At 37.0% G+C, this 503,143-nt stretch overlaps 1 protein-coding gene across 6 annotated transcripts; it reads right to left on the reverse strand.

Annotated features, from left to right (window-relative positions):
- Nucleotides 1–31,207: 31,207 nt before the first annotated feature.
- Nucleotides 31,208–452,128, reverse strand: LOC120766250 (polypyrimidine tract-binding protein 1). Of its 6 annotated transcripts, none has more exons than XM_040091637.1 (15): nt 451,828–452,126; nt 450,619–451,003; nt 408,641–408,668; nt 396,369–396,398; nt 348,711–348,806; nt 127,957–128,077; nt 103,042–103,310; nt 80,016–80,303; nt 79,272–79,545; nt 77,507–77,700; nt 76,104–76,137; nt 56,173–56,265; nt 36,756–36,972; nt 34,349–34,426; nt 31,208–33,433 (listed from the first exon to the last, which is right to left on the reverse strand). In XM_040091637.1, the coding sequence occupies exons 3-15, from the start codon at nt 408,650–408,652 to the stop codon at nt 33,301–33,303; spliced, it is 1,839 nt and encodes a 612-aa protein (XP_039947571.1). In that variant the 5' UTR covers nt 408,653–408,668; nt 450,619–451,003; nt 451,828–452,126; the 3' UTR covers nt 31,208–33,300. The 6 variants fall into 6 exon arrangements, with proteins under 6 accessions (XP_039947571.1, XP_039947568.1, XP_039947569.1 ...); XM_040091633.1 differs by having other exon boundaries at nt 33,301–33,433; nt 79,260–79,545; nt 451,828–452,128; XM_040091634.1 differs by lacking the exon at nt 408,641–408,668 and having other exon boundaries at nt 77,507–77,760; nt 451,828–452,128.
- Between the last annotated feature and the right edge of the window lie 51,015 nt (nt 452,129–503,143).

Raw genomic sequence — 503,143 nt, forward strand, 5'->3', positions numbered from 1 at the left:
CTAAAAGCTCGTGAAAACTTGACGAAAGTTTTGTGAAAAATTTCTACTCTTATATTTCAAAGCTGATGTCATTTTTTGAAACCCTTCTCAAAAGCTCTTGAAAATTAGAGGAAAGCTGTGAAAAGCTTTACGAAAATTTTTAAAACTTATAACTCAAGGTTGCTGTCATTTCATGAAAGCCGCCTCAAAATCTCATGAAAGCGTGCCGTAAGCTCTGTAAAACTTTATAAAAGCTCTTTAATACTTTTACCTCAGAGCCGCTGCTAGCCCTTGAAAGCTATTAAAAGCTTTATGAAAAATAACTCAAGTCTGATGTCATTTTACGAAAACTTTCACAAAAGCTCGTGAGAATGTGACAAAAGCTCTGAAAAGCTTTATAAAAATTTTTCAAGATTATAACTCAAAGCTGATGTCATTTTATAAAACCTTATCAAAAGCTCGTAAAAATTTGACGAAAACCCTGATAAGCTTTTTTTGAAAATTTTGCCAACTTTTAACTCAAAGCTGATGTCATTTTATGAAAACCTTCTCAAAAGCTCGTAAAAGTTTGACGAAGGCTCTGAAAAGCTTTATGAACATTTTTGAAACTTAAAATAAGCCTTTTCAAAACTAGTGAAAATTTGATGAAAGCCTTGAAAAGCTTATGAAAATTTTTCAAATGTATATCTCAAGGCTGCTGTCATTCCATGAAAGCCGCCCAAAAGCTTGTGAAAGCTTGCCGTAAGCACTGCAAAGCTTTGCAGCAGCTCTTCAACACTTCTAACTCAGAGCCTATGCTATTTCTTGAAAGCTTGTTGCAAGCTATTAAAAGTTTTTGCAAGCTGCTTACAGATTTTATTCCATAAAAGCTCTTTTGAAAAATTCAAAAATTTCATTATATTTTTTCTCATCACTCTGATAAAAAAATACTTGTATTACTTCTCTTTTCATGCTCAATACGAAAAAAAACAAATTGTTTAAACTTCAAGCGTTAGGGAAATTACAATCTAAGCCTAGAGAGACTTTCTTCAAAGCTTCTATTAACAATTATTAATTAATCTAGTCTAATTATAACATATATGTATATCCAGTGTAAAATCAGATAAAATATTAGCTTACTATTATGAAACTTGTAAATATTAACCAAAGTGTTAAGCAACTTATTGGTGTTTTTCATTAATAATACATGCATATACATAGATATGCAGTAATAAATTATGGTAGCTTAGTGTAAAAATGAAATTCCTAGTGTGTATAGTTAAATCTGTATGTATGTCACCATGCTTTAGCCAGCACGCCGTTATGCGAAACAGAGGTCTTTTATGATAATTTTTAGTTAAATAATGTACTTATGTATTATAAATAACATTAACTAGTCTTATAATTACCAAATGCATACACACATACATACGAACATGCTTACTTAGCGGTAATGTTTTGGCCTTTCAGAAATTTACTTTGCATTGTTAGTGCATTTATAACTCCTAGATAAATATATATACATATATGTATATACACATACAGACATGTAGATACTAATTTTATGTATGTAGTATGGAAGGCGTAAATATGTAGTTAAAAATATTTAGCCGAAGAATATAATTAAAAACACAATTCGAAGCAATATTGATTAAAGCCCAAAGAAGTTAAATTTTTTTTATTAAAAAAAGGAAATCACAAATTAACACGCAATTGGTTTCAGAGGAACAACAACAAAATTTCATTTTTTAAACACAATTCAGTCACAACTCGTCGCATTATTAGAGCTGCATTATGATGTAATGAGTAGACGATATCATCATTAGGACACATCAACTTTATTATTGCCGATAACAGTACAACTTCCTATAGAAAGATTTTGAAACAAAACACCAAACCGAAAAACGAAGTATGAATTTGCCATAAAGAAAAAAATTAAAAAAGAAAATAAACACAAATTGCATAAATTAATAAAAATAGAAAATAAATATAAAAAATAAACACAAAAAATAAACAAAAAAAAAATTTAAAAAAATATATCAAATTGAATTGAATCAAGTAATTACCTACCTAAACCAAAAGCAAAAACAAAACCAAAACCAAAAAGTTTGCTAGACGCCTAGCGCACGAACGTAGCATCAATTATATTTAATTCCTAGTCATACATACATACATATTTATTGATTTTAACCAGAGCATAAATTCATATACACCAAATAATAAGTAACTTGCATAGACACATACATACATACATACATGCATATATATAGTTTATGTTGATTGTTAACTATTGTGAGCGAATTAAATGCGTTTTTAAATGTTATTCAGCCCATTACAAGTACATATACATATATGTACATACGTACATGCATAGAATAGCAAAATTAATAAATTAATGCATACACATGTAATTAGAAAAGTGTCGTAGATGTTGGCCGAAAGTGTAAAAATTATAAGTTAAACGAGTGTAAGTTGTTCAATAGTGTTAGACATTTTAATTAGGCATTTTGTACATACATACACCCACATATATACATATATACACAATTATTTAGGCGGTGGTGCGTTCACACTGGCAGTCGTAAAGGAAAAAAAATATGTAAAATTTATTTTAATTTCTTTATATATTTTTTTTATTTTTATATAAGTATATCCCATTTATTTCTATGTTTATATTTTGAATTTTATATATGTTTTATTTCATTATATTTGAAACTACACAAATTGTAAATGGAAGTACATTTAATTAGTTAAATTATATCGAATGTATTAAAAAATCAAGTATATTTTTAAAGTAATACTTTTATACCCTGAACAGGGTATATCCAGTTTGTCACGAAGTTTGTAACACCCAGAAGGAAGCGGAAGTATATATGTAAATAAATGATCAGTATGTTGAGCTGAGTCGATTTAGCATGCCCGTCTGTCTGTCTGTCCGTCTGTCCATCTGTCTGTATATATACGAACTAGTCCCACAGTTTTTAAGATATCGTTTTGAAATTTCGCAAACGTCACGTTCTCTTAAAGAAGCTGCTCATTTGTCGGAACTCCCGATATCGGACCACTATAACATATAGCTGGCATACAAACTATACAATCGGAATCAAGTTCTTGTATGGAAAACTTTCACATTTGACAATGTATCTTCACAAAAGTTGGCACAGGTTACTTTCTAAGATAATAATGTAATCTCAGAATAAATTGTTCAGATCGGCTCACTATAGCATATAGCTTCCATACAAACTGAACACATAGTTACTAAGAGAAATGCACCTGTGAAGGGTATATTAGCTGCGGGCTGCCGAAGTTAACGTTTTTTCTTGTTTAGTGATCTTTTTTCTTAAATAAGATTTAATGATAAATTCTTTTTAAAGTTACCTAAAAAATGATTAAGTAATTTTAATTAGAAAAGCAGCTGTTTTCTATTCGCCGTCGTTCTCTTCATAGCAAAAAGTCTTACATACAAAAACAGCAACAAAGTAAACTATTTGAATTGATACAAGAGAATAAGCGGATACCTGATTAAAGTGGTATAATTTAATATCGGCAAATTTTGTTTCACATATTTTAGACCAGTTCTGTAAATGGCTGCTATAACAAATTTATATCAGAATTTAAAATGCAAACATTTTTTTATTGACTTTCAAAACTTAATATTTGAAGTAAAGTATAGTTGTTTGTAGTGAACATAAGCCTCGAAAATGAAAGTAACTAAAATGCTTTTTATGGCGAAAAGATGAAATTCTCCTTCATAGAAGTGCGCAAATTTCAATTTCCGAAATACCCTTCAATGCGCTTAGCGATTCTGATTTAATATCAACAATTGACTCAAAACAGTTTCCCCGGTAGTTCCCTCGATAGTTGAAGAAACTGTCAACATAACTGTGATTTTTTACCTGCTTTGACGTCTTTTTTTTCGGCTTCGGCTCACTTTTGTCACTATATCCGGTCGATCTTTCGGAATAGTTTTCACTGATCTTTCCGATATTCCAACGGTAACAGATTTGCAAGCATCAATTCTTTTTATTTTATTGACGTGTTGATCATCAGTTGATCATCAGTTGATATGTATTAATGGTAGTCGTGGACGTGTTTCGTCGTCAGAGCGTTTTTGAAACTCTTTGAATAATTTGTACCAATTAAAAACACTTGCTTGCGACAAACAATCATCACCCAAGGGCTTTTCTAACATTCCAGAAATTTGAATCCGCACACAAAATGTAATGGAACCTTAACACAATGTTAGGAGTGACGCGATTTCTGTCAAATTTTGGCAGTGTGCTTATTAAAATTTGACATTTCATTATGTCACATTGCGTATTGCTACAATGCTAGGAAATTGTCCATGATTATTACAAAAACTCACGTTATTTGAAAAATCATATTCTTGGATGAAGCCCAGTTCTGAGCTGAGGGTTTCCTCAACAAACAAAATTGTCGCTATTGGAGTAATCAAATCCTCGCGTAGTTCAATAAAGGCAATTGCATCCGTAAAAATTGACCGTTTGGTGCGGGTTGTGGTATAGCGGCATCATCCGTCTTTATTTCTCTTGAAATTAGGTCAAAAATGCCGTTATTAGCAAAAGCGAGCGTTATAACACGATGTTGTCTGGATGTTCCTAGGGATCCGAAAGATTCCTTTTTACTTGATTCCTGACTAATAATATGAGACATTATTCCGAAAGTTTCCTTTTTGGCTGATCCCTGACTAATAATATGAGACATAATTTCAAATTCCAGTAAAATTAAGATGTAACTTTCTGGGTGTACAAAGAATGAAAACAAATATTGATATAGAATAGGGTCACTTCCTCCTGCTGGACACATTGCGTGCAAAATTTGTCGAATCGTCAATTTCGTGAAATGTTCCAGTCAAATGACCGCCAAGATCATCCAATTCAATGCCTCTAGATAATTTTCTTTTCTTGTAAAAACTGTATACGTCAAATTCCAATAATACTCTCATCTAATGATACGGCAATGTTAAAAAAGAATAAAAATTAAAGAGTTTCATCTAAGTATTACCTTTAACAAAATTCCTTTCTCATCTGAATTTTTTAATGAAGGCTACTAAGCAAATTTTTTCGAAAAAAATCTAAAAAAAAATAAATCAAGTTTCAATTAACAAAAATTTGGCAAATTATTTCCCAAAAGAAATATAGTATTCTAAAAAAATTGGATAGACATGTGCATACACAGTGAAAAAACTATTTTAAAAAAAGTTTATTTTAAGGCAAGTCGATATTTCTCGTTGCCACTTTACAAACGTTGGTTTAAAAAAATGGTTAATAATCAATTTTTCATTTTATCATTACGTACTTTTATTAACCACACAATATTTTAAGACTCTGAATTTAAAAAATCATGTTTTAATCTTATATAAATAGTAAAAGTAATGGAAGTTTTATATAAAGATTATTTGATGTCTGTTTTAGTTCAAGTATTCATAAGTCAAAGTTTTTAATCGAAATTTGTTTATTTGTCTGGATTTGTTAATATGTGTAAGGAGTTATTTTTTTAATAAAGTTTGTTTATAATATTATTTAAAAATTAAACTCGCCTTTTTCGTTAAATATTATTACTTTAGGTGATTGCGAAGAAATGAAAAAAATACCAACCAACATTTCAGTGTGAGCACAACTGTATATTTATTCACAAAAGTAATCTTACACATATACATACACACACACATTTATTGTTAGGCTATGCTTAAACACGACAATTTACTGAAAGTGCTGTTAAACATACTTTAAATAACGATTATGTGCCGTTTTCTCGCCATTATTGCTACTACATACATACACACACATTCTACACAAATTAAATTTGCTTTTCATTTTCAACATTGATAACAGTAAAGATGCAAAAGCGGATCGAATCCAAGAGTTAAGTAAATATAAGTATTCAATTAGCCGAATGTTGCATATGTAAATATTCTGAAAGAAGTACTGTGTAGCAAACGAATTACTTTTAGCTGAATATGATGTGCATTGAATTTCTAAAATAACTTAAATATTGATGAGCTAGAGAGATGATAAGTTCGCTAAATCAAATGCCAGCAGGGGAGATATTAAAATGAAAGCAACAAGAAAATTAAATAAAAAAACACAAAAAAAAATTAAAAATAAATACTTTTTGAAAGGCGAAACAGGCATATGTATGTAAATATGTATACATATGTGTAATATGTGTGCATTTAAGCGATATATGTTACCTTTAACGAACACATACATACCAAGGATTTCCCAAATATTATAGTTGAATTGTTTTAACTAGGACGCAATTGAATAGAATACGGCAAACAAATCCCGGGGCGCAAGCGGCGCACTTATGACGCTTGCATAGTTAAATGAATATTAATATTAATGATAGCTAAATGGCGTTGTGTTTGCGCGGCGGTGGATAATTTAGCATACACCAAGGCGCTGCACACCGCGATTGCGCGATTGGTGGCGGTGGTGGTGACGGCAGTGCGCCAAATACAGTAACAAAGGTGGCTACGAATGATGCTGTGGATCGTTTGCTGGCGAAGTGTTGCGTTTTGGGGGCAAGTGCGTAAATAGGCGTGGCATTGTGAGTGTGCTTTGGGTGCTTAAAATATATCTGTTACTTACGAAACCAGTAGAACTTAAGTGATGTCACTTTTTGTTACTTTTTCATTTTCATACAAGTTTTTTTTTGTGCTAACCAACCTAAAAGAATTCATATACACGCGCTTACGATTGAGTGTTGTTCTGAGCTTTGCTTGATAATATATAATTACTACATATATATTATTGAATATCACTGTGTCATATCGTACATTTATGAATAGTAATGCATAATATGGTATATGAATAATGAAATTGATTATAGTTATTTAAAATCATCTTATCAATAATATTGACGTAATTAAATAGATGAATACAACAAAAAACCAAAACAAAAATAAAGCAAAAAATATGAACTCCAAACGAAATTGAAACAAAAGCAAAGCATATTGTATTACAACAACTATTTAGAACTAAAAAGTGGAAAAAATAAGCAAAAACAAAAGCAACACACAATTATGGTACATTTATATAAAATATGTAGCGAAACGAAAATAAGCAAAAAAACAGGAGTACGCAATTAACAATAGCAGAATGCACAAATTCAGAATGGGGAAGGCAGCTAAATGTTAGACGATGTGTTGAGCGAGAGTGAAAGAAAGGGAGAAAGAGGGAGAGAGTGAGAAATAGAGAAAAGGAAAATGAGAGAGAAAAAGAAAGAGATGGAAAGAGAGTGAAAAAGAGATTCGGCGAAGAGTTTGCTATAACGAAATTCTGTATTAAATAAAACACTAAACAAAATTTGGAACAAAACAAAAAATATTTGCTTGCATCTATCTTAACACAATCCAGTTAAATAACAAACAAACGCAACAGAAATTTAAAGGCAAAAGAAAAGAATTTCAATTTGTTTCTAAGCACATTACCGTACGTGTATGATCTGTGTGTAAACGCAATTTAACAATTATTTTATTGCTGATATTCTTTCGTATGGTTCCGTTAAAATCCGCTTTTATTACTGATATTCTATCGTATGTTCCCTTAAAAATATTCGCTGGCACTTTCTATGTTCTTTTAAAACTTTAAGATTACACTTACATTTTAAGAATACGCAGTAAAATTTTTGAAGAAAAAAATTTAGTACTTTTCAAATTTGACACGAACAGCGACAGCACAAAAACAGGATCCTCTACTGCTGCAGTGATTCTGGCCTTATCGGTGGCTGAAACCTAAACAAAAAAAAGATCTACTACATTGTCCGTACAATGACCTACGATCCAGCAAACTAAAGCAAATCAAATATAGACAAAATGACGGTATTTAAAAAAAAAGTTGCGTATTACCCAAAATCCTGGTCGAATATGGAGAACTATATACAATTTGGCGAAAATAAAGGGTTTTTAAAAAAGAGCGCTGCAAAAGTTTCTTAAATCAAATCAAAAGTGGTTTGGAATATCAATGAAATTATTTATTCTTGTATAAGTATATTCGATGGCATTATGTATTGAACTGGACTTCTTTTAGACGTTAAGCCCAATTTTCGACGGTTTTCAAGCATAAATCGTCACTGGCTGGTTAGCATAGACCATAGACTCGACGTAGCCCCACAGGAAATAGTCTAACGGCGTCAAATCGCACCATCGAGGCGGCCAATTGACTATGCCATTTCGTGAGATAACACGTTCACCAAACTTGGTTTTCAATAAATGGATTGTGACATTCGCTATGAGGCTTTTAGTGCCGTCCTGTTGGAACCGCATATTATCCAAGTCCATCTCATCCAATTTGGGCCAAAAATATTTGGTTATCAGTGAGCGGTAGCGATTACCATTCACAATAACGTGCCGGTCTTGATCATCATGGATGAAGTACGGCCCAATGACGCCGCCAGCTCATAAAGCACATCAAACCGTAATTTTTTCGGGATGAAATGGTGATTCAGGGAGTATGTGTGGATTGCTGCCTGAAAATGAGTCATATTTTGCTTATAGACGAAGCCATTCAGCCGCAAAATTCGCCACAACGACGTCACAGATATGCCCGACGCTTGAGAACGATATGCGAGAGACTTATTTGAGTCTTCCTCAATTGATGCGGCAGCAATACGCACTACGGGCACTTCTTTGTCTCACTACTACGGGAACATTTTGTCCAGTGCCTGTTGATTTTTTTGTTTGTTCTCAAGAGTATTTCCACTGCAAAAATCCCAAATATTTCTACTTTTCTATTCGAAACCAATTTTCAAAGTATTTGTGCAATCTTAGGTGGTTTGATCGGAAAAAAAAACTCTCTCAGTTATCAAAAAACTCGGCATGCGAGAAAGTAAGTTAGTCACTGATAAATCTGCTGTAATTGGACAGTGAGTTAATTTTTCGTTTTAAAACATTACGTAAATTCTTCTTCTTCTTAATAGGCGTAGACACCGCTTACGCGATTATAGCCGAGTTAACAACAGCGCGCCAGTTGTTTCTTCTTTTCGCTACGTGGCGCCAATTGGATATTCCAAGCGTAGCCAGGTCCTTCTCCACCTGGTCCTTTCAGCAAAGTGGATGTCTTCTTCTTCCTCTGCTTCCTCCCGCGGGTACAACGTCGAAAACTTTCAGAGCTGGAGTGTTTTCGTCCATTCGGACAACATGACCTAGCCAGCGTGGCCGCTGTTTTTTAATTTGCTGAACTAAGTCAGTGTCGTCAAATATCTCAAACAACTCATCGTTCCATTGAATGCGATATTCGCCGTGGCCAACGCGCAAAGGACCATAAATCTTTCGCAGAACTTTTCTCTCGAAAACTCGCAACGTCGACTCATCAGTTGTTGACATCGTCCAAGCCTCTGCACCATATAGCAGGACGGGAATTATGAGTGACTTATAGAGTTTGGTTTTTGTTTGTCGAGAGAGAACTTTGCTTCTCAGGTCCGAAGTAGCACCTGTTGGCAAGAGTTATCCTGCGTTGGATTTCTAGGCTGACATTGTTGATGGGGTTTACGCTGGTTCCAAGATAGACGAAATTATCTACAACTTCAAAGTTATGACTGTCAACAGTGACGTGAGTGCCAAGTCGATGACAGGAGATATTTCGTCTTGCCTTCGTTCACTGCCAGACCCATTTGTTTTCCTTCTCACTTTAGCTCGCCTTCAAACGGATGTTTTTTGGCTACTCAGAGGATACTTTCTCTAAGACCGGAAGTCGTGAGGTGCTTGGGCCATAAATAAAAGAGTCGTTTCTGGCCACTCCCAAGTGAATGGTGCTCAGAGGTCTTTCCTCACTTGCGTGAACTTCTACACATTACTTCATCCTCTTTCAATATGGTATGCCATCTTAAAAACTGTCTAAATTCTTAGTTCTTAGGTGACTGGATTATTTCCTAACCAACACATAAAGAGCTCCTTCGAAAGAAAATTATTGTTGCGGGCAATTAACTGTTAAGTTAAGGGCTTGCCATCTTGATTATAAATTTATGTATTCATATTTTGTGAGTATTCATTATACATATTATATATGTATATTATATAAACGAATTATTTTTCAAGTAGTTGGAAGTTAGATGCGAATACTTCTATCTGGTAATAAGAAAAATTCAGAAAACTCTAAAGAGGATCCATCCATTAAGAGTTCATACTTGGAGAGGCTTTCTTAGCGGTGTCTAAAAACAAATTTTACTGAGTGCCAAGTGAAAAATATTAAGTGTTTTGAACAACCCAAATATTTGATTATAATTATTACTAAGTTATATAACATTATTTCATTTCGATTTTACGCTAAAAATATACTCTTTTCGTAAAAGGATTGATTTTGAGTTTTATATTTTGACGATAGAATATTCTTATATTTTTCGTTGAACTATATATTAAAAATATTTGTTTAGGAAAGTGCGTAAGTTCTTTGAAAAGTCCTCATACAATAATCAACATAAATCAAGAGTTCTTTGTATTTTATGTAAGCAACTAAGTAAGTAGTAATGAGTTTCCTATTTCACCTAAGTTACTACTCGTAAATGAACGAATGGAGTGACGAGCATACGAAGTCACTCACGAAGTGTTACAGCATAATATTATAATTTGTGTGTATCATTATAAATACTGTTGTAAGATATTGCGTAAATTGTCGAAAGCATATATATTAACAGCTATGCATTACTTACATATAACAAAATCGTAGATGAATATGAATAGATTAACTTTAGCTGAATGGACATATAGTGAATTTCAAAGAAAAAGCGAATATAATGCAATTATAGTATTTACATATGTATATTGCATGAGTTGTGTATGTATTGAATGTGCCTAGATTATAATTACAAATATTAGACGCTTCGAAGGAATTATCATTTACGGTTCAAACTTGCTTTGTGCACACACACATACTGAAAGACATGCATATGTGTGTTGGTGTGCTTTCAGAAGAGTGAAATGCCTTATTTTCTCTATGTCAGTTTAGTCTTATGAATTGCATTTGGAAACAGTGGAGTATTTTAAAAATGTCGCAAGTCAAAGTGAAGAGTTTTTAAAAAGATGCACTCTAATGTTTAAGCTTTTACTTTAATACAACTCATTGGATTTCAAATAACTGTAAGCACGATTAATGCTACAAATAAAACAAATAAATCAGTAAATTATAAGTTTCAACAAAAGCAAACTAAACCCCCGGTATAATGGTCAAAAGACAGTAACAGCTTATAAATCGTATGAATCTAGTAGTGGGTTGCTGCGCATTTTAGTCACAGCCTAAAGGAGTATTACTACCCATGCAAATGAACACTTATATTAAAAAAAAAAAAACATTTTAAAATCTTTTAAGTTTTTCTTTTCTCAGCCTAACCGCACAATGAAGCAACAATATTCAGGAGTAACGCTAGAAACAATCCCGTTCAAACTAAATAAAATTTAATTACAAAAGAACAAAAATACAGCAAGACTGAATATTTTATGAAGATCGGTTTTAAGGCATTTCGAATCTAGTTATTGTTACCGACTTCGGTTTGAAAACTCAACAATATCGTCCTGTTGCTGAATTAGTTATTTAGTTCTTGCGAGTTTTATTCGTTTACTAACTGATCTTGTATAAATCTACTTTTTAACTATGAATAATCTAAAACAAATATACATATAAAGATCATGTGTAACAGTTTTAATTAAACCTTGACTCAAACGCTCAAATAAATTTGTCTTTAATGATCCATCAATATTCCGATCAATGCTGCATAATGCCGTTTCATAGTCTACACTTGTTTCATAATCACACGCATTATATAATCTTAAAATAAAACATGGCTGATATAGCGATTTTTAATTAAATTATATTTTTTTCTAACTTTAGTAAGTTTATTTCATAATGATTACATAGTCAAAAATTGTCGAGTTCCGAGCAGAGCTGTAAATGTAAATAATTAATAGCCCTATTACGAGTTTCAACTCTAGAAAGTTGAATTGTTGTTGAAGTAATTCAACTTCAGGTCAAACCAACACTTCAACCGATATTTTTTATTTGACAGGTTGAATTGATAAGATGATGACAATATCATGTTACAAAACTTCAACCACATTGCAGTTGGGTTGAAGAATTTCAATTTCACATCAACCTAACATTTCAACCGATTTTGTTTTAACAGGTTGAGTTGATATCGATAATATCGTATTTCAAAATTTCAACCACAATGCAGTTGAGTTGAAACCCGTAATAGAAGCAATTCAGCTTCAGTTCATGCCAACGTTTCAACCGATTTTTTTTTTTGACAGGTTGAGTTAATGTCGGTTATATCTTATTTCAAAAATTCAACAATTGCTGTTGGGTTGAAAACTATAAAAGCGACCTAATTGTAATGATTTCCCATTACTTTTAACTTCATTAAAAAAAATATTCAGAAGTAATCTAAATTAACTTTGAAGTGAAATTAACGATTACAAGAGCAATTATATGAATTATTCATTAACAAAGATTTAATTAATAGTAAATTAGAAAATGTTTAGAGAAAAGATTGTTGTGGCCTCAGATCAGAGCTCTAGACAACACTAGTTTACAGTCATTTTGCGACTGTGATGTTAGAGGCGGTGCTTTGCTAACACGTGGGATTTTTGTGTTCTTGTTAAGGGTTGTAGAGGTCAAGACACTACCAACTACTTACAAAAATAGCTGTACGTCTTGGAAAATTTTTGAACTGAAATTCGTAATCATCATACGATGAATACCCCACTGACCGCTTGGCTAATCAGTTGCAAATTTTTTATACACATTTGTTGAGTAATGTAAGTAATTGTTGTAATTAGCTACGATTTACTATTTTTTAACTCCATTCCTTGGACAAATGACCGATTACTATTTATTTTTAGTTATTAAAAGAAAAAATTGAATAATAATTAAAAATAATTAAAATTAATCAAAAATAATTTTCGATATATTATTAAAAATACCGATTACCACTTTTTTTAGTTACTGCAAGAAAAAATTAAATAATAATCAAAAGTAATTTTCAATATTTTATTAGTTTGTATTGAAATTTGACTTATAAATAAATGGTACACAATTAATCAAAAATAGTTGGTAGATAAATATTGAGATTTTCGATTGTACTTAACTCATTTCGTTGATTAATTACAAATCGTGGACTCTTTTGTTAATAGCAAATAAATTTAGCTTTTGATTACTTGTAATTACATTGACTGGTGATTTTCACGATATGAAATGTATTGATTTTAATATTGTAATCTAAATTTTATATACCCAAAATCAAGTACTGGTTTAGATAAATTATAATTAAATAGAATATTAATTAATTCCTAAAATTGTAATTCAGTATAAGGCAAAAGTATTCGAAATTTAGCGAAAATCTATATCTATTATTTAAAATATATGAAATTATTTGCTCATTACTACAGATTTAGTTTGATTACTAGTTAACAATACTTCATATAGATTATTTTCTGATTTTTAATTCTGTCTTTATGAACAGGAAATTGAATTTTTTTAACATAATTTATTATTATTACTAAAATTACTTAAAGATTTCGATTACTAAACGTAATATAATATAATTATTAAAGTGGGTAATCATTACGATTAATAATAGTAATTTATTTTAATTATTGAGATTAGGTAATCATATTGATTACTAATTGCAATTTAATTGTAATTTAATATTTGTAATTTAATATAATTTTTTAAATCAGGTAATTGGATTACTTATCGTAATTTTATATAATTACTAAGGTAATCATTTCCATTACTAAACGTAATTTAATGTAATAACTGAAATAATTTAATAGTTTAGATTACTAATCAAAATTTAATGAATGGTATTAGGTAATCATTTAGATTACTTACGGTAAATTTATTTCAACAGCTCCACTTTTGAGTAACGGCCGTCATCTCATTTGTTTCATAAATTCATTGTAACCAAGTTCTTAGCGGATTTTCAACTTCTCCGATTAATGGTATAAAAAATTTCTTAAAATAATTAGTATCTATTACAAAATAGAAGTTTTTTATTGCAAGTTAAAAAATCGTTTGAATATAGCAGCAATTACTAACGTTCCTCAGAGAAAACCATCACATTAACAACATTTGAAATTCATATCTAAACTCTTTAAAATATATTCATGCTAAAATCGAACAAAAAATATTTCTGAGCATTTAAATTTTCATAGCAAAATAGCGAAGCATAGAGCAAAAAGAATTGACAACAAAAAAGGTGCAAGGCAACAACAGGTCATCAAAAGCGATCGTTTTAATTAGTGGACCGAATAGTCATGTCATTAATACCTTCATGTCTGTATAAGAGAAAATTATGTTTATATCAAATATTGCAATTAGTTGATTTGTGTCCCACCAACAACAAATGTGTGTTAGTTTTTAACTTAGAACAAATGTGAGTAGTTAAATAATCAGTAATCCAGTAATCAATTATACGGTTATGTTGCCACTTGAACAACTCAAGTTTTGGTCACAGCTGAAACACGCGAAGCGAAGCCGAAGACAACCCCCCAACAACATACTCGTACAAAAGCGAAGCATTGTAGTTAAATGAATAATGAGCGAATAGAACGAGCCACTCGTGGCAATGCATTTCGACACCGAAACTAAATAGCAAAAATAAATAGCAATAAAATATTCTATCGAACTAATATGCGAAAACAGTAGATTTAAATGAAGAAAAACAACAAGAAGAACCAAAAAATCACAACAATAACAAATTATAATAACGGTATGCATAATATTTGCGGGTGAACGGTCTAACAGCACAGCCAATCAATTAGCGAAAGGGAAGAAAGGGGAGCAAATGGTGAAAAGTATAGCGAAGCATGTGAATGTTAGAGCACAGTTAAGCACAGCTAGCGCAAAGCGGGGAATAAACATTTAAAGAAATACTTACTCTGGTCTACCACTGCCACTAATTGAAGAATTGACGATTAAGCAGTTGTATTGTAGTGTAAAAATATAATGCAAAACCAAAAAAAAAATTAAATTATATTAAAATAATAAAATAAAATATAAATTTAACAAAAAATATACCCAAAACATATTATTGACTAACACAGTGTATGGGAATATTTGTATTGTTTTACTAAGCGAAACTGAGTAAATAAAAATAAAGTAAATTAAAGTAAATAGTGAAAAGCAAACAGCACATATGTATACAATCGCAAGAATCGTTTATGCATAATTACAACCAGGCATTCATTCATTAAAGTTTAATTATATAAATACATATATAGTACATACACATACTTAATATACATACATACATACATATACTACGTGCGTATAGTGAAATTAACAAATAATAAATAATAACAAATTGCAAGAAAGAGGAACTATATATATAAAATAAAAAAAAAATATAGCAAAAAAAATTAAAGAAAAATAAAAAATTTAAAAAAATATGTTGAATTCCACAGTGAAAAAGTATGAGTCATAATTAGTAACCACAAAACTAGCATAGCATTAAAATAATAATAAATTATTATTATTATTACTATTATTGAAACAATGAGTTGATTTAATTAATGATTTAAGTAATGTGAAGTTCGTTTTCATTCATAGTCAAAGCAAATGAAATGGCAAATAATCATTAAATGAAACTAACAACTTCAGCCCAATACTAATAATAAGCTAACGATATTATTTATAACAACAATCACAACACTAAGGCATAAAATTAATGAAATGAAATTAGTAAAGAAGATGTGAAGAAATGAGACACAACATGAGATGAATACAATTATGATAAAACTATAAATGAAAAATAGTTCTTTGCGTGAGAATAAAACGATGTTACATTATTTAAAGAAAATATATCATAAAAAATAACCCCAACTGTTTTATCATTTGTGTCGTAAGAAAAAGTGGTAAGTTAATGCATCTTAATGAAAGTGTTCGATTCGCCAAAAAAAAAAGCGTTGCTAGATTTGAGCTCTGCTATTTTCTCAAAAAAATGGCTTTGTAAGCGGCAAAACAGTCGATCAGTTGATTTAATTCAAGGGAGATATGTCAATATATTTACAATTATATTATTATATATTATATAATGTCTAGAAAGAATAAATCAATTATTTTTCAGATTTTGTTTATCTCACGTTGTAAAGGCTGATATATTTTGAAGGCCCCTTCTTTTTTGAAGAAAAAACACAGCAACTTCAAATATAATGGGGAATTTTTATTATTATTAGAAAGAACGTTCCTTGGAGTTTATTTCTTGAAGATTATCTCTTTGAAATGTTGGCCGCGGCTAGGTGTCAGATGGTCCATTCGTTGAACCCAATATTCGATGACTCGTTCGATCATTTCGATTAGTAACTGGCGACTGACATGCATGATGTTTTGCTCTAAGGCCTGAATCGAAGCGGGATTGTCCGCATAGACTTTAGTCTTTACATGTTTTCACAGGAAAAAGTTTAACGGTATAATATCACACGATTTTGGTAGTCAACCGTCACACAGTGGTTCCATTTGTATGGAGGATAGCGACAAAAATAGTTAGAATAGAGATACTGACCTGCAATATACACAGCATATTTCTGTTCATGCAAGTACGATATTCTGAAAAAATCGCAATTGTATAACGCCCACTTTTCATATTCTACATATATAATTCCAACGTAAAATACCTGAGCATGTACGGTAAATTTTGTTCCAATTCCCGGATTTATTATTAATAAATAGAAAGGAAACAGATGTGCCATTTAATTTTATAAAATTAAACAATTTATTTTTTACAGTTCAAATAAGTTTTATTGTTGGAAGAAAAATAAGGGACGTTGTAAACCTCAATAAAAAAATTCGCTACGTATTAGTCTTCCAACAATTCTAATAGATTTTAATAATGCGCTTTTCTTTTTGCGTATAATTTCGTTGACCTGTAATAAATGGATCTGAGCTCCAACAATAACATATTGACCAATCCTGTATTTGTTGCAATTCGAAGTTTCATCTGTATCTTTAGGCTATACCTCTTAATATCCTTGTTTTTGGCTTCGCAGCTTTCCTCTGAAAAGTTATCCAATGGATATTATTGCACTTTCGATGACTTCGGAACCATGCACTAGGATCTTGTGAACTGAAGGTGGAAGATAGAACCATGGTACTTCTCATACAAGCCCTTTAGCAGTTTCAAGTGCGAATTGCTTAAATTTGTCCGCGTTTATTTTATATCCTGATGACATAGCTTGCTGTAATGCTGCACATCTTAGTATGAGCTCTTCGTCAACGCTCGTTATTTGAGAATCCAAACCAGCATTATTAAAAAAGCGTCTAGCCGTGTTGCCATCGTTTGACGTCCCACTACCTCCTGTTTTTGGCATGTCCACTATTAAACCCATTTCTGATCTAAACTTATTTCTAACCTGAATTTTTTTTTCATGAATGGAGTTTTATCTTCTGCCGACCTAATTTGCCATTTTTTGATATCTAGTTTATACGATACATGAATGAAATATTCAAAAAATCGAATATATGAATGTAAAGGTGATAAACCAAACTCATAATCTTCTTTGTGGATGGCTTTTTGTAGACATTTATCTATATCGTTCATCTCTTTTGGTTTGGCTTGGCATATGTAACACTTAGCAGATGATGTTTGACTTAGTGCAATTTGTGTTCGACGTTTATTTTCTGTCCAGATCTTAAATATTCTGTGCACTTTAACATATCAATTTTCTTCGTGAAATAATTCCTCTCTTCAATGCAAACTTCTGTTGTCTCTTTTTTGAAACTAAATCGATACTGCAGGCGAGTGGACGACGGTCGAGGATTTTTCCATATAACTTTAGTATCTTGTAGTGTCGAAGATTTAGTAACTAATTTAAGGGTCACATAGGATGTTACAAATAAACTATTGTCTTGTAGAGTATTGTTACTAACACGTTGTTTATATTCACTGTATCCGGAGCTACCATCGAATCCCCACTTGCCTATCAAAACAAGATTGCTTATATTTACATCGGGTATGACGTTCAACACTTCAGTTTGGAGATCTAATATACGTGAAGCTGTATGGTCAAGTAAACTTTGTAGCTCCACTTCAGCCTGTGATTCACTCACGCTAACCGATTCTGCATCTGGATAACTTTTTTTCTTTTCACTTAAAACCTTTTTATAGCTGGGCAAAACTTTGTACGAAAGTTTAGAGTTTATAAAATCACTGATTTTTAAGTACTGATGTTTTGTTAAGTTTGTATCAATTATTAGTGAAAGAACTTCGGTGAAATTTACTTACTGAAAAAGTGGATTTGATTCCAAATGTACTTCACGTAAGGTATCCGCTACGGACTTATCAATTTCTGTCAATTTTGCTATTCTACGTTGCTTAGGCCGTTTGGAGTATGCAGAGAAATCAGCAGTTGGGCGACCACGTTTACTCGCTTTTGCTTCTTCTTTTTCAGATGGCAAAGATAGAGTTTCGAGACTTGAAGGTAACAACCTCTTTGTAAGAGAGCCAATCCGAGTAGTTTCTTAACACGTTTGACTTTACGCGATGGTTTTGTTTCCACATCACCCCAATGCGACTGCATACATATTTTACACATTTCAGTATATCATCAAACGGGTGATCGTCACCTTTAAAACCTGTTTTTCTGACTATATCTTCAAGAACTTTTTCAAAAACTTCGTGACCTTTCGTCGTATTTGATCCATTTTTGGAGCACCAAATTTCAAAAATATATGAGCGAGAAAATATGCATTGACGAGACGTTCTACGATAAGAAATTTAAAAAATAAAAATCTCAGAGAGAGAGAGTGAGACAACAACAACTAATTCTACATTTGTTTATTGACATTACTTGCAAAAACCAATGCTATAACACGCACATTTGATGTACAAAATACACTTTGAAACTAATAAGTTAGGTTAGTTTAATGAACTTTATTTAGAAACCTGCAAATCCCTGCACATGAACTTAATATTATTTTAAACTATATACTTGTATCAACATTTACACACTAATCCGGTCACTGCATTCGGTTGACAAAGTTACTAAATCTCCAAATACATTTAACAAAAAGAACAACAAAACTGAATCAAAAAGACACTTCATTAAAATTTGTTATTCTAAAAACAACAGCACAATTTAAAAACTTGTTATTACTGAAAAATAATACTATTACCATCTATCTCTTTAATTTCCATTTTCAGTATTTTTATTTAGACACTTTTTTAAATTAAACTTTTGCAGTTGAATGTACACGTTGCTTTCGCTTTTATTTTTGTCAACTATTTACTTCTGTGCAAGGCCGTACATATGTTGCTTTCGCTCAAGAAGTTTCGTTAAAAATAATCAAAACAAACTCAAAATACATAAATTTGATGGCATATGCAACTATTTATTTAGCTACAAGCCCAATATATAAACATACACTTTTTTATTTTTGTCGTATGGGAGGAACCACCGTGCGTCAGGCCAAAAATGTGAGATTATCTGCTCACTGAAGTGTTCTCTTAATAAAACCATTTATTGATGCGATGTGTGGGATGTGCCGCCGCCTTGTTGAAACCAAATGTCGCCGAGATCACGAGCTTCTATTTCAGGCGCACTTACGGTCGCCATTACTGGTTATGTTCTCACCGGCATTATTTATGAAAAAATATGAACCGATGATTCCACCGGCTCACAAACCATACCAAATTGGGTCGAATATAATCCAACAAATGCTGGGTCTCAAGATGGGTATTAGTGTTGCGAATAGTACGCTTAGTAGATCGATTGTGTTGACCAAAAATTGAGCGAAGCGCGCGAAACACATTCTTTAGAGAACGTGAATTTTCGTTATATGAAGTTAAACGAACCTTGTTCAGGCGTCATATTTTCGTGATACAAGAACAATATTAAACGCGTGTTCTATAAAAAGAGGCTATTGAAAAAAGTACCTCTACTTCGATCATCCGTTATAATTGCAATCGGGTTATCCTTGGTGATAAAAAGATAAGATCTCAAACTAAAATCTTCTCAACTTGCAAAAAGAAAAATGCTATATTTCACAGTTTTTCTTTTTTTTAAATCGAAAACGCAAACAAAACTGAGAAAATTTTAATAAAATTTATGGTTTTGATACTGTGACAGCCATTCTTCACCATGCACTCGACGGCTAATCGTCGAAAATGTCGAAAAACAAGAAAAAATGTAACTTCGGTTGCACCCAGTCTAGAATATCCTCACCTAAATAAAAAACTTTCTTAACGAGAATTTTAGTGTCCCGATCTGGACAACTGTTCCGACATTAAAACATTGCCCTGGATAATAATCTGTGCTGAATTTCATGGTGGTACTTTGTCAAATGTAAAAGTTTTCCAAACAAAAACTTAATACCGATAGTTCAGTTTGTATGATATACAAAATAGGCTTGATTTATGGATGCCATGCGAGATAGCGCAAAAAAATTGATGGTTAGGAAAGTTTTATTATGAGTTTGTATTGCAAGGGAAGCAATAATAATAATAAATAACAAAGGAATTGTGTTCTATCAGGACAACGCCAGGTTATTCGCAGCGATAGTGTTTCGCAATAAATGTTCCAGGAGCTGGTTTGGAAGATTCTTATGTATCCGCTTTAGAGTTCGGTCCTTATGACAGGCTCAAAGCGCTTTGTCAATTTATATAGGCCTTATGATCCATAATTTCATCCAGTCCTATGACGTTGAGCCGTTTGCGTTTCCATCTTTGGAACATTTCTTTAGTATGCTGGTGTAATACTTCGTTCGTACTTGTGGGCTGTATCGCTGAAAATTTTAAAGAGGACTATACTTACTTCTTCTTTAGGTTTTAACGTAATTACGAACGGCTTATAGGTTTTACTTGCTGATAACCTATCGCTGATAGTAGAGCTGAGGTGTTAACAGAAAAGCCTGATCACAGATAGGGAGTAGATTTAGCCATTTCCATCTATATAGTATAGACGAATTAGTCCCTCAGTGAACCTCTTTCCCTCCCCAAGAAGCTGCTTGTTGGAAACGCCGATATCGAAACACTATAATCTATAAATGCCCAGACCCTGTATGTGAAACTTTTTTATTTGACAACATATCTTCACAAAATCTTGAGTACGGTACTATTTTCGAATAAATTGCTCAGATCGCACCATTATAGCACTAAGCTGTCACATAAACTTATCGAGAAAGTCAAGTTCTTGATTGGACAACTTTTTTCTTTGGCATGAACTTCAAACCGTTAAACAGTTAAGATTTTAGGTTTAATTAAATATACATATAGTTATTATAAGAAGGTTATTAAGTCTTCTATCCAGCCGCTATCAACGTTTTTTTAAATGTACTTCGAAATACAATTTGAATGATCAAAATACCTTCTGTTTATAGACGAACTTGGTTTCAATATTACCTAAATTTGACAACGGCGTCCAATGTGGAAAAAAGAACAAAACTTCATGTTGCCTTCTTCGATTGCAAGAGTATACCAGATAATGTATAACTATATCGAAAAAACCAGGATTAGTTAGACAAGTTCACTTTCCACCTGCCAGCTAACTGTTGGTGCTCAGATACTTGGACTGGGATAAGCTTCCAGTACTTTAAAATCAGTGGATTATAATCCAGTTTGGTACTACTATGGGTTAGTACAGTCACGGTGAGTTGCCAGATATTACTAGTACTATTAACTTGAAATATTTCTTTATTGTTGCCCGTAAAGAGTTTGTGGTAGAAACGAAGACTTTCATGTACATAATTTCATGTTTATATGACTCAAGTTTATCTCAAAAATTGCATTAACCTCGAAGTCTTTATGAAAAATTTTAACACACATACTTACAAAATTCCAACAGATCCTACATTATGTATTCCACAATTAAAGAAACGAACATCTTAATATTTTTTCAACACATTTTATGTTTATTTTTAAGAATGGTTCCATTTAAAAATACAAGAAGATTTTGCTTGAAATTGAAATAAAGTCTTAAAAAAACATAAACATTAACTTAAAATTGTATGTATGTATTAATGTAAAATACTTGTTACAATTATAAAGTGCAATGACAATGAATTCATTATTTATTATAAAATATTTGCTTCGTAAACGCTTGAAATGAAGATCGTTTGCTTTAAAATTTAAACATACAAATTGAAGACACTTTAAAAAAACGTTTACTATTATTTACGAAGCATTCACATGTATACTATATATGTATGAGTGAAAAAAAATCGTATCGAAAAAACACACACATCGATCATTAGAGGAGAAGCAACTAACAAAATATTTCTCGTATTCTTCATACTTTTCATATTATTCACATTTTGCTCACAATTTCATTACATTTTCACATAACTTTTGGCGATTTCTTGCACATAACTATATCCGTTTGCTTATATCATGTTTTCTTCTGTTCAGCTTTTTCATTGTATTGACCGCCGCGTCTTCAATACTGCTTCATGCTTTCAATTATGTAACTGACATTTCAACAAAAGTTTTTTACGTTTCATCATTTCTATTTGCTTATAAGCATTTTGTATTTGTTTTTGTTTTTGTTTTTGTATTTTCTTTAATTTTAATTAAATGTACGCCTTACGTGGCTAGGCATTAAACTAGACAAAAAATACATTACATTTAAACTTAACAAATATTCTTGTTCTTGTTATGTATACATATGTATATATATATATAAATATATATATATATATATATAAGTATGTATTTACATATATATTTGTATATATATATTTATTTATTTATATAAATTTTAATTTTAGTGTTTTTAACTAAATTATTAATAACTGTAAACTTTTTTGCGCTAATTGCTTCTGTCAAGAGCGCGAGATCGTGTTAGAGAAAGAGCGAAGTAAACTTTAAAATCATCACTTTTTGTTGGCATTATTTCGAAAAGAATTCTTCAGCTGTCAAATTTAATTTCTTCAGTTATTTTTTGCATTCCTCTTTCGCGTTTCTCCGCGCCTCTCTCAAGCTGCTCACACATTTTGCGCATTTCTTCTCACAGACCGCTCTTAAAACATATAACTTAAGTGTAGCTAACTAACATAACGGTATTGCGCGAAGGTAAAACATCATTGTTAACTAATTATTTATATATTTTAATAATAAAAATAATAGTAATAATTAGAATTATAATAATAATAATATTATTATTATGAATAATAATAATAAAAGCAATAATAGTATTAATAGTTTTCAAAAATAAATGTTTAAACATCAGCATGTGTGTGCGTGTGTTTTGTGCTATATAAAGTACCGTTTTATTTGCAAACATTGTTGTCCTCTTTCTGCATGCACACAAATTAGGCGCTTAAATCGTGGAAAGTGGCATGTGGCATGAACCAATAACGAGTAGTAACATGTAGAGAGTTGTGTTTGAAGTAGCATAGATTTTTTTCTAAAGTCCTAATTTTCAATATTTAACATTTCGCATTGCCTGCCCGCTGTCTCCTACTTCTACTCCTGCATTTTGCACATTTTTCGGTTTTTTTGTTTCTTTTTCATTTTGTCAATTTTATTTTAGTGCAATAATTAAATATTATAAATAATTAATAATCAATTATTCAAAAATGTAACATAATAACAAATATATGTATGTATCTTCATGATATCAACTCATGCATATTCGCTATCATATGTAAACTACACATACATATTTCCATTTTTCAACTATTTTTTCATTAAAAACGTTTGCTCGCTGCCAACTCGGTGTGACGCGCTTATGCTTTTGCTATCGTTTTACTTCTTTACTTCTTGTTTTTTGTTTTACGTTTTTATATTTTATTTTTATTTTTATTTTTTGCTTTCGAAACGAAATTATTTTTAATGCTTGTTTGGCTGCTTTACCCACTGTGCTCGCCTCTAAATAATGCGCTCGTGGCTGCTGCGCTGTTTCATTTCCTTCTTCTTCTTTCATTTTCTTATTTTATGCTTTGTTTTATTTTTTTATTTCAATAACTGTATTGTAAGCAAAAAGGATTTAAATAAATACATTTATTTTTTCTTTTGTTTTTGTTTTGGTATAACCTCCAATACGACTTCTTCTCGCTTCTGTGTAAATCCAAAATTGGGCTTTAATTTAAATACGAAAATGTATATTTTTTAACTTTTATTTTATATTTGTTTTATTTAATTGTTTTTGGGTTCTAATGACATTATTTTTGTTGTTGTTGTTGTATATATGTATATTTGACTTGCTTACTGATTGCTGCTTACTTCGTATGCCTCGTTTTTAGCCTTGATAAACATTGATTTTGTTATATATATTTTTACGTTTTTATTTTTTTTGTTACTTTTGTATTTTATGTACATACAATACACACATATATGGTTCAATTTGTTGGATTTTATTTACTGAAGTAATAAATCTGTAAGAAATATGATACATATGCATATTTACGTTAGTTTTAATATCATTTCTTCTTTATTTTTATTTTCAATTAATTAATTAAAATTGTTAAGTTCAAGTCTGCACCGTTATTTTAGCTATTTTGTTTGCTGACTATGTTAGTGTTGTTTCCGTTATTTAATTAAAAGGGTCTCACTAGTAATTTAATTTACAAAAATTAATTCTCCTAATTCAACTGAATTTATGTAAGTGAGTGTGTGTAAAATATATTTATGGTGTATAATTAAACGTATATTATATTTTTAAATCAACAGAACAAGCAAAACCATTATATATACTCTAGTGAATTGTGTCAATAAAAGTTTTTGAAACATATCGATTATTTTAAAAACCGATAATAAATCAAAATTTGGTTTATAATGTATCGATAACAATTTATGCTACTAAAACTAATATTTCTATTTGAAAAAATTAAAACTTTTGTGGGAAAAATATCGATCGAAAAATCGAAATATCTTTGATAAAAATTTATGAACAACTAATTACTATTTATTCGAAAACATATCGATAATTAATCAAAATTTGGTTTATAATGAATCGATAACAATTTAAGAAATTAAAGCTAATACTATTATCGGAAAAATATCGATAAAAATCGAAAGATCTGTTAAAAAATTTAAAGCAATTAAAAACGATTCGAAAAAGTAAAGACAAAATCGGTAACAAATCAATATTTGCTCTATAATAACTCGATAACAATTTAGGATACTAAAACTTATCCTTCTATCGGAAAAGAATCTATAAAAATCTGAATTTGTTCGATAAAAATTTAGGTATAATTAATTTAAATTTATCAATCGCCATTTCTTCGAAGATGATTCGCTAAAAATTTAAGGCTGAAGGCCGCGTAGCCAGTGCTGCGTTTATGTATTTATATAATAAAACTCTTTTTGTTATATGAATTATTATAAATAAATAAATAAATAAATAAAAATTTAAGATAACATATATTAAAATATCGATAAAAATGGAAAATATTTCGATTTTTTTAATGTAAAATATCGATAAAAAGTATGGCTCAAGGTATTTGAATTAAAATGTGTATCGAAAAAATCGATAATCAACTATATGAAAAGTCGATAAACACCAAATTTATTCGATGAAAAATATAGGCTTAACTAAATTAAAATATTGATAAAATGCGACATTTGTTCGACAAAAAGTTGTTACTTGTTCGATAATAATTTAAACTTATCTTGGATTTTTATCGAAAAAGTATCGATATATTATTGATTTTTTATCGATATTTAAAATTTTATTTTTAAATAAAGCTCAAAAACTGTTACTGAGACAAATGAGCACGTTTTCGAATCAATTTTGCATGAATCGCCACCATAAATGGGCAGTCTTTCTCACAACAGTTATGACAACTTATTCGGCAGCTGTCTGATGCATCAGCGCTGATGTGAAAATTGTACATATTTATCATTATACTTGCTTTATTCAAAATATAATAAAAGTATATATAGCACTCAAATGATTTTACCACATATATTATAAATGGAGTAATGAAAGGGTGGCAACTGTAATGCAAAATATTTTTTTTTTTCAGAAAACGGTTGTTATTATTTCTTGTAGCGTATATTATAATCAAATATTTTGTTGTTTTTATTGCAGATTTCTGTGAAATACATAAGTACTGAAAAACGTATTTAATAATTTAATTGTTTTATTTACCGTAAAAAGCGCTCATTCCCGAACGATTAATGGAAAAAATAGCAACAACTAATACTGGCAAGTTTTGAATTAAACTGAGCTGCATATATTAAATATTAATTGAATTTTTATATATTTTTATAATTATTTCCGCTATTGTTGTTATTGTGTATGAGTTTTACAAACATAGGAACTTTTCATATTTTGTTTTTGCTGTTGTTATTTTGTTTTTTTTTGTTTGCTTTCATCATGCTTATTTTATATGATTGGAATGAGCATTTTGCAAAAGGTTTATTGTAAATATGATAAAAAAATTAACTAACGGTACCTTGCTAATTTCTTTTTTTTTTTTAAATTGCAAATACTTTATGCAAATTATATTTAAACTATTATTTGCTAAAAAAAAAATGTTATCAATAAAATTGTGTGCAAGAGTTTTTACTAACGAAAATCATGCATTTTTGCTAACCAACAGCGTAACAACAAAATTTTTTCCTAATACTGTCTGCTTTTATGCTCATAATTTTTATATTTTGCACGTGTGTGTGTACATTTTTCGAGCAAAAATTAAATTTATGCGCATTTTATTGAAATAAAACACTGTCCTGCTTATTGTTTATATGTATGTATGTATGTATGTTTGCCAGCATGTATGTGTGTATTTACCACTAGTTTCTACAAAATCAATTCATTTCTCAAAGTTTCCTGTATTTTAAATTGTTTTAATTTTCTCTAACATTTTCTTAATTTAATTTAATTTAACTTTTCATCTGCCGTCAGCTACGAGTTTACCGTTTTGTTGTAAATTTTTAGTTAGTTTTTCTTCTGTTTTTGTTTTTGTTTCCTCTATATTTTTATCAATCACTTTTCCCATAATTGCTAATTAATACATGTTCTAAATGCTATTTTTTACACTTCGAATATATATGTATGTATGTATGCATGTATATATATATATTATTTAAATATTTTATTCTCAATTTATAATTCCTGTTTATGTTTTAGCTAATTTTTAGTACACTTTATTTTTTATATTTGTTTTTGCTTTTTATACTTTTTTATTTTTAATAATTATATAATTACAATATATAATTGTTTTTTGTTTTTTATTTTTTTTGTTTTGTTTTTGTTAGTTAAAATGATTTGTGTTCAACGATTGTTCTTCAGTAGTTTTAGTTTAACAACCCTGTTCAGCTTTGTGTGAAAAAGATTGTTTGCAGTGGGTTCGGTTGGTTTTGTCGTCTGTGGTGATGGGCTTCGCTGTAGATGGCGATGTGTAACAAATAGCAGCACAGGTGAACGTTAAAAAACGAAAATATGAAATGAGATGGGAAAATAAAAATACGAAAAATAAAAACGCGAATGCAAAAACACACCAAAATAATAAATAAATAAACAAATAAATTATAAATAAATAAAAAAAAAGAAAAAAAAAAAAAGAAAAAAAAAATAAAAAAATAAGGAAATAAGGAAATCATATTACAAAAAATCAGTACAAAAAAAAAATAAATAAATAAAAAAAATTAAAATAAAAATATTAAAATATTGGGAAATAATACTAGAAAAAAACATATTAAAATAAAAAAATACGATAACACAAAACTATACATAAATAAATGAAGGGGAAAAAATACAAACCGAAACCAAACAAAAAAATTTAAATAAATGAAATAAAGATATACATGTATGCTATTATATTACAAAGTAAAAAAATGTAACAATCAAAATGGATGCACAAAAAAAAATAAAAAAATTAAGAAGCAAAAATATCCCAAAAAATAAGAAAAAAAAAAATACGAAACAAAAACCAAGTTAAAAGAACGGGAAAAAATATGTATCACAAGCCAAAAAAGATTACCAAAACAATACGAAACTAAAAAACAAAACTTTGGAAAAAGTTAAAAAAAAATAAATAAATAAAATAAAATTTAAAGGAGAAAAAATATACCAAAAAATGCAAAATAACAACCAAACTAAAAAGTAAAATAATAAGAAACTTAAAAAAACCAATTCAAAAATGTTAAAAGCCAAAAAACAAATAAATAAAATATCCAGAAAAAAATTCATTAAATAAATAAAATAAAAGCTATAAAAGAAAAAATATATCAAAAAATACAATTCAAAAAAAAAAATATAAGAACCAAAAAATAATAATTAAAAATAGTAAAAAAAAAATAAAATATCAAAAAAAAAAAAATAGCAGCTAAAAGAGGAAAAATATACCAAAAAATACAACATAAAAAAGTTATAAAAACTAAAAAAGAACAGTAACTAAAATATTTAAAAAAAATAGCAGGAATGAAATATATGAAATAGAAGAAATATCTGTTGCAAAGCAAAAACAAAGAAACAAATTTAAATAAGAATTCAAAATAAAAAAAATAAAAATAAAAAAATATAGAAATTAAATTAAAACAAAGAAAATAAATAAAAAAATGGATAAAAAAATAAACTACATCAAAACCAATAAAATAAATATTTACAAAAAAAAAAACAAAAATAAAAATTTAATTAAAAAGTCATTAAGTAAGAACTAAATTTAGAAATAAATAAATAAAAAATAAAATATGCAAAAATCACTGAAACGCATTTAAAAATATAAAAATTGAAAACATAATTAATTTATATAAAAAAAGTATCTATAACAAAAATTATGCACCGTAAAGGATATTTGCATGTATATTATACACTACTCACACACTATGTATTATGTAAGCATGTAGCGGTTCATATGGTTTGCATGCTTGTGTTGTTTTTGTATGTTTTACGCCTGCTTTTACACACTTCTTCGCTGGTATATGTTTGTTTTTCATATATTTTCTTCATATTTCACATATGTACATATGTACTTATGACCACGTGTTACAATAAATTCTATTTTGTTCGCAAATTTGCTTCAAAAACACGACACAGTTAAAATTGTTCACTTTTTGTTTTTGTTTTGCTTCGTTTATCCTAATGCGTCGTCTGCATGCCACTATTTGCTATGTACTCGTATGTATAGGTATATGTACGTTAATAAATTTAAATACATTCACTTCTTACTTAGTATATAATATTGTATATTATATATTAATGCATTTTTTCTTTATTTTTGCTGTTGTATTTGTTCTATTTAAATATTAATAAATTTATATTTTAACTAAAAAATACATTCAAAATTTAATTGCAATTTTTTTGTTGCTTTTTTTGCAATAAATATATATGTATATATATTTTTTTTTGTTTTTGTTTTTTGCTTTATTATAAGTATATCCACATTTACTCGCCTTTTTTTATTTTGTAATCTCTAACTGCTTTTTTATTTGTATGTATGCGTGTAAATTGTCTGCTACATACATATAGTTTATGTGCTGAACACCAGTTTTGACCGCTTAAACGGTTTATTCGCCAGTTCGGTGCAGGCCGTTCCACGCTTCCACGCCGCTGCTTCGAGAATTGGTATAATTGCGGGTCCACACGCGGCTATCCACATCATCCATGTTTCTCAGCAGTTGTTGTTGTGCTTCTAAATACTTCATGCTTTTCTTAAAAGTGCCTGCTGCACCGTTGCCTCCGCTTCCTCTTGCTTAACGGTTTTTATTATGTTTCTTTTTAAGATATTCCCTAATTATCGCTCACTTTAAAGTGAGTTTGTTTGAGCTGATTGGCGATGCTATTCATGTATTTGTGATTTGTTTTTCATTTTGTTGTTTTTTTATTTTTAATGAGATTATTCTTGTTCTTGTCTTGCTGCTGATTTGCCGATATTGCTGCTGAACAGTTGTTGCGGTTCGCTTGAACTTCGTCGGTTATTTAAATTTCAACTTTTTGAGGTTAGAAACGAAATATTTTAAATCAGTTTTAAAGCACTTTCTCTTGGCCTGTTTTTTTGTATTTTTTTCATTTCTCAGACATATTAAAATATCGAATTTTCCTTTCTTCAGATAAGAATATTTTTCATTTGTCAAAAAGCCCCTCTGGTATTCATTAGCGAAAATACTACAGTTGGAAATACTATATGAAAACAATATGCTCCATTTATAGACATGTGTGCCCGAAGGGGCCACCAGTGGTGACTCGAAAAAGTGACGCAAAATTTTGAAGGCTTCATTTCAAACAAAAAAAAAAAATGGTTTCAAAATCATTCTTGAACCACGCCACGTATATGTTGTAATCATAGCTGCCTTATATGTTATATGCTTTACAAAGACCTGCTTTGGTTTCGCTTGTCTCAGAACTTTGCGCAAAAATAAAAATTTTCCAACTTTTACTAGCTCCATAAAGCAGCCAGGAACCATTTTTGAAGTTAATTGTTTTAATGCAACAAATATTAAAAGCTAATAAAATTTTTTCGAACCTAACCTAAAAATTCCATTACGCCAATCTTACGCCCACAACTCGCCCAAAGCGCTTACATCTCAAATCAGCTCTACCACCTTCATAAGAGTATGTATAAGTCAGTTTAAGTTTGATTTTATTGTATTTTTATGTTTCTTTTTTTTATCATACTTGGCTTAAGGTTTACTATAATAAAACGAACAAACAGTTTTGATTGGTTTACATAAAAATTACAATACAATTTCACACTTATAGTTTTCACTTCACTTCTCTTCTTATGCATATGTATTTGTATTTTTTTGTTTTTGTATTTTTTTTTTTTGCTTTTGTATATAATAATATACTGATTTGTATTTGTTCTGTTTAAATTCTTTTCAGTTTTACAATATACTATGTGTACATATGTATATATGCATGCTTTGTTACATTTACAGTTATGATTTGCCACTTCAAGCGCTGCCGCCAAGCTCGCTGCGTTTTTAATTTCTCTAATAAATTTTGTTTTTTAATTTTTTTTAATAAAAATTTCACATTCACTTTTTTTGTTAAGGAATAATACTAAAAATACCGCAGCTTCTGGTATATTTACGTGTTTAAAATAAAATTCAAATCAAATACGCTGCAACTTATATGCTTGAACATGCTTGAGCATGCTTGAATATGCTGAAACATGTTTGAACATGCGAGAACATGTTTGAGCGTGCTTGAACATGCTTGAACATCTTCAAACATACTTGAACATGTTTGAATATGCTTGAACAAGTTTGAGAATGCTTGAACATGCTTGAGCAAGCTTGAACATGCTTGAATATGTTTGAATATGCTTGCGCATGCTTTAACATGTTTGCTTAAACAAGCTGGATCATGTTTGCACATGCTTGAACATACTTCAGTATGCTTGAATGTTTACTTTCTGCTGAAGTTATGCGCATTTTACTCCGTTTTTGCAACTCGCAGCGTTAATTCCAATTAATAATATATTTTTTTTTTTAATTTTTTTGTGGTACTTCTCTTATTGATTACGTTGTCGAACTCAGTGGTGCATGCATATGTATATGTGTGTGTGCAGCTGATTATCAATAATTCATAAATTTTACACTTAGTTGCACTTGCACATGCACTCAACATTCTTTTATGCTCTTACACTTGCAATTTTGCTTTTCCTTTTTGACATTTTTTTCTTTCATGACTTTTTTCTATTCTTAATTTGTTCTGTTGCCTTTACAAGCTGCTCTCTAATGCAAAATCTGCGCTTTTCTTGCGCGCTGACGCATTTTTGCACGCGTGCATGTGTATGTGTGTGTGTAAATCTGCTCGCCCTTACTTTACTTTGCTTAAAGTAGGGTGTTTTTTTCTTAAGCCTAATTCAATTAATTTAAAATAAAATTCCATTTCGTCTATAATTAAATATTCAATATTAATAATTTATGTGTAATTAAACTTTAATTAATAACATTTAGCAGCAAGGACATGAATTTGCCATAATGCAAGTTGTTTATTTGTTTGTATATATGTCGCCATACGCGCGCATTTGCATAGTTTTAGGCGCCTATTTTCAATTGTCACTTCCTTCAGTTGCATTTTGTCCGTTATTTATTTTGTTTGTTTAGGTTTTGTTCTGCATGTTTTTTAAAACGAAACACAGCTCTCTAAAATATTTATCGCATTTACGGCATATTTCTCTCTTCTGCTTTAAGTTTTACTTTCACTTATGTATGTATGTATATATCTTCTGCTATGCCTAGTAAAAAATCATAAATTTTCTTTAATGTAATATTTAAATTTATTATTATTTTGTTTTTAATTTTAATTTTAGTTTTTTCGCAATTTGCTGTTTGATCAGCGTTTGCTCTTTAACATCTCTGCTCTTTAACAATACCGTGAATACTCACTCCTCTCAATTCAGCGCATACATGTAATACATATTATAATTAATATTATTTTAAATTTTGAAATTGTTTTTGTTTTTCTTTCTCTTATTGTGCTTACATAAAATATTACAGCATAACTATATTAATATAATTTGTTTTTGTTTCTGATGTGGTTGTTGTTTTCTGTAATAGATTTAACACCAAAATTTCGGTTAGTTGCTGCTATTGTTGTTGTTGTTGATTCTAGTTTTCTAGTGGTTGTCATGTACATTTGCATGTGAGCAGTTGCGAAATGTTGGTGGATGGGGGAGAAGTTGGTTGGGGGGTTTTTCCGAATTTTCTTGTCTGTGCCATTTTTTTCTATGGTTTTTTCTATTGATTTATAGCTAACGCGTACAATTTGCTCAAAAAAATATCTAATCTATATATGTATATGTAGTACACTTGTATATGTATGTGTGTTAAGTGTTAAAGTTGTATCATTAATAATAAAAGTAATAATTAATAAAGGGTGTAGCAATAATTTTCGCTGAATAAAACTACAAATGTAAAAAAAAGTGTAATAGTGACGCACATATATGTATAAGCATATATACATATGTATATGAAATATAGATTCATCCGCCAGTGCTTGCGGTTGTAGAGAATTGGTTCTTTGTTGTTGTTGTTGTACAGAGTTCCCGTAGTTGGGGCTGATCATTAAATGAGTACACTACAAATTTTGTTGTTGTTGCTATTGCTACTGCTGCCGTTGCTATTTAGAATAGTATAGTTGTTGTTGTAGATATGTAGTGATCCTTGTTGATTACTTGTTTGTTGTTGCTGTTCTTCTTGTGTTCCTTATTACTTGTTGTTGTTGCTATTGTTTGTTGATTTTTTTGTTTGCGATTTTTTCTATGTGGTCGTTTTGTGGTGAGCTTTCTGCGCCACGCCTATTGTAGTCGCCTATTTTACATTTCTGCACCTATTGCTTCCTCTTCCTCTGTCTATTGTTTGTTATGTTATTGTTGTTGTTGCTTCACTTCTATGCCTTTACTTATGCGCGATGCAGCTGATTACACTTTGCACATGCATCTGCATGCATTTATGTGTATAAAGTAGTTGTGTTGTTGTAGTTGCTGTTGTTGTGGCTTAGATGTTCGACTTGGAGAAGCTGACGCGCAAGTGATTCGATTCGGAGAGCTGGTGATTGTGCATTTTGATGAGCGCTAAGACGGCTTCTTCCACCGACGAGAGCTGCAGGAGCGCCATTTTGCGGTCCTTACTGTAAAAGTGAGCAGAAGAAAAAGAAAGAAATTATTAATTAAAGTTTTTCAAGAAATTGGAGTAATTAAAAAAATAAAATGAAAATTGAAAGAAATATTATTTAAAAAACAAAATAAATCATAATAAAAACAAAAAAAATTATAAATCAAAAATTTATAAAAATAAGTTTGAAATTTTAATTTGAGTTAAGGGTTAAATTCAGCCACAAAAATGATCTTTAGAAAGATATTTGATTTTCCGATCTAAAAATATACATTAGGGTGGGTAAAAAAAAATTCTTTCTTTTCGTACTCCGAAAAATTGTTTGATAGACACCTCTAAAAAGGGCTCTCCAAGTATGAGCTCTTGGTTGTAAAGTTTTCTACAGAATTGTCTCTACGGTGTTTCCGTAAACATAACTGTTTTAAAGATATTAATGATTGAATAGTGACTATTTCAAGGTAATTTTTTTTTTAACTTCATAAATTAACGAAAAAATCATTTTTAATTGCAAATCTTTCTTAATCTCTGGATTAAGTCAAGCGTTGACGAGGTATTCGTAGTCAAAAAAGAAAAATTAAACTTAAAAAAATATATAAAAAAAATAAATAATAAATAAAAAGTTAAAATAAAAAATACAATAAATGAAAAAAAATTAATTTTGGAAACTAAAAAACATAATAAATATAAAAAATCATTAAAAAAAATAATATGTAAACTTAAAAAAATAATTTAAAAAAAATATTTTAAAAAATAAAAATAAACAATGTATAAAAAATTTTATAATATTATAAAAAAATTAATATGTAAACTTAAAAAAAAAAAAAAAATTATTTGAAAAATAATAAAAAAAACAATATATAAAAAATTTTATAATTAAGAAAATAAAAAAATTAATATGTAATTATGTAATTTCAATAACATGTAAACTTACGGGAAAAACTTGAATGCTTTAACTTCGAAATTGTTGGAGGTGAATGCTTCCTTGATATCTTCCTCAGTGCACGATGATCTGTACGAAATAGAAGAGAGCACAAAAAAGCAATTAATAAAAAAATTAAAATTTTCTCAAAGTGCTTCATAAGTATATATAACATTTGCATATGCATGTATGTATGTATGTGTCTGTATTTGTGCCTGCGTGCACCTTCCTGCAATTTCGCAGCAATTTTCCTAGCTACTGCACAATCCTTGCCACGCACCAGCACCTCTCTCGGCGCTCTTGCCGAATTGCAAATTGCTTCTTTACTTAGCCATCTGCGCCATCGACAATCTTTTCAATTTCACGCTACCAGCTACTTGAGCTTTGAGCAGCGCGTTCCAGCTTTCGAGCCGGTAAGCGCACTTGAAAGTAACCATCTATATACATATGTACATTCCCTTACCGCCTTGGCGCGCGCTTCCCCGGCTGGTGGCCAACAATCAGCCACTTGTGTGCGCTTCCACCGTTTACCCTTTAAGCTGCACCCATTGTATTTGGTGTTGAGGCGCCGCTGCGTCGAGTGAGCCACGTTTAAATTTAGCCGTCGCTTGTTATTTTTGCGTCATGATAGTTTTTGTTGTTGTCCCTAGACACACAGCAGGTGAGTAGAAATTTAATAATTTTAATGGCAGGCGGCACCCGGCAGACGCAGCGGCCTCCCTACCGGGTGCTATGATACCGGCGTGATGACCATCCGAGCACAGCGACGGTGTTGCATGAGAAGGTGTCGAAGCTTAAATTTACGAAAACAGCCAATTTGCTTGAAGGAAGGTGCGAAGATAGCGGTAGAAGGGCTAGAAGGCGGAGGAGATTTTGCTTGTTTAACCGTTGAACCTCTTCGACGTGTGCTTTCAACAACAGGAGCTAATGAAATAATACTAAAATTATGTTTATTGGCTGAAGATGCGCTGTGACGCATGAGCGCATGGCTGATGGCTTTGATGGGCGTGTTGTTGCGCCATTCGTGTGCAGTCAACGGGCGCACTATAACGGTAATTGTAATTGCGGGAAACTGTTTGCGCTGCTCCTCGGTGGTTCTACGGATATAATACAATAGCAACAGCTTTTGTGTGCGGTATGAAAGCTACAGCTCTTGCTGTTGCTAGAAAATTTCTGTTTCAGGAATTTAAGCTGACATTTTTTTATCTTTAATATGTTGTTATTCGCATAAATGTATATGTATAAGTTTAGCTAAGTATTAGACCGCGCTAGATGCTATCAGAATAATGAATTATGTCCTGAAAGCTTAAAAGCTCTGAGCAACTCCTTCAAAGCACTCTAGAAATGAACTTTATCTGTACATGGATGACCATCGTTAATAAAAAGCGTATCTTCACATTTTCATTTTTAACGTAAAACCCATCTTTTGGTAGTTAAACTCTCAATGTACGACTACAGTCAAAATTCTATATATTCTTCCTATAGAATCTATCCTTGACAAAGCTTGTTTTCTAAACTTTGATATAAACTTAGAAAACGTTTTCAGTTCTATACATAAAAAGCTTCAATTTCCTGGATCGAAAAGGTATACACGTAGCTCTATTAATAATGGCTTGAGTGTGCCCTTCAGCCGGTAGAAAACCGCAAAAGCTCATGAATTGACCAAATCAGGGATGTGCGCCGGTGTACCGAGGGAAAGGGATGCCTACACTAGCGACTTTGATAGTCCGTTGATCTTTGACAACCGTCTTTGTGGCATGTTGTTGTTGTAGCGGCCAAAAAACATTCCTGAAGTATTTTTGAGGAATGAGGCTGAGTTAACAGTCCTTGACCAGATAAAAATCTCGGTCCGTTCCGGTTTCTTAGACCCGACTGTCGGGCGCAAGGTCTTTAAGGTATCGTGTCATTTGATATTAGTTGTGCTAGTGAAAAATATCCAAGAGTTTACACAAGAATAATGGCGGTCAATCGTTTCATTATGGAACGTAATAGGAAAGCTAAGTACTGCCGGCGGTCATGGTGATGATTGGACGACAATTACTGGCGGTTTTTATTTGGTATAGTGAATTTGACAAAAGAGGAAAAGTTTCAAGAAATTCTAATGGAAGTTGAACATAGTTTCTTTCTTGGAAAAATATTTTTTTTTTGGTTCGGTAAAATGACTTTCTTCAATATAGTATGCCTTTGGCTTCGCGGCTTTTTCAGTGCCTTTCTTCTGAGGTTTATAAAATAATAATTTTTTTAAGTTGTCAAACGTTCAATGACCTTAAAGTCCTCAAATTTCAGCACACAAATTATGAAGCGATTAGGTTTGATAGCTTTTATCACACATACATACATCTATACTTTCTAATTTCGTTTTTTTGGACTAAAATGTCTTTTCTACAAATATAAAAAGCAATTTCGAGTTTGTACTTACGGAATGTTACTTAAATGCAATGTGGCCGATGGTGGATAAATGTTTTGATAATTTTTGCTGCCCGGTTTCTTGAATCGATGCAATGGATTTTGTGAGTAGTCGCGTGTGAGGCCGGCATCCGGTTGTCCTTCCTTCGGCAGCTGCACAGCCTGATGTTTACTAGCCATAACACGTATCGCCTTACCCCACAAGCGCAATTTGTCAAGGTGACTCATAGCTGCAAGATAGTTGAAAGAGAGTCAAATTCGTGAATACATGCATACATGTGCAAATATATATATATTATACATATTTATAAATATTCCATATAAAATAGCAAAGGTACACTTTCGTAGGGTTATGTGGTGCAAATTTGGCTAACAAATATTATGCGGGCTGAAGACGTAGGAGATAAATGACCTTACAAATGCCAGGCATGTGCCAATAAATATCAGTTCGATGGAACTGTTTATGTTTGTCGTAAAATATGTATGTTTGTGTAGGCATAAACTTGCTGCTGGGGAAAATGTTTGCGCCGTTAAAGCAACTTTGCACGTTTCGAACTTATTTATTGGTCACCGGTTTCAGTTGCAAATTGTGCACATTTTTTCTGGCGAAATATAAAGTCTTAGCGATAAATGTAACTGTCACCATATACAGGTGTTGGTTTAGAGAAGAAAGAGAAGAGGATATGGTGAGGTGTTTTGAAAAAAATGGGCGCTTTAGCTCGACTATTGAATTGAAATGGAAAAAGTTGTTAACTTTTGGTTATAAATTTATTCATATTCATGTATTTACAATATATGTGCTCTATTCACATACATTGATGGCTGAGGCCTTAATATAACAGTAAAGTGGTTAGTAGAACAATGCATGAAATATGCAGTTAAAGTGCCGCTGAGTTTAGTGACCCGTGGCAAGCACAGTGTTTCATATAATTATATATATATATATATATATATATATATATATATGTACATATATACTGATGTCATTCTGCATTCTGTTTTCCTTCAACTGACTAAGAAACCCTTTCTTGTGAAATGTGGCAACAAGCTGAATGTATCAAGCCCAATATGCAACTTCATCTTATGCCATTGCGCCTGCGGTCATAATAGGCAACCAACCGCCTTTTTTTGAATGAACTGACAGATGTACTAGTAAAAAGGCAAATGTCAGAAACTATGGCAGCGGCATACAGTTGTATGCAATGATACATTGTATAATAAAATAGTATATCGATACCGTAATTTAGTAAAATAATAGCATGTGGCAAGCTGAGAAAACCATCGAGTGAAAATTTCTCCGCAAGAGTATGTTTTTTCTTTGCAAGCAGATGCTTTTAGGCGAAATAACGGTGATGTTTATTTTAAATAAATTTTTTTTTGTACAAATTTAAATATTTTTCGTGCCACAAATATAATTGAAACTGATATTTTTCTAAGCAGCTAATAAATCTGATTCGGATGTCTGTAAATTGTGCAGTTAAAGCATCAAAAGGCGAAACTGTCAATGTCAAATGCACAATGCGCCTAAAAGTGTGCAGAATTATTGCTAAAATCTTAATTACTGAGTTATAGTCAATGTCAAATGCACAATGCGTCTAAAAGTTTGCTAAAATATTTCTAAAATCTTAATTACTTTGTTGTAGTTAGTTTTTTGTAGAAAGTTGCGGTATTTTATGCCGTTATAACATTGATATTAATATATTTAGGAATATTTTATTTTATTTCTAAATAGTATGCATACTTTTAGGCAAGTGATAAATATAAAATATTTAAATTTAATTTTTATACTATTTTCGGTAATAGCATTTGCAACTATCTATGCAACTAAAAAAAATATCTAAACGAGGAAAGATATTAGTTTATATTCCCTACAGTTAGTGAGTTATCAGCCGTGATTAGAAATTTATAAACTTTTTTTCCATAATATTGAAATTCATATGTTTTTCAACAGTCATAAAGAAGAAGAATAAAGTGGGCCGATTTTGCCCATCTTCGAACTTAACCTTCTTATGGAGCCAAGAAATACGTGTACCAAGTTTCATCATAATATCTCAATTTTTACTCAAGTTACAGCTTGCACGGACGGACGGACGGACGGACAGACGGACGGACAGACAAACATCCGGATTTCAACTCCACTCGTCACCCTGATCACTTTGGTATATATAACCCTATATCTGACTCTTTTAGTTTTAGGACTTACAAGCAACCGTTATGTAAACAAAACTATAATACTCTCCTTAGCAACTTTGCTGCGAGAGTATAAAAATAAAAATAATGCTTCTAAAAAAAATTTAATGTACATTAGTAATTCATGAGTCATTTCGAAAAATTTTGGCTCCTTTCATTCCTTAGCATAGCCTCAGGAGCACCTCTGAAAAATAACGTCTAGCTGTGAGTAAGACTTCTCTACTTAAATTTATCTCAAAACCAAAAAGCGAACAAAAAAAATGTTATAAAACAAAATTGTATAGATGAATACAGGAATTTATCGAAGGACTAACAATAGTTTTGACAATATGGCGTCTTTCAAACCAAAAAGTATTGTTTTTTAAATTAACAATGAACATTACAAAATTAAAATTCAGCGTGGTTTAAAAATCTAAATTATTTAAAAACATCATACCTCTTTCATCAGGGGTTCAACTTTACATTTTCGAAAAAATTTCGAAGGAAAGAAAAGTTTTAAGTTCATGAGTCCAGCCGTTTCGGAGAAAGGATTTCTCTGCTCTCAGCATTTCGAAAGAAAAACACGTTTTGGGACTCGACTAACATATTTGCTGGAGCAACTTGAAAATTTCGGAGAATGTCTTTTTACAAAAAACCATCCGGAAATTATAATAAAATTCCCCAGGTGTTAGAGGGATTCCAAGAGAGCTGTTCGAATGATGTAGGTGAATATTTTGTGTACGAAACTCGGTTTTGCTTGACTCGTTCCGATAAAGAGGATTTTTTTTTTTTTTCAAAAAGAGTGCCGCAAACAGGTCTCTTTGGACACGTGCGTATTCCGATTCCACATTCATGAAGAGCATTATTACTGCCATTGAAACATGGGTTAATGAGTTTTACAGGAAAACAAGTCAACAATTATCGGAATGGGCTCGTTTGCAGTCGATCGAAGAGATAAAACAAAATTCGCTAAAAGAGCTGAAGGCCAACCCAAAAATTGCTAATGAAAAGCGTTTCCGAGGACTGGAAAAATCGTTGGCATAAGCGTAGTACATCTGGTGGAACTACTTTGAAGGCGACAAAATAAATATTGATGATTAAGGGAATATTTTGCGTTTTATTTACAAATTTCGGGTACTTTTTTGCCACAATGTATTTTTAAATATATGAAAATTTTATACATAAACCAAAAAAATTTGAATTTTTTAAATTCCGGAGTGGATATAACCTTTTAAATGAACTGCAACCAACTTCACTTTGAGTCCCTGAACTGAGGAAGCTGCACAACCCATCACACAATTATCATAAATATTTATGAGAGCCATTCGCAGCAGAAATAACAAGTTTTAATCTGCCTAATCCATACTTAGCTATGCAACGGTGATATTATATAACATATATAATGTTATATAAAATCGCATATGTAAGTATTTTGTATTTCGATGAGATTGCATATCGAAAATTAATATTAATAACACGCTTTCTTTGCATACGAAATGGCTGTTGACGAAAATTGCTTGACCCCCACCTTCTTGCAACTCTCGCAAATACTTTTCGGCAATAATCAAAGATGCCATCGTAACAATGAAGCTTTGCGACCAGTATTTCGCTGCTATTGTTGTTGTTGTTCGACAATGAACCTTTGTATTGAAAGCACACTTCGCCAATAAGTTCAAATGGATATGTTAAGGAAAATATCGTGAAAATAAACATATCGCAGACAAATGTGCGAGCGCAAATTAATTTGCACACATACACATGTACACGCATGACAGTGCATAAAAAATTCACTTACACGCTCGCTTGCACTTATTTATCGCACCTTCCAGGTTGAATTGCTGGTGTGCAGTTCCCTAGAGACGCACCAAAGTAGAGAAAAGTAGAAGGAAAAAGGATAGCGGGCCGCCATCAAATGGAATGTGTGAGCTGGAGGCGTATTAACGTTGCATATGTGTGTCTGTGCCAAGGTAACAATTACAAAAACAACTAGCTGTGAGTTGTAGTGGAAGACACAGCGTTGTCTTGACAGTGGCAGATGCCAAAGAACATCGACGTTGGAGACGCGACGCTGCCGATTGCTGTGCCTCTGACTGTCAAAATATTAATGGGACCCATATAGACTACTAATGTGCCACCAGGGCAGGAAAATCATTTCGCACACTACTAAAGTGCGAACACACACACACACACATATCCAGACTCGCGAATTTATTTGAGTATGTACTGTAAGTGAGCTGTCGGAATGGGCTTTCATTTGCTCACATATGCTCATAAAATATTTACAAATTCATTCGTTACTTTGCTCGACACTTCCGCAGCGCCGAGTGGACGTAGTTCGTACAGCGCTTTGCATTAAAATGGAGAAAATACGTACAATTGTATACAGTTGTATGGAAGAAAGCCTCAATGGCGCGCTCGCAAAATTCGACAGAACGAAGGTATTTGATACAAGTAATTTTAGTAAGACCTGCAAAAATTGAAAATCTTGTGTTAAGGTCTCTAATCTAGTAAAAATATTCAAAATATAAAATCTTCTACAAAACTATATACCTTATCAGCAGCGTTGACAATAATAACTACGGCGTCCAAATCGAACTTTAAACCCCGAAGTCTCACAGGCTTGCTAGTACATATGAACAGCTTCAATGCCAGTGGCATATTTCCTTTTGGGTTCTACTTAAAACTCGGGGACTGACCGGAATAATTTGTCTTGTGTCCGTGCTCGTAGTTGAAGCCGTAACAATGCCTGAAGCTGGACAATTGCAGGCTGAGCACAAAATTGTATTTTACATGCATAAAATAAACATTATTTCCCTTCTTTCACTGCCACCTTGCTCAAAGTGAGTTAACAACTTAAGTTTGCTGTCGTTGGACAGTCATTGCTGCTGCAAGAAAGCCTCGCCTCTGTAGTTAAGTATGCCTGTAAGCAGAACTTGGTCATGTAATGCGAGCTGCAAATGAAGCAAATGCCGCTGACAAAGTGGAAAATGTGCAGGAAATTACTTATTTAAACAATTGCAGACAAAGTTTCATTTACATACATACATTTTTAAGCACATATGTTTACATAAATATGTTTATATACATCCTATGTTAATAAAAAGGACTTTAAGCGAGTAATGAAGGGTTAATCGATTTTATTCTTGCATTTATTGTAATTAAGCACATGTTTCGAGCGATTTCAGGAAGAGAAGAGTGCTACGAAGATGAAAGTGCTCAGCAGTCCTCTATGGAAGCTCTTGATATGGTAGAGTGTAAAAAGACGAATGAATGAAAAAATCGTCACCATATTCAAACACACTTGGCCAAGCAATTTGGAAAAAGCATTTTTCTGATACAACTCTTGTGATTAGTATTTTATTCAGTTATCAAATGACAACTATGTTATAAGCTAAATTGTCATTTTACAACTTCGCAGTGAAAAAGAGCTCATGGCTAACGAAATCAGCTCATTTACTGATACTTTGTTTAAAGGAGAAAAGAAATTTTTGATCTCAAAACCGAAAAACATAAATATAATAGCTATCTTTCATAAACAATAAGAAAATTTTTTGCAATATTTATTCAAGATGCAACATTATAAAATATTTGAGGCACTTAAGCCCTGCTGAAAATATGTTTAATAAAATATACTGATATAAATCTCTTCTAAGTCACGGACAGACGGACGCCTAATCTGCTATATATGTCTCAGTTTTGTCATGATTGAGGCTGCCGCTTTGCTGATAGCTTTCCAGTTCTCAGTGATCAGTGAGTGTCGTCAAATTTTCCCCCATAAAACTATTAACGAGTGTAGTTTTAAGTTTTTCTCTTGTACTTAAAAAGCGGGGAAATAAAGGATGCCTACTCAGAGTCTACAAAGCACTCTGAACACTTCGGACAATTCCGACTAAAGTCGTGCTAGAATCTGTATAGCTAGCTTCTAAAGCACCCATGTCCACATAGTATTTGGGTTAAGTAGAAATCCTGGTCCTTATGTAGTCTGCCGATCCATGAATGGATGTCTGGTATCAGTCTGTGGGTCCACCGTTCTTTGAGTGAGGTTTGCCACCGCTGCTGCCATATTGTTAGTTAAGCTGTTGGCTCTCTCTTCTCTTTTGCAGCTATAGATTATGATAACTTGTATACCAGCACCTTCTAGGTTGTAGGACTGCTCGTATTCATCACCCTGGATGTCAGTGGGTATATGAAGCATAGTAAAGAAGTTGTTACTGCGGTACGAGAAATTACTTACATATTTCGGCAACTAACGGCTGGTAATTTGATATGAAATAAAGCCGAAATTCGTGCCCTTATTCATAAGTGTGGCCTTATTGTTTCTAATACCGGCTTTCCACAATATTTATATGTGCATTTTATAATAAGTTCAGTTAAAAAATATTATTTGCACTTAAATGAAGTTTTGAAAAATAAATTATTAAAATATAGAGAATTACATTATCCATTGAATTCAGTATTAGGTTTACCGCGAAATTTGTAACAACAAGTAGAACGCGTCCGACGCGTCGGAGACTCTATAAAGTCCATAAATGATCAGCGTGACGAGCTGAGTCGAGACTGACTATGAAAAACTTTTTTATGTGACACAATATCGTAATGAAATTCGATACCTATTATTTTTCAAGACAAACCTATAATTTCCGAACAAATGGGTCAGATTGGACCACTATAGGATATAGTTGCCATACAAACAGATCGTTCAAGATCTAGTCGTAGTATGAACAATTCTTTCATTTGACAAGATATTGACACAAAATCTAGTATATGTTATTGTCTAATGTTACCCTACAATCTCCGAAAATATGGTTCGGATCGGACCACTATAGAATATAGCTGTCATACAAATTGGTCGCTAAAAATCAAGTGCTTATATGGAAAGCATTTTCACTTGACAAGATATCGTCTCAAAATTTGGTATATATTACTGTCCGAAGTAACGCTACAATCTCCAAAAAAATTGTACAGATCGGACCGCTAAATGCTATAGCTGCCATACAAATTGACCGATCAAAATCAAGTTCAAGGCCAAAAAAAGCCTTTCGCAAACCTTTTGAGGGCTCAGATCTTATAAAATTAAGAAAACACCTAAAATTCACGCATAAAAATTTGTTTAAATCTTTCATACATTTTTGCTTTATTTTATATTGTGCCACTCACTACGCTGCTGGCCACTTTTATAGACCTCATGTAATACACACACGTACATATATCTTTATATAATATACCTAAGAGCATTGGAAGATTAATTTTACGCTTTTATATATTACGAGCGTGTATATAAACCCATAAGATCTATTATTGCCCGTGTGTATGTGTGAAAGTGTTGCCGTTATACCGTTAGCTTGCCATTGTGACGTTGTAATCATTTTGGGGAATTTGTGTGCAAGTTTTATTAATAAATTATTGCAAATATTTTATAACAATTACAATTACAGTGCAAATAGCCTTTGGCTAGCGGCAAAATGTGTGGAGCTTTTGCTGTAATTGACTTTACACTTATTTACAATTACACGCTAGTGCGCCTTAAAATATGTTAAAATTAATTATAAGCACTTTGCAATGAATGCGCAGTGTTTGCCAAGGACGTTGCTTGTATGTAAGCGCTATTTGTATAGACATACATACATACATATATATGTGTATCTGTATACTTTTTGTGTGTTTGCACACATGAGGGACGCCACTTTTAAATAGTTGCCATTGTATGTGTGCGGTCAGGGCTTAAACAAATCTCCAAAGTGCTTTACCGTTAAATTTGTTTGCCGTTAGTCGTTCAATGTGTCGGTGTATTGTTTAATTTGTAAATGCTCGCACATGCGTGCGTGTGTGTGTGTGTGTGTGTGGGTGGCGTGTATTTAAAACGAATGCACGCACATGTGCTCTTTGTTCGCCATGTAATATTTACATTTTAATCTCCCCGAAGCGTGCAATGCATATATATAAATATACTTTTATTGGAGTTTATATGCACACACACATATGTACATGTGTGCGTATTAATACGTAGAATATATTTAATACACTCGCTCTTGCATGCGCAAAATACGAATTCGACATGCACTTAAAGTGTCAAAATATATGTAAATATGTATGTGTGTGTTTGTGTTTTTCAACTCATTTGACATGTAAACTTTTTCACTTTGACATTTCCAATTGCCAGTCGGCATAAACGCTTCCTTTTGCTTTACTAAAATATTCCATTTCCACAATGATTTTTCTTATTTTCCTGTGAAAATTTTTTAAATAGTTGTTTTTGTTGTAGCTGCAGCTAGGACGCAGCTGCTTTTGGCTGCCCAAAACTCATTGAATTCTTTATATTCTAATTACTGCACACACATAAAGTTAATTACTACAACAACACGCCTGCATTGCCATGCGCTTGTGTGGGTGCTTCGTTGTGTGTAAGTGTGGCAAGTATGTGTGGGTGCGCTCGCAAGCAAAAAAAATGTCAAAAAGGTCGGAATGAGCAAAAAGTGCAGGCTACGGTCCAACTTTTCCACTTCAATTTGTAAGTTTAATCTCAGCTGGGCGTCGTTGCAATATTTCACTTTGCTGAATTTTTGCCGAATTCCTTTGTGGCCTGCAAGCACGAGGCAGGCAGCCGGCTAGCTTACCGTTATAGTATATAGAATTATGTATTAACTTGTGTAATTCATAAGTGATGATCACACTCACACTCACATATACATATGTGCATAGCTGTGCGCACTCATACATAATCATGCGCAGTTAAGTGCCACAAGTTGTGGCAAACTATGCAAAACTTTTCATACTGTTCATTTATGCAACATTAATCATGACGAAATTTGGCTTTTCATGTGGCTGGGATTTTTAAGCACACACACACACACGCAAGTGTCTATGTATCTTCAGCTAACATGCAAAACAGCGTATCATCAAAAAAAAAGAATCAAAAAATCGCTACCTGTCATAATAACCAATATAAAATCATTTTATAAACAAAACTCAAATTTTTTCAATATGAGTGTATGATATCCAATATATAACGGTTTTATAACCAAACAGAAAATCGCTATCTGATAAATTAACCAATAGAATAACCAATATATAACCTTTTTATAACCAAACCTTAAAATTTGTTCAACATCAGTGCATGATAACCAATATATAACCGTTTATAAGTTATTATATCTGATATAATAACCAATACATAACCATTTTATAGCGAAAACTATTTTTTTCAATATCAGAGCATGATAACCAATATATAACCGCTTTATAACCAAAATTCGTATTTTGTTTCAATGTGAGCGCTTTCTACTATCTTTATCCTACCCTTGAAAACTTATGAAAAGTGATGTTACGTTATTTTGTATTTTAGGTGACTATACATATGTATATACATACATATCTACTAGTATGGGAGAGTTTAGTATGCTCTTACTTCACCTTCAAGCATTATGCGTACTCACCCCTTTACGACAACTAAAGTAAGTGGCAAGCGCACTTAAAGCTCGCTCTTCTTCTTTAAAGAAAATATTTTCATGAAAATTAACTGTAATTTTCATAGCCGCCGCTTCTTTATACCTTCAACAGTTAGCACAGGTATTGTATTAAAATTGTAATTGTAATTGAAAGCTTAATAATCATTCGCAATTTCACTTTGCCAAACATTATAAACTTATTAACATTAATTACAGTTATATTTGCAATTCAATTCGCGTTGGCTTGCGTCAATACGCTTGCAACGGCGCGCAATACCCGCGCGTATTCGGCATGCCAAGCGAAAAGTATGCGCTCCGCGTCTGTCTGTCGCTCGCTCTGCTGGCTCTTGCCGCTATTCTTTCTGGCTGCCATTTGATTATCTATTTGTCTGTCTGTCTGCGCGCTAGTCTGTTTGTGTGTGCGTGTGTTTGGCAGCCTACCGACCCGCCATTTGTATGCACCCCGCCGTGTGGAGCGCGTGGCACGCTCGCTCGTTTGTCTATGGATGCGCAGCGAACGTGTTGGCCTGACAGCCGTTAAATACACCGTTTGCCCCATTAAATATGCAACATTATTTGCACAATTTCACTGGCAGCCGCTGAGCTTTTGAGCTTCTGTTGGCGAAGTGTCGCTGCTGTTGCCGCCCCCGTGCCGGCGCTGCTGTTGACAATTGAGTTGGTGCGCGTTCACACGATCGCATGTCGTGGTAATATTTGTGCGCCGTCATACATGTGTGTGTGTGTTTGTGTATCGACAGCCCAGTAGGGAATACACAGCGGCAGCAAGTTTAATTATCCTGATAACGAATTTAGTAATTCACAAGCGCATTTGAAAGTTCGTGTTGCGGTTGCAGGTGAAAATTGAATGCGTATACAAAATGTTAAAGACACTTGCAATATTTGTTGAAAGTTATACACATATCAACATATAAATACATGTACGTATAGAAAATAAATACAGCATCAATAAGTCATTACAAGCCTTTCTACGGAGACTCAGAAAAGTTTTTTTGATGTTTTTTTGAACTCAAAAATAAGTAATAATAATCATAAAAAAAATTAATAAAGTACAATAATAAGAATTATTATAAAAAAAAATGAAATAAATTTAAAAAAATGAAATAAATTATAAAAAAATAATATCGAAATAAAAATTATAAAAATAAATTACTTAAGTACCCAAATAAAGTACTGCAATTAGACACGCTTTACTGCGAAACACTTTACTTCATGGCGTTGCCACCTGACATAAATTAATTAAGAATACTTGAGAAAAAATAACAAATTGAAACACTGCAATAATAACGCTCAAAAATTGATTTTTTAGTGAAAAGTTGAAAAGAGTTGCCACTTTGTTTTAAATTTTATAACAAAAAAAAATTGATAATAAATTTTTTTTTTAAAGTCACTGCAATAAAACCGCCCAAAAATAGGATTTTGAGCAAAAAGTTGAAAAGGAGTTGCCACCTTGTTTAAAATTTTATGATAAAAATAAATTCGAAAGTCACTGCATTGAAACCGCTCAAGTATATATTTTAAGCTAAAAGTTGGAAAGAGTTGCCATCTTGTTTCAAATTTTATAATTCAAATAAATTTGAAAGTAAGTCACTGCAACAAAAACGCTTAAAAATTGGATTCTAAGCGAAAAGTTAGAAGGTGTTGCCACCTTGTTTAGAATTTTAAAAAAGAAACAAATTTGAAAATGTCGCAATATCGCTCATAAAGTGGATTTTTGACGAAAAGTTGAAAAGAGTTGCCACCTTGTTTAAAATTTAAAATAGATATAGAACGAGTCTAATTTATTTAAAAAATATATATTTTAGATCAGTCTACTCTAATATCGCTGTCAATTAATTTGTGGTAATTCACTTTTTTTTTGTTCTTCAAGTAGGGGGAAGCATTAAAACCGGAAAAACAAACCGCTAAACCTATCCTACTCCCAACTCCAGACTCTCGCACGGAACCACCTGGTTAAGTATTACTACGGGAGATTCAAAAGAAACGTCGGGTATATATGTATGTATATATGTATATGACGAACGTGGTGAACTGAGTTGATTTAGGCATGACCGGCTGCCTGTCTGTGTATACGCCAACCACTTCCTCAGTTTTTGAGTTCTCGATCGGAAACTTTGCAAACGTGCTTTCCTTCGCAAGGAGCTCCTCGCTCATTGGAATCGGCGATATCGGTATACATATAGCTGACATACAAACTGACCGATGAAAATAAACTTCTTGTTTGGAAAACTTTTTTATTTTACCGGATATCTTCACAAAATTTGGCACAGGATATTGTTCAAAGTTAAGCTAAAATCTCCAGCCATTTTGATCGGCCGACTATAGCATAGTATTGTCATATATATGAAAAAGTCAAGCTAAAGATCTGTCTTTACCCTCTTATGCTGTAAGAAATGCACCTGAGAAGGGTATTCTAGTTCGTCACAGTCGAAGTTAATGTTGCTTCAGTTTTGTTGTTTTTTACTCAGACCTTTTGAATAATGCTATTTATAAAATTAAAGGAAAGTTTTTTATATTATACTCTTCAAAGAAGAAAATTGAAAAATAATCTAGATAATTTAAATCTACCCATAGATTCTAATAAAGGGATATGCACCCAGTAGCTGCTTGCATGTGGTAAGAGTACTCAGCGCTACTAAACCTTTCAAGGATATTCCGAGTATAATTGGAAAAAAATCCTAATTAGTCTTGCGCTTAATCTAAATAAATACGCCCGCAATCGCCGCAAATTAGTAAGCATATAAGTAGTAGAGCGCACTCAGAGCAAGTGTAATAGCCGGTGACCCCAACAGCTAGTGCTGCAAGCAACAGGAAGGCTAACCAAGCGAGCAATCAACTAACCGAGAGGCGGACAAGCCAATGCCAGCAGCAGCCACAGCGCACCACACCGACGGCACCAAAACGCCGGAAACGACAAGTGACAGCGCCGGCCCAACACTCGACCGACCGGCCAACAACAACAAGAACAGAGCGTCCGACTAACGGCAAGTGGCCAAAATGCAGCACAATAGTCGGAGGCGCTGACACGAAAAAGAGCAACCAGCACTTACAGCAAACAAGCATGAGTCAAGCCTGCGTATGTGTGTGTGTGTGTGTGTGGGTGCGAGGGCGTTGCTTGTTTTGGTGACCAGCCAACGGAAAATTTCATGCATTTTAGATTAGGCGAAAATGTAATTTTAAAACGCGAGCGATTAATGTTCAACGCAAATACACTTACACTCTAACACACACATACACACACATGTTGAGTGCAGTGTTGCATGAGTGCAGTGCCGGCAACAAAAACATGTGACGACAACAAAGTGTTAGCAATGAACAGAAACAATGGCCACTGTGTAATGCCACAAAATGCTGTTGGCTGCGGCGAGCTACAAGTATGCATGCGCATGCGTATATGTGTGTGTCTGTGTGGAATAAACACAAAACCGCTGTGCAAACAACAAAATTGACTGTTATTAGTCGTAAAAGGAAAATAGAGCAATGTTGCACGAACGCGTGCCACATGTGTGCCGTGAACGGCGTTGCCAGACTCAAACTAAATGCAAAATAATATATTTTTTGGCAAAAAAGTACAAGTTATTAAAATGTGTTTAAAAAATTGTATTTAAGTTCATTATTTCAGGAAAAAAGTCTTCACGCAATAATTTTTGGTTACCGAAAATCTTTGCCTAGTTGCTTTAGCCACCAGTAAATAGTATATTCTTAATATCTGGCCACACTAGGCATGCCATCAGCGCCGTTAGTAAGTGCATTAGTATACAAAAGCATTAGGTGGCGGCTTGCATTCGCGCCTTGCGTTGTGGGCAAATGTTAAACCAACCATTGAGGCGAGTTGACTGAACGAGAAATTGAGATTGGCGGCGGTTAAGCGGTGGCACAGACCTTAAGTAGCACACCAACACATTTCATGTGCCTATGTACTCGCGTATTTGAACTTTAATGGACTTTATGCATCCTCACAATATCCGTATATATTCTTTACTGCTAAGAAAGCGTCAAGGTTAAAATACTTTCCTCAGTAGACTCAGTGGCTTAAAGGACGGTGAAAAGAAACTCAAAACCAGGTGGAAGGGTTTCCAAAGCACACTTAAAATTAAGGAATACCCCTAGTGTGAAATTAAAAAAAAATAATTTTGATAAGTTATATATTCAAAAGTAACGTATCAAAATCTTATATCGATATCTCAAAAAATTTTTGAGTTACAGTCCTCTAAAGTGTAACCGCTCACCATCAGTTCATTTTTAAACCAGAATTTCTCAAAACTAAATTCAAATTTGTTGCATTGATCATTAGTTCCCCCCACACAATGTCCTACCTATTTTGATCTAAACAAATATCGAATTTTGTCCCAAAAAGAATAAAATTTTGTAAAAATTCAACTTTTTTTTATTTAAAACGCTATAACTTTGAACATTTTTGATGGTAGGTCATTGAATGTTTTACGTATATAGTTAAATAGTTGATCTGGTAAGGTTAGATGATAGATAAAACAAAAACTGTCTTTTCCTTTCTGTATAGTTTTTGCTTGGTGCCCTGTCGAAGATGGAAGAAGGAACAGCATTCTCCGTATTTTTTGCTGTTTTACTATTCCAATAGCAGAGCTACTGTACAGGCCTTGAGCTTGCAGACAGTGAGCTCAAAACTTGTCAAGGCATGCATGACGTCGCTAGCGGTTGCATCAAGCTGCTTCCATATAAAAATTGTCTGGCTGTCTGGCCACGGCGGCATCATCGGAAATTGTATAACCGTTGAGCTTGCAAGAAAAGGCAACTTTACCCAAATTTCATCCGGATGGGAACGAGCAGAGATTCCCCTGCCTACCCGGACGGTGGATCTATGACCAGTACTTGTGGGATTGCGAAAGCTTTCTATCCCAGAGTGGAACATAAAAGGTCCATTGAACTGCTAGGCCTTAGCAAGGCTCACATCGTTGCAATGTTAGGCGTTATGACTGTCCGCAACTCATGCAGTGAGGCTGAAGATTTTGGAGGACGCTACATGTTAAAGTTGCAATAGAGAAGATGAGGTGTAAACATTCAGACAGCTTCTGCTCCATTGCTCAACTTTCGCCAGGCTAAAGCTCCGATAAATTTGTGGGAGGCCCTTGGTCTTTTTTTATAATACCTAGGAGTTCTGAGGATATTGATATCATCGGCCTCAACACCCGCGCACACCACCAACAATGTCAGCCTGGAAATTTTACGCAGGATTGCTCTTGCCAACAGGTGCTACTTCGGACTGAGTAGGCAATTGAAAAGTAAAGTCCTCTCTCGACGAACAAAAGCTAAACTCTATAAGTCGCTCATAATTCCCGTCCTCCTATATGGTGCAGAGGCTTGGGCGATGACAACAACCGATGAGTCGACGTTACGAGTTTTCTAGAGAAAAATTCTGAGAAAGATTTATGGTCCTTTGCGCATTGGCCACGGCGAATATCGCATTCGATGGAACGATGAGCTGTACGAGGATACACGACATAGTTCAGCGAATTAAAAGACAGCGGCTACGCTGGCTAGGTCATGTTGTCCGGATGGATGAAAACACTCCAGCTCTGAAAGTATTCGACGGGCACCCGCCGTGGGGAAGCAGAGGAAGAGGAAGACCTCCACTCCGTTGGAAGGACCAAGTGGAGAAGGACCTGACTTCGCTTGGAATATCCAATTGGCGCCACGTAGCGAAAAGAAGAAACGACTGGCTCGCAGTTGTTAACTCGGCTATAATCGCGTAAGCGGTGTCTACGCCAATTTAGAAGAAGAAGGAATTCTGAGCATCAACGCGGACAAAAGTCTATAGCAGTCCAAGTGGGATTATTCGTGGATTTACGAGAAATTTGCCAATTTACCTAACCTAACCTACTATTTTACTAACAAAAGGTCGAAAAATAGGTGATGTGTACAGAGAAGATTTGTTGATTGGTTTGCAAATGTTTGTATATCGAACTGAAACAGTCCAAAGTCGCAAATTTACTCTCATCTGTTTTTCAATGTGTTTTTTTTGGGATTTACGAGATATGATTTATTGCTTCGTACAAGTGAATTCTGGTGCGGACAATTTTTTTGTGAGTTAGTTGTTATATAACAAGTGAAACTATGAAAGCTCCAATGAAACATGACTTTGTGAGACATCTTCATCTGGTTTTATTTTAAGGATTTTGAGTATTTAAAATACCGCCATTAATTATATACATACAATATCTCTTCTCTAGCTATATCTCCTTTTTATAATTTTTTCTCCTTTCGCTCGTGCACAAAGCTCATCGATATATTTACTTTTATAATACTGCATTTAATCTGTTTTGGGAAAATTACAGAGCGAAATGTATGCGGAGGCAAAAAGCTGCCCGAGTTAATTAATAGGAAAACGAGCTGCTATTTTTTATGCAATAATTGGCAACTTATAAAAAATATCAATAAGACCATGTAGAGCAGGGTTTACTTTGGCGTATTTTGCTAAAAGTTTTGGTTATTTTCTAACCGTTGGTATTAGAGTTTGGCTTACAAATATACCCGCCAAAGCAATAATGCCACGAGTGTTATAACATTGTGACTAAAAATACCCAGAAAATCTTAGTAAACCGCAAAATTATTAATTATTCATCAATATCTATTATGTCGCCTTCAAAGTTGTCTGGTAAATACGTTGATTGTTTGATGGTATTCATTGCATTTTTGGCTTTAAATTTAATCGTGGCGCTATGCGATGGTGCATTTATCATCGTGGCCATTCCGGCTGTTTTTAACGGAACGCAAACGTCTCAATACGGCCAAATAGAACTTCTTATTGAACGTCTGTTCCTTCGGAACAAATTCATGACGCACCAAAAAATGAATATCGAATCAAACAGGGAACATCATCTTGATTGTTGAGCAGTTTAGGCTTAGTTTTTTTGGTTTTTGCTCGTTTTTTCACTCCATTCCGATGATTGTTGACTTTTTTACATGTCAAATTCATAAACTCTTGTCCCACAGGCAGTTATGTTCTCTCCATGAGTGTGGGATCGGAATACGCACGATCAACGATGATGATATAGACCAGTTTACGGTAGTCTTTGTGAAAAAAAATTAAGCTTCATCGAGACGAATCGAACCAGAACGCATTTCATACCCAAAATATTGACGAAAATTATGCGAACGGATAAATTTCGTTAACATTTTCCATAAAAATATTGGTTTTAAATAAGTTCTGTATTTCAGTAAAATTAAAATTATTTTTCCCTAAAAAAATATACCACAGCTATTTATATCCAATATCTGTGCCTCATAATGTGCTGATAAAAATATTATTTACGATATTATCTGCTCGTTATCTATTTCGGTTATCTATATCAGACTCGAACTAACCACAAATGTACCCTCACATAACTAAATTTGTATGCATTTATCGTCACAGCTGCCAATAGGTGTGCTCTTTTCGCACAAAATTTAGATATGGAAACTTTATTATACCAAATATATGCTTTATTTGCGATTCAAAATACGAAATTTACACATCAAATATAGAAATATGAATATATCATGATTTTAGTTGAAAAGCGTTACTTAATTAAAAGTGCAGCAGCGAAACCCTGTTAGTGCTTTCAGCAGCGAATGTAATTATTGTGAAATATTGAAAATGTTTTCACAAGAAATATTTCGGTTTATTGTGATTATGCAAGTATGTAACTAGCCGCTGCTGTGCATTGAAGCTTATATATATACATATATATATATGTATATGCACATATGTAGGTAGTAAATATTCATATGTACAGTACAGTAAGCAGTTCTTAAATCATGTGAACGCATTTCAGCGCTGCTCCTCGCTTATACATTACAAAGAACACTCGCAAATGCCACAAAAAGAGCGGATTGCCAGCAGCTTATTTGCAAGCGAACCGGCGCTGCTGCACATAAGCATGTATATGTATATATGGTGTACATATATTGATACAGTTATGTGTGTGCTTAACTGCATGCATTGAAGAAATATTTAAAATTCCAAAATTTATTAATTAAATAACAATCGCCAGGTGGATAGGGAGAGTGCGGGTGCGAAACCCCACTTACATGGGTGGATATGTGGATAAGGGACGCGGGAAAGGGCGATATATGTATGTATATAAAAATGGCATAACTGTGTCCCTGCAGGTGAGAAAGAGAGTAATGTAGCGCAGCGTTGCAAAGGCAGTGCATTGTGTTACACAACAGCGCGCTCCCCTCCCACCTAACCAGCTGCTACCTTCGCATTTGCTATCACTTCAGCCAACTGGCGAATGGTTCCGGCGACAATAAAATAGCAGGTAGAGATAAGCAGCAGGGGGAAATGTATTTTGCTGCTTCTATACATGTGTGTGTGTGTGTTTGTGTGCGCGAACGACGGTGGGTGCCGTGACTGCCATTCACCGGAAATCGAACAAAAATGCTTTTAATATCGAATGCAACCGCAGGCCGCAGCAGTTTCCATTTATTGCTTTTACCCCACCTCCGCACAACACAACACACACACACATATATACACGCAACAAAAGCAACAATGTTTGTTTTTCTTATTGAGGCTGTGGTTGTTGTTAAGCTCCTGCGACCGTTTCGAAGCGGGCTCGATGCGCGCTCTCTACATGCACCGCTATGTTTATTAATATTTTGCGGTATTGTAAATGCCATTGCGAGCAACTAACGGCGTGGAGGGAGGCAGGCAGGCGGCTGAGTCGGCGTAAGTGAACCGCTGAAAGGTAAAAAAAAGACGGACGGCTGATGCACCTACGTACCGGGGGGTTGGTAGGGTGTTGGGTGTTGATCTTGTAGGCGGGAATGTTGATGAAATGCCTAGTTATGCTTTCGCAATCAAATATTTAATTACACAACAATACAGAGAGCCGCTGAGAACAGGGCAATAAGATAATGAATAAATTCCATATTCGTTAAAAAAGGGTAAAGCGAAATATTTTAATACACTGTTGCAAGAAAAAATGCACTTTTAATCAATAAATTCGTAAAAATATAGTAAAATAGAGCAACAAGCCAATTTCGCTGTCTCTTTGGTTATAACTGCATATTTGGGGAACTGCAAAGAATTTCATAGGAAAAGGCGAACGCCAATAAACACTGTATAAAGCTTTGCATTCGACGACCAATAACATTTAATGGCAATAAACGAGCAGCACACATAACCGGGCACAAGAGATCTGCGAGCAGCAGGTGTGACACGGCAGGGTGCCGCCGCTGCTGAAAATATTTATTTATTAAATGATTGCGATTTCTTGCTGGCCAAGACGTTTATTGCGGCATTATGTGTGCGACTATTGTGCCACAGCCATTGTGTGGCACACAGCGTGTGCCAAACTCTGGCTACTCGCTTGGACAATGAACGCTGCTCTTGCTACCTTTGCTGCCCTTTGCTTGTTGGTTTGTTGGTGTTGCTTTGGCATTTTCGTGCACGATGGCATTTCGCTGGGTTGGGGCACTTGGCGATGCAGATAATTAAGCTTATGAAAATTTCAATTATTTCTGTGATGCCTCGCCAGCTTCGTCTCCAGCTCCATGGCAGTCAATCGCGTTGCTGTGCGGCAGACCGGCTGCGGGTGCCGTTTGTATTTACTAAAGGTAAATTTCATTTATGAATTGCAATTTGTTGGCGACAGCTCGTGGCTGCCATCCTTCTGAGAGAGAGGTTTGGTTATGCAACCAATGTCAATGGCGATTTAATACGTATAAATTGCGGGGTCGACAAAAGAAAACGACAAAAGACAACGAATGTGTGCATAGTTGTTGCAAGAAAGCGCATTGGGTCACTTGTTGGAACCGAACGGCTGTGGTACTTACCCAAATAGGCTTGTTGTGGTTCGGCCATTTGTATGAGAGCTGAGTCTTTTTTGTTGTATAAGATTTTCACACGTTGCACATCTCCATAAACACCTGTTGGGAATGAAATGAAATAAAAAACGGAGATTATTGAGTGAAAACTTTAATTTAAGTGTGGTGATGCATTTTTTTATTGAGAAAGTGTGGAAAATATGTATGTGTGTTGATAAGAAAATAAAGAAAATATTTGAAATGAAAGCAAATGAAACATTTAGAATCTGTTAAGAGTATCTAGCATATATGTATATGAGGATAATTATATGTAATTTTTTTTTATAAAATATTTTGCAAATTTTTTTTTATAATATTTTATAATTTTTTTTTTATAAAATATTTTGCAAAATTTTTTTTTAATATTTTGTAAATTTTTTTTTTAATATTTTGTAAAAGTTTTTTTTCTAAAATGTTTTGTATACTAAATGTATTAATATGCTGCGCAATTTAACCATACTTATAATTTATAAGTAATAGAAACTGTTATTATTTATTGATATTGTAACAAAAACCAAATTTTGTTTCAATATGAGTGGTTTCTTGTTTATCGTTTTCCTTCGCCTATAAACTTATAAAAAGTGATGTTACCTTATATTGCATTTTAGATGACGATATACTAAAGAATGTTTTCCGAAAAATTTGAGGTCGATCCGATAAATAGTTTCCGAGATATAGGCGTCTAAACATTAAAGGCGTTTTTTCGAAACTATTTTTCCAGAATCAGAGTCGACATGTAAGTTCCACACGACCTTATTAAAAATACATTTCTCAGGTAATGATCGAAGGAATACGATTTTTCATAGTCATTTCGATTTTTTAAGCCATTGTAAGATGTAAATTTTTCAGAAAAAAACTTTGTTTTGAGAAATCGACATTTTAACAAAAAAACAAAATTTCTCCGGTCATTGGAAGTAATGAGTTATATCTCTTAAAAAAAATTAAGAATTCACAAAAAAAACCCATTTTTTTATTTCAATGTGGTTATAACATTACTTTTCCATCAATTCTTTCTTATAAAAGGGCAATACTATTTTATATAAAATAACCTAAAACGTTATAAATTTAATCATAACTATATTCCTCTTAATCCAACGTCATAAATAAGTCCACTTAGTATAATAAATAATAAAATTATGTAATAGCTAATGCCTTACAAAGAAGTATGTGAGGGTCACACACCACATACGCACACCCCCACATTTATATTGGCTTATTGAAATCCACCGGTGGTGTACTGTTATGCGGCATTACAATGCCAGCGCCGCCAACTTTCGTCAAACACAACGCTAATGCGCTCTCCCCGGAGAACGTCTGCCGCGACGGAGCCGACCACCTTCGCTGGCATATTTGTCAAACAATAAATTACGATAAAAAGCAACATTTCAAAAACTTTCGCCTCCAAATGCGGAGCGCTGCCGCGAGACATTTTCTAGGCAACTCCTAAGGGATGCCACGGTGCTGGTGGCGGTGTGCAGGCAGCAACAACTCAAAATTGGAAATGTCAGGAAAGTCTCATATATTTGTGTCGGTGTTTGTGTTGTCGGGAAATGTAGCAATAAATTTATTATACACGTTATATCAACAGAGTGAGGGGAAGACTCAATTCGAATTTGTCTAGCTTTAAGTAAGTGTCTCTTTCGGCCGTGAAGGTGAGAATATATTAGGTTATTATTTTGATTGAATTTGTCAGTATCTAAATTAAGTGGCAGCTCAGGCTTGATAAAGCTAATATATTAACTTTCCGAGCGAAAAAAATATTGCTAAACTTGCATTGAAGTCTAAGCTTCTAATTTCCTTGCTTTTAGGAATTGAAATTCTCAACAGGTTTATGATTCAAGTAAGTGCATTTCGTTTGATAAAAACATCATCTTATAATTCTTAACTGAATTATGACACAAAAAATATGTAAGCAATTCTAAGAGTCACTGAGTTTTAAAATCTTAGATTCAAAGTTACTTATATTTTTACTCAATCGAGGCAGACCAGTAAGAGTGCATAAAACTTTTTTATTAAAAAAGTTGCCAGACCACTGCAGTATATTTCAAGCTGAATCCTTGCAATTTCGAAAGCCACTGTCTACAATGCAACTGTAAGTGATTCTAGAGTCAACATCTACGTAGACAGCCAAGTAGCAAATAAGACAGTAACCTTGTATCGCAAATCGGCCAGAAGTGTCTTGGAAATCACGGTAGCAGTGGAAAGTGTTGCCAGAAGCAAGCAACTTTTCTTTTACTGAGTGTCAGGTCACAAAGGCATCGAGGGCAATGAAATATTGGACAAGATTGCCAAGAATAGTGTACGGCTAACACACAAAAACGTGAGCAACATTGGGAAACCCATATTGTCTATACGAACATCTAAACAGAAGAATGGTAAAGAAGATCAAAGCCCGAGGAACGAGCTACCTGGGTGCAGAAGAGCAGTGCAAAACAGTAGATCGGAAGTACACGAAATTTCTGTTGGCAATCAATAGAAGAGGCTGTATGAACATGATCGTGATACTAACTGGTCACTTTCTGAGTGGTGCTGACAGATCAAGAAGACTGCAGGAAATGTGTAGAGCAAGGTACCAAGGAATCAATGGAAGATATCCGCGATTTTCAGCCAAGTAAATACAGCAGATTAACACTTTTTTCAAGGCGAGAGCAGTGTAAGGTACCTTAAAGCTTATACCAAAATTCAAAGCACTAAAAACCCGAAAAAAAACATAGAACTAATGCTTAAGTGAATACTGACTAAAGCGAATTATGTGCAAAAACGATTGCAACCACAGAGCAACACAAAATGCCAGAAACTCAAATCGAGAAATTGACCCCAAAGACGATTTTCAAAAGTGCAAATTGTTGTTTAGTGGCCAACAAGAGTAAATAAAGATTGGCCACACAAAACATGACACACACACATACACCACAGCACCAATGGACACACGCACACACATATATATATGAATTTATAGTTGAATGCACAAACTTGCAGCACGAAACACACTGTTGAGCATTGATAGCGGCGCGCCAAGGCTTAGGCAGAGCAAAACTAGAAAAAAGTTAAAAGTAAAGAGAAAAAAATGCACAACAAACAGTGAACAAAGTGAGTTTCCCAAATGCAAAGCAGAAACCGAATTTGGAAAATGGCAAAGAAATTGACAGGAGCCGAAAGTAAAAATGGTAGAAAAGTGAATTTATTTGGTAAAACCTCCGAACAGTGAGGAGCAGCGAGCAAATTGGTAGCGCCCGCCGCTTGCAGCTCAAGCCAAGCGATGCGCGAGGGAGCAAAGTGCGGTGGCTTGGGGGGGAGTGTGCGATTGAGTGCAGCACTTGTGTTGAAGAAGAAAAATTGTGCATGCCAAGAAGTAAATCCATTTTACACAGCCGAATGCATAAACAAACCGCACACAGCCGAGGCACAGACAAGCCCTGGCACAAAGGGCGCAGAGTAACCTTCGTCGCCACACACCCCGCCGCATGGCACATACACCATTAAGAGGCAGTGAAATAAAAATTGCTGCTGAAATGCTGGCAGAATTTTCAATGTTGAATGCGCAACATTCAAAATCCACCGGGGACTATAGAGCCAACAAGGCAACTTACACTTGCCACTCAGCCGGGCAGTCAGTCAAACAGACAGTCGAGCAGCAACAGGCAACTGACAGCATGTAGCTAGCAGCAGGCAGCCAGCCTGAATGCTGCCACAAACTGGTAGGTAAAGGTGTGTTGCATGCAATTACTGCACGTCTGTCGATGACGTCGCACGGGCAGAATGGCCGGCATCCGGTTGCTTGATGGCTTCGATGTGCACATTGAACCGGAAATGAAGTCAACAGTGGCCACTGACGGCATATGCTGTTGCACTGTTGCAACAATGGAAGCGGAGCGCATGTGTGTGTTGCAATGTGGCAAGCAAGCATTTATTCACTTTGCCGTGCGCTTGACTTGTTGCCCCACAAGCAAATACGAGTAAGAATTTAACAATTCGAGGCAAAATATTTGCTCTGCTGGCGAAAAGAATGATGAAATAGTTGTGGAGCGCTGCAATAGGAGAAAGGAGCGTGTGTTTGTTGTGTTGTGTTCCAAGAAAGTTTGTTTATTTTTTATGTTTCTTCGATGTGTGTGTGTTTTTGCTTGATAGTAAATTATTTTTGCGCAAACTGATTTACAAGCGCTATCAATGCTTGCTGACGTAGACTTAGCGCCAGCGCTGGTGTTGTTAGTGTGTGGCAAAGCACTGAGTGCAACAAATCAACATTACTGCGGCAGATTCCCAAGCGTGCCATTAGCTGCTAGGCAAATAATAAATATTTGTGAAGGGTTCAAACAAATAAGATTAGCGACCAGGTGTGAGGTTTATAGCGCGCAATAACGGTTTATTTGTTAGAAGGGTACATATCATTAAAGGAGCGTATGGAGAGTGTGGGCGAGAACAATGTGTTTGAAATACTCAAGTTACCATACGGCAATAACAAAATCTTATGATTTAAGGTGGATTTTGATTATTAAAACCTGATTTTCTTTGACAGAAACAGCAACAAAAATTCATTTAGAGAACGGGAAGAAATTTTAAGTTTTTAAAAAATTTCTTTAAACAAATTTTATTGATTTTTTTCTGGTGAAAATCAGTCCCTCAGTTTACTCTTGTTTTATTTTAATTTTTACTGAATCAAAACACTGATTAAAAGGTTATATCCACTTGGAAGTAAAAAAGAAAGCATTTTTGCGAGAAAATTTTTTAAAGATGCATTTTTTTCTATATTAAAATTCAATATACATACATACTTTATTGCACTTTAAAAATAGATAATAGATAGATTTTTTAAAAATTTGCATTATTTTGGTCCAGTAGCCAACGGAAGGTATTACGGAAAAAGGTGGCTGCCATTGAGGAAGATTTTTCTGTTTTAAATTAGCTGAAGCCCCAAAATCTAAAAAAATATTAGTACTATACAGGCAGTTATTGAAGGGATAGTCAAACATTTTTTTTTGTAGGCTTCTCCAAATATATAAAAAAAAATCGCCTGCGAATACATCCTCAAGCGCTCATATCTCCGAAACTGTCGGAAAAGTTTCAAATTGTCGAGGCATATTTTCAAATGTATGCAAATTCAATACAACACAAAATCGATTTTTAAATTCAAAAGTGGATGTAATCCCTTAAAGATTAATTTTTTTATTTATTTGTTGTATAAGCAAAGCTCATGGCTATTTATTTGACTATCAAAATTAAAAAAAATAATAAAAAATATTTACGCATATGTCTCTTTACAAATCTATATTTTATAGTTAATGACCTAAGCTGAAAATTATTTTTATATTCATATAACTGTTGCACATATAAAAACCAGGACTTAGAAGAAATTATTCGTCACAAAGAGTTGATTTTTTTATAATTTTCTACAACAGCAAAAGCTATTACATTAACACATAGAGCGCCCAGTGCTTTAATTTTAATACTTTATCATTTACAGTTAGAGCATAAAACAATCACAATTTAAGCTCATTCTGTAAAACAGCAGCGACGACAATTAACGCAATCACAATATGCTTTTTCCAGCTAATGGCATAATAATAGCTTAGGATAAGCGGATTTCAATGCTTCTAAAATTGTAAAACCGTTATGTGGTGCTGCTGGCAGGAGCTTTTACCAAAAAGCACAACGCTTAAATATTCAGAATTAATATGAAGCTGTTATTTGGCTGCAGTTGAGCGAATATTAAATTTTGGTGTCAACAAAAAAACAAAAATTAAAAAAAAGCGCTTAAAAAATGAAAGAACTTAACCACAAAAAAAAAAAAAAACAAATAACATAAATAAAAAACTCTTAAAAAGTGAGAACTTAACTAAAAATAAAAAATAATAATAAAAAAACCTCTTAAAAAGTGAGAACTTAAACGAAACCAGTTTTTTTGGGGCTATATTTCGCTGTTGTTGTTTTTACTTTTTAGATAAAGCTAATATGAATTATTAATACACAATCTGCAAACTACCGTTTTCAAGGATTCTTAATTTTTACTAACAACAACTTTTACTAAAACCAAAAAAAATTACCAAAAACAACAAAAACTTAGTTCTATGCACAAATCTTGGGAAAGTAAAGAAAACTTGAAAAATGCAACCACACACCCACACATGTTTGTGTAATAAGTTTGTGTGTTTTTTTGTAAAAAGTTTAATACGCAAAACCCAACTTAGAATAACATCAATGTCAAAAGCAAACAAATCTGTAATGAACAACTTGAAGTATACGCAACCTCTAACATCAACACATTACTCATACGCAGTGGTGCTGCTAAACGACATTTGCGGCTGCTTGCTTTCAGTATTTCTGTGCGTTGTGGTACTTAGTTTGAAAACTAAAACCACAGTGAGCATAGTTAAGGCGAAGCAGAAGATGAGTGGCGAATATTTGAAAAAAAATTTAAAGGAAGCTGGCAGGGGAAAAGACAAAGCTGGGGGACTGCTAAGTAAATATTACGCACAAATGTGAGCTTGAAGCAAAAGTTTGGCTCAAAATAGTGCCATAACTGTTCTAGAGTTTTATGCTGAATGTAGTGACAGATACATGTATGTGTGTGTGTGCGTGTGTGTGACGCTTGGGCACATAATTGAACGCAACATTTTTTGCTACACCCTTAATGCGTATAAATTTTTATTGCACAATTAAATGCCAACGATCAATCATTCGGCAAATTAACTAATAATAAAATGCCATTTCATTCAGAAAATTTGAAGAAAAAAATCCGCTGCATAAAAATAGAATTCGGCGAAGCGTAATGAAATTTGCATGCAAATCGCAAGTGCCTGCAATAACAATAACACTAACAATTGGCAGAAAAAGTAGTTCATAATCAATAGGAATGCTGTCGAGTCAGCGATTGGCTGAGGGGCATAATCGACGCAATTGCGCTTGATTAAGTTTTTATCGCCTTGCAACATGGAAATGAATTTTAAGAGGCATATTTGATGAGTAATTGAAGTAAAATGGGTGCAAAAAGAGTTGCGAAAGAAAGGAATGCGGGAAAATGAAAGAATATTGTTGTAAAAGCACGACTTGGATATGAGAGCTGAGGATATGTGTGTAAGAATGAGTGTCTGAGTGGGAAGTGGTATGTATGGCAAAATATTCTACACGCTGATACATGTTATACATAACTGTAAGTAACTACCCTTTTCACTCTTAGCTATTGTATGTGGCTGCTTAGAAGCGACAATCAAGCGCAAAAATTTTGCATAACGCCGACATTTATGTATTGCAACAAATTGTTGGCTGCAAAACACTACAGAAATTCATAATAGCTTGAGAAAATAAAATCCGCTACAAAGCAGTTTGTCAAAACGAATAAAACCGTTTAATATTTGCACATGAAAAGGGTGCCGTTAGCTCATATGAGCGTTGGAAAAGGCCGTTCATGCCACACACAGCCCAAACATGCAATTTTTGCACTAAATTTTACTATAATAATTGAAAATGTGACACACTTCAATAGGACGCACAACAATGTGCGACAACAACAACAACAACCAAAATGGCAAATGTAATAAGCCTGTCACACAAGCAGCTTACAATGATGGCGTGGCACTTCATTGAATATGTAAATATATTTGCTTTTGATTGTATTTGCCAATGTGGCAAGGTGGTGGTGGCAAGTTGGTACATACAAAAGTACATATGCCAGAACAGACAAGACGCCTAAATGGAGGGCAATAAAGTTCAAGAGTATATAATATTTGCATGCTTGGCAGGAGTGTGAAACGAGCACATGTATTTGTTGTAATGAGTTTGCACACACACACACACTAACATGTCAATGTGTATGTGAACAAGTATATTTGCGTGCGGCTTGTTAACAAAAGTGAAATTGTTGCTACGTGCGTGCGTGTCACTATTAACATAAGAATAGGCGCAGCACCAATGCATGCCTGTGTGTGTGTGTGTATGCGTCTGTGTGGGTAAATTGCAAAAGTGCTTGGGTATATTAACTCGACCGTAGCAGGCATTATCTATGTGCTGCTACGTGCAACGCCGGAGCGTATGTAAATATTGATAATGCGAATACAAAGACAACATTTACAATGCAAGCGACAAAGTAGCAACAGCTAGCAGCGCACGACAGCACACACCATCACACACATACACACGTGCACGCGTAGGCTTTGTGTGTCAGCTGACGGCGAGAGTAGCTGTCGCACATAATTATTTACTTGGCACACTTAATGCCGCAAGAGATCCTTATAACGCACAAACACACTTCCATTCACTTATGTGTGTGCGTGTGTGCGAGCTACTTTGTGATGTTGCTGTTGTCACCAATTCATTTCCGACACCTCATCCGCCGGCTTAACTATTACCTGCCGCAAATTGCCGCAAAACTCGCATATTTGCACATAAAATTTTCGATTACGATCTGAAAGTGCTTGCCACGCTGCCTCAGCCGCCGCGGCGTCGCTGCGCCTGGAGCGCTGTTCTATTGTGATTTCGCACTCATCAGCGGCGGCATTGTCATCATTGCTGCCATTAGGCTTTATAGCGCGGTGTCGCTCTTTCAGTGACGTGCACATTTTTCATCGTCATATTTGCCACATCCTCTCCTTCTCTTCCCTGCTTTATTGCTACGTTTTGCGTATTTTTTGTCTTTTCGATTTTCACTTCAGCGTTTTGCTCACATTCAATATTTCGTTGGAGTGGGGATTTTCGATCACGAAAAGGTCGGATTCGGGATCTCAGCCTTAATTAGGCGAGCTTTGCAGAAAACATTTCACTTCTGATATAAGCGATTGCGAGGTGAAATGTCACCTTTTTAGACTTAGCAGTTTTATTATTATGCAGCCGTGGCTGTTCTCTGAAGTTTTCTGCCATTACTAGCATAAACAGATGATAATTTTAAAATCATTCAAAATGATATGGATATAAGCCCTCATCGACACACCATTTGCGCGCTAGTTTTGAGTATTACTTACTCTCTCTCTCTCTTTCTCTCTCCTTTTTTCTCTCTTTGTCTCTTTCTTTATCTCTCTCTCTTTCTCTCTCTCTTTCTTTATCTCTCTTTTTCTCTATCCCTCTCAAGTCAAGAAGGAAGTGTTGGGTTGCGTCGACCTCAGCTTTTTCCATACAGCTTCTGTAGATGGCGTCTGATAGGATTCCCAGCTTTACTGCGTGGACGCCATAAGGGAAATGGCCTGTTAAAAGTCCCAAAACAAAGGAGAGGATAGCCTTACTGAAGGCAAAGGGATCGCTAGACCTCTTGCGATCGATTTTGGGCCAAAAGCCTTTTGCGACAGCGCATAGTAAGTGCTGCCAGTCTGTTTGAACAGCTGGTATAGACTGTTCGATTATTTATTCTTTAAAGTTTTCCAATAGGAAGATAATCTACAAGATACTTCGCTTGTAATTTCTTAATACTGAGGTCTCTTTTTCTTTTTTCTTTCCTCTTTTTCTCGTCCTATCATCTCAATATTAGTCACAAAGTGGCGGGTTTGAATTGTTGGTGAAACCTGTGTTGTATTTTCAGAGAATTTTTTATGCCAGAAACATGTTCTTAGGTTGGATATTTACTGCCAAAGGCCTTCCACCGATACTAACAGTGTTTTCATTCCATTAAATTAGGGTTTCTTCAGCTGAGGCGGCAGTAATCGGAAATGACCTGCAGACGTTCGTTGAGTATCGTAGCAACAAAAGCAAAAGGAATTTTAAAAATAAACTGCAGAATATTACAAAATACATTCAAGGTATTTCATCCGTACTCTCCGTATGCCAAATGTGTACGTCTTTACTATAGAACCGGATGTCATATGCATAATTTTCTAAATTATAGGAAACTAAAATAGTGGTTGTGGTACATTCTTACTCAAAACCTCTAAAAAAATTACTCATAGAAACCATTGCAGCATGAGACTGAAGCTCACTTTACGATCAAATAAGTAACTTGCCCCAGAAAGATCTGGACGAGGCTGAAGAAAAGAAATTTCTACTTGACTAAAATAAAGAGGTCGATAATCTTTACCGGAATTTAGATGCTTGGTACACAGATAATTATCTTAAGCTGCAGTTCTTTTGTTGATTATCTGCAGCGAGATTATTTGTAATTACCTCACACTTATTTAAATCAGACTCTCAACTCACTTGAATTTTAAATTTAAGTTTTTCCAAGCATTCCAACACTTTGCCTGAGAGTAAGTATTTTTTATATACTCCGCAATCGCTTCCCCATAACCACGCCGCGAAGTAAGTCTTTTAATAGCGTTTGGCTCGCCAACTAAATTGTCGAATACAACTCTGCGATGTCAGCTTTCTGCTGGCGCAACAGATGCTCAGGCTTAAGTATAAATAGTATATAAGTATAAATAGCAACAAGCTGATCCGATTACAGTCAATAAAATGTGCTATTTTGCCACTTAAGAAGTCACTCAACTAAATCCGGCGCGTAGCGTGTAATGGACGACGGCGGCGCCAACAATGCTTGTGTGACAGCATAGAAAAGCACATCTTTTTAGTTTTTTCCACGACGCGCGTCAGTTGCTTGCAGCGCGCTGGTGTAAAGAGCGATTTGCGTACGCTGATAGGATTGCCGTTATTTGCGGCGATTGACACGGCTGATGAGATCAATCGACTACCAGAGTCACTGAATGAACCAGCGTTAGCCGAGACTGTGCGCAGGACACGGTGGCGGTGCACAGGAGTTGAGCGTGCTGTTTAGGGATATTAGTGAATGGCGCGACAGATGACAGATTATGGCAATTGGTGGTAATTCAAATCAGCTAACTGGAACAGTAGTATTAAGATATAATTTGCACTTAAGTGATTGGCTGAATGGAATTGAGCGTAATGTGTTCGGCGGGTAAAATATTTGAAAATCGAACAAGGTGTATTCAAAACGAAGAAGAAAGTTCGAATATCAGGAGTCCACTATTTGGTGGTAATGGACACGATATTGGTGGCTATAATGTTTGTTACAAAGCCATGACTGGAAGAGGGCTAAAGATTCTGGATCAGTATAGCGAGCACAAAATATACGGTATCACTTATGGTTTCGGTCAAAATCGTTCTAACGCTCATATCGTCTTGTTAGCTAAAGACAAACACATGTATATGAGGCTTTCGAAGCATTTAACCACTTTTCACTTTTCTATTTCAGAGGCATTTCAGCCATTTCGCAGTTTCTTAATGAGAGGCCTACCACCACAGAACCCAAAAGTTTCCAGGAGAGAGGACGAATATTTTAATAGGCGTTTTTTTTGAATTTCAATTTCGAACATTTTAGAAAAAACTTAATTCAGAAAAAACTAAATTTCGAAATAACTTCAATTCGAAAAAAATTTAATTTCGAAAAAACTTAATTTCGAAAAAACATAGTCTCGATAAAACTTGATTTCGAAAAAACTTAATTTCGAAAAAACGTAATTTCGAAAAAACTTAATTTTGAAAAAAACTTAATTTCGAAAATACTTAATTTGGAAAAACTTATATTTTGCTGTTCATTGTGTCTGCAACTGAACGTGAACCTCTGTATCACAGTGAAATGTTAGTCCTTCGAGCGTAAAAAAAAAGAAAAAAGTCAAAGCCTTTCATGCGAAAGAGAAAATAGGAAGCTATTTGCTGTCCGTTTGATAAAAAACATAAATATTTTTCCAATAATATTCCATACATACACACACACATATACAAACAAAAAAGCAGTTTAAATAAAGTAATACCGTTACAGCGCACATGTTGCATGAACTGTGCTTGCAACGGATTTATATGCAAATGAAATAAACTTTACTTTATTACAAACTCATTTCCGCTGCATGCAAGCGTATACACGCACACACGTATACACAGCCATGTTACAAGGCAAAATGCAACATTTATACACTTCAACTCCAGATTGCCGTTAGGTCGTAGTAGCACAGGGTAACTGTTGTGCTGATCTCTTAATTTGACATTTAAGCTGTCATCAGTTTATTTAATGTCTGTCCGAGGCTTAACCGCTTGTCTCGGCTCTGAGACCAGAGAGAAGGCTGAGGGTTGCAGCAACATTGCGACAATCATAAAAAAATGGCAAGTTGCAAACAAATGTTGAATATCAACTAAGGCGGCACAGGAATATTGAATAGCCCGCAGAAGTGTTGGCTTAAGTTATGAGCACGCGCTGTGTCTTTGAAGGTAACTGTGTCGGTGTGTGTGTATTTGTATTATTTATGCCTGCTGATTGGCAAGAAGCAGATTATGCAGTGAGCATGCTGTACTAGCGTTGGCATGTGCTGGAGACGTGCGGCAACAGGCTAGAGAAATTTAAATTCAAATTAAATTCAATTCAACAAACCGTTATAAGCAAACGCAAACAGACACAAGCGGCTTTAGAGAGAGGGAGAGAGAGAGAGGGGAGGAGAGTGAAGGATATGCCTGTAGGAAATAAGTGTGTTTGACAATAGCTCTTACGAGCGCAAACACACGCACACACAAATCAAAGCAAAACTAGATTTTACAACAACAACAAGCAACTGTTACACAAAGCAGCGGCTGGCGGCGACAAAGTCAGCTAGTTGAAGGAGAAGAAGGCCTTTGCGGCATGAACTACGATTTGTGGCAGCACCCACACCAACACACACACACACCCAGCGCCCAGTGAAATATGCAAAGAATATTGGTGCAGACAACCGAAACATTTACCACAGCAACGTACAGCAGATAAACTGTAAAACAATTGTGGCAACAAATCCATTATGTGGCAATTATGTTTGTTTCTGTTGCTTTTGTCTTGTCTTTTGTTGCTTAATGCAAAATCCACAACAACAATAATGAAAACAAACAACCGTTACAAGCGAGAGAACTTAACAAATACAGTTATCCTAAAAGTATACCGAGAGTAAATAAAGCAAACGAAGCCCCGGGTCTCGGATCTCAGTTCTCCTTGGACTCAGTAGTGGCATGCAACACACACATATTTATACTATTGTATGGGTGAATGTGTGCGCAATAACAGCTGGATTTATTTAGTAACTTTCTAAAGTTTCACTTCCACAAGCATTTATTCATTTCTGGATGCTCCCCCGCCTCTCCCGTGCACCTTCTCCTCCCGTCGCAGATTTCTCTGAGCAGTTCTATGTGCGTTGCCAGCAGTGTCCTTTCTACTCCATTGCATTAAATGTTTGTGCAACAAATTGAAATGTACATTTTTATTGTATTTTTATTTATTTGTTGCTTTTGTTGTAGTTGTTGTTGTGTTCTCTAACTATTTCACTTATTTCATTACGTTTTCACACACGACTAAGCGTGTGTTGTTATTGTTGCTTGTTGTTTAGCGCATCTAGAGCGCTCAGAAAATAGAATTGAATTATAAGTCCACAATTGTGCACACACACACATACACATATATACATATATGAAAACTGAGGCATAATAATGGCACATGCAGTCGAGTTAGTGCGACTTAGGTACGAAATTGAAGACCTCGAAAGAGACAAATTGAATGTGTGCATGTATGTATGTGTGTATGCGTCCATGACTCAAGTAGAAATATAAATTCAGTTGGTAATGAAGCGCATGGCAAATATGTACATATGTATGCATTTATGTACTTTATTTGATAATAATGCAGTGAAAGCTACTTCAATACATACATATATGATGGAAAGGTTGTGCGCTTGCAACTGGCCAGCTTACGGTATCTAAAACCGTTGTGGAATGTAGTAATTTGTTTTTTTTTTTATATTAAAACAAGAAAAGGCATTAAGTTCGGCTGTACTGAGGCTATATTACCCTTCAAAAATACAAAAGTTTCGTATGGCAGCTATATGATATGGTGGTCCGATCTAAAAAATTATGTTTGGATATTATAGCGCTGCCTTTAAAAATAGCCCATGCGAAGTTTGTTGTATATATCTCGTCAAATGAAAAAGATTTTCATACAAGCACTTGAATACGGTATTTGAGTTTGTATACAAAAAAGCATCTTCTTGGGTAGAAAAGAACATGTGCAAAATTTTAGATCATGAACTCAAAACTGAAGGGCTTGTTCAACTTATACACAGACATAGGGACATGGACTCGTCTGACAGCGATTTTTGATTTTTTTTATGACACGAGTATGCTGGTTTGCGTTGTAAGTGACGATATGTACATATGTTATATTAAGAAAATTTTCTGAAAATGTCAATTCGATTTTGCTAATAGTTTCGGGATTTCAGCATATTGTGATATCCAGCTTTTTCTCTGACTTGCAATGTACTCTCTTAAGTTGAAAATGCCATTTAATGTACTTATAAACGCAAAATTATAATGGTTTCCGAACTCCCATCTATTCAGGTAGAACTAGAGATTTATCAGCAGCGCTCCAACAAAAGGAAAAATAAAGGGATATTCTATTTAGTCAGCCAAAATTCATATTTTTACTATTAATACGGAAAAAAATACATACAAATGACTTTTGACGTATTCGTAAAAATAAAATTGAGGAATTTTATAATCACTTTGTGTTCATTGGAAGCGGACAAGAAAAAAAATATTTTTTCGCCAGAGAAAATATTTTAAAATAACTACAACAAAATTATTTTTAATTTGATTTGCTAAACAAAAAACATTGATTCGTGATTAAAAATCAAAGTACAGAAAAATAATTGCGCTCTAACAAAGTCAAAAACAAGCATATATTAAGGATATTTAATGAATAAAGAGACCACAAGACTTGGTAATTCAAAGAAATGGCACTAGGCGATCCTAACTAAGATAAATTAGCTTGCCATTCCTATATAAACTTATAGGAAGGTATTTATACGCAGAGCTAAATATTTGCTTACTTTGGACAGACGTCTTTGCAGTACCCTTCTTGCCCCATTTGTGTTGCACTTAATACTCATAATTTGCACACACTCAACTTGTACAATGACAACCACAAATAATGTGAATCAAATAAACTCAGAGTTACGTATTATTACCGTTATTCATGCAAAGCTAAATCAAAGCCGAAGTTTGAAGTTCACTTGAGAGACCAGCGGCGAGCCGAAAATGGAGAATGACTCGACTGACCGACGCGCTGGCTGGCTGAATAAGCAAATGAATTGGCCAACAAAGTATTTGCCGAGCCAACAGCTGCATGGAGACGCATGTGGGCATTTGCTTGCGGGCAGACTGCATGGCAATATAGTGTGGTGAGTTGAGGTGAAGTGGCTTTTACTGTTGAAATTTTGTATTGTGCCAATGAAACGCCCACTGTGTTATTGTTATTGTTCTGCCGTAGCTATTTTTGATTTATATTTTTTGAAGGTTTTTTTATTGTTGGAATTTTGGCATGTAAATTTAATTTTATTGTTTTACGTACGAATGCGCTGGTGTGGCACGTGGGGCAATATGTGGTGTGTGCGAAAGTGGGGTGTGTGGCATAGTAGGGTATGTGGTAAAGTCAGATATGCAACCGAATTTAATAATGAATTTCGTGTTGACTTCATTTCATTTCACTTGTTTGTTTTCTTTTTTGTTTTTAGTTTTCACTGTCAGGTTTTCATCTTCTGTGTGCGCCCACACATTGCCGCCGGCCTCAAACGCACAACAAATACTCGGAAAGGCTGCTTCATCTTGCATTTTATTTACAGTTCACCTTTGCTAAGTCAAAGCTCGAGCCCAAAAAGCTTTTATTTGATTTTCACTTTCAACACTCACATTTTCCAACACAAAATAATTGAAAAATAAGTGATTGGAAGAGCGGCGATTGCAGCAATTCAGGCATACGAAGCAAGGCACTGGCTCCCGAAGATCGCTGTTGTTGCTTGTTGCATGATGCAAGTTAATAATGTGATTGCCGCATAGTGAAGAAAGTAATTAAGTAGAATTACTCAATCAATTAATTCAATCACTTTAAAATCATTACATTAGCCACCAGCGGTGTGAGGCGCCGGCCGACTGCGGCACATTTTTTCCGTGTTGTTAGCTTTTATTGCATTACGTCGACCTTCCATTAGCAGCTCCTACTCACACTTTCACTTCATTTTATGCTTAAAATAATAAAACTAATTTCAGCAATCCGCTTTCCTTAGTATTTCACGCTGTTTCTCGTCTTTTTTCTTTCTTCCTTCTTCATTCCGCACGAAATTCCTTTCTAAAGTGCTAAGCATCCACAATGTATGTCGGTGTGTGCGTGGGTGTGTGCGGCCGGAACAGCACTCACATAATTAAGCGCATTAGTGCTTTTGTTATTCTTCCGCACTTTTCGTTGCGCTCACTTGTCGAAGCAAAAGGCAAAACTTTTCCTATAAACACGAAAATTCGTTACACATTTGCACCTGGTCACTGTTGCACGCCAGCCCTCCTATACCTCCCGTCTATGGTCGGCGCATCTGCGTAACGAAAATAGCGCCGTACGGGTGTGTAACGGGTGGCGGAGTAACGGAACTTTATAGAATTTGCTACGCTTCGTTACGGTTAGTTGCTGCCCCAATTTCCTGCCTCACTGCCACACGCCGCCTCGCCACTATCGCATTCAATTGGATGCGCCAGGTCCGTCCGTCCGTCCTAACGAGTTCACAACTTCCCACACCCAGCCATCTGCACCTCGGGCGCAATGTCTTGTTTTTGTTGTCGCATTGTTGTTGTTGCAGCATTTTTAAAACTCACTTATTTGCTCGTTTGCCGCATGCAGTTGTGGAGTCGTGTAGCGCGCTGTGCTTTTGTGGTTGTTATTGTTGTCATTGTTGCTGCTATTCGTTCGCAAATAAAATTCGTTAGACGAATTTAAATTGTTTTCAAATAAACAACTCCAACTGGATGGTGGACTGCCCGCCACCGTCCGCTTCGTTATGGCTCGCTTCATCGGTGGTGGCGGCGTTGGCGGCGGCAGGGCCGCGCATGTTAACTGCTTGTAGTGAATTGCACTGTGTTGCTTCACCATGTCGGCCGCATGCATAGTTTATTAAGCTTTTTGTTGCTATTTTTTTGGTTTTTTATTCGGCACCACTACTTTATGGTTCGTCTGGCTACGCTGGCGTATGCTTTCTTCGATCTACGCTAAGCGCTTCGACTGCCGTATTTGTAGTTGTGTGTGTAAGTGCATTCTTGTTGCTGTCCATGCCAAGTGCTAGCCATTAAGCTGAGGTCCAGCTCGTTGCCTTTTCGTGCATTCACTTCATCTATTCACTTTATTCCGCCTGCTTCACCTTGATCGTGTTATGCTTAAGCTGCTGTGGTCTCTTTCGCCCAGCGCGCGTCCGCCTTATCGTCTCGAGCGCCTGGCGCTTTGCGTGAGCTTGCCGCTTCTTTATTTATTTACAACATTTTCGAATTTCTATCTTCCGACAATCCATTCGATTTTGCATCTATCCCATTGTCCTTCGGTTCGAACTGTTGCACTGCTTAGCTGCTGGCCGTGCATGTCCGGTGGGAGTTCATCATTTGCTTCGGTATGCCTTCTGTTTTTCGTTTTTCACATCTTTATTTGTAGATTTGTCGGTGGTATTTGCAAGCTCATCTGTGTGCTGCCACTGAATTTTTTAGTTTTCTGCAGTTTGTTTCCTGTTCGTGCAAACTTTGTTGGCTCGGCGCTGTAGTGGATACAATTTATGAAAGTATTTGTCTTTTATGTTCTCTAGTGGTATTACTTATTTCATTATTTCACATTGTTCTATTTTCACTAAAACTTTCTACCTATGCAGAGTTGTCTTAATACACTTCTGGATCGTTCAGTAAATGAGTGTTTGCGCTTTTGAAGTTATTACAATATATGGAAAATGATTTAGTTAGAGACCCTTGTTGATTGAAGCAATATGAAATCGCTTAAAGGAAAAGTCGGTTTTTGGGGCATGAAATGATTAAAAAAAAAACATATTTAATGATGCTGGAAGTGTATAAAGCTCTCTCTCTCTCTCGAAGTGACTTAACTCGCTTAGTATGTTTGAATTTAAAGCAAAAGTTCCAAACTAGTCCGGTGGAGACAATGCCTGTCTGATGAGGCTGACAGATCGAGAAAACTGCAGGAAATGTTAAGAGGAAAACAACGGAGCATCTCTTGTCTCCTTGGTCTGTTAAAATTCACGCCTAGCGCAGGCATTCTAAAGGATGACTACTCCTAGCAGGGAACTAGCTACTGAACTAAATCTGGTATCACAAAGAACCAAAACTGGTCTATGCGTGGCTTATCGGCCTACCAGATTAACCTTACCTAAAGTGAACTAGTTAGATATCATTTTGAGCTTAGAACAATTCTTTGGATTTTCTAGACGAAAATTAAAATTCATTGCTGAAATCTTTAAGTAAGACTTGTGCTGCGTAAAATAAACACTTGTGAATTGGTTGAGGTTTCAAAAATCGATTTTTTGTTGTCTTATTTAACTCTATAAGAGCTTTAGAATATTGTTATAAATGTTCAAATTGAACCGAGTAACAGTTTTGGATATACAGCCTTGAAAAGTTGCGCGCTCCAGGTTCAGCTGTTTAGTCGCTTAGAACTTGGAACGTTTTTCTCTCGAAACAGAGTTTTCAAGATTTCTCGCGAACTACCAACCGATCTTAAAGCTTGAAAGAAGGATTTTTTCAATAATACAAGTATCACTTTTTTTATTTTTCCTTTGTCTAATAGCTAGTTCATGGTCTTAGCTTTCGACGCGGAGGCACCTTTTTTCTGAGAGACTGCCAAAAATACAGCCTAATGGTCGAATTTTGAATATTTTCCTCTTTTCTCTTCTTCTTCTTTCAACAAATTTTTTTAAAATGTATCTTTGGGATAATGAAAAGTTTGAATGAAAATATACCGCTTTTTGCTCGCGGCATCCCATGTAATCCCTTAAACAGGACATTAGCTTTAAAGAATTTGAAGCTGTGGCAACTGAGAGCATCCCCACATATTCATTATGTCGCCAAATTCCTTATAAAATATTAATTTATATATGTCATGAGAAACATACTTTTTAAATTCTAAAATAAATACTCATATTAGGTTAACATATCGTCAACGGAAATGCAAACCCAATATCTCAAAATTAAAATTTGGTTTTTTTATTGCATACGATTCACTACATCATATTATACATATGTATCAAAAAATTTTAACCACCATATACCAAAATTATAACCAATATATAACCTATAATGTTACCAATTATAACCAGTATGTAACCAATATATAACTATTTTATAACCCAAACTCAAATTTTGTTTCATTAAGAGTGGTTCCTATTTTATCGTTTTTACTTCGCCTGTAAACTAATGAAAAGTTTTCATATATAATATTGAAACAAAATTAGCGTTTTCGTTATAAAATTGTTATACATATATTGGTTATTATATCCGACAACGATTTTAAATTATATTTTAATAATACGTAGTTTTGCATTTTAGATGACGACATATTCTGGATACATACATATAAAACATAAATGAAACCTATGGCACATACTACGGTAAATTTGCTATTATATATAAATTTCTATTTCAAAACTAACGTTTGGGTTGATTATAAGCGCATATTCAAGAGTTTCGGTTAGATTATTGCAAAGCTTGCCTAAAGGTATCCTGAAATGTTACTATATTAATAAAAATATTAAATTTTATAAATTTGCGTAAAACAAATTGTGTATCGTTATTTGATACACTAATATTTTTTTTATATTTTTTAATAAAAATAAATAATAACAAAAAAAATGTCCAAATAATACTGTCTTATGCTAAATATGTTATGCAATAAAAATGGTTTTGAATAAAGTAAAAAAAATATAAAAAAATATTCTGACATAAACAAACGAAAATAACGAAAGATTTTATGTAAACAGTTACAAGTTATCAGTAGAGAGTTTCAATTAAATAAGGCGGTAGCAAAAATAGTTTATAAAACACATAAGAAAAATATAAATGATGCATTATGTAATGTAAGTAGACGATTTTCATTCATTGTTTTCTTTTCAACTATGTAAATATAATAAAAATTAATAATATTTGTGCAGACGTACCAAAGAGGGTAAATAGAGCATCAGGCGTGACCATCTACAGAAAAAAGAGAAAATAGAGTTTCAGTTAGCGAGAGTTGTTTTTTTGTAAAACGTAAAACAAAAAATCAAAAATAGAGTTTGTAAATGTTTGTTGATATTTGCAGATTCACTAATTTTCAGAAAACAAATCGACTGATATGACGGCGAAAATGGAAGAGAGTATGAGCTGAACAAGTTTTGATGAGATAAATTGAGGTCAAAGGGGAATTGAAGAGGCAAGTGCTGATAAAACTTGCGTCTATATAAGGTATATATTCTTTTTCAGGCATTTTTGTAATGAATGCCTTTGAAAATTCAGCAAGTTGATAGACCATATGTACTTATTCACTGTATAGAAAGACGGCGATTTTCGCTGAAGTGAATTTTCGTAAATTCTTAATGCGAGTAATGTTTTTTTTTACAAATATAATATTTCTTGTATCTACATATGTGTGTAAGACCTGCCTTACGTTTCATTACCGGCTTGTTATTGCTGGCAGATTCACAGCTGGAAAAAATGTAGTATACATTTAGGATTCAGTTGATTCAATTCAAAAAATGAAGTATACATTTAGGATTGAATTGCCGTAAGAAAGAGTATTTGGAGTAGACTCGAAATGGAAATTGGAAATATGGAAAAGTTAATACTCTTACTCTATTTAAATATCTGGAAATATGGAAAGATACTATTCGTAATCTATTTAAATATCTATGCATGTATCGTTGATGAGATGAGAAACTAAGGAAGTGAAAGTAGAAAAATTATGATAATCAACTAAAATTTGAAGAAAAAGTCATCTTTTTCTCCTCATTCTACTTTCAGTATAAAGAAAAGAATTTGCGCTGCTTGCGAGAAACTTGAAATTTGAAAATAAGTAGTGAAAATTTTGGTTAGCAAACGGCGATTTTATCGGTTATATAACACATAAAATAATTGAGAGCGTAAAATTTAGAAAAGAGTTCGAAATGTTATGGAAATATAGCTTGGAAAATTTGCCAATTATTTTATTTCATATTTTGGGAACAAGTTACGAGCAGTTATGAGGTGGAACAAAACGAAAATAAACGAAAACGAAAACGAACGAACCTACGAATGGAGTAAATAAGACGAACAAAACAAAATATAAGAGATCATAAGCATATTGAATACAAAAACAACATTAAAAACTAGGAAAAAACTAAAAGAATGCAAAATCGCTAACAACAAATAAGTTTTTCATAACAAAAACTATAAAATATATAAAAAACAATGTTTTGATGAATTATATAGTATATTCTTTGTTTGGGATCCAAACAAACTTACGTCTACATGATAGTAAATGAAATAGTTAGCCTAAAGTATGTAAATATATATAAGAGCTACGACTGCAGCGTCAGCGACTTACCTCTTCGTTTAGATTCGAGACCAGCAGTACGTTGGAGAAGCCGCGCAGAGCGGGCGTTGCTGTTTGTAGAGCACCACTGTTGGCCAGCGCGAAGGCGCTCAAATTCGGTATGCCGCTATTGTAGCCGCCGGCGAGTGGTGTGCCGATGCCGAGTGCGAATGGCGGCAATACGCCGGGAGCACCGAGTCCGTTCACTGCAAAGTAGTAATTTTGATTTTTAACTTTTTTAGGAAAACAAATTGAAATCGGCATTCCTGACGAAGGGTGGGAGGGGACGAAATATTAGGAACAAGTGTCGGGGATTGGACCCGTTAATTTTGCGTATGTTCTATGTTTTTGCGTTTTTGCTTGCGCGTACTTCAATCGAACTGACGAGATTAATTGTGGGTGTGTGTGGAAAGCCTAACAGATCACTAAGGTGTCTATGGTCGTGTTTATGATTCCTTAAAGAACTTAACCAGTCGTGCCGGTTAGCCTGGTACTGCGAAAAATTATATTTAATAGTAGTAATATACTACAGGGTTTGTCCGGAAAGTAATAGGACTGATTTTCTTCCGCCGCGACTGAACTTCGCAGCGTGCGCGGTGCGACTGAATTCGGTAGAGGGCGTTCCGAGGACCTGGAGAGTCAGGACAAACATTATCACTCGACGCCACAGGTGACGAGTCATGGATCTTTGAGTATGATCCCGAGATAAAGTGGCAATCTTCCGGGTGGCACACGCCGGCGTCTCCTCGTCCAAAAAAGGGAAGAATGAGCAAATCCAAAGTGGAAACGATGCTCATTGTCTTTTTTGACATAAAAGACATCGCCCACCATGAATTTGTTCCCCCTGCTCAAACAGTCAACGCCAAGTCTTACGTGGAAGTCCTTAAGAGACTCAAAGGAAGGGTCAATCGGGTCCGACAATACATCGCAGCTGATTGGAAGTTGTACCACGATAACGCCTGACTTTCTTGTGGACAGCTACATAACCAAGGTCGGCATTCCAATGCTTCCGCGGCCGCCTACAGCCCGAATGTTGTCCCCTCGGACTTTTTATGTTTGCACTGCCTGAAAAGGCCTACGAAAGGCAAGCTTTTTGAGACGACAGAGGGGATCCAAGGAGCAGGCACAACGGCTCTCAAGGCTATTCTGGAGAATGCCTTCCGTGACGCCTTCCGTGACGCTTTCAATGATTGAAAATCGCGCTGGCGGCACTGCATTGATGCAGAAAGAGCCTATTTTGAAGGTTTTGAAAGAATTGTAACGATTTGTTCAATAAATTTTTTTAAATCGACTCAGTCCTGTTACTTTCCGGACGAACCCTGTAAGTTGAAGTATGTTTTGCTGTTGTGAGTCGTGTAACGTCCCTGTTATTGTTCGTAGTTGCAGCCTAAGTGACTCTGGGAGTTTTGGTTTTAAGTTACATAATACTAAAGAGTAATTAATACTAGTTATTAGTAAAAATATTTTATAATTCTCAGCGATAGCGTTGGACAGCAGGAGAGCAACTGATTGAGACAAATAGAGAGTAGAGAAAACCAACGTATATATAAAAAAAACAACAAATAAACTCGGCCGAATCTGAGCAAGTCTAATTTCAGTAAAAAAAAAAGTCGAGAGCAGATCAGCTCAAGCAAATTTATAATAAAATATCAAACTTAGAAAGAATAAAGGAAAGATTCATAATAAAAAAATTTTGTTTTTGCTTTTGTTTTTAGCTGCTAAACGAAAGATAAAAAATGAAAAAAGGAAAAAGTAAAAGTGTTACCTATTTTATCACCTGTTAGGGATGGCCGCTGTCGGGCCGCGATCAGGAGTAAGTCATTGGCATTTACCAAGCCGCCGGCGGTGGGCATAATGTCGGCGCCCGGCTCGCCCGGTGGCAATGATGGATTTGTGAAGTCGCGCGATTTGTCATTATTGTATTTGACATTCAAAGCTGTCAATTTGCTGTTGTCGATGCGCAGTGTGCAGCAACCGTTATAGATGTTCTGGCCGTCCAAAATGTTCTTGGCGTGCTGGGCCGAATGGGCGTCCGGATACTGGATCAGTGCCTGCAATTGAGAACGTGTGGGCGGGTGTGAGACGGAAACCTAACTGTTTATTTATATTAATGTGTGTGTGTGCAGAGGGTGCCGTACATAAATTGCATGATGTATGAGCGCGCAACAACAAGTACAACAAACGAATTTCGTTGAAAGCATTCACACATTCACGCTTGATTTGGTGCGCAAGCGAGCATGTGAACTTTTGTACATACACACATACATTTCAATTCGCGTAAATGTGTGCGTGTGTGTATATGCCTGTGTGTTTGTGCGCGCGCTTATCAATTATGAACGCTGTCGCGCTGTGGTTGCTACTTGTCGTTTGACATGAAATTTAATGAAATGATGATGCTTCACAGGCCTTTCACTTGCAACCACTGCACACACTCACACTTACATATACATACATGCACACATATATAAGAACGTATTTTATAAATGACTGTGCGCTTATCAGCGCTTTTGTGCATATTTACCTGGAATGAATTATTCTTTGTAAATGTGACGATTTTCAGCACTTTGCCGAAACGCTGGAAAATTTGATGCAAGATATCCAGCGACACCGGATACAGCAGCGATTCGACAATGACGCGCAGCACCGTGTTCGGTCCGCCGGCTGTGGAGTTGGTGTTGACTGCGTTCGAGTTGTTCTGTAGTACGGCGATGGTGCCATCGGCATTGGTGGTGGTGGCGGTGTTGCACAGCGGTAGCGGTGAGCCAGATGCTGGCGACTGAATGCGATAATCGCTGGACACGACAGCGGTCTGCAAATGAAAAACAAAAACGTTAATTTTAATTTTAAATTTCTACCAGAAAATTTGTTTGTATGTGAAAATTGTTGAAATAAATCTCTTTTAGAGACATTTTACGTAATATTTTGGCATTTATTCGAAATTATTAAAGTAATCCATAATTGCAATCTACATCAATTATATAAATTTTTTTCTTTCTCTAAATTAGTTAAACTTATATAAATTCGTTGGAAAAATATCTATTGGATTACCAAAAATATGCTTTAAATTAATTTAACTGAAGTTTTAAAACTAATTTTTTTATGTTAATTTTTTTAATTTAATTAATTGAGTTCACATTTTATATGTTGTTATTAATTTATTTTTATGTCAATAATTAATTCGTCAAATTTTTTTTAATTAACAAATTTTTTTTTAAATTAAATATAGTATTTGTAACTAATTGAATAAATTTCTAGTTTTTTTCCAAATTTTTATTATTTTTAAATTTTTTATATTTTAAAAATTAAATTTTTTATTTAATAAATAATATGTATTTTAAATAAGTGTTTAATTAGTATCACACACGTTTGCCATAAATGCATAAAAAATATTTAATTTTTTTAGTTTTATTTAAATAAATAAAATTTAAAACAGTTTACTTAGTTAAATATTTTTCTAAATTTTATTTATTTAAACTATTAAAAAATTAAAGTTTTATTTATTTAAAAAAAAAAAAAATATTTAACCAAATAAACTGTTTTAAATTTTATTAATCATTTTTACTGTATTTTTTTTTAATTAATTATTTTAAGAACTATTTTTACTTTAGTTTGATTAAATTAATTACTATTTTTAATTTATTATTTTTTTAATTTAATTAATATTTGTTTTAATTAGGTGTTTTTTTATTAGTTTTTTTAATATATTTGTTTTATTGATTTTATAAAATTTGAAACTTAAACTTTATTAATTTTTTTATTTAATTATTTTGTTATTACGGAATATTTTAATTTCAAAAACCTGATTGAAAAATAAATTAAAAATGTTTAACTAAATTAACGGTTTTAAATTTTATTAATTACTTTTATTACAATTTTTAAATTATTTTTATTTTATGTTAATTAAGTTAGTTATTACTTTTCTTTAAATTTTTTAATATAATTGCTTTTTCGTTTGTTAGATTATTTTACATTGCATATACTATTTCTAATAGATAATTAGTTTTTATTATTTAATTTTTTTAATTTTTATCAGTTTAAGTTTTAATTTTATTAATTATTTTTAGTTTTTAATTTTTTTAATTTAATTACAGTTTTTAAAATTTTTATTTTTGTTTGACAAATTGGTTAATATTTTAAAATTATTTTTTAGTATTTTATATGTAATTTTAATTTTAATTTTTATTATATTTAAAACTTTAATTACATTTTTTAAATTATATACAATTTTTGCTGCATTTTTATTATATAATTCATTTTTATGTTTATTTAAAAAATTTTTTTGAACTAATTTTTTAATTTGCTAGAATTCTCATTTTAACTGTTTGATAACTTATTGATTTCATTTTTTTAATTTTTTAATTATTTTTAAAAATTTTTTTAGTTTTTTTTAATTTAATTTTTTTTTTGCATTTTTATTATATGTTTTTATAAAAATTAATATTTTTAATATATTTTTTATTTTATAATCAATTACAAAACTTATTATTTATTTAATTTAATTTAATTTTTATATGACTACATTTGGGTGGGGCGGAAAACACGAATGCTTCTCTTCGCTTGGTGCTCTGAAAAACAGGTTCGTAGACATCTCTACGAAAATATGTCAAAGTATGAACTTTTAAATGTAACAAGTAGGTCTCTTAGATAGAAAAATTCATCTCACGCTTCCAATTACTTGAAAATATATCTGCTTTAATAACATTTTTTTAGGAAACTAAATGCTCTACAAAATGGTCTCTTAAGATTATAACGGATGTAGTTTCCTTATTTTGAGGCAGCTGCCTAATTAATAAATTTGACTTAATGTGTTTCTCCCATAACGAAATCACATACACTATTAGGGTACTAATTGACTAGTTTAAGGGTTTATCGAAGCCTCCTATTTTTCATTCTATTATTATTATATACAAGTATTTTTATATGCTTATTAATAATATAATTTTATTTTATTTGAAAGTCCATTTTTACTAATATTTATATTTTTTTAACCAAGTAATTCCTCGCAGGGTTGCTGCATCCCATTAAAGTGGCATATAAAAGCTCGCACATAAATCTCAATCAGAATCAATAAACTCATATTGTGCCATCGCAAAATAGCAAAGAAATCGATACCAAAAAGGGGAAAGAAAAGCAAAATGTGGATACAAATATAGAATAGCCGCAAATTATATATGACACACACACAGAAACGCATTCACTAAGTGAACCTGTGGCGGAATCTATTGTGAAGGCACACACAGCCAAGTAAGTATATAATTTAAACTCATAACTATTTAAGTATGTGTGTGTGTGCGAATATATGAATGCTGCCTGCCAATAGGAGAAAACATCACAGTATCGGAATACGATTTAATGACATTCGGAAGTGAATTTATTCCAGGTCGTGCTGAATTTTGATTTAAAAATCATAACGCAAACACGCTGACTTTTCTATATAAATAACGCACACACACACACATATGAGACCGAAGAGCGCTGTGCGTACTCTGCACACAAACAAAAAAATTAAATAAAGAAGACCAAACAAAATCTGAAGAGGATGCCCCAAGTGTGCGATTTCCGATTGACGACAGGTAGCGGACGACGGCGTCCGACGCGCGGAGGAACGCGCCGACGGTAAATAAAAGTGAATAACGGTATGCGATACAGTCCAACAAATGCGTATATGTAACGGCAAAGTAGAGGTATAAATTTATGAATATATTCAACTGAATAAATATGTTTGCATGTGTGTGTGTGTGTGTGTGCAAGTGATTCTCGCATTAATGCGCTGGGCGGCGACGTGAGGACCCGCGGTGAAGCGGCGGCGCTCGCAACTACAGACAAGACGTTGGCTCTTGGCTCAAGTGCACAACAATGCAAAAACAAAAGCAACACAATAAAAGTAAATGGAAAGCAAATGGAAGAGAAGCAGGCCAGGGCCAAGTCAAATTATAGGGCGTGCACTGGCGGCAGGAAGTGTGACTTACTAGGCGTGTGTGTGTGTACATGTGCGTGTATTGGTATACGGTAAAGGACACTTCTGCGAAGACGATGACGCTGTTACTGCCAAGAAGATTGCAAATATAATAAAAATTGATTAGAATTGCGAGAGCACGATATGCGTCACACGCACACATGCACACATATTTGTATGTATATGTATATTGAAATATAAACACAAATATAAACAACAACAAAGGTGAAATACTTTTGTGAATGTGTAATGCATGTATGTATATTTGTGTGGGTGTGTGCGTTCGTGAGACTTGCCAGCACTTGACAGGCAATCGTAGCCGAGACTAAGCGGATGTTGGCGCGGACGACAGTTCTAGGCGACAGACATGCGACAAGAAATTCGCACGCACAACACACACCCGCTCTCACACACACTCACACTCATTCAGGCGCTTCACTGCGAATTGTATGTGTTAGCCAAGGCGGTAGTCAGCGCCAAGCTTGCAGATTTTTTCAGCTACTTCACTTCTTTTACTTATATTTATATACTTCCTCTTTCCGATTTTACTTAAAAATCGCTTCCTCTGCGGGCGTTTGCCACTCCTTGTTACACTTGCTATTGTTGTTTTAGCATTGGCACGCAGATGAATGAGCTGCGTATGCCATGAATGGTTGAGTGTTGAATGGCGCTTTAAATGATTATGATCATTAGATGATTGCGCGCGGTTTCGCTATTGAACATAATGGCAGAGAGCGCAACGTGAGGCGCGCTAGTGGGGAAAAAGTGGCATCATCGCGCATATAAATGTGTTGATAGAATTTTAGAAATGTGAAAAGGCACAAAATACGTTTTAAATTCACCGATTTAGGGGTGATAGACGGAAGACAATGCTTTGAAGTTGTTATATTTGTTGTTGTTTAGTAAACTGTTAGCAAAAACAAGTTAAAAATTTCCTTCTATAATTAAGTTAGCTACAGAAATAGCTTTGGATGATATTTATGTGATCTTTTGGTGGTTTTGATAGTGATTTTGGTTACGAATGTGGCATAAACCAGTTATAATGTTGCATGGAGGTCTCTTTTAGATATAAATAACAACATTTCACAACTATAGTTCCAAATAAGAAAACAAATCGCATATAAACAAGGTCCTTTCGCTAACCAACAGCTTTTTCCTGTTTCCTTACATAGGTACATAAGTAAGTAGTAACGTCACTAGTGCCGCAAAAGCCCCAAACACACCACCAAACATCATTTGAAAACTTGTTACTCACTCAAATTCTCATAAAATAGCAATTTATTCATGCATTGCTATTTACAAAGGAAAATATTGAAGCAAAATGTTTAACTGCATTTTAAACGCCGACAGCTATCACTCGTCTATATAAAATCGAATGTTTTGCAATTCAAATAAATTCGCTTGCTATCACTCCCAGCGAAGCGTATTTTATTTTATTTCGTGAAATTTCACTGTTTGTATTGGTTAGAGTGAAGCGCACTGTACTGTACGAGCGCCAACACGCACACAACACTCACACATATGCACAGTTGTTTTATTTGCATGCAAAGAGTTGTTATCGATTTATTTTATTACTCTATGGAAATGAAATGAAAAAAATACACACATGCAAGTATATACATATGTACATATATAATATAGATGTTGCATGTGCTCAGGCGGGCATATTGTGGCTGCGTATAAAAGAAAGAACGCTGGTGGAATTATTTTCTTAGTAAACACTCTCTATTTATGTGGCTGTGCAAACATAATAAACATCGACGAGGATTTGATCGAAATGACGGTATACAAATAGTATTACTTTATTAATTGTGTTCACATAAGATTTAGTAGAAACATTAACAAATTGTAGCGAAATTAAATTGAACGTGTGTTCTAAATATTAGTATTATCGAGAGAGCTTATAAATAAAAAATTAAATGATTAAATTAATTAATAAGCAATTAGCGCAAGCTCTTATCTTAATTGAGTCAATTAGCAACTCATCTTTACATACAGACGGTTAGTAGATTTCATAAAGATAATTTCACCACTTGATTGAGTCAATCATCAACTAATTCTTAGTTGAATAAACAAACTTAAAGACATGTAGTAAGCTTGAGAGTGCCTATTATTGGTAACTAATAGTTAGTAAGCACTTAGAGTGCCTTCACACCTTAATTGAGTCAATTAATATTTTCGCCTTATGTCTATTTTTACCTAAAGGCAGTTAGTAGGTTTGAGCAGAATCATTTCATACCTGAATTGAGTCAATTAGCAATTCCGTCTCCTAGCATTTCCGCTAAAGGGGTTAATTGATCAACTAACCGGCCTGCGCTGGATCAAAGCGCTAATTTAGATCGATATATCATACAAAGAAAATATTTTTTTATAACATTAATTCTTAATCGAATTGAAATCAAGTTGAAACTGGAATGCAACTTTGCGGGATGTTGTCCACACTGTAGATTTGGCTGTGTTTACTCTACTGGTTCTTTTCCAGGCTGTATGTTTGGTGGTGTGCATTGATAATGAATTTTAATCTTCAGAAAAAATGCCAAATGAAGAGCACAAGCATGTATAACAGCTGATCGTTAATCGAGCCTATTGTTGATCTAGTAGCCGGCTGTGCGAAAGGCAAAAACTGGTTTCTTAATTATAATCTTAACTAACATGCTAAATTAATTAATATAAATTTTCTTATTTGAGTCAATTAACAGCCAATTTTTACTCAAGTAAACGTATTTATAAACCCTTTGAAAAATGGAGAAAATTAAGTGGCTGACTGAAAGGCCTATACGTAAATTGAGCTTTAATTGACAATTAGGAATTTACTTATACTTCATTAATTGGTTACCAATTGACAATTTAAAATGCAATTATATTTTACATGGCAATAATTTTAAATTTTTTTGAAAAATTTTTGGTAAGAAAAAGAGTTTTTTTCAAAAAAAAGTAAATTTACAGATATTTCGAAACATTCGGGAAATCATCACTACATTTGCAATCCATATAGTGTTAATCGGGAACTTCGAACCAATTAACGGATCATTGCTTAAACTAATTGGGCTATCATGATACAATACTCGAATAAGTATGTCAGAAGCTGTCAGAAAGCTTCTTAATGTAGTTAATTATCTACTTGTTTGCAATAAACGGTAGTGAGGAGCGCTATTTGTCTAAATTACGACAATTGCATATCAGAAAAAAATATTTTCTTTTGAATTTTTTTCAAAGTGACATTTTATTTAATAAATATATAAAAGTATAAAACATTTACAGAACTAATGTACGCTTTAAAAGCGGTGGTTAGTTTCGAAAAATTGTGGATTCCCTTGATAGCGTAAGCGATCTTCAGAAAGACCTCAGATAATAAGTGTTTGGCGGTGAGAAAAATTTGTATGCTCAAAATTAACTCAAATCTAAAAACCAACGAAATATTATTATCAAAGATGAATACAGGTATTGATCGAAGACCTAATCTAAATATAGATTTTCGACAAAGTACCGGCTTCCCAAAAAAAATGGGTTTTTGTGAAAGGACTTTGAGTTCACAGTGGCTTCTATCACGATGTTTTTCTCATTACCTGACATAAAAGGTGAAAATTGTATGTCGATTGGTTCAGCCGTTACTGAAAAATTTACTTCAGGCTTTCGATACGGCGTATCGAGAAAGAGGTGGTTAACCTCAAGAAGTCGATTGCAGTAAGTTTAAGAATTCATATATGTTTGTACACGCTGACAAATCCGAAGATATTTGCCGTATCGACTTAAATTTTTCGGAGAATATTTTCAAATATATGAGGGAAAAAAATAGATTTTTTGCTTCACAAGTAGTTATAACAATATAAAAACTCAAATGTGTTAATGTCTACAATTTGCGTGACTTTATAGACATTTTTTTAGTTGACTTTTATGAAAAAAGAGATAATCAAGTACTCAACGGCCTAACATATTATTAAACTATAAAAAAAAGGCAAATAGTGTTCAGCTTTACAGCGAGCAGGGTACCACTCACGGCGACTCACGGATAACACACTTAATTGCCTCACATACAGATTTATTCAATAATATAAAACAGCACACGCGACAAACTGGCAGAATATAAACAAGCTTTCGAACAGCAAATAGCAAGATATGAGCTTTCACATTGTGAAAGCACTCTGAAAGTTTTACTTCACATCCTTAAATTGAAATGAATAAACCACCGAATATTTGAGACTTTACCATAACGGTATAAAACACGTGTTTGCTTTGTAGTATTTCATATATTTCCATTAATTTAATAGTTTGGTGTTTGTTGACCAGTTGGCACTTCCCAGGGGAAAAATGAAGCAGACAAGCAATGAAAGCATCGAACAAGAAGCGAGAGAGAACACACCTCGCTCAAAATGGTTGACATTTTCAAAAATAAATGAAAGTTCTACACATAATAAAGTCATAACCGGTGTCAACGAAAAGCGGACAATACGCACGAAGCGCGGCAAGCGGTGGCAGATTACGGTAAATTTGAATGCTTACTCGCGGGACTTACTCAAAGAGGAAATAAAACTAAGACGTCAATTCGGCTATGAAACGAGGCAAAAAACTAAAGGTAAATGTGTTCGTAAAACAAAAAATGGCAACAAATATAACCACAACAACAACAGTGGTGGCAACAAAAAGCGTGAGCACAGATAAAAGCTTTTAACAAAAGTTTGCGCAAATTTACAAAGTTTTTCATTTTTATTACAAGCAGCGCAATTGAGCCGAGGCATGAAGGTGTGAGGGGGCAGGGGGTGGTAAGTGAGCGGGCAAGTGCGCGCAGTCTTCAGCACTGGGGCAGCCACAATGTCGCAACCGCAATGCCAACCGCAAAGCAGCATAAATTCCGAAAATTTAAGCACACCAAAAATAAAAACAACAAAACCAACAAATAAACGGTGGAAAATAAAATTGAAGGATAATCCGTGGCACTTTGTCGGCGGAGCGTAAAAAAGAAGCGTCGAAGAAAGCAAAGTGGAGCGTTTGTAAATTGTTGGCGCTGAAAAAAACTTTTTAGTTATTTATGCAAAAGCGTTTAATGAGCAGCAAAACTACAGTGGCGAGCAAAAAGTAAATGCCGGGCATAAGCACTCAACTGCAACAACAATACAGCACACAAAAAACGGACATTTTTAGTTTTCTTCATCAATTGTGGAAGCGCTGAGAAGCCAAAGCGTGTTTTTGCAACTTTAATCCGCAAGCAACGAAGTGTGGCAGCAAGCAAGGCAAGGCGGGGCAGCAGAAAGCGTAAAATATGAAAAAGCTGTGACAAACTAAAATAAAATTTGTGCTCCTCACGCTTCACTCTGTTTGGCAACTCAGTCACTGCACTTTTTGTTTGCGCGTAAGCGGTTTTTGTCATCAACAACAGCAGCAACAACAACTGCATAAAGGCATCAGCATATAAAATAAACTGACTGGGCGGAGGAGTTAAGAACTATCGAAAGAATATATGAAGCGCATAAAAGAAGCGGTTGCGCGCATTTTAAGCTTCATAAATATTATTGTTTTCCACTCACGCCCCCGCACGCGCCTTATTTGCATGTGTGTGTGCAACCCTTTTATGCGCTTGCAACTTAAATATTATTTGTACACACGCGCACACATACAAATAAAGTCGTGTGTATGCATTTTGCACTGAGTTAACTTGCCACCGCAACAAGTTAACTTGACGCATATTGTGTGGCGGAGTCACATCTGGGGTCATAAGTGGCAGTTACTTGAGGCTGTAAAGAAGTGAGTACCCGCAAGTTATAGCGCCACATATGAGGATATGCAAAGCAGTAAAGAGTTTTATATTAAAAAGTAATTGAAAATGATATTCGCACCAAAATTGAAATGAAATTAAGAACTGTTGCTAAGAGTTCGTAGGAATGTTGTTTCACTATAAAAATAGATTTTTTCAAAAAAATTTTTGATTTCATAATTTTAGAAATAAACCCATAGCTGGAACCTAATAATTATCTTTCTTGTAGCTTAGAACGCTGGTCCGCTATGGCGCAGTCCCATATCAATGGTTGCAAATACCCACATAAATCGAAAACAGTCTTATACCCTTTTTCTGCCATGAAGTAATACTTTGTCCAGTGGTCCCGTGGGAGTGACATGAGATGGGAGTAGGTTAGGTTCAGCGGGTTAAAGCCCTGCACTTCAGCTTTCGATGCTTACTCCTACTTTAAAAAAAATCCTTTTCGCACAGGAGTTAATTGATCAATTAACCGGCCTTTGCCCAATTGAAGCGCTAACTTAGATCGATTTACCATACAAAATAAAGTCATATGTTACTACATTTACTCTTAATCGAATTCAAATCGACTTGAAATTGGAACCCGCAGACTTGGGCTTGTTGTCCACACTCTAAATTACTATGTTTAACTCTGCCGGTAGTTGTCTAGGCTGTAAAGTTGGTTGTGTGCATTGCTAAAATAGCAAGCAGCTGATGAGTTTCATTAGAAAAAATGCAAAATGAAAAGGAAAAGCAAATATAACAGCTGATCATTAATCGAGTCTATCGTGAATCGAATAGCTGTGCGAAAGTCAAAAACTGGTTTATCAATTATAATCTTAATGTACTAAATTAATTTGGCTGTGCAAAAAGGCTGTTACCTGAATATACAAGGTGCCTTCCAAAGTAAACAGCACTTCAAAAAAAAAAAAAAAAAAAAAAAAAACAGAACAAATGGGTTTTTCGGCAAAATCAATTTATTTTATTCAAAATAGTCTCCTTTTGCTTCAATACAGCTTTCTGCATGGTCCAAAAGCATGTCGAACGAGTGTTTTAGCTCGTTGGCCGGTATGGCCGTCAGTATGCCGGTGCAAGCCTTTTGAATGGCCTCTACGTCTGCATAACGCTTCCCTTTCATGGGCAAATGCATTTTTCCGAAAAGGAAGAAGTCGCACGGTGCCAGCTCAGGTGAACACAGGGAGTGGTTAATGGTTAAAGTGTGACTTTTGGTCAAATAATCGTCCTTCGAATGTTGGATTCTGAGCAATTTTTGGTCGTCAGTCAATTTGTGCGGAACAAACCGTGCACTGACCTTTCGTAAGCCCAAATTTTCGGTCAAAATGCGATAAATCGATGTTTTAGAGATGTTCAATTGCATGTCCATGAATTTCAATTATGATTTCGGCTGAGTTTTGATGAATTCACGCACAGTTGATCGTCTTTTATGTCCTCACGACCACTTTGAAAACGTTGAAACCACTCGTGCTCTCTGCTACGGGATAGGCAATCATCGCCATAAACTTGTTTCATCAATTGAAACGTTTCGGTGAAGTTTTACCACTTTTAAAACAAAATTTATTGTTGGCTCTTTGTTCGAAGCTCATTTTCGCACCGATAACAAAAACATACTGACACTTGAAACGCAATAACTTCACTTCCAATCAATAAAATGTCACGAAATGAAATGAATGTCACTGAACAATCGATAAAAATAGCAGATTCGAACGCACCTGTCGACATATAGATGGCGCCATCAAAGGGTGCTAGATTCAAAAAGTCCTGTTTACTATGGAGTCCACCTTATAAATCTTCTATCATTCAACTTCATGTTGTTCTTTTTTTTGTAACTTTTTTATGCTACTCAAAAGCATTCGTCAAACCGTGAGTTCGCCCGTCTTATAATAAAGAGAGGAAGATAATGTTCTACGCCTCCAAGTCTTTAGTATATTACACTATATGGCAAAAACGACTTTTTGCGTGTTGAACCAAAGAAATGACAGATTGAGTCATAAGTAAAAAAAATACTGCGTTTTTCGAAGTCAGCCGCTAGAGTCGAAAAATGTGTCTTCGAAGTTCGAAGTTAGTGTTATTGAAACAATTTCTTATTATTTATAACGTGTGATCCAAGTAGAGTTACTTCTGTCGAAATTCGAATCAGGCCTTGGAGCTAAACATCACGCGCGTCATTCGTCAGTTACCGTCGAAATACTCGAACGTCATCGAAAATGAGACTCAACGGATGGGCCATCTGAGACGTAGAAACGGCCAACATTTGAAAGAGATAATCTTCAAAAAAATAAATGGGAAAGAATGTTTTTTCGAATGATCATAAACATTCCTCATTAAATTTGAAAGAACCTCGAAAACCTATAGCATGCAAGTACGTGGAAAAGTAAAAATATCGATTTTATTCACTTTTCCTTCTTGTTTCAGTGGTGTATAAGATTTTATGGTCTAGCATGTATAACAGTTATTCTAAAGAGTTAAAGTCAGATCTTCGAAAAAATAAATGAAATTTCTTTTTCAAAATTGGAAGATCGTAGCATCTCTATCGTATAAAGTTGACTGAAACTTGACGGTTGTATAAGATTGAAACAAGGTATTAGGTACATTTTTTCGCTAAAAAGGATTAAAGAGCTCCTAAGTTTCCAAACATTTAAGCCAAGAATCAATCAATTGGCATGCAGTTACAATTTAGTATGTAGGCATTTTAATATATAGTCCATAGATTATATATACCACTCATGTACATATGTACATATAGCCGATCAAATATCAAAATCTGCTAGGTAGCGCGTGTCTTGGTGTTAATTCGCCTGTAAGCTTAATTGAAAATGTTAATCCTGCCAGACGAATATGTTGACATGCAACTAATGCTTGTCAGCAGCCTTTGCAACACTACTTGCAACAGCTACAATAAGACAAAATCGGCACACAACTGTATGCTGTGCAAGATATAGAACACGTCAACTGCTAAATTGGCGCAAAAGTTAAGCAAATAAGCGCGAAGAAACGACAAGCGATTAAACCGCAAAAAGGATTACTATTATTAGCATCGGATTAAAGGCGGCAAAGCACACGAACGTGGCTTAAAGACAGCAGAAAACGTGCAAATAAAGGCGCTACAATAACAATTATAACACAGCTAAAGTGATACGTCAACACGAGCAGGAAGGAACATGGAAGAAAACAAAAATCAATGCATACTTGTAGGCGCATACGCAGCACTGGCACTATGTGTCTCCTATGAATCCTTGCTGGCTTTTCCTTACTTGCCTACATACATATATTGTTGTTGTTGTTACATGTGTTGCTGTTGTTGCATGTGTTGTTTGATTTGCGCTAATAATATTATCTCTGGCGGAGCATACGTAAGCAGCGTGTTTATTTAATTTTCTACTTTATTTCAATCTAACAAGGCGAGAAAAGATTTGCAGCAACAGCGCACGCACGCACGCACGCACACACACATGCATACATATACCATATACATATGTATGTGCAAACAAATGGCATCATGTATCCTGTCCATTTGCAGGATTATAAGGCACTTTGCTGATTTATGTGTGTGAGCGCCAGCACGCGTGAGTCACCTTGTGAGCCAACGTGCGCGCCGCGTCACACACACACACACATACATACATATGAACATAAGAGTAAGTGTGTGTATGTGCGCGCCAAAGTTTGCGCTTGTGTTTATTTGGCGTAAAAAGCTTTACCGTTATACCATCAACGCGTAACCGTATCAGCCAGCCAGGCAGCGAGGCAGCCAGGAGGTGGCGTAAGCAGCGCAAATTCAATATTATAAAAATAATAAAAAGAAAAGAAGACCAACCGAAGTGCCAAACAAATAAGCCAACGAAAATTTCAAACAAAAACAAAAGCACCGAAAGCACGAAAGAGGTTAAAGGATTTGCGCTGATGTATTAGCACTCGGCGCACACATACGCACACACATATGCATGCACATGCATGTGTATGTGAGTCACTGGCTTGCCAGACTGGCGTTGCTTGTTGCCTGCGCTCGCCGCTCGCCGTGCGCTTACAAGCCAGCTTAATCTTGTGTTATTTGGTTTTGTTGTTGTTTTCGCCTTTGCTTTTGTTTGTCTTTTGTTGTTGTTTAACTTATTTTCTTGATATTTTTCTTTCGCAGCCCGTGTATTGTTCGGCGCTAAGCGCAAATCAACAAGATGCTTTCACGTTGTTGTTGTTGTTGTTGCTGTGCTTGTCGATACACTTTGGCCGCTGATTGCTGCTGAAGTGCGCGCCAGGCGTATGTGCCACGGCGGCGGTGGTGACGGACCGGTGGTTTTCTGGCTTTTCCACATTCGCTTGTTCTTCTTCGCCGCAGCGGCGCCAGCTCCTTCGAGTGTTGCGTGAAGATTTGTGGCATCTAGCTCACATTTCTCAACATACAGGTATCGGCGCATTGTTTTTGTTGTGCGCTGACGTCGCGCAAGCATAAGTTAAGCTTACGTCTAACGGTATATATTTGTAAACACACACACACACAAAACAATTTCTGTATATTCTTATTGTTTTTGCCGGCTGCTCTTCGATTTTTTCACCTTTCCATCGTCTTCCGAGTCATCGATTGGTGTGACGTGTGCAAATGGATTTCAATTACCGTTACTACGTGCAGCGAACACCGAATATCGAATAGAATGAGAGGTGCCTGAGCACAAAATAAGCCAGCTAACAAGGAATATTAGCCACAAAAGTGCAGAAGAAAAATAAAACAAAAAACAAAAACAAAAGTACTAAGAAATCAGAGAAAAATAGAAAGAAAAAAAAAACAAAACAAAAACTAAATAGAAGTGTGAAGAAAAGCCGACAATACCATATGACCGAAATGGCAAATAGCACATTACCAGGCTAGTGCTGTGTGTTGCTCATAGGAATTAAGGATTTATTTATGTGTATTGGTCTGTTGATTTAGGTTTATGGCGCATTTGCTTTATTTAAATTTGGACTGTTAATGCTTGTTAAACTTTTTCCAATGCAAAAGGTGACAAATAATTCAAAATGGCTCGTTAATGTCTGGATAAAAGTAATGCGCCTAGATATATGCTCTTTTTCCCCAATAAAACTCAGTGTGAGTACAACTCATTATTGGATTATGTTTATTTATTTGGCAATTTAAAATCGACGTCTACCACGTCTGAGTTGAAACAGATGTTCCCTATTTATACATTTTGAGCTACATAAGTTCCGTGTCATAAAAAGTATGGTATATTCTAGTATTCTGAGTTCAAGATAGATAGTACTCTCAAACAAAAAACAGAAACACCTTTTTGGCAAGTTGTCATTCGGCTTTAAATATTAATTTGCGGAATAATTTTATTTTCCATAATATGTATTTAGTTATGTTGCCACCTGATTTGAAATAGAAAAAAGTTTTTGAAATATTTTCAAATATCGTAAAAAGTTTATGGAATCATTCTATTTTCCTTAAATTTATATAATATTTAATGGTGGAAATTGTGTAATTGGTTTTGGCACCTACGGAGCTTAAAGGTCTTCAGACGCTTGAGTTTAAATATGAGTTGGAAGAAGTTTGGCATATTTATCAAATTTTGGTAGATAAAAAAATTAAAAGAATTAAAATATAAAAGAAAATTCATGAAAAGCTTTTCAGGGTTGCCACACTTTCCAAATATTTAAATGCATATTTTTTGAACGAAACATATAGAAAATATGTAGCGAGCACATGAAAGACGTGTTTTGTAAAGTATATAAAAAAATAATATATTACTTTATGATGATGCCACCTGATTTATAACATCCAATCAATTTTTTAAATATTTTAGTATATGGCGAAATGGTTTTTAGGCATCATAAAATAAAAAAAAATTTAACGAAAAAATGTTGAGGGTTGCCACACTTTAATATTTAATAATTGAATGCATACCTTTAGAAGAAAGAAAAGAAACAAAAAAATTGTGAGAACATCAGAGGAGTGCTATGTAAAAATATAATATAAATAAAATATGATTTTATGGTGATGCCACCTTATTTGAAATATGTATATAAAAATTGTTTTGTAACATGTTTATTATGGCAAAAAGGATTTACGTTATGTTAAGTAAAAAAAGTTTCGTGAAAAATTGTTATAGGGTTGCCACTCTTTCAAAATATTTAAATGCATATTTTCAAAGCAATAAAAGAAAACACATATAGTGAGATGTAAAAAAAGGGTTTTGCAAAATAAAATAAAAATACAATATGATTTAATGGTGATGCCACCTTATTTGAAATATTTACATTCATTTATAATTTAAACAATCTTAAATAACTATTAAAAAAAGGACTAATAAAATCATCTGCTATTACATGTATGGCTTAAAAAATATTATATAATTCCAATTGCCTGCAGTTTCCCCAATGTTTGCAATATTTTCACTGCAAGCATTTTCTTGTTTAAATTTCGATAAATATTTGTTAGATTGCGTTTCCGCTTGCACAAATACCATATAAAAATACATGCATGTGATACACAAACACATATTTAACAATTCTATGTGTGCATCGTTCCAATTTCCAACTACTTCTCGTTCAAGGTTTGTGCATTACGAATATTTCTCATATACCTTCGGGGATTTAACCCTCATAGAACAGGATTTTGCAATCATCTGTTCAAGCACACCGAGACACACACACACACAAACACGCACTGACAAAGACATGTCGGCACAGCACAACAATAGCAGTGAAAGCAAGCAAATCAGCTAAGCAATGTTGGCAACAACAACAACTACCACTATTGCTGACACATACGAACACAAAGCAAGCAAATCACCCGAGCTCCTCTGACTGGCAGCTATTCTTGTGGCGCAGCTTGTTTGGGCTGACATTTCTTTTGCTAGCTATTTCGGTAGCAGAAAGTAGTAGAAAAAAACAACTGCAAAAACAACAAAGAGATATAAAAATAAATATTCATACATGTACGATGGGACCAAAAAGAATGTAAAAGAAGCGCACAACTGAAGCAAGCAATATGTCACGTGAAGACTTGAACAATCACACACACACACATGCTTACAAGTGCTCAAGTGTATGTCTGTGTGTGTGCGTGTGTGTGGCGAAACACTCAGTGAATTACGAAGACAGTTGGCGCACTGGCGGCTGCGAGCAGATGGATTTCCGAGGATTTCTGCTGCCAAAAGTGGATGCGCCGAAGACGCTGCCGAGTTCACAGATTCCGACTGGAGATTGCTGAAGAAATGAATGAAGATGAATGCAGCTGCGGTCGAGATTGAAGGATAAGTGAGGCGGTGATGACTGAACCATTTCGGCAGTGCGCGGCGGAGGGGTGGCGAGTGCTTCAGCCTGTGATGGGCACTAATGGCAAAAGGTGAAGCAGCCGGGAGACAGGTAGCGACAAACCAAAGTACAAACACAATATAAATTTGTTTGTTGTTTTACTTATTGTCGAGCGTATGTGCGCTAATGTGGTACATGTGTGTGTGTGTATGTGCGTTAGTTGGGGATTTCGAGTTTTTAGGGATCAAATGTGACGTGTGATTGTTTTTGTGGGTAATTTTGATAAATTAATTTTTGAACTGCCACAACAGCAATCGGTAGACGAAGCACTAGCTGAAAGGGTTAAAAGGGTTCAACGCAAAAATATATGCTTGTAAGAGTGTGGATAAGCGGGCGAGCGTTGAGCAGCAGACAAATACAAATACAAATGGAATGGAAAGCAAGCAAAGCTTTTTACTACATTCATGTACACATGTGTGTGTGTGCGCCATGGGAGGAGTGGCAAAAGCGGATTACAAGCTTAATTCAGCTTACAAATACATGGGCAACAGTCTATGTCCACATACACATATGCGGGTTTGACTAATTATCTCTTGAATAAATAATGCTTGTAATGTGAATTTTTTTAAAAGCTCTTCAAAGTAATGTACAGTAATCAACATGAGTTAATTCGAAATGTATTTGATATCAAACATGTATTTTCGTGTTTGTATAGCGTAAATTTAATATGAAAAACAAAACCCAATGAAAATTTCATGAAATTAGTCCAGTCATAGGTGATCATAAAATTAACCAGGCGGCGAGAATGCTGGCGGCTTCTGGGTTCACAGGCAGCCCTTTTATTGAGCATACACTGTATTTTCTGCTTAAATAGGAATATGTGAAAGCTGTTTAAAAACAAGACCTGGGTCATCAGGTTTAAATTTTTGTGTCTTTGCGCCAAAAAACAGGCAATGTTTTTTTTTCATTTCCTGAAATATCACTTTAGAGTTAGCCGATCTACACAATATTATATAAATAATATATAATAAATTGTAGCGTTGCCTTACACAAGAATCTGTTCCAAAGGTCATGAAGATATCTGTTTAATTAAAAAAGTGTTCCTTACAGTAACTTGATTTTGATCAGTCCGTTTGTATGGCAGCTATATGCTATAGAGATCCGATTCGAATAATATCTTAGGATATTGTAGCGCAGCGTTAGATAATAGTCTGTGCTGAATTTCGTGAAGATACATATATCGGCCAGTGAAGAAGTTTTGCATATAATAATTTGATTTTAATCGCTCGATTTGTATGACAGCTATATGCTACAGTTGTCCGACATCCACGAATCCGACATATGAACAGCTCTTTGAGGAAAAAAGGTCCTGTGCAAAATTTCTGATCGATATCTCAAAGGTGCGTGACTTGTTCGGTTATATATAGGCAGAAGGACAATGCTCGGTGAAACAAATTTCGGAACAAACTCAATATACCCTGTTGAGGCTATAAAAACTAATTTTAGTTTGATATAAGCATGACTATAATGAAATAGAACTTTTGTACATAGATATTTCAGGATTAAAAAAAAATTGTGCCTACTTTTTGGCGCAAAGACATACAAGTTTGTACATTAATCAAAGCCGTGAAACAAATACTTGAAAATACAGTAAACAACGGTTTTATAGTCTACATATATGAAAATTCACAAGACTATTTTTATATAATCGACACACATTACGACAAAGTCACAAGCGAAAAATTTCAATACTAATGAGCACTTGCCTTTGCTCAATTCAGTGCTGATAACCTCAATAGCAGACGCCAACAGAACTTACTGTTCCATATGTAGTGCTTGTTGTTGTAACTAACTATACTACTTATATAAATACATTATTGGCATGCATATGCCCTAAGAATTAACTGCATTAACAAGTACGCGAACAGCAACTGTCTCGTGATGACATGCAACAGACTAGAGTCGTGTGACAAGACAACAGCGCCCGAAGCCTTAATGTATGCAAACTTTATGTCGGTACCCACATTAAGTGCTCCACATTGGTATATATGCAATGTAACTACCATTTTCTATATACATATGTAGGCAGTTAATATGCAAATATATTTACTGTCCCTCATTGTTATAATATAATTTGTGTAATCGGCGTAATTGGCAGCTGAACACAAGGCAAATAAGCAATATACACATTATTAGAAATTCACCGATGCAAGGTGTTGCCTACATGCAGGCGCTGATATCTTATACGCTTTTGGTAGAAGTGTGGGTGATGGTGATGGCCTAACGCTTCGTATTGGTATCGTTTCAACGCTTTCGAAGGACAAACGAGCAGAGCAGCGTGATAATAGTGCAGGTAAATGGTATTTGGGAATGCCATTTGTAATTATCGTGTGATATTTTCACCGCTTACACTCAACAAGTGAAGCAACAGCAAGTGAATGCTCATGACGGCGCACACATAAACAAACGCTCTCGAAATGTTCGGTGCGAAAATACGAGAGTGATTGCGAGCAACAGCTGATAGTTTTCACAGCGTCATTAGTTAATGGTGAATTTTTGATATCGGTTGCAACAATATAACTTATGAAATACTGATGACTATTCTGAAAATTTCATTGTTAATAATTAACAGACTTTTAATAATTAATTGACGAGAAATACTTTTTAATGACTTTATTTCAGAGGATATGAGCGTTTCTTGTCCTATAGAATATAGAATATAGACGGAATAGAGCTAACTGCAATGATAATTAAGCAATATAGTTGTAATAGCTATAGCAAGAGAACCGAATAACATATATATTTTCAGTTGGGAGAATATTGGTTTTAGATTTAGTCTCCATTTTCCTAACCAGTAATGAATTCAGCCTGTTCTTCTATGTCAATAATGGCAGGGTGTAAGAAAATGCAAATTTCACTTAAAAGCTCAATAGGTTAAATGGTAGTGTACATAGTGGAAATTGTAACAGTAATGCATTTTTGGATACTAATATTACTACTGTGAAGGTTCTTAGGAAAATCCAAAGCTTAGGTGAAAGCTCAAAAGCTTTGTAATAAAATGCAGAGTTTACTTAAAAGCTCAAAAGCTTAAATGGTACTATACATAGTGGAAATTGTAATAGTAATGCATTTTCAGTTACCAATATTCCTACTGCGAAAGCTTATAGTAAAATCCAAAGCTTAGGCGAAAGCTCCAGAGCTTTAACTGAACTGTATTTAGCACTTTGTAATAGTAACAAAGTTACCAGGTTCTGATATTCCTACTATAAAAGCTTTCAGGAAAATTCAAAGGTTAGGTGAAAGCTCAAAAGCTTAAACTGATGTGTACTTAGTAATTTGTAACAGTAACGCAGTTAGCGGGCTCTGATATTCCTACTGTGAAAGCTTATAGGAAAGTTCAGAGCTTAGTCGAAAGCTCAAAAAGCTTAAAATGAGGTTTAATTTTTAAATTTTCCATCAATTTCATTCAATTTTTAATTAATGCATTTTTTTCAGAAATATTTTATAATACTACCTAAAGTACAATAACTACAAAACTTTGCTACATCCGTTTTAGTTATATAGAATTGGAAATATATAATTCATATCTGACTTAGGCCATGTCGTGGTGAGACGAAAAATGGACAGCAAATAACAATGGATCAAAAAACAAAAGCAATCCAACATGTTAGCTGTAATCAGTGGCATGTAGCAGACTGTCATTTGCTCTTCTCCTTGAAACGCAACTCACACATACTAATTCATTCAAGCAAAGCCGCAGCGCACCAACAAATTAAGAGGAGGCTGCCATTCATCTGGGTTCACACATTAAAATGTATCTGTACACATATTTACAAACAAAAACACTTTGAAGCCCACACTGGCTGACTGACGGACCGTCTGTCAGTGTCTGCCTGACAGCAGGTTGTTGCGTGACTGACTTACTGGCCTATTGCGGCGTCTCAGCACTCACGACAAGACACCTCTGACTTCAAACTTACAGCGCTTGGCTAGATATCCTTTGACCTCTAAGCTGCAAGCACAGGCAGGTGACAAGCAGGCAACAGCAACAAAATAATGCAGTTAAGCTCGCGTCAACGTGTGCGGCTCTACGCAAATACAACAAACAGCGCAGCATTTGTTTTAATTCCGAGCGAGCATTTCAAAACGTGTTGGCTTAAATTCCAAATTACGGCGACATTTCGAGGGTTGAAACCCAAATAACGACCGAAAATTTTGAATTTCAACAATGTGTGGCACGTACAATAAAGCGTTAGATTCCAGGCATGTGCAGGTGCGTGTGTGTAGTTTGTGTGTATGTGTGGAATCCGTGCGTGATTTAGCGAATGCTTCGGGTATAATTTGTTACAAATTGTGATTAATTAAAAAGTGTCGAGTTTGCCACCTTTTGCGGTGCTTTTGGCATACAACCGAGCGACCAGGACACAAATGCCAGCTTTGTTGTTGTTTTGGTTAACAAATGACGTCATGCAGCGCAAACACTCTCAATTATGGTTTCAACGATATTTGGGCTGAATTGGGATATTTAAATTAAACGGCATTCATAGGTACATATGAATTTCGTGTTTGCATGAATTTTCATTTGCATTATTTACTATTTACCACAGTTGGGTGTGTGTGTGTGTAGAAGCATACATTTGTGTGAAAATATTTATTTAAAGAGCTAATTATGCTTGGATATCACAATGAAAACAGTAATAGAGAAAGGGGTATCATGTTCTGCTCGCTGTTAAGCGAGCGCCAAAAGAACACTCGTTAAATTAACAAACAAAATTAAATTAATTAACAAATTTAAAGTAGCAAAACATGCAAATGGATATTTTCCCCGAGTTGAGCGATGTCGAAAAAAGGGAAAGAGCATGCTTCCAGTTAATGAGCATAATGAACTCCTCTCCAAGCATTTTCTGCTGGAATGTTTTCGTAGAAACCATACCTTCAGCCGCCTGCTTGATGCGGAAGCGCTTTCTAGGATCATTAAGAGGCCTTTCCTTAACTACGGCCACGACATAAAACAATACGCCGATCAGACTTCGGACGCAATTAACTTCAGACATGCATCACAGTGGAGCCATAAACACCTTCACCGACTCCCTCTTTGTGTATGGCGCACTTGGAGTCAAACCACTACCCATTGCAGACAACGAATATCTGTATACTGTAGCAGCTTAAGCTCTAATCCAGAATCGACCCCAACATACTTAGTATATGTACAGCATGCAGCTAGTCCTCGCATGACTCTAACCGCCTCTTTGCATGCCCAGCTACCCCTACGCATTTGACGACCCTCTCCCTATGGTCCACCTCGTCGAAACAGCATGTTTTCTGTGTCTATCGTTGGATGACCTTGACGACAACTTATCTGAAACTTACCACACTAACGTGGACTAGATAACCGTTACAAAAACAACAACAAAGGTGTCTATTAAGAAGTTATATGTATGTCCACTTGCCAGTCAGAATAAAATGGGATTTTAGTGATGTTTGTTGATGAAAAAATTTTGAATTCCTTCGATCCAAAATGCCAATATGCGGTCTTCAGCAGGACCTCCGAAAAAAGGTGTCTGACAGCGAGGCAGTCGTCTCTGCTTAACTTATCTGCACTCCAAAGAAAATTAGTATTACGATAGATGAATTTTAAGGTAAAGATTGAAGGACTAGTCAAGTTATTCGTTTTTGACAAAATGTCGGTTTCTAAAAAAAGTATTTTTTATTAAATTATACTTTATTGTGGCCCAAGCATCGAAGCATTCATGTCTTTCAAATTTGTCTAACATATATATTCAAGGACGTAGTATATATAAATTTCGATCGGCCTAGTCGTTTTGGAAGAAATTTTCTTCAACGTCTCGGAATATAGCGTTTCGAGAGAAAGCGTTTAAAGTTTTGGGAGTCGTTTAAACTAAGTTATTAGATTCTTACAAATGCAATACGAATTGCTGGATCGACTTCAAACTTTCGCAGATTTTCTTTTAAATTATCCACTTGAGAACCCTTTAAACAAATAAGAAAGAATAATAAGAAAGCGTACAAAATACAACTTGTGCAAGAACTGAAGACGCTCGACCAAGCGACAACGCTTCGCTCTGTGGGCTCTTGAAAAGTTCGAGGAAGATTCAACGTTTTCAAGCCTATTTTTGTTCACCGATGAAGCCCATTTCTGGCTCAATGGGTATGCAAATAAGTAAAGTTGCCGCATTTGGGACAAAGAGCAGCCATCTGAGACGTAGTCGTGGTCAACATTGGAAAGACATTATTTTCGAAAAATAAATGCTAAAGAAAGTTCTTTCGTACGATAATAAACATTCCACTTTAAATATGAAATTTCTGTGTTTTTGCCTTAAAAAAAGTAGAGAATCTCGAAAAGTAGCATCCTCATATTCACTTTTTGGATGGGTTGGGATTTTTATTGAAAACAATTTGGGTTCCCTTGATTCAATTTGTCAATATGGGATCTTAAAGAAGACCCCCAAAAAAGCTTCATTCAGCAGAACCTCAGTTTTTCTGGCGACTGACAACAAGAACGTTTTTTCTGCTTAAGATTATCTTAAATCCGAAAAAAACTTTTTATCAAATAAAATTAGATTTTCATTGGGTACTCACATTGTTGTGACTCTGGTCTGTCTTCAATTCGCGATGATTGGAGAACTGTACATAAACCATGCGTCCGTGCATATGTGGCGGTGTAACGGTATAGCATGAGACCATAGATGTCGCGGATACTTCGTCAGCCATTTCGAGGAAAGCTTGATTTTTGCCCTTCAAGACGAGCACATTTGTGACGCGACCGAACGGTACACCTAGTGAGATGACATCTGCTTCGCTGGACTCAATTGGAATGTTACGCAAGTGGATGACTTTTGATGGTTTGCCTAGAAATAGTCAAAATATTACAAAAATAAATTATGTTTTCGGAAACAAATTAGTAAATGTTCAATAAATATACAATTAAGCATTCACTGGTAAGAAGAACGGTGGGTGCAGGGATGGCTTGCCGCACTTTTAAACACTTTAAGTGCGATTCTCACCTGCAAGCGGCAGCTAATTAACGGTATATTTGAATGAGGGTAATCAAACTTTATAACGCGCTTTTACATATCCACATATGCATATATATATGTATATACATATATGTGCGTGTGTGTATGTATGTAATATATGTATAGATAAGCTTGTGTGTGTATGTGTGAGGCGTTACTGTCACCAAAAAATACATTTTTATGTCGGCAATAAACTTTTTCGTACCTTGCCACACACACACACACGCACACACTAAAAAATGCGTCATCCATGCTAGTGCCACATCTCTGGTGGCACATAAAAACGCCGTGCATATGAGGCATGCGAGCCCATATGTATGCGTGTGTATGTAGATGTGGCAGATGAGAGCTGCAGCAAATGGCTGGGTGACGTGCCACAAATGCAGTGGTAAATGCCACACATTTTACGACTAAATTCCCCATGCAACACGCTGGTTGGCTTGGCAAGTAGCTCCTGTTCACAGCACTTGTAGCTGCCGCGCTGCACCCATGCAAAGCACTGTGGCACATTACGGCAGGCAGAAAGCTCGTGCCACAAGACATACTTTATGTTTATAAAAAATTTAAGCCACTTCAGACGTCAGCAAGGAAATCCCTGAAATGTTGCACATCAACGTTGTTGTGCGGCAAACAGCTGCAAAAATAGATGCCGACAAGTGGCATGTTGCATGCATGTGTGCGAGTGTGGCAAACGACGACATAAGTAAGGATATTGCACAAGCTATTTTGGGCAAATTTTATGAGCGCAAATGTGTGTTTGTATAGGTGTATGTGTGTGGGTGTCTGTAAGAGGATGTTGCACTCACTGGGGTAAATACTTTAATCCGCCGCTATTTGTACAATGTTGCAACAATTTATTTATGCACAAAAACTAACAATGGTGACAACAGCACAACAACAATACAACAAATAAATACTAACACACAAACACAACAATAACAAGCGTACCACAAGCAGTGTGAAGCGGCAGTTGGTGAGAAATTATAACAATTGCCACATTTTCATGCAACGCGACCACTGTGCTGGCGTGAACTTTTGCAACAGACAATAGCGACACGGTGGCATAGCCTGAATGGCCGGCCTCGGCCACTCGACAGTTAGTCAACTAGTCAAGTGCGTTAGTCCGTTAGTCAGCCAGACACTTAGTCACTCAATGAGAGTTAACCAGTCGGCCGACGGCAAAGCGAGAACGAGCGAACAGACAGGTGCATTTGCATGGGATTACGCTGAAAGGTTACTCGGCATTTACGAGTGACAGCGAATGCGAGTGTGCGCATGTGTGTGTGTGTGTGAGGATTTGTGGGTAAATTGCTAATGCATAGGTGCTCATAAGCTCATACTGTACTATATATGTCATGTACACTTGTGTGCAAATATTTTTAAGCAGTGCTGCCATACACATTTTATTTGATACAAATATGCAGAAGAGAAGCAAAAGCATTAACTTCGACTGCACCGAAGCTTCCCAGGTTCATTTCGTATAGAAAAAAGAGGTAAACAAATATTCGTATATTGGAAAACTTACCTCCGAGCGTATAGTAGTAGCGACGTTATAACTGTATAACCGGAAATTCACAAGCATAAAAATTATAACTGACTTAATGCCACTCAATTTAAATTTTTGTCAGCTTTTAATACATAAAATCCTTTCATTACGTAATTTTTCACAATAATGTGGCAACACTGTGAGAACATTAAACATTTTTTGATTTTGTTTTGATTTATATTTTTGAGTTTTTGCGTACCAAAATACACGCACACACATACATATGTATATGATGGAGGTGCATGTGAGCGCGACAAAAATCGACGAGCCTAAAAGCTGTGCTTCCGGCTTATTTTCCCAGCCACAGACGCAATTAGCGTTACAAACATTAATGTTTATACGTATTAATGTATGTGTGGTCGCTGGAATCTGCATGCGCTTAAATACACAACCGAATTTAATGTGCTGGGCGCCAAAGTGACAAAGAAAACAACACTGGTGTGAAAAATAACAATACAAAAAATAAATAAATAAAAAAATATACAAAATAAAAAATGAGATTTAGCCGGCGCTGTGTGGCGTCGCCGGCAACAATCTCGCAGCCCAAAAAATGTTGGCAGGACAAATGGGTTTATCTTTATTTCGTTGGAAATATTTGGACGCGTCGGCAGCTGTCGCCACAAGCTACACTTGCGTAGCACTCAATGTAGGTTTATGTGTGTATGTACATACGTTTGCTTATATGCACTATTTTAATATAATCGTTGCAGTCGTATATCTTCAGAGCTGCCACTCACATTGTGTCATAACATATAGTGTAGTATTTTAAGAAATACGAAAACACTTTTTCGACTACCCAATATTAGTTAAAAAAAACTGTGAAATAATTACGACCTGAAATTAACTTTACTACTAAACCATTTAAAATTCATAGAACAAAAAGCATAAAAAAATAACATTAAAGAAACACATCAAATTTAAAAGCGACAGAAAAAAAAAGAAATAAAAAATACAAAAAATTTAATCGCCAATTGCAATTATTACGTTGAAATAAGCCTCAGGTTACACAAGCGAACATTTAACTCGTAATTTTTTTCTTACAAATGTATGTCTGTATGCAGGCATCTATTTTTTATACATAAATAATTGAAGCTATTTTTTATTGTATGTATTCGTGCATTTGCTGTGTATTTATCAGATAGCTGTTTGCATGAAATTGCTCGTTTACTCCCTCCACTCTAAGGCATTGTCTGCCTGCCATCGTTGCGACCCACTTTCTGCGAGCCTCTGTTGCTACGCTTAATCCTCTTTCCACTCGCCTGTTGCATTTCTGCGGCAAATTTTTAATTGAAAATACAGATTTTTCATGCGATTTGCGAGCGTCCCACAACCGCAAGGAAAATAATTCATTAATTGTGCTCAACTGGTGGAAGACGGATTTTACATTTACATTTTAGTAGTTCTTATTTGTGCTTCTTCAGTTTGTTTCTCACTAATGTAGCGATTAAAGAACTCTAGGTTGATAACTTAAGCTCTATTGTGGGCTCACTTAACTTTGATAAGTTAAGTGACCCGTGTGTTGCTGTCTTCGCTTCGCCACTGCTATGCTAGTCTGATTCGAACTCTGCTCTTCTCAACAATGTCGTGTATTTGGAAAATAACTCATAGAGAAATATGTCATTGAAGTAGTATTTAATTTATATCAACATATTCCATTTTATTATACCAGTTTCTTTTATTTATACCAGTTGCTTGTTCGATTCGCCATACTGCCCTTTTTTGGCTGTTTTAAGGACAGTTATAAATGAGTTAATATACATTATACTGCTTTGAACAGTTTTTGAGATTCTTGTCAAAAATGCATCGCTTTATTTTCGGAATAGAAGGGGAATCATTGTTTTACCGATTTTTCCAATAGCGATGATATGACTTCTAAGTGCAGTTTTGGCGATTTTTAATATGTCATGATCTGTAATATTTTCCTTGTATTCAGTAATGTATACAATTACATCATGGAAAGATATACGCAAGAATAAGATTTACAAATTATTCAATCTTTTTATCAAAATTATTGTTCTCCAATTGCATCTTTTCGTGCGCTTTTGCCACTTTTTTCACTGTAATAATCGTCCACCTGTGCTCGCTATTCGTCGAATTGTTAAAATTTCGAGCACACATTTCCTTTACAAAATGTTCAAGTGCTTATAAGACAAACAACTGCTCGAAGTAATGAAAATATTGCTGCCGTTCAGGCAAATGTTACTGAAACAAATCGCCGATTTCAAGGCAATTTTAAGAATTGGAATTATCTCAAACCACAACCTAGTGGAGTTTGAGAAAGGATTTGGGCTTGCTTCGATATACAATTGTTCTTAATTAAGAACTAAAGCCATTGGACCACAGTAAATGTCGTAAGTTTTGCCTTGGAACAACTTCAAAACGAAAACGATTTTTTTAAGAAAATCATCTTCGCCGATGAGGCTCGCTTTCACCTGAGTGGTGCGGCAAATAAAGAAAACTGTCTGTTCTGATGCGAAAAAAATCCACAAATCTTTCATGAATTCACAAATATTTCATGAACATTTACCTAAATTGACATTATGGTGTGGTTTCTGGTCTGGTGGAATCATTGGTCCGTTTCTTTGGAAACAAAGCTGGTCACTGTCAATGGAGAGCGGTTAAGATCGATGATAACCAACTTTTTATGTCCGTTCTTAAAAGAAGATGTTGATCTAGACATCATTTAGTTCCAACAAGACCGGGCTACATGCCATACATCACGTGCAACAACCGAATTATTGCGAGAAAGTTTGGGAGATTCGATTATGTCAAGAAATTGTGATATTGAATGTCCTCCAAGAACTTGTGATTTAACACCATTAGACTCGAAAATTGAGTTATTGAATTCGTTCTTGCAAAAGAAGTCTTGTAGGGCATTTGAATGATGTTATATTCAGATCCGAATTTTATAGAGTGCACATCACATTTAATAAAAAACATTGGAACTTACTTAACAAATAGTGTGCTCGTTTTTGAAAAGAAATCATATCACTCTTATTGGAAAATACTGTAAAAATAAAACATAATTTTTTACTATCATATAAACTTCGGAATTCTATGAACCTATGAATCTAGAACACATACTTGTATTTTTGATATTTTATTTTCAGTAACATTGAAGCAAAATAAGTCCTCCTGAAACTATGCAAAATTGTTTTTGTGCTTTTTCAAACTTTCGCTAGTTACGCACTTGATTTCTAATTCCAATTCACTACTAAAAGTTACATTCTACAAAAATCGGAAGTGAAAGTTTGGTATAAAAATGCAATGTAATGAGAAGTTGGGGCAAAAATGCGAGCAAATTGGAACATTATTAATCACAAAAAAAATAATAAAATAAAAAGTATGGAAAATGCGTCGAATTATCAATGAAATTTGCAGAAAAAGCTAAAGGGGGGAAAATACGGATGTATAATCTACAAAGAAGAAGCACGAAAAAGAAAAGTGTTGCATAATTTATGTAATTGCCACACATGTTACATAAGTATGTAGTTCAAGGCAACGCTAGGCATATTTTTTCCAGGATAATTTATGATGCGAGTGCTGCATTTTGGCAGGCCAGCACGAACGCTAATATGTGGCAATTAGAGGTTGCAGCAACACTTTTTAAGGATTTCCTCCAAATTTCAACGGAATTTTGTGCAATACTGAGGGTTAAATACTTTGATTACTGTTAATATATATATTTCTTCACCGTAAGGTCAAGTGAAAATAACGAAAAAGTATTTGCTTTCATTGAAATTAAAATTGAGATGAAAACAAATACTTAATTTGTATTTAAATATATGTGTGCATAAAATAAAAAATAAAAATTTGTAAAAAAAACCTAAAATTCGCAAGCGTACCCAGTTGTCGTGAAAATAAAGCGACGAGCGTGATGCGATAAACCATTTCGTACATTCATTCGTGTTGTGTCTTTTACTCTCATTCGCTCATTCGCTGTGTGTAATTTCGTTTCGGATTCATTTCCGCTTTGAACTAATGAAAAACTGTAATTTCCGATTTGACTAAAGGCAACTGCATCGCTGACCGATTACGAGCGGCTGCATAAAAAACGAAAAACAACAAAAAAAAAACGAAAACAGAGATAGCATTTCAACAACGACGGCGTTTCATTTGCAAAACAGATTCATTTTACCGAGCGCTGATGACACTCGACTGACTCGCTCCTCAATAACTGCAGGTCATTAATTTTTTCCAGCAAATTTGGAACGTTGACCTGCAGCGAACTGTAAGCAAACTGTATTTGGCGAAGTGTTGCAAGAACATGGCGTATGAACTTGCATTAAAGGCAGTGTGAGCATAACGGTGCAAAGTGTGGGACTAATTTTGCTGTAAAATTGTGGACCAGTTGAACTTAGGCGCATGGAATGCTATGGTATGATTTTTTTCAACTCGATTGGTGGTAAGCTTGGTTTAGTGCGTGGTTCTCAGCTATAACGTGGAAGATGAAAAATGCTCTGTGGCTTTATAATACAACTGGGTAGTAAAATGTGTTGGAAGCAAGGAATTATGGTCTAACAAACTCATGCAGGACGAGTCTTGTGAGAGAGCCATTCCATGGAAAATTCGATTTCTGTTTTGTTTTGCTCTAAGAACAATATAGAGAATTTAAACAAATGATTAGTCACTGTTGTAATATGGAATTCAATGTTCATTAAGTGGAGAACTCGTATAATTGATTAATGGAATCCAATAGAGAAATATTCAGAAGATACCAAACCTTAAACTCCCTCCGCTGAAGGACAAATTAACTAAATTTTTTTTCAAATAGAAAACCTGTGGCAAGGTATTCAACTATTAAGCATTCTTATTACTAGCAAAATCGGCCGCAATTTTTCGCACTCAAAACGCACCGAACGGCGGTAACAACGTGGGTTGACCTCGATCACCTATTAGACACGGCAGGCAGTTAATTAATACACGGTACTGAATAAATATTTTAATTGTAATCAATAATAATAAAAAGGAAATGCAGCAGGCACAGAGGCGGCCAGCTGTAACGGCCGAGCGTGCAACAACAAAGCAACGAGTGACCTCAGTTGGTAGGCGGCAGTTAATTCGATGTTGCAAATTGGCAGTGCAGCGAGAGAGAGAGAGAGTTGCTGTTGCTTTGTTTCAGTTAGCTCTGCATATATTTATATTAAATATTTGTTTATTTATTGATATACCAATGCACATGTATATGCATGTAACAACAACCAATAAATTTGCAACACGCCCGGGAGTACAAAGCGCATATGCGTTGATTGCATGCGTGTGCCTGTGTGTGTGTGTGCTGAGGATATGAATTTAAATTGTCATCATTAATTAACTTTAGCACATGGAGAACAATGCGAAGCATATCCATATAAATGTGTGAATGTTTGTACGTGCGTTGTGTTGTTGTGCGGATGCCTTTACAACAGTTTGCATCATTTCATTGCATTTATCATTAATCATATATTTTCCATATCATCATGCTTAACGCTCTCCATATTTCCGCGCTTTTGTTTGTGTTGCTTCAAGTAGTGAGGTGTGGCATGTATCGATTAATTTATTACACCGCCGTTTGCATGTAGCACATCATAACGGAAGGTGGGAATTATTTTCGAAGCTGCTTTGAGCCGTTCTGCATGCTTTAACACAGAGAATTTTTGATTTGCGATATTTTAAGTGGTGAACATGTATCGATTAAGGGTTTATATGCAAACATATGTAGATACATATCGTAACCTATAATGCAAAATAACGCCAAATCACTTTACTGAAGTTTATAGGCGAAGAAAAAACAATGTAATCGAAATCACTCATATTGAAAAAAAAATTTGAGTTTTGGTTATAAAATGGTTATATATTGGTTATATACTGGTTACATTATTGGTTATCTGATAGCGGAAGCTGAAAATTTTGTACTACATATATGTAGTATGATTTAGTGAATCATAAGCAATAAAAAAACTTAGCTTCGATTTTTTTATGATGCGTTTTTTTTTTGTTTTATCAATTTCTATGCTCAATTTTAGTGGAGCAGTCCGGATCAAATTTGATCAGTTGCTAATTCTTATATATTTTTTGTAAGAAATGTTTCACTTTTGCACTTATAAGGTGTGTTTATTTTCAGTAATTCATTTTCAATGATTTGCCTTACTTGATTCTTGATTTACAAATTCTATTTCCTAGTGGATATACTTACTCTGGAACAGCGGTGGGGGGGTCGACAATATATTTGTGAGAATATCCCCAGAAAATTTGAAATTAATTCGGCAAATAGTTTCGTAGATATGACCGTTTTTTGTGCGAACGTTGCCATGGAATTTAAACACATTTCCCCGAATTTCTCCGAAACGTCTGAAGCGATCGACTACAAACTTTCACACAATCTTCATAAATATATTTTTCAGGGAATGATGATGGAATAAGATCTTCACTAATAACAATTAATATTTTTTAAGCCACTGAAAGTGAAAATTTTTATACCAAAAAAAATGCCTTTTTTTGGGAAGCCATCATTTTGGGGGTAAAAAAAAATTTTGACTAGTCTCATTATCCTATTACATGTATTCATCTATAGTCATACTATATTATTTTAGTTTGCAGATTTGCGAAACGTTTAAGCTAAAAATTTTAAAATTTAAAAACATTATTTGCATAAGTCCTCTGGTAGATCGATAACAAGGTCAACAGCACCCAGAATTTTCAAAATGAGTCACCGATTTTTAAAGTACATTAATATCTATAAATATTCGTATTGTTTATTGTTAAACGGATATAATGAAATATCTGTGAAAAAAGATTCCAAAAAAAAAAATAACTTCTTTCTGAATGACAAATGAGTTTAACCTCTTAAGCCTTGACACTTCAGACAATAAATATCAAATAACGGTACCTCACTACATTTGTCAAAGCTTCTTGGAGCCGCACTGATTTCTTTTATACAAAAATATTTCATTTCATTTAAATAATTAACCGTTACAACGTCACACCAACAAATCGATAAATCGATAGCACTAAAACTCCGCATCTTTACATGCAACTTTTTGCAGTTGTTGTTGTACTTACAGTATATTCTTTGCAATCGCACGTTTGCTGCCGCTACGTTTTCACTTTGCTTTACGCGTACGTGCCACATATTGTTGCGAATCAACCATTAAAAGCTGCACTTTGTCATACGCAGGATGCAGGAAGGCGGTCGGCCGGCTTGTGCGCGTTGATACTCAATTACGTTTTGTAAACTTTTCAATTTGTAATGCAACACGGACGGACACAAGTGCAAAGCGCGGCAGCGAAGGCAAAAGAAAACAATTATGTGTCTGTTTATTTGTAGCCACCACACACACTACTTCATAATCGATTAATTGAAAAGCACACGCACACGAACACACACACGTACATGCGCTCATGCACTTTCGCATGCAAATTCCAATAAGCAGCTGTATAACGGTCAACAATGCTGGCGCTGGCAAGCTGCCATGCAGCGCAGAACCCGCCTGTTGTTGTTGTTACTTATTGGCCATTGTCGCTGCATCGTGGCCAGCGCCGTGCCGCACACCACACTCCAATGCGCGCGCATGTGGCATCCTTTGCCTTGCTGCTGCTGCTGCTTCGCTTCCTCTACTTATTAATAAATTACAATATTTTCCCATTTTTCCGTGCAACGGTGCGTATGATTGTTATTTAATAATAATAACTGCTTAAACGCACACAATGACAGCGTGCCGCGCTATTAAGGCGCGTATGTGTGCGCGTGAGCATGTGGGTGTGTGTGTGTGCGCGCTTCATTATCGCATGCAAATTATGTAAGAGCTCGCTCCGGAAGTCACTCTCGGAAATGAAACAGTAACTTGCGGCAAAAGTGGCTGAGCCTCATGCGCACACACATACATATATGTATATATATGTATGCATGTAGTTAAAAGCGTCCTTATGCTTATTTGAATGCGTAAATGTAAGTAATAATTGTAAATGGGCTATTATTGTTTATTGTAAATTGCAGAATGAATAAAAATTATTGATCAACGCTGCCGCCGCTGCCACCGCTCGTCAGCACTTTCATTTGCCACTCTTTGCAAATATTTATGCGTAACGGTTGAGCAAATAAGTGGCGTGTTCAGCTTTAACCACAGTTACAGTAATTGCTGTAACGGAAACTCGAGGCCTGCTGAGGTAAGTGCGGCAAAATTATTACTAATTAAGTAGGCAGCCTAAAGGTATGCAAAAATTTTCATAATTCTTAATTTTAAATTAAAAATTTTCATTAGAAAACTTAAGATAGGTGAATGAAGTATATAACAACAACAACAATTCGAAAATTTTCTGCAGTATTTAGCGAAAAAAGTTATATACCTTTGTTTATTTACCTAAATTTGATTGAAAAAAACATACTATAAATTTAATTAACTACAATTATTTGCCTAAAAAATCATTCACTCATTTTGCCTGTTCTCACCCACAATCCACACCGAATGTGCACATTTGCGGTAACAAAACAATCAACAGCAATAATTTGCACTGAGTGACAATAAAATTGCATTCCAGCGTTAAAAATTTATTTCCACCACGACAGCTTTTGTGTCAGCTTATGTTTCAATATTCTTTTACGGCCAGCAATGGCATTTTAATTTGTCGTTTGGCGCCTGTAGGTATGCGAAGGTTAACAGAATGGCTGCTAATAGCAGCTGTGGGTCAACAATTTTGAACACAGCCAATAATTTCGTCGCCTACAAGTTGTTTCTCATGCAGCGCCCCTAAGGCAGATAAGCCAACATAATTGTGGGGTACACGTTTGATTCTAGCACATGTAGATTTAGCGGAATTAAATATAAGTATCTGATAGACCAATTGTTAGTGGTCGGCACTGGGAAGGCCGTTCAAGCGCTTTCTTTAATAGAAAATTACTGATTTTTTTGTGAAATGCATATGAGATATGACGAAGCTGCAATAAGCGGCGTTTGTAGAAAGGACACTAAAATAATTGTTTTTTTTTTTGTTTTTAATTTACAAAAATATACCTTTGCAGCTTAGTGGATTAATGATAGTTGTGAGTCTCAGTGGGCATCAACATTACTAATTATTGCTTTGATTACGGTCAAATTTATAAATATAAATCAAAATCGACAATACTCCTAAAGTATAGGAATAGACAAGGTCACGGCTGCCATAGTTTTGATGATGGCAAAATATGAGGCACAATTCAAGAAGCAGTCTTAGTTGTAGCTTAAATCTGTATACTCCGAATAGGGTATATTAAATTTGCAATGAAGTTTGTAATGCTCCGATAGTAACTTAGGAAATTCTATAAAATTATCCATGTCTTTCAGTTTACATATACGCGAAATGACTGTCTGTTTTTGAAATATCGTTCTGAAAATTTGCACACGTCATTTTCTTCTCAACAAACTGCTCACTTGCCGGAATCGCCTGTATCGGACAACTATAACATATAGCTGTCATACGAACTAACCGATCAAATTCAAGTCCTTGTATGAAAAACTTTTTTATTTGATGAGCTATCTTGACGAAATTTGGCAGAGGTTGTTGTCCTAGGAAAAAGTGCAATCTCCGAGAAAAATTTATATCGGATTACTATAGCATATAGCTGCCATACAAACTCACCGATCCAAATCAAGTCCTTGTATCGACAAATTTTTGATTTGTTCAGATAACTTCACAGAAATTTAGCATTAATTATTGCCAAAGGCCATCTCTGAATAAATATTTTAGTTTGAGCTGCTAAAGCATATAGGTGTCATACCAACTGAACCATCAAAATCAAATTCTTTTACGGAAACTGCTTTATTTTAGCCACAGAGCCACAGCACCACCGAATTTAACGATTTTTCATATATTTAGATAATATTTATATGCCTTGCAGTGCTCCTTGAGCTTGTCACTAGTCATGTTTTTGTCACAAACTCAAATAACCCCATTGTCAGATTGCTTTTGCTTCCAGTTTTGCTTTTGTCATCACAGTCACATATATAAACTCTATAAACTGACGCTCTTAACTTAATTTTCTAGGTGTTTACTATTACAACAACCACTGTCATTGTCATTTTTCATGGAAATAAGAATTAAGGTATATTTTTCTTTGAAACCTTGGGTCCAAATATATCGTTACATCATTTATTGTACTGCTATTTGGCGTTAGTAAACCTCACACTTTTGTTTGCATTTTTTAACAGCGGCCAGCTGCACTCACAGCGCCTAATCTATGTTGCATAGTGTAGCCATTAAACCCGCAATCGACCGATAAACAAACAATCAACACCAACACTCACACCACACCACACCACACAAATGGCAACAAACAAGCCGAGAGCAATAAATGACAACAAAATACTCAATAAACGCAAAGGTGAATAAAAAACTTCAAATAAAACAACAACAAACAGCAACACTATGTCCAGACTAAAGCACGAGCTCAGACAACAAAGTAAGTGAGTCAAATTTCTAACAATGCCGTTGCAATGTGCCAGCAAAGCCACATCGGAAGGCAGCCGGGTGACGGCGCCTAGCAGTATGCAATGAAATTCTACGAAATACAAACACATGTAACTTGTGGTGGCGTTGGCTGTGGCGCTTGTGGTGTTGTCCGCTCGCCAGCATTCTTTTATTACATTTACGTGTTAGTGCAACGTGTCTGCCTGCCATGTTGACGTGTGGCATGTAAGTTGGCAAATAAATGTGTGTCGCACATTCAATAGCTAGCATACACCTAGGCGCTATGACAGCAGGCGAACATTCCAACAGTATGGTGTACTCTGACAATGTTATCGAAGCGCAACCACACATCAAATGCCAAACAAACAAACACAAACGAAGCGACTGCAAGGGTGTGGGGCACGGTGTCACGTCGCTGTCGGTGTGTGCGCATATGTGGTGGCATATGCATTTGTTTTTGTGTTTGTCAAATGTTGGCGCCTAGCAGACTGCTTGTGAAATATACAACCGTTAGTTGACTGTTGCGCAGACGACGTCAGACGACACTTGCTTCAATCGCACCGAAACAATCTATTGTTACAGCCAACTTTTACGGGCCTCGACACGTCCGCTCAAATACATTGTTGTGGCTTAGACGACGCAAGATACACTAGACAGCGGAAAGGGCGAACAATACGTTGACCAAGCGACAGCTTTTGCTAATTTTCTTGGTGTGACCCACGACATGCGACACATTTTCTTCTTTTTTTTTTGGTTTATTTTTTCGTTTTTTCGCCACTTGCGCTCCACCAACCACGTGATGTTGCCGCAGTTACAGTGTTGGCTTCCAGCAAAAAATCTCCGTTGAGGGTATATGTGGAGGCCTATGCGCACATAATTCTATTTATTTATTAGCAATGTCCTTGTGTGTGTATGACTGTTTGTGTGCATCTGCTGTCAGCTTTGCTGTTGCTTTAGCCAAGTAGGTAAGTAAATATGTGCGTTTCTGTTCATGCCACACAATAAAAATGTCCTTACACGTTTATTTAGCAATTTCGTTTTTGCTGTTGTTATTTCTCCATTCATCCAATGTTGCTCTTTCACTTTGCGTCGTCGTCCTATGCATTGTTCTTGTATTTTCTCACTTCTTTTCACAATTACTTTTTTATTTCTATTGTTATTGTAATCTATTTTTATTTGATTTTTCACCGTTGCTGTTGACCAACCCAATACAGACGCCTAAGTAGTCCTGACACCGGGCTTTCACACATACACACATACTTAAGTATAAATTTTCATGTAGATATACTTGGGTGAATGCGTGGGTGGCTGTGTGACTGTGTTGTGCCTAAAAATATTATATTTTGTTGCTTTGTAATTGTTGCTTTTGTTGCAGATTTTTTTCTAACTTTTTTTTTGTTTTTGTTATTTTTCTCTATTTTGTTGGGTTTCCTTTTTTAATGTTTCTTCGTCGATTCCTTTTTTGATTTCTTTATTTTGTTTTTTTAATTTTTTTCTGCTGCTTTTCTAATTATTTTTGTTGTTGTTCCTTTTTGTTGATTTAAGCCGTGTCGCACACGTGTGAATTTGCTATTTTTGCGTTAATTTCGCTTTTATTTATTTATTGCGTAATGAAAGCGAGTGGCGGAAGAGCGACGAACACACTCGTGAGCCCATTTAATGGTAATGGTTTAATCGCTGCTGAGAATATCAAAAATCGGAAGTCGTAAATGTGTGTAATAAAGCAAATGGGTTTTAAGTGGAGAGAAAATTTTCAAGGTTTCGTTTTTTTGTGTTTTTTTGCTCAATATTAGGAATAAACGACCTTGCCACGCTTTAGAAAGACGAAGCTACTTTTTTATAATATTTTAGGATTTTTTTCGAAATTTTTTACTAAGGTTTTATTTGCAATGGTGCAGGGTGTATTAAGTTTACCAAAAGCCTTGTGGCACACAGCAGGAAGTGCCAGAGACGCTTTTAAGTTTATACATATGTATATATGTATGTATTTATTGTATAAATGACAAGGTTGACAAGCTGAGTCGATTTAGTTATACTTGTCTGTCTGTTTGTATATAATTAACTGTGCCTAAATTTCTGAGTCCTCGTTCTGAAATACAGCACACGTTCTTTTCTTCTCTAAAGGCTGTTAATAAGTCGGAATCGTCGATATCGGACTAATATAGCATATAGCTGCCATACAAACTGATCGATCAAAATTAAGTCCTTATATAGAAAACTTCTTTGTTTGACAAGATATCTTCACAAAATTTGGCATGGAATATCATATGTGGCATTACTAAAATATTTGAAGAAATTTTCCAGATCGGCCGACTATAGCATATAGCTGTCATACAAACTGATCGATCAAAATCAAGTTTTGGTATGGAAAACTTCTTTATTTCGGAAGATATCCTCATGAATAATTTCCCAAAGAAACGCTACAATCTCCGAACAAAATATTCAGATCGGATTACTATAGCGTGTAGCTGCCATACAAACTGAACCATAAGAATCAAATTCTCGTATGGAACACCTTTTAATGTAATAAGATAACTTCATACAATTTAGTTGAATTATTGCCCAAGGCAATGCTATAATGCTCCTAATATATTATATGTTACTACATATAACTGCCACACAAACCAAATGATCAAAATCAAGATCAGGATTCTTCATAAAATATCTCTTTCATTATTAAGTAACCTTAATAAGAGTTGAAGGCTGTTTATATCAAACAACGTTGACGTTTTTTGTTGGCTGCCAACGTTTTCAGACTTAGTTCTACATATAAATATACTCGTTACCGTTAATTCCTATACTAAATGCAACTATGTAGGGTATTATTGCTTCGGTGCCAAAAGTTAATCATTTGTTTTTATACTATTTTGCACTAACAGCCTAGATTCAGTCTCATTTACTAACATTATAAATGCATAAAAATATTTTGAAATAATTAAGCGAGATTTATTTCCTTGCCACAAGTAGGAAGATTACCAAATTCAACGCAGAAACTATTTGAGTTGAATAACGCATGCACACCAGGGGGTTAAAACTATATTCTTAACCATAAAATTTCACTAATTTTCATTACATTCTGAGCTTTATTAAGCCAAATAAATTTTTAATGTAATTTTGTAATTTTAAGTAATAACAAAAAATCGAAATCAAGCGCCTTCATTTTAGTTTAATTAAAACTTGAGTGGCTCCATCAACACACCGTCCGAAGAAGCGCAACATAACAGTTACATGTTCGAAACATTAGAAGCCGTACATTTTCGAACATGCGAAAAACTTGAATTTCTTTCGATACAAGCAAAAATGAAGCTGCGCCGCCGGCGATTTAGTACAAAGCAAACAAATCGGTTAGTTCGTTGCTTCATGCAAATTTAATGCTGCCACACGCCACATGCGCACCAACACTCGTGTAATTCAACGGAAAAATGCATGCGAGCAGAAATTTTCCAACGTGTTCCACAGCAATTTGCAAACAAACCAGCCACCGCACATTTACACCGCAAAGCGAAGCGTTCAAAACAAATCAAAGCTGCAGCAAGACGAACAAGAGGAAGCATAGAAGCAGAAAAGCAGAAAAAATTAATACAACAACGCTGAGCAGCACAACATGCTTTCATTGCGGTGAAATGAAAATGCCCGCTGGCAGCTACGCTAGTAACAACAACAACAGCAGCTTGTATAAGAGCGTTGGAGCTTCAGCAACAGCAACGCGGCGGCGTCGGTCCGTGCAACCGCAATTTTTCCACTGTGTATGACACACACACACATACGCATGCATACTCGTGCATGTGGCGCTCAAGGGCAGGAGTGCGAAATGTTGGCGTTGTATGAGAATGCGTCTGTGTATGTGAAAGCGTTTCAGGTGCAACTACAATTTTCGGCATTATCTTCGCCGCCCCAGCACACACAGACATACGCATGTGCACGTGTGTGTTTGAGAACAAAAATTTTGCTGCCAAAGCCGTGGCGCAGCTGCCGCTTGTTTGCATTTCCTTACTCTCCAGCAACCAAACCATGTTGACGCTGTCGCCGGCGGCAATACTAACTAAGCAACCAAGCATCCGAGCAACCGAGCGACCAACCAACGGAGCTACCGAACGAGCGCGCAACCATTCAACCAGCTAACCACCATACATCATCGTTTTGCGGTTAAATCGAACAGCAACGAGTGACTAAAGACAACAACAACACCAACACAGTAGCAGTATGCCAGCCGTGGCATACAACAAGTGTTTGTGCGCGTATAACGGTAGAGCGTGTAGTTTTGTTGCTTTTTAATTAATAGAAAAGTCTTTTGTAAAGTAATAAATAAATATTATGTTTTCAGTGGGCGGTCGCTGTGGCTGCCAAAGCAAATAAACAAAAGGCGCCAGAGCAAAAAGCGAAAAAGCAAAATAAAACAAAAGGAAAATGCGAAAAAAAAGCATTGACCAAAAATAGAAATAGCTACCTCTAACGCACGCTTAACGAGCTTTCGAAACGCTGCGGTTGGATTTGGGGTCAGTGCAGGTGGTTGCATTAAATTAGTCTATACTGAGTATTGACTGGGAATTGCGTGTAAATTGTATTATAAAAATTAAAATTGTTCGAAGAATAAAATATTAAAAAATTACTAGTTACTAGAAAAAAGAAGAATTTAATATTCAGCCAACTTGTGTCGCATATTTGAAATTCTATTTATATTTTTTCCTAAAAATAATACTTTTTATCAACCGTTTGAAAGAAATTTACGTTTTTTTCGCATATAAAAGTGAAAACTTAGATAAAAACTAAATAAAAAATTTATAATAGCCAATAACAGGCCACAGTCGCATAATATTACGGGATTATAAATATTTGTAGCTTCTCTTTTCGGCATTAAAAGTCGATGGAATTATATTTTGTATACTTTTAGGAAGTTTGCGATAAAAAATTTCTAAAAAATATAGCAGACATTTGGGCGCATTGTATAAAACCAAGAGTGCTAAAAAACGAATTAAAGATACTATAGTGAAATTGGACTGAAAAATTGTCAAGCGCAGTGAGAGCACGCAGCTGTTTAATTGCTAGTAGTGCTGGATACATCAATAGGAAATCAAAAATAACTGACTTTGACTGCATTGAACAATAATCACTGGCAAATTTCGTAAAGATATATTAATAGGTTGTTTTCTGTGCCATTTGTATGGCGGCTATATGGTAAAATGAGCCGATATGTGACAAACGAACAGAAGAAAAGGAGAAATGCAAAATTTTAGATCGGTATCTCAAAAACTGAGGGACTAGTTGGCCAGATCGAGAGACATAGTTATGTCACTAGGTCACTATTTTTCATTTAATCGAGTATTTTAAAGATATAATAAATTAAACAGTTTCACATTTTATTGGTTCATACGATAAAACTATGCCGGCCAGGTTTCCTCGACGCAAAAACGATTATAATTCTGAAAAGAATTTCACTTTCTGGTTCGACCGGATCTGAACTTTAAACCCGTTTTTCTAAACTGTGTTTATCAAAACGAAACCCAAAGGTTCTACTGGACCGATTTAAAACTTTTAGAGATTCTTCTTTATAGACTTGGCTATGCCTTGAACGAGCCATATCTTAAAATTCCAATTAGTTACTTATAGAAAAATTTAAAAAAATTTTATAGAATTTTAAAAATTTTATAATTACAAATACAAAAAATTTTAATAATTTTTAAATTTTTAGTTTAGAGACAAAACAAAAAAAGTTTTTTTTTTGAAGGCCTAACTACCCAAGAATACGTCTACGAGATAAATTTTCAAAATTCAAATTATTCTCGGAGATATTTTGCTGACCCGGCATCCAAACTGATTGGACCGGAAGTGAAACTTTAAACGCGTTTTTCTCGAAACAGTGATTTTTAAAACAATACCCACGATTACTCGGGTTCTATTGGACTGACTTATCTAAAATCGCGAATACTGAAGGTGTGCGCTCCTGGACTTAGCAAGCGAACTCCATCTGGTATCGCAAAGGACCCGACTGGTCTATGCGTGGCTTATTGGCCTACCAGATTAACCTAACCTATCTATAATTTGCAGAAATTGTTCTTTATAGACTTGTCTTTGTCTGAAACTATCAATAACTTCAGTTTTAAATTTTTAATATTTTTAAAAAATTAAAAAAAGTCAAAAAAATGGTAAAAAAAAAAACTGTTTTCAGGTAGTTGTCATTTGATGGAAAAAAATTGTTCCAAATTTTCACTCAAAACAGACATTGTGTCTTTTTGAAAGATTAATATTTTTGCTTTTTGCTTTTAAATTGATAGTAGGGTTGAAATCGTGCATAGTCACGTATCGAAGCAGAGACCACTCTTTCCTACAGGTGATATTTTTTGAAATTTTTAACTATTTTTTTCATATTTTTCTTTATTCTAGTAATGGAATAAATAACTATCAAAAGTGGGTATGCACGCCTTTTTGCCGACACTTCAAAAATTACCTGAAATCCATGTCTCTAAACTAGAATCCCTTAAGAGCACTTGAACTCATCGCAACTAGCTCCTACTGAGTCATATTTGCACAATTTTCAAGATCCTAACAAAAAACCAAACACTTGAAACAATAATATTTTCTTTAATGAAACAATATTTAATAAACAAAAATATATTGCTGAAATATAGACTCCTTAAATACTATTTTTTCGAAATTTCACGAGTGAGGAAATTAAATGGCGCGTATGACCGAAAGTCAATTATGCGAAATACAGATCAAAATCTAATTCGGAACCAACTTAGCACGCATTTAGTTTATTCTGAGCATTACACTTTTCATTCAACATTAAGCCAAGCGCAAACCAGTGAGGACCGCAACAATTGCCTTCGGACTAAAGCCGGTGCTGAGCGCTAAACCCCACGCAGGCACAATTACCGCCGACGAATATTACGACTGCCATTTATTGCGCCAAACTATATATTTTATTAACGTACTTATAATTAATTATTATTCGCATAACTTTTTTCCAACGGATATTAAATTCTGCACAACAACAACAACACATATGTACGCCTGTGCAAATGTCGTAATGGCGGCCAGCTCCGCGGTGCGCTTTATTAATTGCCGTTAATTACACCCCTAAGAATTATATTTTCATTCATTAAACTCCGCTCAATAAGCTTATTGCACAACAACAATAAATGCAACAATAAGCAAACAAATAATAAAAACAGCACTAAATATTCAATATGCTGCACAGCGTGGCCACATAACGGTCAGCTACCGGCAACACGCACACATATGCAAAGCTGCTGCGTGTTACATGCCACACGACACACGCTTGGCACTGCCAGAGTTAATGCTAAAATGTATAAATAAAACGCTCGTTGTGGCAACACTGCAAAGGACATTGCCATTGCCCATCGGCGCACATACACACACTCAGGCATACATGCACACATATACGCATGATCAGCAATAACAAGCGTTTGTAAACAAGGCCAATAAACACAGGCCAACACGCACACAAACAACAACAAGCGCCAGCAACAACCAGCAGGCGAATGGCCGACCGGAAAGCTGACCGGCCGCCTGACAGGCTGGCGGCTGTGGAAACACGTTAGCTGCCAATTCAGTTATCAGCGCGCGTAAAATAATTACAGTTAAAATGCTGTGGTGTGCTTTAAAGCAATTTCAGTTTTCAGCGCAAAACTCCAGCAGCCGGCCGCACAACATCCGTGGGCTCGATGCTGCGAAGTTCACACTCCCTCCCTTTTTATGTATTATGTGTCTCGGCGGTGGTGTAGTGTTGACGGTCGCTTCGCTTGCTCCACTCCAGTTGTTTTTGTTGTTGTGCAGTGACATTGCAAGCAAGTGCCTATCAGCGATGCACTTTATTGGTGGCAAGCAGATCTATTAAGGCTGTTAACAGCTTCAGCGGATCAGTAGTGAGTATTTATTTGTTGTTGTTGTTGTGCTCATAGTTGAGAGCTTTTTACGGTGGTCTACGCAGTGTTTAAGTAGGAGAATAACGATTTATGGCTTACTGAGTCTTATCTTTAGGTTAATAAATAATAAATCTGAGAGTAAATTGAAAAAAAAATAAATTGGATAAAGTGTATAGATTAAAAAAGATATGTTTATGAAAGAATATACATATTATATAAATGTTTGAGAATACTCTCGACCGATTTGAAGTTGATCTAGTAAATTGTTTCTGAGATATGCACGAATTTGCTCATAAATCAAAAAACGCGTTTTTAACGGAAATCGGTTTCCCAAAACGGTGAGAAAATTCTTTTCGAAACAGCTAGACTGTAGGACTCTTTTCCTTCGATCTTCTTAAATATTATTATTCTTTTTTTCTGAAGGAATAAAATTTTATATTTTTTTTTATCACAAAAACGTCTTTTTATTAGGAAGTCATTTCGTTAAAAATCAAACTATAACCATTCCTTCGGTCACAATCTATATTCATCCATTTTAATAAATTTTGTTTTTGTGTTTTTGGATATCTAATAATTTAAAGTAGAAAAATCTTGCTCATTGGCGGATACCTTTCTTCGGTGGTCTTCCTGGAAGTTTTCGAAATGAACACTGATTATTGAAGTACTTTAAATACAGTAAATGTACACTATTTTTAGGTATCAAATAAATGAAATGCCGCTTCAAAAAACAAATATCAGAGGGGAGTTTTTTACTGACTTTCATGCGGGGATATATTTTTTTGATGGGATTGGGATATAACACAGAAAATATATATTCTGATTATGCGGAAAATTGGACTATAAATACACAATTTAGAAATCACCGGATTTAGCGGATTATAAAATTTTGATTTCGGATTAGTTTACAAGGGAATTATTTTCTCGCATCGTACTAGCTCAGGGGGTAAACTGTTGCCGAAACCTCTATACTTGTATACAACCTATACATATATCCAAATGCTTTCTTTAATATGCATTTAGTACTCACATTTAAAATTTAATCTCTAATCGTCTAAGATACTACCAACCAGCGAAGGCTCACCCATTTTCAGCTCACTCGTTAACCTTTCAATATTCCACACTCATAATCAGATCGTGCTCAAAACTGTTTTTAAATTCTATTAAAGCTTTAAATACATAACGACATTCTAATTATCATGCAAACTTATATATGTATATACCACATATCAGATTATACCTAGTACAGACCGTCTGTGTGGCAAGAAGGCTTATTTGCTGATATGCAAATTGTTGTGCTCAACTTTTGTTTGTTGTGCCACTGTTTTTGTTGTTGCATGTAAGTTGTGGTGTGAATACAATTTTTGTTGTTGTTGCATGTAAGCTGTGGTGTGAATAAAATTTTGCGGCTATGTCCATGTTTATTATTATTATTTTAATTTTAGAGCAAGCAACTAAACGCCGCACAATGTGGCAACAGCGGTGAGCACCAACCAAGCCACAAAACGCAATGAGCGATGAGCGAAATAATGACAGCAGCAACAACAATAGCGGGTTAGCCGAAAAACATTGCAAACAATGCAAAGAAGAGGGGCTCGCGCTGTGAATTGTACATAATTAATAGCTGTGTACGTGTGCCGTGGCGTATGAGTAATTTTATGATTTGTTACACCCGGCAACTCCTACAGCCGCGCTCGCCGCATATCTGAGTGCCACATATGCGGCACATACGCGCGCACATAGGTTTGAGTCGGTGATTATCTGCTGTTTGTTTGTTGAGGTTAATTAATGCGTTGTAAGCGAATTGCGTTTGCGTTTGCGTGCTGGCAGCTTTTATAGGCCGTCACCACCGAGCATCAATGGATCAGCACAACAGCCAAAGCAAGCGAGAGTAAACAATGCGGCCGTAGAAAATGCGCCGGCTGAATTTCGGGTGTAATTAGCTCGTTTATTAGTGGCACAAATACATTCTTATTACACCGAGGGCCGAGGCGGCGGCTGGCGGGTGGTAGGCGCGCAGGCGTGCATTTGTTTTAATTATCTCTTTTTAAGTGTGCGAATGTGGTGTGCCAGAAATTGTGGTCGCTGTGTGTTGCGGCGTTGATTTGTGTGTAGATCACCATTTTATAATGGCAAATGCTGAGCAGGCGAGTCTGAAGGTCGTGCTATAAAACTATATGGCGCTAGTTAATGACCGATGAGTCGATGAAGGGTGACGTGAGTACAATTCGGCATTTTATTACTATTAAATTAAATGACAAAGGAAATATTTGTTGTTTTCTCTTGTTTGGGAGGTGCAATTGCTCTCACGCCGCTCAGTTTAATTTCTGATCCAGTGTGGTTGTCTCAATTTCATATTAACCGCTCTAAAACCCATTTAAGGTAGGTTTTACTATTTTTTCATATATTTTACTTATTAACACTTGGAATATGAATGTTCATGTATATAAATTACTTGAGATATCCTTAAAACCATTGGTGGAAAGTTTTAAATATTTATTTTATTTTGAATTCTTTTAAGTTTTTGTGAATTTTTTACTTAAAGCTCTGATGATGAAAGCTCTTTGTAGGGAATAATCATCTTCTTTATTAGCGTAGACACCGCTTACGCGATTATAGCTTGCATAATCAGGAGGGTTCCGATTATTTAAGGGGGTATTTTAGTCTAGAAATTTGAAAAAAAAATCTAACTTTTTTTCATAAGTCGATAATTCGATATTCAAAAATATCTCCCAAAAAAGAGTTTTCGAAATTCAAACTATTTCTATGATAGACGTTTTAGTCTCGTGGCAAGTGAAAATACGGAATATTTTACAGTACTACTACGATAAAGGCAAAAATGCATCTCAAGCCGTCAACAAAATTTGTGCAGTTTATGGATCCGATACAGTTTCCATTTCTACCGCACAACGATGGTTTCAACGTTTTCGTTCTGGTGTAGAGGTGGTCGAAGATGCGCCACGCTCCGGAAGGCCTGTCGTCGAAAATTGCGATAAAATCGCTGAATTGGTCGAAAGAGACCGGCATAGTAGCAGCCGTAGCATCGGTCAAGAGCTGGGCATGAGTCGTCAAAAATTCATTTCAATTTCAATAAAAAAAAATAAAAAAATTCAATAAAAATATCGCAAGACTTTTTTGACAACCCATTATCTCATGAAACATGGCAAGAACATTCTTTAAGTTTCTTTTTTTACATGAAGCAATAAAGAATAAAAAGTTGAAATTCGCTATATTTTTAAAAATTTTTACTTTTACTTTTGAGTAGGCACCATTTTATGAAAATTTTGGATTTTTGTGCACTCTTCAAATAAAAAAAATAAAAAGAACAAATGATAATACATTTATAGTAAAAATATCAAATGCTTTTTGTTAACAATTGCCATAAAACGCTCGAAATTCGGGCCTCTTAAAAATTGAAAACTTAATTTTTTTATTTTGACTAGAAAATTGGGATTATTTTTTAATAACAGGTCAAGGTAAGAATAAATATTATAAATAAAAAATACAGTATGCCTGTGACATCGGAAGGTAAGATTCCACCAAATTTCATAAAGGAAAACAAATTTTTATACAAGATAAAAACTAAAAAACCGCAAAAATTTGGTTATTTGAATTTTTCACATAAATTTTGAGGTTATGTGAAAAAAGTCTATATATAAAAGTTATATCTTTCGTTTCCGATCGACTTCAGTTCACTATGAATTTAGTTTTATTTTTTTCAAAAATTATTTATCCTGTTCTATATGTAAGTTTGTATATTTTCAAAGCCATGAAAAAATATATTTTTTATTATTTTTCTTTGGGAATGTCCATGATGCTCTAGGAAAGCCTCCTAAATAAAAAATAATTTAGCGTCCAACCAATTTTTGTCCGTCAATATGATCTGTTCTAAATCAAGGAAAAATCTGTTCTGATCAAACAAAATCCGATTTTTTAGCCCTTCACATGAGGCCTTAGGTATTCTTATCTGAACAATATGCTCGGAGATTGTAGCAGATTCTGGAGAAAAATTTCATGAACATACTTATCTTGTCAGATATAAAAGTTGTCAGTAAATAACATAGTAAGAAGAAGAAATTGCTGTACAATCGAGCATTGACCTCACCTTAAAAACTGATCGTAGCATTTTTTTCTAAAGCAATTATTTTCTAAATTTCTAATATTTTTTTAATTTAATACTTAAAAAAACTATTTTTCCTCTCTCATTCCGGTAAATTTATTTCGCAATATCCCCTAAATTTGCTAAACGGTAAACAGCGCGCAAGTGCACTTTGCACTTCCAATAAGAGTAGCTGCTGCAAGTGCGGCAGCAAGGCTAATTGTACGCACGTGCAATAGTAAAAAAAAACAACAAAAACGTTATAAAAAGTCTTAGCAGCTACCAAGTTAATGCAAAGCAACAAGAAACGCGCGCCAAGTAGTTAAAGAAACTCTCGAACTATTACACAGTTAATGCGGCTGGTAAGAGGGGAAAAGGGCGTGAGAGCGGCGGCAATTTAAGCCACCCATTAACCGGCGTGTTATTATTGCAGGTGAGTAATAGTTATTAAAAGCAGTGCTTAAATAAAAATAGTAGCCAGCGAATTAGCGCATAGCATAAACGGTAATAATGTAATGCAAAACTTACCAACTCCACCAAGGACGGTGCTTGGCTCCAATTTGGCTTTCTTTGTGGCTAAATCCTGATTATTATTGTCAGAAGCGGGCGCCATAACTGCTGCTTGACTTAAAAGTTCGTCGCTTCCTCGCTGTTGTAATTGTGGTGATTGTTGTTGTTGGTGGTGTTTTGTTGTTTTTTGTTTTACAAAGTGGCAGCGGCACGAGCACGGAAATGGAAAGAAACAGAGACAACAAGAGAGCGCAATAAGTATTTGTGTAATGAGTATAAAAACAGATTTGCTGAGCTTAAAAATATATGTGTGTGTATATATGCTTACAAAAGAATTATATAAACGTATACCGTTAGGTGTGTTTAAACGTAAATATTTGATATTTATATGTAAGTGAGTAAATAAATTACGCAGATGTTTTTGCTTTGAGCTAATATTAAGAGAGTAAGTGAATAGGAGATTAAAAGTGCCGGAGTAGTAAGTTGGTTCGCAGTGAACGTGGCAAGCGAGCCGGTAGCGACGCGGCTAAAAGGCATAAGTAAATAGTGCGCTGGGAGCAGCGGAAAACGTACTTTGCTAAAACAAATAGAATGAAGGAAATTACAGTTTGGCTCTGAGTGGTGAAAAAGCGGTGTTGGCAAGTGCTACGTGGGTAGGGGCTGCTTGAGCAGCAGATTTATACGAAATGGCAACGGAAACGAAAGTATTAGCCATTACAGTTGTATTGTCGTCCATAGCGGCATGGTGAGAGAGAGTGGAAAACATAACATATTTAAGGGGAACACAACAACATTAAGGCACTTTAAAGAAATGTGGCTGGAAAGGCGGGCATCGGTGCATATGCTACAGTTTTTTTACTCAAACTGGCAGTAAAAAGCGGTAATGATGGTGTTTAGTAGCAATTACAACTCTGTGAGTGAGTTTGTAAATGAAAATAGTAAAAATGTGCCTTACTTGAGTAAGTTCGATTTTGCCATGCAACAAGTTTTGAAAAAACTAAATTTCAGTATTTTAGCTTTACTTAACATTAGCTTTTTCTACGCGAGCAAAATTTTAACTTCAATTTGGTGAAGATATATGATAAGTAGACGAATTTAATATGGCAAAATGATTATAAAAAGTAGCTAGCTTGTGGGTGCCAATAGTCGAAAAAGTCTTTTCGTATTTTGTCAATTTCAACTAACGTTGGAAAAGTCGATGAAATTATGGAGAATATTGACCAGAAGCATCACATAAGCAGCCATGACAACGCTAAGGAACTTAGCATTCATCATCAAATGGTTTTGAACCATTTAAAACAGTTTGGCTCCAAAAAAAAGCTCGGTGTTTGGGTACCACACGAATTGTCTGTGAAAAATTTAATGGACCGAATTAACATCTGGGATTCTTTGCTGAACGTAACGAGTGGTAACAGGAGACGAAAAGTGGATCAAATACGACAATAATGTGCGAGAAAAATCATGGTTCAAGCGTGATGAAGCCCAACAAATGGTCGCAAAGCCAGGATTGACGTCTCGAAGGGTTATGCTGAGTGTTTGGTGTGATTGGAAAGGACTCATCCACTATGAGCTGTTCCAGCCAGCCAGCCAGCTGGTCGAACGATTGATTCTACATTTTACTCTCAACATATGATGAGATTGTATCCAGCAAACGAAAAAATGGCCAGAACTGATCAATAGAAAGGGCTTCGTCTTCCATAAGGACAACGCTAGATGGCACACATCTTTAATGACTCAGCAAAAACTGGGAGAGCTTGGCTGGGAGGTTTTGATGCATCCACCATATAGCCCTGATCTTGCATCATCGGACTAATATTTGTTTCGGTCAATGCAGAATTATATTAATGGAGTAAAGTTGATTCAAGAGTACAAAAATTGTACCTATTTTGGTAAAAATCAAGCGAAGTCGGCGTAATTTAACACACTATAAGACCCCTTTGTACAAATCGTAACAAAATTAGATGAAAATCTAGCGCCCAAAATCACAACTTTGTTACATTTCGATTAAGCGAAACCAAAAACACGTTTAGACGCATACCTGTGCACCACCACGAGTATACACACACATACATTCAGATACTACAGCTTGTTTGCCTCCACGCTTACGTCGCTTTATTAGCATTCAGACGCGCGCGCTTTCGCCACTAAATCAACACACAATGGAAATCAAGTCAATAAGCAAATACGGACATACGCGTGGCCAAATACACACGCACACACACATAGAAAGAACTCAACAGCCAGCACTCACCATGCACCACACACCCGCCAGTGTACTGAGTGGCAGTATCGTAGCGAAAGTCGACGAATAAACAAACAACAAAAGCCGCAAATTGAAAAGGGTAATTTTGTGTGAAGTACTTTTTCACGTCATTTTCTCCTCAATGTGTTTTTTCGACTTTCAGAACGTTCAGCTGTCTATCTGTCTATCTATATGCGCATAAACAATTTATGTATGTATGTATGTATGTGTGTGGTGTGGCAAGTAGAGCGCGCTCACTCTACGCGCCACAGCTGCCAATACCACAGTGCGGCTTCGGTTGATTCACATCGCCTTGTCGGGCGCCCACGCCTTAAAGCATGCTACACTAGTGGCGAAATTCAGCATTGGATGGGGCAAATGGGCAGAAATTCGTGCAGCGCCTCACTGCCAGCGTTGTGGCATGCGAGTTAGGAGGTTTGCTGCTTGACTGGTTGGTTGACTTTATGCGACAAAAAGCAATGACTGGATAGACGCTCGTCCGATCAAAGGTGGCATGACGAAAAAAACAACAACTGTGAGGATGCAAAAAAGCGTGTAATTTGAGTGTTAATAAAATGGCAGATAAAAACTACAAAAAGGAAAGGATGTACGACGTACGGCAAGCAAAAATGAGAATAAACGAAAGAGCAGAGGCGGAAAGAATTCAACTGGTTGGCGTCTAATGAGCCATGCTTGACCAGTTGGCGTTTAAGTTTCGTTGAGAAATTTGTTAAACCAATTGGAAATGCGGCAGATTAAACAGTTGAACATGATTAAAAATTTTTGTGTGGAAAAATTAGAGAGAAAAGTACGAATATTTGCTGTGACAGCTGCCACGCCACATATACCACCACTGAGCAAATGGTACCAGCTCTACACTACTTTGCGCCATGGTATACCACCACCCGCGCTATTTAGTATGTACGCGCAGCGGAAATGGCAGGCTAAGTGCTAGCTTAAGCCTACAAAGCACAAGCATGCCGCTAATCAAATATTTAAGACACTTTCAGACATATTAAATGTACATTTTATGTTGGTCATGGCGGCGCAGCACATACTGTGCTTGAGTACGGCTGTAGCAGCAGAAAAAAGCTTAAGTCTTTGCGACTTAGCAGCTAAATATACTTTCATTGGACGTTTCCGCTTGCATATCTGCCCATGTGTGTATGAGAAGAAGGCGCCGGCAGTGTCTACACTTTAATATTTGTTTAATTGCATGCAACCCAAATTGCCCGGCCCACTGCCTGCAGCTACTTGAAGTCGCAAACTGGGTTATGCTGCATGAAGACGCGCCTACCGTGCAGCCGAACGCTTTCACTTACGTCAGCCAGTTGGCACTCAGCGCACAGCACACACACGAATGCATATAAAAATCACATGAAAACATACACACCTACACCTATAAGTGTGTGTGTGTGTGAAATATGCACGACTTGCGCAAATATGAAAGTAGTTGCCTACTTTTAGGCATACAGCACTAAGTGCTCTTCGGCTATGACTAGCTAAAAACTGCAACTAATTTCGCGCACTCAACGAAGTATAACGGTAAATGGTAAAAACTTGGCCACTGCAGTGCAATAAACTTGGAAATAACTGTGAAAGTGAGCTATGTAGGCGTGCGACGAGCTACGCCTAAAACATGACACATATTTTGGCTGGTAAAATATTTTGGGAGCAGGAAAGGGTGCGACGCTGCCAAACTTTGCTTTTAGGGCAGGCAAATACCAACCCAGACTTTCTCATTAAATTTGCGCTTTAAATTGCAATTTCCATTATAACTTTAAACACTGTTTTGTAAAAATAATTTTGCATTGTATTATCTCAACTTTCACTATTATCTGTTTTTATATAGATATGCGCCTCCTTTTCCCTTTCTGCCTCGCACTTGTTGCTTTTTGTGCCTGCTTGCGCTTCGCAAACTCGACAAGCTGGCTTCATGTTCGCAACTCGGACATATTTTTCGCCTAATGAGTACAACCGAGTACATCTGAGTTTTACTGTTACATTTACCTCTACACTCGCTTTTATGCTTGTTAATTTTTTTTTTTTACTCCCTGCCACAGCGCGTTGTTAAGTTCTGCTTGTACGCTGGCAGGCAATATGTCAGCGCGCCTGATAGTATGCAACGTACCGTAAGCTTGAGGGTGTAGCAAAAACACGCGCAGCGAGATAGAGTTTAGAAAAAGGTTTGTTTGGCATGTGGAAAAGTTGAGAAAGTGGTTTGCGCTTCCTTGAAAAAGTACACATTAAGTTTTTGTTGCTCTCCGCACACACACAAAAACCACGAAAGTACTTGATTAGAGTAGTCGCTACACGGCGCAGGTGAGTCAAGCAACAGCAGCAAAAACGAGCGCATACAAAAGTCAGCGGTAGATTAGAAAAATATGAGAAACTCATAAAACAACACGAAAAAATCAACACAAATAAGCTGAAAAGTTGAAAACACGGCAAGTGCGGAAAATTCCACTCAAAAACTGTAAAATAAAAACAATTTGCTTGCGCTGCGACTCACGGTCGAGCAGCCAAGGTTGAGTCACTGTACAAAACAAAAACAAGCAATAAAAGGATGTTGCGCGTGTGGGTGCGGCGAACGGCGAGCGGAAGGCGGGAAATAGTAGAAACTGCAGACACATGTTTAAAGTGGCCCGAAAGTATGCTTTAAATTTGTGAAGTGACCACAGCGCAACCGGCGCGCAACTAGCCAGCGGATGAACGGATGAAAACAAAGTTGCGCAATGCCCCAGAGTGTCGCAACATGTGCACGAAATGCAGCGCAATTGAGGAACTGGCCACCGCCTGCGCGCCACGTTGCAACATTGCACTGAGTGTATGTGTGGGTGAGTGCTTTCAGTCACACGAATGAGCAAACTCATTCGCAAGCAATTTATCGCAGCTGCTCGGCGCAAAGGCAACAACCACCACCAGCGAATACGAAAAAAGAAAATTAAAGTTAACTATGCAACAACAGCAACAAAAGCAGATAGTGCAGCAGTCATGTGACTGTGTGTGCGCCCGCAGATGTTGGCGCTGTGTGCGCGATTGTTAGTGCGGTTCGTTGGCTTCACAAGTGAGTTGTTGGTTTGTCACACACACACACACAGCTGCACACATACATCAGCATTTCTGTCGAGTTGAGTCGAGCCTGCATTTTTCTCCCACATTTGCGCTTTGAAGTGCACAGTCGAGCACCATCAGCGCCGCAGTGTTGTACGTGCATATAGCTATGTGTGTGGCCTGCACGTTGACACACACACCAACCCAACACCATCACCACATAACGGCCGCATTCGCATGCATTTATGACAGCGTATGAATATTAAAATCGAATATGTTGCTGTCGATTAAAGGCTTTTCGTCAGCGCAACACAACAGCAACAGCAACCACTGCAAGCCAGTAGACGAACGACAAGTCGCCGCCGCTTGCGTCGGTGCCTACAAAGCGCTTGAGCACACATGATATGTGTAAAAATCTGTTTGCCTGTATCGCAGGCAGTTGTTTGGATAAAAATATATACTTTTTCCTTTGCGGATATGAGTCAACATTTCCGTTACTTTGCACATACATTATCTGTGGCGCGCTGCTGCATTTACCCCCCTTGTCAGCCGATTGCTTTTCGCTTTTTCGTTTAATTGTTTTTGCTTTGCTGTGTGCTTGTTGGCTGGCAGCGCATTGCCGAGCGATGAGTGACGTTGATAAGTCAACAGCACTTTTTGCCATTGTTGTTGTTGTTGCTGTTTTTTTAATACACTGCAATATATGGGCTGTGTTGTTGGCGTGATGTGGCTAAAAAGCGCTATTTGTATGAAAATTATTCTTAGCGGGCTTGTGAAATTGATTATGGATGGCGATAGCGTGCGCTTTGTGGCCATTTTTTGTATTGAAAACTTTGCAAAATATTGAAATTTTTCGAAACAAATATTTTGCATACAGTAAGTTGGTCGATACATGAAATAAAATTTTAAAAATTTTTTCGCTTTAGCGGAAAGAGAGATGTAAAACCTGGACAGTAGTAAAGACGTGTGGCAACATTGTCAAAATTATTTTTGCGAAGCTGAAAATAATAAATATTTCGATAAGAAAAGTTGTTTGACAAAAGAAAAAAATTATGGATTTTAAGCCTTGTGTGCTCTAATAGTTAGTCTTATAGTCTTAACATTGCGGAAGTTGATATGTTAGCATACGAGCCGCTGTAAAATTTAGTTATATTAAAACCTTTTTTTAAGTATTTCCGCATTTTTCAATACATAAAATCTAGTTACAGCATTTAATGTACTTTAATAATTGACGAATCCCCATAAAAAAAGTTCTGGATTCGCTTGATACCGCGGCTCATCTCACGGAAGACCTCCGAAAATAGTTGCCTGGCGGTGAAGATAGATATTTTTGCTTACAATTACCAAAAATTTAAAATTATTACTACAAAAGTGTATGCTTGCTGCTGATTGAAGTAATATAAAAAAAAAATTATCGTTTTAACAAAAACATGGTTCCTCACCCCTCCCCAAAAAAAGTCGTCTCTGTCAAAGCATCAGATTGGCTTAAAAATCGAAAATATTGGTCAAAGTTCATTTTTTCGGTTGTTACCTCACAAATATAGCTAAGAAGTTCTTGTGAAAATTCCAAGTCGATCGGCCCGGCTGACTCTCATCGACTCTGAGAATAACGTTGCGTTAAAAACGCGTTTGGAGTTTTGGCAGCCGATTTGAACGCTCAGAGCCATCCGTACATGCAACTAGTCAAGTCAACGTAAAAAAAAAACAGGTTTGAAGTTCTAGTGGTATCTGGCTCACCCATGGGTTATGTTAATAGGCAAAAATGTCAAAGTTAAAATAAATGCATATTTGTTTTTTAAGTCCGTAAAGGCTTATTGGCATTAAATTAACAAAAAAAAAAATAATTTTTAATTTTTTAATTCCTTTAAGTGCCACATATTAAAAATTTTAAATTTAATTAAAAATTCTTTAAGAAAATCTTTGCTTATTTTTTCCAGTTTACCATCTAAGGTTACCTGCCGCTTCAAATATATCAAATTTCCAGCCTGACCAGAAGAAACTTAATACATTTTTAATTATCACCACAATCTATGTGCTCCTAGAACACACAATTAAAGCCATTTTAAGTGTACGTGCTGGCCGAATAAGTGCATTAAAATGTTGCAAGCGATTTAGTGCTAAATAAATGTCAACGATATGCACATTAAACTAAGTCAATTAAATCGATCAAAATGTGTGGGAAATTGATGTGAATGCTTAAATGCATCTAATAGCCAATTTAAAACGGCAAACAAGCACAATCACAAGCACACAGACTCCCACACATACACCCACAGCTTACGGCAGCAATAATTCATGGCATTTCGTGCACAAAGAACTCAACTTATACGCAAAAACATGTTTGCTTGAAAGTATGTATGCGTGTGTGTGTGTATGCACTTCAAATGAACCGAGCTCGGGCACGCTGCCTATTGGTTTCCAATTTCAATTTTTGTCTAATAATCAAAAAATTCTATGAACCCTTGAAAATGAGGAACTTTTGTGAATTCCCTGCTGCAGATGTCGAGCGAAAGCCACCGGAAGGCATACGCAGCCAGCTGGGGATGAGCAGACACACAGAGAAATATAAAATGCACACACACACGTACACAGAAATATAAATACACTCAGCCTCATGCACCCAAGAGGCACGCGTACGTGTGCGGCATGTGTTGTGGCAGCAAATAGAAACCGAAAATGTCGATGTCAAATCATTTGCAGTTGCAAGTTATCTTATGTGCAACATTATTGTTGCTGTTGCTGTAGTGGTGCGCATGTTGCACATTTGCCGTTGCTGCTGGTGTTGATGGCTCGTTAAAAACTTAATAAATTGCTGTCAACATGCTGCCAATTGAATTATCAACCAGCCAACCACACTGGCTAATAGAGCAAAACAACAAAAACAACACCACAGTTGAGTATGCTGTGTAAGGTAAAAAGAGAAAGAGAGAGAGAGGGAAAACATTTCCAAAAATTGCGTGCGAATTACAAATTGAAATTGATAAAATTGTCGGCGGCAAGCCAGACACACACAAGCATGCAAACATGCAAATACACACCCATACAAACATGCATGCATGTCTATGTTTATGCATGCAGACAGGCTAGTTTACTAATTTGTCGCTTTTAGATTATGCTGATAATTCATTTAGGCAAGTTGGCAAGGCCGACGCTTCAATTCCGGGCGGCCGGCTGAAGGAGCCATAATGCTGGGCAAAAACAGTTGCTGGATATCCAAAAATTCAAGCGTTGGCTTAAATATTAAATTGTAGACAACAGCAACAAATGTTGAAGTGAACACAGTTAACTCAAGCGAAACGAAAGAGCGCAAAGCAAAGTGTAGCGAAGTGAAGTGAAGTCATTTCACATTCGCATTTTAATGTTGCAAATAAATCGCAAAAATTACATCAAATATTTAAAAGCATTCAAGCGCACATTCTAAAAAGCTTGCTTGCACACACACATACATATAATAAGGAAAGTGAAAATATTGCAGAGAATCATGCAATGACATTGTGGCGTCGGCGAAATGGTTACGAGGGCACGCGCTTAAGCGTTGGTATATAAAATGCTGACGGAGCAGCTTTAGGGTGGCACTCAAATGCAGATAAATTTTCTCCCAAAATATGCTTAGATTTAGCTATAATACTCTTCACAAATACAACATTTTTCAATACAAAAATTTGATGTCGATAGGTCAGTTTGTATTGCAGCTATATGTTATAGTAGTCCGATCTATAAAATATGTTCGGAGATTGTAGCGCTGTCTTAAACAATAATCCATACCAACTTTCTTGTAGATATATTGACAAAAAAAAAGTTGTCTATACAAAAACTTGATTTCTATCGTTCAGTTTGTATGGCAGCTTTATGTTATAGTGGTCCGATATGAGCAATTTCTTCGCTGATTGTACTGATGCCTTGGATAATAATCCATGCCTAATTTCGTGAAGATAGCTTGTCAAATAAAAAAGTTTTCCATACAAGCACTTGATTTCGATTGTTCACTTTGTATGGCAGCTATATGCTATAGTGATCCAATGTTGATGGACTCAACAAGTGAGCAGCGTCTTGAGTTGAAAAGAACGTGTGCAAAATTTCAGAGCGATATCTCAACTAGACTAGGACTAATTCACGTATATAACAGACAGATGGGTAGACGGATGAACATGGCTAAATCGACTCAGCTCGTCAGGCTTATCATTTATATGGTTATTTCCATTTTTTTATTGGTATAAGACTTCAAAATTTCGTTAACAAAAATACTTAACAACCGCCCTAATATATTTAATAGTTGAGAGCTAAATAAAACCAACCGTAGAATAGCGAAGGTCCTTTCGCTGCGCAGCCTGAGACAGGCGACTGAGTTTATTGTGGCCGCATATTTACTTTTAGACTAACAAATAAAAACAAACGCTGCTGCTGTAGGTGTATTTATAAGTCTGTATGTGTCTATGAACAACTGCATGAATAAGTGAAAATACAGAAAAGTGGAAGTCAAACAGATGAACACACGCTTAGTTGAAATATCACAGCCAAACAGACAATTACGACCAAGCAAGGCAGCACTGACAGCGCGAGCACACAAGCAACAGACAGTTGGTGCGACGGCCAAAGCCAACAGGCGTCAGCTGAAACCAAAAAGGTGAGCGCCCATGCGTATGCAACGAAATATACAAAGCAAATGTAGCGAATGTCAAACGAACACACACACGCACACAAACAAACCAACGAATTTTGAATATACTGACGAAGCGGATAGAGGATATTTGGCAAAGCGAAAGGGTTGCGCCAATCAGGCGGAGCGCGGCGCAGCGACAGAGCAGAGAGCTAGCTACACGAGCGCAAAGGCGACAGCACAAAGACACAGTAACAAAAAAAAAAATAAATAAATGTAGATTTGCCCGCACGACTGGGCAAATAACAATATAGAGGCAGGGTCAGAGCGACTAGCGGCAGTGGAGGCGCGCTGTAAAAGCTGAACGGACAGACAGACAGGTAACAGACGTAGCAATTTGAACTTGATATTCTAATGCCAAAATATCAACGAAACAAACACGAAAAATACACACGACGAAAGAAACGAATGACTAACGGCAGACAACAAAGCAACAGCAGAGGTGGTGGCTCCGCACCACCACCCACCACGGTGCAAGTGCCGAGCAGATGCGGGTGATTTGCATAAAAAATTTCAATTGCTGAGGGCAAAGGTGGGGAGCTCGCTCATATGAACCTGCATAATAATAACGGTGCACAAAAAATGTAACCCACCCACACAGGCATACATGTGCATACAAGTATATGCGAAACAACACAGCTAATGGCAGAGTTGCTACACTGACTACAATTATAGCTGAAATGTGCGTTTGTGTGTGTGAGACTTGCCTCCTCAGTCAGGTAGCAACAAAGGTCAGCAAATGTGTGGGCCGTTGCCGAGAGCATTAGTAGACATTTGAGATTTGGCAATGTGAATTTTGAATGACTGCAGCAAAAGGAGCTTAAAGCTTTCTAGCCGGCATTGTTACAAGCCAGGAGTGCATGCGAAAATATACAAGAAAACAATACACATGTATGAATAACACACACCCCCATATACACGGCATACTGTTGTAAGTAATTCGAGGAAGGATGAAAATAAAGGAAACCATTGCATGTTCGGGGCATTAAACTTTCCGACAATGTGAAGATGTGAATAGGAAATTGGGATTAACACTTAAGTGCCATTCGGACTGCAATCGACTTGAGCTTCGACTCTGAACCGGAATTAAACAAAAAACAATAAATTCGTGTAAGAAATTTAATAATGTTGGGAAACGGAGGAAAAGAGCGAAAGCAAAAGATCAAATGAATTTGGATAGGAAAGAAAGGTTAAATAAAATAATTTTTTTTTAATAAAGTATCTTTTTTTTTAATAAAATATTTTTTTTTTAATAAAGCATTCTTTTTTTTAATAAAATATTTTTTTTTATAGTATTTTGCAGTAAAGTATATAGTAAGTATCTCTTTTTTTAATAAATTATTATTTTTTGTTGTAATACAAATTTAAAGTAAATAACTTAAACATATTTTTTTAGTAAATAATATATTTTTCTAAGAAAGAAACGTAAACAAACTATTTTTTTTTTTCAAATAAATTATATTTCATTCTAATACAAAATTTATAAATAATAATTTAAAAAAGTTAAAAAAATAGGAAAAAAAATTTTAAATAAAAATTTATTTATTTGGCCTAAAAGTTGTTAAAATTAATTTGAAAATTTTAATATAATAAATTTATTTACAAAAGCAGTGTTATAATAAATAAAATAACAAAAAGTATTTTCTGATAACTCTAATAAAATAATATGCACTAACGAAACAGAAAAATTAAGAAACAAAATAAAAAACAAAAAACTGAAAAAATACATTAAAAATAAAATGAAAGCAAAAAGCGAGTTAAAAAATATTTGCATGGAAAGAATATGAAAAATAAAATTACAAATATCCAAAATTAATTTTAATTAAAAAACTATTTAAAACAATGAAAAATAATATTACAAATATTTTAAAACATAAAAACCTATAAAAACGAATTAAATAAAAAATAAATATTAAAAAAAAATTATTTTATTTTAAATTGAGAAAGCAAAAAAAAAATATTTGAAAACAGGCGAGAAAAAAAACTAAAACAAAAAAAAACATTATAATTATAAAAAATAAATTTCAAATAAAGGAAGTTTTGTAAAATTTGGACAACTTATTTCTTAAAAAAATATCTTGTAATAAACAAAATTAAAAATAAATTAGTTTGGGTTATGTAAAAGATAAAATGTGGAATAATTATATAAAATAAATCTAACATAAAATGAAACAAAAAACAATAATTAACTAACAGTAAATAAAATACAGGAAGAAGATAAGCCAACAGCACTCATTTCCCAGCTAAGCTATACTTACATAACAAAAATAAAAAAGATCAAGCAGTATTAAGCTTAATAAAGCAAAAAAAAAAAGCAGCTCATAAAACCTAACGTTCAAAGTCTGGAAGAATCCAACACATCTACTTGAATAAGTGTGTATTTGCAACAAGTCAAGAAGCAATATCATTTACATTTCAATTTCAATATTGCCCAACTGTAATGGAGTAGAAGCCAACAACTTTTTTTTATTCTTTTCGCTCGCTCTCCCTCTCCTCAACGACCCAAAGTGCAGCTGAATAATAAATGTCGAACAACAACAAAATAAAGATGTGCAAAAGTTTGGCACTTTATCTGACAACTATTGCAGCGAGCTTACAAACACTCACCCACACATATATATACATATATATAACTGTATAGTTAGTTTCTCAAATTTCGCCAGCACATGGAAGCTAGTATAGCTTTGCTGTCGCCCCAGAGGCCAGTGAATTTGCGAAAAGTGCTCTTCAAACTACTTCACTTCCGTTCTGTCAAAATTTGGTGAATAGTTCAATAGCTCGAGCGCTTTTTTCTCGGCTTCTATGCGCTGGCAGATGGAAATAAGCGTTGACGGCGGAAAGCTGATACTTTGCCAAAACGTGCGTGAGTGTTAAATCCACAAAGTTAGGTAAGGCGTGCATACAAAGCGGCAGATAAGCGCGCGACACAATCAAATAAAAATACAAATGCAAATACAAATGGATGTACATACATATGTATATATATTTGTGGTAACAAATGTGTGTAAGCGGCGAGGAAGGCGTGCATTTTTGTATATGTGTTTGTAGTTGTTATGCAATAAAAATCATCGAGCGCAAAAAGTAACTGTAATAATAACACAGAGTGTTTGCTGGAGCATAATAACTGTTTGGAAGTTGCCGGCTTAGAGCAGTTAATACACAGCTAGTGCTGAGAGTGGAGATGCATAGTAGTGGAGAAGAGAGAGGTAATAGATGCTGGTAAGCTTTGTAGAGAATTTGATGCAAGTTTTAAGGTTTTTAAGCTTTTTTCAAAGCTTAACTTAAGAATATTATTCTTAAAATATGTTCGAAAGGTCATTTTGATAAGATTGTAGCTACTTTCCAGCAGAATATGTTCTTTAAGGAACTCGTGCTTCTGGAAGTCTAACGGACAGTCATTATGACAACAAGTGCAGAGTTCACGCTTTGTAATAACCAATATATAACCAGTAATAACCAATATATAACCAATGCATAACCAATAATAACCAATGTATAACCAATATATAACCATTTTATAACCACAACTCAAATTTTGTAAAATATGAGAGATTTCTATTATATATTTTTTCCTTCGCCTTTATACTTTTGAAAAGTGAAGTTACGTTACTTTGCATTTAGGTGACGATTTGTAGAATAAAATTTTGATCTATGTACATAAATAGAATAAATGGTATGATGCCTATATATTCCTATGAACAAATAATATCGATATCATTTGCTGAGAGAATGATTCTCTTACATATAAAACGCTCTGTCTCAGAAAATGATTCAAATCCTCCATACTCATTACTCGTGGGTTCTAAGATAGACTATTTTGGATATGAGGCAAAGTGATTCTCCTGATCAATGACGAATATACTGGGGATATATAAAAAACGTCTTCGCTAGATTTATGCATAAAATGCTATTAATCAAAACTGAATTATACAATATAAGTGATTGGCTGACAACCTTTATGACAATGACAGTAACAATTAAAACTTCTGATTCTGTAAGCTGAAAAGTCACACACAAGTAGATTTCTGAAAATTTTAAGAAATTATTTTTCGGAGACAAGTGATGAAAAGTATAGCTTTCTATAATATTTTTGTTAATATTAAGAGACTAAATAACTGCAGCTTCAGCTTCTTTAACTGTGGAAGCCAAAAAATTAAGGTAAGCCTTATAAAACCCACTAAAAACTCGACTAAGAGATAGTATACATCACCAGGTCAAATCAAGGCAACACAAATAGAGTCAGATATTTAAATTTCGTCTGCTACAATATAGACCTTATATAAACAAGAAGCTCGACTGAAAAGAAGCGAACGCGTGCATGTTCAAGCAAACGCCTCAAGCTTAAAAGAAAAAACCCAAAATCAACAAACAAACTGCGGCTAAAGCAAGTTTCAACTCGAAAAGCATTTACCAACAACAATAACAACCCACTACAAGAAAGTTGTTAGAAATGTAACAAATAATAACAATAACAACGCAGCAGATATGAAGTAGACGTTTTCATAGAAGTTACAAGCAAGAACAGCCTAGCGAAAAGTAACATGCTACCCATTATATAAATATAGGTGTGCGCTAGAGCAACCTGATACAAATAGCGCCCGTGGCATATTGCTAGAAATCATTGAAGTTCGCCCTTAGAAGGGCGCGCTAGTGTGGGGGTGATAAAAGTTCCGCGCCGAGTTGGGCTGTTGTTCAGCTACGATGAACATTGAGCGCGCACGAAGTTTATCTAGGAAAGCGACAGACAGCAACGCTACACCACAACGAACCCACCAACACACACACAAAACCTACGGTGCAAAGGCGCTCGCAGATTTCGGCCGCACTTTTCAATCGCACTCATGGCAGTAAACACTGTCGAGCACATGTTTTGAATAATTTATGCGCAAATTGCTGGACGAACACGTCGGCAATGCATGACACCACGAGCGCGCACACACACATGTACATTAAGCGGTCGGTGGCGGAAAGTTTTTTCAGTGAATTGAGTAGAGTGCTTGTGAGGAGGGGCAGGTGAGGCAAGCGCGGCAGGAGAGATAGTGAAATCCAAGACGGTAGTCATGAAAAAAACGAACTGAAGTTGGGCATAGGCGATGAAGATATCGCAACTTGGTAGAGTGCATGAAAAAAGTGAGCAAATAAACCTGCGAAAAAATAAATAAAAGTAAAATAATATGCAATAAAGGAAAACAGAATGGGAAAGTGATAAATGTGTGCGAGAAACTTTGCTGAAATAAAATAGCGCAGAACACGGGCAGGCGCGCACATAAATGCATAGATTATTACAAGTGTCTAGGGGGCGGCGACAAGCGGCGAAGGAAGGCGCAGCGTTGCCACAGTGTACGCCAGGGCAAAGCAACTGGTTGCCGGCATGGTATGTGTGTGTGTTGGAAATGATTGCTGCGATTACTGACTATCAGATAAAGCGACGGAAGAGAAATAAAAAAAAGAGCACAGAAATATAAAAACGAAATAAATTTGAAAACTTTTGCTGCCTACAAACGGTTTTTCCCAATTTTGTTGCCACTAAAATATTCATGCAAACAAATTGAAATAAAACGCATAGGCGCGCAATAGTTAATGTAGCGCCGCACTGCTGGTGATGGGTGAGTGGTGATGAGGCAAGGTTGAAAAAATAGAAAAAAAATATATATATCAAATAAATAATAATAAAATAAATTAAAGAAAATGCTTAGAAAGACCTGGCATCAGGAGAAACCACAAACCGTTAGCTGATTAAACAGTTATGCCACACAGCAGCCTTTGGTGGCACATCAGTTGGTTTAGCTGAGTGCCAAGTAATAGTGGTGCTATTGAAACACTTTCGCTAAGACAAACACTTCAAATGAAACACAAATAAACGGCACTTTATTTGCTGCCGACTTAAAGTTTACAACAACAACAACACCATATCAGTTGCCTAGTTTGCCTGATTGCGGCTACTAAATTGCCATCAACCGCCACTAACTAACGCTTGCATGCACCCACAAAGACAGCGCTGCCATATTTAATTTATATTTGTGTATTTACTTTGCTACATGCCAACCAATACACACGCAATGGCAGCAATACGGCTATGTGTAGGCATACAGCAGCCGAAGCTAAGATTCAAAGCTGCGTCCTTAAACATTTTCTAGCTTCACGTTAGCGATAAACCCCGCCTGCTGTTCTTTAGGCTAGAGAAAGAGTGGTGTGAGTTTTGCGGTTATGAAATTTCCACCAGCTGTTGCCGCAGTGGGTGGGCGGACTGGCGGGCAGACAGACACATTGAGGCAGTGGGATTTCCAGGTAATTTATTACAGTTGTCTTAGAATCCACACTGAAAAGTAAAATATTGAAATAGAGCGCAGGGATAACATCCTTCTTGTAGTTTTGTTGGCTATCATGGCAGGAGCAGAGGGTGGCAATAACTTTGATATCTTTTACATAGGGTATTTACACATACAAATTAAAGTAACGCAAATAAAAAAGTAGTGCGCAAGTTTTAATGACTTTCCCCCTTTGCACGGTTGCCGAAGACTCAAAGCTAAATGAATCGTTGATCTCTTAAAATTTTGTATTAAAGTCATTAAGTAATGTCTAGTAGTTTACTATGAATATCTTAATTACATGGAAAATTTTTACATATATTGCCTTTTATATTTCGAGATTTGGCAACCCTAGTGTTGCCATCTGGCCACTCACAACTTTATCGCAAAGTTGGGCAATGTTTATGTAATGCATTCTCAGAACGTTTTGATATACAAGCGCTATTAGTGTTGTTTACAGTAACTTAAAATATTCATTTCGGCCACAAAAAGGAATTAAATTGCGCACATTTTCAAGCGATTACAACTTTCGACGAGGATTAACTCATCAAGAGTGCTTCAATGAACTTAATTCAGTTTTTGTTGATGAATATACATCATATATCATTGGATGGTTTTTGTGAAGGTCGTTCAAAATCTGTTTTTGTAACTATAGCCTCTATATCACTATAGGTTACAGGTCAATCTGGCAATATTAGTTTTTGCCAGCATCAATAGTTTCCGGAACAAAAACAGATTTTGAACGACCTTCACAAAAACCATCTTGGAATAATATATGATGTACTCGTACATTAATTGGACCACCATACATTCAATATTGCATGGACATGATTTACACATATGCTCCGAAAGTAAAGATCAATCTACAGCATGCGTGTTTCACAAAGAGTCGAATCCAACAAAAGTTGTTCGCAGAAGAAGCACTTTTTCGGAGCAATTGGATATGTCGCAACCACGCCACTAAAACAAGGTGGAACTGTAAATTCTGTTTGCCAGTTGTCTTTCAAGAAATGAGGAAAACCAAACTCCGAGGACGAATCACTCTGCAACACAACAATGCGAGCTTTCACACATCGACTGAAACAGTTGGTTTTTTGTACACTTATACCTTCAATTTGATGAGTCATTCACCGTATAGCGCTGACTTGGCACTGAACGACCTCTTTTAATTTCCGTGCGAAAAAGATAAGCTAAAAGGTCAATGATTTTCTCAGATACCAGTTTAGTATGAGCATTTTATTGAAGTTTGCTCCAACTGTGCTGCCAAATTTTTGTTTCAAAAATGGACCATATGAGACAGTTGTTTTCAGTACAATCACTCAATTTACTTCTTGCAGTTGCATGTTCGTTTCGCCACTCGTTAAATTCAGTTGAATCGTAAGTGGTATGATAACATAATAGAAAAGTACCCTTGCATCGCATTTCCGACTCCATATTTTCGTGTTTATAATCATCTAATACCACTTGAAGGTTTCAGAAATTGCGGAGGAATTTAAAATTTAAGCAGAGATTTAATTAAATTCTTTGGCAAGAGAGCGAGAGAAAATTATTTAAAATTGTCTGTACAGATTACTCAGTTATTTTTTATATTTGCTAACAAAACGTGCCTACTCAATACACAGTTTGACGTTTTTGGTTTCAAGTACCCAAAAAAATGACTGTCTCATTGTTAGCGAGTTGATTTACAGGTAAAATCAGACTTAAACTATTTACACTTTCGCCGTTTCTTCTTTGTTTTTTTTTTTTTTGCATTCCAACCTCCTCAGCAATGTTTCATCTAGCTGTGGTTTTTGTTTTTTTGTTTTGAAAGATGCCGTGAAAAAAATTGTTGGTTGCACCACGCTTAGCGGGTGAAAAATGAGCGCAAGAGGCGGCTAAGTGATGTTAGGGTTTTAAGCATGCCATTACAACGGTAAATATGCTCCCTTCTCATAATTCAGATGCGAACTGTTTCATTTGAATAACTTAAAAATGAGCTAAAAAATGGACCAGAGTAAATAAAGGGATGTTGCCTAGATGCGGCGGCGGTGGTAAATGTTTCTATACAGCACATTTTTTCAATCAACAAAAAATAGACGAGACATTACCAGATTAACAAAAAAAAACTGGCCTTGAATGGATTTTATGGCGAAAATATTTGCGTTTGCGGCAAGCGTGATTTGGATGCCAAACTGGGGAAAGTGGTAAAAAGTGGTCCAGAAATAGGATAATAATGCATAAAATAAAATAACGGTATAATTTTTAATGCACGCAACTCTACTTTAAGGGCCGCGCAAACATAAAAATGCCGTAAAACAATTTATTACTGGGATTTAAGTGTTTTGTGATTGAAGCGATGGCAAGGGACCAGCGGTGACCATGCAACCGTGAGTGATTAAAAAATATTATGCACAATAACAACAACATTAATGGGCAGCAAAGATTGGCACGGAAGTGCCACTTAAGTAAAGGCGGAGAAGAAAAAATAATTCACTCATAAAACGACGAAGAGTATGATGATGAGAGAGGAGGAGTAGTGCGGTGTCGAAAAGGCGACCCATTTGTAATGCCCCAGTAATTGACATAAAAACGTAATAATACCGAATGCAATGGGCAATTTAAATTACCCAAAACCCAAAGAGAGCAACGGTAAACACATACATACATATGTACAAGAGTGACTAGGCATATGGGCGCTGGACGCTCGACATGGGCGAAAACTGCCAACTAATGACCAAAACTCCACGTAAAATTAGCCACGAAAGCCGACGGAGCGACGGACCCAGCAGAGGGCTGACAATTCAAATGACAGAAAAAGGAAGGAGAAAAAACAGCAAAACAACAAGCAACAACTGAAAATGAAGAAATTAGCGTGGCAAGTGTTATGCGGTTAGAAGCTAGCAGCTAGAAGCAGCGCTGTGTGCCTGTGACGAGTTTGAGTGACGGATGGTTCGGCAGCGTGGCGTATTAAAATGACATCCATTAACACGTCTATTAATCAAAAAAAAAATTGACGACCCACCGTAGGGAGCCGGCACGTCACTGACACACTGCGACACACTGGCTCTCGGGCGGAACAGGCGAGTGACCTCGGCAACTGCTTGTCGCAAAAACAACAAGCAACGCTGACAACAAAAGCCCCAAGAAGCAATAATTGTACTGAGACTAAAGCAAAAACAACAGTAACAACAGAGGCGCAAAAACAAAAGAAACTCGAGCGCTACGAGTAGTGACACTGACACGACCGCAACGACAATGATGACAGCTGCAATAATGAAAGCGACAACAACAACAACAATAACAACAAGGAGGTCAGAAACAATAACCATCAACCTTCGTACGACTTGTAGACATTTGCCAGCATGCGGTCGGGGCAAAGTGGGGGGCGACGAGAGAGTCGCAGTCACATTATCGAACTCGGCTATGTGCGAACATAAAAGGTGGTAACGCCGCCGGCACTGGGCCAAGCAGGATATCCGATATCGCCATGTTTTTGGGCATTTTTATGTGCGTACAACAACAGCAACAACAATTACGGCGAATAGGAAGGACGATACAAAAAGATGTGTTGCGCAGATAAACTGCTCGCCAACGGCGGACCGTGGAGACTCATCTTCATCTCGCTTTTCGCACGCATACCGGTCGATTGTCATTTTAAAGTGGCCTCCAGTCGCACGTTTGTCTAGCCGGGCGCGTCAGAATTGTGTCATAAAAATGCATGCGAAAGAAGGTGCGAAATGGTAATGGACAAGAAGAGCGTAAAATGCGAAGCTAACGGTACATTTTGCTGTTTAAAAAGTGCGCCGAAAGACATACCCAGCGAAAGAGCTTGGCAAAAGCAGGGCGTTGGATGATAAAAGAGATGTCGCAGCTGACAGCATTTTAGAAGCAGTCGGGCCGGGGTGCGAGACGCATTTGTATGCTGTAGAGATGTAGACACAATAACAAGCAAAGTATAGAAGAGATTCGCTGAGTAAAAATAGTAGAAGAAACGACGAATTAGAAAGCGAAAAAAATGCGGAGACATGGGTGGACTTCGTGGTTGTATTTAATTTATTAAAGGTGTTTGATAGGCAGGGGAGGGTGAAGAATAGGTAATTGCAATTAAATTTATATTCACTTTACTGAAATTTAAGCCTCGAAAATAGAAATGTAATTTTTTTAAGCCCTACAGCAATATTTATTAAATTCGTGGAACATGGACTCAAACTTTGGTCATGGGAAAGTCTGAAATCATATAGAGATTTGTTTCTTAATAAAGGCAATATTTCACCTACTAATGCCAAGCAAAATATCGACTCCTTTTGGATTTATTTAACATTCTAGGACATATAGAAGGAGGAAGGAGAACGGACGTTCTAACAAACATAGAGCTGAGGCTATAAGCAAAAAAACTATCGTCTCAGGTATGTGGAAGGAATATATGGGTAACATCAGTTATGTTGTAATTTATGTTGACTTGACACCAGTTAGGTTGTAATTTAAGTTGACTTGACATCAGACTCTCAAAGTATTCGACTTAACTTCACATCAATTACGTTGTAATTTGAGTTGTAATTATCTACCACCAAAATAATATGCTCTAATTTTATTTACAAAAATATTGGAAAAAAAAATTGTAACAAAATATAAAGAGGTAAAATAGCAAAAAAAAAATAGAAAAAGGTTCAACTTTCAATATAATATTTAAATTTTTCAAGCATTAACCCGAAGTAATTAAGCGCTGCTGGTTGTAAGTGCTAGTCATAAAATAATTAAATAAAAAGAATAAAAACTAAATTTGGGATCGGCTGGCTGAAATATGGTGTACCGAAATGCAGCAGCAACCAACAGCCCACCGATCTCGACATTGAGGTGAAATTACGGTACACGAAAAACGAATGCTTGATGAGGAATATTCATCACTTAAATTACCGTGCTGCTGTTGCACAGTTAAAGTCGCCTACAGAAAGGTGTCTAACGAATGAAACGAAGCAAGGATGTTGCAGAGAACACAGCAAATGAAGGCAAACCGCCAACGAGCAGCATCAACTTAAATTAAGGTTGTCACATGGGGGGCATGTGTGGGTGGTTGTTCATAGAAACTTGGCCAAAGCGCAAGGTAAGAAATGCTAGAAAACATATCAAGTGAAAATGTCTCACAAGTTGCAAACTAATTTCTCCGAGGAGTTAGCGGCGTCAAAGTGGATGTATAAAAGGTAATGTTGGTAATGAAAGTAGGTTGGGGGTCATCAACTTAAAGGCCAGTCAGCTGACACGAGCACTAAAGACTAAACAAAGTTATCACAATGTACACACACACACACACAGACCGCTAAATAAAAAATATTTGTGCTTTTATGTGTTGTTGCCGGTGGCACAGGCATTAAAAGCCATGGGTGGGGGGCGGTGCCGGCGGGCAGACTGGGCTGATGGGCATGCCAGCAGGCAGGCAGGTGGCTTTAGCTGTCTAATGCCCTAAATGATGCCGAAATGTCACCGCCAGAATGGGTCGAGCGAAATGAACGAGCCCGCGCACACACACACACACACAGATATTTATGCCCACAGGCAAAGCATGCGCTGAAACTAGAATAATAAACGAGCGCTACTAAGTAAGGCGGCGATATCATAGCATATTCCATTAGCAATTATGAATATGTCGCTTTGTGGCACATGTCCGTGTGTGTGTGTGTGTGCGTAGGAGTAGAGTGAGCTGTGCCTAGGCAGCTGTGGGTGGCCGTGGTGCCCCAAACGTGAGCAGTAGCTAAGCTTGTTGTGGATCCTGTTTGTTTCTCAAGGCAGCCGAGCGTGCCTAGACGTAGTTGCCTGCCTACACGAGTACATAAAACGACCACTGAAAGCACTCCCCTAGCACTAGCCGCAACAAGCAAACAGTGCGGCAACAATTTGCGACCAAAATAGCGGTTGAATGTTGATTTTTTCAGATTTTCCGTTAGTCTCTCGCATGTGTGTGCATGTTCGTGGCAAGCACAGCTACATTTCAGTTGTTGCATTTGTTATTGGCTGTGCTCGTTTTTATTTTGTGGCGACACTAGATTATTACCTAGATGAATTTTTATGAGCTCTAAATGTGGTGGAACATAAAATTTTTGGCAATTTGGCAGCTTGTAACCCACTCAATGTTGCAAATGCAAACTTTTAGTGGGCCGCAAGAATGTTGCCACACACTCACACCCCCACACGCACCACACTCAACTGCCAGCCGCTCATACACCTGTGCTTTACTACTCACTTACACACCCGACTCGTTTCATATACACTTAAGTTGTGGTTGTGTGCGGAGAGAAAGACATAAAGTGTCTGCTCGTAATGGCCGAGGGAATGTGGCAACAACCGAAAGCGGCAAGCAACACTGCCTGGTGGGCAGGTAGGTACATAGGTGGTAGGTAGTGCGAGGCTTGTCATGGTAGCCACAAATTTATTTCCAAGTGCTTTACCAAGCTCTACAGCTTGAAAGTATGCTCCTCCGTTGGTCGGTACATTAATGAGTAAAGCCAAGGCGCAAGCGGAGTTTTCTCATAAAGTGTTTGCCAGCTTGCCAGCTTGTATTGTGCACATAACTCTTGGTGAGCCGCTCAATTGCACAACGCAATGGAAATGGGACAGTTAAGCTCCCATGCTTGCTTTGCTCGCACTAGCGAGTTGTGCTCGCCCATTATCGCTGGCTTAAAGCATACTTTTAGGCGAAACTTTTGCGATTTACAGGTGATGGTATTTTAATTGTCACTCCTACGCCACGAACACCAACACACAAGTGGAGTTGGAGAGTGCGTTGTCACATTTTTAATGCGGCGCAAGTTATCGGCGTTAAGTGTTGCACAATTTCATGGCTGCATTAGACGCTCAATTTATAAGCTTTTAAGTGTCTTCTGAGTGGGTAGCATACAGCAATGATGAGCGGATTGATGCGAAGGTAGCTAGATTAGTTTTAAAGGGCAATAAAAGGGTAAGCATTTTATAGCAACATTTTGGTTTGCGCGCCGATGACTTAATGAGCATGTAAAGAGAAGTTGTGAGGGCGGATTTTTTAAGCAGAAGGGAAAATGTAGAAAAGGAAAAAGTTTAGATTTTTTAAGACTTTCGGGTTGAATTCAGCTGAAAAACGATAAAAAGCTGATTTTTTATTTCATCTGCCTATTATTTCGCAGTAATATAGAAATGTCATATTTTTAAGCCATACAGCAATACTTATTTGATTGGTGGAACATGGACTCAAACGTTGGTCATGGGAAAGTCTAAAACCATAGAAAACAGTTTGTCCTAATAAAGGCAATTTTTCATCTAGTAATACCAGGTAGAATCTCGATGTCTTTCGGAATGACGTGACACTAATTAAAATTTACGACATACAGAATAAACGAACGTTCTAACGAAAATAGAGCTGGGTCTATAAGCGAAAAATTGTTTGTCTCAGATATGTGGAAGAAATATATGGGTAACTAACTTGACATCAGTTAAGTTGTCATTTAAGTTGACTTGACATCAGTTGAGTTGTAATTTAAGTTGTAATTATCTACAACCAAAACAAATTAAACAAAACATAAAAGGCTAGAGAGGAAAAATAGAAAACATGAGAAGAAGGTTGAACTTTCAATGTATTATTTCGATGTCTGAAGCACTAACCCGAAGTAAGCAGTAATAGCAGTTTAAATCATTTTGGAGAATCTTCTTTTTCATTTCTGTGCGTATTTACCACGGAATTGTAAGTATTTTCTATACCGTCAGAGAGATTTCAGCAGCCATAAAGCCAACTCACAATTAAAAAAAAAATCTATAAATTTGGCCAGAGATTTTTTGATAGAAAATTTGCGGTTTTTTTAATTAGGTCAATATGGAAACCAGGCTATTATACTTTGCAGCAACATAAAACAAGTGTGTTTGGGACATAAGAAGCTAAGTTTACACACAAATTTTGTGAAAGAAAAATTTTATTTGTTCAAAATAAAAATAAAAAACTCAAATACCGGGTTGTTGAGTTTTGGACGAAAATTTTGATGTTATGTGAAAAAAGTCCATAAGCGAAAGTTATAGACCTTTTCATTACCTACAACATTGTCATACAATTTTTTTCTATAGGAAGTAAAGTTTTGTCGGAAATCGTGTTAAACCGTTTTAACGAATTAAAATTCAACCTCTCTCCTTCCTTTTCGCGTGATCGTCCGTAATTTATTTTTATCTTAATGTTTGTTATTTTGTTTTTCGTTTCCGATGAGTTTCAATCCATTACGACCTTCTAACGTTTTTTATAACTTGCAAATGCTTTTCTCTCGAAGCACTGTTTTCTGAGTCGGTGAGCAGTCTTCGAAACGGCTGGACGGATTGGCTTGAAATTTTCATATGACCGGCTTATATACTTATATGTACATATTGGTCAAGTGATGACCAAAGGACTCACATTTTTCATAATGATTTTGATACAAACCACTTTCGAAGTGTAAATTTTTAACAAAAACCGGCTTTTTTCGGCAGCAGCCATTTTATGAAAAATCAAAATTTAGACTTCTACCGCGGGTAATACTTATGTATGTATATTCAGTTATTTTTATAAATTTCTTTGCATTTGAGATAATATCTAGCAGAAAACTCTCCCTCAACGCCAGATACCTTTTCGGCGGTCTTCCTGTAAATTGGCTACGGGATCAAGGCAATTCAAGATTTTTCAAATGAATCACATATTATTGAAGTACATTATTTTATTTATTTATTATTAAAAATTACTTAAAAAATAAATTCCCAAAAACGTATGCTTTCTGACTTTCAAGTAAGCGCACATAACTACTCTATATATCAATCTAAATTTCGCGAAGATCCTTATTAGTTCACTATTGCGTATGTGTGCGTGTGCTTAACCGCTTGAAGGCACTTGTACACCGATACTTTGCTATGCAGTTGCAATTTCAGCTACCTTACAGCCAACAAAACAACCAAATAGCCGTGCAACCAACCAACCAACCAGCAACCACAATGTACCTAACAACCGAAAAATAAACAAGCAATCATGTTGAACTACACCGCAATACAACGCAAACGCAGACAACACATACGCGGATATGCAACCGAGAAGCAACAACAACAACAACAACAAAAGCGACAGCAACCTCAATGCAATACGCGCTGAAATGCTGCAATGAAGAACACGCGTCCGCCAACTCGCTTCGCATTCAAATTGGAAACCATAATTTCGCGAAAAGCAAGAACAACAAACACGACAGGAAACATAAGTACACAATCAACGCGAGTAAGCTGTAATGTCGGCGCATGTGGCATGCAACATATCGTATGCGCGACATTCAATGTAATTTCGGACGTCGTTATAGAAGAGTAAGCATGGATGTCAAAGACAATAGCGCTAGAAGCTGGTTGGTGCACCAGGCGACCGCGTGAACTGTGTTGCAAAGGTGGCGGTCGAAGCATGTAAGCTTTGCAAGTGAATATGTGTGTTGCATGCGTGTGCTCAGTGTGATTATGGCGAAAATAATATGCTTACAAACCGTTTTTCGGCAACGTTGTCGCAATTCCGACAGACAAGAGGAAGAACTTAAACACTAACCCACTTGCCACAGCCAACACAGCGGCAACGCGTAGCAATCTCGGCAACATAAACAAGCGTATCGCTTATACCTTGGCAGTCTCGCAGAATATGCACATGTCGGTGCAGTGAATGGCGTGTGTATCTATATAACGGTTGCTGGTGAAAAGCGAGCTCCCATATATGCATCACCTTTCACACACACACACACGCTAGTATATATATACGGATTTCAGCAACTGCGTGGATAACCAATTTCCATGGCATTAGGCATAAATGCGTCAGATGAAGAACGCCACAAAGCGAGTGGCAAGAACGAAATGCGAACTTTTTGTGCGTCTGTTGCACCAACAATAGACAGGCATTGGCCTCCAGCAAGCACAATAAAGCAACAACAAACTGTGATGAATGTGTCCATTTGCAGCTCTCTTCGAATGCGTTAAGGTGTGAGCCATGCTGTTAGTTGCGTATACGACCTGACGCACAGCGCATTTACATACATACATGCAAAAGTATGCGTTACGTGCACCGTACAAGCGACGGTGACATTGTTGAGTGCATGGAAATTGCAATAAGTAAATGCGGAGCATAAAGCTTCGGCGCCACAGCCAACAATAAATGCCACAGGCTGGAAAGACAAAACGGCGTGCCTCAATGGCAGGCCAAATGCCTGCAAGCATGTCGAGCGCACATGTGCACGCGCATTTCAGAGCAATAGACTCAGCTGGCAGCCTGGTATGAGGGTCAATACTTCTAAGCACACCACAAACAACATAAACAACAACAAAATGCAGCAGAAGTCTTGTGCGCAGACAAAGCGACGCCAAAACACCGAAAACCAAATGTGAAAAACGCAAAACAAGAAAACCAAAAAAAAAAAAACAAAAACAACACCGACTGAAGCCTGATGAACAAAGCGACTGTAAAGCATTAACAAACAAAAACGATGATGCGCTTCTGCCATTTAGCATACGTCCGAGCGGAAAATGTGGCAAATACGAGCATGAAAGGCGAAAGACAGCAGCTTGTGGCAGGCAAAATTTCATAATGAGTTATGCCGCAGTTAGACAGGCGAAATTGGGGTTTTACATATGCATGAGCAGATTGTGGGGTCAACGGTACATGCGCTTGCTTGCGTTGAGAGTGAAGGTAGAGGTGGCTTGCTGAAGTGGATTAATTCCTGCACTAGTTGCCGTGGCATGCAGGCTTGTCGAGCTCAACCAGTGGCAACAGAGAAATTAGACGGGCTGCTGTGTAGGCAGTTGAGAATGTCTATGAAAAGTTGTATTTATTGTTGTTTTGGGTAGGCAAAATGCTAAGCTTAGACCATAAAGTTACTTGCTGCCTTTAAAAATTAGTGCGAACGAAGCACATATGGCTCAGACGAAAGAAAGTAGCTAGCTTACTCCTAAAAGTATGCAATAGTAATTTATAAAAAAATAAATTAACTCATATGCCACGCTATATACGAAATCGGAAGAGCGCACATGCAGCGAAAAGCTGCAGAAACATACTCAACCACTGTGGGATCACTTGGGTCCACTGGGTTTTGCGACGCTGTCTTCAGTGAGCGGGCATAAATCCCATAATTAGCATTATGCGAATTTATAAATGTATTTCCGGTTGGCAAATGACCAACCGAGCAACCAAACGACCACAGTGGCAACAACATACACATGTACGCAAAAGGACATAGCAACACACAATCGTCGCTCAGAGGACGACGACAGCGCTTCGGGGATGTGTGTCGTTTTTTGCACCGGAAATATGTCGGATATGGACACGGCAATGACCAGCGTCAGCGCCATAGAGCTCAGCGTCAATCTCCAATGCCAAAGACACTGAGCTGTGGATGGTGTTGCACCCCGTTGTGAATGAGTCTTCTGCCACACCGACTGCACTGATGGAGATGATGATGATGTTGCACGGTTGGCTGGTATAACTATCTGCGCTTTCAATATGTGGCATAAAAATGACCAACAGCAACAACAACAACAACCATAAACGCAATAATAATAATAATGACTGTAGTCGGCCGATTGAATGGGGTCTAATGTGCACAATAACGGCAGCAACAAAAGGCAATGCACGCTGGCTTCACACATAGCCATTAATATGTGTGTGTGTGAATATGCATAACGGTAATGGACGGATGATGCATGAAAAATGTGCATGTGATAACTGAGAGAATGCGTGGAAATAAAAGCGTTAACGGAATAATAGTGTATACATGTATGTATGCAAGTGTATGTGCATGCCTGCAACGCTTCGTTTTGCAACTTCTGCTGCTGAATTGCGAAAAAATCATTTTATCGCTGCTAATCGTTCGCATGTGCTGGTGATGCGGACGCCATGCACGAACACCACGACGCCGGGGTCCAAAGGCAATGGGCGGTGCGGCAAAGGAAATGCTTTCACCGAAGCAGTGCGAATGTTTTTGTTGTGCGCGCATGCATGCAAATGAGTTTGCACTTGCAACAGGCAGCAGTGCTTGACACCGGCAGACATACGCGCACACCAACATGTTGCTTACACGAAAGTGGCACAATGCGCTGGCTGCTTTGCATAGGCGTATTTTCCCAGAGACAGTTGAATGCCACAGCAAATACTCGCACATAATAATGTGCCACACAAATGGTGCCGCCAACCTACAGTTGGTGCGTTGACCGCGTTTTCGCTACTGCAGCTGTCTGCAGTTGTTGCAACGTAGCAGCGCCGCTGTTATTGCTGGTGTTGACCACAGCTGTTGCGGTTTAGCGCATTCACAAGCATCAAAAGGACAACGCGCGCACGCAAAATATTAATAATAAAAGTGCAGAAGCACAGCATAAAGCGCTGGAAGTGGCACAACGCGTTGCCAACTGCGGGCGCCGTGTGCATGTGAGAGCAAAAAAAAAAAAACAGAGAAAATAAATAAAAATAAAATAAAAGTGAAATGAGTGATGTGCGTACATATTCAAATGACGTAGCGTGCGCAGCGTCCAATTGCTTATAATGCCACGCCTCGTGCGTATGTGTGCGTGCGAGTGTAAGTGTGCTTGTCCAGCAAGCTTTGCTATGCACTTTGACCTTTACAATTCAAGTAGTTCACTTCATTTGCACTTTTCACTCATAGCAAAAGTTTAAAGCGCATAATTAATTGCTGGTCGCTTTGAGTCGCCATGGCGTATGAGCAACTTACGTTTTCAATCATTTTTGCGGGTTTCGTAATGGATTATTTTCAATTTATATGATGTTTGATTATAAAAAATTGTTGTTATGCATTATTTTAAGCTTTTTACGATGCATTTAGATGATTAGCATTTGTTTAAAAAAAAAATATTGAAAAGGAGCAAGCATTGAATTCTAATTTTCTGATTTGTATGCAAAATAAACTAATAGAACACAACTTAGTAGTAAAAAACAAGAGCAAACGTAAACGTTGCTATAATACCCTTCACGCTTGCATTTGCTAATGTATAAAAGTGAATAAAAAAATTTTTTTCTTCATTTTGTTTGCCAGTTTGTATGGCAGCTATATGCTATAGTGGTCCGATCTGAACAATTTCTTCACTGAATGTACAATTGTCTTAGATAATTATCTATACCAAATTGCGTGAAGATATCTTGTCAAATATAGAAGTTTTCCATACAAGTGCTTGAATTTGATCGGCAGCTATATGCTATAGTTGTCCGATAACGGCGATTCCGACATATGAACAGCTTCTTGAGGAGAAAAAGCCGAATGCAAAATCTCAGAACGATTTCTCAAAAACTGAGGGACTAGTAGTTCGCGTATAGACGTAGATGGACTAAGCTCCTCATGCTGTTCAGTTAAAAATATATATTCACGCTTCCTTTTAGGTGCTAGAAACATCGTTATAAACTTAATATACCCTATTCAGGCTATAAGTAGAGAAATATATATGATTACACTTCACATACATTTACATATTCAAGCATACAACTCCTATCTATCGCCACACCACCCCATTATATGCAAATTTAATGAGTTATTGGGAAATCATATATGTACATTTCCGTTGCCTTTTTGTAATAGAAAAGTGATATATGAAATAACATAAAAGTAAAAAAATATATTTACAATTAATCATTAATTTTAATTGAGCAGATATTGCACAAATGGCAACGACTATATGCAAAGCGCTTGTTAAATGCTGTAATTGAGTAATAATTGCGGCCAAGTACAATAAAAAAGAGACTAACAACACACAAAAACAAAAACAAGTTAAGCCATTAATACTTTAAACACTTTAAGCTGGGACAAGGATTCAGCAAATAAGCAGAATTTTTCATACTCTTTCTGCACACGCCGAAAGCGCAACAACAAAGGAGTGCAAACTCGAAATCGTTAGCGCGTGGAAGTGGGTCCCTGCGGCATATGCCTGTGTGCGATTGGCGATTCGAAGCGGAAAATCCATTGAGAATCAATTGCTGAATCTATTTCAATCAATGACAGCAATGAACTTAATAGAAAATCACGAAACGAGCGAAACTATCGAGCGCACACTGGCAGCAAATAAAAATAAAAAAGAAGGAATAACAAAACACAAATCATAAGGAGACCGAATTGTGAAGTGAACAACTGCAAAAACAGCAGAAAAGAAAAGTAAAATTGAACAGCAACTTCAACTCGATGCCAAATATGCCGGAAATTGGAGCGAAACAACGAAAACTTAATGGAAAATAAACAACAGAATGAACAAGCAAACAACTGCGAGACAAAAACTAAGCAACGAACGCACAACAAAAACAACGCCGGCGAGCAACAGCAGGCCACATCAGCAGATTAGTGCACTGATGTGCAGAAAACAGACCGAAAATTCTTCCGACAAACGGAAAACGGAAGTGTCGCTGAGACACTAACGACCGAGCCAGCGACGGCCACGACTACAGTAGCGAGCATGACGTTGACACTATAATGCCGCTGATGGACGCACAAGGCAACAACGGCAGCAAGGACACAACACAGGGGCAAATAGGAAAACAAATATTCGATGATTTCGATTGTGCAGGAAGTTATTGGGTGGCGATTTGCCGACTGCCGCTGCTGCTGCTGATGACTCAACAAACGAACAAACTAACGAGCGAAGGAGCAAAGGAGCCAAGTGGCGAACGGGCGAGCAAGCAAGCAAACAGACAAATAAATAAATAAATAAATGCCTGATTTGTTAATGGTCGCAAAGGTAAATAAATGGAAGAGATTACAAAAATAAAGACATAACAGGACTTCAGCTGCGCTCGCACTCTACTTACACACTACAGTACAGCAGCGGTATATAAAGTGAGAGGCCATGGTGGCCGACAGCAGACACGCACAAATTTGCATATTTTCTCGAGCAAGCACTTAAATCAACTCGGTAACGAAGGCGTGAAGTCGGTGTGGCGCGAAGTTATGGCAAATAGAAAAACTGAAATCACAGCCGCACGTAGAGGCGAGCGGAAGTCGCATTGCAAAGGTTTGATTTTTGAATTTTTACTTGAACTTCCAGATATGACATGGTGCGGCGGGTTTACCCTTTCTGGCGGCGATTAAATATATGCCACATTGTGTTTTTGTTTTTATTTTATAAAACCGCCACAATTGCAGATTTTGTGGCGAGTCAATGGAAAATTGAAATTCGCTTATTTACACTTGTGTGAGCCTCCCTGGTGAGAGTGAGAACAAAAAAAATAAAATTTAAGGAAAAAAAAATTAAAAAAATATTTATATAAATAAAATTCGAACGGCAAACTACAATCGATGTAAATATCATATATGTATAAAGTCATGTGTGGTGAGTATTACCTTCTCTAAGTTTAGCAAGTGCCAATTGCCATGAAAATTATGTGTTGCTCATACGACATGGTGTACCAAATTAATATGCTCAGTTAATTAATGTATAAATTTAACTGCGTATAACTTTTAAATGAACGATTTTAGGGTAAAAAACGACACTTATTTTTAATAAGAATGCCCTTTTTCAAAGGATTAGATAAATTTGTTTAAGGAGTAACATGGATTTACGTGTTTCCAAAAATCAATTTATTTATGGACTTATAAATTCTACAACACCTCTAGAATATTGTCCTAAATTTTCAAGTTGATCCAAGTAATGGTTTTGAAGATACAGCCTTGAGAACTTGTAACTAGTCCGCCGTCTTTAGACGCGTTTTTTCCAAAAATTTCAGAATTTCATTGCTAAAAGTGTATTTTTGTAATAATAACTAGTCCGCCGTCTTTAGACGCGTTTTTTCCAAAAATTTCAGAATTTCATTGCTAAAGGTGTATTTTTGTAACAATAAAAAATTGTAATAAAATTTTTAAATGAGAAATTTTTTTCTTTAAAAATGCTGCTTTTTGCTCGAGGAAACCCATGTAACCTTTTAACACTTCAGAGATGTCAGCAAAGGAAAAAAGCGATTGATTTCAAGTTTGTTGTTACTAGTATACAGGCATAAAATATCTTTGAAGTAATTTCATAAGTGATGGCAAGTTGACAATCTGGGTTACGTAGACCCGACTATCATCAGAACGGATTGCTTCCATGACTGCATTGTCGCTTTAATGTGCACTTTTCTTGAAAAAACTCGAAAAGGTAGCAGCCCAGATAATGTACATAAAGTCCAAAGTATGCGTAGTGTTAATCTAGATCCTCAAAAAACTTAGTTGAATATTTTGAAATTGGTTTCAAAAAAACTTACAAATTTATTTAGTAGTTTGATATAAAATCGTACGCTATGCATGATGTAGTGAGAAAGAAATCGTATTTCATTGCTTTCTCGTTTCTATGGGTCCTCAGCTTTTGAGGTGGAGTGCCATAAAAACAATTAATTTGAAGTGTATCTATCTTAAGACTTTTTTCAAGAAAATATTATGAATGAATGCTCTTTGTTTCTTCAATCTGTAAAGTTAGAGCTTAATTTTGACACTAAGTAGAACTTTGAAACAGATTTCGTCTGTTAAGGAACACTCATTGGCTTTAATGTACTAAAATATTTCTGTTGTAAAGCAAGTCTATAAACTTGATATCTACTTTCAGGTCAACAAACAACACTAGTAACATGAAAAAACTAGAAATTTCAAAGACAACGAAAAAGCAACAGATAATTCAAGCAGATATACATATCGTAACCTAAAATGCAAAACAGCCCATCATCAAAAAAATTTAAATTGAGTTTCTTATTGATTATGATGCACTACACTATATTACATACATATACATACATATCTACAAAATTTTCCATCATATACATATCATCAAGTTGCCACCAAATTTCGTTTTTTTTCAATAAGAAGACTTTCGCTTTTATACCGCCTTTTTCTTTCCTTGAAAACTTATGAAAAATGGTGGCAAGTTATTTTGCATCTTAAGTGACGATATGTAAACAGTTGAGCTCTCGAACATTTGCCTGGAAATCAGTGTTAATTTTGAACACCACCAATTTAACAAATTCATTACAGTAGTAGAATGTGGAAAGCTTATGTTTCAGTATATGTGTATTGTGGACACTATTATATAGTATAAAAAATAGTTAAGATAAAATATTTTTCAAGTTAAGTCACTTATCTCAGGTGAAACTTAAATTACCTTTAGAAACTGATGTTATTAAAAAAATATGTACAAAATTGTTAATTGAAAGCAAATAGAAGATGCCGAGCTTTTTATGCTTTCTCAGCGTGAAGCAAGTCATTTTGTTAAGTAATTGAAAAGCACACACTCACACGCACAAAAACACATGTGCAGATCCACATTTCAGCGTATGAATTTCAAAAAGTTTTGTATCATGCTCCGTCTAAAAGGAGCCAAATGCAATAATAATAAATAAATAAACGGATAAAGAAAATCCATTAAAATGATAAAAAATATGAAAACACAAAAATACTTCTAAGCCAACCAAATATGACAGGCAGCGGAGAGCGAGGGAGGGAGGGCACTAAACGTAACATGCACAAAAGGGCAGCACGCAGCAGAAGCGCCGGCAATGGACGTAGAATTTCATAAACTACGGTAAATATATTGAAAATGTTATTTGACGCATTTTTCCCATTTCGAATTGCAGCTTTCATTGCGCACAGATCATGCAGCGTTTTCTTTTCACCAGCAACCAGCACTCACGAGCTGTTGCCACTGCAGCCAGGCGCTCCACAACAAATACACGCACGCATATGAGCGCAGTACAGTTATGTGTGCATTTGTTTGTGTAAGTCATCAAATATTGATGCGGTGGCAAAAGCATATTGTGAAAATGCAACAACACAACAACACAGCAACACTGTCATAACGGCACACAGTTCGTACGGGAGTCGTGCACGAACAGCAAGGAGAAAATGTATTGGGGAAAAAGGCGAAAAAAAGCGTTGACTAGTTTGCGGCAAATAACTATTGCAACGTACAACTTATGGCAGCTTGCATATTTGCACCTGAACAAGCACAAAAGCTGTACACACGCAAAGTGTGTTGTTGTTGTATTTTTTATTATTTTGTGTACAGCAAGTACACACACACATACCATATATGTATACGCATACGTATGTATCACATGTCGATATTAATGTGCATGTGTGATTCATGTTCTTGCGTCGATAAAAATCTACAATTGCATGTATGCGCAAGCAGCACGTGTTGCATGCAACTACAACGAAATGAAATGTATGTTGTACCTGTACAAGCACTTAGGCATTACATGCTGATTTGTATGTTTTTGTGTCTGCATGTGCGTGTATGTGTGTGTGTGTGCGTGTGTATTTAGTACTAAATCGATTTTACAGCAAAGCTGATATTAAAATGTTGCCTTTTATTTATTGAAGCTCGCTTTTCTTCTACAAAGTGCTCGCTTTGGTGAACAGTTGCGTTTATTTCAGAGTTAATGCTTGGCACTGTAGTGAAGGAAGGTTCGCTTAAAAGACTGCAAGTGATAGAAAGTTATGATAGAAAATATTTTCTTCACTAATTTCAAGGATATTAAAATAGTAAATATTTGTTGTTAACTTTGGTTACAATGAAGCTTTAATTATCTGCATATTTTTACTTTTTCAAGCATAAGAGGTTATTAAAGCACTTTTCATTGATTTTGTTGAGTCAGTCGTCAGTCTATTTGGCAGCTACTCGTACATGGTATAGTGGTCCGATCTGGAAAATTTGTTCAGATATTTTAGTAATGCTCCAAATATTATTCCCAGCCCAATTTTGTGAAGATACGATGTCAAAAAAAGAAATTTTCCTTACAAGTGCTTGATTTTGTCCAATCAGTTTGTATGGCAGCTATATCTTATAATGGTCGGATCAGAAAAGTTTGTTCGGAGATTGTAGCTATGCCTTGATCAATCATCTAAGTTGAATTTCATGAAGATATCTTTCGAAATAAAAAAGTTTTTCATACAAGTGCTTGAGTTTGAACGGTCAGTTTGTATGGCAGCTATAAGTTATAGGGGTCCGATCTGAACCATTTGTTGTCAGATTGTAGGGTTAGCTTGGACAATAATATATGTCCAATTTCATGATAATATCTTGTCACATAAAAAAGTTTTCCATACAAGTGCTTGCGTTTGAACGGTCAGTTTGTATGGCAGCTATATGAAATAGTGATCCGATATCGTTGATTCGCACAAATAAGCGGCTTCTAGTGGAGAAAATAACAGATGCAAAATTTCGGAATGATATCGCAAAAACTGAGCAACTCATTTGCTCAGACAGAGATGACTAAATGGACGCTGGGCATTTATATAATATACTAGTGGATCCGGGCACGTGTTGCTGTGGAATACATTTTATACTATTATTCATTGTACTTGACGCTTAATTTTGAATATGTTCGTACAAATAAATGTCATTGGGAAAAAAACGAATTTAAGGCTGCTTTCTCAATATCTTGACCAGCCTTTCTGTCCAGTTAATAAGTTTTCCGCTTAATAGATTGTACTTAAGAAGCACCAACGATGTACATGGTTAAAAGAGCTGACCGCTTAATAGAGCGTCCATTTGAAAGATCTTTCACTGTATACTTTATTTCTGGATTGTTTTTACTATACTATCTTCTAAGTTGGTTCGAACTGGAGACAGTGTACTAAATTTTACTAATATCGGTTCAGTAGTTTAGGAGTCTATCGCGGACAAACAACGTGACACGTAATTTTTATATATGAAGATTATGTATATTTTTATAGGCACTTCTACGTTTCCTTCTGGGTGTTACAGACTTGCTGAAATTCTTAATATACCCTGATAATGCTAAATATCCTCGACTACTAAGACTAACAAGAAGAAAATTTAAATGAAAAAGCAGAAAAGTTGAAAACCTCATAGACCAGCTTCTACTGGCTTGGGTAAATTTTTTGCTGGCTGCTTAGAAATTGGGAATAGATTTTTGCTAAAAATTCGAAGTTACTGTTTACAGATCTAACTGGTTTTTATCTCTCTCTGCTCTTCAATTACTGAAGAAAATATTTTCTTCTCTTCGTTTACTGAGTTTGTTCCTTAAATGTTATATATTTTATTATATTTTTTTTCGTTCTAATATTTTTTCGAAAAAAATTTCTGAAATTTTTTGTTGTACTGAGACTCTTGAGTCCATAACATTTTGCAAACAAAAGAGTTTGTCAACAGTGGAACAATATTTTTAACATAGAAAGGTTTGCCAAACGCGTTCTAGTGAATCTAACTTCCTTGCCTTTAGACAATAATCTTTTAGGGAATCTGAAGCCAACGCTCAAAAACCTGAAATGGGATATTCAATATTCTAGGTGTTATCCGCTTTTTAGCACATTTGTTTTGCATTTATATTCTAAAAATGGCACTGAACCCAAAACTTTATTTGCCTTTTGATTTTACTCTTAAATTATACGTACCATTAAGTTCTTTCCCGCATATACCGTTTAGGGTTGCAGCCATTTCCTCAACACGCTCTCCACTTTCCCTCTTTAGACCATTTAAATATCTTTATGCAAATAATGAACCGTTTTAAGTCCTGCAATTTTCTTGCACTCGCCGCACTCAATTCGAACCACAAAGTACTAAATACACATTTCAATGCAAATGCAACAAGGTTTTAATTTGCAGCAACATACACACACACACACACGAAGCGAATGCGGAGCCGCGCACTCAACTGCGATTAGCTCGGGAGGAAAAAAGCGAATAAGTTTTCATTACACACCGCTGAAGAATGCTAACTGCCAACCATTAATTCACGCAGTTACCTAGAGCAGCCAATGAATGATTTACTCAAACGGCGGGCGAACTTTTCCACCGTTAAAAACAGTTGCTGCAATTTAATTTCGAACTGAACTGAGCTGAATATGACAGCCATGAGCGGAGCGCGCACAAAAACCGGAGCGTCGGTGGCAGATTCAAATAAATCGCACAAAATTTCTGCGAAATGAACTAATTTTAATTACAACTTCAATTAAAAAATAACACAAAGTTGTAAATTTTTTAGCTGCTGCCGCGGTGCCACAGACAAATCGTCCACTGAGACGGAAGTAGCGGCAACTTTCCAGCGCGTAGTGAGCGCAAAAAGCGAGCAGTAATAATAAAAGGATTACTAGCGGCAACTTATGGCTGAGGGAGGGGCGGGCGCTTGGCTGTTAGTTGGCAGACAGCAAGGAAGCGCGTGGGTGCGCGTAAAGGCGCAAAAAATGCGCAACAACAAAGTGTGAGCGCGTAAAAAGTGAAATTAATCTAAAAAGTTTTTAATGCGCTTTTAAATGATAACGCTGCCACTAACACCAGCGCCAACAACAATAGCAAGCGGAGCAACATCACCAGCAGCCAGAGCACCAGCAAGTCAGGCGCACCGCAACTTGCAGCAACAAGAGCAACACAATGCCGCGCACTTTCAGGGAGTAACGGCAATGCCATGAAATCACATTGCGATGGTGCATGCAACAAAGGCCATATCCGCAGACGGCAGATTCACATTCACACCGATACACACACACACAGAGACCAAGCTCTGGAAATCATTGTGCAACAGCTGCTGCGTCTTGCTCGGTGGCATAGTCATAGTCTGCGAGCAGCTAGAGCAACTTAGCGTAATGGCTGCCGCCACCGCCTCCCCGCCACACCGCTTGCCCGCACATTTTGCATACATTGCTGGCATAATTCGGAGGCGTCGTTGCTGCGTACATACATATGTACATACAAGCAAACTGCCGTTTCTGTTCAGCTTGTTGCATGTTGCCGGCGCATAGCTTTTGTTGCTGCCTGTTGCTTTCTCCTTTTTGTGCGCGCATCGCGTGAATCTGCCGCACAATGGCAGATGTGGCATCCAACAGTGCCACCACCAGCACAAAGCAAGCACAAATTTAAATGGTTTAAATGAGTTTGTTGTTGCGGCAAGCAGCACAACCGAACACTTGTTGCATGCAACATGGAGTGGCGAAATGTGCGCCGAAAGAGGAGACGAGTAGACGAGCAGACTTTAAATTGCTTCGAATTGTAGAGGAGTTGCTGTGTTGTTGTTATTATTGTTGTTGCACACTTGTTGCAATTTAGTAAAGTGGCTCGGTTGCTTTTGGTGGCAAGCAAAATTAAACAGAAGAACAATAGAAAGTCGCTCGTGTCGCTTACGCTTGCCTTCGTCGTTGCTGTTATTGGTGTTGTTGTACTTGCATTATGCTATTGTTGCATAGAAGTGCGCATATTAATAGAATACGCCAACATTGGAGTATCACGCATACATACAAACATAATGTTATGTATAAATTTTGTGCTGATAAATATTGTAGCATACATTTGGGCGCATGTTTCTTTTTTCTTTTTTGCTCAAGCAAGTGATTTCGCATAATTTTAATGGCCTTCTTCAAGTCATTTGCATTAACATAATGCTTTTAATCAAAACATTTCGATTTGAGTTGAGTCCAAGTGCCTCGTTTGCTGGATTTATTGTTGTAGTTATGGGTTCAAAGGTGAATATGTGGAAAGGAACTTCAGATACAATATTTTAACGCACAGATTCTTCGGTATTTTCTAAATGAGTTAATAGCTTTCATAGACTTGATTAAGGTAGAAAAAGCTGGCCTTAGAAAGAGAATACGATATATTGGAAGGAGCTAGATCAGTGCTCCCAGAATCTCGATAGTAGTGGAGACATAAGGCGGTTTTAAAATATTTTTCCCGATTAAATTCAATTTAATTTAGCCTTCATAAGATTATAAAACTAATTTAGAGGCATAAAATGCCGCATAGCAGATCTGAAGCTCATATTGAAGAGATACTGATTCTCTTTAAATTTTTTCTTTTGGCTTCGATTAATGGAGAAGGAAGGTTTCTTCAACCAAAATAATAATAAAAATATTATTAAATGAATTAATATTTTTTATTATTATTTCCTTGAACCAGAGTAATTATTAGAAAAAAGATATTTCTAGCTGTATGCATATCATATGAGTATCATTCAGGAACTGCTTGTCTACAATATCTTCAAATCAATCTCTCAAATGCTCACTGAAATCAATTTTGAACTTTCTCTTCATTTAACATATTTCCAACAATATTATCTCTGACAATTCTGACCTTTCATGCGTCTACACCCACATGCATATCAAATGTTAGAAAATGACAGCAGTTCACATTCCTCAACAATGGTTTAGTGTGAAAACTTTGTCCTCTTGATAGGCAACAAGTTGTTGCTTCGCCATAACTTTTGCTTTTGTTTTCAACATGTTTATTGCCAATAGTTTGTTTTTGTTGGGGCAAGTGTTGTTGTTCATAAATAAATAAAAACGATTGATTATGAAAGAAGTTATGAAATTGAGAAGCGCTTTTTATATCTTTTTGATATGACTTTAGGCTTTGGTGTTCATGGGGGACTTTAAATTGAAATATTGAACGAAATGATAAATGAATAATTTAATATATAATGAAGAAATAAGCTTTAAGGATATATTTTTTATTATTTTTCTTTCAAAAAATGTTTTGCATAAAATTCAATTGAAAAAAAATATTCTCTGTCTGCGGCTGAACTCAAGTTGAGTTAGTTAGGGATCCTAAGGAACTCTCTGGAGCGACAGCAACTTTTTTGAGTACCAGAACAAAAGATAAACTAAAGAAGATCAATGAGAGTTAAGAATCCATGAGAGATACAATGTGAACTGGATTTTTTTAGACGAAACTAAAATTGAAACATCAAGTGCACAGGCGGTCCAACGAAATTCGACTATATTTGACAAGAAAGGTTCCTGATCTACATAAAAATATAAAATAATACAAAATTAATGCTAAGAATAAATGGTAAACGTTCAGGCTTCTCAATCTGATTAATATAGTGTTTTAGTTGATGCTTCTGTAAAGTGCTGCCAAGTGCTAAAAATGCTATTTCACAACTAACTAACGCCGCCGGAGAGCTACAACACTAAAAATGTCGGAAATCACATATATACATACGACTATATTATATTCGCAGCATTGTATATGAATATAGGAAATTTAGTCAACTGAATTTATATCACTCGTAAATAGTACAGTTATCTTTTGAAGCTATAAGCGATAACCATATGCCGGTTGGAAATTTTGATAAAAAAAACTGCGTCGCTCATGCCAAGAGCACTTAGTAGCTATTGTTGATGAATGAGTTATTGATTTTAAGATAGACAGGCTGATAAGATAAGTCGAGAGTCGCAGCAAAATGCAATAAATAAATGAATTACAAACAGATTTCCGTGAATTTCAAGAAAAATCGGGTAAATGCGCAGCAATTCACTAAAATGGAGTGTGCGCTATACACACGCTAGCACACACACTTATGCATACGAACTCCTTTTTTTTATAAATTAATAAACTTAATACGAGGAACAGATTTATAACGTGAATTTGCAACAAAATGGGCGCACTCGAAAAATGTTTGATTTGCTCGAAACACGCCGGTGAAGTGGAAGTGGAGAGCACAGCACAAGCAAATAGCAAACCGCTTGCAAAAGCCAATTTCGCCAACTGTCTAAATGCTACAACGCTTGCCCCTCCAACTGCTATCAACGGACCACTTCAAAGTGCGCACACACACAAGCGTATGTCATACCAACGCCTAAATGTGAGCTACGCTGTGCTAAAAGCACTTGGAAGACAAAAGCGCGTACGAAAAAAATGAAACAATAAGAAACACACGTAAAACGAGATAAGTTTTAAATACAACAACGACAAAACGCAAAACTGGCTGAGGTAAGCGACGAAAGCAGTTTAAGAAAAGTGCATAAAACAAAGCACAAAAATGGCAAACTGTTAAATATTCAAAAGGTGGCACACACAGCTGGCGCACACACACACACAAACACACAACTGGCTAAAATACACACACGAACACACAGCGCGACAGTCTAAATTTATACAGGCGCTCGTTTGCATGACATGCCCACTTTTGTCAGTCATCTTAGCACTCGCGCAGCGCCTATGCTTTGTGGCAAGGTGTGAGGCTGGCGCCCAGGTTGGTATAAAAATATTAACATTATGCTTTCCTGTTGCGCTGCTAAAATGTTGCTTAAGCTTTGCATACATTTAGGCGCAAAGGAAGTGTGCTAAGCGAAAATAGGCGCACAGCCAGATCTTTGGTTGTTGCTGGCAGCCAGCCTGCAAAAAGCAACAAGCTTTATATAATATATGTATACATACTACATGTAGGCAAAGTACGCAGTAGAGGTGAGATATGTGTGTGCATGTAGAAAGCTGCGGAAGGCCTACAACTGTGGAAACACTTAGGCGCAGACAAAGCCGACGATACAAAAAACACAACAATGCAGCCGCGTTGAGTCAGCGCAATTTAACGCCAAACAATCAAAGCTAACCGGAAATTCCTCGGGGCAATCCTCGAAGTTGAGGTGCACAGAGCGTTTATATACATATGTATGCATATATATACATAAATATATAAGTAATGTACACATATATAAGAAATGTTGAAGATGTAAGTGAATGTCTGTATACTCTCATATAAATATGTATGAGTGAAAATCTGTTTTTACAGCTGCATATAGTTACATGGCTGCTAGTGCCGTTACAAGTGCTGATAAACATAAAATACCTTCAGCAGCAAATATAAAGCAAATATATAAAAGAAAACAATTTTTGTTCTAAACAAATTCTTTTTAGTTTTTTTATATAGAAAGCTTGACTTTGAAATGTTTCAGCTTCTCATTAAAATTATATCAATTTTCACTTGGAAAAACATTTGATCTCCGCTTAACATTCACAATTCCTACAGGGTTTTTGCGCGCTCTTCCATACACAAATATGTGTCACGCGCTTTAATGCTTGAGTCGAGTCAAGAAAATTCGAGACAAGCAATAAGTATTTATGAAGAAGCGCGTGTGCTAGGCAAAATGGGCAGATAAAATGCTAGCGATAACAGTAACAAAGGGAGCGCGCGTAATGACAAAAATCAAGCGCACAGCCTCATACACTCGTGGACACACTCACTTGTCATATAGCTGCATGAGCGTATGCGCTGCTTTGGCTAAACATTTTGCTGCGCGCCGGAAGAGCAGATTGTATTACATATATGTATATTTTATGTATGCTCATGCAAATAGCACTGAATGCGCCCTATAAGATACCATTTGGTAGCTGTGTGCATTGGTAGGCTTGAGATAAATGTGCATATTTAGCGAAAAGCTTTTAAAATATGCCGACGCGACACCTTTGTAGCCAGCAGTAAATTGCGCACAATGAAAAGAATGGCTAAGCATAAACTCGGAAGCATATTCTACGCTTTAAAAGACACGTTTGACACGCGCACTGTAGGCTATAGAACAAGTAAATAAATACATATGCTCATGGGCATACATGAATATGTATTAAAATACGTACATATGTGCATGGCTTACATTTCTTTGAGAAACAGTAAAATATATTTATGTGTGCGCTCCAAACACCATGCAACACCTTGCCAACCCTCATGCGCCTAGGTTCATGCAACATTTTTCACACACCCCAATCATGCAACAGTAACACGACACCTCAAAGCCGGTTATTGCTGTATGATGGTAATATTTTTATTTGATTGCGAGTGTCGACCGTCGAGTTATTCACTTTCGTGCTGACTTTTGTGTCATAAAATTTAATTTTAATTAAAATTTCAGCTTGCACACAAAGAGCGAATGCGTGGCTAGTAGTCGCCGCTAAGGGTGCTTGCTGATGAAGCAAAACCAAAAACACACCAGAGCATATAATCACTTGACAAAAAAATAGTACTCGCACAGGCACACATGATTTTTTAATGCTCTCAAACACTCACACACGCACTCAGACAGATATGTGAGCGTATAAGAGAGTTACAGCGTTAAGGTGCATGACAAAAAACGCGCGCAGTGTGGTGGTGTGAAATAAAAATACGCACCAAAAACAAATATTTGCTTTGTAATAATAACAAAATAAAATAAAACGCATTTAAGTGGCTTAGTCTACTTTTAGGGGTGTATAATCTAAAAAATTACATTTACTACATTATTAATGGTGAAAGCGTTTCGAAGCTAACGTTTTTTGTGTAGTGTTTAGTTCAGCCAACGAAGGTGTTTAGTCAGCGCGCCACACTACTCTTCTGAAACGTGCCACAGACTACATACATATGATAAGATAACAGCAACTATTTCAACTAGTTACAATTCATTCCTTCAATTTCGTGATATTTTGCGAATTATTTACGCGTATACTAAAGCAGATATCAACAAAAATCTATAAAGTATTTCAAGGGTGTCGAAAAAGTCTTTTCGTATTTCTAATCAAACTTGAACTTGATTTTTTATATTTATATCAATAAATAAGTAAACAAATGTACCATTTTGGTCGACAACTTTTTGCCATTTTTCTGCTAGAGGCATTATTCCATCAGTGTAAATCGAAATTCGAAATTTCCCGAACGGAAGCGAGCGAACCATTTACTACACGAACTGCTACAGCAACGTCTCCGTGAACTTCACAAATTCATTGGTGGCTTGCGAGGCATTCTTCCCTTTTTTATACAAAAATTTCAAAATATAGCGAATTTCTTTATTTTTTTCACCCATTTTTGAACACCTGTAATTTTTTTTCCAACTTCCCCGAATTTTTTTTTTTTTGGTTAAATGAAGCTTAAAATCTCACCTTTCCAACGTTATACGGTATGACACAATGTGATTGGTAGCTTTGGAGATATACGACTGCAACGACATCTATTGACAAAATACGAAAATACTTTTTCGACCACCCAATATTTACCAAGCTATATTTAGAATATGCTAATTATGAATCAATAGCTGGCTAGCTTGAGCAAACCAGTGATTTAGGCGCCCCGTTACACAGTCAATTTAAAGCACTTTTAATTAAAGCACTTCGATGTGACACACACACAAACGCACAAGAGGTCCTCTATGTCCTTTTTCATCTTTCTGATCAACGCGCTCAGCCTAAGCAAACAAAATTAATAAAAATGCTATGCAAATGTGTGGCTCTAAAAGGCATACAAAAAACGCATAAATAAATTTCGAGTTTTTCCGTTTTCCCCGCCACAGCGTCTAAAAATTAGCAACGCGCTTTGCGGCGCGGTGGCAGCTTTAGCGCTCACCGCATATAAAATCTTGTGCCTACACGCTTTTTTTTATACAATATACGTCAACAACGCGTATTGTTGCTATTGTTGCAGTTGCCAGTGTCGTATGTGTACTTAGGAGCTTATGCGGCTTAACGTGGCACATTTTTCGGTTGCGCCGCAGTATGTTTTTGTTGGCCACAACTTTTATTTTACAATTTTTCTTGTGGTGCGCGTTGGCGCGTTCGGTGAGTACCTTTTTCAGCGCCAACATTTATGACAGCTGGCAGTCGCGAACTCCGGCGCCAACACCAGGCGCAGCGCCGACATCAAAGTAACACACAAAAAAGGCGAATATAAATAGAATGCGAAACGAAGTGATTGTTTGTTTAACGTGTAAAAGCGCGATTTTTACTTTTTATTTACGCTTTTCCTTTTATTTCAAACTGACGCGCGCTGCGCCATGCTGGGCGGTACGATGGCGCTGAACCCTTTTCATGCAATAAATTTGCTTAGTCACATATGTGCGCGCGCGCGTGTGTGTGTGTTCATGCTTATGCGCGCTTATCATTATTATGTGTAGCATTATTGTGTTTGCTTGCGCGCTGCGCACTCTTTATCGCTCACCACTGGCAACGCGTTGCCTGTCTGTGCGCTTTAACAAAGTGCCAGGACTAATTTAAAAAGTTACCACAACGCGAACGCGCAGCGCACAGTAGCAAAATAGGAGAAAAATTGCTAATTAAAAATTTATATCAAGTTTGCTGTAATAGCATTTTTAATTATGGCCCCGCAACAGCAAATACTCCCACACACACAGCCGGTGGCAAGAGCTGCTACACGAAGTCCTTTTCAGCGCGCAACCAAAGCGTGTGTGTTGTTGTTGGGTTGTTTGTTGTTTGTTTGCCAACGGCGTAACGAAACAAAAACAAAAAAGTTTACGACAACAATGGTTAGAATATGATGATTTTTAATGTTTGTGTGCGGCGCAGTTATTTCGCGGAAGCTGGCTATAATTCCATGAATCCACAGCTTAGCATGAAATATGCGACGCGCCAGCAAGCGAGCGGAAGGCAAATAATGAAATCTAAGGTTAACAACAATTATCTAACAAAGCGATAAATAAATATTTAATTAACTGCCTTATAAGTAGCTAGCAAAACAGCAAAATGCAAAATAAAATGATGGGCTAGGGTACTAGAGGCGCGCAAGTAAAGCGCCAAAGCAGCGCGCAGCTCAGCTGTTTGGATAAAAGGAACGGCAAAAGCATATAATACATTTCAGTTGCTACGGATTATTTTTCGTTTGTAATCACGAAGTTTACTTAAATATTTGCGAAGCTTCTTCTTCTTTATTGGCGAAAAGTAGAAGCTTAAATATTCGCGAAGCTGAGAACTCAGCAAAATCTGGAGATGGCGCTGGACCTTTATGATAGAAAGCAAGACCCTACATATTGCTGAGTAACTCTAACTAGTCTGTATCATACATGTATGTTAGGTTAGGTTATACTGGCCGGCTATCACGCCATGCATAGACCTACTGGTCTTTAGTAATGCTAGATCACATACATACATATATAACTAGTGAAGCAAAAACGAAATGAAGCGTCAATGTGCTAGAAACGGTGGTCAGCAGCATACTTATTTTTGAGTTGGAAGCATTTTAAGGGGTCAGTAGGGTGTGTTTTTGACATTTTTTTTTTCATAGAAATTTTTAATCATATTTTTTCACATATCATGAGGTATATCGTGGAGTGTATAAACAAATTTTTTCGGAATTTTTGTATGACATCCGCCAGTTTAAAAAAAGGTTTATTTTGAGAAATATGCGTTTAAAGTTTGAGGTGTGCACTCCGAACGCTCCGAGCGTCGAGCAGTATTATTATTTTTGGAGCGTTTTTGAAACCGTCCAATGGTAATGTGGGCTTATATTAATTCTAAGGGTGTATGGGAACAGAAAATGCAAAAAAAAAAAATAAAAAATTTGGCCGTTATATTTATTGACAAACTAGATGTCAATAAAAATATGGTTTAATAAAAATCTTGCCTACTACTAAGCGACGTGGTTCATTCATCAAATGTTTTTAGGAAACAACTTCTTTGAAAAAGGTTTGTCAAATAGTTCACTGTCATGTTTTTACCTTCTACACAAAGAAAAGTACTTTTTAGGATGGCCTTCAGCGTCCTCAGGGAACTCTTTCTTTATCTCTTCGATCGACTGAAAACGAGAACAAGGACAAATCATACGGAGCCATGTCTGGTTGATCTAGGCTCTTCATTCCGTTTTTGGCTTTAAATTCGGACACAATCGTGGCTCAATGCGATGGTTCATTATCATCGTGTAAAATCCATGAATTGTTCTTCTGCAATTCTGGCCATTTCGACGGATTTTCTCATTTTTGAGCGGCTTTGTTGAGTTTTTTTGGTCTTTGTTCGTTTTTTTCCTCATAAACCCATGTCTTATAGACAGTTATAAAGCCCTCCATGAATGAAGGATCGGAACGCACGATTCAAGCATGTTCGAAGAGATCTGTTTATGGTACTCTTTTTTATAAAAATTCAGCTTTTTTTGGACGAGTCGAGCAAGAACGCGTTTTATACCCAAAATATCCACCAAAATCATTCGAACGGACTTGCGAAAGATGTCGTGCTCCCTAACACTCGCCTGACGACTTTCAGCACTATATCCTTCACTTTTTCAATATTTTCATCAGTTGAAGATGTGAAAGGTCGCGCAAAACCAAGGTATGTCTTCAATGATCTCCCGACCGTCTTTGAAGGCTTTGTACCATACGTAGGCTTGTGTTTTAAATAAAACTGTATCATCGCAAGCCTTTTCCAACATTCATAGACGAAATTTGGTTAGAAATAATTTTATCCATTTTAAAAATTGTAACGAACTACTGGAGTGTACCGACTTAAGCAGCTGCTGTAAGCAAACTGGTTGACAGATCGCGCTCATATTTGGCATAGTAATTACGAACAGTCCTATCAACTTAGCAAAAACCATTTTTTTGAAATATAATTTACGCGAAGAATTTAATTGCAATTTCCCGCGGGTCCATTTTTGCAACAAAGAATATTGAAAGTTGTATGCATATTATAAAATTAGATTTGGAATTCGAAAAGCTACTGTCTCAAAAGAAAAACCTTAAGATTTTATGAAAGTCTCAACTGACAACTGTTCTTCATATCTTTGATTTTTTTTTTTAATTTCAAAGATTTCGTTTTCGTTTTTAATACGATGGACTGTAAAAAGTCGTGCACATTTATGTCATTGGCAAAACTATTTCGATCGCAAAGCTAAAATTTGGCAATAAAAAATTCGAATAAGACCAACCCTCACCCATAATGCCAAAAATGCTTTCAAAGGGTTACGAGACTGTTAATTTTTGAACGTTACAAAGAATACAGTTTGGAATTGTGTACGTTATACCGCACTGAACTATTTAATGAAATGAAATAATTTGAAAATGCTTTTAGTTTTCATTTACAAATTGCATTAAGTCTTTGTAAAAACTCACTGAAATGTGAAAAGGCCAATTCGTAGAAGAAAAAACTTCCCCGAGGTATTTTTAGTTTCAACTTCAGATTTGCAATTTAATTTGCTGCATACAACAAAGCGGGAAGGGCACAAATCGAAATGCTACAAAAACTAACTTTTCCAATTACAGCAACGTAAAAATGACCGAAATTACAACGAATCCAAGTGGAGGACGAAGGCAAATCGGCAACATTTATGGCCGCGCTGGCAAAAGGATATGCGGCAACAACTCAATGCTGTAACAACAATAACTCAACAAGCACGAGGACGCAGTGTGACCCCTTTCAGCGCCTTCAAAGGTCAATGAGCACGCACTTACACTGCATGCTAAATGTAAAGGTACCATACAAAAGGTAGAAAGAAATAAAGCAAAAATATAAAATGGAATAAAAGTAAACTTGAAAAGAACAACGCGCCATTGTTTTAAATCAGAACTCAATTCAACTTTTCAATTCAATTAAAACATTGCTTTTGCACACGCACACACACACACAAGCACCGAGAAAGGCGGCGTGAGCGGGGGTTGAAAGGTTGGCAAGTCTATTAAGCCAGCTAATAGCTAAGTCAGCTAGAAATGGATACAACAACAACAAGCGGCGCATAGAACACACTTCACTGCAGCAACGTCTATTTGTCTTGCTTGTCGGCGTGCGTGTGTGTGTGTGCGGCGCGTGCCTGCAACTGAGCGAGTTAATATTTTGTTTTAATTTCCAGTGTTCGAATTTCTGCCAACAAACTCGCAGCCGACGGCAGTTCACAATTTATCAAATTTCACCTTTGCAATTCAGCATTTTCTTCTGCTGCTGCTAACGGGACTTGCGTTACCTTTATTACATGCTGGCAACGTCTTCCTTCAGATATTCTTCTGCTTGTATACCTTCTTCTTCTCTGCTCCTTTCAGCCTGGCAAGTTATCTCGCTGCAGTCAAGCCAACTCAGTTGGAAGGAAAGCAGCAAAAACAATGGCCTCACACACACACCCACACGCGCTTGTATATGCAAAACAACATGGCAACAAATACAACAACAACGATGATGGGAGTGAAATGCTTTTACAGCAACAATTGTTAGAACAATACAAGGAAATATATTTCATCTTTATTCAACAGCAGCGTGAAAACTTACCAGCGAGCATTGTACTCTACACTGTGTGTGTGTGTGTGCGTAAATGCAAAACGAGCGAACACACACACACACACACACGCATGCCAACAACTGCTCGGGAATAACAATAGTATAAATAACAAAAGTGGAAAAACATCAAAACAATAATAAAATGAAACTACGACAACAACAACAAACAATGCCAACAACAACAAATAAACAGAAAAGTTAACAAAAACAATGAATTAATTGTTTTGTTGCAATGATCTCGTTTAGCTGAGCTTTTTGTTTGCCAGAAGCGGGGGGACTCGGTGCGGTTGCTGCTGATTCTATGCTGCTGTTGCTGCTCTGCACAAAGGCGACCTCAGGCACTTGGGCAGACATTTGACTTGCCTTTGCATTTCAAGCTGTTGCTCGCCATAGAAGTTGAAGAACTCGAATTGTAATAGTTGTGCCTTTGCAATTTATACTTGCTGCATGCTGGCAATCAAAAAAGCCAACTCACAACTACAGCAACAACAAGAAGAAATGTGTTGCAGTACAATAAGCATTCTATAATATAGCCGAGCAGCAAATTGGCGCAGGACCATTATTCTATTCGTAGAATAAACAATTTCATCAACTGCATATGTGTTTGTGTGTGTGCATGTGCGTCCGAACATTTTAACTAAAATATGCACAAAAGCTCATATGCAGAGTTATAAATTTTCTAAAACCCTTAACCCGTTAATGGCTGGTTGTTTGATGTTTTAAAGATAGCAGCTTGAATTCGCTAATTAAGACTCTAATTTCAAATCGAATCTGGTCAAAGATTTTTGATGGTAGCCAACACTATAACTGAGGTTAGCTTATTTAAGGAAAGTATATGTGGAGAATGGAGACATGTCTAAAAGTACACTCAAGTGAGGAAAGTTCTCTGAGTGTCATTCACTTGGGAGCGGCCGATTCTTTTACATATGGCTCAAGCGGCTCACAACTTCCGGTCTTATTTTTCATATAGCACACTAGTAGATTCGGCCAGGCGTTGCTGTGGTATACATTTTATATTATTATTCAAATAATAAACCATTCAATACAGTGAAGTTTTTTTCATAGTGTCCTATCTTCTAAGTTGGTTCGAACTGGAAACAGTGCGCCAAGTTTTGCTAAAATCGGTTCAGTAGTTCAGGAGTCCATCGCTAAATAATATGGAAACACCGTATTTCTACAGAACTGGATATTTCCGCAAGGCACAAAAAGCGAGAAGCTCACAACGTTCTCAAGAAATGAGTTTTGCTTTAGGGTCTATATCCCCTTGTGATAATAAAAAAAATCGATTTCATACGTGTATATCGGATGTATACATATTTGAAAGTATGAATAAGGAAACAGCTAAATCTATCGCATAGTTAACCCACGATTTTGTTAAATTTGTTAAGTAAATTTTCTCATAGAAAACCCAATATTTCGTGGAAGCCGAAATTTTGTCGAAAATAAAAATTTTACTTATCCTTCGCTAACTAATTCTGAACTTATATTTAGGTAAGGTTAGGTTATGTTAGATGGCTGATCAAAGATCTTACCTCACTACTATTCATATATAATCCTTTGTTAGGTCATAGAAAAGAAGAACTGCTGTGTTCGAATTTACAAATTAGCAGAACGCTTAGTAGCCAATACAAATTTCCACAGGCGTATAAATTTCATTCCAGTGAGCTCGGTGGGATGTCTGAAAGTATGTGCTCCTAGTTGCTTATGTCTCTCAAACGCGGAACAGTCAAGAAGGAAGTGTTGAGTATTTTCTAAGTCATATTCTTTCATACAGCTTTTGCATATGGCGTCTGTCTTACTGCATGGACGTCAATAGGGCAATGTACAGTTTATAAAGGACAATGTCTGTAAACTCGGAAATCCTCACTCACTTTTATTTCATGCCGTATCACTTGGATTATGGAGACGCCAAAGCGAACTCTGGGGGCTCCTTCTCAACGCCTATAACGACGAGGGAATTCATCTTAAGTAATAATTTTTTCTTTGGTTTTCGAATTTGAGATAATCTTAAGCAGAAAAATCTTCTTCACCGATTTTTAATGTCTATTAAATTCTTAATAAAAAGAATGAAATATAACGCCGCTTCAAAACAATTCACGAAAAAATGGGTTTGCTGACTTGTAAATGTCTTTAATCGCTTAACTGACAGTGTCCTGCATAAAATATATTCCCATCAAAAGTTCAAAATCTAAGTGAACTCAAAAGACCAAGCTACCTGATAACGGGTTAAAATAATCAAAAGCTCACATATTACTTTCATTTGATTATTTCACAAAATCTCGACTTATGTTTTTGATAAATTCGAAATTTCACAGCGCACTGAATAGGAAAATCATAGGAATCAAAGGGATTACGAAGGAAGTTGCAAGCAATTTGTGAAACTTCACTGAAATGTCAAGGCCTTACAAGTAAACACATTCGGCTGAGTGAAGCGGGTTTAAGAAGATGCAACAAATGCACAAATGCAAGTGTAAGGCAATGCAAAAACAAAAACAACGACAACAAAAACTGCAATGAATTGGCTTGCTGCATGTGGCATAACTAATTAACTAAAAAGTTTCGAAAGAGAATTTAGAGCAAGCTGAGGAAAGAGCAAATCTAAGGGCTAATAAAGATAATGCTTGCGCAAAGAATTTCTGGAAATTTGTGTTTGAATTTAAAATTCGGAAATACCTATGTATATGCGCTTATGCAACTTACAGCAGTTGTTCGATTTATTAATTAAACTTTCGCAAATTTTACTAATAATAACACTAATAACAAAAAAAAATAATAGCAACAATTTCATCGAAGTAGCACATGCCCGCCTTTCGTCGGCGAAACTTTTACAGCGTGGAACTGACACCCGAAAACTGACACACACACACACACACGTGCAACGAAGTAAGTAAACTAACGGCGGAGGTGGGCAACCACACTGCTATTGAACTTTACGCGCGCAACAACAACAAAAATATGTAGCAACTAACGCTGAAATAGAAGCGAAATGTAAAACAAGAATTGTAGCAACCTCAGCTGCCAAAACTTTTATTTTATTTGCGCGGCAATACCTAGACATATATATTGCCACGGCGTGGGAGCCAACGCGACCGTAACAGCAACGGCAACAACAAGTGGTAAAATACAAACACATTTACGAGTCATATGATCGGCGTGGCCGTCGAACGATGGAAAGCGGTAAATGAACCAGCTAGCTGGAGATGAGGTCTACATTCAGGCGCATAAACCAAACTAGGCAAATAAACTTGAATTGCGTGCGCGCGGTGGCGCGGAGGCGGCGCACGAAGTTTACTACAAACTTTTCATGCTAATAAGCCAAACTGATGCTGCTGCGCGCACATTCACAGCTACAACAAATATTGAGCGCGTTGGTGAGAAGTTAAACGACAAGGCCTACCAATGTGACTTCTACACTTTCCTGCCATGGACGGCCCACACCAGAATGCGCACGAATTTGCTTTTCTAAGACGCAAACGAACGCTCATTTCAATTTGTTTGCACAGCGAAAATTCCTCCTGCTCCTTCCTCCTGCAGCAGTCAGTCAGTCAGTCTTGGACGCGGCCGCAGACGCAGGCGGCGGGGTAATTAGGTGCGGCATTCAGCAATTTTACTCGGTATTTGTTTAGCAAAAGAAGCAGAACAAAAAACAAGAAAGCAGGCAGCAAACGCTGAGGGGCGCGTGGAAGCGATGACGAAAATGCCAAAAATTTTATGCAAATTCGGGAGTAGCGCGACAATTGCCATTTAATTTATGATGGCGGGCGGGAGCGTGCGGGGGTGAGTGAGGAAGCCAGAGTACTGTGAGACGATTGCGATACTGTGGGTCTAGCGCTGAGCCGAGACGGTGGGGATATGGCCGCCAGCAAAAGAAATGCCAATTCAGCATTCGCATATTGATTTGTAGCGCTATTGGTTACAAGCGTGCCTACAAACCCTTTGCCAAGCGCGCACACACATACACACACAAACAGCTCGTAAATTAAAGCTGAACGGCAGCAGGCAATAGAAGTCAAAATGGCTGGCAGAGGGTGGGTGAGTGCGGGGGTTGTTGAGGTCGCATGATTTTCACATTTTGTTGATTCAATTGTGGTGGTGTACTCATTAACTTGTTTACCCTGCTCCAGGCAACAACATCAGCAGCAGACACAGCAGCAATTGGAACTGCGGCAGCCACTGCCGGTGGAGGCAAGCTAGAGCGCTGCGCCGCGTATACACGAGTATAGCGTAGCATGGTGGAGGTAGTGGTGGCGGTGTCGCCGTTGGGTTGGGTTGCGTGGTCTGTCAAGCAGTACAAAGCAAATGCCAGCATCAGAGTAACTTTCAACTTTTCGCTTTGATACGCGTTTCAATTTCGCTGCCTGCTTTCTATGAACTTTAATTAGCAACAGATTGATCAAAAACTCATTTAAGTGCGCGGCCGCCTCAGCAAAGTCGAGCGCAATTCGCATTCTTGTTGTTGCTGTTGTGGGCTATTGAAATTTTCCCTTTAAATAGCTATGAATATAGACGAGCCGATAAGCACTCGAACAAGGTAAACATTTTGCGTTCTAGCAAACCACCGCCCGCGCCGTGCCGCACCGCCAGCCAGCGCCTTTCATACTTGTGATAAATAGAATTTATAGCGAAATACAGCACGTAAAATAGGCAAATAAGAGGGCGGTGCGCTGATAATCAACCAAGGTTGTCGCTGTTCACCAAAGACGCAGCGGGCAACAGAGCGCTGCAACGCAGCAGTCATGAATGCCAGTCATAATTATAGCGTTAATAAACGCGCGTGTGACGCGCTCCTTACAAACTGCCGCGCCAAATGTCCTTTGCCGCGCAGCACTCTGCTTGTAATCATACCGCCGCCTTGCGCCTAGCAAAGCACAAACACCCAAACACAGAGGGCGAAAAAAGCGGGAATTTTGTTGCTAATTAAGTTTCGCTAAATAGGCATAAAATATTTTTGGGGAAATTAGCGAAATAAATTTAGTTGGCGCGGCGCGTGGTGAGTAGCAAATAGAGTGGCGTCCACTAACACAACGTTAGCCACAATACGCAGGCGAGGCATTTGCAAAAGACTTTTGACAATTGTAATGTGATAAGGCGCAACGCGGTAGGGGGCGCTCTGAACTGTGACGGAAACAAAAAACAAAAAAGGATTAAGTGTTGTTGTCGAGTAATAATAGGCAAAAATCCATTAATTTAATATTATTTGAATAGGCCAGAAATGAAGTGGAATTCTCCAAATGTTTGGGCGCAAAGTGTACGCACGTCAAGTGGCATCTTGAAAATCCGCTGGCACAAATACGCGCGCATTCTTCGCTTTATAAGCGCGAGGTATGAAGGTATGTAAGAAGTGGCTTTTCAATGCGGTTCAGTTGGACAGTAATTAAATTAGTTTTAATGAAATCGTGCACTTACTAATTCGGCTGGTATTTGTATAACGGGGTAGTAAAGTTGGGGACTCACCTGTAATGAGACAAAAGAGAAGATAATGATTATAAGTGATTGTGATGTTAGAGGTAAAGAAGTGTGTATTTTATTAGCATTTGTTGCATCAAAGTATGCATAGTGGAGCTAAATTTATTATGTTTTATATGAATTTTTTAAAAGATAAAATTTTGAGAATGACAAAACCTAACAAGTAATCAGGCATTTTAGAAAAAAAAATTTAAAAATATAAAAAATTTAGAAAATAATAATTAACGAATAAGTTTTTTTTTGCACTAATTTAAATTTTTCTATTTTTTAGAATTATGGTTTTAATAAAATGTTTGACAACTTGTTAATTATTTTTAAATTAATTACTTTTTTTAAAATTTTTAAATTTTTTTTATTATAACAAATAATTATTTTATATCTTCACGAAATTTGGTATGAGTTTTCGTTCACAGAAATAATGTAATATCGGAAGAAATTGTTCAGATCGGGCCACTATAGCATATAGCTACCATACATACCACCTGTGAAGGGTATATTAGCTTCGGTGCAGGCGAAGTTAACGTTTTTTCTTGTTTTTTGTTTTTTTTTTCACAAATAACAGTATTTCTTCAAAATTTGAATTTCCATATTATTTAAATATTTTCAACTAAAAGCTATAAATTTCAAAATATTTTTGAACAAATAACCGCATAGGGGAAAATATTTTCAAAAAAAAGTGAGTTGTTGTTGCGCTTGAAGTGATTATGCAATAACAGCCAATTAGCGCGCGATACTTGAAGCGCACAAAGCATTTTACAACTCGTGAAATAGCGCGTGTTTGTTATATATGTGTGTGTGTGCAGTATATGTATGTATCAGATAATATTAATTCATCTAGCTTATAATTGCGTATGTATGTGTACGTCAAAACAACTCAAAGGCTGGCGCGCAACGCTTTTCTATGAAAGTACTGAATATCTAATAAATTGTTACAACAAAACAGTGATGTCAACAACAACAATAACAACAACATTAATAGCAAATTCCTTTAACACTTTGACAATTTGCACACAAGTACGCCAATTAATTGTGGAAAAATCCTAAACTGCATATGGCTGCGTGTTATATAATGCGATTAAGCATGCCAGTAGGTATGTGTGTGTGTTGGTATGTATATAATTAATTTTTTTTTTTAAATAATCATTTTGTTACATTCTAGTTGTAGTTGCGGCCTTTGACAAATTGCATGAAATCATCTGTATTTGTATTTGTATTTGCAGTATATATCCGATATTGACTACAATTGACACTGATCAATAAATAAATCCCACTTAATTAAGAGATAAACAGAAGCAATTATGTTATTAATTACACAATGGCGTAAAGTGCTCAAATGGCAAATTTTATGCTGTCCACACAGCAGCAACAACAACGGCTAGCAGAGGTAGGACCAATAAAATGCCTTGTATATGTGTATGTATAATTGAGTTAAAATTAATATTTGCGGGAAATGGCAGTAAATCAAGGTATTTTGCGCAACTTGCAACAAATTAATTTTTATCTGTAGATTTTTATCTTTTTGACGTTAAATATTTCGTATTATTAAGCTAGTTTTTAATATTCTACATATATTGTTGGAAAATATTTATAGGAACTATTTTTAAGTAATTTTTTGCCGCTAAAAATATTTTTTCTTTCTATAATAATTGATTTTTAAAAGAAATATACTTTAGAGGTTATTTTGAAATTGTCAGGGTATATTCTATAGTTATACGATATTATCTTTGACGGCGCTTAAAATAGGACCCTACACAAAAGTTACACTCGAGTCACTGCAGCAAATTCGAAAAAAGCTGTTTCCGGAAAACCGCGTTCAAAAATAAATAGGCTTTCAAAAAACTCAGAAAACAATTTAATAATAATAATAAAAAAATTAAATTAATTTAAACAAAAAAAAAGGAATTAAATTAAATTAATTTAAAAAAAAGGAATTAAATTAAATTAATTTAAAAAATTAAGAAATTTTTATTTTTTTATAATTTAAAAATTAAGAAAAAAATAAACTATGTAGTTTAAAAAATGTCTTAATATTTCTCAACATGTTGTTAATTTGACGAAAAAAATATATAAAATTTTGCCTACATTTTGGCGCAATGTTCAGTAACTTCCCTATTTTAGAAAAAACTTTTGAAAATTAGTTTTTAACAGCCGAAACATTTCAACTAGCTTGTGTGGTGGTTCCAACTTGGTTCATAGTTTGCTTTTTTAAAACTTTTACTATAGTAAGTTTGCCAAATTTTATTAGAGAAGCCGTAGCTTAACAGAAATAACAAATTTCCAATAAGAAAAAAATTATTTAGTTGAAATTTTTTGTTTTAAATTATTTATAGTTATTTCTTGAGAGTAAATGGAAGGCCAAAAAATGTAAACTAATTTTAATTTTGTCTAATTTTTTTAAAATAATTAAAAAATTATTTAGTTTTATAATAGACAGTTTTAAATGTATAATTTTAAATTAATTAAAAAAAATTAAATTAATATTTAATTAATTAATAAAAAAATAACAAATTATTAATTAAATTAATTTAACTTTTTCCCAATTTGCTAAATTATATACATTTTTTTATTATTTACATTTTAACATTTTTTAAATTTATATTTGTTATTACTATTAATACAAATTTTTCCAATCACATTTTTTTGTTATTATTATTTTTTATTTTATTTTATTAATTAAATTATTTTTTTTACTTTTTAAATTTTTTTTTTTTATTATTATTATTAAAATTTTTTTCATTACATTAATTAAACAAATTAATTTTTTAATTTTTAAATTATATTAATTTTATAAATATTTTGTTTTTTTAGTTTTTTAACATTTTTTGTAAGTTGTTTTTGTTATTACTATTAATAATAATTTTTTCCTGTGTCACATGTTTATGTTATTATTATTATTATTAAAATTTGTTCAGATTGATCACCCTGTTTGTAATTTGATTAATAAGCTAAATTTGTAAAAGCAAAAACTGGTCATTGAAAATTATCTGCGCCGCCTCAGCCACTTGATTACGTGAACTGATATGCACAACTATGTAATACCTTCCATTTAAATATTTAATGAAGAGCTACAAAGAGCGAAAATAGGCAAAATTCCTACGTCCTTTCATGAGAAATGCACTCCGACAAGCTCAATTTTACACAAAGTTACAAATTACATAAAAAATAAATTTCAGAAAGAAACCTAAAGCTGAAAATTATATTATTTTAATGTGTAAATTCTCTGCTGCTATGTTGCAATTGAATTATTCAGCATTTTGTAGATTGAGTCAATGGAATGTGACCGCAGAACTGAGCTGAAGCACTCATCAAATGCAGTTGAAGCCACATGGACACACAGACCCGCACACACAGCAACGCATGCACGAGGAAATAAAAGCACTCAGTGCACAGCAAACCTCAGCACACATACAAATAAAAGTATGCGTATGTAGTATGTGCAACACATGCTTATTAGGCCAAAATGATGCGCTTGCCACAAATCATGCCAAAATATCCACAGCAATTCATTCATTTCAAATGATTTGCTGACAAATAGGCTGAACCAGTGCATTATGCGCAAATAAACTGGCAGCCAGCAAACATGCACATGCAACACACATACACGCACATACAGCCACCAACATGCACCCACACAGTTGTGTCAACAAAATATGCAGACAGTTATGTGTGTGGCTGAGAGGAGAATAAACAAATGCACAATTAAAAGCACTGACAGCAACAATAGTAACAACAACAACAACGGCGAGTGGCAAATAACTGCATGGGGTCAAGCACAGTTATGTTGGTGTCAACACATTCGCCGCATATCATTGGTCATGTTTTATTTACCTACACGCCGCCGCCCTCTCTCTCTCTGTGTTGCATGCCACATTTACCTCATTGTTTAATAAATAAACCAGAAAATGCAAAAGGTTACATTTCAGTGCGTCTGGCAGCACATTTCACATTCTGCCACGCAATGATGGCCATGTAGTGACAACGGCCATACACCCAACCTTCCAACAAATTGGTGTGGTGTTAATGTAGTGGCAGGCAGTTGCAATGCACCCAAACGCAGTTGCAACATATATAGTGCGTGTGGCAAGCCAGCATGGAAAATCTGACTAAATGCCAAAATGATGCCGAGACACTGCAGTTGACATTGTTCTCAGCCGGATTTTGTGTGTGTATGCGTGTGTGTCTATGCTAAAATATTTATCAAGTGCAACAGCGTGAATGTGTGTGTGTTTGCTACTGGGAATTGAATTGAAAATGCAATAATAACAGTAATAATTATGACATTTCATAGCATCGTCACAATCAAACTCATTGCTGTCATCATTGTTGCTAGTGTCAGCTATGGCTGTCGATTTGCTGTTGTGGCAAGTTGTTGTCTTTGCCCTTGTATGCATTATTGATTTAGTCAAACTGAATTTCATGCCATTTCCTCGCATGTTCGGCTCCGCAATGCAAGCGGGGGAGTGAGACAGGAATTTGAGCGGATTTTGGATTTTGGTGAAAATAGAGACACAGGGTGACACAAATCACAAATGTAGCTCTGTTCAAATAACAAAAGCACATCCAGTTCGAAATAATCATATATATCATTATTAATCGAGTCTACAATTATTTTTTATGAAATTTCATATAAAATAAAAAATAATAATTAAAAAATTTATAAAATTTGAAAAAAAAATTTTTGGGTGAAATTTTTTTATTTTTGAAAAATATAAAAACTAACTTTATTTTTATTATTGTATTTTAAGCAAAAATTTATATATGTATATGAAAAAAAGTTTTAAATATTAAAAAAATAGTTCAAATTTGTTCAAAATATTTCAATCATATCAAGTTAAACAACAAAAAATTAAATATTTTTAAAAAGTTTCATTCATATTAAGTAAATATAAAAATAATTGAAAAAAAAAAATAAAAAAAGCTAATATTTTAAAAAAATTTTAAAATTAATTTTTAAATTTAACAATTTCAAAAATTTTATGATAAATAAGAATTAAATATTTTAAAAAAGTTTCATTCATATTAAATAAATATTAAACATTACAAAAAATGATTAAATTAAAAAAATTAATATTTAAAAAAACAAAATTTTTTAATTAATTTTTATAAGTTTTGGAGAAACACATAGTTATAAATTTATATATAAAGCTAAAGTTTAAGTAAAAATATTAAATATTTGAAAATCTTAAAAACATACATATGTATGTATGTATATAAAAATATAAAAAACAATATATTTTCCAAAATGTTTAAAAATAATTTTTAACAAATTTTGAAGAAAAAATTAAAAAAAAAAATTTTCGATGCAAAAACGAAATATTTTTGAAAAATTTGATTCATTATTAAGAAAAAAATAAAATATTAAAAAAAATTTGAATTAAATATTTTAAAAAAGTTTATTCTAAGTAAGAAAAAATTTGATATTTTAAAAAATTGTATTTTGCATACTATTACCCATATATGTATGTACATGTTTATGTGGGTATATTTTTCTTGAAATTTTGTGAAAAAAAAATAAATTTATATGTCAAAATAATTTTCACACAAAAATATCGTTTTTTGCAAAAAATAATTAGTACAAACAATATTGAAAAAAGTAAATTTTAAGTAAAAAGTTTTAAATTAAATTTGAAAAAATGTATTTTAAGTAAAAAAAACTTAAATTTTATGTAAAAAAAATAAATATTATGAAAATATAAGTAATGCGTTTTTCAATAAATTTAGACTTAATATTTAAAATTTAACTCAAATATTAAACAAATTTCATTAAATTTGCACTCGAATTCCTTGCAAAAGTTAACGAAAAAATTACAAAAATTTTATTTTAAGAAATGAGCTCTGAATTCCAATCAAATATGCACAAATGTTTGTTGGGCAACAACAGACACTACTAACTTCACTTAATTAAATTGCCATACAATTTGCCACATTCGGACAGTTAGTCATTGTGGCAGCTCAAATGTAAGGCTTGCAAGGTTGCAGCTCACATAAACACACACACTCAAAAACGGTTTTATGATGTCTCTTCCAATCTGATTGTGCTGCGTTGTGAAGGATAATTAGTTACGTTCATGTGAAAGCAATCAATACTGACAAATTGAATGCTGAATTAATAATTTGCTATGGTAAAAATATATTTGTGAATTTGTGCTGATGTGACTAAGCCGAAGTGTATTTGTTGAAACCGAATTAAGTGCACTCTGCACACAAGCGTGTGTGTGTATGAGTGTTTGTGTGTGTTCGAATAAGTTTGAACTTGTAAAAGCATATAACATTCATTATTGATAAAAATAATTTACTTGCAACGTGCAAAATACAATGTTGCAGTGAAAACAAATATTTAAATGCGGCACATGCTTTGCGCTTTGTGCGACTGTAGTGGTAATTTGCGGCAGAAGTTAAGCACTTATGTGATGCAAGTGCCTTTTATTGCAAATTAACTAATTAGAAAATGGAAACAAAGCAAACAAGTGCGCTAGTTAAATGAAGCAACAACTTATTTCGGTTATTTACTGCCGTTATACACTTAGTTATATAATTTACTAGCATCAATAAATAATAAAGCAAGCGAAGCATATGCAATAAATAACTTGTAGTGCCTGAGTTCGGAACGAAATAATACCGTCAAAAATACACCGAAAAGCATATAATCATTTTATCAATTGCTGGCGCTCGTTATCCCCTTCGGAAGTGGCAACATAATCTTTCAACAGCTGTTAAGTGAAAAATTGCACTTCCCACTACCCAACGAAGAGAAGCAAAAGCAGGAAAATATACCAGCCACCGAAAAAGAATAAAAAAGAAAATAAAGAAAGAAGGCAGAATTGTATAAATTTCGCCACAGCGCCCGCAAGTATGCAACACATTCAGGCGTTTGGCGCTCCACTGCAGGAAACCGCACCAGCAGCAGCTGCTAATGTAAAATATATGCACAGGCAAACAACACGAACGCACAACAACAATCACTGCCACACAACAACAGCAAACACATTTCCCAAAGAAAGCAGCAGAAAAGTCAAACCGCAGCCACACAGATTCCTTCGCCAGCAAAATAAAACACACCAAATTGGCTTTTGACTAACTGCCTGCCGCTGCGTCACTAAACTCGCTCGGCGCGTGCTGTTGCTGCCACTGCCGCTGCTTGCCACATGCAAATGGACTGGATTTGTTGCATGCAGCAAGCACCAGGCAGTCAACTCTGCACCGCAGAGCAAAACTTTTGCATTAGTGACAAAAAATACAACAACAATAACAGCTACACAAACAATGTGGGAAGCAAAGAGTGCAAAATAAAAGTGGCGAGGGGAAACCGCAAAGCGAGTCGGGCGCAAGTGAGATGCCAAAGGTGAGGCGTGCTGCCACTACGGGCAAAGTGCTGAGCGGCGGCTGCTGGTAAATGCAAATGAGGCGTCAAGACAAGTCGTCTTCCTTGCCGGCATATGCTGCGGCACGACGACACTACTTGAGTGTATGTATTGTGTGTGTGCCGGTGTGAATGAGAGTGTGTGCGTGTTTGAGTGAGTGTGTTGGTCTATTGGCCCCAGTGAGTTCATGAAAATTCCAAAACATCGCCTGCAAGTGCCAGAATTGGGTGGGCGTTAACTGCAAGCTGCAGCAACAAATGCATAAAAGCCAATGCCGGAGTAAATCTCAAATGTAAATTGGCGATAAAAGCAAAATTTTGCATGCAACATATTTATAGCATAACACACACAGACACCAAGTAAATTTTTATGTTGTGAGTTTCGAAGTACGTGAGTGGCTTTGCGGTTAACTGTATTGCAATAAGTGTTCGTGAACTGGCATTTGTTGCGCTTGAAGAATTCTTCTGCACTGAACTTGTTGGATTTTTCGTCAATAAAATTTATTTTCTAATAAAAATTTACAATATGACATAACTGTGGGCATAAGAACATACTTTCTGTCAATACTGTGTGTTAGTTTACAAAAAATAGATGAAATGAAATTCCTCGAATGTTAAGAAAGTATTGCTGTTTGGCTTTTGGTTGGACAGCCACTATTTGTATTCTGCACAAAGAAAATTAATCGTTGGGAAGTGTTTTGCTAAGTTCAAACGAGGCGAAATTAGCACCGGGAAAGATACACGCAGTGGATTCCTCAAAGCGGCTGTTACCGAGAAAAACTTGGAAAAGTCCCCAAAATAATTTTGGTTGGCCCTAAAGTGAAGTTGTTCGAGATAGCTGAGACTCCAAAGATCTATCTATCTCTGTCAAATGTATTCGATGTATTTTGAGTGAATATTTGGGTATGCGAAAGCTCTGTACAAAGTGGGTACCAAGCGTACTGCTCACAATTCATCAAAAGCAAGAACTAAAATAAAATTTTATCAAAAAAACAAAAAAAAAAAAAATTTAATTGCCCACCTGTTACAAGAAGTATTAAATTTTCGTGTGTATTTTCCATCTAAATCATCAGTTAATTAAATGTTTAAGATAATTAACACTCAATTAATTACTTCAATTAATACCCAATTAAGGACTTTTACTCTAATTGACATATAATCATCTTTTTTTTTCTAATTAAGAGTTTAAGGTTTTACGTTAATTAACACTTAATTAATTAACTTAATAATACTAATTTTAATTAAAATTTTATAAATAATTTGTTTTTATTCCGATTAGGCATGTTTAAAAATTTTCATTAATTAATCTAATTGAAACTCAATTATATAGCATGCAAACATTATTTTATTTTTAATTTTATTCAGTTTGTAGGATAATAATTACTACTCAAATCTGATTTTTGCTATTAATTAATATTCAATAAAATAATTAGAAAGTTTAATTTCGAACCTGTTTCTTAATCTACTCGATTAGTCATGTTTTTCTATTTTTACACATGCGTTTAGGGCATTTTCTATGATCAAAGTATGTGACAGTCTGAAATTAATGCGGTCTTCTCCGCACATCATTAAAGAAGTAAAAGCTTTACACAAGACCTTTGCAGTAGTCTTGCTTTTCTACCGCAAATCTTTACTCGCGCTTTTATTGCCATTTTCTCCATTATCTGCTTGAAGTTCTTCCTGTTGCTTGAGTGTAACGCCATCTACTTCCGGCGCACAAAGAGTCTTTAGCCGCATTTGTTATCGCTAAAACCGAGCGCTTTGCTACTGAGGTTTCGGTTTTTCCTTCTTTCCTTTTAACGCCTACTTTCGCACTTTTTTGCACAAATCACACGCGGCAGCCTTGGCTATGCCCCCGACTTTTGTTTGTACCGCGACTTAAGCTCTCTTCTATCTCGTTTGGCGGCGCTTGTGCTCCCGACACAAAGCTCCGATCGTGGTCAACTTGTGTTTCTAGGCTTAAGGTTTCTAATGGTCGTGTTATACACTTGCCCCAACATTGTATGCAACAAATAACAACAAAATAGCGCACACAATGCCGATGCTGTTACTGAAACGCTTATAATACAAGCTTAGCTTAGCCTTCACACACACACACACATATAAATATACGTTTGTGTTTTTGGCATGGCTAATGGCGGACAAGCGCGGGGCTTAACTGCTGCGGCTGCGAAATCGCTGCTAAACTACACTCTTTCTCATCCGTTTTGAGGTTGCATATCTACACGCCTCGCACTGCCCAGCCACGCTGCTGTCTTTGTTGTTGCATTTGCGGTGAACAAACTATCACAGCCTGCTGTTTTGTGCTGACTGGCGTTGGTGTTAATGCTCTGGCATTGTCAAGTCAAACATGAAACGGAGCATCATCTCAACGCCGCACCACCCGCCCGGACAGCTAACCAAACTGCCGGCCCAGCTGTCAAAGCGACGATGTTGATGATGACGAGGCCGACGCTGATAACGTTGCCGGCGTTGCATGTGTACATGTCATGTTGCATGCCACACACACCCACTTACACATACATGGCTACTTGCATTTGCACATGGGCAGGCAAACAATCAAAATCATTTACCGCCTGCAACAGAGGTTTGGAATATACCTTTAGGTTTAGGCCGCACACCCTCTACAACGGGAATTATCTTTGATGTGTGTATGTGTATGTGCGCGCGCTTCGTGGTTGTGTTTACTTGCAGCTTTTTGCATCAGTCTCATGCTGCGCCACAGTTAATTTTCTGTAAAATTTTTAGGTTTTTCGGTCAGTTGCATGCCACCAGCAACAACAAATAGCAATGTTTTTAAGCTATGCGGTGCGACGCAGTGGCCGTCGTGTAGGCGTACATTAGCAGCTGACAATGCCACTTCACGCAGCTCAACGCCGCGCCGCTGCAATCTAGCCTCTCACTCGAAGGTTAGGCAGTTGGCCAGCTACATAGTTGGACGATATTTCGTCTTTTGGCTCGTCGCCAGCCTCCATCCATGGCACCTCATCCTCGGCTGGTCTGACGGGTTGCTGGTCCATTGTGTTTCGGACAGACCCGTGACACGAGGCAACACATTGGTGTATTTGCAAGCGTTCAGAGGAGCAGCACAAAAATAAGCTCAAATGTGGCTTCCATATGTGAGTGTGAGAGTATGTGCCAGCGGGTGTGCCGGTGTTTGCCTTGACATGGGCATTTGTCAAACCACAAAATGCTCGCCACAATGTTACTTTCAACAGCAGCACACACCAGCCAACAACGAAAAACGCATCACCTCACCAGACAAATATTCACAGCCGGGCAGTCATCCAACAAAAACCATACAGCCGAGCTACGTAAAGCCGGTGCATGCCGTGCTGAAGTAGCAAGTAAGTGCTCCAAATATCCAAAAAGACAGCGCTGACAGTAAAAGTAGCTGCTGCCTGCCGGTCTCCCTGCCTCCTGTTGTTGCATGAAGTGTAATTGAGACCATTATGTGTCCACTGAAAAGGCAAATCAATATGGACAATGCAGGCGTAGTATACCAACAATGCAACAACAACCACAAAATGTATGTTTGTATGTTTGTATGCATGTGTGGCATGTGTTGTGTGGTCAAAGCACTCGGTTGAGCTTAAATTTTATCATTGTCAATCTTACCAAAAGTCCTAGTCGAGACCTAGTCCTGGCGACTTGGAGCGAGTAATGCTTGCATTGTAATTAAAATTAGCCAGCATTTAGGGTTCGATAGCAATTTGATAAAAGCAAAAGAAAATGCCATTCGACGTGATATTCGATTATTAATTAAATTTGTTGTTTGCCATGTGGTGAAGGGGTTGCTTTAAATGGAAATGAAAGCAGGAGGACAGCAAGCACAGTGCTGCTTCGATTGATTAAAGCACACGCTTGATAGGAGTTGATTACAAGTACTTAAGTAATGCTTCGGTTTGGGTATATTAGCACTTTAAAGGCAATGCATGTGGTAATCAATTATTTAAGTGCTTGGAAAAGTTCATTATTTGCTAGGGACTACTTAAGGAATACAGCAAAATACCTTTGTTTGAGCTCTCAGGCGAATGTGGATACTAGCGCCATCTAGCGCCTTGAAAATATTGAAAAATGTGATATATTTGGTACAAATGCTATATAAAAACCAAAATTGAGTTTTTTATTGCTTACGATTCACTACGCCAAATAACATATATTTAATAAATAATTTTCAGCTGCCGCTGTCAGATATAACCAATACATAACTAATATATAACCAGTACATAACTACTATATAACCATTTTATAACCAAAACTCAAATTTTGTTTTGGTGTGATTTCTAATATATCGTTTTTTCTTCGCCTATAAACTTATGAAAAATAATGTAACGTTAGTTTGCAGTGACGATATCTGGTTTTATGTGAGACCAAAAAAAAAATTATTTAAAAAATTTTTGAAAATATGACCATAGCCACCCTTCCGCGCCTAAATGTTGAAAGCTGTAACATAAATAAGTTGTGGAACATGTGATTTTTGTTTCAAGCTTACTACACTCGTTTCTATTATATTATATGGTTGTATATATCTCAACAAAGTATTAACTTTTTAATCATTCATATAAAGAAATATTCCTGCAGATCTTCAATGACTTTTCTAATAGGCGCGAAACCTCTTGCTAGCGAATTTCTTCTTTGGGTTGGAATAAATATTGAGCACTAAATTTCTTACATATTTTGAAAACGAACGCGTTTTGTAAACATAATAACACTATTTTTCTCCTATAAGTCTATATGAATGTGTTTTTATCCACTGGAGAACATTTACTTTTACAGCGATCTTATGAATTATAACAGTTTAACTATTTGCCTAAAACTCTATATCTCTCCACTGTTCTGGAAAACAGAAAAATCTTAAAATTTGTATTCCTTTAGAACAAATAAATGCTGAATTATATAATTGAGCGCTTCAGGAAATTAAAGACAAAAGTTCTACTAAAAAGTTGGGTTGTTGGGGTCTTATAGGGCGACTGACCACCCTTTAAGCATATTTTAGCACACTTAACAATGTACATTTATTTCTAAAAAATCATCTCATTTCTTATGCTCAGCCACGAACCGAAGTGCTAGAGCTCCCTACTACTAGTTAGTGAAAAAGAAATATTGGCCAAAGCCGGTAAAATTAAAAGCAGCAAAGCGCTGACATACCAAATAGAGCCTTAAAGGAAGGGATATTTCCCGACACATGGAAAGTGCAGCACTGGGTTCTATTTTCTAAAAAGCCTCCAAAGAAACCTTCATCATATACCTCTGTGCATTCTTGACACAATTAGCAACGTGTACGAAGGCATAGTAAGAAACCGCTTAAAATTATCAATCCAGAAAGCCGGCGGATTATTTGAAAGACAATACGGCTTTAAGAAAAAGTGTTCCACTATTGACTACATAAAATAGTAGTACTACTATGCAACGTTGTAAGTGGCAAGCGATGAAAAGGCGGAACAAAAAATATTGCGCGCTGATCACCTTGTATTTGAAGAATGCCTTCAACTCAGCAAAGTGGGCAAACATAATCAAGGCTCTGTATGAGATACGCGTTCCTCAATATCTTATGAGTATTTTTATGAGTTATTTTGAAAACAGGCTTCGTCTACCCTTCGATACTGACTAAGGCACCAAGAGCTATTATATTTCGAGTGGAGTCCCGCGAGGATTGGTTTTGGGCTCTTTTCTATGGAACCTAATGTGTGAGGTGGTGCTAAGGAGACACCAACCGAAAGCCGTTAAATTAACTGCATACGCAGACGACCTTATTGTGGTAGCAGTTACCAAACACCTAGATGACCTCCGAAGCAAATACAATAACTGCACCCATGGTTCTTCTCAATGAAGATAGAAATGGCTGTGTAAAAGGCGGAAGTCTTACTCATAAGTACTAGAAAAGCCTAGGAAAGTATACATATATTGGAAATTCACTTACAGCCACAACTAAAATATCTGGGAGCAATAATAGACTCAAAGCTCAAACTTAAGGATCACCTAGAATATACAAGAATGATGGCAAAGAAAGGTTGCGTGCGTTCCAACCGGCGATTTTACTCTTAAAGGTAATCAAATCGATTCAGACCACTTTTACTAAGAGATCATAGCGGATAGTCTTTTTTATTAAGGCCAGTTTCCTCCGCTCAAATTAAAAATTTTAATTAAGCGACCAAAGATGCCAAAAATAAAGGGTAAAGCACGAGTCTTGAGAGCATAGAGCATAGAATAAAAATTATTATAATTCCTGGTATAACTACAGGAACCTTGGTACAAAGACTTCTAGAAAAGCTATCGGATTCATTGACAAAAGGCTGCTTATATATTTTCTTGTTTTTCAAAGATTTTTAATATCATTTAACTCTCTGAATTCCACACTCGATTTTGAGTTCAAATTCCAGCACAATTTCCTACGCAAACACATTGTAAATTGCAAGCACAATATTTCGCTCAAAGAATTTTGTAAATTTTATAGATGCCACAAAATGTTGAATTCACAATATTTTAGCTTTACAGACGTTAAAACATTTAAAGAATTTCAGGCGAAATTACTCTTCCGCGACGTTGATTTTCTGAAATCACTAAACAAATACTGCAACAATTTGCCACAGACAGTTATAAACTCTCTTATGTGCGCATAATCTTTATTTCACAACGAAAAGCAACATTTTCGATACAATGCCAAGTTTTAGAGCAAATAATTGCTAATCGGCTTATGAAATTTACCACTTCACAAATAGAGCTTAAGTTGTTGGGGCGGCCGAGTGGCATAAAGCTTTGTGCCACACAAAATGTAGCAACTAAATAAGGAAATGTAAACCGAATACAAGTGCAAAAGGACACTTGTTTCAACTACAAAGTGCTTATGCACAACAACAACAACAATGCGTGTGCATGGCACTTAACAATTGATTATGCAACAGGCAACAGAGCGCAGCAACACACACAGTTATGCAAAGAAAATGCGAGAACATAGCAACAACAGCAAATGACACGACAAATATGCGGCTGTTTGTGCAACGCATGCATATGTATGTGCATATATAGTGGTTGCAAGCTTATGTTGCAACATGTGGCAGGCAGCATTTATGCAGTTATGCCGGCAATGTGATGCGCGCTCAGGCGTGCTAAATAAAACAATCAAATAACATTGCGATGATTTGCATAAAATTTTTGACTTGTGTAAGCTGCACAGACACACACACACACGCAGACGCCGCACGCATATTTTAAAAATAATTCCCAGAATTTTCACTTTTTTATTTTCGTTTATTTCGCTTTTTCGGCACTTTCGCTGGGCAAATATTTATGATGCGTTGCATGTGGCAAGTATACACAGAAAGCACTTACATTTGCAAGAGCGGTGTGCGCGGCGCTGCGCTGACCACAAAATCTGAATGTGCAATTGGTTTGACGGCGCCCGTCGCTACATACGTACACCTGCAAATAAGTGTGCTTGTATGTATTGGTGAAGATGTGTGCATACATGCCACATGCCACATGCAAATGATTACTTTTATGGCAGCGCAAACGAATTGCAGTCACCAGTTCATGCATTTATGCAAGTAATATACTATATGCGCGCATGCATGTATGCACTCACCCACACACACATATGCACACAAACGTTCGTGTGGCTGTTAAACAACTATTAATATTTAATGCTGTTAACAATTTTATTTCAGCTCTCTTATTCATACATGACTCGTGAATGCATGCATGTGTCAAAAATGCAATATAGTTGCCACACACTCGCTTTGTGGCAGTTGCATGTGTACGGCTGCTGCTGTTCGTTTTTATGCTTTTCAATAATTTATTTTCCAAATTGCATATGCAAAGCAAAGTCACAATCGTCATCATCAACGCCGGGGCAGCAGCAAGGACCTAACGGTGCCTGTGTGGCACACAGGCCTGTGTTGCATGAATATTTCAAAATACTCGACACTTATTACAAGCTACAACTACAGCAGTGCTCGTTTATAATTTTTGTAAGGTTACTAAATTATTTTGTTGCACACATTGTTTACATAACATTTATATACAATATATAATAGAAAAACAAATGCGGAGGCGCCACAAATTTTCGGCATAAATTAACTAAATCAAAAAGGCTAAAATATACAAAAGCGAAAAGTTAAATATTTGCAGTGACATTCGTCAGCTCGTCAACTCGGAAACAGTGTGTTGCATGAACACGTATACACACATAAATGCTTATATTTAACGAAAAACACTTGCAAATGTCTCTCTATGTGCTCATACACAGTCTGTTGCAAGCAATTTGCCATGCATTATGCCTCCTCATGTGCGTCTGTGTGTGTGTGTGATATTTTTATTTAATATGCCGTTATGTGTGCTGCGCTTAGCTGCTAACAAATCTGACAACTGCTGACAGTTGCTGTTGCTTTACAGTTACTTTTACATGTACTCGTATGTACTTATGTCGCCGTGCTGTTGCTAGCGTCTGGCGCAGTTGATTTCCATGGCAGTCACTCGAAGTTAGTTCATAAAATATGCAAATCCTTTATTGCAGTTGTTGAAAAATATGCAACAAATTTCAGTTTCGTTTTGCAACTTTAATGCTTACATAATATGCAGGCGTTGAAAAGTGCGATAACAACAGCAAATACAATAACAACAACAACAGCAAAAAATGGCAATAAAAACAATAACAAACAAAAAATTATAGCAAAAAATTGCAACAACAAAAAAAGGTGACAATAACGCCAAGTAACGGTATAAATTTGTACAACTATGTTTAAAAACTTTTGTTGTTGATGAGTTGGTTGTTTGAAAATTACAAATAAATAAATAGAAATTATAAAATAAATTTAAAAAACTTACATATAAATAAAATAAAAATAATAATGAATTAAAGTAAAAGTTAATTTTCGACTTTTATTAATTTTCATATGTGTACATATATTAAAAAAAAAATATGAATTTTTTTAAACTAAAAAAATAACATAACCAAATAAGAGTAATGAAGATATTATAAATAAATTAAAAAATATAAACAAATAAAAAAAAAAACAAATTAAAGTGAAAGTTAAATTAACTTAATTTTAAACATCTGTTAATTTTTATTAATATTTTTTCCAAAAAAAAACTTTTTTTAACTAACAAAGAAAAGTCAAATAAATAAAAAAATTGATTAATTAAAGCAATAAAAAGTTAATTATTTTTTTAATTTTTATAATTTTATACTAACAAGGAAAAGTCAAATAAATAAATAAAAATTTATTAATTAAAGCAAAAAAGTTAAATTAATTATCTTTTAATTTTGATTAATTTTTACAATGTTTTTAATAAAAGAAATTAAATTAAACAAAATAAAAAATTTATGTAAGTTATTTTTAATTTTTCTTAAATTTTCAAAATTTTTTAATATTCGTTTTTAATAAAAAAATTAATTTTTATTTTCGGTAATTTTTAAGATAAGTTAACTTTAAACTTTTTGTTAATTTTTATAAATTACAGATATATTTTTTAACTGAAGTAACAAAACCAAATAAATAAGTAAAGAAATATAAGCAATTAAAAAATAAAGTAAAAAAATTAAAATAATTTATTTTTAACTTTTGTTAATTTTTATAATTTTTTTTTTAATTTATTTTATTTTATATTTGGTTTTAATAAAAAAGATAGTTATTGTTGTCGTTAATTTTTTAATTAATTTAAGCAAAAAAATAAAATAAATTATTTTTTAATTTTGGTTAATTTTTATAATTTTTTTAATTATTATTTTTAAATAAAAAAAATTTAATTAAATAAAGTAAAATATTGATATAAGTTATTTTTAATTTTGTTAAATTTCATAAATTTTTGTAATAATTATTTTTTAATATTCGTTTTTAATAAAGAAATTAATTTTTATTTTCGGTAATTTTTGTTTTAAATAAGTTAACTTTAACATCTTTTTCCTTTTATACTTTTTTAAAAAAAAAAAAAAAACCTTAACAAGAAAAAATAAGCTAAATAAATAAAGGAGAGACCTTTTGCTTTGGTTATTGTTTGTAATTGTTTTTTTTTCGAAAAGAGTAAATTTTTTTTATAAAAAAATAAAACCACATAAATAAAGAAATTACAAAAAAATAAGCAGAAATACAGAAAAAAATTATAAAAAATAAATTAAGTTAACTTTTAAATTTTTATAATTAATTTTTCTAAAAAAAAATAAATTTTTTTAGTATAAAACATAGAACCATAAATTAGGAAATTCTCTTTTCTTTTTGATAATATTTGTAGTTGGTTTTTTTTTATTAAATTATTTTTTATACACAAAAATATCGACAAATACATAAAAAAAATGTAAATTAATGGAAAAGTCATAAAGGAAAGTAAATTTTTAATTTTTTTAATTTTTAATTATGTGTATTAAAAAATTTAATTTTTTAAAGTTTTTTTTTTTAATTTTTCAAACAAATGAAAGTATATTTTTCATTTTGTTAATTTTTAAAGATTTTATGTTGAAAAAAAAACTATTTTTTTCCATTTATTTTGAATGTTTTCAAACTTTTTTTATTCTTACAACCACTAACACCTCAAAAACGCAGTCAATCGAGCGAAAACAATAATTTTCATGCACAAGTCATCAGCAAGCGCTGGAGAAGTGTGTCTGACATAACAGCTACAATGCAACTCAAACTTTCTACACGCCTAAAATGAACACATAACCTCAATTTTCCAGCGCAAATTCCATTGCAACCGTCAAATATTAAAAAAAGCAATGCAAATCGCAAATCCAGAACGAATTCAAGCATGAAATAATAAATCACCAACAATAACCGTCTGTCTTCAGTCGACTGGACACGCAGCCAGCCAATGGGCATGCAAAGAATTATTGCAACAAAAAGCGATTTTTTTCACTAAATTTATTCGCGTCTATCACATACGCCGACAAGCGACAAGCACCGCTAACAAGCACTTTAGACGCGAGCACACAAGTGCCTAAATTTAATTTATATGCACGCGCGCCGCACAGGTTGCATGCAACGCCAGGCGGCGGTGTGACGAACAGACCGACTGTAGGCGGCGCGGCACCGGATGCAAACTCACTAAAAGCCTACCCGCTATTACAGTTCTCATCGCGAATGCATGCAATGTAACTGTTGTATGCGCGCCTATGCCGGCTCGTAAAGAAACACACGCACGCCGACATACAAAGCGCCCAGCGCACAGACCCAAATTACACCGACGCGCTTGCCGGAAGCGTTGCATATGTATGCGCATGCATGCAACTGTGTGTTGGGTAAAAGTGAAAATTGTTTTTATTTACGTTTGCTCACGTGCGCGCATGTTTAATTAAATTGAAGTGAGCTTTTCGGCGCTTTAGATATTTCATGGTTTGTTCTCGATTTGGTTTTTCATGCAAAACTTGAGTTTGATTTGATTTAGTTGCGTGGCGCAATTGAGTTTGCGTGTACGCAAGCATAGCTGATAAACAAGTGAAAATGTGTGTGACAAGATGTACGCGCACATACACAAATTCTTACATGGTAACTATGAAGGCAATAAGTAAGTATATTCTAGTCTCAACTTAGAACTTAAAGCGGCTTGATTAGCCAAACAAGTGTAACAATTATGCACAAATGAGCGTAGAAATAGAAAAATATACTCTAATTTAGTAGCAACTTCATTGAGCTAGTTTAAATGTGATGCCAACAATTTTTACTTTTCTCTCATTCACACCTTTCCTTTATATTTATCACTCCTTCATCTTCTACTAAGCTTTCAGCAGCTGTTGCGCACTCCTAAAGACAAAGATATACTGCAAATGAACTCAGATTGTCGCATAGTTGTTTTGCTGAGCACAAAACGCCCGAAAGCATGCCACACTTTTATGCAGCTACGTACATTTTCATTTCATTTGCTTAATTAACACCAAAACAAAGTACGCGCATCAAGCTATCAACACATCGTCTTGATAACAAACAATACGGAACATTACAACAACAACAGCAGCTACAAAAGCAGCAGCAAAATAATAAAAGCGTAATAGAAGAAAGTGAAATAGCCGCAATACTCGAGCGACATGAGTTTTACTTAAGCACTTCGCCTTAGTTATATGCTCGCATTCTTCCACTGCTCACTGCCGCACATAAAATGACAACTGACAATTAATCTGATAACTCTAGTGCTCTATTTTCGTTACTGCCGTCGCTCTGTAGCAACAAATTGTACGACGCTGCTTATGCACGCTGTTGCTAAGAGCAAGGTTTGTATATGTGTGTGTATGGTTGAGTACATATGTGCGTGTGTATGTTATGCCATTCATTGACCTCTACACTTAATCTGATCTAATTGCCCAATTATGCGCGCTGTTGCTATGCCGTCGTGTTCTTCACTGCTGAAAGTTGTAGCTTTTGTATTTAGATATGTGGCTGTGTGTAGAGAAATCTTGTTATTCGTGTGTATCGGTAATAATAGGCTTCGCTAGTAACTGCGTTGCCAGGCTCAATTCATTATTTATTTTGAAAAATTTGTTTATTTGCATAGCAAGCGAAAATAACTTACAAAATATATAAGTATTTTTATATGTCAATAAAGAAGAGAAAATATAAGTATATCCCAAGTCACCAAAAATTACTGTTAACAATTAAAATTTTCGCTAAAAAAAATTCTCATAGAAATTTATAGCGAAATTTGAGTTCTATTATTAGCAGCATAGTTTTAGGCGCACTTTGCAATACTTTTTTGTAGTTATTGTGCGTTTATTGCTTTGATTTTTTGTAGAATATTAGTTTGCTTATTAAATCAGATATTTGGACAAAAAGTTTTGGGTAGTCGAAAAAGTCTTTTCGTATTTCCGACTACCCAATATATGAATCCCCAGTACGCTTGAGGTTAACAACAAGTTTCTGCGCTAAAATATTTCTTTAACGTTATTTCGTTTGATTTAAATTTCTTTATTTTAAGCCAATCAAAGGCAAAAACGATGTTTTGAAATTCACAAGTGAATATAACCCCTTAAATAGCATTCGCATTTGGTTACGTATACGCCGCATACGACTAATTGGCCCCCAAAAATAGTCAAAATCTTAAAAATTATTTGTGAATTGTCAACTACAAAGGAAAATATTTCAATTAAGAGAGAAATATTTCAATAGGAATGTTTAAACACCATTTCCTGGGGCACAAATACATACATACATATATGAATATACATCAAGTAAGTAAGTTTGTAAGCACAGCCTGTCAATTACTCTTCATTTAAAAGTATTAATATTATTTTTTATGCCTTTCACTGCCGCGAGAATACAAATTAATATTCTTTTCCTCAAAAAAAGGAAATTTCAACTTCAACACATCGTGGAAACGCAACGTTGATAAATGAAAGCCATATTTAAAGCATATTACAAGAAGTCTACACATACAAATATGCATAAATCTGAGTAATTATAACAAGCGCTACAAGCTCCAAATGCCACAAACTAAAGTTGGAAAACTCTTAAGGCAATAATGAGGAGGCAAACAAGTCACAAAACACACACACACGCAAACATGCAATAAATTATTTCACCACTAAGCTGTCTTTGCGCTAAGCGAGTAAAAGCTTGCCGTCGAGCGACGTCTTTTCACAGCTACTGTATGCGCTGCTGCCTGATTTTAGGCATTCTATAAATGCAAGTAGGTTAAATACAGCAGCTTCAGATTCCCACATGCCTATATGCAAATGTGTGAGAGAGCACTTGCGCGCGCGTGTGTGTGTGTGCTGCCTAAATGAATGAGTGTTTGAACGCTTGAGTGCGCCGAGGAGGTGGCAACACGCTGAAGGTGTGTTGCAAATTTATGCGCCTCATTAAGCAGAATTCAAGTACATCATCATTAGTCATACCGGACACAGTTATGCATAGTAAATATACACTCAACAAAATAAACACACACATACACGCACTCATACATGCAAACAGCTACGAGACGACAGCAATGCAGGTGTGAGTAAAATAAACATACATATGTTCACATGCAGTTGAACACGCTACAGCGCCTTATTAGTTTGTAATACATACGCGCTTCTAGCAGCGCGAGCGCGCGTCAAATGTGAGGCGCCGAAAAGTATGCTAAGATTGTGCTAAACAATGTTCTCCACGAGAAGGGTAGAAGTTATGCAGTAAAACTAATGTTTGATTTTTAGTTGAGAGCAATTTAAGTTATGTAAGATTTCAGATTTTACGCACACCTATGCGCATGGCAGGCGCTTTAGGAAATCAGCGTATTGTTATACAAATATGCATACATACACTACAATTCATTTGTTTTACAGCTGTTTTTGATGTGTACTCAACTTTGAAATGAACTTTGCGCGCACATTGACACAATTTTCTGACAGCGCTGCGGGTTGTGGCAGTAGCTGCATATTTGAGCGCATACTTTTGAATTAACATTTTTGCTAAACACACTTACAAATACAACGCTCATACTCATTCAAGCATAATATGCTTGTTTTATTTCAATTTCGCGCATACAGCTTCACGGCGCGCTGGCATCACCACTTGAAAGCATCGATTTTCGCATTTGCGTACGTTTATTTTTATTTTTATTTCTCCCACTTACGCTATTTGTCTTTGTTTTTATTATTCGCCATATTTTACATTTCTATTTTACATTTTTCCTGCTTCGGCGCAGCAGACGCAATCGCCAACGCCGCTGCCAACATGCAAAATTTATGTATTTTCTCCGCCGCTTTCAAATTGTTAACCTGGTTTCAATATGTGCTCGTCCGTTCATTTACTCGCCGCCACCTTGCGCGCTCGCCCATTCGCTGGCGCTCATTTGTGCGCCGTTTGTTTTATGCTTTCTCACATTTTTTTTTCTACTTTCATTGCGTTTTTATACGTCACTTTTTCAATTTCTTTCGCAACATTTGCTTATTTCCTCTTTTCACACTGCCCGCGAATTTCCGCTGCCACCGCGCTGCTTAGAAGATGGACAAAAGTTTTCGCAGCCGCTTTGCTGTATGGTGGCGCGCTCATACACAGGTTTTAACGGTTTGTGCCAGACAGGTCCGTCCGCCTGTCGGTTGCTGAGGCAGCCAGCGGATTACTGCTAAGCACTAAAAGGCAGCCAGCTAAAGCACCAAGGCGTGGCAACCGCGGTCACAGTCGACGCTACAGAAACATGCAACAACAAAGCGACCGCGCGACCTCCTATGCCACGGGCAATACACTAAAAACATTCCAGCTACAACGCCGTAGCCTTAGGTGTAGTCACATGACCCCAACCAACAACCCGCTTCCCGTACTTCTCACAGCGCTCACCAAATTTATTTACGTCCTGCGCGCCAATGCTGCCGTTGCTACCCGCCTTTCGCTTGTTTTTGTTTCATTTCCTGCCGCTGTCTGCTTTGCTTTGGTCTGCTAAAATGCCAGCGCTGCATGAGTGTGTGTGTGTGTTTGAGCGCGCGCAGGTATTGCTTGCGTGTGTTGCATGCCGGGATTATATTCAAAAATGCTTCTTCGCAAGGATAATAAATATTTGACGGTTCATAAATCTTTAAAGAGGTTTGACGCTACGGCTCGACCAAGTGTTGTTGGTGTACGCGCGGTTGGGGGCGCGCCTCGGCACGCAAGGCAGCAAAACAATAATAATAACAACGGCCGACAGCGCCGTCAGCAGCAGCAGCAGCGAAATGCAGTAAGCAGTTTGGCGCTGAGGCCATAAACGTAAGAGTTAACATTTTTCTCTTTAACTGTTCGGAACGTTCTATGCCGTGGAGCGGCTGTGTGTCTGTGTACATTTGTTTGTTTGTATGTTTTGGTCTCGTCTCGTTAACGAGATTGCATGGAAAGTAGCACAAGTGCGCGCCGCTACACGCCTAATGGTTCAAAACATCCCCCTTCCTCCCTTACCTTTTACCGTCAGCCTCCACCACTCACCGCGCACAAATGCCGTTGTAGGCAGCAAAGCACTTTACACACAAAATATACCGTTATGCAAAAGTGAAATAAAATCATTTAAAGGGGTTACACACTACTAACCGGCTGTCGGCTGGCGGCTGGCACAGCTGCGCCTGCATTCACGTCCTTTTTATGTTTATATGCTGATATTAAAAATGAAGTGCTTAGGCATAAGTCTAGTGCCAGCCGCTGGATTAAGAAATCTCATATGTATGATTAAAAAGGGTTCAATTATTTCGAAATTGTCCTGAGCAAACAGCGGATTGGTGGGGGGAAAATGAGTTTTTGCATTACTTTAGACAACTTGTAGTAAGAATATATATTATGAGCTCATAAACTGTTTCGACTTTATGGAAACTTCATGTAAAACTTTAAAGTTCAAAGAGAAAAAGGAAAGTGTGCACTATATAGAAGCAGTATGGATATATGAATTTGGGGTATGATATTAGTTTGCGATTTTATTACGCAAACATGCTGGAAGTTTATGTGCGTTCTACAGGAATATTTTGATAGATTTATTTCTGGCATTAAAAGCTCATAATATTACATTCAGAACTAATATATTACGTAGGATATTACTTATATACATACATATGTATGTATATATTACTTATCAGAATCTCTTAGATGAGTTTGAATAATTTTCTAACTTGGACAAGCCAAAAGGTTAAGCTTTATATACTTTGATATTTTATCTCAAAATAAATGTCAAAAACTTTGTTATACAGTATCCGTTTCTGTATGTACTCAGACTAATAATATTGTTAACTTATTATTGCCTACAGTACGAATAGTCAGTAAGAAACTGAAATTTCGAGAATTCGAATTGTGAATCACGACTACATGAAGGTCAAGCTATATATGAAAGCAAGAAGCTAGTTATAGTACCGAAAGACGCCATAGTAATGGAGATATAATGTAAGATATATGGTAAATAAATAAAAATTGATCAAAAAAAATGTGAAAGTTCCATTTTTATATTTTGTTATAGTATTTTCGAAAATCATAACACTGTGCGTGGATGCTTACTGGAAAAAAAGTCTTTGTTTTTAGAATAAGATTTTTAAAAAGAAATAAAATTTTTATAATTTAATGATATGACTAAAAGTGCTTTAAAAATGAGTTCGGACAGGTCTAATAAATTCCAGCTGAGAGGCCCAATTTTCGACCAATTTTTAAAGCAACTGGGGCCGTATATCATTAGCAACGCGCTGAATATTTTCTTCCCAGGCATAAACGAGTCGGGCTTATTTGCGTAGGAAAGTCCAAATAGTCCTCTTGGTCTTCAATAGTACGATTATGGAGGCCACCCTAGAGGGCTACGAAGGGAGATAATGCGCTCACCAAAATTTTCTTTCTATAAATTGATTGTTTCATTGATTGTATGGCAAGCAGCACCATCTTGTTGAGACGAGAGGTGGTATATATTAACCATTTTTTTAGTAATACATTTTTTACAACGGAAAAATTTATTATTACGAAAAAAGGAAATCGCCAGAAAGCCTTCAGTGTTTGCCGTAAAATCACCGAAAACATGTCTCATAAGAGTTGTCCATCTACATACAAGTACTCTGTTAATGTCAATATCATTCAACAAGTTAAAGAAATATAGTCTTGTTGTCATCAGAGGATCTCAATATATTTTATGGCTCAACTCAGCAAATTTTGGTTAATGTTTTGGGTAAAGGGTTCATGTTTTGGGTAAAGGGTTTATGTTTTGGGTAAATGGTTCATATTTTGGGTATAAAAAGTCCTGAATCTTTTGCAAAAACGACGACTAGTCAATATCTCTTCTGGCTCGAATAATACTATGTTTAATGTTTTGGGTATATCGTTAATGGTTTGATATATGGTAAATTTTTTGGGTATAAAAAATCCTGAATCTTTTGCAAAAACCACGACCAGTAGGGGTGGCAACAGAAAAGCTTATATTCACTCAAAATCAGCTTAGTTTGAAGGCGAGAATAAATATTTGCTTAATAATACTAGAAATTGTTGTTTTAGGTCAAACTGAGCCGTATTTTATTGCAAGTGTATTATGTGAATACTTGCAGTACTTCTAAAGCATATTTGTTTACTCTTACTTGTATACAAGTTTCAGTTTTTATTATTGTTAAATTTAAAACAAAATATTTTTTAATTTCTTGAAAACATATTTTCAACAAGCACTGAGCGGCTTTTCAAAAAACTATTGAATACAATGTAGCATATTAGCATACAAATATTATTGTAACTGATTAACAAAAATATAGAGTTTAGTGCCGCCAACCGCATGCTCTGCCGCAATCAACACAAAAGTTGGGTTCCGAAGACAAGCTTCTACCACCGTGCCTATTGTTTCCCAAGTGTTTCCGGAGCGCCAAAAGGACGACCGCATTTAAATAAGTTTGCACAAAAAAACAGACCCACATCTCAATCGAGCACAGCTACTAGAGTAGCAAACTAAGAATAAACTTCGGCAAACAATCGGCTAACCAACCACTTAGACCAGCGTTGGGACAACGCAACTAACTTCAAGGAAAAAGAACGTTTGTTTGCTTCTATTGGGCGCCGATGTGAAGAAATCGAATTTGTTTGCTTTGGCTTTGTTAAATATTTGAGAGAAACTCAACTTGCAAAGGGTTCGCTAAGTGCGCCTATCTTGCGCTGCCTTCAGGTTGCATGCATGTGCATGGGAGTATATGCGCGCATGTCAGTGTGTGGGTATTTTGTGCTGAAAACTTTTGACTAACTCCTTCTATCGCTTTTGTTGTTTGCGGAAGAAACGACATAAACGCCGCGGGGCGCTCAAGTGGCATGCACTTAATCCTTTTAGACTTTTGTAAGCACATGTGCGACAGCAGTGCGGTTGTATGCGTGTGTGTGTGTGTGGCTTCGGTTGTTTGGGCGCCACTTTTTGATTTCCCATATGATTTCGAATTTTCCGCCAATTTAAAGTCAGCACATTAAGTCATGTATGCACAGCATTTATAGCTATTTGTATGAATGTGTGTGTATATGTTATTGTATATGTTTGTGTTTGTGTTTGTGTTTGTTATTGCATATGTTTTGTATATGTGTGTGTGGCGTAAACAAATAGGCATCTCAGCCAACGCCGCGCATATCAACAAATCAAATTATGTGGCATTGCGCGCAGTTACATAATCATGTTGTGGCAAACACACACATACATATACCCATGCACAGCTAATATGTCCTCACAGTTAATTTGCGGTCTTCGTGCCACACTATAACTCAAATTGTAGTTGTGCTTTTGTTAGCGCGCCGCTTCAGCCAATTTTCATTATTACACTTTATTTCCGCTTTGCGGGGTTATTTCATTTCGTGGTGTTTTCGTAACCACTTTTGCGTGAAGCAGAAGCAGAGGAGCTACAATTTGTGTCAACAAACGCACGGTCACGCCCCAAACACCTTGCATGCGGCATGTAAGCGGAGCGCTTATGCGGCATATGTACAGCAACAACAACAAAGTTTACTTACAAAAACAGCGTAAGCAACAATAGCCCAACTAATCAACTAACAAACAACTTGTCGACCGAAATTACTTGGGTGTAAAAGCCATTCCAGATCGAAGCGCGAACAAACACAGTTGGAAGTGCTTAGTTGAATGTGTGTGTGAGCCAAGCGGTATGCTTATGAATATGTGCTGTATGCATATTTTTATGTTTTGTCAGTTAATTCAAGTGTTTTGTTAGGTAATACCACTTGGGATTCGATGTCTTTGCTTTGGAGATTCGCTGTACAAAAATGGACTAGTTGCGAATTGGTCCGTTTCCAGTGCAAGTAGCCTTAGTGCTAGTTCTAGTTGAGGTTTTTTAAAAAACTGTTCACACTATGTCGAACAAACTCAAAATACGAAAAAAATTTGATTAAAATCCGAATCTGTCACGAAGAGAACGACTCGCGCCCGCATTCTCTCTCCAAATCGTTATCTCTGTTTTCAGGACAACTCAGTTGCCGTATATCAGAACTAAGCAGTCTTTTACAACTAAATATTTCATATACCATGTTGTTAGTTAATCAGGAAGAAATATGAGGTCAAGCTAGGCTAGAAATTAATCTACAATTAGTAATATTGATAATCGGATTGAGTATATTATATATTCATAGCAAAATTTGACAAGAACGGAACGTCTCGAGCGTGCTATATTCGAAATACGAAGGTCTCCTTTTCTCACCGCTTTAACGCTTAGCCGCTATGTACGAAAACTGTTTCAAGCAGCATTTTAAAACTAAACTTTTATATAACATGCGTTTAGGCTATCATGAAGTGGTACAAATTTAGCGAAATTATACTGCTTCTGAGCTAAAAAGAAGTCTACAAGTAATTGTTATGGTTGATACTGATATCTTTCATATATATAGAAAAAAAGAATACAACGCCGTTGTTAAAAATTCGAATTCGAGTTCGAGATTTTGAAACAAAATACGTAGAAATTCCTCATAACCGGACACACTAAGTGTTTTTGTACGGTTAAGAGAGCTGTACATATATGGGTAGCGGCAAAAGGAGTGTTTAAAATGAATTCTTAGAGTCAGAACAATAACAATAAATGCGACCTAATATCAGCATAGGCTGAATGAATGACAATTGTGCTAATAGTTTGCGTTGAGCCACCGCGTACCAGGTGGGACCAGCTCAAAACAATTGGTTTTCTGTGATTATTTCACGTATTCTTCTTAAAGAAAGCCTGTTGCAAAACAGCAAAAATTAATAAAAAAAAAACGCAGGAAATAAAATTTTTAAATAATTTTCATGTCCGGCTATAGGAATTGCTTGTGAAAACGTCGCTGAAATATGCCCAGTTATAGGAGATGTCCGATGTGAGGAATTTCCGCAAAGAGGAATTTCTTTGTATATGTTTTGAAAATGAAATATCACCTAAGAGGATTTCAGATATAACACACATATGTACATACATATATATTAAAGCTTTTTCTTGGAAGCATATTTAAACTAAAAATTGCGGAGTAAAACAAAGAATTTATGTTTGAATAGCTGCTTGTTATCAAGAATTTTCTTCCTCATAAATTCCGTGGTCAAACACAATTCAAATGAAACCAAAAACATTTAAACTAATTAGAATATTAATTATTATTTGTCCAGATAACTAAAAATTCCTGAAAGTGCATACGCAACGCAACAAACGAATAAAAAGCAAAACCACAAACTCCTCACAATTTGCGCACCTGGAGTTCGCGGAACGCTTAGACATGCCGCTCCACGGCATATAATCTGAAATCCTTTAATAAATATTGCGGTTGCGTGAGTAGTTGCGTGGTTTTAATCAAATGTTTTGCGGTTACGCAAAACAAAACATAACAAAAAAAGTGGGAAAATAAATACAACAACAAAAATTATATTTTTATCGCACACCGTACCGTGAATTTTTTAATAGCGGTCTAAGCAAGAGCAAATGTGGGTGTAGGCATTTCTTTGCAATCATGTGTGTGTGCAAATTTTTGTATTTGCCCCGCCAGATGCCGTTAACAACGCGAAAAATGTCAACAAGTTGCGTGGAAAAGTCGAAGAGGCAGCGCTGCGCTTATGTGGCACGCAAGTGGCGGTCTTGTAGCGTGCGCAATAAGGCGTGCAGTGACGGTGGCGCTGCAAATGCTCGATGGCAATACATATTCAAGGCATATAGAAATTGTGGCGCCTAAAGGTATGCAATGAATTTATGTTAATGTGGGAGTTTATGACTTTAAGGAGAATATTTAGTTAATATTATATATATGGTAGGACCATTTTTTAGTGCAAAAGAAGGCGTTTTAAGCAAATTTAAAGAGTTTGATATTTAAAAAAATAGAAAAATTTGAAAGAAATTAGCTGTTCATATTTTCAAAGAAATTTGTCCTTTGTACAATTTTTTTTTTGTATTCATGATTACAGATTTTTTCTATTTGTAGGCGTATACTTGATATCGTTTGTGTTCGCTTCACTAAACGAAGATGAATGACATAACAATGATTAGTCCGATTAACATGTATTCCTCATTCTTGATCGGGTAAAGACCTATTTCTGCCAGGATCGGATTTTAAGAGAGGTGATATATTTCTGGAGAGTTTCTAGTGTAGAGGTGAAATTTTCTGGGAGAGCTAAAATACCACATTCATCGAGGCCCCACTCTGGCTTAAAATACATTATAACGGCTGATCATTAAAGATTAAAAAGTTGACCAGCGCTAGCATACACAAGAAGGCTTCAATATTTATTCGCAGCACGAAAAGCGTTCGAGGACGGTAAAATTGGGTTACTCGGGTGTTTATTTGTTATTGTTGTTGTGCAAAGGAATAAAAACTTTAATTACCAGCGATATAAATTTAAAACCACACCCACCTGCCTGGCCAGCTACACACACAATAAAGCGTTGGCATAAAAATTTAAGTGAAAATAGCAACAACAACAAAAACTACACCAAAACAATGCATAAAAAGTGTAGAAAAAGCATTTGGTGGTGACGAAAGCCAGATAAAAAGCGCTGGAAGAGCTGTGGTCAGTGCGAGAAGTGATAAAACACGGCGCATAAAAGCTGACTGATGACTGCACTTACACATGCAGAGGTCGGCTTTTATTACGTCATGTGTGCACATAATAACTGCGTAAATAAACAAATAAATAACAATAAAGTGGCGCATAAAACGAGCGCTTAAAGTGGGTGACGGGTTAAGGGGCACCCTAGAAGTGCTGGAAGCGTGGAAATGGGGGTCACGTGACATAAAAAGTTTAATGCTAGTAAATGTGGCAAAGCGAAAACACGTTGCAAGAATGTGCCTGCGTATGTGTGTGTGCGTAAGCGTGTAAAGCTAACACTTTTCTGATTAAAAGCGTGCTGTGTTTCGTATTTGCTATGCATATTTTAGGTAAAATATTTTGGATTACAACAGCAACAACAAGCAGCCAACAAAATACGCTGCACGAGGTAGGAATTAACATAACGAAGTGCACTTCGCACGCAGGTTATTGGCAGTTTACAGGCAATAAACTGCGCGCACAAACTTCGTGCAATAAAACATGGGCGCGCGGCGTGGCAGCGAAGGGTGCGCGCGCGGGTGTTGGCGGTAAAGGAAAGCTAAAGCGCTGCACAATGCGTAATTGCGTGACGTGCTGGTAATAAGCAAACAGCGAAACAATAAAACAACAATAACTAACGGTGCGCATTGCCAAATACTTGCAACATTTTGGGTGGCAACAACACGTGTACGCGTTGCAATATAATGTGTAACACGCAGTGCGGCAACAATGTCGTACATGCATGCGAGACACGCATACGCTTGCCACACTACTAAAGCTGTTGAAAGAAGTTGCAACAATGAGTTTACGCGCTTCAAACGATAAAGACTACAAATGTCAAGCGTTGCAAAGCGAATAGCAAACTTTCAAATTAAGTTTTGCACGCGTGCGTGTGGGAGTGTCGGCATTTCGGCGTTTAACAGTCGCGCGAATGTGTGTGTGTGCTAAGTTGGCCCGGTTGTAAACGTAAAATTTAAGTCACTGTTGCAAGCTTTATGCATTTCCGCTTGCGAGTACTAATTTTTTTGTTAATACAATTGTAACGGTTACAGTAGAAAGCAACAATAACAGAAATGCACACAATAAATAAAAAGCTTAAGTTGCAACAATGCAAGCGCCACAATGGAAACGCGTCACAAATAAGACGGAAAAACTGATGAAAGCATAAAAAATTAAATTAAACGCGCGCTTGCTTGCAACAATGTCACGCTTTTGCGCTTGCCACATCACTCAGCGGTGGCAGCGGCGGCGGCGGCGTACAATAGCTGTGCTGCTTGTTTATACTAGTTTTTGCGCCCGCGCCACAAGTGCGTTGCATATGCGCGCATGTGTGCGCTGCCGACCTTTGTCCTGCCTAACCGACAACAAATGCGTCAACTGCGCCCCACACGCGCTCACTTTCGCTCACCCTCGTTTCCTCCGCATACTCCACACACACATCACAACAATGCATCAAAGTGTTGCAAAGTGTACAAACAAGTCGCATAAACTTTTTCTATAACGTTTCGCCAACTTTTATTTAGATGTGTTTGTTTGCGCGCTCGTTATTGTTGCTGCAGTTTTTCTGTTCGCTCTCCTTTCTTTAATTCATTTGTTAACGGGAGGCGCGCGTCGCCGTAAGGGTGAGGGTGCGCGCAGGAAATTAAATTGCTTACACACACAGGCGCTTTTGCCGAGAGCGCGCGCGCGCGTATGTGTGACACACATTGTGTGCTGGCGTTGTGGCATAGACAAAGTTGAAACAAAGCTCTGCGTTAATAAAAATAACAACAAAGTGCGCGCCAAACAAAGCGTTAAGTAAACAGATCCGCATTGTTTTTGTAGTGTTGATATTTTTATTTTTAATTTTCGCCAGCGCGACTTCTCCAATGTGCTTCTATGTGCTTACATATGTGTGTGGCAAAGCGTTGCAACATTTTATTGCAGTTCTCAAGTGGCTTTCGCGCGCTAGTAGGCCAGATAAGTTTGTTGCTAAGCATGTGCCCCGCAATATTGTTTAGGTTTGACTTTTTGGCCGGGCGGCGAAAGACATCAATTTTTAAATGGCCATTCACAGATGGAATTTTTTTACATTTTAGAACTTTAATGTCGCTGCTGAAATATTTTTTCTATTTTTTTCATCTACAGAAATTGTAACTAACGTCTTGATAGGTGTCCTGGATTGTCTGGATTTGCGTAGAGAAATTAGGGAGTTTAAGAAACCTTGAGTTGAACTTGATTTTTCTTCCATATGTACAATGTGTCAAAACTTGCTATGGACCTGGCTGCTGTCTACATAAATTCAGAAAAATATTTTTAATAAGTTTGAGGAATATTGAAATGTCAAAAGAACTGGGATTTGTAGCGCAAATTTTACTTTTTGCGATTATTTCCACCAACTCAACAAGTTGGTGTTTAGAGCGAGTTAAAATAATTAATTTTTTAAAACTCGATGCCTATACTTGAAGCTAAAACCCAAATTTACTATAAACTCGAGTTTATGTCCAAAAACTCAAAGAAATGGTTTTTAGTGAGAGTTACAAAAACGTCTCTCGACTAGAAGTTAAACACCGAATTAAACTCGAGTTTACTTCCAAAGATTCAAAAAGATGATTTTTAGTGTGAGTTACAAAAATGTTTCCCGACTAGAAGTTAAACACCGAATTAAACTAGAGTTTGTGGCAAACCGGAAATTGTGTTTATTTATAAACTAATAAAGGCGGTGTGTAGGGTGTGTTTTAGGATACTTCTTATAACAAAATCTGTACTTCTTAAGGACTAAAGTCTACTAAGCTCACTAAAATTTTCTTCCAACTTTTATAATAAACTCTGGTTTTCTATACAATATTTCTTTAAACAAAATCTGTCATTCTTGAGACTAAAGTCTACTAAGCTCACTAAACTCGAGTTTGTGATAAAAGTGTTCATAAAACTTTTTTCTGAATACCTCCATGAACTCAAAAAAAAGTGTGTTTATTTATATTTCTTATAATAAACTCTTTTTGTTTTTGAGACTAAACATCAATGTTGATTAAACTCAAGTTTGTGATAAAAAAGTGTGTATAATTTTCATTTAACCTCTGCGAAAAATGAACTTGAGCATTTTGAGGTGATTCAAAGAAACTAAAGAACCAAAACGGCCAATAACTCGAGTTTGTGGCACAAGATTGAAAAACTTTTTAGTTGAAAAATCATCGTGGCTGAAAATGTATGATACTTTTTAGGTATTCAGGAGTCATACACAAGACATTTTATCTTTAATTAAAAAAAAAAAACACTTCCAAACCTGCAATTGGGCGCCCAGATATCAAAGAGTAAATATTTTAACAACATAAATTAAATTTCAACAAATAAATCTTTAAGATTCTCTCCAGCAAAGAAATATTTTCTAACTCTTAAAAGCAGCACGAGCAAGCTTTTAACCGTTGTCCATCATACGGAACAATTATTTCGTATCCTTCAAATCAGTGTTAAGGCGAAATGTGTGTATCACGTTGTATGCGTCGTTAGGCATTGCCACACTTGACTGAGCTGGAACCCAAAAATTTGCTCAACTAAAAGTTACCCTGAATTTGCTAGCCGCCTTTATTCAAAGGAGTTGAAGCTGTCGCACTTCGTGCTTGCGAGCTGCTATTTTGCCGCGTTGTCACTGTCACAGACACATACATATACACGCAGACACAAACAGGCGTCCATACATGCCAAGTAATCAATCAATTCACCAGTCAATTGTTATCCCTTTAATTCCGACGGTATTGAAGGAAATATGGAAAATGGTCACCAGGGTGCGATAGCAAACACAACAAGCGTACAAGAAAAGCAACAAATGCGTGTATTAGCAGCCATATCGCGTGTTGCGGGGCGGTTGAGAAGGTTGTCACCCCATTCACGAGAGTTGGTTAGATGGTGCAAAATTATTAATACTCGACAAAAAATTTCGAAATTTCGCTTGTCATTTTATATTCAAATGAAGCGGCACGAAGTGAAGTGGAATGAAAGGAAATGTCAAGAAGGAAGCAGAAGAAGCAAAAGGACGAGTGAGAGCGAGGCAATGAACTGAAATGCTGGCATAGCAAATTCCTTTCAAATATCCATTGCTATGGTGAGGTTTCTAGCGGGTGCTACAATATATGACAGCAAGAACAGCAAGAAGGCAGTGGAAATGCTTGGCGCAATACAAGTGAAGTGTGTGGTGTGCGCGTGTGTATATGTGATAATTAAGTGGCTTATTATATTTTCGAGCACATTTTCCTATGGTCAAGTAGCGCATTATCCAACAGAAAGAGGATTAATTGCTGGGCGGAGCAACAACAGATTTGATCGCTTGCAATACACTAAGTGGGTGGAAGGGAAAAAATTATATAAACTAAAAATTATATAAATTATAGTAGCAACTACTTGTAGCTAACTGTAAGCAGTAGCTAGTCACATTATCTTCGAAATTTGCCATTTTTATATTGAAATTCCTTTTACTTAAGTCAAGCTTAGTTTGAGAATTCTTGGCAACTTAATATATTTGCTTGATTTTAACTTCTTTAGGGAGCTTCTTTGAAGAATGTTAAGCATAAAATTATTGGAAATAAGTCACATTTTTAAATTTCAATCTCAATCATTCAGGACTAGGGTCGATAGTCTTTGAAGGCAAAACAAATTATGGTAGGAAGAAACTCGTTGGAAACGGAAGAGAATATAACAAAAATGAAAGAATTATAATTTATTATTAAAAGTCGGATTTGGTGGAAGTATTTTTTCTTCTTTTTGAGAAATCTTACTTTCATAATTGTATATGAGTATTTTTTATACAGTAAGAAAGTAGAGATTTCAGCGCAGAAAAATCTTAGATATTTTTTCAATAAGATAGATAATTTACCATGAGCATCTTCGATTGAAAATCTGGGTCTATCGCCGCTATTAGGTGGGAATAAGGTAGAAAAATAAATATTTTGACTCAAAAACAAGAAAAAACGTGAACTTTGGTAGCATTGAACCTAAAAGAGCCTTGAATTTAAAAAATTAGCATACAACAACCTGATTTTGATTTATCGGTTTACATGACAGCTATATGCTATAATGGTCCAATCCGAAAATACTGCGTAAATATTCTATTAATGTCTTAGATAATAATCCGTGTAAAATTTCGTGAAGATATCTCATCAAATAAAAAAGTTTGCCATACAATAACTTAATTCTGATGATTCATTTTATATGACAGCTGTAAGCTATAACGGGCCGATCTGGAATATTTTTCCAAATATTGTAGCAATGAGTTAGGTTATAATCCCTGTGAAATTTCGTGAAGCTATATCGTCAATTAAAAAAGTTTGCCATACAAGAACTTAGTTATGAACGTTCACTTTATAGGACAGCTATATGCTATAGTGGACCGATCTGGAAAATTTGTCCACATATTGTAGATATGATTTAGAAAATTATACACGCTAAATTTCGTTAAGATATCTCATCAAATAAAAGAGTTTGCCATACAAGTATTTAGTTCTGAACGTTCACTTTATAGGACAGCTATATGCTATAGTGGACCGATCTGGAAAATTTGTCCAGATATTGTAGATATGATTTAGAAAATTATACACGCTAAATTTCGTTAAGATATCTCATCAAATAAAAGAGTTTGCCATACAAGAACTTTTTTTCCTTCGGCGCGCTACAAGCGTCGTGGCAAAACTTAATATAATTTTGGTGTTTTGGAATATAAATTTCTAAATTTCGTGAAATTTCGCTTAATTTGTGTCTAAATAGTTAATATTATTTTCAATTTATATAAAAATTTGAATATATTCTAAGCGATATTTTAAACTCTCCACCTTTCTTTCTACCTCATTTCACTCTCAATTAGCTGCAAAAACAACAAGTCAGAAAAGTAATCTGATATATCCATTACTGTCATTGCTGCTGCGACGACTAGAATAATATTGAAGACTTTTCATTTTTTTAACGCATGGCAAAAGTCATATTTTCGTAATGAAATGAAAATAATTGCGTTATATAAATTACATGGCAAACAAGGCGCACACAGACAACTCACGAGAAACACACACACACATGCATTTAAGAGAAAATATCAAAAAGCATAGATGATGAATACCAAAAAAGCGTAAACTGCTTGCCTGGCTGCTATTATTTGCTAAAGCGCCTAGGAATATGCAACAACAAACTTCCAAACCGCTCAAGAGGCGCAAAGAAATAACAGATTTGTTTTTTTTTAAATTTTATTTTAGAAAAATTACATTTTTGTTGCGCGTTGCCTATTTGTTTTAGACTTTATGATTTTTTAATGCACTCACACACACATATGTACACGGGCGCAATCATAATTTCACGTTTGAGGTGAGCGCCACAAAGACAAGGCAAAGCGAGTCAGCCAACGAGGCGCAATGACACACTGCTCGAGTGGCAAGCAACAGGCAGCAGAGTGGAGGTGGGGCGGTGCGTGGTGCTGTTCGAATGGCATGGCAAATTGAAATAGAAAATTCACCCTGAAGACAAATTGCGTATTTTTCATGCTTTCTCATTCCGTTTCCCCAAACGCATAAACTGTCTAGCTGACAGAGCACTCCATTGTCTTGTTAGCTGAAGGACTTTTTTGTTATTTATTGTTATTTTCATTTACGCACACACGCAGCTACGCCTGTTGAGCCTAACAGTGTAATGAATACGTCGAGAGCACCTGTGTGTGAGTGTATGTGTGTGGCTGACTGTTGCATAGAAATTGTAAATTTAATTGAATGACAGAGATGGCAAGGAGCGTTAAGCGCTTAAAGAGGGCACACACAAACACAATATACATGCATTACGCATGTGTGTGTGTGTGTAGGAAAGTCGAGCAGAAAAGTTCAGCAAAGAAAAGTGTGCGCTCAACTCAGCTAAATCATCTTAGCGTAACACGTGATTGACAGGATATTTAGGCAGCATGTAGCGCATGGCGGGCTTTAGAAGAAACAAAACACAAAAAAAACATAGTAACAACAACAGCGCATAGCGACAGCGCAAATCGCTAAGAGCGCCGAAGATGAATGCGTGCTTTCAGAGCAAGATCTCGCATAATAGGCGCCAGGATATGTGAAGGATATGCGAGCGAAGATTGAGTAAGAGGAAAAAACTACAACAACAAACGGTTTAGCTGATGTGAGCAGCAAAATCAGACATTACGCATGTCAGACCAAACGCATAAAGGAAGTTATAAGGAGATTGACAGGATGTGGCACGCTGAAACAAATGAACACATATTAAAGACAAAAAAAAGAAGAAAAGAAAAGAAAAAAAAGAAAAAAAAAAAAAAAAAAAAAAATATCGTTTGTTTCAATACAAAAAGAATTTCTTTGCATTTTTCAGCACTACTCCAGGCAAGTGTGAAATGGTGGCGCGTCGCGCACTAAACAGTTGCTGCTGGGCGTTTGCGGCACTAACAGCGCTAATGGAAAAATTAATTAACAAAATTGCGTTTAAAAAACGAGCACGGACTCAGCTTTGCACCCGCTGCGCGCTGCGTTTCGGCCTTAGTTTGTCGGCGGCGGCGCTAAGTGATAAAATGGAGAGATAATCAAAGGCTGCAATTACAGTTAATGAATTTTCCCAAAGAGTGAAAGGCAAAGGAAAAAAAAAGAGAAGACAAAAAAAAAAAACAACAAATCATTGAAAAAAGCAACACAAAAAAAGAAAAACAACACCAACAAAAACACGCCTATTTGCACCTTGTATGTGTGTTTTTCTGCGGTCTTTCAACCTGCCTGCGGCTATAAAGGAATTACAGCGTTTATTTACTCCCTTTTTGACACTGACTCTGTTGTGTGCTTTTTATAGACTTTTTTGCTAGCTACAAAGCTGCAAAGTAGCGTCGCCATGCCACACACCACACACCACACGCCCTGCCACAAATGGCATTAATTTAATTTATTTCATTAATTTTTACACGCTTGTTGCGCTCCAACAGAGCAACTTCTTTACCCGAAAAGCTAATAGAAGAAAAATAGCAGAAAAAATCGAAAGGAACGCAAGCAAAGCACTAGACAATCTGGTAACTGGCAGCAACAAGTGGCGTACTCCAAGTTTGTCTAAGCAAAAGTGCCGTAAGAAGGCGTAAACTTTTCTAAAATTCTTCAAGTAGTTGGGGGGTTCTCAAGCAACCTTTGCTTTGCATTCAAAAGGCAATAAAAAGAAAACAACGCATAAAAGTAAGTGAAATAGTGTGATGATTGACTGCGCATACGGCCGGTAGGTGAGGTAATCAGCCTCGAGATGGGTCTGGGTCAAAGTAATAAAGAGTCAGGTAGCGCGGTCAAAACAGGGTAAGCACACCTTTCCAACCTTTTCTTGCTTTTTTGGCGTTTTTGACTGTTTGACGGCGCACACATTTCGCTTCACCGCCCGAAAGACATCCTTTTGTGGCACAAACACACCTAAATCTACAAAGTTAATGTCTTATTTTAAAGGAAACACTCGGTGGTTGCTGCAACAAAGCGCCTATATCACCTCTACACCTTCATCAAGCGTTTTTGTTGTGCTTTTTTTTGGAACGAAAAGGCTCGTGGCAACCGTTTACAGTTTTCATTTCGGCAAAAGCTATTACTTAAACAAAATAGGCAACAACAACCAAAAGTACACACATATGTGCTTGGAATCTTTGTCATGCTCAGCACCGTTTTGTGCCATTTGGATCCTCACACCACATTGAGGCAGCCCAACTTTATTTATGTGTGTGCGCCTTTCGCAAAGTGTTGCGCAACAAATGTGAGTACCGTTTACTTCCAAATAACTAACTAAATATTTATGAAGCTTTTTGCACTTGCCACACGCGCAATTCCGAAGACGTTTGCCAGCACCCAAAGGTAAGAAAAAATAAGTTGAAATTAAGGTTAAATGACAAATTACTTAGCAATGTAGAAGGGACAAGAAAAAATAAAGAAAAATATAAAAAAAGACAGCGCGACCCAAGACAGCGCCACCTTCTGGCTGCCCAGGCGTTACAAACCTTCACACATTGCCTGGTGTAATGGCTGGGCTATTTTTCACTGCTTATCGCCAACTAACGGCACACTTTATTTATATGTGTGGGAAAACTTGTCCGCCGCCAGGTGTAAGTCCACTTGTAAGACATGAATGATAAGTTAATTAGTAAATTGGTTATTATTGCGGCAGTAATGGTGTCGGTGGTCCAAGCGCTGTTAAGTCGTCGTCGCTCATGACAAATGCAACTGCAGACACACCGTCGTTAAGGCATTGCCACAGCTGCAAGGCAACGTAAATGTTGATTGAACTGTGTGGCGCGTGAATAGTTGGAAATTGAAAAAAAATAGGATTAATTTTAATGGCAAAGTGCGCAAATGTAATTGAAAGGTAACGAACAGAAAATTACACGCACGAAATGATATTGCCGTTAAAGTCCGTGCCACGCGCGACAGACGGCAAGCAAAGCGGAAACCGAGCGTAAGCCATGTGAAGCCATTCAATGGAAATTTTGCAATTATAAAAAATCGCAAAGAATAAAGTCTTCATAAAAATTAAAAACAAGGTTGCCACATGTTTGATATAAAAAAATATAAGAAAATGGAAAAAAACATTTAAACTTACATTTTGGGTACATAATTATAAAATATCGCAAAGAATAAAGTCTTCATAAAAATTAAAAAAAGGTTGCCACATACATATTTGACTTACAAAAAAAAAACTAAGAAAACAAAAAAATAAAAAAAAAAATATTTAAAACATACATTTTGGGTACACAATCATAAAAAAACGCATGAATAAGGTCGTCATAAAAAATAAAAAATGGTTGCCACATGTTCGATATAAAAAAATAAAAAAAAAACGAAAAAAACTTAAAACATCACATTTTAGGTACACGGAAATAACTATGCTTATATTTAACAAAATTAAATATTTTGAATTAGGTAAAAGAGTTGCCACTATGCTTGAAATGAAATTTCAAAGGAAGTAAAAAATTCGCAAGTTATGCAATGTACATAAATGTTGAAATTGAAGTTATAAACAAAAAATTAGGAAACGCAGTAAAGAATTTTACAAAGGGTTGCCACATGTTTGGTATGAAAAAATAAATATGTAAGTGAAAGGAAAAATATTTAAAATTATACGTTTTGCGTACACGTGTTTAATATATGTATTTCATTAACGAAGCTGTATTTTCGAAATATTAAATAATAGCGTTGCCACTTTAAGTGTAAATTATATGGAAGTAAAAATACACTGAAAGACTGCTTCCCATTTCAAATACAAATCAAACTCTGCGAGCAGCAAATACAATTTTTAGAATGCAATAGTTTTAATGAAGGCTTAAATAGGAATGCCACGTTTTTTTTAATTCTTGAAAAAAAAAAAATAATAATAATACTAAAACACAATAAGATTGTATAATAGCATAGAAGGATTGCTACAGTAACATCAGTAACAGTTAACGTAACTTTAGTGTTGCCACCTGTTGAAAAATAGTTTAATATTTTGAAAATAAAACACATCATTATTTTTCATTATATACATAGAAGCATTGCTTTTCTAGCAATTATCGGGATACTTGTGTTGCCACCTGTTAAAAAATAATAATTTATTATTTTAAAAATGATACACCTCATTATTTTCAGTTCTTTTTTATCGAAAATTTTAAAAACTTGAGATATGCGCTTCCTTTGAGTGCCGCATCAATAATGAGCGACCTCTTTGCCCTATAAGCAAACCATTAATGACCAAAACTCGCCAGTTTCCACCCAACACATTTCAACTGGAAAACTCGTCACATTTCGAAAAACTATAAAACCGTTCAATTGCAAACACAAAGTTACCGTTATGAAGTCACATTTCGTACATCAAATTTCTCATCGAATTTTTAGCACCGCCGTTATCCTCTATGAAACTCACACAGGCACACGCACACATTGGTGAGCACGTTTTCTTTAATCCAGCTGCATTTCATTACCCATAATATGATGTAGTAATGAAAACCTTTTCACAGACCAAATTTGAGCACATGATGCCACAGTGGAAAAGTGAAATAAAAGAGGAGAAATGCAGAAAAATGAAATTTCAGTGCATTTACACAGGAAAATCGCACATAAGCTGGAGCGCAAATCCTGTTATTGAACCGTAAAAAATAGAAAGCTGCAGCAAATATACGCTTAACTGTCAATTTAAGCAGCCAACACACTCGGCGAGCAAAAGAAATGCCAATGCGGCAACAAAATCGAAGGTAGTATATGCTATAGTCGGAGGTACATACATATGAGTGGGATCTTCACATAAGTGAATCACGCAAAAATGAAGTGCAGGTAGATGCTGCAAATGCCGCAGCAGTCGGCAACAAAAAGTCGCACACGAAGTATACGGAATGCAGCCAACGAACGTACGAATTTAAGCAGTGAACACCGGCACCAATGAGATTACGTTACGTATACGACACGTTGGCTCATTCGCTAACTGCTGGCATCGACGTCATACATGCAGGTGTGTGTGTGTTATGAAGGCTTGCAAGCACACTACATGCAACTAGCGCTGCTTGCTGGTGGCAAGTGTGTGCTGGAATGAGCTATGCGAGCTGGCAGTGAGTATATCAAGTGCCCAAGTACTCATAAGAAAATGACTGCCAAAGCTGCCACAGCATACTTTTGGGAGCAGCACGCACAGTGCCACATAAAATGCGGTAGTTTAAGTGCCGAACAGCACTCGCTTGTTGTTAAGTTGATGGCGAAGAACGAAGATGCAAAAAAAAAACCGACGAAAATTATTTACAGTTAAAGTGCGGACAAGAAGCTGGCGGCAGGCAGTCGGTATATGGGCGCGCATGCAAGGTACGTAAGCAGTCTTCAGTGGAATAAAAGCGGCAATTGGATGGGTTTATTTAAAATTCAATTACGGCGTTGTGCTGCTTGCTTGCAACAAGAGAAGTAAAATTTCGAGGGGCAGCAATGTGTGTCGGTCTATGTGTGTGAGTGTGTGTGTGTGTGTGTAGCGACGGAATAGCTGAGGCAACTAATTTATGGATATGCCGGTCAGCAGGGCAAGTAAGAGGTTACTAAGACAATTTGTCGCACACATACACACACATATGTACATACATAAATGTATATATGTATGTACTATATATGATGAGATATGGCAGATTTTTGTTTTGGTAATTTACGTCAGTTTAGAGAGCCACAAAACCTACTTTAGGGGTTAAAGCAATTTTTTTTTAATAAAATAAAACCAATTGTGGGTGTTTTTTTTGGGTTATGTAATCATAAGTGCTAACCCTAGACTTTAAATGACCATATCTAATGAAAAAAAATTATTTTTAGAGCAAAAATTTATTCTTAAAAACTTTTTGGAGCACGAAAAAAAAAATTATTAAATTTTCATTAAATATTTTTGTGTTTTTGTTTGTTTTGTTTTTCACTTAGAATAACAACTCTACTGAATATACTAATAAAAAATTTCCATTGTCAAATAATTCGCTTACCAAATTATATAATTTACATAAAAGCTGTTCATCGAGTCTTACCTGCAACGAGAAAATAGAGAAACACAAAAATATAAATTTAGTTTTCATATGAAAAATGAGTAAACAAAGTGATTACAAAAACATATCAATTTAATTAAGTTACAATACAGCACACAATTACACAAACACAAACTAACACAACAACAAATATACACAAACACAAATAAACAAGGCGACACAAAGAGCGGCAAGCAAAGAAATAAAACGAAACCAAAGCGCAAAGCCGCCTAAAATGCCCAATAAAAGGGAGGCACAAAGAATTTTCGAAAAAAACTCAAATATTTTAATTTAATATTTCTAATATAAAGCGTAAAAAATTATTGAATATTAGAAAATCTCATCGGCATCCGCAGCAGAGGACGGAAAAACGACAAACAGACCTCAAAAAATAAACATTTTTCAATTATGGCGAACTCATGTACGCCTACAGCAGGACAAGCAGGAATTCGACAAATATTTTTGTTATTGAAATATGAAACGAAAAAAATTATAAAAATATGAAAATACCAAAAAATGAAAGGAATACCAAAAAAATGTGAAGAAACTTGCTATTAAACTACGTTTTAATTTCACACAGACTTTTGTACTAGCACTTGCTTTTTATATTAATAAACAAAATATTTTAAAGGAAAAAATAAATACTTCACAACTCTTGCAAAACAAATACACGCAAGTATGCCACAAAAACTAATTGACCGTTATTTGTGTGCACTAAAAATAGCACTGTTATTGGCTTTGAGCGCAGACACAAGTGCATTTTAACAAGCTAGCAACGTGTTTGGGCTCTTGAAAGTATGCAACACATTCGCAAGCGTGCTCCACTAATTTAACTTTGATCTGCAAATGCGCGCACACACACACACGCACATATAAAAACTCGCACTCTAAAATATATAGCCGCGCATATTTCAAATGCACGCCATTTGGCGTTATTGCTCTGCGCTTGTTGTTGTTGATTTTGTAAATTTCAACTAATTGAACGCTTTGGCGATTTATGCATTAATAGAATTTCATAATTTAATTAAACGATGATGTGAAATTTTTTGAAATTTAGAGAATGTCGAAAATTGCTGCGGGAAATTTAAAATTAAAATATTGTATAAAATACAAACAAATTTTTAATACATTTTTTTGCATTAAAAAAGTATGTACATATTTACATTATACACAAAACATAAAGCAATTGTTTTGAAAGCGTTGAAAATTCGCCACAGCAATGAAATTTTTGTAAATAATTTTGAAATTTTTTTTATATTTTTTTAAATTTTTAAAAGTGTCAATTTTTTATCATTTAGAAGCTTACACGAATTTAATATAAAAAAATTTAATTACACGATTTATCAATCTCAACAAAATACTTGATTTTTTTTATTTAAAAAAAAATTTGTTTAAAATACGACAATTTTTTTTTTTAAGTTTAAAAAGTATTTTTATAAAATACTACAACAAATTTGTTTTTTTATTTTAAAAAATATTTTTATAAAATATTACAACAAATTTTTTTGAAAATATTTTTTAAATTATTTTAAAATACATACATACATTATTTTTGTAATTTAGAAGATTACACAAATTTACTTAAACAAAATATTTTTTAATTGCATAAGTTATCAATTCTCAACAAATACTTGATTCTATATTTAAAATTTAGCAAAATTTTATAATTTTTTTTACTAAGAAGATTATGAAAAAATATAATTATAATTTTAATAAATTCTCAAAAAGACAAATTAATTTTTTTTTCAGCAAAATGTTAAAATTTTATTTATTTTTAAAATCATTTTTAAATAAACAAAAACACTTGATATATATTTTTTTTATTTCTGGTAAAATTTTCCGTAGTTTTAGTCTTAAAATAATTTTTGAAATTATTTTAAAAAATATAAATTGCTGTTTATTTAGAATATAATATTCAAAATCTAAAAATTTTATTTATTATTAATTTCTTTTTTTATTACATTTTTATAATATTTTAAATAAAATTCTCAAAAACACTTAATAATTTTTTTTTTTGAATTCTGGTAAAATTTTCCATATTTTCAGTTCAAAAATATTTTTGTAAAATATGTTTAAAATTATTTTTAATATTTTTATATTAATTTTGATATTTTGAAAATTGTTTTTAGATGTTTTAGAATTATTTAATACCTTTTTTATTTTTCACTAAAATCTTTAAATTTTATGTAATTTTAAATTACTTTTTTAATATATGTTTTTTAATAAACTTAGATATTTTTTTGTTTCTGGTAAGACTTTTTATATTTTAAGTTTTAAAATGTGCTTTAAATTGTTTTTAAATTTTTTTTTTTTTTTGTAATAAACAAAACTATTTTTATTATCTTTTTAAAATTATTGTCAAGTATTTTATTTTTAATTTTGAAATTTTAAAATTTTTTTTAATGTTATAGAATTATTTAAAATCTTTCAGGTAAGTTTTCCTAACAACCATTTTTAAATATATATATGTATGTATGTATATAAAAATTTATTTCGGTTCGAAGATTAAATTTTCTTTAAAGGATTAAGGAGTAAAATTTGCAGTAAAAAAATTCTTAAATTTTTTTTAAATGTTGCAGTTTTTTTTTATAGATTTTATACTTTTCTAGAATTCAGCTTAAAACCAAATTAACGCTTTGCATAATTGAGAGCATTAAGTGAGGTATATTCGATACACGTCTGTTTTTGCTATTTCGGTTAGAGCTGCATGCAGAGAATAATTCGAAACACATTTACATATATGCGGAAAATACCTCCCTCCCCACCACTGAGATTTTACTATTTTGCATACCAATTAGTAAACGGAAAGTGATATCTACGTTCCGTCATTAAAGCAATCAGAATATATATTTCTTTAGAAACGTACAGCAAAAAGAGAAAAGTGCGCAAACGCTCCAAAGTATGCAAAAGCAAACTTATTATAATATTTGTAAGCGCGGAATATTGAAACAGCCGTAGACGAGGAGATTACAGAAACCAATAAGGGAGAGGATTCTAACCTTTTTTATTAAGGAAATATTTTCTAATGAAACGACAGCTGTGGCAAGCGCAAAGTTCAGAAGATTGAACGTATTCTAGGTATTACAAGCGACTTTTCAAACTGCGTGTGTGTGCTTTTCAGCAGAATTCCATTATTTCGAGCGAAAATGGATGAAACAAATACGCTACGAACTGAACAAATGTGGCACAGCGCACGCAAAGCAAATGCTTTTAAGTAAATTTGTAAACCATTTTGAACGCAACAGTGCACGAAGAGCGAGAAGAAATCACTAGCAACAAGTCAAATAAGAAATCGCATAATTGTATTTCAATTGAATTGGCGGTATTTTCGGTTGCAAGTCAAGCAGTGAATGGTTTTCAATTTAATAAAGAGGATGAAGTGATGGTGTTGGGTTTCAGTTACTTTGAATTTTGAGGTTCTTTCACAGGCTATTTTCCTAATTAGATAAGGAGAATAGCACTGATTTGAAGGGAAGTGTAATACGTTGATGCTTCGTTTAGCAGAAAATCAACGCAAATATTTTTGTACACAAAAAAATTTAATTTTCAACGTATTTAATTTTTGACTATTGTTAATATGTCGCTAAATTATTGACGCTGACAATTCTAAAAATTAAGTCACTAAGAAAAAAAAGCTGAAAAATTTCTAGAGACTGCCGGTCAGTGTACACAGCAGATTTCGCCAACTACTCAAAAAGAAAACAAACTAAAAATACCAAGGGATTACTGATCATTTCGTCATCCTCAGCAGAATAGCAGCAGCAGTGAGCAGAAATGAGAAGAAACCCTTAAAGTTAAAAATCTGTGCTAACAGTAAGCACAGTTATAGAGCTATGCGTTATTATCGATAAGCAGCAAATGCCATTCAAACACACATACACTTGCATTTATACGTAGCCATATACGGCTTAGAGTATCGAGAGCAAAAAAAAAAGAGAGCGCTGTCAGTATTAACTTTCTCTCTTTCTATAAGCATATGCAGCTGAAAAACAAGGAAAATGGCAAACAATTAGATGGCTAGATAATAAATAAGCCCATGCAAAAACGCGCACACTTGCAGCGCATATGTGTTGGCAAGGAAACGGATATCTGCTGATAAAAAGAAAAGCTGCGACATGAATGCCGAGCAACGCGCTGCCAGGCTCAATTAGCGCGCACGCCAAGGATGTGACAGCCGCTTTTGTGGTTTGGCTTCCGTTGACAAGACTGAGGCAAAAATGCGCAGTAACAAAGGGTCTTTTGTGTTTGCTTGCACCGTTAAGTTATTAAAATCGGCAGATAAGGATATTCAAGCAGCTGACAGCCGCCTACTTCACACACAATCGATACTTAGGGAGAACGTGTGGGTGCGTGTGTGAGTAAGCATATGAAATGAGGGTACCAGTTATGCGATTTTAAGCTATTTGCAATATTTTTTGCGATTTAAAGTCAGCTAAGTTGATTTGTTTAGGCGCAATGGCAAAAATTTGCATATGCTTATGATGCCGGTTGCTCGTCTAAATTTACTAATTGCACAGAAGTATTGAAGGAGCCGCAAATAACATAGCACAAAGCAGACTTCTTGTGAATGTCCATTACCAATGCGCTTAATTTTTGCTTACATGCTCATATGTTAACCGTAATTACTACTTTCTATTAGCAAAATACACAGTCAAAGCTTTACGCTCGCAAGCGCTTTTGTTCAAATAGACAGTCATGCAGACGGTTTCAATTGATTATGGAAACTCTATTTGGTACTTACAACTTTGCAGTTTGATAAATTCAATCAGCAAGGCATGAAGGACAAGCACCTGGCATTATTTGCACTTGTGGCCGCACAAAGCTTTGAGCATCCTCTTCAGCTCAGCAAACACTCATCAATGCTGCGCAGCATTATAGCACAAATACGCACACACATACACATAAACGTATATGTATTAATACCTGAATAGCAGTTATATGCCAATTGAAGAATAGCGCATACATTGCCACACAAGCACACACACAGCCAGCTACACGGCTGCAGCCAACTTCCTTCGCATAAATTTCAATTTATACACTTGTGCTTAGCTGCCATTAAGAGATATTGAATAATAATAAACACCCCGCCGCAATTACTCACACACAAACGCATGTCTATGTGCTTGCTTTGGCATTGCTGCACAAGTGTGTCGGCGCGCAGCGTACGCCAGGTCGTATGAGTGATCAATGAAATTATTCCAAAGTGCAATAGTGCAATTAGTGTGGAATATTAATAAATTGATTTATGTGCTTGTTTGCGCCAACAACTACAACAGCGACTCGGAGCGACAGAGCGAGCGCTCGAGCATTGAAGGCTGCTGCCACAAACCACAAGGTGCGCGCGTAATCATATGGGATTTGAATGGGTTTAGAGACGTTTCGGACTAAAGTTGCAGCAAATGCAAATTATTAAAATTTGAAGCACTTCAATAATATTGGACGAGCATAGGTAAATTTACTATGCTCTAGTCTTTTGTTGTGCAAATATAAAGGGAAACAATGAGCATAATCAAAGTGATTTACAATTAAGATAATTAAGATGAAATATAAGGAAGTAAAATTTAATAAAAAAAATTAAATTAAATTTAATTAAGTTAAATTAAGGATTAAAAAAATAAACTTTGTAAAATTTTAATATATAATGAAGAGCAAATTTAGTTTTTCAGGAAAAAAAATACTTTTTATTAAATTTTTTTTTAAACATTTTACGCTGGTTATAAAATAAAATAAATATTTAAATAATAAAATTTATAAATATGTATAATAAAAAATAAATATTAAAAAAATAAATGCAATAAATATATATAAAATAAATTAAATATATACACATATATGTATATATGTATATATATATATATATTGATAATATAAAAATTCATTTGCAACAATACATGGTAAAAATAATTAAGAATTAAAAAAAATAATTATTTCGAAGTTAATTTTAATATTTATTTTATTAAATATTTCGAAATTAAAAAAATTTTCAAATAACTTTTTTACCAATAGATTCTACAAATATAAAAAGTTAATGAATTATTTTGTGTCAAAATTATAAATTATTAGTTGTATAGTTAAAATACAATTTTTTAAAAATAAAAATTATGAAATAAAATATATTTGAAATATAGAAATAACATTTCAACAAAAATATATTTCTTTAAAAAATTAAATTCAAGAAAAAGTATGCAACCACTCTCGTAAAAAATTTACATGGTAAACATAAATATAATTAAAAATTAATAAAAATTTAATTTATATTTATAAATATAAAACAAATTATTAAATTTTGAATAATAATTAAAAAAATGTTTTAAATTATATGCAAAAAAAAATATATAAGAAAAGGAAAAATAAAATAAAAATTTTAAGAAAAAATATTAAATAAAAATAAATAATAACAAACTAAAAAACATAAAAGAATATATTTAAATTTTATTTTTATTTTTGTTATTTGTGTTTGCATATGTTTTTAGTTTATTATTATTTATTTTTTTAATTTTTTTTAATAATAATAAAAAAATAATAAATAAAAATATAAAAAAAAATAATAAAATTAAATAAGAATTAATATAATTATGAAAAAACTATTATTTTTAAACCAAAGAAATTTAAACATTTTAAAATAATATAAAAATTCTATAAAAAAATAAATTATATTTTTGTCATATACATAAATATTATTTTACTTACGCAAAATCTGTAAAAATTACACCCCCTAGCTGCACACATACATATGTACGTATTAGAAAGTGCTCAGCTGTGCCACAAAATCACCACAGACTTATTCGATTCTATTAAAAATTGTCAGCCATTATCCCTAGTTGGGCGAGTGCTTATCAATCCACTTGAAGTTTACGATTTCAATAAAAATTTGCACAAGTAAACACACAAATCTCTGATTCAATTTGCATCCATATAAGCTATTATAGCTACTTCATGCGTTCAATAAAGCTGCTCACTTCTCCAGCGCTATAGCACAAATCCCGATTCATCCACAAAGCTATTCATCAACAAACCCACACTTACACACCAACACATACACATGCACACACACTAAGTATGAGCATAGTAATTTCCACTGCTGCCTTAGATTGCATCTGCTTAAGGCAATTTCGGCATGTCGGCTGCTTCCGGCCGTTCTCCGCATATGCTACATATGTATGTACATTAGAGCCACAATATCCTACGACCAAACAAACACTTGGCAGCACACAGACACACTCAAGGGCAGGCATATCCTGCGTGTTTGCATGCGGTTGCGTTTGCTAGTTGGTTGCTTAGTGTATGTTTCCTGCTCAAATTCATCATATTTAGCTCGGATTAATAATTCTGCCAATACAAATGATTACATGCGCCCACACACACACACATCCGTTCACGCAAATGCCCACTGAGATAGTGCAGGCATTCAATCTGCACATCCGAGACGGCGGTAAAATATAATTCCGAATTGTACATCAAACCGAATCGTAACCGAAATCGAAATGCAAATGATGAATGCCTGCCTCAAGCGGCGCTGCGAATTCGAACAAATTTCCACATTGAATGGCTTCGGTTCCACGTCACACCGACAGAGGAAGATTGATTCGTCCTTTCGCAAATCGCTTTGTTGCTATTGTGCTGTGCTACTGGCGCCCGTGTGGTGACAGTGGCAGTAAGAAAACATTTGCCTTCACACATACGCACACACAAATACACTCTAAGTATGTATGAATGTATTAGAGAGTGAGTGTGCGTGGTAGCTAAGTGGAAAATCACATCAATATGCAACATTCCAGAGATGCTTATCTTATGAAGTGAATGACGCCAAGGCGAAGGCAGCCGAGCAGGACGTCGGCACCTCTCCTCCGGCCAAGTAATGTTGTCCAGCAAATTTCGACAGTCTTTCGCCTCTCTACAGGCAGCACATGCCGTTGCGGACCGTTACACCCGCCTATTTGTTCGTATGTGGTCGTTCCTTGGTGCTGTGGTGTATGTGTGGGTGTTGACGCCTCACACTCGCGCTGCAGCAATTTTCCCAGCAATTTTACACACTTGACCATTAGCAATGAAATGTTGCGTGAATGAAGTGAGTGCGCTGCGCCCGCTCACCGACCGCAATACTTCTGCCGCAGTTAATGGGCGAGGCAGTGAGGCGCGCTGGCGTAAATTCGGTATGTGATGCTGAAAGAAGACGTTCATACAACTATTTTTTGCATGTATGTAATTATGTGTGTGTGTGTGCTTCTAGGGGCACATACTTGGTTTTGTGTGTGTGCGGTAACGCTTGGGAAAAGGTGAAGTGAACTGTAAAATTCGTATGAATAATTTAACGATAAATAACGGGAGGCAAGTGGCTAACGGAGTTTAGTTGGCAGCACAAACAAACACTCACATTCACACATATACAAACTAGCTTTCATTCGCTGAGTAAAAGATCAACGGCAACGGCACGGATGTACAAATTTGCCGACAAATCAACTGACAGCGAAGAAGTAGAAAATATGGCATAGCACAAGTCTGAAAAACTGCATACACACACATATATATATATGTATATATGCAGGCGCTAGTACCTGCAGCAGCCATTGGCAAATATATGTGAATGTGTGGTTGAGTCGCGGGCGGACATGTGGCAATAAATTGATGGCAGTATATTAGCAATATGCATGGAGCAGCGGGACATTTGTTGGCATATATGTGTGTGTGTGTGAGGAAGGTCGCAAAAACTTTCAGCAAAAGGCAACAACTTATGTGCGCTTTGAAGGTAAAAAGTTCGGACAGGACACGCTTGAGATATATGAGTCGGTTATTGTGAGGTAACTTGGGCACTCATATCTTTGCTGTTTGTTTTTGTTGTCTTTCATTGTTGTTGTTGTAATTCCTTCACAATTTTACATGTAAATTGAAGTTGTCAGCGGACAGTGATAAAAATAGCAGAAGAAGATGAACGGCTGGTACCCTAAAGGACGGAGAGAAAGGAGAGTGGTGGTTGAATTCGAAGGAGTGGCGGCTGAAGGCGAGGGAGAGCAAGTAAAGGCAAATGAAGCCGACAAAACGGTGACAAATCGATGGACAACAATTAAATGTGAAATGGGATACTCAATTGGCTGGAAGTGAAATGGGTATAATGTGCGACGAAGTGGCAGGTCGTGGCAAATATCAGTGGAGGTGTAATGGTTGATTAGGTGATCAAAGAGCACAGTGTAGGTTATGTAAAAATGATGCTAGTTAAACACAAGCGCTTATTAGAGTATCAAAATTTGATGAAAACATTTGTTTAACAATTCGAATTCAATAAAAAATTTAAATTAAACAATAAAAATAAATTTCTAAATTTTTTTCAGAAAGGTATGCTGAGAAGCACTGATCTAGTTTGAATTATTTGTGTTACATGTTAATAAAATAAAGAATAACGCGACTTTAAACAATATTTATTATTGTTATGGGAGAAAACATTGAGTAAAATGCTGGTTTGAAGCATACTTTTAGGCTATGCTATAAGAACATATCTTTCAAGAGAACCCCTTTCATTACTTTTATTAATTTTTCGTCGTTCTTTATTACCGTTATTTTACTTTACATAATATCAAGATCGTTTCAAACGATCAAATATAATTCTTAAGTACCCTACACCAAAGAAGGCAGCCGAGCTAGTCATTCTAAACAAAAATAACTAGATATTACCAGCACTCTCAGTGCTAAGTCAACTTCTCATCGAGCGATCTACGAAGTTTTCCCTCCTTCGTGCACGAAATTGCGCAAAAATTTAACTTCCAAAACAAAACAAGAAACAAACACAAAACCAGGGCTATAAAATATTCTTGAACGCTCGCCAGCAAATCTGTCTTCGGACACCTTCAATTTGTCATGCCGTCGCACAATTAAATGGCAGACAGCAAATGTCAAACAGCAGAGCAAACAATGTCGCAACAAAAACTACAAGAAACACAGCAGCATACATTAAGCCTTGGCAAAGACAACGACAGACCACAAATCCATGATGACTTGGCAGTGCACCGACCAGGCAAGCAACTTTAATGCAATGGCCACAAAACACCAGCCAACCGAGCGGCGACTCGACTCAACACCCAGCCACGCTAAAGTTGGAAGTATTTGTTACTGCAGTGAAAATGAATGTCACACTTTCCAAAAAGTTAAAAAGCGACGTAGTAAATAAGCAGCAAGTAGCAGCAGTAACAAGAAGTTTAATGTGGCAAGCACCGACTCGGAGTCGGAATAAAGAAATCAAAACATTTGAATGCGAGCGGTGGCGCAGGCAGCAGTAGAAAGCGAGATAAACAACAATAACAAATATATGTAGCCATAAAGCCACGAGCAGGAATTTGCAAGAATCAGCTGAGGATGCGCAAAAACAACAAAAGCTGTAACAAAAACATGGTTAGGAAAAATTGAGGCAAAAGCTAGAAGCAGTTGAGTGAGTGCTATGCACAAAATGATGAAGCCAACCACTCACAGTGTATTCTTAAAGCAGCACATAAGAAAGTTGCATAATTTTATTTTTCGTTTTCAAATATATTCCAGAATTAGAGCTTTTCAACGCGATAATCTGTTGAAAATTTCTTTTGAAAATTTTAAGACCACCCTAGCATATTTTTTTTTTTCAATATATGCTAGTCTTCAAGCTATTGAACGCGATAATCTGTTAAAAAATTTCATTTTTAAATTTTAAAATTTCATTTTTAAATTTTTAAGAACCACCCTAGCATGTTTGTACACCTCTGTGCGCTCAAATCTATCAGTCAGCAGGAACCGCGAAAAACGCTAACAATGAAGCGCATTGCTGACAAATATAACTCTCTTAAAGTAAGCATAAGAAATTGCGCCACCGACAATGGTAAGTAAAACTGAGTCTTCGAGGCAAAAAAGAACTGAAGACGGGAAGAAATAAAAATATTTGCCTGCAATATTGCACCATTTGAGTGAACAATCAAACGCACGCACACACAGACATCCGCAGAAGCAGGCGAGCAAATACAGACAGTGGCGCAGACGGTGCTGGCAGTCAGAAGACAGCAAACACTTTTTCTTCGGGAGACGCTTGCGAGAAAATGCAGGAAATGCCAGAATTGCACAACTCATCAGAAAATTGCGCGCGCTGCGTCATGCAAATACACAGAACGAAGTGTCATTGCTCAGCATATGCACACACAAAGAGTGACGTGACAATGGCAACAAAAACTACAACAACAATAGCGAACAAGCAGCGAACAGAAGAAGAGGCGACACGGGGTTATATGCAAAAATGATGAAACGGACAAATGATTGTCGAAGACAGACAATCGGCCAAGACACTGCCTTCAACACTTACACACACAGACAAACATTGAAAGACATACACAGACACGTGCGTGCAGTAGCTTCACATGAGCAAACAGCGGTAATGGCACAAAGCCGGTTGAATTGTCTATATCCGTGGCGGCAGTTGGGCGGAAATTTGAGTGCAACTTGAAGCAAGAATATGTGCGGTTGCTGCTGAGGCAAGTAAAAACGAATTTAAACACTTTTAAAGCGCACAACTTGCATAACTTTAAACAACAATAGAAATATGTTGCTGACTTTGCTCTAAGCAGTCCAGAGAAGACACTTTCTATAATACTTATAAAGAACGCAGCATGTTGCGCGTGCGCATACCGTTAGCTGCGGCTGTTTTCCGCTTCAATACCGTACAATTGTGCTAATCGCGCGTCAACAACACAAAACGAAAAATGCTTTAGATTCGGCAAACCGTCAAACTGGCTTCTTATTCAGCGGCATTTGTAGCGGTAAAGGTGCACCTGCTGCAATGTGGTAGACACCAGGTGGCGCGAAACAATTTTTCACATCAGCACTTTTATGACGCAACGCGCGCTCGCATTTTACACCAATTCGCAAGCTATTGGAACACACATTTAATAGCTTTAACGACTCTATGTCTTGCAAAAATGCAGTTGGAGGACGAAAAACTGCTACTCGGATGAAATGTTGCAAGTATGTTTATAGGTAAGGTTGATAAGTGGCAATTTTTAAATTGCTTTATTTTAACAGAAGCAAATACATCACGACATTTTTTTTGACCAAAATTACTGAAATTGGCGTAAAATAATTTGAATTCAGTAAGATTTATGCCATTTTGTTAAAAAAAAAAGTAAGCCCTAAAGTACGCCGTTACCAAAGCCATAAGTTATAAAATTAAAAATTGCGCCACAAAGTATGCAACGAATTTTCCCTATTATACGATTTAGTTGCATTACTCGGAATCGCTAAGCATTTTTTGTAGAAGAAAGTTGATAGGGTGCGTTTAATAATAGATAAACGTTATTCAAAAATTCAAAACGCCTCAAAGTATGCAACGAATTTTTTTCGACTAAAATTACTAGAACTGACATAAAATAAGCTCAATTTATTTAATGCTAAGCTCAATATGGCAATCCTCTCTCATTTTAAAACCTTCTACATGCACATTGTAAAAAAAAAATTACGCCTCAAAGTATGCAACGAATTTTTGCTTATTATACCACTTACTTGCATTTCGCGGTATTGCTAAACATTTTTGTGTTGATTGCGTTGCTTTAATAATAGAGGAGCGTAACTCAAAACTCTCCATTTTAACTAGATGTATGTATAGTCAGCTCTAAACAGTAACATAACGGTATTTTAATTTTAATTTTAATGGCATCCAGTAAAAGTTTAATAAAATTGCAATAAATTTTCAAAGTCGAAGGTGCTGTGCTCCAGCAGACAACAAAAATAAATATTATGCTACAAAAACAATTTCTTAGCAATACCTCAAAATTTATTTGCTTTCTACGCCACATTTCAATTACACTATTTCTTAATCAATTCCCAAAGTTTCAATCAGAAGTCAACGATGAGTGCAGGTAATCATAATTCATCATGCATCCACCAACTCAAGGACAGAGCTAGTACACTTTACCCCGCTTTAAGGCAGCTTGCCTGTTTTCTGTATGTACCGCCCACGTCTCGGCACAGCAGAGAACTCATTACTATGCATTTGTGCAAACAAACGAGTTTCTTCAACTGAACAACTCGACGCAACAACTTGACGCAGATGCAATAACCTGCGCGATCTGAGCATACACACACACACACGCGCGGCGCTCAACACGCCAAAAATACATAAAACGGAAGCGAGTGATTTATTGAAACATGCAAAACTCATATGGCCCACATTTGGCAGCTTAAGCTCGCAACTTCAATTTATGCATACGCTTGCCATGAAGGTAAGAAGCAGCAGCAGGAGCGCGTCACTCCTGGCAGCACAGCTGTTTAAAGTGCGATGTATATGTGTGTGCTTGCTTATACTCAGCGTTTTCTCTCATTTATATTGGCGTGTGCGTATGTTGGTTGCTGAGTGCCGGCGCTCGCTGTCGCTACCGCTGCCTGCTGCGCTTGCCGTTAAAGTTTTCGACAAGTTCCTTTCTACAAATTAATTTTGCACTAAACTTGTGTTGTAGAAAAACACACTTACCACACACACACAGGCGCACAACATGGCGGCTCACAGACACGCGGCAAGCAATGATTATGCATATGTATTGCTCTATTTTTCAAATTTCATGTTGTGCCGTATATCCTTTAACGCCGCAATACCTTTATACCGTTACAGCCGTGCGCTCATGTCGAACTTTTGTTAATGAAATCAACTGCGTGCTCAGATTTCACCGGCACACATTTGAGCGCTGCCACACAAACAGCTGCAAGGCGTGGATCACCTTGCTTGCTGAGTTTAAGGATGTGTGTGCGTGTGTGTGTGTAGCTGCCGCCTGGCATGTGCAAACTCTGCAGAGTGCAACGAAAAAAGGTGTAAGTGTGCGCAGTGATGTATGCAGATGGTAAATATCAGCAACTCAGTGTGACCGAGCGTGACGTCGAGGGAACGGGGTCGACCTTACTAATGTAGTATAGCAAAGCAGGTGCCGCCGTTGAACTGCGAAGACAAGCCAAATGCAGCCGTTAGTTTCAACTGCCGACGACACGTCTGATGCACTGTCGCATGTGCCGGTGCGTTGTCAGGTTACTTGCTTGCCTGCTGCTGATGCTTGAGTTGGTGCGGCATGACGTATACGTAACCTTCAATAACCGGGCTGCACTCAGCATGACTGCTTAACTTTGATGAGGTTTTAGGTATTTTCATTTATTTAACACACATGCACTCACAACACAAACACCCACATAAGCGCATATATACACATACGCACTCATATATGTGTTGGGTGAGTTGGTGTTAGTGCAATATAAGTCTGCCTAACAGCACTGAAACTCAGTTTATTTGCACAAGTTTCATAATTAGTATCGTTTTCAGTGCCGACACCAACAGCAACAACTACAGCAACTACGTAAATGAGTGTGCCAAGCACAGCTGAGGCTAAGACGACAAGACGCCATTGCCTGTTATGCAACACAAGCGATATGAATGAGTGACAGTTGCAGCAGCAAGCGCCGGTCGGGCTTTTGGTGCAGGCGACGGATATATTTGGCGAGACGGACATGCAGTAATTACGGCTGCCAATGAGACAACGAACGCACAGACACATACATATTTGCATATACACATATGCACATACAGACCCGCATGCGCCGCAAGTCTCTGCCGGTCTACGAAAGACAATTCGATCCTAAGTTTGGCTGGCGTTTGGGGTCACAAATAATTATGACTGATAGGAAGCAGACGACAGCCGGTGTCATATTAACATGAAATTTTAAATTTATTGCCTATGTTGCATATAAAATTACCAGTGACAATAGCGCTTTTGTTGTTGTAGTTGTTAGCCAAATAATAAGCATTGTTAATGGAAATTGAAACTAGCGTTTGCCAACTAGGCGCCATCGGCCTAATGTGTCTATAGTTTGTAATATGACACCGCTGACCACACACTGCCATAAAAGTAGTGGTATTTGATACTAATTAGCTGTGCAGCAATAAAAAACTGAACAACAACTATTTGTGATAACGCGAATCCAATGAAATGTGCAACAAAAAGATTTTTTGTGGCATGGTATTTTAATGTCGCAGCGACCGCGTACATGACCGCGGATTTGTTTAGAAATAATTTAACACAAAACTGAAAAAAACCTTTAGTTTTGCTTTGGTGAAACTTTTAGTTATTTTCACGTTAACTTTCGATTTCATGCGGCAGCAAACGGGTTACGCATACATATGTTAAATACCATTACAAGCGTATTTTTTCCAAATATTAGGCAAATGAGTTTATAGTTAGTATTAAATCTGATCTACACGCAATTAAATTGCAATTTAGAAGAGTGCTCATAACAGCAAGATCTAATGTTTGATTATTGATTTAAAATTATAACCACTTGCAGTCAGAAAAATGTTTTTTTATTTGAAAATTTTTGGGAAATATTTTATTTAATAAATAAATAAAAGTAATATACATTTATTGAATTTTATGTACTGTAACAATCGGCGATTCACTTTGAAAAATTTGGGATTCCCCTGAACATCGTAGACAATCTTCAGAAAGACCGTTTCCACGAGAGTCGGATCTAAGCAAGCGGAATGACCAGGATTTTTATACTGCCAAGTACTGTCAACTAGGCACCATTCCTCGAAATTACTTTAGAAATTGTTTTTTGACACTACAACAACAACAAGACTCACGAAACAAGCTGTGTGTTGTCGAGGACGATTTTATAAATTACTTTGAAGCCAAAGTCAAAAAAATTATTATTACAATAGCAGAGTGTAGAGATAATGATTGATTGATAATTTAGTAAAAAGTTTAATTTTCTAAAAAATGTAGGCTTTCTAAGTGGTTTTTGTGAAAATAAGATTGCCTTAAAAAAACTAAATTGTTACCAAAAATTTTATACCTTCGATCAGTACCTGGGAGACAAAATTTATATCCCAGAAGCTCGTGTGACAATTTCTAGTCGTTCTAGGCCAGCGGTTTCGGAAAAATTTCCTCTCTGATTTTTAAAACAGCTTCTCAAGAAAAAGCATTTTAAAGTTTTTGGAGCCAATTTGAACGCTTGGAGAAGCTTTTGCAAATAACCTCATACTACTATGAGCAAGTAATAGTAAGACTTTGTTCATAATTTTAAAATTCTCAATTTATTCTTCAAAATATGTGTCGTCACCCTCAAAGTTATTCTTCTTGGTCCAAATACACTTGTGGCAACGTATTTTCCAATCCTCGAATCAGTGAAAATTAGTTTCCGAAAAAGTCGCCAAATACACACAAAGTCTTACAATTTTTTGCCCTCACCTTTTTGCCGGATTAATTACTTATTTTCAGCGAATTTTCTCAAATATATGTTTTTTCGATATATACACAGAGGAAAAAAGCATTTTTATTTAATATGACCACTTAAAAGCATGTTGAAGTGCTAACAAATCTGCTCTACAGTATGTCAGCAATACATGATTTGAGAACGAGGTTTCTTCCAGGAGGATCAGCAAGGAAATGTGGTTTCTATATACAAGAATTTATGTTTATAATATTTTCTACAGACTGTTATGAAACAATTTAGGTTTCATAATATTATTATCTGATACTAATGTTTTAGAAAACGTTTTCCAAAAATTTCGTTTTAATAAAATTTTCGCTTTAAAAAAATGTATCTTTATAGCAAAAGCAAAAAAAAAATCAATTAAAACGCTTAACTGTGCAAAAAAAAAACACCTTTTCGACAGCTCTACTACAGAGCATCAAAATGTAACTAACACTTCACCTGTTAATAACAGCGTAAGTTTGTTTTGTTTTTTGATTTTTATTATATTGCTGATAAACATTATTAATTATAATTTTTTTGGCAACAAAACTAATTTTGGTTACAATAAATTTGCCAAAAATGCCTTAAATAGCTTGAAATGGAACTACAGAATGTTAAAATGCATTTTACAGAACCACTGTTAATAAAGTATTTTATACAATTTATTACAAATTATAAAAATTTATCGAATACACTTTCTGATAAGGAAATAAGAATACAAATAAAATAAGAATGGCTTAATTTTCAACGATTATCAACAACTGGTCTTAAGAAGCTTAATATAGCACCTACAGCATGTTAAAATTTGGTTTACAGATCGTCTGTAAATAACAGCATTGGCAATACCACGGCTGTACTGTGTTGCTTTTAAGCGAATATTGCACAAAATTGAGGGATAATTTTGATATATATTTACTTACAACCAAAATATAGATACTAAATATAAAATATATGTATTGTTGTTGTTAATGATGACATATGCATACCTATCAAAAGAGGGTTTAAAAGCGCAACTGAGAAAATGAAAAATCTATGTAGTCAACCGAATTAGCAGAACTCTTAGAAAATATCCAATATTAGGTTCATATGAGCAACAATCGACAACTTTGAAACTAATATATGTAGATTGCATGAAGCAACAATGCCTGTCACTAACACAACTGAGTGGCTTTAAAGCAACTTGTGATGTCAATGGCAAATAATACTTTATAACTTGCTCTTCAGCTGCGTTTGACTGTGTGAGAATAAGGAGCAGAAAGCAAAAAAAAAAACAAAAAACAGAAGTTACATACCAATCCAATTATGCAACGTTCAAGAATCCATCATCAAATAACAAGTCGGATGAATAGCTTTAGCGCAAAGCCAATATTTACATACTTTTGATGCCGATAAATAAATAAATCAAAATATGTTATGGCAACTAGCAAAAGTACAAGCACTTGCCACACACACATACACAAACATTTTCGTATATATGTGTGTGTGTGTGTGTGTGTGTGTGTGTACGTGCTGTGGCAATTCGAAGAAGCAAATCATAAATATCTGTTGAAAGTGATGACAAAAACAGCAGCAAAAACAATACAGCTGGCAAATAGAAAACAAAATGCTTTCAGAATGAGCATCAAAGCCATAAAACAAATATCCCTAAGGTGATAATATCATATTTGTAACGTAGGAGGCGGCACAAAACCAAAAGCAAAATAACACAAAAATAATATGAAATAGCACAAACAACAACAGAATAGAACGGAAGCAAAGCAGATTGGAACAAAGTAGCAATGAATCGCAGCCAGCCAATTTCGGAGTTGGCAGGAGACGCAACACACACACACAAACACGCGCATATGTACGTATGTGGAATGTCTTCGCATGGCACAACAGAAAAGCCTAGAGGCAGCCACCTGCTTTCCATGCGCCGCTCCTGCGCCGAACGCTGACAGCCATGGCATCAACAATGCCACCAATAACGCTGGCACAAACTATGCATAAATGACGCAAATTGAAAAATATCTACATGCAACCGCAATGAAATATGTGCAAACAAATGTAGTGGTGTGCACCGCCTCGCTGTGGCAAAGACCGGTGCGAACGCGCTCGTAGGAAGTGAATTCATTGCGAAGTGACAAGTTATGTGAAGCTTGAAATGCGCTAAGGGGCTTTACTAGCAGATATTTTGTCATAAAATTAAACCACAAAACACCAGCGAAGGCAAGCAACACAGTGTGCGTCGAAGTGCCAACTAGTTGTTGCCAGTGTGTAGGTGTGTGGCCGGCTAGGCCTTGCTGCTGCCAAATTTGCTTCTGACATGGTGTCAGGCATTGTTTCCCCCTTGGAGATGTGCAAATATAAATAAATAATAAAACCGCTGTTCTGACACAATTCACACACCAAGCTAATAATAACTCAGAAAGCAACCACGAATTGTGGCAGCAGCAAGGTGCGGCATGTGTGGAGAATAAGTTGAAGTTGGGAGCGCTTGGCGTGGCAATGGACATAGAAACATTTTTTATGGCTTTAGTTCCTCATATCTAACTTAAAGGCTGAGTTTGCCGATGTAGAAAACAAAGGTATAGCTTTGAAATATATAAAAAGGTAACAAAAACTATTGGAGAACGACTTTTTTTACTATAAGTAAAGCCATGAGTTCTGTAAACTCTGCAAAACATTTTTATTAATTTTTCTATTTTGATAGAACGCTTCCAAATTGGCTAGACGATTATGTTTCACCATTTCCATTACCTCTTTATAGTTACTTAATTGAAAAACTAAAAAGTTTAGCATACTGTTGGGCTTCCAACGAAAAATTTCCAGGAAGGTGTTTAGAGAACAGCAATGCTTTACAAAAGTATTAAAAATCGCTTAAAATGATAAGTTTTGCAATAAATTCAATATTTATAGTCAGTGAAAAAGTCAGTGTTGCATACTTATAGGCTGTTCTTCGAAATTTTAGCTGGAAATGCATTTCCAATACCGCAACGTTTTCGAAACTACGCGCTTGCGTTGATATACATATTTACGCCTAAGAGTATAATTCAACAGGTGAGGGTTCTAATTAAGACCTTTTAGAAAAAATTCAAATCGATGGCATACTCTTAAATCCTTATCACTTTGCCTATAATAGAGCATATAAGCTTCTAAAAATTAAAAAAAAGAAATAGCAAGTTAGTACGATAATAATAAATGAAAAAATGAGTTGAAGCAAGTACAATTTTTCATTAATTTGTAATCGAAAAACTTTTTTGCGTTAAAATATAATAAAAAAGAGAAAAATCCACTTATGCACGAACGGTTGTGTGTGTGTGGGTGCTTGAATTTCAATCACAGCGGAATAAATTACAAAGCACACTTTAAACGCCCAACAGTAGGCAACAGTTTTGCGCCAGCCATTCTGGTAGCGGCGCTCATACTTTCCATCGCCGTATGCTAATGCTGCTGCGGTGCGCAACTTTGGACCTAAGGAATCTAATAAATTGTGTCACAACAATTACAAAAACAAAATATGGCAGACCACCACACCGGAGCACTGACCATGCCTAGCGACAGCTAGCAAATTTTGCATTAAAACTTGGTAGATTGTCTTCGTTACGGCGACGCCAAAACAACATTAATTTATTTATACACATTTTGTTGTTGTTGTGCAGTGTGCTCAAGTGCAAATGTTAAACTTTACGGCTAAGCGCCCTTAAAAAAATGGAGCAAAGAAACAATGTTTTCTACACACCACCACAGTCAAAACAAGCGCACACATACACACACACACATAGCGGCAATGGCCAAAAAATCGGCAGTTTTATTTATTTCTTATTTGGCCTTCAATCTAATTTGCTTGCGCTGAAAAGTGATTTCATTTTTAATTTCAATTTTTCGCCTTTTTCTATGCGTCAGAAGCGCGCCGGCGGCGTTGAAATTAAAATTCAACTTCCATGTCAAACGCATAATATGCGGCGGTGCGGAGTGGTGGCATTTCTGCAATACCCTAAAATATGCCCCAGAGCAACAACAAGAACAACATTAAGAACTCACCAACAATAGCGCGCATTGTGCTAGGCATTTCTATTAGACGCGCATCCTTGGCGGCGTCCGAGCCACGGGCGCGTTGTGTACGTGTGTGTGTGCACGGTGGCAGGACAATATGTCAAACATGGCGCAGCTGTCAAAAAATCTATGGCATACAATTGAAATACACACAGGCACATACACATAAGTGGTGCGATGAGCCAGCACGTACCGCGGTATAAAGGGGACTGTGATTGAGCAACAGCGACGAAAGCAGCAATGCGACGCTTACGAGCTGCGAAACGCGCCACCGACAACAGCTGTGCGTATTCACTAGCTGCCAAAAAAAACTGAATCAAAAAGCAGAGATCTGTCGAAAAAACGTGAAACTCAAAGCCCAAAATAGCACGCTTGAAGGAGACATTTTTTTGTCAAACACATTTGTCCCACCATGGCATGCCTTTGCGCAGCGCGCACCCCGCATACGCGAAATTGGCGCGCAGTGGGTTTCTAGCTTTCCTCTTTAAGTCTACGCGACTGGCATTCAAGCGCACAATATATTCGAGTGTGATTAGATAAATCAACCCAAGGGACATGTCTCGCATTTGTTGAACACAATTATTAGTGTTGCTGCTGCTGTTGTACGCTGAGCGTTCCGAGTGTCTGCTGCCAAAGCATTCAAAGCTATCAAACCAATCGAAAGCAGCAAAAAACACCACAACAGTAGAAGTATTTTTAAGGAAGTAAAAACGAGCGCGCGTGCTGACTGTCAGCCAAAGGCAGAGCGCGGAGGATGAGCGGCAGGATGAGCCAAGCGCGGGGAAGCCAAAGCAGTTATATAGAAATGAAACATTTACTCCAACGTGCCGCATAAAAACTTCATACATATATATTTACGCGTATATACAGTTGTGATGCAATGAAAAGCCATGAAAATGTCTGGAACGGTCCGAGCAAGCATGATTGATAGCGTGCGGGCGCGCGACGCGACGCTAGTGTAAGCAAACATTCAAATGTCCATAATCGGTATGTCATGAGGCGGCGGAGGACAAGCATGTAATAGTCAGTTTATTCACATTATTGACACACGCACACTCACACAGCCACACACACAAACAGTAATCGCCTCGCGCAACAAGTCAAGACAGTGCGCCAGCAAGCGAGTAGCAGCTGCAGTGGCATTGAAAAGGGTTGTCTTGTCTGTCAAAGGTTGATTGTCTACGCCGCCGGGGAAGGAGGAATAACTAGCCGACTGCGCGCGCCTGTCGTATCGTGTGTGGGGGTGCTGTCGATGCTTCAGCGCTTTAGGCGCCATCAAAGTCAATTGACAGGCAGCAGCAGCTCGCCATTTTCTCAGATATTCATGCGGACGTCAGCATCAATGCAGCTGCCAAGCTGACAGCAAACATTCGCTTTGAAATTATTGTTATGCGACTTTTTTCTCTGCTTTTTGATCGGTTAAAGGCAAGTCATTTACATGTAAGCAAATTAAACATTTAAAGCGCGTCGAAGTGTTTGCCTCGAGTGGAGCGTAGTATAGACATCTTCGATTCGCCGCTTTGCTATCTTGTCCAAAAAGGTAATCGAGAAAGGATCGAAAAGGACATAGTTAACTCGTTCAATGCGACACAAGAAATTATTAGATTACTTAAGTGTTCTAATCCCTTTCCAAGCCAACTTAATTTGATTTTTGCTAGTACATTTTATTTAACCGAGTGGCTTGTTCGATTCGCAATTTTTCAACTGCAGTTCTGATCAGCATGAAAGAGCCAAATTTCTTTGTAGAATATTAATATTCAATCAATACTTTACTATTATTTCAATACTTCAATTCCCACACAATTTTTTCCAATAATAATTGGAATTGGAATTTAAATATAATTAAAGCCAAAATGCTTTTTTGCTTGTTTTTTCCCCTATTTCAAGTTCTTAACGCTTCTTAAATAAATCCAAGATCATCAGCATCAACTTGAATCCGCTTAAAGTGCGTGTAGGATTAAACTAAATAACATTTCACTACTCTCTTGAAAATGTTGCCCAACACTCTGCGCTTCTTAGGAAAAACTTTACAACGTCTTATTTTGCCAACTTTACTTTGCCGACAACTTGTAACTAAGTAGCAATTTTATTAAAAACTTTATTAAAACATTCTTCGCGCGCTAATAGAGAAACTGTAATATGCGAGCAGCAAAAAAGGGCAAAAAAAGCAAGACCTTCGTCATAACTGTGAGAATGTAGTGGCAATGCCGCCAGCCAGCGCACCAACTACGAGGCGCGTAGAGGGCGCAGTGCCGGGCGCATGCAATCGCAATGGCGACTACAACAAAACTCAGTTGGCAACAAACAAATTAAAAAGTTATGCGCGCGAAAATCGTTAGGCAACATAAAATCTTGGCGATTACGCGCCACAAATCCAACAGCCGAGTGCAGGTCGTCTAAGCCGGCAATTCGAAGCAAGCCTTCAACACATACCTGTATTTGTGCGCAAGAATGTGGCAATATACCGTTTCAAGGAAGTGTATGTGTATTATGTATGGCCGCATTCCCACACAACCGCAGCGCTGTTTATTGCGCGATTTTTCGCGGTCTGCCGGCAGGCGTTTGACAGTTGCGCTCGAATGCCAGACATTGCCATGGTTGCAATGGGAAATTTAAATTGCTTTTGTGCGGATTGCGTGCGAACGCGCGACGCTCGGCGCTGCATGTGCTGCAGCAATCAGAAATTTTCGTGTGGCGTCCGCCAATGTCAAACTGCGCTTATTGAGACTGCAATTTACCTGGTGCGCAAGTGTGTGTGTATTTTTTTCTGGAAGCCGGAATAGTTTTGCCCGTAACAAATGGGGGACGAAGTGGTCCGATAGAGGAGTTTTGCTTTAAGTTAGCGGTGATGTCTGGCAAGCACATGAAAATTATGAAATCCTAGCTGTATACGTAAAATCATTACAAGCGGAAGGCTTTAGTAAACTTTATAACAAATAAGTAATCTTATGAAATTATCAGATGATTTCCATTATTTTACATTTTTTTAGAGATAATAGTTAGAAAATTGCCAGAAATTATTGGTAAAAATAAGGTTTTCTTTTCAAAAGCATCAATGAGCATAATTTGTACAGCATTGCCACCTTTATCTAATTTTTCAAAAAATTCTTAAAGAGTAAAAATTGCAAAATCCAGAAAAATGCAAAATATATTTGAATATTACATTTGCAAAAAAAAAAATTTTGGAGTTGCCACCTGATGTAAAATTTAAAATAATAACTATCATGTTTACTTTATGACTTTTTCTTTAAGATGTAAAACAGTGAACAGGACAACCTATTAACAGCAACTTTTTTCCAGCATTGCCACCTTTATGCAATTGGTCAAAAAATTCTTAAGGAGTTAAAGTTCTAAAATCCTGGAAAAATGCAAAAAACATATTTCAAACATTACATTTATAAAAAAACAAAATTGCCTTTGCCACCTGATGAAAATTTTAGAATGTTATTAATAACTACTGAATCAAATACAAAAATTTTTATATTCCTGATTTTTTTAATAAAATTTATTAATAGAGAGCAATCTAATTTATTAAAGGAAACTTTTTTCGCATTGCCACCTTTATGCAATTTTTCAAAAAATTCTTAAAGGGTTAAAGTTCCAAAATCCTGGAAAAATTTGCAAAAAATATGTTTGGCGTTGCCACCTGATGCAAAATTTAAAACTTTTTAATAACTACTGCCAGGTAATAACAATATTTTTCATAACTTTTTTTTATTAAAATGTATTAAGAGAATAGATTTAATTATTAAAGGCAACTTTTGGCTAAGTTATTTCTTTTTGAAAACCGCATGTCTAAAAATACTCCATTTACATATGTATATCATTTTATGAAGTTACCACAAAATTTTAATTATTTTTTTTATTTTTTAGCAAGAATTCGAAGAAACCAATTCAAAAAATTATTATCAAATTATTGCATCTTTTAAAATCATCAATTTGAGTATATTATGTAGAGCGTTGCCACCTTTGTCTAAATTTTGAAAACAGTTCAAAGTGGTTAAATTTCAAAATTCGGGAAAAGTGCTAATAGTATTTTAGAAAGTATATTTTCTGCAAAAGGAAAAATTGGCATTGCCACCTGATAAAAAATTAAAAAATCCTAAATGGTTAAAATTCGAGGCTCGGGAATAACGCATTACCTATTTTAAAAATTAAATTAAAAAAGAAAAAAAAATTGGCGTTGCCACCTGATACATAAATTTAATTTTTTCTAAAAACCACAGCGCAGCACTGTAAAATATATTGATTTTTTACTTCATGAATATTTAATTTTAATACACAAAAAATAGCAAAATTAGCTTAAAATTTTGATAAACGAAAAACAATTAAGCGCAACTAAGCCGGCAACAGCATAAAATAAATAAAATATTAACAATTTGTAAACTTCGGCTTTCACTGCATTCACTCTGACTTGGTAAACATTTTCCATTCTCGCTTTGTTGCATGAAACGTTTAATTGCCTGCGGCGCGATCATGGCTAATATTTCGATTTTCAATGTTGCAACAAATGTGGCATGCAGGCGCGCACAAGCACACGTCACAAATGTGTGCGGTACGAAAATCAAACAAAACATACCAATACGTACATAGATGCTAAAGTATTCACGTACAAAAGTGTGTACCTTTATGTGTGTCTGTGTTGCGCACGCTTTTATGCTAATTGAAAAATCTTATGTAAATTTCTGTCACAAATGAATTTTAATTAATACAATAATGCAGAAATGCCGCCAGGCGGTCAAGCTCGCATACCAAAAAGGCGAAAAATGTGTGTGCGCCTAAATGTATGCAATGGCGTGAGTGTTTTTACCGCTTCATAGCTTTTGTGCGCTGAAAAATGTTCAATAATTCAATATGTGAATATTTAAACAATAGCCTTAGGCTGTCAAACAACGCTGTGGCGCTAACACACACACACGGGAAAATAGCACATGCATGGCTATTGCGAAAAGTAGCAAAGCGTGTAAGTGTATGCGTGTGGCATATGCAAACGAATGGAATTTACACTTGATTGACTTCATTGCTCATATACGACAGTGCATCACCGTTATAATGCGTTTTATTTTTTATTTCATTTTTCATAAAATTTTGTTGGCCACAAAGCGCACAAGTACAGGGTGGTCGAATCATGAAGTTTTTTGAAATTGGAGATTTCAAAAAGAGTCTTAGTTCGCTTCGGTATACATTAAATAGAACAGGCAGCCTAGGATATCCACAGAAACGTTTCAATTATTGTATTTCGGGAAGGGAGAGGGGAATACTTTAAAAATATCAAGCTATCTTTGAGCAAGCATATCAAGCACAAGCAAAGAAAATGCATTTATATTTAATTTTTAGGCATTCAAGGTATTTATTGACTAGCGCAAATGTGAAATATGAACATTTTAGTGAATTTAATGCCAGTCGCAAACAACAAAAAAGCATGCAGCCGTCGAAGCGCACTTGCCACACACATGAAATTGCAACATGCGTGAGTTGCAAATAACTTGCTGCAAAGAATTTTACTATTTAACAACAAGCGAATACTTTTAACAACAACAACAATAAGCGCCGTCGAATTCATTTCACTGCGGCCAAAATATTTGCCACAGCAACGGCTGCACACTGTGGTGTAATAAGAGGATTGCAGTTATAATGCGAGCCTACAAGCAACTGCATATGTATATGTGTAAGCAAATGTATGTATGCGTGTGTGTGTGCGGCTGGTAATATTTAATGCAGTCAATTCCCATCAGAAACCGCAAAAGCCAACACAAACCGCCTTTGCGAATGCGCACCACTACCAACATACTTCACACACACACACACACACACACCGTGGCAAGTGCATGCAAAGGAGCTGATTGTCTGTCTGCCAGTTGGCGAATTGAGTAAATTGAATTGTCTACACACACAATGACCGTAAATGCATGCGTGTGCCAGCGCAAGCGGCGTACCACACAGGCATACACACACGCACATATTTACATGGCCACAATGATAATGACGTTCAATAGTTGCGGCGATGGCATTGTGGCTGCTTAAGGCTATGGAGCGTGGCTTCCACATACATATGTATGTTTGTGTATAAACATGCGTGTGTGTGTGGTAGTCGCTGTGGCCTCAATACAGCCCGCCGGCCACACTTTAAGCCACGACACCGCACTATTTGCGCGCCGCGCGTTTACTTTGGGTATAAAATTACAGTTTTCATAGCTGTTTATTTTGAAAGTGCGACGCGGAAGCGGTGCTGCCGAGGCGATTCACGGTGACTATACAAGCACAAATGTATTTTTAATGCAACGACACAGCGCGTTTACGTAAGGAGCGCAACAAACGTATACACACAAACACTTAAATGGAAGTGTGCAACGTAAACATAAACCGGCGCCGCACTACTGGCGCTGGCACTCGCGCTTTGGTAGACATTAATTTCTTCATTATCGAGCATTAAGTGAAATGTGTGCCAATGGCGCGCGACCGATGTAATAGACCGAGTCGCAAATTAAGGCGTTGATTCAGTAAACAAATTAAAAAGACAACACATACACACACATGCGCGCACGCGTCCCTCCATAAACTTATGGGTTGTCATTTGCGCGCCAAATGCAGGTGGCAGTATGCGCGTCTGTGTGTGTGTGTGTGCAAATGAGTATAAATAAAAATACATTTGCATGATATGCTGATATTTGCCACATATGCCACCGATAATGTTATTTCTCTGGTGGGTGTGATGTATGAAAAGTCATCAGTGTTCATATTTTTTTGCAATTAATTTCGAAATTGGCGCGATTTAATTTACGCCAAAGCAAATAGAAATTGTGCAAATCAAATCTTCATTATACACAGTCAACATACATATGTATATATGCATGTGTATGTGTGTGTGTTTGTATTTGTATGGGTGTAGTGTTATAATGTGGTGAGAATGTTAAGCAAATAATTCGAAAAGTTCAATCAATATTTGCTTTGGCAATGTCACAACAAATAGCGCGGCACCGCACTCACACACACACACGCAAATATATTTTTAGTACGCGCATTAGTGTGAGTATTTTTGTTGACCGTTATTGTGCTTTCACAGGCGATCGCGTTGCCATTAAATTACAATGGATTTATGGTGAAATTAACTCCAACACTTGTACGTATACATATGTATATATAATATATGTACCATTGTATGTACATATGTGTTTACTACAAATGTTATTTATGAATATATAATACATATATGCGACCGATTATGCCAGGTTTTGTCCTGCTTCGCGCGAGACAGTTGGAAATTCCGCAAACGCGTATCACTTGCAACAATCGGGCCTTAGAGTGCATATTATTGGCGATACCATCACAAAGCCGCGCAAATACCACTTAATGTACCCTGCGCCCTGAGTAAATGCTACCCAAAGCGCCAAGCTTTTATGAAAATATATAACCTTATAAGCATTGTTCGTAAATTAGTTGGAGTGTTCGACAGTAAATTAATATAATTTCAGTCAACAATCATTATTTAGTGGCACAAAATGGAGGGAAATATGAAATATGGAAAAGCACACGCACGCAGACATGCAGGTATATTACTTTTTTTATGGGAGAGCTTTCTGATACTTTTTATCTGAAATAAAGAATGATTAGTTCTTGCAATAAATTAACTAACTGCGCTCATTTTTTGAAAATGAAATTTAGTTATGAGAAGAAACAATGATCCGCACAGTATAAATTTTTACTGCATGTTCTCGTCACAGTTCCCGATTCAGTTTATCTTTCGCCGCCATTTTGTCCATTTTTTTCGACAACAGATCATTTTACAGATAGCATCTTCTCGGAAAAATTAGTTATGCATACGTTTGCATCCAGGGAGAAAGAGGGAACCAATGCAACAGTGCTGAACCTTTTGACGTCTGTCAAACTAGGCGTGTCTCTTAAACCATTATTTAGAGTGTCAATTAAGGATTGATGGAGTCAAATGAGGAAAGTTCTCTCACCGACATTCTCTTGGCTCAAGCAGCTCACGATTTCCAGTCTTAGAGCAAGTATCCTCTGGGTAGGCAAAAAACACCAGTTTGAACGTGAGCAATAGTGAGAAGGCGAATCATCTCTCACCAGGTTTGTGCGCTGAGCTTGGGACCGGCTACGTAAAAAAAACACCCGCGGTGAAAAGATAACTCGGCTATAACCGCTTAAGCGGTGGCTACGCCAATAGAAGAGTAGAAGAAGAAGAAGAGTATCAATATCTCTATAAGTTAGAAATAATATTAATCGAATAAGAAGCTTTAAGCCTCCAGAGTAATATTTTGAAAAAAAAAAGAAAACGGTTTTTTTAGATCTCGATAGTTTATACCTTCAAAAATAACGTATTAGAACTTTTTGAGTTACAGCCCTACGAAGGGCAGCCGCTCAGTTCAATGCGGACAAACAAACACATTTTTCTCAAAACCAAATTTTCAAATTTGCTTGAGTGATTACTCCTAAATAAATGACCCGATCCTCATTAAATTGTTTTCTGTCGGTTTCATTGTTTTCTATATAGTTTTCAACGCAATGACTTAATATTTTTTTCAATCTAGCAAAAGTTAAGGCAAAATTTCACTTGCTTCTTACTAACACCAGCATTTTCTAAATTTTTGACTTTTTTCTTTTGGATCGTATGTCTTTGTACGGAGAACATCTTGCGGTTAACCGAGATTTTTTTTTAATTTTCAGGTTTCATACACGGAGAAGGCCGGAAACACTACAACAATGAATTTAATTTAATATTTTTTCCAAAATTTCCACTCTGTATTTTCAAAATATCTATAGATATATTTCAAAACAATCGATAGAGTAGTTTTTTTTTCCAAAAATTGACGAATTTTAGGCTGACACATTAGGTGTGCCCCTAAAGGCGATATAAATTCAAATATAAATCAAATCAGACAGTCTGCGCTCTTCTTTGTTCAATTGTTCGAATTTCGAACTTATTCATCATAAATCAATCCAGTGAATCATAATCTTGAAATTACGACACAAATTACAATAAAATAGAAACGAAAAATATCGACAGATTTTTCTTCATTAGTAAATTTAAATTGATTAAGTTGATGGGCGAATATAAGAAAGTTTATAGTTTTTGAATGATGACATTCTTGCAGTTAACAGCCAATCTCAGATATACTAAGAGTGAATTTGTATTATTTGAATAGACTTATGTACGATTTACATAAGTATATTTTAGCACAGTAAATTGGGACGAATGTTCTTATGTTGTACCATTTTACATAGTACTGTCATTAAATCAAAAACAAAAAAATATTTTTGCAAAGTTCATGGAAGAACTATTCACACATTTTCACAATTAAATAGTTTTTGGTTCACTGGTAAAGTTTTAAATGTAAAAATACTGACATCACATAGCTGAATATAAAATATATCAAAACTTATCTCTAAACACTTTTATGTCTGCATACTACCACGCATACGACCCTGCAATAATAGCAATGTCAGCTACAATATAGTGTTGCCATATCGCATAAAAATTCAAACACTACCACAAACACTTATGAAATCAAAACGATATGTATCGAAAAGTGTCGTAAATAGATTAATAAAGTAAGACATATTTTCTACGAAAAGTGCATGATAGAAGGCAAGCTGTTAGTAGAAGGTAATATATATACACAATGTACAGATTAAACACAACAAAAAGGTACCACAATCAAGCAACTCATTACTTAGCAACTGGTTAGTATTTGGCTACTGGACAGATAGTTGCGAAAAGCATAAATAATATGACTACTTGAAGCATTTGAAAGCGCACAGGATCACAACAAAGGATATGCAGGCAGTTAGGCAGTTAGTACGGATGCAGTGAAAGAGAGAAGCTGAGAGGGATAGAACGAGAGCGAGCCATCTAAAGTGAGTGTCAGACACAAACCTTTTTAGGAGAAGTTAAGTGGAGTGTAGTAGTAGTAGTAGTAGTAGTACGAGGAGTACGAGGAGTACGAGGACTAGTAGTAGTAGTAGTGGTAGCAGAGGATGGCGATGGCATAGAAGAACAATCAGAGGACGCCGAACTGCAGCTGCTGCCAGTCGACATGTTACCTTCGACGCAGCACGCAAGCCCATTCTCATGCACGTCCGCATCATCATCAATCAACTCCGACTCCTCCAAATCCATCGCCGCTGGCTCGTCGGCGCTAGCGCTAGCACACAGCACCGCGTTCGACGCCGTGGCACAACGCAACTCATTGTCATCATTGCCGTAATTCAGAGCGCCTGCCGCTGCAGTCGCCGCGCCGCGACGGCCAGTACCGCCACAGTGTTGGAGGAGTGCGGCGTTGTAGGCGCTATGGCCGGCATTACTACCGCTGTCGTTGGTGTTGCGCTTATGATATGACGCGTAATGCGGCACAGCCAATAGCCCGATGCTGCAGCCGACTTTGCGTTTGATGGCGCCGCCGATGGCAGCAGTTGCAGTTTTGGCTGCATTACGAGCACTAGTTCTTGCATTTAGATTAAGCATGTTATTATTTACATTGTTGTTGGTTGGTGGTGTGGCGGCTGCTGTTGTGGCTGCAACGGATGCATGTACATTGCTGTTGTGATTGTGGTTCTGGTTGTTGGCACTGGCCGCAGCCGCGGCGGTGGCCGTTGCGAACATGGCGGCGGCGACCGCAGCAGCGCCATTACAGGCCGCCGCTGGTATGAGTGTCAGCTGGTGTGGCGCTGCGCTGGCGGCGTAGTATTGTTGTGGTTGTGCGGTCGGTGGCGGCGGCAGCGGCAACGGCGGCGATGTTATCTGCTGTTGCTGCTGTTGTTGTATGGCGGCGGCGGTGGCCGCTGCTGCAGCTGCGGCGGCAGCCTGGTACTTGGTCGTTGTGCCACTGTTGGCGGCGGCAGCGGCGGCCAGATTGTTCGCCTGCAGTTGCATGTACGTCTGCAGCATTTGCAATTGCTGATGTTGTTGTTGTTGTTGCTGCTGCTGTTGTTGTTGCTGATGTTGCTGCTGCTGTTGCTGGTAGTGGTATTGCTGTTGCAGCTGGAATTGCTGCTGTTGGTGCTGCGCGTGTTGCAGCGCCTGATGCTGCTGCAGCATGGTGGCCGGGTACGCTGGGTAGGCGGTCGCCTGTGTTGGCGGCGGCGTCGTCTGGTGCAACTGGTGCAGATGTGTGGCCGCCGGTAGTGCTTGCAACAATTGCATTTGCTGTTGTGAAGTTGGGTTTATTGGTTATTGTTTTTGTTTTTGTTATGCGAATTACTGCGTACTATGTACATATGTATGTATGGATGTGTGCGTGAATGTACTGTTATGTGATCGCGTCTAAATGCTATGCAGCTTTTGGTGCTTTTTGTTGTGATTGCTATTTTTATTCATGGGGCATGTACTGGTGGCGGTGGAGGTGTGATCAATATGCAATTCTTATGTGAAAGTGTAGGCATATAATATAATATATAAATTTAATACATAACTGTTATAATCAAAAACGTATCGCAAGTTATTTAGTTAGCAGAAAGTGGGAGAGATAGAGCGTGGTTAAGAGTATACAAAGATAGTTGAGTAAGCTGGAGAGAGTGACAGCGATATGTATAACCAGAAAGCAAAGGAAGAAGACTGAAAAACAAAACCGTAAGAACAGCTGCTAGTAATAAGTGCCGAGAAAGTGGTAGAAAAAAGAGAATATTGCTTGGATATTGTTTCTTTTTATATTTTTTGTGTTATAAAATGAATATATATATTGGTTCTTTTCGCTTTGCATAGTTGTTAATAAGGAAAAAAATATGGAAGCGTAACGACTACCGACTTTAACTAAGTGTGTGTGATAGATAGCGAGAGGAGATTATGAGTTTCGAAAAAAAGTGTGGAGATTGACGGAAAACTTAACGTATAAAGATGCAGGGATAACTTAGTGAAGTAGTGAAAGGACAGACGAAAAGTTTTAGTTGGCGGAAAATAGTCGACGAAAAGCTGAAAATGCAGTGAAGCGTTCGCTACAAGTAGTAAAAAACTTGGAACTCGCTACATTCTTTGTTTAAGTTCAATAAATTATTATTTGCATTGTTTTGTGTTTTTTTTTTTTAGTTTTGTAAAACTTGCAGATAAAGCAATATAAAGTCTTAAGAACGGGTGCTAAACTGACGTTGACAGTTTTAGTTTATATATTATGTATATATATATATATATATGGTATATGTAACAGTAAATAGATATATGAATTATAAGTTAGAAAGGCGTCGGAAGGCGACGATATTTGTTCGTTTCAGTGAATACTTAGCAAATATTATTAAGTTTAGTGAGTGCTCTAGTAGCATACTTTCCTAGTCTGACGAAGTGCTGCAATAAATTTTTTACTTGCTTTAATGTAAATAATTATTAAACACTATTTTTAGCTTGTTCATGTCATTTCTCTGCAATTATAAAACAATTATAACGCTTTTACGCGAAGTATTGCTTATAATACCAGCAACTTTTAGTCGCTAGCTATTATTGTTATTGTTGAAGAATTAGTTGAAAATTATGATCTGCACAAAAATTGAGTTCAGCAATAGATGCAAAACTCAAATTGCTATAATTCTCTAAAATGAGACAAGATTTAGCGCCGAGAGTTTTGCGTTTGACGAAAAGTTGTACTACGCTCAGTTGAGAAAAGTATTGAGTATCAGGTTGAGTAATGAATTTTCCTAAAATATTGCACTTGAATGGCGTATAAAATAATTCTCTTACGAAATCAACATCATTTAGTAGTACCTAAGTCTGAAGCACTAGAGACTGGATATATAAATTTTTTTCGATTATAATCGAGTCAATTATATATGTTTCACTATATCGCCACCAAAAATGTAAAACAACGTTTCATCCAAGAAATCAAAATTGAGTTTTTATTGCTTACAATCCACCACATCATATTACATATGTATATGTAGCATAAAATTTTAGCTTCCACTGTCAGAGATAAGCAATATATAACCGATATATTGGTATATGTAACCGATTTTGTAACCAAAACTCAATTTTTTTTTCAGTATGAGTGACTTCTACTTTATCGTTTTTCCTTCGCCTGTAAACTTTTCACAAATTATGTCATGTTATTTTGCATTTTAGGTGACGATATGTAATACTCTTGCCAATTTATTAGGGATGCCAAATACTCGTATAAATAATTATTTGTTAATGGACTAAATTATGGCGCGTTGGGTAAATATTTTTTTTTTTTTTTTTGGTTCTTGGAATAGTAAATTGTTCTGAATATTTTCATAAAAGAAAATTAAACTGTTTGAGGTTGGCAAATTAATATTCATTTAACAATAATAATTGACTTCCTTTTTACTCTACTTTACTAGCCAAGTTGCAAATAGACTTAATTAGGCCTTGAAATGAATAAAATAAAATTTAGTTAGAAAACTATTTGCTAATTGACAAAATTATAAGGATTCCGAAAAATGCCTTTTGATTTTAATTTCTTGCGTAAATGGAATGGTGAAAATCGCTGACAATTTTGTAAATACAAAATTAAACAGAGACAATTAATATGCATTCAAAGCAATAATTAAATCCATTAACATGTTTTTCCTAAACTAAACTGGACTACCTATAAATAGACTAAATTAAGCCTTGAAGAAATTAATCAAAGAGCACTTAGTTAGTTAACATTTTTTTTATACGTATGACAAAATTATAGGGGTTCTGTAAAGCTCTTCTCGAGTATAATTTCTTGGATATATGGAATGGTGAAAATCACAAAATTTTTGGTAAAGAGTAAATTAAACTGAGCAAATAAATAAGCATTTTAAACAATAATGTAGTCAATTAACAAATTTTCTCTATATATTGATACCTATCCTATGTTTTAATATTTTTCTTCAAAAACTGGTATGAATTGAAAGATAACTTTAGATAATCTTTTCCGCACTGTGCCAGATATCTACAATTTTGAAGTTTAAGAAAGGTGGATATACTAAATTATGTTACATAATTAGGGGTTTCATATGGTCTCATAAAGTTCTAAGAACCGAAAACATAGAGTTGAGGATCGTACTTCAGTACACTAATTTATGTTTGTAATCCAACATTAACTTTTTCTGAAAACATTTGAAAAAATTAGTTTAAAAATAGATTAAAAATAACCTCAGTGATTTAAGAAATCTCGGCAGCTTTTGCAAAGGAAGGCAGTAAAAATTTTTATTGCAAAAGTTGGTGGACCTTATTTTAAACACCATGCCTTAGTTTCGGCTGTAAAACAAGTTCAAAATTATCGCAACACTCCAGCACTCAGTTATGTAATACGCTATGCCTGCGTTAAAAAAAACTATACCGCCCATTTAACTATCGGCCTGACCACCTAGTCGCTAAGATCTTTATAATTAGGTCTTACGCTTATTTCCTAGACTTTCATACTTAGTTCTTTATGCTTACTTCTTATATTTTTCATACTTGTTTCTTTTGTTCTTTGTCTTAAATATATGTAGGCATGTGTGGCTCTTACCATTATTAAATCTTTCTTAACCGGTTCTTCTTTGATTGTTGCTGTTGCCAAAGCCGCTGTTACTGAAGCTGTTGTTGCAACCGTTTCTTTTAACGCGTCAATGGTGAATGCTTTTTTTTAAGACAGTTGTTGTAATTGTTGTATTGGATGTTTTTTTGTTTTGAAAATTTGTTGCTTTTTCCGCTACGCTTCGAAGATGCTCTATCGTTTTTAATGCGGTGTTTTCACTGGCACACTGTTTTTTGTTGGTTTAAGGAACTTTTAGTTTTGAATATTTTTGAAATTGTATTTAGCTTTGTTTTTGTTTCTTCTTTTATTATATTTCTTTAGTTAAACTATAGATTTAGTTTGATTTATTAGCTTGATCGCTTTGTTTGCACTTTTAGTTTTTTTTTTTTGTGATTTGATTCTTTTGCTTTTGCTGTTTTTGTTTTTGCTGATTACGCTGTTTGTTGCCTTTGTGGATCGCTCGCCGTTTTACTTTTGATTTTGTTGCACTTTTTTTGAGTTTGCTTTCGCAAAATTGGCGCGTTGCGTGGTATATGCAAGGGATCTTTTGTGGGGAGCGGTTGGCAAGGAGACACAAGGTTTCTAGTTTTCTCAATGAGTGTGAAAACGAAGTGATGATTGTGTAATTATGAATATTTTTTTGTTTTTGTATTTCGTTTTTGGCAAGCAAATTGTTGCTTTACAATAACAATGTTGCGCTTGTAATTGATATGCTTGAACGCTAAAGTAATTTCACTTTTGTTTCAATTCTGGTATAATACTTTATTTGTTTTTGTTGTTGTTGACTTAAACTTAATTTGTTCGACAAAGTTTGTGCTAAGATTTAGTTTTCTTTTTACTTGAAATTAGCAAAAAATTGATTTTTGAGTTAAAATTTTTTGTTTTGTTCTTTTTGCTTTTTGTAACTGTCGGCTAAGAAATAACTCTGCCGTTATTACAATAAATTATTTTATACTGCTTTTATATATGTATGTATAATTGTGTTTGATTGATTGCTAAAATCGTGTAAGAGTTATACTTTGTAGGTAAAGTTTGAAACGCTTCAGATTGAATAGATTTCTTCAAAGTTCAGAGTTTTCTTCAAGAAAATGTAGATTGTCACAAGTATGTGTATATGTATATTAAATATATGAGTGATTGAATATTTTTCAATTTGATTGCACAGTTTTTAATATGATTGAACAGCTTTTTTAATATGATTAAAGAGTTTTTAATATGATTTAAGAGCTCTTCAGTACAATTCAATAGCTTTTCGGTATGTTTGAGTAGCTTCTCAATATGATTAAATAGTTCTTAATATGATTGTATAGCTTTTCAATATGATTGCATAGTTCCTAACAAGATTGAATAGTTTCTTTAATTTGATTGAACAGTTTTTGATATGATTGAATAGTTTTTAATATGATTGAATAGCTTCTCAATATGATTAAATGGTTTTTTATGTGTTTGAATAGCTTTTCAATATGATTGAATAGTTTTTAGAGTGATTGAATAGCTTTTCAAATATGATTGAATAGTTAATAATGTGATAAAATCGTCTTTCAATATGATTGAAAAGTTTTTTATGTGATTGAATAGCTTTTCAATATGATTGAATAGACACAGCGTGCGTTTAATTAACGCGTAGTTATCAGTTAATGCTTGATTACAGCTAGAAATATAAATTTATATATACGATTTGATAAAATAGCTGCTACTAAGTATATATTTGAAGAGAAAGATTGTCAATAAGTTGTGCAGAATGTACTAATTTCAATTTTACTGCTATATTTTTAATGTAATTCAATTAATTTCCTTTTCAACTATGCCTAGCTCTATAAATCACGTCAAAGTTGCGCTACAAATAGTAAATATATGTAATAAAGAAACACAGTTAGTTGTTGTATATATATCTATATGTTAGTAAGTTGAATAAGTTAGTAAGAAATATGTTTTAGTATAGTAATATCGATATATAATTTGCTGATTAATTAGTTTTATAAAATGTGTTAAAATTCTTATAGTTCTTGTTGTATAGCAAGTAGAGGTCTAAGAAATATCGCTTTTCACAAAAGTGGGGATTGGATTGTCAAGTTTAGTTAAAGATTTAGATTTAGCTCAATTTGGTAAACGTGGCTCCGCTTCTTCCAAATATAGTTCGCACAGCGCTGGTTAGCTTGAGATTTGAGATTGTGATACGCAGTATTTGAGATTTGCTTGCGTCGGTCTAAGCGACTGAGTTACTGACTGAGTAGTTTATGTTTATAAAAAGGTTGTATAGCTTGTATAGCTTCGTAAAAAGTTCAGAGTGGCAAGTTGTAGATGCAGTTAAGTTGTTGGGGTAAATCGTTTGCTAATATGTCTAAATTCTTGCTACTTGCATAAATACTGCGCTTCCAGCCAAATGCTTTCACGAGTGTGTATTTATCTTTGTATATATATATATATATATGTATGTATATGCTAACGTTCGCTGATTGTCAAAACGCTTACTCTCTTGTCAGTTTGGTGCCACGGATTGCTGCACCAAAGCTGAGTTGTGTCTTAAGAATACTGTTGTAGCCTACTTAGTGTGACGCAGAAAATACGCTCTGCGCCGCTGTCAGCCACTTAATTTACCTAATACGAAATATTTGTAAGTAAATTGCTTTAATTATTTATTCTCTATTCAAATTTTGTGTTTGCGCGGAAATATTTCACAAAAAGGTTCTGAGTTTAGAAGGTGTTTCCACAATTGCTTTGCGCTGCTCAATTTATGCGCATTGCTGATTGACTAAGTGTGTTTGCTGCTGCTGTGCCGCCTATAAATATGCCTCGAAATTGACTTTGATTACAATGCGTTTGTGTACTTGTTTGCTGGTTTGTTTTTGTTTTCTTTTTGATAAATGTTTCTCTCACTACTTTCGTCCGTTATGTAAACAACCTTTTTACAATACTTTGATTTTGTCGCAATTTTCTGCTGATTGCTTTCGACTATTTGCTCTGAACTCTCGCTCACAACTAACGCTACTGGTACAATTGTTCTAACACTGATATGTAATATTAAAAATTATTTGTATGCATTTTATTACTATATAATATGATGTGTTAATTTCTGCACATAAAATCAAATATTCAACAACCTTTTGTTTACTTAAAATATTTTTTCTGTTTTTTTTTGGTTTTTGAAATTTTGCTCAAAATTAGTTTACAAAATTGCCAAAAAGCGCAAGGACTTGCTTGTCTGCTGCTAATATGGGCTTTCAATACAAATACAATGACAACAGTTATATTTATTTCATGCGCTCACTGAGTGTTCTCAGTTTTTGGCGCAGAACTCGCTCGTTTTGCTAAATGATCTAAACGTTTACAGCTGCACTAACAATAAATTCTTGTAAATTTGTAGTGATTCGCTCACCGTTATAATTTTCCAATTAATTTATGATTTTTACTATATATTTTTATGTCGTAATAAAGTCGCTGTTGAGATCTTCGCTTACTGTGAAAGTTTAGATTTGCGCCTATTTGTGGTTTAGTACCATAGATTTCAGATTTCAGATTTCAAGTAAGTACAACTTCTGTTACTAATTTTTGCAATTACATAACACCAAAGTATTTTCATAAATATTTACTAAAAAAGTAGCAACAATTTGCTGTAGTACAAATTCAAATTGAAATTTGCTTTTTTGAAAGCGTTTTCGTTTAGTTTTTTTGAGTTTGTTTATGAGAAGTGAAGTTCATATGAGTGCAATAGTTTATGATTTGGGGGAATAGCTTTGGTTTGACAGAGGATAAAATACCACCGAAGTTTCTTTTTATTAATACGTTAAATGCTGTCGCTGCAATAAAATATATTCATTATAAACGCTTTGCAGTAATTTTTTTGTGTTTTTTAGAACTAGTTTGTGGAAACTATTTGCTCAACATAAGCTGCTTTTAGTTGGTGGTTAGGTACTTAAAAGTAAAAACTATATATAAGAGAAAAACAAAGCCTTTGTGAGGAAATTAACACTTAATAATAATAATTCAAAAATTTAACTGAAAAATTTATTTATTATTTATAAAAAAAATAACGATTCTTTGAAAAAAATCTTAAAACTGCATTATCTATTTTTTTACTTTTTACGGACTTAGCTTTTCGTTCCAACTTTGGACTTTTGGAAAATATGGTAAGCTAATTAAAATTCAAAACCTCACTACGCCAGCATCTTCATAAAAGATTTAAGGCGACTTAGCAAAAATCACAGTTTTAAAAAGCAGTTTACTAAAATTCAAAATATTTTTATTTATTTGACGATTTTAGTCATAGTAAAAAATTATGAATTATACGGCAAATTTTATTATAGTTTTTACTAAATTTTACTTATATTTTTTACTAAATATAAGTGTAATATATTTTAGTTCGAACATTTTTTTGGGCTTCCAAGTCTATTCTCCTTTGACTAAACTTTTTTGGCTTGGAAAACGATAGAGACTGATTTTTAAACATAACGGAGGACAAACTAAGTTCTAACTAGAAATCAGTGGAGAAAACTGTAAATACTTTCCGATAAAGAGATTGGATATAAACTATAAATAATAATTTAAAAAATTTTTTAAATAAAAAAGAACTCAGAACTCGAAGCCAAATTTTAGCAATTTAAGGCAACTTCTTCAATAATCAGTAATTTAATGACATTTTTCTTAGAAAAAAAATATACAAATACTCTGAACTTGCAAATATTTCAAAATGTTAACAGTTTTGGGTATTTAACGCCGAAGTTTCGGGTAGTAGTAACCTATATTATTTTTGTTTTTTTTTAAATTTGAAAAGAAGCCCTTACAAACGGACTTGCAAATATTTCAAAAACTGACCGTTTTGGGACTTTTATGCGAAGTTTCGGATTATTCTAACTTATACTAATTTTTCGTTAGAAATAATTGGTAAGCAAACAAAGAAAGGGACAGACTTTCGTCAGCGATTTTTTATGAACATACTGCAAAGCTAATATAAAAATGTGCCAATAATGTTAGAACTTTTTGGCAACTCAAAAATTTACAGTTCATGGCGTGAACTTTTGAAAAAGAGAAAATAGTTGCCATTCTAAGACAATTTACATTAATAGAAGGCATCTCCCTTAAGAGCTAAGAATTTAATGAGTTATATTAATAAAATATAAATATACTATAAACTTGCAAATATTTCAAGAACTGAAAGGTTTTGGTTACTTATAACTTATACAAATTTATCGTTGAGAAAAATTGGAAAAGAAGTTGTAGCAAAAGGATGTCTTAAGAGAGTTTTTATGGACAAAGCAATAATAATATGGAGCCAGGAATGTTGAAGCTTTATGGCAACTCGAGGAACCCTTGATATATTTGTTGAAAAATATCTATTAAAGTAGTGACACCTTACAATATTTCAACTCAATAAAGCGATTTTGGAGGCAGGAATGTTGTTGGCAACTTGAGGCCTCAAACTTCATACCGAGGATTCTTGAAATATTTTTAAACCCAAAATGGGTATTCTGTTGAAGAAATTTGAAAAATATCTATTAAAGTAGTGACACCTTACAATATTTCAACTCAATAAAGCGATTTTGGAGTTGAAACACTGAGCAATTACATATATGTATGCTCAAGAAGTATTGAAATGAAATAATTTAAGGAATGCATTGCTCTATATTTTTATTAGTGAACAAAACTTATTAAGAATAAAGTCTTGCTCATTATCAGTTGAATATTTTTGAATATTCAAATATAACAAAGTATGATTTAAATATCTTTGAATTTAATAAATTTCTAAGTGATTGCTAAATAATACTGAAGAAAAAACTATTTAAGAAGAGAAATTGAGTGTAAATGCATTCGAAATATAACTACGAAAAAAATATTTATTCATGAGAATATTTGAAAATATTTCGAAAATTTTGTGGTTTCTTTTTGTCAAATGTAATACAATATTTTATTAAAAAATTCTATCTAATTCAAAGCTTTTTCACAAAAACATTTTGACAGCAAAGCAATTAGGGATTTTTCGTAAAAAATTTAATATTCTCTGCAGAAAAAATAAATAAAATTTAAAGTTGCTACAAACAAATATTCAACAAAGTAATATAAAAGAATAATACTTTTTTTTTAAAGAGTTTAAAGAAATTAAATAACGGGAAATTAAGGCATACAATATCCTCTTTACTCTTGTAGAACACCCGGAGGTGAGGTGATCTAAAGGCATACAATCTACTACACTTGGCAATGTTATTGGAACTAATAAATATTGGGTTACGCCTTCGCTAGACCGGCATAATTTTTAGTATTTCTTTTTTTTTATTTCAAATGTTCCAGCAGCAGCTTAAAGAGTTGCTTTGCTTTTGAGCATTTTTCGCTACTCAAATACCTCACGCACTTACACTAAAAAAACCGAAATTATGAAGCGTGTTTTAGCCGCGATAAATCTTCAATGCCTCAATAATTAGGCGCGTGAACACCGTGATTTAACCAAGGCAAAAAAAAAAATTGAAAATAATCATAACTATAATACTAAGGTAGACACAAAAGCGGCTGAATGGCCCTCAAAAGCAAACCTTTTAGTACATAAAAAATACTTGTCTTGAAATAATAATCATTGCTGACAGCTTTATTTTTCCAGCTGAGAGCGGCCGAAAGTAACAATAAATATTTTTTTCTATTTTTCCTTTGCTTGCGCTCTTGACTTTCAGTTTTGCTCAGTTAACTATTAAATTGTTTGTTGTTAGCCGCTTGTAGCTTGCCGTTGTGACTTTGCTGCTGCTTTTAGTCGCATTTTAAACGCTTTGTGTCTTTGATTTCTCGCTGGCGGCTACGCTTGGCGCGATTTTCGGTTCGCACGCACAAAATTTGTTAAAATATTTTACCGGTTTTTGCTTACTGCTCGCACACACTCGCACACACCAAAACACACTAACACTGGCAGCTTTTAGTGACTTCTGTTGCCGCGCGCGGCTTTTTTCGCAAAGCGCGAATTTATTTTCGTTTTTACTTAAACAATTTTTTACGCTTCTCTCAAGTGTAGCAGCCGCGACTTTTTTATGCTGATTTTACTTGTCACGCTCTCTTCTTTTTTATTGTTATTTCTTTTTACTTATTTTTTAGCTTTTGAAAAAGTTATTGTTTTCTGTAAGCTGGCTACAATATAGCGCTGCCTGTAGTTGCTCTGCAGCGTTTGTGTGGCGAGAAAGATGTGTCAGAAAACATACAGTAAAGGTGGCAGTAAAGTAATTAAAGGGTATTTGTGTGGCAAGAAAAGTACGAGAAGCAAAGTGAGATTGCTTGATAACCGAAAGCAAGCAGAAATTTGTTGGCAAGCGTGGCTCAAGTTAGCGCGTCAATCTCAGCGCTTACGGAAGCGTTCTGCTATCAGTTAGCTGCTTACACGTGTAGCGCTCATAGATCATTTGTATTCATTTCTCTACTGTAATTATTACATATAGTTTTTTTCTTTTATGGCAAGCCACCGCCTTCAGTCATAGTTCCACCAAGCGAACACATATTTCTAAAGTCATGTGTTATGTGTTCTGTGTGCGCGCTGTAAATGCGTAAGTAATTACGTCGAAATGTTTTGTAGGGGCATTGTGGCAAGCAAGTGCGCTCCAGACGCCCTTGAGTCCACAGCGTTCCCCTGTAAGCCAAATCATGCTCGTAGAGCTAATAACGCTGCGCGTTTTCCCTTGGCTTTTTTACTTTGTATTGATAATGACACCACAGTTTTCCCCACTTTTTGTGGTGTTTTCCCAACATTTATTTTGTATGCTGCTCACTAGATTTTCATAATAATTTTTCTTTTATTTTCTAACTTTTTCATATTTTTTTATATTTTTTTTTGTTAACTTTCCTTCCCCTTCGTCTGCAGCGCTTTGTTGCGCGCCTCCTATCATTTATTATTTTTGTGCTCCTTTTGTAATTTACACCCGTCTCGCCGCTAACTGCCTTGCTTGACTTGGCTTGGCTGGCCTGGCCTCTCCTGACTTTGTTAATAACAATATTCGACCACTTTGTGCGTTTTCCCCGCACATCCGCTCTTGCGTGGCCGCGCAATGAAACGTTCATTACTTTTTGCTTTGCCTCTTTATTTCCACTTTGGCTTAAATACCTGTGCTGTGCCGTGCGGCTGTTGTTGTTTTCACTTGTTGGTTCGCACCGCAATACGTGTAATTCCAAGAATAGCCGCTTGCTTGTGCGCTTCTTTTCCAATTTACTTCTCGTTGCCAACAACAGTTTTTCATTATTCCCTTTTGTAAAGTAACCTTTTTTGCTTTGAGCCGTTGTTGTTTCGCCTTATTTCGCTCCCAAATTGTTGCTCGGCACAATTATTTAATTTTTTTCCTCACACATTTCTGCACTCTTTCGTCGATTTTGTGCTCGAGTTTTTTTCGTGTTTTTTTGGATTTTTTTTTTTGTTTTTCATTCAAGCGTTTCTACTTTATTTACGCTCTCGCTGTGCTGTGTGATATTTTTTTTTTTTTTTGATTTTGTAAGGTCTTTCTTTCGACTTCTTAATTTATAATTTCGTCTGTGCGCCGCTCGGCACTCAGCCGCACAGGTTCTTTTCGGGCTGCCTTGCAAGAAAACGTGTTTTCGCCGGCTGCTTGGTCGCTCGCAGGCCTTGCCAAGCGCTGCCAGTGTGCGCGCATGTGTGTGTGTGTGTGTGACCAGTTAGCTGTCTGGCTGACTCGTCATTTCATGCCAAGTCTGTAGGCTACATTTTGCTGGCCACAATGAATATTTTCAGATTTACTTCAACCGCTTTCATACTTATTTCACATACTAAGACGCGCTGCGTGTGTGTGTTGGTGCGTGCGTTTATTATACAACTTCATTCTGTGTCTTAGCCAGTTTGTGTGTGCGGTTAGTGCCGGCTAACCTGTGCCGCCGTTTCTGCTGCTTTTCGCGCTGCTTCATGTTATTGCTCATATTTTTTTGCTTCAACAAACACACACCTTCTTTCAAGTATTTTTTTTAATATTTTACTTCATTTCTTTTTCATTTTGCTTTTTTTTCGTGCGCTTTTGTGCTTGCCACTACTCTGCTCATGTGTTGTTGCTTAAGCGCGGCTTATAAGCTACACAAGCGCTTGCTTAAAGAATCAATGAACCTTTGTCGCTGCCACTGCTCAACTCACGCGGCTGCCCACATTGCTTCAAGTAGACTTGTGCAATTGTTGTTGGCTTGAAGCCGCCTTTTCTGCGCTTAGCAATTCTTTTCGCACGCTTCCTTGGCAAAAATTAAATTTTACAATATTTTAAATGTTCAAGAGCCAGTTTTTTGAAGTTTTTTTTTTTTTGCTGAATGTTTACTCGCTCTGCTAGCGGCTGGCATAAAGCGCGTATGCTCCAGCGCTGATCTCGCCTCGAAACATGCTACAAGTGCGAGCATTTAAGTGGCTGCGCTTCGTACTTGAACTTGACTTTAATGTCTTGCTTTTGCGTTAGCGAATAGTTTAAAGTTAGGATAGTGGAAAAATCAGCAATAAAAGGTTAGTAAGTTGGTTAGTGGTTAGTAGGAAAATTAAAGTTAAAGTAGGTACTAAAATATAATTATAGCTCAGCTAAGACGTGAAAATACTCACAGCTTCGTGTCGAAAATAGGCTGCGTGGTTTCAAAAAAAAATTAATATTTCTAAAAGCAATTAGCACAAATTTCACTTGCAAAAATTGGTAATTTTCACTGCTTCGCACTAAACTCAGAAACACTCGACTATTTTCAAGGAAATCACAAATATTTAAAAAACAAATATTGAAAACTCAAAATGGAAACGAAAACTGCACACCAACTTTTATTGACGATATTTCGGTTTTCTTGACGCTTTCTCACCTAAAGAACTTTTTAAAGCTGTTTATGATTTTTCGATTTTTGGAAATTTTGGATTTTTTATTCAACAACACGTTGCACGCGAAAACCAATTCAAAGTGGACACGTTAAAATTATTTGCAACTCTCGGCTGATAACTGCTATCGTATGATGGTGCACGTCGACGACGTGGTTAGAACTGCACTAGTGAGTGGTAGTAAGTGGTAAGGTTTGCTATCTCGAGTGTCGAGTGTCGAGAGTCCGCGTGTTACGATGCTACGGTGTTGCTACTATTGCGGCCGTGTTCGATTTGAACGCAACTTTGATTTGGATATTGAAATTTTGTGTGCGTTGTGCAGAGTCTTCTGCCTTCTCCGCTGCCCTTTGGTGCTGTCGTCGTCGTCGTAGTTATCGTTGTCGCTGTTGTCGTTGTTGTCGTATTTTGACGTTCGACTGCTGACGCCTGACTGTGACTGTGACTTCGACTTTGGCGCTGACTTCAGCGGCGACTGCGGCGTCGGTATGGAGCGCGGCGCAGTGCTGGAGCGAGACGTTGTTACGCGCGGCGACGAAGGCGGCAATGTTGTTGATAACACTGAGACACACTGTTGCTGTTGCTGCTGCTCCACTCCACAACCACTCCTGTTGCGTGCTGCTCTTTAGCGCTTGTTGATAGTTTCGCCACTGCTGTTGCTGCTGTTTGGATATTTTAGAATATCGTGTGTTTTTTGTTCGAAGATTTTCCTGCTGCTGTTGTTGGTTTTGTTTTTGTGTTTATTTTATTTTGATTTTTTTTTAGATGCGATACTCGTTATGGTTGTCGTTTGTGATATTATTTTGTTTATTTTTGTTGTTGTTATTTTTGTTATTATTTAATAGAGCGACGGCGGACAGAATTGGAACGGGTTAAAGCAAAGACTGTACGAAGACTGAAGTAAGAACGACTGGCATTCTAAGGTAATATACCAATTTTTGCATTCGGAGTTCGGCTTTTGAATCTGTTGAATTCGTCGCTACGCTCGTGCGCCACACTTTCGTATGTATTCGTTTGATGTGCGCCATCACCACCACCAACACCAACACCATCAACACCAACAACGACACCACGCAAGTGAGCGCATACAGTCGGGTATTGTGTCATCTGGCTGCCTTGCTTGCTTGCCTATTTGGCGTACTGATTCGACTTTAGCGACTCTCTTCAAGCCAACTTTGCACGTGAGTGTGTGTCTATGTGTATGTGAGGGTGTGTGTGTGTGTATGTGTGTGAGTTCTTCATCATCGGCATCCACATGCACGACTTTAAAGTCGAAGGCATCACATAAATGCCTCTGCGTTCCCCCCGTACGCCCCTCTTGTCTCCGCACTCTTAACATTTGTTCTTGCTTAGTTTCGTTGCTACGCTCGTACACCTTCCTGTGTGTGCGACGACGACGTTGTTGATGACGACGTTTAGTTTTAGCTCGGTTCTGCTCTTCCGTCGTTGCTTTCAAAACATTCTCCTCTACTTCTCCACTTTCGTCGTTGCGCTCATTCGCCTTTTCGGAGCACACCAATTATACTCCTAAAATGTGTGAAGAGCATTTATTGCGGCACTTTTCTCTTATCTTTCTAATTTGTGCTCAGCACTTCAGGTGTGCGAACTGCGATTCCTTTGTTGTTCTCTGCGATTCGCACAGGTTGTTGACTGCGGTCTTACCTGATGATGTGCTCATTATTGTCTTATGCTCTAAACAATAACTTCACACAACGACAGCGGCTTGTTTAGAACTCTGGCGCGTTCTTCCCTACGCCGCTGTGCCTCCGCGTGCCGTTCCGTGACAACAAAGACACAAAAGATGGCACAACTCTTGTCTTTTGTCGGTGAACTGTTTTTGGTTCTAAATCATATTCGCCGTTTTCACGCTCGCAGTAGTCTTCCAATCTGTGTACTCATCCTCAACGATTCATTCCTTGGTTTCACGGCAATTAGTCTGTGTTGTAGACCAGTAGTGCTCTAGGCAGAAGCATCAATTTGTAAATGCATATTTCGCAGACACTTGCTGTGTAAATGATTGCTGCATTTAATTATTTTAAGGAACAAAACATTGAGTTTGAACTTCGAAACAGAAGTTTACTTGCCAGTGCTCTTATACCGTCTACAAAGCCATGTCGTTGTATAAGAGTAGTACAAAAGCGGTAAATTGAGAGTACATTGGACAACTTTCAGTTATTTTATATTTCTATTAGAGAATTTGTCTTGTCATATTATGTCAATGGATCTGGTAGGCCGAAAGTGTAAGTTCGAAAGTATTTTACAAACCTTTACTACCACGATATCTAAATTCTGTTTGATTTCCCTTCACTATTCTCAATTAATTCGCAATTTATATCAGCCTAAGTAAAACTCTTACGCATATCAGACCTGAATCAATCGATAAGGGTTGATTAAATTAGTGCTGAAAATTTTTTCGAATAATATTTGAGTTGGTAAATCTCTAAAAATTAGAACGCAAGTTCTTTTCTTAAGATATGCCAATCCTTGAGTTTTATTTTTGAATTTCATACAAAATAAACACATCATAATGAGTTTCGGGTCGATGTGACCCAAAAGCACTCACTTTGGGTTAACAAAATTTTTTAATTCATAGATTTTTAGATTTTATTTCAAATTATGATGATTTATGACATCGGGTTCATTAAAAATAATAATTTTTTATATACAAAATATCAACGAGTTATGGGATGAAGAAATCTTTGGAAATATTTGGGATTAGAATTAAGCAAGATATATTGGTGTATGCTTCAAGGCGGCGAAAAATTCTTAGATAGAACGAAGGAGAACTTATTCTTTTTAAATTATTCCCAGAAATTTATTTTACTTTTTGGAAGATTAACGAAAAATTTTCGAATTTTAAAGATAATTATTTCTAACAACTCTTAGTTGGAAAAAGTGGGATTCCAACTTTAACTAGATTTTTAAGCAAAGCTTCGAAATTCATAAACGAAGTTAAGTTTGATTATATTTCCTATAAACAAAAAGGTTGAAGGAGAAAACTTAAGGCCGTTTTCCATCCATCAGTAAGTTGTGGGTAAAGAAAAGCGTAAGTTGTGGGTAAGGAAAATATTATTTACCGAAAGAGGTAGTAGTCTTGGAAGAAGAAGAAGAAAAGGTTAAGTTAGGGGTAAAGAGATAGTTAAGTTGTGGGTACAGAAAAGGTTATTTACCGAAAGAAGTAGTCTTGGATAGGTTAACCAGATCTTAGCCTACCCGCTGCTAACCAGACACTCAGAAAACAGTGTTGACTATATATAAACATTTTTCTTATAAATCTAGAGCACACAACATTCCGAAAATCAAAGAATTCCGAGGCATTTCGGAAGAAATGTTAAATTTTCCATTAGCTGTTGGGCATACAAATTATAAATAATGTTGAAACATCATTTCGAACATCCGGTCTGAAAATTTTTTATACATAATTAATAATTACGATTCACTACTTGAAATTACATTCATAATATGACATTTGTCCAAAATTTTCAGGTTTTGCGCTCAAATATAAACCAGCTTTAACCAATACTAAATTTTTTTTTCATTCTTGTTCCATTTTATTTCGTGTTTCATTCACACCACTGCAAATTTTCGAAAATGTTGTTACGTTATTTTGTATTTTAGTTGATGATATATATTTTGTTCATTTGAAATTGGCTTCAAAATATCAAGCTCCTCATAAACATTCATACCTAGTAACATAATTCAAACTTCACAACACTACAGCGTGCCTGCCAATTCAACAGATAAGATAACAGCGTTGAAATGTAAAGTTAAATAAACAACAATTCGAAAGCAACCTAACTGCCGCTGCTCAAGTCCACCCGCATAACACACAGCTGTTGGTCTTATAGCTGCTCCATTGCCAACGAGAGGGAAAGCATTTGCATTCAACACACAGTAACAGTGGCAACAACACGAACGCTGAATATGGCATAATACTGTTGAATTCATGACAGCGACTATCATTTTACCTACCCCCGGCGCGCCCAACCCCCAATGCACGCGGCCATCCACTTTTCAGTTCGCACGGCCGGTTGGTCCTGAAGTCATCGCATGCGTCATAGCTTCAACAGTAGCACACCGCGTCGCGCCACACCGTTACTCCGCTGTCGCGTTGTTGCTGTGTGACTGTCGGAAAACCGAGCATTTCCCATTAGACGGCATGTTCGCTTGGCCGTCCGTGCATGGGGGTTGCACCCATTGTAGCGCTGCTAACGATACCAGTACCAGCAGCATAGTTAGCCAGCGCTCGGCTTTCACCTTCGTGCCGCATCGCATTGCATCGCATCGCCTAACAAAAAGGACAAAACGCGCGCATTGTGAGCCAGCCAGCACGCTTGTGCCGCTGCCCACCCGCTTGCCAGCTATTGATGCTTGTCGTTGTCGTTATCGTTGCCGTGCCGTTGCGTTCATTGTTATTGTTGGCGTAATAATATTACTGCCAAATAACCGAGACAGATAGCGCAGATAGCAGGTGCGAGTGAGAGGCATACATACGCAGCTAACTGTTCCACAGCACACACACACGCTCATACAAATGTCAATAGAAGCACATGCGTCAAAGAAAAATCAACGAGAAAATAATTGTTACACCTGCTTGCACATTTCCGACGACAAAACACAAGTACACACACACACCCGAATTCACTCGGTGAGGTCGGCTAACGCAGGGGAAAGCAGCGCAAGCACAGGTGAGTATGCCACCCGCACTCATGCCACCCCGCTGCCAGCTAAGCAAAGCAACATGCTGAACAATCAACACGTAAGGTCTTCGCAGCGCGCCACTCCTCACGAACCCACTGCATATCTGCCGAACGTGTGGCGCTATCAACGACTTACTCCGAATGGTTAGTGCGCAGGCGTAGTAAAAATACGCGCCCCACCAAGAACAGCTGGAGAAATACAAAGCAGTTGGGGTAGATTAACGTTATTTACATTGCCTGCACTGATAGCTATCAGTGGTTGTTTTGCATAAAGCAGCGCAATCAACCGAAGCTTTCACATTTCAGCTATGTTGCGCCGAAGCTTTTAAAGCTGTTTGGTGTGAGTCGGTAGCTTTCTAAGCTCTGTCATACATTATTTTTTTAAATAACGTTAACATTTTTATTTGAATTTGAATAACAAAGTATGAGGAAAGAATAGTCATGCATATTTTCGATATAATCTTAGCTTCGAATAGTAAAAGTGCATATATATACATATATATCAATAGTTCAACAATGTTTCTTCAGTATGCGCGTTAAATAAACAGCACTTTACAGTATACCGTCTGATCAAACTTGACCCGGACTGTTGAAATCGAACAGTTTATAATTCTCTTCTTAGAGTGTTACAACCTGTTTCTATATTCGTAAGAAGTTTGACCTCTATAGTTTACGACAATTTTTGTCATGGAAAAATATTGAACAACGAACTTGCTTGAAATTTTATGTTTCCAGTGGAATTCCGACTACGGAATAATTGAAAATGTTGTAGAAGTATTTTAAGGAATATATTTTATCACGAACACAAGTATTTAACTGGCTCAAAGTATTCAGAAAAGGACCTGAAATCATCGAAATTGTTAAGAAAACTGTTAATTGCTGTAACATCGAAAAATTAAAAGAAAAAGCCCTTGACAATATTTGTACTGGCATCAAGAAGATAGCAGAGAACTTCAACATCTCCTATGAATCTACTTAACACATTATGGTTAATGTTTTGGGTATGAAACATGTCAATGCTAGACCTGACTCGTTTGCAAAAACGACGTCGAGAAGAGGTCGCAAAAAGAGATGTTTGACAACGTAGTTCAGGGCTTTACTTTTATCAAATAAGTTTATGAATAATACCACGAAACTATCCGACAATATAGCGGATGGCGTTGCAAAAAATGAGCCGAAACCGAAAACCCAAAATTCGTTGAAGGCACTCACAGCCGAGATTTCTAACAAGTGTTTGGCAAATTGGGTTACGTAGGTTGCCTTTTAATATTTCGGGATTTGTCAACCCTAATGATGGAATCTCTAAACTCACAACTTTATTGTAAATTTTTCAGTACGAGCGCTTTTTATGTCGTTTACAGTAACTTAAAATATTCATCTCTCCCAAAAAATGGATGCGCGATTTAGATTTTGGACGATGAAACTCCATCAAGGTCAGTGTTTATCGATGGTATATTCAAAGGCGGTTGTAGATCACTCCAAGATGATTTTCGAGAATGTTGTCCAAAATCAGTTGTTGTTCTTGAAACTATTAATAGTGATTATTATTAAAAGGTTGTGAGATTGAAACAACTATGGGCATTAGTGGGACCAGCATTTAGCATTGGATCCCACACTATTTGTTCCTAGCTCAAAAAAAGATCTATTGGACTAGAGAAATAATAAAGAAATACTAATTGAAACACGTCTATGAAATCGTGACAGGTGGTAATGTATAATGGATTTACGCATATCAACCCGAAAATGAACAGCAGTCGACTGCATGGGTGTTTCCAAATACGCCGAATCCGACAAAAGCGGTTCGCAAACGAAGCACTTAAAGCAAATGGTAGCCTGTTTTTTTGAACAAACTGGACATGTTGAAACTGTACCACTAGAACAACGCAAAAGAGTAAGCTCTGAGTGGTACGCAACCATCTGTTTGCCAGTGGTGTTTCAAAACAGAAGGAAAACCAACCGTCGGAGAGGAATTATTCTCCAACACTATAACGCGAGCTCTCACATATCAACTGAGATAATTGCATTTTTGGGCTCCTAAAAGATTGATTTGACGAGTCATCCACTATATAGTCCTGACTTCCGACCTCCTTTTCTCTACGAGGTCAACGTTTTTCGACACTTGAAGGACACGGTTGATGCGTTCTAAACGCATGTTTTGGAGACACCACAATCAGAGTAGCCAAAGTACTTTGAGAATTGCTTCAAATGAATGCAAAAGTGTATAGATCTTAATGGAGAATATTTTGAAGAACAGTAAAGCAATTTATGTTGATTAATGTTTGCTTTTGTTCTCTAATCCCGACATATTTCAGACAACCTTCTATCATATATGACATTATGCCCTTATCATACTTAACTATCTTTCCTTAATGCTTGCCAAGCCGAAGTTAGTTGCGATTCAATGGATTCGCGTCATGCACTAAGTCAATAAAAATGAGAATACTTTTTCTACTGACGAACCAAATAGAATTGGTCATACACAAATAGTGATAACATATCATAACCGAATTAGAGGTTAGAGAAGATCCTTGCTCTGATGAAAAGACATGCTTTACTACCACGAGAACATTTTTATATCTCATTAATAAATAATTAATATTGGAGAATGCACCTTAGGCCTATTGTGCCAAATTTCTCATTTAATTCATTAACTCAAACTGAGATCTAGAGCCTCCTAGCAAGTACGATCGGCGTTGGAAGCGTCAAAATTGGTCAGATTCTGAAAAAATAGCAACATCTGCAACAATTTTCGAGATATTTCTATATATAATTATCAGGTACAATAATATGAACTTTATTTACAGACAGCAACTTGATTTTGACGAGAAAATTTATTTTTAATGAGAGAGAGTTGCCAAGTCTATGTATTGCATATCAAACACCTCCACTGCAAGGAGATACTTAAGCATATAATGTTACTAACAGCATCTTTTGGATGTTCTTTTATGGCAATATTTATAATAAAGTCATTATATAATTGCTGAAAAGCTTATAGTATGACCCCTTTGTAATACCCGGTTTCAGCATTACGAGTACATAATTTAAATAATGGTCTCGCAGTGTCATAACCAAAGTCCATTAAAAAATAAGCGCGAGCCATACTACACTCAAATCCTCATGTTCAATTTTATTCTAATACCAATTAAAGTTTACAACGCGCATTTCCAATCATTCTACCATAGCATTTTTCTGCCATTTTACCTGCGTTTCCAAACATTTGCAACAACTAAGCCAGCCAAACGAAGCAGCGATTTAACTATTAAAAAGGCACCAGCACAAAATACAAATCTCACAAAATAAAAGCTCGGACTTGTGCCCGTGGCTGCGCGTCGCGAATGAAAATGGACGCGAAATAAAGTAAAAAATAAAAAATTAAATAAAATAAAAACTCGTAGAAAAATAACAAATGGTTATATAAATACATGATGCGACTACATGACTAAAGGACTAAGGGGGACGACGACGACAACAGGACACCATACATGATGACTACATGAATAACAAAGCGGCAATGTGTTCGCATTGTAATCAGTGCGACGACAGCACAACAGACTCATCGTGCGCTAAAATGACAACGCATGAAGTCAGCAAAGCGGCATCTCTACGCGGGAATTGTGGACGCACCGCGCGCCCTGCCACCTTATAACGATCACAGTGTTCAGCTTGACAAGGCACAGGGCGCGCACTGCATTTACTATGTATGCTGGTTTGTATTGTTGTGCAAGTGGGCGTATGTTGGTGTGCGCGCGGTATCCTTTTTCAATAGGATTACCACAGATTTACATGAGAACGCATCGAAAGTGAATTGCACGAAATGGCATGGATGAAGTGGTATTGCGAAAACGACTGACCCCCAGCAACACATTGCCACAGATAGCCAGCCGGCTCGCGTTGCTCAGCCGTTCGATGCGCTCAATCAGCAAATCGCGTCGCCACCTTCGCCAATGCCCCACCAATATGCGCTGCCTTTTTGCTGTTGTTGCAGCGCAAAGTTTTTATCTCCATTTGAAACATTTTGCGCGCCGTTTTCCCGCTTTCCGGCTCGGAATTTTTTTGCGCAATTCTTTGTACATTTTTTGTGATTTCATTTCATTTTTTTGTGTTTTCGGTGCAATTTTTATTGTAAATTTTTCATTTCCTGGCGCAGGCGGCAAAACGAGCGCGCTTTTGCGTATTTACATTTGTGCGGATTATGGTGATTTCCTGCAGGTGGAAATGCCAACAGCGCGTAATACTATCCGTAGGGTGGGGCATGTATGTGGGCGCGCATGTTATAGCGGGCGCGCGCTGGACTGGAACAAGCGAAGTTGATATAAAGTTTAATAACTTAATGACATCTAAATTGGAAGCGATGACACTCTCTGGCTTAGCTCTTGTTTTGCGCGCGGATTTTCTTAAATATATTTATTTATTTGTATGCGTGCGTTTTTAAGCCAATTTCCAATGCTGCCACACATTTTTATTTATGAAACAAGTAAAATGCGCCGTCAGCATAAAATGCAATTTAAAATGGCGTCAAATGAATTTAACAGATGATATCGTCAGTAAACTTGCAACGCGTCGCGCTTCACCCAAACCATGTCAGGTGACCTAAAAACCACGTTCAAGCCGTTCCAATAAAAAGACACCCCGCTTACTTATTACCAGCGCCTATGCCCCAACCACCACCACCAATGCGAGCTCGAGCGCCAGCGTCACCCACTTCATTACCATCAACCGTAATAGCAACACCGGCAACTCCACGCCATCGACGAAATCAACGGCATCGTTTCGTACGTACATAAAATTGTTATTGATTCAGCAGCAGTTGTAGTTGCGAGCGATTTATGCGATTTCCGCTTAATTTGTTTGCATAAATGCGAGCAGCAGTTACAACAACGCAGCAGTCACCCCACCGCCACCAACGCACCATCAATGCAACAAACACAAGCAACCAGCTCATACACACAACACTCAGTCAGCACGCTACTGATGTTGTTGTTGTTGTTGTTGTACTTTCCTGTTGCTCATAAAATTATTTGCGTACTCATTTCAAGGATATTTATACGTATTTTTACGCAACTAAATAAATAAATAAGTGAAACATAAATACAGTTACATGCAACAACAGCTCACTGACATTTGCCCAGCTCGAGATTCGGGCGGCTTACAGCGACCGGGCTGGCTACAAGGCTTACCTGCAACGAGAGGAGAGAGAAAAGCATATAAAAATTGGTATTAAAAAGCCGTTCGTCTCGAAGATTTCAAGCGTAAAGCAACAAAAACAATATAAAAAATAAAAATACGAGCGTAAAAGTGAGTGAAATTATTTCGCGGCCAAAAACAGGACCCTCCGATTTTCGGTATGGTGCAATAGTAAAATTTAAATACTTTGGGTTATGGAGGCAGTAATAGACTTTCATGTCACGACCACTTATTGGTAGTCGTTTCGGTTTATAGTGCAATCATTGCTTTCCAATTTTCTTCGAGCTAAACAGTTTTTCTGCCATAAGAAGTGCTATAGAACTTCTGATGCGCTCCATTAGCTGGATAATTTCAGGCTTTGTGCACTTAGAGGGAGGAAAGCTTGGACTAGCATCTAGGAAAGGTGCATAATAATGCTAACCTTTCCATGATTTTCTAAGGATTTGAGAATGCTTTCAGATAAAATAAGAAAAAACGTTAACTTTCGCTGCATCGTAACTCGAATACCCTTCACAAGTGCAACTCTTAAAAATAATTATCTTGACTTTGATCAATCAGTTTATAAAGGGTGATGATCCAGGTTCCCTACTTTTTGAATGAAAAAACACAGAAACGTTAATTTCAATGGGCAATGTTTATTATCATTCGAAAGAACATTCTTTGGCATTAATTTTTGTATATAATCTCTTTCAAATGTTGACCGCCAGTACGTCTCAGATGGTCCATCAGTTGTGTCAAATTTTCGATAACTCGTTCGAAACTTTAGGCTTTACATAACCCCTAAGAAAAAAACTCTAACGGTGTCATATCACACGATTTTGGTTGCCAATCGGTCGGCCTAAAACGTGAAATTATCTGTCCGCCGAAGTGATCTATCAATAAATACATTGATTGATGCGATGCGTCGGATATTCTTGGAACTTTTCAAGAGCCTATAAAGCTAAGTGATGATTTTGTACGCTTTTATAAAATGCGCGTAAACGTTCCATACGTCAGTTCGAGTTGCTGCGAACGGCGCCGAATCGACTTTCCACGGTCTTCGTTTGTCATTCATTATTTGATAATATTCGACCGGATAAACCACGTTCAGCACACAGTGAATACGAATACGAATCAATATTTTGACGTGAAATTAAGCAGTCCGATCTTTGTTTGAAGATTTTAGAGTTGCCGTGGGCAATCATCTTTGCAAAATGAAATAAAAAAGTTTTCAATATAAGGACTTGATATCGATAGATCAGTTCGTATGACAGATAGATCCTTAGTATTTCCCTATCAGTGGTTCCGACAAATGACCAGCCCCTTGCGAAGAAAAAACAAAACTTTTGCAAAATTTCCTATCGATCAGTTATGTGTATATATACTTTACATGATCTCCAACGTTTTCTTTTGTGTAACAATTTTGGTAGCAAATTTACTAAGTTCAGGGAATAAATATCAAGAGATCGGAAAGCTGAAGGCGCTAAAAGTACCAAAATGTCTTACTTATGTCCAAAAAATTACTCAACTAAACTAACATAGGAATATCAGTCTACGGAAACAGACTTGTTATTGATTGTAGGTTCAGAGATCGGATGAGTGAACCCCACGAGTATATTAGGACTAATTCGGATACCACGGGCACAGTTCAAGCCAACAATAAACAACTACATTCTAAAATTTCGAAGAGTGACCCAGACATGAGTAATCCATGAGATGAAAAATGCTCCTGAAATGTAAACATAAAGAGTTTCTAAAAATAATACTATGGCGGCCGTGCGTAAATACTACGTACTGCTTATGACTAGTTAACCATCATACCAAATGCCTTGTCTCCTGAAGGCGTTCTAAGTATCCAAAGAATCAGAAAATTTCCATTACTGTTTAAGAATAAATAAGTATTTGTGGCCACATTGAAAATTATTGGAATTGGAGTCTAAAAGCCAAAAATCTTAACTGTGTTTTGTCTAAGCAAGTTTCAAAGAAGAAATTGAACTGGAGAAACACAACCGAGTCTGTTTATTTTTATCATCATTTATGTGATCCTTCCTACGTTAGCAACACATAAAGCAACATCAGAACAGAGAGACTTTTAAGTCATCAGCAGAGATCCGGTGGCTTAAGAAAGACAACTATGTTGGCAAGAAGCACAATAACAACAACACACAATGCACGACAGCAATGTTCGTAGTGACATCAGCAAGTGAGCGAGTTAGAAACCGCACTATTGCCTCACAGTCAATGATGCCACCGCGTTGCCATATTTTGATTTCAACTTCAGCAATTGCTGCTTCCAACTGTAATTCTCCACTTCTAACTGCGATATACGAGTCAACTGCTCGTGCGCTGCATGTTGCACGTAACTTATTGCAGCTTACTTGTCGTTGCAAGTGAGTGCCGAACGAGGCGCATGAAGCAAAGACACAACCATAAAGCAAACCAACCGCATTTTTATTGATGCAACCAGCCGCTGTGACTGCTGGTTAAGCGCGCTTGTGTTTGTGTGAGTGAGTGAGTGTTTGTGTGTGTTGTACGGTGCAACATTTCGCTATAAACACGATATATAATGGGTTAAAACGACTAGTTACTTACAAATATTTGCACTGTGTGGATGTGTAGCGCAATTAAGACCTTGCCACATGCAGTTGCCACTTTCTGATTTCTTTCGAATTCTCCACACTTCTTGCTCTGCTGCGCACGACAAGCCGAAGTTGTCGATTTGTGGAATTGGGTTTATGCTTTGTTGACTGCAGCAGCAATGAACCGACATGCTCGACTACTCGTACTTGCCACAAATACCTAGCTATGGATAGAACCACGAATGCAGTGCATCATGAAGTAAAGGTTTTTAAATAACTCAAGACTTTTCGTAGCAAACGTAGTGATAGAATCCAACTAATGTACTGCACATTAGGGTGGTTCTGAAGAAAACAAAAAAATCTTCAAATCGATAATAACAGAAATATTGTTTAGGAAGTTAATTAGGGTAGTCACTGAAGACAGGTAATGATCGTTGCACAACTGTAGAACTTCGGCTCTCTTCGGCATGAAGAAACGATCTTGTGTAACATATAGTACTAGTTAAAAATTCAAGGAAATTACAGCTTATGAATCACTCTGTCTTAAGGAGACGAAGCGGGTTCAAAAGCTTTATATGAGCAGGGAGAGTACAGATACATAAAAGATCATGAAGTCCGGCCTTAAGAACCACCCTAGCGCTTATAAAAATGCCGGCATGTGTGTGATTGTGTGCTGTTGCATGTCGCTCCTGCAGTGGTATCTGGTTGTGGCCGACAGCGCGTTGGCGGCAGCGGCGCAGGCGCGTTTGCCACCACCAACCCGTTGAGGCGGCGCAGCGACGGCCATGGCCAAGGTAAGTAAAGTAAGAAAAACGCTAAATTCCAATAATGTGTAGTAATGATTATTATGCACTACCTTTCATGCAACATTCTTGGCATGTTACAAGTTGCATGGCAACCGACCGCTTTTGCCAGCCAACTTTTTGTGGTTGCCACCATTTAAGTGCACTAAAACACACACACACGTATATAAAATAAGTGTGATATAAAATAATTCTCTTTGAAATTAGCAGAGCGTGGAAATACGTGTAAAACAAAAGCATTACACAAGTAAAATAATCAGCACTTATTTGCGGAGGAAGAAAAGAAAATCAAATAAAAGCAAAGAAAGAAAAAAGGAAAGAAAATACTAAGCTCCGGTACGAAATTGCGTGTAAACGCTAATTGTTGCATGCTCAAATGTTTGTGGTTGCATGCACACTCTCACACTCTCAGCGGACAACTCCACTTCGAGTGGCAAAGCGGAAGAAAATCGTGCTGCCACTTTTGCTGTTCTTGCCAGTGAAACTTCGCGAAAGCCAGGAGCCAGCCAGCGCTAGGGAGGCAAAGGGACGGCGGCGTCTATTTTGACCATGAACCCGTAACAACTGAGTGCATTCGCTTCGCGTCGGGGCAGCAGCAGTGCCGCGTTCGCTAAGTTCATTGTCAGCAATGCAATTTGAGCATAACAATAAAGTTGCAGCATCAAGCGGCTTTGGGGCAAAGTGTAGGTCTGCGGCTGCGGGAGCGATGCGAATTCTTAGTCACCGCTGTGCAATGTGTTGCGTCGTCATTACGATTCGCTTATGCTCGTCTTTTGGGGGTATTTTTGGTAAGTGCTTAAGGAATGCTTTCTTTTCATATTTTTTTCTTACGCAGATTTATTTTCGGTGCTTTTCAAGTTAGTTAGAATTAGTGTTTATAAATTTAAACAACATACAGTAAGACTTCGAAATGTTGAACTTCGATAGAACCCAAAAAATAACTGAATACGTAAAAAATGAGAACTATTCTCTAGATAACGCAATGGCACCTCAAAAGATTTTATTAAAAAAAAATCAAAAATGTTGACGATTACAACAGCGCTATTGAGAGAAGGCTACAACGACGCCATAATACCCATTTCCTACAAGAGCTTGATTTCGATCGATCAATTATATATGCTATAGTGATCCGATCTGGAAGATTTTTTCGGAGATTACATTATGGGTTTAGGTAATAACTCAAGCCAAATGAAGATATCTCGTCAATTGGAAGAGTTTTCCATACAAGCACTTGATTCCGATCGTTAAGTTTGTATGACAGCTATATGCTACATTGGTCCGATTTCGACGGTTCCGCCAAATGAACTGCTTAAAAGAGTGTGTGCAAAATTTCAGATCGATATCACAAAAGCTGAAAGAGACTATACATACATACAAACGAAGGAAAGAAATGGCGAATCGAGGGCTACCCGTTCTCGAAAATGTCCAGAACAAACATCAGAGTTTAAGTCTAACACAATTGCAGCAGCCTCCAAGCACAACGCACACTCTGAGAAAACGTGGAGGTTACTGTAATGTAATGTAATGAACAGGTTATTGGATCGATGGAACGATGAGCTGTACGAGATATACGACGACAGCGGCTACTCTGGCTAGGTCATGTTGTCCGATTGGACGAAAACACTCCAGCTCTAGAGTATTCGACGCAGTACCCGCTGGAGGAAGGAGCGAAAAAGGAAAGCCTTTACTCCGTTAGAAAGACCATGTGGAGAAGGACCTAGTTAGACTTGGAATCCCCAATTGGCGCCAAACAGCGAAAAGAAAGAACGACGGATGGAAAAAAGATGGAAGCGGCGTCTACGCCAATAAAGAAGATGTTCTCAATAAGTCGGCATGTGGCTGTCGTCCAAAAAAGAAGCTGCAGCTCGAGAAATCTCTACAATACTACTCTACTAACCTAATGAATATTTCATTGGAGACTTTAAACATTAAATATGTGTGCGATTGCTGCCCATCGGTGACTGCTTCAGTAGGGTAAGGCAAGTCACACTTAACTTGTTTTTCCTTGAAGAACGCAAATTTCGTATAAAACCAAATTCGAACCAATTAAGATAAAAATTCGATCAAAACCCAAATTCAAGCACGTTCAATAAGAAGATTTTTGGAAGAAGAACAAAACCAATACAAAGAGGGCTGGGGAGGGGAGCGCAACACAACCTCAGCTCAAAATGCTGGCTGCACAACCATATATATGGACGCTGAAACGCATTGCGATACAAAGAACAGCGACTAAGTTGGGCAAAACGAGTTTGGCAACTTGCAACGCGATTCTTCTAGACAACGGAGCGGTTACGGATGCAAGGAACCGGCAGCATTCTGCAGCGAACGCCGCGTCTTCCAGAGACTTGCCATGCTAAACGCAAAACATCCTCATTATGCTTGTGTAGCACGCAAAAAAAAAGAACAAGGCCGCGACCACGCTAAGTGGCAGTACAACAAAAATAATACAAGTGCATTTTAGTGCGTGCGAGCCGACGGAAAGCTGTGGAATGGTGGCATTTAGGAGTTATAGTGGATGCCACAATACGGTGAGGCGGCATTTTTCGCATTCCACACTGCAGAAATGTCTGTGAAGACAAGGCGGATCGCCTGTTACTGACTAGTCTGACGGCTTTCAAACACGATGATGCGCCTTCACCAGTTGATGCTTCTGCGTCAACAATGAGGTAAACGCATTCGAACGCGTTCTCAGACAGCTACCGATTGGGCCACGTTTTGCGGCATGCTGAAAACCGTACACGTACCGTTATCTCGTCTGTGCAGCGAAGCGGTAACGTCGTTGTCTCTAGCCCCCTCTACAGGGAGTCATTGAATTCACCAACAAGCATTGAAATTTGCAAATTAATTGCAACCAATACTTGACGTCGAATAAGCGGAGATTTCAAATGTTGCCAGTCAATCAACCGAGCTCCAACCGACATGGATTAAAATACACACTCGTTGTTGGAGATGTCATCACCGCGCCCCCAAAGTGGCACTGATGAAGCTAGTACCTGATGAAATGAAAATATTTCAATAATAATTTCAATGCAAATGCCATTGAATGGGTCGATCTGTTTGCCGTTGTTGACTGCCGGAGGGGCGGCAAGCACCTAAGCGACAGCAGACTATGGCAGGCCAAACGGCTACTTTACGGCAACACTCACATGCGAAACTCAATGCGCCGCAATGCAGTTGCCTAGCTGCGCTGAGCTCGGGTAATTATCCTTTCACTTAATTCTCCCAATAAATACAAAGGCTTAACCCCACATATGTACGACGCAAGCACATACCCACGGCCTGCTCATTATGCTTCCTACGCTATTCTCGCATTCCTTTTTGCTGCCGGCTTGCAGTGTTTTCATTTGAAAAGTGTCTGTGGTTGCGGGTTAAACTTGTTATGATTACGAATGTAATGAAGCATAATCTGATTGGGCGCCACTAGTTGCCACATTACCACCACGCAAGGGCAGCAGTTGCATCCCCTCGCAATTTTCCACAACTGCTGCAACCGAATGTTGGCAAGGAACAGCTACTTGTTGTTAGCTTTTCAGCTTCCCAGCGGCATCCGCCGATGACTGCTCACTGAACTTGTTCTGCATTCGAAACAGGCACTTAATATTTCAGTTGAATTGAAGTCGCAGATCGGCGAACCTCCGTCAACCATTACGATTTTTTCTTTTTTTTTCCTCTTTAATAATCAATCTTGGTTATCAATTCAAATATTCCGAGAACTCTTGTCAGGGCATTGAATTGATTTTTTAATAATTATATTCACCTTTTGATTTACTATTACCAAAAATTGTTCCGAAGCTTGCTTTCGATTCTGACTGAAGTTTCAGGAAGATCAGGCTTACACTAGAGTCACTTTAGGGAAAGATTCGTGTTAACTTTAAATCCTTCATTTAGAGTAACTAGTAGACGCTCTTGTAGAACCCCCAAAGGTGATCTAGTGGCCGATGCCCAGAGCATACTTAAATTATGGAGGTAACACTTCTCCAGCCTGCTGAATGGCAGTGAACGCACAACGCCAGGAGAAGGCGAACCCGATTCCCCAATCGATGACGATGGAGCAGACGTTCCATTGCCCGACCGTGAAGAAGTTCGAATAGCAATCGTCCGCCTGAAGAACAACAAAGCGGCAGGGGCCGACGGATTGCCGGCCGAACTATTCAAACACGGCGGCGAAGAACTGATAAGGAGCATGCATCAGCTTCTTTGTAAAATATGGTCGGACGAAAGCATGCCCAACGATTGGAATTTAAGTGTGCTATGCCCAATCCATAAAAAAGGAGACCCCACAATCTGCGCCAACAACCGTGGGATTAGCCTCCTCAACATCGCATATAAGGTTCTATCGAGCGTATTGTGTGAAAGATTAAAGCCCACCGTCAACAAACTGATTGGACCTTATCAGTGTGGCTTCAGACCCTGAAAATTAACAACCGACCAGATATTCACCATGCGAAAAATCTTGGAAAAGAAAAAAATGGAAAGACCCGTGAAAGGAGAATCGACACACACCACCTCTTCGTCGATTTCAAAGCTGCTTTCGACAGCACGAAAAGGAGCTGCCTTTGAGCCGCGATGTCTGAATTTGGTATCCCCGCAAAACTAATACGGCTGTGTAAACTGACGTTGAGCAACACGAAAAGCTCCGTAAAGATCGGGAAGGACCTCTCCGAGCCGTTCGATACCAAACGAGGTTTCAAACAAGGCGACTCCCTATCGTGCGACTTTTTCAACCTGCTTCTGGAGAAAGTAGTTCGAGCTGCAGAACTAAATAGAGAAGGTACCATCTTCTATAAGAGTGTACAGCTGCTGGCATATGCCGATGATATTGATATCATCGGCCTCAACACCCCCGCCGTTAGTTCTGCTTTCTTCAGGCTGGAAGCACAGAAAATGGTTTTGGCAGTGAACGAGGGCAAAACGAAATATCTCCTGTCATCAAACAAACAGTCGTCGCATTCGCGACTTGGCACTCACGTCACTGTTGACAGTCATAACTTTGAAGTTGTAGATAATTTCGTCTATTTAGGAACCAGTATTAACACCACCAACAATGTCAGCCTGGAAATGCAACGCAGGATTGCTCTTGCCAACAGGTGCTACTTCGGCCTGAGTAGGCAATTGAAAAGTAAAGTCCTCTCTCGACGAACAAAAGTTAAATTCTATAAGTCGCTCATAATTCCCGTCCTGCTATATGGTGCAGAGGCTTGGGCGATGACAGCAACCGATGAGTCGACGTTACGAGTTTTCGAGAGAAAAACTCTGCGAAAGATTTATGGTCCTTTGCGCGTTGGCCACGGCGAATATCGCATTCGATGGAACGCTGAGCTATACGAGATATACGACGACATTGACATAGTTCAGCGAATTAAAAGACAGCGGCTACGGTGGCCAGGTCATGTTGTCCGGATGGATGAAAACACTCCAGCTGTGAAAGTATTCGACGCAGTACCCGCCGGGGGAAGCAGAGGAAGAGGAAGACCTCCACTCCGTTGGAAGGGCCAAGTGGTGAAGGACCTGGATTCGCTTGGAGTATCCAATTGGCGCCACGTAGCGAAAAGAAGAAACGACTGGTGCGCTGTTGTTAACTCGGCTATAATCGCTTAAGCGGTTTCTACGCCAATTAAGAAGAAGAAGAAGAAGTAGACGCTGGAGTCGTAAATAAAGATATTTGTTATCAACATTATGTGACGTCCTCTTTGAAGCCGTCAAGTTGGAGTCTGCTGAACTTTTCAGGCGCATGTAAGCGTCCGTGCTTAACCTCTTCTACATTACTGGCTCTGATGAAGTATTGTTTTTAGACTAAAACAAGAAAAACCGTTAACTTCTGTTAGAGCGAAGTTATAGCACCCTTGAATCGGATCATTTGGATCATGGAGTCGCTAAACCGAACTCTGACGTCTCCTTCTCTGCCCATATACTAGCGAGGGAGTTGTGGCTGGGAAGAAGCCGTTCGAGGAAAGGATGGTTCAAATCTTGGGAGAAAGCTTTATGGAGGGGTCTACTGCCAGGAACTCTCTACCAACTGCAGCTTCAGACTTCCCGACTAGGCAGTGTTTTCCATGAGAAGGTGGCCGCCATTAAGCAATAGATTTACTGTTCCAGAGAGCAGCCTACTTCAGAGAGGTAACCATCTATTAACAGTGCGTTTAGGGTTGGTCAAGGAGTGTCTAACCTCGCTGTCAATAACATCGTGTGTATTTGTGATAGGCTGGTATGGATGGCAGGCCGGAAACACAGGAAATTGTAAAGCTGATGAGCTAGCAAGGAAAAGCACGCTAGAACCGCTTTCTGTAGAATGGTAACGGGTTGGTGCTCCCGTATTTTCTTGAGTTCTACTACCATGCGCCAAGTTGTGGGGCTTTTAAGTTGACATTGCCCTATTGGTGTTCATGCTGGATGGCTGGGAATCTTACCAGACGCCATCTTCAGAAGCTGTATGGAAGAATATGAGGTGGAAACAACTCAACACTTCCTTCTTGACTGTCCCGCGTTTCGAAGGTCAAGACTTAAACACTTGTGAGCACATACCTTCAGACGTGCCACCAAATTGGCGGGAATGAAAACTAACTGTGAAAATTTGTAATGGTTACTAAGCGTTTTGCTAATTTATAAGTTCGAAAAGACTACCTAAGGCAGTTTACGTGCGATCTCTCGAGATCAGCCATCTAACCTAACTTAACTTAGGCAATAATCGTAGGATCACCATCACGAATCGAATAACTTAAATTTATCAAGGCTTAGTAAGATTTTTATTTTCAAAATCTTAAAAAGAGGATACCCTTCTATGAAAAGAATGTCGTACAAAGCAGATTTTCAAGCCGAAGATGTCTTAAAAATTCTAATGCATTTAGCTCGATAAATCAAGAGAAAGTCATAATTCATAGCGCTTCTTTTAGTTTTTGAAATAGGATGTCTCGTGCATCATATATATAAGTGTGTTTGTATGTATGGAAGGCAGTGTCACTCACTCGCTAGCGCGCCTGACAAACAAAGGCACGATTCGAATGGCATAGCATATATTAACCTCACAATGCTGCACGAACACAAGCCGCCATCTTTCAGCAGCGACGTTAATCGAAAACGAAAGACAACAAACACAATAATATAGCGAATAAAATCTGCAATGCAAAAAGTGTTAATAAAACGAAGATGAGGACTCGTTATGGGTACCTTCTTCTTTGGTTAGTTGCCCCATTGGTTTTGCTGTTGCCACTGTGGCACGAATGCGACGCGCTGCGTGTTGGCCGGTTTGTTGAACGCAGCGGCGCTTTAGTTAAGGGCCTCAAGGCCAAGGTTTGCCAAGAACTGTAGGTAGATCAGACCAGTTTCAGCAGACAATACTTAAATATATGCATACCGCTGTAAGTGTGTGTGTGTGTAGGAAGGTAGTTGGGATAAAAGTGCAGCCAATTTTAGTGCGATGACAGAGACAAGAGTTGGGCCTGAGCTATTAATCTTCACAAGTCGATCGGCTACAGAAAAGTGGAAATTGCGAGACGCGATAATATCTGGCGCAGCAAACAATGGCTCTGGAGAAGAAAGGAAGAATGTCAAGCGCAAAAGAGGCCAACGAAAATCTTAAAGCACTTTGTGGCTAGAATTCTAGAAATACCGCGGAGCACACGCACGAATTTAAATGCATTTTTTTGTAGAAATTTAGAAGCTCGAAAAAATGTAGCAACCGCCATTTTAGACTAATAAGCGCGCTGACAATGTAACGGTAATGGCATTTTAAGCAAGCGATGATGTAACAGGTTGCTTTCGGGAGTCTTTGGTGCACTATTTTTGGCTGACTGCCAAGACTCTTGCCAATATTTTCATTTGCTAACACCAAAAAGGTGCGGTGTAAATTAAGTTAAAAAGAGAACAAGCGCTTCACTCCAAACACACACACACACACACACACACACACACCCATCCACAACCGGAGCCATCTGTATCCCTATGTGAGAGCGCTAATTGTGTGCGCGATTTCGTATATTCGCCTGTTTGTCTATTAAAGGCATAAATTAAATCGGTGGCGAAGCAGATTGGCGTAGAGAACGTCGACGAGAAAAGCACATTTAAGCTGTTGAATAATAAATGCGCAACTGGTGTTAAATGCAGCAACTAACAAACGTCAACAACACCAAGACAAACAGCGCGCCGAGCGCAACGAAGACAATAATGATGACGACCAAAAGCAGGCTAAGAGAGACAATAAACGGCAGCAAGGAGCAACAGCTGCCAGCGCAACAGACGCGAAACAGCAGCGCGGCAGGAGGCAAGCGTTGACCTGATTGCGGCACGAGTAACAGGTAAACTGTTATACGGGTCGTATATGTAAGAGTTCTCACACTGCATCGCGTGTGCTCTAAAGAGCTTTGGCAAAGAGAGCGCCTAACGTAGTGGGGCAACGCAATTGGTGTGCGCCAACAACCCCAACTGTTGCTTTGGAGTGCTGCCACTCTTATACAAAGCTGTGCTGTGAACCCCTCATGCGCCGACTGTAGCCTAGCTGGAAGGGGACTTATGTTAGCGCCGCTCATGTTAAAAGCACACGCGCGCTGTTACGATAAAAGCCACTTCCGGCGCTGTTGGCTAACAGAGCCGGAATCAGTGGTTAACAGTTCGTGCGCTGCTCGCTAAGAACGCGCCGCTGCTTTGAGCCGAAATTCAAACGCAAGTGGCAACGACTTTTTATTGCAGTTGCAAATGACAAAATTTTTGCGAATTAAACGACGGCAATTTCTGATTGGCCGAACGCCGACGCTAATTGAATTCGAAGGAAAGTATAGTGTTTGGTGCGTTTGATTTTAGCGGCAGGCCTTTGAGTTACACGACATCATATATGAGGATTATTTTTGTGCGTATGTAGTTTGAAAAAAAGTTCGATATTAAAAATAATCTCCGAAAAACTAAATATGAAACGTTTTACATAGTTTGACACGGGAATAATGTGATGGCGAATTAATTTTTGTAGCGAAATGTAACTCAACTGCCGCCAGTTCATGTCAGATGCTACGCCGCCGTCGCTAAATTACAACCACAGTGCATCCACTCATCTTTTTCTCAAACAGCTTATAATGTGGTGAAATCTCATATCAACGAAAAGTGCATAAATCGAAGAAACTCATACTTAATTATAAAAATTATTCCTATTAAGTATTGGTGCTTAAGTGAAGTGCCAACAATTTCACCCAAGTATTACCACATGAGATCTAGTGAAAAGAAATCCATTATTTTTTCAATAGCTGGCGTTGGCTTTGGTCTTCTTTGACGCCCGTTGTATAAGCGGATTACACAATACGCCGTTATAAGGATTTTGTACTAAAGAAATCTGAGACATTTTTGTGATTGCTTAACTCTTGCTCGGCAACTGACGAATATGTCAGTAAAATAATAGAAAACGTTAACTTCGACCGTCGTGTAAGCACTCTTTCGATTGCCCAGGACCTTAACAGTGCACACAAAACAGTTAGGTACCATTTACCAAAGTTCGCTGTATGTGTGTCCAACAAGTTAAAGCAAACAACTTCAGAAATCGAATTCCGATCTGGTAATAACTGCTAAATCACAAAACAAAGAAACCATATATTCCTCAAGTGGACCTAATGATGAAAAACTCCAACTACAATGGCAGTAAAAACAGTCGTGGTCGTATCCGGTTGAGTTGGCGCAAACGATGATCAAGCAAGGACTGACTGTTATCAAGAGTTAGAATAGTGGGCGGTGTTTGTTAGGATTGACAGGGCATCACTTTAAAGCGGCCGCCATGCGATCAAATGCTTAATTTGGAACTGCACTGTCAACAAATGGACCATAGGAAGTGAGGAAACGACCTAAAAAAGCAGCAAGCTTTAGCTGAAAGTATAGAATTGTGTTTCATAGCAAAAAAAACAAAGCCATACATATCGATAGTCGATCCCAGAAGTTCCGACAGATTGATTGGAATTATGCTTATGCATCCGTTTTATAACTTGGACCTGGCTTCAAGTGATTACTACATGCTTCTATCTGTGGCGAATAATATTCCTGATGAACAATTCGACTTAAGAGAAGCTTATGAAAATCGCATTTTCACGGTTTGTTTGAAATTTCCTTCGAAATGGCAGCAACAAAACATCGCGCACTTGATCTTATTCGGATCATTCTAATTATGCTTCATAAAACGTACAATTTGAAGTGGAGAAGCGATTCGGCGCCGTTCGCAGAAACTCTTACTGACATATGGAACGACTTGGCGCATTTTGCGTCCAGAGCTTAAATTGAAAGTGTAGAAAATATAGCTTGTGTAAGAACTAAAGCCGCTCGACTTTCCCAAGAGATCTGGCTTCGCTATATGGGCTCTTGAAAAGTTCCAAGAATGTGCGCCGTTTTCGAGGCAAATTTTGTTCAGCGATGAGGCCCATTTCTGGCTCAATGGGTTTGTAAACAAGAAAAATTGCCGCATTTGCGACGGAGAGCAACCTGAAGAGATTCAAGAGGTGCCACTTCATACCTAAAAAAAAACAATTTGGGGTGGTTTGTGGGTCAGTGGAATCATCCGTTCATATTTCTTCAAAAATGATGCCGGTGGGAACGTAACTCTCAATAACAACCGTAATCGCGCCATGATAACCGACTACTTGATGCCTGAATTTGAAGATCGAGAACTGTGCGACATTTGGTTTCAACGAGGCGGCGCCATTTCCCACACATCTCATCAATCAATCAATGGATTTATTGAGAGAACTCTTCGGCGAGTTGACAATTTCAAATTTTGGATCGTAATATCACACCGTTAGACCCTTTCCAGTGTGGAAATGTAAAGTTTAAAGAGTATGCGGACAATCTCGCTTCGATTCAGGCCTTGGAACAAAACATCACACGGGTCATTCGCCAGTTACCAGTCCAAAGGCTTGAAAGAGTCACCTAAAGTTGAACTAAACGGATGCAATATCCATGTTGTAGCAGCGGTCAACATTTGAAAAAGATAATCTTCAAAAAATTATTCTTTTATGAGAAGAGTTCATAAATTCAGTTTCAAACAACGTTTAAGCTTTATGAAGCAGAAAAATATAACTAAGACACCTAAACAAACAATATAATATAACATAATGTAAAAAACTAGATGCTTATCACACATATTTAGTACGCTTGGCTGGCATTGCAGTTTGCAATGCGCCGAGCAGACATTTCGCGAACCAAACAAGCATAACTCGTAGGTTCAACTAGTTTTTAATGGCGATTCGCATGAATTTCTCAGCAGAAGAATAACAGAAACTAGACACGAAAGCTAAGTACCATTGCATAGACTGAAGCCACGGCGGAATGCTAGCAGCGTCTGACGCCTTCACTGACGACACACAATTGCTTGTAACGCAGATCTTCGGCGTTGGTCTGGCCGATGCAGTGGCCAAAGACTAAACCGGATTGCAGTCTAGAAAAGCAACCACCACATAGAACACCAGCGAATGCGTCACAATCGATGCGAAAAGTAGGAGCACCACAACAGCAACAAAGCAAATAGCAAAGTGATCGGGCCGGTTGCGCTCAGCCGATTCGCAAGGTGTATTGACCCGCAATGCAAGAATGCGGCTGACGCTAATAGTATGCGCTATTCGTTCCTTACTCGGCGCAGTCTACTTGCATCCAATGCTTAACGATTGCCAATGGTTGGTGGTTTCGTGGCTATACTTAAAAGTTGCACGACTGCATTGCTGCGAGTAGCAAATCAAATATGCTGTAACAACGCCAAAGTCAAGTTCGACCACTTCGAGTGAGCGCGCACAAGGCGGGAACGATGCAGATCTAATGCATTTCGTCTGCAAAAAAGCATTCCAGCACAGCTTGTCTGCAGTGCCACAAAGCCGGTCTCTTGGCCGCTGAGTTCTTGAAGCGCAGCCGCAATTTCTACTGTTGCTGCCACCACTTTGGCCAGAGTAGCTCACGGTCATGGCTGACTGCGATGGTGGCGTTGCCAGCCGCGGCTGTGGTCGTCGCCAAGCCACAGCCGCAACGGTCCAACAAGTCACCAACAGGTTTTTCACTGCTTGCTGCAGTGTTACGTGGCCGCTGCGCTACTTGTTGCAGACAAGTTCAAGAATTTCGCAATGTTGTTCGTTCCGTGTGACAGCACAGTGCTCGGGTGCGCGTTGTTTCGTGGAAAATCTCATCGAAGACTGTCGCCTTTGTCGCGAAAACCGGTTAGCTGCGCGGCGAGTGGCGTAACTGACTGAAAGTGTAGAAAATGTTGCAACATTGGTTGCAAGGTTGTGATGGTATATGTATGTATATGGTACACTCTTGTCGTATCACGAAGTATATTTCTTGTGCGGAGATTATTGCTTGGATAATTGCTGTTTTGCGTAATTCTATACGCCAAATTGATAACTTTCCTTGCAGACGAGAATTGTTTAGATGCAAATCGTTCAGAGTGAAGCGCATTTTTACCAAAAACACAGGTGAATGCTCAGATCGTAATAATTACATATTTTTTTTTTAATTTTATTGAATAGTTCACCAAGTAAGTTCGCTTGCTGACAACGGCGAATCTCATTGATTTTTTTCGCAGCCAACTTAACCGCTTTTCCTTTATATATTTGAAGACCTGACATGTAAGGCTTGTATCTAAATATTTTCTTAAAATTATAGAAATAGCTTTTGTTTGATGCTCTTTCATTCCGACAAATTCGATCTTTGGAAAGGCCTTTTGAAGCCGATGTGAAGAAAATATGTTCGTTGGTCGATGCATATCGTTAAAATTTTAATGAAATGTCTGGGGATAATCTCGAAGCTTGACAGATGGGTTCCTCGTGTTCATATACAACGAAATTTGCTTCGTCGCATTAACGACTGGGATTTCCTTATCAGGCGTCAAAATCGTCATCCAGTTTTGAAAAGTATCGTCACTGGCGATGGAAAGTGTGAAAGGCATGTAAAGCGCAAGAAAACCACTTTGAAAGCCTGTTCGGTGAGATTTCAAAAAGATAGTTTATTCCGAGCTTTTGTTCGACTATACCGTAATTAATTCTGAAGTCAGCTGCACAAGTTGAGAGAAGTACTCAAACTGAAGAGGTCAGAATTGATCAACAGAAAAGGTGTAGTGTCCCATCAGGTTAATGCGAGATCTCATATGTAGAAGTTTGATGACTCGCCGAAGTCATTTGCAGCTTAAATAAGATGTGTCACCACACCCACCATATTCTTCAGAAGTGTCACCTTCAGATTATTACTTGTTTCGATGTCTCCAAAAATGTTTGAGTGAAAGAAAGTTTAACTCAAATCAGAACGTCAAAAAACACGTGGATCAATTGTTTGTCTGCAATGACCAAATGTTTTCTGAACGTGGAATCAATCTTTAGTCCAAAAGATGACAAAAGGTTAAAATAGAGAATATATAAGTTAAGTGGCCGAATGGATACTAGATTTTAAGAAAAGCGAATGTTGCCATAGACTGCAGAACCTATGATAAAAAATGTAAGCTCAGCTGAGCCTAGTGGCTTGATGAGTGTTCAATAATTTGGATTCAAGTTGCTTTCTTGTCCACGGTATCCTCTACATTTTCTCCACATAACATACGGATTTCTTTTATGCTCAACACTCTAGGAGCATGGATGGTGAAAAGAAGTCACCGAGACTGATTTTGTATAAAAAAAAAAACAAAAATTGTGATTTATTGTTAAAAGATCTTTAAAATCGGCATATCGTCGGGGATAGTAACTAAGTTGAATAATAAAATTGAGTTTTTCAAACAAAAATTGTGTTTTCCTTTACCATAATATTGACTTTTCAAACCAGTCAGTCAGTGTGAAAGGCAAAACTTAAGTACAGAGACAAAATCCAAAACAACGTAACACCACCTTTTTAAGTTTACAGTCGAAGGAAAAACTATAAAATAGAAAACCACTCATATTGAAACAAAATTTGAGTTTTGGTTATAAAGTGCTTATATATTGGTTACATATTTATTATATATTGGTTACATATTGGTTATATAACTGACAGAGAGAGGTTAAGATTGTGTGATACATACTACATAATAGTTTGTAAAAAAAGTCTTGCGGTATTTTCGCTAGTTGGCGCTGAAAGCGCGTAGTTATAGTTTTATTCGTCGCATCGGGTCATGCTATACCTTTTTGGAAAGCTCATTTCACGCGCTAACACGTGTTTGATTGATTGTCGTTTCTTTTAAGTCGTTCGTGAGTTATAGCGTCGCAAACATGAGCAAAATAAAGAGAAAATACGGCATATTTTACAGTACTACTACGAAAAAGGCAAAAATGCATCTCAAGCCGCCAATAAAATTTGTGCAGTTTATGGACCCGATACAGTTTCCAATTCCACCGCACAATGATGGTTTCAACGTTTTCGTTCTGGTGTAGAGGTGGTCGCCACGCTCCGGAAGGCCTGTCGTCGAAAATTGCGATAAAATCGCTGAATTGGTCGTAAGAGACCGGCATAGTAGCAGCCGTAGCATCGGTCAAGAGCTGGGCATGAGTCATCAAAAATTCATTTCAATTTCAATACAAAAAAAAAAAAAATCAATAAAAATACCGCAAGACTTTTTTGACAACCCATTATGTAATATGATGTAGTGAATCATAAGCAATAAAAAATGATGCGAGGATTTGGATTTTAGGTGACCTGTTCCAAATAAAAGTGTACGTCTTGTTTAGTGTGTATAGTACTTGTATTTAGTATTTAGACCCTTGCCGTAAGCACCGAGACAAATATTTAAAAGAAAAACCGCCCAAAATCGCCATCGATATCTATGTGTTATTGCAATCGCTAACCTTTGATATTTAAATCCGCTTTGATAATTAAAAATGCTTGTGGTTACATTTGCGCATATAGCATCTGACCCGTGGAGAAGAAATAGAGCCGTTGCGCTATCAAAAACAAATATGCGCTGCTGTCAATGACGGCGACCTCATTAACCGAAGTTTCGCCATCGAATCGAAGTTATTTCCAATTGTTGCGGCGAAACAATGGAAACCACCGCCTTCTTGGCTAATAAAATCTGTGCCTCGCCTGGAGCGCAGATCAGCAAGCCACCACGCACAAAGCCACACACATATATGGTGCAAGAATTTGTTGCAACGCCACGAGAATGTGGCATGCCAAGGCAGCAGTCATGTGTGTGTATGTGTGAACAGCCACTTATGTTGTCTGCTGACAATGGAGAGGGGGTGGGGGAGTGCTGCTGCTGTGGCAGACATGCATGTGTTTAGCTGCAGGGCAACAACAGCGAAGGAGCGCTCATACTACGGCGTGATGCATGGTACACAGGTCATTAGCATAAAACATACAGCGGCAACAACAACAACAAGCTTGCATGTGTAAGCCACTCCAGTAAAGTTATTAAGATTTCATTTTGACTTTCCCGAGATTTCAATAAAATCAAAAATTTTCACTTTTCGCAAAGCGCATTTTTCGCGGGCCAACCCTCCCGGCCTGAGCGCAGGCACCCCTTACATTTAGCCGCCACGCACGCACTGCTCGCATCTGCTTAGCAGCGGTGAGGGGTGCATTCCTTCTTGTCTTTGGCGTTTGCGTTGTTTTTATGGGCGTGTGTGTGGCAACTCGGGCGAAATAAGTGTGGCACAAAGCTAATAATGAAGTTTTCAAGTTATGCAAAACTTTTCGCAACCAATTTTCAACTAAAACAATAAATAAACAAACAACAAAAATTTATTATTTTATCATCTCGTCATCCACTTTGTTTTGTTTCTTTTATTATTTTATTTTTATGTGTTTGCTGCTTTTTCGAAGCTTTTAGCGCGACGGAAAAGGCGAAAATTGAGTTATTGATTTGCAAAGAAAGAAATGGGCATGCAAAAAGCAACAACAACAACACCAAGCAACTTTAGTTTAGAAAAGAAGAAACACATAAATTTCAATGTATTTTGAAGTGTTGCCAGAATTTAAGTGAAATATTTACGACCTGTTAATGTGTTACTAACGCATGTCCTTGAGAGAGAGAAAAAAGGAGCTCCTCATTGCGATAAGTCAAAGTTGGCTACGACATAAATCATGACTTGATATAAAGTATGCAAATTTTCTAATTCTATAATCTCACTCACTTTTAAACTTGAAGGCGTCGCTCGAAATTGTAATAATGTGGCGTCATTAAGCTTACCTGCAATTGAAAGAGAAAAAAGACAAAGAATTGGTATTACTTTAAATTGACAATGCAAATATTATTATATAACTATACACATACAATTTTCTTAACGTATTTAGACACTTCGCTGAAATTTCCATAACTTATATTAGGCTGCGCACATAGCGAAGCGACGACAATTCGATCCGAAAAGAGTTCTCATTAAATATAGGTTTGTCAAGCTTATAAATAAGAATATATGTATCTCCTATTTGTTGAATCATTCTAATTTTTTTTAGTACTGCAACTGAAACCTGCTCTACAGCACTTGGGTGCCACTGTCAATCAAGGGTCGAACCAAAAAATACAGATAAAGGACTGCTTCACTGTCCTGAGCAGGTGACAGAGGGTTCCAACTCTGGCAACACGAGAGGTCCCCGGAAGAATACAAGCATGGAGGAGTAGAAGGCACGGTATAAGGTAACGGTCGGCATATGTAACCGAATCGAGGGCAAGTCCTACCTGAAGGACGAGGAGGTGAAATGGTTGGTGAGAAACGGGTGGGCACACTTCGCTACTCATAACTGGAGCAATGTGTTGGATCCATCTTTTGTGAATCGCATTGAGCAGCATATTTGATAAAGAGAAAGTAGAGGGATGTAGCCGAGAAGTTAGTTCAAGCACGTGGACGACAAACCGTCAACGACCAGCGGCGGTACTGTGATAGATGTCACAGAAGCTCAGTCTGTGGCAAATAGTCGGGATGAAGCTATTAGAAGCCCTTTTCTCGAGAATGACGCCAAACCGAACGTTGACATGCCGCTCAAAACCTCTAAAGTGTAATGATGACAACACGCTGGTATGGGTGAGAGAAGTTATCAGAACTCTTCCGAACTTATGGAAAGATGGGAAACTGGAGTTGGTACGCCGCAGCACTATCTACAACGGTGCCCAAGGCAAAGATAATCATGCCCCACCTGAGGGTCCTGAGCACTTAGGCTACAACAACGACAGAATTCGGACGTGTCAACTAGCGACTGGAAGGTGTTAGGCGTGGCGAAATCAGTAAATTAAGAGAGAGTACAAAGTTACAACCTCCAAATCAATAGGGCGGCAGATCTGGCCGGAGTGAAGGCGTGCGGAGTTGGAAGCGTATTTTTTTCGCCTCCAAAAGCGGCCCTGCGCCCACGATAAAAAAAATAAGTTAGAAAAAGGTGAAGTTGAGAAAGACCTCGCCGTATAGAAGATTATGGCGCTCACAATTCAGCGGCCTGAGGATCAAAACCCGGCAACTTAGGGTACTATAAATAAATCTCCACAAATCTAAAATCGCTTACGTCGAACTTTATTAGAACAGGGCGGTTACAAAATGGCTTTAGTCTAGGAACTCCCGATCCACGGTTTGCTGTTTATTAAAATCTGAATATCAAGGATATAAACTCAAGTTGCTGGCCTAACGTGAACGCATTTTTTAACAGGTTTGATATTCTGAACCATCGATTACCCAAAGTTGATGCAAATTTGCTATTGCCTAATGCCTTGTTCAATTCAAAAACAAGAAATATTGTACTGAACAAGAAAATATACTTTTTAGATATCCAAAAATATTATCTCGAACTTTTACGGAAGTGATATGGCCACTGAGGCCCATTGCAAGGCATGCTTAGGAATTCTTCCGACCTGAGGCTCGTCAGTTATCTCGAACATACGATGCCGAAACGATGTGTCAATTAAAAGTAACGTTAAATAAGCACTTAACGACTGATTTGAAAACCAGATGGGAATATTCTCGATATTTCACTTCGTATAACCGTTACATTGGCAATGATTAGAATGCATATAATTGAAACAATTCCTTTTAATTTCTACAAAATAAGAAATTCAATAATTCAATCAGGCAAATGACAGTCTTGACAATATTCTTTAAGCACAAATGCTTGTTTTAGGAAAAACAAAAGGCAATTGTCTTATCTCCACTCCGGTGAGTGCATGTGCCAATAGGTGTAACTGTGGCAAGCCAGTCAAGCATTCGATTGACACTTACGGCTTCCCAGCAAACGGCAATTACGCCCACACGCCCCCCGTCCCCAGCACACACCCATAAATAATCACATTTGCATGCAGGCATTTGTCAATCACTTTAATTTTTAACACCCACCATTTCGGTATCACAAATCAATTTGGGCCAAATGAGCACCTTCCACACCACCCGCAGCTTAATGCGTCGCGCGCGGGGTGAGTAAGCCTTGTCTGTATTGTAGCATATACACACATATGTAGAGTGTAAACTGATTTGCAGAGCTCATTGTTGAATTTCAATCAATCTCAGCCCTGTCACTTTTCGGTGGCGGTTGCTTGGCTGGTGTGGCATGCAAGGCGCTAAGACGCCATCTAAGCCACCGCGTGAATGTCTAATTAACCAACACCACCGCCGCCACTGATGACGAGCGCAAACAGTGGTAAGCAAATTTATTAGCGCTGATGTGCCGGTGAATTACATCATCAGCAAGTAAGCCACCAGCTTTGCCACGGCGCACACATCAAGGCAAAGGATGTGGCAGCAATAAATCCTACGCAGCGCAAATTATACGATGTTTTAATAAACAATGAAGTGATTCCTAGAAATACATGAAACACTAAAAAATGCTTAGTACGCCTAAATCTAGGCAAATCCCCGTGTTTCTCCTTTGATTATGCCTTTTTTATTTACTTTTATTATTACAACTTTTGCGCACCGGCTTAACCCTTGTTAAAGCGGCAGGAGTTTACTTTTAATGCAACGAAAAGCAACACCTAAAAGTAACAAGCGAACAAATTAGCAAGAAAAGCAATTCAGCAAAAAAAAAAGGCAATTAAAAAAAGAAATTTCCATTAGACACACACAAAAGATAAGGTGGGGGCACCCAGGCGCGCACCTTTGGCACCATGGAGTATAATATCATAGCTAATTTTAATTATGCGCGGTGTGTAAGAGGAAAAATCCCGCTGTGGCGGGGGTTTAAGGGGCGCGACGTCGCGTGCCAACGCCGTGAGCCGCTCCGGTCAGCGCGAAAAAGGAAGAGTTCACTTAAGACTCTGTTAGCTTTAATCAACTCAGAAGGAGGAAAAATTTGACAAAACAAAGGGTGGCAATATATTTTTTACGACAGCGGATCTACAACAGCTACCGGGCTGGCAGTAGCTTTGAATATTAATATTTGCCGGACAGTGCTGAATTACTTTAGAATGCAGAAATTATGGGAGCCTCAACCCTGTCTTTTTGTTTTTTTTTGTTTGCTTGTAAGGAAAAGATTACACTTATTTTGTGATTTGAGTAACTACTAATGGTGTACAGTATTGAGTGATATTATGAAATACATATACACAATTTATGCGGGAAAATGCACTTTGTTTCATTGCTATAAGGACAGGAAGGTATTTTTGTGAAATACTGAAAAAATGTGCTTTGAAAACGGTGCTTCATTTCTATAAAGACAGCCCTTCCACCACGAAAAAAGGAAAGAAATGCACTTCTCTGTTTTCCTAATAATTTATTGTGATTCTATTATTTACATTATAACTATTAGTTGAGGAGATATAGCACAGTAAAATCAAGCGAGTCCAATCGACAGTCAGCCTAGAGGCCTAAAAAACTGAAAATATCCGACCGTAGCATCCGACGCATATTGAAAAATGAGCTCAAGGTCAAGCCTTACAAGTTCCAAAAGGCCCATGATCTCACACCGAAGCAGCAACAAGTAAGACTTGAGAGAGCGAAGCAGTTGCTTCGTTTGGCCGAAAGCGGTCAAATTCCGAACATTGTGTTTTCTGACGAAACATTTTTTCCAATTGAGCAATTTGAAAACTCTCAAAACGATAGGGTTTACTTGACCGACCGTTCATACGAGAATCTAAGTCATCGGTTGGCCACCAGGAGGCAGCACCCGCCACAAATAATGGTTTGGGCCGCTGTCACCGCAGATGGGCGCTCTCCAATTGTTTTCATCGAGCCTGGCGTCAAAGTAAATGCGACATACTATCGGGTAAGTGTTCTGGAGGCTGCTTTGAAGCCGTGGGCAAACAAACATTTCGGTCGCAAACCATGGCGCTTCAACACGCTCAGCACCGTCTCACAAAGCGCGAGTGAACCAAGAATGGCTCAAAAACAACCGAACCATTTTTGGTTCATTACGACCACACAATGGCTCTCGAATTCATCAGATGCGAATCTAATGGATTATTCTCTCAGGGCCATTTTGGATAGCAAGGTCCGAAGTAAAAAATACACCAGTCTCGAGATGCTGAAGAAAGTCATTGTGGTCACATTCGCGCAGCTTGCGATTCGTTTTTTGACCGTCTCAAGGCCATACTTAAGGCAAAAGGTGGTCATATCGAGCAAAAGTGAATTGGTCCTGAATTTATGATTATTTTCGCACATTTTGTACTTTAAAATAAATAAAAATAATTTTCCAAACCGAATTTATTAATTTTTACTCAAAGATATAAAAAGTATCCTATATCCTTACCCCGGTTCTAAGCTACCTCCCCACCAATTTTCTGAAAGATCGGTTTAGCCGTTCTTGAGTTATAAGTGGTGTAACTAACACGACTTTCTCTCATATATATAGATAAGTGCGAATATTATATTTGACATTGAAATGATATAATGAGAGAATATTTCTGGAGTTAATAAAGCCCATGTATCCGAAATTGACGATAATCCTCGTAAACCTTGCTACATCAGGAGAACAAGCTGGTCATTCCAAAATCTCGACAATTTTACGTTGAAGCCACTTTTTCGTTGACTTCCTTGTATGGATTGTTTTATTGTCTTCTTGAAAAGAGAAAGATTTTTGCGGATGACTGTGTATATAGTGTAGCACATTTGTTTCCAATACTTCCTAGTACTTGGAACTATTCATTCGGCAAAAAAGAAATGCTCATGTCATAAGTGAGCCTCCACCGAAAAAAATTTATTTTTTCTTAATTTTTCCTGATACCAGTCTTTATTCATGTGATTTCGGGCATAACTGAGACGAGCGACTTTATGATGTGGTTTCAAGAGAGTCGCTTTCTGCATTAGCTCACGTACAATGTTAGGATTTCGTTTCACCACACGCCAAATTGTTGAGACAGATGCAGAAATTTGGTTCTGTCTTTTAACTTTCCGTATTGACGTCGCTTTTTTTTTTTTTTGATAACTGTCGACAAATTTTTCTTTTCTGTCGCGTATTAAATATTTATTTTTTATCAGAATAAATTCTCTGGCCACAATTTTCTTTGTTATTCTGGTTACACATCACTGTTACCGACTTTCCCGAACTCCGAGCTATGGCGCGATGGGTCAAACCCTCACCATTGCGTCGAATGCAGCAAAAGTTGTACGAGCACGAATAACTGAATATGTTGCAAGTATACCTTTAGAACAACACAAAATAGCAAATTCAGAGTGGTACACAATCAGGAAACACAATTGTCGAAGACAGATCACTCTTTACAACGACAGTGCGAGCTTTCACACTGAAATAACTGTATTTTTGAGCGCACAAACCATCGATATGATTCACTGTACCATATAGTCCTGTGTTTTGCTAAGCAAACTTTGGTGGGCTCGGAACATTGCCTTATTCGGGAAGACTTTTGTGAAAGCTGTTCGAGTTTGAAGTTCAAAATGGTGAGTTTGCTAGCATTAAAACGATTATTCGTACAGTTCTTACAGTTAGTAAATTTGTACAAAAAATTAAAAAATTATAATTTAAGAAAAAAGTGATCGAAATAAAATATTCAAAATTTTCAAAACATTTTCTTGTTTTTTCTGTTTATAAACTTAAAAACGCGACACACTGTTTATTGCTAAACTTAACATCATAAGATGTTTTCAAAATTGCATTTGTACTTCTAAGCTTTGCTATATCACAAAGAACTGCCATTTAATTCATCAAATACACATGCCCGTTTCGACATCCGACAGTATTAAAGACATTACTGCAAGTCATTGGCAACAAATGACATTCCACACGCTGCAGGAGAATCACAAAAATTTTTAAATCATTATGGTCATTATTCGAAAACATATACATAAGCATTATACTCATGTGCATATACATATATATTTAGATGTACTATATAATATGCATACAAACATATACTATGCACTATAATTATGAGTAAAATGGAAATTCAATAGCTTAAAGTTTTTTCACCGTTGTTACCGTCGGAAAGTAAATATAGGAGTAGCATGAAGACAAGCAGCACAAAAAACAACTATTCATATACATACGACATTCAATGCCAAAAGCGCAGGAATGCCGGAAAGAACATTTAGAAAAAAAACCATTAAAAAATAAAGCAAATTAAATATTTCACAATATTCCGACTAAAGTGCGTGAAATTCAATATCTGATTTTTATTTTATATGAACTATCAGGTAAGGAAGGGCTAAGTTCGGGTGTCACCGAACATTTTATACTCTCGCACGATAAAGTGATAATCGAGATTTCATTATCAGTCATTTACATATTTTTCAAATACCGTATTTGTGTAAAGTTTTATTCCGCTATCATCATTGGTTCCTAATGCATATATTATACAGAGAAGGCATCAGATGGAATTCAAAATAGCGTTATATTGGAAGAAGGCGTGGTTGTAAACCGATTTCACCTATATTTCGTACATGTCATCAGGGTGTTAAGAAAATATTATATACCGAATTTCATTGAAATCGGTGGAGTAGTTCCTGAGTATGGTTTTTGTCCATAAGTGGGCGACGCCACGCCCATTTTCAATTTTTAAAAAAAGCCTGGGTGCAGCTTCCTTCTGCAATTTCTTCCGTAAAATTTAGTGTTTCTGACGTTATTTGTTAGTCGGTTAACGCACTTTTAGTGATTTTCAACATAACCTTTGTATGGGAGGTGGGCGTGGTTATTATCCGATTTCTTCCATTTTTGAACTGTATATGCAAATGCCTGAAGCTGAAACGACTCTATAGAGTTTAAGTTGACATAGCTATAGTAGTTTCCTGAGATATGTACAAAAACTTAGTAGGGCGGGGCCACGCCCACTTTTCCAAAAAAAATTACGTCCAAATATGCCCTCCCTAATGCGATCCTTTTGCCAAATTTCACTTTAATATCTTTATTTATGGCTTAGTTATGACACTTTATAGGTTTTCGGTTTCCGCCATTTTGTGGGCGTGGCAGTGGGCCGATTTTGCCCATCTTCGAACTTAACCTTCTTATGGAGCCAAGGAATACGTGTACCAAGTTTCATCATGATATCTCAATTCTTTACCTCAAGTTACAGCTTGCGACGGACGGACGGACGGACGGACAGACGATGGACGGACAGACAGACATCCGATTTCGACCCACTCGTCACCCTGATCACTTTGGTATATATAACCCTATATCTGACTCTTTTAGTTTTAGGACTTACAAACAACCGTTATGTGAACAAAACTATAATACTCTCCTTAGCAATATTGTTGCGAGAGTATAAAAAATTCTTAAAAAGAAAAACAAACCGTCAGGCCTTAAAAATGAAAAGTAAACAGGTGAGAGTTGTCGTGAAGTGGCATTGCTTTACTCGTAACATCTTCTGGACGAAAGATAGTTCGTGGTAATTTATTGTCAACATTTTTTATAATTTGATAATTGAACATAATCACAGCTCTAATGGAAGAAAACGTTAAAACAGCTTAAAACAATATTTTTTCCCTTTTAGAATCTGTTTTATTATTATGGTGGCAATAACCAGATTCCTGGCAAAACCAATAGTGATAAATGAAGGTAAGATCAAGTGAATCGAAAGTGGCGATCTCATTGATGGATATCGTTGGATATCGTTTTTAGTCCCTTATATTGTAGGCTATTATCCAGCTGACATCGAAAAGTATCCCGAGAAACGTAAGTAATAATTTCTATACTGAAAATTTATGTTCTGGCGCATTTGAGACGAAGAGGAAGCAACCTGAAGAAATTCAAGAGCTATCTCTCGTCCATATTTCTTCAAAAATGATGCCGGTGAGAACGTAACCGTCAAAGGCGACCGTTCTCGTGCCATGTTAACCGACTAATTGATACCAGAAATTGAAGCTCATGATCTCGGCGACATTTGGTTTCAACAAGACGGCGCCAAGGTCACCAAGATCGTGTGATATCACGAGCGAATATGTAAAGTCTAAAGTATATGCGGACAATCCCGCTTCGATTCAGGTCTTGGATCAAAACATCACTCGTGTCTTTCGCCAGTTATTAGTCGAAGTCATCGAAAATTAGACTGAACGGATGGATTATCTGAGATACAGGTGCGGCCAATATTTGAAAGATATAATCTTCAAAAAATAAATGCCAAAGAATGTTCAATAGAAAAATAAAAAACTTTTCCCATTATATTTGAAGTTTCTGTGTTTTTTCTTTAAAAAAAAATAGGGAACCTCGAAATGGATCACCCTTAATTTAAAACTTAAGAGCATACAGAAAATAGCAAACTGGTCTACTATACTCATTGCACTGAGAAGCTATAATTTACCAAATTGACACCCGCTTGTAGGCCACACACATTCGAGTACTCTATTTGACATATTACGCATTTGATTCAAAGTATTTGAATGGATGACATTCGAAAATTTTCCGCTTTTATGCTGCCATTCTATACATTTCCCACAAATTTTCATAAGCCTAGGAATTCAAAAACGTCTCAAAATGTTTTGACATTTTTGGCTGACACATAACGCTCTAAAGGTTTCGGTGATTCCGTCATATGTCACCGTCTGCTTATGACATTATGCGAAACTGCAAAACACCGAACTCAAATTACACGAAATGCCTCAAATGTCTCGTCGAGGCGTTGCGTCAACTTTTCACGCCTCTTTTCTACTTAAATTCACTTTCTTCTCTGGAAAAAAAAAATAAAATAAAATAAAAAAATCAGCTCTAATTATCGCTGACATTCACCCTCAACTTGTCGCGCTTGTCGACACGAGCCATATGTTGAAGTGTTTGTAAACATGTTGCAAAGTATACGCCGTGCTTTGTGTTGCAAACTCCCATGACAGTTTTTAGTTTCCGCTTTCACGCGCGGTGACAGTGTCTCTAAATAGTCTGTATCATATGTATATTTCGTAGTTGTGGTTGTATTGTTGTTGCAACATTTAGTTTTGTTGTTGTTGCTGTGCACTCGTTTACCAAATTAACACTTTCGGTCTTAATGATATGCGTGACGGTCTGGTCCACAGGGATAGCGCAGATGCTGACTGAGACAGTGATGACACGCGTGCATTTGTAAGAGACAGCAACTGAAATTTAAGCTTTTTAATGTAAAAAAATAGATAAATTGAGTGCTTTTAAAAACTATGTTCTTAGTTTTTTTGACTCAATAAGGCACCGCGGCGTTACAGCTAGCTGATCGTTGCAGTGAATAGCAAAAGAACGCTTTGGTAGAAGAAATGCAACGAACTCGGTTAAATAACTAGTTACAAAGAAATTCAAAAACACTGAGTAGCCATGGATTCATGAGTTTATTTAACACTTTTGAACTGTTTTTAATTTCATTTAGTATATTTTTTTATACAAGAACAGCGTACAGTTCTTAAGTAAGCATTTTGTTAAAACTTTCCTCAACTGAATTGTCTGTATGAAGCGGAGTGGCCTCAGCGACATATTTTCTTGACGATTTCTCGCTTCTTAGGTGATTTCGTGATGAGACAAACTGACTTGCTTTTGTGTGAGCATCTACTGCTATTTTATTTTTTCAACATTTGCTATCAGACTACAACCACGCCTACTTCTCATATGCCTCAATATTTAACTCCACATGATTTTTTAACCTTTCCAGCATACAAATCAAGCACCAATAAATATATTCGGATAAAACTCTGCACGAATAGTAGATTTGAGATAAGTCATCTCAAATCTAAACCGTCCACCGCAGAAGTCCAGATGCTGAACCCAATTTTCGACGGTTTTCAAGCATAAATTGGCCGATACTGCTGCAATTTCACGTTCGATATTCGTACCAAGCCCATCATCGCTGGCTGACTATAGAAAACAGTCTAAAGATGTCAAATCGCATGACCGAGATAGCCAATTGACCAGTCCATTTCGTGAGATAACACATTCACTAAACTTGGTTTTAAATAAATCGATTGTAACATTCGCTGTGTGGCTTGTAGCGACGTCCTGTTGAAAACATATGTTGTCCAAGTCTATATCATCCAATTCGGGACAAAAATATTCGGTTATCATTGAGCGGTGGCGATTCTCATTCACAGTAACGTGCGGGTCTTGATCATCACGGAAGAAGTACGCCTGACCAATAACGCATATTTTGCTTATTGACGAAGCCATTCAGCCGGAAATAAGCCTCATCGCTGAAGATGATTCACGAACATTCGACAATTCTGGTGGTCAAGCGGCTTCAGGACGTTACAGAGATGCCCAAGTTTGAGAACGACATGTCATAGACTGATTTGGGTCTACCTCAATTGATGGGCTAGCGGGAGCAATATTCTCAATACCACGGGCACTTCTTTATCTCACTGGCAAGGGAACATTTTGTACTGAGCTTGTGGATTCAAATTTTTCCAATAGACAATTTGTTGATCTGACAGGACGAATATGACGACCATAAATTGCACGTAGCGCTCTTAAAGTTGAGACCACTGACTCCGAATTTCGGTAGTAAATTTTAATAATTTCGACTCGTTGGATCGTATATCTTTCCACGATGAAGTGGCAGGCCTCAATGATGAGAAATGTCAAAAGAGCGGGAAAAAGTATGCCGTCGTTTGCTGTCCCTATTGAAAACCACGTTATCTCACGACAGCCTACAGCTGGAGTTTCCCAAATGATCTAGGTGTACTTTTGATATTTTTATTTTGGTGTCCATCTAAACTCTATCGCAACTTTCTTAAGACTTCCCGAGTTTCTCTAAATTACACAAGGGTTTCGAAATTAAAATTACCGCATACCCAGAAAACTTTTAGTAAAATCAACTGCGTTCTTTGGACAAACTCAAACAGCGCCCGCAAACCACTTTGCCACATTTTTGATTTTCACAGAAGATAGTGCTAAATAAGCGCTCACATTAGTTTTTCGCAGAAGCTAGAGCTACTTCAAAATCTTGTCTTTGATATTCTAAGAAGCACTTTGCAAAGCCTTTTAAGGCGAAATTACTTATTAAGACCCTTATTACCAGCGACTAACTGACGCGTTCACAAAGCCTCTACTTGAAACCTGCTTTGCGCATATTTTACTCGACAAATTGTCAAAATACCCACGGCACCGCTGGCGTCTGCTTGAATGTGGCAGAAAGGCTTGAGTGCGGCACACGCTGTTTGCTCTTTCATATGCTCGGCAGTGTGTGTGTGGCGCGCGTTACCTGAAAGTGCGAAAATCAACTTATCTTTCTGGTCCATCAGAGCAGCCGCGCGGTTGCTGTTAAATAATTCAACGCATTTTCCTGCTACTTACATTCAATTTGCACCCAACAAATCATGCCGGAGTCGCTACGCTATATTATAAATTTATTTGTTTTTGTTGTTTTTTTCGCCCACTCATTGCGAAGATCTTCTACTCGTGCAAACGTTAGCTGTCTTTCCCCCGCTGCGCTTTTCGTGCGCTTCCAGCGTGTGCCAAAACACAGTAAAATATGGAATTTAGAATAGTGAATGCAAAATGAGAAATGTGGCAATGCATTTGTTGTTGTTTTTTTCAGCGCGCGTTGCTTTTTCGCTGTTTGCCGGTGTTGTCTTTTCAGTTTCGCATTTTGTTTGGTAAATTGGTTTGCGCGGTGCGTACATACACATGTTTATGTGTGTCTATGGGTGGCTGTGTAGCTGTTTATATGGGCGCGTAATAAGTAAGGCGCCGCAAAGTATGCAACGCTGCATTCTAACGAGGGTTGAAAGCAACACACATTCACTTCATATATAGTCCATAGTTCTTGTTGGTTTTGCTGGCATTGCTGTTGGTGGCTGTGTGGCACTTAGCGCAGCGCTATACTTAACGCTCGCATCAGCGTATGAAAAATTCAGAAAATTGAAAATTTCTTTTTCAGCTTGATATGTTATGCCGTTTGAGAAATTGGATCTACATTTTAAGATTTTCATATTTTACACGTCAACTCAACCCGCTCGCATATAAAGACCTTTCTTGTTGCCGCGCGTCTGTTGTAAGCTTGTAGCTCCCACCTGTTTTGCTGTCATAGCTACTCACACATACATTCGCATTTTGCGCAAACAGTCGCTGTGCGTGTGTGTGTGTGTGAAGTCCCCGTGAGGCATAATCTTTCTTCAGCGCGACGCACCGCCTGATGTCACTCGCTGCAGCAGCACTGGCTTGACATTGTCAGTCACACAGTCAGTCTGCGCGCTAACGTGGCTGGCTGCATGGCAAGCGCGCGCTCTTGTGCCAACACAAGCGCATTGCCCATGCATCCCACTATCTTACATTCTTAACGCTGTCGCGCTTTTCATATCCCGTTAAGCGTTTTCCACCTTCGCACTGCGCCATTCACTTAGCATTTCATTTTCGCAGTTTTCTCCACTTTATTTTTCAATTTCACTCTCTCTCATGCACTCCTCTGTGTACTGTTGCTGTTCGCTAGCTTATCGCTTGAGTTGAAGATATGAGTTATTATTGTTGCTATTATTATATTCTGTCAGCGCTCGGGCGCCAGTGTTGCATGTACAACATACATAGCTTCTAAGCTCCCTGATTGACTGCGATTTATTGGGGCTTCCAGCACTGCGACACACACCAACACATGTACTTCCAGCACATAAACAACAACAACGCGCTTACATATGTATGTACAAATGTCAAAGGCGCTGTCAAAGTTGAGTAGCGATTTTATCTTCGCTTCTTCTGCTTTTAATAGACTTTTTCCTCGGCAGTCATGATGGCTCTGCTTTGTGTGCTTCGTTGGTATTAAATTTTTCAGTTTCAATATCAGGCAATTCCGCGGGGATTACTTTGAAAACGGCTACCTACCTGTGGACCTAGTTGGCTAGATAAAAGGTAAGCGGCAGCTCAGCGCTCGTGTGGACGCTTTGTATGCTTTTCAAAAGAGAATTACTTTCTATTAGGATTACCGGCTTGAATTTCACATTTCTAAAGGCGCTTCATGCACAATGCGTCTAAGAATAAAATTAGATTATAAAGCTGGGTTTAAAAGGTCGTGAAGGTAGCGCTTGTTCATGGTCAAGTCAATCTAATACGTCTTAAATCAGGATATTTATTGAACTAGCAAAAATTTAAGCAAAAAAAAATGTATAGAACAGAGGAGCTAACATACAGGCAGTCTGCTATTTGGCAGACATTTGAGCTTGACGAATCGAACACGCAACTCGTTTAAATGAAATAAATTTTTCTCAATATCTGCTTAACTTTCAGTGAGGTCGTAAAGTCATCGAAAACTCGCCTCATGTGGGTCGTTAATGACAAACTCTGTAACATTGCTTTGGAGAATAATGCAGTTCAAATTTCTTGTAGATATGTATCTCGCCAAATGAAAAAGTTTTCTATACAAGATCCTGATTTCCATCATTTAGTTTAGCTATGTTATTATTAGCGATATCGACGATTCCGACCGCTTCTTAGGAAGAAAGGGACGTATTCAAAATTTTAGATAAAAAACAGAGAGACTGGATCGTCAAGATGTCTCGTGACTTGTACCAAAATAGCTGAATCAAAAATAAGACCGACGACGAATAGAGTTCGCAAAAGAGATATTTGGAAATGCGCTCACTAAATGAGACGAAATCGAAAGGCCAAGTTTAAGTCGGTCCAAAATATTATGATGATGATTACCGTGGTGTGGTTAACAATGGTTTTAGAGAATGGAATCATAGGAAAGCTCCATTTACTTGGGAGTGACCAGAAACGATTATTTTACATATGGTTCAACTTCCGGTCTTAGACCAAATATCCTCTGGACACGAAACACGAAACAAGACTCTTTGCTCAGGCACCATATTCGTCAGTAATAAATAGCTCTATATGACATTTTTCTGTTTTCAAAATTGAAAAATCCGCTTCGAGGCACGCGCCATAAGTTTATTGAAGACTTAATAAGTATAAAGTCAATCGCTGAATACCATCCTGGCCGAGACTTGAAAACATTTCATAAAAAAATCAAAAGTTATACCCGAGAACAGATTGACGTTATCCAAAAATACAACTATGGCGAATCAAATCCCTAACTTTGTCAACAAAGATCAAGCTAAGTACTGATATATGAGAGTCCACAGAACAATTACCTCCTCTTTGCGTCCTCAATACAACTTCAAGTCAAAAGTTTTCTATCAAGTAAGAATAAAAATATATGTTTTTTTCTAATTCGGAGTATGAACTCCGTAGTGAGATATGTTTTTGTATTATTTTCCTCTAAAAACTCTACTTTGTCCAGCAAAGTCGTGGTTACTTCAAATAACTTATTCGCATTAAAACTTTCAGTCAGAGTTCTTGGCAAATCCTCAAAGCAGAAAATCTTTGCTTAAACTACAATTCCAAATAAATTGAGGGTGCCAGCTCAAAGTGCAGCTTTTTCTGCTTTGCTGGCCCAAAAGTAAGAATAATAAAAACAACAACAACAATAAAACACGTAAATTTTAAATAAATCACTTTTCTGTTTTCGGTGAGAACTTTGATGACTTTCACTTTGAAATGAAATTATGATTGACATATGCACAACTGAGACCGTACACCACACTTACACACACACACACTCATACAAACAACTTTGGCACGCACTTGGCCTGTTTGTGGATAAAATGCATTTCTTCACTTTGAGTCTTTAGAGGCAAACTTCAAGCAAACGCTGGTTAGTTGTTGATATATGTGTGTGTGGTAGTTGGTGTATGTGTGTGTGCATATGCCATTGGCCAATTAAAAGTTCGCTTGACTTTGTCCGTAATACGCTTCATTTGATAAAGTTTCGAGCAACATGTACAGCTATTGTTGTTTTTATTGCTGCATTGCAATGGCCTTTGCCAACGGTCGGAATTAAAAAGTTTAATGCAAAGCATTTAAGTTGAATATGCAAACGATGTTGCATTATAGCCCAGTAGAAGAAGCGCTTGACGAATGAAAATTTTCGAAGAAAGCAAAAGAAAATGCCGCTGCTTGGGAAGAGTGGTATTTGGATTACCCTATCTAATTTACAGTAAGATCTACATAATAGAGCAAATCTTTTCAAGAAATTTCTCAAAGCAAAGAAAAATTTCATTGTTGTTGTTGTAGTGGATATATGTATAAACCTATTTGGGAAAAGTTTAAAGCCAAACTCGACTGCTAGTTCTAAGATACCGGAATTGACCGGGATTTTAGCTGGCCAAGTGATCATAACGGCGATCTATCTCTGAATGGATCTATAAAAAGCAGGTTAACATGAAGCTGGGCAAATTCGACTATGTACCTTCTCGAAAATCTAGACTATAATTCTTATTTTTTTATATACTTAGTTTGAAGAAACCTATCTTGAGATACCACTATTGTAATATTAAATCTATTTAAACGATATAATAGAACTATTTTTCTCAAAGACGTGGCAACACTTCTGATACATATTTCTGACAAAAATATTTTTTAAGCCAAGCACCTATAATGAGATACCAATATTGTAATATTTAATCTATTTAAACAGTTTATTAGAATTATTTTTCCCAAACAGGTGGCAACACTTCTCATAAATATCTCTGACAAATATATTTTTCAAGCCTTTATTATAATATTAATTTTGTTTCAATTCAATTTTATAAAAAAACAGGTGGCAACCTTTTTCTACAATGTTTGGAACAGAAAAGTTAATTAAAATCTCTTTGTGCAAAACCCATATTGCGGTATAACTTTATTCTATTAATTAAATTAAATTAATTTTTTAAACATGTGGCAACGCTACTTTTTTTTAATCTTCTAAATGTAATATTATGTGGAACCAAACAAAAAGTTTATCGAAACCAGTTCACTTTACACTTGAGGAAAACTAGAATACCCACACTAGCCAATTATCCGAGGTTCCCTTTTCTTCCGTATCGAAAATAGTCAAGCATACCAATCAACGCTGCCAATGCCTGAAGAGCAGTTACCACCAAACCTTAAAACCGACCATTTCGAATCATCAAAGTTGTCAAAAATGAATATAAGCACATTCCCTGAAGACTTGCCACACACACACATAGATTTGCAGTTACTTTCTTTACCATCCAGCTTTGAGTTTTATGAGTTCTCTTTTAATCACTTTCATGTGGCAACAGCTTGCGGGAATGTTACACCCTCCAATGACCAATAAAATTCGAATTTAAAAGTTGACAATGAAGCCAAGTCCGAATAGAGGCGCCAGAAAGCGCAATTGGCGTTTCGGCGGAAAGTCAAAGTGGAAGCGGAAGAGGAAAACAGCTGTCCAGGAAATGAGCAGCAATTATGCTGCATACAATGTATTTATCGCTACCTTTTTCAATCACGGCATCAATCATTCATTCATTCAAGCACTCATTCGTGCGGCCGGCCGGACGGTTCTCCGTACGTTCCCCAACTCACTGATTAAAATACACACAAACGCTCGTTTACCAAATGGCTCGAAGCTATTCCGTTGCAGATGGACGAAAAGTCGAAATGTCTATTCTCAATTGCAATTGCTTGACGAAATCGTATGTCGAAATTAAATCACAATCTGTTAGCAATGTAAGCTGCGTATAGATTCGTCCGAATTGGTCACATGCTTACAGCTGACGCCCAGACGCACCCGTGTTTGGCACACTCGCTTTCACTTTATTTTTCCGTTCTTCGATTTCGTTCACAAATTGTCTGCTTGGTCAAGCAGACATATCTTTCGGCATCCCTGACTTATTATGCCAAAACAGCGTGCGATTGCAGGGTGATGATTTGAGCGGCCAGCGGAGACCGCCACAGCAACTGCTTTGGCCCCACTTGAGTTCCATTTCCGCACCCTAAGTAAATCTTTTCTTAAAGTGCAACTCCCATGTCGCTGTTGTAAAGGGATTTACCGCTGCGACGGACGAACATTCGTGCGATTGCCTCAGCGCCTCAGTCACTCATCCATCTTTCGGCTCACGCTATTCTGCGTCCTCCATCATCGCGCATTTCTGCAGTTTTTTGATTTTCCCTTTTAATAAATTCGGTTTGGTTAGTTTCTCTTCAGCATCCAGCGTCCGCTCATGTTTTATTTAGGACCTGCATACGAAAGTAGCCAGCGCCCACAGGTGGTATTGAGCAGCAGCCACAAGTTTACATCTGTCACACATGCAGACATGATAGATGCATATGTATGTAGAAGTCGCTGTCCAAATAACGGTTTACCACATGCCAGCATATGGACAATTAGAGCTTTGCCTTGTTGTCTATTGCGGTCTTGATTGTGGCCAAAAATGATTGACAGCCCATTCGGACAGGGCCAGAGAGTTCAATTGCCGCGCTGCACGCCCACTTATGTAGGTAACTGTGGTAAGTCGTTGTTGAGTTGCTTCTTGGCTTCGCCGCTGCCTTATATGAATCAATCTTCGGCCAATTGGTCAATATTTAGGCAGGGCTCATCAACAACGGCTTTGCACCTCAGGTGTTGAGAATTCCATAAGCTTCATGTCCACCTTAAAAAGCTCACTTTGATTTGGGCAGCGGAGATTTCCCATTTGGCAGACAATTCCTATTTTCACATACATACGTAACGAGGTGTGCGGTAGCCATTTCGATGGTGTGGGTGGAAGTTATTGTATTGTGGGGGAAGCGTGCAGGCCGCCTCCACATCAATCATCGCATGGAAATAAGTTTATTCGATTTCATAGCAATTCTGAAGTTCTATTTATTATGTAAATCAAAACAAGCGAGTGAATTTATTAATTCATGTGATGTGGTAATTGCGAGAGAATATAGTTATGTAGAAATGTAAAAATTTAAGACTTGGAGGCTAGGATGTTGAGAGACGAAGGAGTTAGGTAATAGATGTTAGATAATGAGTATTCGACTAAACTATACAGGTATAGACTGGTAAAAGTAGCGTCTGTGAGTACGACCTCTCAAATTTTAGTAGTTTGGCAACTCTTCTCTGTAAGATCTATGTCTATCTAGAGGGTGGGTTCGCAATTTCAAAGTACACTGTCCTATAATAGACAAAAAGCTATCTGATTCTCAGCTCGAAGAAGTCTATTTGATATAGCCTTGTTTTTAGATGTAAATAAAGCAACTCCCTTTTTTGAATCTACTGAAAGGATTCCAGAAATGAAGGAATCTCCAAGTTTTGAGCACTTTCCGACTTGTGATAGTATGACTTTTCAAGTCAGAAATCCCTTGAGAGGCTTGAGAACTTCTGTTAAAAGACCAAAGGGATTGAAAATTCATCCTTTAGACGTTACATATCTTGATTGGACTTTGAGCCAGTATCTTTCAGTTTGTAGTAACGCACTCAATCCAATTTGTCCTGAAAGTAATATGACTGATTTTCTTCCGCTGCAACTGTAATTCGAATCGTGTGCGCACCGACCGGATTCGGTAGATGGCGTTCCTAGCTAACGAACGCGCGATTGGTCAGTTGTCAAGCCGAAAATGTAGCGTTCGTTAGAGCAGAGTTACGCGATTAAATTCTGTGTGAAACTTGGTAAATCTGCGACAAAGACGTTTGATATGATCAAGGAGGCTTACCCAGATGTTGCTTTAGCAGGAAGTCGTGTGTTTTTGGTGACACCAGGCCTTTTTGGAGAGCCGGGAAGAGATCGCTGGGAGACCTGCGACTTCGCCAAACACCGAAAAAGTGACACGTGTGCGCAAAGTTTTGAACTCAGACCGTCGACTAAGTATTTTTACGTGGAAGTCCTTAAGAGACTCAAACGAAGGGTCAATCGGACTTTTTTTGTTTTCTGGCCTGAAAAAGCCGATAAAAGGCAAGCATTTTGAGACGACAAAGGGGAACCAAGCAGCATGCACCTCGTCTCTCAAGGCCATTCCGGAGAATGGCTTCCATGACGCCTTCAATGCTTGGAAATTGCGCTGGTAACGCTGCATCGACACAGAAGGAGCCTATTTTGAAAGTTTTTAAAGAAATGTAAAAATTGGTTCAATAAATTCTTTTAAATGACTGCAAGAAGGGAATTTTTACTGGCTTTATTTTCTCCCAAACTTAAAGCTGGGCGGGGAAAAGGGAGATTAAGAACATTCACTAAATATTCAACTTGTCAAACGAAGGCGATATTGTGGCAAACAAGGAGATAAAAGTTTTTGGCTATCGAATCGGTTGACAGATAGAGATTTTATGAAGAGGGGTTTAACTATGCAGAGAAAACAATAGAAAAGGATGTAGTATGGAGAACTTGGGCAGTAAAGAAGAGGCTGATTTGTGCTAAAACAAAGGTAGATCTTTGCAATCTGGCTGGAACACATTAAAGGAAGCCAAAAGTTACTTTAAGGAAGACACTGTTTTTGATACATCTCAGATGAACAATAGAGAAGAAAATCTTGTTGTCTTTGGTATAGAAGTCAAACCGAAAGCCTGAACTAAATTCCTGATCGTATATAACAGAGCTTCTTTGTTATTCAGCTAAGTCCACAAACGTTTAGTTCTCAAGCAGGAGATTGCCCCACTGAAGACGCAACCCAAATGGCTGCTTCAAACTCAAAATGGCATGTTCCAACAAAAATCATTACATATTGAGTTTACTAAAACGGAAATGAAAGAGAAAATGATAAAAAAAAAAATTGGTAACGAAAGTGGCTGAGCAAATATTGAGAGAGCGGCACACATTAGCTAACACACACACACACAGCTACACGCACAAAATCATTAAATGAGGCGCGCGCAAGTTCGAGCTTTTAAAATGCACTTACCACACACACACTTGCACATACACATGCACAATGAGGAAGAACAAACAAGAGCACAAAAACAACAACAACAATTACAACAAAGCAACGTAAATGTTGGGCAATTTAGTGTTTGTTAGCGAGCGTGTGGTGACGCTCCTCTGCTCTTCGCTTCCACATTTCATGCATATTTGCATATGAGCGCATGTGTGTGCGTGTGTGTATGCTGCTGTGTGACGCAGTATGTTTAGGCACTTCAAGTTGACTTATTTAAATAAACTCAAGTGCGCCAATGTTGCCTTTGTTGGCACTCGACCCGCTCCTTTGAATGAGCGTGAATATGCAAGCGTTTGCTGCTGTTGTGCTCAGCGGCCACACACATACAAACATATGAACAATGTCTGTGCTTACAGCCATGCAAATATGGGCGGTATGGCTGCACGGGTGAATGGGTGCTGCACTTGAAATTCTCAAAGTGCCGGGCACTTGACGAAAAATCTGCCATGCAGCGGAGGCATGCATATGTGTACGAGGGAATTTGCATGTGTATGAGTGTGTGTGTAGGGCATGCTATAACAGGCATACTTTTTGGGTTTACTTTGTTGATTTTCAATGCTGCTTTTGGGTGGCTCAAGTGTGAAATCGCGAAATTGTTCTACGCGAAAAGTGTTTGTAAGTAAATAGCAAAACTTTTTATTAAAAGATCGGCTGGGGATTAAATATGGCGCTAGAAAAACACAATAATTTAGACAGGTGGCTTCAATAAATATCCACACAAAAGCTTGCGATTGCAAGGAAATTGATCAAAAGCAAGTAAAGGGTGAACTTCGGTTGCATCGAAACTATTATACCCTTCACAGCTGCATTTTTTATAGCATAAAATGGCAGCTACATGCTATAGTGGTCCGATCTGAATGATTTCTCCCGAGATTGTAGAGCTGCCTCGTAAAATATTATGTGTTTCGTACAGATAACTTGTCGAATAAAAAAGTTTTCCATACAAGGACTTGAATTTGATCGATCAGTTCGTATGGCAGCTATATGCTATAGCGGCTCGTTCTACATTATATGCTCGGAAAATGTAGCTTTGCTTTTGGCAATAATCTATGCCAAAATTCGTGATTATATCAGCGCAAATAAAGAAGTTTTCAATACAAAGACTTACCTTTGTACGTTCAGTTTGCATGACAGCTTTATCTTATAGTGATCCAAAATCGGCGATTTTGACAAATGAGCGGCTTCTTCGAGACAAAACAACATATGCAAAATGTCGGAGCGATATCTCGAAAACCAAGAGACTAGTTTGCATATTTAAAGATAAACTCAGACGGCTAAATAGACAGGAAGATGAGGTGGAAACATCTAGACACTTTCTCCTTCACTTTCCAGCTTTCGCCGGACTAAGTTTGAAGCATCTTGGTTGCCACACTTTCTACGTACCCGAGGAATTGGCTTGATTAGATATTAGCCAGCTCAATAAGTTTGTGACTGCCTCTAGCAGCTTTGTAGATTTACGACGATCTTTTTGAGCCGTACTTTGGAGTTCTGGACAACACAACGAACAAGCATCTCTAGCAATCCAAGTAAGAAAGTTCGTGGTCTCACCAATATCAATTTGTTTACCTAACCTAACCTAACTTATTTTGCGCCTATATGTAGACATCCTGCTGAAGGTATCTGTGAGGCAACAATTAATGCGGAATATTTATTGCTATTGGTTTTACTGATTGACTGTATAAATTACTTAATAGTAAACCCTTTTGGGTAGACAAGCAACCAATGCTTAGAACAACAAACAAACAAAAAATAAAATAAAAAACATGAAAATGAAAATAAAAATAAAAATAAAAAATGAAAAAAATACAAATAAAAATAAAACAAAAACCGAATCTAAACAAAAAAAAAATTCGAAAACAATAACAAAAGTAGAAAATTTCATTGCAAGCGCTGAAGCAACAAAAAAATGTAATAATAAAAGTAAATAATAGCCCAGAAAAGCTGCATTTAAAAGTTTGCCTGTGTTTGTCAGCAGAAAAGTATGCTACGTTTTCTTCGCGTGCAAATGCGCGTGCCAAACCTGTCAGCAACAAGCATACACTCAACTCCGACAACAAAGTACAATGAAGGAATTATGGTATTCACCAAAAAAAAAAGTAAAAAAAACAACTTTCTCCTATGCGTAGAGCGGCCCTTTCTAACCCCGTTCTCCGGCGCGTCAATTACTTTCCAACTCATTTCGCGGCTTTGCATTTGCCCCACATTGTCGCGCACGTTTCGCACTTCATTTGTGTGTGTCTTGTGCGGTAAATGCAAAATACTTTGCATACTTTTCGGAGTTTACAATAGGTTTTTCCCCCTACACACCCCACACTGCGCACAAATTCGTATTTATTTTGCCTGCGCCTTTTTCTTAGTTAAATAGGCAAACAGCGCTAAAGGATGGCAGCAGCGCGGGTGGAGAGGTAGCATTTAGCCCTTCTCTCTGGCTCCTTGGCTGCTGCGAGCCGCTGCCAACCACTTAAGACAAATCGCGGGTAACAAGCACCCATTTACCGCACTTGCGACAACAATCAGATAATAAAACATCGCAGCAACAATTTTGCATAAAAAATTAGAAAAGCTAAATAAATACAATAAAATCAAAATAAATACGACAAAATGCGTATAAATATGAGGCAGCACAAGAGCTTAGGAAATTTGACGACAAACACAGTTTTTTTCGCTCTTTATGCCCAACCTGCAACCCTGCGCCGCCTCGCTTGCAACCCTTTCGCAACATAAGCGCTCCTGTATATTGCCGGTATTATGTGCGTGCGTTTGTGTGTGTCTATTGAAAGAGGAATTTGCATAAATTTTCTATTTCAGCTAAAGAATATTTCGAAGTCAACTCTTTTTTCCCTTCTTTTTCTTGCCTTGCTTCACTAAAGAGCGGCAATTGAGGTGGTGATGACAAGTAAGCCCTCGGAAGCTTTGCCAACAACAACAAGCCACAACTGCAACGCTGTACGTAAGCCGGCGCTGTTGCCACAACCACTGAGGTTGCAAGTAAAAAAGTCGCATTGGCGCTGCGAGTGAAAAAAGTAACGTCGAAGGAAAAGTTTTCAATTTTTTTTGCGGTACTTTTTCGCACTTAAGCCTCAAGTATTCACACCAAATTCGCTGCCATGCTTTGCAACGTCTCCCCAAGCCAAACGGCTTTTAAACAAAATGCAAAACTTGCTGCTGAGTTCTCGCTTTTATATTTTGTTTTAATATTACGGTATTTTTGTTCGAGTACATATTTGTACAAATTGACAATAGCTGTGGCTAAAGCGGAAGAAAAGCACTAAAAACGCTGCTGCTGCTTCGACTTAAACCCGCTTCCACTATTAATGTCACCCATTCATGTTTCCATTTCCACCCTTTGCTTCTCCGTCTTCTTTCTCCACTTCTGCTGTGCTCGCTTATGCAAATATTGGCTTTAACTACCTACTTGGCTTTTGGCTTGGCTCCGCCTCAACTTTACTTGGCACGACTCTCAACTGTTGCTGCTGCTTGAATTTCATTGATAATTGACATTTATGCCACAATAATGATAAATAGCATCGCGTGATTATAACGGCGTATTCAGTAAGCACTAACGAGCTTGAACTCTTGTAGAAAAAATTTTATAGCTGACACCGTTATGCTGCACGCTAATTCATTTTGAGTAATTCAATGGGAAAATAGACCAACAGATATATGCTCAAGTGCCTAGTATTGGCTTGAGGTTGCCTTACGTTATGTAGAGAAATGGACCTGCTATCAAAAAAGTTTATTACAATCTTCCTAGAACCAAGCTTCTATTACTATCACCGGTATTGCCCTTTCCGTTTACTTTCTCTAACTTATCTCTTTAGAGAGTGAGTGGACCTGTTTTTTATTACAAAACTTTCAGAGCTACTGTTTATGCTTATGATATTTATCACAGAATAGTAGTACAAAATACTCGAAGGTAGAACGCATTTAAACCAGATTCATAAAACATTTTGAAACTCCTCCAACAAAATGTCATACAAAATATGATCGTGTTTTAACTTTGTCGCAGAAGATTAATTGAAATGGCGGTAAAATGAAATCATGTATTAATTTTGGATTGTAAAAATGTTGGTCTGGAGTTAAAAATGATGATAAATTCTGTATTCGAAGAAAAATGTAATATCAGGGAATAATTGCACCAAACCGTCTCTTACTGGTACTTCTAGCAGGGATTATATTACATTATTATCATATTATAATACACATTACCATATAATTTAGGTCCCTCTTAGCAATGTTACAAATGCCAGATTTTTTTTTTTAATTTCCGCAACTCACTCAACAAAGAATAGATTTCGACGAAAATTCTCGATTTTGTGGTTTTAATGGAGATCCAAAGAATTTAGTGTTGGTAAATGAGTTAAACTTCAACGAAAATTTTGTTTCCGATACAGTTTCAATGATTTCAACGTAATTTGACAGAATCGGCAAGTTCTTAGAAACCATTTTAATCAAGTCTTAAGTTTTTAAAATCAATAAAAAACAAGTAAGGATGGGCTAAGTTCGGGTGTCACAGAACATTTTATACTCTCGCTTGATAAAGTGATAATCGCGATTTCATTATTCGTCATTTACATATTTTTCAAATACCGTATTTGTGTAAAGTTTTATTCCGCTATCATCATTGGTTCCTAATGTATACTCGTATTATACAGAGAAGGCATCAGATGGAATTCAAAATAGCGTTATATTGGAAGAAGGCGTGGTTGTGAACCGATTTCACCCATATTTCGTACATGTCATCAGGGTGTCAAGAAAATATTATATACCGAATTTCATTGAAATCGGTTTAGTAGTTCCTGAGGTATGGTTTTTGGTCCATAAGTGGGCGACGCCACATCCATTTTCAATTTTTAAAAAAAGCCTGGGTGCAACTTCCTTCTGCCACTTCTTCCATAAAATTTAGTGTTTCTGACGTTTTTTGTTAGTCGGTTAACGCACTTTTAGTGATTTTCAACATAACCTTTGTATGGGAGGTGGGCGTGGTTATTATCCGATTTCTTCCATTTCTCAACTATATATGGAAATGCCTGAAGTAAACGACTCTATAGAGTTTGGTGTACATAGCTATAGTAGTTTCCGAGATATGTACAAAAAACTTAGTAGGGGCCGGGACCACGCCCACTTTTCCAAAAAAATTACGTCCAAATATGCCCCTCCCTAATGCGATCCTTTGTGCCAAATTTCACTTTAATATCTTTATTTATGGCTTAGTTATGACACTTTATAGGTTTTCGGTTTCCGCCATTTTGTGGGCGTGGCAGTGGGCCGATTTTGCCCATCTTCGAACTTAACCTTGTTATGGAGCCAAGAAATACGTGTACCACGGATCATTATGATATCTCAATTTTTACTCAAGTTACAGCTTGCGCGGACGGACGGACAGACAGTCATCCGGATTTCAACTCTACTCGTCACCCTGATCACTTTGGTATATATAACCCTATATCAGACTCTTTTAGTTTTAGGACTTACAAACAACCGTTATGTGAACAAAACTATAATTCTCTCCTTAGCAACTTTGAGAGTATACAAATTATTTCTTATGTCAACTATTCACAGTGGTAGAACTGATCTTTAATTTATCACAAAAAATCGGTGGCACTAATATATCAAATATACTACTTTAAGGAGGTATTACAAGGTGCGCTCTAAAGTAAACAGGACTTTTTGAATCTAACGCTCCCTGGTGGCGCCATCTATATGCCGGCTGTTGCGTTAGAATATGCTATCCTTATCGATTGTTCAGTGACATTCATTTCATTTCATGACATTTTATCGGTTGGAAGTGAAGTTATTCCGTTTTAAGTGTCAATATGTTTGTGTTATCTGTGCGAAAATGAGCTTCGAATAAAGAGCCAACATTAAATTTTATTTTTAAATTGGTAAAACTTTTTCCGAAATGTTTCAATTGATAAACACGTTTATGACGATGATTGCCTATCCTGTAGCAGAGTGCACGAGTGGTTTCAACGTTTTCAAAGTGGCCGTGAGGACATAAATGACGATCAACTTGGCCCACACGTTCCAAAAAAAACATAATCCGTGATCACCGGAAATTCCATCGAAAATGTGTGTGAATTCATCAAAAATCAGTCAAAATCATCATTAAAATTCATAGAAATAGAATTGAACATCTCCAAAACATCGATTTATCGCGTTTTCACCGAACATTTGGGCTTACGAAAGGTGTGTGCATGGTTTGTTCCGCACAAATTGACTGACGACCAAAAATTGCTCAGAAACCAACATTCTAAGGACGATTATTTGACGAAAAATCACACTTTAACCACTAACCACTCCCCGCATTCAGCTGATATGGCACCGTGCGACTTCTTCCTTTTCGGAAAGATGCATTTGCTTATGAAAGGAACGCGTTATGCAGAGGAAGAGGCCTTTCAAAAGGCTTGCACCGGCATACTGGCGGCCATACCGGCCAACGAGCTAAAATATTCGTTCGACATGCTTTTCGACCGTGCAAAAAGCTATACTGAAGCAGAAAGAAACTATTTTGAATAAAATAAATTGATTTTGCCGAAAAAAAACATTTTTTAGTGTCCTTTTTACTATGGAAGGCACCTTGTAGTACGAATGAAGGCAGATACTCTAATATACAAATTGCGTAACTTATTATCATACTCACTCTTTTAATATTAGCCATAGATAAAAGATCATTTTTTCAGAATTTTAGCTTACCTGAAAAGAAAAAAGATACCAAAAAATTAAGTTCACAAGTCGAAACGATATGTAAAAACTAGAAACAATTATGAAAACTAGAAGACTTTTAAGGCTTCCTCTTTTTTCTATAAGGTACCTGTACATACTTGTATGCTATAGTGTACCTAAGTGCGGAAGGAATAAGGATTTGAAGAGCAAGGTACTAGAGCTCCTCCTTCTAAGCTCTGTACCAATAGAGGCATGAATAAGTTCTTCTGCTGCATGACAACACTCTGCCCCACGTTGCCAAACCCGTTAAAACATATCTGGACACATTTATATGGGAAGTCCTACCCCAAGCGCTGTATTCGCCAGATATTGCAACGTCCGATTTTTATTTTTTCCAATTTTTTTTTTAAATTTTTCCAATTTCCAGTTCCGCAAGATGACAGTTTTACAGATACTCGAGCTTAGCCAGAAAGATGGCAAGAAGTTGTGACTTGCGTTGCGCAGTACTTGCAATAATTAATTTTTAACCTTTTTTTACAATAAAACTGTGAGAACTTAATTGCGAATCTAACAGTTGCTATAAAAAATACAACTGTGAAGGCAGCTATAATACTTCGGTGCAACCGAAGTTAACATTTTTTATTTTAGAAAAATTTATATAATTTATATAAATAAGAGGCAACAACGGAAGTGTGTCACATTTGTCTGAAACAAAGAAATCATTTAATTGGAAGCGCAGCTGATAACTAGAAATAGTGCACGTACTGCAGACAAACTGCTGGAGAGATTGTCCTCAATGCGCATTGCGAAGCGCATAAGCTACAACAATAACAATGAAAAACCGAAACTATAAATAAGCATTCATTGCGCGCTCGTGGTAATGCGGCCACGTAGGCGATAAGGTCGACAGGACTCTGCCGCCGCGCCGCCTCACTAATCGCCTGTTGCATAGTTTTCAGCGCAGCCGAGCGTTATTAGAAATTGCCAACACAAACACTTAATCGCTATTTTTTTATTTAACTACATTTGTGTGTATATATGTATGTGTTTTTGTGTGAAGGCAGGACAGACACACCTTAGCTGTGCCCATTTCGCCTGCTCAACAACTTATTACCGGCAATAATCGCAGCGGTGGCAAGTAGTGCTGTTGGGTGGCAACGTTGGCAAAGCGTAATCGCCGATAAGTGCATGCACGTACAGGCGGGCACATATGCACTCTACATTCTGTAGTTGTGTGTGTAATCATGTGTGCGCGCGATATTTATCTGCGCTTATTGTTGGCACTCGCTTCGTAGTTGCCTTTGTTGTTGGTGTGAAGCTTATTGCACGTGATTGTGCAATTTTCCGTTTTATTTGTGCGACAGCAGAGCGACTTGCGCTGGCACCTCGTAGCTTTACTTCTATGTACTGGGTCTGTGCCTTTACACACACACACGCATATGTGTGTACTCTTTCTTCTTTTATACACTGATTTTCTGCCGTTTTTGCTCGCGCCGCTGGCATAAATCACAAACGCTCTGCCTTGCTCTCATTTCTAGCAATTGTTTTGTTGTTGTTATCATCTTTGCTGCCGCAGCTATTCTACTTGCCTATCGCATCTAGGCTGTGAGTGTGTGTGTGGATTTACTATTTTATTTTGATTTGGTTTTTTCAGTCATTGTAATTTAAATATAAATCTATATTGATAACGTAACGGTAAAATTGTGTGACTCATCTGCATTCAGAGCCAGGCAACTCCTGCAGTTGCTTTTCTAGCACATGAAGAGTTTATTTGTATTGCTGTGTGTGTATTAGTGTGAAGTCTCGTTCCCAATTTACTTTACTAGAAATTGTGATGGTGTCATTTGCCTTTTTAGATACTAACATATCAATTTGTGTGTGTATTTATGCATGTGTTTCACTCTCTTCAAAGCTTATTTTTTATAGTTTAATGAAATTGTTGTTGGCCACCGCTTATCGTTTGTCATAAAGCGCTTAATTTAATGCGTTGAATCTATAAATACACATATGCATAATAATACACTTAGCAAACACACACATACATACGCAATGCATTTAAAAACTCAGTCGTAAAAAGCGTTTCATTGACTCTCGTGTGCTCAGCTGCGTTCTACGGAAACACCGTTGTTTGTAAGAGCTTGCGTGCAAGCGAGTCGAATATAATCGACCTATAAAGACATAAAACCGATTTCTATATGAAACAAGACAAATTTCTTATTGAAACCGATGGCAAAAATTATCATTCGAAGCGTGTTTCAATAAAATAGATTCTCACCATTTTAATACCATCAACACTGGGATTTCCTTTTTGAGAAAGTTGGAAGAAATTTCTAGGTTATATTAGAGCTATAAACGGAAACCACATCTATTTTTTTTCTAGGTTCGATTAGAGCTATAAACGGAAATAACAGTCGTACTTTTTCGAATGTTTATTTTTACTCATTGTGTGCTATTAGAGCGACCCAAGAGTATTTCTCTTTGAGAGACATTGAGGCTTTGAAAGCATAATAGTTTCGTAGAAGGTACTAGAAGACCATTTTTACCTTTACTGAATATAATTTTTCGATCAGATATTTTCTTTCACTATAGTTTTGCTCATGGTGTAATGCCTACTCAGAACTAGACTGAGTTAAGATTTCCGAAAGAACTCTAAACAACCACAGGTCACAACTTACTGGCATCACATGCCAGCCATATGGGCATTACTAACGCTGACACATGTAGAAAGAGCAGTCAAGTAGGCATGTGAGAGACGCTGCAACACTTCCTCTGCTTACAGCTGGTCTTATCTAGAACTCAGCTTAGATATCTAGAAGCTTCGCTGCTTAAGAGACTGGATGAAGAATGAGAAATATAGCGTCTCTATTGAACTTCGCACAAAGCGTTGACGTTCTGTACGACGTGAACTTCAGCTCTTTTTAATAAAGCGTCATCTGGTATTACAAAGGACCCGTAGATCTATGTATAGGGTAACAGCCAACCAATATAAGCTAACCTAACCTACTTGACTGCTCAGCAAACGAAAAGCTTTAAAATAGAATCTTCTGGTGGTTGAACGACCTTCAAGAAATTTTTCTGTGACGTGCTCTCGTCTAAGCTCAGAGGGAACCCACCTCAAAGCCTCTCAAGCTTTGTTTGGTTTTTTAATAACATTTGTAAACACCAACCCATTGAACAAATTTTCCAAGAAGATTTTCTTTTGGAAACCCCTAAAGCAAGGCAATCCACAATATGGCAATTTGCGGAATTATGGGAACCGTAAGTTGGTTAGATCATTGTCTAAACTTGGAGAAGGTATAGAGAGCGTTACTACATACTAGCTTGTGACTTCAATTTTGCTCCATTGGAAGAGGTTATGATAGGTTTTCCATATATGCAGTTGAACCCAAGAAAGTTTCGAACTTGGACTAAATAAATCAGTTTTTTAAGTGTCAATAAGGCACTCGCATCCATTACAGCTACTTGGGAGGAAGCCAAGAGGAAGAGGAAGTGTCAAGATGTAAAATTTATAACCTTCATAAGGACACCAAAAGAACACAAACCCTACAATTAGAGAAACTTCAACCTTACTAAGGGTAAAAAGATTACCGAGGCTACCACAAGAGCCTAATCTAAACTAGTCTTATTCTGACGTAACCTGACATTGATAGCGAGGTTAGACAACTATATTGGGACAAATGGGCCAAATTTTTCTGGACGGGCCTGAAGTCTATAGTTTGCAACCGAGGAAAAACTATGCTTCAGTGAGAGCAAAAAAATAACAGCGACTGCAGTTTTGCTTTAATATTTTGCAGAATTTCTTACGCAGTTGTACTTTAATAAGAAACCTTCATATTTCACGCACAAAATTATTGATTCCCTTGACACAAAACATGCGCTCCGTAATAGCTGCCTTGCATTTATATAATTTGCTTACCAACCCACCTGCACGGTATGAAATACCATAAGGAGCCTCACGATTTCTACTCGTCCATGAAATCCCACAGATTACCACACCACATTAGAAGACACACTCGAATTTCAGCACTTTCGGCGACATTAAAAACACAAATGGCCCGGCGTGTGCAATCACGTAGGAGATCCGGCAGAAATTATGACCATATCGTCTCAGCGGCGACAGTTGTGATTCAACAGGCATATTTGCGGTTCCACCCCAACGCATGCACCAAGCGCCAGCCAACACTGAAAGTAGCACATACATACATACACCAACAAACTCATATGTGGAAGTCGAACATGCGGCCATCAAGTTGGCACAGCGCCCAAAAGCGTGTAACTGTAAAGCCTACAGATTTATTTGCGTTCAAGCCTATAAATTTGCAATAAAAACCAACGCACACACGGACACGCACCCACACACATACATATATGCAGAAGTGTGCGGAGTCACCAAAAAGTTCAGAAAATTACGCGCTGCTTGTTGTTGCTGATGTCTTTTCGGCAACTTTATTTACCCAGCACATTACTCGTAAATGCTATGTAAATTGGAGGGTGAGCGGCGAGCGCCAGTGATTGGCAACGGGTCACATGCTCGTACACGTCGCGGTAATAAATGGGACAAAGGCATACCAGCGATATTGCTCCAACTGCTGAGGACTTATTCTTCTACCCACGAGTAATACAGTCATCAGCGTTTGAGTATAATTTTGCACCCGCCGTTACACACACCCCACCCCTCGGTAACATCTGCGCTGATATGTGAACGTCTCATTCGCAAGAGTTTCTTTGACTTCGGTTCACATGTTTGTTGTTATTTCTTTACACAGCAAAAATTATAGTATGCTGTTCCCTTGACATTATTACCCCTTTTTATGGGTTTTTAGGCCTGGAAGTGTACGCGTGTACACCAAAGCCACAGCAGTGAGGGAAGACACTTGTACCGCCGTCTCTATTAGGGAGTTTAATATGTAACGCAAGACGCAGGGACCGCAGGTATGCAAACAACAACAACCGTATCAATAAATTTCTAGCTCCTTGCCACGCATAAGACTTCACTTATGAGGATAATTATTTCGAGATGCGCCTAAGCGTATGTTATAGTTTATCACCTGCATTAAGATGTAGACTTGCCTTGCTGCCTATATACATATGTTGTAATTCCAAAAACGTGATCTTCAATAGCTAGTGGAGAATATTAACTTAGCGAAGTGCAGCAAGTTTAAAGACACCTTTAAGATTGCTTTGAAGCTAGACGGTGTGTAGAACAGTAAATAAGTAGTCGGTAAGGCACTAATCTCCTTTCAAGTTCGCTCGTGGTCTAATGCTTATAGCAGGAAGAGCGTGCTGCGGTACAACAATCTCAAGTTTTGAACAATGTGAGAGTACAAATTTGACAAGTTTACAGTCTTGTACTGAATATGTTGTATTGGGTTGCTAGAACCGAAATTGATAGCACAAATTTCCTACAACGAAAGATGGTGAATGTTGTAGTCAAGGGGTTTAGGGGTCAAACCAGCAGATTTTACTAAAATGAAAGAAATAGCTATACGTCATGGAACATTTTTGCACTCAAATTCGTAATCAGGCCACCTCAAATACCTCACATACCTTTTAGCTCATCAGTCGCATTTTTTTTCAGTTTTGTTGAGTAGTGTATTCCAATAAATGCGGCAACTTTCTTGAAGAAAACGCAGTACCGGACTGAGCTGTTTCAACGGTCAAACCAGAGGAAAAGGAAACAAATGAGTTTAGCTGATTTCCAATTAGAGTTTTTGGTTTTGACAGCACAAAAATAAGTTCAGATATGCCGTTAAGGTTAGAACTTTGGTTTACCAGCAAAATTTATCAGTTCCTTCAGTCTCAGCAAAATAAATACGTAATGCGTTTTTGGTGTAAATCTAGCTTCGGCCTCATTCATAAGACCTAAACAGGGCTTGTTCCAGCTATGTCTTTCAAATATACGAAAATTCTAAAAACATTTAATAGAACTGTTTCAAGATAGCATTATTAAATTATGAGCGTTGACAATGTCAGTAAAACCGAAAATTGCAGCCCCTTGTTTGATGAAAAACGCACGGGACAACGATGTTAGAAGTTAACACAGGGGTAATGTCGAAGTTTCAAGGCTTGAACTTAAAGGTACAAACCCGGAAAAAATAAAGTATTTTAAAATTATGCACATAGTCTTAGTATTTATTGCTCAATGTTGTATGGAAGAAGATGAGTTGAAAATATACAGGCACCGTTCCTTCACTCTTTAGCCTTTGCAAGACTAAGTTTGTGGCAACTCGGCAGTCGCACCTTCAGCGAACCAAAAGACAAAGCAGAAAACTGGTATCAGCCGTCTCAACAAATCTGTGATGGACTCAGAGCGTTTTGTCGATTTGTAAGGGTCTTACGATCTATTATATCGGAATTGTGGCGGTCTAAGCTGTTGGGATCGACATTATAACCTAACCTAACTTAAAATTAAAATTGACTTTTACATCTTTCGAAGGTTTTCAGAGTTATTTTCTGCTTCCCAGAACTACCATAAATGCACCAATAAAGCACAGACGAATACACACACACGCACAAATATTCAGCAACTTTATGCCCAAAAAATATGAGGCAGAAAAAGTGTAACCATGTCATTACCATAACAGAATAACGGAATAACAGACACGCAGTACAAATTGTAATTACAGCAATAACAAGCCGCCGATTACAACATGCAATGGGCCGACACGGAGCACTTGTAGTGGTGTCATGCGTGATAGAAATTAACAACCCTGCAGATATGCGCAACAAATACAACAACAACTAAGTATAACAACAAAGCCAAGAATTTTCTTTTAGCGCCAAGCAAGCAAATGCTGCGGCAGGAATTGCAAATGTGAACGGTACTCACACACTCGCTTATGCCGGGGCAATATCTTTCGCTTTATGGGCAACACAAAATATAACGGAATATTTAAACAGCATTTCTTAATTAATTCTTATTGCTTTGTGCATAAATGCCAGGAGGATGCGATAGCCGAGCAGCACAAAAGGAATAAATCCACCAGCCGAAGAAGACAACCTTTTCTCTCTTATTGCCACAAATGTACATTTCGTGTGCGGAAGGAATTAAAATTAAGAGCAACAATAAAGACGGACACAAAAAGCGTTAAATTATGAAAATAACATGCGCCAGTCTTGTACGAGTGATAATGAAGTGGTTTGTTGTTATTGTTTAGCAATAGTTTCGCTTGTAAAAAACTTCGAGTTTCTTAATCTCAAGACGCACACAGCAGCCACACGCACACACACACACTTTTCAATGTCCAGAAAGTTTACTGTGTGGCCGCAATATTTTACACTAAAATTCAATACAACAAAAGGATAAAGGATAAAGGATAACGGCCCACTTGTTTAAGTGGCAGCGCCATTAATATCAATTACGGCTGCCAAGTTTGGCCAAAGGGCACACACCGCGCTCTGTGGCAAGTAGTAGGCATACTTAGCCGCCGTGCTTGCTAGTTATCCCTGGCGCTGTTTAACACACTCATATGTCACGTGGTTTTATTTATGAGCTTATGAGCGCGTATGGGTAGCAGCCAGCAAGTATGCTGTTTAGCGATTATAAGCTGCTGGTCCGCAACAGCAAATTAAGTGAAATATCGCAATACACTGGTGATGCGCTAAGTTTTAAGTAAAGTCTTGTAGTCTTCTAGTAGGGTGTAAGCAAAGAAGAAAAGCAAAGAAAAAAAGCAAAGAAGTTAAACAAAAGGTCAAAATGTAATCAGCAAAGCAACAAGCGGGATTACGCTTTCTTGAAAGGAATTGTTTGCCATACAGGGTGCACCATCAGGGGTGTTGATAAATGTACGTGATCTAGAATGCGGAGAATATACATATATACGAACTGTGAGATTTACACGTTGTTTATACAATATTTTTGATTATTTGAAGTTATAACACGGTAAGATATATCAAAGTCGCATTTAGCGAAGACAAGCCCCTAAATCGGTTGGATTAGTGGACCAACATTATTTACAAAAATTATTTCTGTGAGCTATTTTAATGTGTTTTCAACGATTTAAAGGGTTATATCCGCTTATAAATTTCAAAAAATATCCGAAATTATTCTCCGAAAATTCGAACTTGATAAAGTTGGTTTCTGTTGTTTTTCTTTGTGGGCTTTTTAAAAGTGATTTTAACGACTAAAAAGGTTATTTATATTCACATGCGAATTTCAAAAAATATATTCGAAATTATTCTCCAAAAATTCGAACTTGATACAGTTTTTGGTGTTGTTTTTCTTTGTGGGCTGATTGAAAGTGATTTTAATGATTTAAAAAGGTATATGCGCTTATGAATTTCAAAATATACCCAAAATTAATCTCCGAAAATTCGAACTAGAAAAAGTTTTTTGTGCTGTTTTTTGATGGGCTGTTTTAAATTGATTTGAGTGATTTGAAAGGTTATATCCGCTTACGCATTTTAAAAAATATCCGAAATTATTCTCCGAAAATTCGAACTTGATAAAATTTTTTGTGCTGTTTTTCTTTGTGAGCAGTTTTAAAGTGATTTTAACAACTAAAAGGATTATTTATATCCACTTATGAATTTCAAAAAATTTCGAAATTATTCTCCGAAAATTCGAAATTGATAAATAGTTTCGGAAAAATTAGCGCATTGGTAAGAATTTTTATGTTGACTTACAACTTCAAACGTGTTTGTATATAAACGCTGTTTTCAGAGTCGATTAGGAAAATTTCTCCGAAATAGCTGGACCTATCGACTTGAAATTTTTATTTATATTTTTCTTGTAATGAGTGAAGGAATAAGTTTTTAAATAATTTTGATTTTTTAATATCGATTTTTTTAAGTCATTTTGTTTTTTTCACAAAATTTTTTTAATTTGTTTGAGAATCTCCCATTTTGTGCAAAATCAAAGTTTTGGCTAGTCCATCGATCGGTACCTATGTATATTTGCCTATAGCAATAATAGACTTCTTGGCTTTTGGATTTTAGATAATTTTAAGCCAAAAAATTTTGTTCACCACAAAACTCGTTTTTGAGAAAGTCCTGTTGTTATTGACTACAGAATCAAAGGAATCACAAATTTTTCAGAATGATTCGTTTATTACTAAAGTAAATTAAATTATGTAAATTTACTGATTTGTGGATTAATATGTATCTGCAAAACAAAAAAAAAATACAATAAAACCTCTTAAACAAAAATTCTTGCGCAACTTTTTGGAGCACCCTTTATGATGGTGAGCACAATACCTTCGAGCATTAACTCAACTTAAGTGCATTTCATACAAAAGACTCACAAAACCGTCCATATAAGCACATAGTACATGAACCCTAGCAGGAGTCCGCTTCACTGCCGCGATTACGTATACGCAGCGTTGTACGCCGCTGCATTTCATGCTTACGTATTTCTTGCTAAATATATATGGCGCTGCCACTTGAACGGTGCACTGCTTCAATTTTTCAACAAAAGTTATTATAGTTTTTGCTGCAGTTCGCCTGTTGCATTGTTGCGCGTTGACAATGCCGACGTCATTCAAGGCAACAACCTCTCCGCCGCCACGCTCTTTCACCAATGCATGTAACAACTTTTTATTTCTTTCTCGTTCTTTTCATTTACTTTTGTCTTGGCGATGGCACATGCACGTAAGCTTGTCTGTGTGTTTGTGTGTATACTTAGTTCAGTCACTGTTGTGGCAACAACAAAGCGCACCGACACTTTGCTGTTGACTTTGGCATTACAGTTCAATGTTTATTTTCGCGATTTTCTACTTCAGCAAAGATTTCGCACACTTGTGTAATTCTTCACACACACGTTCACACAGTTGCATCTGGTGAATGCTCCTCCTAGCGTTCACTCATGTGTGGCAACTGTTGCATGCCGCACTCCTTCGCGCGCACACACGCACAAGCACATACGTGTGAATGTCCTATTGCTACTTGGTGTCTGTGCAAACACTGGCAGCATGTGCATTACAGCAGTTTCTTGCAGCGTGCTACACGGGGTCGGTCGTGCGCCAGTAGCTGGCTCACATGGTGTCTTTGTTTAGCACCGCGGCGAAAGGGGCATGCCACGAGAACACGAGGAGAGTATGATATACAACAAGGTTAAGTCTTGTTGACCAAACGGCTAAGATAAATATACACGAGGGTGTGTGTGTATATTCACTTGTAAGGCACAGCCACGAGCTAGACGCGTGCTTCTCGGGATTTCGGATATAGGAAGTGTGACAAGGCTGGCTGCGGGGAGTGAGAAAGTGCCTGCAGAAGCTGTAGCAAGAGTTTTCAAAGTGTCAGTGGTTTTGGTAGGTGTTGAAATCTGATTTCTGCTAATAAAATTTTACAATTTTAAAGTAATTCTTCTCAGTTTCAAGTTTCAAGTTTTTGGTTTTAGTTAGCCTTTAAAACCAAAGCAGCAAAACAGAATAAGAAATATTTGATGAATATGCTTAAATTTGCTTAAAGATCTGAGTTACCCTATCCGCATTATGCAGACAGACTAATGTTTTTTAGTTATTTTTATTCATAATTTTCAAAGGTGCCGAAACCATTAAGAAAGCTGTCATATTAAACCAATGACATTTTTCGAAATCACATGATTGACACACTTCCTATTTAGCTTAGGGAACAACACAGCAAAAGAGAGTTTGATATGGATAAGTGGGTAAAGTGATTCAGAAGAGGCCGTCGCAGTAGAGTATGCAACTACCCTTGAGTGGAATCACATTTAAAATATGAGAAATTGTTCAAAAAACGAAGAACTAGAACATAGTCAAAACCAGATACAGATTTCAAGTAAGCAGAAAATTCAAAGGAGGAGGGACCGTTGTAAATCTCCGTAATAATTATCATCTAATCAAAACTGATTCGAACTGGTCCATTTGAATCGAAAAAAACTCATTTTTTGATCGGTATTATATTTGCTAAGGCTCTTGTGAAGCTTGATCTCTAATTTTCAAATAGTGTGTGTTTGCAGCTGAAACTTTACGACACGAGACAGTCCGGGCATTTTTACGTTGGATAAAAATTAACAAGTTTGCTTGAAATTTTGTATTTCAAATGGAATCACGGTTACGGGGTCGCTGAAAATGTTGCTGAAGTGGTTTAGTTAGTATACTTTACCACGAACACCAAAAATATTTAAGTGGCACAAGTGAAAGACGTGAAATCGCCGAAACATTGCCTAATGCGAGTGGCGCATATACCTCTGTTAATGACGATAACATCGACAAAGTTCAAGGAACAAGATCGGCATAGCACATTTTGAGTAATATTTTGAATATGAAGCGTTTCAACGCCAGAATCATACCAAAAGAGCTGAATCTATTGCAAAAACCACGTCGAGTAGAGGTCGCAAAACAGACGCTTGACAACGTAGCTGAGCCTTGTCGTGCTTTCATTGGCGCAGGAACCTTTTTGAAGGCGTTAATAAAGAAATGGTATTAATAACCGGTCAATTGAAAATTCATAATTTTTTTTTGGCAAAAATCGAGCTTTTTATTTAGTTCTTTTAAAGAGTGATACATATACATACACTAGGGGATCCGGCCACGCGTTGCTGTGGTATACATTTTATACTATTTTATTCATATAATAAACTATTCAATACAGTGATATTTTATTTACGAATAAAGCCCAAAATGTTTTTGTCGGTATAAGAATCCAAAGGGTTGTACTTGAGGTTTAATCTTTAATATTCTCATACAAATAAATTTCATTGGAAAAAATAACGAATTTAAGGCTGCTTTCTGAATGTCTGGTTACCAGCGTTTCTGTCCAGTTAATAAAGTTGTCCGCTTAATAGATTGTACTTAATAAACATCAACAATGTGTATGGTTAATGGAGACGTCCGCTTAATCGAATGTCCATTTAGGAGAACATTTACTGTATTCTTTATTCACGAATCGTTTTAACTATTCTATCTTCTAAGTTGGTTCGAACTGAACTCAGTGTGCTAAATTTTACTAAAATCGGTTCACTAGTTTAGGAGTTCATCGCGGACAAACAACGTGACACATACTTTTTATATATAAAAATTATAGCGACCTTCCAATTTTCGATACCATTTTTGTAGGATGATTTGCCCTTTGTTTCAAAATCGGCATCAGTTTCAGCGATTAGTTCTTCATTCAACTAAACTTTCTTACCAGCGAGTGTTCTTTTGATACATCGGAGTCATCAACTCCTCGTTAGTTTTGGTCAAAAGTGAGTTCGCGCGGCACCCAATTTGCACAGAGCTTTCTTATACTCAAAAATTCGCGAATGATATGATCTACAGATTCAGTTGATCATCAAGCCAAGTTTTACTTCGTTTAGAAAGCAATATTTTATCAATACGTGAAATTACGTTTTATTAATATCTTAGTGTCCGACAGTTGTCAAATTTATACACGCGGCTTTTGAAGGTTAGGGCTAACTAAAAATTATATGGATTTAATTCTAGTAGCGCCATCTATGCGTCTGGCCGGGGACTTTGCAATTGACCTATTATATGTAAAATGATGTTTTTTTAGTCGAGTACAAATTTTCAGAAAAAGCGGAGCTGAACTAAGCTGAAAAGTTGGGTTCGTAAAATTTAAGACCACGCGTTATTAAGATGCAGAATGTCTGCTTGACACAAACGAAACAGTGAATTCGAATTAGCAGTTGTTCATAGTTGGGCTAACTGAGAGAAATGCTTTGCTTTGATACAATAGACATATCCTAATTGTAAAACATATATTTTCATCAATATCATTTAGCATTTACATCAGAATATTTCAACGGATGTGGATTTTAATATCTATTTTCTACTGTTTATGACCCTTATTAAACTAAACACAATAAAAGCAAAGGCAATTTTAAGCAAGTTACCCTGAAATACATCCTCGATAAAATCGAAAAAAGTAAGTATTTGGGGATCCCAAGTGATCCCGTTGAACTCTCCCTTCAAATCATAACTGAAAAAAATATTATATATTAAATTCCAAAGCCACACAAATTGAGTAAATTTAATTTTCTTAATGCCACAGCCAATAAAAACTCAAACAAAAGCAGGCGCGAGTACAAATGACAATAACAACAAGCGCCGTAAGATGCATAAGTAATGTTTAAATAAGTACGCCGGCTGAGAGTGCTCACCGCTATCGACCGCAGATGATGGACAAAAGAAGATGAGAGCAGAACACACACATATGTACATACCGATGAACGGACGGAGGAGGCTTTTTAATATACACGAAAGGTAATACCCGCAATCGAGCAATGCCAACACTTATGGCGGACTTAAGCACACAACAACAACAACAAAAACAACTATATATAATATATGGGGTGAAGACGCAACAATGTTGCAAGAAAAGTTATGGAACTTTGATAAACGAAAGCAAATATTGCGTAAAAGAGATGACAAAATGGCAAAGCGGTGAGGATGCAGCGGTTAAGGTGAAAGCTGTGCTGAAGGCGGTGGAGGAAGACAGAAAAACTTAAGAAAATTACGACAGGTAAAAGTATTTCATGCAAACAAAAAACAGAAACTAAATGAAATAAAAAAGTAAGCGCTGAAGTGGCGCACGCGGAGGCGGGGTGGAGTTCCGAGAAAAATCGCTGTAATAAACTGCGAATAAAATGTAAGGGAAAGCTACAAAAATAAAATAAAAAACACACGAACAAAAAACGCAATAATAACAGGCAACATAAGCAAATATAAAAAAAGAAATATGAAACAATTTTAGGTAAGCTGCCACTCACGAGGCAGCGCCACGACCCACCAACAAGGCAGTTACCGTGGGCTGCAAGCAACTGCCGCAACTGCCAAGCGCCGGCGAAAGCGAGGCACATAAAAGCGGCCACCTCATACAGATGTAACTTGTGCTGAGAGCCACGTGTATGTGTGCGAGGGTGCCACTGCAACGAGCGCGGCGCACAATAGTAAACCGAACCACAATGCGCTGAAGGGGTGCCGCGAAGCCGCGCGCAATGCGAATGAGTGGTTCTTACGTAACACAGCATTGCGCGCAAACATAACTTAAATTATTAATAATAACAAAAGTCAACGAGCGGCAAACGGAAAGGAGGAAATCAAAGAAAACAGGAAGGATGGTGAAAGAACAACCGTTGTTCTACAGCAGTTAGCAGGAAAGGCGATCTAAGCGAAACGAACGGCAAAAAGTTCAGCGCGCATGAAAGTTGTAGAGCGCGGCGCGCGGCGCGTTGTTGCCGCAGCAGAGCTTTGGTCTAAGCCTTTACAGGTCGCTGAAAAAGCGGATGTGGATCGACAACTGTTTGCTCTGCCGAGTGATATGACAACAGAGCGGCGATTGCATGCGCGTCACAGGGGCGGCGGTGGGTACACAACGGAAGCAAGTGCTTTACAATAACTTTAGCGCGCAACAAAAACGCACACACACACATAAAAGTAGCCATAAATAATACTTCATACAAGTGCGCGCGCTCTTATTGAAGCATACTTTTGAGCGTTTGCATGCACTCAGCTGACTACGCGCGCGTATACACACATATACACAGTGCCATGGCATATGCGTCCATTGTTTTCTTTTATAACGGACACAAAAAGAACTTAAAATAATAATAAAACAATAATATGCGCCGCGTTGTGCTCCATGCGCGCATACATCCGCCTTCAACGCGTTGTCTTGGGCTTACGTTCGCCGCGACTTATTAAAAATTCGTTGCGGCATTGTTTTAGTTTCACTTTTTGTACACCTTCTGCTTTCGCGGCGGCGTTCCCGCAGCCATCTTGACGCCGCACCCACCATATTTAATGATTTATGCACACGCGGTCGAGTGAATTTCCGCTACCGCGAGAAGACAAGCGCGTCAGGTTACGTGGTCAAGCGGTGGCTCAGATGAAGAAGCTGAGCGGTGTCCTGAAATCGTGCGTTGGTAAAAACGGTCAGCGCGTTTAAGCAAACACATTTCTTGCGGCGTGGCAAGTATTTAAGAAGGCGCATGATATTATTAATAATTAAATAAAGTAAAAAAAAGTTAAAAAGCATTTAATAAGGGTTATAAAACTGAAATACGCATACCTTCGTCAAAACAGCTCACAAATAGCAGTGTTGTTGTCATAAATTCGGTACTATGGATTTTTCAGCCACCCACTAACTTAAAGCAGCATTCGGCCAACACACAACAACTCCACCCAAACCCGGCATTATTTACCCTCTTAATCTTCTTCAAATAATGCGATTATTTATTATGTTCTCTTTAAGACGTCTAAGCGAAAATCAAACATGTCTTATCAATAAAAAGTTAACGGCATTAAGGTCACTGCTAAATTTATTGTTTTTGTTTCTTTCATTAGCTTCATGGCTGTCTGTATTAAATTCTCCTTCTTTTTTATAATCAAAGGTAACGAAGGACGACCGGCTTAATTGGCGCCGGTTCGCTGCAAGAGCTTACAATAATTGCTATTAATTCGATTTATTAATGTGTACTTAATTTTTAATTACGCCTTGAAATACAATTTTTTTCTTCATACTTTACATTACTCGCTTCTGCTTATCGCCGGCAGCTCCAATGAAGTATGCAACGTGGAAAAATATATATACAGTTATGCAAATTTATTTTTCGCTTCAATGAATAATGAATGAAGATGTTGGAGGGAAAATGTATCGAAGGCTTAATGTCAACTTTAAATCGATATTTTTTAATACATAAGCACTGATTTATTTCAAATCTTAAGCGGATTCATGAGAGCTTATGCATTAAAGCTCTATTTATCATTCTCAAAGCAGTTTTCGGGTGAGTAACCGATTAATGGGTTATATCCTCTTGTCAATTTCAAAAAACCGTTTTTTAGATATTGAATTTAGACATATTTGAAAACATTCTTCGAAAATTTTAATTTGAGCTGAAAATTGTTGCGGAGATAAGAGCATATGTATAAAAACAATTTTAATTAAATGTAGTCGACTCTTAAAACTTTAAACTGTTTACTCGAAACACTGAATGTCACTAAAGAAAATTTCTCCAAAACTACAACACTCATCGAGTTGAAATTTCCACACGGTCTGATATTTGTCAGGTAACGGTCAAAGGAATAAGATTTTTGGTGATAATTTCAAGTTTGAAGCAATTCGAAAGTTTAAGTATTTTCAATGAAAAACCCTTTTTTTCAGAAGACGATATTTTGCCAAAAACCAAATTTTTAGAAAAAAAATTCCTCACCACAGGCACCTATTTTCAAAGTTTCTTGAGAAGGAGAGGTTACGGGAACGAGGGAATCCCAACATTAGAGTTTATTCAAATCTGTAAATGCACTTTTTTATTAAAAAATGAAATAAACTGCCTCTTCAAACAAGATTTAGTGCATCATAATTTAAATTGTCTGCAGAGAGGCGCTTCTTACTCAGCAGAGACACGAACCTATTAAACCAGCAAAGTCTCAAAAACCACTAAATTAATTAGGCAACATTTTAAGAATTATTAACCTATTTTATAACACATATTTTAAACAAAATTTTTTTATTTCAGATATTTCATTTCATTAAGCAATAAGTATACCAAGCACAATTAGTCGATAGATGATTTCAAACCTTTCGGCAGAGAACGAAAAGCCTCCGACAATCCAACTGAGAGATGTATTTAAGTTACAAATCAACATACTAGTAAGTCCTCTGGAGCTTCCAGACAAGCTTTTTTTTAGCTCAGAAGCTTAAAATATCATTTCTGGGATAATAAAGATACGAAAGTTTCAAATAGAAGGAGAGGCTTGGACAGTATACATATTGTAAGCAGAGAAGGAGCCGCCAAGAAAAGATTTCGCGATGAAATCGAAGTAGAAGCCGCCGTAATAACAACAATCCAGCCTACTGTTGCGCTTTTACACGTTTTGGAGCGGGTTCATTGTGTGCAGTCTATTCGGATGACTGCCAATTGGAGTTGGGAGTGAAATGACATACCCATATTTCATCCATTGTCACATATCGAAGGAAAAAATTTATTATGGGTTTATTATGCTTGAACACCTCTAAATACAGCACCGAATCAGCGACTCGTCGTTGTTTTTGGCCAAAAGTGAGCTCGCGCGTTACCCACTTTACACAGAACTTTTTCATACCCAAATATTCGTGAATGATATGATGTAAACGTTCAGTTGATATCTTTAGATTTTCTGCTATCTCGAATAACTGCACTTTCCGATCATCCAAAATTATTTTGTGGACTTTTTTGATACTCTTGACTTTGAGTCCACTGCAATCACCAATCCTTGATGGTTGATTTTTCTAGGACAGTGTCCGAAAACTCGTCAATATAGCCAAGATTTTGCTGCACCTGAATATTTCCCTTCAAAAAGGTATATTTTGTCAACACGTAAAGTTGTTGTTTATCCATTTTTTACAATAAGAAATGTTACTTCCACAAAATGATATAATTCACAAACTAAGGATCCGACAGCTGTCAAATTTATATTCGCGACTTCTGAAGGTCAGGTCTAAATAAAAATCATATGTATTTAATTCTAGATGGCGCTCTATGTGTCAGGCAAGAGATTTTTCAATTGACCTGTTACTAATCAATTGGACTATTAGAGAGTTGAAACAAGAAAGTCATATGATGGTCGATGTTTTTCAACTAAATCTGTTATATATAGAATACAAGCGTTAAGGTACATATCTCACAATAAAAAATGTATACTTCGATGGACTGTCAAATCACTTTAGCAAAGCGTTCAGCCAATCGAACAAAAACAAAAATAAGTATATGAATATTCTTAGATGCCTGGAACGACGAATCTGCACTCAAGTATATGAACGATCATAGTTAACAACATTATATTCACATTTTATGTTCTAAAAACTGCCTAAACCATCATCAATGTCGCAATAAAAAATTGCACTTTTTTTCAATATATGTATGTTTCACTTGCGGATATTCTAGAATTTTCGACATGATTTATTGCTGTAAGCAACTCAGTTGCGCCTACCTAGTTCTTTTATAAGAAATCTTCTATAATTACCACTGACAAGAAAGGTGAATAAATTAGCCAAACATAGAAAAAGGCAAAAACTGCAAAAACATAAAACTCAAAATATCTACTAGAAAAACGACAACGGTTACGAAAAACGAAAAAATGCCGGAAAAGAAATGACAGACGAGCAAAAGAAAAAAAGCAGAGGCAAACGAGCATTTGAGCACTTTAACCGCAATTGATTAATTCAATTTCAATTTTGGCTACACTTAATGTGCCATCATTAGTCTTTTGGAGTGGACGGCATGTGCACCCCCTCCCGCTTTCCTCCCTACCACAAGCCCGTTTGTACCAATTTGCTGGAAAAATTGGTGTTGCAAAGTTTGTCAAACTTGTTGCACGCACAAATTACAAGCGGACACACAAAAAACAGCAACAATAAAAAGCAGAAAAACACGCTTGACAAGCATGAAACGATAAAAGTGCGAATACAAACTCCGACGGAGGGTAAAAAACAACCGAGCAAATTGCAATAGTGTTGCAGATGCGGGTTATTAGGCGGTTGGAGTGGGGGACTGTCGTAAGTACTTGGAAAAATCAGTGGGAAAAAAGGGATATTTATCATGTTGGCATTGCTTTTACTTTACCGTTACTCGGCATTGTGGTCGTGTGAAACTTATGGCCGCTGCCGGACAGCGCCGACTGCCGCCGTTGCTCCTGTGGCTGTTGTTGTTGTGGTGGTGCGTGTCACAAGTAGTGTAGTCGTGGGTTGTGTCAGCAAATTGTGGCCACTGCCAACTGACTGGCCGTTTTTCCTTTAAGCCACAGCCAACACAGGCAGCCGCACTTTAAGCACGGCACAAAGGAAGTGTCAACAGCAGCTGAGCCCGACTTGGCCCGCACTGGCAGCCGGGCAGCCACGCAGGCACAGGCTGAATGACTTGCCTGACTGGTCGGTTATTAATTTCTACGTCTCAACAGCAGCAACAACAACAGCAACAAACGAAGGAACAAACACTCTTTTAATGTTAACAAAAGCATGAATGCTCGGTTGCCGCTTAATGTGGCACGTATGCATGTGTGTGCAGTGTCCCAGGGCGCTGCCACACGCACGCTCATACACACACTCACAAAATGAGAAAACGCAAACTAATTTCTCAACAACAACTAGAAATCGCAGAAAAAAGAAAAGGTGAGCAGCACTCTGGCAGAGCGCTTGGCAGCTAGGGCATGTGTTGCATCCACCAGGCTTGCGTTGTGGCACACAGAAAGCATCATTTGTAAATCTTGCTTTGCAACAAATTAAAAACACATTTATATTGGTTAGGAAATTGTATTCTCAGTGGCAATATTAAGCGCAAAAAGAGCAAATATGGCGAAAGAAAAGAAAGCAAAAGAAAGAACAGTGAAAAGACACACACTCGCAACGGTAAAGGAAGCTGGAAGTGACGAGTGTAAACAATTGCTTATCTATAATGGCTTAGATGATGCATCACATACTTAAATACAGTTGAAGAAAAAGTGTTTGTGAGAATAAATGTATGTATGTGTTTATATGTATAATTATGTCAATACAGTATATTAGTGTGCGTGTGTGATGTACACGTTTGCGACTTACAGCCGGGTAGATTGAACACTACGCTAGTCCCAATGCAACAAACTAGGATTGAAGTAACGCCTGAATGTAGACAACAGCTTTAAAGTCTTACTCATAAATTAACCAGTGAATCTCTAGACTTAGAATTTTCAGTCAAGCAATTCGTAAATAATTTTAGTGGATTTCATAACGCTACAATATCAAGCTGGAGGTGCAAATTAATAGAATTGCATTTTATAGTCCGTTGGAAAGAAACTTTCTGCAAGTATTTTAAGTCCAGTAACAAAATACGGTTACAGAATGCTGTAAAATAATCTAGTAATTTCTACTGGGAGCAAACAAAAAAAAATATTAAAAAAATAACAAAAATAAAAAAAAAAATAAAAAAAAATAATAAAAAAATCATAAAAAATAATAAAAAATCATAAAAATAATAAAAAAATCATAAAAAAATAAAAAAATAATAAAAAATAAAAAATAATAAAAATTTAAGAAATTAAGAAATAAAAAAAAATAAAAATTTAAAAAATAAGAAAAATATCAAAAAAAAAACCAAAAAAAGCTCATGAGAAGTTCTCCTTCAAAAAAAGAAGGTAAAAATATCTATAAGAAACCAAGGAAAAAGTAAACTTCGGACGAAGCTTAATACCCTCTACAGGTGTATTTCTTATGGCATAAATAGGGCATAAATATTTCTTAATTTCATTTTGAACGGTTAGTTTGTATGTCAGCTTTATACTATGGTTTCTGGATCTGACTGATAGCATTGCCTTAAACAATAATATATGCCAAACTTCGTGACGGCATCTTGTCCAATAAAATAGTTTTCTATACAAGAACTTTACTAAAAAAAATTGTATTAAATCACGAACATTTTCGTGTGATTATTTTTACAACTTTGGACGTGGATTAACTCAGCAAAAGTACATCGATAAACTCAATACAATACGACGAAGCTACATTAAGGACCATTGCTTATTTAGGCTGTGGTGAATTCAATCGAGGTCGTAAATCACTCCCAAAATGAATTACGAGAAAGTCTTGCAAAATCAGTTGTGTTTCTGGAAACTATTGAAGATATGCGCAAACTGATATCGCAAAATCATCATGGACCCTTTCGTCAGATCGAACCAACTATAAGCATTAATGGGATCAGCATACATTCAATAGTGCATAAAAAATAAAATAACGGTGCTTTGTAACACGTCTATGACTTGTATATTATTCGTGCTGATGAACCTTGAATTCACACGTATGAGGCCGAAAGTAAACAGCGATCGACTGTATGGATGTTTCCAGTTCAGCCTAATCCAACAAAAGGTTGAATGTGTTTTTGGAAGAACTAGACATGTCGCAACTATACAACAGAACAGTAAATTCTGAATGGTACGCAATCGTTTTTGTGTGTTTTCTTTCAAAATTTTTCGTAAAAGATAAATTAACGTTTTTCGACACATATGAAGGTGGTTGATGCACTCAAAACTCATGTTTTGAAGATACCTAAATATAGATCTTAATAGAGAATATTTTGAAAAACAGTAATTAACAGTCGCAGAACTTACTGGCATCGTTGAAATATCAGCGAAAACTATTTTGAAATATAATTTAGGTTAAAATCATAAAATTTTTTCGAAAAACAGAATCGCGTTAATGTCCGTGAAACAATGTTTTCCAACTACCAGGATGTCATGAAACGTATTATTAGTGACGACGAGTTTTGGATCTATGCTTGCGGCCCGGAAACAGACGATCAATCGGTCGAATATCGTGGGAAAGGTGAGCCGAAGTCGTAAACAAGTCAAAGCAGCTCAAAAATCAAAGTTATGTTCACAGTTTTCTTCTATTATCAAGGTGTGGTGCACTCAGAATTTCTTCCCACCGAACAATCTGCCAACAAGGAATACTATTTGAGTCGTTCGCGGGAAGATATTTGTAAAAAGAGGCCGGAATTATAAGCCGACAACTTTTGGTTTTTACATACCGATAATGCACCGTCGCATACTGCACTGATTCTTCGTGAGTTTTTCGCCAAATTTTCAATCAATATCGTGCCGCACCCACCATATTCGCCCAATTTAGCTCCGTGTGATTTATGGCTATTCAGCAAACTCAAGCGACCGCTCCGGAGAAACCGTTTTGACTCATTTGAAGACATTAAACGTGAATCGCTAAGCGGATTGAAGGCTATTCCGGAAATTGCATTAAAGAACTGTTTCGAGTGTCGGAAAAAACGTTGGCACAAGCGTATTGGTACCAAGGAAATTACTTTCAGGGGAACGACATAGATTTTGAAGAATAAATTAAGAGTTTTTAAATTATAAACAAAGTCCTATTATTTTTTGCCCTAGAAGTAGATACTTCATCAAAAGGTCAAGGAAACTCAACCTGACAAAGTAACGAGAAACTTACACGTTTTATTTTTTGAAAACAAGCTTACATTGAAAGGGGTTTCACAGTTTCCGTGACTCGAATAAATGCCAACAAACTCCTTCCACAGCAGGTGGCATACAAACAAAAATCAGAAATGTCTGCACAGAGTACTTAAATAATGCAATGTCATTTTCATAAATCACAAACCATTTCTCAAGCTATGAATCGAGGTGAAACTACGCGACGTGAAGATGAAGCAACAACAAAACGACCAACCAATGGCAGAGCAACACGAATGCATTTCACTAAGTGGCCGACGATATATCATTGACAGCGGCAACATTTACACAATCAATGCGTTTGCATATTTCTCGAGCGTCTTCAACCCTTTCTCAGCGGGATCACGCCAAAGGCGGCTGCTTAGAGATATCATCAACTATGCTGCTACACTTCACTCCTTCAGCAGTTGTGGAGCAGCAACTTGAGCGCCAACTTAGCGCATTCCCAACTGCAAAGTACTCGGCCATCAGTCGCCGGAGCAGACGTTAATGAGCGACCATTAAGCGGACAATGCGGTTTCCTGCGCGACGCGGCGCTATCTTTTCAACGCTCAAATGTGTTATTTAAAATAGATTTCCACTTGTATACGCGCGCGTGTGTGTGTATGCGCGCTCTGGTCGCACTGCGTAACGGATCTCCGGATCTTCAAGTGAAATAAATATTCTTGCAAGCTGTCCGTGGCACACAAACACACACACACACAGCACACATTAAATAAAAAATTGCGCGCATTTATCAAAAACACTCACACAATGCTTACGAAATGACGCATGTGCCACACTCCCCGCCACAGTTGCATGCATAAATTCCACTTGTCTTACCTCGGCGCTTGCGGGGAAGTTGTGCAGAGCATAACGGTACAACCAAAAAATTGTTTTACACCCCATTCAAGTGCGGCGCTTCACTTAATGTCGTGTTGTTACATGTTGTTGTTGTTGTTGTTGTTGTTGTTGTTACTATTACACTCACACACCTGCAGCGAAACTTATTCGGTCGCTGACTTCTTATCATTCAATGTGACATCATTATTTTGCGTTTTGGGTCAGGAAGGGCGAAAGCTCCACACACCACCGAGGACTTTTTATCGTCCAAGGAAATTGTTGGCCCAGTGTGCAGTTAAATGCCATTAAAAAATGATCACCCTGTATTATATGGGTTTCTTATTGTCATATCAAACTGAGTGTCCTTTGAAGTGGGACACACACACACACACACACATACACAAATATATGCCAACACATAGTTGCTGTCACTTGATTTGGGGTCATGAAATATACTTGGCCATTTCTTGCCACAACTCACACACATACACTTCGAGAGGACATATGCTATGCGACAACAAAGCAGCCAGAAGACATATTATTTACAACAAACATAGTAAAAGTGAACGCTTAGTTACAACAACAGCATCAGTGTGTATTTGCAGTGTAATACAAACAAATTACCGGCGGAACGACATGTAAATGGGCGCAAAATGGGCTCAGCGGCCGCCCTCATTCCTGTGGCACTTCTAATTCGTTGCGGTTGGCTTTTAATGGGCCAAAGTACAAAATCAGCCATCGAGGCAACACTTGCACATTATGCTCGAGGAACATATTTTGAGCTCATAAATATGGTTTTATTGGAAAAATATTCATGCACTCACTCTATTGAGTGTGTTCTGGTGGCTTGAAGTAAGCTGCTAGCTGTTGCCATGGTAAATGTTGTAATAAGCGAGGTTAGGTTATTCAATCAAAATATTCTAGGCGTTGGAGTTAATTTTTTAATAATGTTGCATTATTTACCTCTCTGGCACATGAAAAAATTAGTCATAAAAGTCCTGGCTCAAATCTGAAGTTCATATCTTTAAAAAAAATTTTTTTTAGATTAATTTACATTTTTTTCTTAATTTGTATACTATTTTATAAAATTTTTTTTTTCATTTTTTTAATAAAACATACCTTAACACCAATGTGAACCGGTGAAAAATCGCTGTGTAGTGCTGAAGTCAATATAGGTAATGGCATGGGAAGGGGGCAGGACATCATGGTCGCTACCTGAAAGTGAGAAAAAATAAATAAATTTTAGTAAGAATTTAAATAATTTGATTATATCAAGTTTTCTGTAGTCAAAAAATCTTAACTAAGACATAATGAAAATATTAAAGGAGTTTTTCTTCTGTGAGTTATAGAATATAATAATATAATAGACCTGACGAACCAAAAAGTCGCGCATTATTTGCCTCTAGCGCTTACCGTTGATAGTGAAGTTAGTCGCATCTTTAGTTTTATAAAGTATGGACAAGAAACCGCAGCTAGTAACTTTTTCTGAATGCAAGGAAGCCTCGACAGCCTCTGACAGCTAAGTCTCTAGGATATAATATATCTCTAAGTAGATAGGTAGGTAGATAAAGTGGTTGTCTAACGAAGCAACTAGACTTTTAAGGGGCTCATTGCGAAACGAACGGGATAAAAGCCTCCTCATTCTGTTGTCTCCTCTCTGAACCACACCGTGCTTCTGATGAAGTTCATCAGTATGAAAAAAGCAGCCTCCAAGACGTCGTCAAAAAACCCTCTTCCGATATAGTTGCCATTATTTTCCTTATAGAGCATGACATTCTCATAGAAGATGTTTTATAGTTTCCTCCTCTTTTAACAACTGACAGCATCTTTATATACTTCTAAAAGAGCACATTGTATTTGCAAAGCGAGTCCACATATTATCTTTCTTATCTGACAAAGCAATGTAGGCTTAAACTGACTTATAAAAAAAAGTTGAAAAGAAGAGAGATAATGAGTGTAAAATCTGGAAAGAAATTTGAATATTCTTCAAAATGAATGGTTACCCAAAGATCGACCTCAAAAACGAGAGCTCACTCTGTAGAGGGAAATACAAAGGTTCTTATTACTACTTGTATACCAGTCTCATTAATTGGACACAATATTGCTTGTATATAAACTTGAAATGTCGCAAGACATATGGTAATCGGTGATCCAAGCATAGATTCTTTTTTCAATAGCCGTTTTCTGACAGATCACCCGTGAGTCGTGTCCAGCTGTCATGTTATTTTTGTTCAATATTATTTGGCATTTTATCATGGAAATACTTACGCTTGAACGACGTTTACAATTCGTTCAACTTTATTACGAAAATTCACGCTCTGTAAAGAATGTGCTTGTCCGCTTCGATCAACTTGTGGTCAACATAACTGGCCTACTGAGCGTACAATTCGCAACACCATCACTCACCTTGAGACCCAGAATTCATTGTTGGATAGTATGCGACCGAACATACCACGTCCAGCACACTGTGAATATAGCAACCGCAGCTGAGCGTGTTCACGAAGACCGTGAAGAGTCGATTCGTCGCCGTTTGCAGCAACTTGGACTAACGTATGGAACAATTTGAAGCGTTTTACGTCGAGATCTTAAACTGAAAGCGTACAAAATACAGCTGTCCAAGAACTGAAGCTACTCGATCTTCCCAAACGACATCGTTTCGCTCCATGAGCTCTTGAAAAGTTCCAAGAAGATCCGACGTTTTCGAACCAGATTTGATTCAGCAATCAGGCCTATTACTGGCACAATGGGTATGTAAACCAGCAAAACTGCCGCATTTGGGACGAAAAGCAAACAGAAGAGATTCAAAAGCTGTCATTTTATCCCAAAAAACGGTTTGATGCGGTTTGTGGTCAGCGGATAACCGGTCCATATTTCTTCAAAAATGATGCCGGTGTTAACGTACCAATGGCGACCGTTATCGCGCCATGAAAACCGACTATTTGATGTCTGAAATTGAAGCTCGTGATCTCAGCTACATTTGGTTTCAACAAGACGGCACCACTTCTTACACATCGCATCAACCAACGGATTTATTGACAGAATACTTCGGTGAGCAGATAATTTTACGTTTTAGGCTGGTCGATTGGCCACCAAGATCGTGTGTTATGACACCGTTAGACTTTTTTCTGTGGGGATATGTAAAGCCTAAAGTCTATGCGGGCAATCCCGCTTCGATTCAGGCCTTGGAGCAAAACATCACGCTCGTCATACGCCAGTTATCAGTCGAAAATTTTACTCAATGGACAGACCTTCGGAAACGTGGACGGGGTAGCATTTGAAAGAGATAGTTCTTCAAAAAATCAATGCGACGGAATGTTCTTTCGAATGATAATAAACATTTCCCATTAAATTTGAGATTTCTGTGTTTTTTCTTTAAAAAAGTAGGATGGATAACTCTGAACTGAGAACAAAGCTTTGTACAGAATATGGTTGCAAATCTCTAGATAAGTCTAGAAAGAAGACTAACTAAAAGTAACTTTTCAGGTAAATCGGTCCACTCGAACCGAAGACATCGCGCGTATGACTTTAAAAAAGACAGTTTTCCTCAAAATAAATTGAAGTTTGAAAAATCCACTTGTAGACATATTCTTGAATAGTTCAGCTTTAAAAATAAAAAAAAAAATTTTTTTAGACTATATATCGATAAACTTAGTGCAAAAAATCGTATTTTCAATAGTCGGATAGTTGTCCCAAGAAATACTTTAATGCTTTTATGCACTTTTTGGCAATTAAGTGTATTCCGAAAAATGTTTACTACCGCTCTCACTCCCCTCCACACATTATCAAAACACATCAAACTCATCGCCCCCGCCTCCATTATTGTCAGCGATGAGTTGCTCACCCAACGTGCGTTGGGATGCGGCTGTTGCAAGCGCGCATTCCTCTCGTTGCACTGTCAAATTGCCGGGACAAATGATGTTGCTGTGCAACATTGGCGCACGCGCATTTTATTGCAACGTTGATGAATGGTGCTGCGGTTGCTGCCGCTGTTGCAACGATGTTGCCGCACTAATTTCCGCAGATCACTGCCACCACATTGTTGTCATGTGTTTGCTGCAGCATGTAGTAGCACATGCCTTGCCACTTTACTAAAATGACAAATCGTGCAGATGTTGCAACAACAGTGGGGCGCGCGCTGTCAATGGCAAAGGCGATGAATGTACGCTTTGTTGCTGCCACATTCACGTATTTTATGGAATCTAATGCTGAGTTATGCCACCCCGATGCAGACATACATACATACACATACCGTTAGCAATTTTCTGCAATCATTGTTGCACTCATTGTTTGGCGAGGTGCTGACAGACAGCGGCGGACGCTGTGCGGGAGCGTGACGACATGGATGTCTCGCTTTTGATAGCGTACCCCACAATTCCCATTTGCCAGCAATCAGCGACAAAGGACACTTGTGATTCGTGAAAATCCTTTTGCATTATTCATAATATGTTGCCACACAAATTTATTTATAAATGCATGTTCCATGCCAGTTAGAGATACTTGCCTCAAACGCTGCTAAATGCAAGCGTTTTACACACGCAATTTCGCCCGAAATCCGCATGCCATGCACTTGCCACATGCTACTTTGCCACTTGCACAGCATGCGCATATGAAATTTAGTTTGCCATTCGGGTGGCAATAAAGTTCGAGATGAGAATCCAGTGCTTGCAACAAGGCATTAATACGGCGAAATGCGCATCCTTCATCAAGTGGCTGACATTAAAAGTTGTCATAAAGTCAGCTGGATTGACATAGTGGCAAATTTTGCCGACGCGCTTCATAAACTTGCAACAGTGTGTGCTTGTGTGGTTACATATATGTGCAACATGTGTCAAAAGTCCCGCAAAAAAACATCAACCAACAAATACTAACTGCTTGCAATGTTGCAGCAGCCAGGCAGCAAGCTGTCGCTGCCTCAAATGCAGCACAGCAGCGACCACACACACACAAACAACGCACACTAATAAACCTGCGCCGACTGATTGACTGCCTGCCAGCGAGTCTTCGACTGACAGTCATTAATCCGCGTGCGCGCATTTTTTAAACCAGACGACGCACACACACATACACCCATGCATGTGCATTCATATGCTTGCGCCTGCTGCACTTGTGTAGTTTACTGCCGCTGCGGCAATAAAATTAAATGAGCCCACCAACAACAACAACGGCCGGCAGCCCATTCTTCATTCAACAGTTTTCTTAATAATTTTCGCTCATAAATTTTGAATGTGGCACAAACATACGCTGCTGCCACGCCGGCACTCAGCCATGCAGCACAAGTGTGTAAATTTCATGGCATGCACATATTTGTGGCATGCTGCAATTGTGCTAAATATAACGGAGTAAATATTCGTGCGCTTTTTCGTTGTTGTTGCAATCTTCAGTATGGCGCGTAGCCTTGGCACTTGGGCTGCGAAAGTGGAGCTCTGGCAGCTTTCAAAAGTGGAAAATAAAAAAAAAAAAAAAAGTTATGGATTTTTTGAAGGGAAGAAGCAGCATAATTTTCGTAGAATTTCAGCGCTTTAGTTAGTGCAGGCTGATATGATAAGAAGAGTAGGGATATGCACTTCCGGTGGCATGCTTTTTATACCCTGAATAGTCTGGGTATATTAAGTTGACCACAAAGTTTGTAACACCTGGAAGGATACGTGAGAGACCCCATAAAATATATATAGACGATTTGGCCACGACCTTTTGTCTGTCAGTCTGTCTGTCAGTCTGTCTGTCAGTATATCTATGATCTAATTCTTCAATTTTTGAGATATCGCTCTGAAATATTGCAGCTGTACTTTTCTCCCAAAAAAGCTACTCATTTGTTGATACGTCCCATACCGCACCACAATTGGAATCATATGCTTGTATGGAAAGCTTTTCCATTTGAAAAGATATCTTCAGGAAATTTGGCATGGGTTACTGCCTAAGGAAGCAATACAATATCCAAAGAAATTGTTCATGTCGAATCACTGTAGCATATAGCTGCCATACAAACTGAACAATCGGAGGCAAGTTCTTCAAAAGAACCTTTTATATTTGTTATAATATTTTCGGTACAACTATTATTATAGCTTCGGTACAACAGAAATTAACTTTTTTTAATGTTTGTTTTCAAAGAAAAAAGATATTTCACAGATTCTCTTTTCTGGCATCCCTAATATAAAATAATAGAAATTTCTTATCTAAGACATATAATAGGTTGTCAAAAAAGTCTTGCGATATTTTCGCTAGTTGGCGCTGAAAGCGCGTGGTTCTAGTTTTATTCGTCGCATCGGGTCATGCTATACCTTTTTGGAAAGCTCATTTCACGCGCTAACACGTGTTTGATTGATTGTCGTTTCTTTTAAGCCCTTCGTGAGTTATAGCATCGCAAACATGGAGCAAAATAAAGAGAAAATACGGCATATTTTACAGTACTACTTCGATAAAGGCAAAAATGCATCTCAAGCCGCCAATAAAATTTGTGCAGTTTATGGACCCGATACAGTTTCCATTTCCACCGCACAACGATGATTTCACCATTTTCGTTCTGGTGTAGAGGTGGTCGAAGTTGCGCCACGCTCCGGAAGGCCTGTCGTCGAAAATTGCGATAAAATCGCTGAATTGGTCAAAAGAGACTGGCATAGTAGCAGCCGTAGCATCGGTCAAGAGCTGGGCATGAGTCATCAAAAATTCATTTCAATTTCAATATAAAAAAAATTCAATAAAAATACTTTTTTGACAACCCATTATAACAAAAGTTCCTGCAGCAAAACGTTTTGACACTAACAAAGTTGTCTACTCTACTGTCTACCTCTCTTCCACACGATGCCCACTAAATAACATTGCTGGTCTCGTCACTTTCTTAATCTCTCCAAAACCATCAACCATATGGCTTCTGTCAGCTCTGCTTGTATTCCCTTTGTGCATAGCAAATTGAGGAAAGCGTTGAGTGTCTTATTTGCACCTCTAGAAAATTTCACTTCATAACATACAGAAACAAAAAACACACTTGGGTACAAATTATTTTTTGAAAACTAATTAACAGACGAAGCGGCTGCATATGACTTCGTGTCCACTTGTCACAACACCGTAAAGCTACACCTGAAAATTCTTTTTGAATGTCAACGTTGACACATACTAAATTGTTGAGCGCTGTCAATTTTTTTTTTTCGTTTAATTTTATTTTTGTTTTTGTTTGCGTTTAGTGCGGTCGGAAATTTAATTACACACAGACATAAGTGTGCTCGTGCTTAGTTCGTGGGCATTACTTGGGTGGTCGCATGCGGTAGGTTAGAAGGAAAATATGTTTATTTCTAATTCGTTGAAGAGAAAACTTAGTATAAGTGATCTAACAATTAAACTAAATTGATTAGAAAATGGCTGCAGCAAGTTGCGATGACAGATTGAACAATAATCAACCACAAAACAATTATTTCGTCAAGAAATTCATTGATCTTAATTGGAGCAATAACGCACTGGCCTCATCTCTCGAAATTTTCACAACATGATATCGTCTAAATTGGCAACCTCGTAACCAAGATTATATCCAGCTTTCATTTTTATTTGCTTAATATAAAAATTTAGCTTAAAAATTATTTTTTCTATACAGAGCTGTCATGCAAATTTTCTTCCAGGTTATGAAACTTTTACTTCAATTTTTCAGAAAAATTAAAACAGGGTTACCATATGTATAAAAAAATATTTTGAAAAAATTATTATAGCAATTATAGCAATTTATTAAATAATATGTATGTATTGAAAAGAAAAATATAAAAAGAAAAATTTATTAATAAAAATATGGAGTTGCCAAACATTTTTATTACTATTTTTAACATACTTCATAACACTACATGTATGACAAAAATTACAGAAATTTTTAATAACAATTTATTAAATACTAAAAAGAAAAATATATAAAAATACAAATTTAGAGTTGCCACACATTTTTAATTACTATTTTTAACTACACAACTTCATAATAAATTTTGCTTTAGTGCAAGACAGTTTAAACCATTTGCAAATACTTGCAAATTAAATAAATTAAAATATGGAGTTGCCACATATTTTAAATTACTATTTTTAAGCAACCTCATAATAAATTTTTCTTTAGTGTGAGCAACCAAGCTTAAACTATTTACAAATACATGCATTTACGTATAAATTGGACAAGGTTGCCACCAGATAAAATTCCAAAAATGTACTAAACACTAGGCATCATTTGGATGACATAAAAAGTTGAATAATTTGCAATTAATGAACATTACTATGCAACTTGTACAAGGTTGCAACCCAGATAAAATTTCAAAAGAGATATCCACTTAAAAATTTAGAATAATTTCAGTGACACTAAATATTTAAGATTATAAAATTTTCAATTTATAGCGTTGCTACTTGATTCTCATATATTTAAAAAATATAATTTTTTGAAAAAATAAGGTTTTCAAGCACAAGCTGAACACAACATCAACAATGTAATTATATTTTTTCGTATTAAATACGATTTTTCGAAATAATATTTAAGGGGTTGACGCGTTTCATAAAATCGATTTTTTTGCGTTTTATTAAATTCTAGAATACCTCTAGAATATTGTCCTTAATTTTCAAGGTTATCTGAGTAATAGTTTCGGAGATCCAGCCTTGAGAACTTGTGCGCGTTTTTCTCGAAAATGTGTGTTTGATGTCGGTTGGCAAGATTTCTCGAAAGATACAATTCTCAAAGACTTGGATGAAACAGATTTTTTCCATGCCAGAAATCCAATTTTTAGTTTTTTTGTCCTTCGTCCAAGTTCTAAGTTAAGGTTTCAACTAACACACGACTTTTTCACTTTAGGTGATCCTATAAGGAGTTATCCTGCCAACGCGGGTGCATATTTTTTCCGAGGGATTACCTAAAATGGCGTTTCAATGGCCGAGTTTAAAATTTTTTTTTAACAATAAATTTCAGAATTTCTCTGTTAGAAGTGGATGTTTGTAACAATAAAAAATTCGAATAAAGTATTTCATTTTTTATATGAGAAAAAAATTTTGAAAAAAAGCTGTTTTTTACCCGAGGAAACTCATGTATAGTCGATATATGTATATATTCTAGTAAAATAACGCAACAGACAATCATTTTGTAAGTATTCATGCTTGCGTACAAAATTTACAACTCCGCAATACCTCTAACGGTTTACTATTTTACGGTGTCTTGCTTTCAAGCCGCCAACGCAAACTAAAACAAGGCACATAATTCCACTCTATCAAACAGAATATATGTATATATGTATGTATATGTATATAATAGTCTACTGCTAGCTTAAAAACTATAATAAGAAACTAACTGTTCATGTACGCTTGTCGTTTTGCAATGCAAATTTCCATCAGTGCGTCAAGGAAAAACCTATAATAAAATGACATGCCGCATGTGTGGGTGTTGCGTATGACCGATTCGCAGCGTAGGTGTGGGTGAGTGTGTGCGAGTAAAACCGCGACGCCCACCTAAACGGTAGTTAAAGTGCAACGCGCTGCATTTTGTTGTTGCAAACGGCACACAATGCGAATGACGGATTGACTCGTCGACTGGCTGGCTGAAAGCCACTCGCAAATGGCGATTAGTCACACTTGCCGTGCCAGCGGAGAACAAGTGGGCAATTGGCAAAGCGATTAGCGATCGCGCACGTTTCTGCCACCAAGAAAAACAACAATAAAAAATGAGGAGAAGAAATAGCGAAATTCTGAGTAGTATTATTTTAATTGTTTGTGCAAAAGAATGCACTTGTCTGCTCAACAGCGAAACGAAACGAGTGGCAAGTTGCTTGTCCACAGGGTGTGTCAGAAACCAATAGATCATTGAACTGCAATTAAAACCACACATGGCAAGCGCGCTTTACATATTATAAAATATTTATGCACTCACGCCACTCATTATGCCACGTATTGTGCCAATGTGGCATGCAGCTTTACGTCTGCCTGCCGGCTGGCAAGCGAAGAAGACATCTAATGACCACAAAAGTAAATATCAGTCGTCAAGCAGCGCGGCGTTCGCTGCTGCCATTAGAACACTAGCAAACCAACCAAAGTGGTGGCATTGTCTCCTTTTCTAAGTAGCATGAATGCTTGCATACATTGGCGTTTACAAACTTACATGAGTATTTGTCGATAATTGCTTGGTTCTTGATGCAGGTGCAGCAGACCGGCAATAAACACGGCTAAAGAGCGATAAAAAATAAATATTGAAAATGTTGTTGTTTGATTTAGCTGCGGCGCTGTGGCTGGCAACAGTTTGTGCAGTCGATTGGAACGAGTTGAATGCGAACACGATTGCTGCCCTTCAAGTTGGTTGGTTGTGCTCATTAGTCTTCTCTTGCCTGAAGCATGTTATTAGCTTGTAATTAAATAAATATTTTCTTATATTAATTTAACTTATTTTATGAGTTTCTAAACAGGCTTAAAAGATTTCAAGACTTTGCAAGGTATGAAGATGTTAGTAGCACTGAAATTAACACATAAATACGGTGTGTGTCTTTGCTTAATCGGAGTTCCAAACCGATACATTAGCATGTTAATGTAGAAGAACATTTGTGAGGGGTTTTAATTATGGTTTTTGAGTTGATGAAGCTTTGAGAACGTAAAAAACTTGTCTTGCCACATTTTCAACACAACACTATATGGCATTTTTCAAACTAACTAGTGATCTAAGCAGAGGTACTCTTTCCAATAGGCTTTTTTTGGCAGATTTCTCTTGATTGTTGTCGAGCTGTCATGCTACTTTTCTTCAGTATTGTTTGGCATTTCATCATTTAAATACTTACACCTGAAACAACGTCTACAAATCGTTCAACTTTTATTAACATAATTGGCCTACTAATCGCAACACCATCACCCATCTTGAAACTCAGCATTCATTATTGGGTATATATCACGTCCAGCTAGTGTATACGAAGACCGTAAAGTAACTCGGGCTGACCAATGGAAGGACTTGGCGCATTTTACGTTGAGATCTTAAATTGCAACATACAAAATACAGCTTGTGCAAGAACTGAAACTTCTCGATCTCCCCAATCGACAACGCTTCGCTCCATGGGCTTTTGAAAAGCTCCAAGAAGATCCGACATTTTCGAGCCGAAATTTGTTTGCCGATGAGGTCCATTTCTGGCTCAATGGACATGTAGTAAGCAAGCAAAATTCCCTTATTTGGAACGAAGAGCAGCCCGAAGGAATTCAAGACTGCCATTTCATCCAGATAAACCAAAAAGTTTTGTGTGGTTTGCGAGCCGATGGAATCATCGATTCATATTTCTTCAAAAATGATGCCGATGAGAACGTAACCCTCAATAGTGACAGTTATGCAGCCATTATAACCGGCTATTTGATGCCTGAAATTGAAGCTCGTGATTTCGGTGATATTTGGTTTCAACAAGACGCCGCCACTTCCCACACATCGTATCAACCAATGGATTTATTGAGAAAACACTTTGGTGAGCAGATAATTTCACGTTTTAGGCTGGTCGAATGGCCACCAAGATCGTGTGATATCGCACTGTTAGATTTTTCCCTGTGGGGATATGAAAAATCTTAAGGCTACGCGGAAAATCCCGCTTCGATTCAGGCCTTGGAGCAAAACCTCACGCGTGCCATTCGCAGTTACCAGTCGAAATGCTCGAAAGAGTCATCTAAACTTGGACTCAACGGATGGATTATTTGAGACGTAGCTGCGACCAGGCCAACATTTGAAAGAAATAATCTTCAAAAAATAAATGCCAAAGAATTTTCTTTTGAATGATAATAAACATTCCGTATTAAATTTGGAATTTCTGTGGTTTCTCTGTGGGTGTTTTTTTCTTTCTCTTCCTTTTTAAAGGTTCCTTAAACAATCTTTTTTTAATCCTTTTGAGGAGATATTTTTGAATATCTAAACTATCGAATTATGAAAAATCGATTATTTCAAATTTCTAGATCCCTTAATGTAATATTCTCCACTCTATATCAATAAAAACCAATGACCAAAAATCTTACGAGTTTCCCTTTCACATTTACAGTAACTTCTTCCTTCTTCGGCTGAAGCTCAGAGTAGAACAATAGCGAGTTCAACTATCAATTTACAAACTATAACTCTCTTAGACCAATTTTGTCTGTGGTTTTTTTTGTGCCCCAGTATTTATACGAAATTTTATTGTCAACAAATTAATGCCAATTTAAAGTAAAATTTCAATTGCAATCCGAAAACAAAACAATAAAATCCGAAACAAAAGCCAAACAAAAACTCATATTGCAGAAGAATCAATACGAAGGATGGCCGCATGGACGAATGGACGACGGATAGGTGGGTGGCGGGAAGCGACAGAAACAGGTAAGCAAACTACTTAGGAATATAAATCAAATGGTAGTATTAAAATTTAAAAGCTGTTGATTTGCAACACTACCGGCAATGGCCATTAAGCAGCAGCCGGCAACACAGGACAGGCAAAAATCTGTTGCAACACCCAACACAACACTGCAACAACACAGCTAAGTAGAGATACACAACAATGAGGAATACTGGAGGAGCAAATAAATAGAGTAAACAAAGTGAAGCTGCAACTGAAACAAAAGCCGTTCGGAAAATATCTGATAAAGGTAAATAAAATGGAAGAGTGGGCGGCCGGCGGCGGCAGGGTGAGGGCGCAAGCCAAGCCAGGACAGGCCAACACGGAGATTGGCACACAGCCATCTAAGCAGCTCAGCTGGCTAACAATAACAACAACAATACCAATAGTAATACAAGTAACTAATGCCATAATATCGAGGCGAAAGCAGGGCATTGATGGCAGGACATGCAACTTGCTGCTGAAGGACGACCACTTGCTGGTTGTTCTTGCTGTATATATGTATTTCACAACGGTAAGCGGGTATGTAGATGTGGGCGTAAGCCTTCAAGTTAAGGACGGCATCATAAGCTATCAGAGCTTATCGTCCAAACTCCAATGCCTGTTGCACGCTGCGAGGCACTTGCGGCAACGTTGCTCGGGAGGTGACCAGGCGGGTTAAATAAATATACAGAGGCATCACTTTTGCGCAGAAATATTGCAAATGCCAGCGTAAGAATTGTATTGTATTTAATATACAAACACACATACACTCACATATACATATTTTGTATTGTGTGTGCTTTGTAAGACCGGGACTTAGTTGCACATGCATAAAATAATGTTTTATTTTGCTTTGTGCTTACAATTGCATCAGTTGCAACAATAAATATGCATATGTATATGTGTGCGTGTGCAGCTTTAAAATATGTAGCAAATACTTGCTGGGGATAAGTGTATACTTCTGACGGCGGATATCCACTGATTCCCTTAAGCTGTATTTGTAGCGACGAGCGTTGCACTGCAAAAAGCTTAGCGCGGTAAGAACAAGGATTGAGCGATTCGATGAAACGCATAGCAGTACTTTTTACGGGTAAAAATATGAAACTGCATTAGCATATGTAAATGTGTTTTCCTATAAAATTGTGAAACTTTATGCTCACAGGTGTGTGTGTTTCGGTTTCCGTGTACAATGAAAAAGGATGAAGTATGCCAAACTACTAAATCGCTTGCATGTACATGGGACATAATATGAATACTTAAATATACACACAACATACATGTACTTCACATATGTATGTATATGTATATGCATGTGGATTATGTACATCGATATGCCAAGTGAGAGCACCAAGTACTTTAGGCTGTGGCCATAGTGTAGCGACGAAGAGCAGTTTCAACGAAAATAAGTTACAGAATCAGGCGAAACAAGAAAAAACTAAAATTCGCTTGCACCGAAGCCATTATAATCTCCACAAAGACAAAAGATTTCTTACATTAAATTGATTCCGATTATTCAGTTTGTATGGCAGCTGTATGTTATAGTGATCCGATCTGAACACTTTCTTCAGAGATTGTACTATTATCATAGATAATAGTTCATGTCAAATAACATTAAGATATCTCGTAAAATAAGAATGTTTCCCATACAAGTAATTGAGTCCGATCGTTTAGTTTGTATGGCAACTATATGCTATAGTGGTATGATATCGGCGGTTCCGACGAATGAGCAGCTTCTTGAAGAGAAAATGACGTTTGCAAAATTTCAAAACGATATCTTAAAAACTGAGGGACTAGTTTGTTTATATACAAAATTACAGACTTCGTGGCAAACTTAAGGTGTTACATGGGTTGACGGGTTTCAAAAAAATCTATATTTTTATTGCCTTATTAAATTCTACAACACCTCTACAATATTGTCCTAAATTTACAGTTTATTCAGAGTAACAGTTTCAGAGATATAGCCTTGAGAACTTGTGCGCTCGAGGATAGCTAGGCTTAGTGTGCCGTCTTTAAACGTGTTTTTCTCGGAACTGTGTTATTGAAGTCGGTTGGCAAGATTTCTCGATAACTACTCAACCGAACTTCATAAAATTTTACACAGGTCTTTGAGATGCAAATCTTTTTTTTCGAACACAATTATTTGAAAAGCCCAATTCTCTGTTTTCTTTCTTTCTTTTTTTCCAAGTTCTACGTTAAAGTTTTAACTAAAACACACATTTCTCACTTTAGATGATCCTGTAAGCAGTTATCTTGCCAGCGCGGCCGCATTTTTTTTTACCGAGGAGTCTCCGTAAATGTCGTCCTAATGGCCTAGTTTACAATATTTTTTCCAGAAATTTCAGAATTTCTTTGCTAATAACAATAAAAAATTCTAATAAAATATTTCATTTTTTATATTAGAAAGAACATTGTGATAAAAGACTGTTTTTTACACGAGGAAACCTATGTAACCCTTAATATACCATGTTCAGTAGGTTGAGTCTCTCAGAAATAGGTTCATAGAGACCTCTACGAAAATCTCTCCAAGCCTGGTTTTTAATTATAATGAATGAATTTTCCAAATTACAGTTTTCTTTTTTTTTTTATTATCAGATAGAAAAACTCAAAACGTCTTTCAACAACTTGAAAAAATTTTACGCTTTATGGATTCTATAGAAAATTTAATGCTCTACAAAAAGGTATCTTCGTTATTTTATATTCATAAACCTAAGCGTTTGGAAGATATTAAGGGATTTTAATTGAAGTTGGAGTACTTTAAGGAAAATTTTAATTTTTTTTTAATTTTATAACTCAATAAAAAAATTCTTCAAATTGCAAAACTCACAGTTTTGTAGGAAATTTACTGCTTTTACTTCACTTTAATGAATTTTTATATTTTTTAGAGATTTTCAGAACAGTTAAAATTATTTTTAGTAATACCAATTGTATTTTTGATAAAAACAATAATGTTCATAGTTATTTTCTATTATCAAAGGCCGTTTTCTGAACTGAGCTGACAGATGGCTGCTAATCAGACATCAAGACTTTTACCACCAACACCGCAATGGGTACATAGCCTTAGCCTACAATATCTATAAATTGCTAAATAGTTAAAAATTATTAAATTGGATAGTCTTAGTTTACAGTGTGGTATATTTGGAAATACCGAAGCAAGAATATTTTTCGTTGGTTTCAAACACTCTTGAAGGTAGAATTATTTGCTTTCAGATGATTTAACCCATTCGGGCTTTAATTCTGGATAGCTTTAATTTTTTTGTGCATTTTTTCAGAAAATTTGAATATTTCTTCAAAAAAATATAATTTGTGGTTTTGAGTGCTTAAATACCTTTTCTAAAGTCATACATTGTAATTTTTGCGCAAATTAGTACAACAATTTTCTCTTGGAGATACCTCTAAGAACTTTAACTTTTTTTGACTAGGTGACGCTAGACTTTTTCCGAAAAGTTAGTAGAACACTGTGTTCGAATTTTATAGAGTCTTAATAAGAGATAGCAGTTCAATGGACCTTTTATGTTCCACTCAAGGCCAGAAGACTTTCGCAGCACCACAAGTGCTGGTTGCTGACTAACGCTTGCTGAGCTCGCGCGAAGCCCATAAATCCAAGGTCCTAATGCAGAAAGACAGGAGGTCCCATCATCTCGTTCCCAACATTATGAAACTTGGGTGACTTTTCTTGCAAGCTCATTGGCTTTACAATCTTTGACAATTCCGCTGTGACCAGGCATCCAGACAAGTTTAATATGGAAGTAGCTTGATGCTACTGCTGGTGAGGTCATACGTTCATTAACTAGCTTTCCGCTTACTGTCAACAAACTCAAGGTCTTTATAGCAGTGAATGCATAATTTCATAAAAGAAGCTGCACTTCGGAGAAATACATCGGCTTTATGACTGCCTTTATGATTGCCGATTCAGCTTGAAAAACACTACTGTGGTCTGGTAGTTTGAGACAAGAGTTGATTGAAAGCTCCCGACAGAAAACTCTCCCCTCAACCTTCCTTTTGATCTTCGATGTATCCTTGAAAACTCTGCGTCTTTTCTCTTCGAAAAATGTGTGGTTGGAGAAAAAGACACTACGTGTAGGTTCCGCGGCGAAGTGGACCAACTTCTGGTAAGCATTTAGTCGCAGTGAGAGAGCAGTTCGGAATGTTTCTATGTGGGACGCTCAATGATCCAGTTTACCGGAGTCTGATAGCAACATACGCAAATCGAAGCAAGCTCAAGAACTTTTCTCCTCTACTCTTTAGAAGTTCCAGAACTTCGGCAGGATGAAATTAATCAACGGTAAATTATAGAAAAAATTGTATTTATTGCATCAATAACCAGCGCCACTCAAAAGACGTCTTTAATAACGAAGTTTACCGTTTCATTAAGGCCAATTTCTGCAGAACACTCTCGATGATGAAATGAAATAGTTTTCTCATTTGCTAAAAACTAAAAACGGCTGCCAACGGCGAAGTAAATTGAAATTGAAAAATAACAAAGAAGTTTAGAGAATAACTGCAAATAACAAGGAGACGAAAAGAAAACAACAACAAAAGCAACAAAGCCAAAAAAAAACCGAACGAAAACTAGTGCAAAATAAACAGAGCTTGACTATTGAATGCGGGGGCGGGGAAAAGGGGAAACCACCGACCGGGGCGCACGACGACGTGTGGCTGCGAGTGTGTTTGCTTTATTGTTGGTATGCCTTATGGGCTTCCTGCTTTTAGACTAAATAAGCTACACATGGGCGAAGTGCATGAATATGTGAGCAAACAAATGCAACACTGTGCTGCGATGAATACCACTGAACTTGCCACAGTGTGAGAAGTTGCGAAAAAGTTGCAAAGTCCATATGCATGTATGTGTGTGAGTGTGTGTGTGTGTGTAGATAAAAAAGTATTAGGCAGGCAAATGAGTGCTGTGATGGGGCGGTTAAGTAAACTTAACGGTACCTTACTGCTTTCTTTGCCACACCGCACAAAACACAATTATAGGTAACGCTGCTGCCTGTTGCATTGTTGGCGAACATATTACGAAAATTAAATGAAAACACCTGATGTGTTTGCACACCAACACATACACATACACATACATACATACGCACACATGCAACAAATGAAATGCCCAACTCTCTTTTATGAAATCGTACACGAAGCGCCGTAGCGACGACAACGGCTGCCAGTGCCACTGTGGCTTGCGGCTTGTTGCATGCAGCGATCAGCGCAAACCGGCGCTGTGGCAGCAACGCGGCAAACAAATAGCGACACGTACAATGTTGATTTGTTGTACTTGCCGCATTGGTAAATTCTCCTGCCATGAGCGCTTGCTGTTGCACTATTTGTTGCTGTTGCTAGTTATTCTATGTTAGCCACAGCTGCCATCTGCTAAAAAGCTTAGACCAAAACATTGCCAGCGCTATATGAAGAATGGACGACTTTCAGCCAAATTGAATGAATGTATCATGGAGATGGTGATAAAAAACGTAGGCAAAAAGAAACGGAAAAAATAATCGCTTCAACGCGAGATAAATCGACTTGGCTGCACAGCAGGTGGCACCACGAGCGCAATCGGCGGAACTAAATAAATTCAATTTAGTTGAAAGATTTCGGATTTCAGCCAAACACACACACACATATGTATACGCAGGAGGCGGAGTCTGCGTGCGTCGGGTCTAAGCGGCGAAACGTGTCATCAGCTGCTGACGCCGCGAAAGAAGCTTCCAACAAAGCTAAGTGTGTAATTCGCTCGGAGCGAAGTGCGCGAAGAGAAATAAAACCAACTCAAAAACAACAAGATCCGCAAAACAAATTAAAGCGCGCCACAAAAATAACACACAATTAAGAAATAAGCCTAAGATAAATTGTTCAAGGCGAACTCTTTTTTATGCTTTTCGTTGCCTTTTCGCCACCGAAAAGTGTTTCATTAACGGCGCAGCGCGCGATCGCTGATCTGGAAAGGACAGCGCGACGGCAAGGCAAGGCCCACAAACGCGCGTTATTAATGATATTTATTATGATTATAGCCAATGGTGAAGTTGATGTCGAGAATTAAAATCATTAACGCACCATACTCTCGCTTGTCGGTCGACCGCGACTTTGTCTCATAACCTTGAACATGGTCACTGGCGCAGTTAGAGCGGAACGAGAAGTGTAATTAGAGGAACGAAAGAAGATTGTTGAACACACAAATGAATTAATCTACAAATCAGCAAAGAAAAAATCTTGTGTTAAGAAAATGTGGTAGAACAAACTTAAAAAGTAAAGACATAACCTCAAACATTATGGAAATTTTCGCAATGATCGTAATAAGTTGTTAGCGGAGGTAATATAATGTTCAGATCTCCAAATAGGAACTGAGTGCCAAAAGATCGAAAACCGCTTCAGGGATTTTTTCACGACCATCGTTCCGATAACTGCCGCTCCATTCCAAATTCATGTATTCTAATGCAAATCTGACAATACAAAAGAAGTTTCTTTCGAGCCAATAGCCTGCCATCACGTTATACAATCTTCCATACACTGGTTATAAGCCTCGGATGGGAATGCCGTCACTTAGGTTAGGTTAGATGGTTGATGCCCAGATCACTCTTTAACTGACATATGCAGTCCCTTGAGAAGACATATTCTATTTCCATACAACATCTGCTGTAGATGGCTTCCAGTAAGATTCCAAACCTTACAACACGGACGCCTATAGGGCACTGCCCCCTTAGTTTAATTTGCTTTACTGAGGGCAAAGAGCTCAATAGATCTCTTGTGATCGATCTTAGTCCCTCTCCACAACTCCCTCGTCGGTATGTGGGTAGAGAAAAGACCATCAAAGTTCGGTTTGGCGGCTCCATAATCCAAGAGATCGGGTATAAACCCAAGTCGTGTGAGGATTTCGGAGTGTTTAGACATGTGCTCAGTTAGAAACTCAGATCCTCTGAGTCTGAGAGCAACTTTCGGGGTTATACATATTCCGGCAACATCAATATGTGCAAATGTCATGCCATGGTTGGAGCGGACCTTAATACACCACACATGCTGATGAGCGCCTTTAGCAAATTTAAGTCCTTTCGATTAAAGCTAACTTTTAGAGCAGTATTCGTTAGAATGTAAGACAGGTTCAAAGTCATATTCGCAAACCGATGTCACGCCGTGGATGGACAGCTCCACGGCGTGGGGCAGGTTTTCGATGACTTTACAACCTTCATTGAAGGATTTGTGTCAGTGAAATAATTTTGTTCGTGGTAAAGTAGACTCTCCAAAAAAACACTTTGAAACATTTCCAATGACTCTGTAGCCGTAATTCTATTAGAAACCCAAAATCACAAGTAAACTCTTAGTTAAATGGAACAAAGTCGGCTTAGTACGCAATTTATAACTCAAGAACGACTGCACCGATTTTGATTATATTAGATTTTTTGAAAGCGCCTAAGCCCTGAATAGCAAAAATATTCGAAAACGAAAGCAATATCAGAATACCAAAATCAGGTGACTACAATAAAGTGGCTTATTTTCTGAAAAATCAAAATGTTGGACATTAATCACTTCAAAATGTGCTCGTTTACAACAATTAAAACCTTTCAAGAACTTGTGAAAATATGCATAAATCACCGGAATTCTATTCTTATTTTGGAGTACAAAAATAAAGCTGCATGCCACCTCTTTCTATCAGCCTTCAATACTTCAATAATTTTTAACAACTGAATATGCAGGTAAACACGCAGCGAAGCAACAAAATATTGTTCAACAGAAAAAATATAAACCAGCGACCTTTTAAGGTTAAAACATTTTTCGAATTCAAAATTGAGTGCAAAAAATTTAGCGAAAAAGAAAAGGCGCATTTGTGACAGGCTCCCAAACAAAGGCAATTCGCTGCGAAACCGGTTTCGCAGATTAAAATGCGCGTTTAGTGTGTGAGTATCAAAATTGTATTGCACGCGGCGTTGACGGACGGACGGACGGATAGACAGACCGACAGCTCAGGCATTGTTGTGAGATACACAAAGTTGCAATTAACAATCCTTCAACGCAGCGTCATTTTTGGCCTGATGAGGAGAGCGGCGCATGCGAAGCGACCAGTAGATATCACCACATATGCACAAATAATTATATATTGAGCTTACATCAAGGTGAGCCGTCAATGTGTGACGCACTCAAGGCACACACATACACTACAGCTTTTGTGAGCAATATACTATACATATGTACATGCGTGCTTGTACAATGTATTTTTTTCAAATAATTAATTTTTGAGCGCATGTATCAATCCATATGAGGATTTATTAATTTTTTTCAATGAAGCAAACGACTTAAATACACATGCTCACACTCAGTAAAAGCTGGAGATTCTGTAAGGTGGGTCCGGTGCTTTGATTCAATGGTACTATTATACATTATAAAGCGCATGGAAGCATCCTTGAGAGTGAATCGTAGATACTGTCAATACTTGCTTTGACAGCCGGCTTTTCACCCACCGTAGAAGTTTCCAAGAGCTGTTTGTTAGGGCCTTAGTGTTTGGTGGGATTGGAAAGGAATCATGCACTATGAGCTGCTCCAGCCTGGTCGAACGATTGATTCTACATTTTACTGTCAACAACTGATGAGATTGAAGCAAGCAATCGAAAAAAACGGACAGAACTGATAACAGAACAGAAAGAGCTTCATCTTCCATCAGCACAACGCTAGACCATACACATCTTTGATGACTCGACAAAAACTGGAAGAGCTTGGCTGGGAAATTTTGATGCATCCACCATACAGCCCTTACCTTGCACTATTGGACTATCATTTGTTTCGATCAATGCAGAACTCCCTTAATGAAGTAATATTGGCTTCAAGAGAGCCAAGAGAGCCTATGAAAATTACTTGTCGCAGGAAACCAGAAAAGTTTTACACTAATAGATTAATGTCTCTAGCGGAATAATGGCAAAAAGTCATATTTGGTTCATTACAGTTCATTATAAATATAAAAAACATAAATTGTAGTTTGTTTAGAAATGCGAAAAGACTTTTTCGACTACCAAATAGAAGATCCAAAATAACTCAATATGCAATGATTGAAATTTTTGAAGGCTTTCTAGTAAAAAATTTACATATTGCCAACGAAAGAATCTTCCGTTACTCATAAACTCGTGGTAACACTGGACAACAATGATATCGTAAGTTTTACGAGATAAAACTGCAGTTAAAGCAACAAATGCAACGCAGAAGAGTGAGTGAGTACAGAAATTACTCAAGAGCGCCAGAGCGCAAGCAACAGCGACTCAAGTAAGCGCTACCCAATCGGAAATACAGCATTATGAAGTGCGAGCGCAGAGAGGAATATCGTAATTACGAGCTCAGCAAACAAGATCAGAGATTATTAAACGAACACCAATAACTTTTGCTTGTGCACACTCAATTTCATATGGCATACACTCAGCTGGTTGTTTATTTATCCGTCTGGTATGTGGGAAATTAATGGGGTGCGAGAGTATTATCGTAGTCATAATGCAATTTTGTTTAATAAAACACTGCATAAGCTGTTCGAGTCTATTTGCCAACAAATGCGGCGACATACGAAACAGAAACAAGAGGTAATAAAATATATAGAAAAAAGCACGGTGGAACAGTGATGAGATCATGCTGGCTGCCTGCCTGGTGCAAGCTGGAAGACGCCGCATAGCCTGGAAGCGCAGACGGCACATTTAAGCACGCCGAAAATGGAATAAATCATGCGAGCAAACTGTAGCCCAGCAAATGTATATAAACGAGCATTAAGCAAACAGCAAAAAAGAGGGAGCTTGCGAAGGCAAAAGAAGACGCAATAAAATTTATGAATGACAACAAAAAGCAATGAGACCCATTGGCACACAAAAAGACACACACATATACACTTGGGTATGAAGAAACAAAGGCCGCGCGAAAACCGGTATCCAGCAGCAGCAGCAAGTCAACGAGGCAGCGGCCGAACAACGAGGGGGATTGCAGCTGACGATCGCCACCAGCTTGCGAGTTAATACTTTCGTCGATCGCAGAGCCAATAAAAAACACATGAATGCATATGCTCATGGGGCGAATGAGCTTCACATCGCTGATTTTTTCGCTGAAGCTTGTGTGCGCGCGTGTGTGTGTGTGGCTGTGAGCATGCTTAGTCAGCGCGCAACGCGCTTTCTTGGCCAAGCACATGTTTTCAGCTGGTGTGTCACGTCATTCCTGACTCGCTCCAAAGCAAAACTATAATGCAGGCGGCAAATGCAATTGTTTGTTATTGTTATTACTGCTAAAGCACACTAAAAACAAAACGTGCAGCCGTGCCAGTTTGATGTCGCTTTGCCGGCCGGCCGGCGAGCGCTCAGCGCAGCTTAGACGAATGGAGCGCGCATGCTAATCCGCTTGCAGTGCGTTTGAAGCGCGTTTTATGCGACAACAACAACAACAAGACATCGGCAATGTTACTGTTGCTGTAGCTGTTGTTTTAGCCTTATGTAAACCAGTTCTTTTAGCTGTTGTTGCGAGATCTACATACATCGGCAGCGCGACTGCGTCAGCTGCCTCCAGCAGCTGTTTATCTAATTTACATGCACACGAGTTAGGTTTACGGTTTATATAATATGCGCACAAACAACCACTTTCCCAACCGCGTGGCCTTCAAAAGCTGCACAGCGATGACTTTGACACACAAGTACTGGCGGCGGCTGCGTCACCAAAGTCGGCTGCTTTGCGCTTAGCAATTAGTCGGCTGTGACGAAGACTGGCGTCTGCAGTGAAGTGATTTTTGAAGTTCATAAAATTGTTTAGAATTTCGCGGTTTTGTGGGCTGTGTATGTGCGTGTTAACATATTGTATAATTTATATGTAAATATGTTATTTTAAGCCATGAAGTTTGTAACTCAGCATGAAAGAGCAGAAACCCTATAAAGTTTGTATAGTTATATGTACCATATGTGAGAACTTATCGCATAGTTTTTGAGATATCGATCTGAAATCTTGCACAAGTCTCTTTCTACCCAAAAACTGTGCATATGTCCGTGCCGCCGATATCGGGACATCTATGCGATATAGCCGCTATGCAAACTTAACGAATGGAATAAAGGGATTATATGGAAAGCTTTTCGATATCTACAAGAAATTCGGCAAGGGTTATTGCCTAAGAAAGTCGTGCAATCTCCGAAAAAATGGTTCAGATCGGATCACTATTAAATAGCAAGCAATACCAGCTGATCGATCTAAATGTACTTTTTGTATGGAATAGTTCTCTTGGATTATTGTGAAAGGCAGCACAACGACATTCGAAAATATTTCTCAGATCGGAAAATATAGCAGCCATAGCTGAGTGTCTACACGAAGACCGTGGAGAGTTGGTACGGCGCCGTTCGCAGCAACTCGACCTTCCCAAGCGACTTCGCTTCGCCCTATGGGCTCTTGAAAAGAAGATCCGGCGTTTTTTTTCAGTGATGACGCACATTTTTGGCCCAATGCGTATGTTAACAAGCTAAATTATCGTATATGGGACGAAGAGCAAAATTAAGAGTTTCAAGAGCTGGCATTGCATCCAGCAAAAAACATCGGTTCCGATACCGGTGAGAACGTAACCGTCAATGGCGACCGTAATCGTACCATGATAACCAACTATTTGATGCCTAAAATTGAAGCTAGGGATCTCGGCGACTTGCGGTTTCAACAAGTCGGCCTCACCTCACACACATCGCATCAATCAATGAATTGATTGAGAGAACAGTTTGGTGAGCAGATAATTTCACTTTTTGGACTGGTCGATTGGCCACCAGGATCGTGTGATAGACTTTTCCTGTGGGAATATGTAAAGTCGGAAGTCTATGCGAGTTAATCTCGCTTCGATTCAGGTCTTAGAGCAAAACATAACACGTGTCATTCGCCAGTTACGAGACGAAATGCTCGAACGAATCATCGAAAATTGGAATCAACGGATGGACAATCTAAGACATAGTCGCGGCCAACATTTGAAAGAGATAATCTTCAAAAAATAAATGCCAAGTAATGTTCTTTCGAATGATAATAAACATTCCCCATTAAATTTCAAGTTTTTGTGGTTTTTCTTTAAAAAAGTAGGTAATCTCGAAATGAATCACCCTTCAGCTTCAGTACAGCCTGCTTTTCTTGCTTTTGCTATAAAAATACTATAAGAAATCTAAAGCCGGATTACAAAGATATTTCCTCGAAAAAATACTGCTACAACAAAAATTATTGAAGAAGCACAAACGTTGCCATTTTAGCAGATGTTAATGTAACCTTTGAGCCATAACCGGAATTACAAAAATAAACATACATACATGCATGTACCTATGTATGTGCATACAATATAAAGATATTTATATACATCTATACTGTGTATATCGCTGTGGATTACAACTGAACTCTTGGCATTGACTAAAAATATTATTTGTTTTCTTTAAATATGTTTTTGCTGTTGCAAACCAGCTGAGCACCTTGCAAGTTGCATTTATGACGACTTGCTCATTTTACTTTTAGTTTTAGATAATTTTGTTCGATTCGTTTAAGAAAACGTGCATTTATTCATCAATATGCATGTATGTATGTAATATGTATGTCTGTCGATTGTGTAACTTGTATAAAATTTACATTTGTGTACACACGCAGACACACACTTGCAAGCGAATGCAGGCAGTAATCATATATTTCTAAATTTATCCATGAATTTATTTATTGTTGAGCTTCTATTGTTTATGCCGAAGTGCGAATGACGCTGCAATGCTGTCCAACGGGCTGCCAAGAGAACATCTTTGCACAAATACATGCATACAATTACATGCAAATGTAAAAAGGAAACATTGAAATTTTGAAATTATAAATTTTCGAAATATTTATTACACGTTCGCATTGAAGAATTTGAACAGGCAGTGCTAAAAGTAGAAATATATTCAGCGTTTAAAAATATTTGCAAGCTTTAACTCGAACCAAAAAAATTTCACAAACAATATAGGGTGATCCATTTCGAGGTTCTCCATTTTTTAAAGCAAAAGCACAGGCACTTCAAATTCAATGGGAAATATTTATTATCATTCGAAAGAACATTCTTTGGCATTTATTTTTTGAAGATTATCTCTTTCAAATGTCGGCCGCGACAACGTCTAAGCTGGTCTATCCGTTGAGTCCAATTTTCGATGACTCCTTGCTCCTTTGAGCACTTCTACTGGTAACTGGCGAATGACAATCGTGATGTTTTGCTCCCAGGCTTGAATCGAACATATCTCCACAGGAAAAAGTCTACCGATGTGATATCTAACGTGGCCAATCGACCGGCTCAAAACGTGAAATTATCAGCTCACCGAAGTGTTCTATCAATAAATCTATTGATTGAAGCGATGTGAAATATGGACAGACGATTCCATTGACCCACAAACCACACCAAACCGTTGTTCTTTCTGAAAGAAATGGCAGCACTTGAATCTCTTCAGGTTGTTGTTCGTCCCAAATCCGGAAATCGTCGGATCAGCTTTCCAAGAGTTCATAGAACGAAGCGATGTCACTTGGGAAAGTCGAGCGGCTTCAGTTCTTGCACAAGCTGTATTTTAAACGCAGTCAATTTAAGATCGCGACGTAAAAGGTGCCAAGTCGAACTCTTAGCTACTGCTGCTATATTTTCTTCACTGCATTCTGGACATTGTCTATTCGGTCGAAATGGCAACCGAGAGCGGTGCAACGGAGCTATTGGTGGATGATGTTGCCGCTCATCTCGGCGCTGGCACGTCGAAGCAGGCTGCGACTGCTCTGAAGCTGGAAGTAAATAAACCGATGGATGGCAGCGCCGACGACGGCGGGGATAGGCATAAAATGAAGTTCCATACCGCAAGAGTTAACGAACCTCAAGGCCAAATTGCCATCTGGTGGGTCACTGGTGATAGAAAGTGAGTGGTGACTTTCGACACAATCGGGGTTCGTCATTAGCCGATGCAAACGCTGTCCTAGCTAGGATTCATCGTGATGCAGGTTATTCTATGAGTTTGGTGAGATTGATCAACAATGAGCTGCTGCCCTACGGTCAAACTCGTCATTCAGACCAGAAGCTTCGGTAGCCAAGTTGGGAGGATTTTATGCATCTACCTTATATGTAGTCCGGATAAGTGTGATTACTACCTGCTCCAGCCTATAATTTTGCATGTGAAAACCGACTGACCCAACTTTTTTGCTAATAGAGTAGTTGTGATCAAGGGAAAAAGGAGGTAAAGGAAAGAGGCATTAGCTCAAAAGCTACAAAGGGTCTGCGAGTATACTTGTATATTTGGTGCCAAGCATTTGAAAAATGATATGAAGAGAAATCACTTCCATTCTTAACAGTATTAGGCATTGATAGCTCCGTCGCCCAATTTTGAAGTTTTGATGAAGTCTTTCGGCTATAACCGCCAATAAAGAAGATAAAGTCGTATATATATTGCTAAGATAATTGTGCGTTTCAAGGGACTGTGTAGCTAAGGATTTAAAAAAACTTTATCTTTAAATGGCGATCACACGGAACATTAAAATTAAGGTTGAAACTCATTCATAAAACCGCAATTAGGAAGTAGTATCTATTGCTCTTCTCAAGCTTGGTTTATCTTCTACAAAAAATGTCTAATATATTTGAAAAGGAATTCGATTCCTCTGAACTCCGATAAAGGCCTCACGTATTATCGTCACTCTTTCCTCCAGATATCTTTTCTTCCGCTTTCTTTAAGGGCTTCTAAGAATTAGCTTAGAAGTAGCTTAAATCACATATACGGATAAAATATGACTTGTGCTATAGTATATATATACATATATACACATAAACATTCGTACTCATGTATGTAGATACAGAGCTTTAAAGTAAATCCCAAATACACAAACACGTAAGCATGTCAAAGTGTCTTCTGCCATAATTTCAATGGATGTCAATTCCACATTAAGTCAAAAAGGCTAGCAAATGAGAACCGTACACACACACACACCCATATTTCTATTTGTATGCACAATCACACACGGCCATCCCGTTAAATGCAACGAAGCTGCAAGTAAATCCTAGGAGATTTACAGAATTGCTAATTAGAAATTAAATGATGAGGAGACTGGAGACTTTAATGGTTTCTAAACGCACACACACACGCACCTACACATGCACAAAAGCGCTTCAAATGAGATGTTGCATAACACGAAACGTGTTGACAAGGAATTAATGCATTTATAATTGAACTGCAGAATGTCACCCGGAGACCAAGAGCGACAAGAGAACTGGAATAAAATAAAATAAGCGAAAGCAGAAAAACGCGAATGCAGGTAAATGTCTCCGGAGACTTTAAGAATTGAACGCATGCACGCACACAAATGCAGCTGAGGGATTTGAGCGCTTAAACTGGGCAAAATGCAGCGCTGAACGCGTGGTGGCAGTTGGCGACTGTAATGGAGCGGCTAAGGAGGTTTTGAGGTAAGCTAAAATAAAATGAAATATTAATGTGAGTTTAACACAGGACATAGAGGATGCACAGGACGAGGTGAGTGCAGCGTGCAACCACTGGTCCCGCAGGCAACGTCGACGTGCAACGACGCACGTGCGGCTGCTAAGCGATTGAGCATTAGCAACAGTTGTTGTGCCGGAGCGCACGGCAGACGCAGCCGAAGTCGGTGCGAGGATTGACGACAACAACCAAGAGTCAAGGTGCTTAACTTACAGAGCTGCCAGTTGCAGCGCCGAGCGCAGCCAGCAAATGGCCAACACTATTATAATGTTGAAATATTAAAGGCACTGCAGTGGCACAGTGAAGCTTCCTAAGACAGCCACTTCCCGCCCACTTAGACGTTGCTCGGTATTTGTGTGCTGCTTCAGCGCCTCATCCACCAACCTGTGCCTGCTGCGCTGACACTTGTGCATTCGTGCGCGCTAATGTGCCACATTGAGTGAGCTTAAGCATGTTTGATAGCAGCTACTGTTACTACTACCGCCGTTGTTGTTGCTGTTGTGATTACCGTTGCCATCGCCGTCGCGACATTGGCGAACGTTTAGCCGGGTCACCACATGCCGTCGGTCGGGTTGGTAATGGCGCGCAGCAGCACCAGCAGCGGTGGCAGCAACTGTCACCTCTTTGTGCGCTTATGTGACAGTACAAGTGACATGTTTGAGCTGCGGTCGGGTCACCCGGCTCCACACAAACACGCACGCGCGCACTCAAGACGTCAGTTTGGGTTTAGTGAATTGTAAATGCGTGTGTTGCATCCAGCAATCTGGGTTGCCAGCAGCCGGTATTGTGTGGCTTGCTGCATAAGCCAAGTCAAAGAGCTTTGCGTCAAGACGAATCGGGTCGTTGGCTGCAGGATATGCTGCCGTTATGCCAAGGAAATTGTGGCATTACAACGGATGACCGAGTGCCGCTGAAACCGATTGAAAGCAGCATAATCCTGGCTTTTAATATATGCACCAATGAGCTAATTAATATTTCAATGGCGTCAATGTATTGGACGCATATTAAGTGCTACTTAGAAGACAGCGATGTGAGAACATTTAATGTCAGCGTAGCCAAATAATAATGTAGTAAATTATATTCAATTAGGTAGTCGTGGTAAGCCACAGCTGGAGAGCTCTTCGACTTTTGTTGCAAGTTCTTTCAGTTCTTAGGTTTCGGCACTTCACCGAAGAAAGATCTTTTTCTTTTGCAGATCACAAAGGATCGTTTTACAGCAAATTGAAATAGTCTTCTTCACGACAACTTCAAGAGACACAGAATAGGATGACCTAACTGAGATTATCCTGTGGATCCGCGTCCCGTTCCAACGACAGTCGGGTCTAAATAACCGGAAGGACCGGGATTTTTATCCGGCCAAGGACTATCCAGTTGGTACCATGCCTAGAAATTACTTCAGGAATATTTTTTACCGCTACAGCAACAACAACAATCTGTGGATATAAATTCCTAAACCGGTTGCCACTTCGTAAAGGAAGTAAAAGGAACCTGGATTCCTAATCGGCCCAGTTCGCCAACACCGCTGCAACATTACATTATTGTAGAATAAGAAAGACGCGGCAGGTTCGGAGCGGATCAGGATTCATATTTGACGGAGGTGTCGATACCGCAAAAAGACGATGAATGCAGTTTGGACCGATAAAACTGACGAGATTTCTAAACTGTGTTGGCATAGGCGTCCGGTTTTACATGAGCTATCGCTGAAAATCAGCAAAGCTATTCTTAAACCAAACTGAACTATCCTGTGGATCTTAATTCCCACAACGGTTGCTACTTCGTAAAGGAAGTGCAGTTCTCTAAATTCCTAACCGACACAGTTCGGTTGACAACTTAGCAATCCACATAACATTAATGTAAAATAAAAAGGACGCTGCAGGCTCGGATCGGACCAGGATTAATATTCGGCCCAGGTCTGTCGATACCGCAGTAATTCGCATAATTTTCTTGCAGAACAAAGACGACGAAATTCGGCACCAACGAACCGGTTCAGACCGAGAAAACTGACGAGGTTTCGGAACGAATTGCGAAATTGCACCCAAGACTAGAAATGCATTGGCGTAGGAGTCCGTGATTTCGCTAGTAAGACGGACGTCACGGTTTCTGAAATAAGACCTTGTTCCAAATTTCAAATCCAAGTGTTCGAACTATTTGAAGTTTTAAGTCAAGCAAACAACAAAAAGCTCATGAGCTATCGCTAAAAAACAACAAAGCTTTTCTTAAAATCATCCTACCTCAGATTGGTAAAAATTCCTGGTAGTCCTAGTGACTTTTTGCCTTCAATAAACAGTATTGGTTGACCTTATCTACTGCCACGTTGTATTTCTAGTTCAGTCGTGCTGACTTCCACTAAGAAACCAGTCAACCAATTTGACGACTTAAACACACTCGTTAGATCGAACTACGACGCACGCATTTGACACATTTACTCTTCTTTTTACCTCAACGTTTTAAACGCTTCAAAGCGAGCTGCGCGCGGATGGAGTAAATTCCTGGAAGCTATGCTGCAGTGGAGATGTGGTGACAGGTAACATTGCTTAAAACCAACAGCGTTGCAAAGGAGTGACCTCCAAAACCAGCTACTCAAGCCAGTCACACACGCACACACACAAACGTACACACAAGTGCTGCTACTGAGTGTAACGGCAGGGCTGGTATTTGGAACCCATACGCTTTCCTTTCTCGAATGACGTCAAAGAGCTGGGAAACCGGCAGGTGGACAACCAGTAACTCGACAACACTTCACACATGCACGAGGGGAAACCTAATCTAGTTCATTAAAAGCTACAGCTCGGTGAGTTAGGATCAAAGGGAAGCCCTGCCAACACAAAGCCAACGCACACACAAATACGCACACATGCACGCAGCTGTGAATCTAAACTTGTATTGAAGGATGTGAGTTGCGTGTGGATTGCATTTAGAAGGGATTAATGCGAAGGTGCGGAGCTGCGCAGATTTCATATACAAAAGTAACAAAATGTGTGGCTGGGAATAGAAAACGTTACCATTGCTTGTTGTTGCCAGTTTAGAGTGCGTGTGTGTACAAGTAGTCCTCGTGTGCTCGTTTGGTTGGAGGAGTTAGTGGCGCGTCCCATTCAAAGTCAGTTGCAAGGACTCTCTCTGGTTGCTGGTGTAAGCGAACATATGTTTATTAATATGTATAATATCGTATGTAGTATAGGGTGTGGATGTACGTCTTTAGCGACTAATAACTGTGTAGCTATCAGTTGTGCCAGTCACGCCTTTGAAACACTGAGCGATGTGTTTCCTCTATGTGGGGCAAGGAGTTGAATGTGTGTGTAAATGACAGTGAAATGCAAACCAAATTTTTATTGTTTTTGTTATTGTATTGTAGTATTTTCGTATGGTGTATTGTCATGCATTATGGTGAAAGCACAGTTGGGACATGTGTGTCAGCTTCTTGAAAATAGAAGACTTAGTGAAAAAGTTAGCGCAGTGAAATAAATACTTACATATACAAACAAGTGTACCGTTGTATATTTATAGTTGGGGTTTAAAGCGAAAATTCACGCGAAATTTCCACACAAAAGTCAGATTCCTTATTTTAAACTTATATGTATAAAGCTGGTATCATATGCAGCAATGATTTTAGAAAAAAAAAACAAACTGGGATAAGACGAAGAACACTGATTTTTGGCATATGATTTCAAATTAGTGAGTTCTTACATATTAAATTTTATGTTTAAATATTTTTTTCTTCATCTATTGAATTAAAATATGCAAATATATTTCACTTAATCCTAAATTTAGGCAACCTTTTTATTTAGTTAACGAAAATTTTCTAAGGATATGAATGAGAGTGTTTAAGAAACGTTGCCTACATTTAGGCATATTGTTAAGTTACATTTTAAAATAGAAGTTAGGTTAATGTCTTGGCTAAAAAGCATAACTATAGCCCACTTGCCGAATATCAACAAACTAGACACGTTATTTATTTTAAGAGAAGAAATGTTGCCGCAATTTATTTTTCAGCCTCAAAAGCGCTTTGAAATGTAGGCCAAAATACGAACCTTGAAAAGCTAAAACTAATATTTTTGAATAGTGAGGCGTCTGCTTTCTACTGGTTGCACACAGAAGCAAAGGAAATGGGTCTGATAGTGGACGAGGGTAAGACGAAATATGTACTGTCAACAAACAAACAGTCGTCGCACTCCCGACCAGGCTCCCTCGTCGCTGTTGAGCGTCATAACTACGAAGACGTAAATAATTTCGTCCATCGTGGAAACAGCATTAACACCAATAACAACGTCAGACACGAAATCCTATACAGAATAGCTCTTGTCAACGGTGTTACTTTCGACTGAGTAGGCAATTGAGAAGTAAAGTGCTCTCTTCACAAACAAAGACCAAACTACAAATCACTCATGCTATATGGTACAAATTTATGGACTTTTACAAGTAAAGAGCCAATAGAGAAGAAGAGGCGTAAAAAGTGCAACGAACCGAGGGGATTTCGTTCGCTTTCAGTGAGAGCGAGAAAATTAATCTTGTTCAAGAAGTGCTTTTCATCAGCGTTTGAGGCACGATAAAGTCCATATCAACTACATTACTCAATTTCACACTGTACAATGTACCACATCACTTAGCCGATAGATGTATGGCGATCCAGTTCAGAGCAGCTGACTATCTAGATAACATTCCGAGGTACTCATGCGAACTTCATTACAAGTTACATGCACCACAAAAACGTCGCTCCAAAGGCAATATTTCTATGCTTTCTATTCTTAAGTTGGCAAGAAAATGTAGTAGCAATTATGTCAACACTTCTTACTGATGGTCGTTGTTACGAAATCAGGCTTGAATCACACATCTGAAGCCATACAGGTAAATCGCCTAATCATTTTTAAGAGGGATGGGCTCGAGGCGGTTTGAAAAAGTCCAACTTCTATCAACTATTCAACGACATAAGCCTTAGCACCTATTCTATCTTTACTTTTCACCAGCTCGACATATCTGGTTTGACAAAAGTATTCTTTAGTCAAAATAGATTATTTGTCGAAATATTATTTATTTTCTATAGTGTCTTAATTTATTAACCAGTCAACAGCCTTAGTACTCACGAGCAGTTGGATGGAGAGATGGAGATGGAGGTGGGCAGTTTCTCAGCACGATACTGACCTAATTTTTAGGCTCACTCTATTGAAGCCGGTAAATATCGGAAGTGAAATGTCTGGTGAAGACCAACCAAAGGAACAAATTCAGAGAAGCACAAGCCTAATAATGTTTCATCTTTCGGATTTTTCACAAATCTTACTTTAATTTTCGACAACGCAAAGACATTCTACGCTTCACGTTGCATTTTAATTTCTAAGTTTCGTGTGCCAAAATGTGCGCCTATGTGCTGCAAGTGAAAGTTTCAACGCTGCGCTGGTTCGGAAAATTAATCAAACGAAATTTAAGTGAAACTATTTAAGATTGCAAGAAGCGTGACAGAAGGCAATCTGCTTTTGAGGAACGCAACGCCGACAATGCGCCAACCCGCTTTAGCCGATTGCTTAAGCACAATTTCTGCAAGCAGCCAAAGACGACACAAAAACCAAAGCAGAAAACAAAAAATAAATAAAATTAAAAGAAAAACTACATGAACTAGTTAATTTGTGTATTATATATAAAGTGATGTTTATCAAAAGCGTAATTAAGGCTGTCGATACACGCAACTTTTGGCGGAAGGAAAAATAAAGTCTACGCAAGCGGCGGCGACACGCGGTGGGCGGTGCGCGGCGAGCGCGACGGGTGGTCAAGGTCTACTTATGCGCGCCGTTACAGCGCTAATGTAAATTTTCCAAAGCGCGCCAAAAAAGCATAATTCGAAACTTTAATTACTAAGCGAAAACTATTCTAAAGCACGCGCTTGTGTTAGTGCGCTGAGCGCGCGCTGTGTGACGCGCTTGTGCTGTTGGCTGCCTGTTGTAATGCTGAAAGCGTCACATGCAAGTGTTTATCCCGCTCTGTGTTATATATTCCGGCTTTTATTGCCTACCTGCCTCAAGGTCCACTATCGGATGGCCGCGAGTAACAGGTCGAACAGTTGTCGGCGGAAGAGTAAATATAAATATTGTAGACGCGGCTGGCACGTAAATGGCTGTTGCAGCGCGTTGCGAACACTGTGGAGACTGAATTGCTCCTTTTAATGGCGGCGCGCAAGTTGCGGGCATATCTAAACAAAGCGCCGTTATATATACAAAACTAGGCACGCACACGCAAGCACACTTGTTTGCGCTCATGTTTGTTTGTGTGCATGTGTGTGTGTGTGTGTATACGTTTGTATGGGCGCTTGAAAAGTCAACAAAAATTAATTGGAGAATTGGAATATAACGCTGACGCATGCTCTTCTGAATCCGTTGTTATTGCTACTTGGTTTACATATCCATTTGTATGCATGTATGTGTGTATGAAAGTGGTATATTTGGCATGTATGTATGCATGTGCACTATGGGTGCTCTGGTGGCACTACAGACTAATTTCCAACTTTTAGCAACATTTGGTAAATTTTCGGCGATTTTGTTGTTGTTTGGCGATTGCCAAACTAATGACACGACTACTCGAAGTACTCACACATATGTATTTACATATATTTAACGCTTTTTGGAACTGTATCGCGTGTATATAGATTTCCAGTATTTCTTGTTGTATGCACCATTTGAAAATTTATAGTTGGAACTGTTTAATTTACTTTCACACGAATTTGCCAGCTATTAAAATGTGCGTCTGAGTGGGATTTACCGCTTTGATCTGGGCATTAAAAGTGAAATTTCGGGAACTGTTTCGGTTAATTCGCACGATTTGCGCTGTAAACATTTGAAACATTGTTTTTATATAAGAAAAGCAGATTACTTGTACTGTGAAAGATCACAGGACTCAATTTCAACTCAAGTGCGTGGCACGTGTGAACTGGGAAAACTGTTTGGGGGGTTAGGGAAGTCAGAATTTTCAAAAAACGTTTTTTTAATACCCTTGATATCTTTGAAATATTCTCTGAAATTTTGAAGTAAATCCGACAAATACTTCTCGAGTTATCTGATAATTAGCAAAAGGTTCTCGGGCGCTCTGGAATGTGCGTGTAAAACTTCAAATGCGTTTTCCTCAAAACTAGGTTTTTTGAACTGGAAACTCGAACCGGAAACTGAACTCGAAAACCGCTCGTTGGATTTAAATGAAATTTAAATAAAATTGGAGATACGAACAAAGTGCCCGAAAATCTGGAAAAAATTTTCCTGAGACCAAAATTTAGTTTATTAAAAACAATGGAAAAAACGTGAACTATGGTTCAGCGGAGCTATACCCCTCACAAATACAAAAGATTCCTTACAAGAATTTTGTTGGGTTGTTGTTATTGATATCACGGTTATCTAGTCCCCGCTAGGGTGGTAAGGTTCAAGTTGTCGTCGAGGTCATCCAACGGTAGACCCAGGAAATGTGCTGTTTCGGCGGGGTCGGACCATCGGAAGAGTATTGTCAGATGCGTAGGATTAGTTGGGCATGCAAAGAGGTGGTTAGTGTCAAGCGGGGACTCTTTGCGTGCGGGACATATATTTGCTATGTCGTGGTCGATTCTGTACAAGTACAGTACAGTACTACTGCAACAGTATCCACAACGGAGCTGCATAAGGGCCACTCTCGATTCACGTGGCAACTCGAGCTCATCGTCTACTATGGGTCGTGGTTTAACTCCAAGTATCCTATTCACAGAGATGGAATTGGTGAAGGTGTTTATGGTGGTCAATAAATACATGTCTAAAGTTAGTTACGTCCGAAATCTGTTCGGCGCTTTGTCTTATGTCGTCGACGTAGTTAAGGAAGGGTCTCTTGATGCTCCTAGGAGGCGGTTCCGCTTCAAGCAACTAACTGTGGGGATGATTTCTACAAAAGACCCCAGTAGAAACAGCTTGGAAAGGAGTTCATTATGCTCATTAACATAAAACTGGGAGTACAGGCCTCACAGTGCAGATGAAGACATCAGGAGGCACCCCGTTTTAGTTCGAAGTGCAGTGTTCAGACACGTCTGAAGCTTCCTCGTCTGCTTTTGACTGCATCCAGGTGACTACGTTGGTGCGGCGTAGTTAAGGGCTTCCCGACCGATTGCCTTGTATGTTGCCCGCAACATTTCTTTGTCTTTTCGCCATTTGCTGCCGACTAACAACTTGAGGATTTTGTTGCGGCTCAATCATTTGACAATGTCCAGTGTCACACCTAAAATCTTAGGGCTATTGACTGTCGGAAGTCTGTACTCCTTCAACCAGTTTATGAATATGGTCATTGTGGCCCTATGGAGTAGTCACTTCAACTGAACAATTTCATCGGAGATGAACTAGACAATGTCAAATTTCATGAAGCTACAACTTCAAATAAAAGAGCTTTCCATACAAGAACTTTATTCAGATCGTTCAGTCAAATCTACCGACAAAACGATCTTTATTATAATATCTACCAAAAACCACAATGGGTTATATGCACTTGTAGCTCTTTCATACCTCTCAACCTATGTACATACTTATTTTCTAGCTATCTCTACTGTTGAAACTCACTGCTTTGTTAATACATCAGTGTCAGAAAAAAAGACCATGCCACAATGGCAGATAAAAATACACAATTGCCCAGAAGATCTAAAACTTCACGAGCTGAAAAGTATGACATGAAATATTGGCGTGAAACATGCAGAGATCAAAGTTGAACAGATTCGCAAGCGAAGAACAGAAATCAAAGAGATTCTAAAGTCGAAGTAAAAGCAAATAAATAATGGCATACTTAAAAAGCAAAACTGTCTTTTGATAATGATGATTTTGAGTTTTCACATAAACACACGATTGCCAGCTCGTCTTTGCCTTGTTGTTGCATCTAATTGACCGCCGACGACACGGTTTATGGAAAATTATTTCGTTTCACGAACACGCTTACACAGATCACGCATTGGAGGCAGCTCTATTGCATAGTAACCAACTGACATAGTGAGCACGCACATGAGAAATTTCTCCACTCCGCTGGAAGCACGAGGTTTGGTGTGGCATGCCACTAGCCATCGCTTGCAACCAGCCGCATGATTTCATAGAAAAACACATGTGGCTAGTTGAGCACATTTTCTGAAAGCGCGCATTTCTGGATTTTATGACAATCACACTTGCTGCATGCGCACACACACAGCCACGTGGCCCCAGCTCGTCTTGCGAAACTGTGTGCCGCAGCTGTTTGCCTTTAATAATGCGGATCCATTTCACTATTTATTAAACTCAATTGCCACAAAAGTGTTCAATGGAAGTACTTGTGTGCTTATGTATGCACATGAAATTGCGGTTTGGTGATCTTCAGCGAATGCGCTCGACGATCACCACATCAAAACGGTTCCACATTATCGCCTCACTGCGCTCTTAAGCTTGTTGAGAGCAGCGTCGGCGTCGCCGGCGGTTGTGTTTCTGTTGGTTTTGCTTTTGTTGCACCAACACGTCGCACATTTTCTAGCAATAAAGTCATCTTTATTTAATTATCGCAATTAGTAAAGCTCAAATGAGTGTGTTGACATTGCTTGAATATCTCTTTTTGATTCTTGTTTTCGCCTTAACTCGCTGGCGCATGGAGAAAATGACGCGTCGGCGACGTGCTTGCGGTGGCGTCGTATATTTTATGAACAGTTTATGGCCGCCAATGTTTTTAGAACAAATAAAATGAACGAAATCACGTTAATGGCATAATATTTACAAGCAATTTATCTATTTTGGTTTTGGTGTAAGTGCCAGAAACGATATAGAATATTTAATGCACTTTAAAGTTTTCAAAGATTCTTGATATGCGATAAAATTAAAGGGAATAGAGTTTGACTCAATATGAACAAAGTTTTTACTCTACGAGAACAACTTACTTAGACGACTAACCGGTGAATGGGTTAGTTTTAACGAAACCTAATTGATTGAACATTTTCAGTCGAAAATATAACTTTTTCAGCAAAGCAAACCTATAATCCTATAGAAGCTTAATTTACGACCGGACTTTTTGTTCAGATAGGAACTGAGGCAATGCCAGTTGATATCTATTTCCATATTACACTCTTCAGGGACCAATTATAGAACTGATTTTCAATTCTCTGTACTTTCCACATTTAAAAAAAATTTACTAGAGCCTATCGATAAAATTATATATTTGCATACATATATCAATAGCGCTGAGGCACTCAAAATATTTCGGCGAAGATAAAAATGACGAATTGTTCCAACCTCAATCTTACAAAGGCTGGACAATGGTGGAGAAAATTCTATATCACCTTTTTTCCTAAAACTTTTACAATTTGTGTCTCACAATATATTTGGCCTTACCGCATGAAAACTTTTTGGACCGTGTCCAGTAAGAACCCCTAGACTGAACCTAAGATTGAATAGACTTCCATAACGATACAATTCCTTTATTATTGCTTTAATTAATCTTTCATTATCGGATTTCTCTTAGGCCAACTTAATTGTTATTAGTCATAATCTAATAATGGTGCATGTATAGTTATGCTTCTGGGTAAGCAGTTACAGTTGAACAGTTGAAGGACTACACCCAATTCTTACTGTAGCGTCCTCGCCGCGCACCCTGGAAACGTGTGTAACCCTTGTTTTTGATGCGCCAGCCAATCCGTGTGTCGCCTGGGGTCACGGCTCATTGAGAGGAAGCTTCAGAGAAGCCACTCTAATATGTTTGGTTTAAGGTTTCACTGAAGCCTAATTGCAACGTGTGTTCATCAGAGGTGCGGCTGCGAGCGGGCGACGGTCTTGAAACAAGCGGCTTGCTATAAAGCTTTATACTACTCGCCTAGCGAGGTTGTGCGCTGGGTTTGAGACCCGCCACGTAGGAACCACTCCCAATGAAAAAGAAACAACAGCTTCGGAAGAAATACCTCACTTTTGATGATGGACACAGCAAACTCAATAAGGACTATGATGTAAGGGCATGCACCTGTAATGCCCGCCCCTTAAATTGGAAAGGTGCTGATACCCAGCTGTTTGATGTCCGCGTAAAAGTAAAGGCTGACGTCACCGCCGTCCCAGAAATGCGTTGGACGGGTTAAGGACGACGACGAATTGGTCCTTGTCACATTTACTCTAGGGGTCATATAAAGGCGCACAAATTCGGTGTGCGTTTCGTGACACGACTCTGAAGAGACTCCGTCGCCGAGGCCTGGCATTCACCCCGGTGGATGAGCGTCTAGCTAAAGTCCGCATCAAAGTAAAAATTCAACATAACACTGATTCGCCTATACGCCACGACGGATGAGGACGATATGAACAAAGATGCCTTTTTTTGTGAGCGGCTAGATCAAGCTTATGACAACTGCCCCCCGCCACGATGTCAAAATTGTGCTTGACGATATTAACGACAGGTTGGGCAGAGAAGGCATTTTTGAAACAACAGTCGGAAAAGTCAGCCTCAGTGGCGAAACCTCTCCAAATGGGTTAAGGCTGATCGACTTCACCGGGGCACGAAATATGGTTGTCTATATTTGTAGTATTAGATTTCAGCACGAGAAAATTCATCAAAGCTAATTGACTGTCGCCGGTTCTAAAAGCCACCCACCAGATAGATCATGTTGTGTTAGAGGGAAGACACGTTTTAGACGTGCGTAGACTCCGAGATTCTAACATCGAATCGGACCACTATCTTGTTGTTGCGAAGATACGCACTTGCCTCTGTACAGCAAAGCACGTACGTTAACAAACACAGGGAAGGTACTATGTCTGAGAGTACTCATCAGCAACTCGACTGTGGGACGGCATATCAAAGCTCCTTACGTCCGGCTGCAAGTGAACCCATTGGTTTTTTTTAAGGTCGAAGGAACAGCTGGTACGATGAGGACTGTCGTGTCGCTGTGGAGAGAACGCAGACAACCTACCTCGCAATGATGCCATGGTATACATTTGTATGTAGATATAATGATATACCAATAATGGCGCAGTTCAGTAGGGTCAAAAAGAATTAGTTTAAATGAAGGACCAGAGAAGTGAGATATTTTGAATGGAAACTACAATGAGGAAAGTTTAAAAAGTAGAAAAAGGATTTTTCTCGAGAGACCTTACACCTCTCATAAGGGTCAATAGTTAGTACGAAGAAACATTAGGCTCCAAATATACACCTCATTAAGTCCTTATATTCATTCCACCTTTACTACACCAAATTGGATTACAATGTTGATTTAATACGCAGCTAAATTACATCTAAAAATACTTTTAACACAAATAAGGAATGAAATATTCCCCAGCTATCGCCCAGGTGCAGGACTGAGAAAATAGTTTTCAAAATACTACATTTTGTCTAGAATTCAACTGAATTGAACGGCGGTCATAAATCACGTGCGCTATTAAAGTGTATGAGGAGAAATTCAGATGGCCATAAATTCTGTTAACATACCGTTAGAACATTTAATCGAGTGCGCATTTGAAATGAAAATAATTGAAATCGCAATTCGCGACACAAGCAAAACAGCTCGGCGACACTTCAACTGCCACAGCGCGCCGGCATCTCGCCACAGCGCGCCGGCATCTCGCCACAGTCGCGCGGCAACCGTTGCATTTAAAAATAATAAACAACATTAAGCTAACAAAAGTGTATTTAACATAAATTAATAAACACACTTAACGAACGCGAGCACAACAAAAGCAAATGAGCGGTGCACACAAGACGACGCGAGGCGGAACGACGACGGCCGACGAGGTTGGGGGCGTTGCGCATAGCAGCAACAATGAAATTAACTACTTTAGAAATTTTTCTCAAAATAATATAAATTTATTGCAACACTTTTCGCACATTCAACAAGACACTCACGACCAACAACAACCAGCTGCGACTGAGAAAAGCATATTTAAATATAAATAAATTGCATATAAAGCGTGTACAAATGAAATTGTACATTCTAAACAACAACAACAGCAGCAACAATGTCGGTGGCGCAAATTACAGAGGCGTACGTTGTAAATTGACTCCAATGGCCGGCCGCGCCGTTATTGCAATGGGTGCGCTGCAGCTGGGGCAGCTGGACCGGGTCCAGTGCGCTGGGGAGCGCGTGTTTCGGGCTCACACCCACACATGCACAAGATGCGGATATATTTGTATATTACATATTCGACAAAATTGGACGCCACAGTGCCAGCATTTCGTCTTGCCCGGCGGCCGTCACAGCCGCATTTGAATGAAAGCTGCAACAAGCCGAAAAATAATTACGCCCGCCACAGTGGCCAAATATTTAGGCGGAATGATGTATGTTGCATACGGGTGTAGAATTAACGATGGCGTAGCATAACGCTACATTCAAGTTGAGGTGATGCGCTCACTGCGCTGCAGCTAATTTTATACAGAATGCGGTGCACAGTGTGGCAAAAGTGACGAAATCGTTGATCAAAATATTTTCATAATTTCTAGTATATTATTTTTTTAAATCTATTATAAATATGTAGCACTTACACAAAAATTTAGTATACAGACCAGGTCTGCAGACCTTGCTAATGATAAAAAGTGAAAAAGTAACAGTGGGATGAAACCGGTTGGAAAAGAAAACTAATATAACAAAAGTTTGAGGAAAATATATGAAGGAAACACTTCACAAGCCTAGCAGTAAAAGCACCTGGAGCTGGCGAACCGGATTCCTCAATCGATGGCGACAGAGCAGACGTTGCATCGCTCGACCATGAAGAAATTCGAATACCAATTATTCGTCTGAAAAACAACAAATCGTCTGGAACCGATGGATTTCCGGCCGAGCTATTCAAATATGGCGGCGAAGAACTGATATGAAGCATGGATCTGCTTTTTTATGGTCGGACGAAAGCATGCTCGACGATTGGAATTTAAGTGTGCTCAGCCCAATCCACAAAAAGGGAGACCCCACAGTCTGCGGTAACTACCGTGAGATAAGTCTCCTAAACATCGAATATAAGGTTCTATCGAGAGTATTGTGTGAAAGACTGAAGCCAACCGTCAGCAAAGTGATTGGAACTTACCAGTGTGCATTTAGGCCTGAAAAATCAACGGCCAACCAGATTTTCACCATGCGTCAAATCTTGGGAAAGACCTTGAAAATAAGATGGGAACATGCATACATAGGTACCCCCGTAAAACTAATACGACTGTGTAAACTGACATTGAGCAACACTAAAAGCTCCGTCAGGATCGGGAAGGATCTCTCCGAGCCGTTTGAAACCAAACGAGGTTTCAGACATGCTGACCCCCTATCGTGCGACTTCGTCAATCTACTGCTGGAGAAAATAATTCGAACTGCAAAATTTAATAGAGCAGGTACAATCTTCTCTTAAGATGTACAGCTGCTGTCGATCGCCGATGGCATCGATATCGTTGGCCTTAACATCAAGCAAAGGGGTCTTGTAGTGAACGAGGGCAAGACGAAATATCTCCTGTTATCCAGTCGTCGCAATCGCGACTAGGCTCATATCACAAGTCACTGTTGACAGTCATAACTTCGAAGTCGTAGATAATTTAGTCTATCTTGGAACGAGTGGTAAAACAACAACTACAATGTTAGGCTTAAAATCCAAAACAGGATAACTCTTGCCAACGGGAATTACTTCGGAATGAGTAGGCAATTGAGAAGTAAAGTTCTCTCCCGACTAACAAAGACCAAACTCACTCATTATTCCTGTCCTGCTATATGGTGCAGAAACATGGACGATGACAACATCAGATATGTCGACACAACGAATTTTCGAGAGAAAGTTTCTACGGAAGATTTATGGTCCTTTGCGCATTGGCAACGGAATACCGCAGTCGATGGAACGATGAGCTGTACTAGATATACGAAGACATTGACATAGTTCAGCGAATTAAGAAACAACAGCTACATACGTTGACTAAGTCATGTCGTCCGAATTGATGAAAACACTCCACCTCTGAAAGTATTCGACGCAGTAACCGTCAAGGGAAGCAGAGGAATACGAAAAATTTCACTCCGTTGGAGAGATGAGGTGGAGAAGGACCTAACTGCACTTGGTATCTCAAAATGGCGCCAAATTGCGAAAAGAAGAAACGACTGGCGCGCTGTTGTAAACTTTGCTATAACCAAGTATGTGGTGTCTACGCCAATAAAAAAGAAGAATACAAAAATATGGTCAAAGCAATTGTGAGTCAAACAATTTTTGTATAAAAACCTATACAGTATTTTAATCGAGAGCTTTCGGTAACCCAATAATGTTCAAACAACATAAGAATAGGGTCCTACATACATTTTATTATTGCAAAATCATTTCTAATTTCACATAGTACAAAAGCACAAAAAATATATAATGCCTAAGTCTCCAATAATATTAAACCACCTCACAAACTTGCGAAACAGCACACTGTGCGTCGATGTTAGATAAAATAGCAAATCATTAGAGACGTGGCATGGCACATCATTAAAACAATCACTTCATAATAAAAATTATGTTTTAACGCTGCTTTGCAGCGTCAACGTTTTGGCAACAAGCACGCTGCCACATGCAACTAACCAACAAGCCACTCACTCGTGCCACACAGCGGCTAAAGTAGCGCAAAACAGCAGCCACGCCGCGCCACCTCGCAGCGGCTGCCTCCCCTGCGACCTTAATTTATAGTTTTCTTGCGGTAAATTAAATAATTTAGCAATGCTTCATAGTTGGCTGTTGGTTGTTGCCTGTCGGTTGTCGGTCATGCGGCAGTTGCAGCGTGCAAGCGTGGCAGCGGTGCATCAGCGCCACAACGTCATGCTGTGCGCCCGCAGAACGCTACGCGCTGCTTAGGTTTTTGATCGAAATGATTGAAGAGCTGCGTTTGGCAGCTTTTGCTTGCGTTTTCCACATTTCTTCGGCACTCGCGGCGCACATAACTTTTCACGCGCCCTCCATCTTCATAAACCATTTAGCGGCATGCCTGCTTGCCGCTTGGCAGCCATACTTGACGCGCCGCGGAATTGAGTTACTATGTCGGAAATATTTTTTTCGAAATTTCTTTTTTAGTTTATTTTTTTATTTATTTTTGTTTTTGCAGGCGAAACTCAATTTATGATGTGTGTTTGTGTATGCCTTGGTATGAAAAATGAGCTGCCCATTAACGTATTGGCGGTTGACTGAGCGGCTGCGGCCATAAATTGACGAAATGAATGACAAACACCATTTATTTATTATTTTTGATTTGGAAGCAGTGCACAGTCTGCAGAAAGCGTAGCAAAAACGAATAGCGAAAAATAATTGTGTGCCGATTTTTTCGATTTTAATTAATTTAAGGTTTTACATGTTTATTAGCGCATGGCGAGCTACATACAAGCTGGTCCCATTCACGCCATCTCAGTGTCAGGCTATTCTATTTGAATGATTTTTGGTTTTAATAGACTTAAAAGGTAATTTTTGCTATTTTTTTTTTAAGTATAAGGCAAAATCACTTGAAACCCCATTAATGATTTTTAAAAGTAATTTATAACCACACAAATAAACACTATCTTCTCTACAAACGACAACACTTTTACGCCTTTCTCCACACTCAAATCTCTAATCGACAGCGCTCAAGCGTGTGACACCGTGCCAAATCACCGCTATTCCCTTCGGCAGCGCCATCAGTTTGCATGCAGGCGCGGATTTTAGGGCGTGGTGCACGTAATATACCGTTCTCAACAGGCAATTGCGCGCTAATTTAGCGAGAACATCACTTTATAATTTCTAATAAGTGCAGACGATAGCATCAGTGAGCGTGCAGCGCTTGCAACACAGTTTGCCCGAGTATGGAGGGATGCACTGCGCACAATTGGCTAGCGGTCGGACTTGATGTTGGCACATGGTTATTAGCAATAGCAGAGGCCCTGAAAAATAACATGCATATCATTAAGAGACAATCAAGCCGAGCGGGTGCTCACTCTTTTCAGAGCGAAAAATGAACATCAAATAATCAATATTGCGTTCAGTGCTGCGAGCGTTTGGGATTTCATCTTCGTAATGTTCTATTCTTCGAGCCTTTGAGATTTCTTCTCTGAAATATTCTCTTTTATGAGCAATTTAGATTTCTTCTTCGAAGTACTGTATCCATCATATATGTATGTACATTGTAGAAGATTTGACGAACCCTACTTTATTCATATGTAGGTAACAGTAAAAACGATTTGGAGCTATCTGGCAGTCGTAAAATGACTTTTTGCCAATATTTGAACTCAAGAGAACAATTCTGATACTCAACAAGCTTTAAAAACCGACGATAGTGAATAATATTTCTTACCTGCCAATCTAAGAGGCTAGGCTTGAACTTCTTTCATGCATATGGGATATTATATCAGATAAGATAAATATGGTAAATAAGGATTGCCCCACGACCAAAGGTTTCTTGTGCCTTTTCCTAAGTCACAACGACTCACTTTTCGGCATTAATAAGTTTCAATATACTTCTAGATGCGATGTGATCCCTATTTGGAAACATGGATCCAAGAGTCTTTATCCTGCACCTACTGGCTGCTGCGCAGTCACTTAACAAATGTTCTGCTGTTTCAGGCTCCATGTCGCAGAACCAGAATTTCACACAAGAAGCTAGGCCCTGGTTATATAAGTGCTTCTTGAGCTTACAACGGTCAGTGTAGTAGGTGAAAAATAGTCGGAATTTGTCCCTTGTGAGGTTGATTAGCTCTTAAGGTTGTAACCACCCATTAGCCACTTGGCATGTCGCATGTTTTGGAGTTGTTGTCAATAAACCTCCCTGTCTACTCCTTCATCCTTGCTGAGCAGCTCTATAATGGTATGAAAGGTTCGGGTTCTACTATGTATGTTGGTGAATGCTGCGAAGCGAGCGAGCACACGAGCCATTTCATTCCTAGCTATGACTTTTGTGACCTAGATAAGATGTACTTGGATACGATCTGAAAGACTGTTCAGCCATTCCATACACTCCTGCACCAAAAGCGATTTGATCATATGGGATATATGTCAAATATTATTTTACAAATACAGATAAATAATATATTATTTTTCGAACTCCTTTCTGCACTGCCGACCTTCGGACGGGCCTCAAAAAATAAACCTGATCCCGGTGTGTCCACAGTCGAACTACTTTCGGTAGTTTGGGGATTTTGTATATCAAAGATTTTGTGTCCAGAGTAAGTTGTATTTTTAAAGACAGAGAACACAAAATAAAATCGTTGCTAAAGGCCTTCTATGTAAGGTAAAAAGACAGACGTGAGGTAATAAGATATAGTTTAATCTGGACCGTACGAAATCAGACAAAGCAAATACGACAATATATTTGGCAAAAAAAGGTTCCAAACCCACGTCTTACAAGGAGAGAATATGTTCTTAGTGAAACTGACTCCCAACAGGAGCACTCATTATTGTTTAAAGAATATTGACTTTGTACTGTAAACGGAACTATTATCAGAATAGTAATTTCCGTCTTGAACACCTGCTTTATCCGTCATCTATCTACACGTATGAGTCTTAAATGATTTTTCTAAATTTAATTTAATCTTATTTTTTTAACTTCAGCAATTCCTTTCCACATTAAAGTGTCTTTAGTACCCACTGCTCACACTCATGAACCTAAAAAAGAAATATGTATATAAAAATATAGAGAAAATACCCTTTGAACATGACTTTTTGTCGTTGCACACTTGCACGCCTTGTTGGACACTCAATTGTAAGTTGAAAGAGCGTAAGCCTGCTAAGAAACGAATGAATCGATCTGTGATTGTGAGGCCAAATGAAGAAGCATAAGTATATGTCTATTTGTCTGTATGTATAAATGTTCGTGTGAATGGCAGCATTCGTTCTTGGGCTGTGTGACTGACATTGAAAGTCTATTCGATATTGTTGACATTGAGAAAGAGCTTAATTGCTCAACGATAGAGAAGCGATTAATCAATCGCCCACAGCTAGCACACAAACGCAAGGCTCTGCACATATACATTTGTTTGTACGTATGTGTGTGGATATATGGTCGAGTGTGTGTGTGTGCTCAGTGACGCATTAAGCCAATGAATTGTAGTAGTGACACCCAAAACGGCAGCCAAAGGCCGCCAAAAGCGCCACTGGTAGCAGGCATAAAGCCACCACCTCCACCACACCCACCACTCGCACAGCAACAACTATAACGGCAGCAATATCGTCAGTGGTAGTTTTACTCAGTAAACTATTAGCAGTCGATTAATCCAATAAAATATCTCAAGCACTCACATTCATACGCACATACATACATACGTGTGTCCATGGAATATAGAGCACCAAGCTTGTTAGCAGTCTTCGGCGAATCTGTTGTGGCTTTGCCACTACAAGTGTAATACGTTGTTGCATGTATGGGTGAGAGTATTCTGCAAAGTCATTGTTGATTGTCATGAAATGTTGCAAGTGTTACAACCGAAAAGGTCATTGTGTCATTCAATCTTAAAGGGTCTTTAAGGCTATGCGTATACCCAGCAGGAAAACCTTGACCGAGAACTTCTTTACAAGGTAAACGGTGTTTGATATATGGTATACTACGTCTGATATTCCAACCGAAATAGCCGAGGTGTTCAGAGTAGAGTATGCCATAAAAGTTTGATGTGGTAAAAGGTTAACTTATAATTAAGAGGTGAATGGTGTAATGATCTGAGAGACTCAGCTATTTTCGAACGGTGCTATATGTAGTAAAGTAACGAAAAATTGGAATGAAGAGAAAATTTTTAATCAAACAATTGTTTCAAAGGCTGCTCAAAGTCAACGCCAAGACAGTCTCAAACATACGGTCTAGGATGATAGAGACAACTGCGACCCAATTATGACTAAGAGACAAGACTACAGGTAAGGAAGCATTCAAATAATGCTGGCTACAAAAAGAAGCGCGATATTTGGCTACCACATGAATTGTCTGGGAAAAAATTAATAGAATTTAACAGAATTTAATTAACATCTGCGATTCTTTCCTGAACTGAAATGAAATCAAACCATTTCTGAAGCGAATCGTAAGAGGAGGTAAATAGTGGATCAAATGCGACAATAATGTGCGATAAAGAGCATGGACCAAGCGTGGCGAAGCTCAACAACTGGTCGCAAAGCCAGGATTGACGCCTCGAAAGGTTATGCAAAGTGTTTGGTGGGATTGGAAAAGAATCAACCACTCCTTCTACATTTTACTGTCAACAGCTGATGAGATTGAAGCAAGCAATCGAAAAAAACGGCTAGAACTGATCAACAGAAAGGGCTTCGCTTCCATCAGGACAACGCTAGACCACACACATCTTTGATGATTCGGCAAACACTGGGAGAGCTTGGCTGGGAGGTTTTGATGCTTGTCGCAGTTTTTCGCCGAGAAACCAGAAAAGTTTTACACTAATGGAATCATTATTCCATTTGCAGAAAAATGGCTAAACTTGGTCGACCAAAATGGTACATATTTGGTTCACTAAAGTTCATTATAAATATAAAAAACAATAAGTTGAAGTTTGATTAGAAATACGAAAAGACTTTTTCGCCAATACATAATTGCAAACAAAGCAGATCCCTTCTTTCGTTCGTGACGTCACAAGCTAATGAATTCATCTGTCCAACGGTTACAACAAAAGTAAGAATACGAAACTGTCAAAAACTTTAATACTATAGTTATTTGACGAAATGAAGTATCTTCGGATAAATATTCGTTTGGGTTTTATAGAAAATCATTCGAAGAATCTGCTGTTAAAAGAACCACGTTACCACATTCTGTAATATCTAATACGAGACCGTTCGATTTAGAAAAGTAATATTATATTTTCTCACACACCAAAATCTTTCTTCCAAGGTATCAACCCATGTTTCTTCCGCAAATGTACTAGTTGCCTCAGTAATGTCATTCATGTAGAGGCACTACGGGTCACTAATTGTGCAATAAGCTACTTAAATAGCCGTAGTAGTCATAATCGTTCTCCTAGAATAGGATATTTGAAAAGTGCGTGATTATGGTTCTAGACTTGGCATCTGTACCTGAGGAACCTACAGGATGGTTAAGGTGATGGTTGACTTGACTAATATGTATCATAAGCTTAATTTACAAAGTGAAAAACTCTAGCATATGTGAACTAAATTTGGAACGATTTTATTGCTTTTCTAATATATAGAACTTGTGACACTTACGTTTTCTTTCTCCTCGATAAAAACACTTACCTGAAAAGAGAAACGGCATTGATTAGAATAAAGGATAAAGTAAAATATTTTCGAAATAAATTTCATACAATAATAAGACAAGAAAATAAAACGCGAGATGTTAGAGAAAATTTACAGCAGAATTTAATTTTATTAAAGTTTTGAGAAACTCGTTAGGTGGACGCTGGACTCGAAAGCCAAGTTTAGATGACAAGAGTTATATATATTTAGGGGCTTTTTCTCCATGGCTGGTCAGCAGCCAACTACCACTTAAATTCTGGTTAACCTAACCAAGGCTCCTTCTTTCTGTAAATAACCTTTTTTTAACCAGAACTTAACTGGTTGCTAACCAGAACTTAACTGGTTGCTAACCAGATATTGAGTAAGTGACTCTTATTTTGTATTTTTTTATATCTAATATTTATTGCCATACAATATCCCTTCCACATATAAGCATTTATCATTAGAACACATTCATAATCTGTTAACCCTTATAACATCCATAAGGGTATGATTTATCCAAGCAAAGCACTCACATTGTTGCCTCATAGAAATAAATCAACTTTTCATAACTTTGCATTATTAATTTCGCATTATTTGACTGCATAATTTATGTTACAAGTCAATATATGCAAAATATATTTCTCTAAAAATGTCTGCTTTAGACAAATTCCCTTTGCCACTTCCGCCTTTGGAATAGCGGAAAAAAATCTAAAAATTAAATAAAAGCCATTTATGAAAATTGGAAAACCACAGCACGAATATGAAAAACAATTTATCATTTTTCTATGCTCGACAAAGCCAACTCAAACGCAAAGTACACAAAGGCTCTGCGACCAAGTACGTAAATATGTCTGTATGTACGTGTATGCCCCAGAATATTGGCCAGTGACATCACGGTGACTTGCGCTGACTTTTAGCAAACAGAAAGCTGAAAAAAACTTGCCGCAGCTTCATAACGTACGCAACGCAAAGTATGACGAGGATGTCTTGCGTTTAAATATTTTCGCAACTGCGAGTATATCATCAGCGGAGGGTCTCATAAGTCATTGTTGTAAATCAAATAATTCATAATCGATTCGTGAACACAAGGGAACCGCAGCGATTGAGCAGGGAAAGCAGAGCGAAGTGTAAATATATGTATGTGTATGTGTTTAAGTGTGGCGTATGGTAATAAGCTTATACGGAGAGAAGAATGGTTAACGCATAACGCTCCGTCGAGAGTTAGCCACAAAGCAACGCTGGCGATGATATGAAAATTGAAATTGATGAGCCACAAAAAATGATGACAGTGAAAGCGGAACTGGCATAAGGGAGCCGAGGGCTATGAAGAAAAATAAATAGGCATCAAAATATAAAAAAAAGACTGAACTTCACGTGGAATGTTTCGCTTTTAAACAGGGAAAATTTTTTGTCTGAATGGACTATATCCCGAGAGTGGGAAAATTTTAAATTTTCAATTTTAGATAAGATATCTGAATAAATCAACAAACGCACTTAAGCAAACACAAGGAATGTTCGACATCGAGAACCTGCAATCACACGGCTGCGTAAGCTGATGTTGAGCAGTACCAAAAGCTCCGTCAGTCTCGGGATGGATCTCTCCGATGCGTTCGGTAACAAATGAGCTTTCAAACAAAGCGACCCCATAAGGTGCTATCTTTCAATCACTGCTGGAGCAAATAATTCGAGCTTCTGAAAGAGTTTAGAACTGCTCTCTCGACGAATAAAGACCAAATTCTACAAGTCACTCATCATCTCCGTCCTGCCATATGGTGCAGAGACATGGACGATGATAACATCTGATGAGTCGGCGTTATGAGTTTTCGGGAAAAAGGTTCTACGGAAGATTTATGATGCTTTGCGCATTGGCAACGACGAATATCGCAGTCGATGGAACGATGAGCTACGTTGGCGAGATCATGTCGTCGAAAAACACTCCAACTCTGAGAATCTTCGCCACAGCACCCGCTTGAGGAAGCAGAGGAATAGGAAGAACTCCACTCTATCTAGGGATCTCCAATTGGCGCCAAACAGCGAAAAGAAAGAACGACTGGCGGGATACTACAAATTCGGCTATAACCGAGTAGGCGGTATCTACGCCAATAAAGAAGACGAAGAAATGTGTTATAATAGAAAACGAATTTAGGAAGCATCTGAAATATATATGAAAATATTTCAATATTCAGAGACAAGCATATTTACTGGGCACATTCGCAATAGGCTGCACCTGCAGCTTTTCAGGCATACAAGAGCTTTTTCAAAGCTCTCAAGAACACTTTCAAGACTTCCCACTTTATATTGCATATAGACGCCGACCTTGAGAATACTTGCAAATTTACGATTAAGGCTGATTGATTTTCATTTTGCAAAATTTAACAGTAAATAGTGTAAATTGTTGCACACATTTCCTGATTGTGCCGGCGAAAAAGTTCAGCTGGCCATACGTGAATAATTTATTGGCGATAAATTGTAATTTTCCGATATTTTCCATGCCGCAAGCAACAAAGCAAATTTCGGGTAACCTCGAAGGTATACGAACGCTAATGGTTTAAATTATTCGTACGTGCTCAAGTATTCCGGTTTTTGTATGTGTGCTGTGACGGCAGGTGTAATTGAATACAGAAGTGAAAGAAAGAGTACCCTGTAGGGAAAAAGTTTTTGATGAAACTTGAAAGAAAGAAAACTAGTGGGTTAAATTTTTTAAAATTATTTTTGCCGAGTCAAGGAACCGGAAAGATTTTTGATTTTTTTTACATATAAATGGAGAGTTTATTGTGGACTCAATAGAGACACCTATCAAAATATTATCCTTCATATGGGAGAGTCTGTAAGTAAATAGCTCCAGATGAAACCGGTTACATAATCGTAAAACACCCTAAAAGATAAATGCAAAAGAAACACAAATAGTTTATTCCACAAACCTACAATTGCTTATGTGTCTACATATCCAAGTGCGCAGCATCACACATTTCCGGTAAGAAAACCAAAACGCTCAGGAAATAGTTTACGTTAAACCGAATAGGTAACCGTAAAAGCACTTTTTATTGTTGCACGTTGTATGTGCTCTTATGTAAGTGAATAATCACATACTTATGTACATGTGCATTATCAGCGTTACGCGTCAGAATGTGAGTAAGTGGCGTTTGTGGCGCAAGTAGAAGTACTGCCCACCACAGTATTGATAGCCATTGACTTAGCGCATACATTCCCTTAATCGCAGAGATCATTAATTTTTAATTTTTACATTTTCTCACGGCACAGTAAAACACGCTCTCTTTGCTGTTTTTGTTTCGCATGTAATCGTGCTTGGAAAGTGAAACAGCCAACTTACGAGAAGCCGAGAAAGGTGTGCGAAACCACTGTGGGGAATTATATTTCCCAGTTCAATAACGAAGATAATACGATTTAGTAAGTTTGCTTTATTAATAATGGGATATCAAATCTCTTGAAAGAGACTTTGGGTGCAATAAGAAATATAACTAAGGTAGTAAGTAATATCCTGAAAATATAGTGAGAAGGCATATAATGGTTTTGATTTCACAAGCACCTAGAGAGACAACTGATATACTGTAGTATTTATGCTTAAGGGGTTACTAGGTTTTACGGGTTTCAAAAACATTTTTTTGTCTTATTAAATTCATTCTACAACACCTCTAGAATATTGTCTTAAATTTTCAAGTTGATTCGAATAAAAGTTTCGGAGATAGAACCTTGAGAACTTGTGCGCTCAAGGCAAGCTAGGCTAAGTGAGCCGTCATTAAACTGTTTTTCTCGAAACTGTGTTTTTGAAGTGTGTTGGGAAGATTTCTCGAGAACTACTCAATAGATCTTCATGAAATTTTACAAAGGCCTTTGAGATACAATTTTTAAAGACTTGAACGAAGGGTCTTTATGAAATTTTACACCGGTCTTTGAGATACAACTCAACCAAAACAAGTATTTTTTCACTTTAGATGATCTTGTAAGGAGTTATCCTGCCAACGCGGGCTCATCTTTTTTCCGATGGGTCACCCAAATGGTGTCGGTTTTAAATATTTTTTTTCCACAAATTTCAGAATTTCATTTTTATATGAGAAAAAAATTGTTGAAAACAGTTTTTTACCCGAGGGAACCCATGAAACCCCTTAAACCCCTTACATGCAACTCGCTGAATACCAACAGTAAGAAAAACCTACTGAGAGTAAATGCAGAGAGGAAATGCAGTTTACAGACAGAGTAAATAAACATGGTTCACCGTTGATCTGTTTAATTCTCACTAACTCTTAAATAGATCCATATTGTTGTAAGAGTGTGAAACTTGAGGGCAAAGCTGGTGAAACTATATTACGATGGGTAAGTGCGAGAGTGAGGAATAGAGACACTATTCGGTGAGTCAAAACCAGAAGTGACTAAAATGCGAGTCAGAGAAAATCGCAAAATTCTGAATTACAGGAATATGAGCGAATACCATTTTTTCCATATGTTCTAGAACCAAGTCAGCTTATGCAAGACTTCACATAACAATCTAATCCCTAATGTTAGGGAAAAAGCAGAAATTGTGGAGGCATTTTTTTATGGTGTAGAGCATATAAGAAACACTGCGAGTATAATCAATCCTGGATTTGGAAGATAGAATCTGAAACGAGGACAGTAAGCGAAGAGAGAAAGCAGCGTTAGCTCAGCTCTGAAACAACATTTCATTTTTAGATGAAAAATTGTTGAAGCAGTCTCTTTTTTATCCAAGGAAACCCATGTAACGCCTTAAACGTATTGATTGAAGCTGAAAAATATACATTATATTTACTAGAAAATAAATTTTGCTAAAAGAAATATGTGGTGTGGTGTCTCCAAACACACTAGTATCTCTAGCTTCAGAAAATATATTTTATTATTAGCCGAAAGGGATCAAATATCTATTATCTACTAGATATACTACACTTTAATTCAGTATATGTATGTATAAAAAAATAGTACCTAAAGTAAAAACAAATTGCAGATGTGGCACATAGCCACTGTGGCAAGCACTCAATCAGCAAGACCAGATGCAAAATGCCAAGCATGTGAGCAATTTATCGCAGATGAAAAAAAATCAAAATATATCTACGCTTGCAGTGAAAACGCGAGGGCATGCAGCGTGAGCTCATTTGTCACCCAACGATCCCTTCGGAAGTCGATTACCGAAATTCAATTCATTTCATTACAAATTTATAGAGCACTTTCGAAAACTGCTGCAAATTTATTTGAGAATTTTAAGCGTGCCGCTGACCAACGCTCGCTACAGTTGCGAATTAGTCTAATCAGCGAATTTAAAGCGAAAAAAGCTAAAAATATTCGACAAAAGAAAAGAGTAAAATCAAAAGTGAAGAATTAACGAAAATTTTGCTAAAACGTGACATTGCCGAAAAGTGAAAGGTGGTCAACTTAATAACAAACTTCAGATTGAAAATTGCCCCGTCGCGTTGACTGTGTCACCAACTTGTTGCCCGCGAATGGGCGCTGAAAAACTGCTGACACAAAACAAATGCAAGTGTCAAAAGCGATTACTCAATAACTCTGCGAAGCTACTTAATTAAAGAGTCAACGAACGTTTGCTTGAAGCCGGCAACCATCGCCATTAAATGTGACCAAATTAAGTTATGCAAATTCATGTTTGGTGAATTCTTTCGGGCCGCCACCAACTGCCTATAAACCGCGGTTGGGGGCTCGCATGCCAATGACTTGTTCATGGCTGTCGCTTGGTAGCTCAAGCGCGTACTCGCATTGCCAAATATAGCTCAGTCGAATAGCTGAATTTACGCCTCACTGAAAGCGTTCAAGACATCCAAAGGCTAAGTGACGGTAAGTGGGTATTGGCAGGCAGATCGGTATGTATTATATGGCTGATCAAGAAGAAAATACACCTCTACAGCAAGTGGACTACAATCGAAATCATGACAGGTGTGCGTTCGTCAGTGAGCGCATGCGCGAAACCGGATTTCAATATCGCCAAATTCGGTTCGAGCTTATTTTACATACATATTTACTAAGAAGTACACTACTTAGGCAAGTCACGTGGTTACGCTTGAGTTGGGCAAGTGTTCAAGTGCTTTTAAGAAAGCAAACACCAAGATAATTTATAATAAAGACAACTTTAAAGAAAATAATGTAGGGAAGTAGAAGATTCGAAACAGCGTGACCGAGAGTAATGGACTAGACATAAATCCAAATAAATCAGAGCTAGTTTTTTTTACAAAGAGATACAAAATCCCTGATGTTACTCTCCCTTCGTTGGGAGGATTTATTCTTCAGCCGGTGGACAGGGTAAAGAACTTGGGGTTTATCCTTGGCAGAAAGCTCTCAGGAAGCCAAACATCTTAGGGAAGCCAAACAGTGAGGAGACAGTAAGGAGACAATCTCTCGGCTTATGCTGTTGTAGAGGAACAAATGGTAAAAGGTGGTGCTTCATACCAAAAGTGAGAAATTTCTATGAGACCATAGTTAAACCTATAATTATTTATGGGTTCAGTGTTTGGTGGGAGGTGCTTGATAGAACTACACTCTCTAAGCAGCTGGAGCGTGTTCAAAGAATGACTTTCATAGGCATCTATGGTGCACTGGGGTCAACCTCAACAATGGCACTTAATGCCATTCAACACGTTGCACCTGTAGAGATAGCTGGTTGGTACTTGGCGGCGAAGTCTGCTATTAGACCGCCGGGCGGGGACACACTGAAAATCTCCGCCGCTTCGATTGCATACCTTCCATCCTAAATCACAAAACCACAGAATCTTCTCCTGACGATTCTTTCTCGGCTCCTGCAACTGCGATGGATTTTTTGAGCGTTGGAGAAGGCGTGCATTGAGCTTTTTCACGAATGGTACGAAGTTATGGGCAAGAATAGGTGGTGGAGTCAGACTACCAAACCACTGTAGCGTCTTTTAAGAGGAGGTGGCTCCCTTGAGTTTCCGGTCACAGTGGAATCTCTGGATGCCGATAAGCTGGATAGGGAGGACACCCTTTCCCAATTTGGACCGATTAGAGTTGACTCAGTTCTCCGAAGTCTGCTTGCGATCTCAGGTTGGACAGTTGGAACTTTAGTTATCTTGGTAACCGCTTGTCAATAGCTAGAACTTGTGAGACTGCGACATCCTTCTGACGCAGAGTGAACTGCAAGACGTCATTCGTGCTACTGGCTTTTAGCCAAGGCAATCTCACCACAATTGTATAAATATTCTGTCGGATTCTCTTTGTCCAAACTTTATGGAGGAAGACGAAGTGGAATCATTCATATTTATTGCTGAGCCTTTGCTGGCGAAGTTGCCGGGATTGATATTCAAGTGAGATTCATTGATTTTGAATCAACTTTACAACCTCAACCAACCTAACTTTATCTAAGCTAACCTTGTACTACTATATGGCACAGTTGTCAGACATCTGTGGTTTCGACAAATGAGCAGTTTTTTCGTCAGAAAAGGATATGTGCGAAATTGCGGGTTCATATCTCAGAAACTAAGAGACTAGTTAGCGTATATACAGTCCGACGGATAGGCTTAACTAGACAGGCTGATGATTTATATAATGTATATATGTATGTAGCTTATAGGATCTCCGTCGTGGGTGTTACAAACATCGTGGCAAACTTCTATGCCCTGTTCATGGTTCAAAATTATTTCGATATTTCTCTTTGATTTTCTTCTACGTCCAACGAAAGCAAAAGTTTTTGCAAAATTTTGTAATATTTATAATATCTTATTTATGAGTCCACTGTATCAAAATTAATTATCAATAAAACTGTTAAAAGTGTATATTTATCAATACATCGACATTTTCGCTTATTTCTTCTGCCCAAATAAAAAATCGCCAAGTAAAAATTTTTATTCCCACGCGCTTTTAGTTTCCACTTAAAATTTTTTCCAAGTTTTTGTTTTGTTTGTGTTCGCTTGCACTCATTGAAAAACTTGATTTCAAAACATCAAAAAACGCTAATAAAACAAAACACGAAACAACACAGCCGAACACAAACAAAATAATCAAAAATCAAAAAAAAAAAAATCAAAAACAAAAAAACCGAAAAAATTTGGCGAAATAACAAATCAAATATGAACCGAATTATTGTGGTGTTTTTTACGAGCGTCAAATGCATTTATTTTGACTCGGATCTGTTACACAAACAATGAGCGCGGAGGAAACAATAAATAACTGCAAAGGCGCGATCGCTGCCAGACCATGCAAGTTGTTGGCGCATGGAACGCCGCACACGGCTCCACTACGCGGCCAAAGAAGGCACGGACATCATTAGCCGCGGAGAATGCTTGTGTCGGATAGTAACTAATCTATATTATATATTTAATTTAATATATATAGAGAGGTTTATATTTTTAAACACTTAATTGCTGCTTAGAATGCTTTGGCTTAAATGCTTTCGCTTTGCTGCGGAAGGTTGCGAACAATTTGCGGCGCCATTAGCGTCGTGTGGCAGTAAATTAGTGATTCGTTCGCGCCACATTTCGCGGATTTGACAATTTTCGTGCGAAAAATAGTGATATGAATAGGAAAAGCACAAAAGTCTCATTTCAAAATATGAGATTTCACGAAAAAAACAAATTTATATATGTATAATAACATACTAAACAAAATAGTTTTTGAAAATTTTTGAATAAAAAAAGATTAGCGGTAAAGACAAAAACAACATTTCTAATGTATTTTAAATAATTTCTAATGAACTTTTCTAAACAGTTCAGATAACAGCCCTCTCCAATAGCATTTATTTGACTCCCACTACAAATATCTCATCCCAAAATTGGCTGAAATTCAAAACAATTAAAAATATATTTATCACGCGCCAAATTTTTCGACATTTTGATAATGTGCACAGAAATTTATGACACATTAAACTGAATTAATAAAATCAGTATTATTAAAACTATAAACAGAAATATTCGTCGGAATATCTCGCAGACAAATGCACTGCTCATTAACGGCCACTAAACACTGCAACAGACAAAAATGCCCACACGCCCGCTCAGTACCTTTTGTCTAGAAATATTGTCTTGGCTAAAAATAAGCACACAACAGGCGTCTTCGATTCGCCCCTTCTCTGCTCGCTATATTTGAGCGCTGCCCTCCTCTAGTCACAAGCATTTGTAAGTAAATTCATCAACAGAGGGTTCCACTGGTGGTATCATCTCCATTTGGCTACATCAGTGGCTAATTCTTTATTACTTTTATAGGAATTGTTTATTCGATTGGCCACTCTCTTAGTACGTTAATATATATTTGTCATTCAATTAGGTCCATATGTGTTCTAAATATCCATATTTTTGATTTGAAAAATATTTTGAAATTGGCCATTTCTTTCACTTTGTTTACGGTACTTTTCCACTCAATCTTTTAGCGTTTTATCAAATTTGTATTTGTTCTGCCGGCCCCCACTCGACAACACCTCAGTCGGTGCTATTAAATCGACATTTACGGACGGTGTGCCTACTATGGGGCCAAATTTGTATTTTTAAGATTGTTTTCATTGCTGTATTATGTTGATTTTGAAATTGAAGAAAGCATAATCAGTTTCTTTTTGAACGCGTTTTCTCAGAACAACATTTTTCGAGTTTGTAAAAAACGGAATGATCAAATTATCATGAAATTTTCACCTGTTCAGAATATATTTCTACCTGCATTGAGCTAGCGATTTTTGGATCTGATCAAAGATCGAATTCTGACAGGCCAAACCGACCGAAATTTGGTGTAAAATTCAACTTCACTTAAACTCCGCCATTTTATACATTTTCCCTAAGTCATTGTAAGGAGAATGTCTTGTAGTTTAAAGAGACTTTTTAATTTTTAGACTTAATTCACGAAAAACTAATACGGCTGTCCTGACGTTGAGCAATACCAAAAGCTGTGTCAGGATCGGAAAGGACCTCTCCGAATAGTTCGATACCAACCGAAGCTTCAGACAAGCCGACTTCCTATCATGCTTCTTCACTCTACTGTTGGAGAAAATAGCTCGAGCTGCAGAGCTGAGTAGAAAAGGTATAATCTTCTATAAGAGCGTACGCCGATGATATTGATATCATTGGCCTTAACAGCCGTGCGGTTAGTTCTAATCTCTCTACACTGGACTAAGAAGCGAAGCAAATGGGTCAGATAATGAACGGGGGCAATACGAAATATCCCCTGTCATCAAACGAACAGTCTTTGCATTCGCGACTTGGCTCCCACGTGGCTATTGACCGTCATAACTTTGAAGTCGTAGATAATTTGGTCTATCTTGGAACCAGCATTAATTCCAATAACTACGTTAACCTCGAAATGCAACGCGGAATACATTTTGCCAACAGGTGCTACTTGTGACTAAGAAGTAAAGTCCTCTCTCGACGAAAAAAGACCAAACTCGATGAGTCACTCATTATTCGCGTCCTGCTATGTGGTGCAGAGGCATGGACGATGAAAACATCTGATGAGTCGACGTTACGAGTTTTCGAGAGAAAGGTTCTGCGGAAGATTTATTTAACGATGAGCTGTACGAGATACTTATATGACGACATTGAGATATGTAGTTCAGAGAATTAAGAGACATCGGCTAAGCTGGCTAGGTCATGTCGTTCAAATGGATGAAAACACTACAGGTCTGAGAGTATTCGACGCAGTACCCGCCAGCGGAAGCAGAAGAAGAAGACCTCTAGTCCTTTGGAGAGATCCGATGAAGAAGGATCTGGCTTCACTTGGAATTTTGTATTGGCGCCAAACAGCGAAAAGGAAGAACGACTGTACGACAATAAAGAAGAAGAAGAATTTTTACGAAGCTCATGTCCTGTTCTGTGGTTATATATGAAGATCGCTTTTAAGTTCTGTCCACTGAGCGTGGAGGTAACATATTGCATTCTCACTGCTAGCTTTTTCCTTTTACTACAGTTCCAGCGACGATTAATTTTATATACATTGTCTTTATTTTTATTTTCAATGGAAAAGTCCTATAAAAGTTATATTTATTTTCAGTTTGCTTCTAGCAGCAAGTAATCATTCAACATTTCAGAGATTCTTAGTAAATACTTATTACTGATAATGAAATCATCACACACTTAATCAGATTCATCACAAATATGCCAAGCATTGTTTTTGTTGCTTTTCTAGAGTCAATTGTCGTGCGATGCTAAGACTGTATTACTCATTCTAGGATCCCATTTGTTTTGTTAAATACTTTGTGGCTTAAGGCATGCTATGTCTGTCTATATGTACCTATGTTTGTGTTTATGAGCATTAATTTTTCATGCCACTTAATTCTTAGCCACTTGTTCATTAGCGAATGCGTACCGAGCACTCGCACTTCTCGGCTCTACTCTGAGTACTTTTTGTTTTTATGCGCCCTCATCAATAATTTTTACCGCATGTTCGCACTCCTTTCTACAATTTTCTTTATATGAATAATGGGGCTCTTCTCATGTCATTGAACTCTGCTTGTTCTTGTGTGCTAAAGTGGATGTACTTGTTTCGGTTTATTTGCTTATTTGGTCAGCTCAAATTCTTAGGTGGTGTTCGCCATATTTGGTGACTTTTAGACTACTTATACACAGGTGTGGGTGTTAGCGGTACTTAGGAAAATTATTAAATATGGGATAATTGTCGGTGGTTGGCAGAGTACTATCGTTGCTTAGAACCTACGAGAGCTTGTGCTGTTTACAGTAACTTCAAATATTCATCTCTTCAACATTTTCGAACGATTATTTTTAAAAACGCAGGTTTTTTCGACGTGGGTTAACTCAGCAACAGTGCGTCGATAACCTCGATTAAATTTTTGGCGATGAAGCTGCATACTTTGCCTGAGATGGGCAAAGAAAAAAGTCCGTTCTACGTTCCCCGAATAAGAGTTCACGGGTGGCAAATTCGTAGCTTCTAAAACCAAAATTATAAAAGTGAAGTTCTAGAACTTAGTGAAGGAATATTAGTGCGGAAACACTTCTCAAGTCCACAAACACAATAGATTGGTGCAAATTCAGAACCTAATGGAATACTACGAAACAATCGCAGGAAGAAATATACAGGCAATTATTTGTATTTTCTCATGAACTATTTTATGGCATATTCCACAGCATTCGATTCCAAGTAAAACAGTTAGATAGTCACCAGCGACTTGAGCGCATGACGTCATTCCTACTCGGTGTTTAAATTGCTTTTAAATAAAGTTAAGATAACAATTAACTGTGGACTTCTGTTTTCTGTTTGTGAGCACATGAAGCGTAAAAAAGTTAAAAAAGAGAAAATAAAATGTTTATAAAAATTCCATAATAATTGCAAACACTTACACGGCTGTGCATATCTGAACAAACTTACCTAAAAATAGAAGAAAAAATAAGGAAAATTGTAGCAATTATAAGCAAATACTTTCGGCTTAATATTTTCGCATTTTTATTTCGTAAATAAAAGATGTTCCGGAAACAAGCAGATAGTAGAAAGAGGATTGCAGCAGCTGAGCGGTTAGCTAAAGGTAGGAAATTAGTTGTAGAATGAAAGACTTTAAATTAAAAACATAAAATATATACTTATGTGTGTATGTAGGTGATTATATTAGAAGGGAATGAATGCAAATAGAATGTGAATTTCAATTCGTTATGCTAAATTATTTTATCAACATCCGCTCGCTGTTTGGAAACTAACTAAACATAGTAGGTTAGCGACTGTTTACACTGAAAACAAAAAATGCTTGCGACTCTAAATAAACACGAGGAAACATGAAACGCAATTAAAACACACATCGAATAGATAACAAAAGAAAAACAAACATATAGGAAAAGAAACAACAAAAACATAAAAATTGCAAGTAAATAAAATAATATTTGAGCTGAAAAAGCAGAAACTATTGGCGTAACTGTTTAATGGTTGAAAACAGATGTTTCGCGTGTTAGCAAGTGGCTAACAGACAGAAAACGTAAATATTTGCAGATTAAATTAAACAAAAGTAAGAAACTAAAAAAAATCAAAACTAAAGAACTAAAATAAAACAAATTTAAAAAATTTAAAATATGAGCAAGAACTTAAACAAATAATGAGAAAATATAAAATAATTTAATCTGAAAATAAAAATTAAAAAAAAATATAAAAAAATTAAACAAAGAAATTAAAAATAAATTAAAAATTTAAAAAATAAGTTAAATAATAAATAAAAATTTAAAAATATGAAGAAGTAAAACAAAACAAAAATAATGAGAAAGAAAAAACTTATAAAATAATTAATTTACAAAAAAATCAGAAAACTAAAACAATAAGCATTTAAAAAATAATTGAAATAATTAAAAATTTAAAAATGTGAGAAAAAAAAACTAAAAACAAAATGAGAAAGAAAAAAGTTATAAAAAAAATCAATTCAAAAAAACTTAAAACAAAAATAAAAATTATAAACAAAAATTTAAAATATGATGAAAACAAAAACAAAAAACTAATGAGAAGGAAAGAATTATAAAATAACTAAATTAGCAATAAAAAAATTTAAAAATAAAAACAAATTAAAGAATTAAACGAAAAAAGTCAAAAATGTGAGAAGTAAAAAACAAAATAATAAAAAAGAAAAAATAATCAAATAATTAAATTAAAAATAAAAATAAAAAAATTTTAAAAGAGAAAATAAAAATAAAAACCAAAACAAAAAATTAAAAATTAAAATAAAATTATAAATACAATAAATTTATGAAAAAGTGAAATTATTGCGAGAAATCGAAAAGTAATTAAATAATTCTAATTCAGGCAAGTAGTTCTCGAGAATGTTCTATCAGCATGTACATATGTATGTACATACAGTGTGCGACAAAACTAAAGCACGGAATCTACCTTGTCGGTATTTAACTGGATAAAATCATAAATTAGGCATTACGTGATGTTTTATTGATTTGTATTATTAGTTCATGTATTCTTCTTTTAAAATTAGTAAAAATTAAACAAATTAACTTATTAAAAAAATATATAAAATACCATATATGAAAAACTCCAAAAATTTGGTGCGACAAAACAAAAGCACGAAATGGTTTTATGATTGAAAAATGTATGTCTTTCAATATTTGGTTGCGTATCCCTTATTTTTCAATACAGTTGCACATCGGCTAGGCATGGACTCAATTAATTTATTTGATGTGTCCCAGGAAATGCTTTTCCATGCTACCTTCACTTGAATGTATAAAACGGCCTTATTTTTACAATTCTCAAGTCTGATTTTTCGATCTACAATCTACCATTGGTTCTCTATGGGATTGAGATCAGGTGATTGTGCGAGTCGATTCAAAACCTCATTCCTGTTATCAACAAACCACTGTTTTACACAAATAGCAGTGTGTTTCTGGTCGTTGTCATGTTGATAACTCCATTTTAAAGCCATTTCTTCTGCAACATGTGGCAGCATTAATATTCTGAGAAATATTTTTATGCTTATATTTGTCCATTATACTGTTTATATGATGAATTTATCCTATTGTATTCCCCTGGAAAACAACCCCACACTAGTACATTGTCTCCACCATGTTTCACCGCGCTTGTTTTATAACGTTGATTTAGGCGTTGTCCTCCTTCGGTCTGCCTACCAGCTTCAGCCCATCTCAATCTTTGATATTAAACTTCGATTCGCCAGAAAAAGTACAGTTTGCCATTTGGTAATCGCTCGAATTTATGTGCATCCTCACAAATTCCAATCACGCCAGTCTGTTCTTTAAATAAATAATACGGCTTTTTTGCAATAACTTGCTACAGGTAGCATGAAAATTCCCCATCGACAGCTCGACGTTGTATGGATCTCTGTAATATATTTAACCGTAATTGTCTTACAATAGATATTGCCGATATAAAAGGGTAATTTTTATTGCCCGAATGACTCCTTTATCCTCTCGTTCGGTTGCTCTTCACGGCCGTCTACCTCTATGCGCTGTAACCAAAGAGCTTGATTAGCCAAATCAGCTAAATGTTCGGGAAACATTAGGATGATTTATTCCAAACTTTTTTGCAATAGTCATAACCGATTCTCTTTTCTTAAAATCCTTAACAAATTTTTTTCTAAAATGAACAGAATACTTATTTCGAGCCATTGAAATATCTTTCTCTTTAACATACAACCAACCGTACTGAATGACGAACTGCAACTGAATATGCATTAATATTTTTCTAATTAGGTAATAACTACACATATACAACATTTTTGATCATTAAAAACCGTTTGACATACAATTAATGTGCAATTAGAGTAAATTCTTAGTTATGTGCTTTTGTTTTGTCGCACCAGATTTTTGGAGTTCTTCATATATTTAATTTTATATAATATTTTAGTAAGTTAATTTGTTTAATTTTTACTAATTTTAAAAGAAGAATACATGAACTAATAATACAAATCAATAAAACATCACGTAATGCCTACTTTATGATTTTATTCGGTTAAATACCGACAAGGCAGATTCCGTGCTTTAGTTTTGTCGCACACTGTACATACATTAGGAGGGTTCGAGTTTTTTAAATTTAGCGAATGTTGATTTTCAGCCAACTAAAACAATTCTTATGAAACATATAAATATTTATATATAAATATAGTAAATTTTATAAAAAAAAAATTAAAATTTAAACCAATTACAAACATAATTTTGCTATAAAAAAGATTTATAAACAAAAATTGAATCTTTAAAGTAATTACAAAAACAAACTTTACAAAAAAATTGATATTTAAAGTAGTTAGAAAAATATTATTAAATATTAAAAATAATTTTTTTGTATATAAAAATTGTATTAAAAAAATCAATATATTTTATTTAAAAAATTTTTTTATAAAAAATTATCTTTAAAGTGATTACAGAAATAATTTTATTATGACTTATTATTGTTTTTTGTGAATAGTTCAAATTTTTTAAACTTTTTTAATTCTTTTTTTTTTGTCATAAAAAATAAAATTTTATTAATTCTTGAGAAGTTTTAGAACTTTTCCAAATTTTCGAAACACCCTAATGTAACTATTTCCATAAGAAATAAAATTTTATTAATTATTAATATTTAAAAAAAAAAAATTCCAAAATTTTCAACCACCCTAAAGTACTTATTCCCATACCATACAATGCTTTGTAACTAAATGTGATAAAACTTGAAATGAGTATTAGCACCTTACGTGACGTAGATAATGAGGTTGCTTGTTAAAACACACATTTCAAAGCCGTAAATCGGACGGAGGTGGCAGTAAGGCACTGAAAGTAACTGCTAATTTATTACCGAGCGATCTTATCAGGCGCTACTTTAAATCAGAGCACCAAGAAGTGATAAGGCTACACACTACAGTTAATTAGTGTTCTAACACTCACTTGCAATTAGAATTGATGTGATTATATAGAATATTTTAAGTGGTAACCACTTAGGGACAATGAGTGTACTTTTAGGGATAGAGAGATACTTGAATGGTTTAGTCGTGGAATATATTTATTCTGAAATTCTATACTTTCCAAACAAAATGGACAAAACTGTGAGATTAAATTAACATGTTTGCTATAGCTAACAAGTCTATATCAACTTAGCCAACAATATTAAAAATAAAACATTTTTTTTTTTTGCATTTTTGACATCACCAATTAGAAATTTCGCTCAGAGCAGTATTTTTATCCGCATCAAACGCGCGAAAAGCACACACACCACAAGTACTGCCAAGTGCCTGCGAGCATTTTCCGCTTTTTGCACACATCAAATAGCGAAAGGAGCAACGCTTGTCTAGCGTTGCGCTTTGTTGTTGCTAAATTTCTATATTCATGCATGATTTGCCGCTCAAATGCACCACTGAAGCGTTGACATTATTCTGACAGCTCGCGGCGATAGCGACACCGACACCGTCAGCAACACCGCTGGCAGGCGACGCAACAATAAGCTCTGCAATAACACTACTTGGCAGCCAGTGAAGTAGGCTGGCTGGCTGGCAGGCAGACAGACACGCCGCGGCGATCGGGCAATAGGCAGCCAAAACAAGTGAAAATAGCAAAAGACAACAACAGCACGACAACAATTGCTGCTGGTTAGGCTGACTGATGAGCATCAACAATATTTACAAAACACTAGAGCAACAACAACCGCAACTAGAAAGAAAAACAACAATGAGAAATTGCTAAAGTCAAAAAGTGACAGCATTCAACGCTCATCAACCGCAATAATGTGTACGCAAGCACACACACATACACACAAACTCATGTGTATGCAAACATAAAGTGGCTGATCATTGCGTGTTGTTGTTGCTGTTGTTGCCGCCTCTTCTTTTGGCAATATGCCCAATTTGGCAAGCGAACCGACTTTGCAGCATAGCATGCATCCCCTTACCTTCTACACATACATACATACATACATGTGTATTTACATACACACACACATACATTCGCACTCGCACCCATTGGCGACCGATCACAGTTTATGAAGAGTGAATAATTCAACTCTTTAATTTCAAATGAATTCATTTTTCAAATGCTAATTGCTTTTGTTGTGCTTTTTTGGCTTGAATTGACCGCTTTTTATTTGTTTACAAAACACTCGAACGCACCGAACAAATGTACACCATATGTACAAATGTGTTTGTATGTGTGTGTGCGTGAATGCATGGCAGAAAGCCTTAAAAGCACAAAACAACTCGAAAAGTACAAATTTCGTTTTGCTCTTATGCGGGCATCGCATCCAATTATATACATATGGGTGTGTGCGTGCGAGTGTGTATGTATGTGTGTGTTTAGTGGCCTAATGCTGTGCGTTGAGTACTTTGAATTGTATAAAAACAAATGAATTTTGTCAACAGCCACGACACCGAACACTGGGTCGAACAAATATCTGTGTCTAAACAATTGTTGATTGTTTGCCTTGAGGGTTGCCAGCCATGCCGGGAGGATGTGCAGTGGACAGCAAGAATGACAAATTTAATGAAATTTGAGGTTTATATGAAAATTGATAGCTCATTTCAATAATTTGTTGTATAAAAGTTATTGTGAACGAATTTATTCATTAAGCGAATAGAACCCTTTTATTACATCTTGAGATTTCATCTTCAAATCTTAGGAAATTGAGGGTAAGTTTGTGCCATCAACTCATTATTAAATCCAAAATTATAAACTGGTTGCAGCAATTTTTTATTTAGAAAGTTTAGTTCAGAAGTGCTCTCACCGCAGCTCACTTGGCTCCATTTGGCTTGCCACGAACCACGACCAGGTCGGCTATCAACATGAACTGATGATCAACACATCAATAAAAGAAAAGAATTGGTGCTTGAGAATCGACGTTTAACAGTCAGAGATCTTGTTGGCATCGTTGAAATATCAAAACGATCGCTGAAAACCATTTTGAAAGAGCATTTGAGCCTATGAAAAGTGAAAGCACGATTGGTTCCAAAATCACTCAATTTTTTCGAAAAATACCCTCGCGTTAACGTCTGTGAAACAATGCTTTCCAACCAACAGGATGTCGCAAAACGCTTTATTACTGGCGATGAATATTGGATCAATGCTTGCGGCACGGAAACAAACGATCAATCGGCCGAAAATCGTGGCAAAGGTACGAAAAAGTCGTAAACAAGTCAAAGCAGGCCAAAAATCGAAGGTTGTTTACAGTTTTTTTCGATTATCGAGGTGTGGTGCACTCCGAATTTTTTACGAGCGGCCAAACTGTCAACAAGGAATAATATTGGTGGATTATGCGTCGTTTGCGCGAAGCTATTCGTAAAAAGAGGTCGGAATTATGGGCCGACAACTCTTGGTTTTTGCACCCCGATAATGCACCGTCCCATATTGCATTGATTCTTCGTGAGTTTTTCGTCAAATTTTCAGTCAGTATCGCCGGATTAAGCTCCGTGTGACTTCTGGCTATTTTCCAAACTCAACGACCGCTCTGGGGAAACCGTTTTGAGTCAATTGGAGCCATTCGATGTAAATCAATTAAGGCGAATTAAGGCTTTTCCGAAATTTGTCATTGTAAGGACAATAATCAAACTCTCAACCAAGTCGTTACGAGTACGTCCTTGAGTACTCCCGGAGTACTCCTCGAGTATAAAAGCACACAAATAATTTCAAAAACAGAAATGTTCGAACAAAAGAAAGAAGTTCATTTCATATTACGATACCAAAAAAGGCTTGTCGTTCAATGATCTACAATTCCAAAAACCAACTTTAAACAATTTGATACAGAGAGTGTGTGAGCAAATAAAAGACGCTGATAGCTTCATTAACTTAATAAACATTTCAGTCGGCAACTCTATTTGTATCAGAAGACGCAGCAGGCACAGTGCAGATGAACACAAAAACAACGCCAACAAAAATATTTACTGAAATAATAGAACAAAACAGCAGTAGCAGCATTGCTACAACAACACCAAACTAAAAAGTCACATGAGCTGCAGACGAAAGTCAAGAAACGTGGCACACCACGCTACGAGGAAAAGGCGAAGATGTGTAGCAGCAGCAATGCAAAGAATTCCCCGTACGCTTTTGATGCAGCCGAGACTGTCATCTAATGACACTTGCGCCACATACTTAGGGAAATCGAACATGTGGCGAAAGCTAGGCTAACTGATGACAGTTTGCCAACTAGTTCTTGCTCAAGCGTTTTAATAGCTTTCGGGTATCCGCTCTGGTGGCTAAAAAAAGGCGAATCGGGAGATTGGCTTGTCAACTTATGGAAGAATTTATTCGCGGTTCATAATTTTTAATGACTATTTTTAATACTATCTGGTTAATATACCCATTTCAAGCGAGCAATCTTCTTAATTACGGTTTTTGGCACAGAATTTTCGCTGAAAATCTTATATTGCTTTGTGGACAGTTGTGACGAAATCTCGTTTGCTCAGGCACTGTTTTGTGTTCACTTGATACAGCAGGACCTCCGATTCTGGCTATCAACTCTCCTTTTTCTAGTTTTCGATAGAGCGGGTTCCATGTATAGTAGATATACTTCTTTAATACCATTATAAGAGATTTCTTCATAGAACACTTAAGACGAGATTGGTAGTCGAAATGGACAAAAGCGACAATTAGCTGATCAGAGATATTCTCTTCATTAGTCTTAGAGACATGGAATTATAAAATATCTTCTATAACTGCATGGAGAAGGCCCAAAATATGGAGTAGTGATGATTGCCAAACAGTTATTTTTAAGGAAGTCCATGTGTCACACAATATGTCCTATAATATTGTTTTATTGAATTCTATGACATCTCTAGAATATTGTCCTTGAGGTCCGCTAAGGTCAGCTGGATAACTACTCAAAGGCCGTTTCTCAATGTCTCTCCAAAAAGTTAACCAGAACTTACCTCACATTTGGTTGTTAACCAGACATTGAAAAAATCACACTAAAACTATTTTCCAAGTCGGTCGGTTGATTTCTCGCGAACTACTGATACGATCGAAAAATATTTCAGCAATGTCGAAAAATATTCACCAATTTTGGATAGTTTTCACAAAAATACAACTTTGACTTTTTTTGTTTTTCCTTCCTGCATTACCTGGTTGATGGTTTTAGCTAAATCACGCATTATTTTCATTTTACTTTTGACGAACCTGTAAGAAGTTCTGCTGTGGCACCTTTTTTCGAGGAGCTGCCGGAAATGACGTCGAGTTTTAATTGCTTGCCTTTGAAAATTTCCACAAATCTTTGTAAAATATATACCTTTGGAATAATAAAAAGTTGGAATAAAATATTTCATATTTTATATGAAAAAAATGTTACTGAAAATAGACCGTATTCTGCTCGTCGAAGCCCATGTAACCCCTCCAGGTATATCCCCGACTTATTCGCCGTCTTTGTCAAGACCATTTAATTAGATAAATCATGGAGCCCAAAATTAATGATAATTCACCTTGCTCGTTGTAAGCCCCCAAGGATTAGCGACAAATGTTCCGTTAAATGTTGCAAATTTGTTTAATCGCAAAGATTAATTTCTAAATTTAAAACGAATTGAAAAATGACACACCCTTGAGGTCTTAAGGGCCTCCGTTGTGGCAGCAGTTTTCAAAAATGCAAGTGTGTATTTGAAGAAAACAAGAGTGAATGCCGGGAAAGTGGGTGCATAGCTGTCGAATTCCTTTGTATGAACAGCGCACGAGCATATGTGCGCCTGAGGCATGCAGCATGACGCATGCAACGAGGGAAATGCCTTCGAGCGCCTTTAAAAATGCAACAGAAACGAGCCACACTCGCATACACACACACAAAAGAAAAGGGGGCAACAAAAGATGAAACACACGAAATTCCGCAAGCAACAACAAGGCAGATGCGGCACACATGAATAGAAGAAGAGAAAGCAAAAAAGCAAAAAAGCAAAAAAGATATATGCAACAAAAGTGCCGTGTGTTTACGCACGTCAAGTCGTGGCATGCCCCACAGAATGGCTACTACTTACTCCCTGCACACAACCTACCGCCGGCACGGTCTAAAATGCAACAAAACGAGTGCAACAAGAGCCGGAATGTGCACCCAAAAATGTACACCAAATAAACTTGTACACGTGTATGTGTCGTGTGGCAAGCGGAAAGGCCAAAGCTACACATTCATACAATGCCAGCAACATTGCGACATGCAACAACAAAACAAAAAATGAAAAATGCTAAATGCTAAATGCAGCAGGGACAGCTATGAGCATGTGAATTTCAATATGCAAGCATTACATATGTTGCATGCCACATGCATTAAATGGTGGAACAAAATATTGCCACAAAATACGTGTGCGCAACAACAATGTGTGCATCGCTTTTGTGGAAGCTGTAGGCAATGCTATCCATGCAACTGGTGACACATGTTGCATGCGTGCATTAAAATGTGTTGCAGGTTGGGCTTGTGGCAAATTGTGACAACCCTCAATTATGGTTGCTAATTTCAGTCGTTGTTGTTGTTTTCAGCTGAAAAAATGTCAATAATTTGAACTGCCAGTTAGTCAGGTTCCCAGATGAGTTTCTTTGATGAAGAGATTTTCGAGACAAGTGCACTGGATTTCACTTAAATCCAAGTCCTTCCTTTCTTCAGACAACTCTATATATGTACATATATGTATTTATCCTATGCTATCTAGGTCGGAAGAAGTTCTCTTGTTCTAACTTCTTCTTCTTCTTTACTGGCGTAGACACCGCTTACGCGATTATAATTCTAACTATGGTGAGCGCTTTAGTGATTTTTTTAAATTTGAATGAAACTGTCCTTTACTACATTCACATCAACCAAATATGCGGCAACTCATAATGTTGCAACAACTAAGAACTCGCTTCGTCGAACGAGATTTCACAGTAGACTAGACATACTTCAGATCCGACGACTAACATTAGAACTACCCAGCACGCAACAAAACAGAACTAAAAATTTTAAAAATCTAATGGAACATTTTGCTTCCTTAAATTACAATCGATGACGATGTAACGGGCGTTCCATTGCTCAACCATAAAGACGTTCGACTAGCAATTACCCATCCAATCCACAAAATTGGAGACCGCACAATATGCGCCAATTAACGGAAGATAAGCCTCCTCAACATCCCATATAAGGTTCTATCGAGCGTATTGTGTGTAAGATTAAAGCCCACCGTCAACAAACTGATTGGACCTTATCAGTGTGGCTTTACACTTGGAAAATCAACAACTGACCAGATATTCACCACGCTCAAATCTTGGAAAAGACCCGTGAAAAGAAGATCGACACACACCACCTCTTCGGCGATTTTAAAGCTGCTTTTGACAGCACGAAAAGGAGCTGCCTTTATGCCGCGACGTCTGAATTTGGTATCCCCGTAAAACTAATACGACTGTATAAACTGACGTTGAGCAATGCCAAAAACTCCGTCAGGATCGGGAAGGATCTTTCCGAGCCGTTCGATACTAAACGCGGTTTCAGACAAGGTGAACCCTATAGTGCGCTTTCTTCAACCTACTGCTGGAAAAAATAATTCGAGCTGCAGAGCTTAATCAATCAGGTACAATCTTCTATAAGAGTATTCAGCTGCTGGCGTACGCCGATGATATTGATATCATTGACCTCAACATCCGCACCGGACTGGATAAGGAAGCGAAGCAAATGGATCTGGTAGTGAACGAGGGTAATCTACTGTCATCAAATAAACAGTCGTCGCATTCGCGACTTCGCTCCCCCGTCATTGTTGACAGTCATAATTTCGAAGTTGTAGACAATTTCGTATATCTTGGAACCACATTAACACCAACTACAACGTCTGGCATCTAACGCAGAATCACACTTGCCAACTGCCGCTACTTCGGATTAAGTAGGTAATTCAGAAGTAAAGTCCTCTCTCGACGAACAAACCCAAACTCTACCAGTCACTTAACATTCCCGTCCTGCTTTATGGACGATGACAACATCTGATGAGTCGACGTTACGAGTTTTCGAGAGAAAGGTTCTGCGCAAGATTTATGGTCCTTTCCGCATTGGCAACGGCAAATGCCGCATTCGATAATACGACGACATTGACATAGTTCAGCGAATTAAGAGACAACGGCTACGCTGGCTAGGTTATGTCGTGTGAAGCTCTGAAAGTATTCCACGCAGTACCCGCCGGAGAAAGCAGAGGAAGACCTCCACTCCGTTGGAAATACCAGCTGGATAAGGACCTAGCTACAGTTGGAATCTCCAAATGGCGCCAAACAGCGAAAAGGAAGAACTGGGCGCTGTTGTAAACTCGGCTATAACCGCGTAAGCGATGTCTACGCAAATAAAGAAGACTAGAACCTCCATCTAGAAAAGCTCGAACCGCAAATTCACAGCACCATTTTGCCCTCGTTGGGTTAGAGCTATTTTTCAATGAAACAACAAAAATACTTAACTATGTCATACGCATAGCTAAACATACTTACGTGGGTGGAAAGCAAGCAAGGCGCATGTAAATCACTTTTCACGCACTCTGCTTACGGGATGTCGCAGCAGTTAGAGGCGTTTTAGACATGCAACGTCTAATTGACAATTGGAAATATGCTTATCAAAAAAGCAGCGCGCGCTTCTCCACCGACGACTCAGCAATGCAACGCACAAAAGATGCTTTCAAGCATATGCGGTGGATGTGTGCGTGCGTATGTGTCTGTGTGTGTGCGCTGCAAATAAAAAGTGCCAAAAACAAACAGAGACAGAGACATTTTCGTAACAAAAACTGAATGACAGGCGCTTATCTCTGATAATGACTGCAGCGGCATAGACGTTGCCCCCCTCGATGCCGGCAAATGTAGCGAAGACTCGCCTGTTTTAATACACTAAACCGCAAACGCATACACACACACTCCATTACACACATAGAAGCATGTGCGCCCCACAGAAAACATAGTCGGGCCTGTCAGTCTGACGTGACTTGACGGAGTATCTGCGCTGTCCCAGAACTGTTCACTATTCACTGTTCTTGTTGTTGGTGTTTTCTGTTTTTGTTGCCTTTGCTTTCGCGAATTTAATTTTGATGATTCCCGGGATGACGTTCAGCTTGGCTGCTTGCAATGAAAGAAAATTATTCTTCAACGCCGCGACTAAAAATTTCCATTTTTTGTTGTTGCCGTGGAAGTACATTATAATTTGATATTTCCTCTGCCTGACACAGTGTCAGTGTGCTTATTTGTTTATTTGTCTCTTCAGCCATGCCTTGCTTTGATTTCTTAAATCACGCTTCATTATTTACACTGACACTCACTCGCTACTCGCTGCTCGGTGGCAAAGTGACTTTCTCGATTTGAAGGCCACTCATTGTATTGCTGCGCTGAACCAGCCAAGTCAGCAAATTTAAGAAATTAATGCCGCGAAGGAAGTGCAAAATATTGTGGAGAATTCGAAAATGAGACTGCTTTATGAAGATCAAGTGAGATGTGCAGAAAAAAATAGTACAAAATACAATACTAATATTACTGACTCGAACCAGTAAGCGGTTGGATAGAACTAGTGGCTTCAGAGTGGTGATCGCTCATGGGAAATCGAACAGTTAAGGATTGTGCATTGGAAGATGTTTTATAAAATGGAGACTCTTCTTGATTGGCGTAGACAACGCTTAGGCGGTTATAGCCGAGTTTACAACAGCGCGCCAGTCGTTCTCCCTTTTCGCTGCTTGGCGCCAATTGGAGATTCCAACTGTAGTCAGGTTCTTCTCCACATGGTCTTTCCAACATAGTGGAGGTGTTTCTCTTCCTCTGCTTACCCCGGGGGGGGTACTGCGTGGAATACTATCAGAGCTGGAGTGTTTTCGTCCATTCGGACGACATGACCTAAACAGCGGTTGCCGCTGTTTTTTAATACACTGAACTAAGTCAATTTCGTCGTATATCTCATACAGCTCATTGTTCCATAGACTATAGTACTCGCCGTTACCATTGCGCAAAGGACCATACGTCTTCCGCAGAATATTTCTCTCGAAAACTCGTAACGTCGACTCATCAGATGTTGTCATCGTCCATGCCTCCGCACCATATAGCAGGACGGGGATGATGAGTGACTTATAGAGTTTTGTATTTGTTCGTCGAGAGAAGACTTTACTTCTCAATTGCCTACTTAGTCCGAAGTAACATCTGTTGGCAAGAGATATGCTGCGTTGGATTTCGAGGCTTAAATTGTTGTTGGTGTTAATACTGGTTCCAAGACAGACGAAGTTATCTACGGTTTAGAAGTTATGACTGTCAACAGTGACGTGGGAACCAAATCCTGGATGCGACGACCGTTTGTTTGATGACAGGAGATTGCCCTCGTTCACTACCAGTCTGGAGCAAGCAGAAATAACGGGGCGGATATTGAGATCAGTAATATCAATATCATCAGTATACGCCAGCAGCTGTATAATCTTCTCTTCTCTGTTTAGTTCTGCAGTTCGAATTATTTTCTTTAGCAGCAGGTTGATGAAGTCACACGAAAGGGAGTCGCCTTGTCTGAAACCTCGTTTGGTATCGAACGGCTCGGAGAGGTTCTTCCCGATCCTGACGGTGCTTTTGGTGTTGCTCAACGTCGGTTTACACAGCCGAATTAGTTTTTCGGAGACATCGATTTCAGACATCGCGGTATAAAGGCAGCTCCTTAACACCAACTACTGAATATTCAAGTTTTATATAGACTTGACTATCATGGAGAAAGTCGACGATTCGCGTCTCACATTATTTTCACATTCGTTACTCTCTAAAGTTTGGCGAATCGAAGACAGCCCTCTACAATTCCATGAATTTATAAGCAGTTGCAAGTTAAGCACACTTTGGTGCACCAGTGTAATTTCGCACTTGGATATAATAAGCATGGAAACATATGTTTTTATAATGTGAATGTATGTGTCGATTATGATGTCGATACTTGCGAAAAACGCGCGCCTCCATTGCGATTGCTAGCTAATGACAAAGATTACGGGACGCCCGAGCGACCGCCCTCCGCTCCATGGCTATCATCAACGCGTGGGTGTAGTAGATATTTTGTTGAAAAAGTCCAGCATTAAATACACTAATAATATATGTGTATGTGTGTGTGTAACAGCAAAGGCAGACAGACCATATAGAGCGCGCTGCCATATGCAAATTGCCGGCAATTATTTTTCTGTCGCATGCGAAATAATCGACTTTGCATTTTATTGCACTCAAATGTTATTGCATTTTGGTCGCTTTTTATACTCACTCACATGTGTTGTTGTTGCATTTCAATTAATTGGTTACATTTGTCGGGCTGGCTGCTCGGCCTGCTGCCATTTGTTGCGCTCAATGAGTTGGCAATACCGTTAAGCGTGAACATATTGTTGGCGTTGAACAGACACGCTTATCAGCAGCGCAAATCGGCGACACATTTTCGTGTTTGCCCGACGCTACTGGAGGCAAGCGCGCGCCGCTGTGGTGTGAATTCGGCGAAATAACGAAGCGCTGCAGTGAGTGGTGGGTGTGCGTGCATGGCAAATATCGGCTGAATATGGCGGTAACGCTTCACGTCGATCACAATCGGGAAATATATGATTTTACTGTTTTTTTTTGTTTATGAAGGAACATTCACTAAAATCAAAAAGTTTCAAAATAAATATTTTTATGTTTTATTTTATTACCAAAAATCCAACCGTCCCCCACCACATCACGCCGCGCAAGCAGTTGCTGCTTCGGTGCGCATGTTTGTTTATTTTTCTGGCCGCCAGCTGCATGTCCGACTGCGCAGCTACGTCACCGACACCCGCAAGCGTTTAAGTTTACATTGCGCCCATGCACACACACACACACACCTAAGAAATGCAAATATAATTTTTGAATTTTTGTCCAAATTTTATTACATTTTTATTTGCTCGTTTCCCACATCTTCAGACACTAATATGCTCACACATACACATGCTGATATGTATGTATGTCTGTCTGTTGAAAATAGTGTGGCCGAGTTGGACAGATATGTGAAATTAATTGATAGCGACACAATGCCCGACAAACTAAACAAATAACTATGAACGCTTGGATACAAAATAAACGAAACAAAACGGAATTTAAAAATAGATTCGTTTAAGCTTTTTATGGCTCATTGTGTCACTGTGGGATTCGCTTGAGCGGCCAATAATTGGTTGACACTAAAGAGGTGCTAATAGCTGAAATGAAAACGCGACTTAAATAATACAAATGAGTGGATTCAGAACAATTGCGATGATGAGTCGGGTAAGAAAAAACGTTAACTTCGGTTGTACCGAAGCTAAATACCCTTCACAGGTGCATTTCTGTTAGTAACTATGTCTTCAGTTTGTATGGAAGCTATATGCTATAGTAATCCGTTCTGAACAAGTTTTTTAGAGATTACATTGTTGCCTTAAGACATAATCTATACCAAATTTTGTGAATATATCTTGTCAAATGTGAAAGTTGTCCATACAAGAACTTGATTCCGATCGTTCAGATTGTATGGCAGCTATATGCTATAGTAAACCGATCTGATCAATTTCTTCGGAGATTACATTGTTGCTTTAGAAAATAACATATATCAAATTTCGTGAATATATCTTGTCAAATGTGAAAGTTGTCCATACAAGAACTTGATTCCGATCGTTCAGTTTGTATGGCAGCTATATGTTATAGTGGTCCGATATCGGCCGTTTCGACAAATGAGCAGCTTCTTGAAGAGAAAATGACGTTTGCAAAATTTCAAAATGATATCTTAAAAACTGAGGGACTAGTTCGTATATATACAGACAGACAGACAGACAGACAGACAGACAGACGAACATGGCTAAATCGACTAAGCTCGACATACTGATCATTTATATATACATATACTTTATAGGGTATCCGACGATTCCTTCTTGGTGTTACAAACTTCGTGACAAACTTAATATACCCCGTTCAGGGTATAAAAAAAGGGGAATTCACAGCAAGAAACGAAAGCTTTTATAGCAGAAAGGAGTATAAAAAGATCTTTATTTTGATCGGTCAGTTTGTATAGCAACTAGATATTATAGTGGTCCGATATCGACTTCTTTGGAAGAAATGGACGGGGCAGTTTTTACGATAAGTAAAATTATTTAGAATGTTGAAAAAAGAGGGTCGAGAACGCGTTGACGACGAACCACGTCCAGTACTGCAACCAACATCAGCTGATGATCAACGCGTCAATAAAATTAAGGAATTTGTGCTAGTGATTTGACGATTAACAGTCAGAGATCTTACTGGCATCGTTGGAATATAAAAAACGATCGCTGAAAACCATTTTGAAAGACCATTTGGGCCTATGAAAAGTGAAAGAACGATTGGTTCCAAAATCACTAAATTTTTTCGAAAAACATCGTCGCGTTAACGTCTATGAAACAATGCTTTCCCACTACCAGGATGCCACAAAACGTATTATTACTAGCGATGAGTCTTGGATCTATGCTTACGACCCAGAAATAGACGATAAATCGGCCGAATATCGTGGCAAAGGTGAGTCGAACCCACGAAAAATACTTCAAAGCAAGTCAAGGTGTGGTACACTCCAAACTCCTTTCGACCGACCATAGTGTCAGCAAGGAACAATATTTGAGTGTTATTCGTAAATAAGGCCGGAATTATGGGCCATTAACTCTTGGTTTACGCAACACGATAATGCATCGTCGCATACTGCATTTTTTGTTCGTGAGTTTTTCGCCAAATTTTCAACAGAGTCTTACTATTTTTTGCCCACAGTAGTATACTCGTACGTATACATACGGAAATAGAGACGGACCTGGTTTAGTGAGACGGACTTAACTCGTCACGTCGATCATTTATGTATACAGTTATTTTATAGGGTCTCCGACGGACATCTTTTTGCTAGTTCTTGCTAGCCACGTTCTTTGTTAAAAACATCCTTCATGTGGAATTAAGGTTAATAAGGAAAAAATATCTTTTATGAAGAATTTGGTTATGTTCTGGGCCCAGACGATAAAAAAACTTTTCAAACCAGAACTTTACTGACAAATAGCAGCTAAACAGACATTGACCTAAGTTAATTATGAATAATCCTAAAAGTTTGGAGTTCTGTATATAGGGCCAGTCAATGTCAACATCCATTTTCTACCAACACATTCGAGTGATTTTCAAGCGGCGTGAACAATTTACAATATTTACACGAGTGCAACTGATTTGGTGGTTGAGTTGTTCATGGTCAATTTTAAAATCTTCGAAAACCCTCCATGAATATGTTTTCAGCATAGACATAAACGGAAAATATAGTCTGTATTCCATATTTCCTTCGGGTCCTGTCGCTATGACTAGGATTTATACTTGGCTATTTACCAAAGGATTTGATTAAAGAAGGGATTGAAAAATAATTTACTGGGCTTCTTCAGAAGGTGAGATGAGGTGAGTAAGCTAACCATGAACATAAAATATTTTATATTTCTTTTGCTCTTCGAAATATTTATATTAAGACGACTGCCATGGGAGGAAGGGAACAACACATACGGAGCTTGAAAAAAAATCGTTTCGGGCAGTGCCCACAAGTCACGGTCGGTCAACCGGCGAGCGCTGATTGACCGTCACATCGCTCGGGAGTTCAACTGGTGTAAGTAACTAAGTGAAATTGGCGCATTGGCATACTACGTCAGCGGCAACAACAACAACAACATGCTGGTAGCAATTTTCAAAATTATTTTGATTTTAATGCCAACAACAACGCCGGCAATTGTCACAAATTGCGACAACTAAAACAACAACACCAGCAACAGCGCCAGCAACGAGAGCACAAGCACGAAAGCCAATCAAAATGCAAAGTACGAAAAGCGAAAGCAACAAACAAAACGGACTGCATGAACTTTACGAAAAAAAGCAAAATCAAAACAGAAAACAAACCGTTTGAAAGGCCTAGCAGCTGCCGGGAAGGAGGTGACAACGGCAGCAGTAACAACGGGGGCAGTGGGCACTCACACACACACACTCACACGTTCGCGCATTATTGACATGCACAGGAGAGCCTACGGAGTAGACGTGGAATGCGAACGCAGACAGTTTATTTCGATTAAAGTCAATTGAAATAAATTTTCATCAAAAAGCCACGAAGAGGCAGCGCGACCAGCTGCAACAAGCGAGCAGCAGATACGGGCGAGAACGTGCGAAAATTAACCAGCCGGCGAAGCAGGCACACAAAAAGAAAGAAGAAGCAGCGGTGGAACTGTGCGCCGGCGGCAGACGAGCAAAGGTGTCAACTGACAACGGCGAACGCTTTTGCCACGAAATTTGTATATTTACTCGCACTTACTGATAACGCGCCGTCGGGGTCGCGCCAGTTTCATTGCGGGGGAAAGGAGTCCTCTGAAGTGTACGCCAACGGAGTGGGGGAAAACAAATTGACAAACACTGCAACCGCCACTTAACACTTTAATCCCCTTAAAAATATGTTTTCCACGGTGCACAGTTGCCAGCAACCGTAAAACATGAAAAACTAAAGTGGCTTGCGGAGGGGGAGCACCTATTCAATCACCGCTTGAGTGCTGTCGAAAACACTTGAAAACTGTTTTAAAATATTGTTTGCAATTATAGGTTTATATTCAATCGAATGGCATTCGATATTACACTAAGCTGATATGCAATGGAGAGTGGAAACAGCATTTTATAAGTATGTAATCAACACCTTTAAAGCGATCCAATAACTATGAGGACTGCGCATTACACAGCTGCCATTATAACGGTATTTTTTAATGATTTTTTTGTAGCGTATTATAATTTGTAATTCTTTATATATCTGCTGCATTAAGCAAGTGCTCGAGAATTTTTTTTAATTACATCAAAATTTGCTTTTGTGAAAAACTTGTTGATTTTCATAATTTGTTTCATAACAACATGAAAAATAATATATTTTTTATACATTACAAATGTCATTTATACCTCCGATAAACACTGGACTGAGCTTCCCTATTCTGTTTATGGAGTGAATTTTGTTGGTAATTTCATAATTTCACTCAAAGCATTCCCGCGGTAGTAAGAAACAGCTAGATCACTCGTTTTTACAACCTTCACATGAAACGAATTTTTCACCAGCAAAATCATTCGTTATAGGCAAGAACAGATAGTAACCACTTGGTGTATGTTTCGGACTATTATATGGATGCATAACAACCTCTCAACTTAGCACCCGAAGCTTCTGGCAAGTTACTATCGACGCATGTGGTCTGGCGTTGCTCTGATGGAACACAATTCTTCTCCTATTGGCCAATGCTGTCCGCTTCTGGGCAATTGATTTTTTTACACGGTCTAATTTTTGACAGCACAAGTCCGAATTAGCCGAGATGCAGCTCAAAGTAGATAATTCCCTGCCAATCTCAGCAAACACCGAGATTAGCCACCTTTTGGGCCGGGTCACCGCGATTTGACCAAGACCGTTTTCATAAGGAACTCACTTGTCATTAACAGTAAACATGCGTTTCAAAAATGGATAACTTGTGTTATGATTCAATAACGACTTGCAAATGGAAATGTGACCACGAGTTTTTTTGCGTTAACTCATGTGGCAGCCTGATGAATATATGAATATTAACAGACTTATTTGAACGTCATTTCATCATGGAAAGATATACGATCCAACAACAAGTGAAAATTATTAAAGTTAACTATCGAAATTCGGAGTCAGTGGCCTGAACTTTAAGAGCGTTACGTCGTTGTGGCGAATTATGGGAAAATATCTTGACAATTTGACGCACAACTTGTAGCCGCTTGACCACCAGAATCGTCGTATGTTCGTGAATTGAGCTGAGCAACAACTTGAAAATAATACGGATTTTCATCGAAAAACCATCTTCGGCGATCAGGCTCATTTCTAGCTGCATGGCTTCGTCAATAAGCAAAATATTCGTTATTGATCAGGCAGCAATCTACACGTACTCCATGAGTCACCATTGCGAAATTGAAAAATTACGGTTTGTTGCGGTTTATAAGCCGTCGACGTCATTTGGCCGTACTTCTTACGTGATGATCAAGACCGGCACGTTACTGTGAACGGAAATCGCCACTGGTCAATGATAACCGAATATTCTTGGCCCGAATTGGATAATATGGACTTGGACAATATGTGGTTCCAACAGAACGGCGCCAAAAGCGACACAGCGAATGTCACAATCGATTTATTGAAAACCAAGTTTGATGAACGTGTTACGCCTCGGTCATGCGATTTGACGCCGTTAGACTATTTCCTGTGGAGCTACGTCAAGTCCACGGGCTATGCTAACAAGCCAGCGTCGTTTGATGAACTTCCTACGAATATCGAACGTGAAATTGCAGCAGTATCGGCCGATTTGTGCTTGAAAGCCGTCGAAAATTGGGCTCAAAGTGTAGACTTCTGAAAGCGAGCCCGTGGTGGCCACGCAAAAGAAATCAAGCTCCACAAATAATGGCATCGAATGTACTTTCACAGGAATAAAGAATGTCATTGATATCCCAAACCGTTTTTGTTTTATTTAAAAACTTTTGTAGCGCTCTTATTGAAAAGCTCGATGTATAGTGAACAATGGGAGTTTTAGAAAATTATCAAATAATTACTGCCGTTAAAGCGGTAAATACCAAAGCTTTATTTCTAATATTAAAATTCACTTCACTTATTTTCAGATATATGTATAGTCGGTATGTATGAGGCAGATGATTGTGACATTATTTGCTTCCTTCAATATAGAAGTCTTGAGGATCCTACAAAGAGTTTAAAATTTGTATCCAACAGGAGCACTTATTATTCAGGTTAGCCACAAGCGAAGCACGGTATCTAAAATCTATCAAATTATAGTCATGTAGTCCAGCTTATTTGCCTGCAGGAACACTATCGTATGGAAGTTTTATGATCTCTACGATCTCCGTGGTTTTTCAAGCGAAATAGACAGCGAAAATGCTCTAAGAACAACTCTACATTATTACCGAAACAATCTGTTGCTAATACTTTCATTGATAAGGAGTTAGCTTTATCTAAACGCGATCGCTGATCGTGTAAAATTTGTTTGCAGCAAGTATTAAGAGTGATTTTTTTTTAAATCCCTAGCTCTTGCAAATTGTAACAAACACTAGGAAATGCGCTTGTAAGTGATGTAAGTTTAATATTAAAAAATTGCCACATCAATATGGTGTTCGCAGCGAATCTGCCATAAATCGAAACCTGTTGCACCGGCAATTTCGCAACATCTGCAGGAAAAAAGTGAAATTTAATGAGAATGCAAGCTTCGGATAAAAACCGACACACTACACTGTCGAGCATATCTACACACAAACATCGATTTAATTCAGTATACAAAGAGTTGAGAAATCCAAAAAATCTACAGCTGTTGCCTTGGTAATAAAACCACAACAGCTGTCGCGCGAAACTACACTCTAAAGATAGCAAATATTTTCATGTGGCAAAAAAGACAACATAACTGTATAGTTGGCTTACACAAGGCAAGTGGCGAATGACGCGCAAAAAATCAAGCAAAAATGGTTGTAGAGGCACGCAAATTATGTTGGATAAACAGAGTTAACAACTTGCATATAATATATTTACTATTAAGGTGGTTCGTTTCTGTATGGGAATGTCAGTTTTATTTGACACACAACGCGCAAAGGACCATAAATCTTGCGCAGAACTTTTCACTCGAAAACTCGTAACGTCGCACCATATAGCAGGACAGGAATAATGAGTGAGTTGCAGAGTTTTGATTTTGTGCGTCGAGAGAGGACTTTTATCAAATTTTCAATAAAGAGTAATTATACTATATCACACTGCATAAGCGGACTTTAGCTTCATCGCACTTAAAAACCGTGCTTATACGAAAAAATAATTAATTAATACTAATAAGGACACCCCTAATAGGCGCGTTGGTGTTAGCCGAAGCAAAAACGACTAAATCGCTCGGCAAAAACAGCCAATTGTGGCTGCCACTTATTTGTTTCGCTAGCGAATTATGATTTGTCTGTCTTGCCAACCACCCGCCGCACTCCAAAGCCCCCAAAAATGAACAAAACGAATGTGTCAGTAAAATCAAACTGTTGCTGCAGGAATTCCCCAACAAGTAAAAGTGAACAATAGAAAGAGCTCAAAGAATAAACGCAAACTGCCTTACGCATGAACAAATTTAATTTAGAAGGCATTTCGATGCCGCCGATGACAATGTCGCCGGTAGAGCTGAACACGCACGAATGTCCTTCAGACACACTCACTCACACACATATATGCATATCTATATACATGGAGGCATGTTGCTCGACAGCTGGCTGTTGGACAACGTTCAGGAGTCGGGTGTGAGAATTCTTATTGTTTGCTTGAAATTGCCAAAATGCGCGGAATGTGGCGTGGTGCGGGTGGAAGGGGTAGTTGCCCCCCTAACTCACGCGGAAAAAGTGGTGCAGTCAAAATTACTGTTATTAAATAATGCCTTTGCGTAAATACTTAACAAAAGCCAACTTTTTTGTTATTATCAAGATGAAATTAAAAAAGTGGATATTAAGAATAATGTTCACAAGGCATCAGGCAGCTATTAAAGGTATTGAAGCGTATGTCGAAATTGCTATAAATTCGCTTTTGTGAACATGTCATAATGAAAATAAATCAAATTGCACTCTTTTTGTTTGTGTATTAAAAAATACTTGGATAAAGTTCAGAAGCTTGTGAAGTAACTGGAAGATGCCTAAAATGTTATTAAGATTAACATTGACGGGTAATTACATTAGCTCCTTTTCATAATAAGCTGGTGCTTAATCCTTACCCAATATGTGGTCAATATTCTCATTCATATAGTATAGAAATAAATCGATATAAAAAAGTATTAAAAAACCTATTTTTCGAAGAGTTTTTGGCATTCATTAAAATTGTACTAATACATTCTGAGATCAAGACATCCACATTTTAATTATAATGTTTCTTTAAGACAAGATTGGAACTAAAGAGCGGATACCGCTTAAGAGTGGTCTAAAACAATAAAGAGGGCTTATTCCAGCTATACGAACAGTATTTATTGAAATATTATCAGAACGTTAGTAAAAACATTCGGTGATAATTTTTTGTCTCGAGCAAGTGTTGTTGATGGGTACAAAGTATTCAAAGAGAATGGAGAACGCGTTGATGATGACTCACGTCCAGGGCGCCCATCAATATCAACTGATGATGAACACGTCAATAAAATAAAGAAATTGGTGCTTGAAATCGACGATTAACAGTCAAAGACCTTATTGGCACCGTTAGAATATAGGAAGGGACAGTAGAAACCATTTTAAAAATCATTTGAGCCTAAGAAAAGTGAAAGCACGATTGGTTCGAAAATCCCTCAACAGTGCCACGTTAACATCAGTGAAACAATGGTTTTCGAGATGTCATGAAACGTATGTACTTATATTTTTACTAACGAGTCTTGTATCAGCCGAATATCGTGGCCAAAGGGAATTGACAGCTTTCTTTGACTCTCGAAGAGTGGTACACTCCTAATTTCTTCCGACCTGCAAGGAATACTATTTGAGTATTCTACGTCGTTTCCGCAAGGCTATTCGTAAAAAGAGGCCGAAATTATGGACCGAAAACTCTTGTTTTTTTTTTAAGCCACGATAATGCACCGTCGCATACAGTATTGATTCTTCGTAAGTTTTTCAACCGATATCGTGCCGCAATCACCGTGTTCGCCTGATTTATCATCTGGCTATTAAGTAAACTCAATTAACCGTTTCAGGGAAACCGTTTTGAGTCAATTGAAGACATTGAACATGAATCGGTACGCGCATTGAAAGCTATTCCGAAAATTGACTTTAAAAACTGCTTCGACATGATCGAAGGACTAGTCCAAATTTTGATTTTTGACAAAGTGGGGGTCTCCTTAGAAAAAAACTTTTGTTTGGAAAAAAATATACTTTTGAAAAATATGAATTATTATCAGAAATCGTATTCCTTCGATCATTACCTGACAAGTATTTTTAAAAAGGTCGTGTAAAAGTTTCGAATCGATCGATTCAGCCGTTTCGGAGCTATTTGTTCTGAGTACACCGTTTCGAAAAAACGCGTTTAAAGCTTCGGAAACCAATTAAAAAAGCTGTCGTTTCGATGTTATTGATATGATTTTACAAAGTAGACGCTAATTTTTTATGTAAAGGAGCGAACTCAAACCAAATAATGAAAGGTAGAGATCCTAGAACGTTTTCAGAGACTAAAATCTGTACAAACAGAACACAAAACCAAAGCGAAAACTTTAATTGATAGGTAGATAACTTCATCCGAATTCGCGATCACTTGCTCGTGTCAAATTTGATTCCAGCAGCCATTTAGGGAAACTTTTTGAAATCTCGGAATATTTTAATATGAGAAAACATATCCTTTTTTACTTTAAAGTAACCAACGAAATCTGTTCCAAACCAGAGTAATATGCCTCATTACTCTCATATACATATGTCTAGGAAGAAAAATGTATAAGTCGTTTTGACAAGTTTTGAACGAATGTTTCAGCAGTCTTTATAAGATGCTAAAATGTCTTCTTCAGCCATTAAAATTGGATTCTCTCCCTTTTAGTTGGGTTTGTCAAGAAACCTTTTTTGTTTAACCAAAAAGAAGACAAATGTTCAATAGAGCATGATTTCTCTTGAATTTGACGACATATAAAGTTTTTTCCACTTTTAGGTATGAGATATGATTTTGAAAACAATTGAGATCTCAGAAATTGGATACATAAAACATATTAGATTCAAATAGTATATATTTATATAATCAAACAATTTTTAATTTTTCTGGTGAATGGTTGTCTGAGTATTTTATAGATCACCTGTTGTTTTATTTAAGAAGTATTACTTACCCGAAATTAAAAAGAACAGCACATGTGTTGTCCTCCGATCACAGCTGTTTGAGTTGCCTAATTTTTCTACTTCTCTGTATCTATATTTAGGTCTAAATATGTGGAGCTACCACAATTACGTAACAACACTTTTTATTCACTTTTTAGCTGCGTCTGCTGACGTCTATAAAACGTTGCACAAAACAACAAAAACAAAGGCGCATATGAAAATAAAATTCTTTGAATTCTTGCGAATTTTATTATTTTCGAATTCTAATTTTGAAAAGTAAAAAATTTTTGCACCTCAACACTTCGAATTTGCGACATAAATTACTTTTTTAATTGCATCTTTTCAAATACGCTATGGCTTGCAGAAAAATACGGTTGCCACTTTATAAATAAAACATAGAACTGAAGCACAACAAAAACAACAATACGCGTATGGCGTTTGTGCACAATTGAAAATGAAATTAGGCGTCAACGAAATCAAATAAAATAACTTGCTGCGGCATCAGCTTTAAACGTTTGTGATCTGATATTATTTTCCAAGGATATTATTTTTTGTATTCTTTAAGGTGTTTTTATTTTTAAACAATTTTTAATTTAATTTTTTTTATTTTATTTTAATTTTTTTTGTTGTTTTCTGTGCTGATTAGCTGCAAAAATATGCAAATAATTGCGTTTTTCAATATTTATGCCTTTCAAAACCTCAAAAATAACTAACTTTACATGGTTTTTACAAAAACTTGTATGCGCTGTTGTTGCGAATGCGAATGTCAGGCCTGGAAAAATCGAAAAAGAAAAAATATTTCCCATGTCAATGCAATTGGCAGAATCAGTGGAGATTTTTATACTTGTTTATTTGGTTAATTAGCCGCCAAGTGGCAGGCTACGAAACGAATTAGTGAGGGGTTAAGCTTTTCGTGTTGTTGTTGTTGTTGGTTTAATGTGTAGAAGCGCACAGTCTTGCGAGTGCAGGAAAAAGGGCGATCCAAAGTGCAATGAAGATAAGTGTAAGTAAGAGATAGCAAATATTAGAGGCAGCACACTAAGGAGACTTCGATAGTGAGAGAGCGGGAGAGAAAAAAATGAGTAAAGTTATATTTGAATGCAGCAAAGACATCTTCGCTTTTTATGAGCTTTTTGGAAAAGGAGATTTAATTAAAGTAGAAACAAACACAAAATAATGCGTGACACACAAGTAGCCAGAACGTATAACGGAAAATGAGTATAAAGCGCATAAACTATGTGTGTGTGGAGGGCGAATGGTGATGGGTGGGTGGTTTACGGCGGTGCCGTGGAGCCGCAAGATGCACATTTTTAAGCACACCATATCATTTCGGGCTTTCGTAGGTGTCAGTGGGAGAGGAAACAGGCAGTAAAACATTTAGATGCATTTAAAGAGATTTCGAAATGTTTAAATTCAATGATTTCGGTTTTAGTTTTGTATATTTTTTTTGTGGTGGATGAGTGCAGTCTTTAGATGATGTGTTTACTGGGTATTTACGAGTGTTTTCAGTATTTTATTTTTGGTCAACACAAACTTTCAGATTTTATAAGGAAAAATCGAAAATGTTATAGATGAGCGCTATGAAATGATGAGCAGCCATGAATTGATAGGAAACATTTTTATATTATTAGTTTTTTTGTCATATAGAGTATACAATAACGAGAGTACAAAACGGTAAATAAATATGAGAACAAGAGTATTCACACAACAACAGACGCATAAAAAGTAAGAAAATTTAAGAAAATTATTTCGTTACATATTTATTATACATACAGTAAAGTTAATTCAGAAGAACATACATACAAACATATGTGTATGTAATAACAAACGTCAAACGCTAAACTAAACTACAAAAATGTTGAAGTAAAATTATAGCAACGTGTGTGGCATATAAACATTAGAAATATTAAAGTTATAAAGAAATATTAAAGGTAATCGTATGAATCGCGAAAATGCCGGCTGAAAGAGATAGATATCAGCAATTGAGTGTAGGGAATGAAGAGAAAGGAAGTGGTGTTTACAGAACATACTTTGATTTATAGCTGCTTATGACGCTTTTAATTCACGGTTATTAATCAATGTGCCGCGAAATAGCAAAAAAATAAAATCTTCTAAACTGTATGATGAAGAGCATACGAATATGTGCATACATACATATGTACGTTAAAAAAAATTAAATGATTTTTTTCTAGAAAATAGAGTTCAGCGATCATAACCAAACTTACGGCATACATTTTTCAAAAATCATAAAACTTATTACGTTGTAAACAAATAGTGTTGAAATCTTAATATGGCAAATCCACTGACCATATGCCAGTAATTTACCCCAAACCATAAAAAACATATTGCAGGCACTAACCAATCTGCCCTTGCATCGCTCATGATAACATTTTTAAATATATACAACTACATAAATATTTGAAAATGGTGAACTAAAGTGTGATCCAAGTTGAGCTATTTATTCCGTAAGTTTTTTTTTGAGAGTCGTGTCAAGCTCTTGTTATTTTTGTTCAGTATTGTTTGGCATTTCATCATAGAAACACTTACGCCTGAAAAATGTTTACAATCCGTTAAACATTATTACGAAAATTCACGTTCTGTAAAAAAAGTGTTTCGCGCGCTTTGCTCAACTTAAGGTCAACATAATCGGCATACTGAGCGTACTTATCGCAACACCATAACCCATCTTGAGACCATGCGTTCATTATTGGATAATATTCGACCGAATACACCACGTCCAGCACGCAGTGAAGAAATAAAAGCAGCCGTCACTGAGAGTGTACACGAAGGCCGTTGAGAGTTGATTCGGCGCCTTTCGCAGCAACTTGGACAGCCGTATGGAACGACTTGGCGCGTTTCACGTCGAGATCTTAAATTGAAAACATACAAAATACAGCTTTTGCAAGAACTGAAGCTGCTCGACCATACCATGCTACATCGGTTCACTCTATGTATGAACTCTTGAAAAATTCCAATGAGATCTAAAGTTTTCGATCCAAGTTTTGTTCAGCGACGACGTCCACTTCGGGGTATAAGCAAAATTGCCGCATTTGGGTCGAAGAACAACTTGAAGAGATTGAAGAGCTGCATTTCATTCAGAAGAAACAACTGTCTGGTGTGATTTGTGGGTCGGTGTAATCATCGATCCATATTTCTTCAAAAATGATGATGGTGAGAATGTAATGTCAATGGCGACCGTTATCGTGCCATGATAACCGACGTTTGGATGTCTGAAATTGACGCTCTTGATCTCTGCGACATTCCAAGACCGCGCCACTTCCCACACATCACTTCAATCAATGGATTTATTGCGAAAACACTTCGGTGAGCAGATAATTTCAAATTTTGTTCTAGTGATATCACAACCTTAGGGGATATGTAAAGTCTTAAGTCTAAGCGAACAATCCCGCTTCGATTTAGGCCTTGGAGCAAAGCATCACGCGTGTCATTCGCCAGTTAGCTGTCGAAATGCTCGAACGAGTCATCGAAACTAGAGCTTAACATATGGACCGTCTGAGAATTAGCCGCGAACAACATTCGAAAAAGACAATCTTAAAATAATAAATGCCAGAGAATGTCCTTTCGAAAGATAATAAACATTCCCCATTAAATCTGAAGTATCTGTGTTTTTTTCTTTAAAAAAGTAGGAAACCTCGAAAACCTTTGCGATAACAACTGATAGTTACAAAAGACGACCTCGAGAAAACAACGTTTTGTTTGTAAAAATCAACTTCCAACCACATTTTTTGCTGGAAGAAAGGTAGGAAGGCCGTTCGCACCAAATCTCTTATCGTATCAGAACCCTTAGACAATATTAAATACATACATCCAGCTTTGAATTTTTGTTTCGATGGCGAAATCTTCATGAATCCAATATTTCGCAGTAGCGCCAGTTAAAAAAACAGTTTGAATCGCTTTTCAGCTTTTTAGTAGAACGGTTAGTTTAGTTTTTAGAGAAAGAAGCCTTACTGATCTTTTTAAAGAAATTGAAATTTTGACGTTTTAAGTAAATAATTTGTTTTACAAGATAAAAATAAAAAAATCTCAAAAACAAAAAATTTAATAAAATTTGAGGTTATGTGACAAAAGTATACATGCAAAAGTTATAAATCTATTCCTTAACTACAATATTGCCATGTAATTTGTTTCTATAGCACTCGTAGTTTTCAGGGAAATCGAGATTAAATGTTTTCAACCTTTAAAAATTCAAACACGTCCCTCCCTATCTTTTTCTCAACCTCAGATCACCCCTAAATTATTTTTAATATTTTTTTTAATTATCTACTCTGGTCTATTAATATTTTAGAATTTCGAATTTAACCAAATTGTCCGAAAAGTGAAATGTTCATTAATTGAGCGGCATTAGTAAAGTATTTACGATTTAAATAGGAGAATTAAGTCGTGCAATTGGTCACAGAGGAGCTGAAAAATTAATGACTTATGTTTCAATTAATGAACAAAATTATTATTCGGAGCTTTTTCTTTGTAACTTCAGCAGCGGCTGTGAGTTGAATAACTGCTGCAAGTGTGGCAAATCGTTAAATGAATGAATAATTTAGCAGGTTAATGGAACAATAAAATGTTGACGCATTAATCACATTGCAATTGAGCTACCGCACAACGCGCAGGCAAGCAAAAAAAACTGTTATTTAGTTATATGTACATATTTTTTAATTGAAAAGATTTTTTTTAATTGAAATCATTTTTTAAGCTTTTTTAGTTGTCAACTTTTTCTCTTTATTTTTGCGCTTTATGTGTTTCAATCGCTCCACTCATATTTTACTGAAGGCCGGCTTGTCGCTGAAAATTATAATTCCACCATAATTACTGGTGAGCCCTTTTTTGTTTGAGCCATTCAGCGCTTCAATGCAAAAATTGAAAGCTCAAAGCCCGCATTTGAACAAAAATACTTAACGGTAAATGAAATACAGCGCACGACTGAATTAATAATGAAACACTTTGTTGTATGGCCACAACTACACACGCGGCACAAATTAACATGCATTACGTCTGTACATCGCGCGCACTATTTTCTGACACTTCGGTGACACCTTGTTGACAAAACAGCTGTGGCCGCTAACGGAGCAATCAACACCAATCAACGGTTATAATCAACGCTAACAGCGATATGTGCCCGTCTATATTGAAACTGACGCCGCACCGCAACGCCCCCCGCTCTACCTAAAACGCCTGACATCCCACTAGCGGCAGCGACGGAGGCAGAGCAGCAAATCACGCCAATTAAGCCGCACAAAACGCTCAGCACCCAATGAAATCGCTCTTTATGTGTCACAAACTGAATGGGAATACGCTGAAATTACCGAATAATGGCAGTGCAGCGCGTCACACACACAGAGGCACGCACGCTGACACACAATTCTAAATTATGCAGATTAATGAGTGACACACACACGCACGCATGCGGATAATGCGGAGCGGTGGAGTAAATTTTAAATGAATTAATGTACAAATTGTTTATTTTAAAAATCATTTATTCGCTGACTTGGCAGGAATAAGCGCGCACACGCATGTTGGTTGGTGTTGGTGTGCGTACACTGCGGCGCGCTGACAAGCCATGCAAGGCAGCGCAGCCGCCGCAAATGCAGTGGAAACATAATTTTTCATCACCTCGACTAATTACATGCCAAAACCGAAAGCGAATAGTCAACAGGCAGCTAGCAGGAAGCAGCCTACACTGTTACGAGGGGTACCCAAAAAGTTTCTGGATTTGGCTTTACAATATTCGAAGCGAAAAGCCAACTTTAGCGTGAAAAATAAATAATTATTTTTCGAAATAATTTCTTAAAAAAAAAAAATTCGAAAAAATATTCAAAAAATATAACAGTTACTTTCAAAAATTTATTGGTTTAATATGTAAATTTTGAAATGCTATACTAAATATTATTCCAATAATATTTATATAATTTTAATTTTTCAATATTTTTCAAAAATATATAATTTCTCAAAAATTTGTTCGTATATCCATTGGTTGCATAATCTACACTGACACTACCCACGTATAACACCCATTCAAACCAAACAAACTTTACGTGAAAATCAGCAAGTGTGTGTGCATATGTATATGTATATGTACCTATGTATGTATTTTCGTTCTTCACATCGTCAGCGCTGAGTTATGGAGTGCCACAACTTTTCACCGCATAATTTCGGTGAAAATTACTGCCAATGATCGATTATGTCAAATTCATATAAATATTTATGCACACACTCTACAGCCACAACAACAACAACAGCAACAATAACGCACTGAGCAGACACCGGCTCTACACACGACTTGCCTAATGTAAAAAGGATGTTGCAAATGTTTTTGTTTAGATAAACCGGAAATGGTACATTTGGCCCAGTGAGCTATAATAATATAATGGCATTGCACTATAATTAATGTTTGCCAAAACGGACGCATACTGAGTGTGTTATAATAGTATAATTGCAAATGGAAAAAGCTTTCTTCAGCAGAAGTCTCGTGTGGAAATACTTAATTATACGGAGCAAGAGAGTCAAAAGAAAAATAGCTCCAAGAAAGTAATATTGTAATGCATAATAAAAGTACAAAAAAATAATAAAAGAAATATAAGAAAATAAAAAATGCGTAAAATATACAAATTAAACAAAAAAAAAAACAAATTATTTCAATTAATGATATTATTGAGCATGGAAATTAAAATAAATATTAAAAGATGTATAAAATAAATTGTACATCAGAGCAATTTTTCCGAAATAAATTCAACAAGATTTTATTTAAAAATTAAAAAAAAAATTAATTACAATTAAAAAATTTATAAAGTTAATTATAACTTGAAAAAATTATAAAATTAGTTGATGAACAAAAAAATAATAATTACAATTATAATTAATTATTTAGCATAAATTTTTTATTTTTTTTTTAATTATAATTAAATAAAATAATTTTTAATAATTTTTTTAATTATAATTAATCTCATATATAATATTAATTATAATTAATTTTTTTAATAATTTTTTAATTATAATTATTTTTTTTAATAATTTTAATTATTTTTTTTTTGTTAATGAAAATATTTATTATTTTAACTAAAATTTCAAATAGCCCCTTAATATAAGCGAAAAATTTGTCTGGCGATTTTTGACAAGGAAAATTACAACGGATTGTTTTATTGGAATTACAAGATTGTAGAAAATAGAAAATGTTTCTAAAGCCTACTTTATGGAGTTACGTAGGTTTTGAAATTTCAAATATTATACTATTATACTAAGTATGATAGGTCAACAATATTTTCTCAAAATTCTAAGGCAATCGCGATAAAAGTGTAGGAGATAGAACCTTTGAGAAAGCGGCCAGTCAGGCTAGACCGCCCGGTATTTCAATCTTTGATGTGTTTTTCTGGAAACATCGTTTTCAAAGTCGGCGGTCACGATTTCTCATAAACTAATGAAACGATCATATTGAAAATTTTCACAGTTCTAAATAGAATGACCTCGTTATTCTCGCCATATTTTCAAAAACATTTTCTTAGAAGGATTGTTTTTCGATTACAACAATTTTTTTCAAGGCAATTTGTGCTAAAAATTAGATCGCTGTGTACTTGTACTTTGCCAAAAACTCATTTTTTTTCAAATACTTCGATTAATCACGATCTTAACACATCAACTAAGTGATGAAATTTTATTTTTTGATTTTAGACGATTATTTCGTCTGTTATGCTGACCACCGCGAGGAGACATTTTTGAGCGGTGCCTCCGGAAATCAGTTGCCAATGGCTGAATTTTCAAAAAAAAAAAAAAATTATGAAAAAATTACAAAATTCACAGTTTTAATAAATTTATTTATTTATTAAATGTACAAAATTGTTGAAAAAAAGAATTTTCCTGGCCGTCCAAGTCCACGTCCTTAACAGAAGAGATAACGAAGGATTTTAACATCTCATATGGATCGACTCAACACATTTTTGTTAATGCTTGACTTGTACCAAAATACCTAAATCTTTTGCAAAACGGTATCGAGTAGAGGCCCAAGAAATGCTTGACAACGTAGATGAGGACCCTGCATTTATCAAAGTGTTCATTATTGGTGCCGAAACAACACCCATATAACATATTGCAAGGAACACGGTAAATTATAGGAACTGCAAAATTCTCTCCACAAAAGCACACGATTGTGAGAAGGCCTGTTCTTCTTTCCAACCTCCTCATAACCGATGTAAGTACTTATGTTAACCGCAACTCACAATTGTTGAGGCCAAAAGGCGCCACGTTCAATTTTCAACAGCATTCGAGTATATCAATAAAAAGACCTAACATTAACAGGTTAATGTTAATTATATTTACGAAGCAAATTAAAAATAAAAATATATGCGGAAATTAGTGGTTGCGAAGTACAAAAAGAAAAAGGCAGGGAAACTTCGGCAGAAATGCTTACGCATGCGGCCTATTAAACACAAATTTGTGAGCGCGTGTGTGTGCGAATGACTTATAAGCACTAGGCATACTTTTAGTTAAATGCGCATACACACATCCATACATGCACGCGTATTAAACACCATACACTGAGGCGCACTACCTGAAAGTCATTAATCATATAAGCTATAAATACCCGCAAGAGGGGTGGTGGTGCTGGTGTTGTTGTTGTTGGCTTGGAGGCAGCAAACACACAACTCATTGCTCAGCCTAGCGACAGATTTTGCACGCAGCTGCTAATTAACGCATAATTTAGCGCTTTTGCGGCGGTTAGCGAGCTCAATTGCATACATACATACATAAAGTAAGTAATTATTATTTAAAAGCAAAAGTATATAAGTATATATGCATGTGTGTATGTATGTGTGTACGTATGTAAGTGAAAAGTTAAACAGAGTAGGAACCATTTTTGTGAAGCTACAAAATAATACGCACGCTGACATTCATAGGTTGGAATTGAAAAATTACTGGCTGCCCAACTTTTTGTAATAATTCCAACAAGCCGAAGCCGAAGTGGTAGCGTGGCTCGTAGTAGAGCACAATGCATGAAAATACAATTTAATTCGAAGTGAAGCCTTGAAGGTTGCAACTGCCAAGTCATTACCAATGCCATTACCAATGCCATTACCAACGCACTGGAGAGTACCACACCCAAATTCAGGCGCAAACGAAGCATGTATGCGCCTTCATTTTTTTCTGATTAATTTTATTGTATTTTTTATGCATACTTTTGTGATTTTTTTGATTTTTTAAAATATTTTTTTGTAATTTTAATTTTTTTCACTAATTTTTTTTTAAATTTTTTTTAATTTTTTTTTTGAATATTTTTCGTAATTTTTAATTTTGTTTATTGTTGTATTCCAGCTCTTGACTTCATTAAACGCGTATGTCTTTATTTTCGCAAAGTTTGCCTTGCAGACAGGCATAAAAGTCATTTCCGTTTTGATATATGCACACATTGGGTGAGCATGGTGGCGGCGGTTTGCGCATGCGCGCATTATTTATTTTGTTTTTAATAGCAAAATGTGGTGTATGTCAGTTTAAATTAACATTTTATATATGTATGTATGCTGACTTAGTTATTTATTTTTAGCCGTGTGCTTTGGGCGCGTTAAGCGTCCATACATATATGTGTGTGTAGGTTGGTGTGTACAGGAAGACAAGCGCTCTTGGCTACGGTGGTAAGGCAAATTTTAATTTTATAAGCGATGCAAATTCAAAAAAAAAAATAAATAAAGCAATTGTTTACGGTTATCCGCGTACGCGATCAGCATTTTTTGATATGCCGCAAGAAGATTCGATCGTGAAATTCAAATTAGAGCGAATTGCTGCATAGATTTGCATGGAAGATGTGGGAGCTGGAAGTGGTTTTATACTGCAAGCAGAATTACTAGAGCTTCACTGAAATGCGCAGCAGAAAATGCATATAGATTAAAAAAAAAAAATGGAATTGTTGTAAAAAATAAGTGAAAGCACTAAATAATACAAAAATATAAAAAAAAATTTAATATTAAAAAAAATCATTAAAAAAATTTAAAAATTACGGCATTTAAAACCAGGTATATACATATGTACGTAGATAAAAAAATTAGACAACAGCTTCAACTTTGTAAAACCGCACCGTGCTTTGCCGCTCACCCACAAACCCATTTACAAGCTGATGCGTTGTCGATAACGAGTCGAAACAAAAGCCTCCAGGCAACGCATCAAGCAAGTCGAACGTAACACGACAAGTAAAAAAGACGCTCGTAACACACTCAAGTAAAATCAAGTCGACAAAAACGAACACAAAATCAAAAACAAAACAACAATACGCTTAACGCTGTCACACAAACAACATTCAAGCGATGAATTCAAGGTCAGTTTTTGTACAAATTCGAAGTCGGCCGTTCAACTACGATTGAAGACAATTTATGGAACACGTTAAGGGTTCCAATGAAAATCGTAAGTACGAACAACAAAAAACCCAAAATCTCAAAAAAAAATATATGTAACACACACGCACACGGGTGTACAAAGGTTATGACGAAGTAAAGCAAGTAAGAAACACGCAGTAAAAGTAATAAAACTGCGTAACACGAAAAGCACAACAAGAACAGGCAAACTCGTGACGAGCTGACTTGATGAAACAAACGCGTACTTATTTCTCGTCATTTTTCGACTATTTCGAAAGGGGTTAACCATATGAAGAAGACACGCTTCGGCAAAGCTGACATGAAGCGTATGAATTAAGAACTCGACAGACCCAACGAAAGTCTTGTTTGCTTTATGACCGACTGTTTGGGGCCCATACACAGTTGGGACTGCCATGACTAACGCTAAAATGTAGTTGTTTTCTTTTCTTCCATAATTTTTTATTTTTAATGGTAATTTTGTTTATACAGCATGAAATCAGTAAAGAGTCAATGTTTGCGTAAAGGAAAATGTGCTGACATCTGACGAAGGAACTATACGCGTAGTTGGCAAAGCGGTCCACTTATAGGGAAAAGCAATGAAATACAGTGAGGCACATTACTTGACTTACAAGTTGTTAGTTCTTTTCTTTTTTTATTGTAATTCGTTCGAAGAAAAGACACTTACTGCACTGAGGAAAAGTCACGCACTTTAGATGACGAAGAAAATTGAATACTTCAGTGGATATAATACATACAAGTTTCATTAAACTCGAATTTAAGGTGTAGTGTTTATAAAAAAAATGTTTACTTGAATTGGAACGCTTGAAGAACACTAAGTTTTCTTCTTTTGTACGTTCTATACATTGGTGAGCTACAAATCAGCCGGAGACTAAAGATTTTTGTTTCAAGACAGAGACGTCAGTACCGCAAAATGTTGTTTAAGGAGACTTAGTGAAAAAAATTTGTTTGATCAACTCTGCGCTTGTGAGTTTTGTTCTTTTCCTTGCACTTTGGGCAATCTTTTGTGAATTTATGCAAATAAATTGTGACTTTTGTAAACGATAGAAAACCCACGCTTTCAAAGAAACAAAATGAGAGCGAAAGTTATAAGTCTCTTAGTGGTGTTTCAGGCAGCCGCTAAACCTAGAATATTGTCAAATTTTGTCAAATTGTCTACACTATTAACCCTACTCAACAAATCTGAAGAGTTTTATTTTTTTATAATAGATCCAAAATACATTTATATTAAATCTTTTGTAGACATTTTTTCCGCAAATGCAAAGGAATCTTTTTCTCATAAGGAACCTACACTAATTTCATAAAATTGTCGTGGAAACTTGCTTCTTGTTCATCATTTTAAGCCTAATAGAGAAATTTAAGGAATTGTCTTCAGTTCATATGGATGATGTATTAGGGAGTTAATATTAAGATGGGGTCATATCAAGAGATAAAAAACTAAAAAAATATCATAAAAATGGAAAAACACCAAAATTGTTGGATAGAAATATCAGAATTTGAATTGGATATCAATTTTTGAAATTTCTTCGCTTGGAAGTGGAAAAACTAAATAAGCAACAAATCGGGTGACACACCTTTGTTGGAATTCATCTATGTTTAGACTTGGAAACATTTTATTCTTCACAAAAAATAGGCTTTATTCGAGAACATGACTTAATGACTGATTGTATTGGCTTTATAATGAGAGAGTATATCGTACATGGGCTTCTTACGTTTTTCAACTGTCCGTAAAAAACAGAAAGCAATATTCAACTACATTCATGCTAATTAAACCCGTTTAGATCGCTATATTGATTCAATTTACACATTTACAAAAATAAAAAAAGTCGGAGAGGAATGAAACCAAACTGAACATTCGCCGAAAAAATACTTCCAATAATAAAAATATTTTTTTTTTATATTTTAATATTCAACTCAAGAGTTTGAATTGTAGAATTAAAAAGCAGGTCTACTACTTTTTGATATAATTTATATTTTATATTTTGTCTCAATATAGTAAGTTAAGCTAAGCTTTGATCATTGTTTTTTTCTAAATTTTAAGAGAGAGATGAGGGAGAGAGCATTATTTGTAGAAACTTTGAATCATTCTCTACAAAATCCTTGTGTTTCGAGGGAAATTACTAACGTAAATATATATTTCATTCAGTTTGGTTATTACGTCTAAAGTTTAAACACTCTTCAAAATTACTTCACACTGACTTATTGTACATTAAAAACAACGTAAGAAATGGAAACTATGCTCAAATAAACTGCAGCAGAGCTGCGTTAGAAATAAAGATTTGAATGGAAATCTAGCACGATAACAAATTCTGATATAGTTCAAGGTGAACAATGCAGAAATTTTACCGGAGAGGCAAAGAGGGAGTAAAAGATCTTTACACGACAGGCAACTAAAACTCGCTTAACATTGAGTAACTTTTCAAACACAAATATACTGCACTTCTATTTGATATTTTCATAATTTTTTTTTGAGATTCTGTAATAACTTTTCTTTAACTCTATTACAACTCTTTGAAGAAACTCATATGATTTATTGTTGCAGCGTTTGTGGTCTCACCAAACGAGTTTGCATGCGTGCAATACCAATTAAGGGAAAAGCCGAATAAAAATCTGTCGCAATGAGTTTATTGATCGCATAAATTTAGAAACAAAGAAGAATGCAAACAAAGGCAACAGCAAAGAAGTGTGAATAAAATTACAAGTAATGGTCGTATTATTTCATTGGTGAGCACAAAAGACGTAGAAACGTATATAATTTCTTGATTGCCGACAAGTTGATAACTTTTTTTTTGTTGTTTTCACACAAATTGATTACTTTTTTTTTGTTTTCACACAAATGTTGTTGAAAAAATAACAAAATTTCAGTAATTGCTGCGCTTAAACTGGATTTTCTAGAAGCTATTAGGCACAGAGTTTCTTCAACTCTCAAAATCGCTGATGCATTTGGAAGTCAGCGACCGAATTATTGATGACAGCTTTAAAAATAGGAATATACATATGTATACATACTGTATTTATTTTGATACTTATTTGGGATTGTAGAAAAATATTTGCAAAGTGTATAATAAGATAAGAAAAAAATTATATAAAAAATAAAATAAAATAATAAATAAGAATAAATAAAATAAAAAAAAAATAAAACAAAAGATTAATAAAACTTAAATTAATAAAAAAATGAATAAAAAGAAATAAAATGAAAAATAAAAAATTAATGAAAGAATTAAAAAAAATAAATAAAACAAATTAAAAAGGAAGATAAATTAATTAAAAATTAGAATAAAGTAAAAAGTACAAAAAATAATAAGTAAAAATAAAATAAAAAAATTAATTAAAAAATGAAATAAAATAAGATAAAAAAATAAAATAATAAAAAAAAAATAAAACAATAAATTAAAAAACAACTAATAAATAAAAAAAATAAAACAACAAATTTAAAAACAACAAAATATATAAATAAAATAGTTAAACAATAAAATAAAAAAAAATAAAACAAAATTAATTAAATGGAAAGTAAAAAAATAATTAGAATATAAACTAAAATGAAAAAAAAAATAATAATTATAATAAAATAAAAACATGTATATTTTTTGTTTCTAATATTTTGTGCGCTACAACTCAAACAATATTATCTTGTTAGGCCTTCTGAATGTGCTTAGAGCCCGGCTGTTACAAAAAAGCACAAAATGTAGTCACACATACGTACACAACTCACTAAGTTACATTTTTAATTAACGAAATTATTTAATTTTATTTTTTTTTGTAGACAATTTGCTTCCACTTTTGTTGTTTCGAACAAAGTAATGCGGTTTCTTAGCGGTTTGCCGTGCCGCCGATAAAAGCGAATTTGCAACACAAAAGTAACAAAATTAACAAGAATAAATTAGAATTATATATGTATGTGTGTGCCAGTGGCAAATAAAAAACTCCTTATCAACACACCACATCCACACCCTCACTGCGCCACCTCTGTCGTCGGAGGCGTCCACAGCGCTTAGACGGCAGTCGGTATTTTCATTTATATTTACTCTACATATTACGTGTTTTGTGTGTTTCCGCCCCCTTCTGTTGACACATAATTTTTTCTATCGGCAAATAACATTTCGCAAGCATTGGCAGCCGCACACTCACCTAAAAAAGTGTAACACTGCGATAAGTTGCAGAAGTTGCATGAGTGTATGTGTGTGTGTGTGTGTGTGCTTGAAGTGGTATAAATTATATAAAATCAAGCCATGAGACGCTGAAAATATATTTAATTAACGGGAAAATAATTTCAAGCAGAAGGAATGCAAAATTAATGCAGCCAAAGCAAAAATTTGCTGCTGAAAACTTCACTAGGCTTTATTGGCAGAAATGCAATGTAAACAAGCCGGCGCCGCAACCGAGAGCCACTGCAGCACAAATTCCCTGTGTTGACGCTTTGACGAAAGCGTCTGAAATTTTATCCAGCCCGCTGTCGCGGCCGATGCCGTAATAACTTCAGTATTTTGATTAATTTCTGCGAACTTTGCGGTTACAGCTGGAAGCCTGGGAGCGTGAATTTTTTGTTATTTATATTCTCTTTTCGTTGGCATTCGTTTGTCTAATGTCGGTGTGGAGTTTTTCTCAAAAGTTCACACACATATATTTTATTTGTTTACAGATTTCCTTGTAAGATGGCGTGGATTACGTTGACTCATATTTCATGGCTTCAAACACATACATACCTAGATACATATGTGTTTTCTTAGCCGTTTCTCATGGTCAGCGCTTATTGGCAGGCTTGTGCGAATAGTAGACTTTTTGACTGAAGGTCAGCCATTAAAGCTAGTTTAAAGGAAGGAAAGTCTTCTTTTTGAAAGCACAGGACGTATGTAGTATGGGTATCGCATGAACTCTCTTGATCATCACAAAAATATCACAGTTGCACTATATTGTACTCATTATAAACTATGATGTCTCTTATTATGTATATCAAAGCAGATTACGAACCAACTGAACGAAAAGCTAAAATATGTTTTTTTCTGTCAAGAATCGTCACCTGAAACAAGCTCATGTTCTAATCTAGCATTTTTACAGAACAAAGATATATGACAACCAGACAAGAGATAGGATCTGTACGCGATAAACTTAAATTGTAATCTATACGAGGTAGAACGAACATCTAGATCGATCCGATTAGCCAGTATATCGATTAAAGTTAGAAACACCCTTTTTTGAGTACTTATTGAAATATTAACCAAAAATTTACGAGTTAGTCTAATTAAAAAAATAAATACATGGCTCCTTAAGAAAACGATTTTCAACAGGTTTGAAAGTCAATATCCTAAACATTCCCACGACAGTCGGCCAAATAATGTCAACTCGACAGTATTCTGCCATTAGAACAGCAATATCAATCTACTAATGTATGTATTTCTGAGTGACAACTTCTTTTCAAATCGATCAGAGGTTGTTAGGTTACTTTAAACCTGTAGAGCGTTAATCCATTATACGACATCGAGTTATATAGTACATAAGTAAATGGTTGAAGAATCTTCCCTTTATATTATGACAGCTGTTACAAACATATGTACATAATTCTACAAAGAATAACCGAAATTTTCAGAAGATAATACTTTCTAAATAAAATTTTTGGAAAAAGGGTTTTTTAACATTAAACATACTAATGAGATTGAAGCGCGCTAGGCAGCTCTTGTCTCACTTGCAACTAAATTTTAATTGAAAGTTAGGGAAGATACCGAAAAGTCCAAACTTTACACTTGACATAACCAACTTTGAAAAATACAAGTAAAACCTGCTAAAATTTTCTTGAAAATCAAATTTATTTTTGCTGTACTTCACCGTAAAAATTAGGTCCTGCCTGGTGGCAGCATACGCCTGCCAAATGGGTCTGACAGATCGAGACGACTTTAGGAAATGTCTGTTGTCCATCATTGGCAAGACTACGCTGTAAGCATCTGGGCTGCCCACGGTATGATACACTGAAGGAGGTATCCATAGTGAGGTCACATAGTCTGTTAAAATTCTCGTCAAAGGCAAGCATCCTAAAGGATGACTACTTCTCCTGTGGTGGTTTATTGGCCTATCACAGACTAACCTAACCTAACGTTTGTTTGCATATTATCTGGGAACAAATCGATATTTCTTTTCCTAACAATTTTCCTAAGAGAAATCCTGAAAGTTTCTTATTCAGAATTTATTCTTATGCCGTCACTGTTATAAAAAAAATATTATTCTGCATATTACTTCATTTCCGAATTCAATTCATCAACAAGTGGCAAATAAACGAAGGATAGAAACTGAAATACGTCGAACGCCAGGTACCAACGAAGGCATGCGCAGGAAGGAAGAGCTATCTAACTATCTACATTCGCATGTATTTAGCGACCGATGCTGGTTGAGTACGAGAGGTAGCAAGAGGAAACAGGTATAAGACAACACGTGCGCAGGTAACCAACCGGCGAAAGAGTGTAGAAAATAATAGCGAACGATTGAAAACGAAAGTGGTATCATATGACGCAAAGAAGTGGTTAATTTTATGGTAGAAGAGGAGCGTGAAGAGTGCAGAATTAGAAGAAACTAGGTGAAGCAAAAAACATATGTACGGACTATTTACAAGTGGCTTAAGACATTTTTTATTGATTACAACGAGTAGATATGCTTGGATAAACAAAAGAAATCGGTGGCGAAGAGAGGAGGTATTACAGAGATAGAGAAAGTAGATATGTTTGTATATACAATGGGAATTTGAAGAAATTTTTAATTAAATATTATTGTTTTTTAGTTTGCACTTACAGTTTGCACAATCGGCTAACCAAGAGGAAGAACGCTGGTTGGATTATGTGGCGGCTGGGACGCTGGTTTTTGCCTTGCAATAGGGATGAGCCACTTGCAAATAACGCGCAGAATTCGTCTTCAAAACGACACTGGGGTTTTTCAATGTTTTACACAACTTTTTTTAAGGTTTTGGTCTAATTTTTCTCTCAAACACACACTTCACTTTCAATTTTGTCAATCATTAAGAGTAACACTTAAATTAATTTTGACTTTTATTTGAGCGGAAAAAATCAAATTCATAAACACACACAATTATCGATAAAGAAATTGCGACACACTTCGAGGCGTATGGTTGGACTTGAACAAGTAATGCTCGGTGAAAATTTTCTTAAAACTGAACAAACTGAAAAAAAAAGATTTTTATTATAAAGCGGTCGCAACTTTCTGCTTATCAGCATTGTTTGTCATTTAACTACCGACCAATTGCGTATTTGACCAAAGTCAAAGCTAAAGGACAGTGGACAAATGACGGAATTTTTTCACACGAAGCTACACACACGCACACACAGTTGCCTTGAAATGCTTTGTGCGCCGACGGTGGCACGCACTGCTTCCAACTGGATTGTGAATTCCGCGCGACGGGATCTGCTATACTTCCTTTACAGGTACACGATCGAACACGTCGGTAACAAAGGTAGCGCGCCTGCAAACGAATGTGAGAATGACGACTGGAAAGGACGACAATGTTGAGAGCACCGTTTGCGATTTACTTTTCCGAACCGAACGTGAGCTACGGGAGTAAAAAAAGATTATACGCGAATATTGCGGACACAAAGGATACAAATGCTTATACTCGGAGCGACACACCACGACGGTAGACACAAGGACACACTGGTACGCCCGTATTTATGAATATATATTTTTCCGTTAAAAAAACTAATTACAACGAAATACGAGTTACAATAAAAAAAACGCGAAAGAAAATACTAATATACAAATATAAACAATTTTTCAACAAGGAAAAAATTGAAATGAGACAAATTTTTCGTTTCACTTTCAGTTTTCCAAAACAACAAACGCAGTGCACACTGTTATTGTAACCGTACACTACACTGAGGAGTGCGCTGCCCGGAATGGGGGCGGGCGCGAGTGCACGCCTTGCGAATTTTGGCACACGACGACCGCGAAAATGGTCACTGTGGCAACCTGTCGGCGCAAAACACTTACGAATTTCTTCCGCACAAAATGCTGCTGCTTTTATTTCGCTAACTAGTTACTGTGGTAACTTCTAGAATTTGGTCATTGGTACTCCCAAATATGGTTGTTCCAACACTTTTCACTTTCAATTCAACAATTGACACTGTTTCTATTATGATTGCTTGTTAAATTCGCTAGTTTCACATGCGCTTTGTATATTTTGCGGCTTGTTTTCTGAATTTCATACAGACACACCGATGAATTCTGTGTAAAAACTGAGACTGAGATTCTGTATTGTTAAAAGCGAATGCGGAGCCGTCGACAACGAAACGACGGCGAAACGGCTGCGAACAAGAAGAAGCAACATTAACGGCAGGCATACGATCAAAAATCTTTTCTTGCATTGTCTTCCACTCTTCTTAATGTTTTTGTTTTCGTTTACTTTGCTTCTTCGCCGTGTTCGTGTTTAACCATCAGCTCTTTTATCGTGTTTCTCTGACTTCGCTCACTCAATTGTTCTTGTATGTTACTTGCCGTACTTTTGTTGCTGCTGTTGTTGCGCGACGGCGTGCACACAACTACACACACACGCACGAAACAAGCAGTCGTCGCGTGCAAACAATACAAAGCGCAACAATTTACGAAGAAGAAGCAACAACAAGGCAAAGAGAAGTTTTTGGATAAATTTACGAGACGACAGAAGGCCAAGCCACATGTGTGTGAGCAAGAATAAAGCAAAAACAATGCAACATGATCTCAACATAAACAACGGTAGAAGACTCAATTTTACGTTCTGTCTCGACAGTTGCTCGTAAGCAAAGGTGAGAGAGTAGATATTGAGAGGATCGCTTACGATATTAGCACGAGCGCAACAGTGTTGCCGGCTTTGGATAAATTTATCTAATAGGTGGATTTATATCATAAATAAGTAGTTCGCAGTCAGGCCGTTACTTTTGGGCAATACATTTCTAAAATACTGAAAGCTCACGTTTATGAAATATGAAGTAGTCAAATAGGGTTATTATAGTTTAACTTTGCTATCTGTTGATCCTCATATCAGTATTAACGTGAGAGATGTAAGTAGAACTCTATAACTCGAAAAATTGCTTAAACTAAAAGAAAATATTACAACAATTAGATTTGTATTATTAAACACTAGTTTAGAGTCCCTTTACGAATCTAATGAGCTCAAATACCCCACAGACCTTTTAGACCATCAGTCGCAAATTTTGAGGTGTATTTTATATTAGAAGAAGTTTAGATACGCATAACCGGCATCTGATGATTTTGCTTTGGTCAAAATCCAAATAACTGTACATTTTTTTCTTGAAATTAGCAAAATTAAAATTATTCATACAGTTACTAACCGATTTTTGAATATTTTTGAACCAAGAGAAAACATTTTGTAGTCAATACCGATTGAGCACACTCAGTATGTAGGCAAAGCTTTCTCTCTCAATTACTGTTATCGTATGTGATGAATTGAGTTAGTCTCGCAATGAGTGGATCGTTGATTGCCGCGTACTTGCCACACTGTATGGAAATCGAATTTGCGTTTTTATTTTTTGGCTCTTTTTAAAGAAAACGGTTTTCATATCAGAATGCAATATGACAAAAAATGTGGATCTTGATGTGGTAACTTCACATATGGAAAATGGAATTCATTGCAAACCACTAACGAGATCTTAGATGTACAATGAGAGGTTTAAATTTTTGCCTTGCTCTGGACAACATATGGCTAAAATTTCTCGTTAAAAGTAGCTTACATACAAGGGTGTCCCAAATTTAGTACACGATCCAAATTTTCCGCCACTTATGTAGTGAAGTGTTAACAATTCTAAAAAAATAAGCAAGTCGACAGACCAGGCTTGGCAAAAATTGATCAATATTTCAAAAATAATGAAAGCTTGGCGGCTGCAGTTTGAAAGTGTCATACAAAATGTGATCGGAATATTATTTTAACTCTTCGTCAACTGTGAAGGGATATTGAAATGGCGTCAAATCGAAATTTTGCGGTAGTTTTTGGACATCCTGTATAAATTTGAAAAAAAAAAAATACCTCACACACAAATTTCAAAAAATCTCTGAACTTTATAGATCATAGAAGTCTATGGCCAACGATTGTTGATCGGGAGAATTTTTTCTATTAAATTTTGGTCAGATACCATGGTTATTTCTTTCACATTAAACCATTTAGACGCAATCTCATGTTTTTTCTGGGAAAGTGAATTCAATTAGCATGTGTTTCAGTCATAACTACGAGGTTTAGCTATCTTCTCAACTATGTGTATCGTAAAAGTGACCGCAGAGTGGAAAAAATTTACGATCCACTCGGCTTTAAGCGTCTACTCTGCGGGCGCCATATCTTCAAACACCGAGAACTTTCAGCTCGCTTTCTAAAAAAATTATAACTCAACTAGAAGAATAAGGCCAAGGTTTACTACGATTTAGGCGTTTTTTAAAGGTGTTCACAATGTATTATTTTACATTATTTAGTTGTTGGATCTCTGAAACGAAATTAATCCCTTCAAGATTTATGCCAGTATAAAGAGCTCTTGAGAAAGATCTAACTTTGACAATTCATCACGGGACGGAACTTTTCTCTTTGAGGCTTTATTACACATGGTTGGACTGAGCTGGTTTTCGAAATCACTATTTTCAAGAGAGCTTCTAGCCGCAATGATGATTCTTGGAACTCTCTTATCTGAATCAAATTAAAAATTAAAAAATAAAATCAATAAGAAATGAAATAAAATAAAATAAGTAAAAAAAGTTTTTTTTTTTTTAATATTGGCAAAATTATTGCGATACAAAATATGCATATATGACAGATACAAATTTGTTCAATAAAATTAAAATATAAGATACAAGTTCCATTGTCAAGGCAAGGAGTTTCGTATAGAAAAGGTGGTCTTTCAACCTTTATAAAATATCCGAATAGTCTCCGACTTCGCTCGTTCAATTGTTGTTGTTCTTGTAACGCTTATCTACTCTCCGTTAGCGTGATAAAATTCAGATAAGTTGTCATCGAGATTATCCAATGGTAGACCCAGGAAACGTATTGTTTGAACTCGCTGCATACTGGACATACATATCTTTGATATGTCGGGTTCAATTCTGGAGAAGTAGGAGTTTAACATGCTACAGTATCCAGATTCTCGTGGCAACTCTCTGAGAGGGAGTTTAAGGTGTTTACGGCTCCACTGTGTAAGGCGGTCAATGCTGGTTTGAAGTTAGTTGCATCCGATGTGTGGGCGGCGTATTGTCTTACGCCGTTGACGTATTTAAGGAAGGACCTCTTGATGTTCCTAGGAGGCGGTTCCGCTTGAAGTAAGTATCTGCAGGAATGGTTTCTACGAAAACATCCCAGTAGAAATCGCTTGGAGAAGAGTTCATTACGCCTCTTACTGGGAGCATACAAGCCTATCTGTGTAGATGTTCGACAGGAGTCACCAAAGGCATCTTGTTACAGTCCGGAATTCAGTATTCTGGCATGTCTGAAGCTTCCTCGTCTGTGTTTCACTGCATCCAAGCGACCATATTGGTGCGGTGTAGTTAAGGACCGGCCTTGTATGTTGCCAACAATTTCTTTGTCCTTTCCTCATGTGCTGCCAACTAGCAACTTGAGGATTTTGTTGCTGCTCTATCTTTGGCAATAACAATAATTGGCATAAGCACAGACTGTTGAGTGTCACACTTAAAATCTTAGAGTTATTGAAGTTCAAGATTGCACTCCTTCGTCCAGTTTGTGAATATTTTTGGCAATTAAGGACCAGCGTCTATCGACTGTAACGGTGCTTCCAAATGAGCTGAATCCTACAAGAGTTTTTCGAGCAACTTGTTTTTAATTTTTTGGAAAAACTAGACAATTCGCAACCACATCACTATAGCACCGCAGTAAATTCTAAGTGGTGCACTACCATTTGTTTGTCAGTTGTCTTTCAAGAAATCAGGGAATTCAACCGCTGAAGACGATCACTCTTCACCACGACAACGCAAGCTCTAGCACATCGACTGAAAAAACTTCATTTTTGAGCATTCAAAACATCGATTTGATGAGTTATCCTCCATATAGTCCTGGCTTGGCCTCAAATCTCTTTTGATACCTGTTTGTTAAAAATAAACTAATAGGCCAATGTTCCTCGACTTCTGAAGAAGTGGTTGATGGGTTCAAAACCGTTGTTTTGGAAAAACCTCAATCGGAGTGGAGTGCTTCGACAGTTGTTTCAAACGCATGCAAAAGTGTATAGATCTTAATGGAGAATATTTTGAAAAACAACAAAGCGATTTTCGATTTTTCTTCTGTAAACCGGAAAACAAAATGCAACCCTCCCGTGACATATTTTATTTTATATATTTATTCATTTGTTTATTTTTTTATACCCTGAACGGAGTATAATAAGTTTGTCACGAAGTTTGTAACACCCAGAAGGAAGCGTCGGAGACCCAAAAAATGTACCTATATATAAAAGATCAGTATGTTGAGCTGAGTCGATTTAGCCGTGTCCGTCTGTCTGTATATATACGAACTAGTCTCAGTTTTTCAGATATCGTTTTGAAATTTTGCAAACGTCATTTTCCCTTCAAGAAGCTGCTCATTTGTAGGAACTGCCGATATCGGACCACTATAACAAATAGCAGCCATACAAACTGAACGATCGGAATAAAATTCTTGTATGGAAAACTTTCACATTTGACGAGATATATTCACGAAATTTGGTATAGATAATTTTTTAAGGCAAAAATGTAATCTCCGAAGAAATTGTTTAGATCAGATTACTATAGCATATAGCTGCCATACAAACCGAACGATCGGAATCAAGTTCTTGTGTGGGAAACTTCCTCATTTGATTATATATCTTCACGAAATTTGGTATGAGTTATTGTTTATAAAAATAATATAATATCCGAAAAAATTGTTTAGATCGGATTACTATAGCATATAGCTGCCATACAAACCGAACGATCGGAATCAAGGGCTTGTATGGAAAACTTTCGCATTTGACATGTTATCTTCACGAAATTCGGCATGGATTACTGCTTAGGCTAATAATATAATCTCCGAAAAAATTGTTCAGATCGGTTAACTATAGCATATAGCTGCCATACAAACTGAACACTTAGTTAATAACAGAAATGCACCTGTGAAGGGTATTTAGCTTCGGTGAAACCGAAGTTAACTTTTTTTCTTGTTTTTAACAAAATTGAGTCTTTTTGTTTTCGATCCTCAGTAGAACATACATACATACATGTATGTAAGTATGTAGTCTTCAAAAACAGTTCAGTGTACAAATGCCGACCTTGCTTACTACACACAAATATTATTTGTTTATTATGTACATAAGTATTCATATGTGTGTATGCACATACATATGTACATATTTGTTAAGGCGAATGCATATGCGAGCTAACATTTACATTTGCCATTGAAAAATGTGAATGTGGCAAGTGGCGATTTCATTTACAATATTGCGCTGTTGGCCAAGTCCACATGCGTAAATACGAAATCGGTGAGGCGGAGGAATGTAGCAACAAAAAATCGAGCGAGCTAAGGGCTGTGCATGCAGTCCACCTGCTGCACATAAACACACACAAACACGTGCATACATCAAAGTCATACATTTACGTGCACTTCTTCGCATATTTTGGCATTGCCAGCGAAATTTCGGTGCAAAACGAGTCAGCAACGCCGCAAACAAGTGGATGGATTGTGTATCTGATGGATTTCGGTTCCGAATCCAAACAGCCAGGCATTTTTCCGTAAGTGTATGTATGTAAATACATTTATCCAGTTATGTAAATATGCAACGAGCAACAATTGCGTGTTTGTTCGAATATTCCGATTGCAATACACAACAGCAACAACACAAGCGAATATTCACTGGCGATTTACGAGCTGCATTTGCTGTCTGCCATGTGTACAAACTGGCAACAGGATTTTTTGCTCCGTTTGCCACAATTTGATTGTTTCTCACATTCATGAGTTGTTGTTGTTATTGGTTTTGTTTCTTTACTTTTCTTGCAAAGCAATGGCAGATTTCAGTGTTTTTGTTATTGTAACCGCTGGCATTTCTTCGACATAATTATAAAAACTGCATCCGCCAGCGATTTATTTCGACTCGTGCATTCATAAATCCTCATTTTATGTGGAATTCCTCTAAAAATATTCTGCCATACATATGTACACAGGTACACTATTTTAGTTAGTTTATTTCAATTTAATTCATCGCGAAGTGAAATTATCCAGCGGTATTTCTAGGTAAAAACTCTGCGGCGATACCTGTGGCGTTTATGAGCTGCTAATAAAGGTAATCTTTAAATCAGCAGTATGTGTCTACGAATATATTAACGATTTTTGATTTTTTTGGTGGATCACCCAAAAGTCCGAACTTTCGAGAATGCTGTTGACATTCTCATAAAATTGAACTACCATTCGAAGGCGGCTTATACAATCATTACAACTATTTAGAAAAGACGAAAATGATTATGTATGTATGTGTCAAATAAAGGGCGATCCATTTCAAGGTTCCCTGCTTTTTTAAAGAAAAAAACACATAAACCTCAAATTTAGTAGGGAATGTTTGGTATTATTCGAAAGAACATTCTTTGGCATTTATTTTTTGGAAGATTATATCTCTCAAATGATGGCCGCGGCTACATCTCAGATCTTTCTAACGAGTGATGTTTTGTTCCAAGGTCTTAATCGAAGCGGAATTGTCCGCAAAGAGTTTAGACTATACATATTCCCACATGAAAAAGTTTAACGTTGAGATATGGCACGATCATGGTGGCCAATCGACCGGCTTAAAATATGACTAAAGTGTTCTCTCAATAAATCCACTTATTTATGCTATGTGTGGGAAGTGGCGTGGACATGTTAAAACCAAAGGTCACCGATATCACGAGCTTCAATGTCAGCTATTAAATAGTCGGTTATCTTGGCGCGATAACGGTCGCGACTGACGATTCCACCGGTTCACAAACAATACCAAACCATTATTTTTTCTTATTGAAATGGCAGCTCTTGAATCTTTTCAGGTTGCTCTTCGTCTCAAATGCGGCAATTTCGCTTGTTTACATACCCATTGAGCCAGAAATGGGTCTCTTCGCAGAACAAAATGGTGGCTCGAAAACGTTGGATCTTCTTGTAACTTTTCATGAGCCCATAGAACGAAGCGATGTCGCTTTGTAAGGTTGAGCGGCTTCAGTTCTTGCACAAGCTGTATTTTATAGGTTTTGAATTTAGATCTCGACGTTAGTGCGAACGGCGCCGAATCGACTCTCCGCGGTCTTCGTGTACTCTCTCAGCTGTGGCTGCTATATCTTCTTCATTGGGTGCTGGAAGTGGTCTATTCAGTCGAATATTATCCAATAAGGAGTACTGGGTCTCAAGATGTAGGTTAATAATGTTGACCATTATGTATATCCATCCTTTAAACCAAAAAGTTGCAGCAGATCATGGAGAGGAGATTAGAGCCCGAGAGGTCCCGTCAGCTGTTTACTATAAACTTTTGTAGAGTTTTCCTTGCATTATAACTACAAAATTTAAAACGTAGAGTCAACATATTAAACTGTTAAATTATCATAACAATTGTAAACAAAACCTTTCCTTTTTCAAACTGGAGTGGAAATAACAATAAAAATTTGGATTACAACAGTTTTCTCCCGTAAGTTTTTAGAGGTCATTTGACAGTTTGAGGAAATACCGCAGTGACGTCAGAAACGCTTGTTTTTTATAATTACAGCGAAATCGACCATAAGCGGACACTGGCGGGATCAGACTTTCTGTCCAGTAAAAATATTAATATATCGTCCTTAATAAACAACAAAAAATCTTAACACCGGCCAATGTGCACTGTTAATGGACCGGAGACTTAATTCTGGTACCACGTGGACCAGGAGTCCTTGGAGTTCGCTTCAACTTGGTCATGTGGACTCGCCCCTCGGGGAGCATCGTGGTGGTTGTGGTTAAAACCCGAATGCGAAAAGAACTGACACTTTGTCAGTTGTATCCAAGGTAGTTAGGGTGTCCATTCCACACTGCCAATTGGTACTGAAAAATGAATGGCATTTTCGGGGCACTGATCAATGCAATGATTTGATCCGCTGTGCTTTTGGGCGTCGTGGGGTAAAGCTGTCGTCAGCTGTGGTCAGAACATTTTGCTTGAGAAAATGTTTTTTATTCGAGATTACGCTATAAAAATTATATTTGAGAAGTTTCTAATGACAAATGGGGAGAATTACACAAATATATGAGAGATTTTAGTATCAGGGATAGAAAGAAATTTTCTAAGAGGCATTCGAGACGAATTTCAACTTAATTTTTTAAGTTTATTAAATCCTCAAAAAAGCATGGAAATAGCTCTTTACAGGGATTTTCAAGGATAATCTTCTCTCAGCTTCAGGCTATCAGACTACTATACCGTCTTACAATGGAAGGAGCCTGGCGGTAAGGTAATAGTAGATGTACTAGTCCAAAATGCAGATTCCTTCAAAGAGGTGTTTGTTCACACCGATATCAGAGCAGCAATACTGGCTCGCTGATTGTAATGGCATCAAGCTTCGTGCTTTCTTCACATTGGGAACAAGTTGGTACTAGGCTGTTTTCTTGTGCTTGAGGGTTGTATCTATAGATCTCCCGTAAACTTAGGAAGCGATGATCAACAATTAGGACTTGGGCGGCTGCATGATCATTCTGGCCTAAAGTGAAAATGAACAGGTTTTCTGAACTACGTGCTTTTAGTAAGGTGCATCTCACCTCTTTAGTAATAGGTACATTGGTACTGTACATTGTCCAAAAGGCAAGATTTCTTGTGTTGAGGCTACAAACCTCGTCGGATAAAACCGCCAAAGCTGTATGAAGAAAGGCGAGAAGAAATCTTTAGACATTTCCTTCTCAGCTGACCAGATTTTGCCAGACCGAGAAAAAAACAAATCGGTTCACACTCGTTCGACGAACCTGGCGAAGTGACTGGGATTGATATTAGCCGTATTAACAAATTTGTGAAATTTGAAACGCTTTATCGACCTAAAAGGGTCTGTTGTTACATATGTAAGACTTTTGGGAATCACAGCTGTAGTACTCACAGCTCATATATAGTGGGATCCTGCATTAACTTTGATGTCGACCCTACGACCTAACCTGACGTAACCCGCAGGAACAAATGCAAAGTTGTGTTATTTATGCCATCAAAAGTGAACCGATACATTTACAGTTACTCCTCCAAAATTATATTTAAAATTCGACCTACAAACACGCAATATTCTAACCGCCCAAGGTGATGTGCCAGGAATAACCGAAGTCGCTTGAAGCACGAATTAACCCTCAGAGTTTTAAGTGAAACATTGTAGTATGAAAAAAGCTCTTGAGTATTCAAAAACGGAAAAAGATTAAAAAATCGAGTTTTTGTAAATGAATTTGCTTTACCTAATTGTGTCCGCAACATGTGGCACCGGAAGGCGCTTAGGGCAACATTTCAATTATTGGATTCTGCGAATTCGGCCACATGTCATTGAAAGTTCCCGCATGCGAGATGCACGAATACACATACACATACATATTTACATATGTGTGGGTACATGCGTTGATGACAACATTGACGTGGTTGTTGTTGGCACTCACGTTAACTCCAGTGAACGCAGCAGCGAGCCAGTGAACTGACGAAAATTGATATGTAAATTAATTCGGACATTTTACAAGCAACAAATCAGCGCACAGCGAACCGGCAAGGGCAACAACAGCAACAAAAACAAACGCAAATGTGCAAATGTGTGCAGTGAAAAGGGCGAAACAGCAAAAGCGTGCGTCCACATGCAACATTAGCGCATCATCACATCAAATGCCACAACAGACGACATCACATCAACAACAGCAGCGCACACACACACACACGGACGCAGCGCCCACCAGCCCCAGCAAAGCATAGCTCAGAGCGCTGCGAGGGTTGCCACCCGACGACGCTGCTTTATGCTGGTTCAACGCATCACTTTGTGTTCGTGTATGTGTGTGTGCATATCGAAATTTGCATGCATGGCTGCGATTTAGCTGCAAGCTGCGAGCGTGTAAGCTGCAAATGGGCCAGTGAGCCAAAGCAGTGACACAAAGAATAGGCAGGGGGTGAAGCTGATCCGGGCAAACGAAGTGCATTCGTGTGAATTAATATGATGCTGATGTGTGGCAGTGCTTATGTCTTGTTGTTTTTGTTGTTATTGTGTTCCTTGTGTGCACTGAATTTTGATCAAATGTATTCAAATAAATATTTGGTCGGTGGAAAATGACGAAAATAAACTTGCATAGACAAAGCGACCAACTCAATATTTGCAACAACAAATTATGAAAGCTGGGATTCAGTTGTGTGAATGTACACATGGATGCTTAAGTCCGCTATGGCTTTAGCTTTGCTGAATCCCAGTCTTACAACCATCTGCACATATTTTGTCGAGTTTAAGAAGCAACTTTGATATATAAAGAGCACTTTTAAAAACAGTCTCTCTCTTTATTTTTACTAAAATTTTAAATTTCGACATATACTGAGGTGTTTTGCAGTCATTGATCCTAAATAGATTTACCCTTTGCAATGTTATAACCCATATGTCGAGTGATGAATATTTTGATACCCTTTACTTATTTTAGCAGAAGTAACCAATTTATGAACTATGTTTTCTTCGGAATACGCCCATGACATTTATATCATTGGCCAAAACAACCGCACCGTTAATTTAGCTTTCTCCAAGTTGGGGAAAGAAGCAAAGCAAAGGCGTCGTCGCACTCGCGACTTGATTCCCACGTCACTATTGACAGTCAGTCATTAAGACCAACAACAATGTCAGCCACGAAATTCAACGCAAAATAACTTTTGCCAATAGGTGCTACTTCAGACTGAGTAGGCAATTGAGAAGTAAAGTCCTCTTTCGAAGAGACAAGGACCAAACTTTACAAGTCACTCATCATCGCCGTTCAGCAATATGCTATATTGTACAGAGGTATGGACAATGACAACATCTGATGAGTCGGCGTTACGAGTTTTCGAGAGAAAGTTTCTGCGGAAAATTTATGATCCTTTGCGCATTGGCAACAGCGAATACCGCAGTCGATCTAACAATGAACTGTACGAGAAATACGACGACATTGACAAACATCAGCGAATTAAGAGACAGCGGCTATGCTAGCTAGATCTTGTCGTTCAAATGGATAAAAATACTTCAACTCTGAGAGTATCCAACGCTGAAACGCTGGGGGAAGCAGAGGAAGACCTCCACGCCGTTGGAAAGATCGGGTGGAGAAGGACCTGACTAGACTTAGGATCTCTAAACGGAACCTATCAGTGAAAAGGAAGAACAACTGGTGTCCTGTTGTAAACTCGGCTATAACCGCATGAGCGGTTTATACGTCAATGAAGAAGAAGAAAATTGAAGGCAGTTTTTAAAATCAGCCAAACTCACATTTCAGGTTGAATCCATTCCTGGAGCCGTTCTGCAAAAAATAAGCATCTATAAACTAGTTTCTTGAAGAAGACTTATTCCCGTTAAGTGGCAGATATATATGAGGACCGCTGACCATGGCTGGTTGACTCCTCGCTTGATGTCGAATATATAAAAGAATATGAACAATAAACTGGGAATGAATTTTCGAAAAAGCGCAGATTTTCGAAAAAACCCAGATTTTTGCACCAAGTAGGCGCGAATAAGATATGGCAATGGATTTTGTATGAAATCAAAAACCTTTACGACTTGTCATACAATTTGGAAATTTTCTGAAGACTAACCTACATATGTACATATATATCGTCTACCAATAGGGATGACGTGATTTTATGAGCTCAAGAGCTCATGGCGGCTATATTTGTTTGCGGATTTGGCTAAAACTTTGTCAGTCTGTTCAGAAAGAAATTTACAAAAATTCACGTTCTTCGAAGGCCACTGAAAGAGTTCTTCGCGCAAAAGACGGTCTTCTCATTTGATTCCCATTTTGGATGCTCAGGTGCGAATTGCGGTATGGCGGCATCATCGGGCAAATGCCGTTACCAACATCAGCTAGCGTTATAACACGATGCTGACCGACCTTTTTTCCCGGTATTTGATGAAATCGACGCGGACGATTTCCATTTCCGGTAAGCTCGCGCTATAGACGAAATTCCAGCCGAAGGGCTGCCCGGGTCATCGAAATTGGCGTAAATGGAAGGAGATTTGCAAACGCCTCTGAGCCTTGAAGCAGAGAATTTTATCTGCATAAAAAAATAATCCATTTCGACCAAATTTAACCAAATTTTAAGCTTTAACATCACCTCGTTCTTAGTGGTAGACCCTGTATATCGACAAGTCCGCGCTTATTAATCAATATAACCAGTAAGTGATTACAATGATTAAATGAAACTTTTTTGCAACAAAGTGAACAAATATTTTACGAATTCTGCAAAAAGCAACAATTGAACAATTTTTTCCAGCGCCATTTGACGTTTACGACAGCTGATCTGACATTTATTGCGACACTGCTGTAACGAGTTTAACAAAGTCGAATCGGCGCTTCTTAACTTCTGCTGCTTCACACACTTTTTGCCGCCCCTTCACTCCATGCGCTGCCGTCTGCTTTCAGCCAGAATTTCGCTGAAATTTTTAATTCGCCAGTTTTATGACCGCGACAGCGCAAACCGACGACAAGGTAACGAACGCTTAAGCAGAAGTTAAGTGAAAACGATTGGAAAATTAAGACATAAAGAGTCACAATGAATTTGAAAATGAATTATTTACGTAATTTAAGTACAAGTACTCAGCACATGTGCGCGTGTGTGTGTGTATGTTTAGTTGCTTCTGGGTAGAATTTACGATTGTTTGTGCGAATGCATTCGTCGCGCATTTATTGGCTGGTTATGTGTTTATTGTGGCACTGAGTGGCGTTTGTTTGTCATGTCGGAATTGTCGGCAGTTATGAGGTTTTACGTTTTCTGCAAGTATGTTGTAAAAACAATTGAAATTATAGCGCCTATTAATATGCTGGTAATTGTGCAAATCAAATACACGTACATATGTATGAGTGTCTGCAAATACAGTGTTGCCACTGTTGGAGGATAGCATTTATTTTTGGAGATATAGAAAAAGTTTCGGTAAATTTAAGCACAGAGAGCTATCCCACGATATATTATGGGGTTCAGTTGGAAGACTTTGTATTATAATTTATCCTTTCGTACTCTTTAGAACCATGCCTCAAGTTGCATGCATTGGCTGCTCAACTGTTTGACTTTCTGAAATCTAGGTGTGACGCATATCCTCTAAAATTCTAATAATGAAAAATGTATAGCACATCATTGGGTTTCGTTGCAAAATGTTGCCATTTTTAATCACAATTCGGAAAATGGCTCCCATCAAAGTGGACATTGCGTGATTTAGTTTTTTTGCAATATACAAATTGTTAATTCTTTGTAAAATTATTATTTTCTGAGGTTTTGGTTCAAAATTATATCGCGACTATCTTCTTAGGGAGTTACATGGGTTTCCTCGGTTAAAAAAAGCCTTTTTTCAACAATTTTTTTTCTCACTAAAAATAAAAAAATTAAATATTTTATTTTAATATAATAATATTAAATATTATTATTATATTATAATAAAATATTTAATTTTTTATTGTTACAAGCATATCCTATTAAAAAAGAAGTTCTGAATTTTTTGGAAAAAAATTAAAAAAAAAAATATTTAAAATTTCGAGAAATTTTTTTTTGAAATAGTTGCAATCGAAAAACAATCCTTCGTCCAAGTCTTTAAGAATTGTATCTCAAACTTGTGTAAAATTTCATGAAGATCGGTTTTGTAGTTCTCGAGAAATCTTGCCAACCGACTTAAAAAAACAGTATCGAGAAAAAAGTTGCTTTTGGACTAGCTAGTCTCGAGCGCACAATATCTCGAGACTGTATCTCCGAAACTATTGCTGGGATCGACTTGAAAATTGGGGAGAGTATTCTAGAGGTGTTGTAGAAATTAATAAGACAATAAAAAAATTCGGCTTTTTGAAACCCGTATACCCATGTAACCCCTTAAAAGTACTATACCTAAATTTTACGATTATCACAACTAGTTTTTGATTCACACTGTTAAATTTTGACTTTTTTCGATCGTAGTTCATTGCATAGTCAATATCTTCCAGTATAAAAGTATTTTTATGTTCCATCGACGGGGCTTTCACACAAGGTATGCGCCTTACGGTGTTATTCTAGTGTAGAAATTTAAAAAAATGTAAAAATCTGTTTTTTCATAATTCGATAATTTAGATATTCAAAAATATCTCTTTGAAAGGAGTTCTTCAAAATTCAAATTATTTCCGAAGTTATAGCCGTTTTGTGCCATAAAAAATCTTTAAATATCTCTCTAACAAATAAAGCAACAAAAAATTTAAATTTTAAAATTAAAAAAATCTGACAAAATTAAAAAAGAGTGAAAAGTCGACCTTTAATTTTGAGTAGCCGCTCTTTAAAAAAAATCCAAAAAGTCGACCTTTATTTTTGGGTAGCCGTCATTTTATCAAAAAAAAAAAAAATTGCTTACTGATTTGCGGCTTCTTTAGATAACGACTTTGGTACTAATCCATCATTGTTCTGTTTTTTAGATGGGGACACAGCCTTTTTCCCATTGAAAAATTTGAATTGATCAATGAAAAAAATATTTTTTTCGTACTTTCTTTTTGGGTATTTTCAAATATAAATAAACAAATGATAAATTGATTATGAAAGTAACAGAGTTTTTATTTATCAATTGTCAAAAAACGCTCGAAAATCTGGCTTTTAAATCCCCCCAAGTTTACTAGAAAACTGTTTTTTCTTTTCTTTTACAAATTTCATTTGCAACTTTTTACAAATTTTCATGGAGCAACACTGAAAACGATGATTTGTACCGCAACTGCATGTGTTATTTTTTCAACGATGAAAAGAAGAGAGTCTTACGCTTAAACTACCGCTTTCATTGCATACTTATGGGCGCACATTTGTGGCATTTTTCGCCAACAATAAAATATGAACGCATTTACTTAATGTGCGCTTTTAAGATTTTCTAATTGAATTAATGCCTTGCCTTCACGTTCGAGCGATTATTGCGCACATTTGCAATTGTTTATTAGTATTTCATTGCATATGCGCTTGTGCTTGTTGCTGTTGTTGCGTAGTTAGCACACAATTTTCGTTTGATGGGTAATGGCTCGCAACCATTTGTGGCAATCTATCTTGCCCCCCTCACCTCACCGGCCACACGACGCTGTACGAGGGTAGAATCTTCAATTGCCACAAATTTGAAGACATTTTTTTTTTGTGTGTGTGTATGTGTGCGTATGTGTGCACGCCACCTGCGTAGGCTTGTCCAACGTGCGTATCTAAATGCCACCGGATATGCGCATCCATTTCCGTTTGACCATTACTCATCAGCCATCAAAGGCGCACGACGGAGGTGGGATGGGGTGTCCATAACTAGTGTCTATTGTTGCTGTTATTGTACACAGCCGCTAAGCAAACAGTCACATGCTTTCTTGCGCTTGTCTCCCATTCGTTTCAACATTCAAATTTGAATAAAAAAATCGCAGATAAAATACACCGTTATTGCTTATATTTTATTTCATTACTTTATTACACTTGCTGCGCCTGTTTATTTGTTTTTATATTCCGCTCCACTCTTGTTTGTTTACATCGACCGCTTGGGTCCTTTGCTGTGCGTGCTCGAGCGTCTGCGATTGCAACAAATGCGGAAAGTAAAAGAAGCATAAATACATGCATTAAAGTCTACTTATGTACGTCTCTGAGTGAGTGTGTGTGTGTTTGTAGGCAGGGCTTGTAAAATGTGGCAAGTAATTGCGCGCCTCAGGTCCAGCACGCCTCGCTGGCTGGTCGGTCAACCAAGCGACAGGATGTCAGCGACTGTTTGTATTGTGCTCGCCTTCGGTCCCTTCCACCGACCGCCCTCCCAACATCCCTCATTTCGTCATTTCATTTCATTCTTCTTTGATTAAGCATCGTTGCTGCCGCTTTTCATTCGTCGTGGGTCCGGCAATAAGAAGTGCTTTTTTATTAAAATTAAATGCAATAATTTGGCCATTACCACCGGCGATTCGCCGCGTTTTCTCTTTGCGGTAATGAAGCGCAGCCATTGTTATGGTCCTCTGGGGTTACCTGTGCTACGTGGCGTTGGGAATGTATTAATGGTCGCTGGATTGATGAGTACTTAAGGCCTGTAGATTCGTCTAATTTGCGGACATGCGTTCTGTTTTCAATGTGTCTATCTGGGTATATGCAAATGAAAGCTTACAGTATAGTAGAAAAGCTTCTATCGGTTCTATGAGAAGACACTGGAATTAAATATAGAGATCGTACATATATTTCTCTCATAAATATCTCCCGTCAATCATAAAATAATTATTCATTTGGGCTTCAAATTGGGTCAATATTCATCGTATTTTCCGGAACCATTCAAGTTGAACAATGAAGCAGTAGAAACTGATCCCTTTTCTATATTCGCTATAGATGTGAGAAGTGAACTCTTGGAGTCACACGTTTTTCAAACAAATTTCAAAATCGATATTATCGATAGCGCGATAGCCCGATAGGAGGAGAAGCTTGCTGGGCGTGATGGAGATGTTGTGATCCCTGTCCACGCAGATGGATCCAAAAGCCTTGAGCCTGCTTCTACAAATTGCTGGGCAATCTAGGATCAGGTGTCCTGTAGTTTCCGGTTCCATGTCTCAAAACTGGCAGTTTGCACAAGAGGCTATGCCCATGCTGGAAAAATTTTTGTTCTTTTTGCAGTGCCCAGTATAGAGCAAGACAAGGAGACGGAATTTGTCTCTGGGGAGGTTGATCATATCTCTAAATTTTGCTTGGTTATAACCTCCCAATAGCAACTTGGCGTGGCGCATTCCTGTTGTCTACTGTCAGTGCCGTTTTTTCTCCACTTACCCCCTCATGCAGAACAACTCTTTTATGTTCTGGGACCCCACCAAATTGCATGGTTCTGGCCCCTATCATCATGGAAGCCGTCGTACAGCGTCAGCCAGCTCGTTTCCGGCTTTTTATGCCCTGACACCCAGATCAGGTGCAAACTGATAAACGGTCCAGCCTTCCTATAGACTTCTCCACTAATAGCAATTTGAACTCATAAGCTAAAATCGCTGTTAGTGCCGCTTGACTACATATCGGTGAGTATAACGATGTGGTGGTTGCGATAGTTGCGTTGGAAATTAATTTCTACACACTGACTTATAGCAAAAACTTCTGCTTGAAAGATATACGGAAAACATCCAGTTGGTATGGATAGCTTGGTATACGGTCCCGCAATGCCAGCTTTCAGTGTTTTCGAGTCGTCAGTGGAAAAAGTGAAACACTGAATGGTGCTGCCCCTCAGTAGTAGGTAGAGTATGGAATCACTCTCTTTACTGCGTCTCTTGCAAGAAGGCCCAGTGGAGTGTCTTCTCATCAGGTCTTCATTTGTTGAGACGAAATTGTCCTCCCTTTGTCATATTCCTCTGCTTCGCTGCCTGTTTGATCACTAGATGGAACGTTGTGAGCTCCAGCATGACTTTAATAAGTGCTGCGGTTGGGCAAGTGCGCATTGTCCCTGAAGCGCACTTGAAGACCTACCGAAGACTGCGTTGCCCAAGCATCCGCTCCATTAGTGAAAATAGGCCTTACGATCTTGGTATATATCCACCTGATGATACCTTGCAGCCTAGGATCTAACGGCTCGGCGCCTGCATATCCTCTGTGCTTTGGTGGCTCTGGACAGTGTTATTTCCACATGCCTTTTCCACCGTAAGGTTGAGTCTAATGTGAGGTCTAGGAATTTGACCTCTTTAGGCACCTCCAACTCACTACAATTAAATGTTAGGGGCTTCGAGCGCGGAAGAGATCTTCGAAAAGGACGACGGTTATTTTTGACGAGTTGATGTTTAATCCGTAATGGTGTAACTGCCTTACACCATCTTTTAGCTAGACTTAAGCCTTTGAAATATGTTGCAGAGAGTATTCTCAAATTTAACTCGTGCCATTATGATACCGAATCCCATGTTTGTGAACAACTAAAGGTGTTCATCTACTACTAGGCTCGTAGTACCAAGATCCCTTAGTACGCAGTACAGCCTCTATCCTGCTGCATACTGGAGTCGCCACATTCCTTTTCTCCAGTGCTTTGATGAAATTTGCATGGGTCCCATTTGCAAAAACACATTCGATGTTGAGAAGTGCGTACATCGCAATCTCACCATTTTCTAGTGAATTCTGGAGTTGAGCCATAAGTTGGTAACAGGTTCCCTTGAAATTTAATAAACATCTTTGAATTTAGAAAATTTTAATTTTAAGTTCTTTTTAAGAAAGGGAGTACATTTTTTTCAGGTCGACACTATTTGGTAAATGATTAACGAAATGTTCAGTCATAAGGTGGCTCATCTCAAAACCACTATTTGTGCAAAATGTTATCCGAATATAGCAATTCATTCTTATTTGCTTACTGGAAAATGAAAGCTTCAAATGAAATTTAAAATTGTGTCGTATGGCGTGGCTATAGTCCGATTTCGGTAATTTTCAGATTGTTACATAAAAATGGGCAGGTTCCAAATTCGGTTAACATTGTTAGAGCGGGACTCGAGATATGGGATGAGATGATTTAACCTAAAAGTGGTCGATGTCACGTCCATCGTACAATTTTGACCTCGGCTCTATTAAGGCCTTCTCATACTATCTCGGGGATAAAATTTAATGGCGGTGACGTATTTAGTTATTGCGCTTTTAGTAGTTTTTAACAGAACCGTTATATGGAATGAGTGAGTTATCATCCGATTTCATCCATTTTCATACCGTCGGTGTAAGTTCCTTTAATTTGGTTGTTGTATCTTTACTGGTTTAGGAGAAATATACATTAAACTTATTAGAGGGCGGGGCCACACTCAATTTTAAAAATTGTTTAGCCCACAAGTGCTCTTTGCCACTGCGAGCAGCACCTGTGCCAAATTAAAGTTAAAAAAAAAAATTAAATATCTTTGTTGTTTTTTTTTTATAAATTTTACAATAGGTGCGTCCATTAAATATCATATACTAGACGGCAGTCTTAATTTAAAATATTTCTTCAGTAGCTTGCAAATCTTTAACCTGAATTATTAGCATTGCGCCGTAACGTATGCTATAATATTTCGTTTACTCAATACTTGCCAACTCGCGGCCTGTAATTCTGTGTGCATTAAGCAGGAGAGTCGGCTGACAAACTGCAAAGCAAACCAGACGCCGCCGTTGCAGTAACATATTCGTACATATACATACATACATATATTTACATAAATGCACGCATATCACATGCACGCGCATTTCACACGCATTAATTAACACTTTTTAGTTTGCGAAACGCTCCTGCAGTAGCCGCCATTTTTGTTGTTTGACGCTTGAAAGCCAAGTGAAGTTTTCCAAAATAGCGAAATTTCAACTTCAGCGATCAAGTTCTCATCAGACACCGCCTGCGCTGACATTGCTGTTGTTGTTGCAGCGGCACTATAGCAAACAATGTTGTTATTGTAATGTTATTATTGCACCTCTTGCATTTGTAGTGTTGATAATTGCGCGTGTTGTTGTTGTAAACTCGTAACTTTGTTTGGCAGCCTTTTAATTAATTTCACGCATTTCACTGCTTTAACATTGTATTTACATTGTTGTTGCCTCTGCACAGTTGCGCGCATGAGTGTGCGTGTGAATTCATTAGTTTCACCGCCATTTGGAAAGTGTTCACTTCGCTGGCAATGCGTCAAGTAGTCAAGCACAGCCCGTTGGGTAATTAACATAAACCGTTAGCTAGCTTTTTGCGCTCGTTGACTTTCGCTATCCACAATGGGGCGGACAAAAACTTCACGAGTAAGCCGAAAAGGCTTAAAAAAATGTTCGACATCCTGATCATTCTGATGATATTGAAGCTAGAAGGCTTAGTGGCATGAAGACCACTTAAATTTTTATCAGCTAATTGTACGTAACTTCTAAAATTAAATACCTTATGCTTTGTATTAGGTTGGTTAGGTTATAACTTAGGGGGCCAATTGTGAAACCAGCAGTACTAAAATCTCTTTCCTCTCTGAGCCATCCTATGCTTTTAATAAAATTCGTCAATATATAAGGTTTTATCTGTGTGTTTCTCAAACATCGACAAAAAACTCTCGACGGATAGTTGCAATTATTTTCCAATACAAAGTTTTGATTTTATAGTCTACTCTTCTTCTATCTCCTGCCAACAGTCACTGTAAGGTGTTCCCAGTCTGCTGGCATGTGTGCCCATTAGACAGTGACCTGTTACCACTCCTACTAGCGTTCTTATATCATACCTTTTGTATTTGGTTTTCTGTAATACTAGATTCCAGTATAAGAAAAAATACATAAAGTTACCTGGCTGACTCTGGAAGGAAAAGCCACCAACCTTATCGATCATGTTGTGATAGACGGAAGACACGTCTCCATTGTTCTAGACGTGTGTACGCTCCGGGCTACAAACATCTGCTCGCACTACTATCTTGTTGCAGCCATGATTCGCACCCCAAAAAACGCACGTGAACAAATACAAGGAAGGTTCAACCTCGAGAAGCTGCAATCACAACAGACAGCCGAGCGATTTTGTACTCTCTGAGAGCCCTCGTCAACAACTCGGTATAAAGGAACTGTAAAACGGCATTTCAAGCTCCTTACGTACAGCTGCAACCGAAACCATTGGTTTTCGGAAAAAGCAAAAGAGCAGCTGGTAAGAGGAGCAGTGCCGTGTCGCAGCGGAGAGAAAACAGACTGCTTACCTCGCACCGTCGACCACAACACGTGCGGGATTGGAAAGATACAGACAGTTGAAGAGGGAAGCGAGACGCATTTGCGGATAGAAAAAGAGAGAAGCCGAAATGAGTGAGTATGAAGAGCTTGACAAGCTGGCCAACAAGGGTAATGCTCGAAAATTCTACCAAAAATGCCAGAAGAAGGCGAACCCAATTTCCAATCGATGACGATGGAGCAGATGTTTCATTGCCCGACAAAGGAGAAGTTCGAATAGTAATCACCCGTTTGAAGAACAACAAAGCGGCGGAGACCGATTGATTGTCGGGTGAGCTATTCAAACTCGGCGGCGAAGACTGATAAGGAGCATGCATCAGCTTCTTTGTAGAATATGGGCGGTTTGTTGCCGAATCCACAAAAAGGGAGATCCAACAATCTGCGCCAACTACAGTCGCATATAAGGTTCTATCGAGCGTGAAAGATTAAAGCATACCGTCAACAAACTGATTGGAGCTTATCATTGTGGCTTAAGGCCTGGAAAATCAACAACTGACCAGATATTCTTCCAGCGTCAAATCTTAGAAAAGATCCGTGAAAAGAGGATCGACACACACCACCTCTTCTTCGGTTTTAAAGCTTCCTTTGCCAGCACGAAAAGGAGCTGTTTTTATGTGAGCATTTGGTATCCCCGAAAAACTAATGCGGCTGTATAAACTGACGTTGAGCAACACCAAAAGCTCCGTCAGGACCGCGAAAGACCTCTCCGATCCGTTCGATACCAAACGAGATTTCAGACAAGGCGGCTCCCTATCGTGCGACTTCCTCAATTTACTGCTGCAGAAAATAATTCGAGCTGAAGAGCTTAATCGAGCAAGTACAATCTTCAATTAGAGTGTACAGCTGTTGACGAACGCCAATTCATTGGTCTCAACACCCGCACCGTTAGCTCTGCTTTCTTCAGAATGGATAAGGAAGCAAAGTAAATGGGACGGGATGAACGAGGGCAAGGCGAAATATCTTCTGTCATCAACCGAACAGTTCTCGCATTCGCGACTTGGTTCCCAATTCGTAGATGATTTCATCTATCTTGGGACCAGAATTAACACCAACAAGAACGCCAGCCTCGAAATCCAACGCAGAATAACACTTGCCAACAGGTGCTACTTCGGATTGAGTAGGCAATTGAGAAGTACAGTACTCTCTCGACGAACAAAAACCAAACTCTATAAGGCACTCATCATTCCCGTTCTGCTATATGGTACAGAGGCATGGACAATGACAACTCCTGATGTGTCGACGTTACGAGTTTTCAAGAGAAAGGTTCTGCGGAAGATTTATGGTCCTTTGCGCATTGGCAAATATCGCATTCGATAGAACGATGAGCTTTATAAGTTATATGATGACATTGATATAATTCAGGGAATTGAGAAACAGTGGCAACGCTGATTAGGTCATGTCGTATTCGACGCAGTAACCGTCGGGGGAAGCAGAGGGAGAAGACAGCCTGCACTCCGTTGGTAAGACCAGGTAGAAAAGGACCTGTCTTCGCTTGGAATTTCCAATTGCCATATGAAGAAGGAGAATGATAGAAGTACAACTATGAAATCATTTAAAGAATTTAGTGCGCAAGCAACCTCGTTAAATTACCTTAGAATACTGTTTGGACAGACCACTGAACTGATGATATAAAAAAGTTTGAATTCAAAATCTCTCCATAGTTTTGCCAGCATTTACACATACTTTTTTATTAGTTTTTTAGCACTCATTCCAAATTGTGTAAATTAAAAGAAATAATATGAAATCAAAGTAATCAAATGGTAATTGTTATGAAAAATATTGAATTACAGCAGCAAAACGCATTCATACATATACATACATACACATATATGTGCATATTATTAGAAAAAATCATGATCCATCACAATCCATTTAATATAAAGAATTATAGAAATGTATCTACGTCTGTGCTTGCTTAATTGAATGGGTGTCAGAGTGAATAGAGCCGTTAGCCATCACTCATAGTCGGTGCACTCACACACATACACACGCATAGAAATGTCTGTAATGCAACCTTTACGTGCGAATAAACTGCAGCACGAAATCATTGCTGTGTATGAATCAGGGATTGTGTGTGTGTGCGTGCGTTCGCCTCATAACATCAAAACGCTGCTAGACAAATCAAGTCGTACAGGATTTCATTTCATGTTCAATTAGTGCTGGTAGTGCATTTCAGTTTTCGAAATGCCTTCGAGTCTAATTAATTACAGCCGCAACGGCAACGGCAACAGCAACGGTGGATGCAAAGCGCAGTTACTAGGATACTTGCTGCTCGTGCCACTCAAGTCGTGCTAACGCATATGCGCTGCATATAAAAGCAGATGCGTGCTGCTTATAACAACAACAAAAACAACAATAAGTATGCGGCAGGCTTACTTATACCAACACAGCGATATTGTTGCACAGCTTTTAGTTGAGCGCGTTGCATTTGGCGGACATTTTTAGGATGCCGGATACGGTTAGGTTTTCAAAATTGAAAAAATACCGGTTATCAGCTACCGTTATAGGTGGTAATTGGTAAATCGCTGTTGCTCTTTATGCCATTAGCGCCTCACTGCTTCATAAATTTCGAATGTAAACATTTATTTTTTGATTATTTTGCGGCTATGTGATCCCAATTAACGAAATTCTTGTCGAGTTATGTAACGCATTTATTACACTTTACCAATTGCTGCGCTTTAAACCTAATGCATCAAATTTCGTTTATACGTTTTTGTTTGTGTATTAATCAATTAACTACACAATTCAAAGTCAACATTGCCATAAATATTTCATTCGGCAAACACAAACACATTTTAATTATGGCAGAAAAGTACTTTATTACACATATACACGGTAGCGAATACATCACGCACACACACACACACATGCATATCTATTTACACATATTTTATTATAAAAATTCTGCAAATTCATTTTAAGCCTAAAATTTTTGCATTTGCCTTCCGTTCTTGCATTACATTGAGCTATTTTATTTTGCGAAAAATGTTTTTATTAAAAATTCTTTTAATATTTGTTAAATGGTAGTTGAATATTTTATGTGTTTTTGCCAGTCTTTTTTACGTATAAGCCCAAAGCGTGGTATTCTTCTAAAATATAATATTAAAATATTTGTCGATTTGTTTGCTTGTAAATATGTGAGATTAAAAAATATACCTACACATATGTAATAGAAAATTAATATAATGTTAACTGTAAAGATAGGATTTTTCAATTACAGTGATACGATTTCTTTAAGAAAAACACACAAATTGCGAAGCAAATAGATCTGGTAGTGAATATCTCCTGTCATCAAACAAACAATCGTCGCATTCCCGATTTGGTTCCCACGTCACTGTTGACAGTCGTTCAAAGTCGTTAATAATTTCGTCTATCTTGGAACCAGCATTTACACCAACAACAATGTCAGCCTCGAAATACAACGCAGTATAAGTCTTGGCAACAGGTGCTCCTACGGACTATGTTGGCATTTGAGATGTAAGTCCTCTCTCGACGAACGAAGCCCTAACTCCACAAGTCACTCATCATTCCCGTCCTATTATATGGTACAGAGGCATGGACGATGTAGATGTTGTCTAATGAGTCGAAGTTTGGACTTTTCGAGAAAAATGTACAGCGTTACGTCGTCCCAATGGCTAAAAACACTCCAGCTCTGAGGGTATCCGACACAGTACCCGCTGGGGGGAGTAAAGAAAGAGGAGAACCTCCATTCCATTGGAAAGACCAGGTGGAGAAGGACCTAGCTACACTTGTTATCTCCAACTGGCGCCCAACAGCGAAAAGGAACAATTGTTAAGGAAATGCAAATGTTTTTTATTAAATGTGAAGTACAATCGATAGAATTAAACAGAACATTATAACAGCATTCAAATGGCCTCCACGACTTTTTTTGCAGAAACGAATTCGCTAAACCAAATTTTCGAGTACTTTTTCCACTAAATCAACTCGTATGTCATGAATAGCTTCTTCAATATTGACTTCTAAAGCTTGGAATGAGTCTGATTTATTGCTAAAGGCCAATAACTTCAAGTAACCCAACACGAAACAGTCGAATAGTGTTGAATCACAACTTCTTGGAGGTCATTCAATGTCAGAGTTTCTTGAAATAAACAAATCTCCCAACTCTTCTCGCAATAATTCGGTTATTGCACGTAATGTGTGGCACGTCGGTTCGTTTTGTTGGAACCAGATGTTGTCAAGAACAACTTCGTTCAATTGCGACCATAAAAAATGGTTATCATCCATTTATACATTCTCCATTGACAGTAACGGTGTCACCAGCTTCACTTCGAAAGAAGTACGGACCGATGATTCCAGCAGACCAAAAACCACAACAATCTGTAAAATTAGGTGAATGCAACGGTTGTTTTACATTTTATTTAATAATTTGGGGATTTTCGTCGCATCAGAATCGACAGTTTTGTTTATTTACCGCACCATACAGATAAAAGTGAACCTCGACGAACAAAAATTATTTTCTTAAAAAAATATCATTTTCAAGTTGTCACTAAATTCCCGACGTTTATGATGGTCCAACAGCTTCAGTCCTTGAGTGAGAACAATTTTACTCGAATGCAAGCCCAAATTCTTTCTCAGAATCCGTCAGGTTGTGTTTTGATATAGTCCCAATTATTGAGAACGTCTTGGAGTCGACAACTTGCGGTCTTCAGCAGCACTAGCCAGAACGGTTGCAATATTTTCATCACTTTGAGCGACTCTTCGTCTTATTGGCACTTGAAAATTATGTTAAGAAAATGTATGCTTGAAATTTCGAGGAATAACGGGCACAAGTGGACGATCATTTCGACTATAAAATGGCAAAAAACGCACGAAAAGTTACAATTTGAGAACGATTATTTTGATGAAAAATTTAATAATTTTCAAACGTTGTCGCTGCGTATACCTTAACTTCATGAAATTTTCTGTAAATATTACTGAATAAAATGAAAAAAAGACAGACATGACATATTAAAAATGGCCGAAACGATACTACATAAAAATCATATCATCTCTATTGGAAACCCCGATATTTTACGAATATGCATATTTGGCAAATGGAGGCAAAACATAATTATATTCTTTTCAAAAACAAGTTGCTTTAACTGCATGCAGAAACAAAGAGTATAAAAAATATTTCTGCGAATAGTTGTGGTTTGCCGTTTTCCAAATTGTAACTAGGTTTATTGGTAAAAATGTTGCAGTTATAGAAAATACTGTATTTTCTATAGTCGACGTCTATTTAATACTCCAATCTTCCGCGTTGTCTATTGTAGCTATATATAAGCGATCTCCAGATATGTTGAGATAGCGTAATGAAATATTTTGTGGGCGTTAAAAGTTTTCTTAATATTTTGTCTTTCATTAAAGACCAAACCTTCTGCATTGAATTGACGTCTGGTGACTGTGATAGTCAATCCCAAGTAATAATAATATTTTCTTGTTTCCATTGAGTATGCTCCTATGTTACGGATCTTTATCTTCTTATTGGATACAATCATGTTTATATTTCGCCCTAAAATATTTGAGCTGACTTCAGTAATCAGTTTTTCTTCAATTTTGTCATTCTAGCGGCGTTCAGCTTTTCCGTGAAGCATCTCAAAAGCCCAAATCCTTGAGTAGAGAATCATTCATAAAAATGCACCTTTTGGGGATGCTTAACATTTCATTGAAGTAAATGTAGCCAAACATATCTCAAGAGATTGAATAATAGTGAAGTTGACTCATTTGTAATATTACATTGTTCCAATCGCGGTTGCTGTTTTCCTGCTCCAAATGCAACCCTTTTTCATTATGTGCTTTTGAATGAAGGAGTTTGAATATAATACTGCTTCGTTTGAAGCCAGATCTCTGAAGTTTGTGCCATTTTGTATTTAGAGATATATCTAATCCCTTTTTAAACACATTTTTTAAGCTTCTCTTAGACTGAGAACTGTTTTCTTCTTAGAAAGATGAACAATAATATTGCCCTCTCTTTTAGATGTCATATGATTTTTCAATCTTCCAAACTACTCATCTATGTTTCCAGTTTTTCCATAAACGTTATTTGTCGAACTCACTGTACAAAGTATTCTCGGATGATAACGTGTTTATTAGGGTGTTTTTTTTTTAACTATTAATTTTTTTAAATCCCGTCCCGAAATTTCCTTCGAAATACCCTAAAAAAATTCCCTGAAAATTTTAGCCCTTGATATTAACATTGAAAACTGGGCCAAGGCCTGTAAAAATTTTCCATAGAAAATACACTACAATCGTGAGTCTTTATCTTTAAATTCCTACAGATCAGAGGTATTTTATGGCATCGCTTTGACTTTGGACGTATATTTCTAGGAGTATTTCACTCTACAAAAGTGTTCAGTGCAACAAAGTCGTAACTCACACCGGCGAGATAGTACAGGGCTCTAAACGTAAATGACAGGAGCTATAGAAAAAATGTGCACGACAAATTTATAGGAAATTTTATTTGCTATAAAAAAGGTTCGAGGTCAAAATCGCTATCATAAATACTTCTCGAGATATTCGGCTTTTTAAGTAAGGCTATATAGAATATAGATGGTATGTATTAAAAAATCTATGAAAATTGCATAGAGCCTTACTTAAAAAACTGAATACTTCGACAAGTATTAATGATAGCGATTTTGACCACGAACTTTTTTATAGCAAATAAAATTTCCTACAAATTTGTTATTCAAATTTTTTCTATAGCTTTTGTCATTTGCGAGATAAATACAAAAAAATGCGAATTTCATGGAAAAATCAGGTTTAGAGCACCGTACTACCACTCCGGTGAGCACTTTTGTAGAGTGAACAATTCTGAGATATATGCGTCTAAAGTCAAAGCGATGCCGTAAAATACCTCTGATCAGTAGGAATTTAAAGATAAATACTCACGATTGTAGTGTATTTTCTATGGAAAATTTTTACAGGCCTTGGCCCAGTTTTCAATGTTAATATCAAGGGCTAAAATTTTCAGGGAATTTTTTTTAGGGTATTTCCAAGCAAATTTCGTGACGGGACTGAAAAAAATTAATAACAACAAAAAAACAACCTAGTGTTTATATTATATATCCAATCTTCTTCACTTATTGCTTTATCAAGTTTTATTCCGCATGACTACAGACTTTGACACTGTTCTCTTTCTTGTAAAAGTGCGCCGAAAGAATATTCACTAAAGTAACAACAACAACTCGAAAATGTTCAAAGTTTCTCGAAGTTGGTTAAGTAACACTCAGAAATTACGAAAATGCATATTACGAAAATTTCGTGCCATTGCTTTTTTGAAGTAGTCTAACAGAAAAGTATATTGGCTTTTGTCCAGATTGTAATGGAGGAACGGCGATATGTACAGCTACTGCTGAAACTCATTTTAGCACACTTTACAACTTTTCAAAAAATTTGAAGCATTCACAATTCAAAATTCAGGAAATCCAGCCCAAAAACGTAATGGAACTTATGTTGCCACGGTTGGAAAATAATTTATTTCAATTTTTTTTCTAAGTTGAGAATTTTTTTCGCTCATTTTGAAAAAGCTTGCTTGTTAATTAATAACGGGTGATAATATCACAGAGGAGGATGGAGTTATGTGTAGAAGTTCACGCAAGTGAGGAAAGTTCTCTGATCACCATTCTCTTGAGAGTGGCCAGAAACGATTCTTTTACGCATGGCTCAAGCAGCTCACAACTTCCGGTCTTTGACCAAGTATCCCCTGGGTAGCCTAAGAGCCTATAATCGCGTAAGCGGTGTCTACGCCAATTAAGAAGAAGAAGAATAATATCACTTAAGTTACTGACTGCTAAGTTTTCTCAACAATTTAGAATGCAGTCAACAAAATTGGACAGGTTCATAGATATTACTGATCATTTCCTTTATAATTTTAACTGTTCTAAATAATTATACTTGCAAATACCTTTATCTTCTTTCAATCAATGTACATTTTTATTATAGGAAGACATCTAATATTTTGTATCTAGAGTAATAAATATATCGCCTTATGTTCTCCGACAACTCATCTCAGGATGATACACCCCCATAAAGCTACATATTTTACATAAAGAGAATCTTGTTTTCCGCAGAATTTTCGGTAAAAGTTTGGATTGTTCAGAAAAGTTTATTTTAGCCGTGTATCGCTTATATTTCGGTTATTATAATTCGGTACTTTATTCATTACAAAAAACATATTTCGAACTTTGACTTGGAAGCTTACCTGACATTTCCTCCACAGAACTAGTTTTAGCTAAGGTTACAATCTTTTAAAGATTTCAAACTGTTTATATTCTAAAATTAAAATAAGAAAGCAGAAATAAGGAATAAAAGCAAAAGGTATTACTCGATGGGGATAGAAGACTTCTTCACGCTAGAAGATATGTTAGCGCAGGGTTTCACTACAAGGGTTGCCCGTTTATGTCAGCTTAGCAGAGAGAGCTCACCGCAATATCAAATAGGTACAGTTTGTGCGATTTGCTACCCTCCAATACTTGGCGAATCGATTAACAACTGAAATGAACAGATATCGCCTGATTAGTGAATCAACTCGCTGCAAGTGAGTCAACCGAGTACCTGCAAATGAGGGCATAGAACCTAAAAAATAGAAGTTATAAATAACCATTGGTTCTTCAAAAATAGTGACATAATTTCCACATTTACTAATGATATGAAAAGAAACCTGCGGTATACCCAAGCTGAGCGGTTGACTTGCCAAACACTTGCTAAATTTACTTATAGGCTCTATATTCTTAGGCTAACTAGTTAACAAGAAAAGGATTGAATATAAACCTTTTGTTAAAAAATATCTTTTGTTGTAATGAAAGCCGGCTGGTTTGGTTTTTGTGCGAAGAAGAATAACAAATGTAAGAATTATGCAAGTAAGTAATTGGCTAACAAGGCAGAATCAAGCTTATTCACAACCAAATACTATAGCAATGTATGTATGTGTATGTAGACAATATGCTCACATTTCCATGCATATGCCGAGCATATTTAGTTCACACACATGGCTAAATATTTACATATGGTTCGTACTGAGAGCCGAGGGTGTCTTAAATTGGCTGGCAGTCGAAGGCAGCTACTATTTAGTTGGGCTTTTGGCGCGTAAAATACGCATATTATTTATTTATCATATTTGCTCCCCCTTTTTATTTCCTGTCTCTCGGAAGGCGTATTAGGAAATTTCCATGCCGAATTCGATTGCATTGTGAGCGCATAACAATTGAATGAAAAAGTTCGGTGGATTTTTATGAAAATTGAATAAGTAGCACAAATGGAAAATATAATAATAAGAAATAATGAAATTGGAGATAACAAAAGCGGCGAATTGTGAAGAAGCGAATATGACGAGCGTTTGCCGGAGATGAAAGCGAAAGTGCCAGGCGTTGGGGCACAATGACGCTGAGGCAACCACCGTTGCATGTCGAACGTGGCAAGGTGCGCAGCGCCGCTAAGCAGGACCAAAGAAGAGACGTAATTTTCGGTAATTGGACGCAGCGTAAACATAAAGGCAAGCATGAATATAAATATGCGAAGCCAAAAGGGTTATTACAGGCACAAAAGCAGGCGCGCGCACACACACACCTACACACAAGCGCAAAAAGATTCATACAAATTATAGGAAATCAATGCCTGCACGGAAAGCATAAGACGCACCCACCTATACACACACACATACACACCGCTGAAGGGTAACAGCAGCGCGCACTTGGCGCACAATAATAATAAAACCCAATTTGCCGAAATTTGGAGCATTTCGGTAAGTCTGTATAACAGATTCTATAAAATAGAAATAAAAATAAAAATAAATAAAGAAATTTGCCTGGGTTTAACGGGCAGCGCCGTTCAAGCGCGATCGCACAATGGGCATAATAATGAAGTTGCACAAACGCGCCGTGCGGCAGGCGAAAAGATTTACGAAATTCGCGCGCGTCCGCCGTGGGGCGCGTTGGCAGTAAATTTTCGACACTATCAAATGCGCATAAAAAATTTGTAGCCGAATAAAATGGCAAAATGCATGCCAATAACAACAGCGTTGGATGTGTGCCACATTTTAAGGCCAATTTGCATAAATGCCGAACAAACGCTCTTGGCTGTTGCGCTTCAGCCGCCGCGCTTAGTCTTTGTAATTGCGAGCGTTTGCGCTCACCAACACAGCTACGCAACGCTGGCATGCGGAATTTGAGCGCCACATTCGCATAAGCAATATGCAACATGTTGTGATTTATAACGGCATAATAAAGCGGACTTCAGCTGCAGCGCTTACCACTTAGTAGTAGCAACTAGCGCGGTCCATATTGAAAGCAATCACAGCGCACAACAATCTTGAGGACGGTGATTATTAGTGGCAGCGCCGCATCGAGTGGCGTGTGGCGTGCTGTTGCTGTGCGCGGCAACACAATGCGGCAATAGCCTCATAATGGCAATGAAAATTCAATTAAGCCCGCCATACACTAGTAAACTGGGCCAAGTGATTGCCGTCGTAATTGTTGCGTTGCCCGAGTGCCATAAAACGCGCCCTCAAGATTAATTGAGCCAAAGGCGGGAATGGGTCGTCTGTGGTCTATGGCCGCCTGAAAGATTGCTCTGTCGTTTTGGCGGTCTCTTTTCGGCCGCTCATTCCCCAGTGGAATGGGTCAATGCAATTAATTTGGGCGTAAATCGTCCACAAGAACATGAAACAACGGTAAGGACTGTGTGTTGAAGGAAGTAATGCGTTACGGGCAATTTGTTTGTTGTGGTTATTTTACAACAGCAGCAGAACATTTGTGGTGTGATCTGCGAAGAAAGTGAGTCTGCACGGAAATACAAAATTACACACATTCTGTCAAACATTTAAATAATTTTGAAATGAAGTAAATTTTGTGCTTAAGAGGTAAACGAATGACAAATAAGCATCCGGAGACTGGAAAATATAACATCTTATAGAATTTATGTATTGCGGCTTGAAAAGGGTGTTAGTGTATTTACGAATGCCCTTAATGCAGCTCTTCACTACACATGCTTGGTGAAACAAGGAGCTTGGGTCTCGCAGACACAGAGTACGGGAATGTTTCAACTGGGCCACAAATATAAAGATCTTCAAATAGACTAAAAAAAGTTGATGCGCAGGACAAAGCTTTGAAAAGACCAATGAGGTGGCGAGACTCAGAACACTATTATCCAAAAGCCACGCCACGTCCGGTCTAATTCGTAAGAGCGGACAAACAACTCGGACGGAGGATGGACTCATTAGAAGACATAATCAGTGTGCAATTTCCAGAGTGTGAAGATTCAAAGTAAGCATAGAAAAAGATGGTTGGCGTAAAAGCATGTTAGCTTCGCCCAACACTCTAAACAACTATACGGATAGCTTGAAAATGGTGGATGCTGTTGATGCGGAGATACAGTGTCCAGAATTAGGCATTAAGTTTCCGGACCACTGCAGTATATTTCAAGCTGAGGTCTTTGCTATTGCGGAATTCGCGGAGCTGGCCTCTAATACATCTGCAGGCTGTTCTAGAATCAAAATTTACATAGACAGCCAAACATCAATCAAGGCAGTAACCTTGTATGGCATATCGGCCAAAAGTGTCTTGGGAGACAGAGCATCAGTGGAAAGTGTTGCCAGATCAAGCAATTTCATTTTTACTGGATGCAAGGTCACAAAAAGCATCGAGGGAAATGAGATAGTGTACGAGATTTGTCCATACGATGATCAGAACAGACGCATGGTAAAGACAATAAAAAACGATCGAATGACGTACTTGGGTGCAAAACTGCAAAAGTCACGCGTAGAAAGCTTGAGGAAGCGTACAAAAATTCAACTGGCACTCAATATAAACGATATGATCGAAATAATAACTGGCCACTGTCTGGCGGCTGCACACGCCTACAAAATGTGGCTGAAAGATAGAGAAAACTGCAGGCAAGCAAGGCACCGGAGCAACAATGGAGCGACTCTTCTGCACTTGTCCCACATTGGCAAGACTATGCTGTAAGCATATGGGCCCCACGGTATGAGAAACTGCAAGAGTTGTCTATAGTGCGGGCGTAGAGACTGTTGAAAGATTGCTGTACTTTGAAAACATGTTGCATGTGACAGCTGTGTATAAAAGTTTTTGTAGATTTCAAACTAGAATTTAGAACTGAGAACCACAATGACCTTTTTCTAAAAAAAATGGTTTTGTGTGTGTCTTAGACTAATGTTTTATACAGTATGCCATCATTCCAATTATTGATGCCTTTGTCACTCTGAACTCTACCAAGAAAATCATACTTTATATAGAAGTCTTACTCTCCAGCACCTTAGCAACAACTTTCAAAACCCATCAACGAAACTTCTGGAAACACATTGTTTTTTATAGTGATTACATATGTATATATCAGGCTCAGTATGTTAACATAGACATTGGAAAATTTAGTTGGATGTTGGTAAAGCCAAAAGCAACTTAAAACAAATTTGATGCAAATTTTATGTGTTAGTTCCTATTTTTGTTGTGTAAACAAATATGATGCAAACAGTTATTTAGGCATAACATATATAAATTTAATCATTCAGTTGCCGAAACTCATATGTTCAGATATATTTATATTAAGACAATTTGTATGCAGTTCCAACTTTCCAAACATATAATTGAAACATTCACTTTGCTCGGAAAAAAATATTGTTTGAATAAAACTATTTAAAGTAACTGTGAAAACATCGAAAGAAAGTGAAAATAGTTAATTTGAATTTTAACTTACCCGCGAGTAATAAAGTTGTTTTAGGCTGCAAGTAAATTCAATAAAATTAGTATTTTTCCTGAAATAGCTAGACTGCAATTACAAATAATAAATATAATCACAAGTGGTTTAAAAAATATAATGAATAATAATATAGAATTATATGGCTTATATAGATTTACTATATACTAAACGTTTTTTCCAAATTTGATCGTTTATTAAAAGTAACAAAATTTGAAATTTTATAACCAACAATTTTGAGCTAAAATTCCAGAAAACTGTAACATATTCTTCATTTTTTCAAGAAATTTCATGTTTTCAAGACATCCCAATCGTTTCTAATTTTATTTCTTAAATTCATATCCAACATATTACCATATTACAAAGCGTAATCTATTTTGAAGCTCCCTACTTTTTTAATGAAAAAAACACGGAATATTCAACTATATTATCATTAGAAGGAATATTTTTGGCACTTATTGTTTGAAGATTATCTCTCTCAAATCTTGGCCGCGGCTACGTCTCAAATGTTGCATGGTTGAGTTCAATTTTCGATGACTCATTCGAGCATTTCGACTGGTAACTGGCGAATCACACGCGTGATATTTTCTCCAAGGCCTGAAACGAAGCGGGAAGATCCACATACACTTTACACCATATACATATCCCCACAGGAAAAAGTCTAACGGTGTGAAATCACACGAACTTGATGGGCAATCGACCGCCCCAAATCGTGGAATTATCTGCTCGCCGATGAGTTCTCTTAATAAATCTATTGATTAATGCGATATGTGGGAAATGGCAACCTCTGGTTGAAACCAAATATACCGAGATCACGAGCTTCAATTTCAGGCATCAAATAGTCAGTTATAATGGCGCTATAACGGTCGCCATTGACGGTAATGTTCACATCGGCATCATTTTTGAAGAAATATAAGCCGATGATTCCACTGGCTCACAAACCACACCAAACCGCTAATTTCAATACATGAAATGGCAGCTCTTCAATCACTTCAGGTTGCTTTTCGTCTCAAATGCGGAAATTTCGCTTGTTTACATACTCATTGAGCCAGAAATGGGTTTCAGCGCTGAATAAAATTTGGCTCGAAAACTTCAGATATTCTTTTAACTTTTCAAAAGCCCATAGAGCAAAGCGATGTCGCTTGGGAGTGATGAGCGGCTTCAGTTCTTGCACAAGGTATATTTTGTATACTTTCAATTTAAGATCTCGACGTAAAATGCGCCAAGTAGTTCCATACGTCAGGCCGAGTTGCTGCGAACGGTGCGGAATCCACTCTCCACGGTCTTCGTGTACACTCTCAGCTACGTCAGCTATATTTTCTTCACATCGAGCTGGATGTGATCTGTTCGGTCGAATATTCTCGAATAATGAAAGCTGGGTTTTCAGATGGGTGATGGTGTATCGAATGGTACGCTCAGTAAGCCGATTATATTGACCATAAGTTTAGCAAAGCGCGCGAAACACATTCATTACAGAACGTGAAGTTTCGTAATAAAGTTGAATGATTAGTAAACCTTGTTTAGGCGTAAGTCTCTCCATGGTGGAATGCAAAACAGTACTGAACCAGAATAACAAGAGGGCTTGACATAGGTCACGAGTGATCTGTCAAAAACAGGCTATTGGAGAAAGTATCTCTACTTGAATCACCCGTGATTTATTGCCGTTCAAATGTAAATGTTTTTAAAAGTTTAAAATGAGAGGGTTAAAGCTGATAGGAAGGAAAAACCTTGAAAGTCTTCAAGTTATTCTCAAGTTCAGACTAAACTTTTTGCATTGTAGCCAAAATTTCTACCACAAATAATATAATATTCTTTCACGTTTAATTAATTCAATAATAACTTGTTAATGTTGCATTATTTCAGTAATATCGTTAATGTTGCATTTCCAACTTCAGTATGTTTATAGCACAAATTTATAAATAAATATTTCTTATATTTCTAAGACAGTTTTCATCTAATTCATATTTCTAGGAACGAATTTATTTTGGCAATTAGTTAAAACTCGTACATGTAATATTATACAATCATATGCTTCTCCTAAATTATATGCAATTAAGCACTTGCTTTCCCCCTCGCCCTAACAAATAAGCAATCCCCTCGAGCTCTGCTGTCTCATCCATTTCAATAAAGTTCTCGAATATCGAAATTGACAAAACGGACTTAATATTGAGCGAATGCGAGGATTTGTTGATTAATTGATGTAATCCACAACGCCGGTTGACTCAAACAGTCGCAACAGACGAACTTCATTACTTCAACGCATTTACCAATCCAATTACATTGACAGCAAAGACTTTTGGTGGCTCGCAGGCAGGTGAGGAGGTAGGTGGTGGCGGCGACCAGACCACAAGTCGGTATTCATTTCTCATACAAAATACAGCCAATACGCATACACATACATATGAATTTGTTTCTGAATGTGTGTGTAAATATATAGGCCTGCTACTTGCCAATACAATTACATTATTAATGTGTGTACATATGTAAGTAAGTTTGTGCGTTTATTGTGCAATTGTGCGTCTGTACATACAGTGATTTGCATTGAACAATAATGCAACTGTCTTGCCCAATTCATCTTCATTCGATTTAGTTGGGGCATTGTCATTGATTTGTTGGAGGCGTCAGTGAGGTGTGTTCGGCGGTATTGACTGGGCTTGTGGTAAGTGATTAACTTGCTTCGTCGCCTCTGACCATCTGTCCGGGCCAGGTTAATTAAATGTGCCATTTGGCCATAGAGCCAACGTGCATACATACATACAAATATATACATATACATAGATTTTACCTTTCGTGAGTTGTGGTGAGGTGAGTGATTGCTGATTGACAGCGATCAGGTGGCGAATTGCAGTTGCTGCTGTCAAATTGAGTTTTCAATATAAGACTAAATAATATCTTTGATTTCAGTTTGTCAAACAAAACCTATATAATTAAATTACAAAAAGCTATAAATGTTAGAAGCTATAACATTATATTAGAATTTGCTAGGGGCCAATAATAAAATATATTTTTTAATACATTCTTATATAATATGAGGAAGTAAATAAATAAGTTTCGCAAACTTTTTTCGTTGGCTTCAATATGTTCGTGACAATAGTGATTTAATGGTTAGTCGATACCAAAATAACGGGTAATCCAAGTAGAGGTAGCTTTTTCAATAGCCTTTTTTTGACAGACCTCGTTTGAGTTGTGTCAAGCTGTCATGTTATATTTGTTCAGTATTGTTTGGCACTTCATCTTGGAAAGACTCACGCCAGAACAACGATTACAAATTGTGCAACTTTATTATGAAAATTCACGATCTGTAAGATCGTTTTTCGCGTACTTGGCTCAACTTATGGTCAACCTAATCGGCTTACTGAGCGTATTATTCGCAACACCATCACCCATTTTGAGGCCCAGCATTCATTATTGAATAATATTCGTTCGAATAGATCACGTCCAGCACGCAGTCAAGAAAATATAGCAGCTGTAGCTGAAAGTGTACACGAAGACCGTGGATAGTCGATTCGGCGCCATTCGTAGCAACTCGGTCAGACGTATGGAACTACTTGGCGCATTTTACATGGAGATCTTAAACTGAAAGCGTATAAAATACAGCTTATGCAAGAACAGAAGCCGCTCGTCATTCCCAAGCGACATCGCTTCGCTCTGTGGGCTCTTGAAAAGTTCCAAGAAGATCCGACGTTTCCAAATTATGTTCAGCGATGAGACCCATTTCTGTCTCAATGGATATGTAAGCAAGCAAAATTGCCGCATTTGGGACGAAGAGCAACCTTAACAGATTCAAGAGCTGCCATTTCATCCAGAAAAAACAACGGTTTGGTGTTGTTTGCTGGCCGGTGGAAACACCGGTTCATATTTCTTCAAAAGTGATGAGCGGTGAGAACATAACAGTCAATAGAGATCATTATCGCGCCATAATAACCGACCATTTGATGCCAGAAATAGAGGCTCGTTATCTCGGTGTCACTTGGTTTCAACAAGGCGGCGCTACTTCCCACACATCTCATGAATCAATAGATTTATTGAGAGAATACTTCGGTGAGCAGATAACTTCACGTTTTGGTTCGGTTTGGTTGGTCACCAAGATCGTGTGATATTACACGATCAACTTTTTCCTGTGGGGATATGTAAAGTCTAAGGTCTATGCGGACAATCCGGCTTTAATTCAGGCCTTGGAGCAAAATATCAGGCGTGTCATTCGCCAGTCACCAATCGAAATCCTCGAACGAGTCATCGCAATTTGGACTCAACGGAGCATCTGAGACGTAGTCGGGGCCAATATTTAAATGAGATAATCTTCAAAAAATAAACGCCGTAGAATGTTCTTGGGAATGAAATTTCTGTGTTTTTTCTTAAAAAAGTAGGAAACCTCGAAATGGATCACGAACGTATAAAATACATATTTAAATATACGACGAATTCAAGACGATTTTTCAATAGTATTTTCGGCGTGAAAAAGGTTTTCATAAAAGCAGCAAGTAGCCTTTAGACCATTTAAGGCTTGAATGCCCCCCTTTTGCCAAAAAATATCAAATCACACGCCACAATTTCGGGAAAAAACTCAAGACCCAAGCATCTGGGAAATTATTGATCATAAATTTTTTATATTGCTGCCCTCATTTAACGAATTTCGTTGATGGACCTATCAAAATGTGTCTACTCATTACTAACTTCGTGTCGAATATTGTTTTTGGAGCTTAGACCACTAACACACTACATCAAATAAGTAGTCTATAAATGAAGTTCGCAGGGATCAAGCTTCAAAAACATTTAGAGTTAAAGTCAATGATAGTCAAGAATACTAAAAGAGGACGATATATTTACGCAAACTTCAGTTGTTTGCACCCTGTCACCATCTGCCAATTAGTAATACAATTCTTCACTTACTCTATGGGTGAACATGATCCCTTTCGGGTTGAAGGTATATGTATATTGGAATTCATGACCCTTTCTACCGGCTGACACCTTCGCCCGTCACCAGTGGGCGATTTGCTCATATGTCGTAATAGCAATAAGCTATGCTGTTTGTTGTAGACTTGTGTACACGCAGATATCCGTAATTCTAGTTGCCACGTGCTACCGCCTTTCGTGCACACCTTTCACACATTGTGCAACCAATTTGAACGGTGCGGCTTTCAACATCGAATATCCGAATATCAGCTGCCATTATATGTCAATTTCGGTATTTACCAACGCCACCTTCTGCAGCCTTTCACACCTCTACGCCTTTTCCAAGTGAATGAAGACAACACCTCATTGTACCGAGCCGCTCCTCTACCGGTCCAGCCATCGAGGCCGGCTTTTGTACCCATTTGCTGCCAATACTCGCATTATTGACATTCCACAGTCGCCCAATCTCCCCCACCTTCCCCCTACCTTCAGCAATTCCATCGCAGTTGGGAACAAAGTGAATTTTCGATTTTTCATTGAATCGTCACTCCGCAGCTGTCTTTTGTTTCGTAATTCGCTTGTCCGTTGGCTCGCTCGTTCGGTCGTTCGTTCGTTGTTCTGTGCATTTTTGGTCACCAGTATTTGCAGGACATTCGCACTTTGGGCAGTGAAAACATGCATGTGTGTTTCCTTCTGTGTTGTCCGTTCTGTATGTATGTTTCTTTCTTTGTGAAAGACTGTCGCAGCATTTGCTTGTTTCAAGAACTGCGATGCCTCAGTTCAATTTGAGTTGGTACTGGTCCCCAATTGGTCTTAATTGTAAAAATCGCATATGCGGGGAATATTCTACGTATTATTCTGAAAAACTTCGCCTAAGAGATTATGTTATTTTAGATTTCGAGCAATCGATTTTTAGTCTAATCTTTAAAAATTATGAATAATCGGTTGTATGGGAGATTTGTATTATAGCTAACCCACCTGATTAATTCCGATAAATAATCGAATTTCATTCGGTTATCTCAAAAACCGACGAACAAATTTTTATGATCCCTCAAAAGTTTCGCCTTAGAAATCGCTGCTTCAAAAGCGGTTTTGACCCTTAGTCTCTTAGGCGAAATTGTTTTGAACGATTCATAGAACATTTTACGCATAAGCGATTTTTCCATTTTTTGGCTTCCTGAAAACGAACCCGCTATAGACCAAATATTTGAGGTTATAATGTGGTTATTTCTGAAATCTAATCAAATCATGCGAAGATCACGCAATTTTACGCTGCCCAGCTGGTAACATCTAAATTGTAATAGTTTACAGTGAGAAGAAAATATATTTTTCACAAAAAGAGTACAAAATAAGTCAACTTTATTTCAAAAATTTTTTATAAAAAAAGTTTTCGATAAAAAAAAATTAATGAATCGCAAACTGGCCTCTTAAAAACCATATCATAATTTTTTCGCTCCATGAACAGCTACATATTTCACCACCAGGTGACAGCCGATGGCTTCTGGCTTCTGCCTGCGAAGGTGTGAAAGTGTGAACGTTTATTCAACTTTTGTCTTTAATCAATATTTGCTTAACATTTCGAATTCATTTGCGCTGTGGAAATATTTGAACGATTGCTAGTGTCCACTATTACCGTTATCTGCTAAGTATGTGTGTGTACATAGATGTATGTAGTTAAAACAGTTGATTTGTCGCTTTTTGGTTAAGTCGGTGACTTATCAAATAAATCAATTTCTCCATTTATTCAATGCCAGTTTCAGATGTGTGTGACTATATGAACTTGTAAGTAGAAAAAAATACATATATAAAAATCTTTATTGAACTCAAAAAATGTGCAAAATTGTAATTTCTCCTCTTTTTTATTATTATTTCGCACCGTGCTTCTTTCCCCTCTTCTCCCTTTCGCTGTCTAAAAAATTGTTCCTCTGTTTCCTGTATATTTAGGTATATAGTATACCTACCCGCAAACACTCTTCTTTGTTTCAATGCAACACTTTGTGCATTTTTTGCATACTTCTGTCAGTCACTTACTTGCAAAATAGTTTTCATAGCTAGCAATTTGATGAATTTCGCGCGCATACCTCGCTGCCCTGCTAAATAATGCAAAATAAACTATTTGAGCAGTTCGCGGAATTTCTTTGTCAACACGAAAAATCGCTTATTTTTATTTTCGCTGCTGTCTTTCAGTTCTGTTGGTTGATGAATGTAGATTATTACAAAAAAAAATACATATATATATATATATTTTATAATCTACAGTTGTATTTAGCTGAATATGTGTATTTCTTTAAAAATTATCGTTGAAAAGGGGGAAAATATAAATAATTAAAAAGGATAGTAATTTTTACCATATACACCTGATGCTGCAGTTATTTCAATATCATTGTCTCATGAGCATGTAAAAATAATATTTCCTGTGATTTCAAATTTAATTAAATTATGTAAACAGCAAGTGACCTAGATGGGAGAATATTTTCAAATGAACTGAAGAATTTTAATTCAATAATGGGAATAGAAATGATTTGATTCGATTTGTATAATTTTTTAAACTTTAGTTGCCACACATTAACAGATCGTCTAACTTCGCAGTTGGAAAGTTAAAATTATACTAATATAGACATAACTATAAGCATAAGATAAATAAATGAGGATTGAAACACTTACAATAAAAGTGCTTTACAAAGGATTTTATAGAAATCATGTGGGTTTACGAGTTGGGAGCCCCCAAAGTTAGAACTATTTAAGCTAGATAAAACTACAAACTATATTGAAAATACATAAAATGTTACTGCCATATTTATACATGAGCTCTTTTATAAAATTATTATATATTTAAATTTTTTTTTTGAGATTCTTAAACATTCAAAAACACTTGTGTCTAGTCATAATTGGGATTATAACGCGTTCTCCAATATTGATGATATGGTTTTCAAGTGTCGTTTCGGCCGTTTTGAATAAGTCTGTGATCAAATTGAATGGTGAATTTTGTCCATTTCATCTCCTTCAAAGTAATCCTCTCCCGCTGCATCATAGCACAAAAATCCACCATCGTAATGGCCATCAGAGCCTTCTTCGATTCAGCTTTTATATCCTCAATGGAGACAAAACGGTGCCCTCGGAGTGGTCATGTGAATTTGCTGAATAACCAGAAGTTACACGAAGGTAAATCAGGCGAATGCGGTGGTTGCGGCACGATATTAGTTGTGGCGAAATGATCACGAATAACCAATGCAGTATGAGATGATGGAGTATCGCACCTCTTTGTTCAATAAATTCAGACATTGTAAAAATCGAAGAACTCACTTTTGGAGCCTCACAAAGCGACGCGTATCTCAAATACTAATGCATATTTTGACGTGAATTTAGCGTAGATGTCACTAATACGTATAGTACTACCAACTTACAGAAAAAAAATTACCGATTCGAAAAACACGCGAAGTATAAACTAAACCTTTCAATTTGATCACAATACGCAACTTTTAGTGCGCTTTTGCCATGTATGCACACATTTTTTTCACACAATGTTCAAGTGTCAATAAGACGAAGAGCCGCTCAAAGCAAAGAAAATATTGCTGCCGTTCAGGCAAATGTTGCTAAAGGCCATAATTTTTCGCTTCCAAGCTGTTTTCCAGAATTGGGACTGCCTCAAACAGCATTTATGATTAACCATTACATTCACCTAAATTGACAGTTTGGTGTGGCTTTTGGTCTGCTGGAATCATCGGTTCATACTTCCTTCGAAGTGAAGCTGGTGACACCGTTGCTTTCAATGGGGAGGGGTATAGAGCGATGATAACCAACTTTTTATGCCCACAATTGGAAGAAGTTGATCTTGACAACATCTGGTTCCAACAAGGCGGAGCCAGGCATCACACACGTGCAACAACCGATATATTACGAGAACAGTTTATAGATTCGATTTCTTCAAGAAATTGTGACATTGAATGGCCACCACGAAGTTGTGATTTAACACTATTAGGCTACTTCGTGTCGGGTTATTTGATGTCATTACTTAATTATATCGATTGTATTTCGCACTAACATTTGCACGTCCTTAACAATTAGTGTGCGTTTGTTTTTTTTTAAGAAATCACTAAAAACCCTGTAAATATTAAGTAAATATTAATTTTTTGTTTCAAAGTTCTAAGCTGAAATTTAATGCCAAGAAGTCGATTGCGATTACTAGCTTTATGTGGTGATGTGCTGGAAGTGTATGTGGCTGTTGGGAGCCAACAACACGAGGTGTTCCCAAGCAGTCCCTCATCTAAATACAAACCCGCTACTTAATCCGAACGAGTTTCGAAGTATGCCGTATTAATCGGCTATATCCGCGTAAGCGGTGTTTACCTCAAAAACGAGAGTTAGAGTATGTGGTTGTACTGTAAATGAGCTCATTTGTGGTTTATTACATAACGAAATATATGTTTTATACGTTAAATAACGATATGCGCTCAAGATCAAATCAGATTCGTGTACATATTTCAATTCGTATTCGTTCTTCCGTATACCCTTTCCTTTATTGTTGGTAGGCCACATTCCGCCAAGGTACACTTAATGGGTGGCGGCTCGTTGCATGATAAGGAGGTTCCAATAGCTTCAGAGATTCCACACCATCCAAAAATAGGTAAACCGTAGTCGATTTTAGCAAGTATTAAAGGTTTTGTAGCGTTCATTAGAGATTTTGGATGAACAAAACATCGTTTACTAATTAAATATTGTATTTAATTATAAGTAGTATTTTTCTTAAGTTAATTCTAAGGTTAAGGCATTGATACGGGATATTAAACCTTTTATCAAAATATACTCCTAAAGTGTTTAAATTGCTTACGGATTATATTGCAGTATTTTCAAAAATTAACTGTGGATATATACATTTTGTCTTTTTGCAAATTTGTAGTAATTAACATTTTGGATTGGAAGTTGTTGCATCAGTTTTCATGCCCTATTGCTTCAACTCTTAGTTAGTATTTTCTTAAAAATATTGTTAGCAGTTTGGGAATATTTTATATTACTATAAATAATAATATCGTCCACATACATTCTGAGTTTAATGCCTTTAGTATTAAGGCATATTTCAGTTAATTTATCAAATGCGATAATAAAAAGCATCACCGATAGTGGAGAGCCCAGCGGTATACCATTTTTGAGAGGCTGCAAACTAGATAAAACACGGTTTATGCGAACCTGAAATTTTCTTACGGTCATGGAAGCTTTTACTATTCCAAAATTTTTGACTTGTCTTCCAAGCTGCTAATTGGCTTAGCACTGCATGTATTCCTATGCGATCAAAAGCTCTATCATAATCAGTGACTAGGATAGTGGCATGTTTTTTCATGGAGAGAGTGTCAGATACATGGTGTTGGAGTTGAATAAGTGAATCCATTGTACTGTGCTGATGTTTGACAGCCGTTTGGTTGTGATTTATAAATTTATTTTCTATTATTTATTATTAAGATAAAAGTGCTTGAAAATCGTCGTATTGGCATCAGAGAGATAGCGGAGGTCTCAACATCACTTATGGATCGACTCAACACTTTTTGTTTAATATTAAAAAAAAAAAATCTAAAGGCATTGCCGCCATATATAATTATGATTGACTAGAGTCATTACTCAGCCTCGGTATTCGTTGCATGTGACTTTTTTCTGTTTTCAAAACTGAAAAACCACCTTCAATACTTGCTCAAACAAAAGTGAGTGCAGCAACCACACAAACAACTCGAGATACATATAACTGAAAATTTTTATTGGAAAATAGTGGACTTCTTTTTACTAAATCTAATTAAAAATATTTTGTTTTCAAAACTCAGACATTTTATTTTTATAACTACACTATATCTTTTAAAGTAATTTTGCTAGCCTCACAGTAATTAAGTAAAGAGCTTTCGATGAAAGTCGCTACATTTTCTACGTTCTTATCTTTATATCAAGATCTCATTAGACTACAGTCTTTACTTTTTTTCCACTAATAGTCTATTTGAAATAAATACAAGTAGATTTAATTTAAATAATAATAATGAAAAGAAATTGTATTATCAGTCAAAAGAATTCCTTAAAAATCATATTCTAATGTGCTACTTGAAAGAGAAGAAAACATAAAACAAACCTAGCTACAAAGATAACTGAAAAGAAATGTATAATGAAGTGAATGTAGTCAAGATGCTTTCTTAATTTTGTTAATGTGCCGTTAAAAATTAGACAAGGTCATAAATGATAAGCGAAACAAACAAATAAGCAAATAGATAGATGACCTGAGACGCGCACGTATACAAAGTGGTGGCAGGGGCAAGAGGCAAGTGGCACAAACCGAATGACTCAATTTCAAAGGGAGTGTCAGTGGAGTAGACAGCGTGGAAGTGAGGTGAGAAATATACGCGTTTGACTGTTGGTGTGTGTGGCAATGCGCTGCCTGTACATATAATACAAAGACAAATCGTAACGAAGTTGTTGGACTTGTTTGTATTGAGGGTCAGGCAATTCTTAAAAGCACACGTGTATATATGTATATCTCTGCTTAAGAAAATATTTATATACTAGACTTTGTTGGTATTTTTGGCGTAGGTACTTTTTATTACTTAATATTCTGTGCTTGTCGCCCAAAAAGCTGTTCTGTCGGGCGCACACCTGAACTGGCAATCATCCACGCACTTTTTACTTTTAACTTTTCACAGTGCCGCAAAACGCCAACGCTGTATATCCGATGAAAATTAAAAGCAAACATTTCCTTTTAACATTATTAAATTTTGCTTTGGCGCCTACTTTTTAAGTAGAATTTAATGAAATGACGAATAATCTTGCAGGTTGCGTATACGCAGTGGCGACTGTATGTGTGCACAACTAAATATAAAATCAACATAATAACAAAAACAACAGGAAGAAACTGTAGTAAATTATTTTCAACACGCGCTCAAAATCAACAACAACAACACACAAGGCTTGAAAGAATAGATACCCATTCTTGCAAGCCGGCGATGAGCTTACTGCTGCTCCCTCAGAGCCCAGCACATTTAGTATGTAAGGCAGCAGTTGCTTTGGGCAAAGAACTCGCAGAGTAAAGGCAACAATTTGACATTTGCTGGTTGTTGCTTTCAACCAAATAAATACGAAATGAAGCCGTTATTCATTCAACACCTTTCCCTCTTTGTATTGAGGCCCTTGCCGCTCTATCGATTGTAATCATTTGTTGCTTTCAGTGGATTATGTTGCAAGCGGAAATCAGTCAGTTGCCAAACCCAGCACACACACATTTCAACGCACATACAGACAGCCATAGCCCCCTCCAACTGAGTGCGGCTTAACTCAGTCGCTGGCTGACGCTTGTCAATTTGCCTGACTGCAAGCCAATTTACGATGTTGCTTTTGCTGTTGCTGTTGGTGTTGGCGTCGACCGGAAGCCGATGTTATGCGCTATCTAATCGCAAAATCGCTTATTTTAGTTGTTGCTTTCTTTTGTTTCGCAGTTTTTGTTGTTCGTTGGTGCTGTTTTAAAATCCTTTGAATTCGCATAGAATCGCCTTGATTTATTACACGCCATTGACGCGCGTTTACAAGCGGCCTAGATTCAAATTACAATAGGGTATGCCGTTGCGAGCGCGCGGGTGAAATCGGAACAAATTTCGGGCATTGAAATTGTAGCAATTGATTTATGGGAGGACTTTAAGTCTGCACGAAATCGAATGCGTAATGTTTTGTTAAATAAAATATTTGAAATTTCTTGTAAATTTTAGAAAATTGCCGCACCTTCTGAACTTGTTATGATAAATGTAATGATTGCGAAATAAAAGCAAGAAAATATGTTGACTTTAGCTGCACAAAAGCGATAATATTCTTCACAAGTGCATTCGGAAACTAATACCAAATTTCGTAAAGATATTTTTCCAGAAAAAATAGTTTTCCATACAAGGACTTAACAGTTTAGTATATGATTTAGCGGTCCGATATCGAACGTTCCGACAAATGTACATTTTTTTGGGAAGAAAATTGAGAAAAAGTGGAGTGAAAGCTCTCATGTCACTATCGCAAAACCTGTGGCACTGGCTTACCGTCAGCCGAACAAGGCTAAATAGACTCAGCCCACCACGCTTATATTCTACATATATACATATGCAAACTTTATAAAGTGTTAGAGGACTCCTTCTAAGGATAACAAGCATCATTCAGTTCTGAGTATAAAAATTTATTTTCGACGGACCGAGTGGTATACCTAAGTCGTCATTGCATCAATAATGTTAACTTTTCCTATATAAAAAGTAAATTAATATACCGTTCTTTACGGAAGTTTGTATTCCATCAGCCTATAGATAAACCATTATTTTCACTGTTGTTGGGATGACTGTAGCATACGTTATTGCGTTATCATTTTCGTATTTCTATAGCAAGTGAAATTTTTTAAAATTTCAGACTAGTCTTTGCTCCTCTAGTAAAAATATTATAGGCTATTTGCTTATTAACAGTTAATGTAACTCTCATTCTCTGCAATTAGGACAATTGGCTGTTATTAAAGTATTTTGTTTAGATGCTTAATTTTGTTTAGTCTAAAGTTATCATTATTTCTATAGTGTTTCAAAAACATGTATTTCGCTTAGTTGGGAGGACTGTCCGCAATTACTACGCAAAACATGAGCGCGATTTGTCAACCAGTTGGTTTACAGCAGCTACTAAAGTCGGTACACCTCAGTAGTGCGTTGCGATGTTTAGCATGGATGAAAATATCGAACAAAGAATTTGTCTCAAATTTTGTGCTTTTCACCAAATTTCGTGTGCGGAATCGTTGCGAATGTTGGAAAAGGCTTATGGTGATTCAGTTCTATCAAAAACACAAGCCTACGAGTAGTAAAAAGCCTTCAAATACAGTCGAGAGATCGTTGAAAACATGCCTCGTTCTAGACGACCTTCAACTCTGAAAATAATGAAAATATTAAAAAAATTAAGGAAATGGTCATCAGAAAAATGTTGGAGAGATTGATAGAAAGCTTGACATCTCTCGCAAGTCCGTTCGAATGACTTTAGTGTATATTTCGGTTATTAATTCGTTCTTGCTCCATTCGCAGCGATAAAGCTGCATTTTTTTCAAAAAGACTACCGTACATAGGTCCCTTTGGACATGCTTGATCTTGCGAATTCCTATCCCATATTCATAGAGAGTATTATAACTGCCGATGAGACATGGGTTTATGAGTTTAACATGCAAAGAAGTCAACAATCATCGGAATGGAACCCGTGTTCAGTCGATCGGAACAGATAAAACAAAATTCGTTGAAGGAACTGAAGGCCATATCCAAAAGTGTTTATGAAAAGTGTTTCGAGGACTGGAGAAATAGTTGCCAAAGTGCATTACATCTGGTGGCGTGTAGGTGACAAAATAATATTGATGTATAATTAAATATTTAGCGTTTTATTTACAATTTCCGGGTTTTGTCACAATGTATGTAAAAATTCCAACAGAAATAGCGAGCTAAATTCGATACAAGAAAGTTGACGAAAACTGAACACTGAAGAGTTAAAACCGATTTCTTCAGTGCTATCAAATTTTGGAGTTTTACTACTGTGAATGGCTCTGAGGCCAAATTGCTTTCAAAAAGCCAAAAAGAAATGCGTTAAGTCGAGACATCTTTTTTATACTTTTGCAATATATTGCTACAGAGTATAATGGTTTTATTCATCTAACAATCGAGAAGATATAGTTATAAATGATCAAAATGACGTGACTGTAAGCTGAGTAAAATCTGAGATATCTCGATGAAACAAAAATGACAGGGCTTTAATGGAGTCGGGGTCGAAATTGGACTATGGGCGCGGCCCCGCCCACTTTTTGGTGAAAACACATGTTTTGAGACTCGCCCAACCGATTTCAACAACATTTGGTATGATGCATTCCTCTAGTAGTTTTATTTTGCAGTGTGAAAATGGGTGAAATGGGACTACAGCCACGCCTACTGTCTACACAACACAATTTTAAAGTCTATCTGGTTCTTTTCATTCGACTTTGCACGAATAATGTCTTCGGAATGCGCCACCTTATGGCCAAAAATTGTCTAAATCCAACAAAAAAAGTTCAACCCCTACGTACCGAATATCTATGTATGTAACATAACCCAGTACCTAAATTTGACTTTTTACCGAAAATATTGGTCAATTTGTCGGATTTATAATTGAAATGTACCGAGAATGTTTTCCTGATAGTAAGATGTATTTGTGCTACAAATGGATTGAATCGGGTTACTGAACTCCCATATAACTTTTTCGAATTTCCGCCTGACTATATAAAATGGAAAAAATTTCACCCATCACTCATATAACTAATATCAGGATTTTCAAATTGTATGTGAAGTACTTTATGAGACCCAGGGAACATTTTTTTAGTATGTGGCACCTGTAGGAATTTCCCGATCTTTGATCTTTGCAAGTTGTAAGAGTATAAAATGCTCGATTACACCTGAACTTAGCTCTTTCTTACTTGCTGAAATGTATATGTATTCATTTGTGCAAAATAATGTGTTCACCTACATGGTCACAATTCGATATTATTCAGTTAAGCAAACCCTGCTTTCAATCGTCGAAACACTTCTCAAGCTTTCTAGATAACTTTAAGCTCTTTCAGCGAATTTCATCTTGTAAAACGACGGCTTTTTAACAATCTTTTTAAGCCTAGGAATGGCTGAAAAACAACGTTCCGAACTTCATTACGACCACACAATGCCTCTCGAATTCAGCAGATGCGAATCCAATGGATTATTCTCTCTTCTCTCTCATTTGGAGAGCAAGGTCCGAAGTAAAAAATACACCAGTCTCGATATGCTGAAGAATGCCATTGTCCGTGAGTGGGCCAAAATACCGGCAAGTCACATTCGGGTAGCTTGCGGTTCGTTTTTTGACCGTCTCAAGGCCATAGTTAAGGCAAAAGGTGGTCATATCGAGCGAAAGCGAATGATTATTTTCACACATTTTGTACTTTAAAATAAATAAAAATAATTTTCCAAACCAAATTTATAGCTTTTTTAATTGGTTACACTTCGAGTGCCCTGTACAAAATATTGATAGATTTTTGCCTGATAAAAATTATTTTTATCGTTGGACAATTTTCATGATCAATTATTTGAATTCACAGCCGTCATAATGATTGTAGTTAGGAAAATTTTCTCAACGCAACACCAAAACAGCCAAAGGCAAAGGCTGTAAAAATTATATAATTTATGGATACCTCAAGGGAAATGGATGGAAAATTAAAGACACAAATTGAATTTTAATTTTTAAATTAATGTAAGTCATAATTTGACTTGAATTTTTAATCCAAAATGTTAGTTATTACAAATTGAAAATTTAATCTTCGTAAAAAATTTTTAATTAAAATATTTTTACCCTTGGTCCCAAGCAAAAACGAACTTTTATTATAAGTCTAAGCGCGATATTGCTGCTGCCTCTATACAAAACTTTGTTGTTGTAACATTAGATATGAAACTTTGAAATAAAATCCTCATAGCTATGCAAACAACAACTCGCTTTCAAATGCTGACTCAATGCAACAATAATAATAATAAACCACTTTGCAAACAAATGTGCGGGCGAAAGTTTCGGACAACTATTTATGAGATCATACTTGCTGTCTTTCATATACATAAAATGTATGTATGTGTGTGTGGGTTAATTACAACTTCTACAAATAACATATATACACAGTTAAATGGAAGCAAATATTCTAAATAATAAAAAGAACCACAGCAACCCAACTAAACTCCATTAAAACATGTAAATAGCCACACACACACATGGACGATTTGCTGGCGACCAGCAGACAAGGCAAACAACTAACCAGCATAACTGTTTTTTAATCTCACCACCGATCATTACCGTTTGTGGGCACAATAAAATCAAAAGGCAGCAAAATAAAAACTTCCAATGCAACATTTGTTGACATAACACCACGAACCGCACACACACACACACATGCAACGGCAGGTGTACACTCACACCTCGAAGTTTTCAGGCGTTTGTGTTTGATGTCGGTAAAATGCTAAATCCACAGAAAAACTATTATGCACATCTGCTCACACGCACACACAGATGCATGCATGCATGGTATTTGTGTTAGTGTGTAAGTGGGCGTGTTTGTGAAGCGAGTTGTTAAGTAAACTCATTACTTATGTAAACAGGGAATAGTTGGCAGTGATAAAACTTTTTGAAACTATTTGAAAAGTAACGAAATAATTGAAAATTCGCTTAAGCATGCAGCTGATGCTCCTTGCCCCCATACCCTTCTAAACGCCCACAGACGTCGGCAAGCGTGTGTGCGTGCGATGGTGTGTGTGTCGGCGTGTAAACAATTACAATTTCTGCTCATTTCATGCGCTTCACCCGCCACCCCGGCAGCCCTTTACTTTCACTTTCGTTTTCTTCGCTACAGTGTGGCAACAATGTGGCAGTAAGGCGTTGCGCTGCAGTGTGTGGGTGTGTGAGTGTCTTTGGATAGCTGGTTTGTGGGAGGCGGACTTCTGTTTACAATACTAATACATGCAAACAAGCAAGTTACAAGCTCAGCAAAGCAAATAGAAAAGTGATTAGTGGGTATTAGCGAGGAATTATATATAAAAGGATTTCGCCTCAACGCATCACAAACAAATACACATATTATTATATGCATTCAGCATAATATTTGCAATGAAGATGGAAATTTTCGTTTTAGGCGGATTTATAATTGACTGGTTACAAACTGGACTGCGTTCGCGTGAATTTTGAACTCAAACGCGTTTTAGAATTTCGGAAAATATTTTTGAATTAAGAAAAATTGAATAAAAGAAAGTTAAAGTGATTGAATGAAGGAAGTATGAATAATTGACAAAAAAAATTGTAGTTTTTTTTTTGATTCATAAGCGAGACGATACCGTTCAACAGATTTTTGTTTTGCTTCAATCTATAACTTATATTGTAGGCGTATAAAAGTTCCGCTAGGT

Source organism: Bactrocera tryoni, chromosome 1, assembly GCF_016617805.1.
Source record: "Bactrocera tryoni isolate S06 chromosome 1, CSIRO_BtryS06_freeze2, whole genome shotgun sequence".
Lineage (NCBI taxonomy): Eukaryota > Metazoa > Arthropoda > Insecta > Diptera > Tephritidae > Bactrocera > Bactrocera tryoni.

Bases quoted from the DNA above. Each gene is read 5' to 3' on its own strand.
- LOC120766250 (XM_040091633.1), bottom strand. The intron at 348,807-396,368 runs GTAAGTGTCACA...TCTCACTTTCAG, and splicing joins TTATCGAGGAGAAAGAAAAC to GTAGCGACCATGATGTCCTG. The intron at 80,304-103,041 runs GTGAGTACCCAA...TTTCATTTGCAG, and splicing joins CAGACCAGAGTCACAACAAT to ACCGCTGTCGTGTCCAGCGA.